General features: G+C 42.4%; 7 protein-coding genes across 17 annotated transcripts in view; 5 read left to right on the plus strand and 2 right to left on the minus strand.

Annotated features, from left to right (window-relative positions):
- The first annotated feature begins 52,013 nt into the window (after positions 1–52,013).
- Positions 52,014–144,982, plus strand: DENND6A (DENN domain containing 6A). Of its 3 annotated transcripts, none has more exons than XM_002713264.5 (20): positions 52,014–52,338; positions 83,359–83,397; positions 83,494–83,536; positions 96,071–96,183; positions 98,685–98,765; positions 99,756–99,861; positions 100,739–100,818; positions 101,849–101,911; positions 102,684–102,739; positions 115,319–115,441; positions 115,955–116,050; positions 117,923–118,017; positions 134,213–134,278; positions 134,362–134,426; positions 134,954–135,043; positions 138,229–138,282; positions 138,384–138,493; positions 139,000–139,102; positions 142,113–142,187; positions 142,645–144,982. In XM_002713264.5, exons 1-20 carry the CDS (start codon positions 52,102–52,104, stop codon positions 142,774–142,776), a joined length of 1,827 nt encoding a protein of 608 aa, XP_002713310.3. In that variant the 5' UTR covers positions 52,014–52,101; the 3' UTR covers positions 142,777–144,982. The 3 variants fall into 3 exon arrangements, with proteins under 3 accessions (XP_002713310.3, XP_017199388.3, XP_069906778.1); XM_070050677.1 differs by lacking the exon at positions 52,014–52,338 and adding an exon at positions 77,516–77,639; XM_017343899.3 differs by lacking the exon at positions 134,213–134,278.
- Positions 144,983–179,647: 34,665 nt separating this feature from the next.
- On the plus strand, positions 179,648–200,788 carry ARF4 (ARF GTPase 4). The gene is made up of 6 exons (XM_002713263.5): positions 179,648–180,129; positions 188,982–189,062; positions 189,289–189,398; positions 195,376–195,447; positions 198,063–198,188; positions 199,845–200,788. Exons 1-6 carry the CDS (start codon positions 180,063–180,065, stop codon positions 199,929–199,931), a joined length of 543 nt encoding a protein of 180 aa, XP_002713309.1. The 5' UTR covers positions 179,648–180,062; the 3' UTR covers positions 199,932–200,788.
- Positions 200,789–207,542: 6,754 nt separating this feature from the next.
- Positions 207,543–214,116, minus strand: PDE12 (phosphodiesterase 12). The gene is made up of 3 exons (XM_002713262.5): positions 212,504–214,116; positions 210,189–210,267; positions 207,543–209,765 (listed from the first exon to the last, which is right to left on the minus strand). Exons 1-3 carry the CDS (start codon positions 213,812–213,814, stop codon positions 209,323–209,325), a joined length of 1,833 nt encoding a protein of 610 aa, XP_002713308.3. The 5' UTR covers positions 213,815–214,116; the 3' UTR covers positions 207,543–209,322.
- Positions 214,117–224,445: 10,329 nt separating this feature from the next.
- DNAH12 (dynein axonemal heavy chain 12) lies at positions 224,446–423,058 on the plus strand. Its single transcript, XM_051852268.2, has 74 exons — positions 224,446–224,601; positions 225,293–225,488; positions 235,442–235,523; positions 235,682–235,708; positions 246,108–246,297; positions 247,459–247,531; positions 249,517–249,675; positions 250,257–250,452; positions 253,345–253,533; positions 254,056–254,212; positions 254,635–254,726; positions 257,014–257,192; positions 259,742–259,877; positions 262,748–262,873; positions 263,789–263,923; positions 265,376–265,569; positions 267,066–267,309; positions 272,321–272,506; positions 273,461–273,661; positions 275,405–275,599; positions 277,768–277,889; positions 277,987–278,269; positions 282,382–282,501; positions 283,157–283,313; positions 283,547–283,719; positions 286,060–286,212; positions 286,476–286,715; positions 286,999–287,244; positions 287,556–287,675; positions 292,628–292,737; positions 294,988–295,171; positions 295,311–295,451; positions 299,313–299,396; positions 299,885–300,073; positions 303,178–303,297; positions 306,003–306,191; positions 308,826–308,977; positions 311,986–312,124; positions 314,034–314,200; positions 318,846–319,101; positions 322,134–322,433; positions 322,971–323,149; positions 326,408–326,600; positions 338,771–338,932; positions 341,628–341,822; positions 347,560–347,693; positions 349,245–349,407; positions 351,979–352,059; positions 352,415–352,595; positions 355,386–355,513; positions 358,510–358,599; positions 359,216–359,356; positions 361,832–362,073; positions 363,134–363,281; positions 363,548–363,693; positions 371,245–371,459; positions 372,155–372,347; positions 373,651–373,843; positions 377,359–377,531; positions 380,067–380,207; positions 389,693–389,851; positions 390,029–390,173; positions 395,463–395,613; positions 396,177–396,430; positions 396,637–396,777; positions 397,781–397,918; positions 401,218–401,451; positions 402,316–402,504; positions 404,610–404,713; positions 408,382–408,586; positions 411,954–412,091; positions 412,512–412,603; positions 419,247–419,314; positions 421,099–423,058. The coding sequence occupies exons 2-74, from the start codon at positions 225,319–225,321 to the stop codon at positions 421,287–421,289; spliced, it is 11,883 nt and encodes a 3,960-aa protein (XP_051708228.2). The 5' UTR covers positions 224,446–224,601; positions 225,293–225,318; the 3' UTR covers positions 421,290–423,058.
- ASB14 (ankyrin repeat and SOCS box containing 14) lies at positions 422,529–464,838 on the plus strand. 9 transcript variants are annotated; one of them, XR_011379503.1, is made up of 12 exons: positions 422,529–422,617; positions 423,143–423,284; positions 425,916–425,970; positions 426,281–426,412; positions 426,508–426,666; positions 432,830–433,075; positions 435,395–435,566; positions 436,296–436,839; positions 438,637–438,790; positions 439,303–439,503; positions 444,464–444,699; positions 444,868–448,642. XR_011379503.1 is itself a non-coding variant. In XM_070050681.1 (11 exons), exons 4-10 carry the CDS (start codon positions 426,343–426,345, stop codon positions 439,479–439,481), a joined length of 1,524 nt encoding a protein of 507 aa, XP_069906782.1. In that variant the 5' UTR covers positions 422,529–422,617; positions 423,143–423,284; positions 425,916–425,970; positions 426,281–426,342; the 3' UTR covers positions 439,482–439,503; positions 444,464–448,642. The 9 variants fall into 9 exon arrangements, 6 of the variants coding, with proteins under 6 accessions (XP_069906782.1, XP_069906781.1, XP_069906779.1 ...); XR_011379502.1 differs by having other exon boundaries at positions 422,542–422,617; positions 423,111–423,284; XR_011379504.1 differs by having other exon boundaries at positions 422,542–422,617; positions 423,111–423,284; positions 446,684–448,642.
- On the minus strand, positions 441,181–487,284 carry APPL1 (adaptor protein, phosphotyrosine interacting with PH domain and leucine zipper 1). Its single transcript, XM_051852269.2, has 22 exons — positions 487,087–487,284; positions 478,036–478,134; positions 476,602–476,661; positions 476,023–476,094; positions 472,141–472,228; positions 470,818–470,859; positions 469,019–469,077; positions 466,101–466,247; positions 464,832–464,914; positions 464,008–464,166; positions 462,496–462,684; positions 459,008–459,050; positions 457,217–457,273; positions 453,731–453,822; positions 453,140–453,322; positions 450,171–450,223; positions 448,778–448,952; positions 448,643–448,679; positions 447,056–447,202; positions 446,466–446,516; positions 446,158–446,247; positions 441,181–444,541 (listed from the first exon to the last, which is right to left on the minus strand). The coding sequence occupies exons 1-22, from the start codon at positions 487,138–487,140 to the stop codon at positions 444,395–444,397; spliced, it is 2,127 nt and encodes a 708-aa protein (XP_051708229.1). The 5' UTR covers positions 487,141–487,284; the 3' UTR covers positions 441,181–444,394.
- A 16,400-nt stretch (positions 487,285–503,684) lies between these two features.
- HESX1 (HESX homeobox 1) overlaps positions 503,685–503,972 on the plus strand; it is a 2,842-nt gene continuing 2,554 nt past the window's right edge. Inside the window, exon 1 of the mRNA XM_002713403.5 lies at positions 503,685–503,972. This exon is cut by the window's right edge and continues 548 nt beyond it. The gene's annotated coding sequence lies outside the window, so the exon portion shown is untranslated.

A 503,972-nucleotide genomic window follows, 5' to 3' on the forward strand; every position in this document is an offset into this window, starting at 1 on the left:
TGTAACCAGAGCCAGCTTTTTTCTAGGCAATCTAAGTCACAGTTCCTTTAGTGAAAGTCTTTATGTAAAAATCTTCAAGTTATCTGTATTTTTTTTTTAATTTATTTCATCTATTTGAAGGGAAGACAGAGAGCAGGAGATATATAGAGATAGAGATAGATAGAAATAGATGGAGACAGATAGAGATAAATAGAGATAGAGAGATAGATGGGGGGGGGTGTATCCTCCCAGGATGCATTAGCAGGAAACTGAAGCAAAGTAGCTGAGACTTGAAACACCATTCTGATATGAGATGTGGACATCTCAAATGGCAGTGTAACCCATGTGCAGACCCTGGCCAACCTAAACCTGTGGAAATTGTTGGAAAGACATGAGGTAGAGAATGCAAAAAATACTGAAGCAAGTCTCAAATAGATGAGCAGAGATCATTGAGTAATGAGAGCCATTAAGCATCCTCTATAGGGCACCACTTTTAGAGGTGCCCTCTCATCCGTCTTCAAGCTTTAAATCCCTTTCTTCAAGATTCAGGTGTCCCAGAGGCCCTAACTGACCTAATTGAGTTCCATGCCTGTCTCATGGTCAGGAGGCAGGACATTTTGAAGGACAGTCCCACTAATTCTCTACCAGTGGAAGAGAAATCATTTCCTAAGGTTGTTGCCAGAGGGAGAGGAAAGGATAGCTGAACAGGCCAAAGCATATGTGTGCCTATGGGCTTACTCACTAAGTGAACATTCAAGAAAATTATTCATCTCCTTGAGTCTCTTAGCAATGAGCTATAGCTGCCAATGGAATACAGTCCATGATTCTATAAAAGGGATGATGGAAGTAGCTGGGTCAGTTTCTCTCCTCCCTACCCCTAAATCAATGGAATATCTTTATTTTTAGGGAATATGCACTGATAAAAAAATGACACATGCAACCTAATCTCAAAAAAAGTCACCAAAAAATGTAGATATACATGCAGGAGAGAATGTGAGAAAATGTTTGAAAAATAACAAATTTGGAGCCGGCGCCGTGGCTCAATAGGCTAATCCTCCACCTTGCGGCGCCGGCACACCGGGTTCTAGTCCCGGTCGGGGCGCCGGATTCTGTCCCGGTTGCCCCTCTTCCAGGCCAGCTCTCTGCTATGGCCAGGGAGTGCAGTGGAGGATGGCCCAGGTGCTTGGGCCCTGCACCCCATGGGAGACCAGGAAAAAGCACCTGGATCCTGGCTCCTGCCATCGGATCAGCGCGGTGCGCCGGCTGCAGCGGCGGCCATTGGAGGGTGAACCAACGGCAAAGGAAGACCTTTCTCTCTCTGTCTCTCTCTCTCACTGTCCACTCTGCCTATCAAAAATAAAAAAAAAAAAAAAAAAAAAAGAAAAATAACAAATTTGGATAAAGGATATATGGAAGTTCTTGGTGCAATTCTTAAAGCTTTTTTTTAAAATAAGCATTTCAAAATGAAATTCAAAAACACTATACTCAGTAGGGAGGGCAAAAGGAAATGTGCTCATCCACTTGCATGTCCAAAGGTCCTCTAATGAATTATTATGTGACAAGTGAATATTTGTGTGTTCAGAATGCTAGATCCAGACTCCCTTGGGGAAGTTCTTAGTTCCAAGGGAAGGGGGTCTCTGACAAGTTCTTGCATTTAGCGTGGCAAAGCTCCACTGTGGCCTTTAAGACACTGCATGAGGCCTGTCTGTTTACTCCTCCTGAGGAGTCTAAGTGGGTGGAGATTTTCTCTTGGCGTTGCTGCTTTTCTTTTAAGAGTTGATTGTGGGAATGTTTTTCAGACACAGCATATGTGTTTAATGCTTTGTACTTTTTAATATTCATCTATAACCCAACAGTTTTCTCTACCAAGTACTTTATAACTTGATTTGAAATCAAACACTAACCTCATACAGTCATCTTCTATTACAAAAAAGATTTCAGTATCTAGAAGGATCATCATTTCAGCATAGTATGAACAATTTTTTTAAAGATTGATTTTGTTTATTTGAAAGGCAGAGTTACCCAGAAAGAGGTAGAAACAGAGGAAGATCTTCCATCTGCTTGTTCATTCCTTAAATGCCTGAAACAGCAAGGATTGTACCAGGCCAAAACCAAGAGTCAGAAACTCCCTCCTTATCTCTCAAGTGGGTGGCAGAGGCCCATGTACTTGGCTCATCTTCCTATTCTTCCCTAGGTGCATTTGCAGGAAGCTAGGTCAAATTAGAGCAGCTGAGACTCAAACCAGTGCTTATACGAGATGCCAGCATCACAGGCTGTAGTTTAATCTGCTACACCACAACACCAGCCCTAAAGTTTGTATTTGAGACCATGAGCGTCTATAGAATACTGATTAAATGCATTCATGCAGGGGTGGGAGTTTGGCATAGTGGTTAAGTCTCTGCTTGTAACACCCATATCCCATACTGGAGTACCTCCGTTCCAGTCCTAACTTTACTTTCAACTCGAGCTTCCTGCTAATGCACACCCTAGGAGACCAGTGATGGCTCAGTAATTGGGTCCCTGCCACCCGTGTGGGAGACTTGGATTGAGTTTGTGGTCCTGGCTTCGGCCTGGCCCAGTCCCAGCAGTTGTGGACATTTGGGGAGTGAACCAACAAATCGAAGATCTCTCTCTCTCTCTCTTTCATCCCTTCCTTTGCCTTTCAAATTGAATAAATAAATAAATAAACTTAAAAATTGTAAATATAGTGGCTGTGGCATAGTAGGTAAAGCCACGTACTGCAATGCTGGCAGTCATGCAGCATTCATGCAATGCTGGTTCAAGTCCTGGCTGCTCCACATCTGATCCAGCTCTCTGCTATGGCCTAGGAAGGCATTGGAAGATGGCCCTGCACCCACATGGGAGACCTGGAAGAAGCCCCTGGCTCCTGGCTTCAGATCAGTGCAGCTCTAACTGTTTTGGCCATTTGGGGAGTGAACCAGCAGATGGAAGACCTCTCTCTCGCTCTTTCTCTCTCTGCCTCTGCGTCTCTGTAACTTTGTCTTTTGAATAAACAAATATTTTAAAAATTGTAAAAACATTCATATATGAAATATTGTATAAAAGATTAAAAAATAAAGCAAATCTGTTAAGAGGGAATATAGAATGATCTCTAAGAAGTAAATGAAGCAGCGCTATATGAATGAATGTGGAACAATCTTCAGTGTATATTTTTGTGGGTAATGTACAAAAATTGCTTAAGGGGCTGGAGTTGTGGTTCAGTGGGTTAAGCCACTGCTTGTGTGAATCCTGTATCAGAATGCCTGTTCAATTCCCAGTTGCTCTACTTCCCATCCAACGTCCCAACTCCCTGATAATCTGCCAGGCCCAAATGCTTGGGCCCCTGCTAACCATGTGAGAAATCCAGATGGAATTCTTGGCTCCTGCCTTTGACTTGGTCCAGTCCTGATTGAGGCCACTTGGGGAATGAGCAGACAGATGGGAAGATATTCTCTCTGTCTCTCTCTCTCTCCCTCTCTCCTTCTATCCCTCCCTCCTTCTCTCTCTGTGGTGCTCTACCTTTCCAATAAATAAACAAGTATTTTAAAAAAGGTTGCTTGAATGAGTAAGCAATGAGTGGACAATGGTTTTGTCTGTTCAGCATATGCTGGTATACATATATACAAAGCATTTTCTGGGAAGTTATCCAAGAAATTGGCAACAGTGATAACGTCAAGAAAGGATAACTGCAAGTGGAGGCAGGAATCTGGAGGACAAGGATGGGAGGGAGACTTGCATTTCATTTATATCTTATGAGTTTTGTACTAAAATTAATCTAAGAGTCACTACTCTTTTAGGAATAGTTCCTCGGGGCCTTTTCTTATCAGTAGGCTGAAGTGAGGATAAATCAGTGTAGCCAGGGAAATTATTCCTTTGGGCTGAGAATATACTGTTTGCGTTTGTTTTTTGTTTTTGTTTTTTTAAAGATTTATTTTATTTATTTAAACGCGTTGGGGCCAGCGCTGTAGCACAATAGGTTAATGGCACCAGCATCCCGTATGTGTGCTGGTTCTAGTCTCAGCTACTCCTCTTCCAATCCAGCTCTCTGCTATGCCCTGAGAAAGCAGTAGAAGATGGCCCAAGTACTTGGGCCTCTGCACCTGCATGGGAGACTGGGAAGAAGCACGTGGCTCCTGGCTTCAGATCAGCAGAGCTCCAGTCACTGCAGCCATTTGGGGAGTGAACCAACAGAAGGAAGACCTTTCTCTCTGTCTCTCCCTCTCACTGCCTGTAACTCTACCTCCCAAATAAATAAATAAAATCTGGAAGGAAGGAACAAGGAAGGAAGGAAGGAAGGAAGGAAGGAAAGAAAGAAGAGTTACAGAGAGAGGTAGAGCCAGAGAGAGAGAGAGAGAGATCTTCCATCTGCTAGTTCACTCACCAAATGGGCACAGTGGCCAGAGCTGAGCTGATCCAAAGCCAGGAGCCAGGAGCTTCTTCTGGGTCTCCCATGCGGCAGGGACCCAAGGTCATCTTCCACTGCTTTCCCAGCCCATAGCAGAGAGCTGAATTGGAAGTGGAGCAGCCGGGACTCAAACTGTCACTCATATGGGATGCCAGCGCTGCAGGCCAGGGCTTTAACCTGCTAAGCCACAGCGCCAGTCCCACTGAGAATGTTTTGGAAATGGGTAAATGACTTCTCACCTTTCTACTCTCAGCACCCAGCCTCATCTCTGTATATAATAAGTATTTAACCATTATGTATTGAATTGAGTTTGGCTAGATTAGGTTGCAGTGTTCTTAAGGGACACTTCTACATACATTTTTGCTTGTGGGTTTAAATATAGGCGTATACCCCTTCACGTATCTCTCTCATCTCTTTCCTAAAGGAAACAGATAAACATTTCATTTCTGTTCTTTAGAATGTAAAGTTTAGCCATCCAGTGAATGTAAATTGATGGTCCTTTTTTTCAGGATATTTGTATAATGAACCAGTTTGTAAAACATGTTCATGTCATGGCCAAATATTCCAACTCTACTAATTTATGGTAAAGAAATCATCAACACTGTTCAGAAAAATATGTATGTATAAGAATGTTCATTGCAATGCTGCTGATGCTAATGAAACTTTGGAAACAATCTAAAATGTTAATGGACAGGTAACTGGTTAATAAAAGAATATTATGACCATCTAATGTACCCATTGAAAGTGATGATTTCAACTTATTTACCATGAACAATATCTATACCCTCTTGCTAAATGGTAAAAACAGGTTACACAATAGTATGTGTATGATCCCTTTAATATCAGATTCCATATATAGACTACTACATGTATATTTACAGAGAAATATCTCATGAAGATATTAAGAATGTTTATCTCTATTAAGATGTATGCTTTTAAATTTCCTCTGTATTTTTTCATTTTTTCTGGACTGTTCAATTTATGAGTTTTATCAAAGAAAAAAGAAAAAAAATTCAAGTAATATTACTAGTTTTACTCTTTGACTCAGCAAATATTTGTTGATTGCACCAGATTATCCTAAAGTTACCTTTAAAAGTTTTCTCTGCAGTCCTGTGAGAAAGCAGTGAAGCTAAGTAGTTATCAAGGCCTCTTTTGAAAAATGTAAGCACTAGAAGAAAACTAAAAAAACAATAGTTGTCTCTAGGGAGTGTGGGTGGGGACTGACTGGGAAGCTGTATGAAGGAACTTTCTAGGGTGCTGGCAATGATCTATATCTTTATAGATGTTTGGATTACAGAGATGTCTGCATTAGTCAAAGCTCAGCAAATTTACTCTTAGGATCTGTGCATTCCTTTGTATGTCAGTTGTACATCAAAAGAAAAAATTAAACAAATCAGAGGTTAGTTAGCGATATTGACATCTGAAATTTACTTTGAAAATGTACCAAAAAGAAGATAGATTGATTAATGGATAGAGAAAAGAAGGGATAGTTATATAATAAGGCAAATATAATAAAAAGCTAGTAGTGGGATCTAGGTAGTATGAATATATTTGTTCACCATAAAATTCTTTTATTTTTTAAAGAGTTATTTATTTACTTGAAAGTCAGAGTTAGAGGGGGGTGGGGAGAAACAGAGAGAGAAAGGTCTTCCATCTGCTGGCTGACTCCCCAGGTAGTTTTAACGGCCAGCGCTGGGCCAGGCCAAATTCAGGAGCCAGGAGCTTCATCCTGGTCTCCTACATGGGTAGCAGAGGCCCAACCACTTGTGCCATCTTCTGATGCTTTTCCCAGGCCATTACCAGGAAGCTGAATTGAAAATGTAGCAGACTGGACATAAACCAGTGCCCATAAGGGATGCCAGCATCTCACGCAGTGGCTTTACCTACTACTCCAGAATCCTGGCCTCTCATTATAAAATTCTCATAGTTTTACTGTTTAAAATTTTTCATAATAAAAGATTGAGAAAAATTTAAGTACCAATCATTTATTGATATATTGAATATTTACATATTTTGTACTCATAAATTAAACTCAACACGTTGAGTTATAGAAGTTCTCCCAAAAGAATTCAACCATTTTACATAGATAGGCTTATTCTCAGTGCATATATGTGTATATATGACATAATTAGTGACAGTGCTACCTTGTTTTACTGTTCTGCTGTCCCATCTTGAAATTCTTAGTAGTTTTTAAACAAGGAGCCCTGCATTTTTATTCTGCACTGGGCCTTGCAAAGTATACAGTCATTCCTGATTAGGAAACAGTAATATTATTATTGTTATTTTTAAATTTAAGAGGGTAGATTTTTTAAAAAGATTTATTTATTTATTTATTTGAAAGGCAGAGTTACAGAGAGGCAGAGGCAGAGAGAGAGAGAGAAGTCTTCCATCCACTGATTCACTGATAGCTGCAATAGCTAGAGCTGTGCCAATCCAAAGCCAGGAGCCAGGAGCCTCTTCTGGATCTCCCACATGGGTGCAGGGGCCCAAGGACTTGGGCCATCTTCTACTGTTTTCCCAGGCCAGAACACAGAGCTGGATCAAAAGTGGAGCAGCCGGGGACTCGAACCAGCACCCATATGGGATGCTGGCACTGCTGGCCAGCTTTACCCGCTATGCCACAGCGCTGGCCCCCACAGTAATATTATTAACACATATTTTCTTCTGCCTACATCAGGCACGGTTAAATACTTTTTATATATTGTCTCACTGAATCTCCAAAAAAAGACTAAAGATGCAGATACTATTAATATCCCTCATTTTAGGTGAACACACTGAGGCTCAAAGAAGGCAAGCTACTTACTCAAGTTCAAACATGTATTGCACCTTCATTCTGCATAGTAGTACAGTATACATTGTAAGCATTCAACAAATATTTAATGAATAAATAATAACAGCTTCCATTTATTGAGCATGTTCTGTGAGCCTTGAATGCTCCCACTGAAACTGTTGTGGGGAATGGGGTTCCCAGCTAGATTTACTCCAAGTTCTTGTCTCGGCATGAGAATATTTAAAGTAGAAACATAGATAAGGTACAAGAATGAGAGCGAGATTTATTTAAAGAGACAGAAGAGATAGTATGCATTTAGAAGTGAATATGGACAGCCTCTCCTGTGAAGGAATGACATGTGCTGCGATGGGCTACTGCACACACCAAAGTTCAGGTCATCTCTTTAGTTTATAGGGTAGGGGGTAGTGCCCTAATAGAATTTTTTTTTTTTTTTTTTTTTTTTGACAGGCAGAGTGGACAGTGAGAGAGAGACAGAGAGAAAGATCTTCCTTTTGCCGTTGGTTCACCCACCAATGGCCACGGTGGCCGGTGTGCTGCGGCCGGCTCACCGCGCTGATCCAAAGGCAGGAGCCAGGTGCTCCTCCTGGTCTCCCATGGAGTGCAGGGCCCAAGCGCTTGGGCCATCCTCCACTGCATTCCCTGGCCACAGCAGAGAGCTGGCCTGGAAGAGGAGCAACCAGGACAGAATCCGGCGCCCCGACCGGACTAGAACCCGGTGTGCCGGCGCCGCTAGGCAGAGGATTAGCCTATTGAGCCGCGGCGCCAGCCCTAACAGAATTTAAAAGTGAAGAAGAGGGGCTGGTGCCGTGGTGCAGTAAGTTAATCCTCCACGTGCAGTGCCGGCATCCCATATGGGTTCCAATTCAAGCCCGGCTGCCTTTCTTCCAGTCCAACTCTCTGCTTTGGCCTGGGAAAGCAGTAGAAGATGGCCCAAGTCCTTGGGCCCCTGCACCCATGTGGGAGACCACGAAGAAGTGCCTGGCTCCCGGCTTCGATAGGCATAGCTCTGGCCGTTGCGGCCATTTGGAGAGTGAACCAACGGAAGGAAGACCTTTCTCTCTGTCTCTCCCTCTCACTGTCTGTAACTCTAACTCTCAAATAAAATAAATAAAATATTTTTTTGACAGGCAGAGTGGACAGCGAGAGAGAGAGAGACAGAGAGAAAGGTTTTCCTTTTTCATTGGTTCACCCCCCAGTGGCCGCTGCGGCTGGCTCGCTGCGGCCGGCGCACTGCACTGATCCAAAGCCAGGAGCCAGGTGCTTCTCCTGGTCTCCCATGCAGGTGCAGGGCCCAAGCACTTGGGCCATCCTCCACTGCCCTCCCGTGCCACAGCAGAGAGCTGGACAGGAAGAGGAGCAACTGGGACAGAACCCGGCACCCCGATTGGGACTAGAACCCGAGGTGCCGGCGCTGCAGGCGGAGGATTAGCCTATTGAGCCGCGGCGCCGGCCAATAAATAAAATATTTTTTAACCAAATTGAAGAAAAGTTTGGGGACGGCTTGGGTGCAAGTGGTGATCATAATGTCTCCATGCGGAGCTCAGTATAAACATGGTCATTATGGTGTCTTACACATGACGAGGAAATAAAGTTGTTGCATCATGGGAAAGTAGGTGTGCTGAGCCTACAACCATGTTGGACTGGCATGGGAGGGAATGAGGTTTTAGCAGTGCCGTGCACTGGCAGAGACACAGCTGGCAGTCTGATTATGATCTCTGATTGTGTTCTCCCCTAACCCAGACTTCTAAATTTTTGAATCACTTCATCAAAGAAGCATCGCCTGCCACCCTAAATTAGGTTAGTTCTCCTTTTATGATTCCCTAGGCCTCATGAGAGCACTCATCATGATTGTAATTAGATAATTCTTTGTTTAATATGTATCTTTCCTTCTGGACTGAATCTCAGTGAAGACAGTGACTCATTTTTATCTATTCACCACTTTATTCCCAGCACCCAGTGCTGTACTTGGAGCATAGCCTGCCTGCCTGCCAGGACTTGATTATGTATTTTCTCATTTAATCCTCAACTTTGTGAAGTAAGAATGTTACTATCATTTTATATAGGAAGAAACTAAGGCTTAGAGAAGTTAGGTCTAAGTTACTTCCCCTCGGGGGAAAACATCCCACCATAATGTGCACGTACATCTGTTAGACTCCAAAACTTTTCATTACTTCACGATAACCCAGTGTTCCCACATGCTGGACAATCTGCTTGACATTATTTTCTATCTCTAGGCACTACTTATTCCTTCACTAGCTCTTCCAGCTCCTATTTTTGTTTTCTGACCTCCAGGTTCTCTAACGAAGAGGAGACTTGCTTTCCAACAAGTTATTACAGCAGGTGATATTAGAGCCAAGCTGGCTGAAGTCAGGATTTTATTTTTTAACCTTGATGAGCACAGCAGCTGGAAACACTACCTTCTAAAAGCATGGGTCAAATTTCCTTTTGGTACTGATTCTTCCTTAGTCCTGGGAAATACCCTAAAGTAACCTCTTGAGTTATGTAAATGCAAAGCAATCACCCATGTCTAGTTCTATGGGAAAGCCTGAAATAATTGACATAAAGCAAATGTAGATGCTTCAAGCTGTTTATAAAGTATCGCTTAGGAGTTTTTCCTGTCTCTGCTGATTAATTTATGTAAAAAAATGTTTTTCCCTGTGCATGGGTTAGGCTATCCTATGCTGGTGGGTTGCTGGATACCTTTGCAGAGTTGAGATGACAACTCTTTGAGCAGTTTTTGTGAGGGTGGTGGAAGTGGGATGGAGAGGAATGCTGAGAGTGCAGATTTGTTTTCTTTAGTCAATGGTGGAGGAGAGGCTGTGACAAGAAATGTAGGGTGTTTGGCCAAGTACTCACAGCATGGATCATTAAGTTCCACCTGGGGTGTTATTCAAAGACTGAAAATCTCAGACCTTAGGAAATGGACTGATGACAGACTGTGTTGTACTGTCTTTTGTAGGGCACAGGATAAGAGGATCTGGTTGTGGTAGTTTCCAGAAGACCTAGGTTTGTGCCATTCAGAGGGTGATTTTAGGCATTATATTCCTCAGAGTAGCCAAGGACCACATAAGTTATTGTATGACACTTTTTGTAAACAAAAGACTGAAGACTTGTTAACAGCCACAGTTTGGCCTCATTTGTGTTCTTGAGCTTGCTTCACTTTCTTGGAGGACTTTCAAGCTCTTACCAAAGTCAGTGGTGGAAGTAGTGGTGACAGTCATCACTGCAGGACAGTGGTGCCCAGCGGGGCTGCATCCTCACAAGACTGGGAGACAGCAGGTCTGTGAGAGATCCAGAAGACAGGAAAGGGGCCATCACAATTTGTACGTTAAAAAGTAACATGAAATGAATATCCATACAATAGGAACTCAAACAACTCAGTAGCAAGAAAACAAATAATCCAATTCTAAAATGGGCTTAAATCCTGAATAGACATTTCTCAAAAAAGGGTGTCCACTTGGGGAGTGGACATCTAGCCCAGCAGTATACTCCACATCAGAGTGCCTGAATTCAACTCCTGGCTCTGGCTTCTGACTCCAGCTTCTCACCAGTGGAGACCCTGGAAGGCAAACAGTAGGTAATGGCTCAATTAATTGTGTTCCTGCCATGCAAATGAGAGATCTAGACTGTGTTTCTGATTCTCAACAGTTGCAGACATTTGGGGAGTAAGCCAGCAGATGGGAGCTCTCTCCTTCATTCTCTGTTTGCTGTCTGTCTCTTTCTCTTCCTCTCTCTCAAAGACAATAATAAGATATAAAAATGGCCTTTAGGTACATAAAAATCCTTAATGTCATGAATAATCAGAGAAATGCAAAATAAAACTGCAATGAGATTCATGCACTTGTTAGAATGGCTGATATCAAGGGGCCAGCTCCGTGGCGCAGTAAGTTAATCCTTCACCTGTGGCGTCGGCATCTCATATGGACACTGGTTCTATTCTGGCCGCTTCTCTTCCAATACAGCTCTCTGCTATGGCCAGGAAAGCAGTAGAAGATGGCCCAAGCACTTGGGCCCCTGCACCCGCAGGGAAAACCAGGAAGAAGCATCTGGCTCCTGGCTTCGGATCAGTGCAGCTCTGGCCATTGCGGTTATCTGGGGAGTGAACCAACGGAAGGAAGACCTTTTTGTCTCCCTCTCACTGTCTGTAACTCAACCTCTCAAATAAATACATAAAATCTTTAAAAAATGGCTATCATAAAAAAAAATGAAAGTGTTATCAAGAATATGGAGAAAAGGGGGCCAGCGCTGTGGCTCAATAGGCTAATCCTCCGCCTAGCGGCACCGCCACACCAGGTTCTAGTCCCTGTTGGGGCACTGGTGTGGGCAGCCAATTCCAGGAAGAGGTAGGAAGAACCTTATCTCACTGCTAAACCTTTCACAAGAGATGATATAGATAATCAGTCACAACTGAAACCTGCATTTATCACCTAAGTGTTTTATTGTACCCTTGTAATCAATAATTAAGAACCTTATCAGGAACTCTTTGTAACCTTAAAAGCCTTTTTGATATGTAAATCTTTTGTGCTCCTTCTTGTAAACAACTGGTCATGTTTAAATACTACTGGATTTGTTCAATAAACGAGCCTTGATCAGGACTTGTCTTGGCTCCATTCTTTGCGTCCTTGTCCCTGCATTCCCACTCTCTGTTTCAGGAAACCGGGTTCTTTGTGCTGCAGGCCGGCACATGCCGGATTCTGCCCCGGTTGCCCCTCTTCCAGGCCAGCTCTCTGCTATGGCCCAGGAGTGCAGTGGAGTATGGCCCAAGTCCTTGGGCCCTGCACCCGCATGGGAGACCAGGAAAAGCACCTGGCTCCGGATCAGAGCGATGCGCTGGCCGCGGCGGCCATTGGAGGGTGAACCAATGGCAAAAGGAAGACCTTTCTCTCTGTCTCTCTCTCTCACTGTCCACTCTGCCTGTCAAAAAAAAAAAAAAAAAAAAAAAAAAAAAAAAAAAGAATATGGAGAAAAGGAGACCCATATACACTGTTGGTAGGAAAATAAAAATAGTATAGCTATTACAGAAAACAATATGGAGGTTCTTCTAAAAAAACTAAAAATAGAACTACCATATGATCTAGCAATCCCATTTCTGGGAATATATCCAAAGAAATTGAAATCAATATGTTGAAGAAATCTCTGTACTCCCATGCTCATCTCAGCATTATTCCAAGAGCCAGGGTGTAGAATCAACCTAAGTGTCCATCAGTGGATGAATGAATAAAGAATATGAGGTATATATTTGTTTATACAATGGAATACTATTTAGCCTTTACAAAGGAGAAAATTCTGTCATTTACAATGTGGATGAACCTGGAAAACATTGTGCTAAAGAAGTGTGCCAGGCACAGCAAGCCATACACTGCGTGATAACGCTTAGGTGTGGACTCTGAAAACCTCAGACTCTAGTGATAGGGAGCAAAATAGTGCTTACATGAAAGAATACAAAGTTTCAGTTTTCAGATGAATGGGTTTATATATATTATATGTATAATATATATTTAAAGATTTTCTTTCTTTATTTGAAAGGCAGAGTTACAGGGAGGCAGAAGCAGAGGAAAAGAGAGAAAGAGAGAGAGAGATAGGTCTTCGACCTGCTGGTTCACTCCCTAAATGGCCACAGTGGCTGGAGCTGTGCCAATCCTAAGCCAGGAGTCAGGAGTGTCTTTCAGGTCTCCCATGCAAGGGCAGGGTCCCAACACTTAGATCATCTTCTACTGCTTTCCCAAGCCTTAGCATAGAGCGGGATAAGAAGTGGAGCAGCTGGAATTCAAACTGATGCCCATATGGGATGCCAGCACTACAGGCAGTGGCTTTCCCCACTAGGCCATAGCACTGGCCCCAGAATAGGTTTTTGAGATCTGTTGCATAGCATGGAGATTAAAGTAAATATTTCATGTCTATTTCTAAATTGGTAAAGGAGTAGATTTTATATGTTCATACTTCCAGAAAATTATAACTGTGAAATTATGGATATGTAGGTCAAGTTAACCATTTAGTAATGCATGTATCTCATTATGCCTCATAAACATATACTTAGTATTTTTCAATTAAAACGTTTTTTTTAACTTTTATTTAATGAATATAAATTTCCAAAGTATGATATATGGATTACAATGGCTTCCCCCACATACCGTCCCTCCCACCCACTACCCTCCCCTTTCCCACTCCCTCTCCCCTTCCATTCACATCAAGATTCATTTTCGATTATCTTAATATACAGAAGATCAGCTTAGTATACATTAAGTAAGGATTTCAACAGTTTGCTCCCACACAGAAACATAAAGTGAAAAATAATAGATGATTTTTTTTTAATGATGATGAAATCAGATCAGACCTATTGTCATGTTTAATCCCAGTGAGAGTCAAGTTGGGAGGTTGGGAGTTGATAATTTCTTTTTTTTTTTTTTTTTTTTTTACAGAGGATCAGTTTAGTATACATTAAGTAAAGATTTCAACAGTTTGCACCCCCATAGAAACACAAGTGAAATATATTGTTTGAATACTCGTTATAGCATTAAATCTCAACACACAGCACATTAAGGACAGAGATCCTACATGAGGAGTAAGTGCACAGTGACTCCTGTTGTTGACTTTACAAATTGACACTCCTGTCTATGGCATCAGTAGTCTCCCTATGCTCCAGTCATGAGTTTCCAAGGCTATGGAAGCCCTCTGAGTTCTCCGATTCTTATCTTGTTTAGACAAGGTCATAGTCAAAGTGGAGGTTCTCTCCTCCCTTCAGAGAAAGGTACCTCCTTCTTTGAAGACCTGTTCTTTCCACTGGGATCTCACTCGCAGAGATCTTTTGCCAGAGTGTCTTGGCTTTCCATGCCTGAAATACTCTCATGGGCTTTTCAGCCAGATCAGAATGCCTTTAGGGCTGATTCTGAGGCCAGAGTGCTATTTAGGACATCTGCCATTCTATGAGTCTGCTGAGTATCTCACTTCCCATGTTGGATCACTCTCCCCTTTATTTATTCCATCGGTTAGTGTTAGCAGGTACTAGACTTGTTTATGTGCTCCCTTTGACTCTTAGTCCTTTCATTATGATCAATTGTGAACTGAAATTGATCACTTGGAATAGTGAGATGGCATTGGTACATGCCACCTTGATGGGATTGAATTGGAATCCCCGGGTATGTTTTTAACTCTACCATTTGGGGCAAGTCAGCTTGAGCATGTCCCAAATTACACATCTCTTCCCTCTCTTATTCCCACTCTTATGTTTAACAGGGATCACATTTCAGTTAATTTTTAACACTTAAGAATAACTGTGTATTAATTACAGAATTAAACCAGTCATATTAAGTAGAACAGACAAAAAAACTACTAAGAGGGATAATGTATTAAGTTGTTCATTAACAGTCAGGGCTATGCTGATCAAGTCACTGTTTCCCATAGTGTCCATTTCACTTCAGGAGGTTTCCTTTTTGGTGTTCAGTCAGTTGTCACCGATCAGGGAGAACATATGGTATTTGTCCCTTTGGGACTGGCTTATTTCACTCAGCATGATGTGTTCCAGATTCCTCCATTTTGTTGCAAATGACTGGATTTCGTTGTTTCTTAATGCGGTATAGTATTCTAAAGAGTACATAGTAGCAGGGTATAAAATCAATGCACAAAAATCAACAGCCTTTGTATACACAGACAATGCCATGGCTGAGGAAGAACTTCTAAGATCAATCCCATTCACAATAGCTACAAAAACAATCAAATACCTTGGAATAAACTTAACCAAGGACGTTAAAGATCTCTACGATGAAAATTACAAAACCTTAAAGAAAGAAATAGAAGAGGATACCAAGAAATGGAAAAATCTTCCATGCTCATGGATTGGAAGAATCAATATCATCAAAATGTCCATTCTCCCAAAAGCAATTTATAGATTCAATGCAATACCAATCAAGATACCGAAGACCTTCTTCTCAGATCTGGAAAAATTGGTGCTGAAATTTATATGGAGGCACAAGAGACCTCGAATAGCTAAAGCAATCTTGTACAACAAAAACAAAGCCGGAGGCATCACAATACCAGATTTCAGGACATACTACAGGGCAGTTGTAATCAAAACAGCATGGTACTGGTACAGAAACAGATGGATAGACCAATGGAACAGAATTGAAACACCAGAAATCAACCCAAACATCTACAGCCAACTTATATTTGATCAAGGATCTAAAACTAATTCCTGGAGCAAGGACAGTCTATTCAATAAATGGTGCTGGGAAAATTGGATTTCCACGTGCAGAATCATGAAGCAAGACCCCTACCTTACACCTTACACAAAAATCCACTCAACATGGATTAAAGACCTAAATCTACGACCTGACACCATCAGGTTACTAGAGAACATTGGAGAAACCCTTCAAGATATTGGCACAGGCAAAGAATTTCTGGAAAAGACCCGGGAGGCACAGGCAGTCAAAGCCAAAATCAACTATTGGGATTGCATCAAATTGAGAAGTTTCTGTACTGCAAAAGAAACAGTCAGGAGAGTGAAGAGACAACCAACAGAATGGGAAAAAATATTTGCAAACTATGCAACAGATAAAGGGTTAATAACCAGAATCTACAAAGAGATCAAGAAACTCCACAAAAACAAAACCAACAACCCAATTAAGAGATGGGCCAAGGACCTCAATAGACATTTTTCAAAAGAGGAAATCCAAATGGCCAACAGGCACATGAAAAAATGTTCAAGGTCATTAGCAATCAGGGAAATGCAAATCAAAACCACAATGAGGTTTCACCTCACCCCGGTTAGAATGGCTCACATGCAGAAATCTACCAACAACAGATGCTGGCGAGGATGTGGGGAAAAAGGGACACTAACCCACTGTTGGTGGGAATGCAAACTGGTCAAGCCACTATGGAAGTCAGTCTGGAGATTCCTCAGAAACCTGAAGATAACCCTACCGTTCGACCCAGCCATCCCACTCCTTGGAATTTACCCAAAGGAATTTAAATTGGCAAACAAAAAAGCGGTCTGCACCCTAATGTTTATTGCAGCTCAATTCACAATAGCTAAGACCTGGAACCGACCTAAATGCCCATCAACGGTAGACTGGATAAAGAAATTAAAACGTTTTAAAGTGTGATCTTATTTTGTGTCACTCGCCAGTGAGAAATGTTGTATAATTAAATTAGTCTGTGAGAGGCAGTGTCCAAGATGGCTCCCACTGATCCTCACTTGCTGCTCTCATGCTAATTAAGTCTTTTTCTCCCACAATTAATCAGGGATAGTCTCTGTGAACAAGAGTATGGTGGAGGTTGCAATGAGTGACTTCCAGGGTTGATTGTATGGGACTTGCAACTTCTGCACTGATCTCTTGGATCATTTGCTTTGGGGCAGGCCAGCAGACATCTCATGAGGACTCTCAAGAAGCCCTGTGGAGAGGCCCACAAGTGAGGAACTTACACTAACATCCAGCTCCAATGTATCAGCCATGTGAATAAGCCCTTGGAAGTCAGCCTCTGAGCCCACGGGCTTTTACATATGCATCTCTGAATGACATTGGACTGAACCTAATGGGAAACCCCTTGCTAGAACTGTTGGGCCAAGTAGCTCCCCCAAATTTCTGACCAATAGAAACTATGAGAAATAATAAGTGTCTATATGTGTGTTGAGCCACCAACTTTGGGATAATATGTTACGTAGCTGTAAATAGTAAAAAAACACTATACTATTTATTCTGTGGAATATATGTCTGTGTATGCAATTCTGCCTAAAGAAGTCAAGAAAGTCTTCTGAGAGAAATGGGTCATGAATCTTTTGAGATGTCTAGGAACTTGCAGGTGGATTTAAGGTGGAGAAAGAGGAGTCATTTCAGGCTGAAGTTAACAGTTTGACCACAGGGCCAGAAGTAAGAGGACATGGCCTGCTTGCAAACAGCAGTTAGTTCAGCATGACTGGGATGCAGTATGTTTAAAGAATAAGATAGAGAGAAATTAGAATAGTAGACAGGCCCACCCACTGTCCACTTCCAGGCTCCTCTCTCCTCCTGAGATTCTCTTCTGGCCACATTATGCAGGAGAGAGGCTCAGATGGAAGATGCAAGGCCTCAGGTTACCCCAGCTTGGTAGTGACATGAACTTCGGGAGCATCATCTGCAAGGAAATCCCAAATCCCAGCCAAAATCATTTCCGAGGATGACCAGTGTCCCGTTTTCCATGACGTTTCCCTTCAAGCATGCCAGATTTCTGCAGCAGAAGCTGATGATGAAACTCGAAGTTGGAAATTTAATTATTGTTGGCAGGAACTTTGTTACTGACCTGAAGGGTTGCAGAATGGTGGTGAAGGTGGTGAATGATGGTGACGGAAAGTTGGGATGGCAATCTATTAAGTTCATCTTAATGTTCTAAGGTCAGCAGAGGAATCGGTCTGGTTAAGCAGGTTCTCAGGATAATTTTCCCTTTTCTAAGCAATGATCAAGTTTGTATGTTCCAATATATTAAACAGCACATTTAGTTTTGTCTCTGTATAGAAAGATTGAGGAAATAATTATGCAAACTGATACATAATAAAAATATAGGGGCCAGCATTATTGCACAGTGCCTTAAGCTGACATCCCATATAGGTATTGGTTCGAATCCTGGCTGCTCCACTTCCTATCCAGCTTCCTCCTAATAGCCTGGGAAGAGCAGCAAAAGATTACCCAAGTCCTTGGGCTCCTGCACTCATGTGGGAGATCCAGAGGAAGCTCCTGGCTCCTGACTTCAGCCTGGCCCAGCCTTGGTTGTTGCAGCCATTTGGAAAGTGTACCATCAGATGGAAGATTTCTCTCTCTCTCTCTCTCTGTCTCTTCCTCTCTCTCTTAAACTCAGCCTTTCAAATAAATAAATCTTTAAAAAAATAATAATAAAAATATTACTGCATGGTTTTTTAAAAAAGAATAAATGGGAACCAGCTCACAAATAACTTTATATGCCAGACTGTGTTGTTTTTATCCTGAAGGCAATGAAGAACCATTGAAGAATTTTTAAGCAGACAACTGACATCATTAGTTGTACATTTTAGAATGCTGGCCAAACAGAAGATGGACTGGAGGCAGAAAGATCATGTAGGAGCTCCTGCAAGTCCAGATGAGAAATGTATAGGGTCTGAACTAAGGCCTTAGCAGAGTGAATGGAGGTGGGAGAATAGATTTGCAGAACTTTAGGAGGTAACATTTTTAGAATATGAGTGATTCAAGAAAAGGAAGATTTGGGATATCTGAAAAATACCAAGTTTTAGTGATCTGTGAGACACTCTGATAAACAGATGTAGTAGACAGCTTGAAACACTGTTCTGGGTTGAACCCAAGAGACAGCAAGGTTAGGCTGAAGATGAAGACAAGTTTTGAAGGCTGTTGCATTCATGCATGACTTTTTTTTTTAAGGAAGCTTTTATTTAATGAATACAAATTTTCATAGTATAGCTTTAGGAATATAGTGATTCTTCCCCCCATATCCACCCTCCCACTCCCGTCCCACCTCCTACTCCCTCTCTCATTCCATTCTTCATTAAGATTCATTTTTAATTAACTTTATATACAGAAGACCAACTCTATACTAAGTAAAGATTTCCACAATTTGCACCCATACTGACATTCAAGGTATAAAGAACCATTTGAAAACAAGTTTTACAGTTAATTCTCATAGTACAACTCATTAAGGACAGAGGTCCCACCTGCGGAGTAAGTGCACAGTGACTCCTGTTGTTAATAGTAGACAGTCTTATATATTTATTTATTTGACAGGTAGAATTATAGACAGTGAGAGAGAGAGAGGCAGAGACAAAGGTCTTCCTTCCATTGGTTCACTCCCCAAATGGCTGCAATGGCTGGAGCTGCGCCGATCCAAAACCAGGAGCCAGGTGCTTCTTCCTGGTCTCCCATGCAGGTGCAGGGGCCCAAGCACTTGGGCCTTCCTCCTCTGCCCTCCTGGGCCACAGCAGAGAGCTGGACTGGAAGAAGAGTAACCAGGACTAGAACCCAGCGCCCATGTGGGATGCCAGCACCGCAGGCAGAGGATTAACCAAGTGAGCCATGGCACCAGCCCCACAATTGACACTCTTTTATTTATGATGTCAGTGATCACCTGAGGCTCTTGACATGAGCTGCCAAGGCTATGGAATGCATGACTTTTTTAAAGTGTAAACTATTCCATGGGAAGAATAAAATCTAAATAAATTTGGAGTTTTGATTTCTCTTTCACTGACACAAAACCATGTAGAAGTAAGATTTTAAGAACTAAGATTGGAGGAGTGCAGTTAAAACTAGATAGCGTTAGAGTAGCCTGATGACTATATTTTATGTATTTATTTAAATATGTATTTATTTGAAAGGCAGAGTTACAGAGAAAGAGAGTGAGAGATAAAAAGAGAGAGGTCGGTGTTTCATCTGCTGGTTCACTCCCCAGAGAGCTGTGGCTCCATCTGGGTCTCCCAAGTGGGTGGCAGGGTCCCAAGCACTTGGGCCGTCTTCTGCTGCTTTCCAAGGAGCATTAACAGGGAGCTGGATCAGAAGTGGAGCAGCTGGGACTGCCAGCATTACAGGTGGTGGCACAACCTGCTGCACCACATACCAGTCCCATACTTTTTTTTTTTTTTTTTTTTTTTTTTTTTTGACAGAGTGGACAGTGAGAGAGAGAGACAGAGAGAAAGGTCTCCCTTTTGTCGTTGGTTCACCCTCCAATGGCTGCCGCGGCCAGCGTGCTGCGGCCGGCGCACCGCGCTGATCGATGGCAGGAGCCAGGTACTTATCCTGGTCTCCCATGGGGTGCAGGGCCCAAGGACTTGGGCCATCCTCCACTGCACTCCCTGGCCACAGCAGAGAGCTGGCCTGGAAGAGGGGCAAGCGGGACAGAATCCGGCGCCCCGACCGGGACTAGAACCCGGTGTGCTGGCGCCGCAAGGCGGAGGATTAGCCTAGTGAGCCGCGGCGCTGGCCCCATACCTTTTAAAATTTATTTTATATCTGCTCATTTGAAAGGCAGAGAGAGAGAAAGAGAGGGATAATCCTCCATCCCCTGGTTCAGTCCCCAAATGCCTGCAACAACCAGGGCTGGGGCAGGCCAAAGTCAGGATCCTGAAACTCAATGCAGAGCCTTCACCTGCTGCCACCCAGGATGTGCATTAGCAGGAACCTGAAATCAGGAGCAGAGCTGGGACTCAAACCGAGGTACTCCATTAGGAGGTGCAAGTGTCCCAAGTGCCAAACACCCACCTAAAAGACTACCTTTTAACATATTCAGTGTTTCTGGGGATTCGACCATAAGCAGAACCCGGTGACCAATTAAATGGAGAGCCTGAAGGAAAGGAAAGAGTCTAAAGAATTATTCCGCTCCTCTCCAAAACTTTCCTTTTGAGAGGTGCTTATTTCATCACCTCTAATTTCTTAAGATCTCTGCCTCATTTCTGTGTCATCAATGAAAACCTTTTTTTCTAAAGATTTATTTATTTGAAAGAGTTACACAGAGAAAGACGGTGAGGCAGAGAGAGAGAGAGAGAGAGAGGTCTTCCATCCACTGGTTCATTCCCCAGTTGGCCGCAATGGCCAGAGCTGGGCTGATCCGAAGACAGGAGCAAGGAGCTTCTTCTGGGTCTCCCATGTGGGTGCAGGGGCCCAGGGACTTGTACCATCTTCTACTGCTTTCCCAGGCCATAGCAGAGAGCCGGATGGAAGTGGAGCAGCCAGGACTAGAACTGATGCCCATACGGGATGCCAGTGCTGCAGGTGGCGGCTTTACCCACTATGCCACAGCACTGGCCCTTGAAAAACTTTTTTTTTTTAATTAAATTTTGCTTCACTTATTTTCTAGTAAGTTTGTAGAAGTTTCATTATGTTATCCTTCCTTCTTTTTTTCACCTTTATCCCCATCTGGCTGTTCATAAACAAAACAAAACCTCTTCCTTTATTAAATATATAATAGATGTGGTCGATTTCCTTTCCTGAGTATTGAATAAGCAGGCACAGTCATTGACTGCATTATCAACAGCCATCTCATTCTTTGAAATTGTTTTTAAACTAAAAGAGTGATTATCATCTCTGTCACCTAAGTGTGGCCTATAACCAGTACTCCATGAGTTGGGATTCAACCAAATCCCTTGATTTGAACTGATCTGCTTGTCCAAGAATGATGTATTGATAAATATACAAATAAATGCAGTGTCCATAATATTTTGAAGATTGAAGAAAAAAACTTGAAGGTTATAATTAAACTGGGAAAAATGACTGCAATCCACGTGCCAAAATGCCAAACTTCGAATGGTGCTTTTTCCTTTGACTATTTCAGAAATATTTCTGCCTCAGTAAAAAATTAATATCAATGGAATTTGTTTCATTTTATTTGTGGAAAGAATTGTGGTTTGAAAAAAAAAAGAGTAACCATTTAATTTCCGTAAGCACAAAAGCCCAAGAAAAATAATGTTAAAAATAAATAAATGGAGCTGAGTGTTTTTACCAGACTGCTTAGTGGAAAGAAGTCAGGCATAAAGAGACAGCACTTATTGTACTTAACTTTTCAAATTGAAAATGGAAGCTTAATGAATAGTTTCTAAGGCACAAAATATCTAATAATTGTTTTAACTTTAGCTTTAGATAAAATAACATAATTAAAGGTAAAGTTACAAAATTCCTAGGTAGATTTTTTTATAAGGTGAAAATGCTGGGGCCAGCATTGTGGCATATCGGGTTAAGGCACAGCCTGTGATGCTGGCATCCCATATGGGCACCAGTTGGAGTCCCAGCAGCTTCACTTCCAATCCAGCTCTCTGCTAATGCAACTGGGAAAAGAGTGAGAGATGGCCCAAGTGCTTGGGCCTCTACACCCATGTGGGAGACCCAGAAGAAGCTCCTGGTTCCTGTCTTTGGCTTGGCCCCACCCTGGCCATTGCAGCCATTTGGGAAATGAACCGGCAGATGGAGGCTCTCTCTGCCTCTCTCTGTCTCTCTCTCCAACTCTGACTTAGGAAGGAAGGAAGGAAGGAAGGAAGGAAGGAAGGAAGGAAGGAAGGAAGGAAATTTTTTTTCTGGTTGCAAAACTGAGACATGCTCATTTCTAAAAATTGAGTTAATAAAGAAAAGCAGGAAATAAATTACATAAACCTCACTAACCATAGATGAGCATTGTTGTCATTTTGTGAACTTGCTTTCAACTTGGTCTTCATACATGTATTTCCTTTTTAAGATTTTATTTATTTGAGAGGCAGAGTTACAGACAGAGGGAGAGAAAGGTCTTTCATCCTATGGTTCACTCCCCAAATGGCCACAATGGCCAGAGCTGGGCTGATCCGAAGCCAGGGTCCAGGAGGCAGGAGCCTCTTCCAGGTCTCCTACATGGGTACAAGGGCCCAAGCACTTGGGCCATCTTCTGCTTCCCTTGGTCATAAGCAGAGAGCTGGAGTGGAAGAGCAGCAGCTGGGACTTGAACTGGCACCCATATAGGATGCCAGCACTTCAGGCAGAGGCTTAGCCTACTACGCCACAGCACTGGCTCCATACGTGTATTTCTTCATGCATATACATGCACTTGGTTTGACTTATACAGAATCATATTCTACATACTTTTCTGTAAACTGATCCTTTCATTTTGCAACACATCATGGACATCTTTCACACCTACAAGTGTAGATCTATTGCAGCTTTCAAGATGAAAACACAGGTATTACACTCTGTAAATACACAATGTCATCAGCCAGCCCCATATTGTTGAACATTTAGGTTATTCTCAAGGTCGTCTTCTATTTTGTAAAGTTTTATCTGTTTATTTAAAAGATAAAGTGACAGAGGAGACAGAAAGAGAGAGAGAGAGAGAGAGAGAGAGAGAGAGAGAGAGTGCTTCCATCTGCTGATTCACTCCCCAAATGCCTGCAAGGAAGCCAGCAGGCTGCAGGAACCCGAGTACTTGACCATCATCTGCTGCTTTCTGAGTGCATTAGCAAAAAGTTGTATCAAAAGCAGAATCAGAACTCAACCCCAAGTGCATCATATGGGATGTGGGAGTCCCAAGCGGTGACTTAACCTGCTGCACCACAACACCTGCCCCATTCGAAGGATCTTATTTTAATTAAAATGCCATGGTGAATTGCTGTGTCACATTTATTTCTTTTTTAAAAAGATTTATTTTTTATTTATTTATCTACTTGAAAGAGTGACAGAGAGGGATCAGAGAGAAAGAAAAAAATCTTCTATTTGCTGGCTTACTCCTCAGATGGCTGCAACAGGTAGAGCTGAGCCAGGGAAGCCAGAAACTCCATCAGTGTCTTGCAGTGGGTGGCAGGGTCCCAGGCACTTTGATCTTCTTCTGCTGCTTTCCCAGGCACTTTAGCAAGGTGCTGGATTGGAAGTGGCTCAGCCAGGACTCAAACCAGTGCTCTGATATGAAATGCTCAACTCACTGCACCATGTGGGTCCCACATTTCTTTCATTGAATTTAATGTATTTATTAAAATACATAAGGCTCAGAACGTCCACTCCCATCCAGAATGATAAAAGTTTTTTCTGGGATTTCTTTACCTACTGCAGTAGATTGTGCAAGACCCCATAGGGTGTGAGTCGTCCTAGGGAACTGGCATGAGGTGATGCTGTTGATCTTCCTATTTCTGATCAGAGCCAGCTATCCCCACAGGTCTTCTCCACTCTTGGCAGTGAGAAGCCAAGTTATTGCTGCTTTCACAATCTCAGTGCCTAGTGACCTGTCTCCAGCAGCCATCCCGACTTGAATTCTGTCCTTTGCTGGATGCTCCGAGAGAGGAACATTTGAAAATCCTGAAATCTCACAACATCTCTCCAGTTTCTGTGCAATTCAATCTTTTTTTAAAATTTAGTTTCTGAAAGAGTTAGAGAGAGGCAGAGATCTTCCATCCACTGGTTCACTCCCCAAATGGCTGCAACAGCTAGGGCTGTGCCAGGCTGAAGCCAGGAGCTTGTAGCTTCTTCCTGGTCTCCCACATGAGTGCAGGGACCCAAGCACTTGGGCCATCTTCACTGCTGGGTGCATTAAAAGGGAGTTGGAATGTAAGTGGAGCAGCTGGGTCTTGAAACGGCACCCATTTGGCATGCCGGCGTCACAGGCAGCAGCCAGTCCTGCAATGAATTCTTGTCTTTACATTAGCAAAGACTTCTTGGACAACATAGCACTATTAATTGTCTGTTTGGTCAAGGGAAACACAGAACTCCAGCTCAGGCTATTTTATTGAATAAGCAGAAAGAGGAACCACCACTCGGTCATTCCAGATAAACCTGTAACAGACATCTGGGCAGTTGACTTTGGAGGAGTTACTCAACCTCCTTAAACCTCAAATTCTTTATCTGTAAAACAATAGTTAGCAAATTCATCCTGCCGGTTGCAGAAGCCAGAAAAACTTAGTTGTTTCTATAAGCTCCATTAAGCCGTTATATTCTGCCTGCTGAACCTTCAAAATGAGTCTACAGTCCAACCACTTCTCTCCGCCTCTGCAGCTTCCACCTGGGACCCAGCTTCCATGTCTCACCTGGGTCTTTGCAGCAGCCTCCTAATAGATCTCCTTGATGCTGTGCTTGTTCTCCTAAAAGCAGTTTTTAAGGCTATAGCCCTGATTCTTTTAAAAAACAGATAATGGCTTTACATCTCATTTAGAGAAAAAAGCAAAAATTCTTGGCTACAATACCAAGCTCTCTATGTGACTTAGTCCCATCCTCCATTTGACCTCAACTTCAACCATCCCCCTCTTCAGTCACTCTACCCTTCCTTGCCAAACATGTCAAACATGCCCCTTTGCATTTGCTGTTTGTTTCCAGCTGTCTTCAAAGCTAATGACTAACTACATTCAGTTATGTCCGCATACCATTTCCTTTATGATTATCCTCTTACTCTGTTCATTTTTCTCCACAACACTTGCCACTGGACATATTGTGTACTGACATATTTATTATTTGTCCCTTTAAAATTTTTAAAAATTTATTTCAGAAGCAGACAAAGAGAGGGAGCCCCTATCTACTGATTCATTCCCCAAATGCCTGAAATGGCTGGGAGCCAGTAACACAACCCAGGTCTCCCATGAGGGTGGTAGAAACTCAATCAGTTGAGTTGTCATTGCTGGAGTGGTGTTTTAGGGGGGAGCTGGGATCAGGAGGTAGAACTGGGAATCCAACCCAGGCATGCAGATATGGGACATGGGTGTCGTAATTGCTAGGATAACTGCCAGCTCCTGTTTTTTTTTTTTTTTTGTCCAAAGATTTATTCATTTTCTTTGAAAGGCAGAGTAACAGAGAGGCTGAGGCACAGGTCTTCCATCCTCTGGTTCACTCCTCAGAAGGCCAAAACAGCTGGAGCCACACCCATCTGAAGTCAGAAGCCAGGAGCTTCCTCCAAGTCTCCCATGCCAGTGCAGGAGCACAAGAACTTGGACCATCTTCTACTGCTTTCCCAGGCTGTAGCAGAGAGCTGGATTGGAAGTGAGCAGCCAGGACTTGAACTGGCGCCCATGTGGGATTCCAGCACTACAGGCGGCGGCTTTGCTTGCTATGCCACAGCACTGGCTCCTAGTTCTTTCTTAAAACTAAAATCTAAGTTTAATGAAGGAATAGACTCATCTATTTAGTTTTTTAATGCTAGTGCTCAAGAAATATTTGCTAAATGAATGGACAGTAATAAGCCCTATCTTTCAGAGGTGATAATATAAGATAGTGCCTACCAAATAATAAGGATTATGTTAAAGATAGATTATTATATCATCATCATCATCATCATCATTATTATGTTTAAGCCAGACTTTGAAGAACTTATTAGAGAAAAGGCATTCAAGCAAAGAGGCTGGAGCAGAGTCCTAGACGCAGGAAATATCTGGCTGGTAGGTGTGATCAGAAAACTGGTTATCGGTAAGACAGAGAGTTGGAAATATAGTAGTGGAACAGAATGTGGAGGAAATTGAATTAAAAGTTTAGAATTTCAGAATTGTTCTGAGTTTTTCTCTAATTGTGGGGAATAAATTTTCAGACAGGAAGAGTAATGATAAGATCTTGGTTTTTGAAACTTTTATTGCAATAATCAAGTTACCTTCTGTTGCAGAATTACATTTTCTAGTTCTTGGGGTGTAGATTTGTTAATCCCAGAAAAAAATGAGATTCTTTAAGAAATTTTGAAGGACATATTTGGCTTAAATATGCTGATAGAACTTGGTCTATGACCTTGCCTCTGACCCTCTCTTTTCATGCAGACATCAAACATGTCCCTTAGGAGTAAGGGAACAGTGGGACAGGACAATTAGGAAAGACTGAGAGCCAGAACTTTTAGCCCAAGATCTAGGTTGCCCGAGTTCTACCTCAGCTATTTCCTTTTTCGTGATTTGAATTTGCCTAACCTTTGGATTGAGTCTGTTTTGGACTTTTGCTGTGCTACATGTCTTGGTTTGCATTCTGTGTGCAGTTCCAGTGTGCTTCTATTTCGTGTCCCACTTTTAGTCTAAAGTCTTATTATTCAAATGTGTCCCTGGGACCATCACTTGGGTGATTTTTAGAAATAATTCTCAGGACCCACCCAGTCCCCACTGAATTAGAATCGGTATTTTAACAAGATCCACGATGATTTGTGTGCATGTCAATGATTGAGAAGCCCTGTTCTTAAATATCCCTTAAACAATGGTGGCTCCAGTATCTCTCAAGAGCATCTCAAATAAACAAGCAGCATATTTGCTTTCTGAGCAAACTCTCTGCACAAGTTCCCTAGCTATCTTTTCCAACTAGAGAGCTTTTCATGCTCCACCTTGTATGTAGAAAAATTGAAGTGATTTCTTTGAATGTGCAGTGTTTTTCAAGTACAATCCTGAATTCACATGCACTTGATAATATACAGGGTTAATTAAAAATTTAGGGGCAGGTTTTCAGTCTAGCAGTTTAGATGCTGGTTAGGACACCCAAGTCCCACATCAGAGTATTCACATGTGAGTTAGATACCTGGCTTCCAATTCCAACTTCCTGTTAATGTTCACCCTGGGAGGCAACAGTGGTGGCTCAAGTCGTTGGGTTTCTGCCACTCACATGGGAGACTCTGGGGAATGAACCAGTGGCTGGAAGCTTTCTTTGATTCTTTTGAAGGGCTCTGCAAACCACATTTCAACTGGTATTTGATATATACCAGCCAGCAGAAAACTCCAGGCTTAACAAGCAGCTTCTGATTTTAATACCTCTTTCTTCTAGGTATTAAATTCACTGTGCAACTCTGACCCCATTACCTCATTCTGTTTAACAGAGGGTAATTTGAAATACAGGATTTTAGTTATAACCCTATTGTTAGGGGAATTATTAGGGCCATTAAGAAGATTTATTTATTTATTTGAAAGGCAGAGTAACAGAGAGAGGAGACACACACACACACACATGCACACAGAGATAGAGATCGAGAGAGAGAGAATGAGAAAGAGATCTTCCATCCACTGGTTTACTCCTCAAATGGTCACAACAGCCAGGGTTAGGCAAGACTGAAGCCAGGTCTCCCACGTGGGTACAGGAGCCCAAGTGCTTGGGCTATCTTCCACTGCTTTCCTAGGTGTATTATCAGAGAGCTGAATTGGAAGTGGTGGAGCCATGACTCAAACCTGTGCCCGTATGTGATGCCAGCTTTACAGGCAGAGGCTTAACCTACTACACCGCAGTTCCAGGATTAGAGCTATTTTTGTGAGGGATCACACACACATTCTATTCTGGCATCTTTTTTTTTTTTCCAATAGTATGCAAATAGTTTTCTAGAATGCCATTTTTTATTAGATATCAGTCACTAATACACAAATGAGATGTAAATGTTCCTATCATATAATTCATTGTTTATCTGCTTCTTGGTTAGGTTCTTATGTAATGCAAGAGAACTTTCTTTCCCCCTTTACTAGTATCTGACTTTAAGCCAGTCAGCCTTGTAGTCAGTTCTATTGGGAAAGTACCTGGGAAAAGGAAAGGGGAATGGCAGATATATGCATAATTTGTGATACTACATGATTACATTTGACTTGATTATGCCATTCTTCTGGGCCTAGGAGTGGCAGGAACAAGTGCTGAAATAGGTGTTTGCCGCCTGCAGTGTGCAAGTCAGCTACTTTATCACTACAGACTACATAAAGGGTTGCCACTGCAGATATGCAAATTGAAGAGAATGGGTGAAACAATGATAGCATTTGTTATACAGTTGTTAGTTAAGACATTAGATTACACAGTTTGAATCCACATTAATAGACATGAAATGTTAAATGTACACAACTACTTTTTAAAAAGACTTTAGTTATTTGAAAAGTAGAGTTACAGAGAGAGGGAAAGAAAGTTAGAGAGAGCTTCCATCTGCTGGTTCACTCCCCAAATGGCCACAAAGGCTGGGCTGGGCCAGGCTGAAACCAGGAGCCAGGACCTGATGAGTGCAGAGGGCCAAGGACTTGTGCCATCTTTTGCTGCTTTCCCAGGCACATCAGCAGGGAGCTGGAACAGAAATGGAGCATCTTGGGCTCAAACTGGCGCTCATATGGGATACTGGTTTTGCAGGCGACAGCATTTCCTGCTACACCCCAGCACCGGCCCCCAAAATAATACATTTTACAAATTAATTTTTTTAAAGATTTATTTATTTGAAAGGCAGAGTTACAGAGAGGCAGAGGCAGAGAGAGAGAGAGAGGTCTTCCATCCTCTGGTTCACTTTCCAGATGGCCGCAACGGCTGGAACTGCACCGATCTGAAGCCAAGAGCTTCTTCCTGGTCTCCCATGCGGGTGTAGAGGCCTAAGGACTTGGGCCATCTTCTACAGCTTTCCCAGGCCACAGCAGAGAGCTGGATCAGAAGTGGAGCAGCTGTGTCCATATGGGATTCCGGCACTGCAGACAGCGGCTTTACTTGCTACACCACATCTTCAGCTCCACTAATTAAATTTAAATCTTAATAAAGAGGGATACTTTTGTGTCTGCAACCCCCAAATACTTATTTTAAAGCATTAAAAAAAATCAAAAACAGGGCCGGCGCCGTGGCTCAATAGGCTAATCCTCCACCTTGCGGCGCTGGCACACCGGGTTCTAGTCCCGGTCAGGGCGCCGGATTCTGTCCCGGTTGCCCCTCTTCCAGGCCAGCTCTCTGCTATGGCCAGGGAGTGCAGTGGAGGATGGCCCAGGTGCTTGGGCCCTGCACCCCATGGGAGACCAGGAAAAGCACCTGGATCCTGGCTCCTGCCATCGGATCAGCGCGGTGCGCCGGCTGCAGCGGCGGCCATTGGAGGGTGAACCAACGGCAAAAGGAAGACCTTTCTCTCTCTGTCTCTCTCTCTCACTGTCCACTCTGCCTGTCAAAAAAAAAAAAAAAAATCAAAAACAAAAGCCCTTTTTTATCTCAAGGTTCAAGGCTTCAAAGGCATTCTTCAATGTCTCCATCTTTATGTATCCTTTCTGAGCCCTCAGAAAGTTACAGTCTTATCCTCCTAGATCTACTTTAGTGTTTTCCAGTTCTACTTTTCCTTGACTTGTGGTCCTTTCCAGGCCTCCTTTTCTTGGTTGTATTGCCTTGGCCAGTTGTAAATTCTCTTAGTCAGAAATTCTGTGTCCTCTTCTTTTTACCTATCAATAAACAATTACTGGATTCTCTATATCCAGCACTGCGAGGCATAAAAAAGCATAAACTATAGGCCGGCGCCACGGCTCACTAGGCTAATCCTCCGCTTGCAGCGCCAGCACACCGGGTTCTAGTCCTGGTTGGGGCGCCGGATTCTGTCCCGGTTGCTCCTCTTACAGTCCAGCTCTCTGCTGTGGCGCAGGAGTGCAGTGGAGGATGGCCCAGGCTCTTGGGACCTGCACCCACATGGGAGACCAGGAGGAAGTGCCTGGCTCCTGGCTTCGGATCATCGAATTGGCGCAGTGCACCAGCTGCAATGTGCCAGCCTTAACGGCCACTTGAGGGGTGAACCAATGGAAAAAGGAAGACCTTTCTCTCTGTCTCTCTCTCTCTCTCTCACTGTCTAACTCTGCCTGTCAAAAAAATAAAAAATAAAAAAGCATAAACTGTAAAAACAAATAACTGCGCTTGAAAGAAAAGTCTTAACCATGTAAAACTGTAGCATTTACTATAAAAGTGTCCATAAATAAATAACTAATACCAATATGAATTTTGATCTCAAACAGGTTTGTCTTGGGAAATACGAAGCCACTAAAGATACTCATGGGTTCCTGGATCCTTAATGCCAAGAAAATTTTTTTAAGATTTAATTTTTTTTGAAAGGCAGAATGAGAAGGGGTGACATAAGAAGAAAGAGATCTTCCATCAGCGGGTTTACTACCCAAATGGCTGCAATATCTAGGGTTGCAATGTCTGGGGCTGGGCCAGGCTGAAGCCAGGGCCCATCTGGGTCTCCCACCATGGGTGGCAGGGGTCCAAGTATGTAAGACCTCATCTGCTGCTTTCCCAGGTGCATTATTAACAGGGAGTCGATCATAAGCAAAGCAACTGGGACTTGAATCAGCACTCTGATATTGGATGCTGGTGTTGCACGTGGCAGCTTAACCCGCTGTGCTGCAACATTAAGAAATCTTGCTTTTGGGGCCGGCACTGTGATGTAGCAGATAAAGCCATCACCTGCGGTGTGGGCATCCCAGATGGGCGCTTGTTCAAGTCCCAGCTGCTCCACTTGCGATCCAGTTCTCTGCTATGGCCTGGGAAAGCAGTAGAAGATGGCCCAAGTCCTTGGGCCCCTGCACCCATGTGAGAGACCAGGAAAAAGCTTCTGGCCCCTGACTTCAGATTGGAGCAGCTCTGGCCATTGCGGCCATTTAGGGAGTGAACCAGCAGATAGAAGACCTCTCTCTTTCCCTCTCCTTCTCTCCCTTTGTAACTCTGACTTTCAAATAAATAAGTAAATCTTAAAAAAATTTTTTTGCTTTGGAATCTATAACAAAAGTCCCAGTGATCTAGAGGGAATAGATGTCCCCAGCAGAGCTGCTCATACTCAGTTGGAAAATGAGATCAGTGAATATCTCCAAGTCATAATAATAATGGACCAAATATCAAGCTTTTGGCTCAATTTTCCTGGATTCCATAATGTCCAGATTTATGTATGGTTCAAGAGGGGAGGGGCACCTGCACACTGATCATTACCTCAGCCAGGCAGATGAAGCCAGTGCCAAACTTAACTTGATTAAGAAAACAAAACAAAGATGAGGGGTGGTGTTTGGCATGGCTGATTAAGACAATGCTGGAAATGCCTGCTTCCTGTATCAGAGTACCTGTGTTTGAATCCTAGCTGCACTCCCAGTGCCAGCTCCCTTGCTCTTGTGCACCTTGGAAGACAGCAGAAGATGGTCCAAGTACCTAGATCCTTGCCACTCACACGGGAAACATGGACTGAATTCTCAGCTCCTGGCTGAGCCTCGTTCAAGGGTAGAGCAAGTGATTTAGATCCTACAGTCAGCACCCAGAGTTCCACCTCCCATAATGTTTATCTAGGAATGACCAGCTCTAATTAGAGTGAATTCTAGGAGTTTCTTGAAAATTTCCAGGAAGCTATGCTCTCTAATTTCCTCAGTAGAACCTGGATGGATACGAGATTAGAGTTTTAAGGTTTCTGTAGGGTGGCCAATGCTGTGGCTTAGTGGGCCATGCCTCCGCCTGCAGCACTGGCATCCCATATGGACACTAGTTTTAGTCCCAGCTGCTTCTCCTCGTGTCCAGCTTTGTGCTGATAGCCTGGGAAAGCAGTAGAAGATGGCCCAAGTGCTTGGGCCCCTGCACCCATGTGGGAGACCTGGAGGAATCTCCTGGCTTTTGGGTTCAGATTGGTGCAGCTCCAGCCATTGCGGCCATTTGGGGAGTGAACTAGCGAATGGAAGACCTCTCTCTCTCTCTCTGCCTCTGTCTCTCTGTAACTCTGCCTTTCAAATAAGTAAAATAAATTAAAAAAAAAAGACTAAGGGAGGATTTTATTGGGAGCTAGTCACACAGAAACCCGCTGTACTCTAGATTCCTCAAAAGAAAGCAAATGTTCAATATTACCGTCATCTGAATGTATATGTCCTCTCCATATCCGCATGTTGTAATCCTCACACACAAGGTGATGGTAATAGGAGGTGAGGCCTTTGGGAGGTGATTAGGTTGTGGGGAAGATCCCATACAAATGCAGTTATTGGAGGGCTGTCACTGTGATGTAGCGGTTAAAGCCACCGCCTGCAGTATCGGCATCCCATATGGGTGCCAGTTGGACACCCGGCTGCTCCACTTACGATAAGGTTCTCTGCTATGGCCTGGGAAAGCAGTAGAAGATGGCCCCAGTCCTTGGACCCCTGCACCCATGTGGGAGACCCGGAAGAAGCTCCTGGCTCCTGGCTTTGGATCGGCACAGCTCTGGCCATTGTGGCCAACTGGAGAGTGAACCGACTGATGGAAGACCTCTCTCTCTCTCTCTCTCTCCCTGCCTCTCCTTCTCTTTCTGTGTAACTCTGATTTCAAAATAAATAAATAAATCTTTAAAAAGCAAAAATAAGCAAACAAACAAAAAATGCAGTTATCATCTCTCCACGATGTGTGAACACCGTGAAAATTGCCATCCATGAACCAGAGCGAAGGCCCTCATTACACACAAAATCTGCCAGTGTCTTGATCTTGGACTTCACAAGTTCCAGAACTGAGAAATAAAATTCTGTGGTGGATAAGCTGCCCAGTTTCTGATATATTATTTTAGCAGCCCACACAGACTAACACAAGCATAAAGCAAATTCATCGTACGTTATACAAACAGTTTAGACACGACAACCCATTCTTATCAGTTAGGTGGTGAGAACCCGCCCCAAAATCCAAGTTCTACCTAAAGACTGACCTTGTAAGATGGACTTTCAAAGGATAACCATCAGGGCAGTTATGTTAACTTGTTTTCCCTTACCTTCCAATCCATCCTTTAGTCTGTAACCACAGGGAATTTTCCTAAGTATAAGCCAGGTTATGTGTATTATACTTAGACTGAAATCCAAAATGTCCTTTCATGACATGAGCAGTGCATTCCTCTCCAAACTCAACTCCTGCCATTGTCAGCATCACCCCTTAGCCACATGGCGTCCAAGTTTCTTGGACATCACTGCCCAGTAGAACTTAGTGCTGGGTCGGCACTGTGGCGCACTAGGTTAATCCCATATGGGCGCCAGGTTCTGGTCCCAGTTGCTCCTCTTCCAGTCCAGCTCTCTGAGGTGGCCCAGGAAAGCAGTGGAGGATGGCCCAAGTGCTTGGGCCCCTGGGAGATCCACATGGGAGACCCAGAAGAGGCACCTGGCTCCTGGCTTCAGATCAGCGTAGCTCCAGCCATTGCGGCCATTTGGGTAGTGAACCACCGGATGGAAGACCTTTCTCTCTGTCTGTCTGTCTGTCTCTCTCTCTCTCTCACTGTCTGTAACTCTATTTGTCAAATAAATAAATAAATAAATAATCTTTAAAAAAAAAAAAAGAAAAAGAACTTAGTGCAGTGATGGAAAGGTTTTTGTGCACTTTATAATTGTCTGTTGGTGTCCACCAAGCGGATACAGTTATTGAGCATTTCTGATGTGGCTAGTGCACCTGAGGAAATAAAATTTTAATTTAGTTTTTACTTAAATAGCACAAATAATAGTGGCTACCACAGTGAATAATGCAGTTCTATTGCTGTGGAGCTATAAAATGGAGTTTTGCCCAATTTAAAGCCTTTTATTGTGTGAGAAATTATGTTGATACAGTGGTAAACTTTAGTTACACTAATAGCAGGCTATCCCAAAGATCAAAAGACAGAGGGCTTACAGACCAAATAAAAATGCTTGAATCAGACACACATACTATTTATCAAATCAACTTAAAACCTATAGCATAAAGCAAAGGGAAAGAAATAGGATAAGCAATATGAGAAAAGAGGATGAGCAAGGTGGCAGGGTCACACTACTTAAGTTCTGGTTTATGCATTTCTATATTGCATCAATTTTCTCTGCTGATTGGCCAGAGTTGAGGTTCAAGGGGACTCATGGACAGAAAGCCCTGTGGATCAGTGACATACAGTTGTTCTACCAGAAGGAATCAAGTGGGACAAGTTCACCTGGCCTTTTGCTGTAGATTACCAATTAACCTGCTTTATGGATTTTATTTGGGCTATGAACTTATATGTTTTGGGCAGAGGATAGGTGGACCAGAGTAGTTATTACCAATGAATAGTTGAATTAAGACCATATAAATATTAAGTGCTCATGTATATTTAGTGTATCTTGGACATTAAATGTCATATATATTTAATGTGTCATGAATATTTAGTGCCCATGTGCTTCATCTATATTTATGTCTTGTGAATGTTACTCTTGGTCTTTTCATATCTTTCTATCTACACTTAGCACACGCATGCTCTACCTACTAACTACAATAGATATTTAACATATCTTATGAATTTCATCTATCTCATGTATTTTTTTTGTTTCTTCTGCAGCATAACTCAGTATCTTAATAGTATGACAATTACACAGTACATCTCTGCACACATTTCCTCTCTGTAGAGTGACCTTCCTCTGGCTCTTCCCCTAACAACTGCCCAAAAACTTGTCAGTCTCAGTAGAAATGTAGCCTCTTTGGGAAACCTTCCATGATAGACCATTATTTATGAACTAAATTGAATTCTTCTAAATTCTTATGTTGAAGTTCCAACTCCCGGTGTAACTGTATTTGGAACTTGGGCCTTTAAGGAATCATTAAGGTAAAATGAGGTCATAAGGGTGAGACCATAATCCTATAAAATTGGTGTCATTATAAGAAAAGGAAAAGACATCAGCATTTGCTCTCTTTTCTCTCTCTGGATGTACACGTGGGCACACAGTAAAGCCCACGTTGGGACACAAGAAGGCAGCTCTCTACAAGCCAGGAAAAAAGGCCACACCAAAAATTCAACAGCGATAGTACTTCTAGCTTTTAGAACTGTGAGGATAAACGTCTGTTGTTTAAGCCACCAAACTATGGTTTGTTGTTATGGCAGCCTCCAAACTGCTTTGACTCAATATTCTGACACCAAGTGTGTGGGCTTTCCCTCACATCAGCCAGTCCTCCAACACCAACTGCATGCCTGATAATTCAGTTCAATTCTGTCACAAGTTAATAGCAGAGTCCCAAAGGGTACCCCCATTGTCAGCATCGGTCTCAGGTACCAGGTTGTCATCTGTACTTCAGACTGACCAGCTGTAAATTGAAGGTTCCCACGACCCCCTCCTCAGGTTTGATAATTTGCCAGAATGGCTCACAGAACTCAGGGACACATTTTATTTACTATTGCCAGTTTATTGTAAAGGAAACAATTCACGAGTAGCTAAATGGAAAGGATGGATCAGGCAGGTTATGGAAGGGCCAGAGTGGAGTTTCCATAGCCTCTCCAGGAGTGCCATCCTCCAAGCATCCTGGTGGGTTCACCAACCTGGAAGCTGTCTGATCCCTGTGCTGTAGAGTCTTCATGGACTTGTTTAGGTCTTTGATATATTTGGAGTTTTTTTTTGTTTGTTTTTTTTGTTTTGTTTTGTTTTGTTTTTTTTTTTTTTGCATATGGCATAAGTTAAATGTCAAACTTCTTCCTTTTGCATGTAGATATTCAATTTTCCTACTACCATTTGTTAAAAACACCGTCCTTTCCTCTTTGATGTTCTTGGCACTCAAAAAACAAACAAAACAAAACAGAAAAACAAAAACATTTGACCAAATATACAATGATTTATTTCTGGCTCTCTATTCCACTTGCCCGTATATCTGTCTTTATGCCAATACCACACACTGTTTTGATTATCATAGCTTTATAGTAAGTTTTGAAATTAGGAAGTATGAGTCCTTTGACTTTGTTCTTTGAAACCAAAATTTTAACCCAGTATCTCAAATTATTATTAACAGTTTGCCCTCTCAGTGACACTGTATTTCATAGCATGTATTCTAATGAGAAATAGTGCCCTTTGTAAATTCTTGATAAGGAATACTCAGGCATGGCAGTGCTGCTTTGGGATTTTTGCATTTCCCTTATTTTCTTTAGACAAAGCTCTTACTTGGAATAGAGTTAGAATCTGTAGTAACCTAGTCTCTTGTGCAGGCTGGCATTGCCAGGCTGGGAAATCTGCCAAGGAAGACTTCCTGGATTAAGTTTAACTTAGGTAATTTTTTTAGTTTGCACTATCAGACTCCATAGAGAATACAGAAGAGAACAAACATGTTCAAAACAAGCTGTTTGGGATTTTTCTCAGGCAGGGTTGCTGCATATTCAAGGTTAGACTAATAAAAAACAAAAGTTAATGAGAGAAAAACCATGGCAGAAAGTTGAAGTTAAACTCTGATAACTGAGACAGAGCCTTGACTGTTTTGCCTCTGTGATAAAAGCAGAATCAGGTTTATTTCAGTGTAGTCTCAAAGTCCAAAGATTCTCTCTTCATTTTAGGCTATGCTTAAGAAAGATAGTCCAAGAAACTTCAGTTGGTATTTTGCTTTTCTCCTAACAGAGGTAGGGTGGAGTACTAAGAAAGAATGTCAGACTGTGTCTAGGGGATCTGGTTTCCAATGGGATTTTCACACTGATTTGCTATGGGAATGAGTTACTGGCTTTCTGAGTTGCTGTTTCTTCCACCATTTGTTAGAGAATTGTTGAATCGCCAGGAATTCTAAATAATAGAATAATTAATATTATTATTATAATATAATAATATTATCGAATTCTATGTTTACATCCCCTAGATATTATTTATTATTTTCTAAATCTCAGAGAATGGTATATAACTTATTTGCCTACATGTTTTATCTGCCCTGCTAAATTAAAGGGCTAAAAACACTTCTTATTCAGTTTGCCACGCTCATAGTTTAACACTGCGTCTTTCATAAGTTAAATAAATATTTGAAGGAAGGTGAGTTAATTGATATCTCTCTGTTTTGAAGATTATTTCCCAATGAGACATACTTATTTTATTTGATTTGTGGAGGTGAGATAACAATACTTTAGCTAGGTGATAATATTATAGTAATGATATTTCCCTTTATTTTGTCTAATTAAAAATAATTTGTGGATTATGCTAGAATATGAAAATTTAGGGGGCAGGTGTTAGACCCATTGGTTAAGATGCTGACTAAGGAGAGCATTGCAGCATAGCAGGTAAAGCCGCTGCTTGCGATACCGACAACTCATGTGCGTGCCAGTTCACATCCTGGCTGCTCCAATTCTGATCCAGCTCCCTGCTAATGACCTGGGAAAAGCAGCAGAAAAGGGCCCAAGTGCTTGGGCCCCTGCCGCCCACATGGGAGACCCAGATGAAACTCCTGACTTTGTCCTGGCCTAGCGCTGGCCGTTGCAGCAATCTGAGGAGTGAACCAAAGGAGGGACGATCTCTCTCCTTTTCTCTGTCTCTGTGTCTCTTCCTGTCTCTCTCTCTCTCTCTCTCTGTGTAACTATCTTTCAAGTATATAAATAAAATCTTTAAAAAAAAAAAAAAAGATTCTGGTTAAGGGACCGGTTTTGAGGTATGGGTTAAACCACCACTAGGGACACCAGCTTCCCGTATTGGAATGCCAGTCTAAGTCTGGGCTGCTCCACTTCTAATCCAGCTCCCTGCTAATGTTCCTGGGAAAGTAGTGAATGATGTCCCAAGTACTTGGGGCTCTGTTTTCTACATGCGAATCCTGCATGCGGTTTCAGGTTTCTGGCTTCAGCCAGGCCCAACCTTGGCCATTGTGGTCATTTGAGGAGTGAGCCAGTAAATTGAAGATCTTGCTGTCTTGCTCACTCTCTTTCTATGTGTCTATCTCTTTCTCTCTCAGGCTTTCAAATAAAATAATTAATAATTAATTAATGTATCTTTCAAAAAATATGCTGGTTAAGATACCTGCATCTCATATTGGAGTACTTGCATTTCAGTCCCAGCTCCACTCCCCATTCCAGCTTTCTGTTGGTGCATATCCTGGGATGCAGAAGGTAATGGCTCTATCTGTCTCCATCTCTCTTCCTCCCTCTGCCTCTCAAATTTTAAAAAGTTAATTAAAATACTGAAATAATGCATTAGGTTAGTATTTGATTGTACTACTTTCTGGTAAACTCCCAGGAAAGGTTTCATATAAGCACTTGATGTGATAAAAAGATTCATAATGAATCAGGACTGTTTACCCTGTGTAATTATGTTAGTCAGGACTCTTAGAATTGCAAATATCAGAAGACCTAGTTCAAACTGGCTTCAACCAAAAAGAAAAACTTATTGACTCACGCATGTGAAAAGTTCAACCTTGGCTGAATCCTGGCCTGAATGAAGTCATTAGGGCTTAGCCTTATTCTTTGCATTTCTTGGCTGTTTCTCCATCAAATGTGCTTTTTGCTTATGGTGATAAAGGTGTTCACAGTTCCAAGCTCACATTTTATCTTCTCAGCAATTCTGGTGTTAGGACAGCACCTCTTTCAGAAGAGTTCTAACAACTTCCAGAGTTGAATTGCACTGTTTGACTGGGATAGGGATGTCCTTGCAAATCCAAGTATGTGGAATACATTGGTTGTCTAGGCTTGGGTTATGTGCCCATGCTGGAGTCCAGAGGTAGAATTTACTTCCTCCTGAAGCTCATGTACTGAGAATTTTGAACAGTAACTTCCTACTGGAAAACTGGGGACTCTTCTGCAGAAAGCAGATACAATATACAAGTGTATAGTCATCTTATTTTAATTCATAAATACATTAGTTTTACATCCTAATTAGGTGAGTTTTGGTATGTTTTCAGAAAAATTAAAGACCCCAATGAGTTGCTATATGGATTTCCAATATTTATGTTAAAAATCTCTAATAAAAGATATCTAGGCTTTCATGTGCTTCTGCTTTCCACTCATTCCCTTGTGTACCAGTTGTGGAGTTACTTGGAAACTCTGCTATTTACTTAAGAATAGTGAATAAAGCCAAGTAATATCTTAGTGTCATTATGACAATTTTTGACCTCATAGGAACTCTGACAGGATCTCTAGGTCTCTTAGGCCAAAGGACTATCCTGTCTTAATAAACCTGTCCATATTCGGTGCCTTTTGGAATTCCTTATCAATTTCAGTGGGCACCTGGCCAACTGAGCATATGTTAACCTTACTGCCTCTTAATGTGTAGTTCTGGGGTACATCCGAGAATTTGTTAACTAATTCCCAGATGTTTCTGAAGTCTCCAGTACTGGAATAGCAGACTTTTGTTTCCCTTTGATTTACTATAATGAACAGGTTTTATTTGTTTTAAAGGCAGGGTGACAGAAGAGAAACAGAGATCTTCTGTCTGCTGGTTCATTCCACAAATGACCTCAACAGCTGAGTCTGGGCCTGGCTGAAGTCAGGAACCTGGAACTCCATCTGAGTCTCCCACATGGATGGCAAGGGCCCACACACATGAACCATCATCTGCTGCCTTCCTAGGCATGTTAGCAGGGAACTGGATTGGAAGTGGAACAGCTGAAACTTGAACTGAAATTCCCATATGGGATGCCAGTGTTGTAAGTGGTGCTTAACCTACTACAGCCCCTAAAAGGCAGTTTTTAAAAGGAGTCAAAAGTGCCCAAACTTAAGATTTTCAAGCCCTTCCATACTTATCTTCCAAAAACAGTATGTCATTGACCTTGTCAACTCTCTGTTAAGTAAAAGATCAATTAAGTATTGTGTCAACAAAAGCCAAGTGAGGCTCCTGTATTCTCCCAAAATCAGAGTTATGCTGAATCCTGAGAGAATTTGAACAAAGTGACTGTTGATTCCTAGTCTTTCCTCAAAAGAACAAAGCTATTTTAAATTCTGTTTATTATTGTTGTTTTAAATATTTTATTTATTTATTTGAAAGGCAGAGTTACAGAGAGGGAGGGACAGGGAAAGAGAGAGAGTCTGAGATCTTCCATTTGCTGGTTCACTCTCCAGAGAGCTGCAACAGCCAGGGCTGGGCCAGGCTGAAGCCAGGAGCCAGGAGCTTCCTCCGGGTCTCCCATGTAGGTGGCAGGGCTCCAAGGACCTGAGCAGTCTTCTACTGCTTTCCCAGGCATTTAGCATGAGGCTGAACTGCAAGTGGAGCAGCCTGGTGCCCCTATGGGATCCCAGCACTGCAAGGTGGCAATTTAACCTGCTGAGCCACAGTCTATTTTTGTATAAATGTAGTCAACTGAGCAATCAACACAACTTCATTCTAACTTCTACCTACAGTTTTTCTGATGCATTTTTAAAGATTTATTTATTTATTTACTTATTTGAAAGTCTGAGTTACACAGAGAGATGGAGAGGCAGGAGGAGAGAGAGAGAGGTCTTCCATCCGATGGTTCACTCCCCAGATGGCCACAACAGCTGGAGCTTCGCCAATCTGAAGCCAGGAGCCAAGAGCTTCTACTGGGTCTCCCACAGGGATGCAGGAACCAAAGGACTTGGGTCATCTTCTACTGCTTTCCCAGGCCATAGTAGAGAGCTGGATCAGAAGTGGAGCAGCTGGATCAGAAGTAGAGCAGCTGGATCTCGAACTGGTGCCCATATGGGATGCCAGCGCTTCAGGCCAGGGCATTAACCCGCTGTGCCACAGCGCCGGCCTTCTGATGCAGTTTTCTTCATTGTAAACACTGTAATGCAAAAGCTGACTTATGAGTTAAATTTGGCTGCAAATGACAGCTCTAAGTACAATGCCTTAAAGGAATAAGAGTTGGAGTTAGTGCTGTGGTGTAGAAGACTAAGCCTCTGCCTGCAGTGCAAGCATCCCATGTAGGTGCCGATTCGAGTCCCGTCTGCTCCACTTCCAATTCAGCTCCTTGTGAATGCTCCTGGTAAAGCAGTGGAAGATGACCCAAGACCTTGGGCACCCATGTGGGAGACCTGGATGAAGCTCCTGGTTTCTGGCTTTGGCCTGGCCCAGCTGTAGTCAGTGCAGTCATTTGGGGAGTGAACCTGCAGATGGAAGACCTGTCTCTCCTTCTCTCTCTGTACCTCTGCCTTTGAAACAAATAAATCTTTAAAAAGAGAGAGAAGTAAGAGTTTTCCTCATATAAGAAGTCCACAGGCGGCCGGCGCCGCGGCTCAATAGGCTAATCCTCCGCCTAGCGGCGCCGCACACCGGGTTTTAGTCCCGGTCGGGGCACCGGATTCTGTCCCGGTTGCCCCTCTTCCAGGCCAGCTCTCTGCTGTGGCCAGGGAGTGCAGTGGAGGATGGCCCAAGTCCTTGGGTCCTGCACCCCATGGGAGACCAGGATAAGTACCTGGCTCCTGGCATCGGATCAGCGTGGTGGCGGCCATTGGAGGGTGAACCAGCGGCAAAGGAAGACCTTTCTCTCTGTCTCTCTCTCTCTCACTGTCCACTCTGCCTGTCAAAAAATTAAAAAAAAATAAAAATAAAAATAAAAATAAATAAAAAATAAAAAAAGAAGTCCACAGGCAGGTTGTGGCTTGCCTTGCTTTAGCACATTATGGATTTCTCTTAATATTTTCCTCAGAGTCCCACAATGGTTGATGGAATTTTGGCCTTACATTCTGAGTGGCAGTAGGAGAAAGTAAAAGAGTACTAAAGGGCAACAAATGCTTGCTTTATTTATTGATTTTTGCTGTTTGCTTTTTTTTTTTTTTTTACAAAAGGTTTATTTCTTTGAAAGAGAGAGTTACAGTGAAGGAGAGGCAGAGGCAGAGAGAGATAAGTCTTTTTTTTTTTTTTTAAAGATTTATTTATTTGAAAGGGTTACACAGAGATAAAAGGAGAGGCAGAGAGAGAGAGAGAGAGAGAGTCTTCTACCCTCTGGTTCACTCCCCAATTGGCCACAACTGCTGGAGCTATGCTGATTAGAAGCCAGGAGCCAGGAGCCTCCTTTGGGTCTACCACGTAGGTGCAGGGGCCAACGGGCTTGGGCCATCTTAGACTGCTTTCTCAGGTCATAGCAGAGAGCTGGATCGGAAGTGGAGCAGCCGGGACTCAAATCGTTGCCCAAATGGGATGCCAGCACTGCAGGAGGCGGCTTTACCTGCTAAGCCACAGCACTGGCTCTGAGAGAAGTCTTTCCTCCACTAGTTCACTCCCCAATGGCCACAATGGCCAGGAATGGGCCAAACTGAAGCCGGGAGGCAGGAGCCAGGAGCTTTATCTGGGTCTTTCACATGGCCCAAACACTGGGGCCATTTTCTGCTCCTTTCACAGGTGCATTAGCAGGGAGCTGGGTAAGAAATGGAGCAGCCAGGACTCAAAGTGGCACCAATATGGAATGCTGGCATTGCAGGCAGTGGCTTAACCCAATATGCCACAGTTTGCTTTTCAAAGAGTATAATCAGATATTCTAGTCAATACTTTTCTATACACCTTCTTCTTCACATGATCCATGTATCTTCAATGGAATCTAAGAAACATAGTCTTTATTTGGGCTCAGTGACACTCCAAATTAAACTAGCCTGCATTAATAAAGAGAAGGGGAATATTGAATATCAGGTGGCTGTCTCAGTCAGCTTGAACTCTGTAGCAAAACACCATAGAGTGAGTGGCTAAACAATAGACATTTATTTTTCACTGTTTTGGTGGTTAGAAAATTGAAGATCAGATTGCCAGCCTATGTGGTTCTCTGGTATGTGTTCTCTTCCAGGCTTGCAGTAGCTCCCTTCTTATTGTGTCTTCACTTGGGAAAGAAAGAGAGAGAGAGAGAAATGCAGAAATCAGAGTAAGTAAATAAGCCTCAAACTTCACAAGGAAAATTCCATTACATCTTAAGGCTTGAGAATAATCTTTACTGGTTTAATGATCTGCCTTCCAGACCCACCAGGGTGGTGGTCCCACTTCTGTGACTCTGCTGGCTGGAAGATGTACCCTCAAGGTTCTGGGCAGTGGTGGTCTGGCCTGTTGAATCTGAAGCAATGTCCTTCCTCTCCCGTCCTAACCTGGAAACTGTGGAGGCAGCCCCAATACAGACCAAATCAATTCTGGGGTCATTCTTTGTCTTCAAAAATACTGCCTAGTGCAGCCAAAGAATTTAATGGTCCAGTTGTGTAAGATCTAAGAAGCTCCATGCCTTTCTTCATTTTGTTCCATCTCTATCTCCTTCAGTTCAATCTGGCAATGTTTCTGCTGGGATGGTTGAGTAGGTCTGTGGTTCACACCCATACTGATCTCCTTATCAAATAATTGGTCAGTTAGTGTTCTCTTCAGAAGAAACTGTTTCATTTTGTACAGTATGTATACAGACTGAGAAGTTTTCCAAATCTTTAATATATTCCTCATTTTCATTTGAACCGTCACTAGCATTGCTTTTCTTGTCCATGTTTTGACTGACATTCTGTTGTTGATTATGTGTTTACTAAGAAAATGGAAACTTTCTCTCCATTTCTCTTTTCTTTCTGAGTCCTAACCAGAATCATCACTCCTTTCCTCTGTTTCCTCTTTCTCTCCCTTTCAAACAAATAAAATATGAATAAATTTTTGACTAAAAAACAACTTAGGAGTTTAGTGCCTGGGTTTGGGTCCTTGTTCCACTCCTGATTCCAGCTTCCGACTACTGCATAACTTGGAAGGCAGCAGTAATGGCTTAAGTGATTGGGTCTCTCCCACCCATGTGGTAGATCAGGATTTAGATCCTAGTTTTTAGCTTTGGCCTGGCCTAGTCTGACTGCTGTGCGTATCTGGGAAGTTAACCAGTGAATGGAGATCTCTATCTCTTTGTTGCTCTAGTTTCCAAATAAATTAAATAAAGAATTTTTTAAAAAAAATCACTACCCTTTGGGCTGGCACTGTGGCACAGTGGGGTAAAGCCCTGGTCTGAAGCGCTGGCATCCCGTATGGGCGCCAGTTCGAGTCCCGGCTGCTCCTCTTCTGATCCAGCTCTCTGCTATGGCCTGGGAAAGCAGTAGAAGATGGCTCAAGTCCTTGGGCCCCTGCACCCACATGGGAGACCCAGAAGAAGCTCCTGGCTCCTGGCTTCGGATTGGCGCAGCTCCGGCTGTTGTGGCCATCTGGGGAGTGAACCACTGAATGGAAGATCTCTCTCTCTGTTTCTACCTGTCTCTGCAACTCTGTCTTTCAAATAAAAATCAATCAATAAATATATCTTTTTAAAAAAATCACTACACTTAACATGCATATTTCTTTCTTTCTTTCTTTTTTTTTTTTTTTTTTTTTTTTTTTTTGACAGGCAGAGTTAGACAGTGAGAGAGAGAAACAGAGAGAAAGGTCTTCCTTCTGTTGGTTCACCCCCCCAAATATCCACTAAGGCCGGCCTCAGCGTGCCAGCGTGCCACGCCGATCCGAAGCCAGGAGCCAGGTGCTTCTCCTGGTCTCCCATGCAGGTACAGGGCCCAAGCACTTGGGCCATCCTCCACTGCCTTCCCGGGCCACAGCAGAGAGCTGGACTGGAAGGGGAGCAACTGGGACAGAAACCATCGTCTCAACTGGACTTAGAACCCGGGGTGCTGGTGCCGCAGGCGGAGGATTAGCCTAATGAGCCGCAGTGCTGGCCAACATGCATATTTCTAACATGTATTTAAAAACTCCTCCAGCTCCTAGCCATTACCCAATTCCACAGCTACTTGCACATTTTTAGATATTTATTACAGCAGCAGCCTATTCTATGTACCAAAAACTGTATTAGTCTGGCTTCTTCAGAGAAATAGAACCAATGGGTTAAGCATACATACACATAAAATAAGGAATTAAGAAGTCCCATTGTCTACGGTTGTCAAGCTGGAGACCAGGTGAGCTATTAGGATAGCTCCAGTGTGAGTCCAAAGACCCGAGAACCAAGAGAGTTGGTGGTAATAAGTTCCAATCTAACTCAGTCTCTGACAGCTGGAGAAGACCGGTGTCCAACTCTCAAAGACAAGCGATGAGAACAAATTTTCCCTTAATCAGTCGACTTATGTTCTATTCAGGCTTCCATTGGATCAGACAAGGGCCATCCACACTGTGGAGGGCAATCTGCCATGCTCATTCCCCTGATTCAAATGTTGATCATATGCAAAAATACCCTTTAGGACATACCCAAAATATTATTTAAATACATACCTGGGCACTGAGGCCCAGTCAAGTTGACATGCTAAAGTTAATTATCAGAGAGCCTAGAAATGTCTGCCACAAAAATATTAATGAAAATATTTAAATGTATTTTCCTTCTGTGTTAGCTGAAGTTTTTATTATAAGCTTTTAGTTACATAGATGTTACACAGATGAAATATTTAATTGCAACCCAAAAATTGCTCCTATATTAGAATATGTTTTATTCTAGTTATTCTTTGCATATAGTCTTACAAAAGTAGGACCAATTATTATGCTTTGTTTTGTCATCTACTTTTTTCTGCTTGAGGTATGTACGTTGAACGTTTTGTGCCACAAAATTTTCATCTGTGACATTTTGAGTGACTGCATAATAGTTATTGAATGGATATATGATATCTTCCATCAGTTTCCTGTTGCTGGACATTTAGGTGGTTTCCAGTTTTTTAATATTATAAGTAGCTTTTTTATACTCTTATTATCTTTCAATGTTTTTATTTCAGAAGCAATCCATGCCCTCTCTAAATAACTGGAATAATACAGAACTGTGTAAAATCAAAAGCAAAATTCCCGTCTTTATTCCCCGGTTCTTCTATTTTCCAGCACTTCTATTTGCCTTGAGTCAGCCAGAGTTCACTGTGTATCTTGAATTTTTTTGTTTTCTGTGCCCTTTTTTCTTTTTCTTTAATTAATATATTATCTTTTATTTTCTGCTGTTGTCAGGCCCAGTTTTAAGCAGCCAGGAGCTCTTTTACTTGATCTGGGAAGCCAGACAATCAGTCTGTTAGAATTATGTGTAAACTTAGACAAAGTAATATATGAGTGACAGCCTTAAGCCTTTCTAATTAAAGTACCTTAAGTTTACTGTTAAACTTTCTGTTTTGCATTTTGACTGCTATTAGGCCTATTAAACCCACTTCCAGGGGCTGGGCTTCTGCCTCCGGTGCCAGCATCCCATATGGGCTCCGGTTCAAGTCCCAGCTGCTTTTCTGATCCAGCTTTCTGTTAGGACATGGGAAAGCAGCAGAAGATGGCCCAAGTGCTTGAGCCCCTGAATCTGCGTGGGAGACCCGGAAGAAGCTCCTGGATCCTGGCTTTGGATTGGCCCAGCTCTGGCTGTTGCAGCTATTTGGGAAATAAACCAGCATGTGGAAGACCTTTTTCTCTGTCTCTCCCTCTGTCTATAATTCTCTCTCTCAAATAAATAAAATCTTTAAAAAAAGTTAAAAACTCACTTCCAGGTACTGTTTCAGATAATTGGAAGTAACCTTCAAATAAATAAGGTGTTACTATCTTTAGTTTTCTTTTCTTTTCTTTTCTTTTCTTTTTAAAAGACTTATTTATTTATTTGAAAGGCAGAGTTATAGACAGAAAAAAGGAGAGATGGATCTTCCATCCGCTGGTTCACTCTCCAAATGGCTGCAATAGCCAGGACTGGGCTAGGCTAAAGCAGGAGCTTCTTCCAGGCCTCCTAAGTGGGTGCAGGGACCTAGGCAGGTGAGCCATCTTCAGCTGCTTCCCTAAGCACATTAGCAGAGAGCTGGAGTGGAAGTAGAGCAGCTGGGACTCCAACTGGCGCCAATGTAGGATGTCAGTGCTGCAGGCCCCGGCTTTAACCTGCTGAGCTGCAGTGTGGGCCCCAGTCTTCTCTTAAACTGAGTGAATTACATTTAAGAAACATTTTAATGTTAACTTTTTGTGTGTTTATACAACTCTGAAAGGTAAATTCTGTAAAATAATAAAAGCTAAAGATATTTTTTTTGGCCGACGCCGTGGCTCACTTGGCTAATCCTCTGCCTGCAGTGCTGGCACCCCGGGGTTCTAGTCCCGGTTGCTCCTCTTCCAGTCTAGCTCTCTGCTGTGGCCCTGGAGGGCAGCGGAAGATGGCCCAGGTGCTAGTGCTTGGGTCCCTGCACCTGCATGGGAGACCGGGAGGAAGTACCCGGCTCCTGGCTTCAGATCTGCACAGCGCTGGCCGTAGCGGCCATTAGGGGAGTGAGCCAACGGAAGGAAGACCTTTCTCTCTGTTTTCTCTCTCACTGTCTATAACTCTCTCTGTCTCTCTCTCTTTTTCATTGTCTAACTCTGCCTGGCAAAAATTAAAAAAAAAAGATTTTTTTAGGGCATTCATTCATTCATTCAGTGAATATCTACTGAATGCTTGCCGTGTGTCAAGCACTGCATAGATATTAGAAATGTAAAGATGAAAAAATAAAATTCATCTTTTTTTAAGCTTTCATAAACAGTTTAGAAACCACCTAACAGTGCATTTTATAGTATCCTTTGGTTTGATCTTCTCAAAATCTGCATTTGAGCATTTTGTCTTTCAAAGATGTACTGCAATAAAATTCAATTCTCAGGGCTGGCATTGTGGCACAACAGGTTAAGCTGCCACAGGGATGCCGGCATCCCCTATGAATGCCAGTTCAAGTCCTGGCTGTTTCACTTCTGATCCAACTTATTGCTAATGAGCCTGGGAAAGCAGTGGAAGATGGCCCATGTAGCTGGGCCCCTGCTATCCATGTGGGAGACCCAGATGGAGTTTCTGGCTCCTGGCTTCTACCTGGATCTTTCCTTGCCATTGTGGTCATTTGGAGAATAAACCAGCTGATGCAAAATATTTCTTTCCATATCTCTCTGTAATCCTAATTTTCACATAAATAAAAAAATCTTTAAATAAAATAAAATCAGTTCTGTATTGATAGCACATTTGTGCTTGGGCCTCTGTGTATTTCTTTATGTACTGTCTTGCCACTACATTGTAGTTATGCCCCAGTAACCTTGCTAGCATTTAGCTCAAGTGTAAGAGGCAAGTCCTCTGACTGCCCAACTAGGTTATGTGGGTAATGTAGGTCATTTGGATTCCCTGCAGGTCTTTTTGGTAAAACTAAGCACAGAGACCTCACATTGCAGATGACAACATATTTTTGTACTCATACTCGCCCTTTACTTCTTTCTCTTTTTCTTTTGACTGTGAAAATTGCTGAAATATCAGGAGTTTAGTTAGGGGTGAGTAAGGAAGTCTGGAATGTTTTTAATCCTGTGTTCAGGGTTCTTGGTAATATTAGAAGAGCAGCAGAGCCATGGATACAGTCATGCTCTTGGCTATAGCAGCCTACCCTGACTTAAGTGCTCCCTACATGAAAACAAGACCAGGGCTTTAGTTGACAGTAAATGCAACCTGAGCCAGGGATATGACTTGGCTGCCAAAACAAGCAAATGTGATCTGAACGGGCATTAATAGAAGGCTGGTGGTTGGACAAGGAAGGCAATAGCCCCAGAGTACACCCTGCAGTGGTCAGATCACACCTGGAGGATGATGTTTCCTTCTGCGTTTTAAGAGTGACATCAACAAGTTGGAGTGTACCCAAGTTGAGCAACAGAATGATGAATAGCCTAGAAACTACATCCTTTGAGGAACAGTTGGAGAATCTGGGGTCATTAACTCTGGAAACTAGAAGACAACAGGGTATGGGATAGGGATAGCTATTTTGAAACATTCACAGGGTTTTCATGTAAAAGGGATGGACTCTTCTGTGTAATCTCAGCAAATACAACTTAGATCAATGGTGCTTATTACAACATGGTTGATTTCATCTCCATAAAAGGAAGTGTTTGCTAGCCCGTGAGCATCCAGAAAATACGAGCTCTGAAAGATAGTGACTTAACTTTAATAGGGAGGGTTAGAAAAGAGGCTGGCTGGCCGAATACCAGAAGATTCGTGAATAGAATGGGAAATTTTGAGAGATGATCTGATTCAAGATCCTTTCAGATTCAAAAGTTCTAATGACAAACTTAAGGAAGGAATAAGTCAGCACTTTTTTTTTTTTTTTAAATCTCGGATCCCACACAAGTATAAATGTTGAAATAGATTCTGAGGCAGAATATCAGTTATGAGAATGGAGGCAAGAAATACCAGAGCTTCTTTGTTTTCCCCAGGTGGTGATAGATTTTAGACATAAAGGTTTAATTAATAGTATCTGTACCTTTTAAAAAATTTTTCAAGACAGACTGAATGAATGATTTTCTTTAACTTTTAAAATTCTCTAGTGGCAAACTTTCTCATGGAATTTTTGGCCCTCTTAATAAGTTGTTTTCAGGGTACTATATTTTGACAAGATTATCCTTAACCCATATGTTAATCAGCTTTTCATTACTTTAAGTACACGACACAGGCTACTTATAAAGCAAAAGGTTTATTTTGGCTTATGCTTTTGGGGATTCAAAGTTCAATATCAAGAAAGTCCCATTGGTCCAGCTGTCTGATGAGGCTGCAGGATAGCAATGGCAAACTATGAACGAAGAGAAATGATCACCTGATAAGCCAGGAAGCAGAAAGACAGCACACTTGTCATCTGTCTGTGTGGTCTCTCTGTTTATGAAGCACTATGATTCAATCATGGGCTCCGCCCAACAAGCTAATCCAATCTAATCGCTAACCAGGGCCCCACCTTCAGGCACCATAATTGGATTAGGTTTCCACCCTTATTCCATTAACCATTAACATCAATCTATTAACCATTAATGTAGACTTTGGGGATCACGCCTTTAACCCTTGGGCCTTTGGGAACATACAAACTAATATCCAAACCATAGCAACCCAGTATCATACAGCAGCATTTCAGAGAAAAGTAGTTTTGTATCTACATGTCAAAGAATAGATAGAACAACTGGGGTTTAGTGCTCAGTAATCATTAATAATTAAGTAGAAACCAGTAAAATGTGTACGTTAGGATAGCTTGCCTCATCCCAGCAGTCAGTGAGATGAATTAGCAATGATTTTACCAGTTTTTAGCAATCATTTTACCAGTGCAGAAATTGGATCTTGGAGCAGCTTGCCTGCTATGATCATGTGTAGAGCTGGCACAAGGACTCAGGTCTTTTCACTTTAGACCAGCGTTCTTTTATAATACAAAAGGCCTCTGTTCTTTCCTAATAGTGGGTTTAGAGACTTGAATGCAGAATATAGTTCCTCTCTTTCAGCTACAGTGGTACTCTGGAGTAGGATGGTGGTTGCTTTGGCCTAAGACTTGACTTCTCACTTAAGTGCCATCCGTAGTTCATCTTTTGTCCTAAAGTAAGTTTCTAGCAGACAGCACTTTTGATGTCTGAGAATATTTCACTATCTCCTTGAAAACAAGCATATTAAGGCTTACTTCAGACAAACATTCTGTGGCTGTGGTGAGGACAGTGTTTGCTAAATTAAGTGGATTTGGGCAGTGTTACAAATGCTTGCAAGCTCAGGATGTCAGAAAGATCTGGGTTTAAATCTCTGTTATTGGTGTAGACATTTAGCCTAGTGATTAAGATGCCTGTGTCCCATGTGAGAGTACCTGGGTTTGATACCTGGCTCCAGCTTTCTACTAATGCCGACCCTGGGAGGCTGTGGTAATGACTCAAGTTTGTTGAGTTCCTCCCACCCAGATGGGAGACCTGGCTTGAGTTTCCAGCGCCTGACTTCCTCCTGGCCTTGCCCTAGCACCCTAGCAGTTAACTGCAGGCCTTTGAGGAGTAAACAGTGGATGGGGGAGCTCTTTCTCTCTCTTTGGCTCTCAAATAAATACATATTAAATCTCTGTTCTGCTGCCTATTGCTGTAACATACTAATTTAGTGGCTCCTCAGTTTATCTGTAAAGTGGGAATAATAAGACCTCTATTTTGGGATTGTTGAGAGAATCAGGTATGTTAATGAGTATAAAGTATGAACACTATATTCTTTTTTAAAAATATACTTATGCATTATTCAATTATATTTTATCCATTTTTCTATTGGGGGTATTATTGTGTTTCATGTTTAGTTTCTTTTTTTCTTCCAATTATTTTATTTATTTGAAAGACAGAGTTACAGAGAGAGGTAGAACCAGAGAGAGAGGTCTTCCCTTCTGCTGGTTCACTCCCCAAATGAATGCAATGGCCAGAGCTGAGCTGATCCGAAGCCAGGAGCCAGGAGCTTCTTCCAGGTATCCCACACGGGTGCAGGAGCCCAAGGACTTGGGCCATCCTCCACTGCTTTCCCAGGCCATAGCAGAGAGCAGGATTGAAGAGGAGCAGCCGGGACTCAAACCGGCACTCATATGGGAAGCTGGTGCTGCAGGCTGGAGCTTTAACCCACTGCTGCACAGCGCTGGCCCTTCATGTTTAGTTTCATTATGCTGTATATACTCAGTCTAGTGGGTGCTGAATAAATCCTACTCAGGAATCAGCAACAATTCAGAACAAGTGCCTCCCAGGTGCCCGGTCCAATGCTGATCTGTTCTCTGAGAATATAAAGCTGCCTGGACCAGGCCTTTGCCTTGCCCTAGTGCTGAGTGAGCATGAGCCACAGGTTGCCCTGCAAACCAACCTACCTGCCCAACCTGAAGTTCCAGAAAGGTCTGGAGATGTGAGTCACAGCCAGCCTGCCTCAGAAAGGAGGGAGGAGCCTCGGTGGGGAGGAAGGAGCCGAGGGAAAGCACAAATGTCTGAATCAGCAAACTGCATGTACCTCGGGCCAGTCTCCGAGTTGTCATCCTTGCGGGGCTAATTACATAACCTCTCAGAACCTGTTTCCTACTCTGTGAAATGCAATAAAGCCTACCTACCTGCGATGATGGGAGGACTTAATATGATAATGTTTGGACCTGACCCTCAACTGGCACAGGGAAAATGCTCGATAAATGTTAGCGGAGTTACCATTTATGTTTTAGTAATACGTTATTATAGTAATTCCAAGTACAGTTCATTCCCTGGTCGTTGTGCTGCGAACAGGAGTGACAAGGATCATGAACCACTGTCTCAGTTTACGACAGGGAGGTCAGGGCAGCCTTCACAAACCGGGACCAGCGGCTGCGTGGCGTCCCCACGTCCTCCGGGGGCCGGAGGACCAGTGCAGAGCAGGGCTCCAGCGTCACGTGGCCTGCGGCCCCGCCCCGTTGGAGCGGGTCCCCGGCGGCTGCGGCAGCGGCGGCTGCGCCTGCGCGGAGCCGAGCGCGCTCTGCAGCGCGGTCAGCGGTGGAGGCGGCGCGAACAGCCAGAGGGCGGCGGATGGCTCTGCGGGGCCCGGCGGGCTTGGGGTCCAGCACCAGCGGGCTGTTGGACGAGACGGTGGCTGCGGCCGACGGGCACGAGGCTCCGGCCCTTGTGGCGGCGGGAGCCGCTCTGGAGGACGATGAAGAGGACGATGGCCGTGGCCGGGGCCTGCTGCGCTGGGACGGTTTCTCAGCCTGGCTGCATTGCGTGTGTGTGGTGGGCTTCGACCTGGAGCTGGGCCAGGCCGTGGAGGTGAGGCCCGGCCGCACTCAGGCCCCGCGCTCCGCCCCCTGCCCGAGGCGGCTCTGGCAGAGTCTGTGGCCCGTGGGCCGGCGGGCCTGGACCCCAGCCGCTGCGCATCCGGGCGTGGCCCGCCGCCCCTACGCCGTGGGGCCGGGCTGCTGTCCATTGGCAGTTACCGTGGGAGGATCTTGGGCTGCGGCTAGGGGTGAAAAGTTCCCTCTAGGCCCCTCCTAAATACTTGTTGATGTTCGTGTTTTGTTTTGTTTTAAGATCCCAGAGTCCAAGAATAACTCAGAGTGTTAGCGGTCCCCGGAGAAAGCTGCAGGCAGGATGTTTGGGACTTCTTCAAGAAGGAACAATGCCCCCTGACATATGGGGAACTCTAATGGCGAAGCTTGCACAACCATTTCTTGAGCTCAGATTGTTCCTCGTCGGGAACTCTTAGAGCCTTCCATTCAGCCCGAGTCGGATGCTCACCTCAGCGTGACGGCCTCCTTTCCCACTTTCGTTCCTCGTTTCTGTCATTTCTTTATGTTGTTTCTTGACCATTTATCTTGAAAGCTGATGTCAAGATGAATATAAGGAAAGTCCTTTGCTTGTGGCTCTGACACGTTTTCCAGCTTTATGGCACCTTGTTGAAAGGCCGTGGAGTTTTAGTGATTCTTGACATTATTTTAGGGTCCTTTTAGTAGCACAAGAAATTGCTTGTTTTTATGTGTCCAAGGAAAACGTTATCTGAAGGACTTGTGTTTAGAAGCATTTTGGGTGGTGATAAAGATGTTAATGGCTCAGTTGTCTGAGAAAACCGGTGAAGGAGGTTTTTCCTAATGTGAAACTACTGCTTTTGAATTGAACCTGTCTTCTTGGTGTTTATTACACAGTTCAGTAAACATTGTTTGCACTAAGATCTGGGCATTATGCAATTTGCTGGACATACACTGTAACCAGTATTTGTAGATTGAGACAGTTTAGGGGAGAAGCAAGAGTTAAATCTCAGAAGCTCATTTGAGCCCAGTACAGTGTGTGGCACATAGCACCATTCAGTAAGTATTTGTTGGCTGGATGAATGAATGTGTGAACAATCTTTTATCTTACTTTGGAAGATTTAAAAGCCATTTACCATTTCTGTTGATATGCTAGCCCAGAGTGATATGTACAGCAAAATAGTATTAAACTAGGAAGCATAGAGTAAGTTGTTATAGTTGATTGCATTTTTAATATTTATTTTATTTATTTGAAAGAGTTATAGAGAGAGGTAGACAGAGAGAGAGGTCTTCCATCTGCTGGGTCAGTCCCCAGATGGCCGCAACGGCCAATCGGAAGCAAGGAGCCAGGAGCTTCTTCCAGGTCTCTACGCAGTTGCAGGGGCCCAAGGACTTGGGCCATATTCTACTGCTATCCCAGGCCAGAGCAGAGAGCTGGATTGGAAGAAGAGCAGCCAGGACTAGAACCAGCACCCGTATGGGATGCCAGTGCTTCAGGCCAGCGCGTTAGCCCACTGTGCCACAGCTCTGACCCTGATTGCATTTTTTAAAAAAAGCTTAATTATTAGAAAGTGAGCGTGTGCCCTCTGCAGATTTATCCCCCAATTGCCAACAGTGGCTGAGCCTGGGAGTTGGTAACTAAATCGAGGTCTCCTACTTGGGTATCAGGGACCCAATTACTTTGAGCCATTGCCACTGCCTCTGAGGTGGTACATCAGCAGAAAGTTGGAGCCAGAAGCTGCAGCCAGGTATCAAAACAGGTGCTCTGATGTGGAAACATGGTGTCTTAACCATTAGGCTAGACGCTCACCCAATTACATTTTTTAAAAAATTCATTTCTTTGAATGACCGAACAACAGCAAGAGAAAGAGAATGAGAGAGATCTTCCATCTACTGGTTCACTCCCCAAATGCCCACAATAACCAGGACTAGCCCAGGCTGAATCTAGGAGCCAGGAATTCTATCCCAGTCTCCTACATGAGTTTCAGGATCCCAGGTTCTTGGGCCATCTGCTGCTGCCTTCCCAGGCATATTAGCCAAGAAGTTGGATTGGAATTGGAGCAGCTGAGACTTGAACTGCCGTTCTGATAAGGACTGGGGGCATTGCAAGCAGTGCTGGCCCCAGTTGAGTTCTTAAATAGCTAAAGATTCTTTTGAGACATTCTTTATATGAGAATTTATTTATTTGAAAGGTATAGTCACAGAGAGAGAGAGAGATAAGGAAAAGGAGAGACAGAGATCTTCTATTCGTTGGTTCACTCCCCAAGTAGCCAGGAGCTTTATTTGGGTCTCCCACTTGGGTGCAAGGGCCCAAACACTTGGGCCATCTTTTGCTGCTTTCCCAGGGACATTAGCAGGAGCTGAACTGGAAGTGGAAGAGTTGGGACTTGAACTGACTGTTGTGACCATTTGGGAAGTGAACCAACGGATGGAAGATAACTGTCTCCCCTTCTCTATCACCCTGCGTTTCAAATAAATAAACAAATGTTTAAAAATATATAGAATCACTGATTTTAGAAGGTGTCAGATGAGCATGGGGAAGGTTCTCTAATAAAGGGTTCAAAGAAAGATAATCACAGGTAAAATACAAAACTAAGTAACTTAATTTTTACTTTGTTTTACCTAGGGAGAAATATGGAATATTTACCTTGCCATTTTTAAAAGATTATTTATTTGAAAGGCAGAGTTAGAGAGGGAGAGACAGAGAGAGAGAGAGATCTTCCATCTGCTGGTTCACTCCTCAGATGTCCACAACTTCTGAGGTTGGGCCAGGCAGAAGCCAGGAGCCTGGAGCTTCATCTAGGTATCCCATCTGGGTGCAGGGGCCAAGGACTTGGGGCATCCTCTGCTGCTTTTCCAGGTGCATTAGCAGGAAACTGGATGGGAAGTGGAGCAGCTGGAACTCAAACTAGCGTGGCATCTTTACCCACTATGCCCCAAGTTTGCCTTTTTTTTTTTTTTTTTTTTTGACAGGCAGAGTTAGAGAGAGAGACAGAGAGAAAGGTCTTCCTTCCGTTGGTTCACCCACCAAATGGCCACTACGGCCAGCGCGCTGCACCAATCCGAAGCCAGAGCCAGGTGCTTCCTCCTGGTCTCCCATGTGGGTGCAGGGCCCAAGCACTTTGGGCCATCCTTCACTGCCCTCCTGGGCGAAGCAGAGAGCTGGACTGGAAGAGGAGCAACTGGGTCAGAATCTGGTGCCCCAACCGGGACTAGAACCTGGGGTGCTGGCGCTGCAGGCAGAGGATTAGCCAAGTGAGCCGCGGCGCCGGCCGCAAGTTTGCCATTTTTAAAATGAAGTAAAGGAGGCAAGGTGATTGGCCTAGCAGTAAAAACTGTGTCCCCTATCAGAGTACAGTGGTTTGGGTCCTGGTTTCACTCTTTATTCCAGCTTCCCTGCTAATGTGGATCCTGGGATGCAGCAGGTGATGGCTCAAGTAGTCAGGTCTCTGCCACACACGTGGAAGACCTGAATTAACTTCCAAGGTTCTGGAGTCAGCATTGTGGCATAGCAGGTAAAGCTGTTGCCTGTGACAGTAGCATCCTGTTTGGGTGCCAGCTTGAGTCTTGGCTGTTCCACTTCCTATCCAGCTCCCTGCTAATGCAGCTGGGAAGGCAGCCAAAGATGAGCCAAATGCTTGGACTACTACACTCACGTGGGAGACATAGATGAAGCTCCTGGCTTCAGGCTGACCCAGCCCTGGCCATTCCAGCAATTTGGAGAGTGAACCAGCATATGGAAGATCTCTGTCTCTCCTTTCCTCTCTCTCTGTAACTGTGCCTTTCAAATGAATAAAAATAAATATTAAAAAAAAATTTCGGGCCGGCGCCGTGGCTCAATAGGCTAATCCTCCACCTTGCGGCGCCGGCACACCGGGTTCTAGTCCCGGTCGGGGCGCCGGATTCTGTCCCGGTTGCCCCTCTTCCAGGCCAGCTCTCTGCTATGGTCAGGGAGTGCAGTGGAGGATGGCCCAGGTGCTTGGGCCCTGCACCCCATGGGAGACCAGGAAAAGCACCTGGCTCCTGGCTCCTGCCATCGGATCAGCGCGGTGCGCCGGCTGCAGCGGCGGCCATTGGAGGGTGAACCAACCGCAAAGGAAGACCTTTCTCTCTGTCTCTCTCTCTCACTGTCCACTCTGCCTGTCAAAAAAAAAAAAAAAAAAATTTTTTTTCAACGTCCTGGCTTTGGCATGGGCCAGGCCATTGTGAGCATTTGGGGAATGAAGCAGAGTTTTTCTGTACCTCTCAAATAAAACTGTTTGAAATGAAGAAAAAGACAAATTAGTAAGTGTGGGGAGCAACTCAGACTAGACTGTTACTCGAATTAAGACTTATTCTATGCATCTGCTCTCCCACAATATGGCGTTGGGAGAGGAGGAAACAGCTTCTACACAGCTGCCTCCAGTTCAACCAATAAACAGCAGGACCTGCTCCTGATTGGAGGAGAGCAGCGTACTCGGTGTGTGGGTAGCAGAGTTGGGATTGGTGGAAGAGGACTATAAAGGAGGAGAGAGACAACATGCACCGGGAACATCTAAGAGGAACATCTATCTGAAGGAACACCTGTGCAGCCCCCGAGAGAGCCGGCCGGCGGTGTGCCGCTCCCCCGCAGAAGTGGGGAAAGTGGCAGGGGGAACCGCCCTTCCACGGAGGTGGAAGGACGGTAGCCAACCTGGGAAGAACCAGCAGCAAACCCGGGGAGGGCCGAGCAGACAAAAGAACAGCACAGGGTCCTATGTCGTTCCTCCACGAAGAGGGGGAGCGACATAATGGTGCCGTGACTCAGATATGAAGCCTAGGCAGGGTTTAGTGTCGTTCCTCCATGAAGAGGGGGAGCGACAGTAAATAATGCAGCAAAATAGTTGAAAAATGTTTCACTTTTGCATTGTGATCATATTCATGTTGAAAATGGACAAAGATCTGGAATGGGACAAGAAAGTGAGTGTAGAATTCTGTTGGAAAAGTGGCAGTCTATAATACAGGAACAAGGGAGCTCAAACAGAAGATTAATTAAAAAATAGATACAAACTGAGTTTGGAGATAATATCTTCGAGTTGAACTGTGTCATCAAAAAGGCAGTCACTGAATCTTTGGCTTGAGATGGAGTTAGGAGGCTGTTCCGCCATGACGAAGTATTTATTTGTAGATTTCTTACAAATGCAGAATCCTTATTAAAGAGGTGAATGTTTAGAGTACTCGTTAAGGCACCTGTATCCCACAGAGGAGTACCTGGGCTTTTTGTTGTTATTTTTGTTTTTGACAGATAGAGTTAGACAGTGAGAGAGAGAGAGACAGAGGGAAGGGTCTTCCTTCTGTTGGTTCACTCCCCAAGTAGCCGCTATGGCTGGAGCTATGCCAGTCCGAAGCCGGGAGCCAGGTGCTTCCTCCTGGTCTCCCGTGTGGGTGCAGGGGCCCAAACACTTGGGCCATACTCCACTGCCTTCCCAGACCACAGCAGAGAGCTAGACTGGAAGAGGAGCAACTGGGACTAGAACCTGGTGCCCATACGGGATGCTGGTGCCGCAGGCGGAGGATCAATCAAGTTAGCCACAGTGCCGGCCCGAGTACCTAGGTTTTACACCTGATTCTTGCTCTTTTTTTTTTTTTTTTTTTTAAGATTTATTTATTTGAAAGGCCGAGTTACAGAGAGGCAGAAAGAGAGAGAGGTCTTCCATCTGCTGGTTTACTCCCCAGGTGGCCACAGTACCCAGAGCTGCGCTGATCTGAAGCCAGGAGCCAAGAGCTAGGAGCTTCTTCTGGGTCTCCCGCACAGGTGCAGGGGCCCAAGAATTTGAGCTGTCTTCCACTGCTTTCCTAGGGCGTAGCAGAGAGCTGGATTGGAAGTGGAGCAGCCAGGTCTCAAACCGGTGCCCATATGGGATGCCAGCAATGCAGGCGGCAGCTTTACCTGCTACGCCACAGCGTTGGCCTCCTGACTCTTGCTCTCGACTCCTACTTCCTTCTGATGCAGACCCTGGGAGATAGTGGTGATGGCTCAAGTGGCTGGGTCTCTGACACACATGTGGGAGACCTGGAGTGAGTTCTCAGCATGTGACTTTGACCGTTGTAGGCATCTGGGGAGTGAACCAGTGGATAGAAGTTTCCTTTTTCTATCTTCTCTCTCTGTTTCTTTGCCTCTCAGAATAAGGAAAAAAACTTTAAAATCTCTGCTAAACACACAGTGTAGAATAGTGGTCAAGAAGCCAGACACTAGAACGGGGCTGGCTAAGTTTGAATCCATGTGACTGGGTAAGTTGCTTAGCTTGTCTGAGCCTTATATTCCTCCACTGTACAACAGGGTAACGGTACATGTATTGTGACATTGTTGTGCGGATTACGTAAGCTGATATTGCTAAAGCATTTGGAACAATGCCTAGAACATAGTAAGGCCTATTCAAGTCTGCATTTGGGAGGAATTGATTTTCCAAAAATTCCCCTTTTCAGTGGAAAGAACCCCTGATTTTTGCTTTGGGAAGTTGGACCTTAGTTTTCTTATTAGTAAAATGAAATTGAGATATTTAAATCAGTACTTCTGTAAAGGGGAATTTTTTTTCCCTGTGTAAGTAAAAATCTAGGTAGAACCATATTGGCTAATGTGGTTGAAATGGGGAGTGTGTGTGGATCTAGTTGTAGGCAACAGAAAATAATTTAAGCTACCCCAAGCAGAAAACAGGAAATGGCTGTAAAAGTACCAATGTGTTTCAAGCTGTTCAAGGCACAAAGCTAGCAGAGGTTCAGAAAACAGCCCAGAACCAGGGAAGCTTTTGTCTTTTGGTGGGTCTTCTTCATGCTTCATGTTCCTTGCAAACTGACTTCCTCTACTTCGAGGACCTTTGTGGTGGAGGAGTAGCCCTTTGCAGCTGCTTAGTGAAGAGGGTCAGTCTTTTACTCTTGTTCCAAACACTGCAAGAAGGTACTCAGGTCCTGCTTGGGACAGATGTCCACTAAAGCAATTGGCTTAAGACCTGGGTCAGGGAAACAGTGGTGTACCTTGCATGAAATGTCTGAAGTGGAGGTGGTGTTAAGGCGGGCATTTGGTTTGGGAAGAGACCGAAAAAATGTGTTCAACTTCTTTTCCCCTGAGGGTGACCCTGGAAGCACCACCATAGAATTTAAGTGTCTTCTGAAACAAGGTTTGAAGTCACCTGGATTTTATATACTTTGTGTCACTTCTGGCTTTGAACTGACCTGGTTATATAGTAACATCTTAATTATCTGAATCCAGAATTGGCTTGTTTACTCACTTTTTTCCTCATTGTTGAAAAATGGGCAAGAAAGGAAAAATATGAACACTAGAAAATATCATTCCCAATTCTACTTCTCCAAGAAGAAACTTCTATTAATATTTGGTATTTTTGTTTATGCTTTTGTTTATGTATAAAATTTGTACCCATCAAAGATTAGTTTGATTGTTAGAAATAGAAATCTCTTGGCTGGTGCCGCGGCTCACTAGGCTAATCCTCCGCCTAGCGGCGCCGGCACACCGGGTTCTAGTCCCGGTCGGGGCGCCAGATTCTGTCCCGGTTGCCCCTCTTCCAGGCCAGCTCTCTGCTGTGGCCAGGGAGTGCAGTGGAGGATGGCCCAGGTGCTTGGGTCCTGCACCCCATGGGAGACCAGGAAAAGCACCTGGCTCCTGGCTCCTGCCATCGGATCAGCGCGGTGTGCCGGCCGCAGCACGCCGGCTGCGGCGGCCATTGGAGGGTGAACCAACGGCAAAAGGAAGACCTTTCTCTCTGTCTCTCTCTCTCACTGTCCACTCTGCCTGTCAAAAAAAAAAAAAAAAAAAAAAAAAGGAAAGAAAGAAAAAAAAAAGAAATAGAAATCTCAAGAAAACTTCAGTAAAGAGAGATTGAGGATTTCAGGCAACAGAGAGAAGTAGAGAGAGACCGACTGAGAATGAGATCTTCCATCTGCTGATTCATTTCCCAGATACCCACAACACCCAGGGCTGAGCCAGGCTGAAGTCAGGATGTTGGAACTCCATCTGAGTCTGCCTTGTGAGTGGCAGGAGCTCAAGTATTTAAGCCATCATCTGCTTTATCCCAAAAAGCACATTAGCAGGAGGCTGGATTGGAAGTGGAGTAGCTGGGACTTGAACCACGTACTCTAGTACGTGATGTGGGTGTCGTAAGTGGTGACTTAACCCGCTTTGTCACAACACCTTTCCTAGAGTCTGCTTTTATTGAGTAAGTGAAATACTGCCTGTAAGAATTAATGCCTGTTATTTGATGCATGCTCAATTTGTTATTTCCCTTTATAATGTCCTTTTACATTAACTTACCAGTGTGGGGCTATTCTTAACTATTGCTTTATTATCATAACTTTCCCTTAAAGTGACTTTTAAAAAAAGATAGAAGTTTTGGGCCTGGTGCTATGGTGTACTGGGTAAAGCCACTGCCTGCAGCAGCAGCAGCATCCTATTTGGGCGCTGATTTAAGTCCTCACTGCTTCTCTTCCAATCCAGCTCTCTGCTATGGCCTGGGAAAGCAGTAGAAGATGGCCCAAGTGTTTGGGCCCCTGCACCCTCTTGGGAGACCCAGAAGAAGCTCTAGGCTCCTGGCTTTGGATCTGTGCAGTGGATGGAAGGCCTTTCTCTCTGTCTTTCCCTCTCTGTAATTCTACCTCTCCAATAAATAAATAATTAAATCTTTAAAAACCAATAACAAAAACATTTTTAGAAAGTACAGGTTGTTTATGTGAATCACCAATATTAATATTCCGGGACTGGCATTGTGGCATAGCACGTTAAACCACCGCCTGTAGCACCAGCATCACATACAGGTGCCAGTTTGAGTGGCTTCTCCACTTCTGACCCATCTTCCTACTAATGTGCCTGGGAAAGCAGCAGGATGACCCAAGTGCTTGGGACCCTGCACTTATGTGCGAGGCCTAGATCATGCTCCACGCTCCCAGCTTCTGCCTGGCCCAACCCTAGCCGTTGTGGCCATTTTGGGAAGTGAACCAGTGGAAGGAAGATCTCTCTCTGTCTACCCCTCTCTGTATCTGAAAGTCTGCCTTTCAAATAGATAAAATAATTGGTTAAGTCACCATTTGAGGTGCCTGCCTTCCGTATTAGGAATGCTTGATTCAAATCCTGGCAACTTTGCTTGCCTTCCAGCTTCCTACTAATGTGTCTGGAAGACAGAGAGATGGCTTAAGTATATGAGCCTCTGTCACACTTAGGAGACCCAGAAGATGTTCCGGGTTTCTGGAGTAAGCCTGGCCTAGCCCTGGTTGTTGTTGGCATTTGGGGTGTGAACCAGTGGGTTGAAAATCTGTCTTTCTCTGTCTTTTTACCTTTCAAATAAATAAATAATTTTTAAAAAGTCCTTCCTGGGGGCTAGTGTCATGGTGCAGTGGGTTAAGCCACCTCATGTGAGGCCAGCATCTCCTAGATTGAAGTCTTGGCTCCTCTACCTCCCGTACAGCTCCCTGCTATTGCCTCTGGGAGAGCAGTGTAAGATGGCACAAATACTTGGGCCCCTGCCACCCATGAAGGGGACCTAGATGGAGTTCCAGGTTTCTGGTTTCAGTCTGGCCCAGCCCCAGTCCTGGCCATTGCAGCCATCTGGGGAGTAAACCAGCAGATGGAAGGTTCTCTTTCTTTCCGTCTCTCTCTGTAACTCTGTCTTTCAAATAAATTCTTTTTTTTTTTTAAAGTCCATCCTGAGAAGCAAGTTTGTTAGATTTAATTTTCCTGATAATTTATGATATAGCCCATTTCTGTGTACATATCACTTATAGATCACTTCTTGCTGAAAAGAATTTCAGATTATTTAGATTATAAAAACCAGGACAATCTACTATCAATTTATTATGAGTCATATATTTCATTCTTACTTATTTTTAAATTTTATTTATTTGGGAGACAGAGACAGACAAAGAGAGCTTCTATCTGCTAGTTCACTCCCCAAAGGACTGGGATGACCAGGGCTGGGCTAGGGGTTGGCCAAGGCCAGCAACTGAGTCCAGGTCTCCCAAGTTGGGAGTTAGGGACCCAACTACTTGAACCATCACCACTGTCTCCCAGGATCTATATCAGTAGGAAGCTGGAGGAAGGGAATATTGATATGGGAGGTGGGCATCTTAACCATTAGGCCAAACACCTGCCCCCATTTCCAATTTTTAAAATCACTGCTGTTTCCCCTCATTCCCTAATAGGGTGGAGCCTGGAGGAGTGACCAGTGTTCTTTATCTTAGCAAAGTTTCCTGTTTATTCTTCTGAGAAGAATAAAGGCAGCTGTGTGGAGGGTTGTTTGCTCTGTTTCTTTCTCATGAACTGGATGACCCCTAGCCTCAGTGTTTGGTTCTCATTGAGTTCACTGTTCTAACTGAAATGGATGCCATGTGTAACTGTAAGTTGCTGTGCTGTATCGTAGAGCCATCTATACTGCTGATATTTATTGGGCAGCTACCGTATCCCAGACCCTGTTATAGTCTGGAGCCTCATTCATCCCTCGCTTTGTGAAATTTACCATTTAGCAGGGAACGCAGGCTGTTAGGCTAGGAGGAAGGGTAGGATATTAATAGGGGCCTTTATGTTTTCTTGTGAACTAGTAGTGCTTCATAGTAGCTTAATATAATCTATGATTTGCGGATTAAATCTCTAGTAACCTCCTGAGCCTCTTAGGCCTCCAGATTTTACAGAGGCCTCCTTGGTGTTAGCCAGCCTCTGATTCTGTTATGAAATGATAAAATACCAGTGTGGAGATAATCTGAGACGTGCTGCTGTCCAGTTAGCACTTTCACAAATGCCTATGCTTTATTGTGTTTATATGATGAATGGTACAAAACATGGACAGTTACATCTAAATTTTCCCTTTCTTGAGAGAGGTAATTCAGTGTATATTCCATGTTCAGAGTTACCAGGTGTTCAGTAGCGTGCTTAGTTTAGAGATTGAGTGAGCTGAAATCCAAGGCCCATCCTGTCCTGATACGTGTCATGTCAGGCCTTTTTTAAAATGTGCAGTTAGCCGGCGCCGCGGCTCACTAGGCTAATCCTCCACCTTGCGGCGCCGGCACACCGGGTTCTAGTCCCGGTCGGGGCGCCGGATTCTGTCCCGGTTGCCCCTCTTCCAGGCCAGCTCTCTGCTATGGCCAGGGAGTGCAGTGGAGGATGGCCCAGGTGCTTGGGCCCTGCACCCCATGGGAGACCAGGAAAAGCACCTGGCTCCTGGCTCCTGCCATCGGATCAGCGCGGTGCGCCGGCTGCAGCGGCGGCCATTGGAGGGTGAACCAACGGCAAAAGGAAGACCTTTCTCTCTCTGTCTCTCTCTCTCACTGTCCACTCTGCCTGTAAAAAAAAAAAAAAAAAAAAAAAAAAAAAAGTGCAGTTATCTCTTTTGAAGTATAACGTACATATAGAAAAGTACACAGATTCTAAGTCTGTAATTTGATGAATTTTTCTAAAATGAATATACACATGGAGATGCCATATAGATAAAAAAAAATAGAATTATCATTGACCCAGACATTTCCCCTTAAGTCCCTTTTATTCATGACCTAGTTTTGTTGGGCAGCAGTACTACATTGGTGACATTCTTATCCTATCCATTTAAGGGCAGTACCTGGAAGTTGTGAATACTATTTCTCATATATTATAAATCAAAACTTGGTCACAAGTCAAGTCTGTACCAAACTACAGGGGAAGTTGGGAAATCTTAATTCTGGGTGACAGTACAGCTAAAATTCAAAGGGTCATATAAATAAAGGGAGAAGGGAATAATTAGATATTGGCAGGTAACAAACCTTAACTATCTAGGAGCAGTTAGAATCTTAGGTAACAAAAGGTTTATTTTAATCTATGAGCTTGAGTTTTACAATATAAACTTACTTTTTTTTTTATTTTTTTTTTATTTTTGACAGGCAGAGTGGACAGTGAGAGAGAGAGACAGAGAGAGAAAGGTCTTCCTTTGCCGTTGGTTCACCCTCCAATGGCCGCCGCTGCAGCCGGCGCACCGCGCTGATCCGTTGGCAGGAGCCAGGAGCCAGGTGCTTTTCCTGGTCTCCCATGGGGTGCAGGGCCCAAGCACCTGGGCCATCCTCCACTGCACTCCCTGGCCATAGCAGAGAGCTGGCCTGGAAGAGGGGCAACCGGGACAGAATCCGGCGCCCCGACCGGGACTAGAACCCGGTGTGCCGGCGCCGCAAGGTGGAGGATTAGCCTATTGAGCCACGGCGCCGGCTACAATATAAACTTAAAAAATTTAATAGTAACTGAGTTATTTGAGAGATGAAGTTATATGTGAATGAAAATTCTACACAATTATGCTCCTAAAATTTTGGAATAAAGGATTATGGCCTGTTTTACCTAGAATGTGGAATTATCTGTGAATGCTTAGAAATGAGGCTGAATGGTTTTAGTTTGGTAAATTTAAGCTATTTGTGTATCACTAGGCTTCCATCTGTTTGAGTCATTTGTGTTTTTTAAACTTTTCTGATCGAAAGAATCATGTGAGGCATTTTATACAAACAAGAATTTTGGGACTTCACCTCAGACTTCTGGAATCAGAATCAGAACCTGATGGTTATTATGTGGAGGCACATTTGGGGTGAGATTTACAGCAGTGTAGAACAACGCCATCTTCTGTGATGTTTTTGTTTTATTTTATTTGGGCATGTATAATTATTTTTCATAAAAACGATATTTGTTTTAACAGTAGTTTGTCACTGTTTTATAATAAATTAGTGCATATTTAATACATGATCCTTTTTAGTTTCTAATAATGGTGGGTGTTGATAGATGGAACTCATATGAAAAGAAGCTGTTTGGGAACCTTAGTAGATTTAAAGAGTGTAAAGGAGTTCTGGGACCAGAAAGTTTGAGAACTGCTGTTTGACACAGCCTGGCTTGAGATGCTTAGATTTGGTTGACTTGTGGGAAGCAGGCTAATGTCATGGGTGAGTGGGTGAAAAGACAGACCAGGGGTGGGCTGGTATCCTCGTCTCTGTACTTACTAGGAATATTATTTTGGTGAAGCCACTCTGTCTCTTTGTGCTTCAGTCCTTCTTGTATGGACAGGGATAGTGGAAGCAGTTTCACACAGATTCCATAAAAGTTGTTTCAAGTGTGTGAAGCACATGGCAAGGGCACAACAGCTGCAGGCTGTGTTGTGGTTGACAGACTTTGTGGGTTTTAGACTCATGTTGGAGATGTAAAAGCAAGACCCAGGTTGCTTCTATGATTGTTCTGTTAGAGAAAGTTTGTTTTAATTGATACTTATAATATAGAAATCAGTAGGCCACTAATGTTTGATATTTTATGATAATTCCTTGTTACTACTCTTCTTTCACTTCTGTGACACTCATACGTGGTGATAACTAGTAGTTTCTTATTAAAGGAATTGTGAAATGAATAACTATTAGAAAAATTGAATAAGTTCAGCATCATTTATATAATTTTTTCATTTAGTCACTCTAATTAAGTAATATGAATTGTTTTTAAATAAGTAAACTAGAACTCTGAGGAGTAAGAGTAACTTACCCCAAATCAGATACCTATTTATTTTTCATTAAAAAAAATTTTTTTTACTTTTTGGACAGGCAGAGTGGACAGTGAGAGAGAAAGAGATAGAGAGAAAGGTCTTCCTTTTGCCGTTGGTTCACCCTCCAATGGCTGCCGCGGCTGGTGCACCGCGCTTATCCGAAGCCAGGAGCCAGGTGCTTCTCCTGGTCTCCCATGTGGGTGCAGGGCCCAAGGACTTGGGCCATCCTCCACTGCACTCCTGGGCCATAGCAGAGAGCTGGTCTGGAAGAGGGGCAACCAGGACAGAATCCGGCGCCCCAGCCGGGACTAGAACCCGGTGTGCCGGCGCTGCAGGTGGAGGATTAGCCTAGTGAGCTGTGGCACCGGCCCCCAAATCAGATAACTATTAAGCCAAGATTCAAATCCAAGTCCTTCTGACTCCACAGCCGCTATGCTTTTTTTTTTTTTTTTTTTTTTTTTTTGCTATTTTTAGTATAAACTGAAGCAAAGCAGATGTGTGATATGTGATAACTTGAATTCCCCAGTTATTGGCAGTAATAGTTGTCTTTTTATTCCCCAATGTCTTCCTCTGTGCAAGTGAATACTAATGCAATAGTAACACCTATAGCCATTTTGTGAGTTGAATACTAAATATTTTTAGTGGGTGAGTATTTGATGCCATAGATGAGGTGCCTCTTGGGATGCCCACATCCTGTTTCAGAGTGCCTGGTTCTGGTCCATGCTTCTCTGCTTCTTGCTAATGCGCATCCTAGGAGGCAGTCGATGACGGCTCAAGAACTTGGGATCCTGCCACCCACATGGGAGACCCAGCTTGAGTATTGGGTTCCTGGTGTTGACCTGGCTGTTGTTGTCATCTGGGGAGTGAACCAGTGGATGGAAGCCTTCTCTCTGTTTCTGTAACTCTTTCAAAATAAATAAGTAAACCTTAAAAAAAAAGAGAAAGAAACAAAAAGAAAAGTGTCTGAACCCCAGACCAGTGCGACCTGTGTTGATTGGGTAGATGCTGAAATGAGATGATAGTAGTTCCCTCTTCCTAGTGTATTTGTGAGGATTGACACAGTACAATGCCTGGCATGAGGGAAGTACTTGGTAAATTTAGCTATTGAGATAATTAATTGAGTTTTCCTGAAATAATGAAATAGTTACTCTTTTGGTCTAGTTCATTTGAATTACATCAATATTACTCACCTAATGAATTCCTTTGTAACTGTGGAACCCTTCATAATTAATATAGATTTAAAATTAAGTTTTTGTTAGTATTTATTATAATAGGAGTGCTGATGCGATGTCAATAGCAATAATAATTTGTTTGCTTAGCATCTATTATGTGTGAAAGATTCTATTAGGCATCATAAACAAGAGATAAAGATGTGGAGTAGGCATTTAGCCTGGCATTTAAGATGCCCATGTCTCACATTGGAGTGCCTGGGTTCAGTTCCCAGCTCCAGCTTCTGATGCTAGTGTCCTGTCAGTTTAGACCATGAGAGGTTCAAGTAATTGGATTTCTGCCAACCCCATGGGAGACCTGATTTGAGTTCCTGGCTCATGGTTTTGACCCTAGACCAACCCCAGCCCAATATGTCTCTGTCTCTCTGTCTGCCTCTCAGTTTAAAACAAACAAAAACAATGAGGAGGACATGAGAATCCTTGCTGTGCAGGAATTTAACTGGAGAATTAAAAGAAAAGTAGGCATAAGTGATCCAGAGACTAAGTAAAAAGTTCTGGTGGAAGGTGAGATTTGAGTTGAACCTTAAATTCTACATAGTTAAAAATTTTAGTTTTATATAATTAAAAAATTATATGCACATGTTCTTTGAAGAATTGCAGAAATTACAAAAAAAGGAACTGAAAATCACTTATTTCATGTGCTGGATGGGATTTGATAAGGGAGATTCAAACTGGTGAAGGAGTTCTTAAGTATGAGCAAGGGAGGAAGCAGGAAAGTTCAAAGTCTATCAGGATTAGCAAATACAAGCCCGTGTGCTGAAGCAGTAAGATCTTCAAGCTCCTAAGTAAAAAAGCAGACTATGAGACTGTGATTTATGCTGAGGAAAAATACATGAATAATTTTTCTTTCAAAGCTGTACAAGACATTATTTAATAGTGGTTACACTTGAGGAAGGTGACCTGGACATCTATGGGAAGAGAGACTATGATTTTTATCATATGACTTTTTAAGGTTTGAAACATTAGGTATAGCTATGTTTTTTCCTTTTTAAACAATTCAACTATCCATGTACCATAAAATTTACCATTTAAAAATATATAGTTCAGTGTTTTCACAGGATTTTGCAACTATCACTGCTGTCCAGTTCTAGAATATTTTTGTCATCCCTTTAAGAAACCCTATCCCCATTTCCCTTTCTCCCCAGCCCTTGATGACCACTCATCTATTTTCAATCACTGTGGATTTGTGTGCTATGCACATTTCATATGATGGAATTATGTAGTATATGGACTTTTGTGTCTGGACTTCACTTAGCATAGTGTTTTCAAGGTTCAGCCATGTCAGGGTATGTGGTTGGTACTTCATCGCTTTTTATGTCATTGTATAGCTATATAATTTTGTTTATCAATTCATCACTTGATTAAAATTTGGATTGTTTCTACTTTTTGGCTGTTAGGAACAATGTTATGAATATTCATGTATAGGTTTTTGTATAACATACGTTTTCACTTGGATATATACCTAAGAGTGAAATTGTTGGGCCATATGGTAACTCTATGTTTAACGTTCTGAGAAACTACCAAACTCTTTTCTTTTTTTAAAAAAATGAAGCATTGCATACAATGCTGGGAATGTGGCAAAAGACTCGTAAAGTGCAGATGATTTTATCAAAGTTATTTATTTGAGAGGCAGAGATAAAGAGAGACAGACAGAACTCCCATCCACTGCTTCACTCTGCAGATGTCCACAGCAGCTCAGGACTGGGCTTGGGCCAAAACTAGGGGTTGGAAACACAATCCACATCTCTCGTGTTGAGTAGCAGGGGTCCAGTTTCCTTGAGCCATCACCATCGCCTCCCAGGATCTGTATTAGCAGGAAGCTGGAGTCAGTAGCTGGAGATGGGTATTAAACCCAGGTATTCTCATATCCATGGGCATCCTAACCAACATCTCAGTCATTGGGCCAAATGTCCACCCCTCAACTGCTTTCTACCATCAATATGTGAGAGTTCCATTTTCTTCACATTCTTGCTAACCCTTGTTATTGTCTTTTTATTATGGCCATCCTAGTGGGTATGAGTCCTACTTTATTTTATTTGCATTTCCCTACTGACTAATGATATTGTGTGTTTTTTCATATTTATTGGCCATTTCATGTTTTTCTTTTTCCTTTGAGAAATGCCTATGGAAATCCTTTGCCCACTTAAAAACTGGAGTACTTATCTTTTAATTGTTTAGTTATATGTGTTGTTCTTCATGTGTTCTGTTTACAAGACCCTTATCAGATAAGTGATTTGTGTTGTATTCTGTTCAGGCTACTGTAACTAAATATACCATAAACTCAGTGGCTTATAAAATAAGGAAATTTAGTTCTTAGTTTTGGAGGCTGGGAAATCCAAGATCAAGGTATTGGCTGATGTTATGAAGGCCTGCTTTCTGCTTCATGGATGGTGCCTTCTTGTGGCAAGCTAGCTCTTCAAATTCTCCTTTTATGAAGGCACTAATCACAATCATGAAGGCAGAATTCTCATGACCTAATAATTTCCTTGGTATTTTAACGTATCAGTTAAAAAAAGATTTATTTATTTGAAAGTCAGAGTTGCACAGAAAGAAAAGGAGAGGCAGAGAGAGAAAGATCTTCCATCTGCTGGTTCACTCCCCAGTTGGCCACGACAGCTGGAGCTGTGCTGATCTGAAGCCAAGAGCCAAGAGCTTCTTCTAAGTCTCCCATGTGGGTGCAGGGGTCCAAGGACTTGGGCCATCTTCTACTGCTTTCCCAGGCCATAGCAGAGAGCTGGATTGGAAGTGGAGCAGCCAGGCCTCAAGCCGGTGCCCATATGGGATGCCAGCACTTCAGGCCAGGGCATTAACCAGCTGCACCACAGCATCGGCCCCAGTTTGAGATAATTTTAAACTTGTGTCAGAGTTGCAAATGAATTTACTCAGTTTCTCCTAATGTTAGCATTTTATTATGTTTCTTTGTTTTTTCCTTTCCTTTTTTTTTCTTTTTTTCCTTTTTTTGTGTAAAGGTAGCATTTATATAAACATAGTTCGGTAGTAAAAAATAAGAAAACATTGGTGTGCTGGTATTTTCCCCCCTTATTAATATCCTTTTTCTGTTTTAAGATCCATTCTAGGTTTTCCACATTTCATATAGGTATCCTGTCTCCGTTGTCCTCTCCAATTTGTGAAAGTTCCTCGTTCTTCTCTCTCTCTTTTTTTTTTTTTTTTTAAGGATTGATTCATTTGAAGGGAAGAGTGAGACAGTGAGAGAGAAAGAGAGAAGGAGGGAGGGAGGGTGAGAGGGAGAGAGAGAGTGAGCGAGTGAACTGTCTTCCATCTGCTGGTTCACTCCCCAAAATGGTTGCAGCAGCCACGCCTGACCCAGGCCGAAGCTTGAAGCTCAGAGCTCCATCCGGATCTCCCACATAGTTGGCAGGGGTACAAACATTTAAAGCATCTGTCCTGGCACATTAGCAGGTTGCTGGATTGGAAATGGAGCAGCTGGGATTCCAAGTGGCACTGGCAGCATTGCTGGCAGCTCAGCTCTCTGCACCACAACTCTGTCCAGAAAGTTCCTCATTGCTGTATGTTAGAAGGGGAGTACTGGTTTTATTGTATGTTCCTTAGTTGAGTTGTTTTGCTTTGTTCGTGAGATTAGCCTGAGGTTATGCATTATTGGGAGGAATCTTACGGAAGTGATGGCCGCTTCTCAGTGCAACATATTAGGGGCATGGAAGTCAGGGAGACTTCGCAGTGCATCATAGCAGAGATGTCAGTATGTCTTATTACAGGTTGTTTTAATCTTAATGGTTTAGTTAAGGTAGAGTATGCCAGGTTTCTCCACTGTAAAATTACTATTTTTCTCTTTGTAATTAAAAAATATTTTTTTCAGGGGAGGGAGGTACTTTGAGACTGCAATATCCTCTTTCTCAAACTTTTGCTTGCTAATTTCAGCATCTGTCAGAGGATTTTTCCTGAAGGAGTTATCACTGTGATGTTCCGAGAGTGAGTTACTGTTTCCTCATTCCTTCTCCATTAATTGGAATTCTTTTGTAAGGAAAAACTGTCATTATTTATTTATATCAGTATGTACTCAGGATACTTTTTTTTATTCTTTGACTGGTAACCCAGTACAATCATGATTTTGTTGGATCAGATTGTTCTAGATTTAAGCCTTGGCACCCCTTTTAAGGTGACTCCTGTAGTCTGTAGACATGCTCTATCTTTTTTATCTTTTGAGCTCTATCTTTTTTATCTTTATTTATGACACTACAGGATGCTCCAGGCTCATCTTATAATTTTCTTTCCCTACCCTGTACCCAGTCACCTTTCAAAGAGCCCCGACTTGGCCAGCGCTGCAGCTCACTTGGGTAATCCTCCGCCTGTGGCGCCGGTACTCTGGGTTCTAGTCCTAGTTGGGGCACCAGTTCTGTCCCGATTGTTCCTCTTCCAGTCCAGCTCTCTGCTATGGCCCGGGAAGGCAGTGGAGGATGCCTTAAGTCCTTGGGCCCTGCACCCGCATAGGAAACCAGGAGGAAGCACCTGGCTCCTAGCTTCAGATCGGCACAGTGCACTAGCTATAGCTGCCATTAGGGGGGTGAACCAACGGAAAAAGGGGGACCTTTCTCTCTGTCTCTTTCTTTCACTAAGTGCCTGTCAAAAAAAAAAAAAAAAAAAAGAGCAAAGAGCCCCGACTTTATAATTTGAGAATGCTATTTAGCAACCAGCATCTCATTCTGCTCTGGTGTCATTGCTTTATTTTTCATATTAAAATATCTTTTAAAAGAGATATTCTGTTGTATTTAATATATCTTAAAATGTTTTTCAACTAATTAAAATTACATGAGATAAAACAAGTTGAGACAAGTAGATTAGTTTTTTAACACTGAAACAGTTTTTAGTTTCAGTTTGGAATGCATCTTGTCTAGTCACTGAAGATAACCTTCTCATTGGATTTATTTACTGATTTTATTTTTTTTAATTTATTTATTTTGAAAGAGTTACACAGAGAGAGAAGCAGAGGGAGAGAGAGAGAAATAGAGGGGGAGACAGAGAGAGAGAGAGAGAAAGGGAGAGGAGGAGAGACAGAGAGAGAGAGAGGGAGAGAGAGAGAGAGAGAGAGTCTTCCATCTGCTAGTTCACTCCGTAATTGGCCTCAACGGCTGGAGCTGTAGCGATCTGAAGCCAGGAGCTTCTTCCGGGTCTCCCACGCAAGTGCAGGGGCCCAAGTACTTGGGCCATCTTCTACTATTTAACCAGGCCATAGTAGGGAGCTAGATCAGAAGTGGAGCAGCCGGGTCTTGAACTGGAGTCCACATGGGATACTGGCACTGCAGGTGGTGGGTTTACCTGCTGTGCCATAGCACCAGTCTCTGTCATTTGGTTTAGAACTCATCTTCTCTTTAAGACAATGAGGTTGCTTGTGAAGTAAATGTTATGTAGGAGATCCAGGCAGGTGTTAGAGGGGAAATGTAGTCTCTGCCAGTCCTGGGATTTGATGTGGGATCATGAACAGACACAGGACAATAGGCAGATACCCACGTACACGGAACTGGAGTGCCTGGCAGGTATGGTTTTCTCCTTATCCACGTGGTGCTAACAGTAAATTATCTGCTAATTTCCCTTCTCTTGGGACTGAGCTTATTCCCACATGGAAGTGGGAAGGTCAGAGGGGTGCAGGGGCAGTTACAGAGAGACATCATATCTTTGAAGAGAATAGCCTCATGTAGAACCTTTTTTTTTTTTTTTTTTTTTGACAGGCAGAGTGGACAGTGAGAAAGAGACAGAGAGAAAGGTCTTCCTTTTGCCTTTGGTTCACCCCCCCAATGGCTGCCGCAGCCGGTGCGCTGCAGCCGGCACATGGCACTGCTCTGAAGGCAGGAGCCAGGTGCTTATCCTGGTCTCCCATGGGGTGCAGGGCCCAAGCACTTGGGCCATCCTCTACTGCACTCCCTGGCCATAGCAGAGAGCTGGACTGGAAGAGGGGCAACCGGGACAGAATCTGGCACCCCAACCAGGACTAGAACCCGGTGTGCCAGCGCCGCAAGGCGGAGGATTAGCCTATTGAGCCGTAGCGCCGGCTCATGTAGAACATTTTGGAATACTCAATTCCAGTGTGTGACTGTGTGTGTGTGTGTGTGTATGTGTGTGTGTATTTGAGGAATATTTTTCTTGTAATTATTTTTAGGCCTTAATCATTATATAAAGTAAAACTTATTTCTTTCTTAGCTGTTCTCTTAGTCATTTCTCTCGTATTTGTTGTAACATGGGAAATTTTAACATACGTACCAGGACCAGGGAGACAGTAGCTGATATTCTCTGTCCCCATTTGATGCCTCCCAGGACTGTTAGTGGCCTAGAGGACGGAAGTATCTGGGTTTAAACTGTGAGGAGCAGATACCTCAAGTGACAGGCTCTCTGTGCTCTGGAGCCAATCCTCAATGTGATCAATTCCCATATGGGTAATCAGGAATTTATTGACTAAATTGATATTGAATGTCCAGTCTTATGTTTAAACTTATTTCTTTTCCTTTTTTTCCCCCCAAGATTTATTTATTTGAAAGGCAGACTTACAGAGGGAGAGAGAGAGAGGCCTTAAGTTCATTGGTTCACTCCCCAAATGGCTGCAACAGCTGGAGCTGGGCTGATTCGAAGCCAGGAGTCAGGAGTTTCTTCCAGGTCTCCCATGTGGGTGCAGGGGCTGAAACACTTGGACCATTCTCTCCTGCTTTTCCAGGTGAATTAGCAGGGGGCTGAATCATAAGTGAAGCAGCTGAGGCTTGAACCGGCATCCATATAGGATGCTGTCACCACAGGCAGAGGCTTTACTCATTTTGCCATAGTGCCAGGCCCAAATTTTTTCTTTTTTAGAGATTTATTAATTTATTTGAAAAAGTGATAGAAAAAAGGGAGGGAGGGGGAGAGGGAGACAGAGAGAGAGAGAGAGCCCCTCCCTTCAGTGGTTCACTCCTCAAATGTTCACAACAGTTGGGGGCTGGGCTAGTCCGAGAAACTCCATCCAGGTATCCTACATGGTTGACTGGAACCCCAATATGTGAAACATCATCTGCTACATTCCTGGGAACATTAGCAGGAAGCTGGATCAGAAGTAGAGGATCTGGGGCTCGAACCAGAATTCTTTTTTTTTTTTTTTAACTTTTACTTAATAAATATAAATTTCAAAAGTACAACTTTTGGATTATAGCGGTTTTTCCCCCCATAATCTTTCTCCTACCTGCAAACCCTCCCATCTCCTATTCCCTCTCCCATCCCATTCTTCATTAAGATTCATTTTTGTTTATCTTTATATATAGAAGATCAAGTTAGTATATACTAAGTAAAGATTTCAATAGTTTGCACCCACACAGACACACAAAGTATAAAGTACTGTTTGAATACTAGTTTTACCATTAATTTGCATAGTACAACACAGCAAGGACAAAGATCCTACATAGAGAGTAAGTGCACAGTGACTCCTGTTGTTGATTTAACAATTGACACTCTTATTTATGACGTCAGTAATCACCTGAGGCTCTTGTCATGAGCTTCCAAGGCTATGGAAGCCTCTTGTGTTCACACACTCTGACTTTATTTAGACAAGGCCCTAATCAAAGTGGAAGTTCTCTCCTCCCTTCAGAGAAAGGTACCTCCTTCTTTGATAGCCTGTCGAACCAGAATTCTTGATATGGGATGTGGGCTTCCCATGTGGCAACTTAACCCATTATGCTATAATACCTGGTCCAAACTTTTTTCTTTTTCATAAAATAGATAATGTATATAGATAATAATTATAGTAATATGGCAATATATGCACTAGTTTAGGGTACTTGGCAAAGGTTGTTTTCTTTTTTTCTTTTTTTCTTTTTTTAATTTTCTTCTCAGTTATATATATTTTTTTAATGTCCCTAAGCATCACCTCTTTTTTGGTTGTTTTCTTTTTTATACATATATGCATATTATATATATTTAAAGTACTTTTTTTTTTTTTTTACCACTTGTAGATGTCAGATATACTGACTTTTTTCTTTTTGTATGGTCTGTTAAACCATAGGAAACCAAAAATCAAAGGAACTACTGTAATGTCTTTAACAAAAGATGAAATTGTGTATATTTGATTTTTTTTAAAAATTGATTTATTGGCTGGCGCCGTGGCTCACTTGGTTAATCATCCGCCTGCGATGCCAGCATCCTATATGGGCGCTGGGTTCTAGTCCCGGTTGCTCCTCTTCCAGTCTAGCTCTCTGCTGTGGCCCAGGAAGGCAGTGGAGGATGGCTTGGGCCCCTGCACCTGCATGGGAGACCAGGAGGAAGCACCTGGCTCCTGGCTTTGGATTGGTGTAGCTCCAGCCATAGCAGCCATTTGGGGAGTGAACCAACGGAAGGAAGACCTTTCTCTCTATCTCTAACTCTTATCTGTCAAATTAAAAAAAAATTTTTGATTTATTTATTTGAAAGGCAGAGTTACAGAGAGAAAGAGAAAGAAAGTCTTCCACTCGCTGGTTCAGTCCCCAAATGGCCACATGGCCGGAGCAGGGCCAATCTGAAGCCAGGAGCTAGGAGCTTCTTCTGGGTCCTCAATGTGGATGCAGAGGCCCAAGGACTTGGGCCATCTTCGAGTGCTTTCCCAGGCCGTAAGCAGAGAACTGGATCAGAAGCAGAGCAGCCGGGACTTGAACCGGCACCCATATGGAATGCTGGCACTGTAGGCATCAGTTTTGCTCGCTATACCACAGTGCTGGCCCCTGTATTTGTTTTGGGGTTGGTATTTTCTTTGCAGGAAGTAAAATCTGGAGGACACTCATGTAAAACTGAACTTGTAGTCTAAGAATAAGCTAAATTTGCCAGTGTGGTTTAGACCAGCAAACTGTAGCATGTAACTTGTCTGTAACAAGATTTTCATGAAATTTGAATAGAACACAACAGAAATTTTTGTAAGTTTGCCATTTCTGCTACAACGAGTCAGAAGATCCTAACATGAAGCAGGGGAGATCTGTGTACACATAGAGAAAGATTATGTGTTATTAAATGCTGTTTGTTGAATAGAATTAATTTGAGGATTGAACGGATGTTTTTGTGCTGTTTACTCTGGTCCGAAAACTTGTAAGTGGTGAACGAAACCAAACAGGTTCTTGCTTCTTTGTGCATTGTTCTTGCTTCTTTGTGAGTTCTTGATCCTTTGTGAGTTGAGGTTAAGTAATGACACAGATTAAGTCTATAGCGAACATTGTATTTTGTCTTGCACATGAAAAATGGAAGTTGTCATTAGACAACATAATATGGGAATACAGTATAGGGGTGTGTGTGTGTGTGAGAGAGAGAGAGACAGAGACAGAGAGAGAGAGACAGAGAGAGAGAGAAAGTACAGAGTGGTAAGGGAGAGAGAGAGGCTTCAGTTACCATCTGAATTAGCAGGGGAAGAGCTGTCTGTACTCACTGATGGGGGAATTCTTCTTGAGTTTAAGCCCAGTGGGGCAAGCTAAGGCTGAAGTAGAGTGACGAAGGACTATGGAGGGGATTGTGGGCCACATTAAGGAAGCTGCTGAAGAATTGTTAATCTTGAGTGCATCTAAGGGACAGGCTTCCAAGGGAGGAAGCTCAGCCACTACTGAAGAGGCACTGCAAGAACTGCAGCTACAACAAGGCAGGCTGGCAGAGCCGGGAGGGAAGGGTGTAGCATTCAGATGGCACGGGGCACTGAGCGCAGTGACAGAAACTTGTAGGAGACCACACCTGTTAGAAGAGCAGCACTGGGTCTTTGGAAGCAGAGCTAGAGGTACAGACTGTTCAGTGATTTCCCAAGAGGACATGTCTGGTCAGGATCAAAGTCCAGTCTTGGGACCAGTACTTTCCATTATGTACCACAGCCTCTGGGAGTTTAAAGAGGCAGAGCTGTATTCATTCATTCTTTGGGAAAGATTTTATGTATTTATTTGAGAGGTAGAGTTACATACAGTGAGAGGGAGAGACAGAGAAAAAGGTCTTCCATCCACTGGTTCACTCCCCAGATGGCCGCAGAGGCCAGAGCTAGGCCAATCCAAAGCCAGGAGCCAGGAGCTTCTTTTGGGTATCACCTATGGGTGCAGGGGCCCAAGGACTTGGACCATCATCTACTGCTTTCCCAGGCCATAGCAGAGAGATGGATTGGAAGAGGAGCAGCCAGGACTAGAACTGGCACCCATATGGGATGCTGGCACTGCAGTCAGAGGATTAACTTACTGCTCCACAGTACCAGCCCCTCATTTATTTTTGACTAAGATGAAAGTGTATAAATAGTTTTAAAACTATAAGTTTTAAAGAAAAAAATTGAAGTGGAGAAGAGATGATAGGAAGTGAAGATTCTGTTACGATGGTAGAATGAGAAGTAACAACAAAGAAGTAGAAGACAAAATATGAATTTTTAAAACTGTTGCCTTCTGTGAGGGCAGGTGGGAATAGATACTTAATGTTTCTTAGAAGATAGAAAGATGAAAGAGTAAGATCTTTGCATATGGTAACCGTACCAGTACATTCTATTTTCATATATTCTCTTGTCTTCCCACAAGCCATCTGTACTTCTCTACTGTGGTTACTGTAACAAATGCTACAGACAGGATGGCATCCACAACACAGATCTATTTCAGTTCTGCAGGCTGGAAGGTCCAATACCAAGTTGCTGGCCAGTTTTGTTCCTGGTGAGAGTCTTCTTCCTGTCTTGTACATAGCCTTCATTATGTCTTCACGTGACTGAAAAGAAAGCAGTCTCTTGGGGCAGGCATGGTGGCGCACTAGGGTAAGCCTCTGCTTGGGATGCCCACATCCTATATTGGAGTGCCTGGGATCAAGTTCATTTCCACTTCTGGATCAGCTTCCTGGTAATGCATCTTAAGAGTCAGCAGATGATGGTCGAAGTACTTAGGTCCTTGTCACCTGTTTGAGAAACCCGTATGGAGATCTGGGCTCCAGTCTTTGACCTGGTCAAGTTCTGGCTGCCACAAGAATTTGGGCAGTGAACCAATAGGTGGAAAATTCTCTCTCTCTTTCTCTTTAAGATGAATAATTTTTTTTTTGAAAAAAGATCTCTCATTTCTTGTTATGAGGTCACTACTGCCATCATGTAGCTCCACTCTCATGACTGATTACCTCCCAAAGCCCTCTTTCAGAATATGTCACACTGAGGATTAGGACTTCAACACGGGAATTGGTGGGGGGGGGGGGGGGCAGGATTCAATTAATTGGGCCATCCAAATGTATTAAGTATTTCAGGATTTTACTCTAAGCTGTATATCCAGACTATATTTCTTGTCCCTGAATTTCCTGAGAAAATGTAATTTTTAAAAAAATTTTGTTTATTTTTTTTCCTTTTTATAAGATTTTTTTTATTTATTTGAAAGACACAGTTACAGAGAGAGATTGGGGGGGGGTCTTCCATCTGCTGGTTCACTCCCCAGATGGCCACAATGGCCAGAGCTGTGCCCATCCAGAGCCAGGAGCCTCTTCCAGGTCTCTCACATGGGCACAGGGGCCCAAGGACTTGAGCCATCTTCCACTGCTTTCCCAGGCCATAGCAGAGAGCCAGATCGGAAGAGGAGCAGCCAGGACTAGAACCAGCACCCATATGGGATGCTGGCGCCTCAGGCCAGGGCGTTAACCCACTGCACCACGGTGCCGGCCCCTTTTTAAAGATTTATTTATTTATTCATTTATTTGAAAGTCAGAGTTACACAGAGAGAAAAGGAGAGGCAGAAAGAAGAGAGGTCTTCTATCTGTTGGTTCACTTCCCAGTTTGCCACAACGGTCGGAGATGTGCTAATCTGAAGCCAGGAGCTTCCTCTGAGTCTTGCATGCAGGTTCAGGGACCCAAGGACTTGGGCCATCTCCTACTGCTTTCCCAGGCCATAGTGGAGAGTGGGATCAGAAGTGGAGCAGCCGGGACTTGAACTGGAGCCCATATGGGATGCCACCACTGCAGTTTTTTGGAGTGACAGTGAGATAAACATATGGGTCACAGCAAGTTGCAAATATTTGCTCATATTTACCCACTACACCAGAGCACCAGCCCCAATCAAATGTAATCTTAAACTTTTGTCATTCTCATTTTGGAAACCCCTATTTTATGCTGTCTCTGAGGGGAATTGAGCATGTGAGGTGCTCTTATTACAGAAGAAAATATTGGCTACTTATCAGGACATTTATGTGCTGGGAGAATCCCTTCCTGACTTCTGAACTGAAGTGATATCTTTTTAAAATTAAAGCTATATGTAAGTAGTGGGGGGGGGGGAGTACTAGAACTGATTGTATGCCTGCTTGAAGAACTTGGTGTTAGGTCTAAGAAGGTTCTGACAGAAGGTCCTTTCTTTTGATTAATCTGATGAATCATTTCCTTTGTGAGATCTTCTAGACTGATTTCATGAGATATTGTGATGAGTAGCTGATTTTGATAACAATGGCTGAATAGTTTGGGATTTAAATGGTTGTTGTTAAAAATGACAACACATTTTATAAAGAATAAGATTTAATTAGTTCCTACCAAGTCCCTTACCTAAGGACCATGGAAGATTATAGCTGGTGGGGGAAAAAGTCAACTTTCCTATAAATGCAATCCAGTGCAAGCCAGGAGGAAAGTGTGAGGTGTTGAAAATCAGATCTACCTGTACCTTCTGTCATCAAGGAGAAAAAGTCCACTCTGATTCTTCTTTTAAAAGGGATAGGGTTGGGCCGGTGCCGCGGCTCACTAGGCTAATCCTCCACCTAGCGGCGCCGGCACACCGGGTTCTAGTCCCGGTCAGGGCGCCGGATTCTGTCCTGGTTGCCCCTCTTCCAGGCCAGCCCTCTGCTGTGGCCAGGGAGTGCAGTGGAAGATGGCCCAGGTGCTTGGGCCCTGCACCCCATGGGAGACCAGGAAAAGCACCTGGCTCCTGGCTCCTGCCATCGGATCAGTGCGGTGCGCCGGCCGCAGCGCGCTGGCCGAGGCGGCCATTGGAGGGTGAACCAACGGCAAAGGAAGACCTTTCTCTCTGTCTCTCTCTCTCTCACTGTCCACTCTGCCTGTCAAAAAAAAAAAAAAGGGGGGGGGGGATAGGGTTGCCCAGCCTGTCATTAGGGAACAGTTTATTAATTGATTTTACTGCAAAGTCCACAGGTAAGCTTGACTCAAGGCACAGTTGAATTTATGATTTAAACCATGTTGTAAGGGCTTGATTTCTCTCTGTCTTTCTGCTCTTTCACTATAAAGAGTTGATTAGAGTGATCGAAGCATGAGTAGCAGATGGAATGTTACCAATATCAATAGAAAATAGTATTTTTGCTGTTTGGAGAAAATAGTGGCTATTTGAAAAAAAAAAGCCAATTTGACCTTTAGCCCAGAATTGAATAAAGAAGAAACACTTGAAGTATTAGAAAATATGCAAAATTGAATTCAAGTGTGTGTTCCGTATTGTAATCATTCCCATCATGCTATTTGTATTATTAATGCTTTTCCATAATTGAACTCTTCAATCCTGTACCTCTTTTTTTTTTTTTTTTTTAAATTTGGCTGTGTCTTAAGTATTTGTATTTCTGCTATCTTGATTTTAAGCTTTAGTTTCTTTTCCTAATACACATTCAAATATATGTAAGTAATTTTAAAAAGTTAAATGTACCATGTAATATCTCCACTGGCATGCAAGTATTGTGATTTAGAAAACAAGGATTTAACTGATAGGAGATTAAGGAAAGACTTTCTATTAGTGAGAGTACAGAGAGAAATCACAAAGAGTCTATAGATTTGACTTCTTATGAATTTAGTTTAAAAAAAAACTAAACTGTAAGCTGCTTACTGAGAATTGAAAAGTTTGCATATTTCTGTGGCACACTGGATTAAGCCTCTACCTGTAATACTGGTTTGCCATATCAGAACACTGGTTGCAGTCATGGCTTCTCTGCTTCCCATCCAATTCCCTTCTAATGCACCTAGGAAAGCAATGCAAGATGATCCAAGTACTTGGGTCCCTGCCACCCATGTAGGAGACCCAGATGGGAGTTTCAGGCTCCTGGCTTTGACCTGGCCCAGCCCCAGCCATTGCAGCCATTTGGTGAGTGAGCCAGCGAATTAAAAAATCTCTTTCTCTCTGTCTCTCCCTCTCTCTGTGACTCTGCTTTTCAAATAAGTAAAATGAATCTTATAAAAAAATGTTTGCAGACTTCTGAATCTTAGTACCTGATATACAAGGAAGACTGAATTGTTTGTATGTATATATTGAGGGCCTGCCTCTCAGCCTCAGATGGCACCTTAACTCTAAACCTCTGTTACCTTACTTGAATCACTAGTCTTTGAAGCCATAAGGAACACCCACTACTGCCAGTGCCACAAGATGCCTTATGTCTGTCAATAATGTACAGGGCCCATTGACTCAAGAATTACTCAAGAGTACCTACTTTTGTCACTTTGATGAATATATTGAACATCTCCAGGTTGATAATGATTTGGCTTCTTGGTGATAACTTGTAAGGTTGGTGCCCTGGAACCTGCTGTTTATTAGTATTTGTTCTGGGTAGTGGCTGTTCTGGCTTACTCCTCTTTCATTTGCAAGGATTGTGGGGCAGCAGTTTCCCTCAAGATGACTGTGGTGACTGTAGGTGCTAAATCCACCTGTCAAGGAGAAATGTAGGATGAATATTGAGATTGGAGGAATTTAAAGATAGACTTTATGATGGGAGGTTGTCCTTGAGATTTCTTAGACCACAGATAATTATTTTTCCTTTTTCCCTTTTCTTTTAATAATTAGTTAATGATGTGTATTATATTGTAGAAGCAATTGACAAAGACTATTTCTTTTAAAGATTTATTTATGTATTTGAAAGGCAAAGTTACAGAGAGGCAGAGGCAGAGAGAGAGAGAGATGTCTTCCATCTGCTGGTTCATTCCCCAAATGGCCACAATGTCCAGAGCTGGGCTGATCCAAAGCCAGGAGCCAGGAGCTTCTTCTAGGTCTCCCAAGTGGGTGCAGCAGGGCCCAGAGATTTGGGTCATTGTCTAGTGCTTTCCCAGGGCATAGCAGAGAACTGGATCAGAAGTGGAGCAGCCAAGACTGCTGGGATGCTGGTACTGTAGGTGGCAGCTTTACCTGCTACGCTACAGTGTATGCCCTGACAAGTACTAATTTTTGAAGTGACTACCCATTGAAAATAGATTGTTTTCCTTAGATTGTAGGTTTCTCAAAAAACCTAGTACATTTTGAATTAGAAATTCAGTTGGTAAAATTTTCTTAATAACTGGAGATTTCACCAATCTTTTTTTTTTTTTTAAGATGTATTGATTTATTTGAAAGTCAGAGTTACAGAGAGAGAGGGAGAGATAGAGAGAGATCTTCCATTTGCTAGTTCACTCCCCAGATGGCTGTGATGGCCGAGTCTGGTCCAGATCAAAGCCAGGAGCTTTGTCCAAGTCTCTCACATGGGTACCAGGGTCCCAAATGCTTGGACCATCTTCCATTGCGTTTTCCAGGCCAATAACAGGGAGCTTGATCGAAATGAAGCAGCTGGGATTTGTACTGACACCTATATAGGATGCTGGCATCGCAGATGGCAGCCTAACCGGTTATGCTACAACGCCAGCCCCAATCTTTTGACTTTTTTAAAGAATGTTTTAAAAATGTTATTTATTTGAAAGGCAGAACAATGGGAGGCGATTGGGAGGGAGAGATAAGAATCTTTTATTTGCTAGTTCACATCCCAAATGCTCACAACAGCCAGGGCTGGGCCAGGCTGAAGCCAGGAGCTAGGAGCTGCATCTGGGTGTTCCGGGAAGGTGGCAGGGAACGATGTACTTGCATCATCATCTGCTTCCCAGATGCATTAGCAGGAAGCTTGATTAGAAGCCAGGAGCTCCAGTTCTGGATGCAGGCATTCTAAGTGGAGGCTTAATAATCACTGTGCCACAATGCTTGCCCCTTACTGATCTCTTAGAAATCACTTTACCTCAAAAAATTTTTTAACCTAATATAAATTCTACTGGGTTCTCCCATTTATTTTTATTTATTTACAGAGAGAAGGAGAGTCAGAGAGAGAGAGCGAGGTCCTCAATTCACTGGTTCATTCCCCACATGACCATAATGGCCAGAGCTGAGCTGATCCATAGGCAGGAGGCAGGAGCTTCTTCCAGGTCAGCCATGTGGGTGTAGGGGTCCAAGGACTTGGGCCATCTTCTACTGCTTTCCAATGGCAGAGGGCTGGATCAGAAGAGGAGCAGCTGAGACTTGAACTAGTGCCCACATGGGATGCCGGCCCCACAGGTTGGGGCTTTAACTCACTGCACCACAGCACCAGCCCCAGTTGTAACTGATTTCTTAAAGCTGTTTGACAATGGCAACTGGTCTCTTACAAATACATACTAATGTTTATAATATGTCTAACAATTTAACTCTTTCATTCTAGGTAATTTATCCTCAACATTCCAAACTCACTGATAAAGAAGTAAGTAACAATATTACTCTGCAGATTCTACTGTGAAATTTGTTTTTATTGGTGTGTGTGTGTGTCAGCATATATAGCTTTTGTTTTCTTTTTCAGAAAACCAATATTTGCTATTTGTCTTTTCCAGATTCAAATTCAGGTAACTATTTTTCATGTAGTGTTTCTGTTGGATTTTTATATTGAAAATACCAATTATATTCTTAATATATGAAAATTAGTTGAAATAACATATTAGAATGCAAACTCAATTTCAGCCCAACAGATCAGTGATTTTGATTCCTAATTAAGTGATACCTAGTCATATCCTTGTTGATTTTTGTTGGTTCAGCTTTTAAGATAACTGTTATAATATAATAAGATAAAACATTAAAGAGCAATAAACTGTTGGAATAGTAAAGAGATTGAAAATCAGCAAGAGTGGTATGCTTTTGGAGCTGGCCAGGAATGTTGTAAAACATTAATTTAAGGAAAAAAAAAAAAGCAGGGTGAATCTGATATCAAACACAGCCACCAGTTATTTTCTGTAGTTATTGCATTGTATAAAACATTTGGAGTGATTCTTGGTATATGGAAAAGCCATGTGAGTGCTGGCTTATTGGTAAGCTTGGTTTTGCTGGTCTCTTTCAAACTCTCCCTTTGTGTGGTCCAGTCATTGACATCTCTCAGGTTATCTCTTGTGTTTTACTTTCAAAGCAGCTGTTCAGGATTACAGAGACCAGAACATTCAGCCTCTGCGGCCCCACACAGTTAGAACCCTGTAAGGCAGTCAGTCCTGTTGCCTTTCCTTTTTGTGATTGCTTCTAATATCCTGTTAGTTTAGTTCAGTTAATTCAACTTAGGAAATTTGACATTAAATTTTTGTGGGTTTGTTTTTGTTTTTTAGCATTTTTTCCTTTCTGTGTAAATGATTCCAGAGTTTTTCTATGTGCTTTGGAAAAATATGAAGGAAAAGTGGTATCTTGGTTAAGTACATACTACCTTTGAGAAATTCCATAACACTTTCTGTTCTAACCTGTAGTTGCAATATTTTAGTGTTTTTCATTGCCTATTAATGAAATATTGATAAAGAGGTCTTCTGGATTCTATCCTTGTTTAACATTTACCTTATAAAATTTATACATACAGGTGCCGGTGCTGTGCTGTAGCAGATAAGGCTGCTGCCTGCAGTGACAGCGTCCTGTATGGGCACTGGTTCGAGTCCTGGCTGCTCCACTTCTGATCCAGCTCTTTCCTATGTTCTGAGAAAGCACTAAAGCATGACCCAAGTCCTTGGGCCTCTACACTTGTGTGGAAGACCTGGAAGAACCTCCAGGCTTCTGGCTTCGGATCAGCCCAGCACCAGCCATTGCGGCCATTTGAGGAGTGAACCAGCAGATGGAAGATTTCTCTCTCTCTCCTTAACTCTGTATTTAAAATAAATAAAAGAAATATTTTAAATGATTTTGCCTTTCAAATAAATAAATAAATCTTTAAAAAAATTATACATATAGTTTTTTTTTTTTTTTTTTTTTTTTTTTGACAGGCAGAGTGGACAGTGAGAGAGAGAGAGAGAGAGAGAGAAAGGTCTTCCTTTGCCGTTGGTTCACCCTCCAATGGCCGCCTCGGCCAGCGTGCTGCGGCCGGCGCACCGCGCTGATCCGATGGCAGGAGCCAGGAGCCAGGTGCTTTTCCTGGTCTCCCATGGGGTGCAGGGCCCAAGCACCTGGGCCATCCTCCACTGCACTCCCTGGCCACAGCAGAGGGCTGGCCTGGAAGAGGGGCAACCAGGACAGAATCCGGCGCCCCAACCGGGACTAGAACCCGGTGTGCCGGCGCCGCTAGGCGGAGGATTAGCCTAGTGAGCCGCGGCGCCGGCCACATATAGTTTTGAAAGTGGTTGAGTGTTGGATTGTATTTCCAGGATCTAGGGTAAAAACTGAGTTGTATGGATTGCAGGACAAATGGATTTTCTTTTTTTTTTTTTTTAATTTAATTTTATTTATTTGAAAGAGTTACAGAGAGAGAGAGAAGGAAAGAGAGAGAGAGAGGGAGGGAGGGAGAGAGAAAGGAGTCTCCCATCTGCTGGTTCACTCCTCAAATGGCTGCAACAACCAGGGCTGGGCCAGGCCAAAGCCAGGAGCCAACAGCTTCTTCCAGGTCTCCCACGTGGGTGCAGGGGCTCAAAGACTTGGCCATCTCCTGCTCCTTTTCCAGGCACTTTAGCAAACAGCTGGGCCAGAAGGACAGCAGGACACCAACCAGTGCCTATACGGGAAGCCAGCGCTGCAGGTGATGGCTTAACTTGCTATGCCATAGTGCTGGCCCCAACAGATTGATTTTCTGTGATTGGAGTTGGAGTCCCAGTGGATTGTTCGACATGCTCTTTTCTTTCATACCATAGCTGTATGTCATGACTCTGTTTTTTTAAAGATTTATTTATTTGAGAGGTAGAGTTATGGACAGTGAGAGGGAGAGACAGAGAGAAGGGTCTTCCTTCCATTGGTTCACTCCCCAGATGGCCGCAACGGCTGGAGCTGCGCCAATCCAAAGCCAGGAGCCAGGTGCTTCTTCCCGGTCTCCCATGTGGGTGCAGGGGCCCAAAGACTTGGGCCATATTCTATTGCTTTCCCAGGCCGTAGCAGAGAGCTTGGTTGGAAGAGGGGCAGCCGGGACAAGAACCGGCGTCCATATTGGAAGCTGGAGCCACAGGCGGAGGATTAACCTACTGCGCCATGGAGCTGGCCCCATGCGTCTGCTTTTTAATCCTCTACATTATAATGAAGGGCTTCAGAATTTGCCTTTAACCCCCAAAACACCACTTTGACATAAGGATTATTTTGAGTTGAAGGCAGTTGAGATAAAGCTGATGTAAAAAGAGCTCTCTGTTCTCCCCTTATATGTCTAAAAGGACTTAACTAATAACTATCCCTTTATGAAAGTCTCTCACTTCTTCCCATTCTTATTACCAAAAAGTGAATGATTCTGAATCACCAGAGAAGACTCTTAAGAGTTTGCGTTAACAAATGGTACTAAAATAACTCGTGTCCTCCATTAGTTTTCCCATATATGTTGAATTTTAAAAAATTTCACCGAAGTATGAATTAAAAGAAACCAACGGGCTGGCGCCACGGCTCAGTAGGCTAATCCTCTGCCTTGCGGCGCCGGCACACTGGGTTCTAGTCCCGGTCGGGGCGCCGGATTCTGTCCCGGTTGCCCCTCTTCCAGGCCAGCTCTCTGCTGTGGCCAGGGAGTGCAGTGGAGGATGGCCCAAGTGCTTGGGTCCTGCACCCCATGGGAGACCAGGAGAAGTACCTGTCTCCTGCCTTCTGATCAGCGCAGTGCGCTGGCCACAGCGTGCCGGCCGCAGCAGCCATTGGAGGGTGAACCAACGGCAAAGGAAGACCTTTCTCTCTGTCTCTCTCTCTCTCTCCCTGTCCACTCTGCCTGTCAAAAAAAAAAAAAAAAAAAAAACCAACACATGAGTTTCAGGTTTCAGGTTGTTGTTGTTGTTGTTTTTTTTTTTTTTTTTTTTTGCACTACAATTAGCTCCTACTAACTTGTTACATGTCTGAAAAAGATCTAGCTTGAGGCTCTAGGGTAAAAAAGTCAGTTTGAAAAGATCCCCTATCAGAGCAACAGGAATTCTACTAAAATTGAAGCAAGAACAAACATCAAATTGTGGTGGAAGAATGGTAAAATCACTAGTTTTTTTTTTTTTTTTTTTTTTTTTTTTTTTTTTTTGAAAAATTTATGAAGACAGTGCTCCGAAGAAATTGGTTGTTTACAAATGGATAGCTTATTTTAAGTTGGAACAAGATGGTATTGAAGATTAAGCCCATAGTTAATCCATGTTAATTTGCAAGCAAAAAATTAGTCTTGCAGTCTAATTGTAGAGGGCCAATGGTGAATAGCAGAAACAATAGCGAACACCATAGGCATCTCAATTGCTCCAGCTTGTGCCATTCTGACTGAAAAGTCTAAGTGTAACGGATCTTCTGTTTGGTGAGTGCCAAAACTGTTGTGGCCAGATCAGCAACAGAGCTTTAAGTGGAAGTTTACAAGATCCTAAAACAATTCTTCAAAGAGCCATAGTAGGAGATGAGACATGGCTATACCAGTACAATCCTGAAGACAGAGCACAGCAGACAAAAGGACTTTTGCAAGTGGGGTAGTCAGGCAGGGCAGACTGATCAAGAGCAGATGTCATGAGAGCAAGTTTTCTTGGATAATTAAGGTGTTCTGCTTGTTGAATTTCTGGAGGGCCACAGAAGGTTAATGCTTGTTTATTAGGAGAGTGTTTTGAGAACGTTACCTGAAGTTTTAACAGAAAAATGATCAGGAACATTTCATCAGGGAGTCCTTCTCTACAGGAACAGGGCTCCGACTTGTTCCTCTCAGCAAACAAGAGTGATTTTCCAAGTGTTTTGATAGCAAATCCTTAAGTGCCAATGTTGCAATCCTGATTTGACTCCTGACTTCTTTCTGTTTCTTCATCTTAAAAATTCTGTAAAGGGCACCCAGTTTTCTTCAGTTAATAAAATGTAAAAATGGATAGACTAGCATGGTTTGTATCATTGCTTACAAAAGTGTTGAACTTGATGATGGTTATGTTGAGAAATAAAGTTTATATTTTATCTTATTTAATTTTCCATGAACTTTTTGAAATCCTCTCATATTTCCCTTTCTGTGTTTTGCTTCCTGTAGAGCCCAAACCCGTTTTCCTTTGTCTAGTCATTTCTCGGCAGTTAAATTCCATTGTTAAAATGGTATATATACAAACTCACAGAGATCTAAGCACCTTTCTAGGTTTTTCACTTTTTTTTTTGTGAAGCCTTCATATGCATATTAAAGAGATATTTTGACTTAATGTACTTTTTTTAGTCAGTTTAATTTACAGCCCTAGCCACTGAATCCCAAAAGTAGAGAAAAAAAGTCTGCCCACTATAACCCCAGCTCCCCAAGGCTAAGAAGTTAATTCTGTGGAGTTTCAACAGCATTTTTAATATGTAATTTTATGGTTTTTCTGCATGTTTTATATGTATTATTTTCTTTTCTGGACATTAAATTTGGTATAAATATATATAGTTCAAAATTTTATTTTTTAGTATGTTAGACATTTTGACCTACAGATTTTTTTAATACCCTTTTTATAAGCTGTGCGTCAAGTGAAATAGTTCTTTTCACTCAAAGTGTGGTTGGGATTTACAGATAAAACTGACAAAAGATCTTGAAAGCAGGCACCTTGTCATCTTAACAGATGAGTGTTATGAGACCATGAACAGTGAGAGTGAGAGATCATGTGTTTTGTGTGTATTTGAGATCACTGTTCCCAGTTGTCATCATCCAAGAAGTTTGTTTCTTTTACGTGTGCTTTCAGTGGAAGTTGGGATTACTGTGCCAATTTTCAAGCGGATTTAATTTTTCCCGAAATAGCTTTTATTGCTGGGGAAGGAAATCCAGGCACAGGAGAGTAGTCTGCAGGAAAAACTCATAAATCAAGGTTTTGTTTTCATGGCACACACTTAAGAAAAAATAAAACATTTTAGACTGCTACACAGGTAAAGAAAAAATTATTTTGGAATTCTGCTGGGAATGGCTCACCACTGCTGCAGTCTCCCTGTGAGAGCCTCATGATTTTATAAGAAACTTCAGTTTGTTTTTAGGATTCAGTTTCTTGTTTCACTTAAATGATTTTTATCTTTGGGAGCCTAAATTTAAAGTGTGCTTTCTCTCTGACAAATATTTCTTAGATTTTTTTTTCTGTTTTCTGCTTACCATTAGCATTTTCTAGATGTAGGTGTTCCCGAGACGACCTGGAAGCTTACACTTCCCAGTGGCTACAACCATGCTTCTCACGCTATTTCTGAAGAGCCAGTTGGGGTTTCTAAACTCTGCCGTCCATTATGGACCAATACTTCCATAGAATGTAATTTAAATGAATTACTAGAAAGAAAAATTAAAAAACCCAAAGAAATATAAAAAATAAAAGTACACATTTTGGGGGGCAATATTAAATTGCTCTAAAAGTTTCTAAATATTTAATTCTAACAAATCATTAACAAGAGTTTGTGGACTGGTCTATAGGTTACACTTTGAAAAACTGGAGTACTGCTTCTTTTAAAGATGTACTTATTTATTTGAAAGGCAGTTAGAGAGAGAGAGAGAGAGACAGACAGACACACACACACACAGAGAATCGATCTTCCATCTGCTGGTTCCCTCCCCAAATGGCCAAAATGCCTGGGACTGGGTCTGGGCCAGATGGAAACCAGAGGTTTGGAATTCCATCCAGGTCTCCCACGTAGGTGGTAGGGTCCAAGGGACCTAGGTCATCTTCCCCTGCCTTCCCAGATGCAGGAGCAGGGAGCTGAATCGGTGCTAATATGGCATACTGGCATTGCAGGTGGTGGCTTAACCCAGTGCCACAGGGCTGGCCCCTGGAGGTAGCTGTTGAAGTTTTGTGTGTTGTGTTAGTCTTATGTATTTGGATTCACTTGGTAGCTGTGTTTGTGCTAATATAGAATTGATCTTTTAAAGTTGTCTGTTACCTTCAGGGAAATATTTCAACTTTTTTTCTTAAATCTTTGAGTGATATTTTTGGCATAAGGAGAGTGCTATTTACCTTTAGCTTTGCAGTCTCAGTTTATAAAGGATACTTACATAATTCCCTGTGCCTTTGATAAATCTAAAATGAGAGACAGTCTCTTCCTGCCTTCCTACATGACATTCATGGAGGAGGAGCTGCGACTGAAAAGACTGGCTCCCTGAGTGAGCAACATGGTACAGAGACCAGTGAGTTTTAGAGCTCTGCAATCTGAGCAGCCTTTTTCAGAGGGGCTCTTGTTTGAATGAAGAAAAGGAGTTTCATCCTCTGTTCGATTTGGCAGTGGAGTGACATGAGAAAAAAATAATAGCTTTATTGAAGTAAAGTTCACTCATGTCAAATGTATAATTGAGTGATTTTAGTATATTCAGGATTGTTTTAGAGCAGTTGGATTGACTTAGAAATAATTTCTATACTCCCTTTTCCTCCTGCCGTCTGCTTCATCCTAGGCATGGGGAGCCACCTATGTACTTTCTGTTCTCTGTGGATTTACTGTGTTTGAGACTCTATATAAATGGAATAGATAGTGTTTTTGAGGTCCATTTTGACTTGAGGAAACCAGTATGGTGTAGAGGTGAACATGAAGATCAGGTGTCTTGTCCTTCCATTTAGCAGATTGATTTCTTTGGGTGGTTACATAACCTTTCTATACCTCATTTCCTACTCATAACCCAAGACTAAAAGTGGGGCATACCTGGTAAGCAAGAGGGCCAAATGGATTACTGTTTCTAAAGCGTTTGGAGCAGAGCATGGCACCATAGTCAGTGAATGTTGGTGTTCAACCCATATAGTTTGGAAAAGAAAAAAAAATTGCTCTGAAATGGTGACAAAATAATCATAATAATTTTCACCCAAGAACCTATTTGACTTTTATCATAGAAATGTGTTGATCATTTGGAAAAGAGGTTACCAGGAAACTTCTAGTTTTTTTTTTTTTTTTTTTTTTTTTTTTAAGATTTATTTTACCTATTTGAAAGGCCAAGTTAGAGAAGGAGAAATAGAGACAGTTCTTCCATCTACTGGTTCACTCCCCAAATGGCAACAACAGCTGGGGTTGGGCCAGGCCAAAGCCGGGAGCCAGGAGCTTCTTCTGGGTCTACCAGTGGATTTGGGACATCATCTGCTGCTTTCCCAACTGGTGCCCATATGGGATGCTGGTGCTGCAGGCAGTAGCTTAACCCACTACACCACTACCACTAGGTTTTAATGGTGTAGGATTGTTCATTCAATTTTCTGGGCTAGAGATTGTGTTAAGAAATGAATATGAAAATGGCACTTTTCCTAAAGTGAGGTCCTGCTGAGCACATTGCCTTTATACAAATATTTTTATTTATGTAATTTGAGAGAGAGAAAGAGACAGAGAGCAAGCTCCCATCTGGTGGCTCATTATCCTGGTGCCAGCAAGGACCAGAGCAGGGCCAGACCAAAGCTACATTTGGGACCATGTGGGCGGCAGAGGCACAGCTACTTGAGCCATCATGTGCTGCCTCTTGGTACACATTAGCAAGAAGCTGGAATTGGGGTAGAACTGGGACTTGAACCCATTTACTACAATATGAGAGACTGGATTCCCAACTGGTATATGAATCACTGGGCCAAATGCCCACCCATAAGCACATTTTCTGTTTCCTTAACTCTTGTTACTTTTGCAAGGGAAAGAGTTTGTGTAGCTGGGCTAAGGTGTATTTCCATTGGATAGTTGCCATTTAAATTTATATAAGTTGGGGTAAGCATTTTGCACAGTATTTAAGATGCCATTTGGGACACCCTTATCTCATATCAGGGTTTTGAGCCCTATGTTTTGATCAAGTTTCCTGCTAGTGTGCACCGTGGGAGGCAACAAGTGATAGCTCAAATAGCTGAGTCCCTGCCACCCACATGGGAGACCTACATTGAGTTCTGGGCTCTTGGCTTCAGCCTGGCCCAGTCCTGGCTGTTGGCAGGCATTTGGAGAGTGAACCAGTAGATGCAAGATCTCTGGCTGTGTCTCTGTACCTTTCAAATAGCGTGAAATAAATAAAAAAAAAATTTGTGTAAGTTAATTCTTATATCTTGGTTTATAAGTGAAAAGATATTTTCTTTTTTTTTTTCATTTTTAAGTAAACAATCAGGAAACTATGATGTTTATAGCATAAGTTTTAGATCTTTTTTGGATATTTTTCTATCAGTAGTTTCCTCAGTGAGCATTTTAGGTAAGATGCTTGGATTTCAGTTCAATGATAGGTAGATTGTAGAATTTTATTTTAGAATTTCTGAATGTTAATGCTGGATGTGACTTTAGATATTATCTATAGTACCCCTTGCTTTTGTTGACATGGGAACTGAGGTCAAGCGGCCAGCACTGTGGCATAGTGGGTAAAGCTGCCCCCTGCAGCGTCACATCCCATATGGTCAGTGGTTCGAGTCCCGGCTGCTCCACTTCTGATCCAGCTTTCTGCTATGGCCTGGGAAAGCAGTGGAAGATGGCCCAATTCCTTGGGGCCCTGCACCTGTGTGGGAGACTTGGAAGAAGCTCCTGGCTCCTGGCTTCAGATTGGCCCAGCTCCAGCCACTGCAACCATTTGGGGAGTGAACCAGTGGATGGAAGACCTTTCTCTGCCTTTGCCTCTCTGTACCTTTACCTTTCAAATAAATAAAAATGTTTTAAAAAAATTGAAATCAGTGACATCTTTTTTTGGGGGAATGTGTGTCAAAAACAGACATTTAAAATGACTATCTTAACCATTTTTGAGTATGTAACACAGCAGTGTTAATTGCATGCACACTTTTGTATAATAGATCTCTAGAACTTTTTCATCTTGCAAAACAAATTTTTTTTTTTTTTTTTTAAGATTTATTTGAAAGGCAGAGTTACAGAGAGATCCTCTATCTGCTGGTTCAGAGGTGGGGGGTGGGGACAAGAGATCTTCAGTTTGCTGGTTCGCCCTCCAAATGGGTTGCAACAGCAGGGAGTGGACCAGGAGGGAGCCAGAAGCCCGGAACTTAATCTAGAACTTTCCCCGATGTTGGAGGGCAGCAGCCCAAGCACTTTCATTGGGCACATTAGAAGGAAGCTGGATCAGAAGTGGAGTAGCCAGAACTCAAACGGAAGCTCATAGAGGATGATAGCAGGGCAGGTGGCGGCTTAGCCTGCTTCACCACAGTGCTGTCCCCAAAACTGAAATTCTGTATTCACACAACTCCTTTTTCTCCTCCCCTCGGCAACTACCATTTTACTTTTCTGTTCCTAAGAGATTGACTATTTTAGATACCTCAAGTAAGTGGAATCATATTTTGTTTGTTTCTGCTTATTTTACTTACCTTAATCTTGTAAAGGTTCATTTATGTTGTAGCACATGACAGGATTTGCTTCTTTTTGACTTCCGAATAATATCCTACTGGATGTATGTACAGCATTATCTTTATTCATTCTTGCACTGATAAATGCTTCCACCTCCTGGCTGTCATAAATAATGCTGGAGTGAACATTGGTGTGTAAATATCTCTTAGAGAACCTGTTTTGAATTCTTTTGTTTAGATGCACCCAAAAGTGATATTGTTGGGTCATATAGTAATTATGGTTTTGATTTTTTTGAGGAATCCTACACTGTTTTGCATAGTAGCTCTGCCATTCTGTTGTTTAGCCAGCAGTGCCCAGAGGTTTCAGTTTCTCCATATCCTTGCCAACATTTGTTATTTTCTGTTTTATCAATAAGATCCTAACAGGTATGAGGTAGTAGCTCATTGTGACTTAGATTTTCATTTCTCTGATTATTAGTGAGCATCTTTTCATATGTTTGTTGGCATTTGTATATTTTCTTTGGAGAAAAGTCTATTCAAGAGAATTAACCCCTTCCATATAGATGAATTTGCAAATATTTTCTCCCATGTGTAGATTACCTTTTCACTGTTTTGTTTGTTTTATAGCATGTACTTCTCTGTTGAGTTTTTCCCTTTTTAAAGATTTAAATGTCTTTTAAAGAAAAAGTTGAACCATCAGTATAAATTTGCTGAATTAAAAGAATCCTAAAGCTTTATACAGAGTATCTCTCATTACTCTAGATTTTATGTGTTTGCCTTAATTTTAAACTATCTGCTGTAATAAGAAACTGAAGTGACTCATCACTACCACTCCCCAAGTCCTCTCTTTCTTCTCCCTAGCACCAAAGAAATAGCAGTGTCTCTAATTTCATTTATATAGATATTTGTACTGGGTTGCTTTTTTTAAAAATTTAAACATACTGTAAAGTTTCTACTCCATCTCGAGAATATCCTACAGCTGGGTCTTGAACTGGCACCTGTATAGGATACCTGCATTGCAGGCAGTGGCTTTACCTACTATGCTACAGTGCCAGCTCCTATTTTACAGTTTTTAAAAACTTATTGCATGGACAATTTTCAAGGTTATGTTTTAATAAATCACTAAGTGGGCTAGTACTGTGGCATAGAGGGTAAAGCTGCTGTGTGCAGTGCTGGCATCCCATGTGGATACTAGTTTGAGACCTGGCTGTTCCACTTCTGATCCAGCTCTCTGCTGTGGCCTGGGAAGATGGCCTAAGTCCTTGGGGCCCTGTACCTGGGTGGGAGACCCAGAAGAAGCTCCTGGCTTCAGATTGGCCCAAGTCTGGCTGTTGCAGCCTCTGCCTCTCTTTAACGCTGCCTTTTAAATAAGTAAATAAATCTTATTAAAGAAATTGCTAAAATGATTAAAATTTTAAAAGTCCATTTTTATTAAAGTGATTAATATGATAAGTCTATTAATTGGGCTTTTCCTGAGCCTTCTGTATTATATCTTTTTGGAGGAACTTCTCTTTGTGAAATATAGAACACGTACAAGGTTAAGTAATAGAATTTTGGCATCACCTGCAAAGTCTCCTTTCAAACACTGTTCTCCTCCCTCCTCCCACTGTAACCACTGTCCTGACACTGGACTAATAACATTTCTCATTTCTTGCTTTTCTTTATACTTTTATCACCCAGACATTCTTTTTTTTTTTTTTTTGACAGGCAGAGTTAGATAGTGAGAGAGAGAGAGACAGAGAGAAAGGTCTTCCTTTCCATTGGTTCACCCCTCAAATGGTTGCTACTGCCATAGCTGATCCGAAGTCAGGAGCCAGGTGCTTCTTCCTGGTCTCCCGTGTGGGTGCAGGGCCCAGGCTCTTTGGGCCATCCTCCACTGCCTTCCCGGGCCACAGCAAAGAACTGGACTGGAAGAGGAGCAACCGGGACAGAATCTGGTGCCCCAACCAGGACTAGAACCCAGGGTGCCAGTGCTGCAGGCAGAGGATTATTCAAGTGAGCTATGGCGCCGGCCCAGCCATTCATTCTTTTTTTTTTTTTATTTTTTTTTATTTTTTTATTTTTTTGACAGGCAGAGTGGACAGTGAGAGAGAGAGACAGAGAGAAAGGTCTTCCTTTGCTGCTGGTTCACCCTCCAATGGCCGCCGCGGCCGGCGCGCTGCGGCCGGCGCACCGCGCTGATCCGATGGCAGGAGCCAGGAGCCAGGTGCTTTTCCTGGTCTCCCATGGGGTGCAGGGCCCAAGCACCTGGGCCATCCTCCACTGCACTCCCTGGCCACAGCAGAGGGCTGGCCTGGAAGAGGGGCAACCGGGACAGAATCCGGCGCCCCGACCGGGACTAGAACCCGGTGTGCCGGCGCCGCAAGGCGGAGGATTAGCCTAGTGAGCCGCGGCGCCGGCCCCCAGCCATTCATTCTTAAACAGTACATTCTAGTTTAGCCTACTTTAAAATAAATTATATAAATGAATTTGAAAAATTTTTTGTGTTTGGCTTATTTTTCATTATTATGTTTGTAAGATACCCTTATATGTAGATTCCAAAAAGCTTTAGTTGTGTGAGGAAAATGGAATAGAAAAGATAGTAAAGAAACTTAACTTAGGAGCTAAGATGCATGCTTTACTTATAACTTGGCCTCCAGCTAGCAAACATTGCTTTGAGCAAATCACCTGAACCCTTAGGGTCTCCTTTTCCTCTGAAACATGAAAGAACGGGTTGAAGTGATTTTTAAGGTTTCTTCAGCTCTAAAATCGATGAACACTGGATAAAACCAAGCTATATCCTTAACTTATTTCACTTTTTGTTTTCATTAGGTTGTCTTGGAGATACCCAGTTCTGTTTTAGATTTCGGCAGTCTTCAGGACGGAGGGTGTCCCTGCATTGTCTCCTGGATCAATTTGACAAAGATTTGCCAGTTTACCTAAAGGTTGGAAAAGTAGACATAGCAAAATATCCATGTGAGAGGAAACTTTAGCACTCATTTAATCCAGTTGCCTCTTATTGTGTTCAGAAATGTTTTGCTTTTGTTGTAGTGCTCTGTTAGCTAGCTGGGTTTCCTAAGTGATTCTAATTTGTAAGGATTCAGCACGTGAGTGAAAGAGACTTTATAATACTGTTCTCAAAACATAATGCTATTAAGAATTACAGAAATGGATTAGAATGTTGAAATAATTTTCTGCTGTCAATAATGCCTCTTCTAATGTGGGGTTGAAGTAGTGCTCAATGAAAAAATCACCCAGCATTTGGGTAGCCATTCCTTGTGGAAATCTTTGCATACTTTATAATAGCATATCATTGCATTTTTGGCATTTTAATGAGTTTTGTTTTACAGTTAGTGATTTAAAAAATTTTTTTTATTTGACAGATAGAGTTAGACAGTGAGAGAGAGAAACCGAGACAAAGGTCTTTCTTCCGTTGGTTCACCCCCCAAATGGCCGCCACGGCTGGCGCTGCGCTGATCCGAAGCAGGAGCCAGGTGCCTCCTCCTGGTCTCCACGTGGGTGCAGGGCCCAAGCACTTGGGCCATCCTCCGCTGCACTCCCGGGCCACAGCAGAGAGCTGAACAGGAAGAGGAGCAACCGGGACTAGAACCCGGTGCCCATTTGGGATGCTGGCACGGCAGGCGGAGGATCAACCTAGTGAGCCATGGCGCTGGCCCCACAGTTAGTGATTATTGAAACAATTTTAATGATTCAGATGATTTCAGAATACATGTTTCTTGCATTGGTACACATCTCTAACTGCATGAAGAACATTTTTAATTGGATGTTCTGTTAACATATCTAATAAGAAGTTGACAGCATTTGCCTGAAATCAGTTTTTAAAGTTTGCCTCCCTGGTTCTATTAATGGATGAAGCTCTTTTAGTTGGCAAAGTTACTACCTTTGTAATGTCTCTCAGAGTCATCTACTCCTTTCTGTGACCAGATGATAACATTATTATCATACTCTTCCAACTGATGAGCTTAATAAGTGTTACTCATTAGGCTTTTTTATTCTAGGCATTGTGTTAATAAGCATGTATTATCTCCTTAAATCCTCCCTCCTTACAGTGATCTGAAAGAGTCCTTTTTGCAGTTGACTGAATTGAGGACAGTTGAGGATAAGAAATTTGCCCCAGACAGGACATCTCACCTTTGTGTTTTCCAACACAGTATATCCTACATGGTGTAGCCAGCTGAAGTGAGCACATGTGTGCATCGATTTCAAAATTTTTTGCATCAAAATAAACTTCTAACTCCATTTTTCTTTGAGCTTTTTGAAGTACCTTGCATATTATAAAATCTAAAATGACTATTAATTGCTTAATGAATAAAGAGCTAATGATAATACTTCCAAGTCCTCACTTGTTGGATCTTCCAATTAAGACTTTACCTTTCCAGTGTCATGTCTATATATATGTCATATTTTGCCATACTGAACCAAGTGCTTTTTCCTGTGATAGCTTGTCTTTTTCTGTCTATGTGTGCTCAAATTCCTGGCCCTCTAAATCTGGAATGTCTTTGGTTTTGTTTAAACCATGTCCAGCCTTCAGTGCTCAATTCAGAAATATTACCTGTATAAAATCTTTACTTACCCTCTTTGGGCTTCTGTAACACTTTGCTTTCTTCATGGTACCCGCTCTTCTATTACACAGTCCTTTTTGAGCTTTTCTTATCTCTCCAGACTGTAATCATCCTAAGGAATTATGTCCAATCAATGTGTCTTTTTTTTTTTTTTCCCTCCCCTCTGCCCTGGCTGCTGTCCAATGTCTCTTTTTAATCTTCTGTACCATAATACCTTTTCCAAAGTAGTGGTCAGTAAATATTTGTTTAAGGGATAACAAATAAATAATGGAACCAAGGCTTATTCTATTAGGGTATAAAAGCTTGTTAAATTTTTTTTAGTATAGTTACCTTTTGAATTTTGGGTTGATAAAAAGTATAATGTTTCATTATTATTGGGTTAAAATGTTACTGGCTATAAAAGATTCATATTAGCATTAACTCTATTTTCCATCTTAAAAGTTTACATTAGAATTCCTCATTTTGGAAAAAAACTGACCCTTTAACTTTGATAAACTCAAAATTTCCAGCAGCATTTTTTAAAACTAAATAAACATAGAATTTGTTTTGGGGAAACATAGAATTTGATTGTTTGCTAAACTTGATCCCGATATAGATATGAATAAAGAACATCATCTGGATATGTTATAGAGGGAAAAATCTGATTTTAGTAGTGAAATTTTTATGATCATTTCATCTTTGGCTAAGACAGCAAGTTTGTCATCTGGCAGTTAACCATCATGGTTGTTGCTTATTGGTAGAAAGATACAGCTGGCTCTTTGTGTATACCTCACATCTTGATTTGGGTTTAGATAGGAGCCTGGTGTTAAAGGGTAGCTATGTATACATATATATTATATACATATTTGTCACTTCTTTCATAGAAAGATCCTGCTTATTTTTATGGATATGTGTATTTCCGACAAGTTCGAGATAAAACCCTAAAAAGAGGCTACTTTCAGAAGGTAATTTTTCATATTCATTATTAAAAATATTTCTATATTTTCAAAAGATAGAAACTGTTAGAATCACCAGTCTTTAAAGTTTTTGGCATTTCATCTTTTAACACAGGTAGAGTTTATACTTTATAAACATTTTTAGATTACAGACACTTGTCCCCAGATTTTTAAGTGCTGTTGAATTTTTTTCTATGTGTTTGATAGATTCTTGACAGTAAGTTACAATTGTTGTAGAGAAGATTTTACTTAACAGATTGTAATATTGTTACAACTAACAAAACCCTTCAGTGTCTCTTTCTGAAGAGCCAGTAAATAAACTGTAGCAATATCTTAGCCATTTTGTTTCCATTCTAAATATACAATCTTTTTCTCCCCTCTCCCCCCTCAAATCTGTACAATTTAAGCCCTGCTAACTGGACATACTTTTCCCATTTGTAACCAGAATTTTCCCTGATTACTAATTGATACTAGGTGGAAAGAAAAAGGATTGGTTTTCAAGAAAAAAAACTAAAAAAGAAAAAATCAGCATAATCTGTATCTGAAGTAATCAGACTATAAAGTCACTATAGAGTATGTAGGTATGACAACTGCAGAATATAAAATTAAGTCTTTCCCAAAAGCTGAACCATTTGTTCTTTCCTTAATAGGAAGAATTTTTTAAAAATGGCCAATTTCTGATATTACTTTACCAGGGACAACAATAGCAAGACTTTGGAAATTATCCATTATATTGGTCTGTTTATAGGAAATTGTTTTTCCTGGAGAGCAGGAAAATCTGAGTATGGTTTTATGCTATTAAAGTGTAGTAATAAGATTGAACTTTTTGCATTCCACAGCAATGGTTTTCTGTTTCCTTTTAGTACTTTAAAAACCTTATTTCAGAGCCATATTTTTTGCTGAATTTAGCATATTAACAATTGTACATGCAAGAAATGAATGGAAAACTTAAGTTCTGACCATGAGGCAGTTTAAAAATTGTTTCTTTTTTCCTTCCAGTCCTTGGTTTTGATCAGCAAACTGCCATATATTCATTTTTTTCACACTGTGCTGAAACAGATAGCACCAGAGTACTTTGAAAAGAATGAACCTTATTTAGAAGCAGGTAAGTTAAAAGTTGTGTACCTTTATGAAGGAATTTTCCAAATTTTACTGGAAATGAATGCTAAAAATAAAGTTTGACCTTCTCAAAAATTAGGTAAGAGTTTAGGGATTGGGGCAGGGATTTGGCCTAGTGGTTAGAATGCCCATAGCCCATAGCTGAGTGCCTGATTCAGTGCCCGGCTCTGGCTCCTGACTCCAGCCTCCTGGTAATGCAGACCTTGAGGGCAGCAGTGATGACTCAAGTAATTTGTTCCTGCCACTCAGGTGCAAGACCTGGATTGAGTTCCCAGCTTCTGGCTCCAGTTCTGAGTCTCTGCCTACCCTGGACATTACTGGCATTTGGGGAGTGAACCAGAAGATGAGAACTGTCTGTCTCTCTCTGCCTCTCAAATAAGTAAATAAGTGAAATTTAAGGCTGTATATTGGGAGAGAGCTATAAAATTGTTTGCATGGCATCTTTACCTGCAAAAACAGCTATTTTTGTGATTATTTCTCTAACATCGTAGTCTATTTATTAGGATGGTAATAAATCAATTCTGAGTTGATAGTTATAATACTCGGGATATTATTAAACAGAAATCCTAAGAAGCTTGGCACAGATGGAAGTCCTCTGCCAGATGGTATGCTTTTGTAGTGAATTTTGGCAGTAATAATTCTAGGAAGACTTCTATTAGCTATTAATTCATTGCTTTCAAAAACTTCTTAGCCAACTTATATAGCCTAGAGCATATAGATTTCTGAATACCTTATTTTTACCTTATTTTTCTTCCCAGTATATTTTTCCTGTTCTATAGGAAGTAGAATTCTATCTCTAATGCTCCATTTTTAACACTAATATTTCCACTTACGCCAAGAAAATATTTTGTTCTCTTTTTCAGCTTGTAATGATGTTGATCGATGGCCTGCTCCAGTGCCAGGGAAAACGTTATACTTGCCTATCATGGGAGTGGTAATGAAGGTAATAACTGGTATCTTGTTTTTCTTCTTTCTGAAGAACTTGGCAGGATATTCACACAAAGATTTTACTTTTTAACTTCTTAGTAACATTTGGAAGTGTTACTGCTTTCAGTTGTCTGTCATTGATGTGAGGGGTTACAGTGATACTGCGATTGATCTTGTTTCACATAACTCCAGATGCCTCTAGTCCTATTGCATCTTGTAGATGCACAAGACTGTCATTATATGTAATACCTGTGAGGTGAATGCCACCTCTTAGAATTCTGTAACTCCATGAGCTTACCAGTAACCCAAGAGAGAGATAGACAACAGAAACAGATCACTAGTAGAATCAAGTATGAATTACTAAAAAATAAGAGAAATTAGGAAAGCCAATGATTCTTAGTCAAAAATGCTCTTCTTAACATGCAATGCCAGACCAAATATGCTCACCCCAGGGCATAGCTGTCTGTTCAGTAATTTTTCAAGTTATTTTATTCTCAGTCTTCTCAGAAGTATAATGTAAGTGCTTTGCGGTTCTGTTCACTATCAAGTTTGACTTATTTTTACCTTGTTCTTTGTTGAGATGTGCTCGTTTTTTAAAGGAAATGTGTTCTGTTTTTCCTTGGGAAATCATCAAATGTAGTACTGATAGCTCTAAGTTGGGAGTTCCCATTGTTTCCTGTGAGATTTGTCCAGAAGTTTGGCAAGCCTTAGAGGGTGTGTTTGGGTGTGTATATATCAATGAAGCAAAGATTGGAACAATAAACAGGAAGCAGTATGGAGTTCATGTCCTTTTTCTTTTTCTCAGTACATTTTCTTCTCAGAAGTTGGTGATTTCTGTATGTTTGTGGGAATGGAAGCCTTGGTTCACTAACTTACTGCTGTGACTGAAAATAAACATGAACTTAGTTTTTTAATCTGAAATAAATATTTTGTTTTTCCAGTTTTTTAAGGCATTATTGAGTTCACCTATTTAGCAGCTGAATATAGAACTTCTGATCCCTCATTCTTTTATAGCTAAAGATAATGTCCTTCTCTTTCTCTTTAAGGTACGAATTCCCACATGTCATGACAAGCCTGGGACAACTCAAATAGTGCAGTTAACTCAGCAGGTAGTGTGATTTTTGGTAGAATGATCAGCACAGTCTGCCTAACAGAATTTTTAAACTAACAGATTAAGTATCATGGGTTTATTATATATTTCTAAACATATAAGAAGTGTCCCACTAAATAATTTTTTTGTGGGTTGATAATAAAATTTCTGATGGTTTTTAGAGTTTTTTTTCCTTGTTACTTCTGCAATAGTCCTTGTATAACTAAGAATTTATACCATAACTGTGAGGACAAAGGAAAGTAAATTTTTTCTTAATGAAGTTTAATTCCAGCAAAACCTCTTACCATAGAAGAGTGGCTGGCAATTTTCTGATTACAGGAGATTTAGTCAAACGGATTATGTGGTTACAGTTGCCTTCATTTTCATGAAAGTAACATCTGTTCATGGGTGTGGTTGAATTTTTCATCTGAAATGTTTTAACTGGTGTCTTGGCACTCCCTTTGTTCTTTGAATTGAGTAAATATGGAAAGCAGTAGGAAAGCTAATTTTTCCATTTATTTTTATATCAGCTAGTATTAATAGTGTTATTTCATACAGTTGTGAATTAATCTAACATTAATTATTTATCCTTAATATCTGTTTTTCTCTTATCTTCTGCTTTATTGGGGGAAATTAGTAATACCAATTTTCTCGGGCTGCTGCTGAAAGAAGATAATCTTTACAAAGCAGACAAACCAGCGTGGCTTATTGATCATGAGGTAGACATTTTAAAAATCAATTTCTGCCAATTTTGGTGATACCTTTTCTTCTATTTCTTTTCTTTCTCTTAGGCAGACACACACATATCTGTTATTCTACCTACAGTTCATGAGGTGGATCTTTTCAGGTAAAGGAAAATTTTTAACTACCTTTTGTCTCTTATTTGTGATACTTTATTTAGAAAATGAATGTTCTTAGGTAGGATGTAGAAAAAAAAATTGAAAGAAAAGAGTAATGGGGTTTTACATGCTTTAAATCAATAGTTCATTCCCAGCTGCACATTATGAGTTTTGACAGGGAAATTTGGATATGGATTGGGTATTACATGGTTAAAACAAATTATTTTTTGTTTGACATTAGAATGTTATTATAATAATATTTTAAAATTTTCTTTATGAGAGATGTATTTTGAAGTAAGGTGAAATGTCATGAATACTGTATTTTATTTGAAAATACTGCAGTGCAAAATAATACTGCAGTGAGGGGTTGGCATTTGGTGCAGCAGTTAAGATAAAGTTGGGATGTCTACATCCCATGTCATAATGCCTAGGTTCAAGTCTCAGCCCTGTTTCCAATTCCAGCTTCCTGTTGATGCATACCTGGGAGGCTCAAGTCGTTGGGTTCCTGCTACCCATGTGGGAGTTCTGACACCTGACTTCAACCTGGCCCAATGCTGGCTGTTGGAGACATTTGTTCAGTGAACCAGTAGATGGGAACTCTATCTCTTTTTCTTCCTTTCCAAAGAAAAAAAAATTTAAAGAAAAAATTTCAGTAAGAAAAAACTAGGTGAAGCAAAAATGACAAATACTACTTGTTAAATGTAGGTGATATGTAAATGGGATTTCTTACACTAGTATCTTTATTTTTCTATATGTTTGAAAACTTTCAAAATGCAAATTTAAAAAAAAAGATTTATTATTTACAGAGAGAGAAGAGAGATCTTCCATTTACTGGGTCACTCCCCAGATGGCCACAATGGCCAGAGGTAGGCCAGGCAGAAGTCAGGGACCACGAGCTTCATTGGGGTCACCCAAGTGGGTACCAGGGCCCAAGCACTTGGACCATCTACTGCTGCTTTTCTCAGGCCATTAGTAAGGAGCTGGATTGCAAGTGGAGCAGCTGAGACAGAAACCGGTGCCCATGTGGGATGCTGGCATCACTTTACCAGTGCTGGCCCCTCAAAATGTAAAATTAAAAAAAAAGAGATATTCTAGCATTTAAAAACGAAAAAGAAGGGCAGCTAAATAAGAATCTTTGGAATGGGGCCCAAGTTCTAGTTCTGCAGATGGTTCTGATGGGTAACCCAACTTGAGAAACCATTGTTATGAATGTACAGTTAATGAATACTAAAAGAATTATGAAACACATGGAATGAGGGGCTTTTTTGAGAGAAGGGCCTTTTTTTTTTTGGTGACTTCTAAACTATATGGAACATCACTTCAGAGATCAATTAGTTTATGTGCTAAAATTATTTTTATATGCTTACTCTTAGCACAGCCCAATAATCCTACTTTTAGGTATTTACTCAATAAAAATGAAAACATTTATCTGCACAGAAATATGTATGTGAATGTCTATACATTTATCTCAGCTTTATTAATAACAGGCTAAAATGATACATATCCCAGATGTCTGTTAACTAGTAAATGGATAAACAAAATGTAACATGTAAACATACATGAAATACTACTCAAGCAGGAAAAAAGACAAACCATGATACATACAGCTAAATGATAACTCTCAAAAGCACTATGCTAAGTGAAAAGAGCCAAAGTTTTAAAAGTTACTTACTGAATGATTCCATTTATATGATGTTTTCAAACAGGCAAAATTGTAGGGACAGAAATCAGAACAAGAGGTTGCCTGGGTGAGGGGAGGGAAATCGATTACAAAGGGAAGGAGAATCGTATTTGAGGTGATGGAACTATTCTATAGCTTTGGTAAAGATGAATTTTACTGTGTGTAAATTATAAATGTGACTATTTTTACTTTTAAAAGATTTATTTATGTATTTGAAAGGCAGAGTTACACAGAGAGAGGGAGAGACAGAGACAGAGAGAGAGAGAGAGAGAGATCTTCCATCCACTGTTTCATTCTCCAAATAGCCTCAATGATTGGGGCTGTGTCAGGCCAAAGCTAGAAGCCAGGAACTTCTTCCAGATTTCCTATCTGGGGGCAGGGGTCCATGAACTTGTGCCATATTCTGCTTTCCCAGGAGCATTAGCAGAGAGCTTTATCAGAAGTGGAGCAGCCAGAGCTTAAATCAGCACCAATATGGAATGCCTGCATTGCAGGCGGAGGCTTAACCCATTATACCACATCAGTGGCCCCTAAATGTGACTTTAAAATAAATTAATTCTCATTAAACTTTTTTGGTGTTAGAATAGTCATATAGTGAAAAGAATGTCCCCAAAATAAATATTACAGGAAAATATAATAATAGGGATACATACTTTTGATAGCTTTGATACTTGATTCATTAAGGAATAATTTGAAGAAATGGCGTAAGTTAATTAGAATTCCATTAGCAGACTTTTTTTTTTGAACTTCTGAGTTTGCATGTTATGCTTTTTTTGATATTATCTTTTTGTGTGTGTGGTAATTAAGTACCCCAACAGTAACATCTTTGAATAGTAGTCTCCTGTCTTGAATATGAATTACATAGGACAGGATAATTTGTTCTTTTTAAATTCTTGTTTCACAAGGGATGAGAAAACTGAACCTTGAGAAATAATCTCCCACAGCAGTAATGTTTTGTCAGACATTTAATATCTGGTGATTGTATTCATGCTTTATCCATGACAATATTTCTTACATGTGTATGTATCATTTACATTTCATGGTTTTATTTAGTGTGAATGAGAGTTTAAATGTTTATTAATTATGCTGGAGATGATATTTTTCTTTTTTTTTTTTAAAGATTTATTTATTTATTTAAAGGCAGAGTTACAGGGAGGCAGAGGCAGAGAGAGAGTCTTCTATCTGCTGGTTCACTCCCCAGATGGCCGCAATGGCTGGAACTGAGCCAGTCCAAAGCCAGGAGCCAGGAGCTTCTCCCAGGTCTCCTACGTAGGTGCAGGGGCCCAAGGACTTGGTCCATCTACTGCTTTCCCAGGTTATAGCAGAGAGCTGGATCAGAAGTGGAGCCTCTATGACTCGAACTGGCGCCCATATGGGGTGCCGGCACAGAAGAAGGAGGCTTTACCTGCTACACCACAGCAGTGGCCCCTGGAGATGATATTTTTCTGCAAAGACTGAGCCTGATAGAAAAGATGGAGACAGGCATTTGAAGTTGAGTAGCAGAGACACACTTGAATGTAGGGGTCCCTGTGCCTCTGATGACTAGGTCAAGGCTTGTTAGGCTACTCCATGGACAGCTATGGCTTTGGTTTCAGGTCTCTCTCTCTCTCTCTCTCTCTCTCTCTCTCTTTCTTTCTCTTTTTGACAGGGAGAGTTAGTGAGAGAGAGAGAGATAGAGAGAAAGGTCTTCCTTCCATTGGTTCACCCCCCAAATGGTCGCCACGGCTGGCGTGCTGCGCCGATCCAAAGCCAGGAGCCAGGTGCTTCTCCTGGTCTCCCATGTGGGTGCAAGGCCCAAGCACTTGGGCCATCCTCCACTGCACTCCTGTGCCACAGCAGAGAGCTGGACTGGAAGAGAAGCAACCAGGACTGAATCTAGCGCCCTGATCGGGACTAGAACCCGGAGTACTGGCACCACAGGCGGAGGATTAGCCTAGTGAGCTGTGGCACCAGCCCAACTCTCTCTTGATATCAGAAATAATTTTCTTATTCAGTTTTAAGTTAGGAGTGGAACTGAAGGGCATTTTTTGTATTCTTTTGTTTTAGAGTCAAGGACATTTTACCTGATGATACTTGCTGTTGGTTCCTAGTACAAGTGAGAAGCACATCAGTTATGCCTTCTTTCTTCCTCCCATATATTGCTCCACGGATGACAATTTTGCTTTTCTAACGATTGGCAGAGTAGACAATAGTTAGGGGTACTTTTGTGTTTTAAAGATTGAGAAAGTCAAAGAAAATGTGTGTGATGCTCTCCGACGTGTATTAATTTCTCTTAGGTTTCAAGATTATAATAGCATGTCTTTCTCAAAAGACTGAAACCATTATCTCCTAGTAGTAAATTTCTAACCTTTTTTTTTTCAAAGGATAGCTTTTTGGGAAGTAGAAGCTTAGCTTAAAGGCGTGGTACTCCAGAATAATGATATAAAACTGGTATGAGGAGCGGGCATTTGCCTTACCAATTACCAATTACCAATTAGGCTGTTTACATTGCACATTGGAGCACCTGGATTTGATTCCCTACACTAGCTCCTGATTTCAGCTTCCTGCTGATGCAGATCCTAAGTGGTGGCAGTGATTGTTCAGTAGTTGGGTTTTTGTCACCCACATGGGAAACATGGAATGAGTTCTGGTTCCCGGCTTTGGCTCCCTTTCCATTATTGGCATTTCAGAATTTCAGAGAGTTAACCAGCAAATAAGAGTTCTCTCTTTCTCTCCCTCTCTCTCTGCTTCTGTGCCTCTTAAATAAATACTTGAACGTTTTTGAAAAATGTGGTTCTATGGCACCGGCCTTGTGGTATAACAGATTAAACTGCTGCCTGCTACACCGGAATTCCATATGGCCTGGCTGGTCCGCTTCTGGTCCAGCTCCCTGCTAATGTGCATGGGAAAGCAGCAGCAGATGTCCCGAGCGCTTGAATCCCTGCACCCATGTGGGAGACCCAGATTAAGCTCCAGGCTCTTGACTTTGGCCAGACCATTGTGGCCATTTGAGGAGTGAGCCAGCAGATGGAAGATCTCTATCTCTCCCTTTCTCTGTAAGTCTGACTTTCATAAATAATTAAATAAAATTTTTTTTAAAATGGTACTGAAAAAGGCCTGTGATTTCCCTATAATTCTATACTGTGGTTGATCATATCACTAATATTTGTTAGAATTGAAGACAGGCTTCATTTCTTTCTCTCTTTTTTTAAAGATTTATTTATTTATTTATAAGGCAGAGTTTAGAGAGAGAGAGAGAGAGAGAGACAGAGAAATATCTTCCACCTGCTGGTTCATTCCCCAAATGGCTCCCACAGCCAGAGCTGGGCCAGGTAAAAATCAGGAGCCTGGAGCCTCTTATGAGTCTTCCACGTGGGTGCAGGGACCCAAGCCCTTGGGCCATCCTCTGCTGCTTTCACAGGTGCATTAGCAGTAAGCTTTATTGGAAGTGGAGCAGCTGGGACTCTAACCAGCTCCCATATGGGGTGCCACTGATGCAGGCAGCAGCTTTACCCACTAAGCCATAATTCTGGCACCAGGTTTCATTTCTTGGATTTTAAAAAATATTAATACCCCAATAAAACTAAAACTATTTTGTATAAAAAGTAACTGTAATACAAAAGTTTCAGAAAAAGCTTCATCTTAGAACAGTACATGTACTTCTTATCTTCTGTTTGTGCCCTTAACTGATAACCTTAGTGTACTTACTAGATAATAGTGTACTTGATAGTTATTTGCAACTTGATGCCTTAAGGGCACCCCACTATATGGTTTCCATATGGGCCTTTTCCCATTTTGCCTTTACTTGTTTTTAAATTTATCTGTTTATTCATTTTTTTAAATTATATATATATGGAATACTTTTTTTCCCCAGAACCATTTGATGTTATGGTAGTCTCCACTTACCTTCAAAGGATATATCCTAAGCCCTTAATGGTGGCCTAAAACTGCAGATAGGACAGAATTCCATAAATAAGAGTGTTCAAAACTTTGTGGAAAATGGGATTAAAAAGCAAGAATTTTGGTGTAAACAATTTGTGAAATCCATGCATACTTTTTCTTTTTTTTTTTTTAAGATTTATTTATTTTTATTTGAAAGTCAGTGTTACACAGAGAGAGGAGAGGCAGAGAGAGAGAGAGAGAGAGAGAGAGAGAGGTCCTCCATCCCATGGTTCACTCCCCAGATGGCCACAACGGCCGGTGCTGTGCCAATCTGAAGCCAGGAGCCAGGATCTTCTTCTGGGTCTCCCATGCGAGTGCAGGAGCTGAAGGACTTGGGCCATCTTCTGCTGCTATCCCAGGCCATAGCTGAGAGCTGGATTGGAAGTGGAGCTGCTGGGTCTCAAACCGGCGCTCACATGGGATGCCGGTCCTTCAGGCCAGGGCATTAACCCACTGTGCCACAGCGCTGGCCCTTGTGCATACTTTTTCTATAATATGAATGTTCCATGAACTTTTTGAAGACTGCTGATAAATGCATGGATTTTAAAATATTTTTGCATCAAAATAAGCTTCTTTAAAAAATTTTTTTTTTATTTCTTTATATGAGACGTAAAGTTACAGAGGGAGAAACAGAGAGAAAGGTCTTCAGTCCGCTGATTTATTCCTCAAATGGCTGCAACAGCTGCAGCTGGGCTGATCCAAAGGCAGGAACCAGGAGCTTCTTCAGCATCTCCCACATAGATGCAGGGGCCCAAAGACTTGGGCCATCTTCTACTGCTTTCCCAGCAGAGAGCTTGATTGGAAGAGGGGCAGCCAGGACTAGAACTGGCGTCCATGTGGGATGCTGGTACCACAGGCAGAGGCTTAGCCCACTATGCCAATGTTCCAGACCCAAACTTGTCTTACAATTCCATTATTTTGTGAATTTTTTGAAGTTACCTTGCATTGTAATAAAAGTTATGTGACTATGGTCTTTCAGTATTTTATTGTGCTGTACTCACCCTTCTTGTGATGATGTGAGGTGATAGTGTCTGTGTGATGAGAAGTGAAGTGAATGGCATAGACACTATGACATAGCATTAGGCTGAAGTCTTGTGCCTTGTTTCAGAGTATAGTGATGTGGATTTTACCGTATTACTCAGAATGGAATGCAGTTTAAAAGTTATGAATTGTTTGTTTCTGGAGTTTTCTATTTAATATTTTTGAGTTGCAGTTGATCACAGTGAAACCACAGAAAGTGAAACTGTAGTTAAAGGGGACCACTGTGAGCTGAAGATCTGAGGCTTTGTCTTCCCTACATACATAGTCTCTTGCCTGTGAATAAGGATACAATGTATCCATCAAAAGAGGCAAAATTAACATTGATACTTTTGTATCATCTAATAAGACCATATTCAAATGTTACCAGTTGTCACTATAATATCTGGATTTAGAATCTTCCGTTGCACTTAGCTGATGCCTCTTCCGTCTCCTTAGGTTTAGAATCCTTCACTCTTTCACTTCTGTGACCATGAGCTTCTTGTGGATTACAGGATAGCTATTTGCAAAAAAGCCTTCTCAGTTTAGGATTGTCTGGTATTCTACCTGTTTAGATTTTGGCTTTATATCTGTGGCAAGGGAGTGGCAATCATTACTGATGGTGTTCACTTTTGATCCCTTGATTAACGTGGTATCCTGCAAACTTCTCCACATACTTACTGTTTTTTTCTTTTGTAATTGAATGTTTAGTGGGGACATACTTTGAAACTATGTGTGTCAGTTATTGCTGTGTAGTAAATTACCCCAGTACTTAAAAGAACAAATAATAAATATTTTTCTTAATTTTGTTTACTTGTTTATTGTTATTTATTTGAAAGGCAGAGACAAAGAGACAGAGATCTTCCATCCACTGGTTCACTCCACAAATGATGCAACATCTGGGGCTGGGCCAGGCTGAAGCCAGGAACCTTGAATGCAGTCTTAGTCTCTCATGTGGGTGGCAGGGACCCAAGTACTTGAGCCATCACCTGGTGCCTGCTAAGACATGCATTAACAGGAAGCTGGAATTAGAAGTGGAGCCAGGACTCAAATCCAAGCACTCTGACATGGGATGCGGGCATCCCAGTAATATCTTAATTGCTCCTCCAAATGCCCACCCCTATATTATTATTTCACACAGTTTCTGAGGGTTAGGAATATAAGAGCTGCTTTGGTGTATGGTTCTGGCTCAGATCTCTTAAGTAGTTGCTATTCAAGATGTTATCTTGTTCCTTATGGCTGCTGGCAGGAGGCCTCAGTCCTGGCTGTGTGGACTTCCTCATGGACTACCTGAATGCTCTTACGACGTGGCAGCTAACTTTTCCCAGAACAGGCAATGTGAGAAGATTGAAGCCACAATGTCCTTTGAGTTCAAGTCTTCAGAGTTGTACATGTCATTTCTGTCTTAGTCTGTTTATCATAAGCAGGCCATTAATCCAGCTCATACTCAAGAAGGGAGGAATTAAGCTTCATGTTTTGAAAGAAATGTCAAAGAATTTTTGGATGTATTTCAGACCACCACACTATGTTTGGATACCTGTGTGTGTTATTATTTGGTTTCCTCTTATATTCAGTTGGTCATACTTTATTTATCTATTTTGATTTTCACCATCTCTAGTTTGGCTGTTGATAACCACTGAAGCTCATCTGTGTTCTTTTGACATACCTCTATTATTCTTTGAACTTTTCCTAGATTTCTGGTGCAAGATGTTCTAGTTTTGTGTGTGTGTGTGTGTGTGTGTAGTTAAAGAAAATTGAGATATTTACAGAGTATATAATACTCTTTAAAAGTATAATTCATTAACTTTTAGTATATACACAAACTTGTGCACCCACCACTACTACCTAATTCCAGAACATTTTCATCACTTTGAAAAGTAAGTTCCCTTTCCCTCTTCCTCCAGCCCCTGACAAAATCTAACCTACTTCCTGTCTCTATAGATTTGCATATTCTGGGCATGTCCTGTAAATAGAATTGTGCTACTCATTTGTGTCCTTTTGTGTTTGCCTTCTTTCTTCTAGTATAGCTTTTTCAAGGTTTAGTATTTCATTTTTTAAAAAGTTATTTATTTGCTCATTTACTTGAAAGGCAGAGGGATGAGAGGGGCAGGAATTGATGGGGCAGGAGAAGAGATCATTTACTCCTGGATGGACTGGTCCAGGTGAAGCTGAGAGCGCAGAAGTCTGTCTTGGTCTCCCGTATGGGTGCCAGAGGCCCAAGTACCCAGGCCATCTTCTGCTACCTTCTCAGGTACATTAGCAGGTAGCTGGATTGGAAGCAGAGCAGCTGAGATTCAAACCTGCACTCAGATGTGGTATGTGGGTGTCATCCCACTGCACCACAACACCAGCCCCAGTACTTCAGTTTTTATGGCTGAATAATATTCCATTGTATGGTTACACCACATTTTATTTTTCTATTCATCATTTGCTAGATTCTTGGATGATTGTCACTTTTTAGTTTATATGAATAATGCTGCCATTAGCATTTGTGTGTAAGTCTTTTTGTGGATTTATGTTTTCAGTTCCCTTGGGTTCCAAGATTATTTTGTATTTTCCCCAGTTTTGGAATCCAAAGAGTCTTGATTTTTCTGAACAGAGAATAGAATTTAGAAGACAAGATATGGGCACTTGATTTGTTCATTGCTGTTGGTGGTTCCTTGCTTTTAGACTCTCTAGATAGAGCTAGGGGTGTGTGTGTGTGTGTGTGTGTGTGTGTGTGTGTGTGGTATGAGAGTAAATGCATCTCTAGCTGTTGTGGTCATTTGGGGAGTGAACCAGCAGAAGGAAGACCTTTGTCTCCTCTCCCTCTCACTGTCTGTAACTCTACCTCAAGTAAATAAATAAAATCTTTTTTTTTTTTTTTAAAAAGAGAGTAAATGCACCTACAGATAGATGCTCACATGCTCATTTTTATATACACTTATTTCTATATTCATATACATTGAAAACCATAAAGTCATAGCAATACCCTCAGTTCAAATGAAAAATGACAGTATTCCTTCTAGTCTTCTCCCTTCTCATATTCATATTTTCCTCTGAGAAACTTCCTCCTGTATTCTTAATTTATTTACCTATTTGATCATTCCCCTTTTAGTAACCTCTCTCTCATCTCTGCTGCATCCTGTCACCTGTGCATATACCTTTCCTACCTCTCTTGGGCTCTGATGCTCTCACCTAGCTCTCCTTCTGCACAGACATCTTCCCTACCTTGCTCACTTCTCAGGTTGGAGTGGCCTCCACGTGGATACCTTCCTACCCCATTCACATTCCTGTGTCCCACTAGACCACTCTTCATGTGGATGCCATTGTCCCCTACTTGGCCTCTAACTCCCAACACAGATCAACCAACACGTGAATGTCCTTCCTACCCAGCCTGTGTGCCTACACAGGCCACTTCAGGTCACTTCTCCTTGGGGACACCCTCATTCTTGTGCCAGTTGGTCCTATACCATGGACAACTTTGTCAACACATTGTGTCTCTGTATATACCTTCCTTTCTACATAAGCACTCTGACAGCTTCATAGCAGGCCTCCCTCTTCATATAGATTAGCCACTGTACCTTGCACAAACTCTGACACCCACTTCTGGGCCAGTGTGACTCCATTCCTGTTGTGGCAGAGATAGGTACTGTGCTTTGCTTTAGGAGTCAGTTGTCAAAGGGAAGAGAAATAACTCCTTAGTGTATCCTTCAGGGTTTTTTTTTTTCTTTTCACTACCTTCACATTTGTCCTTTTTTTTTTTTTTTTTTTTTTTTTTTTTTTTTTAAGGTTTTATTTATTTATTTGAGAGGTAGAGTTCCATACAGAGAGAGGGAGAGACAAAGAGAGGGGTCTTCCATCCACTGGTTCACTCCCCAAATGGTTGCAATAGTCAGAGCTAGGCAGATCAGGAGCCAGATGCTTCTTCCAGATCTCCCACATGGGTGCAGGGGCCCAAGCACCTGGGGCATCTTCTACTGCTTTCCCAGGCCGTAGCAGAGAGATGGATCAAAAGAGGAGCAGCCAGGACACGAACTGGCGCCCAAATAGGATGCCGGCACTGCAGGCAGAAGCTTAGCCTACTCTGCCACAGCACCGGGCCCTCACATTTGTCTTCTTGCATTTCAAAATTAACTCTCTGGGCTGGTATTGTGGCACAGCCAGTAAAGCCACCCCTTGTGACTCCAGCATCCCATATCAGAGCACAGATTTGAGTCCTGACAGCTCCCCTGGGGGAGTGAGCCAGCAGATAGGAGATTTCTTCCTCTCTGTCACTTTCCTTTTCAAATAAATAAATAAAATAAAAATCTTAAAAAAAAATTTTAACTCTCCTAATTTTCGTCTCATACATTTGTTGTGTATTTTTGTACATAAATATTATTTTGATTTTTCTTTTGTGCATTTCAACTATGTGGATTGGTTATGTTTTTCATAAGTAGATGAGTTTTTCTTCTCTAATCTACTAGGAAAAATTGTTACTACACCAGGAAGAAATTGCTAAATAAGTAAAATTTTCTAGTGTCTGAGGCTTAGTAAAACATTCTAGCCAGAGTTGTGTCCTGAGAGGCCTCCACCCTGTTCCAGGCCTACTATAATAAATGCAGCATTCCTGTAGGGGAAGAGCTGCCCCGGAAGTAATTTTGTTAATAAGCATAAGAACTCCCCTTTATGTTTTTTTCTAATCATTTTTAATATCAAAAGCATCAACTTTTTAAATTAAGTCCATGGAATAAGTGCCCCTTGGGAAGTTAATTATTTTTGAGGAGCTGGTAAGTTCCAAACCTAAAAAAAAATAATAAGGAAATGGAAATACTATTTGCCTGACTTAGTCATACTGTACACATGTGTTGAAAATATTACACTGGACCCCTTAAAACTGTACACATTTACATGTTAATCAAAAATTTTTTAACTTAAAAATTGTTTTTTTCTTGTTTCTTTCAAAATATTTAGACTAGAAATCCAAATTTAACAAAGAAATATTGATAAAATAGATATCCTGTATGGTATACAAATTTGACAACTATATGCATTTATTTATAAGGTATTTTGTGGCTGGTTGTATTAATATTTAATTTTACAAAAATTGGAATGAGTCATTTCATTGGAATTGATGTATTTTTTATGTGTATTAGAGGCGCTTAGGTCTCTAGGTATTACCATGTACTAAATGAATTTCTCTATCAGGTTAAGATACAGATAATAGGAAGAATTTATGTTAAGGTGAGGTTTTTAAAGAATGATTACAGAGGCTGACGTTGTTGCTTAGCAGTTTAAGCCACTACCCGTGACACTGGCATCCCATATGAGTACCAGTTCAAGTCCTGGCTGTTCCACTTCTAATCCAGCTCCCTGGTAATGCACCTGGGAAGGCAGCAGAACATGACCCAAGTGTTTAGGCCCCACTATACACATGGGAGACCTCGATGAAGCTCCTGGCTCCTGACTCCAGCCTGACTCAGCCCTGGTTGTTGCAGCTATTTATGGAGTGAACCAGTGGATGGAAAATCAATCTTTCTTTCTCTAAGCTGCCTTTCAAACAAATAATAAATAAATAATTTTTTTTTTATAATTTTAAAAATCTTTTTAAAATTTATTTATTTGACAGGTAGAGTTATAAACACTGAGAGAGAGAGAGACAGAGAGAAAGGTCTTCCTTCTGTTGGTTCACTCCCCAAATGGCTGCTATGGCCGGCACTGTGCCAGTCTGAAGCCAGGAGCCAGGTGCCTCCTCCTGGTCTCCCATGTGGGTGCAGGGCCCAAGCACTCGGGCCATCCTCCACTGCCCTCCCAGGCTACAGCAGAGAGATGGACTGGAAGAGGAGCAACCAGGACTAGAACCCGGTGCTCACATGGGATGCCGGCTCACATGAGCCACGGTGCCGGCCCCAGTAAATATTTTTTAAAAAATAAATGATTAGATAAGAAATTATAAAACAAGATTGGATAAATAATTAAATATTTCTATGGTGTCAACACTTTTTAGGTGTTTCTGCCCAGTTTTCCTTCATAGTCAGATGCTTTGGGAGCTGGTGCTGTTGGGGGAACCCCTTGTGGTCATGGCACCATCACCATCAGAGTCGTCAGAGACTGTATTGGCGCTTGTTAAGTGAGTATGGTGGGTTCCTGATGGTGGGATTTGGAGCACTTTCCCATTGGTTGTGTTTCCCCACGATTATTGAATTGATGCACACAACCACCCTGACAGAGGGTAGTGCTTATATCACCATCTTACAGATGAGAAACTTGAATCAGGCTCCGTGAGGGCTAAAAGCATGTTTTTGTTGTTCTGCACCACAAGCACATTCATTCACTTACGTAAAGTTGGCCCTAGACCAACACTAGTTGCATAAATGGTCAGTGTTTAGTCAGAGGCATACATGACTAGTGAATGGTAGAGTGAGAATGTCAACCCGTCTTCTGCACCACACCTGTTCTTTGAAATGGGTCATTCCACATTCCACATTTCCATTTGTCTTTCTGGTTCCCTGAAGTGAGCTTGCCTGCTATTGGGATAAAATCCTCCCCTTGGGTAGACACTGTGTACATAAATGTCTCATAGTCGTGGAGTAGAGCCTTGAATCTCTTTGCCCTTTGTTTTCCCTGTTCTTCTGCTCTACAGCTGTATTTCTCCATTAAAATACTGCAGTGATTTCCGGCCTTATTTCACTATTCATGATAGTGAATTCAAAGAATATACTACCCGAACTCAAGCTCCGTGAGTAAACAGTAACTTTTATTGACTAGATATTAACTTTTATAACCAAAATATGCAGAAGTATTGTTAGTAATAACATTTTAATTAAAACTTACAACTTACAGGAATATTGATTTTATAAAGGAATATTTGAAGAGCTACTGGTAATAATTTCAGATTTCAAGAGATAGTATCTTTCTTTGAGTGATTGTATTTATTAATGGAATATGTGTTATCATTAATAGCCATCCAACAGTACTTTTAATTCTACTGTTTTAATGAAGCGTTTTCCCAGTCTAACAGGGGGAAAATAATCTCACCCTAGCCTACCTCATTCCTTCTCTATTGCTCACTTTCTTTTTGTAGGTAGGTTTCTAAAACAACCGTGACAGAGAACTCCATTTACTGCCTCAGCTTCTTGATTTTCTGGTTGCTTCTCCGTGAACTGCATGTTGTTTTCTCCATGTGACTGAATATGTTCTTTCCAAAGTCAGCAGGGCTTTTCTCACTGCCTTACCCAGTGGGCATGTTATTGCCCTGCTTTCCCTACCTTCTCTTTCTTGTAACATTTACACTGCTGACCTTGACAATATTTTAACCCCTGATATTGTTCTTTTCAGGCTGTCTGGTGGTGTGTCTCAACATCCTTTGTAGAATTGTTTTCTCTGCTAATGCCTTAAGTGTTGATATTCTGCAGTATTGTGTTCTGGGTTCTGATTTCAGAGTGATAGTTTCTTTCTGTACCAATTTATGTATATCCATGACCTCTTAAGACCCTGTACCAATGACTGAAATCTAACTTCCCTAGCTCAGATCTCTGCAAGGTCCACACCTTTGTGTCCAGAATTTGTGTGCGTGTTTGTGTGTCTGTCTGTCTGTCTGTCTGTATGTGTCTGTGTTTTTAAGGCACATTGCCAACTAGATATCATAAAATAACATTGGAAACAAAAAATGTATTCTAACTGAATTCTTTATGTCTGCCTCTTTTCTCCCTTGATCTCATACCCCTTTCTTTTATAGTAATTTTAATTATCAGAAACCTAAACTGTCATAAATTTCTCCTTAACAGGCTTCATATCAAATTTTAATGAAATTTTGCCAATTCAACATTGTAAAATATATCTCACATCTGTTATCTTCTCACCACAGCTGCCTTCCCAGTCTTATTGTCTCTAGCCCTTTTCATATCCGCCATTGCTTTCTCCCAAACCCTCCCTGCCTTGTAGGAATCTTCCAGATCTCTGCTACAGTGATCTTCATCATTCATGTTAATGTGGTTCCTACTAGCTTTTCCAGTAACTTCCCTTTGCCATAAGATAACATCTGAATTTCTTTGCATGTAAACTTAGTACTTCGTGATCTATGCAGCATCTACTCTTATTTCTGACTATTCATCTTTTCCACCTTGTGCTCCAGGAATGTTGAACCACGTGTAGTTCCACAAACAGACCATGATCTCACTTCATTGCTTTGCACATGCTGTTCATTCTCTTGTCTCACCCTCACTCTCCCTCCCCCATCCACTTGGTGAAAAAAACTCCTCCATGTCTTCATGTAAATGTCATCTCCTTGGTGAGGCTGTCCTTTAATTCCCTGGTAGACACTGATCTCTTTTGTGATTATCATGCATCTTATAGCACTTTCATTGTCCTCTGGTTTCTGTTATCATAATTGGGTATGTATCTCCTTCTTTCTGTGTGCTATTGAAAGGACCATGTCCCTTCATCTTTATCTGCCTAAAGCTAAACATGTTTCCTGGCATATAGTTGGTCGGTAATACGTTATAAGTCACAGGAAAGATTATATGTTGTTTGCAAGAAGAAATTGTAAACAGTTCTTCACTGATGTCATGTTCATCTTTTCCTGACTTCTTTTTATTTTGTTCTTATATAGGCCATCAGTCATATTAGGAGTAACCAATCCTTTTTTTGCCAAAACACTCCAGCACTGGCCACACATTATTCGAATAGGAGACCTTAAACCTGCAGGTACAGTATAAACTGAGTGTTCTGATTTTGGTGTGTAATGTGGCAGAGTAGGTTTGTCTTTCCCCTTTGTTCTCATCCCTTGGTTACTTTTTAATGTTTTGATAACTTTCTTTGAAGCAACCTAAAATAACAGCATTTGGAGAAGATTTTAACTTTACATTAAAATATGCAGATTCATATATATATACTCCATCATGTCCTCCTACCAAAAATGTACTTACAGTGTTACAAACATTGAATTATAACAAAACAAAATGAAACCTCCCCAAATATGAGTGTTTTGTGTATATATGTAAAAGTTCAATAGTATAGGAATCTCCAGTACTATTTGACTAAAACCTTATAGAATACTAGAATTATTCTAGACTTGGCACAGAGTTCTCAGTATTGTGCTGAAATATACTTGGAATATGAAATATCTGATGTTATTTTTTAATTACTTCTTGATGTATTGCTGTTCAAGATTATTTCTCCTGGTATACGTAGGTGTATTAAGACATTATCTAAACTATCCCTTATGGTATACACATACATCTAAATGGTTGTATTAAAGTTAGAGGTAGCATTTTAAATCATCTTACAAAAACTGGACTCAGTCTTTCACTGAAATCATTAAAAGCCTTATAAATAGAGGAAAGAGCAAGGGCCTTCACCTTGGCCGACACAGATATGTGATGGTGGACAGAACGGTTTCTTCAAAGCTCAAATTCTTTGCTGGGAGGATTAAGCACAGTTCCTGGAGCATGGCATTCTGTAAATGTCATGACCTCCAGCCATTCCACTTGTATTCTGAGTTGTTAGTGGTAGTTCAGAAAGCACAGTTAGTAGAGTCTTAGATATGAGAAGACAGGAGAAAACTTCTTAAAGATTGTTATTTAATCTTGACTTTTATTTTCATGATGTGGTCCAACTAATCTGGACTATTTGTAATATAATAGGCTACAGTTTATTTTCTCTTTCCGTAGGAAGAAGGCATTCTGTTGGGGATTTGGGCACAGAACTTACGTACAAAATCATTGGTTAGAGTAGCATGCATTGATAAACCTGTTTAAGGAACCACCAGACTCTTCCATAGTGGCATACCATTTTACATTCTTGCTGAGTGTATGAGGTTTCCCACTTCTTCACATGTTTGCCAGTGTTTGGTAGGGTTATTTGTATGATAGCCATTCTAGTGTGTTTGAAATGGCAGTTTTAAATGATTTTCCCTAATGAGTGTGATGTTGAGTGTATTTTCATCTATGTATTGTCATTTATATATTTTCTTTAGTGAAATGTCTATTTAAATGTGATGCCCATTTTTAAGTTAATGCTGTTTCTCATCTTATTGAGTCGTTAAGAGGTCTTTCTGTATGTGCACACGAATCTGTTTGCAGATACATATGACTTTTCATTTTCTTCAAAATCTTTTTTCTTTTTTTTTTTTTGACAGGCAGAGTGGACAGTGAGAGAGAGAGACAGAGAGAAAGGTCTTCCTTTGCCGTTGGTTCACCCTCCAATGGCCGCCGCGGCCGGCGTGCTGCGGCCGGCGCACCACGCTGATCCGATGGCAGGAGCCAGGAGCCAGGTACTTTTCCTGGTCTCCCATGGGGTGCAGGGCCCAAGCACTTGGGCCATCCTCCACTGCACTCCCTGGCCACAGCAGAGAGCTGGCCTGGAAGAGGGGCAACCGGGACAGAATCCGGCGCCCCAACCGGGACTAGAACCTGGTGTGCTGGCGCCGCTAGGCAGAGGATTAGCCTAGTGAGCCGCGGCGCCGGCCCAAAATCTTTTGAATTAGAAAAATTCTTATTTTTTGAGGATGTCTAGTTTATCACTTGTTTTCTTTCATGCAGTAGCTTTTTTTTTTTTTTAATCTTTTATTTAATGAATATAAATTTCCAAAGTACGACTCATGGGTTACAATGGCTTCCCCCCCCATACCGTCCCTCCCACCCACAACCCTCCCCTTTCTCACTCCCTCTCCCCTTCCATTCACATCAAGATTCATTTTCGATTATCTTAATATACAGAAGATCAGCTTAGTATACCTTAAGTAAGGATTTCAACAGTTTGCTCCCACACAGAAACATAAAGTGAAAAATAATAGATGATTTTTTTTAAATGATGATGAAATCAGATCAGACCTATTGTCATGTTTAATCCCAGTGAGAGTCAAGTTGGGAATTGATAATTTCTTTTTTTTTTTTTTTTTTTTTTACAGAAGATCAGTTTAGTGTACATTAAGTAAAGATTTCAATCGTTTGCACCCCCATAGAAACACAAAGTGAAATATACTGTTTGAGTACTCGTTATAGCATTAAGCCTCAGTGTACAGCACATTAAGGACAGAGATCCTACATGAGGAGTAAGTGCACAGTGACTCCTGTTGTTGACTTTACAAATTGACACTCCTGTTTATGGCATCAGTAATCTCCCTATGCACCAGTCATGAGTTTCCAAGGCTATGGAAGCCCCTTGAGTTCTCCGACTCTTATCTTGTTTAGACAAGGTCATAGTCAAAGTGGAGGTTCTCTCCTCCCTTCAGAGAAAGGCACCTCCCTCTTTGAAGACCTGTTCTTTCCACTGGGATCTCACTCACAGAGATCTTTTTGCCAGAGTGTCTTGGCTTTCCATGCCTGAAATACTCTCATGGGCTTTTCAGCCAGATCCGAGTGACTTTAGGGCTGATTCTGAGGCCAGAGTGCTATTTAGGACATCCGCCATTCTATGAGTCTGCTGAGTATCTCACTTCCCATGTTGGATCACTCTCCCCTTTATTTATTCTATCGGTTAGTGTTAGCAGATACTAGACTTGTTTATGTGCTCCCTTTGACTCTTAGTCCTTTCATTATGATCAATTGTGAACTGAAATTGATCACTTGGAATAGTGAGATGGCATTGGCACATGCCACCTTGATGGGATTGAATTGGAATCCCCTGGTATGTTTCCAACTCTACCATTTGGGGCAAGTCAGCCCGAGCATGCCCCAAATTATACATCTCTTCCCTCTCTTATTCCCACTCTTATGTTTAACAGGGATCACATTTCAGTTAATTTTCAACACTTAAAAATAACTGTGTGATAATTACAGAATTAAACCAGTCATATTAAGGAGAACAGACAAAAAAAAATACTAAGAGGGATAATGTATTAAGTTGTCCATTAGCAGTCAGGGCTATGCTGATCAAGTCACCATTTCTCATAGTGTCCATTTCACTTCAGGAGGTTTCCTTTTTGGTGTTCAGTCAGTTGTCACCGATCAGGGAGAACATATGGTATTTGTCCCTTTGGGACTGGCTTATTTCACTCAGCATGATGTGTTCCAGATTCCTCCATTTTGTTGCAAATGACTGGATTTCGTTGTTTCTTACTGCTGTATAGTATTCTAAAGAATACATATCCCATAATTTCTTTATCCAGTCTACCATTGATGGGCATTTAATGCAGTAGCCTTTTGAACTTTAAGAACTTGTTGCCTAACCCAGGATCGCAAAGATTTTCTTCTATATTTTCTTCTAAAAGTTGTATTATGTTAGTGCTTATATTTAGGTCTGTGGACCACTTTGAGTTAATTTTTGTGTATGGTATGAAGTAAGGGTCTAAAGTCACCAGTTATCTTCACACCATTTATTGAAAAGACTGTACTTTTCCATTGAATTGTGTTGGTACCTTTGTTGAAACTCAGCTGACAATTATTATAGAAGTCTTGTTTATGGGGCTGGCGCCGTGGCTCACTAGGCTAATCCTCCGCCTTGCGGCGCTGGCACACCGGGTTCTAGTCTCGGTCGGGGCGCCGGATTCTGTCCCGGTTGCCCCTCTTCCAGGCCAGCTCTCTGCTGTGGCCAGGGAGTGCAGTGGAGGATGGCCCAGGTGCTTGGGCCCTGCACCCCATTGGAGACCAGGATAAGTACCTGGCTTCTGCCGTCAGATCAGCGCGGTGCACCAGCCTCAGCGCGCTGGCTGCGGCGGCCATTGGAGGGTGAACCAACGGCAAAAGGAAGCCCTTTCTCTCTGTCTCTCTCACTGTCCACTCTGCCTGTCAAAAAAAAAAAAAAAAAAAAAAAGTCTTGTTTCTGTTCTGCTGCTTCATCTGTCTTCTCACCAGAACTATGCTGTCTTTATTATGACAGTTTTATAGTACATTTTGAAATCACAAAGTTTAAGTTCTCTTAATTTTATTCTTGGTTTTCAAAATTGTGTTGGCTATTATGAGTAATCGTGCTTCTGTGTAAGTTTTAGAATTAGTTTGTCAATTTCTATAAAAATCCAGTTGGTTTTTGGTAGGGATTATACTGAATATGCAATCAATAAGGGGTAAGGGGACTGCTGTCTTAAAAATAGTGAGTCTTCCATCCATGAGTACATAATATGTCTCCATTTATTCAGATCATCTTTAAGTTTCTGTGATATTTTATAGTTTTAATTGTACAAGCCTTATGTTTCTTTTGTTGACTTAATCCCTCTATATTTTATTCTTCTTTTTTAAAGATTTATTTTATTTATTTGAAAGAGTTACAGAGAGAGGTAGAGACAGAGAGAGAAGTTTTCCATTCACTGGTTCACTCCCCAGATGGCTGCAATGGCTGGAGCTGCGCCGAACCAAAGCCAGGAATCAGGAGTTTCTTCCAGGTCTTCCTGGAAGAAGTGATTGCAGGGGCCCAAGGAGTTGGGCCATCGCCACTGCTTTCCCAGGCCATAGCAGAGAGCTAGATTGGAAGAAGAGCAGCCAGGACTAGAACTGGCACCCATATGGGATGCTGGCGCGTCAGGCCAGGGCTTTAACCCACTGTGCCACAGCACCAGCCCCATTTTATTCTTTTTGATGCTATTAAAAATAGAATTTTAACTCCATTTTGGTTTTTCTATTGCCAGTTTATAGAAATACAATTAGTTTCTATATCTTTTGCTGTTGATTCTGTAGAAATGTTATGATTACAGGATCATATCTTCTGCAGATAAACTTCTTCCTTTCTTATCTGAATGACATTCATTTATTTATTTTTCAATCATTCATTCTAATCTATTCTATTTGATCTTTCTAATATCTAGTATCTGCTTTGGTTAGAACCTCCAGTACAATATTGAATTATAGTTGGTGAGAATAGATACCCTTGCCTTGTTCTTTATTTCAGGGAGAGAGCATTAGTTTTTTTTTTTTTTAAGATTTATTTATTTACTTGAAAGAGTTATACTGAGAGAGAAGGAGAGGCAGAGAGAGAGAGGTCTTCCATCCGATGGTTCACTCCCCAATTGGCCACAACGGCTGGAGCTGCGCAGATCCGAAGCCAGGAGTCAAGAGCATCTTCTGGGTCTCCCACGAACTGGCACCCATACGGGATGCCAGCACTGCAGGCGCCACTTCACCTGCTATTCCATAGCACCAGCCCCCAGCATTAGGTTTTTTAAAAAGATATTTTATTTATTTAGTTATTTGAGAGATAGAGTTACAGACAGATGGAGAGAAAGAGAAGGAGGTCTTCCATCTGCTGATTTATTCCCCAAATGGCTGCAATGGCTGGAGCTGAGCCAATACAAAGCCAGGATCCAGGAGCTTCTTCCTGGTATCCCATGCAGGTGCAGAGGCCCAAGCACTTGGGCCATCTTCTGCTTTCCCAGGCCGCAGCAGAGAGCAGGATCAGAAGACGAGCGGCTGAGACATGAACCGGTGCCCATATAAGGTTCTGGAACTGCAGGCAGAGGCTTAACCCATTATTCCATAGCACCAGCCCAACATTCAGTTTTTTTTTTTATCATCGATTATGTTAAATGAGTTTCTCATATATGTCTTTAATCAGATTGAGGAAACACTCTTCTGTTTCAAGTTTGTTGAGACATTTATCATAAATTGGCACTGAATTTCATTAAATGCTATTCCTTTACCTTTGCAGATCATCATGGGATTTTTGTCCTTTATTAATATGTTAAATTAATTCACTTTTAGATATGAGACCAACGTCACTTCTTCTGATAAATCCCATTTGGTCATAGTGTATAGTCCTTTTTATGTTGCTGGCTTCAGTCTGCTAATACTTTGTTGAAGTTTTTTTTTTCTTTCAATATTTATTTTTAATTTCAAAGGCAGAGTTACAGAGAGAGCAGGAGAGATCTTCTATCCATTGGTTCACTCCCCAAATGGCTGCAATGGCCAGGGCTGGACCAGGCTGAAGCCAAGAGACAGGAGCTTCATTTGGGTCTCCCATGTGGGTGCAGGAGCCCAAGCACTGGGCCGTATTCCACTGCTTTCCCAGGCCATTAGCAGGAGTTGGATTGGAAGTGGAGCAGCCAGGACCCAAATAAGTGCTGGCATACGGGATGCTGGCATTGCAAGTGGCTGCTTAACCCATTGTGCCACAATGCCAACCCCTTTGCTGAAGATTTTTACATGTATATACATGAGAGGTACTGGTCAGTAGTTTTTTTTTTTTTTATGATTGTTACAGCTAATATTTTTATTGCTCTGTGTCCTCTTCAGATAAATGAAGTTAACATTGTACCTAGGACCAAGAGAAAGGAGGTACAACTCTTGAATTTATTTTTCAAAATGGGGATGAGGACATATATGGAATATAGATAAGATTTCATTTTGAGCAGGCTACCTTATAGGAGAGATGGTACATTCTCTCTCGTAATTTCTGTCATCACTTTATTTGGACCTTTTACTAAAGCATCACTTTTACTGTAAGATAAATGGTGTTACTTGGAATCTGTGCTTTATAGAGTCTAGTGGAAGTACCTGCTAGAGAATATCAGTATTCTTGCTTTGGTCTTTGTTCAGTTCCTTAGCAGAGGGGATAGGTTGACTAATAGACCTATATAGACCTATATCTATTTTTTTTAAAGAGTTTTATTTATTTACTTGAAAGGCAGAGTTACAGAGAAAGAGAGAAAGAGAAGTCTTCCATCCAGTGGTTCTCTCCCTAAATGGCTGCAGTGGCTGGAACTGGGCCAATCCAAAACCAGGAGGTTCTTCTGGGTCTCCCACATGGGTGCTGCAGGGGCCCAAGCACTTGGGCCATTTTCCACTGTTTTCTCAGACACATTATCAGGGAGCTGGATCAGAAGTGGTGCAGCTAGACTGGAACTGAAGCCCATATGGGATGCCAGCATGGCAGATGGTGGCTTAACCTGCTGCTCCACAGCGCTGGCCCCAGACCTATATCTGTAACAACAGACTGTTTCTCCCACTGGCAGATCTCACATGAGTATGACTTCAACATAAGTGAATTTTATTAAATTAGTATATTCTTAATGCATTTTCCCACTTAAGATTTTTATTGTGTAAAATATATATGCCATAAAATTGACCATTTGTGCTTTTTTTAAAAAAGATTTTTTAAAGGCATTCATCATCCCTCTTTTTTTTTTTTTTTAAAAGACTTATTTATTTATTTGGGAGTCAGAGTTAGAGAGAGAGAGAGGGAGAAACAGAGAGAGAGGTCTTCTGTCTGCTGGTGCACTCCTCATATGGCTTCAACGGCCAGGGCTGGGCTGATCCAAAGTCAGGAACCAAGAGCTTCTTCAGGTCTCCCACAGAGTGCAGGGGCCCAAGAATGTGGGCCATCTTCCACTCCTTTCCCAGGCCATAGCAGAGAGCTGGATCAGAAGTGGAGCATCCAGGGCTTGAACTTGTGTCCATATGGGATGCCTGTGCCGCAGGCAGAAGCTTAACTCACTATATCACAGTGTTGGCCCCCCAAAATTTATTTATTTGAGAGGCAGAGTTACAGAGAGAGAGGGAGAAACAGAGACATCTTTCATCTGCTGGTTTACTCTCCAAATGGCTGCAACGGCCAGGACTGGGATAGGCCAAAGCCGAGAACGAGCAGCTTCATCCGGGTCTCCCATGTGGGTGGCAGGAGCCCAAATACTTGGGCCATCTTCTGCTACTTTCTTAGGTACATTCGCAGGAAGCTGAATCAGAGTGGAGTAGCCATGACTTGAACCAGCACTCATATGGAATGCTGAGGCTGCAGGTGGCAGCTTAACCCACTGAGCCAAACAGCAGTCCTCACCATTTTTATTATTTTTAAGTGTATAATTCAGTTCATAATGTTGTAAACCATCATTAGTGTATTGATAGTACTTTTTAATCATCTTAAATGGAATCTTTTTACCCAATAAACAATGCGCCCTTCGTGCAGCCCCGGGTAACTTCTAATTTCTGTCTCTATGAACTTAAGTATTCTACATACTGTTATGTTTTGTGGAATTGTACATATTTGTGCTTTTATTGCATGGCTTATTTTACTTACCATCATGTTTCCAAAGTTTATCTATGAGAAACATGAATCAAAGTTTCATTTCTTTTTAGAAATTGTGGAAATAAATGTGATAGAAAATTTACTGGCTGGCGCCGTGGCTCGGTTGGTTAATCCTCCGCCTTCAGCACCGGCATCCCAAATGGGCACCAGTTCTACTCCCGGTTGCACCTCTTCCAGTCCAGCTCTCTGCTGTGGCCCAGGAGGGCAGTGGAGGATGACCCAAATACTTGGGCCCCTGCACCTGCATAGGAGACCAGGAAGAAACACCTGGCTCCTGGCTTCGGATCGGCGCAGCGCCGGCTGTGGCAGCCATTTGAGGAATGAACCAATGGAAGGAAGACCTTTCTCTCTGTGTCTCTCCCTCACTGTCTGTCAAATAAAAAAAAGAAAAAAAAAGGAAAGTTACCATCTCTACCTTTTTTTAAAAAAATATTTATTTATTTGAAAGGCAGAGTTTACAGAAGGAGAGCGAGACACACAGAGAGATCTTCCATCTGCTTTTTCACTCCCCAAATGGTTACAACAGCCAGAGGTGGGCCAGTATGAAGCCAGAAGCCAGGAGCTTCTTTCTTGTCTCCCATGTTGCTGCAGGGGCCCAAGCAATTGGGACATCTTCTGCTGCTTTCTCAGACACATTAGCAGGGAGCTGGATCAGAAGTGGTAAGTGGTGCAGCAGGAACTCAAACTGGTGCCCATATGGTATGCTGTTGTTGTAGGCAGTGGCTTTAGCCACTGCACAACAATGCCATCTCCCATTTCTATGTGTACAATTCAGTGGCATTAAGCACATTGGCACTGATACAAATATACTTATTGTCACTTGTCAATCCACAGAACTCTTTCATCTTGCAAAATTGAAACTTGAAGGGCATGTGGCACTGCAGATTAAGCTTCTCTTGGGAATACCTGCATTCCATATAGGATTTCCTGATTCCAATTCTGGCTACTCTACTTCCCATCTAGCTTCCTGCTAATGCACTTGGGAGGCAGCAGATTATGACCCAAGTACTTGAGTCCTGCCACCCATGTAGGAGACCCTTGTGGGGAGCAGGGCCTGTCTCCCGCAACATAGCAAAATAAGTACTGAGACTACCGAGACTAGACTAGACCACTGAGACTATTAAGACTAACTCTATGCATCTGATCTCCCATCATATGGCGCTGAGAGAGAGTAAACAAATCTTACACAGCTGCTTCGTTAATTAGCTGATTCCTGACCCAACCCCCTTAAAAGGGGGAGAGAGACAACATGCGCAGCCGCAGCCGTGCCCCTCTGAGAGAGTCAGTCGGAGAGCTCGCTGGTGCCGCTCCTCCGCGGAGGCGGGGGAGCGGCAGCAAATCCGGGAAGGGCTGGGGAAAGAAAACAGCGCAGAGTCCGGGGTGGTTCCTCCGAAAGCGGGGGAGCGACAGACCCTGATGGAATTACTGGCTCCTGGGCTTGTCCTGGTCCAGCCTTGGCTGTGGTGGACATTTGGAGAGTGAACCATTGGATGATTCATATTCTCTCTCTCTCTCTCTCTCTCTCTCTCTCTCCCTCCCTCCCTTTCTCCCTCCCTCCCTCCTCTCCTCCCTCCTACCCCCTTCTTTCTCTCTGTCTCTTTCTCATGAAGCTAAGAGCTAGGAATTCCACCTGGGTCTCCCATGTGGGTTACAGGGACCTAAGTACTTGGACCATCTTTTCTGCTGCTTTCCCAGGCACAATAACAGAGAGGAGATTGAAAGTGGAGCAGCCAGGACTGGAACCAGCACACAAATGGAATGCCAGTGTTGCAGGCAGTGGCTTAACCCCCTGTGCCACATTGCTGGCTCCTCTGTTATTATTTTTTTTATATATATTTTATTTACTTAGAGAATTACAGACAGATTAGAGAGACAGGGGTCTTCCATCTGATGGTCCACCCCCCAGCTGAACCTGGGCCGATCAGAAGCCAGGAGCCAGGAGCTTCTTTGGGGTCTCCCATGTGGGTGCAGGGGCCCATCTTCTGTTGCTTTCCCAGGCCATTATCAGAGAGCTGGATCAGAAGAGGAGCAGCTGGGACTCGAACCAGTGCTCATATGGGATGCTGATGCTGTATGCGAAGGCTTAGCCCACTACACCATGGCTCTGGCCCCTGTTATTTATTTTTTGATCGTATGCATGCTAATGGATCTTTGGTGATACTGCATTGTGAATTTTTTTTTTATTTCCCTAGTGGTTATTGATGGCTAGTGTCTTTTCATGTCCTCAATGCCCATTTGTGTATTTTGTTTGGAGAAATGTCTATTCAAGTCCTTTGCCCATTGTTTTTATAAAGATTTATTGTATTTATTTATTTGAAATTCAGAGTTATACAGAGAGAGAAGGAGAGGCAGAGGCAGAGAGAGAAAGAGAGAAAGAGGTCTTCCATCCACCGGTTCACTCCCCAATTGGCCTCAACAGCCCAAACTATGCCAATCCGAAGCCAGGAACCAGGAGCTTCCTCTGGGTCTTCCCATGCGGGTACAGGGTCCCAAGGACTTGAGCCATCTTCTACTGTCTTCCCAAGCCATAGCAGAGATCTAGATTGGAAGAGGGGCAGCCAGGACTTGAACTGGTGTGCTCTGGCATTCTCGATTTTTTTCCAGAGCTATCTGACATTCGTTTTATTTATTTGAATAAACAATATATTTTTATGACATTATCTTTGTATGTATTACATGCTACAGTACAAAAATGATGGTGGTGGGATAGTAGAGTTGATTATGCATCTCACCTGATGAGGGCCACAAGAAGTTTGTGGATGAAGATTGCTACAAAGGTTGCATTCTTGTTGTTTCTCTTTTTAAAATACACGCATGGATCACTATTCCTTCATCATTACAAACGACTTACTGAATGTCCAGAAACATGAAACCCCCTGTTGATTTTTTTCCTTCCTGTTACTGAGCCTCTTACCCAGTGAGTTCCAGGAAACAATGGGTTGTAACTGGCAACAGCAGTACATAGAAGAGTTGCAAGTCCTTTGTGACTTGAAGTAGAAGAAAGTAGAAAATAATATTTTTTTAATTTATTTGACAGAGTGAGACAGTGAGAGAGAGAGACAGAGAGAAAGGTCTTCCTTCCATTGGTTCACCCTGCAAATGGCTGCCGTGGCCGGAGCTACGCTGATCCGAAGCCAGGAGCCAGGTACTTCTTCCTGGTACAGGCGCCCAAGCACTTGGGCCATCCTCCACTGCTTTTCCAGGCCACAGCAGAGAGCTGGACTGGAAGAGGAGCAACTGGGACTAGAACCTGGTGCCCATATGGGATGCCAGCACCGCAGGCAGAGGATTAACCAAGCGGGCCACGGCGCCGGCCCAAGAAAATAGTATTTTAATGATTAGAGTTACTCAAACCCTTATGGTTTTGACATTTGATATTATTTGGGATCTTGGGAGTCAGAGGCAGAAAAATGACTTAAATTTAGTTATCTATATCTTAAATATGTATGTATTAATTATGCATATATTAAGGGAAAAACTGTCTTGTGTTAACAAGCTGCCCTGAACTCTGCAAAGCAAAACCACAAGTTGGGAATTAGAACATGAGAATAGGTAACTAAAATTGACAGAGTAAAAACTGAGCTAATCAGTCCAAAAGATTTCAGAAAGCTGAGTTTTCCTGGACTCTGTTTTTCTCCCAGCCTGCCCCACAAGCCTGCCTGTTTCCTTCCTTGACAGAGGGCTGGAGGCTGCCTCTTCCTTTCCTGCCGCACTCTGCTGCAGGCGCAGCTTCTGCCCAGGAGCAGTGCTGTACTCTACAGTGCACACCTTTTATCGGCTGGTCTCTCTTCCCCTCTGACTCCGTGCAGTACTGCAGCCCTGCGTAGCAGCCCGTCCACTTATGGCTGAGATCTGTGGTTGTGGCAGGGAGTGTGTTGAAATGCAGACTGCGTGGTGGCATCCTACTCTTAACTTCCTGTTCCTCTGGGGCCCGTGCTTTCGGTCTTTCAGCCACCTTATATGTCAGACATCTTTATTGTTCCTTCTGATTCTGACCCTTGAGCTAATCTTAGCATATGTGGCCGGCGCCCTGGCTCACTTTGTTAATCCTCCGCCTGTGGCTCCAGCATCCCATATGGGCACCGGGTTCTAGTCCCGGTTGCTCCTCTTCCAGTCCAGCTCTCTGCTGTGGCCCCGGAAGGCAGTGGAAGATGGCCCAAGTGTTTGGGCCCCTGCACCCGCATGGGAGACCAAGAGGAAGCACCTGCCTCCTGCCTTCGGATCAGCGTAGCTCCAGCTCTGTAGCAGCCATTTGGGGGGGTGAACCAATGGAAGGAAGACCTTTCTCTCTGTCTCTCTCTCGCTGTCTATAACTATCTGTCAAATAAAAAAAAATTAAAGTTACTGCTCAGGAAGTCCCTGTGTTAAGAGAAATAAGACAAGCACGAAAAGATAAATACCACATTACCTCGTTGTGCATGGAATCTAAAAATGTTGTTCTCGTGGAAGTTGAGAGCCAAGTGGCAGTTAAAAGAGTCTGGGGAGACCCAGAGGAGGTGGGTTTAGGAAAAGGCCAGCCAGGGAGTAGTGAGTGACAGGTGCAGTAGGTTGACTATCGATAATAGTGATGTATTTTATATTTAAAAAACACTAGAAAAAGGGATTTTGAGTGTTTTGCCAGAGAAATGATAAATGTTTGAGGAGATAAATATGCTTACCCTGATTCATACATTGCACATATTTGTGTATATTGAAGTGTCACATGGCACCCCATAACTATATACAGTTTTTATGGTCAATCAAAAGAAGAGTTGACAGCTGTGGGGTTAGGTTGTCCAGTAAAGTATATAAGCATAAGGGTGCTCTCTGTCCCTGCTCTATACTTAACGATGACAGAGTTAGCAACCTGTATGCCTGGGCAGTCGTCACTTGGCATGGATGATGGCAGTCAGCAAACTGGTATTGGTGCACTCTGTGTGACTATAAGTTTTGTTTGTGCCTTGGTTTTGTTCAAATGTGAAATGGGCATTGTAAACATACTTTTATTTTGGAGGTGAAATGTGGTTATCTGTGCAGTGTTCCTGGCCCAGAGCCTGGCACAGAGCAAGCATTCAGTGGGTGGCAGCCATGACTGCCTTCACCATTGTCTACAGCTCTTTGTGACATGCTCTTCATACTTTTGAATGTAACTCTTTTCTTCAAAGGTCTTTTCCCCTTCTTCTCACGGATAATTTTATTTCTTTTCTAAGATTGCTTAAATGACACTTTTTTTTAAAAGATTTATTTAGGCAGAGTTACAGAGCTGTCATTTCCTTGAGGAAATGTGAGCAGAATTAGAGAGGCAGAGAGAGGGGAGGGGAGGGGAGGGGAAAAGAAGAGAGGGGAGGGGAGGGGGAAAAGAAGAGAGGGGAGGGGAGGGGAGGGGAGGGGAGAGGTGGGGAGGGGAGGGGAAAGGTGGGGAGGGGAGGGGAGTCTTCCTCTGCTGGTTCACTCCCCAGATAGCTGCAACAGCTGGAGCTGGGCTGATCTGAAGCCAGGAGCTTCTTCCAGATGTCTCATGCTAATGCAGGGACCCAAGGACTTAGGCCATCTTCTACTGCTTTCCCAGGCCATAGCAGAGAGATGGATGGGAAGTGGAGCAGCCAGGTCTGGAACCGGTGTCCATATGGGATGCTGGCACCGCAGGTGGTGGCTTTACCTGCTACGCCACAGTGCCGGCCTCATGATACCTTCTTTAAGAATCCTCAATAAATTTCTCTCGTGTCTTTGGCCAGAAAATTTTTGTGTGTCCTTATAGTTTCTTGTTTGTAATTCCACCCTGGCGTGTATTCTACTGTGTTACATTTCTCTTTCTATGTCATATTTTACTGTTAGCCTGTGAACTCCTTTATATCTGAAATGAGTTGTTTTTATTCCTGAATGGACAAGTACCTTGCATTTATTGATAACAGAATCAATGAAAAAATAAATCTGTGTATCCATGATTTATTTATCTTCTTCAACATGTGTCCATTTATTTTTTTTTTAATTTTTTTTTTTGATAGGTAGAGTGGACAGTGAGAGAGAGACAGAGAGAAAGGTCTTCCTTTACCATTGGTTCACCCTCCAATGGCCACTGCAGCCGGCGCACCGCACTGATCCGAAGGCAGGAGCCAGGTGCTTCTCCTGGTCTCCCAGGACTTGGGCCATCCTCCACTGCACTCCCAGGCCACAGCAGAGAGCTGGCCTGGAAGAGGGGCAACTGGGACAGAATCTGGTGCCCTGACCGGGACTAGAACCCAGGGTGCTGGTGCCGCAGGCAGAGGATTAGCCTATTGAGCTGCAGCGCTGGCCCATGTGTCCATTTAAAGTTCTTATCAGGATAGTTGAAAAACGTACAGATTACTGCTTTGCAACTTTTTTGGAATATGAATCTTACTTCAAAGTAAAAATTTATAAAAATATCTTTTACCATGGCAATATGCTCTTAATATTTAAAAAAATATATTGTGAATGAAATTCTTTCCTGTTCCAGTAATCCCCTCATGTGTACCATAAATAGCAGTTTAATTTATGTAATGATTTCAATAAAGATATTTTATAAATTTGGAGGCTTGAATTAGACAATCTCTGTATTGTGTTTCAATTCTTAGGTTCTTTTTTTTTTAAGATTTATTTATTTATTTGAAAGAGTTACACAGAGAGAGGAGAAGCTGAGAGAGGTCTTCCATCTAGTGGTTCACTACCCAGTTGGCTGCAATGGCCGGAGCTGTGCCAGTCCGAAGCCAGGAGCCAGGAGCTTCTTCCTGGTCTCCCACGTGGGTGCAGGGGCTCAAGGACTTGGGCCATCTTCTACTGCTTTCCCAGGCCATAGCAGAGAGCTGGACCGGAAGTACAGCAGCTGGGTCCTGAACCAGTGCCCATTTGGGATGCCAGTGCTTCAGGCCAGGGCATTAACCCGCTGCACCACAGCGCCGGCCCCAATTCTTAGGTTCTTAGGTTCTTTTATGTAGAGGAAAAGTAGGGAATTGGAAAGAGTAAAAAAAGTCTATTGGGTATGTTCATGACATTTTAAGTGTGTATGTTGAGGTATTTTGCTGCCTGTTGTAACCATTATTAAATTGTAACTTCTCTTGACCTGAAGACCAGGGCTATTGTATGTGTGACAAGGCTGTGCAACGCAACAGCCTTCTCAGGAGTTCTGTCTATCTGTGGCTCTGTCTTGTGATTGTTGTACTTGTTGTTACCATTTGGTGGCAGTGTAAGATTCTATAATGCAAATACAAAATGTGGGGAAGACTACATCTGCACAGTCACTGTTTCATTTACTCCTAAAGGATATTTTATTCCGATTTAGCACATACATTTTTTTTTTTTTTGACAGGCAGAGTGGACAGTGAGAGAGAGAGACAGAGAGAAAGGTCTTCCTTTGCCGTTGGTTTATCCTCCAATGGCTGCCGCGGCCGCCGCGCTGCGGCCGGCGCACCGCGCTGATCCGATGGCAGGAGCCAGGAGCCAGGTGCTTTTCCTGGTCTCCCATGGGGTGCAGGGCCCAAGCACCTGGGCCATCCTCCACTGCACTCCCTGGCCACAGCAGAGGGCTGGCCTGGAAGAGGGGCAACCGGGACAGAATCCGGCGCCCCGACCGGGACTAGAACCCGGTGTGCCGGCGCCGCTAGGCGGAGGATTAGCCTAGTGAGCCGCGGCGCCGGCCTAGCACATACATTTTTAATTTAATGTTTGCTATATAGATTTTAAATTCCCAGTAGAATGATTAAAAGGTAAAAAGTCAAGTAATGATCAACATATATTGAGAAATCAAATATCCATTTTATATAATTTTATTGTCTTTCTTTTGTTATAATAATTCAGTGTTCCCTTTATCTAGTTTTGTCTGGAATAAACTTTTAAGTATTGGTTTATATTAAGATGAAGAGTTTAGCTGTATTATCCCTAACTGTAGTAAGTAGCAGATTGTGGATCTTATAAAATTCCAAGATAATTATGAGAATATCTATATTGCTTCCTTCAGGTGAAATTCCTAAGCAGGTTAAAGTGAAAAAATTGAAGAACCTAAAGACTCTGGATTCTAAACCTGGTATTGACCTTTCTTAATTTTAATATACATACTTAAGTGGGTACTTGAGTTTTTCTATTTACTGTCTTTTCTTTACTTCATAGGAGTTTATACTTCTTACAAGCCATATCTAAATAGAGATGAAGAGATCATAAGACAACTGCAGAAGGTAATTTGCTCGTTCTAATTAGTAATTTAAATGTCCTTGTTCAGTTGTATAATGTGCAGGCAGGCAGGCAATATGTGCTTTATATATAATATATAAAAGATGTCTTCCATTTGAACCAAAACTTCATAAAAATCAGGAGACTGAAGTAGCAGCAACTACAGAAGAGTGCCAGTCTTTCTAGACTGACAGTTTCTGAGAATTGGATGTAGTTCACATTTTGAAAAAGTTTAATATTATTAATATAGCAAATATAAATTGAAAAAGGAACTGAAATTTTTTAAAGTATGGGATGAATGATGTTTCCTAAGCTGAAGACTCTCATGTTTTGCTGTAAGGACTCTTTCTGTAGGATGTTGTGCAGTGAACTTCAAATTAAGTCTCTTCAAGATGAGGTTCTAGTTTTTCTGTTTTTTTACTGTCAAGTATAAATGTGTATTTAAAAAGCAGGCAAACTTGATAATTATTCTTGTTTTGTATTCCTTGATGCCAGAATATACATGTAGGTCCTCATTGTTTCTCCTTTTAAGGGTGTACAACAGAAACGTCCTTCTGAGGCTCAAAGTGTTATTCTTCGACGCTACTTTTTGGAACTGACACAAAGCTTCATCATTCCATTAGTAGGTTAACAAATATATCTTACTTAATTTAATGGTTTATTGACAAGTATATGAATATTTGTCCCTTCCTTCAAGGCTTTAAGTTGTGTACTCTGCCTGCTTGTGTTTCTAGTGGTTAAAACTAGAGCCCTTCTAGAGATCTGCAGTCTTTGTCCAGGTATTAACTGAGCAGCTCACTAAGTCACTTCCTCTCTCTGACCCTCACTTTCCTTCCATGTAAAATGTGGATGATTCCACTTCCCCTACTTACCTTTCAGAGTTGGTGTGAATCTTGGATAATTGATACAAAATATTATGTAACTTGTATTTTGCTTGTTTAAAAAAGGTTGTTCTAGAGCTTCTTTGAAATTGTTTTCTTTTTTTTTAAGATTTATTTGTTTATTTGAAAGGCAGAGTTACAGGGAGAGAGGGGAAGACAGAGAAAGAGATTTTTTTTTTTTTTTTAAATAACCTGCTAAGGATAAACACAGGATAGATATTTAGGGAAGATTTTCTTTTCTTTTTTTTTTTCTTCAAAGATTTATTTATTTATTTGAAAGGCAGAGTTACAGAGAGGCAGAGGCTGAGAAAGAGAGAGAGAGAGAGGTCCTCCACCTGTCGGCTCACTTCTCAGACGGCCGCAGCAGCCAAAGCTGCGCCAGTCTGAAGCCAGGAGCCAGGAGCCTCCTCCGGGTCTCTCACATGAATGCAGGGGCCTGAGCACCTGGACCATCTTCCACTGCCCTCCCAGACCACAGCAGAGAGCTGGATCAGAAGAGGAGCCGCTGGGACCCAAACCGGTGCCCATATAGGATGCCGGCACTGCAGGCAGTGGCTTCACCCGCTACACCACAGTGCAGGCCCCCAAGAGATCTTTCATCTTGGTTCACTCCCCAAATGGCTGCAACAACCAGGGCTGGAGCCATGTGCTTCATCCGGGTCTCCCATGTGGTTTCAGAGAGGGGCCCAAGCACTTGGACCATCTGCTGCTTTTCCCAGGCCATTAGCAGGAAGGTGGATCGAAAGTAGAATGACTAGGACGTGAACTGTCGCCCATGTGGGATGCTGGAATCGCAGCCAGCAGCTTAACCTGCTGCACCACAGCACCATCCCTGAAACTGTTTTCTTGATCACAGTTTGGTGTCACATCCATGAGACTTTAGTAGTTCCATGATAACAGGAACTGTGTCTTGCTCATTACCATTTCTTCAGTCTGGCATATGGTAACACTCAAATATTTATGGAATAAATGACTAGATAATATGGTTATTCTACGAAATTCAGTGGAGTATTGTATTAAAATATAGGTACCATGGCATGATCCTTGTCTGGAGATTTCATTGTAGATTTTATGTAGGTGTTAATACAGTCTATCTCTGAATATTATTTGGGGCAACTTGGAGATCTTTGCTGTTACATTTTGGGAAGAAATATTCTTTTTTTTGTCTGTGGATGTCAGTTTATGTTGTTCACTTTAAATCTCCTTGTTTAAGTAAACAGACTTTACTGTAGTGCTCAAAAGCATGGATTAAAGTCAAGTAGACATGAACTAAAGTTCAGGCTACAACCTTGGTCAGTTTGCTTAGTCTTTTGTAGCCTCAGTTTCCCAGTAATGCCTGCCACATAGCATTGATTGCAAGTATTATAAGAAATCATGCATATAAAATGTAAAGGACATTTTTCAGTACCTAGTTATTTGATAATGTTAAGTATTATCATTAAAATATGAGGTCCCCAGACCAGTGCTGTTGTGCAGCAGGTTAAGCTGCTGCATGCAGTGCCTGCATCCCATATGGGCACTGGTTCAACTCCCAGGTGCTCTACTTCCAATCCAGCTCCCTGCTAAAGTGCCTGTGAAAACAGTGGAAGTAGGCCCAAGTCCCTGAGGGGACTCTCATGTGGGAGACCTGGGTGAAGCTCCTGGCTCCTAGCTGCAACCTGACCTAGCCCTAGCCATACCTGCCATCTGAGGAGTGAACCAGCGGATAAAAGATTTCTCTCTCTCTCTCTCTCTCTCTCTCTCTAACCCTGCATTTCAAATAAATAAATAATTTTTTTTAAAAAACAGTATAGTCTCTTAGATTATCCAAGATTTAGTTAAATCTTTGTTGAAAATCTAACTTCCCAGCTCAGTCTAAATTTGTCTGTGTCTCTCATGGGGAGCGATGGAGTTGTTGATGTCCACTGAAAGTGCCTATGGTGAGTAGATAAACAAATTCAGCCCCAGTGTCTTCTATTATGCACTCACAACACGGATGGCTTCTGGGATGCCGGCAGGTGTGAGGCTTCTCCCTGCCAGCAAGCAGTGACCTCTGCAGTGGACACCAGCTGGGTGTCCTTTCCTTCACGTCTGTCACCGTCTACCTAGCGTTAGCAGCAGATCCCACAGACTGAGGCTCACTTCCCAACACTGGCTCCCTCCACTTCAGATGCCAATTGCAAGCTCCAGGTCACTTCATTTATGCTTCTGACTGATCAGCCATAAATAAGGGTTCCCACAAACCCCTCCTCAGCATTGATTCATTTGTTTGAGCTGCCTAAACAATTCAAGGAAATACTTGGTGGTTATTGGTTTATTATAAAGGATATTACAGAAAATATTGGAGAAGGGATGCATAGAGTGAGAGAAAGGGGAAGGGGTGCAGAGCTCTGAGCACCACCTCTAGCAACCGCCACATGTTCAGCTATCCAGAAGCTCTTCAAACCCTGTCCTGTTGTTATTTTATGCAGACTTCATTGTATCAGCATGACTGAAGCTGAACAACCATGTAGAAATGTGATTGGACAGAGGGGTATGATCTGCTGGTAATAGACCAGGGAAACCCAGCCAGGCCTGTCTGTTCAGATTCTTCAGCATTCCTTCCTTGCTGGCGTGAGGGTGGATCCCTTCTGAAAAGGGGGTTTTATTGTCTATTATCAGACAAAGTAGGTCAGAGAATTTCTTTATGATCAGCAGCTCCAGGTCAGAAAAGCGAGAAGATTAGGTTTTCTATGACCCACTTTAGGGAAAAGAAATTCTCGGTTCTAAAACCTGTCCATGTGGAAGGAGTTATGAGCCAGGAACCATGGACAAAAGCCTCCCTCTCTCTCCCTATCTGTCTATCTAAAATTATATCACACTTAGAAACCTTAAAAAAAAGAGCCTGATCTGTTGGAATGTTTTTGAGACTCTCTTGGTAAGAACACCTACTTTTTTTTTATTTCAGGAAAGGTATGTGGCAAGTTTGATGCCTTTGCAAAAAAGTATTTCTCCATGGAAGGTATGACTGTATTGAAATCCTATTTGAGTTCTGTAACTGTAATTAACTGCTGTGAATATGTCCATTTCCAGTTTCTAAATATACTATGTGCTGTTTTCTAGAGTCCACCCCAATTAAGGCAGTTCCTTCCAGAAGAATTTATGAAAACACTTGAGAAAACTGGACCTCAGCTAACATCAAGAATAAAAGGCGATTGGATTGGACTTTATCGGTTAGTCTTTTTTTGCCCCTCTTTTTTATCCAGTTGTAGTGCGCTGTTTGAAAACAAAACAATATAGGGGTGGGCATTTAGCCTAGTAGTTAAGATGCCTGTGTCCCACATCAGAGTAACTGAGGTTGAGTACCATAGCTGGCTCCTGAGTTCAGCTTCTTTCCACTGCAGAGACACAGTGGCTCTAGCAGTTAGGTTCCTATCACGCATGTGGGAGACTTGAATTGTGTTCCAGGCCTCTGGCCCTGGCCCCGCAACAACCCTGGCCATTGCAGGCATTTGAGGAGCAAAGAACGAACCAGTGGATGGGTGCTCTGCCTCTCAACAACAGCAAAACAAGTTCTTTTAAAACAAGCAAACAAAAGAAGACAAAAAACTGGACTTAGACTTCAGTTACTTTTTTAAAAGAATCTGTTGTTTAACTTGGTTCTGTGAGCTGTAGGTAGGAAAAGTATTGAGGAAAGGAAGGAAATCATAGTCATACTTTGCTCTCTTTAATTTTATAGACATTTTCTTAAGTCTCCAAATTTTGATGGCTGGTTCAAGACCCGGCGGAAGGAAATGACCCAAAAATTGGAAGCACTTCATCTAGAAGCTCTTTGTGAAGAGGTTAGAAAAAAATGTGTTTGTATGATAATGAACAGCTGTTGAAAATAAAAAGATTCAGTTGCCCTTACAGGTGGAAAATTGTACCTGTATCTACTTCTTTAATAGCTAGGTTTTCCAGGCCATATACTATGTGCCAGAGATTCTGTAAGTGTTTTATGTAATTAATCTCTTATAGTCCTCAAAACAGTGCATTGGGATAAGTGTGTTATGCTCTGCATTAAGGGACACCTGCAGCGTGGCTTAGAAGTGACGTGACTTGCTTCAGTTTGCATAAGTGGAGCCAGCAATGCGCTGGGGCTCACTGGCATTGGCTTAAAAATGCTGCTTCTGTGCATCTCCTTCCAGCTCTGTGTTTAGCGACCTTAGGTTGGTAGCTCTCTTGGAATTGCCTAGTGTAGGAATATGTATCAGAAATTGGGAAATGCTACAAACTAGGGACTTTGCTGGAGAACCAGAAACCATCATACTACTGCACAGAGTCAGTATTCGCTTCCAAGTAGTCTTAACTCTGCATTTTCTAAAAATTTTATTTAAGTTTTGCAACTTGCATGTATTTCGTATACAGATTTAGGAACATAGTAACACTTCCCCTGCTACCCTTCCTCCTGCCCTTACTCCAACCCTTCCTCCTCTTCCCTCTCACATCCTCACTGTTAATTTTTACAAAGATCTATTTTCAGTTTACTTAATGATCATATAGTTAACCCTACACTAAGTAAAAGAGTTCAACAAGTAGTATGAAGAGAAAAAAAAAAAAACACTTCCTCAACGGAAGAGATAAGAACTGTAAACGATCATTGAATCTCAAAATGTCTACTTCACTACAATGCTTTACATTTCAGGTACTCTGTTAGTTACCTCTGATCAGGGAAAACGTGAAATATCTGTCTTTTTGGGATTAGCTTTATTACACCAAGCATAATGGTTTCCAGTTGCATCCATTTTGTTGCAAAAGACAGGATTTCATTTTTTTTTATTGCTGAGTAGTACTCCATAGTATAAATATACCGTAATTTATCCAGTCAACAGTTGATGGGCATCTGTATTGATTCCATATCTTAGCTATTGTGTACTGTGTATTGTGCAGTGAACATGTGGGTACTGATCACTCTTTTGCATGCTGATTTCTTTTGGTTTGGATAAATTCCCAGGAGTGGGGTGGCTGGGTCATATGGTAGGTCTATATTCAGATTTCTGAGGTATCTCCATACTGTCTTCTACAGTGGCTGCAGCAGTGTACATTCCCACCAACAGTGGACCAGAGTACCTTTTTCCCCACATCTTCGCCAGCATTTTTGTTGATTTCTGTATGAGAGCCTTTGTGACTGGGGTGAGGTGAAACCTTGTTGTGGTTTTAATTTGTATTTTCCTGTTGGCTAGTGATCCTGAGCACTTTTTCAAATGTCTGTTGGCCATTTGAATTTCCTCTCATGAAAAATGTCCATTCAGTACTTTGCCCATTTCTTAACTGGATTGTTTGTTTTCTTGTTGAATTTTTTGAGCTCTTTATAGATTCTGGATGTTAACTCTTTATCGGTTGTGTAGTTTGCAAATATTTTCTCCCGTTGTGTCGGTTGCCACTTCACTTTGCTGAGTGTTTCTTTTGGGGTGCAGAAACTTCTTGGCTTGATTTAATCCCTTTTGTCAATTTTGGCTTGATTACCTGTGTTTCTGGGTCTTTTCCAAGAAGTCTTTGCCTATACCAATCTCTTGCAGGGTTTCCCCAACATTCTCTAGTAATTTGATGGTGTCGGGTCATAGATTTAGATCTTTGATCCATTTTGAGTGGATTTTTGTGTTAGGTGTAAGGCATGGGTCTAGTTTCATACTTCTGCATGTGTAGATCTAGTTTCCCCAGCACCATTTGTTAAAGAGACTATCCTTGCTCCAGAGGTTGATAAGTTGTTTGTAGATGCTTTGATTTTTGGAGTTTCTGTTCTGTTGCATTGGTCTACAATTCTGTTTTTGTACCAGTACCAGGCTATTTTTATTATAACTGCCCTGTCATATGTCTTGAAATCAAACTCGGCATTTTTTACAGTATGATTTACTCTCCTTTTCCAGTAGTATTACCATTTTTTACATGCTTCGACTGATTTTCATAGTCTATAATTTATCATTAGACTATTTTAAGTTAAACTACTTGTAATATAAAGGGTAGTCTTATTTTCATTTGTATTTAGCTTTAAATATTGAAGTGGGCTAGCCTCAGTGTTAGCTTTCTAATCATAAACTCTCATTGATTGTGACTTCAAGAAAAAGAATATTATGAAGGTCATTACAACAGTAAGCCAGAGGAAAGCTTATTTGAAGATGAGATGTGTATGTCCAATAGTACACTCATGTTCAGTTATCTCGATTTGTTAGTGCGTAGTACTTATAAATTACTCTCTGTTGTGAGGGCAGGGGTTAGTATTGCAATTTGAGCAGCAGTTTTGTTTTTCTTGCTTGATACAAAGTGTTACCTTAGTAAGGAATTGTCTTTTTGTTTTACTTTTAAATATTAGACAGTTAATTGTTTTTGCTAATGTCACAAATTATCTAGTTGTGGGGTGGGCATTGTAGTGCAGTAGGTTAAACTGCTACTTGGGACACCCACATCCCATGTCAGAGTGCAGTACAAGTTCCTGCTGTTGTGTGCTTCTGATCCAGCTTCCTGCTAATGCACAGGGGAAGGCAGCAGACAATGGCTTAACTACTTGGATCCTTGCCACCCTTATGGGAGACCTAGGTGGAGTTCTAAGCTCCTGGCTTTGGCCTGGTCCAGGCCCAGCTGTTTTATGTGTTTGGGGATTCAGTCAGTAGATGGAAGATCTTTCTTTCTTTATCTCTCTATCTCTCTCTCTGTGTTCCTCTACCTTTCAAATAAATAAATAAATCCTTTAAAACAATTCTCTAACAACAGCTAGGATGTCATGAGAATTATTCTTGCACTGTTACCTCATCTATTGAAATAGGTTTGCGTCTTATTTTGAACACTTACTAATTTGGGATTTGTGTATTGTTCTAGGACTTACTACTTTGGATCCAGAAACACACAGAAGTAGAAATAGTAGACCTTGTATTGAAGCTGAAAAATAAGCTGGTATGTAGCCAAAGCAACGGAAGATTGACTTGACTTGACTTTTCTGTGAGGACATTTTCCTTAATTTGAGCTGAGAATCATGTTGTTAAGGCAGAAGTAACTTCTTAAATAAGAAGACTGGTGATTGGTCAGTTGCTGGTAGATCTGACTGAAACATTTGGTTGCTTGAGATCATAATGATGCCATATTATTCTAGTTATTTACCTGGGGTCTCATAAACTCTACAAAAACACTGACATATATAATACCATGTGGTATACCTAGGAATTATCTGTGAATTTACATGAAAGCTTTTTATTGAGCTCAGTAATGTATTGTAAATTGCATGTTCTTTGCTTCTGTAGTTCCTGTAAATTCTGGTATAAGATGAAGTTTTCAAATTGTAAACCATTGAAATTGTTTATTTAAAGAATATGTTAGTTCACATTTATTTAAATGCTCCCAAATGTTTCTTAAGTTGCAGGCTGATCGGGAGCATTTACCTGTGAAACCTGACACTATGGAAAAGTTACAGACACACATAGATGCAATTATCTTAGCATTGCCAGAGGACCTGCAAAGCATATTGCTCAAAACGGGCATGACATGATATTTGCCAGGATTTTCCAGCCAAAAAGGATTGTGTACCATGAAGCATACTGACATTTCAACAGACGCACAAAGGAGCTCTCTCGGCAGCAGTGGAGTGCAAAATGGCCGTGAACGCTAGCTACAGGGTGGAAAGACTGTATTGTATAAACAAACCTTTTTAGTGCATTATTTTAAACATTGGGTATCTGTGGTGGTTCCACTTTAATACTGAAACACTAAAAGGCGTTTCTATATTTTTAATCATGTTCTAAAGTGCTCTTATGAGAGACCTGTGGGGCCATTAGTATTAGTGTAAGTGATTCCAAACTGCAGTGCTGGCATTGCAGGTATTTTTTTAAAAATTGGTGCTGCTTTGCCCAATCATGTTAAAACTCAGGGGGATATAAAAATAACATTCACACTGGTTATCTTCTCAACAAGAAAAAAACTGAGCTGTCCAACTCTAATTAGAAGTGACTGACGCTTATGTCGTGCCTTTTGTTGTCCTGTATGTTTCATAAAGTCCGGCTGCTAGTCTTAAAGCTTTTCCTTAGCTTGATTGTGTTATATAATTTTAGAAAGCACTCTACTGAGTAATCATCGCTTACAGATGTTTCTTGATGTCCATCATGTTCATTTGTAGGCATTGTAGTTTTTTTTTTTCAGTTGCCATACAGGTTTTCATTTCACTGTTTCCTTTGATGTTTTCAAAATCTTATCTTACCAGTTTCTCCAAAGGCAAGAAGTCACCCAGTATTAATTATAGAAGAGTTTGTTTTCTCTTATCATTCATTAATTCATTAGTTGAACCTGTTTAGATTAATTAGTTTGAGTGCTTTTCGAAGATCATTCTAATTGTAACCTCATAGTCAGCTATTTTTAAAACTGAACTCTTCTGAATTCAAAGGCATTCATAAGCTTTTTGTAGAGTAACTGTAAGATTGATTTCCAGCATTATTTGTGGGTTTCGGGCACCAAACCTGGTGCTCATTCCAGGCCTCGCCACCAAACAACTTCCAGCATTGTTTGTTTGTTAATGTTTTTTTTTTTTCTTTAAATTGATGTTTCTCAGAACACTTTCCCTACTGTTGTTTGACATGGGAATTTTTGCCTGAATCACTGTTATAGGTAGTTTTGTTGTTGATATTATTGTTTTTGTTTATTTCTGTTTTGTTTATACTGCCTTGCCAAAAAACAGAAGAATGTGATTTGGTGTAGAGTAAAGTTGTGTGGTTTGTGTTTGAAAAAAAGTGTCCCACAGAAGCCACTATTTAGTGTAGGCACACATGACATGACACATATCTGAATAGCTATGTCTTGGATTATTCTCCAAATAGCCAAATTGAGTTGTGTGTAATTATAAAACAAATGGCTTCAGAAGCTTTCTCTTATTCTCTGTTGATGTAACTCTCAAGGGCATTCCAGACCCAAGACAGGCTCCTTGTGTTGGTAACTGTGGTCTCCTACCTAACTGTGCCCTTTTCTCATGGATACAGCTCTTGAAGCATACCTCAAAGTTGTAGAGAGAATATGGAGTCATTTGCCTTGGATCATATGAGTTATTTTATGAAACAACAGTTGGCCTTCCAGAAAAGGGCCAGCTGCTTTTATATGCTAAAGTATTTCATAACTTTCTGGGAAACTTTATTTAGGTATAAATGGTCATCTTATTATTTTTCAAAAATGTGTATTTTAATAATCTTAAAATTTATATACTGTTTGTGACCAGAATTTAAAAGTTGTTAATATCACATCAAGTATCTTTTAATTATGCCACTGCAGGATGTATCATTTCAAGTTTGTTTTGCACAGCTATATTGTAGCAAAGATGCCTATTAGCATGATAATGGTGTCTTCCCATTTACTGTATTTAATTGAAACCTAACATGTGTTGAAAACCATATTATACTTAGCCAGTATATCTCTTAATTTCAAATTATGTACCTGTAAGAATAGCTTAAAATTGCATTGGGAAACTGAGAAGACTGTCTGGGAACTTAATTTTTTATGTGATTTTCAGAGTTGTATTTTTTTTTTTAAGAAAACTTTGTTAATATCTAAACCCTGCCATATAATGTTTTCTCTCCACCAGCATCGGAAGGAATCACTGCTTTAAGGGTATTCTGTAATGCCTTGTGCCTTCTCTTTATGGTGAAAAACAGGATTTGTGAAGGCATATATGGTCATTACTGAAAACTGAATTAAAGGCCTTGGATTTTAAAACATTTAGATATCTTGTGTTATTTCTGAGTGGGGTTGGAATACTTGGAAAATATGCTTAGCTAATGAAACTTATGAATATGGCATTTCTTTTATTTGTTTTTTAAAGTTACAACATTGTTTTATCTTGTATTTCTCTTTTTTAAATTTTTTTTTATTTATTTGAAAAGCAAAATGATAAAGAGAGAGATCTTCCATCCATAGTTTCCTTCCCCAAATCCCTGCAACTGCCAAGCCTGGGCCAGGCTGAAGCCAGGAGCTAGGAACGCTATGTGTATGGGTGGCAGGGAACCAAGTGCTTGAGCCATCATCTTCTACATCTCAGGGTGTCATTAGCAGGAGGCCAAGGACTCAACCAGGTACTTTGATGTGGGATATGGGCATATCAGCTGTAGCTTAACCCAGTGTGCCACAATACCTGTTCCAAATTTTTTTAATTTTCTGACAGTTTTTTTTTTTTTTTTAATTTGACAGATAGAGTTAGACAGTGAGAGAGAGAGACAGAGAGAAAGGTCTTTCTTCCATTGGTTCACTCCCCAAATGGCCGCTACAGCCGGCGCTGCGCCAATCCGAAGCTAGGAGCCAGGTGCTTCTTCCTGGTCTCCCATGTGAGTGCAGGGCCCAAGCACTTGGGCCATCCTCCACTGCCCTGTGCCTAGGCCACAGCAGAGTGCTGGAGTGGAAGAGGAGCAACCGGGACTAGAACCCGGCACCCATATGGGATGCCGGCGCCGCAGGTGGAGGATTAACCAAGTGAACCATGGCGCCGGCCCCTTCCCATTCCTTTTTAAAAGCAGCAAGTCTTTTATATTATTCTTTGGATTTCTAACTCATTTGTTAATAAGAAATTCCATTGGATATTACTTGTTTGTGAAGTTAATGGATAGTATCCTTCAGGATGCACTATGGAAGTGGGTGTTGTAGCACAACATGTTAAGCCACTGCTTGCAATGCCCACATCTCACAGTAGAGTGCCAAGTTTGAATCCTGTCTACTGTATTTCTGATCCAGCTTCCTGCTACTTCACTTCCTGGGGAGGCATCAGATGATGGCCCAAGTATTTGGATTTCTGCCACCCATGTGGGAGATCTGGATGGAGTTCCTTCTGCGGGTTTCTGGGGAATGAACCAGTGGATGGAAGATGAAACAATTTGCTACAAGATACAGAATTATGATTTCTAAGACTTTTCCCATATCTTTCCGATTTTTATATGGTTAATTAAATAGGTTTATGTTTATTTTTCAGTGATAACATTGCCTATCTCGTGATATACAAATGTTGAGGAAAAATGGTGGTAGGAGAGTTCTGCTACATGCTGTTCCCCAGTGTGATTTCTGGACTCCTGAGTGCTGCCTTTCCCTGCCACCCATTATTTAAATGCCATGTCGTGGCTTTCTCCAAATGAAGGGTGTTATTGTCTAGTAATCAAAAGTCTCATTCTGTTTTATTAGCTTCACCATAAAGATTGCTTTCTGTTTATTTTGCCTCCCCATCCTCTTTTTCTTCAACATAGTATTTCTGTGTAGCTACTAGGAAGCTGAACTTCATGGATCCTTAATTTTTTTTTTTTTATTTGATAGATAGAGTTATAGAGAGTGAGAGAGAGAGAGAGAGAAAGGTCTTTCTTCCATTGGTTCACTCCCCAAATGGCCGCTACGGCCGGTGTTGCGCCGATCTGAAGCCAAGAGCCAGGTGCTTCTTCCCGGTCTCCCATGCGGGTGCAAGGGCCCAAGCACTTGGACCATCCTCCACTGCCTTCTCGGGCCACAGCAGAGAGCTGGACTAGAAGAGGAGCAACCGGGACTAGAACCTAGTGCCCATATGGGATGCTGGCGCCGCAGGCGGAGGATTAGCCAAGTGAGCCACGGCGCTGGTCCCCTGATCCTTCATGTTTTTCCCCATGCCTTATGTTTTTCCATGTCAGCCAACATGAATATATGCTGTAAATTGCTTCCAGATTGAGTTGCAATATGTTATATTCTTATATATATAATATATAATATTATATATTATATAATTATATATTATATTTATACTATTTATAAATATTTATAATTATATATAATATATATCCATATCTTATAATGGATTTTATACTTCAATAGGAAATTATTAAAATGATTGATTTCACTTAATGAAATGGGCAGATATTTTTAGAGTCAGAAGTTCTGGTGATAGAACTGCTTTTTTAAAAAAAGCTTCATTGGGGGTATAATAGACATACAATAAATGAACATACTTGAAGTATACAATTTGGTCAATTTTTAAAAATTTTTATTTGTAAAGAAGAGAGAGAGAGAGAGAGAGATTATATGCTGGTTCACTCCCCAAATGCCTGAACAGCCAGGACTGGGCCAAGCGGAAGCTGGAGCCAAGAACAATCTGGTGGTGATTAACATAGACATAAGGGACTTAAGTGCTTGAACCATCATCTGCTGCTTCCCAGGATGCACATTAACAGGAAATATTGAATTGAGAGCAGAGGGGGAACACAAACTCTCCAATATGGGTTGCAGGCTTCCTAAACTGCATTATAGATGCTGGGCCAGACACACAACTCACCATTTGATAAGTTTTGACATTTAAAAACACACCCATAAAACCACAGTATTATTCAGCTTTTCATCACAATGAAATAGCTTAGGTAGCTAACTTTATGAAGAGGAAAAGTCTATTTATCTCAGTTTCAAAGATTGAAGTCCAACATCAGGCAGCCACATTGGTTTAGTCTGTAATGAGGTCATTAGATGACAATGGCAGAGTAAATGTGGAGGAAGGATCATGTGAAGAGCCAAGAAGCAGAGAGACAAGGCCCAAATTCAAGGATTTTATAAAAACCTTGCAAGAACTACCTTAGAAGGGCATGTCTCCAGTGACTGAACAACCTCCTGATCAGTCTCACCACCTTCCAATAGCGCCACCATGGGGACCAACCCTTTAACAACATGGACATTTGGGCAGCACCCAAGCCAATATCCAAACCATAGCAACTGTCATTACAGCCAAGATAGTGGACATAGCCACCACCACCCTGCAAGTCCTGTGCTTCTCTGCACTCCTTGCTGCCTGCCCCCAACAACCACTCGTGTTTTCTGTCTCTATAGATTAATTTAGACATTTTATAGTTTTTCATGGTTTTCATAGTTACATGGAATATGAGTATAATGTGTACTCTCTTTTTTGATCTGACTTCTTTCACTCACATAATGATTGTGAGCTTTATATTGTTGCATGTACTGTAGTTCATTTGTTTTTATTAGCAATACCCCATTATGTATGTATAGTACACATCTTTTAAAAAATATTTTTTACTTTAGAGACACTGAGAGACATAGACTCCCATCTGTGATTTTATTCCCCAAATGCCCACAATGGCTGGGACTGGACTGGGCTGAAGCTAGGAGCTGGAAACTCAGTCCAGGTCTCTACCTGGCAGGAGCCCGATATCTTGAGCCATCACTACTGCCTCTCAGGATCCACATTAGCAGGAAGCTGGAGTCAGGAGTGGCCCTGGGTATTAAACCCAGGCACTTGGATGGATTATGTGGGCCTCTTAACTGGTAATTTTTTTTTTTTTTTGACAGGCAGAGTGGACAGTGAGAGAGAGAGACAGAGAGAAAGATCTTCCTTTTGCCATTGGTTCACCCTCCAATGGCCGCCACGGCTGGCGCACTGCGGCCGGCGCACTGCGCTGATCCGATGGCAGGAGCCAGGTACTTATCCTGGTCTCCCATGGGGTGCAGGGCCCAAGGACTTGGGCCATCCTCCACTGCACTCCCTGGCCACAGCAGAGAGCTGGCCTGGAAGAGGGGCAACCGGGACAGAATCCGGCGCCCTGACCAGGACTAGAACCCAGTGTGCCAGCGCCGCAAGGCGGAGGATTAGCCTAGTAAGCTGCAGCGCCGGCCAACTGGTAATCTAAACGCCTACCACAGAGACTTTATATTTTAATGAAGTTTGGTCTCTCAATTTGTTGTTTTCACTGTTGTTCTTTTGGAGTCAAAGCTCTTTGCCTAAGCAGGTCACAAAGATTGTCTCCTGTGTTTACCTCTAGAAGTTTTTGTAATCTTGGGCTTGTGTTTAGGTTATTTTCTTAATTTGGAGTTAATTTTACTGTAACTCAACACTGTTCTGTGTAAAATGTTGTTCTAAAGAATTTGTTGGTGTTTTGTTTTGTTTTGTTTTGTTTTGCTTTGCTTTGCTTTGCTTTTCCCAGGACATTAGCAGGGAGCTGGATCAGAAGTGAAGCAGCCAGGACTCAAACTGACACCAAAATGGGATGCTGGCATCGCACTAGGCAGTTTTACCCACTCTACCACAACATCAGCCCTTTGTTTTACTTTTTTTTTTTATTTCAGGAAGATACCCAGTTATTCCAGAACCATTTGTTCAAAGATTAGCTTATTTTATTTTTAAGATTTATTTATTTATTTGAAAGACATGAGTTACAGAGAGAGGGGGAGGTATACACACACACACACACACACACAGAGAGAGAGAGAGAGATTGATCTTCCATCTACTGGTTCACTTCCCAAATGACCACAAAGGCCAAGGCTGTGCCAGACCAAAGCCAGGAGCCAGGAACTTCTACCAGGTCTGCCACATAGGTATAGGGCTGCAAGCACTTAGGCCATTCTCTGCTGCTTTCCTGTGCACACTAGCAGAGAGCTGGATTGGAATGGGAGCAGCCGGGACGTGAACTGGTGCCCATATGGGATGCTGGCATTATAGGTGGTGGCTTTATCCACTATGCCACAATGCCAGATCCAAAAGATTATCTTTCATAAAAACTCAATTGCATTGCATTTGCATCTTGTCGAAATTTAGTTGTCCAAAAACATGTGAGTTTATTTTTAGTGTTCCTTTGGTGCATATGTCTTTATGCCAGTATCATGCTACCTTGATTACTGCTACTTTTTTCTTAAAATCAGATCATGTCAGTCTTCCAGCTATGTCTGTGGGGAGCAATCCGGACTAGACTAAGTTACTCGAATTAAGACTTATTCTATGCATCTGCTCTCCCACAATGTGGCGTTGGGAGAGAAGTAAACAGCTTCCGCACAGCTGCCTCCAGTTCAACTGATAAACTGTAGGACTTGCTCCTGATTGGAGGAGAGCAGCGTACTCGGCGTGTGGGCAGCCGAGTTGGGATTGGCGGAGGAGGACTATAAAGGAGGAGAGAGACGGCATGCACCAGGAACATCTATGGGGAACATCTAAGGGAACCTGTGCAGCCCCCGAGAAAGCCGGCCGGCGGTGTGCCGCTCCCCTGCGGAAGTGGGGAATGCGGCCAGGGGGAACTGCCCTTCCACGGAGGTGGAAGGGATAGTAGCCAACCCGGGAAGAACCAGCAGCAAACCCGGGGAGGGCCGAGCAGACGAAAGAACAGCGCAGGGTCCTGTGTTGCTCCTCCACGAAGAGGGGGAGCGACATAATGGTGCCGTGACTCGGATAGGAAACCTAGGACGGATAGAAAACTTAGGAGGGAAGAAACGTGACTCGGATAGGAAACTTAGGACGGATACGAAACTTAGGAGGGAAGAAACGGGAAGAACTAGGGAAAATATCGGAGAGAGAAACTAGCAAACAGCCTAGGGAAATTACCGGAGAGAGAGACTAGCAAACAGCCTAGGGAAAAGCCGGACGAAAAAGGTGCCGGAAGAAGCTATTGAAAGCCTAGGCATAGACTTGGATACGGACTACGGGGGGAAGCTGGGAGAAATCTCTAAGGTCGAAAGCAAAAGTGAAAGCTAGAACAAACAGACTCGGACGCGGACTGTGGGGAGAGGCCAGGAGAAATGAGGGAGGAATATCGTTGGAGGAAAGCTTGGGGAAACATACCGGGTAGAGAAAAATGTTAGGGAAATTGAAGCCGCGGGGGGCAGGCCGAGGCGGAAACGGAAGCCACTTTGGGGTTCTCAAGTTAGCCCGGGAATAGGGGGCGAAAAGTTGAAACCAGAAGCTGAAACGTGAGCCAGGTTGGGATCCGTCTGATTAGCCCGGGGAGCAAAGGACGGGAAGCCAAACCGTGGGGCGGAGACGTACGCTGGGTTGAATTCGCCAGGCTAGCCCGGGGAACTTAGATTGAATGCTAGTGGCGGACACGTAAGCTACGCTGTGTTACTCGCGGAAGCCGCCGCGTGCAGAGAGAGCACGGGGCGTGAATAGAGAGGGAACGGGGCTGGCGTAGGCCGTGGTTCAGACGCGAAAGGGTTAAGCGTGGAGACCGCGGAGCGCGCGAAGCCGAGCCGCGCAAAGCCGGGAAGCTGCGCAGATGAAAGAGGCGCGGGCTGAAGCGGCGCAGAGCCGGGAACCCGCCGGCGGGGCGAGGTGCCGGAAAGCCGCAGGGATAAGAGAAACAGAAGTTTAGAAGTAAAGTGAGAAAAATAGGAATGCTGGAAGATAGAAGTAAAATGGGAGAAATAGGAATGCCCGGAGATAGAGAAATAGAGAAATAAAAAGGCCTCCCTACAACACTGCAATGTGAGAGCTTGGATTCGGTCTGCCTGATTAAGTGAGGCGATGAGCACGATGAGCACCTGCGGCAGCTAGCAGCTTATGCGCCACAGGTCACCGAAGACAGGCACGAATTAACATCAGTAAGGCTTCCCCACAATACAACAATGAGAAAGCTTGGATTCGGTCTGCCTAATTAAGGCGGTAAGCGCCAGCAAGCAGCTCGACCAGAGTATGAGCCGCAGGTCACCGAAGATAGGCACAAACCAACACTAATAAGTCTCCCCCACAATAAGGCAATGAGAAGGCTTGGATTCGGTTTGCCTGATAGAGCTTGTAAGCCCCTGCAGGCAGAGCAAAGCATGCGCTGCAGGGCACCGAACACAGGCACGCATCAGCGCCTAAAAACCTCCTCACAACATGGCGAAGAGAGGACCCGGATTCGGTTTGCCTGATGGATAGGACTTGTAAGAGCCTGTGGCAACTCTAGCAAGTAGAGCAGAGTGTGTGCCGCGGGACACCGAAGACAGGCGTGTATCAACGCCAAAAAATAAAAAGAAAGGGGGATCTGTGGGGAGCAATCCGGACTAGACTAAGTTACTCGAATTAAGACTTATTCTATGCATCTGCTCTCCCACAATGTGGCGTTGGGAGAGAAGTAAACAGCTTCCACACAGCTGCCTCCAGTTCAACTGATAAACTGTAGGACTTGCTCCTGATTGGAGGAGAGCAGCGTACTCGGCGTGTGGGCAGCCGAGTTGGGATTGGCGGAGGAGGACTATAAAGGAGGAGAGAGACGGCATGCACCAGGAACATCTATGGGGAACATCTAAGGGAACCCGTGCAGCCCCCGAGAGAGCCGGCCGGCGGTGTGCCGCTCCCCTGCGGAAGTGGGGAATGCGGCCAGGGGGAACTGCCCTTCCACGGAGGTGGAAGGGATAGTAGCCAACCCGGGAAGAACCAGCAGCAAACCCGGGGAGGGCCGAGCAGACGAAAGAACAGCGCAGGGTCCTGTGTCGTTCCTCCACGAAGAGGGGGAGCGACAATGTCCTTTAAAGTTATTTTGGATCTATGAGTCTTTTATATATCCATATGAATTTACAATAAACTTGTAAATTTCTATACAAATTCCTGCTAGGATTTTGATTGATATTACATGGAATGTATAGATCAATTTGAAGGACAATTGACATCTTTAATACTGAATTTTCTGAAGCATGAACAAAGTATAACTCTCCATTTATTTATGTCTTTTGTAATTTCAGCAATATTTTACACTTTTTAGGATGCAGGTCTTTCACATCTTCTTTAGGATTTATTCCTAAGTCTATCTTTTCTGATGTTTTAAATTATAGTCTTAAAATAATAATTTTCCATTTAAAATTTCACTGTAAAATAGTATGTAGAAATGGTTTATTTTTATATACTGATCTCATATCTTGCAGTCTTACTATACTCATTTACTACTTCTGAAGGCCTTTTCTATTATGATTGTATCGTTTTTCTTTTTTTACTTAGAAAATCATGCCATTTATGAAAAAAGACTGTTTTACTTCTCCTTTTCCATCTGGATAACTTGTATTTATTTTTCTTGCCTGACTGCACTAGTCAGAATATCCAATACTGTGCTGAATAGCACTGGTTGGAGTAGACATCTTTGTTTTGTTCCTGATCTTGAAGAAAAGCAGATTAATCTGTCACTATTTTGTTTGGTATTAACTATAGGATTTTTGTAGATGTTGTTTGTGTCAAGTTGGTGACGCCCCATTTCTATTTCTAGGTTGCTGAGTGTATTCTTTGAGAATGGGCTATGGAGTTTATTGAATATATGTGTTTAACAAATATTTAATTTGCTAAATATATCCAACAATTTTATTTAATTGTTAAACTTATTTAACAAATTTATATTAATATTCATTTAGCAAATGTACCTATCATGAATATACTTGACAAATTATATTTAACAGAATTTTTCATCAAATTCTGCATTTTTTTGGTAATCATATGGCTTTTTAAAAAATTTGTTAATATAATTTGTTCACATTGATTGTATTTTTTTGGATTTGCAAACTTTTATTTTGAATTCTTTTTTTTTAACTTTTATTTAATGAATATAAATTTCCAAAGTACGACTTATGGATTACAATGGCTTCCCCCACATACCGTCCCTCCCACCCACAACCCTCCCCTTTCCCACTCCCTCTCCCATTCACATCAAGATTCATTTTCGATTATCTTAATATACAGATCAGCTTAGTATACATTAAGTAAGGATTTCAACAGTTTGCTCCCACACAGAAACATAAAGTGAAAAATAATAGATGATTTTTTTAAATGATGATGAAATCAGATCAGACCTATTGTCATGTTTAATCCCAGTGAGAGTCAAGTTGGTAATTGATAATTTCTTTTTTTTTTTACAGAAGATCAGTTTAGTATGCATTAAGTAAAGATTTCAACAGTCTGCACCCCCGTAGAAACACAAAGTGAAATATATTGTTTGAGTACTCGTTATAGCATTAAATCTCAATGCACAGCACATTAAGGACAGAGATCCTACATGAGGAGTAAGTGCACAGTGACTCCTGTTGTTGACTTTACAAATTGACACTCCTGTCTATGGCATCAATAATCTCCCTATGCTCCAGTCATGAGTTTCCAAGGCTATGGAAGCCCTCTGAGTTCTCCGACTCTTATCTTGTTTAGACACGGTCATAGTCAAAGTGGAGGTTCTCTCCTCCCTTCAGAGAAAGGTGCCTCCTTCTTTGAAGACCTGTTCTTTCCACTGGGATCTCACTCACAGAGATCTTTTGCCAGAGTGTCTTGGCTTTCCATGCCTGAAATACTCTCATGGGCTTTTCAGCCAGATCCACATGCCTTTAGGGCTGATTCTGAGGCCAGAGTGCTACTTAGAACATCTGCCATTCTATGAGTCTGCTGAGTATCTCACTTCCCATGTTGGATCACTCTCCCCTTTTTTTATTCTATCGGTTAGTGTTAGCAGGTACTAGACTTGTTTATGTGCTCCTTTTGACTCTTAGTCCTTTCATTATGATCAATTGTGAACTGAAATTGATCACTTGGAATAGTGAGATGGCATTGGTACATGCCACCTTGATGGGATTGAATTGGAATCCCCTGGTATGTTTCTAACATTACCATTTGGGGCAAGTCAGCTTGAGCATGTCCCAAATTATACATCTCTTCCCTCTCTTATTCCCACTCTTATGTTTAACAGGGATCACATTTCAGTTAATTTTCAACACTTAAGAATAACTGTGTATTAATTACAGAATTAAACCAGTCATATTAAGTAGAACAGACAAAAAAACTACTAAGAGGGATAATGTATTAAGTTGTTCATTAACAGTCAGGGCTATGCTGATCAAGTCACCGTTTCTCATAGTGTCCATTTCACTTCAGGAGGTTTCCTTTTTGGTGTTCAGTCAGTTGTCACCGATCAGGGAGAACATATGGTATTTGTCCCTTTGGGACTGGCTTATTTCACTCAGCAGGATGTGTTCCAGATTCCTCCATTTTGTTGCAAATGACTGGATTTCGTTGTTTCTTACTGCGGTATAGTATTCTAAAGAGTACATATCCCATAATTTCTTTATCCAGTCTACCGTTGATGGGCATTTAGGTTGGTTCCAGGTCTTAGCTATTGTGAATTGAGCTGCAATAAACATTAGGGTGCAGACCGCTTTTTTGTTTGCCAATTTAAATTCCTTTGGGTAAATTCCAAGGAGTGGGATGGCTGGGTCGAACGGTAGGGTTATCTTCAGGTTTCTGAGGAATCTCCAGACTGACTTCCATAGTGGCTTGACCAGTTTGCATTCCCACCAACAGTGGGTTAGTGTCCCTTTTTCCCCACATCCTCGCCAGCATCTGTTGTTGGTAGATTTCTGAATGTGAGCCATTCTAACCGGGGTGAGGTGAAACCTCATTGTGGTTTTGATTTGCATTTCCCTGATTGCTAGTGACCTTGAACATTTTTTCATGTGCCTGTTGGCCATTTGGATTTCCTCTTTTGAAAAATGTCTATTGAGGTCCTTGGCCCATCTCTTAAGTGGGTTGTTGGTTTTGTTTTTGTGGAGTTTCTTGATCTCTTTGTAGATTCTGGTTATTAACCCTTTATCTGTTGCATAGTTTGCAAATATTTTTTCCCATTCTGTCGGTTGTCTCTTCACTCTCCTGACTGTTTCTTTTGCAGTACAGAAACTTCTCAATTTGATGCAATCCCAATAGTTGATTTTGGCTTTGACTGCCTGTGCCTCCCGGGTCTTTTCCAGAAACTCTTTGCCTGTGCCAATATCTTGAAGGGTTTCTCCAATGTTCTCTAGTAACCTGATGGTGTCAGGTCGTAGATTTAGGTCTTTAATCCATGTTGAGTGGATTTTTGTGTAAGGTGTAAGGTAGGGGTCTTGCTTCATGCTTCTGCACGTGGAAATCCAATTTTCCCAGCACCATTTATTGAATAGACTGTCCTTGCTCCAGGAATTAGTTTTAGATCCTTGATCAAATATAAGTTGGCTGTAGATGTTTGGGTTGATTTCTGGTGTTTCAATTCTGTTCCATTGGTCTATCCATCTGTTTCTGTACCAGTACCATGCTGTTTTGATTACAACTGCCCTGTAGTATGTCCTGAAATCTGGTATTGTGATGCCTCCGGCTTTGTTTTTGTTGTACAAGATTGCTTTAGCTATTCGAGGTCTCTTGTGCCTCCATATAAATTTCAGCACCATTTTTTCCAGATCTGAGAAGAAGGTCTTCGGTATCTTGATTGGTATTGCATTGAATCTATAAATTGCTTTTGGGAGAATGGACATTTTGATGATATTGATTCTTCCAATCCATGAGCATGGAAGATTTTTCCATTTCTTGGTATCCTCTTCTATTTCTTTCTTTAAGGTTTTGTAATTTTCATCGTAGAGATCTTTAACGTCCTTGGTTAAGTTTATTCCAAGGTATTTGATTGTTTTTGTAGCTATTGTGAATGGGATTGATCTTAGAAGTTCTTCCTCAGCCATGGCATTGTCTGTGTATACAAAGGCTGTTGATTTTTGTGCATTGATTTTATACCCTGCTACTTTGCCAAACTCTTCTATGAGTTCCAATAGTCTCTTAGTAGAGTTCTTTGGGTCCCCTAAATAAAGAATCATGTCATCTGCAAAGAGGGATAATTTGAGTTCTTCCTTCCCAATTTGTATCCCTTTAATTTCTTTTTCTTGCCTAATAGCTCTGGCTAGAACCTCCAGAACTATATTGAATAGCAGTGGTGAGAGTGGACATCCCTGTCTGGTACCAGATCTCAGTGGAAATGCTTCCAACTTTTCTGCATTCAATAGGATGTTGGCTGTGGGTTTTTCATAGATTGCTTTGATTGTATTGAGGAATGTTCCTTCCAAACCCAGTTTGCTTAGAGTTTTCATCATGAACGGGTGTTGTATTTTATCAAATGCTTTCTCGGCATCTATTGAGATAATCATATGGTTTTTCTTCTGCAGTCTGTTAATGTGGTGTATCACATTGATTGTCTTGCACACATTAAACCATCCCTGCATACCAGGGCTAAATCCCACTTGGTCTGGGTGGATGATCTTTCTGATGTGTTGTTGCATTCTATTGGCCAGAATTTTATTGAGGATTTTTGCATCTATGTTCATCAGGGATATTGGTCTGTAATTCTCTTTCAGTGCTGCATCTTTTTCCGGCTTAGGAATTAAGGTGATGCTGGCTTCATAGAAAGAATTTGGGAGGATTCCCTCTTCTTCAATTGTTCTGAATAGTTTGAGAAGAATTGGAGTTAGTTCTTCTTTAAATGTCTGGTAGAATTCAGCAGTGAATCCATCTGGTCCTGGGCTTTTCTTTGTTGGGAGGGCCTTTATTACTGTTTCAATTTCTGTCTCAGTTATGGGTCTGTTTAGGTTTTCGATGTCTTCCTGGTTCAATTTAGGTAGGTTGCATGTGTCCAAGAATCTATCCATTTCTGATTGGTTTCCCTGTTTGCTGGCATACAAGTCCTTGTAGTAATTTCTGATGATTCTTTTTATTTCTGTGGTGTCTGTTGTTACATTTCCTTGTTCATCTCTGATTTTATGATTTGGGTCTTTTCTCTTGTTTTTTTAGTTAGTTGGGCCAATGGGGTATCAATTTTGTTTATTTTTTCAAAAAACCAGCTCCTCGTTTGGCTGATTTTTTGTAATGTTTTTCTTGATTCAATCCTGTTGATTTCTTCTCTGATTTTAATTATTTCTCTTCTCCTGCTAGATTTGGGTCTGGTTTGCTGTAGGTTTTCTAGATCCTTGAGGTGAATTGAAAGCTCATCTATTTGGTGCCTTTCCAATTTCTTGATGTAGGCACCTATTGATATAAACTTTCCTCTTAACACTGCTTTTGCTGCGTCCCATAAGTTTTGGTATGTTGTGCTGTTATCCTCATTTACTTCCAGAAAGTTTTTGATTTCTCTTTTGATTTCTTCTATGACCCATTGTTCATTCAGGAGCATGTTGTTCAATCTCCATGTGTTTGCGTATGCTCTAGGGATTCCTGAGTTGCTAATTTCCAACTTCATTCCTTTATGGTCTGAGAAGCTGCATGGTATGATTCTAATTCTTTTGAATTTGCTGAGACTTGCTTTATGGCCTAGTATGTGGTCAATCCTAGAGAAGGTTCCATGTACTGCTGAGAAGAATGTAAAATCTTTAGCTGTAGGATTGAAAGTTCTGTATATATATGTTAGATCCATTTGGGCTATAGTGTCGTTTAAATCTACTGTATCCTTGTTGATCTTCTTTCCTATTGATCTGTCTATTTCTGAGAGTGGAGTATTGAAGTCCCCCAGTACTATTGTATTGCGGTCTAAGTCTCCCTTTAAGTCCGTTAATAAATCTTTTAGATAAACTGGTGCCCTGTAGTTAGGTGCATATACATTGATAATTGTTATATCTTCTTGTTGTATTGATCCCTTAATCATTATATAGTGCCCCTCTTTGTCTCTCTTAACAGTTTTTGTGGTAAAGTTTATGTTGTCCGATATTTTTTTTTATTTTTTTTTAATTTTTTTTTATTTTTATTTTTTTTGACAGGCAGAGTGGACAGTGAGAGAGAGAGACAGAGAGAAAGGTCTTCCTTTTGCCGTTGGTTCACCCTCCAATGGCCGCCGCGGCCGGCGCACCCCGCCGATCCGATGGCAGGAGCCAGGAGCCAGGTGCTTTTCCTGGTCTCCCATGGGATGCAGGGCCCAAGCACCTGGGCCATCCTCCACTGCACTCCCTGGCCACAGCAGAGGGCTGGCCTGGAAGAGGGTCAACCGGGACAGAATCCGGTGCCCCGACCGGGACTAGAACCCGGTGTGCCGGCGCCGCAAGGTGGAGGATTAGCCTAGTGAGCCGCGGCGCTGGCCTATGTTGTCCGATATTAAGATGACTACGCCTGCTCTTTTTTCATTTCTGTTGGCATGGTATATCTTTTTCCAGCCTTTCACTTTCAGTCTGTATGGATCTTTGTTGGAAAGATGTGTTTCTTGTAAGCAGCAAATAGATGGGTTTTGTTCCTTAACCCAATCAGCCAATCGGTGTCTTTTAACTGGACAGTTCAGGCCATTCACGTTCAATGTGACTAATGATAAGTGGTAACTTTGCCCTGCTATTTGCCAAAGATAAGTTCTAATATATGCTTTGAATTCCCTGTGATCTTTTGCTGTGAGGTTTCCTTCCTTGGTTTCCTTCCTTTACCTTCTTTCATATTGATGACCGTGTTTCTGTGTTTCTGTGTGTAACACATCTTTAAGCATCTTTTGCAGGGCTGGACGAGTGGCAACAAATTCTTTCAATTTCTGTTTGCTATGAAAAGTCTTTATTTCACCTTCATTCACAAATGATAGCTTTGCAGGATATAATATTCTGGGCTGGCAGTTGTTCTCTCTTAGTACCTGGGCTATATCTCGCCATTCCCTCCTAGCTTGTAGAGTTTTTGATGAGAAGTCAGCTGTGAGTCTGATTGGAGATCCTCTGAGAGTAATCTGACGTTTCTCTCTTGCACATTTTAGGATCTTTTCTTTATGTTTCACTCTCATTCCAGCGCCTTTCTGACTGGGGTGAGGTGAAACCTCGTTGCATCTACGTTCATGAGGCATATTGATTTGTAGTGCGTCTTTTGTGATGTCTTTGGTTTTGGTTTGAAGCTCTGTAAAGTTAATTGGAAGAGTTTGTGGTAATTTGGTATTATTGCTTTCTTACAGATATGGTGAAGCCTCTTCTGCTTTCCTTGGTTTTAATTTTCTTGATTTTTAGTTAAACAAGGGAGCAGTTGCTATGACGCTCCTTTTCTTTGCTAACATAGACTTTCAGTGTTACAGATTTTCTCCTAAGTACTGCTTTATCATCCTACAAATTCTAATTCTTTATTTTCATTCAGTTAAAAATACCTTATAATTCCTTTTTTATTTCTTTAGTCCATGATTATTTAGAAGACTGTTAATTCTTTTTTTTTTTCTTTAACTTTTATTTAATGAATATAAATTTCCAAAGTACAGAATATGGATTACAATGGCTTCCCCCCCATAATGTCCCTCCAACCCGCAAGCCTCCCCTTATCCACTCCCTCTCCCCTTCCATTCACATCAAGATTCATTTTCGATTCTCTTTATATACAGAAGATCAGTTTAGCATACATTAAGTAAAGATTTCAACAGTTTGCTCCCACACAGAAACATAAAGTGAAAAATACTGTTTGAGTACTAGTTATAGAATTAAATCTCAATGTACAGCACACTAAGGACAAAGATCCTACATGAGGAGTAAGTGCACAGTGACTCCTGTTGTTGACTTAACAAATTGACACTCTTGTTTATGGCCTCAGTAATCACCCTAGGCTCTTGTCATGAGCTGCCAAGGCTATGGAAGCCCCCTGAGTTCACCAACTCTGATCATATTTAGACAAGGCCATGGTCAAAGTGGAAGTTCTCTCCTCCCTTCAGAGAAAGGTACCTCCTTCTTTGATGACCCATTCTTTCCACTGGGATCTCACTCGTGGAGATCTTTCATTTAGGTTTTTTTTTTTTTTTCCCCAAAGTGTCTTGGCTTTCCATGCCTGAAATACTCTCATGGGCATTTCAGCCGGATCCGCATGCCTTAAGGGCTGATTATGAGGCCAGAGTGCTGTTTAGGACATTTGCCATTCTGTGGGTCTGCTGTGTATCTCACTTCCCATGTTGGATCATTCTCTCCCTTTTTTATTCTATCAGCTAGTATTTGCAGACACTATTCTTGTTTATGTGATCCCTTTGGTTCTTAGTCCTATCATTACGACCAATTGTGAACAGAAATTGATCACTGGGACTAGTGAGATGGCATTGGTACATGCCACCTTGATGGGATTGAATTCGAATCCCCTGGTATGTTTCTAACTCTACCGTTTGAGGTAAGTCAGCTTGAGCATGTCCCGAATTGCACATCTCTTCCCTCTCTTATTCCCACTCTTATATTCAACAAGGATCACTTTTCAGTTAAGTTTCAGCACTTAAGAAGAATTGTGTATTGATTACAGTATTCAACCAAAAGTATTAAGTAGAACAAACAAAAAAAATACTAAGAGGGATAACATATTAAGCTGCTCATCAACAGTCAGGGTGAGGGCTGATCAAGTCACCGTTTCTCATAGTGTTCATTTCACTTTAACAGGTTTCCTTTTTGGTGCTCAGTTAGTTGTCACCTATCAAGGAGAACAAGTGGTATTTGTCCCTTTGGGATTGGCTTATTTCACTCAACATAATGTTTTCCAAATTCCTAACAGGGATCACTTTTCAGTTAAAATTTAAACACCTAAGAATAATTGTGTGTTAATTACAGAGTTCAACCAATGGTACTAGAACAACAACAACAACAAAATACTAAAATGGATATAGGCCGGCGCCTTGGCTCACTAGGCTAATCCTCTGCCTTGCAGCGCCGGCACACTGGGTTCTAGTCCCGGTCGGGGCGCCGGATTCTGTCCCGGTTGTCCCTCTTCCAGGCCAGCTCTCTGCTGTGGCCAGGGAGTGCAGTGGAGGATGGCCCAAGTCCTTGGTCCCTGCACCCCTTGGGAGACGAGGATAAGTACCTGGCTCCTGCCATTGGATCAGCGCGGTGCGCCGGCCGTGACGGCCATTGGAGGGTGAACCAACAGCAAAGGAAGACCTTTCTCTCTCTCTCTCTCTCTCACTGTCCACTCTGCCTGTCAAAAAAAAAAAAAAAAAAGTGAGTCACTATGAGGAGTGACCACATCATTGGATGTTAATTCTTTTTCAAAAATCTTTTTGTTGGGGCCGGCGCCGTGGCCCACTTGGTTAATCCTCTTGCCTGCAGCGCCGGCATCCCATATGGGCGCCGGGTTCTAGTCCCGGTTGCTCTTCTTCGAGTCCAGCTCTCTGCAGTGGCCGGGGAAGACAGTAGAGGATGGCCCAGGTGCTTGGACCCTGCACCCGCATGGGAGACTGGGAAGAAGCACCTGGCTCCTGGCTTCGGATCAGCACAGCGCTGGCCGTAGCGGCCATTTGGGGAGTGAACCAACAGAAGGAAGACCTTTCTCTCTGTCTCTCTCTCACTGTCTGTAACTCTACATGCGAAATAAAATAATAGTCATCATCATCATCGTCATCATCATCTTTTTGTTACTGATTTCTCATTTCACTTCAGTTTGACTTAGAACATACTTAGCCTGATTCTGATCCTTTCAGATGTGAGATTTTTTTTTACGACCCAGGATATGGTTTATCTGGTTTATCTTGGTGAATGTTCCGGGTACACTTGGTAACAATGTGTATCTTGCTGCTGTTGGGTGGAGTGTGTTATAAATGTCAGTTAAGTCAGGTTGGCTGATAGTGTTGTTCATGCCCTTGCTGACTTTTCTGCCTCCTTGTTCTGTCAGATTATTAAGAGAGGGATATTGAAGTCTCTGGACTATAATTTCAGGTTTCTTTATTCTTTGTTCTAAAATCTGCTGATGTTAATGTAACTCCCCTACCTTTCTTTTGACTATTGTTAACATGGTATATCTTTTCTACACTTTTTACTATTAAACTATTTGTGTCTTTATATTTAAAATGTTTTCTTATAGGTAGCATAGAGTTTGTTCTTGCTTCAAACTTTTTTTTTAAAGGATATGTTTATTTATTTCAAAGTTAGTATCATGGTGGGGTTGAGAGGAGACAGAGAGATCTTCCATCCACTGGTTACTCCCCAGATGGCCCCAGCAGCCAGAGCTGTGCTGATCTGAAGCCAGGAGCCAGGGGCTTCCTTCAGGTCTCTCACATGGGTGCAGGGGCCCAGGCACCTGGGACATCTTATACTGCTTTCTCTGGCACATCAGCAGGGAGGTGGATCGCAACTGGAGCAGCTGGAACTGGAGCAACACCAAGAGGCAGTGACTTTACCCACTACACCACAGCGCTAGCTCCTCAAATTTTTATTTATTTTTTTATTTTTAGTTATTTGAGAGCCAGAGAGTTCCCATCTGCTGTTTTACTCCACCAATGCTTGCAACTTGTGAGACTAGGTAAGGCTGAAGCCAGGAGCCAAGAACTCAATCTAGGTCTTTCATATGGGTGGCAGGGACCCAGTTTCTCGAGCCATCACTGCTGCTTACCTCCTAGTGGTCTGCATTGGCAGGAAGCAGGAGTCAGGAGTTGAAGTTGGAGATCAAACCCAGGTACTCCCGTATGGAACGTGAATATCTTACCACTAAGCCAAACACCCACCCCATTCTTGCCTTTTTTTTTTTAACCAACATGACAGTGCTTGCTTAATAATTGGTATATTTATACCATTTGAATAAATGTGATTATTGATATGGTTAGGCTTGAATCTGTTGCCTTGCTATTCGTTTTCTATTTGTCCTAACTGCTCTTCATTCTGGTTGACTTCTTTAACTTAGTGGAGTATTTTCTTCCTTCTTTTCTTTTCTTTTCTTTTTTCTTTTCTTTCTTAAAGATTTATTTATTTATTTATTTTAAGATCAGAGTTACACAGAGAGACAAGGAGAGGCAGAGAGAGAAAGGCCTTCCATCTGCTGGTTCACTCCCCAATTGGCCACAACAGCTGGAGCTGCACCAATGCAAAGCCAGGATCCAGGAACTTCTTCTGGGTCTCCCACATGGGTGCAGGGGTTCAAGAACTTGGGCCATCTCCCACTGCTTTCCCAGGCCACAGCAGAGAGCCGGATCTCAAGTGGAACAGCCAGGAGTCGAACCCGCGCCTATATGAGATGCTGGCACTGCAGGCAGCACTTTACCTGCTATGCCACAGTGCCAGCCCCTGGTAGAGGATTGTCTGTGATCTCAATTTATCTACTTTGTGGGAATATTAGATATAACTTTTTTAAAAAAATTGATTAATTGATTGATTGATTTGAAATCTGGATTTACAGAGAGAGGGAGAGATAGAGCGAGATCTTCCGTCCACTGGTTCATTCCCCAGGTGGCTACAACCTCTGTGGCTGGGCCCAGTTGAAGCCAGAAGCCTCGAACTCCATCCATGTCTCCCACATGGGTGGTAGGGTCCCAAGTACTTGGGCCATCTTCCACTGCTCTCCCAGGCTCATTAATAGGGAGCTGGATAGGAAATGGAGCAGCTGGGACTCCAGCCAGTGCTCATAAGGGATGCCCTCACAGACAGCATCCTAACCTGCTGCCCCACAATGCCAGCCCCCAGGTGTAATTTTTTGTTTTATGTTTATGATGTTAGTGGTTATATTGAAGTTTACAGTATATATATATATATTTTTTTTTTTTTTGGACAGGTAGAGTTAGACAGTGAGAGAGAGAGAGACAGAGAGAAAGGTCTTCCTTCCATTGGTTCACTCCCCAAATGGCTGCTATGGCTGGAACTACGCCAATCCGAAGCCAGGAGCCAGGTAATTCCTCCAGGTCTCCCACGCGGGTGCAGGCGCCCAAGCACCTGGGCCATCCTCCACTGCCTTCCCGGGCCACAGCAGAGAGCTGGACTGGAAGAGGAGCAGCCGGGAATAGAACTGGGTGCCCATATGGGATGCTGGCGCCTCAGGCGGAGGATTAGCCACGGCACCAGCCCCTACAGTATATATCTTATACAGTATATATAACTTATGAGTCTACCTTCAGATGTTATACCACTTGATGTATGGAAAAAGAAGCTTACAGTAGTATATTTCCATCATTCCAGCCTCTCTGATATTATCATTCATAAACCTTACTTTTACATATGTTACAAATCCCACAGAATCTTTTACTTTTGTTTAACCAATTATTTTTTAAAGGTTTTCAATAGGAAAAATTGCTTTTTTAAAAAATTTTATTGGCTAGCGCCGCAGCCCAATAGGGTAATCCTCCGCCTGCGGCGCCGGCACTCTGTGTTCTAGTCCTGGTCGGGGCGCCGGATTCTGTCCCGGTTGCCCCTCTTCCAGGCCAGCTCTCTGCTGTGGCCAGGGAGTGCAGTGGAGGATGGCCCAAGTGCTTGGGCCCTGCACTCCATGGGAGACCAAGAGAAACACCTGGCTCCTGGCTACGGATCAGCGCGGTGCGCCGGCTGCAGTGTGCCGGCCGCAGCGGCCATTGGGGGGGGTGAACCAACGGCAAAAGGAAGACCTTTCTCTCTGTCTCTCTCACTGTCCACTCTGCCTGTCAAAAAAAATTTTTTTATTGTGTATATTTAAGGCATACAACATGATGCTAGGGGATGTGGATAGCTGGTTAAAATTGTTATTGTTGTGAAGCAAATGAAATATCTATCATGTCATGTAGCTGCCCTTTTCTGGTTGTTTTTGAGACAAAATCAGCTATAATCTCAATTAACATGATTTCATACATAGTATGATTTTGCTATCTTCATGCTGTATATTACATCTCTAGTCTTGTTCACCTTACATATCTGCTAATTTGTGTTCCTCATCTTGTATTATCTCACCACTCCCTGTCCTCTAATAAAGGATTTGATTTATAGTCTCTTTTTATATTACACACAGACTTTTAAAATTAATTTATTTGAAAAAGAGACAGAGATCTTCCATCAGCTAGCTTGCTTCCCAAATGCCTGCAACAGTGGAGGTTGGACCAGGATGAAGCCAGGAGCCAAGAACTCTAGCTGAATCCACCACATGGGTATCGGGGATCTGGATTCTTGAGGCATCACCCACAGCTTACCAGGCACATTGTCAGGAAACTGGAATTAGAAGTGGAGCTAGAACTCAAACCAGGCACTCAAGTATAGGATGTGGGCTTCCCAAAAGATATTTTTTTAAATGATTTATTTATTTATTTATTTATTTGAAAGGCAAAGTTACAGAGAGAGGGGAAATGAGAGAGGTCTTTCACCTCCCAATGGCACAAGGACCCAGGCAGGGCCAGGCTGAAGCCTGGAGCCAGGAGCCAGGAGCTTCATCCTGGTCTCCCATGTGCCTACAGGTAACCAGCTACTTGGGCCATCTTCGACAGATTTCCCAGATACATTAGCAGGGAGCTGGATTGGAAGTAGAGCAGCTGGGATTTGAACCGGTGCCCATGGGTGATGGCGGCATCACATATAGCAGCTAACATACTGTGCCATAGCACTGGCCCCCAAGTCATGTCTTAACTACTGTGTCAAACACCTGCCTACATGCCCCAGTGTGTCTCCTTTCATTCTTTCTTTTAAGACTTATTTATTTGAAAGGCAGAAGAGGAGAGCAGAGATCTTCTATCCAGTGATTCACTCCCCAGATGGCTACAACAGCTGGCACTGGGTCAGGCTGAAACCAGGAGCCAGAAGCTTCATCCTAGGTCTCCCATGTGGATGGCAGGGACCCACCTGGCCCATCTTCTGCTGATTTCCCAGGTGTATCAGCAAGGAGCTGGATTGGAAGTGGAGCAACCTGTGCTTGTATGGGATGCTGGCCTCGCAGGCAGCGGTTCAACACTTGCTGTGCCACAATGCCGGCCCCCATGTACTCACATGACCTTTTTCAGTGCTCTTTATTCCTTTATGTAGATCAGTATGGTACAACTTTCCTTTTGACTAAAGAACTTCTTTTAACAATATAGTGAAGGTCCACAGTTGATAAATTTTTTTTTTTTTGACAGGCAGAGTGGACAGTGAGAGAGAGACAGAGAGAAAGGTCTTCCTTTGGCCGCTGGTTCACCCTCCAATGGCCGCCGCGGCCGGCGCACCGCACTGATCCGATGGCAGGAGCCAGGAGCTTCTCCTGGTCTCCCATGGGGTGCAGGGCCCAAGTACTTGGGCCATCCTCCACTGCACTCCCTGGCCACAGCAGAGAGCTGGCCTGGAAGAGGGGCAACCGGGACAGAATCCAGCGCCCCGACCGGGACTAGAACCCGGTGTGCCGGCGCCACTAGGTGGAGGATTAGCCTATTGAGCCACAGCGCCAGCCACTGTTGATAAATTCTTTGAACTTTAGTATTACTTTTGTAAATCTATTTTTGTTGTATCATTGTATCTTTTTGTTAAATTGACCTCTTTTACTTTCTGTATTTTAAAATGTTGCTCCACCGTCGTCTTGTTTACTTCCAGTGAGAAATATGATGTCATCCTTATCTTTATTCCTATTTAGTTTCTAAGCCTCTTTTTGTCTGGCTTCTTTTAGGATTTTCTCTTCATCCCTAGGTTTGAGTTACTTGATGACAACACAGTTTAATGAATTTTTTTTTCATGTTTCTTGCACTTGGGGTTAGTTGAGCTTTTTTTTTTTTTTTCAATGATTTATTTACTTATTTATTTGAAAGAGTTAAAGGAAGAGGCAGAGATTTCCATCCACTGGTTGACTCCCCAAATGGCCGCAACAGCCAGGGTTAGGTCTTGTAAAAGCCAGGAGTTGGGGGCTTCTTCTGGGTCTCCTACATGGGTGCAGGGGCCCAAGGGCCATCCTCTGCTGCTTTCCCAGGCACCTCAGCAGGAAGCTGTATGGGAAACAGAGTAGCTGAGACTCCACATAGAATGCGTGTGTCCTAAGCAGTGGGGTAATCCGTAGCACACAATGCCTGCCGCAGGTTTTTTGTTGTTGTTAAGTAATGTGGTGGCAGGGACTCAAGTATTTGAGCTATCACCTGCTGCCTTCCCAGGTATGAATCAGCAATAAGCTGGGTGGGAAGATGACCTGGTACTCAAACCCAGGGTCACCCATATGGGATACAGGCATCCCAAGTGACCACTTAACCTGCACCAAAAGCCTGCCCCTGGATCTTTTTAAATAGTTGACCTATCTCTAAGCGCAGCTGGCAAAGCACACTGTGCTGGACCCCAGAGGCTGACACAGTGTTCATTGAATTAAAGACAACAACCAACTAAGTTAAAAAAAAACAACCAATGCCGGCGCCGCAGCTCACTAGGCTAATCCTCCGCCTGTGGCACCGGCACACCAAGTTCTAGTCCCGGTCGGGGCGCTGGATTCTGTCCCGGTTGCCCCTCTTCCAGGCCAGCTCTCTGCTGTGGCCCGGGAAGGCAGTGGAGGATGGCCCAAGTCCTTGGGCTCTGCACCCCATGGGAGACCAGGAGAAGTACCTGACTCCTGCCTTCGGATCAGCGCAGTGTGCCGGCCGCAGCGCACCAGCCGCAGCGGCCATTGGAGGGTGAACCAACGGCAAAAGGAAGACCTTTCCAGCTTGTGATCTTTCACAGACTGTGGACCAAGTCCAAGATGAAGTCAGTGACTTCCTTATCAGTTCTGGAAGATGTTGTAGTCTCGAGCACTGTGAATCCAAATGCAAAGAAGTTTGTCCCTGGGGCGAAGTACCACAACATTTGAGTAGATCGGGGCTCACCTTTGTGAATGTAGCAGTTTCCACATGGAAGCAGTATTACAGAAGACTTCATTGTAAAAGCGTGTTCTTCGATTGTGTTTGCAGCCGCACCGCACTGCCTTCACTCTCTAACGCCAGTTCCACCTCTCACTCGCCGAGCTCCAGCTCCAAAGGACGAGGGGTAAGTAAGGAGGTATTTATACCGTGGCTCCTACAGAGCAGACTGCCCGCAGATCCTCTGCTGGTAAAGCACCTGGGAAGCTACTGGCTACAAAAGTCACGTGGCTCACTTGGTTAATCCTCCGCCTGCGGTGCTGGCATCCCATATGGGCACCGGGTTCTAGTCCTGGTTCCTCCTCTTCCAGTCCAGCTCTCTGCTGTGGCCTGGGAGTGCAGTGGAGGATGGCCCAAGTGCTTGGGTGCCTGCACCCGCGTGGGTGACCAGGAGGAAGCACCTGGCTCCTGGCTTCGGATCTGGGCAGCGCCGGCCATGGTGGCCATTTGGGGAGTGAACCAACAGAAGGAAGACCTCTCTCTCTCACTGTCTATTAACTCTACCTTTCCAAAAAAAAAAAAAAAGAAAAAAAAGAAAAAAAAGAATCCACTATGATGAGAAACATTTAATTCTCAACATATTTTTATCTTCTTCCTGTTATTGGTAATTCTGAATGTTAAATTTTTTTCCCCATGGGGTCAAAAGGTACCTAAGTATAACATTGCAAGTGGAAAAATAGGGCACGGGGGCTGGCGCTGTGGTGTAGTAGATAAAGCCACCACCTACAGTGCCTGCACCCCATTTGGGCACTGGTTTGAGTCCCGGCTGCTCCACTTCAGATCCGGCTTTCTGCTATGGCCTGGGAAAGTAGTAGAAGATGGCTCAAGGTCTTGGGCCCCTGCACCCACATGGGAGACCCTGAGGAAGCTCCTGGCTGCTGACTTCGGATCTGCGCAGCTCCAGCTGTTTTGGCCAATTGGCAAGTGAACCTCTGGATGGAAGACCTCTCTCTCTCTCTCTCTCTCTCTCTCTGCCTCTCCTTCTCTCTGTGTAACTCTGACTTTCAAATAAAATAAAATCTTTTGCCGGCGCCGCAGCTCACTAGGCTAATCCTCCACCTTGCGGTGCCGGCACACCGGGTTCTAGTCCCGGTCGGGGTGCCGGATTCTGTCCCGGTTGCCCCTCTTCCAGGCCAGCTCTCTGCTGTGGCCAGGGAGTGCAGTGGAGGATGGCCCAAGTGCTTGGGCCCTGCACCCCATGGGAGACCAGGAGAAGCACCTGGCTCCTGCCATCGGATCAGCGCGGTGCGCCGTCCACAGCGCATCGGCCGCGGCGGCCATTGGAGGGTGAACCAACGGCAAAAGGAAGACCTTTCTCTCTCTCTCACTATCCACTCTGCCTGTCAAAAATAAATAAATAAATAAATAAATAAATAAATAAATCAAATCTTTTATAAAAAAAAAGAAAAACAGAGGACAGAAATCAGGTATTGGCAGTTTTTCCATTTTCATTTGTGTGTGAATTTTTTAATTTAAAATTAATATTTAATAGTCTACTAAATTTATATTAATTATTAATATTAAAATAAATTTATATTAAATTTAATATTAATGGAACATAAAGCATTAGTGCAAGTCAAAATGTTTCAATGAACAAGTTTCAGCAGTTCAACTTTATAATAATTATAAATAAACCTGTCAAATTTTTCTGAGAATTTTTTCTGAATTTTTGTAAAACAAATAAATTTCTTACCGGTGGCAGAAAAAAAAAAGGTTGCTCTTGCCAGTGCTGCACACTTACTTATTGCCAAAGATTTTGTTAATCTTGTATGCTTCAAAAAGTTCTGAGACTATTATTAAGTAGACACTTCTTTAACATTTCCTGAAAGTAGGATCAGCCTCATGGCTTGAGGTGAAGACAGTGAGGAAAGAAGCACCAGTTAACTTGTGACAAAGCACCAAATTAAATGGCTTCTAAATTTTTGCCAACATTGTGACACAACAGGTGAAGCTGCCATCTGCAGTGCTGGCATCACTTATGGGTGCCATTTTGAGTCCCGGCAGCTCCACTTCTGATCCAGTTCCCTGCTAATGGCCTGGAAAAGCAGCAAAGGATGGCCCAAGAACTTGGGCCCCTACTACCCACGTGGGAGACCCTGATGAAGCGCCTGGCTCCTGGCTTTGGCCTGGCCCTGCACTGGCTGTTGCAGCCATCCGGGGAGTGAACCAGTGGATAGAAGACCTCCCTCTCTCTCTTTCTCTGGCTCTCCATCTCTCCCTCTAATTCTGAAGTTCAGTATTAATAAACGAGTTTTTAAAAAATAAAATAACTTCTGAATCTTACTGAATTGTTGTCTTTGAGACTAAAACTTGTGCATAAGGGTTAACTTACTAATGTCTAAACTTTTTTTAAATGAAGAAATTAAGTTCTGATTGTTTCACACATTTCTCAGTTCTGGCTTAAATGTGCATTTATCCCTATCCAAAAGACTCTCCTTTTTTGGAAGAAAGTCTATTAAATTGAAATAATTCATTACAGACAAATGGCCTTTGGTTACTGAAGTACCAATGGTTATCCGTTGATAATAAGTCCTGGCTTTTCTGGTATGTTACCATGCTAGAAATACTGAATTATGCTCCTAATGTTACATCTGAGGAATTTAAGTGATTCGAGAATTCAGTCAAATGCAGAGAATTCACTGCATCATAGCCATGCCTGTATGAAGCTGACATATGACCAACACCAACCCATAATCCAATTGAACAAAGAGATTATAATGTGATTTGAGTGCTATTTTCCCTGCTTTGTTAACCATCACAACAATCTGCAGCACAACTTTCAGTACAGCTAGCCAACTTTTCCCTTCTTGAACTTCATGTTTGGGTAAGTTAAGCTGCCGTACATGTTCAGTGTGAGTAGTATTTAAGTTGAAAATACTATTAAAATTAATTTCAAGAAGATATTTTTAAAATATAATTAGTTGTAGAACTGAAAAAACATCTTTCTCCATTCTGAGTTGGTTTCACTTGATTGTTTATTTTTGTTATGGTCAGTGTGTTAGTACCTCTTGGCATGCCTGGCAATTTTAGATGCAAGAATTTCAGCATTGTTTAGTGTTGGATGTATTTATATTCCTAGGAATCTTCTTGAACTTTGTTCTAGAATGTAGTTAAGTTACTGAGAAACAATTTGATCCTTTCAGCTCTTTTGTAAGTTCGTTGGGTAGGTCTGGAGCAGATCTACAGAGGCATACCCTCCTTGCATACCCTATCCACTGTCCATGACACTGAGATTTTTTTTCTGTTCGGCTGCTGGAAGGAAACATTGTTCCCCACCAACTCTGAACTCTGCTCCCTCTAATCATTTCTGGGTTTGGGCAGCTTGCTTCCAGGCAATGTTCTAATCAGTACTCTCCTAAATAGAGGATCCTTCTGCAGATCTCTCTGCACAGCGGTTTCTTTCTGTGCTTCTCTCTCCTCTCTGAAATCCTACCCAAGGGCTTACTTTCCCTGGACTTGGGTCAAGGAGTGGGTGTACCAGGATTCCCTTTTCCTTCCTCTCTCTCTGCTACAGCCTGGAAACAGGTTCAGAGCAATAAAGTTGGGACAATCTCAGGGCTCAGGGCTCTCTACCTTTGTTTCCTATCTTCTAGGGATCATTGGCCTTTGTTGCTGGGTACCCAGGATATTGAGAAACCACTGTTTCATGTACGTTGCCTGATTTTTGTTCTGGATTATTTTAGACAAGAGGATTGTTACTTGATCTTTGCTGGAATGAGAGTCCCAGGAATGGAGTTGTAACAAACCTCCCAGTCTTAAGTTTAAGAGTTCTATTGAAGTTTGAGAAACATATTGATACATGAACTTAATGTTATGTTATTGTTTTATTAACACTACCAGTCACCATTTACTATGAAGACAGGATTAATGAATCAGTAAATCTTTGTATTTACTGAAAATACTGGAAATATTTATAGATTAATTCTCTCATTTCTGTGTTTTGTGGTGTGGAAGATATTTTAGTAACTATTAGACATTTAAAATATTTGTGCAGCCAGAAAGCATGGAGATTTGGGTGAAGGAAAGAAGATTTTGTGAAATAACCTTATTTTATTAATACTGCTGTTATACCAGTGAGTAGTCTTAGTCATTTAAATTTAAGCTACCTAATTTCATTAACTATGCAACTTTTATAAATCTTACTGGCATTAGTGGCTTCAAGCTGTGTACTTATCATAAAAATCACTGTGCTTTAAATTACCCAGAAGGATTCTTCTGGAAGTCGGGAATATGACTGCTATAAATACTTTGAAGCCTTATCAGTACAACAGTCAATTCCAGTCTGCCGTTAACATGCTGTCTTATAACTACATTAGCTACTGTATTTGCAGCATATTGGTTGTGTTTGTGTGTGTGGCTGGTGGAGGGAGGGGGATGCTATTTTTGTTTTCCTGTACTAGAAATCAGTGTGTGGTTTAATTCACTCATATAATTATATATATACAAAATAGACTTGACAAAACTATAAAAAGAGACAAGATCACTATCTAATGATCAAGGGATCAACTCAGTAACAACACAGAATGACTGAAAATGTATAGCATACCTAATGCCAGAGCACCCAATATTATATATATTGTTCACTTCTGGTTTCCATTTGCATGGAATATCTTTTCTCATCCTTTCACTTTCAGTCTCTGTGTGGTTTTACTGGTAAAATGAGTTTTTTATAGCTACCATATCATTAAATGTTGTTTATTTTCCTGTATCTTTTAATTGGGGCATTTAGTTTATTTACATTCAAGGTTATGATAAGCAATGACTGGGTCATATCATTTAAAATTTTTTTATTTAAACATCCTTTGTTCTTCCTTTCTTGTTAATTCATCTTTATGATTTCGTTAACTGTATTGATAACATTAGATTCTTTCTACTCTTTTGTGTATCTACTCTTCTAGCAGGTTCATAGTTTTACATACTTTTAGGATGTTATTTTATCTTCTGTTTGCTTCTTGGTGTAGATTCTTTTTAAAAAGATTTATTCATTTATTTAAAAGTCAGCGTTAACACAGAGAGAGGGAGAAACTTAGAGAAAAATCACTCCCAAGCAACTCCACCACTATGCCACAGCACCAGCCACCTGGGTGTAGACTCTTTTAAGCATTTTTTGTAAGGCTAGTGGTGAAAATTCCACCCATTTTTCCATGTCTTAAAAAGTTGTTATTTCTCCTTCATTTACGAAGGATAATGGCAAAGGTTTCTTTTTTCAGAACTTGACGGATATAATTCCGTTCCCTCCTGGCTTGTAAGGTTTCTGCTGGAAAATTTGCAGTTTTTCTGGTGGGGGTATCCTTAAATGTGTCTTGGTGATTTCCACGGGCAATTTTTAGAATTCTCTCTTGCTGTTGCACTTGGCAGTTTGATTATAATGTTCTGTGGTGAGATCTTTTCTGGTCTTTATGATTTGAGGTCCTCAGGCCTCTTTGTACCTGGATATCTATTTTTCCCAAGATCTGGAATGTTTTCTGCTATTATTTACTTGAAAGTATTTTTTTTATGAGTTTACTTTTTTTCTTCTGAAATCCCCAAAATTTGAATATTTTTTAAATTTTTTCCCAATGACTTCATGGGCTTAATTTTTATTTTATCCATTTTTTTTCTCCTTTTGTCTGACTGACAAAAGACAGTCTTCAAAAGACCAGTCTTCAAGATCAGATAGTATTTCTTCTACTTGTTCCAGTCTGTTGTTGAAATATTCAAGTGTATTTTTCATTCAATTTAACTCGGGTTTTCTGTTTGGTTCTTCTTGAAAATTTTTCATTGTTGACTTTCTCATTCATATCCTGGGTTATTTTCATAATTTTATTGAACATTCTGATTGTATTTCTTTATAATTTTTTTGAGATTTATTTGAAGGAGTTAGGGACATACATGGATGCAGGGGCCCAAAGACTTGGGCCATCTTCCTCTGCTTTTCCAGGCACATTAGCAGGGAGATAGATCAGAAGTTGAGCAATTGGGACTTGAACTGGCATCCATTTGGGATACTGACATTGAAGGTGGCAGCTTAGCCTGTAACACCACAACAAGGGCCCCTATAAATATTATTTTGTTTATCAGGTGTTCCATCTTTTTTTTTTTTTTTTTTTGACTCTGTTGCTAAAGAGTAACTGTGCTTCTATGGAGACACCATGTTACCTTGCTTTTTCATACTTATGTCCCTATGCTGATATTTGTGCATATGGAAGATTAGTTGTCTCTATTATTTCTAAAAGGTGGCTTTCATGGCAGAAGACTTTTTCCTGATGATCTTTGAGTGTTGGTTTGGTAGACTACTTTGGCTTTAGTTCCAATTCAACACTACAGCTTCTTCTGCTGCAATTGATAGCAATTGTGGAGGGGGTATAGGGCGTTTGTTCTCAATTCCAGAGAGACACGCAGTTCCCAGCAGTGACACATGCCTCCTTGGCTGGTGAGGAGAAGGGGGAGTCAAGAGGGCAAGTACCCAGCTTCTAGGATCTGGCTGCAGGGCCACCCTGGGTGAGCCACCTTTCCCCCGTGGTACATGACACTGCATGGGCTGAGGTGTAGGGTCTGTGTGGGACTGGGAAGCTGTAGTCCTTTTTGTTACTTTGTGGGCTTCATGGGTGGGAGTTATGCAGGAGTTTCTTTCTCCTAGGGCAGTATGATTTCTGACAGTGTCTGCATTCTCAGGCTGGGACCACGCTGTCTTAGCCTGTGTTCTGTGCATACAGAGCTACTGTGCATACTTCAGGTAGCACCTTTTACTGGGCTTCAAGCCTGTGCCTGTTCTGCAGCTAGGATTGCCACCGTATGGCCTCCACGGAGATGCTAGTCGGCTGGAGTGCTCTCCCCTTTCCCTTTCTCCTGCACTGGGGATTCCCTCTGGCTGTGGGCCCTATGTCAAGGCTGCCAGTGTGGTGTTTTGTTTTTGTTTTTGTTTTTTTCATTTTCTATGATGCTATCCCAATTCTATCTCACTGAGCTCCAGTGTTTTCCCTCAGGTACTCTGAAAAGCAGATATTTGTTGTTTGTTCTTCTTTGTGGAGGAGGCAAATGCCAGGTACCTCTACTTTGCCATCTGGATATCTCCTAATATGTAGCATGTTCTTAAGTGGAAATCTAAAAAATCTATTATTGTATCTTCATATGCTTTGTTTGTTTAGAATTTTAGAGGCTAAAGATGGATAACAATTCTTTCCATTTATTTTGATGACTTACTTAACAAAAAATATGGAGTAACATTTGAAAAATAGGGAGGAGGGCCCATATAATTTCTCGTGAGAAATTTAGGGAGTTCATTGAGATGACCCTTAGAATCAGGTGAACATTGTTTTAAAGTCACATAAAGGTGACTTTAAGAATATTTTTTATCTAGCAAGCTTGCTTTTTTTTTGACAGGCAGAGTGGACAGTGAGAGAGAGAGACAGAGAGAAAGGCCTTCCTTTGCCGTTGGTTCACCCTCCAATGGCCGCCGCGGCCAGCGCACTGCGGCCGGTGCACCGCGCCCATCCGATGGCAGGAGCCAGGAGCCAGGTGCTTTTCCTGGTCTCCCATGGGGTGCAGGGCCCAAGCACCTGGGCCATCCTCCACTGCACTCCCTGGCCACAGCAGAGAGCTGGCCTGGAAGAGGGGCAACAGGGACAGAATCCGGCGCCCCAACCGGGACTAGAACCCGGTGTGCCGGCGCCGCTAGGCGGAGGATTAGCCTAGTGAGCCGCGGCGCCAGCTTATCTAGCAAGCTTCTAAAATGTCATTTTATTCAATCGTTAAGCAACTCTTTATATGCATCTCCAGTGCAAACGAGTGTAGCAAAGGAAGGTACTTCTGTTCTTCTTATGGGAGTTATAGCTTTAATTGCACTCCAGTTGAATCCTAGGAAAATGTTTGTCTCTCAAATAACTGTATTAACTTTAGGCTATTAAGCAATTAAATAGCATTTTGCTTTACACTAGAAATTAATAGACATTATTTTAGGTTGTTTAGCGTTTAAAAGCGTAAGTGCAGAAAACCAATTTAATGCTTCCCTCAGATTTCCCTGGTGTTCTCTAAATGCATATTTAATTACATTTAATTTCACTTAAGAATACAATTGTTATAACTTGAGTATGTGGAAATTGGGAGAGGGGGACCCAGAACAGCAAACTCATTGTTGTCTATGAAATGGCTTTACCTTATCTATCAACTTGAGTTAAAGGTTTTGCTTTTGTTAGCTCAGGGCCACTTCTGAGAAATGACAGTCCCTGAAGAGTATTTCTACCAAAGGGAGCTTTACTCAGCAAACCTTCAGCAATACAAAATAGCTCACTCTTGAGAACTTTGCAGGGTTTTCTAATTCAACCCTATCCTGCAGAAATGTATCAGTGGAATAAGCAACTAAAAAACTGCATAGGACAGCACTATCAACAAAATAGAGCCGGCGCCGCGGCTCACTAGGCTAATCCTCCGCCTAGCGGCGCCGGCACACCGGGTTCTAGTCCCGGTCGGGGCGCCGGATTCTGTCCCGGTTGCCCCTCTTCCAGGCCAGCCCTCTGCTGTGGCCAGGGAGTGCAGTGGAGGATGGCCCAGGTGCTTGGGCCCTGCACCCCATGGGAGACCAGGAAAAGCACCTGGCTCCTGGCTCCTGCCATCGGATCAGCGCGGTGTGCCGGCCGCAGCGCGCCGGCCGCGGCGGCCATTGGAGGGTGAACCAACGGCAAAGGAAGACCTTTCTCTCTCTGTCTCTCTCTCTCACTGTCCACTCTGCCTGTCAAAAAAAAAAAAAATTAAAAAAAAAAAACAAACAAACAAAATAGATTAAACCAGAAGATAGGTTAAATCTTAAAACCTGGAAATGGGTCTAATTACTGCTTTAATTTATCATTATTGTGTATGCAATGCAAAAGTAAAAATGGAGTATCTGGACTAGTGATTAGTGAGGGAAAGAAATAAAACGGGATTTAATTTTTTAATTAATTTTTTTTAAAATTGATGTTTCCAGGTTTTTTTTCTGTTATGAATAATGCTGCAGTCAACACTGTTTAGGCATTTTATAAGCACAACCTAAAAAACTTGAGGGTAATTTTTCTTAATGTAAATTCCTGGAAGTGGAATTTTTCTATCAGAATATACACATTTTACAATTTGATAGATTAAATAAGTTATCTAGTATATTATGGAATGTAGCCTGTAAAATAAGTTAAATCTTCAGATACTGATATTTTAACATGTACACAATACATTAAATTGAAAAAGGAGTTGCTAATATTAAAATCCCACTATCATTTATACAGAGACAGTAGTATTTCAGAGAGGAAAATCTAGAAGAATACATGTCAAACTAATACCGGTTAGTTCATTCATCAAATTTGATGATTTTAAAATTACCTAAGTTGACGCATGAATAAATTCATCTTATACAATTAATAGACACAAAACATGTACTAAAATGATAATAGCAGCTTTATACACAATAGCACAAAACCTTAAACAACCCACAGTCCATTAATTGATAAATGGATAAATAATGGTGTATTCTGTACAATGGAGTAGTAATTGGTAATAAAAAAGAACTATGGATACTTGTAATAACATAGATGAATTTCAAAATCATCATGCTAGAGGAAAGAAGCCATACCTAACAGGCTAGATAAGACCACACACACACACATGCAGACACACACAGATTCCACTCATATGAAATTTTGGAAAGGACAAAACTATATAGTGATAGCAGATCAGTGATTGGCTGGAGGATGGACATGAGGGGAAGAGGATGACTACAAAGGAGAATGAAGGAATGTTTGGGATAATAAAATATTTGCTGTGATTATGATGGTGGCTACACCACCACCACATACATTTGGTTTAATCAAAGTATACTTAGAATTGGTGAATTTTATTGCAGTAATTTATAGCTCAATAAAAGACTTTTTTTTTTTTGACAGGCAGAGTGGACAGTGAGAGAGAGAGAGAGACAGAGAGAAAGGCCTTCCTTTGCCGTTGGTTCACCCTCCAATGGCCACCGCGGCTGGCGCGCTACAGCCGGCGCACCGCGCTGATCCGATGGCAGGAGCCAGGTGCTTCTCCTGGTCTCCCATGGGGTGCAGGGCCCAAGCACTTGGGCCATCCTCCACTGCACTCCCTGGCCACAGCAGAGAGCCGGCCTGGAAGAGGGGCAACCGGGAAAGAATCCGGCGCCCTGACTGGGACTAGAACCCGGTGTGCCGGCGCCGCAAGGCAGAGGATTAGCCTAGTGAGCCGCGGCGCCGGCCTCAATAAAAGACTTTTAAAAATAGATAAAAAATTATTTAAAAGGAAAAAAAACATATTCTCTAAAGATTAATCACATAACCACTAACTACCCTTGTAAGTGGATTCTATTTTAATTCTGCATACACACACAGGAAATTATATTTTTATAACACCTTACAGTACTATTTGGCATTTTTCCCACTACCTGAACACTGGAGAGCTTATTAGAAGACTGTGTGTAGTTCTACATCATTTGAATTCATAATAGTATTGCACAGAGGGGCATTTTATTTTACCCAGGCATCCTCTTACCTTACCACTCAACCACAATTATTGTCTGTGCTGTGCCAAGTCTGAGAAATACAATGGAATGTAAAGATGGATTCGTTTCCTGCCTTCCTAGTGCTTTCAGACAAGGGAGGGTATTGTAATGGTAACCACAACATGTGAAATGAGAACTAAGAAAGGAGGTTATGAGGCTTTAAGTTTGGGTGATGGGGAGGCCTACCTAGACAGGAGGTCAAGGCAGGATTTCCTTTAAACAGATCTGAAGGGTGGGTGAACACAACCAAAGTGAGGGAGGAGGCTGCAGACACTAATCCTAAACTGCTATTTACGGAGAACCTCCTTTTTAAAATATACTTTTTAAAAAAGCTGTGTATCTTATCTTGTAATCAGAAAAATATTAAGATCAGAAATTATCTTCAGGTAAGGGCTTCATGTTTCTTCCAAGCCTTTCTCGTCGACTTCCCTTAAAAATGCAATAGCCGATGGCAGTCTGTTGGAGAACTCTTGGCATAGGATTAAGGATCTTCAAGGCCTGGGCTGGGGGGCCGAACTGTCTCGTTTCCACTCCTTAATAGGTGATCGCCATCTCTCCGCCCGCAGGTCGGCTTTTAATCACTCCTCTTTTGGGAAGGTAGGGTCCATCTTCAGCCCTCCACTAGGACAAGTTTCTTGTCGCGTTTGTGAAACATATACATTTGTGGGTACCTCCAACGTGCGCAGCGTCTCAGAGCAGCTCAAAAGCAAGAAACAAACTAACTTTCTAACCCATAATGCACAGCTCTTATTCCCGGAAGCGAAGACCACAACCCCGACAACGCATTCATCCGGGGGAAAGCGTCTCCCCCTAAAGCCTGATTGGGAGTGACGGAGCGAGGCATTATGGGGCTTCACCGATCTCCTCCTAGTACGCATGTGCCCAGCGCCCGGCTCCGGGAGCCACGTCCCGGAGGTGGCGGCGGCGAGAGAAGCACGTCAGCCAAATTGGCCAATCCCTGGCGTGCGCAGGCGCAGTGGCTCCGGCAGCACCGGAAGCGCAGGGGGATGGGGCGGCGGTGACGCGATTCTGTCCGCGTTGGAGGGGCCGGGCCGCTGCCGGAGTCGCCGCGGCCGCCGCGTGACGTGGCACAGCCGGAGGTTTAGAGCCAGAGCCTGAGCTGTCGCGGCAGTCGCCGAGCAGGTCCTTGCCCCGCTAGTGCCTGTCCCGGAGCTTCGTCCGACGCGCCGGCCGGCGAGCCGCCCTCTTTCTTCCTCGGCTCTTTCTCGTCCAGTTTGCCAGGAGGGTGAAAGAAGGCCCAGGGGCTCCCCAAACCCCTCTGCTTCTGCCCATAGCAAGTGCCACTACCGCCATGGGCCTCACTATCTCCTCTCTCTTCTCCCGCCTCTTCGGCAAGAAGCAGATGCGGATCTTGATGGGTGAGTGAGGGGCCGCGAGCGAAGGCGGCCTGGCCCGGCGGGGGTCGGGGGCAGGCCGGACGATCGCTCGGGACGGCCTCGGGCCCTGTTTTTTTCTCTCCGCCGGCCGTGGTGGGGGAGGGGTGGCGAGTTGGGGGTCGGAAAGACTCCTGAAGGGGGAACAATGGGGCGAAGAGTAAGCGGTCGCCTCGGATCTGCCTTCCCAGAAGACCCGGGCCGGGCTTCGGGCGAGGTTTCCTCCTCCCGGGCTTCGCTGGCTCTCGCTCTTAGTGAAACCCGGACGAGGTTGGGCGGAGCTGGGGGGGAGAGGAGGCGAACTCCTGGAAGCGAACGCAGGGTAGGCCCATTGTGAGGGTGCCCGGGTACGGGCAGCGGTCGGCAGGGCGGCACGGCGACTCCAGCCTTTCCTCCCCCTTTCCGCTTCGTGTACACACTGCACACTCTGTTGGTTTTGTGAGCTTTCGGCCGCCGAGAGCCCGGAGCCACCGGGGCAGGAAGTGACCAGGCCCAGTGCGCTGGCCGGGGAGCGCCCAGGTTCCCCGGAGTCCGGTGTCCTCGGAGCTCGCCTTGCTAACCTTACCTCGCTCGGGATGCCGCGTATTCTTCTTAATTAATACTCTCATCACATGCAGACTACGTTCATCATGTGGGTTTCTTTTGGTTACTTTCGAGAACTTTAATTGCATTTGGCTTATTATTTTTGAGTATCCAACTAATTTTTATCCAGCTGGCTCAAGGTTTCATGCAGAAAAACAAAAACTCATTTTTTAAAAAATTTGATAAATATTCAGTACCTGAATCATGACTTGATTTTAGAGTAGCCATGTTAAATGATAGCGACAAAGTTAAGCTGGTTTGTTTTGAAATTCCTTTCGAAATAGGGTTTTAGAACTGCCGTTTAGGGATCCTTTTTTGCTCAGCCGAGGGCAAACGGCTGTCACTTGGGTGATATGACAGTCCGTTCTTCCTGGTACTGTGAGGAGTGTCTGCACCACAGCTGAACCTCTCCACCTTTGAACATTGAAACTTGTTGGTTCTGCTAGCGAATTTCTACGTTAGGAATAAAATTAGACTGAAAAAAATCTTGCTGCTTCATTAGCTGATTTTCTCCAGAGGGGTCCCGGGAAGGTCGTGGTATTTTAGCGCTCTTCCACCTGGGAAAGTTTTCTTCGGAAGTGAAATACGCTTTTTCTAGGTAAGTGAAGAATAAGGAGATCCACATTGAGTTCTATTTTCACTTTCCGGTTAATTCGGCTGGTTTAAGGTTCGTAGAAGGGTTGTTTTTGATTCTTCACACAGGTAAGTTTCTGAAATTACCTTAATGCAGAAGACATCAAATTATTTTAGGAAGGCAAGCATGCTATTTGAGATTTAAGTGGCTGAATATTTTCAGTCTGAAAAAGGACCTGAAGTCACTGGGAGAACTTTGGACTGTGAGAAATAAATTTCCAGTCTGTTCCTTCCAGAGATAAACCAGTACACAGTTGTGTTCCCAAAAGATGCTGTATGGTGGTCTCTTCTTGTAGCAAATGAATTGATATTTTTAGTTACCTTAGTCTTTTGTCATGGCTGAACTTGAGGGATGAAAGGTAGAATTATGCTATAAACACTTTCCTCTGTTTTCTGATAGCACTTTCCCCTCCCCCAAAATAGTGATTGGAAGAAAATGGAAAAGTTTTAAATTTTCTGCATTTGTGCAGCAGATGGAAGTTATGCTGGGATTATTCCGTTTATATCATGCTTTATTACTCAAGTTTATATTTGATTTGTGCCTCAGTTTGGGGATAGTCAGTTTTTCTTGATTACAAAAACTTTGTAAGAGCCACTTAAAGTAACTAAGTCATTAAAGGAAGTATTAACAAGTGAGAGATACACGCACTAAGAAGGGAAACAGTGATATGGAAGTTTGGTAGTTCTAAGATTTTTCGGTCTGGCCTTATGAGTGATTGACAGCAGAAATCACTCTTACAATGAATACTTTGAAGGTGTCCGCCCCATCTAAGTGTTGGAATTACCAGTGAATAATTTTTTCACATACTTGTGTGCTGCTTTTCCCTTTATAAAAAAGGCTTAGGTAAAATTTATGCTGTCCTGAGTCAGTGGCTTTTTCACACTTGGCTATTTTAAAGTATATTAAGAGTTAGCTAATAATCTGGTTTCTGAAACCACTGTAGAGAAGTTTTCATTTCTGCATGGCTGCTGACTCCCAAATTCAAGTAATTTAAAAACATATTTGAAGACTGATTTTTAACTGTAGTAAGTTTGCCAGTATCAAATCTGTATTGCCTTGTATGTAATTGTGGTTTTCTGGGACCAGAAAGGTTTAGGAGTTAGGATCCTTTATTTGTCAATTTGAAAAATGTTACCATTATTTTGAGTGAGGCTCCAAACTAAAGACTAGTGTTTCATATTTTTATTCTAGCATACTTTGTAAATGTTTATTTTAAAGGTTATAAAATTTTTTATTTAGACTCATTTTTATTAAATTTAAAAAATTTAGAAAAAGTTATAATTATCTGTAATTTCCTCATCTCACTGTTAATATTTTGTCATACTTTCAACCTTTTAGCTTTTATAAAACCTCAAATTGTAGTTGTGATGTGTAGTTTTTTGTTCTCTTTTTGAATTAGCATATTATAAGCATTTTCTCATGTCAGTTGAAAACCTACTTGCCAGCATTTTCCAAAAAATAGCCCTTCAGTTACTTATGTGATTATAGGAAATAATAGAAAAGAGAGACATCTAGTTTCGTGCCTTTAGAAGTTGACAGGTACAGCCACCCTTAATGTACTCTCCTGCATTATTACTCAGTATAGTTCTACGAGACTTTGATGATTTGCTGCTGGAGAATGCATTGGTAAAAATGCAGGTGTTCCTGATGTGTTGAATGGAAACAAAACCTAAATATACTTTTTCCGTGTACCTAGTTTCAGATTGGATGGTCAAACTTCTGAAGAGGTAGATAAAATGTTAAGATACACAGTGTGTCTTCCCAAAGGCAGGATGGCAGTGTATAAATACTGTTTGAGAAGTCTGGCATCAGAACTAGGGATTTTTGTTTTGTGTTTTATTTAATTGAAATAACAATTTTCATACTATAAAGTTTACCCATTCATCATCTACATTTCAGTGTTTTTTAGAATATTCACAAACTTTTGTAACCATCACCACTGTCTAGTTCCAAATTATTTTCTTCATCCCCAAAAGATAGCCCATATGCTTGAGCAGTTACTCCCTGTCTTGTCCCCGTCCTCTGGCAACTGTAGTCTCCTTGCTATTTGTTTGTTGTCAACATTTCATATAATGGAATGTCATCTGTGTAGCTTTTTGTATGACTTTCACTACCCATGACTTAAGTTCATTTATAGAATATTTATGTCCTTCATTCCTTTTTATGGCTAAATAGTAATTCCATTGTATGGATGTAATACCACATTTTGTTTATACATTCATCAGTTGATGGAATTTTTTATTACACTTTGACTCTTTTTGTTACTGTATTTAACATTTTGCGGAACTGACAAACTTTTTCAAAGTAGCAACACCATTGTACAGTCCCATGAACTAAGTATGAAGGTTCTAGTTTCTGAAGATCTAGGTCTTTGAATACCTGTTCTACTTTGATTTTGGGGACGTTTCCTAACCTCATATGTCCTCACCTGAAAAATGGAAGGTTATTTTGAAGGTTAAGTTATAAAAATGTTGGAATCACTGAGTATTATGCTTGGAACACAGTAAGTACTCAGTTTTAAATTATTTTAAAATTATTAGGAAAATGTCTTTCAATCTTGTAGGAAATTTGGAAGCTGAAGGAAAACACGAAGAAACTATAATTTTTTTCATCTGAAAATATGCTTTTTTTCTCCCTAGTCCTTCTGCGTTAGTTTCTTTCCTGAAAATCGAGATAATTGGATCTAGTCTCTTTGACTTAAATTACAAGTTATTTCTCCCTGCCAGATTGGCTTGACACACTTTTTAATGATTGGCAAAGCTTTTTGAGGTAGTTTTGCTTGCTGTATTAATACTTTTGTTAGAGTAGATGTCTAGTTAAGAAGAACAAGTAATGACTCTAGTATATCTTTCCATACAGTCGCTTGTTTATGAGCTGGAGGCGAGGGAGAACATTGCTGGACTGTATAGATTAGTTTTATCTTGGTTAGTTGAAAATTGGTTGTAGTTTAATTTTATGGAAAAATCTCACTGCTAAATATTGCAACATTAAGGAAGTATATAACTTAAAAATGACCAAAATGGCACGGAAGTATTAGAACCAGCTTATTTTTTGAATAAAGAACTATATAATGAGATTTCTTTCAAAGTCGGAGTTAAAGAGGGAGAGATGGAGAGAGAGATCTTCCATCTGTTGGTTCTGCAGTGGCTGGGGCTGGGCCAGAGGAGAGTCAGGAGCTTCTTCTGAGTCTCCCACATGGATGCAGGACCCCACATACTTGGGCTATCTTCTGTTGCTTTCCCAGACCATTAACAGGGCACTGGATTGAAAGTGGAGCAGCCAGGATCTGAATCAGTGCCCATTTGGGATGCTGGCCTCTCAGGTGGTAGCTTTACCCACTGTGCCGCAGCACTGACCCCATAAAAGAGGATTAGGTATATAAATAAATATATGTATATATAAAATTTTTTAAAAGATTAATTTATTTGAGAGGCAGAGACAGAGAGATAGAGAGGTCTTTCATCTGCTGGTTCACTTCCCAGATGGCCGCAACGGCTGGAGCTGCACAAATCCAAAGCCAGGAGCTTCCTTGGGGTCTCCCACACGGGTGTAAGAGCCCAAGCACTTGGGTCATCTTCCACTGCTTTCCCAGGCCATAGCAGAGAGCTGAATCGAAAGTGGAGCAGCCAGGACTCGCACCAGTGCCCATATGGGATGCCAGCACCACAGGTGGAGGCTCCACCCACTATGCCACAGCATTGGCCCCTATATTTTATGTTAACATACAGTGAGTGTGTCTGCCAGAAAAACCCAAAGGCAGAATGGCAGTATATAAATAAAATGTGGTGTCAGAACTAGAGATTTTTGGTTTGTGATATTTTTTAATATCCAAAAATATAAAGATACATATTTATATTTTTGTACATAGAGCTGTGCTTTGTGAAGTCCATAGTTGAGACAGTTTTTTAAAAATTGAGTATGGCCGGCGCCGGCACACCGGGTTCTAGTCCCGGTCAGGGCACCGGATTCTGTCCCGGTTGCCCTTCTTCCAGTCCAGCTCTCTGCTGCGGCCCGAGAGTGCAGTGGAGGATGGCCCAAGTCCTTGGGCCCTGCACCTGCACGGAAGACCAGGAGAAGCACCTGGCTCCTGGCTTCGGATCAGCGCAGTGCGCCAGCCGCAGCAGCCATTGGAGGGTGAACCAATGGTAAAGGAACACCTTTCTCCCTGTCTCTCTCTCTCACTGTCCACTCTGCCTGTCAAAAAAAAAAAAAAAAAAATTAATTGAGTAGCAGACACAAACACACACACATGCACACAGAAGCCTTTCATCTGCTAGTTCACTCCCCAAATGCTTGGTAGTGGAGACATCAATCTAGGCCACCCTTGTGGGTATCAGGGACACAACTGCCTACGTCATCACCTGCTCCCTCTCAGGGTGTGTGCATTAGCAGGAAGCTGGAATCAGAAACAGCTGGGTCTGTAACCTGGGTACTGCAATATGAGATGTAGGTTTCCCAAATAACAGTTTACCCACTGTGCCAAATGCCCCATCCAACTCTTTGTTTCTTAAATTCTTGGTTTGAATTTACGTGTGGCTGTTATTTTGGATATAGCTACAAAAGTTACCTTCTCTGTGACTCTTAGCCATTAAACTCGTTTCATAGTTTTTATTTAAAATGATTTGTGATTGTTTGAAAGGTCTTAGGATGACACTGTAAGCACTTTCTTTTTAAGAAAAAAAAAAAGAGTATATAAAACATCAAGGCCCTCAAGCAGTCTTATTCCAAAAGTTACAAAATGTAACCAGCCCAGTATTCTAATAAAATAAATCTACTATTTGAGATTTTTTTTCCTTTTTTTTATATTGTTTTTTAATTTACTTACTTGAAAGGCAAAGTGACAGAGAGAGATCCTCCATCTGCTTTCATTGCCTAAATGACTGGAGCCCAGAGCTCAATCCAAGTCTCCCATGTGAGTTGCAGGGGTCCAGTCACTTAGGCCATCTGCTGCTGCTGCTGTCCCAGGTACATTAAAAGGGATATTGATCAGAAGCTGAACAGCTTGGACTTAAACCAGTGCTCTGATATGGGATGCCCGTGTCAGGTGGTGGCTTAATTTGCTGTGCCACAACACAGACTCTGGACTTGAGAAATTTTTTTTTAAAGATTTAATTTATTTATTTGAGAGGTAGAGTTAGACAGTGAGAGGGAGAGACAGGTCTTCCGTCCATTGGTTTACTCTCCAAATGGCCGCAATGACTGGAGCTGCGGAGATGCAAAGCCAGGACCCAGGAGCTTCCTGGTCTCCCATGTGGATGCAGGGGCCCAAGTACTTGGGCCATCTTCTACTGCTTTCCCAGGCCACAGCAGAGAGCTGGATTGGAAGAGGAGCAGCCAGGACTAGAACCAGCACCCATATGGGATGTGGGCACCACAGGTAGAGGATTAACCTACTGTGCCACAGCACCAGCCCCAGACTTGAGAATTTGTAACATGAAAATGATAAGGATAAACAATTCTGACAGTAAGAGAACTGTTAAATATACAAGCAGATACAAAGCTTATTAAAAAAAATTGGATTACTTAAAATAATGTAATCATGATTTGTTTTGGATTTCTCAAATTCTTTGTCAGTATTTTGTTTTTACTTTAATTGGAATTACCTTACAACTTGGGTGGCAGGGGCCAAAGGATTTGGCCCATCCTCTGCTGCTTTCCCAGGCACATTAGTAGGGAGCTGGATTGGCAGTGGAAGAGCCAGTACTTGAACTGGTGCCCATATAGGATGCCGGTATTGGCTGGCAGTGGCTTTACTTGCTACACCATAACGTTGGCCCCAATTTACTTTGTTTTTAAATGACAGTATTACATATAGTTGGACCTCCAAGGAGGATTTAGGTAGGGGCCATAGTTCTCAAAACCTGACTTGTGTGTTTTTTGTTTTTTGTTTCTCTAATTGGCATCTCAGTTTCAATTCTGATATGCCTTCATTGTGTTTGGACTTAGTTAAAGGTAAATTTTGAGTCACTTAAAATTTAATCTATGGGGGCTGGCATTGTGGCATTGAGTAAAGTCACCACCTGTGGTTCTAGCATCCCGTATGGGAGCCAGTTTACTTTGTGTCCCAACTGCTCCAATTCTTAGCCAGCTCCCTGCTCATGGCTTAGAAAAGCAGCAGAAGATGGCCCAAGTGTTTGGGCCCTTGCCGTCTACATAGGAGACCCAGGTGAAGCCCTTGGCTCTTGGCTTCAGCCTGGCTGTTGCAGCCATCTGGGGAGTGAAGCAGTGGTTGGAAGATTTTTCTCTCTGTGTTCCTCTCTCTGTAACTTGACTTTCAAAATAAATAAAAATTTAAAAAATTTTGTCTGTGTTGCTAAAGAGGCCTTAGGCTTTTAAGAGGCTTAGCTTTGTAGAACAGTGAAAAGATCTGGTTGTTTTCTGCCCTCCCATCTTCATTTTCTGTATTTTTATTGAAAATGCCAAATTTTAAGGTAGCTACTCTGAGTTGAGTTATTGTTACTACATTTTTTGATCTTTTTTATACTGTCCTATACTTGAAAAATAAAACACTTTGTGTGACAGTTGGTTTTTCTTATGCCTGCGAATACAGGCTTGCAAATAATTGTTCACTGACTATAGTGTCATTATTTTGGAAGGAATAAGGTGGCATCCCAGGATGAGAAGTGAAGAGTGGAGTTTAATTTGAGGACATAACAATTAGAAGGCATAATAGACTTTGAGTCTGGAGAGGGATTTAAAGCTACCTTTTGTTGGGTTTAGAAAAGAGTTGTTGCATGGGTGGAAGGAGCCTGAATGCTTGCAGCCTTCATTTTTGTTTCGGACTGATAAAAATTTGCACAGAAATGTAAATTAGATAAGTGAGGTGTTTTCTTTTTAACTTAATTGCATTGTTTTCATTTGCAAAGTACTGCTTTGATTTAAATATTAAATATCTCTGCTTAAATCAACACTTAATTGAAATATTCAAAAAAATCTTTGATAAGATAAACCCAGGCAGCTGGATATGATACTCTTAGGAAAATGATACGTTCAATAAGATAATTAGATGTTAATCTTTCATTTACGGGAGATTTAGCAAACAAGGTAGACTGTTTAGGTTTCGAGTCATACTTAATAAGCATTTAACTTGCTATTAATTTTCACCCTAATAAAGAGATATACCCTTTTGTTCTAGTTTTTTTTTCCCACAAACAAGCACATTCCTCTCTCCTTGTACCTCTACTGTTTTAAGAGTTTAGAGATTATTTATATCTGAGATAATATGATAGAATGATTTTACACAGATAAACCAGACTTTGGTTTTTATTTCTATATATCTGATGTTGAAATGGCTTCAGGTAAGAGCAAAATTGGCATCATCTTCCTTATTGCTAAAAGGGGCCCAAGATGTATTTGCATAGATTTTATGCTAACTTCAAGACTTTTTCTCCAAAATTTGCTCTGTAAATAAAGGAAGATTAAGTTTTTCACTATTGCATCGTCTCTCTAGATGCAGAGAGAAAAATGGAGAGACTCTGTAGGAAATGCTGCCTTTGGGAATTAGAAATGAGATACTTTCACTTCTTACTTAATATTTGTGCCTTGAATAGACTGTAAACTTGTAAAATTATTTCTTTGTGTGCTTTTGGCCCACATTTAAGTCTATAATGTCTTCTTCTAGTTGGATTGGATGCTGCGGGCAAGACGACCATTCTGTATAAACTGAAGTTAGGGGAGATAGTCACCACCATTCCTACCATTGGTAAGAAAGTTTACAGATGACTTTAATGTATATCACGATGATATATGGTAAAGAGAAATAGAATAAGGCTATTTTGAAATTGTCTTTATTAAGCTTGTTGATTATCTTGGTATTTTAACAAAAGCTATTCTAACTAGAGAGACTTCCTCAATAAAGGAATTTGTTTTCTTAATGATGCTTTATTGTGCACAGGTTTCATTTTTGGTTTTTGTGGTTTTTTTTGTAGGTTTTAATGTGGAAACAGTAGAATATAAGAACATTTGTTTCACAGTATGGGATGTTGGTGGTCAAGATAAAATTAGGCCTCTCTGGAGGCATTACTTCCAGAATACCCAGGTGAGGAATGCTATGCAAATTTTGATAAGTTTCTAAGATTCATGCTCTGAAATTTAGATTAATATTGGTGTTTACTTGGATGTAAGTGTTTATTGTATGAGTTGGCATTCTTACCACTATCTCCATATTCTTTCATGGATTCCAACTCATGCTTTTGAAAGCTAAGTACCTGGGGTGGAAGAATTATATAGCCATTATAGATATTGGAAGTGGTGGGTACAGGAATAGCTCTCAAGAATGAGTTAGGTATCCCATCAGTAGTTCTTTGATTTCATTCTCAGTTTAGAAAGTAAAATCTGTGTTACTAAAATGTGTAACTTTCTGTCATTGTATTTTCTAATGACTGTAAGGCAGTTGATGGTATTTCACTTAGCCATGTTGTATTTATTAAAGTTACATTAATATAAATCTGTGTTGACTTATAAGATATTTTTGTATTATCATGTGGTATGCATAAGGGTACTTCAACAAATTTATGGGAAATGAAGTTAAAAGAAAAATTTAGGCTGGCACTGCAGCTCAATAGGCTAATCCTCTGCCTGCGGCGCCGGCACCCCGGGTTCTAGTCCCGGTCGGGGTGCCGGATTCTGTCCTGGTTGCTCCTCATCCAGTCCAGCTCTCTGCTGTGGCCTGGGAAGGCAGTGGAGGATGGCCCAAGTCCTTGGGCCCTGCACCCGCATGGGAGACCAGGAGAAGCTCCTGGCTTCGGATCGGCGCAGTGTGCCAGCTGCGGCACGCTGGCTGCAGCAGCCATTGCAGGGTGAACCAACGGAAAAGGAAGACCTTTCTCTCTGTCTCTCTCTCTCTCTCTCTCTCTCTCACTGTCCACTCTGCCTGTCAAGAAGAAAAAAAAATGTATTCTGATGCAAAAATTTGTAATCCATACATGTGATGAGTCTTCATGGAAAAATCTTTGATTGAAGAACGGCTTTGATTTTTTTTTGGATAGGCAGAGTTAGACAGTGAGAGAGAGAGACAGAGAGAAAGGTCTTCCTTCCGTTGGTTCACCCCCCCCAAAATGGCCGCTACAGCCGGCGCGCTGCGCCGATCCGAAGCCAGGGGCCAGATGCTTCCTCCTGGTCTCCCATGTGGGTGCAGGAACCTAAACACTTGGGCCATCCTCCACTGCTTTCCCAGGCCACAGCAGAGAGCTCTACTGGAAGAGGAGCAACCGGGACAGAATCCGGCACCCCGACCAGGATTAGAACCTGGGGTGCCGGTGCCGCAGGTGGAGGATTAGCCTAGTGAGCCACAGGGCCAGCCGAACTGCTTGGATTTATTTATTTTTTTTTTCCTTAAGATTTATTTATTTGAAAGAGAGTTAGAAATAGAGAGATCTTCTATCTATCTACTGGTTCACTCTCCAAATGGCCACAGTAGCCAGGGCTGGGCCAAGCCGGAGCCAGGAGCTTCTTCCAGGTCTTTCGTGTGGGTCTAGGGGCCCAAGTACTTGGACCATCTTTCAATACTTTCCCAGGCCTATTAGCAGGGAGGATCGGAAGTGGAGCAGCCAGGACTCAAACCAGTCCTCATGATGGTATCAGAAGTTGAGCTGCTGTGTCTTGAACCAGCACCCATATGGGATGTTGGCATCACACACAGAAGCTTAACCTACTATACCACAGTGCTGGCTCCTCTTCTTATTTTTTTAAATAGAGAAATATACAGTAAATTAACGTTGTCTTTACTCCACTATGCACTAGAACCACCAGAATTTCTTACTCCCTTTTAGCTATAACCTATTATATTTCAGTCAACCTTTCCAGTCCCTTTCTCCCCATTTCTCTCCCAGCTTTTGCAAACTACAATTACAATTTTAACTTCTATGAGATTACTTTTTTCTTTTTAGACTGCACATATGAGTGAGATAATGTGATATTAATAACTTCTAGTTCCATCCATGTTGTTGCAAATGATACAATTTCATCCTTGCTTACATTTTATCCATTATCAGTTGATAGACACTTAGGTTATTTCCATTTCCTAATGTGAATATCACTGCAATAAACAAGAGAGTGCAGATGTCTCTTTGACACAGATGGATTTCATTTCATTGTAAAACCTTGTACATCTTTCACCCTTGTCATTTTTTTTTTTTAATTTATGTATTTGAAAGGCAGAGTTAGAGGCAGAGACAGAGATAGATAAAGAAAGGTCTTCCATCTACTGGTTCACTCCCCAGACAGCCACAATGGCTAGGAGCTAGAAGCTTCCTCAGGTCTCCCACGCAGGTACAGAGGCTCAGACACTTGGGCCATCCTCTACTGCTTTCCCAAGCCAAAGCAGAGAGCTAGATCGAAAGTAGAGCAGCCGGGACATGAACCGGCACCCATATGGGATGCCAGCATTGCAGGTGGTAGCTCCACCCACTATGCTACAGCTACCCCCTAATTATTTTTTTTTTAATTTAAATTCAGTTAAATTTATTTGAGAGACTGAGACTTCCATCTCCAAAAAGCCTACAGCAACCTCCAGCAGGGCTGAAGCTGGGAACCAGGAAGTCAGTCTACATCTTCACATGGGTCGCAGGAACCCAATCTCTTGAATCATCACTGCTGCCTCTGAGAGTCTCCATTAGCAGGAAGTGGAGTCAGGAGTGGAGTTGGATATGGAACCCAGGCACTTCAACATGGAATGTGTGCATCTTAATCAATCACTAGGTCAAATGCCCATCTCTGTTAAAATTCTTGACTATGGTAACCATGGTCTTAACCCTAGATTTGTTTAGAATACTTTGTTCAAAGAACCTTGAGTTCTTAATTTGAGATTAGAGTCATTCTTGAACTCTTCTGACTACTTTAGAATTAAAAGTACTTCTTCCTAGGGAGCTCGTGCCTGTTAGGGAAAGCTTTATGTATTACCTTGACGTAATTAGAGCTAAGCTCTTAGCTTGCATTTCTAGCATTCCTGATCAAGTTGTTCTAGGGTTAACATTGAAAAGAAACTAATTGTAACCATTTAACCATGTTTCTTCTTTATATTAACAGTGCAAGACACAGTGTTTGTTGCAGTAAACTCTTCTTCCCTCATTAGATAATCTGATTATTTTGCTGTTTAAATATTTTGCTTTTTATATAATCTTATAGCATGTGGGCTCATTTTTAGAATCCTACCTTTTCTACACTCTTGGTTCTGGACTTTTCTACTAGGAGAATTAATCTAGAATTTTTTTTTTTTTTAAAGATTTATTTATTTGAAAGAGTTACAGAGAGGCAGAGGCGGAGAGAGAGAAGTCTTCTATCTACTGGTTCACTCCCCAAATAGCCAGAATGGCTGGAGCTGGACTGATCTGAAGCCAGGAGCCCAGGAGCTTCTGGGTTTCCTTGCCAGTGCAGGGGCCCAAGTACTTGGGCCATCTTCTGCTTTCCCAGGCCATAGCAGAAAGCTGGATTGGAAGTATAGCAACCGGGATTCAAACTGGCACCCATTTGGTATGCTGGCACTGCAGGCAGCAGCAACTTTACCTACTATGTCACAGCACTGGCCCCAAGAACTTTTTTTTTTTTTTTTTTTTTTTTTTGCCAGGCAGAGTTAGAGAGACGGAGTTACAGACAGTGAGAGACAGAGAGAGAGGTCTTCCTTCCATTGGTTCACTCCCCTAATGGCTGCTACGGCCGTTGCTGCGCCGATCTGGAGCCAGGAGCCGGGTACTTCCTCCTGGTCTACCATGCCGGTGCAGGGACCCAAGCACTTGGGCCATCCTCTGCTGCCCTCCCGGGCCACAACAGAGAGCTGGACTGGAAGAGGAGCAACTGGGATTAGTACCTGGAACCCCAACTGGGACTAGAACCCGGGGTGCTGGTGCCACAGGCAGAGGATTAGCCAAGTGAGCCGTGGCGCCGGCCGTAATAATTTATTCTTAAAATGATTCTACCTCTCAGTAATGCTACTTTGGGACTGATAGTGTTGTTTACATTTTAAAACAGTAAAAATGGAAGGTTGGTAGTGAAGACAGATCCTTGGGGAGGCATCACCTCTAGTATAGGGTAGGTTCTAAAAAGAAGGTTTTTGGAGATAGGGGAAGGAGGAGACATTACTAAATGCCTGATAAGTCTAACATAATAGATCCTTTTATGCCTCTGTGATAACATTTAATCTGTAATGGGCTTAAGAAGTTGGTAGTATTATTTTGTTTTATACAAGAGGAGGCATGTTCAAGGATTAAACAATAAGTAGGACTGAGATTTGAGTTTGGCTATGCTAAAGTTTTTAAGATAGGATGTTTGGTTTTCAATAGAGGTGAAGGATATGTATTTGAAACCTGCCAGACCAAAGGAAATTATCACTAAATGACTGAAGCCTGAAACAAATTTTAGGTACTTTTTGGTAAGCCAGTACTGTGATAATAAGAATGTAAATAGAGAAAATAAAGTAGCCTCATCCTTTGCCCTCTGTGAATATAATTTATTTACTTACATAAATAAGTAGTAATGCAAGACAATCTGTGATGAGTGACACATCATCAAAATACTTCAGAGTTGTAGGAAGAAGATATGAAAAATACTCCAGTTCAGCTCTGCCCTCTGATCCCTTTGTGCAAACTTTTGTGTGAATAAGTAAATTCTATTAGTAAATTCATGATTGTATGGTGTCTTTGGATTATTCTCTTTCCTTTTATCCACACCCAGCTATTTTACAACTTACACCTACCTGCACTTAAATGTGGAAATGCAGATAGAAAGGGAAAGAGGTGACATTTATTCTTAGCATAGTTGAGAAAATGATCAGTTGCTTAAGAGTTAAGATTTGGGGAGTAGGGGTGGAGAGTGGATTGTTATCAGGCACAGAGGTGTGATTAGATAGGAAGGAGAGTTAAGATTTTGTAGATTTGAAATACCATTAAAACTAATACTCGTTTCTTAGTATTAGAACCTTAGGGGTTTTGTTTTATTTATTTATTTATTTAAAGTTTTATTTATTTGAAAGAGTTGGAGAGATGGAGAGTTAGAGATCTTCCTTTCCATTTACTGTCCCATTCCTTAGATGGCCGCAATGGCCAGGCCTGAGCCGGGTCAGAGTCAGGAGCCAGGAGCTTCCTCCAGGTTCACCACATGGGTGGCAGGGGCCCAAGCACTTAAGCCATTTTCCACTGCTTTTCCCTGGCTATTAGCAGGGAGCTGGATTGAAAGTAGAACAGCCTGCACATGAACCAGTGCTCACATGGGTTGCCAATATTTCAGATTGTGGCTTTACCTGCCATGCCACAATACCAACCCCCAGTTTTGTTTTTAAATACACTTTTTTTTTTAAAGACATACTTATTTATTTGAAAGGCAGAGTTAGAGGCAGAGGCAGAGGCACAGAGAGAGAGAGAGGTCTTCCTTCTGCTAGTTCACTCCCCAAGTGGCTGCAACTGCCAGAGCTGGACCGATCAGGAGCCAGGAACTTCTTTTGGGTCTCCCACATGGGTGCAGGGGCCCAAGGACTTGGGCCATCTTTTACTGCTTTCCCAGGCCATAGCAGAGAACTGGATCAGAAGTGGAGCAGCTGGGACTCAAACCAGCACCCATATGGGATGCTGGCACTGCAGGCTCTGGCTTTATCCACTAAGCCATAGCAACAACCCCCTCACCCCCTTTTAAGATTTATGTGAAATGCAGAATTATAGAGAATGAGGGGGAGAGAGAGACAATCTTCCAACTACTGGCTCACTCCCTGAATGGCTGCATCAGCTGGGGCTTGGTAAGGTCGAAGCCAGGAGTCAAGACCTTCATCCAGGTCTCCCATGTGGGTGCTGGGGAGCCCAAGGGCTTGGGCCATCTTCCCCTGCTTTCCCAGGCACATAAGCAGGGCAGCTGGATCGGAAGTGGAGCAGCAGGGACTAAAACCGGCATCCAGGCAGTAGTTTAACCCACTGTGCCATAGCACAGGCCCTGAGACATTTTCTTCCTAGTATCTTTTACTTGATACTATTTTGCTGCTGTTTGATATTTTGTGTTCTTTACTGTTATAATTTATTAAAATAATTTTTTCCTAGGGTCTTATTTTTGTGGTAGATAGCAATGACCGTGAAAGAATTCAGGAAGGAGCAGAAGAGCTGCGGAAAATCGTAAGAATATACTTTAAATTTGTCATTTTCAAGATAAATGTTTTGATGTGATGTTCGTATTTGTGATTGGTACATTTGAGCTGTGGTTATACTGTACAAATGAAGAGCTAGAAGGAATCTTAAGAAGCTTTGTTATACATGGATTCTCAAAAATACACAGAGCTTTTGTAAAAACATCTGGAGGAGTAGCTACTTCAGTAAATTAAGAGGAAGGCACAGGTTGTGTTTAGAATGCTCCATAATTGATTTTGATGGTATATTTCTGGTAAGGGATCCTAATTTGGTCCTGTCCCTCCTTATTTATTTGAAATAGTTAAATTGTGAGAGAGAGAAAGATCTTCCATCTGATGGTTCACTCCTCAAATGGCTGCAGTGGCCAGGGCTGGGTCAGGCTGAAGCCAAGAGCTTCTTCTGGGTTTTCCTTGTAGGTGGCAAGGCCCAAGCACTTAGGCCATCTTTTACTGCTTTCCTAGGCATATTAACAGGGAGCTGAATCTGAAGTGGAGCAGCTGAGATAGGAGCTGGTGCCCAATTGGGATGTCACCACTGCAGGTGGCTGCTTAACCCACTGTGTGACAGCACTAGCCCCCAAATCACTTTTGAAACAGTTTTGATGTAGGAATCCTGGCTTAGATCTCTTGTTCCTTAGGTCAATGGGTTCAAGTTTTTCTGTTCTCTGTCTTCAGAAATGTTGTGTAATAGCAACCATAATACAGAATTCCTTCAGAAAGTGGTGACGATTTGGTTCACAGTGGCATTTTGGCCTTGTCGTATATTGGATTAATATTTTCGTGTATTGTTTGAAATCCTGAAGGAACAGAATTACTGCAGAATCTTATGGTTACAGACTTACAGCTGTAAAATATCTACTGAAATGAAATTTTAATCCTCATTGCTCTTTAGAGTAGTTTATTAAACCAGTTTACTATTATATGTAACCAAGTCACTTGGGTGTTTTTTTGTTTTTTTGTTTTTTTGTTTTTTTAAGATTTATTTATTTATTTGAAAGAGTTACACAGAGAGAGGAGAGGCGGGGGGTGGAGGGTCTTCCATCTGCTGGTTCACTCCCCAGTCCAATGGCCGGAACTGCGCCAATCTGAAGCCAGGAGCTTCCTCCTGGTCTCCCACACAGGTGCAGGAGTCCAAGTGCTTGGGCCATGTTCTACTACTTTCCCAGGCCACAGCAGAAAGCTGGATCAGAAGTGGAGCAGCCGGGTCTAGAACCGGTGCCCATATGAGATGCCAGCGCTTCAGGCCAGGGTGTTAACCCACTGCGCCGCAGCACCAGCCCCGTGGTGTTTTCTTAGTGAAATGTCATTACCTTCTATTCTTTTCTATAAATAGCTTTATTGAGATAAAATTTATATATCATAAAATTTAAGGTTCACCTATACTGTATCATATATAATACTTCTACCAGCTTCTATTATTATTTTTGCATTTTTCAAGCTACTGTCATTCTGTTGTGTCACTGCTGTGTGGTCCAGCTGGCTGGAAAGGTCATGAATCCAAAAAGAATTATCAGCTTAAACACTCAGTTCCCACATGAGGGTACTTCAGGATGTTTATAGAAAATAGAATTAATGGATGTTCATTTGATTTATGAAGAAAGACCTTTTGTACAGATTGGAAAAAAAGGATTTTCATAGAGATAACTGTATGATCACGGAAGTTAATTTTTTCTTTTTTTTTTTTGTTCATTTTACTGGTGCCACAGACATGCCTGTGGTAACTTACTTGGTTTGAGATAACTGTGTAGTTTTCCTTACTGGGACTTGTTAAATACCAAAAGATATCTTTGAACTGTATGTATGATCAGATTGTTGGCTTTTTATGTTTTAATTCTTTTGAGAACCTCTGAATAAAAACATGAAATGAAAAAATGTTTATTTTGGTGCAAAAATGATTAAATCCATGCCTGAGTAGTCTTCAAAAAGTTCATGGTAAGGCATATTAGTATAAAATCATATGGAGATTTCAAAAAATTTGGTACCAAAACTTAACTTTTAATTTCATTTTTAAAGAAGATTTATTTATTTGAAAGGCATAGTTACAGAAAGAGAGAGAGGTCTTCTGTCCACTGGTTCACTCTATAAATGGCCATAACAGCTAGGGGTGGGCCAGGCCGAAGGCAGGAGCCAGGAACATCTTCCGAGTTTCCCATGTGGGTGTAGGGGCCCAAGTATTTGGGCCATCTTCTGCTGCTTTCCCAGGTGCTTTAGCAGGGAGCTAGATTAGAAGTAGAACAGCTGGGACTCAAACTGGTACGCATGTGGGATGCTGTCATCACAGACAGTAGCTTAACCCACAAAGCCACGACGGTGGCCCCTAATGGAATATTTCAAGAACTTTTTGAAGCATCCTCATAGTTCTTGCCTGTGTTGATACTCTGACCCTTGAGTGAGTGTAGGATGATATACTTGAAAAGCAATTCTTCCTTACTTCTTGAATGTATATAATAAGACCTGAATGTATGTAGAGAAATTTGGTTGATGTTTAATAATGTATTTAGTGTTGAATAAAAGGTATATAGAAGAGAACAGTGTTTTACCTGACTTGTTGGAATAACTTGATTCCAGTTTGGTAGTTGTTAATGCCTTCATATTTATTTCCAGCTTCAGGAAGACGAGCTTCAGGATGCAGTACTACTGCTTTTTGCAAACAAACAGGATTTGCCAAATGCTATGGCCATCAGTGAAATGACAGATAAATTAGGTCTTCAGTCTCTTCGTAACAGAACAGTAAGTATTCAGAGGATGATATTAACCTCCTGAGTATAGTGTTAAAGTACACTGATACCTTATCCATTTTTTAAAATTTTAATTTATCACTTAAGGATCCAAAGTTTAACTATCTTAATTTAGTTTTTGTTGACTTTATCTTCAGTATGAAGAGGTAGAAAACTACTGTAAGAGAATTACAGTATCTGTTATTATGTATTTAAAGATTTATTTTATTATTATTATTATTATTTTATTTTATTTTTTTTTTCAAAAAGAAAGGGAGAGATATATCTTCCATCTGCTGATTCACTCCCGAGTGGCTGTGACAGGCCACACTGAGCCAGGCCAAAGCCAGGAGCCTCATCCAGGTCTCCTGTGTGGTTGGCAGGGTGCAAAGTACTTGGACCATCTTCCGATGCTTTCCTAGGCCATTAGAAGGGGGTTGAATTGGAAGTGGAGCAGCCTGGACACAAATTGGCACCTTAACTGCTATACCACAAAGCCAGCCTCTGTTATTCTTAATTTTAATTTTGTGTCTTTTAAGTAGTTCTACAGCAAATATTTTGTAACTTGGTTTTCATATAAGGCTCAGTATTTACCAGCTGTATTTTAGATGATAGTGGTTCTTACTGTTTGATTAATATCATAAGTTTGTGGAGAGACCTCTAATGATATTTAACGAATTAAATACTGTACTTGTCTCAAATAGTCTATCATTTGAGATCAGTGAGATACTGGCAAAACATGACATACTACTTTACATATAAAGATATTACAGCTGTTAGTGTCATGTACTTTGATAGTTTTGTACTAGTCTGTCAGTGAGGCAGGTTATATGGTATGGCCTGTTTGAAACGGTCCAGGCTGATTTTAAAAACAAATTGTAAGTGATGAAACTGTCCGTTGATGCAAAGGTATGAATTTATGCCTTTTCCAAGTCTTCTGTGTTACTGAACTGTTTGATATTCATAATAGTAATTGCAACAGTATACATGTGGTGGCCTTATCACATTGAAGCAGCGCTTTAAAAGCAGTTGATAAAACTGATTTTAAAAAATGCCCTTAAAGGTAAAAACTGCATTCTATGCTTTTTTTCTTGATACTTTATAGTGTTTCTCATTTCATGTAGTTAATGGAGATAAAATTCATTTGCATGTAAAACAGTGAAAGATTTTAGAATGCATGTGACGAAAAATTATTTGAAAAGTTGGCCCTTAAATAACAGCAGACTCTACTCTTTCAAAAAATTTGTTGCTTCTGCTTAGTTTTATTGGTAAGAAAGTTAGCAAGTGGGTCTTCAGATGAACCAGTAGAAGGCTGAGTAAATCTAGTGAATGGATGGAAATAGCTGTGAAGAGAGCTTTGTAAGAAGTGAGATGTGTGAGAAAACTCCTAATCTAAAGGATAGAAATATTTGAGTGATCTTTATAGTTACAGATACTGTTAAATATAAAATAATCTTTTATTTTTATTAGCCTGTTAACCTATTTACTCACATTACTGAGGTTTTTTTTTGTTTTTGTTTTTGTTTTTTCTTTTTTTCCTGTTTATGGTTACTCTTAACTCAGTAATATACTTGGGCATTTGGGGAAATACTTAATTTTTTGATTAAGAAAATTGACACTGGTTCCATGCAGTCTTATAACGAATTATTTTCTTGTCCTTTCTTCACAGTGGTATGTTCAGGCCACTTGTGCTACACAAGGAACTGGTCTGTATGAGGGACTTGACTGGCTGTCAAATGAGCTTTCAAAACGTTAAACTGGATACTCTAACCACGGACGTGTTTGATAGAATTGGTCTAGGCTTGTTACAACACAATTAGTTTGCATCTTGGTTATTAAACAGTATCTGGGACTGGTTTGGGCAGAATAATACAGCGTTTAAACTTATTTTGTTGCCAATTATTGTTTACCAAGTATTATGTTGCTATTGAGCAATATGCTTGGATTTAAAGAAATTCTCCTTGGGGAAAAAAGTGTCCTCTTTTAATTTTACTTCCCTTAAGTCTAAATGCCTGGACATAGCTATTGTGACACCTTTAAATAAATCCGTTTTGAATGTTTGAGCCCACAACAAATAATGTTTTAAAGTTATCTCCTTGTTACTTTATTGATACCTTTATCATTCCTGGGACAGTCTGCTGATTTAAAAATGTAGCATTCCATTTGTATTTATTTCTATCCCTTGCCAAAAAGATTTTCTAATACTGCTTGTACCAGCCAGGGAAATGCTCCCAAAACACTATTCAGCTCTCTTGCACTGAAGAACTTATTTTTCCCCATTTTTGACTCCTGGCTTCCATTAGCCAAACTTACCTTGGTGTGGTTTGGATTTGATAGCTAATTAGTTCTGTGCTGGTTGCAAAGAGTTCATAGTGAGATGGTTTTTTTAATACTCAGCAGATTGTCTTCCTTTCTATTGTATCTTTTTTATGTTGCATGTTGCTTTTGGTATCAGCCTGACTCTTTGCCCAGTATATGATAGTTCTGCTGATGTTTTATTGTTTATTGGTGAACATAGTTTCATTAAGAGTTTTTGGAAAATTCATCAGACTCAATGAATAAGTTTTCTTCATAACCCATTTGGAATTATTCCTAATAAAATGATAAAATAGATAATTGTGTGTGTCCTTTTTGAATCTTGAAGATACTTGAAATAGATTTTCTTGTATATTTTACATAGTGTGAACTATATACTATAAATCCCAGTGGGTTTACTAATTGTTTAAATTGGAAATAAAATGAGCTGTTATGTGTGTAACAGTGGAGAACAACACTAGAAATTTAGTTTTCTTTGATAAAATACCATTTGATGATGTGAATTTCTAAAGTCACACCAAGAGGAAAAACTCCATAATAGAATGAAATGCCCCATAAGCATGTATGCATGTGTTTGTTTCACAGCTAATAGTAGCTTAAAAGTTTTTTTCAGTGCTATTTGCATGACAAAATGCATACACTGGTAATGCTGCTGCTCCTCCAGCAAATAAGTTCATGCTTTTCCTTTTTAACCTCACAAATTTAAGAACTTCAACAGAAAGCTACATGTGACATTGTTTTGTCAATAAGGACTTAAAGGTATACCTTACCAGATTTTGTAATTATAGACTCAGCTTAATGACTTGGAGTGACTTAGTTTTTGTCTGTAGTGCAATATTCTATAAACCTTGTTTTCTTACGGTTCTTCATGGCTTGTATAGCTTGAGATAAACTGGTAAATTGGAAATTTATTTCTGAAGCCAAGTATACATTTGTTAAAAACGAGTATTTTTTTCTAAAAAGATTGATTTATTTGAGAGGCAGAGTTAGAGAGGTCTTCCATCTGCTGGTTTACTCCCCAGATGGTCACAACAACCTGAGCTGGAGAGATCCAAAGCCAGGAGCTTCTTCCAGGTCTCCCATGCGGGTGCAGGGGCCCAAGCACTTGGACCATTTTCCACTGCTTCCCCAGGCCATTAGCAGGGAGTTGAATTAGAAGTAGAACAGCTGGGACACAAACCAGGGCCCATATTGGATGCCGGTGACACAAGTGAAGGCTTAACCCACTACGCCATAGCACTGCCCCAAAACTTGAATATTTTTTAATTACAAAACAACCTTCTGGGGGCTGGCACTATGGCATAGCGGGTAAAGCTGCCGCCTGCAGTGCCAGCATCCCATATAGGCACAGGTTCAAGTCCCGGCTGCCCTACTACCAATCCAGCTCTCTGCTGTGGCCTTGGAAAGCAGCAGAAGATGGCCCAAGTGCTTGGGCCCCTGCACCCACGTAGGAGACCTGGGAGAAAGAAGTTCCTGGCTTCTGACCGGCACAGCTCTGGGTGTTGTGGCCATCTGGGGAATGAACCAGCAGATGGAAGACCTCTCTCTCTCTCTGCCTCTACTTCTCTGTGTAACTCTTTGAAATAAAGAAATCAATGTTTAAGAAAAAAAGAAACCGGGCCGGCGCCGCGGCTCACTAGGCTAATCCTCCGCCTAGCGGTGCCGGCACACCGGGTTCTAGTCCCGGTCGGGGCGCCGGATTCTGTCCCGGTTGCCCCTCTTCCAGGCCAGCCCTCTGCTGTGGCCCGGGAGTGCAGTGGAGGATGGCCCAGGTGCTTGGGCCCTGCACCCCATGGGAGACCAGGAAAAGCACCTGGCTCCTGGCTCCTGCCATCGGATCAGCGCAGTGCGCCGGCTGCATCGCGCTGGCTGCGGCGGCCATTGGAGGGTGAACCAACGGCAAAGGAAGACCTTTCTCTCTGTCTCTCTCTCACTGTCCACTCTGCCTGTTAAAAAAAAAAAAAAAAAGAAAAAAAGAAACCTTCTGGGTTAAGGAAAAGGAAATTGGAACTAAGCTGTTGGTGATTATCAAAAACAAGTTACCAAGATAAAATGTCATTTTTAAGTGCAACTTTTCAAGCCTATCAAATGAAGTCTCCCTTTTTACTTCTAAATAAGAGGTCTCATTTCTTGTTAGATAAAACTAAAATATGGTACAGTATGTGTAATTGTTTTGTTTTATTCTTTTGAATTCAAGAGATGGAAAGGAGCTCCCATCCACTAGTTTACTCCCCAGAGCTTGCAATGATCAGGACTGGGCAGGGCCAAGCGAGGAGCAAGCAGCTCAATCCAAATCTCTCACCTCAGGGACCCAGTCACTTGAGCCATCACCTTGTGTTTCACAGGGTCTAGCCTGGCATGAAGCTGACATTGGGAGCCAAAGCCAGGAATGAAACCCAGGCATTCCAATGTGGGATGTGGGTGGCCCAAGGACTCACCTAACCAGATAGGCTTAACACTTATCCCAGTGTGTTTGATGGGGTGTCAACTAGGAGATGGGAAACATCAGTAAGTTCAGTGTTAGGATCATAGTTAAATTAGCCACCATTCATTTTTGTAAGATTGTTTTATTTGGAAGGAAGAGATTTCTCATCCTCTGGTTGACTTCGCAAATGCCTTAGTGGCCTGAGCTGGGCCAGGCTGAAGCAGGGAAGCTGCTCCTGAATCCGAGTCTCCCACATTGGTAGCAGGGATCCAACTGCTTTGAGCCATCATGACCTGCGGCCTTCCAGGGTTCACGTTAACAGGAAGCTGAAGTTGGGTGCAGAACTGCAACTTGAGCCCAGGTGCTTCAGTATGGAATGCAAGTATCCCAAGCAACCTAGTAACTGCTACACCAAATGTTCACTTCTCACCACTAGTTTTAAAACTCAGTTTAAGTAAAAGGTGCTTTCATGGACTGTAAGGAGGAAAACTTTTATAAGCTTAGTTGTGATATAAGGCAGCTCTTATGCATTAGAAAATCACTGCTGTAAGAAATGGAAATTGCCCAATTTTCACCAAGTAGGCTAAAAAATGATTTCTAAGATTGCCTGTTTTTAAAAAGGAAAGCCTTGACTTACCCTGGAGAAATTACTTTTTCTTCAATTTGTGTATTATGTGTTTTTTAAAAACTGAAAAAAAATTTTTTTAAATAGAGATGATTAAATACTTTGGAAAAAATCATAAATTGAGAGAACGCCCTAGAATTCTTTTCCACATTTAAAATCTTACGTCATTGTCATGGTCCTTATTGACTGAAGTGTCCAGTATTATGAAATGCTTGATGCTGTCAAGATTCAGTGCTTACTGTTCGAGCCAGTCAATAAGAGGTCTCTGTGACCTCCCCTATTACATAGAATGGTTGATTATACCCCTAGATTTACAAAAAAAAATTCTATCAAATAATTGTCAAGTATGTTAACAGAGACTGAAGAGGAATTGTGGTTCCCTTAATGGCTCACTGGCAGATGAGTTGAAAATGGCACCATTTTCTACTCAGTCCCCATCTAATACACTTTTTTTTTTTTGGCTCATAATATTCCTCGTTGTTTTTTGTCTAGCTTATCAGCTACTCTTCTGTCTTGATATTTTGTTAGATTTCAAATTCTGTTGGGTGTTTGCCCTTTGCCTTAATACTCTCCATTGAAAATAAAACATGAAATACATCACCTTAATCTTGAAAAGATCAGTGTCTCATAGAGGGTCTTTTTACTTTCAGGTCGCTGGGAATACAGTTTCTTAAAATGGAATTTGTGGTTCTTAGGGAGTTCTGAAAAGTGCCATCTGACTTGTTGAAACATTTGCTTCTAGTTCCTGGTGACATGCTGGATGTTTCAGTAATGAAAACTTGGAACGGGCCTTTGGCTTAGTGGGTTAAGCCACTGGTTTCGGATGCCTGCATCACTTATTGGAGTGCCTGGGTTTGAGTTTTCTCTCTTCAAACACCCAGTTCCAGCTTCCTGCTAATTCAGACCCTGGGAGCCTCAAGTGGTTGGGTCCTTGCCACCTGCATGGGAAACCTGTATTGAGTTGCTTCAGCCTGGCCCAGTCCAGGCCATTGTGGGCATTTGAGGAGTGAACCATTCATCACCTATTCAGAAGGTTGTTCTGACAGTATGATTAGAAATAATCTACTACCAGCAGTTCACCAAGGATCAACAGAATTGGTGAAGGGATAGTACCAGTACATCAAGAACTTCCAGACAGCCTTTATATAGAAGTTGCATTTAAGAAGTAAGGCTGACTAGGCCCAGATTTATTTGAATTACTAAGTTTATACTATATATTCAGACACTACATTATCTGGATACCTGAATTAGCTTATCAGTAGACTGGCTGCTTTTTTACCTTTAGAAAAATATCCCTTAGTCTTAGAATGATTTCTACAAGATCATAAGAAAAGCAAAAACAATTATCTAGACTTGGGCAAAGAATAAGGTAGCTGTGCTTAGTGGATGCCTAGAGTAGGTCAACTCTGTATTAAAGGAGAGTGGAGTTAGGTTCCCTCCTGCTCTGTCAGTGATTTCTATTTTATTGGACATACAAATCCTCACTGTCACATGGCTTAGCTCTTGGCCTTTTGTAGGCAGGGAGCTGTCTTAGGAACTGACCACTTAGCTTACAATAGGTTAAGTGCCATTCAGCTAACAGGAATGTGGTAAGCAAAGGTTTATCTCCTAGGTGGCCCTTAAGAAGCAAGGGTTTTGAGGGAGTTTTGTTACTTGGCTTTTTTTTGTGTCTTTTTGAAGGGGTAACAACACAACAAATGGGCTAGAGGCTTTGAACAGACATTTCTCCAGAAATGTATTACTAACCATCAGGGAAATGCAAATTTAAGACCACACTGAGATGCCACTTCACAATCAAAAAGGAAATGTTTGAAAGGTGGAGACAGATTTTCTATCTGCTGGTTCACAGCAAGAGTTGGGCCAGGCCAGGAGGTGGGATTTCATTCTGGGGCTCCTACGTGGGTAGCCAGGACCCGAGTACTTCAGCCATCTGCTGCCTCCCAGGATGTCTATTAGCAGCAAGCTGAATCAGAAGCAGAGTAGCCAGGACTCAAACCAGGCACACTGATACAGGACGTGGGCATCCCACATGACTATTTAGCTGTTGGACCAAATGTCTATCCCTAAACTGACACTCTAAAATTACTTATTGTAGGCATTTCACTGCTAATTTACACTCCAGGGCTTTGGTATTTTTATACCAAATGTCATTAACAGAAGCAATGTGACTAACCTTTTTGACCTGACACATGATTTTAAAAATAAATGGGAATTACTGATGAAGATCCCTGGAAAAACACATAAGGAAGCTGAAAAATCCTGTGAGATAATTGAGTTCCTAACTGCGACATTAAGACCAAATAATTGAAAAAAATGCATTGGTCAGGGCCGGCGCTGTGGCACAGCAGGTTAAAGCCCTGGCCTGAAGCGCCAGCATCCCATATGGGCGCCGGTTCTAGTCCCAGCTGCTCCTCTTCCTATCCACCTCTCTATGGCCTGGGAGAGCAGTGGAAGATGGCCCAAGTTCTTGGGCCCCTGCACCTGTGTGGGAGACCCGAAGAAGCTCCTGGCTTCAGATTGGCACAGCTCCAGCCGTTACAGCCATCTGGGAGTGAACTAGCGGATGGAAGACCTTGCTCTGTCTCTACCTCTCTCTGTAACTCAAATAAATAAAATCTTAAAAAAAAAAAAAATGCATTGGTAGAGGTAACCTGTTCACATTCAGTAGGGTAGCTATATATTAAAAAGAGAAAAATAGAAAATTGGTGAGGACGTGTAGAAATAAAAACCCATCTACATTGCTGAAGGAATGCAAATAGTGTAGCCACTGTGGAAAAGTGTGGCAATTTCCAGAGAATTACTATATAAACCAGCAAAGAACAAAAAACATGTTCAAACAAAAACTTGAATGTTCACAGCAGCACCTGTCACAACAGCCAAAAAACAAAAATCAATGTCCATTTAGATTCCTGCAAGTACTATATTGAGTAAAATATTAACATTTTGAAAATTTTTTGAATTGTTTAAAAAAATCAGTATTAGCCATATTTCATAAGAGATTTTCCCTTATGAGTTGTCTTGTGATAAACAGTGTAGATTTTTAATTTTCATTATATATGGATTGTGTTTGTCCGGATCAAACGAATTTATTTCACAGCTAAAGAATACAAGATCTCAAGATGTTAGATCACTGGACCGTCCCCTCTCTATTCTATTATGGTCCTCAGAGCTCCATCTCCAGACTGAAACCAGCATCTTCTGAGGAGAACCACACTTAAGTCCTAAAGAAAATTTACATCTAATGCAATTCTTGGAAATCTGAAACAAGTGATTTTAGTACTCAGAAGTTTAAAAAGATGACAATTTATAGTCAGTCTATCAGCATGTATATTGGCTGTAATGGCAACTGTGAAAAAATTCTAACACTCATAATCAATAAAAAATGTTGGAATGTTACAAGAACTGAACATCATAAATGTGGCTTACCACAGAGTTGCTAGATTTCATTTATTTTATTAAAATTAAATATACCACAAAGTTCAAATGTAATAAAAAAATTCAAAGATAGCTTTTAAACACTTAGGCATTTCTGAATAACACTGTATTCTAACTAATGAGTTCAAGGAAATTCAGTATGCAGTTCATGTATTCCCTACCTTTGAACTCCAATCATTTTAACCTATCTGGATTCTAAAGTTTGGGCCAGAATACATGGCAGTTCACAACATTCCATATCCCAGTATTCTGAAATATCTAAACAATCTGAGTGAACTACTGAATGAGCAGATATCAAATTTAAGGATTCAGGATATGGAATGCATGATTAAGTGTTTAGTTTTTCTGATCAGAGTTCATTCTGTCTGGCCACGGTGTTAATATAAGATCTATATGCTTTTTTCATGGGCATGAGTAATTACAATTTTTTCCTTTTAAAATGTTTGCCTTTTTCTGAGAATTCTGATTTTTTATCAAGAGTCTGGTCAACATGTCTGTTTGAAAGCAGACCAAAACTAATATAAAGAAAAATATATATATATTTTGTAAAATAATCAAATTCTGGCTTTTATTTGAGACAGAGTGCTCTCATCCACTGGTTTACCACTCCCTAATGCCTGCAAGTTGGAAGCCAAGAACTCAATCCAGTATCTTAAGTAGGTGGCAGGAACTCGATTTACTTGGGCCATCAGTGCTGCCTCTCAGGGCCTGTATTAGTAGGCCACTGGAGTCAAAAGCTCAGTATCAAACCCAGGCACTCCAATATGGAACAGAGAAGTATTAACCTCAAGGCCAAACACCCACCCATCATAAATTATTTATGTTATCTGTAAACTACTCTTAAACAAAAAGTTACTTAGGAAGGCACAGTTCGGTAGTATCAATTTTATATTTACAGCCTTTTCTAAACAAGATCCCTAGAAACCGTTACCTTAACCTTTAAGTTCTTTGAAGTTTGCTCTCAAGTGCAGGTAAAACCTTTTGTTCTCAAACTTACTAAGCCAAGAGTTAATGACACATTTGATGGTGAGCAAAATATGAAAGTATAGACAATTTTTTCAAGAGAGCTGTGACAGATTTAAGGGTTTACAGATTAAAGAATTTGCAGTAACTGCTGTCATGACTGAAAAAAAAAAATCAGAGCTCTTCTTGAGATGAGTAGGCTTTTAATACTTAAGCTAGAAGTGAAATGCAGAAATACAAGACAACATTACAGTTAGCCTGAACATTAAAAAAAGGCACCACTATAGAACTGCAAACGCATGGCGGTAAATGAAGTAAACCTCACTGGCTAGTTGAGGCTGGACACTAGGACCACTGCTTGGCATTTCTAATTTTAAAGTCTGCCTTCACATTTTGTTTACAGAATATAAATTATATATACGTTTGCCCTGTATTTCAAACTATAAAGCTGAATGAAGTCTATAAAAAGAATAGCTTTTTACATCAGAGGTGCTGAAAAGCTCCACTGTTCCCCTTTCTCTATAAAAATGGACAATTTTGATAATACATTTAGCACAGAAATGCTCAATGGTTCATCAAAAATTTTAACCCCACATCAGCAGCAGGTTCTCATAAAGATTCTGTGCCCATGTGATCAAATGCCCTGCTGAGTTAGAAACAGCCCCGCTGAATTAGAAGTATGTTCCACGGGCAAGAATTAGATATAATGAGGTCACGCTGAGTATGTTGCTACTCATTTTGAATATTAAATTGTGCTTGCATCCTAAAAAAAATGAGCTGCAGTAATAAAAAGAATTGTACTCATTTGTACCATATACTGAAAACTAAAATCATAACAACAAAATACTGTGTTAGTTAAAAAGAAGAAGCAGTAAGAATTGTTGATGGTGTATTGTAATCTTTTGTCAAAGCTCTGAAATTGTATTAAACTGCCGACCAAATTGAGGTAGAGGTAGACCCTAATGTTACTCCTTCAGAATGCAGGTCTCTTACCTTATCTGTATGTATTTCCCCCCTAGTTATATAAACATGATTCAGTTTAAAATGTATGTGATGAACGAAAAATTATAAAATCATTGAAATGGTTGTTAAAAAAATTCTTAATTACTGACTTAAAAATCACTTAGAAAAATGTATCCAATAATTCCATTTTCTTCTTGCTAGTCATAAATATATTTGGGAAAAGAAGGGTAGAGAAAGTATATGATGCAAAACATGAGTGGTCTCCCAGTGAGACATCTGCAACTTAACTAGTAGGGTATGACTGTTTTGCCTTAGTTTCTGATTTGCCTCATTAAAGGTTAGATGTAAGCTTTGATTAGCATTTTCTACTAAAGTAACATTTCTTTTTCAGACTTAAAAGAAATTCCATTAAACACAAATCTATTTCCATTTTAAATCACATACAAGTGCTATGTGATCAGAAGGATGGGAAACACTAGGTAAGGCCTGGTGGGTGGTAACTTCTTCATGACTAGGTAATGGAATCACCTGTTCAACCTCTAAAGCATTTAAGTCAATGAAAATGTAATCCAGACATCCATGAAAGCCACCAACATAATTTGTGTAAGCAGGTTCACCACAAGCACTCTTCAGTTTGAAGAAATGTGTGAGAGACATGTTGCATCTTTCCTCTTCTCCATTAGAAGTCCAGTCTTCATGGTCCTCTGGAACGTTGCCATTGATAACAAAATGATACATCCCTGCTGATGGTGTACTGTTAAAGTCCCCACAAAATATAACTGGTATGCCGGCATACAGATCACATGAGACATGTCTAATGTGAGCCAAGGCGACTGCCATTTGAATGAGCCGAATGTACCCACCTATGAATATAAAAAAAAACACAGTAAGTATTTTGTAAGTTATCTTTCAGGGGTGGGGAAATTTTTTTCTGTCAAGGACCATTTGGATATTTATATTATCATTTGAGAGCCATACAAAATTAAGTTAAAAAGTAGCCTGCTATAGATTTATTGAATTTTGAGTCCTGCCTGAGGTTGTGTTGGTAGGGCCAGACCAAATGATTTCACTAGCCTTACTCAGCCCTCGGGCCAGATGTTCCCCAGCCCTGCTTTAGCTTACAAAACAACAACAACAAAACATAACAAAAAAAAAAAAAAAAAAACAAAAAAAACCACAAAAAACTACAGACCTGGGTGACATTCAAGACACATATTTTTATAAAACAGCTCTAGCAACCTTAAGTAACCATATGTAAGTCACTTGTGAAACCAAATAAAACCTACCTTTTGGGTGCCAGTAGAGATGAGTATTAGCAACACATATCTTCTTAGAGGAGTCCTTTGTAGATTGAAGAACTGAAACCTAAAACAAATGGAAGGTGCCAAGAGTTAGTCGGTGTCTGCCCATGTTAATTTTTTAGTTAAGACTCTATGATAGACTGGCGCCGCGGCTCACTAGGCTAAATCCTCCGCCTTGCGGCTCCAGCACACTGGGGTCTAGTCCCGGTCTGGGCGCCGGATTCTGTCCTGGTTGCCCCTCTTCCAGGCCAGCTCTCTGCTGTGGCCAGGGAGTGCAGTGGAGGATGGCCCAAGTCCTTGGGCCCTGCACCCCATGGGAGACCAGGATAAGAACCTGGCTCCAGCCATCGGATCGGCGCAGTGGGCCAGCCGCGGCAGCCATTGGAGGGTAAACCAACGGCAAGATCTTTCTCTCTGTCTCTCTCTCTCTCATTGTCCACTCTGTCACCAAAAAAAAAAAAAAAAAAAAAAAAAAGACTCTATGATAAACTCAAATGGTAGTCCATATCGTTCCCGTGGTGAACTAAGATCAATATTATGAAATCTGATTTGTTCTGTCTTAGGACATACACAGGTCAGTGTAATATGTTTTATTCATAGTCCAACCCATAAAGCTGATATGAAAATAATCCACTTTAGATGCTGACACAGGTTGGGGACAGTGTTTCCAAGCAGGAAGTGCAGTGACTGAAGGCGGGCAGACCTAGGTTTGGATATGCACTGTAACACAGCAGTGTACTTGGGAGACTTTTCTAAGCCAGCTTCCTATTGGTAAAACCATCCACCTCATAGGGAATTGCGTGGATTCAATTAAATGAACTTACATCCAAGTGCAAGAAACCTAGGAGGTGCTTAAAAAAGAGACGGGAGCAACTCTTTTTACTTTGAACATCAATTTACTTAAAAAATTTGGACAAATATGCAATGAACATGTTTTTAAAAATGAAGATGGGGCAGCATTGTGCATAGTGGTTAAAGCCGCAGCCTGCAGTGCCAGCCTCCCATATAGGTGCCAGTTCGAGTCCCGGCTGCTCCACTTCCAAGCCAGCTCTCTGCTATGGCCTGGGAGAGCAACAGAAAATGACCCAAGTGCCTGGGCCTAAGCACCCACGTGGGATATCCGGAAGAAGCTCCTGGTTCCTGGCTTCAGATTGGCTCAGCGCCAGTTGTTGCGGCCATTTGGGGAGTGAACCAGTGGATGACAGACCTCTCTCTCTGCCTCTCTCTAATTCTGCCTTTCAAATAATTAAGTAAGTTTTTTAAAAAATTAAAGTGGGGGGCCGGTGCGCCATGGCTCACTTGGTTAATCCTCCGCCTGCAGCGCCGGCATCCCATATGGGTGCTGGGTTCTAGTCCCGGTTGCTCCTCTTCCAGTCCAGCTCTCTGCTGTGGCCCGGGAAGGCAGTGGAGGATGGCCTAAGTGCTTGGGCCCCTGCACCCGCATGGGAGACCAGGAGGAAGCACCTGGCTCCTGGCTTTGGATCGGCGCAGCGCCAGCTGTAGCGGCCATTTGGGGGGTGAACCAACAGAAGGAAGACCTTTCTCTCTGTCTTGCTCTCACTATCTGTCAAATAAATTTCTAAAATTAAAATGAAGATGGATTAAGCTTTATGGTAGCTAACACCCTGCTCAATGAAGGTATACTGAGCCTACGGGTAATTTTAATTTTCTCCGATTTTGTACGTGTCTTTCTCACTAGGTCTTTTTTTTTTTTTTTTTTAATTTTTTTTTTTTTTTGACAGGCAGAGTGGACAGTGAGAGAGAGAGACAGAGAGATAGGTCTTCCTTTGCCATTGGTTCACCCTCCAATGGCCGCCGCGGCCAGCACACTGCAGCCGGCGCACCGCGCTGATCCGATGGCAGGAGCCAGGAGCCAGGTGCTTTTCCTGGTCTCCCATGGGGTGCAGGGCCCAAGCACCTGGGCCATCCTCCACTGCACTCCCTGGCCACAGCAGAGAGCTGGCCTGGAAGAGGGGCAACCGGGACAGAATCCGGCGCCCCGACCGGGACTAGAACCCGGTGTGCCGGCGCCACAAGGCGGAGGATTAGCCTAGTGAGCCGCGGCGCCGGCCTCTCACTAGGTCTTAGGCACCATCAAAGTCCCAGCCTTGCAGCAGGCAACCTGCAGCGTGACAGGCACGCTCTGGATGTTCTTAAGTATCTGCTGAATGAATGGAGACTGAACTTTGTGTCGAAGAAGCCAGAGGAGCACACTGGTCACTGAAGTCTAGATAGTTTCATGTCAATTACAAGCCCGGCCCAGATCGGGCGAGCACGCGAGACGGGCAGAGCTGCTTTACCTGCAGGACAGAAGACCGCTGCAGCACCTTCTCCTGCGCCAGCGGGTACTCGGCCAGTTTCTCCAGCAGTTCTTTGTGCAAGGGGTCGGACTGCAGGGCTTCGTGGAAAGCAATGTCATGCTGGCTAAGGAGGCTGAACTTAGACCTCCGGTAAAAAGTGGCCAGGCCTTCGTGCTGCTTGATTCGAAACACCCCCTCCAGCCCGAAGGCCTCGAGGGCGGGCACCAAGCTGTCTGTGAACACCGCGCGGTCTACCTCCTGCAGACAGATGAGGTCGGCGTTGTAGCCCGTGAGTTCCTTCTGGATTAGGTTCTGGCGGTAGTCGAGCTCCAGGGCGTAGGGGGCACAGTACGGGTACAGGACCGTCCGCGAGAACTCAGTCTGGGCGTAAGTGTCCGCCAGGATGTTGTAGGAGACAGTGCGGATGAGGGTGTCCTCTGTCACCTTCTTGGTGTAGAGATGCCGATGGTCAAAAGTGCAGGTGCCAGGCCCGGCCTCCACCGGACACACACTTTCTAACTCCCGGCTCGGCCCGAAGCGCTGCCCATTGCCTGGCGTGCAACGAAGCTTCAGCCGTAGCCCGATGTCAGCATTGGACGGGGTGTAGACGCGCTCGTCCACACCCGTCTCGGTCCAAGCCAAAGATGGGGCTGAGGAGGCAGACAACGACGAAGAGCCACTGCCCTCTGCTTCCGTCGCCCCAGGCTTGGTCTCCTTGTACCAGCGGAAGAGGGAGCTGGCAGGATCCCCAAACTCGAGGCTGAGCTTGGGGCACACGGGGAAGCCAGCCATGATGTAACGCGGCAGCTGCAGCTCGGTGAAGGCGGGCGGGTTGCGCTCCACCTTGTACTTGACGTCGCCGATCTGCAGCACCGCGCCGTCCTGCCAGGCGTCCACGTTGAGCACATCTTCAGCCACCGCCTCCTCCCGGTAGTACAGCTTCACGACAGGCTCGCACGGTGCCGCCGGCTCCGGCCCGGGCCCTGCACAGGCCGCGCCGCCGCTCGCGTTCGGCCGGTTCTTTCTGCTCTTCTTGGCCGCAGCCGCCTTGGCGTGGCCCTTGAGGGCGTTGGTAGCGATCCGACTGAGGGCCCGCCCCAGCGGCTCGCTCTGGTCGCGCTGCATGTTTTTGTGGCTGCCGTCGGCCAGAGCGAACGATAGGCTCAGCTTGGGCTCCGAAGGCACACAGCGCACTACAGCGCGCTCCATGGCGCCCGCCGCTGTCTCAGCCGCCGCCTCGGCCCGGCTGCGCCGCTCCACTGCCGTCCGCACCCCACGAAGCGCAGCGCGGGCACCTGGGAGCCTCCACATGAACCTGGTGGCCCAGAGGCCGACAAGATCGGCAGCAGAGCGGCGGGCCCAGGGTCAGATGGAGACCGAGGAACCGCAGCCGCCGGCTCCGGGATCCATTCAGACTCGCCGACTTCCGCCCGCTGAGGAGCAGGGGCGCAGTGCTCGCTACGTCGCAGATTCGCCAGGCCCGCTTACCTGACCCTTCTTTCTGCAGCCACGCCCGTCTCTCATTCCACGAAGCTTACGTTTTATCTTCAACCTGGGTCAGAATGATGAGGGCGTAAGGAAAATACAGGAGTGCCAGAGGAACACAGCAGACTCCAAGGTCTTGTTGAAAGTGCTGTTTGGGGACGTGCGGGAAAGCGCGGCGATCCGGAAGTGGCTGGGAGAGCCGTCACGTGTCGCGTTTCGCTGAGGGAGGCGGTGCTGCCTGTGGAATCGAAACCGGGGCGGGGCCCGCCCGGGGCTGGCGTGCTGGAGGGCGTGGCAAGCGTGTCCCCCGGCCTCTCCACCCGGTCGCCGTCCTGGCTCGCGCCTTTCCCAGGCCCTGCGAGCGCCTACGCGCCGAGCTGAGCCTCTGTGGTGGGTAATAACGAGCAGTGTACAAGAGCTGCCATGTAGTGAGCGCCGACTCAGCCAAACAACGCCGCACACGGTATCTTAGTTAAGCCTCACAGTTCCTGTGAGGTAGGAACCCTTACCTGTCGCGTAGAGGTGTGAAGACGCAAGGGCTTGAGTGATCTGCTCGAGGTCACACAGCTGGCGAATTGGCAGAAACAAGTAGTTCGGAGAAGTCGTGGGAAGCTGTTCATCTTCAGGGAGTGAAGAAACGGGGAGACCCCTTTTTATGTAGAGTTGGCAGATTTCGCAAAGAACACAGGATTCCCTCCCCCCCAAATTTGAATTTCAGATTAAAAAAATTAATACTGAGAAGTCATGGTTGATCTGAAATCCACACTTAGTGGATTTAGCTCTGGGCGTCTTTTGTTTTATCTCCCGGTGTTTTAAAGACCTTGATGATGTCTGCGGGCTTGGCTTGTAGAGCAGAAAGAAGGCCAGTGTCAGCGAAGCCGCAGGAAGCCCAAGGGAGAAGCGTGGCAGAGGGCAGGGATTGTGCGGCGTTCTAACCTGCGCTGTGACGTTCCCGACTTGCTTCCAGCTGAAAGGGAAGGCGTTCGGGTTGCTTTGCCATCATGAGAAAGTTTTAACTTGCATTTTTCTCAAAGGGGGAAAACTAAAAACATGTAGTTACTTAATGGTGGGAAAAAAGTTTCTTTTTCTTTTTTAATCTTTATTTTTTTATTTGAAAGACAGTGTTACAGACAGACAGAGGGAAAGGTCTTGCAGCTGGTGGTCACTCCTCAAATGGCCGCCGTGGCCGAAGCTGGGCAGATCTGAAGCCAGGAGCCAGGTCCAGGAACCCCTTTGGCCATCTTCCACTGCTTTCCCAGGCCATAAGCAAGGAGCTGGATCGAAAGCAGAGCAGCTGGGACATGAGCCAGTGCCCGTATGGGATGCCGGCACACACACAGAGGCTTAGTCTGCTATACCGCAGCGCTGGCCCCACAAGTTTCTCATGCTGTAATTCTCTTTGTTCTCTGTATAATGTTCTTTAAAAATATTCATAAAACCTTCATAATCCAGCAAAGGATTTTATAATTTTTTAAACCTTTAGAAAATTTTTTCTTGAAATCTTTTTTATTTTAATTTCAATTAATGTTTAACATTCTTCACGATTTATTCATTTTTAAGATTTTTTTTTCTTTATTTGAAAAGTAGAAATAGAGAGAAACATGACATTTGCCGGTTCACTCTCCGTATGGCCACAATGGCCCAGGCTGGGCCAGGCTGAAGCTGGGAGCCAGGAGCTTCTTCCAGGTCTATCAAATAGATCCAGGGGCCAAGGTATTTGGACCATCTTCTGCTGCCTTCCCAGGCCATTAGCAGGGAGCCGGATTGGAAGTTAAGCGGCCGAGTCTCAAACTAGCACATATATGGAATGCTAGTGCTGCAGGTGGAGGCTTAACCGAAGTCAGTGTGATTTATACATACAAGTCTAAGAGCATGATGATATTCCCTTACTCCTTCCCTCCCTTCCACCCTCCTCCTTTGTACCTTTCTTTCTTTTTATTTACATTTCTGGTATCTTTTAAAAATTGAGTTATACTTCATGTGCCATAAAGTTCACCATTTTAACACGTGCAATTTAGTGCTTTTTAATTATAACAAGGTTGTGCAACCATCATACTGTCTTAATTCCTGAATATTTCATCACCCTAAAATAAAAGCCCATCTGGATAAACAATGGTCTCCATTTTTTACTTCCCCCCAATCCCTGAAAACCACGAATCTACTTTCTGTCTCCATGGATTTGCCTATTCCAGACTTTAGGCTGTAATCATACAATTTGTGGTTCTTAGTATCTGGCTTCTCTCTCTTGGCCTGGTGTTTTCAAGATATATCTGTATAGTAGCATGTATCAGTATTCTGTTCCTTACAGCCGAGTAGAATCCCTTTGTATGGTTATATCACATTTTGTTTATCCATTCAGCAATGGGAAGGTTTTAATCAGGGAAGTAAACTTTTGTTTTTAAAGGTTATGTTTTTAAGAGATAACTCTGACTGTAAGATAAAGAGTCTATTCTAGAAGGGCAGAAGTAAAAACAGAGGAAGGAGGCTTGAGCAGCTAAACAGTGAATGATAGGACATTTACAGAGACTGGAAAATGTGGGATAGGAATATGTTTGGTGGAGAAAATCAAGAGTCTGTTTAGACCATATTAAATTTGAGATGCTATTGCTGGAACTCTGGCTTGGCAGGGAAGGCTGCCGTCTGCAGTGCTAGCATCTCAAATAGGCGCATCTTTGAGTCCCAGATGCTCTGCTTCTGATCCAGCTGCCTGCTAATGGGCCTGGTAAAACAGCAGAGAATGACCCAAGTCCTTGAACCCCTGCACCCATGTGGGAGACCCAGAAGGTCCTGGCTCCTGCCTGTTGCCCAACCCAGCTCTTGTCATTGCCGCCTTTTGGAGAGTGAACCCGTGGATCAAAGATCCTACTCTGGGACTCTCTCTCTGTAACTCTGCCTTTCAAATAAATATATCCTTTTTACAAAATTTTTGATATGTTTATTAGGTTCTGAGAAGTTATGCATCATCTCCATAGTAGCTAGATAATGAGTCTAAAAAGAGGGCAGAGATCAAGTGTGAAAAGACCCCTTCTTAACATCTGAGGGCTCTAGGGCAAATGTACAAATGTAGGCCCATGTATCATTTTATTAAGTTTTTATGATTATTTGAGAGACAGAGTTCCTGTCTGCTGTTTCACTTCCCAAGTGTGTACAATGTCTGAGACTGACTTTAGGCTACAACTAGGAACGAGCAGCCACGAGCACAATCCAGGTCTCCCACAAGGGTGGCAGGAACTCAATTACTTAAGATATCAATGTGACCTCGTGGGGTCTGCATTGGCAGGAAGCAGGAGTCAAAAGCTGGAGCTGAGAATCAAACTTAGGCACTCTGATGTGGGCTGTGGGCACCTTTAGGGCTACACTAAACACCCATTCCCCGTATACCATTTTAAATCAAGTTCACAAACTGTCAAATGTATTCTGTTCTCCTACCTTGAAAAGTATGAGAATACCTTTTTAAAAAAACTTTTTTAAGATGTATTTATTTGAAAGGCAGAGTTACAGAGAGGCAGAGGGAGGGAGGGAAGGAGGGAGGAAGAGAGAGAGACAGATCTCTCACTCCCCAAATGGCCACATTGGGTGGAGTTGGGCTGATGCAAAGCCAGGAGCTAGTAGCTTCTTTTGGGTCTCCCATGCGAGTGCAGGGGCCCAAGCACTTGGGCTATTTACCATTGCCTTCCCAGGCACATTTCAGGGAGATGAATTGAAGCCTAGCAGCAGGGACTTGGAACCAGTGCTCTTAAGGGATGCTGGTACCACAGGCAGCAGCTTAACCAATGGCGCCACAGTGCCAACCCCTCATTTTTCTGATATTTTTATTTTTTTTATTAAAAAATACCCATAGTGAAAAAAGTATCCTTTCCACCCCTGACTCCTGTACATACCCATTTCTGAATCTATAGGCTTCCTCCCACTAATTTCCACAAATTAGAACATGGTATACACATGTCTCAGTACCTTCACTATCTTTTGTCACTTCTTTCAAGAGTTGTTCTTGAAGTGCTAAAACTTCTCATTGACGATTTAATTTGAACTCACACACTTGAAAATAAAAAATGGTGGCTTCGTGCTATATTTCTATGAGTTTATATTCTAGCCTCAGGGTAGGCATTTATCACAGAAGTTAAGATGCTGCTTAGGACACACACATCGCATACCCAAGTGCCTGAGTTCGAGTCCCAGCATCGCTTCCAACCAAGCTTCCTACTAATGCACATGCTGGAGAGGTACCTAACGACAGCTCAAGTACTTGGATCCCTGCGACCCACTTGGGAGACCCTAATGGAGTTTTAGGCTCCTGGCTACTGCCTGGCCTCCCACTCTTTGTGTCACTCTGTCTTTCAAATCCATCAGCAAGTCATTTTTTCAAAATCACAATCCATCACAGAAAAAAATAGGGACAAATGTTTGCTGCAGAAGTTAAGATGCTGGTTGGGAATGCTGCGTGAGATGACTGCATCCTTTGTTGGTGTGCCTGGGTTTGTGTCCTGACTGCTTGCTATTTGAGCTTCCTGCTAATGCATACCCTGGGAGGGAGCAGGCGATGGCTCAAGTAGTTGGGTCCCTGACCCCCGTGTAGGAGACCAGATTGAGTTCTTGACTCGTCAGCCTGGTTGCTGTAGGCAGTTGGGGAATGAACCAGGGAATGGAAGATCTCTCTCTCTCTTTCTCTTGCTCTGTCTCCCTCCCCCCGCCCCCAGCTTCCTTTCAGGTAAATTTAGAAAATTTAAAAACCAAAAATAGTTACATTCAACTTCATCAATGTTGGAAACTTTTGTTCTTCAAAAGACATAATAAAAGGAAGACAGGGGCCTGTGCTGTGGATTCAGCCTCTGCCTGTTCAAGTCCTGCTCAAGTCCCAGCTGATCCAGATCCCTGCTAATGTATCTGGGAAAGCACCCGAGGATGGCCGAAGTCCTTGGGCCCCTGCACCCATGTGGGAAACCTGGATGAAGCTTCTGGCTCCTGGCTTTGGCCTGACACAGCCCTGGCTGTTGCAGCCATTTGGGGAGTGAACCAGCGGGTAGAAGATCCCCACCCACCCTGCCTTTCAAATAAATTTTTAAAAAGAAAAGAGAAAGATATGTTATAGGCTAGGAGAATATATCTTGGAATTATCTGATAAAATGTTTGTATCCAGAATACATAAAGAACCTTTACAACTGAATGATAAAATTAAACATATGAAAATATGTTAACAATATTAGGCATTAAGACTACAATGAAGAAGATGGCCCAGATCCTTGGGCCCCTGCCCCCACATGGGAGACCTGGAGGAAGCTTCTGGTTCCTGACTTTGGATCGGCTCAGCTGCATCCGTTGCAGCCCTTTGGGGAGTGAACCAGCAGATCGAAGACCTCTCTCTCTGTCTCTACATCTCTCTGTAACTCTGTCTTTCAAATAAATAAAAATAAATCTTTAAAAAAATAAAATTAAGGGGCCGGCGCTGTAGCGTAGTGGATAAAGCCGCCGCCTGCAGTGCTAGCATCCTATATGACCGCCGGTTCAAGTCCTGGCTGCTCCACTTCTGATCCAGCTCTCTGCTATGGCCTGGGATAGATGGCCCAAGTCCTTGGGCCCCTGCACCCATGTGGAAGACCTGGAGGAAGCTCCTGGCTCCTGCCTTCGGATCGGCGCAGCACCAGCTATTGTGGCCAATTGGGGAGTGAACCAGCAGCTAGAAGACCTCTCTCCCTCTCTCTGCCTCTCCTCTCTCTGTGTAACTCTTTCAAATAAATCTTTTAAAAAATTAAATTAAAAAGAATGCAATGAGATACCATGATATGTACATCAGAATAACTAAAATAAAAAAGATGATCCTAGATATTGGCAAAAATTGCAGAAATTCATACGCTGATCTGTTGCTGGTAGAAATGTGCCTTCTCCTCAGGCCTCAGAATCAGCCCTTAAGTCATTTAGATCCGGCTAAAAAGCACATGAGAGTTTCTCAGACATGCAAAGCCAAGACATTGTGGCAAAAAACAAACAAAACAAAACAAAACAAAAACCCTAAATGAAAGATTTCTGTGAGTGAGATCCCAGCAGAAAGAATGGGCCATCAAAGAAGGAGGTACCTTTCTCTGAAGGGAGGAGAGAACTTTCACTTTGATTATGGCCTTGTCTAAATAAGGTCGGAGTTTGTGAACTCAAGAGGCTTCCATAGTCTTGGCAGCTCAGGACAAGAGCCTCGGATGATTACTGACATCATAAACAAGAGTGTCAATTGTTAAATCAATAACAGGAGTCACTGTACACTTGCTCCCCAGATAGGATCTCTGTCCTTAATGTGTTGTACTATGTGAATTAACCGTAAAACTACTACTCAAACAGTACTTTATACTTTTTGTATCTGTGTGGGTGCAAACTGATTAAATCTTTACTTAGTATATACCAAGTTGATCTTCTGTATATAAAGATAATTGAAAATGAATCTTGATGAAGAATGGGATGGGAGAGGGAGTAGGAGATGGAATGATTGTGGGTGGGAGGGAGGTTATGGAGGGAAAAGCCACTATAATCCAAAAGTTGTACTTTCAAAATTTATATTTATTAAATAAAAGTTGAAAAAGAAATGTGCTCTCAGTCACTCTGGAAAGCAGCTTGGCAATTTCTTAAAAGATTAAATATAGACTTAACATTCAACTCAGTATTCCATTGTAGGTTTCACTCCATGAGAGATGGAAACTCTATGTTTACCCAAAGACTTATACACATGTGTTCCTGACAGCACTGTTCATAAAAGCCAAAAACTGGAAGCAACCCAAATGTCCACCATCTGATAAATGGATAAATCAAAAGTGAGATATCCACAAAATGGAATACTGTTCAACAAAAAGAGTGAACTTCTGTTACATACGATGTGCAGATGGACCTCAAACATATTAAGTGAAAAAAGCCAGACAAATGTATGCTATTTATTTGTTTATTTACTTATTTGTTTGGAAGAGTTATGGAGAGAGGGAGACACAACACACACCAGGAGCCAGGATCCTCCTTCGAGTCTCCCATGTGGGTGCAGGGGCCTAAGCATTTGGGCCATCTTCCGTGTTGATTTTCTCAGGTCATGAGCAGTGGGCTGGATAGGAAATGGAGCAGCCAGGACACAAACCAGTGCCCGTATGGGATACTAGCACCATAGGCAGGGACTTTACCCAGTATGCCACAATGCCCGCCCCCATAGATAAATTTTCAAGTAAGTCACAGTTCACCTTTATGTAAGTCCAAACACAATGAAGCCAAATCATAATTGAAACTGAGGTGCTAATTAGAGAAAAAAACAAAAACACAAGTCAGATTTTGAGAGCTATGGCCCTTACCAATCCTTCTTGGAGGTCCAACTGGATATCATGCTGTCATTTAAAAACAAGGTAAAATGGGGCTGGCATTATAGCATAGTGGGTAAAGCCACTGCCTGCGATGCTGATATCCCATATGGGCTGAAGCCAGAAGCCTAGAATTCTGTCTAGTTCTCCTGTGTGGGTGCAGGGGCCCAAGTACTTGAGCCATCCTCCACTGCTTTCCCAGGCAGATTAGCAGGGAGCTGGTTTGGAAGTGGAGCAGCCAGTACTTGAACTGGTACTCATATGGGATGCCAGTATCTCAGGTAGTGGCTTAACCTTCTGTGTCATAATCCCAGCCCCTCAATTGCTTTATTTATATGAAGTTTCCAGAAATTTCAACTCTAAAGAAACCAAAAACTAATCAGTGGTTTTCTAAATTTAGAAGTAGGAGTGGGGACTGCTGAAGAAACGTTTTTTAGTACTAGATTTCGATAATGGGAACACAACTCTATAAATTTCCTTAAAAAGAATATAATTGTGGCTGGCGCCGTGGCTCAATAGGCTAATCTTCCGCCTTGCGGCACCGGCACACCGGGTTCTAGTCCCGGTCGGGGCGCCGGATTCTGTCCAGGTTGCCCCCCCTCCAGGCCAGCTCTCTGCTATGGCCCAGGAGTGCAGTGGAGGATGGCCCAAGTGCTTGGGCCCTGCACCCCATGGGAGACCAGGATAAGTACCTGGCTCCTGCCATCGGATCAGCGCGGTGCGCCGGCCGCAGCACGCCGGCCGCAGCGGCCATTGGAGGGTGAACCAACGGCTAAAGGAAGACCTTTCTCTCTGTCTCTCTCTCTCACTGTCCACTCTGCCTGTCAAAATATATATATATATATAATTGTGTACTTATAAATGGTGAATTTTGTGGCATATAAATTGTATTTAAAGCTTTTTTATTTATTTATATTTTATTTGACAGGTAGAGTTGAGGGCAGTGAGAGAGAGAGAGACAGAAAGGTCCTCCCTCCGTTGGCTCACTCCTCAAGTGGCTGCCACGGCCGGCGCTGTGCCGATCCAAAGCCAGGAGCCAGGTGCCTCTTCCTGGTCTCCCATGTGGGCGCAGGAGCCTAAACACTTGGGCCATCCTCCACTGCCTTCCTGGGCCACAGCAGAGAGCTGGAGTGGAAGAGGAGCAACCGGGACTAGAACCCAGCGCCAACCCCATATTTAAAGCTTTTTAAAAATGATATACATGAGGCCAGCCATGTGGCACAGTAGGTAAAGCTGCTGCCTGCAGTGCTGGCATCCCATATGGGTGCCAGTTTGAGTCCTGGCTGCTGCACTTCCGAACCAGCTCTCTGCTATGGCCTGGGAAAGCAGTGGAAAATGGCCCAAGTCCTTGGGCCCCTGCACCCGTGTGGGAGACCTAGAGGAAGCTCCCGGCTCCTGGCTTTGGTTCAGCGCAGCTCTGGCCATTGCAGACATCTAGGAAATGAACCAATGGATGGAAGACCTCTTTCTCTCTCCGTCTCTGCCTCTGCTGCTGCCTCTCTGTAATTCTGCCTTTCAAATAAACAAATCATTAAAAAATGATATACATTGGGATTGGCATTGTGGCATAGTGGGTAAACTTGTCCCCTATATAGGATGTTGGACTGTGTCCCATGTGGGCATTGGTTTGTGTCCTGGCTGCATCACTTTTCATCCAGCTCTCTGCTAATCGCCTGGGAAGGGCAGCTGAAGATGGCCCAAGTGCTTGGGCCCCTGACACCCCAGTGGGAGACCCAGATGAAGCTCCTGGCTCCTGGCTTGCAGCCATCTGCAGAGTGAACCGGTGACTGGAAGATCTCTCTTTCTTCCTCTCTCTTTCTTCCTCTCTCTCCATCTCTCTGTGTAACTCTGACTTTCAAATAAATTATAATTTTACAAAATAAGACATGTTAGCTTAGGGCTTAATAAGGGAAGTATACCATTGGCTTATGCTACTGTGGAGACTGGTTAAGCCAGACTAGTCTATAGGGCAAGCTGTAGGAAAAGGAGGATCCACCCAGTGTAACTTCCCTAGACTGGCAATTGGAAAATCCTTTCTGCAACATTAGATTTGTGCTTGACTGACTAACTGGGAAAGGCTGTGTTTATCATGAGACAGACTGCTGCCTTCCCTTTAGCCTAGTAGTTTTTAGCCAAACTGTTCTTCAAAACCCCATCACATACTTGCTCAAGTATTTTGTCTTCTGCACAAGTAGTTTGCTTTTACAAACTACCAAGAAGTTTTACTTATTTATTCACTCACTCAATGACATGTTTAGAGCACCTACTGTGTACCTGATATTAGAAATGACCCCCTAAAATCTATGCATCTTTCACACTAAATAAAAGCCTAAAATGTACCATGCTGCCTCATTTATTTATGCCGGTATTTAGAATTCTTCTCTAAATATTAGGCAAGAACTCTCTTGGGCTTATTAATATTGGGATTTATTAATAAGGATATAGTGATATCGTATGGCTCCCCAAATTCCGGTAACATATGTGGCACACCAGATGGCACTTGTGGGGAACTCTAAGGGGCTGCATTTTCGTATATATTTTAGGGGGTCATTTCCAAAATCATGGCAGGCACAATAGTGTCTCATTGTAACAAAAAAAGTTCCTTACATGGTAACTGGTACGTAAAAGGTGCTCAAATCTTTGTTGAACAAATTTGCCACCAAAACATTTCCAGGATTTGTTGTGTTTTTGGTTTTGTTTTTGAGACACATAGTGTTTGAGGAGGCTATTACCATTTAGAAAGAGTGGGCTTCAAACTGCAAAATTTCACAATTCTCTTTCCAAGCAGCCTGGCGGTTTGCACACCTGTTTGGTTTTGCCAAGGATTTCCTGAAAGTGCCGAGTAAGTAGAAAATGCAGAAAGATAAACTGCTGAATGCAGGAAGCCTCTATAGGGACTGGAAGATTTTATCCCCCTCTGAGAATGAGTGTTTACAATAAATCTTCTTCCAACCGACCCAAGTCTTGCTGTTTTTCACAGTATTAAGAGTCTGATTTCCGGGCCCCTTCCAAGAGAAGGCAATTAAAAAAAAAAATCCTCCCCTCCCCTCTGTTGGTGACGGGGAATCCACATCTATGGCAGCTGGGCAGTTCCTTCCCAGTCCGGCCGGCCGGTTGCGGCCGCGGTGGTTTCCACGGCGACGACTCTGTTTCTAAACGGTAGGCGACCGCCGCTGACCTTACTCTCGGCCAGGAGCTGGTGGCGTTCTCGAGGTTTCATACTTGGGCACCTCCTTCTTTCCACTAGAGAAGCTTTGAACATCTCCCTCTTGTCTGTGGAAAACGATCAGACAGGTAGGTACCTCCCCCGCTCCCCGGCAGGTGGTCGCTACTGTCCCTGCTCGCTCAGGTGATCTCTGGCCAACAGCTCGAAAACCAAGGCTTACCTGCCCAAGGCAGGAGTCTGCAGCTCTTGCAAGTAGGCGTTTGCTTTCAGTGCTCTTGCTAGTGTAGCTAAGTTGTTGAGGTTTTATTTTACAAGATATTTTAGATTCGCTGTGCATTAGGTATGCCTGTTTTTGCTTGGGCATAGCATTACAATCTGGAGGAAGTAACAAGACTAAAGTATAACATCAATGCCTGCAAATATTGACGATGTTAGCTATCAGCTTTGTGGGAGGGGGCAGTTATTTCCTTAACCACTGGATTTTTGCTGAGGTGTGGTTGTGGTTTGCATCTAGGGAAAACTTTGAAAGCAGGCCCAGTAAGGATTTGTAGAGAACACGTAGTTCAGTTAATTTCAAGTCTTGACTTCCTTTCTTCAGAGCAAGTGGGTGACAGAACTCTTAACAAGAATCCCTTTCCATTTATCTGCTATTGTCCAGTTAATTCTACACTTGGGAGATGAAGAGTCTTGAGTTTCATATTTGGTGTTGGTGTGTATAGAAGCTCGTGTGTCTAAGATGTATATGACATGTATATATAAGCATATGTATATTAACGCTTGCATTCACACTAGTGGCTATTTGAACTTGTTCTCCTTTAGAGTGTCTTCATCTTTAAGTGACCAAGATGTCAGATCCAGACAGAGCTGCCATCGAAGAAGAAAAGAAGGCTCTGAAGTTGAAGTTACCCCCCATCGTCCACCCCCCAAAAGACATAGGCGTCCTCACACCAAGTCAGAGTGAACTGATCAGCTACAGAAGAGCCAGGGAGCAGCAGAGGACGATCAACCAGTTAGTGTGAGTGGCTGTTGCACTCGGGTGCAGTAGTGGTGTCTACGTTCATACCAGGGTTGAACTATGTAGCTCGTCCATGGGCAAAATACTGTCTCCAAGTTCATTGGAAAAGCCATCAGAAAAGTGTTAAAGATAGTAAAGATTATACAGTGCTTTCTCTTCCAGGAGTTGTTCTCTCTTTAACTGTCAGCCCGCAACAACCCTGTGAGGCACTGGGTATTCTCTGTGCCTCAGTTTTCTCATCTAGAAAAAGAGAAGTAAGTTAGCCAAGGTCACAGTGCTGGGGATTGGAGCTGGACAGCCCGATTCCAGAGTTCTCGTGCTTGACTGACTCAGCAACAGGTGATAACCATGTATCCCTGAAAGTAAAAGCAATTTTTTTTCCACACAAGAGAAAACATAGTCCAATATCCTGTTCTTCCCCACTCCACCGTTTAGTGGAAATTGAAACTAATTTAGGCACTAACTAGCGAAGGCTGTGATAAGGCTGGTTCAGTTCCAGTTACTATTTCGTGAAATCCCATAGGCACCTGATTGTGCTGAGCTCTGAGGAGAAATACGAAGAAGAGCACCTGGATCTCATTTACAACATATTAACCCAACACTGAACTGTAAAATGGGAAACATCTCTGAGGGATCCTGCTTCTTGTTCCACGTTCTCATAAAGATTTATGCAACTAAGTATTACTGTTACTGATGGTTGTTAATAATTTATATTTTTGCTAATTTTACTTTTAATTAAATCTGTTAATCATATGAATTGTTTAATATTTTTATTAGACCATCCATCCTTAATCACTAATATCCATTCATGTACTTTAGAGATCCTGATTTTTTTTTAAGATTTATTATTTATTTGAAAGTCAGAATTACAGGGAGAGGGAGAAACTCTTGTCAACTGGTTGAGTTAGGTTGAGGTAGGCCAGGCTGAAGGCAGGAGCCTGGAACCCTATCCAAGTTTCCCACATGGATGGTGGGGGCCCAAGTACTTGGTATATTTTCTGTTGCTTTTTCAGGCGTATTAGCTGAGAGTTGGATTGAAGTGAAGCAGCAGGGACTAAACCAGCTGTCACTTAGATAGGATGCTGGTGTTAACAAGCAGGGACTTAACCCACTGTGTTACAATGCCAGTCCGAGCCGGAGATAATTTGCCCATTGCATTCCTATGACTCAGATGAATGTTTCAGTTCATTTAGAGAGTAAATAAGAGCCCTCTAGGAGTGACTCAAACACTTGTAACTATTTCACATAGTCATGTTTAACTACTTGCAACTCCGTGAATTCTGTAGTTTCTTCTCCAGCACTGCCTCAATTAAACTAGTTTTGAAGCTTTGTAGACCAACTTTTCTAGAAAGCCTTCTCTGAATCGCTTTATGCAACCTTAACCCTTTCTACATATTTCTCCTATGTCAGTTTATTTAGCAAATGCTAAATACATACACAACAGAAAAGACGAAGAGATTTGTGTGCTCGTGGGAGGAGACAAATAGCAAAGACAGGGTGTATGTTAACCTTTTAGATGGTTATAGGTGCTATGAAGAACCAAGATATTGGGATGGAGACAGGCAAGGGATGGTGTTCCCAGGAACCCCACAGGAAGGGCCTGGGGTGATGGTCTTTAAGTAGAGAATGGGAAGAATTCTCTTTGAAATAAACGTGAGAAAAGCAACCTAGTGAAGAGGGTATAAATATGAATGCCCTGAAATATGAATGCTTTTAGCGTGTCAAAGGCCAGTATCCCTAGGGTGACATGAACCTGGGGGTGAAGCTGGAGAGGAAGGTGGTGCCAGATTGTGTAGGGCTTTCTAGAATGTGGTAAGAGATGCAGATGTTGAAGTGCACTGGATGCTATTGATGAGTTTTAAGGAGAGACATGAAATCGTATTTACATTTAAAAATATCACCTTGACTACTGAGAAGAGATTCATGTGAAAGGAGAAGGGCAAAGAGTAGAAGGAAAGGTTGGGTGGATAAGACTGGAGACAGTCGAGGAGGAGAGAAATACATAACACAAGGGATGTCTTTTGGCGGCACAATTAAGAGGATTTGATATTGGACTGGCTTTGGTAGCTAGGTAGATGGTAGTGTCATTCATAGAGAATTGAAGCCCATGACATAAGGATCAACAGCAATAATTATCTTTTGGGGTTGAAGTGCCTATATAGTTAGAGAAATCTGAGGTGGGAAGACTCCATTTGTTCAAACAGGCACCAGAGACAATGGAGGATCCAAGCTGTTTATTAAGCCAGTGGGCTGAACTGGAATCATTTCCCAAGAACTGAGCAACAATCCCAAGTTTCTTAAATATTTATAGGTTCATCAGCATGATACCTTAGCTGTTACAGCATTGGTGGGCTTAAATTGCAGCCTACGTGAATTAGGACCACACTTCCAATGGTTGGTGGGCCTGGTATGTTTGTAGAAAAGATAGCAGGGGGGCCGGCACCATGGCGCAGTAGGTTAATCCTCTGCCTGCGGCGCCGGCATCCCATATGGGCACCGGTTCTAGTCCCGGCTGCTCCTCTTCTAATCCAGCTCTCTGGTGTGACCTGGGAAGGCAGCGGAAGATGGCCCAAGACCTTGGGCCCGTGCACCCACGTGGGAGACCTGGAAGAAGCTCCTGGCACCTGGCTTTGGATAGGTGCAGTTCCAGCTGTTGCAGCCACTTGGGGAGTGAACCAATGGAAGGAAGACCTTTCTGTCTGTCTCTCACTGTAAATAAAGAAAGAATAAAATAAATAAAATCTTACCTCTCAAATAAATAAATAGAATCTTTAAAAAAAAGATATCAGGGGCAGATTTATTAGGACAGATCTATGACTAGAGTTTATAGAAGCAGAACTTAGGACTTCTTCCCTCCGTAGACAAGGTAACAGTGGGCAGTTGCTTCACTAGTTAATTGTGAGCAGTCACTTTTCAAGGTCTGTGTTGGGAGGAGGGGTCTGCTTCTCTTTGTCTTTGGTTGAGTCTGTATTTACATAGTGTTTTAGGTAAGTATGTTAATAGACAGTTGGCCATATAAGAAAAGAAGTTGAAGCTAGAGATAGAAATGTGGGAATCAACAGCATTTAGGTGATTTTTAAAGCTATGAGGAATAGTTGAAATGGGAGACAGAGAAGTGAATAAATGAATTGAGAAGAGTGAAGAACTAGGGCCAAAGCTGTAGGAATTGTTACATTTAGATACTTAGATTGTGAAGAGAAGAGCCAGCCAGCAAACAGACTTTGTATGCTTGGGAGACATGAAGAAAAGCAGAAGCATGTCATAAGCAGAGAAAGCAGGTTGTTTAACACATGCATTGTTTATCTATCTAGTACTTGGCTTTGTCCTGCCACATATGGAGAGGGTGTCAGGCACTGTGAATGAACAAGTGAGTGGATGAATGAAGTTTCAAAGAAAGAATCTGACTTTGGCTTTATATAGATCTGTAAGTAGTTACACTTTATTCTGAAGCATAGTGCTGGTGTGTTTTTTTTTTTTTTTTTTTTTTTTTTTTTTTGACAGGCAGACTTAGAGAGAGAAAGATCTTCCTTTTCTGTTGGTTCACCCCCAAAATGGTCACTACGGCCGGCGCGCTGCGCCGATCCAAAGCCAGGAACCAGGTGCTTCTCCTGGTCTCCCAAGCGGGTACAGGGCCCAAGTACTTGGGTCATCCTCCACTGCACTCCCGGGCCACAGCAGAGAACTGGACTGGAAGAGGAGCAACCGGGACTAGAACTCAGGGTGCTGGCGCAGCAGAGGATTAGCCAAGTGAGCCGTGTCGCCAGCCCATAGCGCTGTATTTATACTGAGATGAGAATTGCCGTGCATTTCTTGGGGGCGGGGGGATGCATCCTCCTCCAACCACTATAGGTTTGATGTGGATGGGACAGAAGGAGTTCTGGAGGTGTGGTAATTGTGATATAAGGAATTGTGGGCAGAAGGGTCCCCTTGCAGGGACCAGTCCCTGGGAGCTCTTGGGTTGAGTCAAATCATTCTATAGAATCAGGAACTTATTGATTTCCCCTCCCCTTCACTGAACATGGTGTCTCACACAGTCCTTGGAAACTATCCAATTTTTACTTTTTCATGGTTAATCTACAAAGTAAACAAGGGAGTGATAAAATTGAGGTGTTTTCCAGCTGTTTTTATTTATACCCAGTAGGAGAAAATGTACTCCAGAAATGGTTGTTTTATTAAAGGGTGGCATCCATATAAAAACAGCCTAAGGAAGTTAGGCCTATTTCTGTTGGGGTAATGACAGAGCACGTCTGCCGGTGACTGGTGCCAGTTAGCAGATTCCTTGAAAGAAGCCACTGCTGAGAGCTCGGCTGTCCAGGGAGGCATGACAGAGGAGGGTCTTAAATTTAACAAGGAGAAGGCGGAGGGTATTCCAGGCATCTCTTCTACTCCTTGTGAAAAAGCCTTAGAGTTTTAGTTGAGTGCACAGGGAAATAGGACGGCTTGCAAGTCCTTCAGTCTGAGGCTGCCTTAGTACATGTAGGCTGTCTAGAATGCGGGAGAGAACATTACTCTGTGCGCTGGTGTTCTGAGTCACAGGTTAAGCAGGGCACTGCTAAACCAGAGCAGCTAAGAGGAAAAATGAGGAACTTTGAAACAACATCATTTATAGGAAATCTCTGTGCCTCACTGGTGAGGGTATAGGCTTGTGGCATCAGTCTCTGCAGCTCTGTGAATTTGACTAATTGTGTAACTTTACATATCACTTAGGAAGATTTTTTTTTTAAAGTTAATAGGAAGAGGTGACTTGAGTCATCACCTGTTGCTTCCCAAAGTGTATACAGTGACAGGAAGCTGGAATTGGGAGCAGAGCCAGGACTTGAATAGAGCAGGCTTTCTGGGAGGGGATGCTGGCATCCCAACTGGTGGCTTAATCATGAGGCCAAATACCACCCCACATAAAAATATCTTAAACTAATGTCCAGAAAGTAATCTCACTGTAAGTGGTAAATCTTGCTATTGGAATGAAGGAATGGGATAGAGAAGTTAAAAGGATGCAACTCCATATAAGTAACTTTTTCCTGGAGTGGACATTTGGCAAAGTGGTTAAATCCATTGCTTGAGATGCCCACATTCTGTATCAGAGTGCTTGCCTTGCTTCCTGGAACCCCCACTTCTGATCCTGCTTCTTGGTAATATGCACCCTGGGAGGTAACAGATGATGGCTAGTGTACTTGGGTCCCTGCTGCACACATGAGAGAACTGAATTGAGTTCTAGTCTCCTGACTTGAGCCTATCCCAGCCTTGCCTATTGGGAGTATTTGGGGAGTAAGCCAGCAGATGGCAAATCTCAATCTCACCTTCTCTCTTTTTTCTCCCTCTGTCTTTGAAGAAAATTGTAGCTGATTTAAAAACTTTTTTTTTATTTAGTAAATATAAATTTCCAAAGTACAGTTTATGGATTACAATGGCTTCCCCCCCCTCATAATTTCCCTCCCACTTGCACCCCTCCCCTTTCCCATTCCCTCTCCCCTTCCATTCATATCAAGATTCATTTTCAATTATCTTTATATACAGAAGATCAATTTAGTATATATTAAGTAAAGATTTCATCAGTTTGCACCCACACAGAAACACAAAGTGTAAAATACTGTTTCAGTACTAGTTATAGCATTACTTCACATTGGACAACACATTAAGGACAGATCCCACATGAGAAGTAAGTACACAGGGACTCCTGTTGTTGACTTAACAATTTGACACTCTTGTTTATGGCATCAGTAATCTCCCTAGGCTCTAGTCATGAGTTGCCAAGGCTATGGAAGCCTTTTGAGTTCGCCAACTTTGATCTTATTCTGACAGGGTCATAGTCAAAGTGGAAGTTCTCTCCTCCCTTCAGAGAAAGGTACCTCCTTCTTTGATGGCCCCGTTCTTTCCACTGGGTTCTCACTCACAGAGATCTTCCATTTAGGTCTTCTTCTTCTTTTTTTTTCCAGAGTGTCTTGGCTTTCCATGCCTAAAATACTCTCATGGGCTCTTCAGCCAGATCCAAATGCCTTAAGGGCTGATTCTGAGGGCAGAGTGCTGTTTAGGACATCCACCATTCTATGAGTCTGCTGTGTATCCCGCTTCCCATGATGGATCGTTCTCTCCTTTTTTGATTCTATCAGTATTAGCAGACACTAGTCTTGTTTGTGTGATCCCTTTGACTCTTAGACCTATCAGTGTGATCAATTGTGAACTGATCACTTGGACTAGTGAGATGGCATCAGTACATGCCACCTTGATGGGATTGAATTGGAATCCCCTGGCACGTTTCTAACTCCACCATTTGGGGCAAGTCCGATTGAGCATGTCCCAAATTGTACATCTCCTCCCTCTCTTATTCCCACTCTTATATTTAACAGGGATCACTTTTCAGTTAAAATTTAAACACCTAAGAATAATTGTGTGTTAATTACAGAGTTCAACCAATAGTACTAGAACAAAACAATAAAAATACTAAAATGGATAAAGTATTACATTGTACATCAACAGTCAGGACAAGAGCTGATCAAGTCACTGTTTCTCATAGTGTCCATTTCACTTCAACAGGTTTCCCCTTTTTTTGTTGTTCTTAAGAATGAGCTGAATCAGGTTGTCTGAGAAAGCTGTGAATGGTGTCCTTTGCCCAAATGCTGGGGTACATGGATGCACCTCATGATGGGAGGATCCATGTATGAGAGGTAGTACTGAACTGGACATGGGAGGTCCTTTTCAGACCCACTCTTGTGATCATTGATTTCATCTGCATCTTTTGGGCACCTTGATAGGCACTGAAGTTGGCCATTCTGATCTCATGGCTCCTGTGGCCACCCTTGCTTCAAGTTCCTTTGTTACTCCTCCGATTTCTCTCATTTGGCTGCTGTGTTCCTTTGATTGTGGCTTTTTCTCATTCCTGAAATCCTTGGCATCCTCCAGTCTTCTGAGGTTGTAAGCTTTCCTCTGTGGTCACCTCTTATACTGTATCTGTTAGGTGGCAAGGGAGACAGTAGACTATCTGTGTGACAGGGGCTGAAGAAAATGGGAGTTTTTTCTTGGTTGAATAAGGGAAGAAAGGTTATAGACCTACATTTACACATCTAAAGTCTTGCCCTGCTTTGATAATTATGTTGGGTGGGACCCGGCCCTCTGGATTGGAGAGGGGAGCAGCTTAGGGGAATAGGCCTACCTACAACAAGGGGCTATTGGGTCCAGGAACACTGCGCTGATGAAGTTGTGGGAAGAATTTCACCAATTCCAGGCCCAGGAAGCCCTGCACTACAATATCCAAGATGATGGAGATGGGAGGAAAAATGGGGGCCCAGACCCCAATCTTGAAAACTAGTCTGAATGTGGACTAGGTTCTCATTTCTTCCCTTAGATGCCTGCCTTGCCTGTCAGGAATGTTGTTTTCATTAATTTTGGCTAGCATGCTTACTGCTACTTGATGTCTCCAGTCTGAATTCTTTTCTTGGGAGAAGACAAGAACCTCTGATGGGCTCTCTCCTGTAATACATCTAGCCTTGGTAAACTGCTAGATTGGCCTTCATAAAAATGTTTCCACAGGGTCTCAATAGGCTAATCCTCTGCCTGTGGTGCCGGCACACCGGGTTCTAGTCACAGTCGGGGCACTGGATTCTGTTCCTCTTCCAGTCCAGCTCTCTGCTGTGGCCCTGGAGTGCAGTGGAGGATGGTCCAAGTCCTTGGGCCCTGCACCCGCATGGAGACCAGGAAAAGCACCTGGCTCCTGGCTTCAGATCAGCGCAGTGCACAGGCCGCAGCGTGCTGGCCGCAACGGCCATTGTGGGGTGAACCAACAGCAAAAGGAAGACCTTCCTCTCTGTCTCTCTCTCTCACTGTCCACTCTGCCTGTCCAAAAAAAAAAAAAAAAAGTTTCCACAGGGCTGGCGTTGTCAACAGATTAAACTGCTGCTTTTCATACTTGGATCCCGTATCAGAGTGTGGGTTTGAAGGGCTGCTCCTAGGAAGCCATTGGAGGTTGGCCCAAGCCACCCATGTGGGAGATGAGGATGGAATTCCTGGCTCATGACTTGGGCCTGGTCCAGCCATGGTTGTTGCAGCCCTGAATGGAAGACCTCTCCCCCCACCTCCTTTTTTTTTTTTTTCCTTCTCTCTGTTTATCTCTTTGTTGTTCTGCCTTTCAAATAAATACATAAATAATAAGTAAATTCTTTTAAAAAAGCTTCCATGCTCAGAAACTCTAAAGACTCCCTATTGTTTATTAAATAAATAGCTTGCTACTTGAGGCTCTTAACTGGATATTCCAGCTGAATTCTCCAACCCTGTCTCTACCTGGTCTCATAATCTTGGAGCAGATGGGACAACTCCCTGCTCCCTTCTTGTCCCTTTGATATTTCCTGTGTCTAACAGTCTTTGTTTTGTTTTGTTTTGTTTTGTTTTCCCTCCATTTCCTGAGAAAACCACATCTCTACCGAAAATCTCTTTCATGTAAAGCTCATAGCAAAGCTGAGCTTGTGTGGCCTGCACAGACACTTCTAGGTGGAGATGGACTTACATCTTCTCTGAAACTCCAGAGTGTGCCTGTGAGCTTTGGAATAGCTCGGGGTTCTGGCCTCTCGTACCCCAGAAAGGGATGGACAAAGGAGACAGAGACCGACCTCAACAGACAGGTTGCTTTATTGAAGCAAAGAGGTGGGGGCAGTCTGTTCTAGAGAAGAGACTGCAGGACAAAGCACACTTCGGGCTGGGGTTTTTATCTGGTTAAGGAAGGAGTTTGCAGCTGTTGGGGGCAGGGAAAAGACTTTGCAGCTGGGGGGAAGTGGGGGAGTAGGGCACTCTTTGAAGCCTCTGGGAACTTTAATCTGTTAGACAAGTTGCACTGTGCAGCTCGTCAGTTTGACCAGTTGTTTGTAAGGAATGGAGGGGAGGTTGCGCCTGGTTCTGCACCAAGGGTCTCGATCTGAAGGGAGGAAATGGGGGGGGGGGGGTTGGGGAAGGGGCAAGAAGCCCTTGAGTGCCCACATCATACTCTGTTCTTTTCACTTGATCGGTTTATAAATTCCTTGAGATTTGGGCCGGCGCCGTGGCTCAATAGGCTAATCCTCCACCTTGCGGCACCGGCACACCGGGTTCTAGTCCCGGTCGGGGCGCCGGATTCTGTCCCGGTTGCCCCTCTTCCAGGCCAGCTCTCTGCTATGGCCAGGGAGTGCAGTGGAGGATGGCCCAGGTGCTTGGGCCCTGCACCCCATGGGAGACCAGGAAAAGCACCTGGATCCTGGCTCCTGCCATCGGATCAGCGCGGTGCGCCGGCTGCAGCGGCGGCCATTGGAGGGTGAACCAACGGCAAAAGGAAGACCTTTCTCTCTCTGTCTCTCTCTCACTATCCACTCTGCCTGTCAAAAAAAAAAAAAAAAATTCCTTGAGATTTGTTGCTGCTTTATTTTAGCAATATTTCATGTAGTAACTTGGATAATGTAGACATTTGATATTTGTTGACAGCTGGATTATGATAGCAGAGAGGAAATGAGATTTTATGGATAATGAAAGCTTTCTATTGAGTCCCTTCTATGTGCCAGGTACTGTTGGAGGCATTGGGGATAAAGGTAATAAAAGACAGTCTACAGCATGTATTATATCAAATGCTAAGTGCTGTGAAGCAAGATAAGTGAGCATAAAGGGATGGGTTGTGAAGGAGATGCTACCTAATATAGGGGCTAAGGGAAGGCTTCCCTGATGGGGTGACACTCAAGTAGAGATGATACCCGCAAGTACAGAAGTTTTAATGGAAAAAATTGACTTATTTGTAGTCTTATCCTTTGGAATTACACATAAATAATTTCAAAATTAAAGTCTCATTGATGGTGTGTCTACTGGGACTTGTTTTTCATAAAATTCAGTAAGATGAAGTCTTGACCATCTCTTTTAGGTGGAAAATATTCAAATTGTAATATTTTAATAATTTATGGTAAGATGATCTTAACAGGGTCACCCATTTTTCTCATTATAAATTTCAGAATTGATAGAGCCAAAAAACATTTAGATGGAACATTGGCTAAGAGGACACCTGTGTTACCAGAGATAGATTATCCGATGACTGTAAGTAACACTCTCTGTAGTTTATGCTGTTTCTTAAGTCAATCTCAGTGTAACTAATATTTAATAAACATTAATATTTACTTTAGAATTGTTTGAAGTTTCTGAAGAAATCACTTTCAACTTCTTTGATTTAATAATGTCTTGTTTGTTTTTGACAGATGACCAGTGAGCTGAAAAAAAAAGCAGTGAGTTCACTTTTTATATTTCTTGTTTTGAAAGTGTACGAGGAAATTATTATAAAGTAGTTCCTTCTAGGACCGTTTGCTAAGCCTCGTCCTATAAATGAAATTTAGAAGCTGAGATTGTTATTCCCTTTGCTCGAGAGGACAAACATGACATAGACAATAATATGGGTTTTAGGAGTTACATTTTTATTGTAATTCATTATTTGAGGATTAGTTGTATAAATATTTTAGGTATTGTTCCTGACAATTGAAAAGAAAATAATCAGAGTGATAGTTATAAAGGAAATGCTTTCCTTTTTCTAATAGGGCAATAATTGATATCCTAATGTTAGGTTGATGGTTCTCTATCAAGTAAGCAAATAAGCTTTAAGAACCTATTATGTGCCTGTCATATGGTCAGTGCTAGAGATTAAAAAAAAATCCCTGCATGGGTGACAACATGGGATAATGCAATGCATGGACAGAGACAACATGTAAAATTTCCTTATCGGAAAAGGCTGTGGAAACCGATGGAGCTGGTTACACAATGGAGCAAATACTATGACATGACCAGAGGGCCATGTAAGCTTCCCAAGTCCCTCAAGGGCCCCTTCATGGATTAGGGCTGAGGTTAATAAGTCTCTGCTGAGGACATTTAGAAGAACCTTTTTTTAACTATTGCAGCTTTTGGTGTGTGTGTGTGTGTGTGTGTGTGTGTGTGAACCCCCATCTCCTATATTATTCCTAAGTGCCTGAAATGGCCAGCGCTGGCCAGGCTGCAGCCAGAAAATGGAGAATCTAAGCCAGATAACCCACATGGCAGCAGGAGCCCATTTAATTGAACCCTTACTCCTTCCCCTGCTCAGGGACTGCTTTAGCAGGAAGGTGGAATTAGGAGCCAGGTATGGAATCCAGGTGCTCAGATATGGATAACCTTAACCGCTAGGCTAAACTCTTACTTCTATTTTTCTTTGCTTTTTAAAAAAATTTTTTATTTAGTTTATTTGAGAGGTAGAGTTACAGACAGTGAGAGGAAGAGACAGAGAGAAAGGTCTTCCTTCTGTTGGTTCACTCCCCAAATGGCCGCAACGGCCAGAGATATGCCAGGAGCTTCTTCCTGGTCTCCCATATGGGTGCAGGGGCCAAGGACTTGGGCCATCCTCCACTGCCTTCCCAGGCCATAGCAGAGAGCTGGACTGGAAGTGGAGCAGCTGGGACTAGAACTGGCACCCATATGGGATGCCGGTGCCACAGGCGGAAGATTAACCTACTGTGCCACGGCACTGGTGCCTCTATTTTTATTTCCTAAAAGTCCTTCCTCCTCCTGTCTTTCATGTTTCCTTGAAGCTTTGAACGTGCATCTCCCTCCTTACTGGGTATTAGAACTGGTAAAAAACCACCCCAAGATAGTAATACGATTTTCCTGTTAATGTAAAGAGAACAATTCAAAGAATATAGTGATGCTTTGCTCCCTTCCTCCCCCCCTCTTCCTTCCTTTCTTTTGTTAAAGTTAGTAATAAATGTTTGCATAACTGCATGAATTACAAGATATACTTGTGTACATGAGGGAATCATCAAAACATCCATGAATTATGAAAAAATATGCATAGATTTTAGTTTTTTTGCTCTGGGCAGTCTGGCTTCTAGTAACCTCAACACTGACATCAACAATGCCCATTGCCAAATCTACAGGATGTTTTTTCAATATTTCTCTTAGGGGACCTGCAACTGAATTTTTATAAATGTTTTACTTTGGGTGCCAGGTTCTAGTCCCGGTTGCCCCTCTTCCAGTCCAGCTCTCTGCTGTGGCCTGGGAAGGTAGTCGAGGATGGCCCAAGTGCTTGGGCTCCTGCACCCACATGGGAGACTGGGAGGGGGTACCTGGCTCCTGGCTTCAGATTGGCACAGCGTTGGCCGTTGCGGCCATTTGTAGAGTGGACCAATGGAAGGAAGACCTTTGTCTCTGTCTCTCTGTCACTCTCACACTGTCTATAACTCTACCTGGCAAAAAAAAAAAAAAAAAAGTTTTACTTTGAAATAATTAGACAAACGAGTTAGAACACAATAGGTGATTCAGAAATAGACTCACAAGTACAACCAGCTTATTTTTGGCAAAAATTGTTCAACACAGGAAGGATAGTCTTTTGAGTGAGTGCAGTGGAACAGTTAGACATCTATAAAACCAAAACGAAAACCTTTGTGCAGAAATTAAGTAAAAATTCATGATGGTTTTAAATTTGAGACATAACTATTTTTAAAAACTTTCAGGGAAGAGAGTATAGGAGAAATTTAAAATGATACAATTTTTGGGAAAAAACCTTGCGCAAGTTGCAGAGGCACAGAGTTGGAGATAGACGTCTTCATTCTGCTGATGTACTCTTCATATGCCTATAGCAGCCAGGGCTGGGCCAGGCCAAAACTAGGAGCCTAGAGCCTATGTCCGTGGCTAGCGCTGTAGCATAGGCATTAAAGACGCTGCCTGTAGCGCCAGCATCTCATGAGGGCACCGTTTCAATTCCTGGCTGCTCTACTTCTGATCCAGCTACCTGCTTTGGCCTGGGAGAGCAGAGGTGGATGGTCCAAGTCCTTGGGCCCCTGCACCCATATGGGAAACCCAGAAGAGGCTCCAGGCTCCAGGCTCCTGGCTTTGGATCAGCCCAACTCTGGCCATTGCAGCCATTTGGGGAGTGAACCAGTGGATGGAAGACCTCTCTCTGTGTGTTTAACTTTGACTTTCAAATAAATAAATCTTTTTAAAAAGAAACCTATTTCCTGGAGGCTGGCATTGTAGTGTAGTGGGTAAAGCCTCTTCCTGTGATGATGACATCCCATATTGGTGCTTGTTTGGGTCCCAGCTGCTCTACTTCCAATCCAGCTCCCTGCTCATGGCCTGGGAAAAGCAGTGGAAAATGGCCCAAGTACTTGGGCCCTTCTACCCCAGTGGGAGACATGGAAGAAGCTTCTGGCTCCCATTTCTGGCCTGGCCCAACCCTAGCTGTTACAGCCATTTTAGGAGTGAACTGGCAGATAAAAGATCTCTGTAACTCTGACTTTCAAATAGATATACATGTCTAAAAATAATAAAACCTAATTCTTAATCTTGAGGGTTGTAGTTGCTTTTTTTTTTTTTTTTTTTTTTTTTTGACAGGCAGAGTTAGACAGTGTGAGAGAGAGAGAGAGAGAGAGAAAGGTCTTCCTTCTGTTGGTTCACTCTCCAATGGCTGCCGCGGCCGGCGCACCGCGCTGATCCAATGGCAGGAGCCAGGTGCTTCTCCTGGTCTCCCATGGGGTGCAGGGCCCAAGAACTTGGGCCATCCTCCACTGCACTCCCTGGCCACAGCAGAGAGCTGGCCTGGAAGAGGGGCAACCGGGACAGAATCCGACGCCCCGACCGGGACTAGAACCCAGGGTGCCAGTGTAGTTGCTTTTAAATTGGCAAAAACTATTGTATTGAGTTCCATAGTAGGTACTCAAATGATCGATAACTCTTTAAGTGACATTTAATTAAAAGTAAATAAAATCATAGTATCTTCATGAGTAAAATTTTCCAATGACTTTACACTACACTTAATGTAGTCTACAAAGCCCTCATATCCAAGTGGGAAAAATCATGCTTCAGTACTTTAAAACATGAATGGTAGCCAGGGCAAGAATAAAATACAGGAAGAACCAGTCGTTGTCGAAGATGACGTTCTAGAGGAGGCAATCCTGCTTTAGAGCAGTAACATTGGCGCAAAGAGAAATTGTTCCACTTGGGATATATTTTGAATGTAGACATGACAGAACTTCTCACACTAGGTGGAGAGGGGCAGAAAAGAAGCACCAAAGACAACTCTTGGGTTTTGCCCTGATTTTGCTGAGTAAACGGTAGCATTGTTTATTCAGATGTCTAAGAAACAGATGAAGGATCTGGGAACACCAAGAGGTTAACTTGAGCTACACTGGAAATTTCAGGAAGAACTCATTGGTAGAGACATAGCTTTAGAACATGACAGCTTACATAGATGATGTCTATAGTCATGAAGATAGATAAGATCACCTAGAGATAGAAATAAAGGAGGGGACGAGGTTTGTTTGTAGATAAAGGTCAGTCCGTTGATAGAATGAGGGGTTGGAGACCATTACAAGAGTTTTAAGATCAAGTAGCACATTAATGGAGTGACTGTAGAAAATGACCCCTGAGGAGAATTTTGGAGTGACTTAATTTTAAAAAAATTGGAAGAAATAAAAGTCCATTCATTAAATCCATTTGTTTAAGAAAATCTTTATTTTGAAATAATATCAGAATTGACAGAAAACTGTGAAAAGAGAACAAAGAATTCCTCTGTATGTGTTCCTCATTCCCATAATGTTAACATGCTAGCCTGAAGCAGTGATTGGTATGGTGACTGCTGAATATTAATTTTCTCATTCTTTCTGTGTTTTTTTTTTTTCTTTTTCTTTTTTGACAGGCAGAGTGGACAGTGAGAGAGAGAGACAGAGAGAAAGGTCTTCCTTTTGCCATTGGTTCACTCTCCAATGGCTGCCGCGGCCGGCGATCCGATGGCAGGAGCCAGGTGCTTCTCCTGGTCTCCCATGGGGTGCAGGGCCCAAGGACTTGGGCCATCCTCCACTGCACTCCCTGGCCACAGCAGAGAGCTGGCCTGGAAGAGGGGCAACCGGGACAGAATCCGCCGCCCCGACCGGGACTAGAACCCGGTGTGCTGGCGCCGCAAGGCGGAGGATTACTGTAGTGAGCCGCGGCGCCGGCCTTCTGTGTTTTCTAAATAGGACTTAGTAGTAAGGGAAGAACTTGATCATTCCCTCCATCATTTGTTCACTGATTGATATCAGTGTAGTCATGGATTTTTGTTGTAGCCCTTGAGTTACAATGCGGTGGTCTGGGCTTTGGTGTTCCAGTTGTCCTAGATTGGATCCAGTGACAGAGTGCTGTAAGTTAATTCTTAGCTCTTGTTGTATATAGTCCATCATTCTTTGAGTACTTTACTGCTCCCTGCGAAAGCTATTCCAAGCTCATCCTGTATAGTTTCTTTTTTTTTTTTTTTTTATTTTTGACAGGCAGAGTGGACAGTGAGAGAGAGAGACAGAGAGAAAGGTCTTCCTTTGCCGTTGGTTCACCCTCCAATGGCCGCCGCTGCAGCCGGCGCACCGCGCTGATCCAATGGCAGGAGCCAGGATCCAGGTGTTTTTCCTGGTCTCCCATGGGGTGCAGGGCCCAAGCACCTGGGCCATCCTCCACTGCACTCCCGGGCCACAGCAGAGGGCTGGCTTGGAAGAGGGACAACCGGGACAGAATCCGGCGCCCCGACCGGGACTAGAACCCGGTGTGCTGGTGCCGCAAGGTGGAGGATTAGCCTATTGAGCCACGGTGCCGGCCTCTGTATAGTTTCTGTTCTGGCCCTGGTATCAGTTGTTTGTTCTATGATTTCTGGCTCCTTTTAGTGGAGAATGGTATTTCAAAAACCACGATACTAAAAGAAATCAAGTGGACACAAATTGGAAAGGAGGAAGTCAAACTATCCCTATTTGCAGTTGACATGATCATATATACAGGGTATTCTAATGACTCCATTGAGAGACTACTAGAACTCACAAAAGAGTTTGGTAAAGTAGCAGGATATAAAATTAGTACACAAAAATCAATATCCTTTATATATAAAGACAATGCCATGGCAGAGAAAGAACTTCTAGGATCAATCCCATTCACAATAGCTACCAAAAAATTAAATATCTTGAAATAAACTTAATCAAGGATGTAAAAATCTCTGAAACTATAAAACATTGAAAAAATAGAAGAAGACACAAAAAGAATGGGAGCATTTTCCATGTTCATAGATTGGAAGAATCAATACCATCAAAATGTCTAATTCTACCAAAAGTAACATATATTTAATGTGATCCCAATCAAAATACTAAGGACATTCTCCTCAGATCCAGAAAAAAGTAGGCTAAAATTCATATGGAAACACTTATTCTGGGTACTGGAATTGTGGCACTGCAGGGTAAGGTGACACCTGTGATTCCAGTAACCCATGAGTACCAGTTCAAGTCCCAGCTGTTCCACTTTCAATCCAGTTCCCTGCTAATGTGCCCGGGAAAGCAGCAGAAGATGGCCCAAGTGCTTGGGTCCCTGCCACCTACATGGGAGACCTGTATGGAGTTCCTGGTTCCTGGCTCTGGCCTGGGGTTGTGGCCATTGGGAGAGTTATCCAGCTTATGGGGGAATCTGTTTGTCTTCCTCTCTCTCTGTGATTAGCCTTTTTCAAATACTGCTGCATCAGTATGAAGTTCTGTTAATTGTTGATGAGATTTCTTTCCAAAAACCCATGCCAGTTTGCTATTAGCAACTTATGAATGTGCTTGCTCCCTCAGGGTCTCATCAACAGAAAATAGGGGTCCTGTATTTAAGTTTTTATCTGTCTGATAGGTAGCAAATAGTATCACAGGGAGGTCTGAATTTGCTGTTTCTAACTATGAGAACAAACATCTTTTCACAGGGTTGAGCTATTTTAATATGATTTTTATTGTGAAATGTAAGTTCATATCTTCTGCCATGCTTCCATTGTGTTTTTGATTTTATTTTCCCCTGAACGTTTATAAATTATGCTTAAGTACACGTAGCATAAAATGTACTATCTTAATTGTTTTTGAGGGCACAGTTCAGTAATGTTAAGTATTTCACATTGTTGTACAACCAGTTACTAGAACATTGCACCTTGCAAAACTGAAATTCTATACTTATTAAGTAACAACTCACTGTTTGCCCCTCTCTCCAGTCCTTAGCAATTCCCATTCTGTTTACTGTTTCTATGAATTAAGTGACTCTAAGGGTGGAAGCATGACAGTACTTGTCCCTTTATCATAGGTATATTCCACTCAGCATAGTATACTCTGGGTTCATTTATCCCCTACATTTTAAAGCATACTTTATACTTTACCTGAAATATATATTGCAGATACTTTCTCCCAGATTGTCAGTTGTCTTTTTTATGATGACTTTTTTTTGCCATGTAAACATTTTTATTTATGTGGTTAAAACTTATGTACCACATGTTTCTTTTTTGTATCTGAAATTTGTATCATAGTTAAGTTTTTCTCTATACTAAAGTTAGAGAATTATGTCATTCTTTTTTTCTAGGCATACAGTTTTATTTTTTAAGTTTGTTATTGGTTTAGAGTTTATTCTTGTGTATGGTGGAAGGTATGGATCAATTTATCTTTTTTTTTTTTAAGATTTATTTATTTGAAAGGCAGAGTGACATAGACATATTGAGAGAGAGGGAGCAAGCAAGCTTACATCCACTGGTTTGCTCTCCTAATAGCCACAACATCTGGATCTGGGCCAGGCTGAAGCCAAGAAGCCTGAAACTCCATCTAGGTCTCCCACATGTAGGGGCCTGAGCACTAGGACCATCTTCCACTGTTTACCCATAAACTTAAGGAGAGAGCTGGTTGGGAACTGGAGCAGCTGGGATATGAACTGGTGCTCATATGGGAAGCTGCTGCTGCCAGCTTAACTGACTACCACGATGCCAGCCCCTAATTTGTGTTTTTCCAGATATTAACTAGTTGTCCCAGAACTATTTATCAAAACATTAATGTTTGCCTCAGTGACTTAAGATGGTGTGTTTATTGCATTCTAAGTTTTTTAGTGTACTAGTAGTATTGCTGGATGTTTTTTTCCATTAGTCTGTCTATTTATGCACCTGTACCACACTCTTCTAATTTTATGGGCTGGAGAGTATGCTTTAATGTCTCCTAGGACTAGTCTTCCAAACTGAAACCCGGTTCCTCCTATTACTCTCACAGCAGGCCACTTTTGACACCAGATGTGTGTGGGGTGTTACCCCTGTCTAATCAAGCAAGCAGTTCTACAGTGAATAACAATTGTGTGTCCACTGATTCCATTCTAACACTGTCTATCTAGAGGTAGTGTCAAATCCTAAAGCTTGAGGTCTTGCTCCCGAAGACTGCGTACCTCTATTTCAGATGCCAATCACATGTCCACTTTATTTCACCTGTGTGTCTGACCCAGCTATTGATGAAAGTTCTTGCAACTCCTCCTTCGGGTTCAATTAATTTGCTACAGTGGCTCATAAAACTTAATGAAATGTGTTCACTAGCTTAATACAGGATATTATGAAGGATACATATGAAGAGTTACATAGGGCAAGGTATGCGGCAGAAGCTCAGAACTTCCATGCCTTGTCCACACCCTCTTGAAACCTCCATGTGTCAGCTTTCTGGAAACTCTCCAAATAGTATTTCTGGGTTTTTATGGGCATTTCATTGCAGAGGCATGACTGAAGCTAGCACAGAAATGTGAATGGACAAAAAGATCTGATACAATGCTCATAGACTGGGTAGGGAATCCCTATAATCCCTGTTCAGGTTCTTCTTGGCTTTTCTGCACAGCATCCTTCCTCATGAGTATGGGGCATTACTCCTTCTGAAACAGGAGTTTTATCGTCTATCAGACAATGTAAGTCAAACATTTGTGTAATGATCAGATCCAAGACAGAAAGGTAGAGGGAGGGAATTAGAAGCCAGGAACCATGGATAAAAATCAAACTGCAGATACCACAGACAACTTTTAGATTAAAAGTTGTATATTTTCACCATGTTCATAAAGTTGTAATTATTAAGTATATGAACTTTGTAAAGCTGTATAGTTCTGCCTATATTCCTAGGGACTACTAGGGACATACATTCTAAGGGTGCAGCTTAAAAACTTGTCATGGGGTCCCAAATCCCCTTAAGCTAGATGTTAGAAATACCATCATTTTTTTAAAAAAAGATTTATTTATTCAAAAGGCAGCATTAAAGGCAGAGGCAGACAAAGTACTTGTCCATCGGCTGGTTCAAGCCACATATGGCTGCAAAGGGCCAGAGCTTAGCCCATCAAAAGCCAGGAGCTAGGAGCCAGGAGCTTCTTCTCGATCTCCCATGCAGGTGCAGGGGCCCAAGGACTTGGTCTATTTTCTGCTCTCCTAGGCTATAGCAGAGAGCTGGATCAGAGATGGAGCAGCTGGGACTCAAACCAGCACCCATATGGGATGCCAGCACTGCAGGCAGTGACTTTACCTGCTACACCACAGTGCTGGCCCCAGAAATACTATCTTAAGTGTTAAAGTGGGCATATGGATAGGATTAAGGGTCTGGTAATAATAATAGAATTTAAAAGAGTGAATGCTCCAGCATGGGAAACATTCCACACAGCAGACTCATAGAATGACAATTGAGTGAAATACACTCTGACCTCAGAATCAGCCCTTAAGGCATTCTAATCTGGCTGAAAAGCCCACAAGAGCATTTCAGGCGTGGAAAGCCAAGACACTGTGGCAAAAAATGTCCTACATGAGGACCTTGGTGGCTGAGACCTCAGTAGAAAGAAGTAGCCATCAAAGGAGGTGCTTTTATCTAAAGGGAGGAGAGAACTTCCACTTTGCTTATGACCTTGTCTAAATACTAATGGAGTTTGTGGATTCAGAAGGCTTCCAGAGCCTAGACAACTCATGTCAAGAGCCTCGGGTGATCACTGATATCATACGTAAGAGTGTTAATTGTTAAATTAACAACATGATTTACTGTGCACTAACTTACCATGCAGAACCTCTATCCTCAAAGAGTTAGAACTATGTCTAAGTGCTTGCAAAAGATGTATCAATCTTGGGTACTTTAATGTTAATTAAGTTTAAAAAATTAAGTTAACTCCAGGATGCAACCACTTTGAACAGCACTTGACTATTGAACAGGTTTTTTTTTTGTGTGTGTGTGTGTGTGTACAGTTATTGAACTCTTTGGTATAGAGTTGGTCTTCTGTGTATAAAGTTAATCGAAAATGGATCTTAGTGGAGAATGGCACTGAGAATGGGAAAGGGATGAGGGAGAGGGGTGGGAGTGTGGATAGGAGGGTGGATATGGTTGGAAGAATAACTATATTCCTAAAGATTGTATTTATGAAATGCATGAAGTTTGTATTAAAAGTTTCTTTTTTGGGGGAAGTTGCTTATTCTGAGAATTTTATTTTTCATAATATATTTTTAAAAGATTTATTTGAAAGGCAAAGAGGGAGAGACAGATAGAGACCTTCTATCCACTGGTTCACTCCCCAAATGGCCATGGCAGCCAGGACTAGGTAAGGCCCAAGAGTTCCATCTGCATCTCCCACATGGTACAGGTACCCAAGCACTTGGGCCATATTCTGCTGCTGTTCCTAGGCATGTTAGCAGGGAGCTAGATCAGAAGTGGAGCAGCTTGGACTCAAACCAGTGCCCATATGGGATGCTGGCACTACTATGCCACAACACCAGCCCCAGAATTTTTATTCTGATATAATGTCCTAAGAACACAGAGCTTTCAAGAGTTACACTGAAATGTTATACCCTGGAGAACATTTACTTTTCTCTTCTGTTCTCAGTTCAACTATATTTACATGAAGCAATGTGTAGAGAGTAGACCTATAGTACCTATTCAGCAGGAATGGCTGGATCATGTGTTAATGCTGATACCTGAGTCTTTAAAGGAAGGGAAAGAAAAAGAAGAACTTCTGGAACATCTGATAAATGAGGTGTCAAATGACTTTGAAAAAAGTATGAAGAGACATTTGGGTAAGTCGCATTTAAAACAGGCCAACCGGATTTTGATTCCCTCTCTCTGCCACATCAAAAGTAAAAGTATAATGAATACCACACATTACCTATTTAAACTCTCTGTATTTATTTTTTTAAAGATTTATTTTATTTATTTGAAAGACAGAGTTACAGAGAGGTAGAGATAGAGAGGTCTTCCATCCGCTGGTTTACTCCCCAGATGGCCGCAATGGCTGGAGCTGCACCCATCTGAAACCAGGAGCCAGGAGCTTCTTCTTGGTCTCCCACATGGGTGCAGGGGCCCAAGGACTTGGGCCATCTTCTACTGCTATCCCAGGCCATAGCAGAGAGCTGGATCAGAAGAGAAACAGCTGGGACTAGAACTGGCGCCCATATGGGATGCCAGCACCTCAGGTCAGGGTTTTAACCTGCTGTGCCACAGTGCCGGCACCTAAACTCTGTATATTTTAGATATGATTTTTATTTAAAGTTTTTATCTTTAACCTATAATTTACTTAAAATATCTGCAATTTGAAGGCATTTTTTGTGGTTTTCTTATGTTTATTAGCAGTAGCTTTTTGATTTTTTTACTTTTATAGTTTTAATCCACTATTCACAAGATTGTCAGGAAATATTAATATTTTTTGAGAATTAGGGGTTAAACCTTTGTAATATTTGTTGGAATAAATCTTCCTTTTTGATAAATAAAAATTGTATCTAATTTACAGTATACTACATGTTTTAAAATAAATATACATTGTGTAATGGCTCAACTTAGCTAATTAACAAGCGCATTACCTCATATGCTTATCAAATTTTTTTGGGGTGAGAGTGCTAAAAGTCTACCATTAGCAATCTTTAAGAATATAATATGCTTGTTACTAACTGTAGTCACCATATTGTACAATGGGTCTTTTGAGTAGATAAAATGCAAAACACTGAGAATTTATTCCAGCTTTTACCTGTGTCTGAGTTCATCTCCAAAGTAAGGCTTTTTTGACTTCAAAAAGCTCACAGGACTCCGCTTGAGAAACCTTGGTTAATGTTAATAATGAAGCAATTTTTTTCTTATTTTATTGCACAGCACACTATATTGTCCAATATCAAAGGTTAGAAATTTTGACATGGGTAGGTCTTGCAAAGATTTTCAAGAAGTACTAATACATACGTGTATTTTAGTACAGAGTGTTCTTGTGAAACCATCAGTTCACTGGCTCAAAGATGAAGGAGGCCCTTTACCTGAATCTCCTGTGTAAGTAAAATATTTAAAACACAGTACTGAATCTAGGTGAGTATCTTGAAATTTATTTATTTAAAAGACAGATCTTGCATCCACTGGTTCACTCCCCAGAAAACTGCAACAGCCAGGACTAGGCCAGGCCAAAGCCAGGAGCCTGGAACTCATTCTGAGTCTCCCACATCCGTGACAGGGACCCAGGTAGTTGATCCATCCTCTGTTGCTTCCCAGGGAGTATGTTAACACGAAGATGCGTGGGAAACAGAGTCAGCATTGGAACTCAGGGACTCTGATGTGGGTTATGACTGTCCCAGGTGGTGTCACTGCTGTGCCAACACCTGCCCCTTCGTCTAAGGCTGATACAGATTGAGAATGAACTGATCTTACGATTAAGTCTATACTTGTGAAGTTACATGGGGACTTCAAAAAGCTCACAGGACTGCGCTTGAGAAAAGCAGCCTTGGAGTCATCGCTGACACCAATTCTGTTTGTGTCAGACACATTTGTGGGTTTCATAACTTGCGTGATGTTGGCCTGTTTCTAAGACAGCTGAACTTTCTCTGGAAGGTGTTTTGGCACTGCTGCCATAACAAAACAAATTCCTAGCACCTCAGTGGCTGATGGCATTATGCAGGGGGTTCCCTAGATGAACAGACAGTGGTTTATCCAATCGTTAAGCGTGTCCTCTGCTTGGTGGGGGACTTCCTTGATTCGTTAGGTCAAGGCCGTATGCCCACATGGTGTTTCTGGAGTGTTACCTCTCTTGGGCAAGGGAAGATGACTTAGTTCTGAATTCTGGGATGATCAGTCCCTTATGTGAATTCGCCAGGTGAACCAAAAGCATAAGGATTATTTTGAGTTCTATCAGCCTGAGTTTACATATTTAAGTCAAAAAGGTCTGACTGACTTTTACTAGAATCACTTCAAGAGTTGATTTTCTTGCTGGATTAACCCTGGGGACTCAGTCTGACTCAAGTCTTCTGATTGTGAATTTTGGTTCACTTTTAAAAATTGTCCCTTTTAGTTTCATTCTGCTCCTTGCAACATTGTTTAATAATCCCAAGCACTGTATCCTTTATGATAACTGAACCCTCATGACTTATTCTCTGAATCATAGTATTTGTAAATATTAATGTTAAAAAAGCTAATGGAGAAAATGGAATTAAAAGATAAACCAGGTTTGGCACTGCAGTGCCAGATTTCTGGCTCGGGCTCCTGGCACCAGCTTTTTGCTAACGCAGATTCTGGGAGGCAGCAGTGGTAGCTCAAGCACTTGGGTTTCTGCCCCCTTGTGGAGGATGAGCTTCGTGTTCCTAGCTCCTGGCTCTGGTCCAGGCCCAGCCCTAGGCTTAGCTGTTGTGGTCATTTGCAGAATAAACTGAAGATTACAACTCTCTGTATCTTGCAGTCTGTCTGCCACTCTGTTGTTCTGGCTATCAAATCATAAAGAGACTTTTTTAAAAGTTTATTTTTGGTGTAACACTGAAATCTGTGCGAGTGTTTTTCGCAGTACGTGTTTCTATGAACCTTTGAAGCTTTCATAGTTTGAACATATCTAAAAATCCCCAGAGGTGGTCTCTGCACTGTGCTTGTGTGGTTCTGTTTTCATAACCGACAGGACCTTGATGGATGTACACAGCTCAGCGTTGCCTTGAGTAAGCTTTGGTGTGTGCCAGACAGATTTCTCCAACACTGCTCCCCTGTCTGTCGTCTCTGCCTCAGGCAACTGAGCCACAGCAGAGTGGAAGTTAGCAGGGACTGGCCCATCCCTCTGCCTAAGCCACAAATTGTCTGTTTTCTCTAAAGTTAATGTGCTTTTGAGACCTTGACCTGCTGTTACTAATTGTCTGTCTCCCACGGCTCCCATTGCTAGCCACAGTTCCCTCTTCTCAATCCCCAGTTTTCTCACTTTAGTACTAGTTCCGTGTCATAAACTCTATTTCCTAAAATTTAGCATTGATTGTTTTCCTGATATTTTGTATTACGCTTTGCTTTCCCAGAGGCCTGGATTACTCTAACCCCTGGCATTCCAGCTATGTGCAGGCAAGAAATAAAATACTAGCTAATTTGCACATTGTTCATCCAACTATGAAAATGTTACTGGACATTGGTTATTCAACATTTGCTAATACAATATTACTGGACTTAACAGGAATTAGGTAAAATTTTGCACTTATTAATTAATATTTAAAATTTGAATATCCCCTTATTTAAATCTATATTTTTGACTATACATTTTAAAAAACACATTCACAAATCTTCAGATACATATAGTTTAGGCCGGCGCTGTGGCTCAATAGGCTAATCCTCCTCCTTGCGGCGCTGGCACACCGGGTTCTAGTCCCGGTCGGGTCGCCGGATTCTGTCCCGGTTGCCCCTCTTCCAGGCCAGCTCTCTGCTGTGGCCAGGGAGTGCAATGGAGGATGGCCCAAGTACTTGGGCCCTGCACCCGCATGGGAGACCAGGAGAAGCACCTGGCTCCTGCCTTCGGATCAGCACCGTGCGCCGGCCACAGCGTGCCGGCTGCGGCGGCCATTGGAGGGTGAACCAACGGCAAAGGAAGACCTTTCTCTCTGTCTCTCTCTCTCACTGTCCACTCTGCCTGTCAAAAAAAAAAAAAAAAAAAAAGATACATATAGTTTAGAATTTTAAGAATTTATCTTACTTGTTTAATCAATTATGTATCAAGATCAATATCTATCATTTGCTTCAAATACTTTTTCTTTGTTATCAAAAACAGAGCTAAAGGTCCAATTGATTGTGACTCACTGAAAAATGATCTATCAATACAAGCCAGAAAGACGGAAGAGAAGATAATGAACACATGGTATCCAAAGGTTATAAGTCTTTTTACCAAGAAGGAAGCACTAGAAGGCATTAAACCTGAGAAATTGGACGCATTCTATAACTGTGTTTCCACACTTATGTCGAATCAGGTAAAATGGTTTTATCTATCTTAAATTATAATGTTGTTAAAGTTATTTCAGTATTTTAAATAACATTCTCCTTAAGACAGAATTCTAGGACATTATTTCAAAATAAATTGAAAATAATTTTACTATCATGTTAAGTAAGTTTAGCAGAAAAATAGTTTCTGAAGCAAGCTAAAATGACAAAGTATCCTGAGTGATGACTTGCACTTTAAGGCTATAAGCTACTCATTTTCTTGGAGTTTAAAAGAAGAGTACTATGGTGGTAATTATATTTTTAAACTTATTCCAAGTTGATTGACTGTCATTTTGTTCTCAGTAACATCTTGGTTCACAGAGTTATTGATCATCTTTAAATGACAGAGAATATTAATTTTAGGTAATCATATATTTATAGGCTCCTCAAGTTTTTATTGTAACAGACAAGCAATCCTAGAAAACATGGCATTGAATGAAAACTTTCCCTTTTGGAAAAGATCTCACAAGATTCCATCAAATTTTTTTTTTGACAGGCAGAATGGACAGTGAGAGAGAGAGAGAGAAAGGTCTTCCTTTGCCGTTGGTTCACCCCCCAATAGCCGCTGCGGCCGGCGCACTGCGCTGATCCGAAGGCAGGAGCCAGGTGCTTCTCCTGGTCTCCCATGGGGTGCAGGGCCCAAGCACTTGGGCCATCCTCCACTGCACTCCTGGAAGTGGGACAACCAGGACAGAATCTGGTGCCCCGACCAGGACTAGAACCTGGTGTGCGCCGGCGCTGCTAGGTGGAGGATTAGCCTATTGAGCCGCGGCGCCGGCCCCCCATCAATTTTTTTAAGATGTATTTTATTTATTTGAAAGAGAGAGAGAGAGAGATAGAGAGAGAGAGAGAGAAGGGAAGACAGAGAAAAAGAGATCTTCCATCCACTGGTTCACTCCCCAGATGGCCGCAGTAGCTGGACCTGGTCAAAGCCAGGAGCCTGGAACTCCATCTCGGTCTTCTACATGCATGACAGGAGCCCAAGTATTTGGGCCATTTTCTTCCCAGGCACATTAGCAGCAAGCTGGATTGAAAGCATAGCAGCTAGGACTGAAACTGCCATATCAATATGTTATACCAGCGTCACAGGCAGAGGCTTTACCCACTGTGCCACATTGCTGGCCCGAGATTCCATGACTTTTGCCTTGAATCTCTAAAAGGATAATACATATACATGTTTCCTTTCTACCCCTACTCTCTTAAGAGGACTATAATTTCATTGATTAATTCATTCGTTCACTGTGAAAGGCAGAGATCTGTTATCCATTAATTCACTCCAAATTCTAACAGTCAGTGGGGCTGGGCCAGAATAAAGTCTGGAGCAGAGAACCTATTTCAGGTCTCCCAAATGAATGGCAGGAACCTGACCATTTGAGCCATCACCTGCTGCCTCGCAGGTGTGCATTAATAATAAGGGGAAATTGGCAGAGAAGCCCGGACTCAAACCCCACACTCTGATATAGGATGCAGTCATCATTTGGCGTCTTAGCTAATTCCAAAGGCCGCTTCTATAGGACTGTGGTTATTAGGAATGTTTCTAAGAGGATTTAGATCAGTATTTGCTGCTAGACCAGTTTTCAATAGTTGGTCCTAAATAAGCAAGCATTATTCATCATTTAGAAACTCATTGTACAGGGCCCAGTGTTCTGGTACAGAGGATTCAGGTGCCACTTTATATGCCAGCATCTTATATAAGAGCTGCAGTTCAAATCCAGGCTTCTCCACTTCTGATCCAACTCCCTGCAGATGTACCTGGGAAGGCAGTGGAAGATGACCTAAGTGCTTGGGTTCCTGCCACCTACATGGGAGACCTGGATGGAGTTCCAGGCTCCTAGCTTTGGCCGGAACCAGTGCAACCATTTGAGAGTGAACTAGAAGATGGAAGATCTCCCTTTGTCTCTACCCATCTCTCTGTCTCTCTGCTTTTTAATTAAATGAATCTTTAAAGAGCTTCATGGTGGGGGGGAAGGGGGCACTGTGGCACAGCGGGTTAACGCCCTGGCCCGAAGCACCACATCCCAAATGGGTGCTGGTTCTAGTCCCAGCTGCTCCTCTTCTGATCCAGCTCTCTGCTGTTGCCTGGGATAGCATAGAAGATGGCCCAAATCCTTGGGCCCCCTGCATCCACGTGGGAGACCTGGAAGAAGCTCCTGGCTCCTGGCTTTGGATCGGCGCAGCTCCAGTTGTTGAGGCTATCGGGGGAGTGAACCAGTGGATGTAAGACCTCTCTCTCTGTCTCTACCTCTCTCTGTAACTCTGTCTTTCAAATAAATAAAAATAAATCTTTTTAAAAAATTAAAAAAAAATTAACCTCATCGGGCATATTTCTAAGTTCCAGAGACTTCAGCTTCATTTGGGTGTGCTGGATCTCTAGAGATAAAAAACCTTGATTTGTGTGACATTTACTGATTTCTGTGGTACAAACATTCCCACCATTGTGGATTTCAAGCTTAAGGATTGAGTAACTGGATCAAACATTCTTGAATGTTAAACGGTTCGCTTTTGGACAACAGGAGCTAATTATAGCCCACCCTAACCTGACTCCATGTGCCTGTCACCCCATTACACCTCACCCTCAGGTTAACCTTCCCCTCACTCCTCACCATGTTTGATATTCTAGGATATTTTCTGTACCAGAGACAGAATTACTAAAGAATGTGGAAAATTCTACATTGCCTTTTTAAGATTATTCGTGTTGTATGACAAATCGGGGTTTGCAGGTGTTGTTGGTTTATTTACTATTTCCACGACATTTATTAAGAATGTATTGCAGTCAATGGAGATAATTTTCAGGACTAGATTGATGGAAGGATTTGATAGTAGACAATTAGTTAAAGGTTGAATTTATACTTTGTAAAACAATAATCATTTATGATATGCAGCTAAAGGATCTCTTAAGGAGAACTGTAGAAGGATTTGTGAAACTCTTTGACCCAGAAGATCAACAAAAGCTGCCAATATTTAAAATGGAACTGATGCTAGATGAAGATAAGATGGAATTCTACCCTACCTTCCAAGATCTGGAAGACGCTGTTCTGGGTGTGGTGGAGCGCATAGCTGACGCTCTGCAGGTATGGTCACCATGTTTCTCTGTGTGGCTCTGTTTAATGACATTGAAGTACGTGATTCAAATCTCTATAAAATGTGTATGTGCAGGAAACATTATAACTCTTTATTTTCCTCCCATAAGTCATTTTGGATTGGAAAGGTCTCTTGGCTGGAAATGACATTTTTCTTTCTGAAGTTTTGCTGGTAGTTATAAATTGATATTTTTGTGTGTGTCTCCTCTCCTCTCGTAAGCAGTGCATTTCTTAAGAACAAGACCTAATTCATATTCTTTCTAGAGCTTTCTTGTATAACCATTTGGCATTATTATTACTCCAAAAATATTTATTTAGTTATAGAAAACTAATGCAACTTAGGTTTCACATTAGACTACCAACCATAGAGCTTTAAATTATTACATTGCATCAAGTTATTTTTTGTTGGGCTATTGAAATTTGGAAAAAAAATGTTTAAAAATATAAGATTGACATGTAGGTCAATCGCAGCTAGATGTTTATGACATACATTGCTATTTCTGCTTGTGTTAGAATGTCCAGACAGTACCCTCTTGGCTGTCAGGAACTTCCACACCTGTAAATCTTGACACAGAACTTCCTGAACACGTATTACAGTGGGCTCTTAGCACATTGAAGGTGGCAGTACATCGGAACTTAGAAGGTGTAAGAAAACATTATGAGATGTATGGTACGTGTTACGTTTATTGTGTTTTTCTCCTTCACTTTATCTTATTTATTTACTTTTTAAAAGATTTATTTATTTGAAAGTCAGAGTTATACATAGAGAGAAGGAGAGGCAGAGAGAGAGACAGAGAGAGGTCTTCCATCCACTGGTTCATTCCCCAATTGGCCATAAAGGTTGGAGCTGCGCTAATCTGAAGCCAGGATCATTGGGTCTCCCATGTGGGAGCGGGGACCCAAGCACTTGGGCTTTTTTTTTTTTAAAGCTTTTATTAATGAATGCATTCTTTTAATATGGTAATCTATATATACTAAGATTTTATTAATAATAATATTTGAGTAGGCTATTCCTTTCCATGATTATATTTTTAAAAGCACTTTACCATTTTAAAAGAGCATTAAGATTTTAATTAGACTGTCACTTTTCAGTTGAAAAATATAATTGGCTTCTTGATGGGACTGCTGTAAAAAAGATAGAGGCATTTCAGGCAGAAGATCATACTTTTGATGAATATACAGAGGTAAGTCACTGTTCTGTTTTGTATAAATGCCTTTTGCATGTTTGTAAATTGGAATTTTTTTATTCTACAAGGAATTGCTTCAGTGAAAACAGAATTTACCTACACAAAATAAACTGCTAATAAAAAATAGATTTTGTTATTTAAAACATCATTTTTGAAATCTCACTAAGTCTTCTAATCGAGGGCTAGGTTTAGTAAAATATTTTTGGATTTCCTTGTCAAATTTTGATGTACTGTGGTTGTGGTTAGCATGCCAATCTAAGAAGGAAAAATTTTAAAATTATCAACTATAATATAAATATTGATGAACTGTCTTATGCTTGAATTTGCATACAACTGAAAAAGGATGGGGTAGTGGTTAGGAATAAACAGAAGAAAAGATTGAATTAGACAAAAAAGCTAGTCTTCTTATGCAGTAGGGTGACTGTAGATGAAGGTAATATTCTATGTATTAAAAAAAAAAAAGAAAGGAGAGAGGATCTTGAATGTTTTTGCCATAAAGAGATAATGTTTGAGGCAAGAGATAGGTTTACTCTGAATTGAATGTTATACAATGTGTATTTCAAGACATCACAAAGTACCCCATATAGTGATTTTATGTATCTGTTTTTAAAAAGATTGACCATAAGCTGATCATTGTTGAAGCTGGATGCTGAATATATTTAGTCTACATTTGAATGTTTAAAATGTCCCATAAACAGTTTAAAACTGTGAAATACATAGAAAAGTGTGTAAAGTGTGTATATGCAGGCTGATAGGGAATTCTGACTACATGGTACGACTCGGTGGCTAAACCATTAGAACTGTGCAGCTCCCAGAAGGCACCCTGTGCCTCTCTGCAGTGATAACTTTCTTCTTTATTGGCAGTGATTATCCTGACGTGTCTTGCTTTCCTTTATTGTTTTACCACTTAGGTTTCCATCCTTAAAGGCTGTGAATTAGTGCTGCTCATAATTAGATGAAAGATACCATAGAGTAGGCTCTTTGGTTTCTTACTTTTCATCTTCGTGAAAATCCTCCATAGTCACCCTTTTTCTCTCTGCTGGCCATTTGATATATTTTCAACCAAGAACAAAACAAGATAGTCTTTGAATTAATTCCTCAATGCCTTCTGCTCCTGTGAACGTCGAAAAATTTAAGCCCATCTCACTGAATACTGAACACTGCAGAGAAACAGGATAGTCTTGAGAGAGAGGAAAATGGAGAGAATGTCTTTGTAAGGAAGAATAAAAAGCACAGGGCATTTTGGTGAGAGGTGGATCAGGGTGAGGCCGGCAGTCGATAGAAGCGTTAGAGATAGATTGCCAAATGAAGTCAAAATTTGTCACAAAATCTAATGGATCTTGTCCAGTTTCTCTTCCATACTATATCGTTTCATTCTTTTTTTTTTAATTGAGCTTGATTTTGGTTTTCCTTTTATTTATTTATTTTTTTGTTAAGATTTATTTTATTTATTTGAAAGAGTTACAGAGAGAGGTAGAGACAGAGAGGTCATCCATCTGTTGATTCACTCCCCAAGTGGCTGCATTGACCGGAGCTGTGCCAATCCAAAGCCAGGAACCAGGAGCCTTCTCCAGGTTTCCCATGTGGGTGCAGGGGCCCAAGGACCCAGGCCATAGCAGAGAGCCGGATCAGAAGAGGAGCAGCCAGGACTAGAACCGGTGCCCATAAGGGATGCCAGTGCTTTAGGCCAGGGCGTTAACCCGCTGTGCCACAGCGCCGGCCCTTTTTTCATTCTTAAACATTATTACCGTGTTTGGATATCTAGAAGTTATTATCAATTCTTGTATCTTTGATCTTTGGTAATGGCAGAGCTTAACTACTTTTTCCCTCCTGAATTCTTCTGAGCAAAACCAAAAATTTCCCCTTTCTTTGTTTCCCTAAAAATCAAACTTGGCTGTTTAGTGTGACATCAGTAGTGGTGAAAGCAAATATTTGTTAGTTATACAAATTGCCATGTGATGCAGGCCTGTTTCTAAACAGAGAAATGACTTCCTTGTGGAATAGTGTTCTTAACAATTACTGAGGGAACTTTAGCCTTGTGAAAAGTTCAGCTTTCAATGCCATGCCTTCACGCTGGACATTGTTTTGCAAATGGGCAAGTTCCTTAGTGGAAGGATAAGTTAAAAATAAAAGACATGTTAAAAAAAAAAAAAAAAGGACCATTTTAGGCACTTAGCAAAAAGAGATGATTTTGATTTATATGATTAAGAGTTTCACTGCAGTACTCTAAAATCACTGATGAATTAAATTCTAAGCATTCTTTTCTGTTTTCAACTCTCTCAAGTTTATAGATAAATTTTTCAGTCTTGCCTCAGAAATAATGCTTTTGCCTCAGTGGGTTCATTACCCTATGGTGCGCCTGGATTGTGAAGATTTGAAGACAGGCCTGAAAAATAAAGCCAGAGACTTTGCGAACAGATTACTAAATGATATAGCTTCAAAATACAGGAAAGAAAATGAGTGGTAAGTAGGAGTAATCAGCAAACTCAGAATTATAGGACCAAAATCAGTACTTTGCTAAAGTAACTTGTTAATCAGCAAAAGATGCAAATCTGTATGTTCTCAAAGCCTTTTTCCCAGAGCCGCCTCCTAAGGAGGTTCCTCCACACACCGTGGGGATGGGTTCAGTTGTTTAATACTGGCTGAGATTCACTTGAAGGCAGCCCAGAACTTTTTTTTTTTTTTTAGCATTTGTATGTCAGTAGCATGATAATGAAAATGCTATTCTGAGTATGACAAATATATGAGTTCATTCCTGGTTCTAATATTTACTTGTTTGTCACCTTAGCTTAGCTTATGTGTGTCAGCTGTGAAATGGAGGTGCTGATGCCTGTTTCTCAGGATGGCCGTTAAACTGGATTCACAAACCAGAGACTTCTTAGCTCCGCGTCGTGCCGCTGGGTTGCACTTGTTTCTCACTGTGTTGTATTTTGTTTAAAGAAAATTTTCATTTGCTGTTGATGTTTCAAAATGCCCTCTTTCTGTCCCTTTCTCTATCTATTTGACTCATGCAAACACACACACACACACACACACAAAACACATACCACACACACCACACACACTCTTTTCCTAAGGATTTCTTGCTTTTGTTCACAAGTGCAGACTGCTGGTGCTGTGGTGTAGCAGGTTAAGCTGCCGCCTGCAGTGTTGGCATCCCATATGGATGCCCAGCTTCTCCTCTTCAAATCTAGCTCTCTGGTATTGCTTGTGGAAAAGCAGTGGAGGATGGCCCAAGTGCTTGGGCCTCTGCACTCATGTGTAGACCCAGATGAAGCTCCTGGCTAAGGATTGGCCCAACTCAGCCATTGCAACTATTTGGGGAGTGGACCAAGAGATGGAAGATTTCTCTCTCCATCTCTCCTTCTCTGTAATGCTGACTTTCAAATAAATAAGTTTTTTTAAGAAAGCTTTTTAAAATAAATATAAATTTCATAGGTACAGCTTTTGGAATATAGCAGTTCTTCCCCCATGCCTGCCTTCCCACCCCCACTTCTATCCCACCTCCAATTGCCTCTCCCATCCCATTCTTCATTACAGAAAACCAACTCTATACTAAGATTTCAACAGTTTACGCCCACACAGACACACAAAGTATAAAGTACTGTTTGAAGACAAGTTTTACCGTTAATTCTAGTAGTACAGCTCATTAAGGACAGAGGTCCTACATGGGGAGTAAGAGCACAGTGACTCCTGTTGTTGATTTAACAATTAACACTCTTACTTTTGACATTCAGTGACCACCTGAGGCTCTTAACATGAGCTGCCAAGGCTATGGAAGCCTTTTGAGTCCACAAACTCTGTCAGTATTTAGACAGGGCCGTAAGCAAAGTGGAAGTTCTCTCCTCCTTCAGAGAAAGGTACCTCCTTCTTTGATGGCCCCTTCTTTACACTGGAATCTCACTCACAGAGGTCTTTCATGTAGGTCATTTTTTGCCAGGAATTCTCCTGACTCTGCCATGAACTAATTGCATGACTCTGGACAAGTTACTTAATTCCTCTTAGCCTCAGTTCCTGCTGTGTCAGCTGGAGAAAGTAATAGCTCCTTTGCTGGTATTACAAATATCAATGTTTAAAAGATTTATTTATTTGTTTGAAAGGGCAAGAGTGGTGGTGGGGGGACAGAAAGAGAGGCAGAGGCCAGGAACTTCTTCCAGGTCTCCCATGTGTGTTTAGGGGCTCAAGCACTTGGGCCATCTTTCTTCTGATTTTCCAGCCACATTAGCAGGGAGCTGAATCAGAAGTGGAGCAGCAAGGACTCAAACATTGGGTCACACGGGGTGCTGGTGTTGCAGGTGGCAGCGTGGCTCACTGCACTGTTGTGCCAGATCCACAAATACCACTTGTTAGCAAACAGCACCATACCTGGTGTAGAATAGAAAGCCTTCACTTGTTTTCAGTAAATAAACACATATGGCTGTCAAAAAGTCAGGTGTTTATCAGACAAACTGATAAAAGTATATGACACAGAAAAAATATCAAAGATGCTACAGTGTTAGATCCTATCCCTGTCTCTGAAGTCTTATCAAGAATAATAAATAAATGATGCTACAAATAATTATATTTATCAGTAAATGAGAGTGTACTGTGTGCTGTGCCCTTTGTTTGAGTTATTCTAATTAAGCATTTAACAACATGAATGTTAATAGCTTGATGTAACAGGCATGGAGGTTGATGTAAGATTAGGAAGCTAGCAGTCCACTTAGGTAGGTTTTTGAGTTAGGGCTGCCTGATCCAAATTATGATCTTATTTTGGGTATTCAAGGAAGTTGAAACAATCTCTAGGAAAAATATGCCATAATTTCATAACAAAATATTAACTTTATAGCTTGTGTTGATGAATGATATATACTGGGTTAATCAGATAAGTTTAATGTTTTACAATACCTTGTTGGATTAACCAATGCTTAGGTTCCCACAGTTGCTATTTTGTAATAATCACAAGAACACATTTATTGAGTATGCCAGAACACTAAATGCCATACACATGGTAAAGCAGAGTGTTATGTCAGTATTTGCAGTGAATTTGAAGCAATTAAAGAGCGAGCACTGAAAGTCCCTGAGACATCAGAAGAAATGATGGATCTGATATCGTATGTCGAAAAAGCCCGTACTGTAGGGATTGAAGAGCTGATTTTAAGGATCCAGGTAAGGAACTTTTGATTTACAAAGTTTAAATAGTTTTAAAAATTGTGGACTTTTATATATATATACATATATATTTTTTAAATGTGTAAAATACACAGTTAAATAGTTATAAACTGAGAGTCTATGTTGCCACCACCTATGTCAAGAAAGAGGGGAGCCCCTGGGGCCAGCATGGTGGCGCAGTGGGTTAAGCTATATCACCTATCAGAGTGCCCCTTTGAGTCCTGGCTCCTCTGCTCTGATCCAGCCCGCTGCTAATGTATGTGGGAAGATGGTTCAAGTGCTTGGGACTCTACTCCCCACATGGGAGACCTGCGTAGAGCGCTGGGCCATTGTCTTTGGCCTGGCTCTGTGCTGGCTGTTGGAGTCAATTGGGAGTTAACCAGCAGATGAATGATTGATCTCTCTCTCCTCCTCAATTGCTCTGCCTTTCAAATAAATAAATAGATCATAAAAGGAAAGAAAGAGGACAGCCTAGAAGGGTTCTGCATGGGTCTTCCTGATCACAACTCCTTCCCTCTCCCCTAGGGGTTTTCACTTTATTTTTATAATAATCATGTCTTTGGTTTTTTAAAATTATTTTGAAATTTAAATTTATTGTCATTTTATTTGAATAACAGAGGCAGAGACAGACCTCATACAGAGAGCTTTGTATTCTCTGATTGACTCCACAAATGTCCACAAGTAGCTAGGATTAGGCAGTTCAAAGCCAGGAGCCCAGAACTCTGTCTGGGTCTCCCATATGGGTGGCAGGTACTCCACTGCTTGGGCTATCAGTTGCTGCGTCTCAGGATGTGCATTAGCAAGAAGCTAGAATTGGAAGTGGAGTCAGGACTTGAACCCAGGCAGCCCAGTGTGGGATGTGGGCTTTTTTTTTTTTTTTTTTTTTAGGATTTATTTATTTATTTGAAAGGAAGAGTTACAGAAGGGCTGTGGGAGAGACATGGAGAAAGAAATCTTCCATCCACTGGTTCACTCCCCAAATGGCTGCAATGGCTGGGGCTGGGCCAGGCAGAAGCCAGGAGCTTCTTCCTAATCGCTCACATGGGTCCAGAGACCCAAACACTTGAGCCGTCCTCTGCTGTTTTCCCAGGATCCTTTTCAGGGAGCTGGATGGAAAGTGGAGCAGCTGGGATGTGAACCTGCACCCATATGGGATGCTGGGGTTGCAGCTTAAGTTACTCTGCCACAACGCTGGCCCCCCAAGTGGCATCCTAACTGTTGTGCCAAGCACTTGCTTGGTATATTTGGTTTTCTTCAGTTTTCGTCAACTGTGTGTATCTTTAAACAAAATAGATTTTTACAAATTTTTTTGTAGTTTCTACACTTAATAGTATGCTTATATCTTCGTCACACCTATATTTATTCACATTGTTTATTTAGAAAAAACTAAAAAGTGTGAAATAATGCATGTACTGTATATTACATAAAACAGAATTGTCCCATTTAAAATATCATAGCAGCCAGGGATTGGCACACAGGGAAAGAGACAGAGCCAACAACTTAGACACCCATCCCTATGGCCTTTTTGTGGATGTGAGCTCCAGCCTGACATTGACAGCGATCACTTCCTTGCTTTTTACAGATTTACTCTCTAAAGATGCGTCTCAGTAGAATGAATTTTTGTCTGACTTCCATCTTTATATAAAGGGAATCATACTGTTTATAATTTTTGGCATCATAGCAGTGTTGTTAGTGATGTTCTTGCTCCTTAACTTTTGCTTTTGTTGCTGTCTAGTATTCCATTCTAGATTGTATCACTATAGAATAACATTTTTAAAATTTCAACTGTTCTGGAGATTGGGTTGTTTCCAGTTTAGCTGTTAGTAGTAATGCTTCTGGAAACATTTCTGTACTTAAATCCTGGTTCATGTGTTCGTACATTCCTCCCTTCTTGTTAGAGGACTTGTTTTTCATTTGAATTTATTTAATTCATTTGAAAGGCACAGAGGGAGGTAGAGAGGGAAGGAGAAAGGGAAAGAGACAGAGAATTAACCTAGTATCCACAGATTCACTTCTCAGGTGGCCACAATGGCCAGAGCTGAAACAGGTTGAAGCCAGGAGCCAGAAGCTCAATCCAGGAGGTAAAAGTATTTGACTTCTCTATTCAGATAAATCCATTGTTTTAAAAAGCTTTTTTTTTAACCTTTGCTCTTCACCCCCAAACTCGTAGACTATTATTGTATGCTAATGTAACATCCATGACTACACAAAACAACACAGAAGATATAAAATGTTACCAAAGATTGAAAAATTTTAAAATTCATAAGAGTTTCTGAACATTTGGACATCTTTTCAGTTGTATACAAGGAGCACCAGGTTTCCTTTGTGTTAAACCAACTGCAAGGGAAAACTTTTAGTAAGTTTTATTGCCAGTGTAAAAGCACAGTAAGGGGCTGGCGCTGTGGCATAGTGGGTAAAGCTGCTGCCTGCAGTGCCGGCATCCCATATGGGCACCGGTTCTAGTTCTGGCTGTTCCACTTCAAATCTAGCTCTCTGCTATGGCCCGGGAAAGCAGTAGAAGATGGCCCAAGTCCTTGGGCCCCTGCACCCATGTGTGAGACCTGGAAGAAGCTCCTGGCTTCTGGCTTCAGATCAGCCCAGTTCCAGCTGTTGTGGCCATCTGGGGAGTGAACCAGTGGATAGAAGATCTCTCTCTCTCTCTCTTTCTGTAACAATACCTTTCAAATAAATAAATCATAAAAAAAATACAGTTCAGTGACCTGAAGCTGAATAAATCATACTTGGGCTGCTGGAATACCCATGTGATTTGGGCCATTTAAAATAGCAGCTAATCTGAGTTGGCTCTCTTTTTTCAAAATGCCTTTGCTTTTCTGTTTGGTGTATTATATCTACAGTTTATTTTGCAGGAATCCAAACGCCAGATGAGTTACTTTTTAGATGTTTTTCTGTTTCCTAAAGAAGACTTAGCTTTAAATGCAAATGTCCTCATGTGGCCCAGCAAAATTCGACCCATCTTTGATGAGAATGATGAGGTAAATGTATTTTTCAGCATATGTTTTTGAAATATGATTAAAATTCTTTTTTGTAATCTGATATTTTAAGCACTTTGTTCACATTTAACTTTCATGCCTACTTGTCATCTACCTTTAAGAAGTAACTTCATGTGTCAATTTAAATTTGAGTCTGGCAACATTTATTTCCCTCTAGTTTAGGATAGACTGTTAGGCTTAAGTCATAGGGTCTTGTAAGTAGACTGGTGTGAAAAAAGGCTGAAGTATTATATAAATTCACAACAGTTAGCACTGTACTCAGTTCTTTCACTAAATTATTTAGTAAATTCATTTAGTAAATCATTTAATGCAAATCAAAATTCCAGGTGCTCCCATTTACCCCATTATATAGATAAGAAAAATAAAACTCGGAGAAGTTAAATAACTTAATATCACAGAGATAAGATAGCAGAGCTAGCATTTTATATGACTGCATATAGTTTCATATTTTGAGAAAAAACTCTTAACGTAGCCACTGGATCCTAACTTGGGAGGTAAGATGTCAGCTTCTTCATCTCTGAGTTGAGAAGAGTAATTCCTGTGGCATCCCAGGCGAGGGGCTCAGTAGTTCCTGATACACAGCACAGGCATGCTCAGTGAATGCTCCCTTCTGTTGCACCAGAATCTATTAAGTAATCATGGTATTCAGTTAATAAATAAGTGCTGTGAAAGTCACCTTCAAGATCTAGGGGAATTGTCCGTGCAGTTTATTCTTTGCATTTTTGGTTCAGCTATTATAGACAGTATATTATTAGTATATTATTTTTATAATCATTTTTACTTCCCTGGGTTTTTTTTTTTTTAATTACTTTAGAAAGCATTTGGCTTTACAATTTGATAACTCTCTCCTTTGTAATAAAATAATTAACATGATTAAATTATGTTTTTTTTTTTAAGCTCATTGAGAATGCTAAGCTTAAAAAAGAAAATGAGCTAATTGCCAAGAGAGAGAAACTGATTTTGGAAATAGAAAAGATAGCCCGCCGCATGGAGGAGTTCACCGAGTTTGCAGAGCTGGAACGCATGCAGCAGGTGTGATCAGTACCTAGGCTGTAGCTCAGGCTGGTTCATAGTGATATGGGTGCATCACCATCTGTTTGGAAATACAGAACATCACATGTTCATGGTGGCCAACAGGCTTTGGCTCTTAGGTGTAGAACTGGTTGTATTTGTGGGTCCATTTTCGTGACTTAGTTTTCTATTTGTAGACTAAATGTAACAATACCTTTTCTCTCTGGCATTATACTGTTATTTTTCTTCTTTCTTTTTTTAGCTTTTGTATTTAAAAATATTCCAAGTAACACAAAAAGGCATAAAAGAGAGTTCAGTGCCACACACAGATTAGACAGTTTTTAATTTTACCATATTTTCTGTAAACATTATGTAGATAAATGTACATGCTATTTCTTAAAGCAGGAATGAATATAATGATAACACATAACGTGGGAAGTCATGGAGAAGATCATAAAATGAGAAAATAAGGGCATATTACTATATAAAGGATATAATTCAGTGACAACAATATTTATAAATATCTGTATACCAAGTAACAGAGTATCCACACTTTTTTATTACATATTCTACATCTAAAAAAAAGCTGTGGGATTTGTCTTTCTGTGTCTGGCTTATTTCACTTAGCGTAATTATCTCTAGTTCCATCCATTCTGTTGCAAATGGTAGAATTGTATTCTTTTTTTTTTTTATAGCTGAGTGATATTCCGTTGTGGATATGTACCACATTTTTCTTTGTCCTTTTTTTTCTCACTTTCTTTTCTTCCTTCCTTCCTTCTTTCCTTCCTTCCTTCCTTCCTTCCTTCCTTCCTTCCTTCCTCTCTCTCCTCTCTCTCTCCTCTCTCTCCTCTCTCTCCTCTCTCCTCCCCTCTCCTTCTTTGCTTCTCTCTCCCTCTTTCTCTTTCTCTGTCTCTCTTTGCTTCTTTCTCTCTCTCATTCTTTCTTTCTAAGAAATCGCCCATCTTCTGATGGACTCAGCAAATGGCCTTAGTGGTTGGGGCTGGGCTAGGCCAAAGCCAGGAGATTGGATCTCCATGAGTCTCCCACATGGGTGGCATCTGCACTTTCCCAGACACATCAGCAGGGGGCTGGATTTAAAGTGGAGTAGCCAGGACTTGAACCAGTGTCCACATGAGATGCCAGCATGGCAGAGGCTTATCCCTCTGTGCTACAGTGCTGGCCCTCTATTTTTTTTTTTTTTTTTTTTTTTTTTTATTTTTTTACCATTCTACTTGGAGTAAGAGGATACTGTGGTTTTCACATATTTGTTGGTCATTTGTATTTCTTCCTTTGAAAAATTTGTATTCGTATCCTTTGCCATTTCCTAACTGGCTTGTTTTTATTTTTGGTCATAGAAAGTTAATACTTAAAGTTGCTCTATAAATAAGGGCATATCCTATAGAGTATTATATGATCTTATTTTTAATAAATTGATTTAAATATTTCTTGAGCTCAAAAATGATTTGCTTACAGTATGTGACAGATGTAAGACAACTTCAAAAACGCATTCAAGACTCGGAAGAAGCTGTTCAGTTTATTAATAAAGAAGAGGAACTTTTCAAATGGGAATTGACAAAATATCCTGAACTGGATAAATTAAAAGTTAACATTGAGCCCTACCATAAATTTTTCAATTTTGTTTTAAAGTGGCAACGAACAGAAAAACGGTAATTTTAAAGACAGATTTGTTTATTTAAAAGAATATCAGAGAGAGGGAAAGAAGAGAGAGAGATAGTGATCTTCCATGTCATGGTTCACTCTCCCAAATACCCACAATTGCTGAGGCTGGGCTGGGCGGAAGCCAGGAGCCCAGAGCTCCATCTAGCTCATTCATATGGGTGGCAGGCACTCCAATATTTGAGCCACCATCTACTGCTTTCCCAGGCACAATAGCAGGAGGCTGCATTGGAAGCAGACTAACTAGGACTGGTACCGGGCACTTCCAATATGTAATGTGGGCACCCTAAGCAGCAGTTTAACCTGCTGTGCCACGATGCCTGCCCCAAAACTGCAATTTATAGTAATACAATTAAAAAAACTAAACAGATGATATGGGAGAATTTGTGAAACAGAAATTGATTTTTGGGAATTAAGTATTTAAAATAGTTCTTACTGTTGATATAGAAGAAGCAAATGCTGGTGTGGTTCCACCTAACTTTTCAGAAATGTCACTTGGGTTTGCCAGTCAGTTATCTTGTGTAAACATTAGTTAGATTAGTTAATTGAGGTCAAATCTGCATTATATTTGGAGACTGTTAGTTGTCCATTTATGATCATATTCCTGATTTGGGACATGCAGCATAGCACAAATGAGGATTTATGTCCCGTGTCTCAGCTCTACTTGGTATGACTGAACAGACCAATAACTACTCTTAGCCTCAGTGTGTCTCTTCTTTTTTAAGATTTGTTTATTTATTTGAAAGGCAGAGAGAGAGAGAGAGAGAGAGAGCGAGCGCATGCGAGCAAGCAAGAGAGCTTTCATCCGCTAGTTCACTCCCCAAATGGCCAAAATGACCAGGGCTGGGCCAGGCTGAAGTCAGGAGCCAGGAGCTTCTCCTTGGTCTCCCACGTGGGTTACCAGGTCCCAGGAACTTGGGCCGTTTTCCACTGCTCTCCCAGGCACATTATCAGGGAGCTGGAGTGGCAGTGAAGCAGCAGGGACACTAACCAGCACCACAGGCTACTGCTTAGCCCACTACGCCCCAGCGCCCAGCGTGTCTCTTATACAGTGAGCGGATTGAGCCTACAGAATCTCCAGTGTCCTGCCAGACTCCTAAAGTCTGAGTTTAATATGTTTTTTTCAGGCCGGCGCCGTGGCTCACTAGGCTAATCCTCCGCCTTGCGGTGGGCGCCGGCACACCGGGTTCTAGTCCGGGTTGGGGCGCCGGATTCTGTCCCGGTTGCCCCTCTTCCAGGCCAGCTCTCTGCTGTGGCCAGGGAGTGCAGTGGAGGATGGCCCAAGTTCTTGGGCCCTGCACCCCATGGGAGACCAGGAGAAGTACCCGGCTCCTGCCATCGGATCAGCCCGGTGCGCCGGCTCTGGCGGCCATTGGAGGGTGAACCAACGGCAAAGGAAGACCTTTCTCTCTCTGTCTCTCTCTCTCACTGTCCACTCTGCCTGTAAAAAAAAAGAAAGAAAAAAAAATGTTTTTTTTCAATGCAGGTGGATGGACGGAGGGTTTTTGGACCTCAATAGGGAAAACCTGGAGGCTGATGTGGATGAGTTTTCCCGAGAAATTTTTAAGACACTGAAGTTTTTCCAAATGAAACAAAAGAAAGAATTACAAGAAAAAAGGAAAGCAGAAAGAAAACTATCTCTGACAGAAGAGAAAGCTGAGGAAGTACCAAAAGAGAATCCTACAATTACTATGTGCAGTGCCGTAATGGATCAGATAAAAGCATTTAAGGTACACACATATTTGATGACTTTTTAGTATAGATAGCTTCTCAACTTTGTGTTGCCTTTTGTTTTTTTTAATTTGGAAGGAAGGCATTGCAAGAGACAGATAACAATCTTCTATCTGCTGTTTCACTTCCCAAATGCTTGCAGCAGCTGAGACTGGACCAGACCAAAGCCAGGAGCCTGGAACTCCATATGGGTCTCCCACATAGATGGCAAGGACCCAATTACTTAACTGTTATCTGCTGCCTAGGGTGTGCATTTAGCAAGAAACTGAATGGGAGGTGGATTGAATACTCACATCCAGGCACTCTGCAGTGGGATGTGAGCATGTTAACCACTGAACGAAATGCTCTTTATTTATTTATTTAATTTGAAAGATGAAAACAGAGAAGGATGGGGGACATGCCTTGTTATATAAAATATAAACTTAATCTTTTGGTCTTACATTTTGTGTGTAACAGTAGTCTTTAGCTGTGTGTCAGATAGGTTTGGTGAGCATCTAGCCAGTGTTAGCCTCAGTTTACACTATGTGACTCAAGAGGAACCATTCCTAATGCATCATCCCTCTGCCATAGTGATAGGTTCAGGGATAAGTGTATAATCCAAACCAGGCCAGTAAGAGTTATTTTGGGATTTTTGAACTGAGTCTGCGAAAGGAAGCCTGTTTTCCTTTACTCACAAGCTGTAATTATAACAGTCTGAGCCCCATGTAGCCATGGGGTAGCTGATTTGAGAGAATGACACTGATATCTAAAAAGAAGAAATAGAAGGACACTACTATCAACTTTAACCCTCAGAATCCAGAGGTTTGGGGGCATTTATCATGGGTTCTTTCTTCTATCTGCCACCACTTTTTTGACGATCTCATCCCATGACTTTAAATGTCATCTGTATGCTGGAAACTTCCATCCCAAATCTCACTTCTAAACCCAAGATTCACTTATCCAACTTCCGACTTGTGATCTTTCCTTAGATGTCCAAAACACATGACAAACCCAAAATTCATTTTGCCGTTGATATTGTCCTGGTTCAAGTTACTTCACCTTTTACTTGGATTTCAATAAAAGGGTCCCAGTGCCTCTCTTTGCCCCCACCTCCACCCATCATCTATTTAGAAAACAAGAGGTTTTCAGAAACTTCATGGAAAATGCACATTATTGGAAAAGCTATGCACAGAGTTCCCAACTTTTTACATCAGAATAAACATTTTAATTCCAATTTTACATGAAATTTTTGAAATACCCTAATTATATGACTAGAGTAAACTGAGATCATGTCACTTCTCTCTACAAAATTCTGGAAAACCTCCACATTGTATTCAGATAGACACATTTGCGTGGCACTGCACGGTCTGGCTGATTTTTCATGTCTGTCATCCACGATCTCGCCCTTCTGTGTTTCTCTGACCTTCCCTCCACCTGTTCCTGCTGCTGTAGCATCTTGCTGCAGCCATCCTGTTCCCAGTATCAGCCAGTTTTGAGAAACCCGTGCTTCTTAAACAGGCAAGCATGTTTATCCTGCTCTGCAGGCTTTGCTCTGGCTGTTGGCCCAACCTCAGAGCTCCTCATCCATAAACGTACTCTTGGTTCATTTCTTCCCCTGGAAGATTTTTGTTTACATTATCGCCATGTCCAGGACTTGTGTGCTGACCATCTAACTGGAAACCTCCAAACTCCTTTCTTCCCAGTGATCCTGATCCTCTTTACCCAGCTCCAATTTTTCAATTTCTTTCCGTGGCATTTGTTGTCCTTTAACATACTAGGTAACTCATCAGATTATCATGCTTAGTACTTATTTTTGCTCCCCATCTCATTCCTAGTAGAATATAATGTTCATGAAGTAAAGAATCTTCATTATTTCTTGAAGTATTAAGAGATACAGCTTTGTTAAAAGAGAGCTCGCTCGCTCGCTCGCTCTCTCACACACACACACAGAGCTGTTATTGCTTGCGACTATTAGGGCTGGGCTAGGCTGATCTCAGGAAGCCAGAACTGCATGTGAGTGAGTCTCCGGTGAGCCAGCAAAGACTCAAGTACTTGAACCATCATATGCTGCCTCCTGCAAAGCGCATTCTCTGGAAGCTGGAATTGGGAGCAAAGCCAGGACTCAAACTCAGGCACTGCAATTCGGGCTGTGGGCCTTCCCAGCAATGTCTCACCTGCTATGCCAATTGCCCACCCCTGTTTCACTTACTGATGTATCCTAATCAACAATGATGACTGGACACAGTAGATGTTAAATAAGTATTTGTAAATGAATACAGAACATCAATAAGGAATTCCTTGTATTCATTTTAATGAATTCATTTTAGCAAATTCTCTCCAATCCTAATTTCCTTATATTTTTCTCCCATGAAGGTTTTAGGACCCCTAAATATTGGGCAAGTTAATACTTTATACTTTTTTGTAAATTCCACAGTAATGGACAGTTGATTAAATTTTTACTGAGAAAAATAAGGATTTTATTATGAATTCTTCTTTATATAGAATCGTGTCATACACAAATATGGAAAATTTCTCCACTTTCTATTTGTATTCCATTTATTTCTTTATCTTGCCTAATTCTTTTCACTAAAAATTTCACTAATATATTGAATAAGGGCAATATGAGTCTGGTTCCAGATCTCAAAGAAAATGCTTTGAGATTTTTCCCGTTAAGTCTGATGTTGACTGTGGGCTTGTCATATATAATCTTTATTATGCTGAAGTATGTTTCTTACATACCTAATTTGTTCAGAGTTTATGTCATGAATGAATATTGGTTTTTATTGACTGCTTCTGTGGCTGCTGAGATGATCTTGTGACATTCTTCATTCTGTTGATAGAATTTGTTGTGTATATCAATATGGATATGTTGAACTATCCCTGCATCCCTGGTATAAATCTCACTTGATCATGATGAATGATTTTTTGCTGTTTTGTGGTTTTGATTTGCAAATATTTTGTTGATAATTTTTGCCTGTATGTTTTTCAGGGATTTTTTGGCTATAATTTTCTGTTATTCATAATTTTTAAAAAATATTTATTCATTTATTTGAAAGGCAGAGTTACAGAGAGGAGGGAGAGGGAGGGAGAAAGAGGGAGAAGGAGAGGGAGAGGGAGAAGGAGAGGGAGAGAAAGGTCTTCCACCTGCTGGTTCGATCCCTAAATGGCCTCAATGGCTGGAGCTGGGCCTATCTGGAGGCAGGAGCTTCTTATGGGTCTCCCACATGGGTACAGTGGCCCAAGGACTTGGGCCAACTTTTGCTGCTTCCCCAGGCCATAGCAGAGAGTTGGATCAGAAGTGGGGCAGCTGGAACTTGAACCGGTGCCCATACACAATGCCGGCACTGCAAGCTGTGGCTTTACCTACTACGCCACAGTGCTAGTCCCTATAATGAATTTTTAATAGCTAAATTTATTCAAGTTGAGAGTATGTTTTCTCCTTTTTGGGTGTTAAAAATTCATATATTAAATGCTTGTTGAGTGGCTGTTATATCAGGCCTGTTACATCATTCTGATGAATGCTAGGAAATAGGATGATAAACAAAAACATAATGGTGGTGCTGGCGCTGTGGCATAGCATGTAAATCCACCATCTGCGGTGCTGGCTTCTCATATGGGCACAGGTTCAAGTCCTGGCTGCTCCACTTCCAATTCAGCTCCCTGCTAATGTGCCTGGAAAAGCAGTAGAAAATGGCCCAAGTGTTTGGGCTCCGGCACCCTTGTGGGAGACCTGGAAGAAGCACCAAGCTTCTTGGCTCCAGATTGGCCCAGCTCTAGCCACTGCAGCCATTTGGGGAGTGAATGAGCAGATGGAAGACCTCTCTGTCTATGCCTCTGCCTCGCTGTAGCTCTTCCTTTCAAATGATAAATCTTTTTTTTTAAATTTTTAATTAATTAATTAATTTATTTATTTATTTTTGACAGGCAGAGTGGACAGTGAGAGAGAGAGACAGTGAGAAAGGTCTTCCTTTGCTGTTGGTTCACCCTCCAATGGCCGCTGCGGCCAGTGCGCTGCAGCCGGTGCACTGCGCTGATCTGATGGCAGGAGCCAGGTACTTCTCCTGGTCTCCCATGGGGTGCAGGGCCCAAGCACTTGGGCCATCCTCCACTGCACTCCCTGGCCACAGCAGAGAGCTGGCCTGGAAGAGGGGCAACTGGGACAGAATCTGGTGCCCCGACCGGGACTAGAACCCAGTGTGCCGGCGCCGCAAGGTGGAGGATTAGCCTAGTGAGCCGTGGTGCCAGCTCAAATGATAAATCTTAAAAAGCAAAACAGATAATGGCGATAATGAAAGGAAAGTTAAAGACAAATCCCTTACTAAGCAAAATAAAAGGTTTGCTAGTTTGTGGACCTCCAATTTAAATATATATATATATATATATATATATATATATATTTATTTATTTGAAAGAACTAGAGCAAGAGAAATTTTCCATCTTCTGGTTCTTTTCACAAATGCCAGCAGTAGCTGGGGGCTAGGCCAGGCCAAAGCAAGGATCCGGGAACTCAGACTCGGTCTCCCACATGGATGGCAGGGATTCAATGACTTGAGCCATTATCTCCTACTGTTTCCTAGGGTGTGATTAGCAGAAAGTTGGAAATGAAGTGGAGCCAGTATTTAAAACAAGTACTCTGATATGGGAAGTGGAGCAGCCAGGACTTGAACTAATGCCCATCCATATGTGATGCCAGCAGTAGAGGTTGGGGCATTAACCTGCTGCACCACAGTGCCAGCTCCCCACAGCTTTAATTATTATTGTGTTTATCATTTTTAATATCTTACAGAACACATGTCCCTCATTATTTTTTTTACTCGTAATCCTGGATTTCTGCTAAGCTTATATTTGTTTATTAGTTATGGAGTCATTTTGTTTATTTTCATTTTCCTCCAAATTTAATTGAGATTGTAATCATGTAAACATATTACATAATTTAAAGACATTCACTCTTATGCTATGAAGCCTTCACTTGCAGAATCAGTGAATAAGGAAGTGAAATGAATGAGTCGTTTTTCAAATGTCCCCTGGCAGGAGTACGTCCCCACCGTCTCCATCCTGTGCAATCCAGGAATGAGAGCTCGACACTGGAAGCAGATGTCAGACATCGTGGGCTATGACCTGACTCCCGACTCCGGCACTACACTGAGAAAAGTCTTAAAATTAAACCTCGCACCATACTTGGAAAAATTTGAAGTGATAAGTGCAGGGGCAAGCAAGGTAGACACAAAGATCAACTGCCGTTCTTGATCTGATGAGTTTAATGAAATCATCACATTTTTTGTTGTTCTGGAAAATGTTAGCCCCAGGTTAGCAGTGGTTAGCAGAGGAGATGGCAACTGTGGTTCCCCTCCCCCACCCCAAAACACATATGTACTTGTGCTGAATCTAAAATAGAATTAACTCCTTTGACCCCTTAATTTTTTTTTTTTTAAGATTTATTTTTATTTGAAAGAGTTACAGAGAGAAGTAGAGATGCAGAGAGAGGTCTTCAATCTGTTGCTCATTCCCCAAAGGGCTGCAACGGCCGGAGCTGAGCAGATCCAAAGTCAGGAGCCAGGAGCTTCCTCTGAGTCTCCCACATGGGTGAAGGGGCTCAAGTGCTAGGCCATCTTCTACTGCTTTCTCAGGCCGTAGCAGAGAGCTGGATCAGAAGAGGAACCTCCGGGACTAGAACCGGCGCCCATATGGGGTACCGATGCTTTAGGCCAGGGTGCTGCAGTGCTGACCCCTTGGCATCTTAATTCTGCCACATTCTGATATAGTTGGATGATGAAGTGCAGAATTTTGTGTAGCCTGCCATAAGTGTGTGTTGTAGCTAACAAGTATGGCCCTAGGGGAAATATTCTTGAAACAGACAGAAAATGTCTTCTGGCCACAGGCAGCCTGCAGAAAGGCCACCTGGAGAAACCCTGCAGGTGTTTATTCTGGTCCACTTGAATAGGGACAGCATTACTTTTCACAGCACGTGAATTTTTTGAAAAAAATATGTAATTGTTCTTTTTAGAACGTTTGAGGTTGTTTTTAAAAACCTAACAATGATACTGCAGTGAGACACCTAAAGGAAGTGATAGTATAAGGCGTGAACTGCTCACCGAATTAGTAGAGAAACTCAGTGTAGTAAATAAGACCCTTTCTTCACTACCTGATTCCTTCTTCACTACTCCCGTGCAGGAATTTTCATTAGAGAAAGCGATGCACATGATGATAGGAACTTGGGATGATATCGCTTTTCACATAAGCCTCTATCGTGATACTGGAGTGTGTATTCTTTCTTCGGTGGATGAGATTCAGGCTATCCTTGATGACCAGATTATAAAAACTCAGACTATCAGAGGCTCACCTTTCATCAAACCATTTGAAAAAGAGATCAAGGTATAGTAAATAAGATAGTTAGCTCTTGATCATTTATAAAAATGCAATCTTATTATATAGATGCTTGTATGGAAATAAGTCCATTTGTTTTGCTAGCTTTTAAAATGTTGATTCAAATCATATTCTATAGCTTTGATATTTCATCTAGAACCAATATTAATTAATTAATGTAGAAATATATATATATAAAATATATAAAATATATTTTATTAAAGTTTTTTTCAGTGATAGTGATGGACTTGGAAGCAAAATAGTTGACATTGTTTATTTTGACTTTAGAAAAGCCTGGATCTGGTTTTATGATGCAGTCTTTTAACTTATGTAAAAATTTGCACATCATACTTTAATTATATGTGTGAACAACTAACAGAGTTTTTTTTTTGGACAGGCAGAGTGGACAGTGAGAGAGAGAGACAGAGAGATAGGTCTTCCTTTGCCGTTGGTTCACCCTCCAATGGCCGCTGCGGCCAGCGCGCTGCAGCCGGTGCACTGAGCTGATCCGATGGCAGGAGCCAGGTACTTCTCCTGGTCTCCCATGGGGTGCAGGACCCAAGGACTTGGGCCATCCTCCACTGCACTCCCTGGCCACAGCAGATAGCTGGCCTGGAAGAGGGGCAACTGGGACAGAATCCGGCGCCCCAACTGGGACTAGAACCTGGTGTGCTGGCGCCGCAAGGTGGAGGATTAGCCTAGTGAGCCGTGGCGCCGGCCTAGAGTTTTTTTTAGAGTAGTTAATGTTGTTGTCTACTTAAAAATGATATTTGAGACCCCAGGTATCTTATATTGATATAAGTAAATGTAGAAAGGAAATAAATTATAGTAACTAATAGCTTGATAAATATGATCAAAATTTTAATTGGAGACCATACAGAATGGAGAAGAGATACTGGTTTATTTCTAACTACATCTCAGATACTGCCCTGGGCATTATTACATTTATTAGCAAATTTAATTCCCACAGCAGACCTTCAAGGAAGGTGCTGTATTACCTGTATTCATAGAAGAAGAAACCAAGGTATAGGATGTGGATGATTGGCTCATGTTGACCCAGATGATAAATGACAGCAGTAGGATTCAAACCAGGGCAATTTGGTCTTTTTGTTTGTTTTCTATAGCTATGATTTTTATTTTGTTTAAACATTGTTTATTGCCAAATAGTAATTACATATACTTATGGGGCACACTGTGATATTTTGATAATGTGTTTACAATGTAGAATGTTTAATCTGGGCATAAACAGTGCTTTCTAGAAGACCATTGCTGCTGCTATTAGGAGAAACATAGAGCAGTGTTTTTCTAAGGGATGTGAGATGTCACATTTCCCCCATGGAACAGGCTAGCCCAGCTTTTCCTGAATAGATACTGTGTGTCCTCTGTAGGAATTTCTAATGTGTTAACAAGAAGAGTTTAGATGGCAAATTAGAAGAACATGAAAGAAAAAGAGAACTTCAGGAGGCCAGGACGTTAAGGCACGTACTTGTACTTAAGACCAAAAGCCAGATTATCTGAGTGATCTTCAGCTAATGGGATATCTTTGAGTTTGGGGCACCTACCAGAACAAAGCAGGCTGACTGTATCGATGTTTTCATTTCATTCTGTTCCATTCCATCTATAAGTGATCTTAAGGTGTAAGCTAAATGCATTGATTTGAAAATAATAGTAAATTTTCAGTAAGATTTTCTTACTGTAATCTATAGCTTTTCTTTAATAACAAGGCTTTAGAACAGCGGGCTTTTCTTTCAGGCCTGGGAGGACCGTTTGATTCGAATACAAGAGACGATTGATGAGTGGTTAAAAGTGCAAGCTCAGTGGTTGTATCTGGAGCCCATCTTCTGTTCCGAGGATATCATGCAACAGATGCCGGAGGAAGGGCGTCAGTTTCAGACGGTGGACAGACACTGGAGGGATATCATGAAGTTCTGTGCTAAAGACCCAAAGGTAGAGGGTTTGTTTCCTCTCTTTCAGTGGGTAAACCTTTTATTTTTTGCGTGTGAAAGAAGGCATATGACTTTTCCCCCTGGTTACAGAAATAAAACTAAGAAGCTCAGAAACATGTTAGAAAGTGAAAAAGAAAAATTATTTTTAATACAATTGGTCAGATGCACCACTATGTATGTTAGAGCTACTTCAAGTGTAAATTTAATTCACTTGGTTTCTACTAGAAACACTCACTGTTTGCCTTACTCCCAAGATAAACAGACAAATAAAAGTTGGTGGTGGGCAGTGATGAACAGTGCAAGTGATTCACCTGGCTTTCCACCTGGTGACTCTGCAGAAAGAATCTGCTGTTCTCTGAGTTGTCTCAGTTCCTTTGCTTCTCTTCTAGTAAGGAGAAACTTGGCTGAGTGTGATTCCAGTGTCCAAAGGCAGACTGTATTTTTCATATGTGCGGCACACATTGTCCTTAGATATGTATCTACTTTTTATATAGTATTCTACTCAAGAAATATTTTATTCTGGTGCTGAATGAGAAATTAGTTGTTTTAGCCTTAGTAAGAGTGTATGTACACGGAAATGTATGAGTGTCAAGGATTTTGCTTTGCCTGTTGACTTTAGAACCTCTGTGCCACATGATATATTTTTGTGGATTGGTAGCCAGCAATTTTTTTTTCTGCAAATGGCTAGAGCTTAGGCTGTGTAAGACAAATGGTGAGGAAGCAGTCAGAGACAGCATGAGAAGGGACAAATATCTTATGTTCTCCCTGATCAGTGACAACTAACCAAGCACCAAAAAGGAAACCTGTTAAAGTGAAATGAACACTATGAGAAACGGTGACTTGATCAGCACTTGCCCTGACTGTTGATGAACAATTTAATATGTTATCCCTCTTAGTGTTTTTTTTTTTGTCTGTTCTACTTAATACTATTGGTTTAATTCTGTAATTAATACACAGTTATTCTTAAGTGTTGATACTTAACTGAAAAGTGATCCCTGTTAAATATGAGTGGGAATAAGAGAGGGAAGAGATGTGCAAATTGGGACATGCTCAAGCTGACTTGCCCCAAACAGTAGAGTTAGAAACATACCAGGGGATTCCAATTCAATCCCATCAAGGTTGCACGTACCAATGCCATCCCACTAGTCCATTTGATCAATTTCTGTTCACAATTGATCATAATGAAAGGACTAAGAATCAAAGGGATCACATAAACAAGACTAGTGTCTGAAAATACTAACCGATAGAACAAAAAAGGGAGAGAATGATCCAGCATGGGAAGCGGGATACACAGCAGACTCATAGAATGGTGGATGTCCTAAACAGCACTCTGGCCCCAGAATCAGCCCTTAAGGCATTCGGATCTGGCTGAAAAGCCCATCAGAGTATTTTAAGCATGGAAAGCCAAGACACTCTGGCAAAACAAAACAAAACAAAACAAAACCTAAATGAAAGATCTCCACGCGTGAGATCCCAGTGGAAAGAACAGGTCATCAAAGAAGGTACCTTTCTCTGAAGGGAGGAGAGAACTTCCACTTTGACTATGACCTTGTCTAATTATGATAAGATTCGGTGAATCTTTGCCATAGCTATGGCAACTCATGACAAGAGCCTAGGGTGATTACTGATGCCATAAACAAGAGTGTCAATTTGTAAAGTCAACAACAGGAGTCATTGTGCATTTACTCCTCATGTAGGATCTCTGTCCTTAATGTGCTGTACATTGTGATTTAATGCTATAACTAGTACTCAAACAGTATTTTTCACTTTGTGTTGCTATGTGGGTGCAAACTGTTGAAATCTTTACTTAATATATACTAAACTGATCTTCTGTATATAAAGAGAATTGAAAAATGAATCTTGATGTGAATGGAAGGGGAGAGGGAGCAGGAAAGGGGAGGGGTGCAAGTTGGAGGGAAATTATGGGGGGGGGAAGCCATTGTAATCCATAAGCTGTACTTTGGAAATTTATATTCATTAAATAAAAGTTAAAAAAAGGAATAGTTACAGTTTACTGAATTCTAATAAATTTTACGTAACAAAAATATTTCACTACAAGTTTTATGAAGTTTTGATACTTGAACCTTTTTTATGTATATTGTAGGCTAATAAATGTCTTATAATTGTGTCTAGCATATAAATGCTGACGTAGGTGAATGTCTCTTTTAGGTTCTTGCTGCTACTTCTTTAACAGGTTTATTGGAAAAACTTCAGAACTGTAATGAACTTTTGGAGAAAATTATGAAAGGACTCAATGCTTACCTTGAGAAGAAACGTCTGTTCTTCCCCCGGTATGCCAGGTTATTCATTATGCTACAACATAAAGTGCTTTCTGGTGTGTAGTCAATTAGAACGAAAGCTTTGATATTTGCATGTTTTTCCCCCTAGTTTCTTCTTCTTATCCAATGATGAAATGTTAGAGATTTTGTCAGAGACCAAAGATCCACTCAGAGTCCAGCCTCATTTAAAAAAGTGCTTTGAGGGCATTGCAAAGTTGGAGTTCCTTCCCAATTTGGACATTAAGGCCATGTACAGCTCCGAGGGCGAGCGTGTGGAGCTGATTGCGCTGATTTCCACGTCTGCAGCGCGCGGTGCTGTGGAAAAGTGGCTCATCCAAGTGGAAGACCTGATGCTCCGGAGCATTCACGACGTGATCGCTGCGGCCAGGCTGGTGAGCGCCCCGGGAATTCACGTCCATCCCTTTTTCCGCAAAGGCGTTGTTTCAGGAGGGGTTAAGAGGATACCAGGAAAGGAACACTCAGAGTTCTTACTACTTCAAACCATGTGTTATTTTCTTTACGTCCTTATTTGTTTTTAACATTATTTTTAAAATAGCAATAGCAGTAAGAATTGGTAGGTAGGTTATGAGTAAGTGTTATAAAAAGGAGAAAAGGTGGAATGAGGGAGTAATATGGGAATATGAATTTAGAGTGGAGGGGGCATATCTGGTGGGTGATGGGCTCTTAGAGGAAGTGACATTGCTACTGAGACTCCAAGGATAAGCAGGAATCATCCAGGAAAACAGCAAATGATAGAGTATCTAGGTATCCTGTATAAAGGCCCGGGGTTCAGAATGAACCAAAAGACTGGCGAGAACCTGAGAGAAAAGAACAGCATAGAGTGAGCAAGTTGGGGAGTGAAGTCAGATGAACTTGGAAAGGAAGGCACTTAGTTTTCATTTTATTTAAATGCAATGAAAAGGCTTTTCAGTATTTTAATCAGAGAGACCTATCTGGATTCATATTTTTATTCCACTAAAGTTCTGGTATCCAGAACAGGTTAGTAGAGGGAGGTATGAAAACAAGAAGGCAAATTAGGAGTCTCTTGTATTAGCCCAGGTTAAATATGGTGAAGGCCGGCACTGGGCAGGTGGCAGAAGATTGGAACAAAATAGATGAGTTAGAAATATATTTTGCATTTAATTTCAAGAGGTCTTGGTAACAAATTGGTTGTAGAGTACAAAGGTGAGGAGGGGGTAGTCTTGAGTCAGTTTTAGGTTTAGGTTCTTATTTTATTTTTACGATTTATTTATTTGAAAAGCAAAGTTGAGAGAGAGAGAGAGAGAGAGCTAGAGAGAGAGAGCGCGCGCTATCTCCATCCACTGATTCACTCCCCAGATGGATGGCTGCAACTCCTGGGACTGGGGCAGGCTGGAGCCAGGATCTTCTTCTGGGTATCTCACATGGGTGTAGGAGCCCAAGCACTTGGGCCATCTTCTGCCAATTTCCCTAGCACGTTAATAGGGAGCTGGATCAGAAGTGGAGCAGCCAAGGCCAAACCAGTACTCATATGGGATGCCGGCATGGCAAGTGGCAGCTGCACCACAGTGTTGGCCCCAGGTTTTTGCTTTTAACATATAGTTGTGTTTATTCTGGGGAATGACTGGAGGAGAAGTAGTTTGTGAAGGCCTGGGGAAAGATCAGTATCTTAGTATTAGATATGTTAAAACTGAAATGCTCATGAGAGATCCCAGTGGCTGTGTTCAGTGGTTCAGTTCTCCTTGGAAGTGGGTGCTAAATGTATGATTTAGTTCCCTTACTGCTTTTTACACTTGAAACAACTACTTAGAAATGAGATGAAAGGAGTATATATAATAAAACTGGAATATAACACCTTGGTACTGCATGTACCTCCCTTAACACTAATCTGATTAATTTAATCTTGAATAGCACACACTGGTGTTTTTAGGCCTTTAGGACCACAAAGGAGCAGCTGTGCAGTTAAAGAATAGGCTTAAAAGACCTCGAGGTCTCAACATCCAGCAGCTCACTGCAGTTGAATGTTAGGAAGCTCTGGATTTTTTTTTTTTTTTAAGAATTATTTTAGGGGCCAGCACCGTGGTGTAGTAGCTTAATCCTCTGCCTGCAGCGCTGGCATCCCATATGGGCACCAGTTCTTGTCCTGGCTGCTCTTCTTCCAATACAGCTCTCTGCTGTGGCCTGGGAAAGCAGCAGAAGATGGTTCAAGTCCTTGGGCCCCTGCACCCATGCAGGAGACCAGGAAGATGCTTCTGGCTCCTGGCTTCGGATTGGCGCAGCTCCAGCCATTGTGGCCATCTGGGGAGTAAACCAACAGAAGGAAGACCTTTCTCTGTGGGGAGCAACTCGGACTAGACTGTTACTCGAATTAAGACTTATTCTATGCATCTGCTCTCCCACAATATGGCGCTGGGAGAGGAGGAAACAGCTTTTACACAGCTGCCTCCAGTTCAACCAATAAGCAGCAGGACCTGCTCCTGATTGGAGGAGAGCAGCGTACTCGGCGTGTGGGTAGCAGAGTTGGGATTGGTGGAAGAGGACTATAAAGGAGGAGACAACATGCACCAGGAACATCTAAGAGGAACATCTATCTGAAGGAACACCTGTGCAGCCCCCGAGAGAGCCGGCCGGCGGTGTGCCGCTCCCCCCGCTCCCTTCCAAGGAGGTGGAAGGGATGGTAGCCAACCCGGGAAGAACCAGCAGCAAACCCGGGGAGGGCCGAGCAGACAAAAGAACAGCGCAGGGTCCTGTGTCGTTCCTCCACGAAGACGGGGAGCGACATTTCTCTGTCTCCCCCTCTCACTATCTATAACTCTACCTCTCAAATAAATAAAATCTTTAAAAAAATAGAATTACTTTATTTATATGAAAGACAGGAGTTACAGAGGAAGTAGAGCCAGAGAGAGAGAGAGAGGTCTTCCATTCCGCTTCTTCACTCTCTAAATGACCACAACGGCCAGAGCGGAGCTGATCCAAAGCCGGGAGCCAGGAGCTTCCTCCAGGTGTCCCACGCTGGTGCAGGGGCCCAAGGAGTTGGGCCATCTCCTATTGCTTTCCCAGGCCATAGCAAGAGCTGAATTGGAAAAGGAGCAGCTGGGACTCCAGCCAGTGTCCATATGGGATGCTGGTGCTGCAGGCTGGGGCTTTAACCCGCTGCGCCACAGTGCTGGCCCCAAAGCTCCAGATCTTGAGGTGGCTGTTCTATATACTTCAGGGTTCCAGCCGGGGTTAAGCCACCACCTGCGACTCCCGCATCCCATGTCAGAGTACCTGGAATTGAGTTCCGCCTCCACTTCCAATACTAAATACTTCCAAGGACTGAGTCCTACCTCTGGTATGGGAGATCTAGATGGAGTTCCTGGCTTCTGGTTTTGGCCTGGCCCCATCCCAGCAGTTGCTGGCACTTGGAGGGTCAACTAACATATGAAAGACCCCTCTCTCTCTGTAACTCTTCTTTTCAAATAAATAAAAATAAAATAAACTTTTAAAAATGTTCCTGCAGATACATCTTGATTTTTTATTCTTATTTTACTGTTTATAATTTCATACAAGCCAAAGCAACTGGGAAGACTCAATATTAACTATGAAAGTACTTCCTTAATCAATATAGAAATCTACTTTCCATGTACCTAGTAATGGCTCACGGTCCCTGTTTATCCTTTTTTGAAGCTTAGGTTATTTTGTCATTTGTCTTTATTTCCAAATATTGCTAGTAAGAATCAGTTTGTAGTAATGTGTGAGTTTAACATTTTTATATCTAAGATGGTGTTATTGTATTAAAAATACAGTTTCCATCAACATCAACTTCAAAATTTATTCTCGAGTTGATTTGTTTCACTTTATAGTTTGGATCTGTTAGTATCATTATTATTGAGCCAAGCTATTCTGTAAAAGATTAAAGCTCCCCCCCAAAAAAAAAATCCATTTAAATGCATTTGAATGTAAAAGAATAAGAAAAAAAAGAAATTGTGCTTTGAACACAAAAGTACAGATTTTTCAATTACGTTTAAATAAATTTATAGTTTAAATTATATACTTTGGTTATACAAGGTTTTAGAGAAGCTATGGACAAAAGTCCAGTTTTCTGTATTGTATAGTCTTCAAAAAATTGGCATCAATATATATAATCTACTTGAGTTTGTTTTTACAGTTTAATAAAGTCTTTTTATTTTGTTATTAGAGGAGTGATATGTATTCTATGTAAAAAATGTGACAACTCCTCTCAATAACGGACCACAATATAGAAATAAATTTCCAGGAAAAAAGAGATCACCCATTATTAGCATGATGGTACCCATCTTTCTATTCTTTTATCAACAAATATGTCAAAAATATAATATATGTAAATGTTTCAAGTCTTTGAAGTAGTCACATGAAGCTTTTATGGCTGGATGATTTTCTAACCTACAAATATACCAAATACTGCACTTCTGTATCTTTAGCAGTTTTTTCTAATAGTTTTTTCTGTTGAGCAGTTTTTTCTCTTCTAATCTCTTAAAGTTAAATATTCATTTTAATTATTCAGGCTTATCCAGAGTCTGCGAGAAGTGACTGGGTTCGAGAGTGGCCAGGTCAAGTTGTGCTTTGCGTTTCTCAAATGTTCTGGACTTCTAAGACACAGGAAGTTATAAGTGGTGGATCGAAGGTAAAGCATGATTTGATTTTAAACAGTTGTACTCTTTTCTCCATTCCATGTTTCTAAGTTAGCTTGTCTGTTTTTTGTGAAGGTAATCCCTCTCTTCATTTTTATATATAATATAAAATTATGTAATTCTTTGAAATTTATTTTTACTATGCCTAGACAAAAATTGCTCCTGTCTATAGTTCATTTCTGTATCGAGATAGTCTATGAAGTCAGATTTTGTAAAACAGTATATGGGGTGGCACTGGGACACAGTGAGTTTACAGCTACTGCCTACAGTGCTAGCATCCCATATGAGCGTCATTTCTAGTCCTGGCTGCTCTGCTTCTGATCCAACTCACTCCTAATGCACCTGGGAAAGCAGCAGAAGATGGCCCAGGTGTGTGAGTCCCCATACCCATGTGGGAGACCTGGAAGAAACTCCTGGCACTCCTAGCTTCGTCCTGGCCTATCCCTGGAAGTTGTGGTCAGTTGGGGGAGTGAACCAGCAGAAGGAAGATCTCTTTCTCTCTGTCTCTCCCTCTCTCTAACTCTGCCTTTCAAGTAATAAATAAATAAGTAAATAAATAAATACTTATTTTTAAAGAAAGAATAAATATATAACATACATATTCTAGGTAGAATCTAACATCAATTAAGTTGCTTTTTTGTTTTATAGGGATTAAAGAAGTACTATACAGAACTTCAGAACCAACTAAATGATATTGTAGAGCTGGTCAGAGGAAAATTGTCTAAGCAGACCAGGATTACTCTGGGCGCTTTGGTGACTATTGATGTCCATGCTCGAGATGTGGTCATGGACATGATTGAACTAGGTGTGTGAGTTTTTCTTTACTATTAGCAGTAAAATATTGGTAGCTTCTAAAAAAAAAAAAAAACAACTCAGACTATATATCTTTTTCTCAACAGAATTTCTTTCATGATCTTTTTTATAGGCTGGAAATTATGAATTAAGTTAATGTTTTGCTGATATAAAAGATAAAACACCCATTTTTCAAATCATTTCCATTTAAGGATCATGTGTTTGATTTTACGTTGTTCTTTGTAGGTGTCTCACATGATACAGATTTCCAGTGGCTGGCTCAGCTCCGGTACTACTGGGAATATGAGAATGCGCGAGTTCGTATCATCAATTGCAACGTAAAATACGCTTATGAATATCTCGGCAACTCACCCCGACTTGTCATTACTCCTCTAACTGATCGATGTTACAGGACATTGGTATGTGTTTAAATTCACACATTAGAGATTATTTTTTGGTGTGATGTCATATTTTCTCATTGAAATTTTTTTTTAAAGATTTTTTAAAAATTTGACAAATAGAGTTAGACAGTGAGAGAGAGACAGAGAGAAAGGTCTTCTTTCTGTTGGTTCACTCCCCAAATGGCCACTATGGCTGGTACTGCGCCGATCCGAAGCCAGGAGCCAGGTGCTTCTTCCTGGTCTCCCATGCGAGTACAGGGGCCCAAGCACTTGGGCCATCCTCCACTGCCTTCCCGGGCCACAGCAGAGAGCTGGACTGGAAGATAAGCAAGCGGGACTAGAACCCAGTGCCCATATGGGATGCCAGCACTGCAGGCAGAGGATTAACCAAGTGAGCCACGGTGCCGGCCCCCTCATTGAAATTTAATATGGCTCTCCTTATTAATTTTCTTACTTGTAATAGTTGAACACTTCCTGATTCCAAATTCTTACATGGAACAGAAGTGCTGAATATTTACTACTGTGTGCGTGTGTAGCCTACAGGAGTAGATTCTCTCGTATGGATATTGTGAGTCACTTCTAACGGGATAATTTGAAAAAGGAAGGTGCTGGAGATATGAAGACAGAAGTGGAGCTTTGGAAAGCAGTATCATTTTTTGCAGTAAAGTCCTGGGAGAGATGACAGAAGTTGAAGTGTGTACCTTTGAGCCCTGGAACTCCAAATTAGTGCTGTTGTGTAGCAGGGACAGAGTCTATGAGGTCTATGCTTGGTTGCAAAGCTATGGGAGGTACAGCGATGATCATAAACACCTGGGAATATGTTTCAGGAAATTTGCATTTCAAACAAGCTGCAAATGAATTTTTTTTTGACAGGCAGAGTGGATAGTGAGAGAGAGACAGAGAGAAAGGTCTTCCTTTTGCCATTGGTTCACCCTCCAATGGCCGCCACGGCTGGCGCGCTGTGGCCGGCACACCACGCTGATCTGATAGCAGGAGCCAGGTGCTTCTCCTGGTCTCCCATGGGGTGCAGGGCCCAAGGACTTGGGCCATCCTCCACTGCCATCCCAGGCCACAGCAGAAAGCTGGATCAGAAGAGGAGCAGCCGGGACTAGAATTGGTGCCCATATGGGATGCTGGTGCTTCAGACCAGGCCTTTAACCTACTGCACCACAGCGCCAGCCCCCCAAAACACCCTTAACTCTCTTAAAAGTCAGCTCTTTTCAAACAATCAGAACTTAAGGAGGACAGCGGGGCCGGCGCCGCGGCTCACTAGGCGAATCCTCTGCCTTGCGGCGCCGGCACACCGGGTTCTAGTCCCGGTCGGGGCGTCGGATTTTGTCCTGGTTGCCCCTCTTCCAGGCCAGCTCTCTGCTGTGGCCAGGGAGTGCAGTGGAGGATGGCTCAGGTGCTTGGGCCCTGCACCCCATAGGAGACCAAGATAAGTACCTGGCTCCTGCTATCGGATCAGCGCGGTGCGCCGGCTGCAGCGCGCTGGCCGTAGCGCGCCGGCCATGGCGGCCATTGGAGGGTGAACCAACGGCAAAAGGCGGACCTTTCTCTCTGTCTCTCTCTCTCACTGTCCACTCTGCCTGTCAAAAAACAAAAAACAAAAAACAAAACAAAACAAAACAAAACAAAAAAACAAAAAAAACAGCAGAGAGCACAAGAGAATATAGCAGAAAACAAATTCTGTCTCTTTGGTGGGTTACCAAAATGAGAGATAAAAATTTTGAATATAAGTATTAGCACATGAAATTTCTCATAATTCAGAACAATTTTAACACAGAACCAGAACCAGAAAAGAATTTCCAGGACTTGCTTTGTTGTATAGAACAGTGCTATAAGAATGTGGAAAATGGAGAACATACCAAAAGTGGAAGGCACTAAGCAGGCAAACTGTAGACAAAATGATATAATAGGCAGCCTGTTTATCTTCCAATTAATGGGACATGTATTGCACTCAGCTCCAATTGTTTATCCTCGTTGCAGCTGACCGTCCAGCAAGTGTCCTTGTTGTCCCTTATGGCCATCTCCACGACCACTTCTCGTTAAAAATCTTTGCTAACTAAATGTGCCGCCCTCAAGGCTAGATTCTCTCTGTTGTTAAATGCAAATAAGATACACACAAAGTATTAGCAGAAAAGGAGATTTTCATACATTTTCACTTTTTGCCCCTTTAAATTGCTTTTTCTTTGTGTAGCTTGGAAATTTTGTGCTAAAAATTACCTAAACAATTTAATTATGTAACAGTTCTCTGAAGCTACAGGAAGACTCAGTCCGTTTGGTAAGCAGTTATTACTTTTTTTTCCTGCCTTCAAGTAAGCATGGGTTTCTTTTCTTCTATATTTTTCTTTTCAGATAGGTGCCTTCTATTTAAACCTTGGAGGAGCTCCAGAGGGGCCCGCAGGCACAGGAAAAACCGAAACCACTAAGGACTTGGCTAAAGCTCTGGCTGTGCAGTGTGTGGTGTTCAACTGCTCGGATGGGCTGGATTACCTAGCAATGGGAAAGGTAGTCAAACCACTGGACTGATGATTGCATTATGTTACCAGCTTAGAGCTGGGTCTAAGCCGACAGGCTAAAGCAAACTCATGTCTAAGCATTATTTGGATGTCTTGTAAGCATTACTTGGGCTTTAGGGGTAAAGACATTGCTTTTATTTGGGGGGACTGTTTTAGCCTGCAATTCAATTTTGACTTAAAAGGTTAGATATTTGTTTTAAGAGATGATGCCCTTTCCTAAGAAAAATTGCCTCCCTTTTTTCTTGTCCTTAGTTTTTTAAAGGACTGGCTTCTTCCGGTGCTTGGGCTTGCTTTGATGAGTTTAACCGAATCGAGCTGGAAGTGTTGTCGGTGGTAGCACAGCAGATTCTGTGCATCCAGAGAGCCATTCAGCAGAAGCTCGATGTGTTTCTTTTCGAAGGGACTGAACTTAAACTCAATCCAAACTGTTTTGTGGCAATTACCATGAATCCCGGCTACGCAGGACGTTCTGAATTGCCGGACAACCTTAAGGTAATATTTTTTGAGTTTAACTTTGGTAACCCAGAAATAACAGCATCTTTCGTCCACAATGGTATAACTGTTTACTATGTATCTGTAATTCCAGTTCACCTTTTTTACTTGCTGTAGGTAGATCTCCAAAAGCTACAATAATATTGAAAAATTACGAAGTTTATGAGAGGGTGCTACATTTAGGGTATATACTTTGAATATCAGCATATTGTTTTTTTAGATCCTAAGCCCAGCTTAACAACTCCAATAATATCAATAATACAAATTTTTTTATATACTTCAGGTTCTTTTTAGAACAGTGGCTATGATGGTCCCAAACTATGCCCTCATAGCAGAAATCTCCCTCTACTCATACGGATTTTTGAATGCAAAACCTCTGTCTGTGAAGATAGTGATGACTTACAGGCTCTGCTCAGAGCAGCTCTCGTCGCAGTTTCATTATGATTACGGAATGCGAGCAGTGAAAGCAGTTCTAGTGGCTGCTGGCAACCTAAAACTAAAATTTCCAAATGAAAATGAAGATATACTTGTAAGTATTAAATACATACATACATTGGTGAATTTTTTTTTTTGTGAGGCTAATCAGGAGCTATAAACAGGCAGCTGAGAGGGTTATTATTTGAAATCTTCTTATATGGGGTTGAAGTTCTAGTTGGGGGATTGTGTTACTCATTACAGTCAGTAGGAATTCAAGGGCCTTTTGGTTTGTTAAGGATGGTATTGGTTTTTTCATTAGGGGGATTCCATGGGGTAATGTAAATGAACTTTGTGGTGTGGGACATGTATACTGGCAATGAACTTACATTGTACTTTTGTGTGTGTGTGTGTGTATGATTTCAGCTTCTTCGATCAATTAAAGATGTCAATGAACCAAAGTTTCTATCACATGATGTACCTTTATTTAATGGGATAACTAGTGATTTATTCCCTGGTATTAAGCTTCCTGAAGCTGACTATCATGTATGTAAACACATGAAATTGTCTTCTTCCCAATAAATTTATCTGATGACTCAGTTTTTTATAGTTTTATGAAATCAGTGAAATTATTCTGTTTAGAACTGTAATTCCTTTTTGGCTGCTTTAGTTAATGGGATAAGTAAATTTTGGTACCTCTTGTTATATGTTTCCAGGCTTAACCATTAAGGCTCAGATAGATAATGTTCTTTGCAAGAAAATAAACACTTTTGTTATTTAATTATTTTTACTAGAATGCATGCTCCATGATGCCTATTTCATCAGACATAAAAGTAGTAATGTATCCTGTAGTTAACATAGTAAGATTTTGTTTCCCAAATTTAAGTAATGTGTACTAACTTTTAAAAAAGAAACAGTTTTCACTGCACATACACATAAATACGTATAGATGATGATGGATGTGTTAATTTGTGGTAATCACTACACAGTGTGTATATATACAAGGTACTTGAGTGTCGCTCCCCCTCTTCATGGAGGAACGACACTAAACCCTGCCTAGGCTTCCTATCCGAGTCACGGCACCATTATGTCGCTCCCCATCTTCATGGAGGAACGACACAGGACCCTGCGCTGTTATTTTGTCTGCTCGGCCCTCCCCGGGTTTGCTGCTGGTTCTTCCCGGGTTGGCTACCGTCCCTCCACCTCCGTGGAGGGGCGGGCCCCCTGCCACTTTCCCCACTTCCGCGGGGGAGCGGCACACCGCCGGCCGGCTCTCTCAGGGGCTGCACAGGTGTTCCTTCAGATAGATGTTCCTGGTGCATGCCGTCTCTCTCCTCCTTTATAGTCCTCTTCCGCCAATCCCAACTCTGCTACCCACACGCCGAGTACGCTGCTCTCCTCCAGTCAGGAGCAGGTCCTGCTGTTTATTGGTTGAACTGGAGGCAGCTGTGTAGAAGCTGTTTCCTCCTCTCCCAGCGCCATATTGTGGGAGAGCAGATGCATAGAATAAGTCTTAATTCCAGTAACTTAGTCCAGTCCGAGTTGCTCCCAGTTGCTCCCCACACTTGAGAAAGTTAATAAGAAAAGGAACTACAGATGAACTTGGGCAGGCATGTGGTGCAGTAGTTACGTTGCTGCTTGGGACACCCACATCCAGTACTGGATTGATTCCAGTTCTGGAACGATTCCAGTCCTCTGCTGCTGATCCACCTTCTCAAGTTAGTTGGTCCGTACTGTCCAACGTGGGAGACCCCAGTGGAGTTCTGGGCTCCTGATTTTAGCTGGGCCCAACTCTGGCTTTTGTGGGCTTTTGAGGAGTTGAACTAATGGATAGAAGATCTATCTTTCTCTGCCTTTCAAATAAAATGAAAACATATAAAAAAAATTTTGAGGGGCCGGCACTGTGGCTCACTTGGTTAATACTCCGCCTGTGGCACTGGCATCCCATCTCTGTTTCTCTCTGTCTGTAACTCTACCTGTCAAATAAAAAAAAATTTTCTTGAAAACTTGTTTCTAAAAAAAGATATAAATTTATTTTGCTGCTAAAGAATTCCAAAATCCATGCATGCTTGGATATTAGATCATGTTGGACACCTTGACTATATATATACTTTTTCAATTTTATTTTATCTTTAACAGACATATAATAATGGTTACAGTGTTATTTCAGTATATGTTTATTAGGGTACTTCAAAAAGTTTGTGGAAAATGTAATGAAAAGATAAGTTTATTTTAAATGGGGAAAATGTAAATCCATATATGTGAAGGGAGTTCAACAAGTTCACAGAAGATGTGTATCATGAAAAAATTGCATAGGTTTCAAAACTTTTCCACAAATCTTTGAAGTGCCCTCATACATGGCATAATGGCAAAATCAGGCTAATTAGAACATGCGTTATCTGTAAAATGAAGGTACTTCAAAAGGTTGGTGGAAAAGTGGAATTAAAAGATAATGTGTATTTTTCATGAACTTTTTAAGACCTCCTTTTTGTGTTTATAAGTTGAGAGCATTTAAAATCCTTTTAGTGACTTTGAAATGTATGGTGTGCTGTCATCGACTCCAGTCACCTTACTGTGCAGGAGAACCCGGCTCTGATTCCCTGCACCACTGGCCCTTCCCCTGACTCTGTGCCCGTTCATCACTGGGTCCCCTCCCAGCAGCTGACAGCCCCCATTCTCCTCCTGCTTCCCGGAGTTCAACTGTTGTAGGCTCTACGGTATTTTTTATATTTCGGCATAGGTATCAAGATTTGAAAAGAAAAACCCGTCTGTTTTTTGACATGCAACGTTTCTAGTGCTTTTATTCCTTCCAGCTGATAAATGCTTTCATCTGGGACCTTTTCTCTTTAAAGAACTTCTCTGCTCTTTTTTGTTTGTTCATGGGGTTTCTGACAAAAGTCTCTCGGCTTTTTGTTTGTCTAAAAATGTCTCCATTTAACTTTCACTTTTGTAGAGTATTTTTACTGGGTGTAAAATTTTAGATTTTGGGGGTCTCTTCTCCCTCTTTCCCCAGTGATTAAAGGTGCTAGTCCCTTGACTCCTGGCTTTCCCTGTTGTGCTTAGAAGTCAGGGATTTTTCTTATTGATGGTCCCCTGAATGGAATGGATTTTTTTCCCTCTTGCTGTTTTAATATTTTCTCTTTTTCCTTGGTTGTCAGCAGTTTGGCTATGTGCTTGGTATTGTTCAGATTTTGTGCTTATCCTGCTTGGAATTCACTTTTTCTACAATCTGTGGATTGATGTGTTTCTCTAGAAAATTAACTGTAGTTATTTTTAAAAAATAATTCTGCCCTTTTTCCTCCCCTTTCCTTCTGGGACTCCAACAATGAAAGTGTTAGACCATTTTATATAGTCTCACATATTTCTTATGCTCTCTGTTTTTGTTTGATTTTCCATTATTTTCTCTGTTTTATTTGGATTTTTTTTTAATTGACCTCCTTCTTTGGTTTTGTAAAATTTGCTGATAAACCCATTCACTGAATTCTTAATTTTACGTATTTTATTTTTCAAGTATAGGGTATCTGATTCAGTCATGTTTAGAGATTCCATTTCTCTGCAGAAATTCTCTTTTCACCTATTTTTCTATCTTCTTGTGTGTTTTATGTGTGTGTGTGTGTGTGTGTGTTTGTGTGTGTATTTAAAGATATATTTATTTGTTTAAAAGGCAGAGTTAGAGAGATGGAGAGAGAGATCTTCATCCACTAGTTCTTTTCCCAATGGCTGGAGCTGCACCGATCTGCAGTCAGGAGCCAGGAGCTTCTTCCGGGTCTCCCACGTGGGTGTAGGGGCTAGGGCACTTGGGCCATCCCCAGGTGCTTTTCCAGGTGCATTAACTGGGAGCTAGATTGGAAATTAAGCAGCAGGGACTTGAACTGGCACCCACATGGGGTGCTGATGCTGCACGTGGAGGCTTAACCTGCTGTGCCACAGTGCAGGCTCCGTGTTTTATATTTTTATGAAAGTTAATGTAAAGTTCTGTTCTACTAATGAAGACTTTGGGGTTATCTGTGAGGTTTTTTGCTTACTTTCTATTTTTTCTCTTAGTCATCAGTTATCAGGACTTCTAATTTTTGATCATATGGTAAATATTGTATATGAAACAATTCTATGGATGAAGCTGGTATTATTTTCCTATGGAAAAACTACCTCTTCTTTCAGGAAATGAGATTGAGCTGCTGATGAATCAGGAGTTGATCTAAGAGTGTTTGCAGCACCATTCAGCTGTGGTTTCCTTCTGGTATCAAATGTCATTAGAGTGGTAGTTCTACAGTGTTATAGGCCCCTCTCTTTAGCAGGATTTTGGAATCTAAGCATCCTAAGATTGAAGCAATCCCCTCTCCCCACCCTGCCATCTGAGCCCTTGATCTCTGTGTCACTACGTTTATGCTCAATGAAAATGTGTAGTGTGGAGGGCCGGCTCCATGTTTGGGGCTCCTCCAGATTCAAGTCTGTCCTGTATGTTTCTCCTTACTTTCAGCTAGATTCCTCTGTCTGTAGCAGATGTGATGTGTACTATGTCCAGACTTGGAAAATGTTTCTGGAGGCAAAAATAGCTATTGTATTGTGTTTACCTAGGGAAGGTTCACCCCGTTCTGAGAATTAATTCCCTTTGACTTTGTCATGCAGTGCACAATGGTACTTTGGTCAACAGACAGCATATGTTAGGATAAATGCCTTGGTATGCAGTAGGCTATACCATCTATGTTTGTGTGAGTACACTCAGTGATGGTGTCACTCCATGACACATTTCTCAGTCAACACATGACTATTTGCATCCAAAGCATTCCTTTATCTCGAAGATTTGTTTTTCTAGATACTGTGGTGTGATTGTCTCCCGTATCTTTTTTTTTAATTTAATTTTTTTTGAGAGTTAGAGTTATAGACAGTGAGAAGGAGAAACAGAAAGAAAGGTCTTCCATCCGATGGTTCACTCCCCAAATGGCCGCAATGGCTGGAGCTGCGCTGATCCAAAGCCAGGAGCCAAGTGCTTCTTCCTGGTCTCCCACATAGGTGCAGGGGCCCAAGGACTTGGGCCATCTTCTACTGCTTTCCCAGGCCATAGCAGAGAGCTGGACTGGAAGAGGGGCAGCCAGGACTAGAACCGGCGCCCATACGGGATTCCAGCACCGCAGGCAGAGGATTAACCTACTGCACCACGGAGCTGGCCCCTGCCATATCTTTCCATATCCTAACCAAAAGTAGAATTTTGGGAAATACTATTTAAGCAAAGTTATTTCTGTGCAGCCTATACCCAACAACCAAAGATGTAATATTATGATCAGTAATAATTTGTGGTGTGGAACACTAGTCTACCCCAAAAGCATTATAAGTCTGTTTGTTCCTCCTCTGAATTTGAAAAATAACTTTAAGAAATAATGTATCAACATGAGAAAATTCAATTTTTTACTTGTAAATCAAAAAGCTAGGTTTGTAAGCCCCCTATGGCATGATTTATAAATACAACTTTATAGATACGCATCTGTTTCTCTTTTATTCAGGAATTTTTGGAGTGTGCCCATAAAGCCTGCAAAGTCCATAATCTCCAGCCTGTTAAATTTTTTCTCGACAAAATAATTCAGACGTATGAAATGATGATTGTTAGACATGGGTAAGATTACAGATCGTTTGCCAGAGTTAGACATTATTTTGGGATTAAACTGTCTAATCAACTTAAATTCATGAACTGGAAGAAATAGCAAACTTTGCAGGGAGACTGGGGCGCAAACACCCCCTCCCTTCCCAGTGGCTTAAAACAACAAGGTTTCTTTCTTTCTTGTTCTGTAAGTCCAGAAAGGGTTAATAAGGAAAGCTCATTTGGTGGCCTCACACCAGCAGCTGCCCCAATTTGCCCTTTTGGTCATTAAATGTGTTGTTCACTCTTCTCTGTGCACATATAATAAACCCTTTGCTTCCCAGGGTGATAAGCTAGAAGCTCCAACCAATAAATGAACCAGACTCAAAGTTCAGAATGTCTAGGTGATTCATGGTTGAGTTCTTAGCAGATTTGGAAGTTGTTGCTCTTGATCCAGAGACCTGCAAACTAGAAGGATGTGTTTCCTGCCATCCACATCCAGCACACAATAGCAAGTTTACCAGAACAGGATTGGCAGAACCAACATTGTTCTATAACAATTCTAAAATCCAGCTGGGCTTAAGGTGAAGGGGCCAAGTTCCAGTGATTCCAGCAGAGTTGAACCTTCAGAACTTGCCACTTGTAGGGGCCCATCTAAGAGGCTGTAGCATTTTATAGATGTGGTTCATTGTGTAGGGTGTCACTGACGTGGCAGTGGTCACATTGTGTTTGTAATATTTTTCATTAAAGAACACCCACCTCCAAGTTGTGAAAATTTAAAGCCCCTAAAGACCTGTGTCTACTTCTGCTCAGTTTTGCTGCCTGAGAGGAACTTGGCCACTAACTGGTCTTGGTTGACGTTTGTTTTACCTTCTGAGAAGTCTTGCTATTTTCTTCCCTGGCTACATGTGAAGTGGACAGTAGAGAAAATGTTGTCCTTGGGGGATGAGCAGCATTTTCAGTCTGTTCCCTGTTTGTAGCAAGTTGAAGTTTAAAGAATCATGAGATTTTTGAAGACAGTTTTCTGTAAATCTTCAAACATACATAGAAATGTGGGGAAACAATGTTGTCATCATTCATGCATCCAGCTCTTAAGGACCATTTTAAATTTTGAACTTTGACATACATTTTAAGCTAGACTCATGTTTGTTTCTTATCGATAAAGTTTAAGAACTTGATCTGCTTTTAATCTGTTTGTTACTAGGTAGCTCCCTGTGCCTGTAGCCATAGCCACAATTCTTACTAAAGTATAACTTTGCAAATTTCTTTGTACAACCCTTGAATCTGTTTGTTGCTTTGTTGAGAGTGCCATGCCTTTAAACTATATTTCCTGAATTATTTTATATCTCAAAGTGATTATAGTAAGCCCTGCTCCTCCCATAGTTTTGCTTTCTGAGGTTTTAATTATCTAAGATAAACTGAAGTCTGAAAATATTAAATGGAAAATTACATATTTTGAGAGGGAAACCACATTCACATAGCTTTTATTTCAGTATATTATTCTATTTTATTATTACTGTTAACCTCTTAATGTACCTAATCTATAAATTAAACTTTATCACAGGAATGTACTTTTTGGTGTATAAAAAACATATGGAAGATGAAATTAAATGCTAAATTAATTTTGTGCAAAGAATGTTGAAATGCCTGCTTGTGACAAATCTTCAGAAGATATGTGGAAAAAAGGCGTGGGTGTTTGATACAGTGGTTAAGACACTACTTGAGCGTCCCATATCCGAGTGGCTACATTTAAGACCTGCCTCCATTCCTGATTCCAGCTTCCTGCTAATGTGCACTCTGGGAGGTAGCAGGTTATGGCTCAAGTAGTTGGTTCCTTGTACTCCACAAGGGAGACCTGGTTCTTGGTTTCAAGGTTTGACCTGGCCAGGCCCTGCTGTTGCAGGCATTTAGGGAGTGAAATAGCCCAGTGAAAGATCTCTGCTTGTCTGACTCTCTCTCTCTTTTCTTGCCTGTCCCTCTTGGTCTATGTTTCTCTGGCTTTTCAAATAAAACATTTTTTAATTAAAAAAGTATGCAGTTATTTTCATTATCATCCGAAAACTTTTTATTATACCCCTTTTTGTAGATAATGATATTAATGTGGAGAAATTGATGTAGAGTCAATCAGTTCAGGAGTTACTGAGTTTTCCTCATGTCAGTGAAAAATTCCTAAGACTTCAAAAATTATAAGTAATAATTATCACAGGGTAAAGTTTTATACAGTGATCTCAATGCTTTAGCATTATTTCTTGTACTCATTATATATTTGCTGCTTTGCTTTGATAGTTTTATGTTAGTAGGAGAGCCTTTTGCTGCAAAGACCAAAGTTCTGCACGTGTTGGCTGATACCCTGACTCTTATGAATGAACATGGCTATGGAGAGGAAGAGAAGGTCATTTATCGGACTGTGAATCCCAAATCCATTACCATGGGCCAACTTTTTGGACAGTTTGACCCAGTGTCTCATGAGGTATTTGAGAACATAAACGTCTTTCAGCTCCATGTTGACAGTGCATGTTAAACCCAGAAATTAGGAATGTTTTTGTATCTTCACTGTTAAATGCAATTTTACAAAGCAAGTTTCCTCCTCCTCCTTTTTTCCTCTGCAGTGGACTGACGGTATTGTAGCCAACACTTTCAGAGAATTTGCCTTAGCAGAAACACCTGACCGGAAATGGGTTGTGTTTGATGGTCCTATCGACACCTTGTGGATAGAGAGCATGAACACAGTACTGGATGATAATAAAAAGGTAAATCATGATTAAAAGCTAAGCAGAGTCAGACTTGATTATGCAGTTTTATGTGTTCAACAAGGATGCAGCAATTTGAATATTCTTTGAAATTATCTTGTCATTGAAAACTATGTTGTAGAAAGTTCTTCTTTACTTTTTCTTAATAGAAAGAAAGTGTTAAAAGTTTTGTTATCAGACTGGCATAATAATCTAAGTGAGAATAGGTTTTTTTTTTTTTTTTTTTGACAGGCAGAGTGGACAGTGAGAGAGAGAGAGAGAGAGAGAAAGGTCTTCCTTTGCCGTTGGTTCACCCTCCAATGGCCGCCGCGGCTGGCGCGCTGCTGCCGGCGCACAGCGCTGATCCGAAGGCAGGAGCCAGGTGCTTCTCCTGGTCTCCCATGGAGTGCAGGGCCCAAGCACTTGGGCCATCCTCCACTGCACTCCCTGGCCACAGTAGAGAGATGGCCTGGAAAAGGGGCAACCGGGACAGAATCCGGCGCCCCGACCAGGACTAGAACCCGGTGTGCCGGCACCGCTAGGCGGAGGATTAGCCTAGTGAGCTGCGGCGCCGGCCCGAGAATAGGTTGTTGAGTAATATCAGTCTTATATTTCCTTTGAAAACATTGAATGCTGCAGCACACATATGTAGTATATTACTCTGGGAGCTGTGAGATGTACAAAAGAACTTGAAAATAAAAGTTTGTGATATTGTAACAGAGAGATAACATATAAGGTATATAATGAGCACTAATTTTAAATGTAGATAACATGATTTTTAACATGTATCTACAGTCACGTAAATATGACCCAAAAAAGATGGAGAAAACTCTTGTGTGTCCTACAGCATTCACTCCTGTATCTGCCTTGCCAAATACCCTCTCCTAGTCTAATTTATGTAATAAGCACAACTCTGATTTATAGGGTAAAGAAATTTTGCTAGTTCTTGAGCTTGATGTAAATGAAATAATACTCTTTAGTGTCTTTTTTTTTTAAATATTTATTTATTCATTTGAAAGGCAGAGTTAGAGACACAGAAAGAGAGAGAGAATCTTCCATCTGTTGGTTCACTCCCCAAATGGCTGTAACAGCCGGAGCTGAGCCTATCTGGAGCCAGGAGCTTCTTTTGGGTCTTCCATGTGGGTGCAGGAGCCCAAGGACTTGGGCCATCTTCTACTGCTTTCCCAGGCCATAGCAGAGAGCTGGATTGCAAGTGGAGCAGCTGGATCTTGAACTGGCACCCATATGGGATGCCAGCATTGCAGGCTGTGGCTTTACCTACTAGGCCACAGTGCCGGCCCCAATGTCTTCTTATTTTAAAAAAAAATTATTTATTTATTTATTTGAGAGATGGAGAGAGGAGAGAACAGAACTCGCATTCACTGATTGGCTTCCCAAACTCTGGTAACAACTGGGACTGGACTGGGCCAAAGCCAGGTACCAAGAACTCAATCCAGGTTTCCCATATACATCAGGAACCCAGTTACTTGAACCAGCACCACAGCCTCCCAGGGTCTGCGTCAATACAAAACTGGAATCAGGAGCTGGAGCCAGGTATTGAACCCAGGCATTCCAAAATGGGATATGGACGTCTCAGCTTGTGTCTTATCTGCTGGACAAATGCCTGCCCCAGTGTCGTCTGTTTTCAGTTAATATATCTATATTTAATGTGGGCTCCATTTTATTAATCTTTATTCTTTTTATATCTGTATCAGTATCCTGTGTGAATATATCACAACTGAATTCCATGCTTAGGTGAAATGACTATATTGCCAAGTAAGCAAATTCATCTCATTAACATTAAAACATATACCCAAGTACTTCATGATGGATGGCTGGTTATATAGTCATGCTCGTTATTTCAATTACAGCGAGCAGAGGGTAGAAAGTAAGCTTTCTTACTTTCTTCATCACAAAAGAAGCTGTGATGATTCAGAAGAGAGAGGTTAATCAGTAAAGTGAAGTCTAAGGATTCAGAGGCAAGGAGAAGGGCTGTCTCCTGTTGGGTGAGAGAGAAGCATGAAAGGACCGTTAAAGATAGAAGTGAATGTACAGATTAGAGAGCAGAAACTTGAAGGCAATTCCTCTAAATTCTTTGCTTTAGAAAGTGTTAGGTCCGGGTTCTTGGCAGACAGGAAGAAGTTTAAATCAACCCTTATGGAAAATGGAAAAGAGAGTTGCCTGGGAAAACATAGATGCATATCTGGGTAGCCTGGAAGTTAGGTTGAGTTGAAGCCTGCGAGTTAATTGTACCAAGGTCTGCCTTTGTGAGACAGTCTCTCCCGGTCTCAGCAGCCTGAGTGTTAGGGGAGGTGATGTCACAGTCCTGGATATACACAAAGGTTTGACAGGTGAACGTTTGAAGCTGGCGGAGAAGCACTGGACCACAGCACGGAAGCTGCCTGATGACGGAAGTGAGACAGCAGGGATGTGGAAGTCCTTAAGCACATGAAGAGCGAGTGTAGTAAGAGTGAATGAGAGGCAGGAGCGGGTGCACTGGAGACTGTGGGAAGCGACTGAGATGCTTGAATTGAATGTTTTAGATTTGATGGTGTGTGTCAGGAGGGAAGGTCTCAGCTCCACTAAGTGGGAGGCTGGAGAGGAGCAAGGTAAACTGGAGGTCGGGCACCTGAGGGACTGCCAGGTTGAGACATTCGTCCTCATGAGTTCTGGATCAGGCCCAAGTCTTTGCAGAGAGGAAGAGATGGGCCAAGTGCCAAAGACTTTAGCTAGTGAGAGATGACTCCATGGGCCCTGGTGGGTGACAGACAAAGTAGGAGCTGACCAAGGAACAAGGGTTGTATTTGAGAGTGGTGTGGAAGTAGTTGGGAAACACTGCTGGTGAGTCAGGAGACTCCACTTCCCAAAATGGTGGCAGGAAGGGGATGTTTGTTAGAATAATAATGTCTAAGATTCTAGGAGCCAGCATTCATCCGAGTCACACATCAGAGAACCTGGCTTCCATTACTGGCTCTGGCTCCTGACTCCAGCTCATTGCCCAACTCTTTGGGTTCTTGTCACTCACGTGGGAGACCTGGATAGGATTCCCAGTTCCCAACTTCAACCCTGGCCCAGCCCCACTGCTTGTGGGCATGCATTTTGAGAATGAACCAGCTCTTTATCTTTTTTTTTTTTTTTTTGCTGTCATTTCTGCCTTCTTTCTCTCCCTCCGTCTCTCTCTCTCTCTTTCTCTTGTCCCTCCCTCCCTCCCTCCCTCCCTTCCTCCCTCTTCCTCTCCAATAAATAAATAAGCAAAAATTTCAAAGTATTATAGACTGGCACTGTCAAATAGAACTTTGTGCAGTTCTGGAAATATCTGTAGTATCTGAGAAAAATCACACTAATGATGTGTAGCTCTTGAGCATTTGAAGTGTGGCTCAGTGCAATTTGAAGAACTGAATCTTAAATTTTACTTAATTTTAACTGGTTAGAAATAACATAAGTAGCCACAAATGGTTAGTGGCTACCATATTGGATAAACAAGCTCTACACCGTTCACTTATTTTATAGCTATAAAAGGGAATCCAGAAATGTTGAGGGCCTCATTGTTGACATTTAGCTAGATAAGGGCAAAACTGGGAAAGGGATGGTGATAGTAGAAGCAGAGATGAAATAATGAAAGACAAATGGAGGAAGAGAATTGAAAAGACTTAACAATGAAAAATGAAAATCTTGGCTTTGTGGAAGAGACAGACTCAAAATATTTGCTTGCCCAGTAAGTGAGTGATAGAGCTAGACCTCAAATGAAGACTTTGTGCTTCCTTCCTAATGCTTACTCCCTTATAACACAAGAGATGCTTCATCTTACAAATAGAATAAACTGTTATGTAATAAGTTTGAAATATTTTTAAAAATAAATGTTTGAAAAATAATTGCCTGTAGCTTTGCCTCATGAGTGGAGAAATAATTCAGATGTCCCCTCAAATGAGCCTCATCTTTGAAACCATGGACCTGTCCCAGGCCTCGGTAAGTCTATAGTTCAGTTTAACATTTTATTTGTGTGTGTGTGTGTATCTGCTTGGTCGTGATCAGTTGAGTCAAGGCGTAGTTTTTGTTTGCCAGAAAATGGGTTTGGCCCAAGGGGTGTAAGGATGAATAGGCAGGGTGTGCTTGTTTGGGAAGCCTGAGCAGCAAGGTGATCACGGGGCTGGGCAGGAGGACACGGAAGGTGTTAGCTTGATCTGCGTTTGAGGAAGGTCTAAGACTTCTCCAGGGAGACCATCTGGGCCCAAACGTTCCAGATCATGACGAGATGATGAATGAGGACATGGAACCGTGACATGTCCGGGGAGCGGAACTGAAGCGGACCAGCTGGTGTCCGTGAGATGGTCAGGGTGGACAGGAGCCAGAGCAGGAAGGGCCTTCTCAGTCTGGCCGAAAAGGAGCTGGTAGCTTCCAGGTTCCATTGGTAGAAAAACCACCACCGCAAAAGCGAACTTTGCTTTTCTCCCCAGCCTGCCACGGTCAGCCGCTGCGGCATGATTTATCTGGAGCCCTCACAGCTGGGATGGGAACCACTCGTGTCTTCCTGGCTGCATTCCCTGAAGGGACCGCTGCTTGAGGCCGAACATCAGGCTCTCCTGAAGGAGCTTTTCGACTGGTTAATACCACCTGCTCTAAAGTTCCGCAAGAAACAGTGCAAGGTGACGCCAGCGTTCTCTCTCCCACTCGAGTTTCTCGCAGTCACGGTGGTGGGGTGAAGAGCCCAAACCTTACCCACTTCCTGTCCACCTTTGGCTTTAGATTGCTCAGGTGACAGCTGAGGAACACAGAGCCTAAAGGTACTCCAACTAAACTATGCAAGACCATAGTCTTGGGAGCTTTAAAAACCCCAGTGATTTTCCACTCTTCACAATTATTGTAAATACGTACCTTTACAAACTCACACATACGCTTAGTATTTTATGAGTAAACTTTTCACATTGTGTTGGTTTCCAAAGATTGTCTTAACACATAACCACAAAATTGGAGGCTTACACGGATGGAAATTTATTCCCGCACAGTTCTGGAGGCCGGAGTTCTGAGGGGAAGTTGTTGGCAGGCCCATGCTTCTGAGGAAGCTCTAGATGAGAATCTTTGGTTGCCTTTTCCAAGTTCTGGCCCCTCCAAGTGTTCCTTGGCTTGCGCCTGTGTGACTGCACTCCTTTCCTCCCTCTCCACACAGCCTTCTGCTCTGTGCGTTTCTTCTTTGTGTGTTTAGGGTTTGCAACTGAGCCTCTCCCAGGTCATCCAGAATGACCTCATCATCTCAGAATCCTTAGCTTACTTAAATCTTTTAAATTCCTCTTTCCAAATATTACTGCATTCAGAAATTCATGAACCAGGCCATGGATGAATAAATACATTGATACAGTCTCTTCTACCTAGACCTCTTATGTCATATCATTATTACCTCAAATTATTTTTGTCTATTTAATTTTAATGTCACTACTTTTTGAGGATCAAAAGAGAAGTAAAAGAGGTATTTAGCAGATTTCTCATCCTAAAATACTATTTCAGGGGATGGGAAGACTATACTGCATAAAAGAAAAGAGTAGTTCCAGCTAATGAAGATTCTGTACAGTATGTCTTCATTGAAAAAATATATAAAATCCTCTTACAGTTTTTCACTTTTCAAGCTTTAATACTAGATATTGTAAATAATACACAATAGGCTCCATTTTTCCAGGTAATTAGTTGTGTGTCTTTCTTTTCTTAATTCAGTCTTGTATTTTCTGCTCCAGTCAGTCCCCAAGAGCTATCAGTTTCCTCTTCATGACTACGTTTCGGTCTGTCCTGTCCTCTCCATTCCCATTTCTCGACTACCTTCTCACCCCTGCTCTCCCATTGTAGGGGTCTTAGTTCTGGCCTTCATCAGTTCCGACCTGAGTAGAGCCACTCTGGTCCCTGCTGCCAGAATGAGGAGCCCAGGACACAAATGTGTTCCATTCACTCCTTTACTGAACAGCCTCCACTGGAACCCTCTCTTAGAGCAAGACCCCTGACAGCCCTGCAAGCCTTTCAGGGTCTCACCATTGTCTCACCTGCTTCTCAGGTTTTATTCTTTTTTTTAAAGGTATTTATTTATTTCATTATTAGAAAGAGTGATAAAAAGAGAGGGAGAGGGACAGAGAGATCTTACATCTGCGGATTCACTCTCCCAGGTCGCTACAGCAGCCAGATCTGTTCCAGACCCCAGGCCAGGAGGCAGGAACTCCATCCTAGTCTCCTATGTGGGCAGCAGTGTCCCAAGAACTTGGGTCATCTTCCGCTGCCTTCCCCAGTGCATTAGCAGAGAGCTGGAGCAGAAGTGGAGCAGCAGGGACTTGAACTAGTGTTCTGATATGGGATGTCAGAGTCACGAGCAGCAGCTTATCCCGTTGTGCCACAGCAGCGGCCCCAGAAGTCTTATTTAGCCATTCCTCCTTCACAGCCTGTTTGCACATCCTACAGAACCCTGTTAATCATCTGCGTCTGCTCGTGTCTCTGTTGCTTTGTATTTTGTAGCTTTCCCTGCCTTAAACGTCCTTCCTCCTTGCTAACTTAGGCTTTCCTTCCTTCCTTTTTCTTTCTTTTTTTTTTTTTTTTTTTTGACAGGCAGAGTGGACAGTGAGAGAGAGAGACAGAGAGAAAGGTCTTCCTTTTGCCGTTGGTTCACCCTCCAATGGCCGCCGCGGCCGGCGCACCGCGCCGTTGCGGTGGCAGGAGCCAGGAACCAGGTGCTTTTCCTGGTCTCCCATGGGGTGCAGGGCCCAAGGACTTGAGCCATCCTCCACTGCACTCCCAGGCCACAGCAGAGAGCTGGCCTGGAAGAGGGGCAACCGGGACAGAATCCGGCGCCCCGACCGGGACTAGAACCCGGTGTGCCGGCGCCGCTAGGCGGAGGATTAGCCTAATGAGCCGCAGCGCCGGCCGGCTTTCCTTCCTAATTCAGCTCCATGGCTCTTCCTCGGCATTTCCTTGGGTCTGAGCTAATTGCTTAGCCCATGTATTCTAGAAGGTTCCTTATGCCAACATCACTGTCGCACCATATTTTTTTGTCTGTTTATTTTTTATTTATTTATTTATTTTTTTGCACAGGCAGAGTTAGACAGTGAGAGAGAGAGACAGAGAGAAAGGTCTTCTTTTTCTGTTGGTTTACCCCCCAAATGGCCACTAAGGCCAGCGTGCTGTGCCGATCTGAAGCCAGGAGCCAGGTGCTTCCTCCTGGTCTCCCACGCAGGTGCAGGGCCTAAGCACTTGGGCCATCCTCCACTGCACTCCTGGGCCACAGCAGAGAGCTGGCCTGGAAGAGGAGCAACCAGGACAGAATTAGGCGCCCCGAGTGGGACTAGAACCCTGTGTGCCGGTGCCGCAAGGTGGAGGATTAGCCTAGTGAGCTGCAGTACCAGCCCTGTCTGTTTAAGTTTAATGTTGCTCCTTTTCAGGGATTGTATTTCTTATTTCCAAGTCTCTTGGCCGGCAAGTAGGTATATAGGTCAAATATTACTTTTCATAAATGTTTTTTGAATAGATTAATGAATGAATGGCTAGAAGAGGCTCTATTTTTATCATTAGGACACCATTTAATCTCTTACAATAGAAGTTTTCATCCAGAGAAGTTGAAATCTTGTAATTTAATATGCCAATCTAAAATACTTGAGAAATGTTTTCATCACTCCTATAATTTAAGTTTTTAAAATGTATTTATTTAAATGTATATATTTTCTTTTACTGTCCAGGCAGGGTGGAAGTTAAAAAAAAGTATCTTCTTGTCCTTCCTTGGCAGGAGCTGATTCCCACAAGCAGCAGCAATGCAGTTGTATCTCTCACGCGCCTCTTTGAGTCGCTGCTCTGCGATGTGGTGGAGAGCGATCCTACGAGCAAACACATCCGTGTCTGGATTATGGTTGGTTCACACCCGAGGTGGCTTTTAACTGCAGAGTAAAACATGCTTCTTGCAGATTCAATTTGTATTGAGACAGACATTGCAAGAAGCAAGCGGTTTGAGCCATCCCTGAAAGAACAGCTGAAGACGCACGGGCGGTTCTCGCCTGCTGGTCTGGTACTAAGAAACAGTTTAAAGAGAGTAAAGTATGTCGGAATGAGCCACAGCGATTACTTATGAAGAAGTCATAATTTGATAAACTCTTAGGAAAGTGATGTAATATGAAAGCAATTTGAGTCACAGGTGCATTGGTTCTGTCTGATGTGAATCCGGCTTGTAGCGGCACAGGCACTCGCCATGGAAGACCAGGGCGGGCACCCAGCTTTTGGCAGGGAGGAGTCTGCAGTCCCGGTCAGCCCACGTCTGGAGGTCAGAGGAGGCCAAAGACCATGGCAGTAGTGAGCGGAAGTTGCCGAAGGTGGCAAAAGCAAAGAGGTTTTTCCTTTTCCCTGGTTTCCCCCTGCATTCCCATCTGCAACCTAATTCCTAAAGGCCTTGGCAGTAGCTGTTCCCTGCCGCTGTTCCTCCTTCCCTTTGCTGCCGCAGAACGATTCTGCCCCAGACACCTCAGATTCCTGGGCTCACCGCAGGTCATAACCTCTTCCCTATCTCCTTCCTGTTCGCCTTTGTGTCCCAACATTTTACAAGATGAACAGAGAAGAGGTGTGATTTATTTATTCCCTTTTCTCCCTATTGGGAACGCTTTTCACAGAACTGATTTTAAACATTTTCTGTACCGATAAAAGTTCGCTTTTGCAAAAGCAAAGTGTCCTAGAAGTAGCTCACCCGTGTAACCCTCAGGTTATGTATTTCCTGAGGATTTTCCTTTTATTGGAAAACCCAAGTTGCCAACTTTTTCAGAGTTCAGAATCAATTTTAAAGACTTTGGTTGATAGGTTGATACCTTGTTAAATATTTTCTCTTGAAATAAAATAGCTTTATTTTTGACTAGACAAGGCATGTACCTAGAGTACCATTCAAAGTGTAGAAAGTTTTTCATCTATGCAGTTCCCAGTGTGTTAAGTAGTATTACTAGTACCCTCTGTAGCCCTTTAGAGTTATTTTATGCATGTACTTGTATATATTCTCATTTTACATGTGCTATAAACAAATTTATATGTTTTAAATATGTATATATTTCATGTGTTAACATACATGTATGTACTGATATGGATCATTTGCCACTTAAAATTTATCCTGGAGACTGTTCCATTTTAGTACTCATAGAGATACTTTGTTTTTTTTAGAAAAGATTTATTTTACTTATTCGAAAGGGACAGGGGAGTATCTTCCATCTACTAGTTCATTCCTCAAATGGCCACAATGATGAGGGCCAGGCCAGGCAGAAGCCAGGAGCCTGAAACTCCAAATGGGTCTCCCACGTGGATGCAAGGGGTTCAAGTACTCAGGCCATCTTTTGCTTTCTCAGGAACATTAGCAGGAAGCTGGATGGGATGTGGAGCAGAAACTTGAACCAACACACTTAGAGGATGCTGGTCTTAGGCCTTGGCTTAACCTGCCGTGCCACAACGTCAGCCCCAAGTGAACTTTATTTTTAACAGCTGCTTGTATCTCAGTAGATAAAACACAATCTAATTATGCTGAACACATGTGGAAAGACATTTTGTGTTGCTTCTAAGCTTTTGCTATTACAAATAATGCTGCAGTGAGTTTCTTGTACACATATCACTATTACAGGTGAAACTATGTTAGTATAAATATCTTTTTTTAAATATTTATTTATTTATTTATTTGAAAGTCAGAGAGAAAGAGAGGCAGAGAGAGAGAGAGGTCTTCCATCCGGCGGTTCACTCCCCAGTTGGCTGCAACGGCCAGAGCTGTGCCGATCTGAATCCAGAGCCAGGAGCTTCTTCCAGTCTCCCACGTGGGTGTAGGGGCCCAAGGATTTGAGCCATCTTCTATTGCTTTCCCAGGCCACAGCAGAGAGCTGGATTGGAAATGGTGCAGCTGGGACTCAAACTGGCGCCAATATGGGATACAGGCACTGCAGGTGGCTGCTGTACCCACTACAACACAGCACCAGTCACAGTATAAATTTCTAAAAGAGAAATTATTGGGGCTGACACTGTGGCTCAGCAGGTTAAGCCTCTCTCTGTGATGCCAGCATCCAATTTGGGCGCCGGTTCTAGTCCTAGCTGCTTCTCTTCTGATCCAGTCTCTGCTGTGGCCTAGGAAAATAGTAGAAGATGGCCCAGGTGCTTGGGCCCCTGCACCCATGTGGGAGACCTGGAGGAGGCTCCTGGCTTCAGATCAGCTCTGGCCATTGTGGCCATCTGGGGAGTGAACCAGTGGATGGAAGACCTCTCTCTATGGCTTTCTCTCTCACTGTATATAACTCTGCCTCTCAAATAAATAAATAAAATCTTTAGAAAAAGAAATTATTAGATCAATTTGTATATATGTTTAAAATTTTATTTTGATAGATATTGCCAGCTAAATGAATACTTACATGGCTTAGTTGTACTCCATTCATATATTTGTGTGTATATATATGTGTTTGTATACACACATGTATATATGTGTATATGTCTATACATACATATGTATATATAATATACCTTTTCAACTCATGCTAAATGTTAATGTTTTTAAAATTTTTTTTAAAATAATTCATATAAATCTTCAAAATGTTTTCCCACCAATAGGCTTGCTTTATATTCTCTTTGATTTGGTCCCTTGGAGGAAGTTGTGATACAGATGGTCGCCTTGCTTTTGATGGTTTCATACGATCAACCATAATGGGGAAAGATGAAGACATACCAGTGCCAGCCCTGGTGGGTAAATGGGAATGCCAGTTTGAAGAAAAAGGCCTGGTCTATGACTACACGTATGAGGTAAGACGTAAAGAACTGGCTAGGATAAAAGACATGAAACACAGCGCCATGGATCGGCAGACAGAGCTCCTGCGTTTCCATCCCAGGGAAATTTTGACTCCTGTGGTGACCTTTTCAGTCCTGTATTTTTTTTTTCCTTCCACAACTTCTGGGAGTGCAGAGAGATTTGCTTTAATAATGTTAGTAATTTTCATATTTAAATGTATTTATTTTTTTCCACTTTATAAAAGAAATTACAAAAGAGTTTTTTGAAAGAACAAAGATTGTAATATCTTATTCATAATATTTTTTATTTTTTAAAATGATTTTTTAAAGATTTATTTATTTATTTGAAAGGCAGACTTACAGAGAGGGAGAGACAGAGAGAGATCTTCCATCTGGTGGCTCACTCCCCAAATGGCCACTGGGCTGCTCTAAAGCCAGGAGCCAGGAGCTTCAACTGGGTCTCCCATGTGGATGCTCTGCTATGCACTTTAGCAGGGAACTGAATCGGAAGTGGAGCAGCCAGGACTCCAACCAGTGCTCATAGGGGATGCCAGTGCCACAGAGGGTAACTTAACCCGACTTAACCTGCTATGCCGCAGTGCTGGCACCCGTTTGATTTATTTTTGAAAGTCAGAGTGACAGAAGGAGAGGGAGGGGAGAGAGAGATCAATCTTGTCTTTGCTGGTTCACTCCTCAGATGACTGCAACAGCTGCGTTTAGGCCAGGCAAAGCCAGGAGCTTGGAACTGCGCCTGAATCTCTTGTGGGTGGCAAGGACCTGAGTATTTGGGCCATCTCCTGCTGCTGCTCCTGGCACATTAGCAGGAAGTTGGATCAGGTGCAAAGCAGGCAGGACTGGAACCTGTGCTCCAATAAGGGGATGTGGGCATCTCAAGTAGCAGTTTAACCTGCTGTACACAAGGCCTGTCCCATTTGATGCGTAGAAATTCTGTTTCCCAACAAAAGAATTACATAAGGCCTAGATGGAGCTTTACTTAAAACTTTATCTAGGGGCCGGCGCCATGGTGCACTAGGTTAATCCTCCGCCTGCGGTGCCAGCATCCCATATGGGCGCCGGTTCTAGTCCCGGCTGCTCCTCTTCCAATCCAGCTCTCTGCTGTGGCCTGGGATAGCAGTGAAAGATGGCCCAAGTCTCCCACATGGGAGACCAGGGAGAAGCACCTGGCTCCTGGTTTCAGATTGGCACAGCTCCAGCCGTTGCAGCCGTTTGGGGAGTGAACCAACGTAAGGAAGATCTTTCTCTCTGTCTCTCTCTCTCACTAACTCTATGTGTCAAATAAAAAATAAATAAAAATAAAAAGAATGGAAGGTAAAGGGGCAGGCACTGTGGTGTAGTGCAATGGGTTAAGCTACTACCTATGACACTGGCATCCCATATGGGCACTGATGTGTGTCCAGACTGCTCCACTTCCAGTCCAACTCCCTGCGAATATGCCTGGGGAAGCAGTAGGAGATGGCCAAAGTACTTGGGCCCCTGGAATACATATTGGAGACCTGCATGGAGTTCTAGGTTCCTGGCTTTGGCCTTGCCCAGCCCTAGCCATTGCTGCATGTGGGGAGTGAACCAGTGGATGAAAGATTTCTCTGTATTTCCCTCTATCTCTGTAACTGTGCCTTTGAAATAAATAAATCTTACAAGAGAATTGAAAGGAAATGTCAAAATATCCACCATAAAGAGGTAAAGATAGTTGCCACTGGGAAAGGGAGAACGGGAGTAGGGAACTATTGTTTTTCTTAAACCTATAAAACTTTTGTCTCTAAATTGTGTGTGTAAATAACTTTGATATGAACGAGAGTTAAAAAGATAAGAATATGAGTAGCTAATGAAACGTTTACTCAGATGTGCAGAATGATCACCATGGAAACACACACCATAAACATGCACTTTTGGCTAGAATCCAGAAGATTCTTGGGAATCAGAGCAGCACAATACACTCATACTGCTTTGTCAGGTTTGAACTGTTTGGTTGCTGGATAGAGGAGGATGGGAGATGGCCAGGGAGAAGCCAGGATAGCCTGGAGGAAAAAGCAGTGGTCGGGCTGATGCAGGTCGGGAGGCACGGAGGTGACATGTGTACGTCAGGACAGCGGCTGTTATGCCTGTGCTTCAGAACTGTGATGGTAGAGCAGTTGGTGCAGCCCTGCTGGTAGATGCTGGTTGAATACCAGCCCGGATCAACATGCCGCAGAGTAATTCTAGGGAAACAAATACGGAGAGTTCATGTGAGACTTTGCTTTCAACTACAATGTTGCCCATTTATTTTAAAAAACAAAAAGCAGGAAGCAAAATCCAGTAAATTAAAACTTAGAAGTTACATTGACTTGCAAGTAAATACTCAGTAAATACATAAAAAGGCCCCTTGAAGGCACTTTTGGAAGATTAATATTAAGAAGACATAAAGTTAAGAGTACACGAAATTCCAGATATGTCGAGTTTATGATAAAAATTTATTTTAAAAACTAAAGAAAATGTATTTTTTAAATTGGGTGGTATATTCACGGATACTTATTTGATGAATCTGCTTTGTGACTTAAAAATGTTAATTATTTTATATGGCTCATGTATTGGTTTTTTAAACTAAATATAACAGCATGACTGTAATATTTTTAAACTTGTATTCTCTTATAGTTTAAAAACCGAGGCCGCTGGCTCCACTGGAATGAATTAATTAAAAGTACTAATTTAGAAGATAAACGTGTCAAGATTCAAGACATCATAGTCCCCACCATGGACACCATTAGATACACATTTCTAATGGATTTGAGTGTTACCTTTGCGAAGTAAGGAACTGTGCTGTAAACCCTGATGTTAAATATAATGGTGTCAGGCTGGCGCTGCGGCTCACTAGGCTAATCCTCCGCCTTCTGGAGCCGGCACACCGGGTTCCAGTCCCGGTCGGGGCGCCAGATTCTGTCCCGGTTGCCCCTCTTCCAGGCCAGCTCTCTGCTGTGGCCAGGGAGTGCAGTGGAGGATGGCCGAAGTACTTGGGCCCTGCACCCCATGGGAGACCAGGAGAAGTACCTGGCTCCTGCCATCGGATCAGCACAGTGTGCCGGCTGCAGCCCACCGGCCGCGGCGGCCATTGGAGGGTGAACCAACAGCAAAAGGAAGACCTTTCTCTCTGTCTCTCTCTCTCACTGTCCACTCTTCCTGTCAAAAAAAAAAAAAATATATATATATATATATATATAATGGTGTCATTTTAATAGGATCATAGTAATTTTTGAGGTGAACATTGAGGTCATCCATCCACGGGGAACCGAGACCCTAGGGGAATGATTGAGAGGTCCAAAGTGTCAGCTCTGCTACTGGCAAAACCAGGATCCAGGTTGCTCGTTGCCCACTCCAAAGCCCTTGTCAGCATATTTTATAGTCTTTTCTTTTTTTTTTAAATACTTATTTTATTTGAAAGCCAGAGTTACAGAGCAGGGTGAGGAGAGAAAGACTCGCCAGATGGCTGCTACAGTCAGGGCTGGTCCAGTCCAAAGCCAAGAGCTTCATCTAGGTCTCCCACGTGGGAGACAGGGGCCCAAACACTTGGGCCATCCTCAATGGCTTTAGTTTTCCCAGGCCATTAGCAAGATCAGAAGTGGAGCAGCTGTGACGTGAACCAGTGCCCTTATGGATGCCAATGTTGCAGGCAGTGGCTTCACCTGCTACGCCACATCACTGGACACTTCATTGTCTATTATACCACCCTACGTTTCTCTTACTTGTAATAGTAGTACAAACTGAGCATGACCCACTGTCTCCCATGACGCTGGGAATTTTTCACATATGTCCCATGGCTTGCACTTAAGATGAATATTAAAAACTCAGACTTAGGCCGGCGCCGCGGCTCACTAGGCTAATCCTCTGCCTAGCGGCGCCGGCACACCAGGTTCTAATCCCGGTCGGGGCGCCGGATTCTGTCCCGGTTGCCCCTCTTCCAGGCCAGCCCTCTGCTGTGGCCAGGGAGTGCAGTGGAGGATGGCCCAGGTGCTTGGGCCCTGCACCCCATGGCATACCAGGAAAAGCACCTGGCTCCTGGCTCCTGCCATCGGATCAGCGCGGTGCGCCGGCCGCAGCGCGCCGACCGCGGCGGCCATTGGAGGGTGAACCAACGGCAAAGGAAGACCTTTCTCTCTGTCTCTCTCTCTCACTGTCCACTCTGCCTGTCAAAAAACAAACAAACAAACAAAAAAAAACAAAACTCGGACTTAAATCAGAAGGGCACATAAAAAAAATAAAGAATACGTGTAGGGGCTGGTGCTGTGGCGCAGTGAGTAAAGCCACTGCCTGCAGTGCTGACATCTCATATGGGCATCAGTTCAAGTCCCAGCTGCTCCATTTCTGATCCAGCTCTCTGCTATGGCCTGGGAAAGCAGTGGAAGATGGCCCAAGTGCTTGGGTCCTTGCACCCATGTGGGAAACCTGGAAGAAGCTCCTGGCTCCTGGCTTTGGATCAGCCCAGCTTCAGCTGTTGACACCATTTGGGAAGTAAACCAGTAGATGGAAGACTTCTCTCTCTAACTCTGCCTTTCAAACAAATAAGTATATCTTAAAAAAAAAAAAAAAAAAAAGAATACACGTAACTGATTAGAAACCCAGAAACCTGGGAGTGTCCTGTGGAAGCATATCTCCCAGCTTTCTTTATAACACTGTGATAGTTATTTTCTTTTTAAAAACACTACGCATGATTGATCATCAATACCAAATCAGAGAAGTTTACATAATATGCATAAATGTCATTTTTTTAAGGTAAAAAGTCTTTCTCAGAGTTTGCTTCTAGACAAATATTTCCAATTAGTAACTGAATTGGCTTAAGAATGCTACCAGTAATAGACACATGTAATTGTTAGCTTTAGAATTCCCTGTCATTCTGTCTCTCTGGGCCAGAGATAGCTGTGAAGCAAACCACAGCTGTCTTATGCTCTTCACTTCATTTTTCTATTCCACTTTACTACCCCTGTGCCTATCCCCGTAACTGGAAAGTACAAATGCATCACTTTTATGAGGAGAAAACTTTAACCTTTCTGTTTTGCAAAGTTAAGGATGCTATTACTTGTTTTGTGAGTGGTTTTGTATTTAGCAATGTGAATCTATTGAAATAATAGTTTATTAGCTTTGAAGTCTGTGGGGAGCAATCCGGACTAGACTGTTACTCGAATTAAGACTTATTCTATGCATCTGCTCTCCCACAATATGGCGTTGGGAGAGAAGTAAACAGCTTCCGCACAGCTGCCTCGAGTTCAACTAATGAGCTGTAGGACTTGCTCCTGATTGGAGGAGAGCAGCGTACTCGGCGTGTGGGCAGCCGAGTTGGGATTGGCGGAGGAGGACTATAAAGGAGGAGAGAAACGGCATGCACCGGAACATCTATGGGGAACATCTAAGGGAACCCGTGCAGCCCCCGAAGAAAGCCGGCCGGCGGTGTGCCGCTCCCCTGCGGAAGTGGGGAATGCGGCCAGGGGGAACTGCCCTTCCACGGAGGTGGAAGGGATAGTAGCCAACCCGGGAAGAACCAGCAGCAAACCCGGGGAGGGCCGAGCAGACGAAAAGAACAGCGCAGGGTCCTGTGTCGTTCCTCCACGAAGAGGGGGAGCGACAGAAGTCCCTGCAACATAAGGCAAAAAAATGCCTAATTTTTTGTTAGTTTCACCAGTCTTCCATGAAATAGCAATTATTGGTAAAATTGGGAGTTAGTAGATTAAGACGGTTTGCTTATTGTTTAAGCTTTCAGCCAACTCCAGCTTCCTCTAGTAGAGTGTTTTCCATTCTGAATACTGTATTCCTTGTTTTCATACAGGCCGATGCTTTTTGTGGGTCCAACAGGTACAGGAAAATCAGTGTATGTGAAAGATAAGCTGATGAATCACTTGGAAAAGGACCGGTACTTTCCTTTTTATATTAACTTCTCTGCACGGACCAGTGCCAACCAGGTGCAGGTTAGTGCAAGACCAGAAAAGTGGAACTCCAGTTTGGATTTTTTTTAACCTTATTTTAGTGTTTAAAATTGTTTGTTAGATAAACAACTGGAAAGCTTGTATAAATTTTAGTAAAATTAGTTTTAGTGAAAAAGCTTAGGGGAACATTTTACATTAATACTGGGTTATTGGCCGGTGCCACGGCTCACTAGGCTAATCCTCCGCCTTGCAGCACCAGCACACTGGGTTCTAGTCCCAGTCGGGGCGCCAGATTCTGTCCCAGTTGCCCCTCTTCCAGGCCAGCCCTCTGCTGTGGCCAGGGAGTGCAGTGGAGGATGGCCCAAGTGCTTGGGCCCTGCACCCCATGGGAGACCAGAAGTACCTGGCTCCTGCCATCGGATCAGTGCGGTGCGCCGGCCGCAGCGGCCATTGGAGGGTGAACCAACGGCAAAGGAAGACCTTTCTCTCTGTCTCTCTCTCTCTCACTGTCCACTCTGCCTGTCCAAACAAAAACAACAACAACAACAACAACAAAAACAAACAAACAAACAAACAAAAACCTGGGTTATTGAGGGAAAAAAACGCACACACCTGCAGGCAGGGTTGGGTTGGTGAGGGGATGAAGGGAACTTCCTGTTTTTTCTGGACTCTGCTGTTGGGAGTTGAGGGGCATTTGCTGCTCCCAGGAGCTTTCACACTGTGAACTATTACTGTGTGACTTCCTGTGAGGCGGGGCATCCCACCCTTTGCCCCTCTGTGCGAGATGAAACATCATATAGACTCTGCTAATTGCCCTTTTATCCCCTCTTCCTAAATTTGTGACTCGGCATTCTCTCCTGACCTCTTTTCTGTCATGTTAAGCCTATAGATTTCCCTTCACTTCAGATTTATACAAACTTAGGGCTTCTTCAGTGTGGAGTGAATGAAAATAGTATCTTCATTACTCACTTTTGCAATGGATATGTGAATTTCAAAAGTGGTTTTAGAATACACAAGACATGGTGAAATGCACAGGAGCTGGGAGGTGCAGGTAGGCTGGGTGGGAGAGAGGCTGTAGCTAAGGTAGGCTTCTTTGGAACCTAAGACAGCTTTATCACCTATGAAGAGAGGCAGAGATCTCTAGGGAATCCTATCCTCTGCTCTTCCACAGAGTGTTTTAATGAAATGGGGCCCAGATGAATTCAGCATCACCCGGTGACCTCTTTGGAAGCCTCCTAGCCACAGACACCACCACTACCACAGAAGCTTCTGGCTAGCCTTTCCTCCTTCCACCATGCTTCCCCTGTCTGCTCTGTTACAGCTTCTTAAGAGGCTGGTTTCCAGCCTCTAGGTTTGTTTTCTGTAACAGAACAAGTGAAACTGGGATGAAGCCTCAAAATCATTCAAATGAATTGCTTTGTCTTTGTAATAGCTTAACAAATAGATCTGGGTCTTCCACACACAAAAATAGACAAAACATCCACACCCATATTAGCTAAAGGCTGTTAAGATTAGTGCTTTTAAATATTAGGTAAGTAAATATTAATAGATGCGATGGGGTAGCCACTGAGGAAAATAATGCAGAATTATGCATGTGTGTGCACTATAAGTATGTATATGTAACAATTCTGAGTGCATAGAAAGATTTTAATAATTGTTCTTTGAGTGATATTGGATATTAAGTTTAGTATCATCCTAAATATGGATAAATAAACACACACACACAATACTCTTTGCCATTATTTCCTTTCTAGTGTTAAATATGGCTCTTTATGTTAAGTTAGTCACTGCTAAACTAAATAAGTAGTAATAATAAAAATAATAATAGAAATGTCATGGATTCTGGCAGCATAGATTTCTTATTGATACTGATCTAATATAAGCAATGCTGATAATAAATTTGCAGTTCAATTATAGGTATATAAACCACTCTTTCTCTTTAAATTTTTAGAACATTATAATGGCTAGATTGGATAAAAGACGCAAAGGAGTTTTTGGACCACCAATGGGAAAGAAGTGTATAATTTTTATAGATGACATGAATATGCCTGCATTGGAGAAATACGGAGCTCAACCTCCTATTGAATTATTACGACAATTTTTTGACTGTGGAAATTGGTAAACGTTGAATGGGTCTGATTTTTAAATGTTGATTTGTTTTTATTTGAAAGGTGATGAGACAGAGACTGAGAGACAGAGATTTTCCATTTGCTGAGTCACTTCCCAGATGTCTGTATGTAAAAGTTGGGGCCAGCTGAAGCCAGGAGCCAGGAACTCCAATCTCCCATGGGGTAATGGGAATCCAAGTACTTGAGCTACACTTGAGCCACCACCTGCTGCCTCCCAGGCATTAGCAGGAAGCTGGATTGGAAGTGGGGTATCTTGGACTTGAACCTAGGTGCCCTGATAAGGGATGTGGTGTCCCAAACAAGAATTTAACTGCTGCACCAAACCCCTGCCCCTTAACTGATCTTAATAAGTTATGCTGAAGTCATCTCATTTTATATTTTGATGTTCATTTCTTCCAGGTTTTAGAATTCTTTGTCTTGACAGTTTGACTATAATATCCTGCATTAAGGATATTTTTCTCTTTATGTCTATTTGGGGTTTTATGGATGGCCATATATTAGTCAGCATTTAATGACTACCACAAAACTCATAAAAGGACTTAATTAGAAAGGGAATAAGGTTTATTTTGGCTCATAGTTTTTGGAGATTCACATTCCAAGATACAGCAGCCCCATCGTTTTAGCACCCTGTGATGGCATCATTGCTGGCAGTACTGAGGTGACACAGAGAATCTCATAGCAAGGGGGAGTGTGTAACTCTGTCCTTGCCTCTCCGCCTGAAGCCATCATGATTTGGTCACAGGGACTTCACCCTGGAAATCTCACCCAATCACATCACTTCCCAAAGGGCCCACCTCTGAACACCATAACTGGATTAAGTTTCTATCTTCTTGGTGCCTTCGGAGGACACCCAAACCCTAGGAGTGCATATCATTCTCCAGACTGGGAAGCTGTCAGTTACTATTTCATTGTATAGATTTTCTCTGCTTTTTCTCTTTGCTTCCCCTTCCAGAATTCAAGTATTTGTTCACTTAATTGTGTCCCAGACTTCTCAGAGTCTGTCATCATTCTTCTTCCTTTTTTTCTTTGTGACTGGGATATTTCATAAGACCTGTCTTTGAGTTCAGATACTCTTTTTTTCTGCTTGATGTTATCTGTTGAGACTTTCAAGTTCTTTATTTTTATTTCTTATTTTTTTTTGTTAAAGTCAGAATTATAGAGAGGGATGGGGCGGGGGGGTGGGAGATTGATTGATCTTCAATCTGCTGTTTGATTCCCCAAATGGCTGCAATGGCTGGGACTGGGCCAAGCCAAAGCCAGGAATCAAGAGTTCATCCAGGTCTCCCACATGGGTGCAGGAGCCCAAGCACTTGGGCCATCTTCAGCTGCTTTTCTCAGGCTCATTAGCAGGTTGTTGGATCAGAAGTGAAATAGCCTGGACTCGAACCGGTGCCCATATGGGATGCTGGTGCTGCAGATAACAGCTTAACCTGCTGTGCCACAGCACCAGCCTCTCAACTTTATTTTTTATTTGACTTCTGAGTTCTTCATTTCTGAGATTTCTGTTTTGTTATTTTTAAATGTCTCAGTTTCCTTATGGAATTTTTCATTTGTGCCCCGCATTTTTTTTTTTTTTTCCTAATTCAACCATCTGTCTGTGTGCTCTTGCATCCCACTGAGGTTCCTTTTTTTTTTTTTTTTTTTTTTGAGTTATTTATTGGACATTTCATTATTTTTTTTAAAGATTTATTTTATTTATTTGAAATGCACAGTTACAGAGAGAGAGAGGGAGAGACAGAGTTCAAGAGAAAGAGAGATCTTCCATCTGCTGGTTCACACCCAAATGGCTGCAACAGCCAGGACAAGGCCAAAACGAAGCCAGGAGCCAGGAGCTTCTTCTGGGTCTCCCATATGGGTGGCAGGAGCCCAAGCACTTGGGCCATCTTCCACTGCTCTCCCAGGTGCATTAGCAGGGAGCTGGTTAGGAAGTGGAGCAGCTGAGATTTTTAACTGGCACCCATATGGGATGCTGGTGTCGCAGGTAATGGCTTAATTGCTGCTAGGAACCATCTGTGCACTAATGCAGAGTACCACATGGGGTCACAGCTGTGCTGGATCTAGTATGTGTGTGTGAGGCTGTAGATCTTCACAGTTATGCACTGCAATATGTAGGGGACCCACCCCATGGAGGGGGATATGCGTGAGTTTCTGTCCCTTACAGCAGTGAAAATTCTGACAGTGGCTCTTTTCTGGAGATGATGCCACACTGCCACACTCTGTGCTCTGAAGGGTGGGGAGAGATGGTGTGAGTTTGTTTTCTGAAGCAAAGCTTTTGGGCATAATCCAGGTAGCTCCCCTTATTGGGCTCCGAGCCTGTGACAACCACTTCCCTCCTGTAGCTAGGGTAGCCAGTGTACAGCATCTGTGGAGACAGGACCTACTGGGGTTCTGCCATTAACCCTCAGCCTTCTCGTGGGAAGCTCCCCCAACTGCGTGGCCAGGGTTGCTGTTGCCACCAGACTTTGCTCCCTCCCTGTGATGGCATCCCAGAATCTCCCGTTCTGCTCATGCCTGTATCTCCCATGCTGGGTTCTGGTGCTATTTCTCTGGTACTTACCTTGACATGTAGCTTCTGTTTTTGTTCTAGTTCTCTGTGGAGGAGGAGATAAATGCTGGGCACTTGTATTCCGCCATCTTGAAACAGAAATACTGTCATTATTTCAAACAAACAGCTGTCAGATCAATAAAGATTAAGAAAAACTCCTGTCTTTACTTCTTCCTTCTTTGATGGTCTTTCTTTATACAGATCAAGGTTTCTGGCCCACACCCTTTTCTTTCTGTCTAACAAACTTGTAACAGTTTCTTTCAAGGCAGATTGACGAGCAACAAATTCCCTCAATTTTTGTTTGTCTGAAAGTCTTTATTTCTCCTTTGTTTTTGAAGGACAATTTCGCAGGAGACAGAATTCTAGGTTAGTGGAGATTTTCTTCTCTCTTTCAACACTTTAAGTATTTCATTCTCTCCTGGCTTGTATGATTTCTGAGAAGTTGAATGTTGGATGTAATTCTTCACTTCAATTCTCTGTAGATAAGTGTTTTTTTTCCTCTTACTTCTTTCAGGAATGTTTCTTTCTCTTCAATTTTCTGTAGCTGAAAAATGCTGTGACTATGTATGGGGTTGTTTTATTTATTCTGTTTGCTGTTTCTCTGAGCTTCCTGAATATATGGTTTGGAGTCCGACATTTATATGGGAAAAATTCTCATTCATTATTTCAAATATTTCTTGTGTCCCTTTCTCTCTTTCTGGTATTCATATTCCCATATAACGTATGCTTAATTTGTGTCTTTGGTGATATAACATATCCCACAGGCCTCAGATACCCTATCCTGTTTTTGTCAGTCTTTTTTAGTTTTTGAGATTTCTTTTGACATATCCTCAAGCTCAGAGGTCCCTTCATTAGCCACATCCAGCCTACTTGTAAGCTCATGAGCATTCTCGATTTGTGTTACAGTATCCGTCTTTTACAGTGTTAATTTTTGTTTTTTGTTTTTCCTTAGGACTTCCATCTCTTACATGCTGTCTGCTTTATCCACTAGAGTCCGTATCTTTTTAATCATAATTGTTGCAAATTCGCACTCTGATAGGTCCAGCACCCCTGCAATGTCTGGTTCTGATGCTTGCTGTGTCTCCTCAAATTGTGTTTCTTGCCTTTTAGTTTGCCTTAAAATGTTTCCTTGCTAGTCTGACACGATGTGCTGGGTAAAGGCACTGCTGCACACTGTGGTCCTGCTGTGCTCACTGTGTCTTCTGTGAGCTCCTGCTGCTGGACTGTCAGCCTCACAGAGGTTCCTCAGTTTGTTCTCCCCAGGAGGTGGGACAGGACGCTCTGAGTGGGCTGGAGTTAGGGTTATTGTGAAAACCAAATAATGCTTTTGTTCTGTCTAGTGTGCTCTTGGTTTAAGGATTAGCTATACAGCTTTCTCCCCCAATCTTCCCTTTTGTTCAAGAGCACTTGTAGCAAAGGACACAATGGCCTGTTGGTAATGGCTGCTGGTTTACTCCATGTGGTTCCAAACACATTGTGTCATTAAGATGCACTTTTCCCAATTCAAAGGCCTTTGAAGCCTTATTATTCCCTCCTGGGGTCTCCTTCTGTGCAACAAAGTATGCTTCAGGGATAAGATTTGAGATAAGAGGAGGACAATGAGAACTTTGTTGTCGCTAGAAGAACTATGTAATTCATCATTCAAACCGGGACCTTTCTGAGAGTAAAAGCAGGGTGTCGTTAATAATGGCTCCAGGACAAAAGGCACAAACCAGAATTGCTCTAGGTAAAAACGGACTTAGACACAGTCTCCTTATTACCAGCCACAGGAGGTTGTGGAAGCACTCATTTATGCTTTTGGATTTTAGGAAATAAGAGGAAAGGTACAGAATGCAATGGAACAAGGAGTAGAAGGGAAAACAGGAAAGGGCAGAGGAGGGGACACGGTAGAAACACTGAACCTGGGCAACAGGACTAGGTGTTGCAGGGAGAAATAGAATTCAGATCTTAAATTCTGTCCCACCTGAAGCACTACCTAAAGTTACTCCTTTTAGAGAAGCCAAAATGAGGCTACGTTTCTGGGGTGATCTATATTTCGCTTCATTCTGCAGTCTCTGTAGCAGGTGAACACTTGTTACGTGCTTTCCAGGTATGACCTCAAGGACACCAGTAAAATCACTTTGGTTGACATCGAGCTGATGGCCGCCATGGGCCCGCCAGGTGGTGGAAGAAATCCCGTCACTCCCCGTTTTGTTCGTCATTTCAACGTCTGCACCATTAATGCCTTCAGCGATGAAACTATGGTCCGAATCTTTTCATCAATTGTAGCGTTCTACCTCAGGACTCACGAATTCACCCCGGAGTACTTTATCGTTGGGAACCAAATAGTCAGTGGGACTATGGAGGTAAAAGAAATAATGTCATGTAAAAGATGTTAGTGCCATATGGCCCTTGCTTTTGGTGTTTTTTTCTTTTTTTAAAATAACTATTTTTTTTCCTTAGCTATCTACTTTGGTTTTCATTATCAGAGAAGTTGTTCAGAAGACTTAAGAATAGGAAAATCACAGTCTCTGAAATTAGGGTCTCTACCTGACAGATATTTCTACCAATATGAGTATGACTCTGAACAATAACGTGCTTTTTTATAGACTGGATTTTTTTTAAAGATTTATGTATTTATTTATTTGAAAGAGTTACACAGAGAAGGAGAGGCTGAGAGAGAGAGAGAGGTCTTCCATCTGCTGGTTCACTCCCCAGTTGGCCACAATGGCCAGAGCTGAGCTGGTCCAAAGCCAGGAGCCAGGAGCTTCTTCCTGGTCTCCCATGTGGGTGCAGGGTCCCAAGGACTTGGGCCATCTTTCACTGTTCTCCCAGGCCATAGCAGAGAGCTGGATGGGAAGTGGAGCAGCCGGGACTCGAACTAGCTCCCACACGGGATGCTGGCACTGCAGGCAATGGCCCCACCTGCTGTGCCACAGCACCAGCCCCTAGACTGGATTTTAAAATCAAATATTTGGTGTGGTGGGGGGTAGTGGCGCTGTGGCACAGCAGGTTAATGCCCTGGCCTGAAGTGCTGGCATCCCATATGCACACTGGTTCGAGACCCAGCTGCTCCACTTCTGATCCAGCTCTCTGCTATGGCCTGTGACAGCAGTAGAAGATGGCCTGAGTCCTTGGGCCGCTGCACCCACGTGGGAGACCCAGAAGAAGCTCCTGACTACAGATCAGCTCAACTCCGGCCGTTGCGGACAACTGGGGAGTGAACCAGTGGATGGAAGACTGACCTCTCTCTCTCTGCCTCTCCTTTCTCTGTGTAACTCTTTCTAATAAATAAATAAATCTTAAAAAAATATTTAGGAGGGAGGGCGAGTGAGCCAGTCTCACTTTCCTATTCTTTCCCCAAATGCCTGCCTTCGCCAGGACTGGGCCAAGCTGAATTCCCAGGTGCTGGTAACTCAGTCCAGGTATCCCACATGGATGGCAGGAACCCAATTACGTGAGCCATGACTGCTGCTTCCTAGGGTCTGTGTTAGGAGGTCGCTGGAGTTGGGCATGGAATCCAGGTAGTAAAATGTGGGACATAGGCCTCATAACCATTAGGTTAAATGTCCACTACAGGCTCAGCTTTTAAATCACTAAAATGGCAGGTATAGCTCAGGCGCTGTGGCATAATGGGCTAAGCCTCTGCCTGCAGTGCCGGCATCCCATATGGGCACTGGTTCTAGTCCTGGCTGCTCCTCTTCTGATCCAGCTCTCTGCTATGGCATGGCAAAGCATTAGAAGATGGCCCAAGTGCTTGTACTCCTGTACCCACATTGGAGACCTGGAGGAAGCTCCTGGCTTCTGGCTTTGGATCAGCTCAGCTCTGGCCGTTAACAGCCATTTGGGGAGTGAATCTGCAAATGGAAGACCTTTCTTTGTTTCTCCCCCTCTCTCTCTCTCTGACTCTGCCTCTCAAATGATAAATACAATCTGAAACAAAAATGGCATATAATACCTATTTGACAAAGTGGCTTTAAGGAAATTATCTGGAACCATCATCTGCCACATAATAGCTATTTCCCTAATTGGTACGTTCCTACTATGGTGTTACCATTCTCTTCTCTGTCTTCCCTCATGTTTTTTATGTTTGTCTTTTTTAAAAGAAGTCAATTTAAGCAGCTTATTGTTAATGGTCATGGAGGGGAGGGCGGTTGCCAGAGAGTTTCGTGGGTTCTCTTCAGCAGCTTAGTATAGAAATAAAAAGCCAGGAAATAATTTGCAAAGAGGCAGAAACTTTGATTTGACAGAAAAGAAACTTTTATTTGATTGCAAGTGACAGAGAAAGCGTCTGATCCAAGAGGAGACCAGTGGAGTGCCTGAGCAGGACCCTGGCTTTGAGGAAGTGTCCCTGGTTTTTAAGCCGTTACTGCTTTTTTTTCATTGGGTCATTCTTTGGGGGTGCCCACTGGACAGGGGTTCTACATATGTATGTTGATTGGCTGGCTTGGAGCTCATGGAGCTAGAGGGGGTCTCCTGGAGACGGCCTGTCTCCCACTTAGGAGCTCAGCGCTGCTGCCTCTGCTAGCTCTGGGTGGAAGATTGCAACTGACTTGAAGGCATGATTTAAAACCTCAAGGTCACACGAGATAGCCAGGATCTCCTGGAGCCAGTACCGCACTCCCTAGGGGCTCAGCTCCTTCCCCTGCCTGCTCTGGAGCAGCCAGGACTCCAACTAGTACCTATATGAGATGCCTGTGCAGCAGGACCCACAGTGCCAGCCCCCAGTTCTAGCTAACTAAGATAGAAGGAAGAGGAACCAGCACTGTGGCATGGTGGACTAAGCCTCTGCCTGCAGTGGCAGCATATCACTTGCACACAAGTTTGTGTCCCCATTACTCCTCTTCTGACACAGCTCCTTGCTAATGGTCTGGAAAAGAAGTGGAAGGTAGCACAAGTGGCTTGGGCTCCTGTACCTACGTGGGAGATCCCAAAGAGGTTCCTGACTCCTGGCTTAGGATTGCCCCAGCTCCAGCTATTGCAGCCATTTGGGAAGTGAACCAGTGGACGGAAGACCTTTCTCTCTGTCTCTCTCTCTCTGTCTATAACTCTACCTCTCAAATAAATAAATTAAAAAAAAATCTTTTTTTAAAGAAGGAAGAAGGGAAAGAATGGAATGCTTTAGAATAAGTTACTTCATTTTACTTTCTACTACAGTTTTTAACTTCTTGGGGGCTTGAATGGAGTCAGATCATATCAGGTTCTCTGAACTTCACAATGCCTGGTTGAAAGCTATCAACCAAAGTAAATAAATGCTTATATGGCATGTGAGACAGTACTGTACAATTTTCTAAGGTGATACAATCTGATAGGATAAATAAAATGTTTCTTACGTTGTGACATGACTTTGCTGATTGTAAGCAATTTGTTTTAGCTTCATTGCTTTTCCTATATTCAGGTATATAAGCGATCCATGGAGAATCTCTTGCCCACTCCTGCAAAATCTCATTATACTTTCAACTTGCGTGATTTTTCGCGAGTCATCCGGGGCTGCTTACTCATCGAAAGAGATGCTGTAGAGAACAAGCGCACTATGATCCGACTGTTTGTGCACGAAGTCCTCCGAGTCTTCTATGACCGCCTTGTTAGCGATGATGATCGAAAGTGGCTGTTCAAGTTAACCAAAAGTGTTGTAAAGGAGCATTTTAAAGAATCATTTGATATGGTCTTTGCACGCTTGAGGAAAGATAATGCTCCAGTGAGTACATTCAGTGGTTGAAAACTTAAGGGGTTAAAGTGGAACAATAACAGGAATGGTTAAAATCAATTAACTTATATTAAAAATAGTATTGCTTCTCAAGGAACATATCCTTTTAGCTTTTCTCATAGGTAGGTGTTTATTTTGAGGTGTGTCTTAAGGTGAACATATGTAACAAGTTGTTTAAGAAGTAAAATCTAATCTGATAGTGATTAAATGACATAATGGGTGTACAGTACATGATATGGTGCCATACTAGGGGTCTTCAATGCTCATTCAGTGGGAGTTGCCCAGAATGACTTCTCCAGCCTCTAGAAACAATAACAGCAAACTTAAATGATAATAAGAAAGGTCTCTTCTTTTGATTTCATAAGGAAATAATTTCATGTATTAATTTTGTAAGTACTACTACTTAGTACCCTGATGTTTAAAAGAATAGCTAATAATCATTCTATAACATGCATGAAAAAACATTTGTTATATTTTCTTACATTTATTTTAGAAAAAATGTGTAATTTGTTGATGTTCTTTCTGTAGATAACTGAAGAAGATTTAAGAAATCTCATGTTTGGCGATTATATGAACCCTGACCTTGAAGGAGATAGTAGAGTTTATATTGAAATTCCAAGTATTCAACAGTTTAATGATGTTGTGGATCAATGCTTAGATGAATATAATCAAACTCACAAGACAACAATGAATCTTGTCATTTTTAGGTACACTAATATATTTGATATTCATGCTTGAAATTGCTATTTGTAAAATTTTGTCATGAAATATTTAAAATTCACAAAAAGGCATAAGGAAAAATAGTGAATAACCATGTAGCCATCATTCAGATTAAGACATAAAATTTAGTAATTTACTTGAAGTCTCCTGTTGTAGGCAGCCTTCTCTCACTACACGCCCTAGAGCAGTAAAAGGAAACTCATGTATTACTTCGGTCTTCAACCACACATGTGTATATGATCTTACATTTCATGTTTTAGTTTTTGATTTTTTAGAGATTTATTTGTTTATTTGGAAGAGTTAGAGAGGTCTTCCATCCACTGGTTCACTCCTAGTTGACTGCAACCGCCAGGAATGAACCAAACAGAGGCCATGAGCTTCTTCTATGTGGGTAGCAGGGGCCCAAACACTTGGGCCATCCTCTACTGCTTTCACAGGCCATTATAGGGGAGTTGGATCGGAGGTAGAGCTGCCAGGACTCAAACCAGCACCCACACAGGATGCTAGCATCTCAGACAGTGGCTTTACCCACTATGCCATAATGCTAGCCCTTACTTTTTAATTTTTTAGAAGATTTCTTTGATTTATTTGAAAGGTAAAGTTACAGAGAATGAGAGAGACAGTGAGGCAGAGGCATAGATAGATCTTGCATCCACTGGTTTACTCCCCATATGGCCTCAACAGCTGGACTGAACCAGGCCAAAGCCAGGAGTCAGTAGCTTCATCTAGGTCTCTTACATGGGTGCAGGGACCCAAGTACTTTGGGCTGTCTCTCACTGCTTTCCCAGACACATTAGAAGGGAGCTGGATCAGAAGTGGAGCAGGGGCTGGCACTGTGGCATAGCAGGTTAAGCTGCTGCCTGCAGAGCCGGCATCCCATATGGGCGTTGGTTTGAGACCCAGCTGCTTCACTTCCAATCCAGCTCTCTGCTGTGGCCTGGGAAAGTGGTATAAGATAACCCAAGTCCTTGCAACCCTGTATCCACATGGGAGACCTAGAGGAAGCTCCTGGCTCATGGCTTTCAACTGGCTCAGCTCCAGCCATTGCGGCCAATTGGGAGTGAACCAGCAGATGGAAGACCACCCCCTTTTCTGCCTCTCCCTCTCTCTCTGTGTAACTCTTTCAAATAAATAAATCTTTAAAAAAAAAAAAAAAAGAAGTGGAGCAGCTGGGACTCACAACAACACCCATGTAGGATGCTGGCATTGGAGATGGTGGCTTAATCTTTTCATGCCACAATGCTGGCTCCCTATTTTTTGATTTTTAAAATAAACTTTATTATATATAAAGTATAGAGCATGATGTTATAAGATATGCAGATGCAATAAGATAGTTAATTTAGATTAATAAATTAACATGTATTGTAAATATAGAAGTACATTGTGCAAGTCTATGCATAAATAATCTGTCTGAAAGAGAAATCAAGACAACAATCCCATTTACGATAAAATCAGAAATATATAAAAGCTTTAACGAAGGAAGTGGAAGTTCTGTACACTGAAAGCTAGGAAACATTGATGAAATAAGTTGAAGAGAATACAAATAAATGGAAATATTTTCCAAGCTTGTGGATTGGAAGAATTGATAATGTTAAAACGTCCATACCATCTAAAGCAATAAATTGAGTCAATGCAATTGCTATAAAAATCCCAGTGGCATTCATCCCAGAAATGAAAGGGCAAACCTAAAGCTCATAGGGAACCACAAAATAACCCAAGCAGTTAAAGCCATCTAAGGAAAAAAAAAAAAAGTTGGCAGCATTACACTTTCTGGTTTAAAATTACATTAGAAACCTGCAAACCTATAGTAATTGAAATGGTATTGTTCTGACATAAAAACAGAGAGATATACTAGTGGGACTGAATAGAGAACTTGGAAGTAAATCATGTATATTCAACTAATTTTGAACAAGGGCAGCAGAAAGGCACAATGGGGAAAGGATAGTCTCTTAAGTGAATGGTGGTGGGAAAACTAGATTTCCACAATGAAAAGAACAAAACTGGACCCTTTCCTTTTACCATTCACAAATATCAACTCAAAGTGGGTAAAGGACCTAAACCATAGAACTCCTGATGGAGGCCTTGGCAGTGACTTCTCATATATCACACCAAAATCTCAGCCTAAAAAAGCAGAAATGGATAATTGGGACCACATCAAACTGAAAAGTTTCTGTAGAAGAAAAGAAACAACAAAATGCAAAGGTGGCCTTTTAAATGGGAGAAATTATTTGCAAACCACATAAGGAGCTAGCATCTCAAGTTTATAAAGAATTCAAACAAGAAAACGTATACCCTAATTTAAAAATAGGCAAAGAGCTAGAATAGACATTTCTCCAAAGATGACGTGAACCTGGCCAACAGGCACCTGAAATGGCGCTCAACATCGGTAATTGTCAGAGAAATGCGTATCGGTTCACTGATAGCACTTGACACCTGTGAGGAAAGCTGTTAGTTTGCATGAGTTCTGCCAGTTAACTTATTCCATATTGTTTGTGAGTCACAAACCTGAATTTTTGCTACTGTCTTGCAATCTATTGTTTAATTGTACCACAATGTTGTTGTTTTTCTGAGATAAACTTTTAGGTGTCTTTCAGTTTTTACTGTTAGCAAAAAATGCTTTGAGTATTGATGTGCGTGTCTCCTTGGGCACGTGTGTGGGAATTTCTCTAGGCTATATTCCTAGAAGTGCGATTATCGTGTCATGACATGAGCATCTTCAGTTACTAAGTTTTGCCAAGATAGCTTTTAATATTAAGAGCTCCCATTATTCTTCACATTTGTCAACCATTAGGACTGCCAGACTTTGGAAGTTTTTCTAGTCTAAGGAGAATGGGATGGTGTCTCATTGTGGGTTTAAATTTATTATGCTAATAAGTGACTTTTCTGAATTTGTTACATTGTAGATAAGTGATTTTTTATTTCTCACATAGAAATTCTAATACTGAAATCTAAGAAGTGATTTCATAAAAAAGAGTGATATGTTGCCAGTATGAGTGGTTAAGATTTCATTTTATTTGCATATCTTGTATATTAAATTTCTTGAATTTGAACTTTTGGTTAGTTTTCCTTTACATCAAATGATCCTAATGTAATTACTTTAAAAAATCACAACTTTTTATGATAAGCTCTCTAAAATTGAGATAATAACAAATGGGGCAGCAGTCACACCCTTCTAGAAAAGTGAACTATAGTTACATGCATCTGCATGTGTCTTGTGATGTATAATGTCATTATTTTTGTGGTAGGTATGTTTTGGAGCATTTGTCAAGAATATGCCGAATTCTGAAGCAGTCAGGTGGAAATGCTTTGCTCGTTGGCCTTGGAGGCAGTGGCCGTCAATCTTTAACTCGTCTGGCTACGTCCATGGCAAGAATGCAGATTTTCCAGCCAGAAATTTCCAAGAGCTATGGTATGAATGAGTGGAGAGATGATATAAAGGTAAGATTATGGAGAAATCCAATGTTTATAATTGTAACAGCATATTCTTTTACCTGTGAGAAGAGCCTGCGTTGCTGTGAACTGAATCTATTGGTGCTGCTGATCATGCTAGTACTATCCGTAGAGTATTTCTTGTGTGTGCTGAGCAGTGCGTGGACTGCTTTACCTCCAGGAGTTCCCTCATTTGATAGCTACAGCAAAGTGGGCGGCAGGTGTGGTTGCCTCTGTGTTTTACCAATGAGGAGTAAAGCGTTATGCAGCAGAATGAGGCCTTCCAGCTCAAGTCTTGACTATCGCACCATTAGCACTACTGCTGCTGAGTGATCTTGGTTCTCGTTCAGGGAGGACTTGGGTCAGATACATGTATGATTTTTCAGCAGGTGGTGTAATATGAACCTGATGATGATAACAAGGAGGAGGAAGAGTGTGTCACTGATGTTGTCTTCACAGCATCTGAATAGATTGTTCAGAGCTGCTTTTTGTTGTCTCAGAAGCCTGTAGAATAGTGGAGGACATACGTGGGGCTTTATCCCCACATGCCTAGTGGTTTGCAGTCCCCAATAGAGATGATCCATAGTGAAGCAAAGAAGGGAGAATTGTTGGACTTCTTTCACTTTCACCGACTGTTGCACACCCTAAAAGTTCACATGGAGAAATGGTCTTTTCTTGGCTATTTGGAAATGGTAGATTCCAAGCTGATATTAGAGAAGTCTATATAGATGTGAAATTAAAAATTGCACTTATTTCTGTTTCTGATCATACTTTAGAGGGAAATTTTTGATGCATTTACTACCAAAATAATGGGTTAGAAAGCACTGTACTTCGTGTCCTATTTCAAAACATGGACTTTGGAGTCATCCAGTTCAGGTTTAATTCCTGCTTTTCCTAAATTGTTAGCTATGTTGTTTTGGACATATAACCAAATCTTTCTGTACTTTAGTTTCTAGGCACTTAACTGATTTCTTCTAGGTTATCCAATTTGTTGGTGAACAATTCTAACATTCTCATATGTTGTGAATAAGTAAAAAGGATTTATTACTTCTCAATAGAAAGGATTCTTGTTATTTCCTCTTTTTCGTGTCTGATTTTAATTATTTGAAATTTCTACTCTTTTTTTAATCTAGCTAAGATTTTATCAATGTTCTTTTTTATTAAACTCAGTTTCTTCTTCTTCTTCTTCTTCTTCTTCTTCTTCTTCTTCTTCTTCTTTTTTTTTTTTTTTTTGATAGAGTGGACAGTGAGAGAGAGAGAGAGAGAAAGGTCTTCCTTTGCCGTTGGTTCACCCTCCAATGGCTGCCGCGGCTGGCACGCTGTGGCCGGCACACTGCGCTAATCCGAAGGCAGGAGCCAGATGCTTCTCCTGGTCTCCCATAGGGTGCAGGGCCCAAGCACTTGGGCCATTCTCCACTGCACTCCCGGGCCACAGCAGAGAGCTGGACAGGAAGAGGGGCAACCGGGACAGAATCTGGTGCCCTGACCGGGACTAGAACCTGGTGTGCCGGCGCCGCTAGGCGGAGGATTAGCCTAGTGAGCCGCGGCACCAGCCAGTTTCATTTATTTTTTTTTATTTTTATTTATTTATTTATTTTTTGACAGGCAGAGTGGACAGTGAGAGAGAGAGAGACAGAGAGAAAGGTCTTCCTTTGCCGTTGGTTCACCCTCCAATGGCCGCCGCGGCCGGTGTGCTGCGGCCGGCGCACCGCACTGATCCGATGGCAGGAGCCAGGAGCCAGGTGCTTCTCCTGGTCTCCCATGGGGTGCAGGGCCCAAGCACTTGGGCCATCCTCCACTGCACTCCCTGGCCACAGCAGAGAGCTGGCCTGGAAGAGGGGCAACCGGGACAGAATCCGGCACCCCAACCAGGACTAGAACCCGGTGTGCCGGCGCCGCAAGGCGGAGGATTAGCCTAGTGAGCTGCGGCGCCGGCCAGTTTCATTTATTTTTAAATTGATTTTCTATCCTCTATTTTTTTATCTCTGCTCTAATGCTTACAATTCTTTGTGGTCTAAAGTTAGGTTGTTATGGGAAGTGAGATACTCAGCAGACTCATAGAATGGCGGATGTCCTAAATAGCACTCTGGCCTCAGAATCAGCCCTAAAGGCACTCGGATCTGGCTGAAAAGCCCATGAGAGTATTTCAGGCATGGAAAGCCAAGACACTCTGGCAAAAAGATCTCTGTGAGTGAGATCCCAGTGGAAAGAACAGGTCTTCAAAGAGGGAGGTGCCTTTCTCTGAAGGGAGGAGAGAACCTCCACTTTGACTATGACCTTGTCTAAACAAGATAAGAGTCGGAGAACTCAAGGGGCTTCCATAGCCTTGGAAACTCATGACTGGTGCATAGGGAGATTACTGATGCCATAAACAGGAGTGTCAATTTGTAAAGTCAACAACAGGAGTCACTGTGCACTTACTCCTCATGTAGGATCTCTGTCCTTAATGTGCTGTACACTGAGGCTTAATGCTATAACGAGTACTCAAACAGTATATTTCACTTTGTGTTTCTATGGGGGTGCAAACTGTTGAAATCTTTACTTAATGTACACTAAACTGATCTTCTGTTAAAAAAAAAAAAAAAAAAAAAGAAAGAAACTATCAATTCCCAACTTGACTCTCACTGGGATTAAACATGACAATAGGTCTGATCTGATTTCATCATCATTTAAAAAAAAAATCATCTATTATTTTTCACTTTATGTTTCTGTGTGGGAACAAACTGTTGAAATCCTTACTTAAGGTATACTAAGCTGATCTTCTGTATACTAAGATAATCGAAAATGAATCTTGATGTGAATGGAAGGGGAGAGGGAGTGGGAAAGGGGAGGGTGGTGGGTGGGAGGGACGGTATGGGGGGGAAAGCCATTGTAACCCATGAGACGTACTTTGGAAATTTATATTCATTAAATAAAAGATAAAAAAAAAAAAAGAAAGTAAGACAGAGAAAGAAAAAAAAAATAAAGTTAGGTTGTTGGTTTGAATTTTTTTTTCTTTTTTAAATCTCATTGATTACAGCTGTAAACTTGTTTCTTAGCACAGCTTTTGCTGTATCGCGTATATTTTGGTATGTTTTACTTCTGTTTTCATTTCTCTGATGATATTTTGTAATTTCCCTTGTGATTTCTTCTTTGTCCTCCAGGTTATTTAAAAGCATGTTGTTCAGTTCCCATAGATTAGTGGATTTTCCAATTTTCCATCTCAGATTTATTTTTAGTTTTGTTCTGTTGTGGTTGGAAAAGATACTTGCTATAATTTCAGTGTTTTTAAATTGGTTGACTTGTCTTCTGATCTAACACGTGATCTGTCATAGGGAATGTTTCATGTGCAGTCTGTTTGGCTGTTGTTGAATGAAGTGTTGCATAAATACCTTTTAGATGCAGTTGGTCTGTGGTGGTGTTCAAGTCTTCTGGTTCCTGATTGCTCATCTGCATGGTGTCCTGTCCCCTCTTAAAAGTGGTGTGTTAAAGTCTTTACTAATGCTGTGTAGCTATCTACTTCTCCCCTTGATTGTGTAAAGCTTGCTTCATTTGTTTTAGGTGGTCTAAGGGCTGCAGCATAAATACTTACTGCTGTATCTTCATGGTGAATTGACCTTTGTGCTAATCTATGCTGTCCTTCCATGTTTGTGACCATTTTTTACTTAAAGCCTATTTTGTCTGAAAGCAGTATAGTCATGTCTCTTTAGTTACTATTTGCATGGAATATCTTTTTCCATCTGTACTCTTTCAGTCTAAATGTATCCTTAGATCTAAGTGAGTTTCTTGTAGACGGCATATTGTTAAATTCAGTTTTTTAAAAATCATTTCAGTATTCCATATCTTGAATGGGGAGTTTAATTCATCTACTTTTGAAGTAATTACTGATAGATCAAGAAGGATTTATTATTGCCATTTTAATTTTTGTTTTGGTGTGTTTTGTGCCTTTTTTTATTCCTCATAGTTTCTCTTACTGCCTTTTTTTTGTGCTTTGTTGATTTATTGGGTAGCTATATGCTTCGATTCCCTTCTCATTTTGTGTTTATCATGTATCATCTTGGCAGTCACCACTGCTGTTACATAAATAATTTAATGTTACAGTAATCTCTTCTGAATTAGTAACAACTTCAATTGCATTCAAAAATTCTACCCCTCATAGCTATTGATATCACAAATTTCATGTTTATATTTACATACCCATTACCATAGATTTATCGTTTTTTTTGTGTGTATGCTTTTATCTTTTAGAATTATAAGTAAATTTATGTATCACAGTTATATTTTTTTAAGACTTATTTATTTATTTGAAAGGCAGAGTTACAGGGAGGGGGAGAGAGAGAGAGAGAGAAAAAGTCAGTCTTCCATTCGCTGGTTCACTCCCCAGATGGCCACAATGGCTGGATCTGTGCCAATCCGAAGCTAAGAGCCAGGAGCTTCTTCTGGGTCTCCCACATGGGTGCAGGGGCCCAGGGACTTGAGCCATCTTGTACTGCTTTCCCAGGCCATAGCAGAGAGTTAGGTAGGAAGTGGAGCATCTGGGACTTGAACAGGCGCCCAGATGGGATGCCAGCACTGCAGGCTGTACCTGCTATGCCATAGTGCCAGCCCCGGGGTTTTTCTTCAAGAGATTTTTTTAATGTATTCAATTTCATGACTACTTACTATTCTGTTCAGAGATTTTTGTCTTCACGGTTCAGTTTCAGTAAGTTAAATGTGTCCAGAGTTTGTCCATTCCTTCTAGAGTTTCCAGTTTGTAGGGACATTGTTGTTTATAATAATCCATACTTTTTCTTTGTTTCTGTAGTACTAGTTGTAGTATCCCCTTTTTCATCTTCGATTTTACTTATTTCAATCTTTGCTCTTATTTTCTTCATTAGTCTAGATAAAGATTTATCAATTTTGTTTATCTTTTCAAAACCCAAACTTTGCATTTGATTGATCTTACATATTTACTTTCACTTCTATCTCATTTATTTCTGCTCTGATGTTTGTTACTTCTTTGCCTCTACTAAATTTGGGTTTGGCTTTTCCCTGATTTTCTAGAGGTTTGGGATATATTGTTAGGCTATTTTTAGTTGATATTTAATTTTTACATAGGTGCTTATTGCTATAAACTTCTCTCTTAGTACTGCTTTTGCTGTATTCCATAAATTTTGATTATGTAAACTTTGATATGTTGTGTTATCATTTGTTAAAAAAAATTTAAGTTTCATTTTTTATATTCTCAGTGACCTATTTTTTTATTATTATTTTTAAGATTTATTTATTTATTTGAAAGGCAGAGTTAGATAAGGAGAGACAGAGAGAGGGCTTCCATCCACTGGTTCAATCCCCATATGGCTGCAATGGCTGGGGCTGGGCCAGACCAAAGCCAGGTGCTAGGAGCTTCCTCTGAGTCTCCCACATGGGTGCAGGGGTCCAAAGACTTGGGTCATCTTCTGCTGCTTTCCCAGGTGCATTAGCAGGGAGCTGAATCAGAAGTGGAGCATTTGGGACTCAAATCTGTGCTTATATGGGATACTGGCACTGCTGGTGGCAGCTTAACCCACTGCACCACAGCGCAGGCCCCAACCCATTGTTCATTCAAAGATGTATTGTGCAGTCTGCATGTGTTTGTGTAACTCATAACTTATCTTTGGTTGTTGATTTCTTTTTTTTTCTTTCTTTCTTTCTTTCTTTTTTTTTTTTTTTTGACAGGCAGAGTGGACAGTGAGAGAGAGAGACAGAGAGAGAAAGGTCTTCCTTTGCCATTGGTTCACCCTCCAATGGCCGCCACGGCCAGCGCACTGCGGCCGGCGCACCACGCCAATCCGAAGGCAGGAGCCAGGTGCTTCTCCTGGTCTCCCATGGGTGCAGGGTGTTGATTTCTTTTTTAAAAAAATTTTTTTAAAAGATTATATTCATTTATTTGAGAGGTAGAACTGCAGACAGAGGGAAAAACAGAGAAAAAGGTGCCCTTTGCTGGTTCACTCCCCAACGGCTGAAGCTGAGCCAATCTGAAGCCAAGAGCCAGGATCTTCCTCTGGGTACCCCATGCGGATGCAGGGGCCCAAGCACCTGGGCCATCTTCCACTGCCCTCCCAGGCCATAATCTGAGAGCTGGATCAGGAGAGGATCAGCTAGGACTTAAACTGCTGCCCATATAGGATGCTGTGCCACAGCGCTGGCCCTGGGTTGTTGATTTCTGTTTTATTCCATTGTAGTCATGAGAGATAGATTAAATGATTTTGATTTTTTTAATTGTTTAGACTTGTTCTATGGCTTGATGTTTGGTTTGTCCTACAAAATGTTAAATATACTTCAAAAAATGTGTATTTGGCCACTGTTGGATAAAATGTTTTGTAAATGTCTGTTAGATCCATCTGGTCTATAACTCACCCTTTAGCTACACTATCAGGGCAGATCTAGTGATAATGAATGATCTTAGGGTTTTTCTGGAAAATCCTCAATTCCTCATTTATTTTTGAAGGGCAGTTTTTTCAGGTACAAGATTCTTTTTTTATATATTCTTTTTTTTAATTTTTTTATTTAATGAGCATAAATTTCCAAAGTACAGCTTATGGATTACAATAGCTTCCTCCCCCGCCGTACTTCCCTCCCACCCACAACGCTCCCCTCTCCCACTCCCTCTCCCCTTCCCCTTCACATCAAGATTAATTTTCAATTATCTTTATATACAGAAGATCAATTTAGCATATATTAAGTTAAGATTCCCACATTTTGCTCCCACACAGAAACACAAAGTGTAAAATACTATTTGAGTACTAGTTATAGCATTAATTAAACACCTAAGAGTAATTGTGTATTAATTACAGAGTTCAACCAATAGTTTTAAGTAGAATATAAAATGCAACTTTTGTATTGTTGTGGCTCCCCCCCCCCCCGAGGCCCTCCCCTCACCCACTCCCTCTCCCATCCCGCCCTTCATCACGTTTCATTTTCAATTATCAGGTACAAGATTCTTAACTGACTGCTTTAGCTCCCAGGACTTTGAATACATTACCCTACTCTCCTCTGGTCTGTAGGTTTCTGTTGAAAAGTTCACTAACAATCTTACGAGAGCTCCATAGTATAGGACAAATTGCTTTTCTCTTACTGCTTTCTAGATTCTCTGTATGTCTTTGACTTAATAGTTTGGTTGCAGTGCATCTCAGTATTTGTCTGTAGTTTATTCTAATTGGAATTCACTGAGATTCTTAGAATTTTTTTTTTCTTTGCCAGGCAGAGTTAGAAAGAGAGACGGAGAGAGAGTTATAGACAGTGAGAGAGACCAAGAGAAAGGTCTTCCTTCCGTTGGTTTACTCCCCTAATGGCTGCTACGGCCGGTGCTGCGCAGATCCGAAGCCAGGAGCCAGGTGCTTCTTCCTGGTCTCCCATGCGGGTGCAGGGACCCAAGCATTTGGGCCATCCTCTGCTGCTCTCCCGGGCCACAGCAGAGAGCTGGACTGGAAGAGGAGCAACCAGGACTAGTACCTGGCGTTCCAACTGGGACTAGAACCTGGGTTGCCGGCGCCACAGGCGGAGGATTAGCCAAGTGAGCCATGGTGCTGGCCACTTCTTAGGATTTTAATGCCCATTTCTTTCCTCTGATTTAGGGAGCTTTTTTGACCATTGTGACTTCAAATAAATTTTCTGCCCCTTCTTTCTGTTCTCATCCTTGATGTCCTCCAATGTATATATTGGTTCACTTGATGGCATTCCATGAGTGCTTTAGGCTATCTTAAGTTTTCTTCGTTTCTTTTTTTATTTTAAAGATTTATTTATTTTGAAAGTCAGAGTTACACAGAGGAGGCACACACACACACACACACACAGATGGCTACAATGGCCAGAGCTGCACCGATCTGAAGCTAGGAGCCAGGAGTTTCTTCCAGGTCTCCTAAGTGGATGCAGGGGCCTAAGGACTTGGGCCATCTTCTACTACTTTTCAAGGCCATCACAGAGGGCTGGATTGGAAGTGGAGCAGCCAGGACCCAAACCGGTGCCCATATGGATGCCGGCATTGCAGGCGGCTTTACCAGCTACACCATGGTGCTGGCCCCTTCTTCACTGTTTTTATTTTTGCTCTTCTGTCTCAGTGATTTCAAATGTTCAAGTGACTCATTTTTAAATGCTGAATCTATTCTTTCTAATCATGTCTAATGGTAAACCACTCTAAGGAACTTTCAGCTGTAGAATTTCTACTTAATTTTCAGTTACTATGTTTTCAGCTCCAGAATTTCTATGTAATTACATTTTATACTTTTTTATCTATTTGTTGATGCTATCCTTTTGCTCATGAATATCTACCTGTATATAACAGACTGGACTCCCCCCTTAGCTCACTGGGCATCTTTAAGGTAGTTATTTAAAAATTCTGTGTCAGGCAGCCCATAGATCTGTGTTTCTTTATGGTTAATTTCTTTTTTAAAAAATAGATTTATTTATTTATTTATTTGGAAGTCAGAGTTACACAGAAAAAGAAGGAGAGGCAGAAAGAGAGATAGAGAGAGGTCTTCCATCCACTGCTTCGCTCTCCAATTGGCCACAATGGCTGGAGCTGTGCCAGTCTGAAGCCAGGAGCTTCTTCCGGGTCTCCCACATAGGCGCAGGGGCCCAAGGACTTGAGTCATCTTCTACTGTTTTCCCAGGCCCTAGGAGAGAGCTGGATTGGAAGTAGAGCAGCCGGGACTTGAACCAGCACCCATATGAGTTGCTGGCACTGCAGGCGGTGGCTTCACCCATTATGCCACAGCGCTGGCCCCTGTGGTTAATTTCTAAAACTTTATTTTGCTCCTTTGATTGGACTTTTTCCCTGTGTTTGTTTATTTGTGTGGTTTTTGTTGTTGTTGTTTTGTTTTGCTTGTTTTTGATTTTGCTTGCCCTTTGATTTTTTGTTGGTATTTGGGCATTTGGAAAAACCTACCTCTCCTGGTATTGACAGCAGACTGTATTGCAGGAAAGAGTCAAACCAGTCAATCTGACCTAGAACTTCTGGGACTCTCATATCATTTTCCAGTGAGCATCGGCATCAGGCGCCTTAACCCTTCGGTTCATCCTGCAGCGCCAGTATCTCGGACTGTTCGTAGAGATGTGTCATCTTTGGGGTTGTTATGCACTGTTATTCTTTCATGTATATTAACTGTCTTAACTTTCTTGGTTTATTCGCAGGACATTTTAGTTTCTGTTTCTGTTGTATGCGTGTGCCCTTAGTCTCTTGCTCCCCCTGGTGCCTGCCTGTCGCCTCGTTTTCGGTGGCTTCGAACCTGGTATTCAAATTATGCCCTTTGTTTTGTGTGCCCTCCAAGCCAGATGAGACAGCCTGCAGACAAGTTAGAATGTTGAACTCAAGTTCATCTCTGCCCGTACCCTGGGGGAGGATCCAGAATTTGGGTCGTATTCTCCCAATCTCAACACACTCACAATTTAGGGGAGAGGCTGAGTTGAGAAAAATGTTAAATACTCCTTAACCCTTCTCAATACAACCGATTAAATTCTTTATGCTCTCTCCTGGGGACTGCAGCCTTAGCTAGTTCCTAGAGTTCTCACAAAGGAAACTTTGTTACTAATTTGGTGTCTTCCTAATTTGGTGTATCATCTTGCTAATATCACTTCCCAAATTGTGCATTTGTAAAATTTCGATAATAGCACTCACTTAGTTGATAGATACGGTAAGTTTATATAATGTATGTAACAGTCTTTGTAACATGTCTGGAGTGTAATTAGCAATTTTTTTTGACAGGCAAAGTTAGAGAGAGAGAGAGAGAGAGAAAGGTCTTCCTTCCATTGGTTCACCCTCATATGGCCGCCATGGCTGGTGCACTGCGCCAATCCGAAGCCAGGAGCCAGGTACTTCGTCCTGGTCTCCCATGGGGTGCAGGGCCCAAGCACTTGGGCCATCCTCCACTGCACTCCCTGGCCACAGCAGAGAGCTGGCCTGGAAGAGGGGCAACCGGGACAGAATCCGGTGCCCTGACTGGGACTAGAACCCAGTGTGCCGGCGCTGCAAGGCGGAGGATTAGCCTAGCGAGCCGCGGCGCCGGCATAATTTCATTTTTAATTCTGGCTGTGTTTAACAACCTGCTCGCAAGTTCCTGAAAATTTAACGACTTTTTTTAAAGATTCATTTATTTATTTGAAAGTCAGGGTTACACAGAGGAGAGGCAGAGAGAGAGAGAGAGAGAGGTCTTCCATCTGACGGTTCACTCCCTAATTGGCCGCAATGGCTAGAGCTGCGCCGACCCAAAGCCAGGAGCCAGGAGCTTCTTCTGGGTCTCCCATGTGGGTGCAGGGGCCCAAGGACTTGAGCCATCTTCTACTGCTTTCCTAGGCCATAGCAGAGAGCTGGATTGGAAGTGGAGCAGCTGGGTCTCTAACTGGCACCCATATAGGATGCCAGCACTTTAGGCCAGGGCGTTAAGCCACTGCACCACAGCACCAACCCCCTAACAATTGGTTTTAAGAAACCTATACAAGTCAGCTCCTGTATATTACTGAGTCTATATATCTGTAAATTAATTGAGAATTTTGGTTACAGTTTGTCGCTCCCCCATTCGCGGAGGAACGACACAGGACCCTGCACTGTTCTTTCGTCTGCTCGGCCCTTCCCGGGTTTGCTGCTGGTTCTTCCCGGGTTGGCTGCCATCCATCCACCTCCGTGGAAGGGGGCTCCCCCTGCCACTATCCCCACTTCCGCGGGGGAGCGGCACACCGCCAGCCGGCTCTCTCGGGGGCTGCTCAGATGTTATCCGGATGTTCTCCTTAGATGTTCCTGGTGCATGTTGTCTCTCTCCTCCTTTATAGTCCTCTTCCACCAATCCCAACTCTGCTACCCACACGCCGAGTACGCTGCACTCCTCCAATCAGGAGCAGGATCAGCTTCTGCAGGTTATTGGTCGAACTGGAGGCAGCTGTGTAAAAGTTGTTTACTCCTCTCCCAGCGCCATATTGTGGGAGAGCAGATGCATAGAATAAGTCTTAATTCCAGTAACTTAGTCTAGTCCGAGTTGCTCCCCACAGCAGTTGAAAAAAAAAAATCTGCTTAAGTTAGTTTAAGCTAAAGAGTTACAAAACCATAGTGTCTAGAGATAGACCTTTGACATGGCTGGATTTAGGGGTTCAGATTATGTCTAATGGAGCAAAGACACAAGCCTCAGCCATTCTTGCTAATTAACAAAAAGATAGAGAAACATTGGAATGCATTCCTTGCCCTTGAATTTCATTTGGGTCTCACACAGCTACCTGGAAGATCAGTTCTAGGAATTCCCTTCCGCCTGCTGCCACCTACCCCCCCCCATCCCTAGCCCTCCTAAAATATAAAAAGGCCCAGCCCCTGGGGGTTGGGGCCTCATGTTCCATCACGTGCATGCGGGCAGTTGGTCACCCACCGCTATGAATTTATTTTCTCTGAATAAATTTGGTCTAGCTGTAAATTTATACACCTCTTCCAAAACCTTGGCAGCTCATGACAAGAGCGTCAGGTGATTACTGACGTCATAAATAAGAGTGCCAATTGTTAAATCAACAACAGGAGTCACTGTGCACTTGCTCCCCATGTAGGACCTCTGTCCTTAACATGTTGTACTATGCAAATTAACGGTAAAACTACTACTCAAACAGTACTCTATACTTTGTGTGTCTGTGTGGGTGCAGTCTGTTGAAATCTTTGCGTAGTATATACTAAGTTGATCTTCTGTATATAAAGGTAATTGAAAATGAATCTTGATGAAGAATGGGATGGGAGAAGGAGTGAGAGATGGGATGGTTGCGGGTGGGAGGGAGGTTATAGGGGGAAAAGCCGCTATAATTCAAAAGTTGTACTTTGGAAATTTATATTTATTAAATAAAAGTTGAAAAAATATTTTAAAAATACAGAAAAAAAATTACTGGCCTTTACATCTTGCATCTCAGAATGGTAAGAAATCTGTGTTTCTATGTCTACCTCAGTCCCTGAAGCAAGGCAGTGACAGGGTCCTGCTTAAATCACATACCTTCCCCTAAGTCAGTGATGATGTGTGGGCCATTGTGGGCATTCTGACCAGTGTGCGTCTCCCAGCTAGCAAGTGAGGGAGATGGAGACCTTGTCTGCCAACCCCACCAGAAGTGGAAGGAAGCACTGCACTAAAAGCAAGGTGTTCTTATTAAAATAAGAGGACAGGGAAGGAAAACACCACCAGCACAGGTCTGCTACGTTCTGCTCAGAGGTATGTTTTCGTTCTCAGGGTCTGTTAAAGAATGTGGGCATGAAGGGCCAGAAGACAGTCTTTCTCATCACCGACACTCAGATCAAAGAGGAAGCTTTTCTTGAGGATATTGACAGTGTGCTCAATACCGGAGAAGTACCTAACATTTTTGCAGCAGATGAGAAGCAAGAAGTGATGGAGGTAAGTGCTCTCGGGGAGTACTGCTCTCAGCGCGGGGACAAGTAAATCTTGTACAAATGACTTTGCTCAGTAAAAGTTTACAGTATATAGGCTTAATATATCATTTTTTAGGTAGATTTAAAATTGCTTCTACAATACTTATGAGACAGAATTTTTATTTTGTAGAAGCATTTGCTTTTACTTGTTTGGTGTTATTTAGCATGTTTTATGAGTGATTGGAGATTTTAAAATTATCTCTTATGGTTGCATTGATAATGTGACTTTCACACTACTTGGTTTGTCTTTATGCTTACAAATGGTTAGCACATTTTTCTGTTTCTTTTTTTTAAGATTTATTTATTTATTTGAAAGAGTTACAGACAGAGAAGGAGAGGCAGAGAGAGAAAGAGAGGTCTTCCATCTGCTGGTTTACTCCCCAGTTGGCTGCAATGGCTGGAGCTGCACAGATCTGAAGCCAGGAACCAGGAGCTTCTTCCAGGTTCCCACACGGGTGCAGGGGCCCAAGGACTTGGGCCATCTTCTACTGCTTTCCCAGGTCTTAGCAGGGAGCTGGATGGAATCAGAGCAGCCAGGACTCAAACCAGCACCCATATTGGGTGTCAGCACCACAGGCGGTGGCTTTACCTGCTACGTCACAGTGCCAGCCCCGAACACATTTTTCACACTTGATCTTAGCCAAAAGACTGAGAAGTGATTGAGCACATTTTTCAAAAGTCTTAATTAAACGTCTGTCTTAAAGTTCTGATAAATCTGAAACTCTGTGCTTTGTGATTTAACTCACAAAAATGCAATTGTTCAAGTGCCTGCTGCTGTCAGACATCCCACACTTGGACCCCCAATTCCTACAACTTTCCTAGCTAAGATCTGTGCTTGGAAGTTTGCCTCTTTTCCCCTAACTCCTTGTACCCACAGAATGTATCAGACATCTGGCTACTTCCTTCCCAGCCTCCACTGATAGCATCTAGGGTGCAATGGAGTCAACGCTGATAGTTCAGGGGCTCTGCCTTCCTCCTCTGTGGAGTGGGAGCACAGATAATCAGTTCCTCCTGCACAGGCTCATTGTGGGGCCTGAGGCTCGACAAAACCAAGCACTTACTTAGTGTCGGACGCTCGGAAAGCCCTCAGTAAGTGGCACGTTACTGGTGTGTGCTCTGAGTAGGGAAGGAGAAAAGGGACAAGCGTGCACCCCACAAGTTCTTTGCTTCCACCTGGGAGGGGTCAGGGTGTTGGCCAAGGCGGCTGGAGAATGACGGTTCTCCCAGGTCCTGGGAGTCTTTCATCCTCCATGTTCCCATGCAGGGAGCCATCACCTTGGAGACTGGGACTTCGTAACCTTTGCCGGGCTTTCCTGCTCACTTTAGCTATTGTCTGCCTTCTCATCGTTTTCCTACTGAAGTTCCATTGTGTCACCATTTCTGTTTTGTATTTACATATTTTACAGTCATACTTTTTAAAAATTTAACAAAGAGGATTTTACTATACCTCCCATTGCACAACTGGTTGTCTTTTATTTGTTTTATCTTGCTAGTCTTCCCACAGCATATACATAGATATACCCTGTTACTTTTTTTTTTTTTTTTTTTTTTTTGACAGGCAGAGTGGACAGTGAGAGAGAGACAGAGAGAAAGGTCTTCCTTTGCCGTTGGTTCACCCTCCAATGGCCGCCGCGGCCGGCGCGCTGCGGCCGGCGCACCGCGCTGATCCGATGGCAGGAGCCAGGAGCCAGGTGCTTTTCCTGGTCTGCCATGGGGTGCAGGGCCCAAGCACCTGGGCCATCCTCCACTGCACTCCCTGGCCACAGCAGAGGGCTGGCCTGGAAGAGGGGCAACCGGGACAGAATCCGGCGCCCCGACCGGGACTAGAACCCGGTGTGCCGGCGCCGCTAGGCGGAGGATTAGCCTACTGAGCCGCGGCGCCGGCCACCCTGTTACTTTTAACAATTACCTACAATTACCATATGGGCATTTTTCATGTTTTTAACTGATTTCGTACTGATGGACACTTTTGTTGTCTGCATTTTTTTCTGTTAAAAACAAGGTTGAATTATAGTCCTATACATATATGTGGGTGAACTTTAGCGATTATAAGGTGAATTCCTAACAGATACTTGTGGGTTTTTTTTCCCTGTTTTTTTTTTTTTTTTTTTTTTTTGACAGGCAGAGTGGACAGTGAGAGAGAGAGACAGAGAGAAAGGTCTTCCTTTGCCATTGGTTCACCCTCCAATGGCCGCCACGGCCGGCGCGCTGTGGCTGGCACACCGTGCTGATCTGATGGCAGGAGCCAGGTGCTTCTCCTGGTCTCCCATGGGGTGCAGGGCCCAAGCACTTGGGCCATCCTCCACTGCCCCCTGGGCCACAGCAGAGAGCTGGCCTGGAAGAGGGGCAACTGGGACAGAATCTGGCGCCCCGACCGGGACTAGAACCCGGTGTGCCGGCGCCACAAGGCAGAGGATTAGCCTAGTGAGCTGTGGCACCAGCCAAGATACTTGTTTTTAAATTATAGAATTTATTGTAAATTATAGAATGAGGTTAGGAGAAGTTTTTTAGTGTAAACTATATCAAAGCCAAGGTAATGACAAAAAATAAAAATTTAAAGATGTATACTGAGAGTAATAAGACTTCTTTATGTTCTAATATCCACTGATCAGATTGTCTGTTTTTATTTAAAGAGCTTTTCATTTTCTGATTCTCCCCAGGGTGTGCGCCCCATAGCTCAGGCTGGCCATAAACACGAAGAACTCGGTCCCTTGGCTCTGTTTGCTTTCTTTGTGAATCGCTGCAAAGATAATCTCCACATCGTGGTGGCCTTCAGTCCCATTGGAGATGCCTTTCGAAATCGCCTGAGGCAGTTCCCATCCCTCATCAATTGCTGTACCATTGACTGGTTTCAGGTTTGCAATTTTGTGTGTGGGTACGTGGGAGGGTGAGCAACTGTATGAATTCTGTGTTTTATTTAAGCTCCATTAATTGACTTTAAGCAAGTGTTTCTTGATCATGTACCACAATGACAGGCAGAGTGCTCCACCCCAGCGACTGATCACATGATCCCCACAAGGTACTCACACTCTGGAAGACAGGAGAGGCGATCAGCAGTTGTAGTTACGTAAAAGAGCCTAATATTGGTTTCCATATGAAGCCAGTGAGTTTCTAAAGTGTGAAGATGAGTTTGTTACATTGAGGAGTAGAGTAGGAATCAGTAGGGGATGTATGATGGTGTTCCAGAAGTTTATAGAAGATGGAATTAAAAGATGTGTTTATTTTGGTGCAAATAATTTTTAAATCCATACATACAGGAGTCTTCAAAAGTTAATGAAAATGAATATTATTAAAAGCTATTGGCCGGTGCCACGGCTCAATAGGCTAATCCTCCACCTAGAGGCGCTGGTACACCGGGTTCTAGTCCCGGTCGGTTGCCCCTCTTCCAGGCCAGCTCTCTGCTGTGGCCAGGGAAGACAGTGGAGGATGGCCCAAGTGCCTGGGCCCTGCACCCCATGAGAGACCAGGAGAAGCACCTGGCTCCTGCCTTCGGATCAGCGCAGTGCGCTGGCCGCAGCGCACCAGCCGTGGCAGCCATTGGAGGGTGAACCAACGGCAAAGGAAGACCTTTCTCTCTGTCTCTCTCTCTCACTGTCCACTCTGCCTGTCAAAAAAAAAAAAAAAAACAACAACAAAAAACAAAAACAAAAACAAAAACAAACAAAAAAAAACTATGCCTGTGTATGTAAATACACACAAAGACAGAGATTGTTTATGAGTAGTTATCTCAGATGATTATACAGGTATGCAAGTCCCAAGATCTGCAGTCAGCAGGATGGATGCCCAAGAGAGCTGAAGGCTAACAGATGGAAAAAACATTAAGAGACAGTAAATCAGGGCCAACACCATGGCGTAGCAGGTAAAGCCACTGCCTGCAGTGCAAGTATCCCATATGGATGCCAGTTTGAGTCCCAGCTACTCTACTTCCTATCCAGCTCTCTGCTATGGCCTAGGAAAGCAGTAGAGGATGGCCCAAGTCCTTGGGCCCCTGCACCCGTGTGGGAGACCCGGAAGAAGCTCCTGGATTTGCATCAGCCCAGCTCCAGCTGTTGAGGGCATTTGGGTAGTGAACCAGCAGATGGAAGCTCGCTCGCTCTCGCTCTCTCTCGCTCTCTCTCACTCTCTCTCTCTCTTTCTCTCTCTTTGTCTCTCTGCCTCTGCTTTTCAAATTAAAAACAAATATATCTTTTTTTTTAAAGCCAGTGTTTCACTACAAGTCTGAAGGCATTAAAAAAAAAAAAAAAAAGTGGTCCAGGCAGTCCTTATTTGGAACCAGACAAGAATTTTTTTTTAAAGATTTATTTATTTATTTGAAAGAGTTGCAGGGAAGAGGGAGGGAGGGAGGGAAAGACTGATCCCCAAATGGTTTTGTGTAATCGACTGATGATGAGAACAACAGGAGTTGGTCTGGGGCTTTGGTAGATACTAGGTCACAAGGGATTTGTGAGGTGTGCCTAGCAACTGGCTTTCATATCAAAGATACCAGCAGCATGAACATGTTTTTAGCTCATCCATATTTAGGAAAAAAACAAAATGCTTAGAGGCTGTGTGGATGGATTTTGGTGAGGCACACCAAGAAACAAAAAGGCCAATGCAGCAACTTATTCATGTCAATACCAAGTGATGAAGGTCGGTGTCCTATTTAACCTTAAGACAAAGTGTCCCTCACACAATAAGTGTTTATTCTCTGGAGAACAGTCACTCTTGGTACCTTTTTTTATGCCCAGTAAAATGTGGACTATGCATTAACCCTGGATAGTTTCTTTTTTTTTTAAACTTTTATTTAATAACTATACATTTCCAAAGTACATTTTATGGATTACAATGGCTTTTTCCACCCCGTAACTTCCCTCCCACCAAACCCCTCCCATCTCCTGCTCCCTCTCCCATTCCATTCACATCAAGATTTCATTTTCAATTATCTTTATATACAGAAGATCAATTTAGTATATATTAAGTAAAGATTTCATCAGTTTGCACCCACATAGAGCATAAAGTGTAAAATACTGTTTCAGTACTAGTTATAGCATTAATTCACATTGGACAACACATTAAGGACAGAGATCCTACATGAGGAGTAAGTACACAGGGACTCCTGTTGCTGACTTAACAATTTGACACTCTTGTTTATGGCATCAGTAATCTCCCTAGGCTCTAGTCATGAGTTGCTAAGGCTGTGGAAGCCTTTTGAGTTCACCGACTTCCTTTCAGAGACAGGTAGCTCCTTCTTTGATGGCCTGTTCTTTCTACTGGGATCTCACTCACAGAGATCTTTCATTTAGGTTGGTTGGTTGTTGTTGTTTTGTTTTGTTTTGTTTTGTTTTGCCAGAGTGTCTTGGCTTTCCATGCCTAAAATACTCTCATGGGCTCTTCAGCCAGATCCAAATGCCTTAAGGGCTGATTCTGAGGGCAGAGTGCTGTTTAGGACATCTGCCCTTCTATGAGTCTGCTGTGTATCCCACTTCCCATGTTGGATCGTTCTCTCCCTTTTTTAATCTATCACTTAGTATTAGCAGACACTAGAGTCTTGTTTGTGTGATCCCTTTGACTCTTAGACCTATCAGTGTGATCAGTTGTGAACTGAAATTGATCACTTGGACTAGTGAGATGGCATGGGTACATGCAACCTTGATGGGATTGTATTGGATAATTTCTTTTAAAAATCAATCTCTGCTGCCAATTTTTTTTTTTGACAGGCAGAGTGGACAGTGAGAGAGAGAGACAGAGAGAAAGGTCTTCCTTTGCCGATGGTTCACCCTCCAATGGCCGCCGTGGCCGACGCGCTGCGGCCGGCACACTGCGCTGATCCGATGGCAGGAGCCAGGTACTTATCCTGGTCTCCCATGGGGTGCAGGGCCCAAGTACTTGGGCCATCCTCCACTGTACTCCCTGGCCACAGCAGAGAGCTGGCCTGGAAGAGGGGCAACCGGGACAGAATCTGGCACCCCGACCGGGACTAGAACCCGGTGTGCCGGCGCCGCAAGGTGGAGGATTAGCCTAGTGAGCCGCGGTCCGACGCCAATTTGTTTTAATTCTTTTGCCTATTTGTTATTGACTGCTGTTTGAAAAACCGATTCTGGCCGGCGCTGCGGCTCAATAGGCTAATCCTCTGATGCAGCGCCGGCACACCGGGTTCTAGTCCCGGTAGGAGCACCGGATTCTGTCTCGGTCACTCCTCTTCCAGTCCAGCTCTCTGATGTGGCCCGGGAAGACAGTGGAGGATGGCCCAAGTGCTTGGGCCCTGCACCCCATGAGAGACCAGGAGAAGCACCTGGCTCCTGCCATCGGATCAGCGCAGTGCGCCGGCCGCAGCGCACCAGCCCTGGCGGCCATTGGGGCGTGAACCAATGGAAAAGGAAGACTTTTCTCCCTGTCTCTCTCTCTCACTGTCCACTCTGCCTGTCAAAAACAAACAAACAAACAAACAAACAAAACACCAATTCTTTAAGAATCCCACATATGTTTCAGCTAATGGATGTTTCGGTGTTCATGTAACAGTAAAAGCTATGTGAGACAATTCTGATTTATGCAAGCCATGACTTAACAGCGACTGGTTCCATTAAGCAGCCAAAAATCAAAACCAGGCAAAACCTGCCCAACCATGAGTCTACTTTGGTGAAATCTTGTAAATGCAGTTCTATTTCTGTTTATCTTTATCATAACTGTGGGATTTTCAGTTCTATCATGTTAGTTATACCTGCTGCAGAAATTACAAGAGGGAATCCAGACCTGCAAATAAATAAGGAGTATTAAGTTTATAACAGAGGAGAATGAAGATTTTATGGCCAAGCAGTGGGCAGAGAGCATGTGTCAGAGGGGCTGGTGGCATCATTTGGGAACTCACTCTGTGAAACTCAGGAAAGGAACCCTGGTGCATCACATAGTCAGGAAGGTGTTGACTTCTTGGGTGGATCTCTAGTCTCCAGAGTGGGGCATAGACTTGCTGGGAGGACCAGAACAACTCAGAGGATAAGGGAAGCTTCACTGGGATTCTTTCCTATGAAATATTTCATAGAGATTAACATTGACACGTTTACTCGCTTTGCGTAGCAGATGGCCGTGGGTCATTGATGATACACAAGGTACCCTGATGGATTCCTGCAGTGAACTAAAAATTGAAGATGTAATGCAAGCATGAGTGGATCTTTCAGGAAGTTGGTAAAAACACATTTAAGAAGACTATTTAGAAAATGGATTTATGAAGGCTGACTAGACAGTAAACTGTATCGCCCAGGGAGTATCATACCTTGCCATGTTACCTTAGGGTGACGTGGGAGCTTCTACTAGGTGCTGATCCAACTGATGTTTTCTACCCACTCTGTCCTTGATGATGAAATGCTGATTTTGTTTGAGCTATCACCCTTCTGTAGCTGTGCAGCACAGGCACATATTTATTAAAAATACATGAATAATTTCATTAAATAAATAATTTTTGATTAATGCTATTTTAGGTACTAAAGATACAAGACTGAGGGAAAAGTCCTTGTTTTCATGAATTTCACAGCTTAGTTGGATGGGCTAACAGTAAAGAAATGTGTAGTACCCCAGGTACTAACAAATGTTAAGGCAGAGAGTAAGGAGGGAAGGAGTGCGCTTCACCAGGATGACCTGGGAGGAGCAGCCTCTGCAGGTGGCCTTTGATCAGAGCTGTGAAGGATGGGAGGGGGTGAACCATATGGAGGTCCGAGGGAGGAGGGTGCTGGTCAGAGGAAACAGCCAGTCCAAGGGCCCAGAGGTCGGAGCGTGCTTGGAGATGCCAGGAAGCAGAGGGAACTGTTTGGGCAGGACAGAGAAGACTGGGTAAGCAGCAAATTGTGGAGAAGACAACCAAAAGGAATTACGTTGGACTCCCAGTAACAGAAGTGCAAAGTAAACTTGTAAGGTTTTTTGTCTAATGCAGTAAAAAAATCTGAAGGTAAGCAGAGTGGTGCTTTTGTGGCTTAACAAAGTCACCAGGATCCCAGGATTTTATTATCTTTAGTGGGTGATTTCTATCCTGAAAGTCAACTCACGGTCTGAGGAGGCTGTCAGAGCTCCAACTTTCCCAACTGTGTTGCAGAGAAGTAGGAGAATGGAAGCAATTGTCTCCAAGCCTCCAAACAGCCTCCCCTGTAGTCCACACCCAGCAACTGCTTTTATGTCCCTGGTCATTCAAAATCGTCAGGAAGTCTCGGAATTGTAGCCTCTTAGCTGGGCATAGTGCTCTCTAAAATGAAATCGGATCCCCAGGGAAGAAGAGGCTAATAGATAATAGGTGGGCAGCTAGCAGCTTCTGCCACTGTCATGCTAAACTTGAGATATCTACCAGATGTCCACGTGGAGTTGGAAAAGCAGCGTATCATTGTCTTACTATATAAAATGTCATTGACCCTTGCTTTATATTGTTAACATTATTTACCATTGTAACATATAAAATGGAAAGATGTAATACATGTTTTGGACCCAGTCCTCCTAATTCTCTAATCCCCATGATAATTTGAATTTTGTTAATCCCAAATTTTTCTCCCAAGGGAAGTCACCTAACTGAGACCATTGGAACAGAACTTCTCACCTTATATATAGTTCATAAATTTTTCTTTTTCCTTTTTCTAGCCATGGCCTGAGGATGCTCTTGAGCGTGTGGCGGTGAAATTTTTAGAAACTCTGGAGCTTACGGAGGCTGAACGGCGAGAGGTCGTGCCAGTCTGCAAATACTTTCACACCTCCATTATGAATCTTTCAGAAAGGTTAGTCTGTTTTAAGAGGATAATTAGGCCTTATATTTTGAAATATCTCTTTCTGTGAAAGTCCAAAATGTTAATGTGATTTCTCTGTCTTCTAAATCTTTCTGACCATTTATTAAGATCATCAGTCTGCAAATAATAGAAAACTACTTGGGGCCGGCGCCATGGCTCACTTGGTTAATCCTCCGCCTGTGGCGCTGGCATCCCATACTGGCGCAGGTTCTAGTCCCAGTTGCTCATCTTCTGGTCCAGCTCTCTGCTGTGGCCCAGGTGCTTGGGCCCCTGCGCCCACATGAGAGACCAGGAAGAAGCACCTGTCTCCTGGCTTAGGATCAGCACAACGCCTTGGCGACCATTTGAGGAGTGAACCAATGGAAGGAAGCCCTTTGTCTCTCTCTCTCACTCTCTGTCTATAACTCTACCTGTCAAATAAAAAAAAGCTACTTGATCTAGTTTAATAACTGGGACGATTTATAATAAAGATATAGGATTGCCTCACAAAGCTTAAGGGAAAGAGTACAGCTGGGTCTCAGAAGTGAATGTAAGCCAGAGTGAGAAACCATCAGAACCCTGGGAATGCCACTCTGCTCTCAGCCCTGCTGCTCTTGCGCTTCTGCTTTCTCCTTGCTCTTTGCATTCTGAGTTTCTCACATCCCAGAATCTGTAGAGGAGACTTGTGCCTCTCAGCTCTCAGATTTACTTCTTGAAGTTCCAGCTATAATCAGAGACGAACGAATGGGGTGTTTCTATCTCCCTATTCCAAATGTATTCCAGGATGTGATTAGCTTTGTTTGTGTCCAGTGCCCAACCATGATCTGATAAGCTACCTTAGCGTGGCAGGTTTCCTAGGTGAAGCAATGCTACAGAGCCACTGGGTGGAAGTTCCTGCAGAAGGGGGCTCACTGGTGAGCTCCAGATACCAGCATAGTGTCTATTTCACATCCGTTCGTTCATCTCAGAGATGCACATATCTAAGTGCTCGTGGTATGTTACTTATCCAGAGCCAGCCAGCCCAGCTGTACATTGGCATAACCAGTGGCACCTAGTACTGGGTTGTAGTCTGCAAACTTGCCACAAAACATGATTGCTTTCATTGTCTCTGAGTGTATGTATTATAGTCTTGCACTTCTGGCTGTGTCACCTCCAGCCACCGTGTGACATACTTGTGCAAAGAGTGATGACTCACACTTGTTATCCCATCTGCAAGTCCCTTTCCTGCTGCACTTGCCTGGCTTTCCCACTGTCCTTGGGTCCCTCACAAGCTTGGAAACATGTTTAAAAAACAAAAAAGACTTGTCTTTCTTCCTTTAATTCACCCTATATGGACATCCTGATAGATTTGTGTGTTTTAAATATGGCAATTACAAGTTGATATTTTGTGGACAAGAAATTAGGATGTGGTTATGTGTGTAATTGTAGGTTGTGTTTCAGGTTCTCAGCATTTTCTACCTAAAGCTTAACCTTTGTTAGGAATACTTGTTGCTGCCGCTATGTTGCACTTACCTTTTGTGAAGTCTGTTACTCATAGTAAGCTGTGTCACCTGCATCTTTTAGGTTCCTGCACGAGTTGGGACGACATAACTATGTGACTGCTACTTCTTACCTCGAACTCATTGGCTCATTTCAACAGCTTTTGACTAAAAAGCGACAAGCTGTCATGGAGGCAAAGCAACGATATGTGAATGGGCTTGACAAACTAGCTTTTGCTGAGTCTCAGGTAAATTTTGGGAAATGCTGAAAATGGTAATACAGGCCGGCGCCGTAGCTCACTAGGCTAATCCTCCGCCTTGCGGCGCTGGCACACCGGATTCTAGTCCCGGTCGGGGCACCGGATTCTGTCCCGGTTGCCCCTCTTCCAGGCCAGCTCTCTGCTGTGGCCAGGGAGTGCAGTAGAGGATGGCCCAAGTGCTTGGGCCCTGCACCCCATGGGAGACCAGGAAAAGCACCTGGCTCCTGCCTTCGGATCAGCGTGGTGCGCCGGCCGTAGCGCGCCGGCCGCGGCAGCCATTGGAGGGTGAACCAACGGCAAAAGGAAGACCTTTCTCTCTCTCTCTCTCACTGTCCACTCTGCCTGTCAAAAAAATAAAATAAAATAAATAAATAAATAAATAAATCTTAAAAAAAAAAAAAAAGAAAATGGTAATGCACACTGAGAAATGGGAGAACAGCAGGAGCCTCTCATGCTGGAGAGCATCTTATGTGCCAGGTTCTGGGTCGGCTCTTTCACGAGCTTTCCCTCAATTACTCAGCACAGCAGCTCCACAAGGCAGGCACTTTCATAGCCTTCATTTTACAGATGAGTGCAGTACGTTTTAAGAATTTTAATAAATTTCCTAGACAGCACTGACTCAGATACATCCTGTTTTATTTTTATTTATTTATTTATTTATTTTGACAGGCAGAGTGGACAGTGAGGGAGAGAGACAAAGAGAAAGGTCTTCCTTTGCCGTTGGTTCACCCTCCAATGGCCGGCTCGGCCGGTGCGCTGCGGCCGGCGCACCGCGCTGATCCGATGGCAGGAGCCAGGAGCCAGGTGCTTCTCCTGGTCTCCCATGGGGTGCAGGGCCCAAGCACCTGGGCCATCCTCCACTGCACTCCCTGGCCACAGCAGAGGGCTGGCCTGGAAGAGGGGCAACCGGGACAGAATCCGGCGCCCCGACCGGGACTAGAACCTGGTGTGCCGGCGCCGCTAGGCGGAGGATTAGCCTAGTGAGCCGCGGCGCCGGCCCCTGTTTTATTTTAAAAATAAATTATTTACTTATTTGAAAGAGTTAGAGAGAGATATCTTCCATCTGCTGATTCACTCCCCAGATGATCACAATGGCTGGGGCTGGAGCTGGAATCAGGAGCTAGGAGCTTCTGGGTCTTCCACTTGGGTTCCGGGGCCTAAGCACTTCACCATCCTCTGCTGATCTCACAGGTGCATGAGCAGGGCACTGGATCAGAAGTGGAGCAGCTGAAACTCGAATGGGACCCCATATGGGATGCCAGCATTGCAGGGAGCGGCTTTACCTGCTACACCACAGCACCAACCCCCATGTTTTATTTTTATTAATTAATTAATTAATTTATTTATTTATTTTTGACAGGCAGAGTGGACAGTGAGAGAGAGAGACAGACAGAAGGTCTTCCTTTGCCGTTGGTTCACCCTCAAATGGCTGCCGCGGCCAGCATGCTGCAGCCAGCGCACCGCGCTGATCCGAGGGCAGGAGCCAGGTACTTCCTCCTGGTCTCCCATGCGGGTGCATGGCCCAAGCACTTGGGCCATCCTCCACTGCACTCCCTGACCACAGCAGAGAGCTGGCCTGGAAGAGGGGCAACCGGGAAAGAATCCGGCGCCCCGACCGGGACTAGAACCTGATGTGCCAGCGTCGCAGGCGGAGGATTAGCCTAGTGAGCCGCGGCGCCGGCCCCATGTTTTATTTTTAATTAGTTTTTTTGGCATTTGAGAGTATGTATTAAGTCTGGGTTGATTTTTCTTTTAACAAATGGTTAATGTAAGATTTGTGATAAATTTTACGTTGAATATGTTTTACGACAATAATTTTTTTTTTTTTTTTTTTTTTTTTTTTTTTGACAGGCAGAGTGGACAGTGAGAGAGAGAGACAGAGAGAAAGGTCTTCCTTTGCCGTTGGTTCACCCTCCAATGGCCGCCGCGGCCGGCGCGCTGCGGCCGGCACACCGCGCTGATCCGATGGCAGGAGCCAGGAGCCAGGTGCTTTTCCTGGTCTCCCATGGGGTGCAGGGCCCAAGCACCTGGGCCATCCTCCACTGCACTCCCTGGCCACAGCAGAGAGCTGGCCTGGAAGAGGGCAACCGGGACAGAATCCGGCGCCCCAACCGGGACTAGAACCCGGTGTGCCAGCGCCGCTAGGCGGAGGATTAGCCTAGTGAGCCGCGGCGCCGGCCACGACAATAATTTTTTTTAAAGTATTTGGTGTTTTTGAAATGAGTCAGTGCTAGTAATAGTTACTAGTGTTAACTCAGTATACATACTAGAGGTTTGGTTGGTTTGTCATAGCAATATAGGGATATCCTTGGCTGCTGCCTTCTTTTCTATCTGTGTCTTCCATGGGGACTGCAGTCTGTCAGTGCCCAAGGAAGCTAAAGTCTTTCGTGTAGAGAACTGGTCATGCTCTTAGCATCTTGTTGATCATGCAGAGAACTCAGAAAAAAAAGTTAAGATTTACTGCCCCAATAGTTTATGATAGATTTAAATGTCTACTTGCTGTGTTTGGTTTCAGCAGTTATATAGCAATGGAGATTTAATGACCAATGTTCTATTTAGGTTGGTGAGATGCAGTTGGAGCTTGTTGAATTACAGCCCAAATTGGAGGAAGCTAAAATTGAAAATGCACATATGATGCAGGTAGAGTATCCTGAGTGCTTTTTATTGATGTCAAAGAACAATTGAAAAATGTAAAATTACCCTTGAAAATGAGCCTTAATTTTGACTCCCAAAGTTTAGGAACTTTATCCTTTTGTGCTGACGGTCCAGCCCAAGGTCCCATGGGTATTCTGTTGTTTGTGAGAGGAGGGACAAAGCCCATTTCCGGATTAGGTCTCTTTTATCTGCATTTCTCTTCATTTTATCCTAGACCTGTCTGTTCTTATAATGATGTGCTATATTCTCTAATTTTCCAATATTCTTTTGTAAACTGTAGGGTTTAGAAAGCAGTAGGATGACTGAAGGGGTATCTTTATTTTTCCCTTCTTTTCTTTAGGTTATTGAGATAGAATCTGCACAAGTGGAAGCAAAAAGAAAGTTTGTGAAATTAGATGAGGAGATAGCCAGTGGAAAGGCCGACGAAGCTCAAGCTCTGAAAAACGAGTGTGAGAGTGACCTCGCCGAGGCCATCCCAGCCCTGGAAGCAGCTTTGTCTGCACTGGACACACTGAAGGCAAGTGCCTGAGTCAGCTCCCTGAGGTTCATCCACAAAGTGAAACTGTGAGGTCCTTGCTTGATGAGGTGCGATTCTATTTCAGTGGGGGGGATTCTGTCACTTTTGTGACTGATGTAAAGCTTGACGTTCAGTTCTTCGATACATTATTTTTATGTTTTTTTTTTTTGCTTTTTGCATATTATTTATAATATCCATTCAGAATATTCTAGTAAAAATGGGAAAAACAGTCTCTGAGAGGCCAAAACGGCTCTGAACATGAACCAGGAGGCACGTATTAGGTAGGATAGCTCTGCAGCCTGCAGGGCTATCTGCACAGAACAACTTCAAAGTCCTTTCCAATACGGCTGTGCGTGGCAGCTGCCTGCCTCGCACTGTGTTATATGTGACTTTTTATAGAGTACTTGACCAAGACTAAGCAACCTCATGCAACAGAGCAAAAGAGACTGTGTTGATTACGCAGGCCTGAGGGCTGAATGATAACTCGGGATCTTCAGACCCTGCTCTTATTTTCTTGCCTAATCACTGCTTTAACTTTCACACGAGAGACTGACAAGACTGTGGACTCAATCTAGTCAGAATCTTTCAGGGTCAAATTCTCTGTGATCTTCAGTAACATCAGCCCTGTAGTTACAGGACAGATTATTTTAGGTTATTTATAGGAACTCCTAGTGCTCTCACTGTGCCATGAGGCAGAAACTTAAAACCCTGAGTTTATTATGTTCTTTCCTCATACTCCCTGACACACTTAAAAGCCGTGTGCTGCCCTATGCTCTTTCTTCATTCTATCCTTACAGGTTTAATATAGCAGTCACTTAGTTTGACAGAGCCTTGTGTATTTTAATTAGTTTGTTTATTTGAGAGTGAAAGAGACCTTCCATTTGCTGGTTCACTGCCCAAATATTTGCCAGCAATAGCCAGAGCTAGGCCAGGGTGAAGCCAGGAGTCAGTAACCCCATTGAGTTCTGCTCTGTGGGTAGCAGGAGCCCAAATACGTGGGCCGTCAACTGCATTAGGAACAATAGCAAGGAACTCCGTTGGAAGTAAAGTAGCCAGGACTCAAACCAGGCTCTCCAGTATGAGATAAAAGCATCCCAAGTGATGGCATAACCTGCTGTTTGGTCTGCCCCACCCCCAGTCCCCATCAAGCCTTGTTTCTAACAGGCACTCTAAACTAGAGGTGCTAATTAAATAACTGTTTGTCAGCACTCCATCTTCTGATACAGGAGTCTTCTTGCTTTCAAACCTCACCCATTCAGATCTCTAGTATTAGGTTTCATTTTCACTGACCGCCTGTTGTCTGTACTCTTGCTGGCATCAGATACTGTATTATATGGATTGGAGTTCAGTTTCAGAGAAGAGAATTTAGTATAAGCAGACAAGGGTTACAGAGTTGTTGGACAGGCTACAGAAACCAGTTCAAGGCTGAGCTGCCAGGAATGACTCACAGAGCTAGACTGGAAACTGTCTACCAGAGGCGCAGCCCCTGCGCGGGCAGTCTGCAGAGCCTCCCACAGAGCTAGCCTGCATCCACCTACTCATATGAGCAAAATGGATGTGTCCCTCCTACTTTTTCCTCCCTGAATTCTAGTGGAACTCGAGTGATCTCACAGTGGAACCTAATTTGCACCCAGAACTCTAGTTGCATGCAATACTCAGATACTCAGTTGTTAGCTTCGCAGCATTTGCAACACTGCAGGCGGTATCAGAAGGATACTGGAGTGAATCTATAGTAGCTGTCATAATAACAGATACCATTTTAGAAAAATACATTTGGGGGCTGACATTGTGGTGTAGTAGGTAAGGCCACCTCCTGCAATACTGGCATCACATATGGGTACCAGTGCATGTCCTGGCTGCTCCATTTCTGATCCAGCTCCCTGCTAATACTTACAAAGGAAAGAGATAGACGTTGGCTCATAGTTTTGGAGGTTCACAGTCTAGATAAGCAGCCCCGATGGTTCAGCCTCTGGTGAAGAGTTGGCTGCTTACAGAGTCCCAGGGTAGCCCAGATCCTCACATGACAAGAGGGAGCTCACTTATCTATGTCTGTGTCTATGTGACCTCTTATAAAAGCACCAGGATATAATCATGGGGCTCCACCCTAATGACCCAATCTGATCACTTTCTAGAGAGCCCTCTTCTAAACACCATAACTGGATTAAACTCCCACCCTCTTAGTACCATGAATATTAGACTTTGGGGACTGAGCCTTTAACACATGGATCATTGGGGTACTGTCAACATCCAAGCTAATGTCCAAACATGACAACCACATAAAACAAAATATATACAATTTTAAGTGAAAAGAGATACTTTTATTTTCTCTCAACATTACTTTTAAAGCTCTCATAGTTTAAAAAAACCAACTGTTGAGCCGGCGCCGTGGCTCAATAGGCTAATCCTCCACCTTGCGGCGCCGGCACACCGGGTTCTAGTCCCGGTTGGGGCGCCGGATTCTGTCCCGGTTGCCCCTCTTCCAGGCCAGCTCTCTGCTATGGCCAGGGAGTGCAGTGGAGGATGGCCCAGGTGCTTGGGCCCTGCACCCCATGGGAGACCAGGAAAAGCACCTGGCTCCTGGCTCCTGCCAGGATCAGCGCGGTGCGCCGGCTGCAGCGGCGGCCATTGGAGGGTGAACCAACGGCAAAGGAAGACCTTTCTCTCTCTGTCTCTCTCTCTCACTGTCCACTCTGCCTGTCAAAAAAAAAAAAAAAAAAAAAAAAAAAAAAAAAAAAAAAAAAAAAAAAAAAACCAACTGTTCTGAAGATGCTCCGTTTTCTTTTGATTTAGCCAGCTGATATTGCAATTGTGAAATCAATGAAGAATCCTCCATCTGGTGTTAAATTGGTTATGGCTGCCATTTGTGTCATGAAAGATATAAAACCAGAAAAAATTTCAGATCCTTCAGGAACTGGAGGGAAGGTAATAACTGCACACAGATTTAAATCACATTCATAAATGTACAGAACTTGTTGGCAGCAATTCGTATCTAATTAAATATCAACAGTACTCAATCCAGGAAAGAAGCACTGTTTTCCAGAAGGGATAGAGCTGAACTATGGAAAATAATGCCTTGATGTGTATTAGTCAGTTGCTTTTTTCCTCACTATAATGAAATACCTGAGACTACCTCTGTGAAAAAAAAAAAGGTCTATTTGGGCTCACAGTTTTGGAGTCCTGCAGTATGAGCCGGGTAAGCCTGTTGACTCAGCAGAGTCCTGAGGCAGCACAATGCAGCACACAGTGAGGAGGGCATGCAATTGTCTCTGAGGGTCGCTTACAGAGCCACCAAGATCTAGCCCTGAGGGCACCTCCCTAATCGTTCCAAGCCAGTCGCCTCCCAAGTCCCCACCTGCAAACACAGCCTGCACTAAGTTCCCATCCTCTTAGTACATTAACATAAGACTTGAGAGACTAATCCTTTAACACGGGGGCCTTTGGGAGACATTTATCATCCAAACCATAGCAATATGTGTTGCAGGGTAAAGTTGAGGCAATATAGTGTCAGGAAAGGTGGTTCCCGTTGCTTCCATCTCCTTCTCTGTGTGTGTAGGACTCCCTGCTGTTGAGGGGCTGGAATAGAATGAGTGCTGAGAGCACCTGCACTTGGCCAGCCAAGGTTTTTGAAAACACGGCCTGTGACCTTTAGATGTTGGTTCTGAGCATTTGAATAAGGCTGCTGAGTTGAGCAGTGACTGTGAAGTTGATAAAAGCAAGTTCTCTGGTGTCAGAGTGTCGGAATACATGCCACTAGCCGTGTGACCTTGAACAAGGTGCTTAACTTCTGTAAAAAGAGCATAATCTTAGTACCTTTCTCACAAAGTTAACGTGAGAACCAGAATTAGTTATAATACTCATAGAAAGCTCTTAAGTAGATTCTCATAAAGAGTAAGCACACAATAAATGTTGCGGCTGTTATCATTATTAATCAAGGCTGCATCTCTTAAAAAGGAAGCCATAGTATCCCTCTTACATTAAATTTACAGATGTGTTTCTTCAGGTTTTTACAGTATCTGGATTTGAGTTACTGAACTGGCAGTTCTGTTCTTCATTGAGATAGTTAAGGAAATAAATAGGCTCTTTTCTTACCAAGTTACTCTCATTACACACACACACACACACACACACACACACACATCAGGCTTCTGGACTCAGGAAAAAGAATGTTCAGCTAACTACTCAGCATCTTTTACCAGCATCCACTTTCCCTATAACTGGCAAAATAGCACGTAATCTTCGATTTTCTATCTCCTGTTTTTACTTCATCTGGAGATCTTACACAGGTGAGGAGGTTATCTCTGAGGAAAAACAATGTCTGCTGTTTTTATGTTTGAAAAAGTCAAAGAAAAAAATCAAAGGAATAAAAACATTTTCTTTTATTAAATTTTAATAGTTTATGCTAATTGCTCTTCTTAAGTTTTCTTTTGTCTTTGAAGACTTACGTATTTGAGAGGCAGAGTTAGAGGGCAAGAAAGAGAGAGAGGTTTTCCATCTGCTGATGGTTCACTCCCCAAATGGCTGAAATACCCAGAGCTGGTCCGATCTGAAGCCAGGATCCAGGAGTGGGTGCAGGGGCCCAAAGACTTGAGCCGTCTTCTACTGCTTTCCCAGGCCATTAGCAGAGAACTGGATCAGAAGAGGAACATCTGGGACTAGAACTGGTGCCCATATAGGATGCTCGCACCGCAAGTAGAGGCTTTGCCCATTATACCTCAGTGCCAACCCCTCAAGTTTTCAAAATAAATAATCAGATCATTGCCCTTTTAATGTTTTATTTAATTTGAGAGGCACATGGAGAGAAAGGCAGCTAGACAGGGCTCCCATTCTCTGGTTCTCTCCCCAAATGCCCAGTCTATCCAGGGGCTGACCCAAGCCACAGCTAGGGGCTGGGGCCTCAGTCCAGCTCCTCAGCATGGATGGCAGGAACCTGGTTACTTGAGCCATCACCCCTGCCTCCTAGGGTCTTCATTTGTGGGAAGCTGAAGTTAGGAGCTACAAGCAGGAATAGAACCCAGACATCTACCCCTACTTCCCCCCTCTCTTTTTTAAGATTAATTTATTTCTTTGAAAGGTAGCGTTAAAGAGAGGGGGAGAAACAAAGACAGAGAACTTCTATTTGCTGGTTCACTCCCCAAATGGCTGCAACAAGCCAGGAACCATGAGGTTCAGGGGCCCAATTATTTTGGTCACCTTCCCCTGCCTTCCCAGTCCAGCTCCCGGACACGGGACTCAAACTTGAGCCACTAGGACTTATCAGTGCTCCTATGTGATGCTGGCATTAAAGGCAGCAGCCTGACCCTGCTACCTCACAGCAGTATCTCCAAACCCAGACATGTTAACCGATAGGCTGAACACCTGTTCATCAAAACAATTCAATCTATAAGTTCATTCCATATTTTAAATATTTCATATATTTAATGTAGTCCAGTGGACAGGAGACTTAGTTTCCAAGGAGATATAAGTTTGAATCTCAAAAGTTAATGCATAGGGACTGGGGCTGTGGCATAGTAGGCTAATTATCCACCTGTGCTGCTGGCATCCCATATGGGCACCGGTTCATGTCCCGGCTGCTCCTGTTCTGATCCAGCTCTCTGCTATGGCCTGGGAAAGCAGTAGAAGATGGCCCAAGTGCTGGGGCCCTGCACCTGTGTGGGAGACCCAGAATAAGCTCCTGACTTCGGATTAGCCCAGCTTCGGCAGTTGTGGCCATTTGGGGAGTGAACCAGCAAATGGAAGACCTTGCTCTTTCTCCTCTCCCTCTGTGTGTAACTCTACCTCTCAAATAAGTAAATAAAATCATTAAAAAAAAGAAAGGTTATATATAATTTCTCTTGATAACATATCTTACACTTCAGGAAAAATTTATATCCAACATATTTAATTGTAATTCAGTAAATTTCCATACATTTTATTTATAGATACTAGATTACTGGGGACCTAGCAAAAAACTTCTGGGAGATATAAATTTCTTAAGAGAGTTGAAAGAATATGACAAGGACAACATTCCAGTGAGTTGCTTTGGATTTTTTTCTATAAATGTAACTGTCAAAAGATATGTAAGATCTTTAACATTGAGTAATGCTTTATCAACCATCAGGAGATGGTCCACTTTTTAGGATTAAGATGATTAATGAAGGGATATTACATTTGTTAATGACTATATTATGTATTTTCATAATGCATGGAGCCAGTCTCCTTTTGGATAACTAGAAAATTAATAAGTTACTTTTTAGTATATTATTGACTTGAAAGAGTTCTCTGTTTTGTAATAAATTATTTGTGAAGAAACTTGATATGGAAACGTAAGATAAAAAAAAAGTTGTACATTTCCTTTCCATCCAAACTTTTAGTTATTTGTTTATTTGCTTATATTTATGTTTAATTATTCCTTTCTCTTTATTCTCTTAACTGAGTTTTTTAAGATTTTGGAAGAAACATAAATGTGCACATTTTGTTCACAAATATTACATTTCTATGACAGTTTGGCTTGTTTTTAAATTATCTCAAAATATTTTTAAAACAACATAACTTTGCCCTACGAATGTTTGTGTTGTCTGGCTTTTTTCATCTTCTGAGCTTTGGGGTGTGTATTGAGATTCTGAAGTCTGACCGTTTGTCGCCCAGGTGACCATCATGCAGAAGATTCGAGGTGAATACTTAACAAACCCTGAGTTTGACCCCCCCAAGGTCGCCAAGGCTTCTTCGGCCGCTGAGGGTCTGTGTAAGTGGATCATGGCTATGGAAGTGTATGACAGAGTTGCAAAGGTATTTTGAGGATGAGCACATCCAATTTCTCCTGAAATATTCCCAAGAAACTAGAATCTGCACATGTATTTGCTAGTTAAGTGTCTCTCAAAGTGATGCCAGCGAGAACTTAGCCTGCCATAGCGCAAGCACGAGATATCGATGGGGCTCCTAGTGGATGAGGAGAGTACTGTACTGTGACCGGATCTGTTTGGATCTGTGGTGAACGAGACAGAGGCAAAGCATCAAGGGCAAAGTGGCATATTAAAAAGTTGATTGATGGAGCCGGCTCAATGACGCAGTAGGTTAATCCTCTGCCTGCGGCGCCGGCATCCTATATGGGTGCTGGTTCTAGTTCTGGCTGCTCCTCTTCCAATCCAGCTCTCTGCTGTGGCCTGGGAAAGCAGTAGAAGATGGCCGAAGAGTTTGGGCCCCTGCACCCACATGGGAGACCAGAAGAATCTCCTGGCTCCTGGCTTCAGATAGGCTCAACTCCAGCCGTTGCAGCCATCTGGGGAGTAAACCAATGGAAGGAAGACCTTTCTCTCTGCCTCTCCCTCTCACTGTCTGTAACTCTACCTCTCAAATAAATAAATAAGATCTTAAAAAAAAGTTGATTGAGTGGCTGGCAATATGGCACAGCAGGTTAAGCTGTGGCTTGCAACACCAGCATCCTGTATTAGGGTAGTGGTTCAGATTCGAAGCAGAGCAGCCAGGACTTAACTCCCTGCCTATGTGCCTAGGAAAGCAGTGTGTGATGGCCTAAATACTTGGACCCCTCCTTGGTGGGAGAGTTCTGGGTCTCTGGCTTCACCAGTGTTGAGTGAACTAGCAGATAGAAGATCTCTTTCTCCCTGTCTCTCTTTCTCTGTCACTTTGCCCTTCAAATAAGTTTATATATATATATATACTTATTTATATATATATAAATTTTTATATAATAAATATATAGTATAAATATATATGAAATATATATTTATATATAGAAGCCAATTCAAAGGATCAGAAGTAAGAAGGTCTGTAGGATTAAGAAGCAAAGCATGTTAAGATCCTCTGAAGCCATGCACATGTTGAAAGGGTAAGACTTTGATGGAGCACTCCAGGGCCAAACTCCTGGAAGAGCAGGGAATAATTCACAGCATTTTTTATGTGTGACTGGCAAAGGACCAGGATACACAGGCCTGGCCCTCAGCTTGCAAAATTCCAGCCAGGAAAGCAGAAACTCTAGTTAACAATTTAGATCAAGCTGAGGATAGCATGAGTGACCAGGCTGTAACAACTGGGAAGAAACGCCTAAATGAGATAGAGGGTGGGGACTTCGATGGTTAGAGTAGTATAAACTGTTAAAGAAATAAATTAATTTTGTCTGGGAGGTCCTTCTGTTGAACTTCTTACATCCCATATAGTAGCAGTCGTGGCAGGTCTGCTGGCTCTCAGCGTAGCTAATTGCCACATATCCATCCCGTGGGGTATATGGAACCTTCTAGATCCTTTCTACAGAGCAGAGTCACCAGAGCAGCGAGGCTTATTCCTGCCTTCCCACCCTGATTCCACACTGCCATCTTTATTCTGTTGAAGCTGCCCCATTTCATACAGGAGGGAGAAGGGAGATAACCCAGCAGTGTCTCTTCCAAATTGCAAAGTAGGAAAAGCGGCTTTCCACTTGCTGTCTGCTGAATTCGTGTGTTCCTCCCTCCTGGATTTTATCCCTGAGGTGTCAGTGCAGGGCGTTTGACACCGGGCACTTTGCTCTCTCTTCCCTCTTGGCCTAATCCAGCTTCATTCACGGCAGTGTACCAGAAGAAGGCTCTCTTCGGTCATCTTCTAATTCCTCTTAGCAGTAGCTTGTCGCACATTCAGTGGTCAAGTTGGCCAGACCATGTTCTTGGTACACTGATGAGATAAGAAAATAACAACTTTAGGAAGGTCCTTTTCTCCCAACGAAGTGGAGCTTTGCAAGTTGGTTAAGAAAAATTCCATTTTGGTCGTGAAGCTAAACATGGAGGTTTTCTTCTTGATATTTCCACTGTCACCATCCTCATCCCCCCAAGGCAGATGGATATTTTAGGCTGACCTATCAGATCTTAGACATGGAAAGGGAAAAAGAATGAAGGAAGAAAATAAACACCCAACACAAAAATGCATTGATGTATTTTTAACACTTATTATTTGTTATTACTTTTCTGTTTGTTTTGGCAGTGGAGTGGCAAGTTCTCATTACTTAAAGGTATTTTGCTATACATTGTGGTGTTTCGTTAGACCAGAATGATCTATTTTATAGATGACATCTCACCAGTCAGATGACCTTATGTGTTTTATGAAACATGTAGATGTATTTTACTTTGTGTGTAAAAATGATGTAAGAATTAAGGCAAGATGTGTATTTTGTGTAATTTTTCTTTATAATGCATTTCGAATCCATTGTATCTGTAAAGGACTCAAAGAGTTGTCAGGTTTACTTTGCACACCTCACATCTGTGTTTTGTTCCCAAACAGGTTGTGGCCCCTAAGAAAGCTCGCCTAACAGAAGCCCAGAAGTCTTTAGCTGAGACCATGGAACTCTTGAATCAGAAGAGAGGGGAACTGGCAGCAGTAGAACATCATCTGGAAAATTTGCAAAAGACGTTTTCTGAGAAAACAGAGGAAAAGGCTGCTTTAGAAGATCAGGTGGAACTCTGTGCTAAGAAACTTGAAAGAGCTTCAAAACTGATTGGAGGACTGGGTGGAGAAAAATCAAGGTCGGATTTCTACTCATTTTGACATTTAAGGATGCCAGGTGTAAATCTGTGACCTTCTCTGGGCATTTATTAAGATTACTGGTTCTACAATGCTGGCTTGAGAATGTGGGACATTCTACACGGGACCTGGCTAGCCTCTTCCAAATAGGATTGTCCTTATCAAGGATGGTATTTGCAGTTTGCTTTCCTGTTTTTTTTCTTTTTAAGGCAAATCAGGGAAATGGTAACTTTTTTAGGTGGTGAGTATGTGGGTGTTCATTATGCATTCTTGCCAATTTTATATATGTTCAAAATATTTTATAGTGAAATGTTTTGGAGGAGTAGTGCATGCATGAGTTGTAAAATCAAAGAAGACTTGAGTGCACTTTGAAAACTTGATGGGAAGCGAGATTAAAAGATAAGTTTATGTTTGGTACAAAAGAACTTTGAAATTCATGCTTAGGAGTCCAATTAGCTTTATTCTAATCTCCTTGGACTGCATTGCCAGCTATTTCATTTGTTAATTACATTTGTTACATGGCAGCATGGTAAGGTGATATGTCTTTGACAGTGTGTTGTAGTATAATTAGATATTGAGGAATAGAATTTTTTATTGTAAGGTTTCCATTAAATGGAAAAACTATTATCCTTACCAATAGTCTGTCAGCTTCCATACAACTTAGATGTAGCTTCTGGTAATGAATTGCAAATGTTCCACTTCATAGCCTAATGAATACAAATAGTAGAGCCAGTAGGTCAAATCATCCTAGAGAAAACTGATTTGACAAGATGCTGGTGTTTTGTTAGCTTGTTGGAGCTTATTTTGAAGCGCCATATCCTGCAAGAGATATCCACTAGTAATGAAAGCTAAGATGTCATTCTTAGAATGTAGATATTTTATCACATTAGAGCTAGCATGGCTCAGCCCTCATCTCCTTACAGGGAAGCAAAGTGCCCATCACTTCATAGCTTTTTTTTTTTTTTTTTTTTTTAAACAGTTAGAATGTAGACTGGAAGCCCCTTGTCCTTTCAGTTACTGTGTCCTGTTATGACTCTGTTTTGCCTCTGGTTGACCTCACAGGTGGTCCCAAGCTGCAGACGACCTTCAGATCACGTATGAAAATTTAACTGGCGACGTGTTAGTGTCCGCGGGAGTCATAGCCTACCTCGGGGCTTTCACTTCTGGCTTCCGGCAAACGTGCACGCAAGATTGGAGCAAGTTGTGCAAGGTCATACTTTTTCCTGCGCTTGCAGAGTATGCTGTGGGATATTTGAGAGGAAAGAATGACAAAGACAGAGAAAGGAAGAAATAACTGAAATTTTTCTTCTTGTTTGATCAGTAGAATACTTCCATGGTTTGACTTTTAGTTGTTTGTTTTCTGTACCTTAGAATTATTAAGCATACCTGATGACAGTTAAATAAGTATTCTCATTTTCAAAATATTTCAATTAGCCATATAACAGAAGACATCAGATTTTTGTTAATTCCTTACAGGAGAAGAAAATCCCATGTTCAGAGGAATTCTCGCTGAGTAAGACCCTGGGTGATCCAGTAAAAATCAGAGCCTGGAATATTGCTGGGTTACCAACAGATGCATTCTCCATCGATAACGGAGTGATTGTGAACAACTCTCGGCGTTGGTAAGGCCATAAAGTATTTGTTTTTTCCATTATTTTATTGGGAAGCTTTCAAACATATGGAGAAGTTGAAAGAATTTTATAGTAAGCACCAAATGCAGCTACCACCTCCTAGATTTCTACAGTTCTGCTTTATTCTTGCTGCTCTATCAGACTTCCAACCCTCTATCAATCTATCCAGCCATCTGATGCATTTCAATGTAAGTTGCAGACATGAATGTATTACTCCCAAATACTGCAGCATGCTTATCTTTTTACATTTGCTATTTATTTGTTTCTTCTTTTGAGGTGAAATTCACTTTCTTTGAAATACACAAAACTTCAGTGTACCATTTGGTATACACCTGTGCATTCCAAATCTCTGCCAGTGTGACCCCCCCTCCCCCCTGCAGAAGTTCCCTCAGTGTTCCTTCACCTAACCCCAGAAAATCATTGTTCTGCTTATTTCTCACCCTAAGTTAGTTTTACCTTTTCTTTTTCTTTTTTTTTTTTTAAAGATTTATTTATTTGAAAGGCAAAGTTACAGAGAGCAAAAGACAGAGGTCTTCGATTCACTGGTTTACTCCCCGAATAGCAGCAATGGCCAGAGCTGGGTCAGTCAGAAGCCAGAAGCCAGGAGCTACCTCTGGGTGTCCCAAGTGGGTACAGATCCAAGCACCTGGGCCTCTTCCACTGCTTTTCCAGGTGCATTAGCAGAGAGCTGAGCAGAACTAGCTTGAAGCAGCACCGGTGTGGGATGCTGGTGTTGCAGGTAGCAGCTTTATGTGCTGAGCCCCAGTGCCGCCCCTAGTTTTGCCTTTTCTAAAGCTCATTTAATGGCAACGTACTGCATGAACCCTTTTGTCTAAGCCTTCTCCTATGCAATATTCATCCCTGCTATCCCCTCAGTGGTAATTTGTTTCTGTTTTTTTGCTAAAAGTGTTCCATTGTATGAAAATATCACTGTGCATCCATCCTCCTGTTGATTGACATCAGAGCTATTTCTAGTTTTGGGGCAATCAAGTGTGTTTATTTTACTTGGGTATTTCTCCCCATTTTCAAGATAGACTACAACTCGATAATTTATGCAATCTAATGAATGTCTTTTTCAGTTGCTACTATTGATAGTTTTGATAACTTTAAGAACTTTCTAAATGGATTTTATTGTTATCCTTTTATCAATATCACTTTGAAAAACTTGGAAATTTACTCTGAGAAATAGCTTCTTATAATTTATTCACATCTAATCTTTATCATCTTCAGGGCCTATTCATTGGACAATTTCTGAAACGTACTATGGTAGATACTGGTGTTTCTTTTTTTTTTTTTTAAGATTTTTATTTACTTATTTGAAAGGCAGAGTTACAGAGAGGCACAGGCAGACAGAGAGAGGTCTTCCATCTGCTGGTTTACTCCCCAAATGGCCGTGATGGTGTGGAGCTGAGCTAATCTGAAGATGGGGGTCAGGAGCTTCTTCCAGGTCTCTCATGAAGCTGCAGGGACCCAAGGACTTGGGCCAACTTCTACTGCTTTCTCAGACCATAGCAGAGAGCTGGATCAGAAGTGGAGCATGGGCGGGCGCTGTGGCTCACTTGGTCCTCTGCCTACAGTGCCAGCATCCCATATGGGCGCTGGTTCTAGTCCTGATTGCTCCTCTTCCAGTCCAGTTCTCTACTGTGGCCCAGGAGAGCAGTGGAGAATGGCCCAAGTTCTTGGGCCCTGCACCTACATGGGAGACCAGGAAGAAGCACCTGGCTCCTGGCTTCGGATTGGCGCAGTGCCAGCCGTAGTGGCCATTTGGGGAGTGAACCAATGAAGGAAGACCTTTCTCTCTGTCTCTCTCTCTCTCTCTCACTGTCTATAACTCTGTCAAATAAAGAAAAATAAAAAAATTTATTTAAAAAAAGTGGAGCAGTCAGGACTCAAACTGTCACCCATATGGGATGCCTGCACTGCAGGAGGCAGCTTTACCCACTATGCCACAGCATCACCTGGGGAGATAATCTTGATTTTTTACATGCATGAGGTTGTATTCTAAGTGCCTAAATCCTCAGAGTGTCCTCTGATGTGGTTATTATTATTATTACTATTATTATTATTCTTTACAGATAAATAAATTGAAGCTGAGAATGATTTAATTATTTCAAAATGAGCAAGATAACTGAGCTAATAAATAATGAAATCAAAATTTGAACCCAGGCAGTTTAATTTCCAAATCCTTGACATTTTTTAAAAATTTATTTGAAAGAGAAACCAACAGTGTGAAGGATAGAGTGATAGATCTTAAATCTACTAGTTCATTCCCCAAATGGACCCAACACCAGGTTTGGGCCAGGCAGAAGTCAGGATCCAGTGACTCCATTCTACTCTCCCATATGGGTTGTAGTGGCCATGTTCTACTTCCTTCCCAGGTACACTAGCAGGGAGCTAAATAAGAAGTAGAGCAGCAGTGGAAGATTGCCCACGTGCTTGGGCCCTTGCCGCCTACGTGGGAGACCTAGATGGAATTCCAGGATCCTTGCTTTAGCCTGGCCCAACCCTGGCTATTGCAGCCATTTAGGAAGTGAACCAGCAGATGGAAGATCAGTTCTCTCTCTCTCCCTCTCTCTCTCCCTCTTCCCCCCCACCCTCCCTGTCCCCTTTTTCTCTCTCTCCCTCTGTTTCTCTCCCTCTTCCTCCCTCTCTCTTTGTAACTCTGCCTTTAAATGAAAACATCAATCTTTAAAACAGAAGAAGAAATGGAATAGCCAGGACTCAAACCAGCACTTCTATGTACCTATTGCACCACAGCACCAGCCTCCAAGTCCTTGCTACTAATATCTGTACTAGAGTGAAATACAGAAGATACCACACTCAGTGCCCTTGAAACTGTAATGTAAACCTTCCATCTTTTCTCCATCTCTAGTTTGCAGCAGTTTGACATGTGCAAGTGTGTCTGACCATGGATATGTAGGTTCTTGTCTTGGTGTTCATCCTGATTGAGGTGCTCTGAGCTTCTAAGATCTATCTCGTTTTCTCCCTCTTATCTTTCTGGGATTCCAATGTTAAATTTATAGTTCTATTTGGTATTGTCTCATAACTATTGAATGCTTTGTTCTGCTTTTTTGGTTTTAATTAATTAATTATTTGAGAGAGAGCTTCTATCACTACCCAAATGGCCGCAGCAGCCAGGGCTGAGCCAGACCTAAGCGAGGAGCCAGGAGTTTCTTCCACAGGGTCCTGGGCCACTCTTCACTGCTTTTTCCAGGCCATTAGCAGGCAGCCAGATGGGAAGTAGAGCTGCCAGGATTCGAACCAGTGCCTGTATGGGATGCTGGTGTTGCAGACTGCAGGCCCACCCATTAAGCCACAGGGCCAGCCCCTTTGTTCTGCTTGTAACCACTTTGTTTTTAATGTCAATTAAACCATCTTCAAGTTGGTAATTCTATTAACTTATTCTCAACCCAATTATACCGAGTCTACACACAGCCCATGAAAGGAATTCTTTGGATTTCCATTCATTTTTAGTATTTCTACTGAAGACTTTTTTTTTTTTTTAACTAAGATTTATTTATTGATTGATTTGAAAGGTAGAGTGAGAGGCAGAGAAGGAGAGAATCCTCCATCTTTGGTTCATTCTCCAAATGCCCACAACAGCTGGGCTGTCTCAGGCCAGAGGCAGGAGCAAGGATCTGTATCCAGGTCTCCCACAGTGGCAGCAGGGTCGCAAGTACTTGAACAATCGTCCACTGCCTCCCAGGCGCGTTCTCAGGAAGCTGGGTTGGAAGCAGAGACAGGATGACCCCAGGCTCTCTGATATGGGATGCAGGTTCCCAAGCAGCAGGTTAACCTCCTGTGCCACAAGGGCCACCTCTCACCTAACTCATTGTTACGTCTTCCATCCTTCTGCTTGGGCACAAGCACCTTCAGGCCTGTGGTTCACCTTTTCTGCTCTTTTTTTCCCCACTTGTTTTATTTATATAAAGTGAACACATTTCCTGTATTTCATAGATGTAGATTTAGGAGCATAGTGATACTTCCCTCCCTCCTGCCCATACTCCCACCCTTCTCTTCCTCCCTTTCTTATTCTTTCTTTTAATTTTGACAATGACGCTTTCAATTTATAATCATAAGCTTAACTCTCCACTAAGTAAAGAATTCAACAAACAGAGGGAAAAAAAAAAAAAAAAAGCTGTTCCTCAACAGTAGAGACAAGTGCTGTAAACAATAATCGAATCTCAAACTGTCAATTTTCTCATATACATTATGTTTTTTCACATTTTAAAATTTTAAATTCATGTCTATTTCCAGCATTTGTGTCATTGCTGAGTCTATTTCTATTGGTTTATCTCTGAAACTGGGTTTTTATTTTTTTCCTTCTTATTTAGATACCTCATTTTTTTTTTTTAAATTTTTTTGACAGGCAGAGTGGACAGTGAGAGAGAGAGACAGAGAGGAAGGTCTTCCTTTGCCGTTGGTTCACCCTCCAATGGCCGCCGCGGCCGGCGCGCTGTGGCCGGCGCACCGCGCTGATCCGGTGGCAGGAGCCAGGAGCCAGGTGCTTTTCCTGGTCTCCCATGGGGTGCAGGGCCCAAGCACCTGGGCCATCCTCCACTGCACTCCCGGGCCACAGCAGAGAGCTGGCCTGGAAGAGGGGCAACCGGGACAGAATCTGGCGCCCCAACTGGGACTAGAACCTGGTGTGCCGGCGCCGCTAGGCGGAGGATTAGCCTAGTGAGCCGCGGCGCCGGCCATTATTTTGTTTTAAGATTTATTTATTTATTTATTTATTTGAAAAGCAGAGTGGCAGGGAGAGAGGCAGAGAGATCTTCTATCCTCTGGTTCACGCCCCAAATGCCAACAACAGCCAGGCTGGGCCAGGCTGAAGGCAGGAGCTGGGAGCTTCTTCCAGGTATCCCACATGGCTGGCAAGGGTCCCAAGTACTTGGGCCAACTTCTGCTGCTTTCTCAGGTGCACTAGCCAGCATCCCATATGGATCCAAACTGGAGCAGCCAGGACTGGAACCAGCTCTCTGATGTGCGTTGCCATTGTTGCAGGAGGCAGCTTTACCTGCTGTGTCACAACTCTGTCCCCTCATAATATATGACTGAGAGCCAGATATCATGGATCTAACTGTAGAGACTGAACTAACTGGCATTTACTCCTGGAAACGAACGTGCCTGTTCTTTCATATCGTTAAGGCAGAGATTTGGGTCAATCTAATTCTGCAGTCTGGCTGTGGTGGGTCTGAGACAGGAGTCTGCCACCCCTCTCTCCGGAGTTAGAGATACTCTTGGAAAAGAGTGGCACAGGTATAATGTTTTTGTCAAGATGTTTTCCTGCCTTTCCCTCAGGGGTGGAGGTTTTTTGGCCCTTATCATAGCTTCAATGTGTGTTTTACTTCTGCTGCTTCTGGGATTCTCAGGTGTATTAATCGCCAAAATAATTTTAAATTTCCCAGCCTGGCATTTTCTTGGCCTTATAGCTGGTATAAATTTCTAAATTTATAAGACATAGACCAACAACTACAGATTCTTAGGTCATACTCTGTCCCAGCCAGAAATGGGACAAGAATAAAAAAAATTTCCTCCTTCTCTGCTTATGCATAGTGTTGGAATTTTTCTATCCATTATCTCACTAAGTCGTTTGTGTGTTTCAGCTTAATGCAAGGGCCTCAGGTCTAGTCTCCTGCCACATGTGGGGAGAAGGAAGCACTGGGTTTTAACACTGCCACTCTTTCCAAGTCAAGCCATCAATTTAGCTAAGGGACTTTTGTCCTGTATTTCAGTTGTGCCTGTTTCTGGTCCCTGTGGTTTTCTGTATTTACCTGTATGTCTTTGAATGAATGCTTCAACTTACCTGTGTATTTAAAATAATGTTATGTTGGGTAGGCACTGTGGTGCAATAGATTAAGCCCCTACTTGGGGCTTAGAGCTCCTGGGGTTGAGTCCTGCCCCAACTCTGATCCAGCTTCCTGCCAATGCACCTGAGAGGCAGCAGATGGACGGCCCAAGTGGTTGGGTCCCCGTCAGCCGTATGGGAGATCCAGACGGTGTTCCTGGCTTCTGGGCTTCATCCTGGCCTAGGCCCAGCTGTTGTTCGCATTTGGACAGTGAACCAGTAGATAGAAGATCTCTCCCACTCTCTCCTATCTCTTCTCGCTCCTCTCTCTCTGTCACTCTGCCTTTCAAATAAATAAAGCTTTCTTTAAAATAGCAATGTCATGGGGCCAGTGCTGTGGTGCAGCAGATTAAAGCCCTGGCCTGAAGTGCCAGCAACCCATATGGACGCCAGTTCTAGTCCCAGCTGCTCCTCTTCTGATCCAGCTCTCTGCTATGGCCTGGGATAGCAGTAGAAGATGGCCCAAGTCTCCCATATGGGAGACCTGGAAAAAGTTTCTGGCTCCTGGCTTCGGATCAGCACAGGTCTGGCCATCGTGGCCATCTGGGGAGTGAACCAGCAGATAGAAGACCTCTCTCTCTGTCTCTACCTCTCTCTGTAACTCTGTCTTTCAAGTAAATAAAAATAAATCTTTTAAAAAACAGAAAATAACAATGTCATGTTTTATTTGTCAGTACTATGTAGAAAGAGAAGTTTTCTATTTAGCCAGTCATGATGCTGCTGGATCATAGTTCATAACTAGTCATTACGCTTACTCCTCATAATTTCTGGAAATGTGTCTGTTTCTAATGTTGTGCAGTTGGTTCCAGCAGTGCAGATTCAGTGTCAGGATATTTGAGTTCCAATTTTCCTCCAGCGCTTCCTGTTTTGAGATGTGGTTGAGTGAGTTGATTGAATGCCTCAGTAGCCCCATCTGTAAATAGGGACAATAATTCCTACTCATACAGTAGTGCTGTTGAAGAAACACTTAACACATGGTAAATGCTTGATATATTTTAGCTTCTATAATTATCTTAAATACCTCATTTTACCTCTGTGTTTTGAATTCTGATTTTGCTTATGTTTTGACCATGATGAAAATACTGTGCTCACTCTTTTTTTAGTGTTTGTTCATACATCACCATGGCTACTTAACAGCAAAATTGTGGGTTCCCTAATCACTTATGCATACTTGAACACAAAGTGCTTACTAACTTTGGAACAAAACTCCTAATAGATTTCAAATATACACCACACTAAACTTGGACTTTTAGTCTGTGGTTCCCCTTACAACCTGAGGCGATCCTTTGTAAACTAATGGATTATTTGTTTTAAATTCTTATTAACTCTTTATAGTACTGTTTTTCATATTATGTTAGTAGAGGCCATATTAAAAATGACTATGAAGACAGTGTGTTAGATTGGGAAGGGCACGGCCCACAGGTTCACAAGGTCCTACTTCTAACAATGAACTAGATTTGGAATCTCAGAACCTTGGGACGAGTGCTCCCTGAGACTCAATTTCTTTATTTGGAAAAAAAATAATGAAACTTCTCAGTATTCCTCACAGAACTTTTGCAAGGTTAATCCTGAGAACGTGTAGAGTGTTTCACATTTGCTGAGATTGGCAGTGACCTTTACTGTTGAAGTTGCATGCTGGTGCCGACACCTCCACATGTGTGTATCCTCTTCAAATTTCTCTCATTATATTCTAGGCCCTTAATGATTGACCCCCAGGGACAAGCAAATAAGTGGATCAAGAACTCTGAGAAAGACAATCAGCTGAACGTTATTAAACTATCGGATGCAGACTACATGAGAACATTGGAGAACTGTATTCAGTTTGGAACTCCACTTCTGTTGGAAAATGTTGGCGAAGACTTGGATCCATCTTTGGAGCCCTTACTACTCAGACAAACATTTAAACAAGGTAGAAGACAATTAATATTAGCTGGTAGGACTGAAAGATGTCTGAATTATCATCTTTGAGGCACGAATGAAAATCACGACATAAATATAGTAACGTTAATAAAGCAGAACTTGTATGTCATTGTTACGAGAGAAAGGACACGTTGGAATGCTCTCAGGAATGCACCTTGGCCAGATATTCTAAGATAAACACCTTGCCCTGTCTTCATTACCCTAACTGCTGTTACCTACAGGAAGCCAACCTCATAAGTTCTTGTCTTGTGACCAGTGACCATACAAAGTCCATTATTGTAAAGGGTAATGGTGAACAAGGGCCAGAGTAGAGCTTAGGTAAACATTGCCCAGCTTATAACTTTATGCATATAAAAGTTATATCAATACAAAGTTCTAATATCTTTTCAAGCTTTAGTCATATATATATTTTGGAATCATAAATGAAAATTGATGGTGAAAGCAGAGTCAAAAGGAATCTTGATTTACAAAATCCCATTATAATCCAGGAAAATGTCCCTTGCCGTGTCAGATTAGTTCTGCTGTATCATTGCTCATTTTCCTCTGTGCCTGTGACTTTTACCATGCTTTTTCTATTTCAAATCACTTTTGGATCCTTTATTTGCAACCTAAGCAAGGCCTTAGAATTACATCACAGGTAGGAGACTAAGCTTACTTATTATGTGTTTGTTTTCTGAAATCTAGGTGGCATTGATTGCATGAGACTTGGTGAAGTAATCATTGAGTATTCCTTTGACTTCAAATTTTATATCACCACCAAACTGAGAAACCCTCATTATATGCCAGAGCTAGCTACAAAGGTGTCTTTGCTGAATTTCATGATAACTCCAGAAGGACTTGAAGATCAATTGCTTGGTATTGTTGTTGCCAAGGAGAGGTATGTGTTTTTTATGTGCTTCCAGATGATCTAGAAAGAAGTATTTTTGTAATCCATTGATACTTTTGTGGTTATTTTAAGGCTGTCAAATTTTATATTTTGTTATTATGAATGATTACATAATTATCCTTCCTTTAGGATACATAATAATTAGTCTTCCTGTTACAAGTAAGTTAAACTCTAACCATGTTCCATTGGGCTGTTAGTAATGAGTAGTAGGTTTCAGGTCACATGCCATGACTTCTGACTTATATCTGATTAAGCCAAGAAAAATTCACACCTAGGAATCTGCTATGCATGCAATCAGCAGTGCATTCATTACAAGACTTGGACACATGATATCAGTGAAATAAGAAAATGCTTAGGATAAGGAGGGAAAAAACAGGATACAAACTATATATAGTATAGGAAATATTTTACTTAAAAAAGCGATGGATAGATAGATATCTATATATTTTAAAATGTGAAAAAATTTGAGAGGGAACACACCAGAATGTTAACAATGATTATCCCTGGGGTGATGAGATTATAGGTAATTTTATTGTTTTAGTTATCCTTTATTATTTTTTCATTACTACTATTAATCATATTTCAAATGAGAAAAAAGAGTTATGATGTATGAAAGGGCCACCACTAAAGAACTACTTCTGGAAGGAAATCTTTGATTCACCTGAAGCTTGGTATAACATTATCAAGTTGTCTATGACCTGAAATAAAATTTGAGAAAAAGTATGTCACCATGAGGTGATTTTGCTATTTTGAACTTGTAAATCTCATTGTAGAGTATCTAAGAGAGAGCCATGTCATAACATATTCAACAACCTGGTGGACTGTGTGATTTGGAAGTTTCATCCCATCTTTGTTTATTAAGACATAAGTGCCAATTTTGCCTTTCTCTTGAGTAGCCAATTATATAACTAGCTATACTTTTTATCCTTGTTATTATAGAAAAGATATGGAAAAAGAGACTTGATGACAAAATCAAATATTGGATAAGTTTTATACTCTGAATTTTTCTCCAGTATACCATATAGATAAATCTAATGCATCCTTAGACTTAATGTAGCAGGTGATTTCTACATTTAACATGTATGTAACTAATACTTTTTTGCTTGAATTTCTCAGAATATTATTTATATGCATGTATTTTCCCTTAAGTTATGATAAAAGAGGTCATAACCTTATTCTATGTTATGTATCCTCAAAATTATTTAAATGTCTACAAAATTGTGGTATGTAATATTGAGAACTATAAATTGGATAAAGAGCCACAGATTTAATTGGAGTATTTTTGTCTTTTTAGACCAGAATTAGAGGAGGAACGAAATGCTCTTATTCTTCAGTCTGCAGCTAATAAGAAGCAGCTTAAAGATATAGAGACAAAAATTTTAGAAACATTGTCATCTTCTGAAGGGAACATTTTAGAAGATGAGAGTGCAATTAAAGTCTTAGATTCTGCCAAAATCATGTCCAATGAAATAACAAAGAAGCAGCAGGTAAGAAACAAATCCTGGGAACCTTCTGATTCTTAAGATTCTAATTTGCTCTCCATCCCCGAGGAAAGTGCTGTGGTAGGCTTTACCAGAAAAAAAAAAAAATTGATAAAGTACTGAAACACAGACAGCTCACTTAAAACCTGAAAGAGCTTATCTTAATGGTGAACGGTTCAAAACCTGATCTGGTCTCTGCTGTATCCATACTCAGAACAAAGAAACTTAGAATGAAACTTTAAAAATATATATTTATTAGTACTGGGTAAGTGAGCAGTCTAGTCAAGTTCATTCAGATTGTAGTTGATGCTTCACCTAAGAACTGAGTTTGAGAATGCGCCTTTCCTCTGTTTCTGGTTGGGGTTTGGAGCCTGCAGAAGTAGTTGCTGATGAAGCGGGTTCTAGGAACCAGTAGGAATGTTCTTCCTGCATGGCCTTGTCATTTGCTTGCCAGGGAGAGGTATGAGAGCCGAGAGTGACAGTGGAGGGAGGGAGGCAAGTCGTCTACACTTACTGAAAATTCAAGCACAGGTGCTTAGCCTAGTGATGAAGGTGCTGTGTCTCCTATCAGAATGCCTGAGTTTGATACCTGGTCTTTTCTCCTTACTGGAGCTGCTGGCTGGTGCAGACCTTGGGCGACAGCTGTAACAGCTCCAGTGATTGGGTTACAGCCGTGTAAGTGGGAGCCTTGGACTGAGTTCCCAGCTTCAGCTTCGGCTTCGGCTTCAGCCCAGCATTTGAGGGAGTGAACAAGCTATGGAAGCTCGCTCTTGCTCTCTCTCCCTCCCTCCCTTGCAAATCAATAAACATATTGAAAATTCATCTAACACAGCCAAATGATATTTTTATATTATTTCTCTTCTTTATGAAGTCATGCAGTGCTATAGGCAGATGAGGCCTTATCTACCAATTGTGTTTCGCACTCCACAGGTGAGAAAACTAGGATCCAAAAAAGCTAGGTGACACCCACGTTCCTACATTGAACTAATGCAGAGTGACATCTGTAGGCTAACTTTACTGATTTCCAGACTTTTAATCCTCCTTGGCCCACACAGTGAACTAGATACTCCTTCACTTGGGAGTAATTAAAAAATAAAAAGAAACCTAAAAAAAGACTGCACTCATCAGTGAGTAGCCCCCCACCACTCCCCACCCTAATCCACCTCTGCCTCAGGCCCGAGGTTTTCAGAAGGGCTCTGTGCATGTATATGAGGGCAGTGATAATTTCTGGCCAGGTGCATTGTTTTTTGTTTTTGTTTTCATCCCAGGAGAGCCAGAGGAGTAGGATCTCTTGGAGTCATAGCCATGTGTCACTGAATGAGGGGGAATGATTGCGTGGTTAGGCGAACGTCAGCGTACACCTCCAAAAGCGTGGATGGGATCCCCTAGTACATGCCCAGGCTATATGGCATATCCAGTGGCTTCTAGACTGTAACCTGTCCAGCCAGGCTGAAGCCAGGAGCTGAGAACTCACTCCAGGTCTCCCCTGTGGGTATCAGGAACCCAATCACTTGAGCCATCACCGGCTGCCTCCCAGGAAGGTGGAGCCAGAAGTCAGGGCCAAGAACAGAACCCTGATACTCCAGTGTGGGACATGTTAATCACTTGGCTAAATACTGCTGTATCTAGAGGGATTTTGGATTAACTTAACCTGGCTCTGGCTCTATCCTTGCCAACTGATTGAATGAACCCTGAACAGCCTCATTCTGACTACAGAGGCACATTCATCCAACAGAGTCTGTGGACAGTGGCGCCAGAGCAGGGAGTGTGGGTTGGAGTGGAGGCTTAAAGCTTTGTTCCTGGGGCCGGCACTGTGGCATAGCGGGTGAAGGCTCTGCCTGCAGTACTGGCATCCCATATGGACACCAGTTTGAGACCTGGCTGCTCCACTTCTGATCTAGCTCTCTGCTATGGCCCAGGAAAGCAGTGGAAGATGGCCCAAGTGCTTGGGCCTCTGCACCTGCTTGGGAGACCTGGAGGAAGGTCCTGGCTCCTGGCTTCTGACTTCAGATGGGCACAGCCCTGGCCATTGTGCCCAGTTGGGGAGTGAACCAGCAGATGGAAGACCACCCCCGCCTCTCCTTCTCTCTCTGTATAACTCTGACTTTCAAATAAATAAATAAATCTTTAAAAAAAAAAAAAAAGGTTTGTTCCTGTAGAACATCAGCCTATCAGATGGCGTTGTCAGTTGAAGAGTGGTAATCCCCTAAGAAATTTATCTTTTGGAGTTGAATATCTACATTCTTCTTGTCTTAAAAATGTTAAACATATGAGAACCTAGTTAAAAAATTATTTTTTAAAGATTTATTTATTTATTTGAAAGGTAGAGTTACAGAGAGGCAGAGAGAGAGGTCTTCCATCCTCTGATTGACTCCCCAGATGACCACAATGGCAGGAGATGCACCAATCCGAAGCCAGGAGCCAGGACCTTCTTCCAGGACTTCCATGTGGGTGCAAGGGCCCAAGGACTTGGGCCATCCTCCACTGCTTTCCCAGGCCACAGCAGAGAGCTGGATTGGAAGTGGAGCATCCAGGACTCGAACTGGCATCCGTATGGAATGCTGGCTCTGCATACCAGGTCTTTAACCTGCTATGCCACAGTGCTGGCCCTGAAAAAGCAAATTCTTGATGTCTAAAACTAGCAGCTAACAGATAGTTTTTGAATACTATTCCTGCTTAATTGGACCTTGTTCTGGGTCCCATCACAGATGTGCATCTGCATACTTGCTCCCTAATTCTCTCTGCTTCTTTCTTTTAGAATAAAGTGGGTGAATGAGAATAGTAGACACATGTCATAATCAGGCGAGGAATAAAGAAAGACAGCCCTGGGATTTCTTTTTAAAGATTTATTTTATTTATTTGAAAGACACAGTGGCAGAGAGAGAGAGGAACAGACAGAGATCCTCTCCTGATCACACCAGATCTCGTCTGATCTCAGAAGCTGAGCAGGGCCGGGCCTGGTTAGTACTTGGATGGGAGAGAGCTCTTCCAGCCGCTGGTTCACTCCCCAAATGTCTGCAATAGCTACAGCTGGCCATAATGAAGCTAGGAGCCAGGAACTTCTTCTGGGTATTCCACGTGGGTGCAGGGGCCCAAGCAGTTGGGCCATTCTCCACTGCTTTCCCAGGTGCATTATCAGGGAGCTGGATCAGAAGTGGAGCAGCCAGGACTTGAACCATTGACTAATGGGATGCTATCACTGCAGGAGGCGGCTTTGCCCTCTACGCCACAATGCTGGCCCCCATCTGTGGTGTTTCTAATCTGTAAAGCTTAGAGATCAAAGTGTTGCTTTTCCCCCCTTTCTTCTGCCTTCATTCTCTCCTTCTTCTCCTTCTCTCTCTAGTATTTCCTTCTTTGCTTTTTTCCTAGTTTTCACATTATGAAGTCCTTTTATGTAAATGATGCTTAACTTCATGTAACTTTGTCAATGAGTTAGGGAATATTTTTTAAATGAACCTCATCATATGAAAACTATGTAAATCAAATTCCTTATTTTTCAATCTTGATTTTTCTTGTCCCAGGTTGCAGAAAAAACAGAGCTCAAGATAGCAGAGTCTCGAGAAGGCTACAGGCCCATCGCCAAGCATTCGTCCGTGTTGTTCTTCAGCATCGCAGACCTGGCGAACATCGACCCCATGTACCAGTACTCTCTCACCTGGTTTGTGAACTTGTACATCAACTCCATTCACGTCAGGTAGTGTCTCGCGCCACTCTTCCTCCCTAGATTGGATACGCACCATCCTTGCCATTTAAAAACGTAACTTAGGTTTCTTATTACTAATATACTATATGTTGATTATAGAATATTAGACATACGGAAAGGGAGGGAAGGGCAAGAGAAAGGAAGGAAGGAGAGATAAAGATAGACCCAGAGAGAGAGAGAGAGAAGGGAGGGAGGGAGGGAGGGAGGGAAGGAGGGAGAAGAGGAGGAAGATAAAGTTTCCTTCCTATTTTAAGTTGTTTTGCATAAGACCTAGGCATTCAGGGATTAGCTTTAATCCTTTTCTTCCCTCTCTGTTAAATATTTCGATGAGGCTCATACTTTCTTTTTGTTGGCAAATCCAATTTATATCTTTCCTTAGCCTTGAGGTCTCCTTAAGTCGGCAGTCCCACCTTTGTGTGTTGACAGTTAGCTAGATAATTACCCTATAGTTCATTCATGAATGTATACAGATTTTGGAGTCAAACAAATTCAGGGATTAAATCTCAGTTCTTCCACACTGAGCTGTGTTTTACAGGCAAGCCTGTTCACCTTTCTGTAACTGTTGCAGTTTTTCTGATCAATACAATAAGGATCATGATAGTATCGACCTTTGAGGATTATTTTGAGAATTAAATTAGATAATACTTGGAAAGTATTTAGAACAGTGTCTGAAATATAGCAACTGCTATACTTGATAGGTAAAATAAAAATATGAGTTGACCTTACCATGAGTGCTGTAACAACTTTCTTACTGGTCATACAATATTGGTGGGGTTTTAACATAGCTACTTTGGAAGTTCCTCAAGGTATTAAACATAGATTTGCCATATGATCCAACGGTGCCACTCTTAGGTACATGCTCAAGAGGATGGAATGTGTCCACATTTTTAATAAAAAACGATATTCAAAGTGATTTGAGTTGGCTTTTTTACTCCTCCAGTGTGGTGATATTTATTCATATGAAATACAGTTAGGGTCACTCATTTATTTTTATGTTTCATTTTAGGGTTTTCTCACATCCTTGTTGATGTCCTTTAATTTTGTTGTAAGTTTGAGTACATAGACCATTAATAATGCAAAAATCAATCCTGTACAGAAACGTGGACACACAGTTGTGCCACTCCCCCCACCCCCACCCTGATATCCCATTCCCAATAGTGGAAACAAATAGTACTTGCTAAAAATCAAACTTAATTCTAAGATAAGTGTGGATTCAGTCACTGCAATTATAAGAAACTGTAGAGATCACATGTATCCTTCAGTTTCCCTGAAGATGACATTTCTGAGCACCTACACAACAACCTCTCAGCCCGGATGCTGGACATCAGTTCAGTCAAGACACACAATGTTTCTACCACCAAAGGGTTCCAGTACCGCATTCTGCAGCTGTGACTCTCACCGCCTCCAGAGCCCTTGGCAACCGCTACTCTGTGCTCCATGCCGTCCTGTACAGGGAAACACATGGCATGTAACTTTGGGGGCCTGGCTTTTCTCACTCAGCATTTCCCTGGGAAATCATCTGGGTTTTTATGTCTATCAATAGTTTGCTCCATGTTACTGCTGGGAAGTATTGCGTATTACATGTGTACCATGGTTTAATCATTCACCTGCTAGAGACGTCTGGATTGTGTTTGATTTCAGGCTATTACAGATTAAACTGCTGTAAACATCTGTGCACTTTTTTTTTTTTTTTTTTTTTGCAAATATCACTTTTCATGTCTCTGAGAGAAACACTTCAGAGAGCAAGTGCTGGGCCATGTGGTAGTTGCTTGTTGAGCTTTTAAAAAAAAAATTGCCAAACTGTTTTCCAGAATGGCTGCTTCACTTTATAGTCACAGGAATACATGTATTAGATTTTAAAAATGAATTTAAAAAAATAAAAACAATTAATGTTTATTGCAAGAATTTTAAAAATATAAAGAAGAAAATACCACTCAGAACCCTTCTAATAATAATCAGCTTGGTCCATGTGTTTTCCAACTTTATTCATTTTTAACATGTATAGATTTTTGGATTCTGTGCTTCTTCAGGGCAGGCAAATGTTTCTTAATTTTTTGCTTCTTAAGTTTCCCTGCCTAGCATAGAATCTCATATTAATAGGAGTTCAATAGGGTTGTGTAAGCTAACTGATTTTTTCCCTCAGGCACTTTTGGATAGAATGTGAAACTTAGATTTTAAAAAGAGAAATGGTACAAACTGTATTTCACTTTCTCAAGCATTTTACCTTATTTTTCAAAATGTTTTATTTTGAAATGATTAGAGGCTCTTAGGAAGTTGTCCAGAGAAGTCCCATATACCATTCACTTGGTGTCTCCAGTGGTGACGTCTTGCAGAACTGTAACAGCATCACAGCCCTGGAAATCGACATTGGTACTATGTGTAGAGCATTTTCAAATTTCACCAGTTCACACATATCCATATGTTTTTTATAGTGAATACTTTGATAAAGTAAAAGCAACTTATATGTTAATTCATGTTATTTTGTTTTGTTTGTCGATATATTTTCTCTTTTTTCCTACCTTTTAGTAACAAATCAAAAATTTTGGAAAAGCGCCTACGATATTTAAATGATCACTTCACCTACAACTTATACTGTAATATATGCCGATCACTATTTGAGAAGGACAAGCTGTTATTTTCCTTTTTATTATGTGCCAATCTTCTTCTGTAAGTTACTGTTTCTTAATTTTATTATTTAAAAAATCTCCCTGGAGAATATAATCTGTAAAGATGGCTTTTTACAGAGTGATAAAATATTTTGCACTTTAATACTTAATCCTATCCATGTGCTCATTTTAACACTTAAAATGCTATTTTTACCACCCAGCTTAGGGGGATTTGGGATCCCATGACAACTTTTTAAACTGTGCACTTGGAAATAAGTTTGTAGGAAGGTATACAGGACTAAATAGCCTTACAGCTATAAGCTTCATACACTTCATAATTACAGCTTTAGGAACGTGGTGATTCTTCCTGCTGTGCCCCACCTCCTACCCTTCTGCCTCCTCCCTCTCTGATTCCCGATCTTATTTTTTACTAAGATCTATTTTCAGTTAACTTTATATACATATGATTAACTCTGTTAAGTAAAGAGTTCAACAAATAGTATGAAAAAAAAAAGAAACCTATTCCTCAACAGTCAAGACAAGGACTTGTTCAAAGTCATTGCTTCTCAAAGTGTTAATTTCACTTCTACGGATTGCCTTTTAGGTGCTCTTTTAGTTATCACAGGTCAGGGAAAACATATGGTATTTGTCCCTTAGGAACTGGTTTATTTCACTAAGTATAATGTTTTTCAGATTCATCCTATTTTTTTTTTTTTTTTGCAAATGACCAGATTTCATTTTTTTACCACTGTGTAGTATTCCATGGTGTATATATCCCATAATTTCTTTCTCCGGCTAAAGTTGATGGGCATTTGGGTTGATTTCATGTCTTAGCTATTGTGAATTGAGCTGCAATAAAAATGGAGGTGCAGGTAAATCTTTCATATGCTGATTTCATTTGCCTTGGGTAAATTCCCACGAGTGGATTAGCTGGGTTATATGGTAGGTCTATATTCAGATTTCTGAAGTATCTCCATACTGTCTTCCACAGTGGCTGCACCTGTTTAAATTCCCGCTAACAGTGGAATAGGGTGCCTTTTTTCCCACATCCTCACCAGCATTTGTTGTTTGTTGATTTCTGTATGAAAGCCATTCTAATGAGGATGAGGTGAAACCTCATTGTGGTTTTGATTTGCATTTCCCTGACAGGTAGTAATCCTGAGCCTTTTGTCATGAGTCTGTTGGCCATTTGGATTTCCTCTTTTGAAAAAATGTCTGTTTAAGTCCTCTGCTCATTTCTTAATTGGGTTTTTGTGTTGTTCTCATGGAGTTTCTTTATCTCTCTGTAGATTCTGGTTATTAATCCTTTAAAAGTTGTATAGTTTGCAAATAATTGCTCCCATTCTCTCGGTTGCTTCTTCACTTTGCTAAGTGTTTGTTTTGCCATACAGAAGCTTCTCAATTTGATATAATCCCATTTGTCAATTTTGTCTTTGATTACCTGTGCCTCTAGGATCTATTCCAAGAATTCTTTGCCTATGTCAGTGTCTTACAGTGTTTCCCGAATGTTTTTTAATAATTTGATGGTATCAGATCATAGATTTATGTCTTTAGTCTATTTGGAATGGATTTTTATGTAAGGTGTAAGATATGGGTCTTGCTTCATACTTCTGCATACTATCATGCATACTTACACATGATCCAATTTTCCCAGCACCATTTGTTGAAGAGAGTATCGTTTCTACAGGGATTGGTTTTAACTCCTTTGTTGAAGATAAGTTGATTATAGATGCTTGGATTGGTTTTTGGCACTTCTATTATGTTCCATTGGTCTGTTCATCTGTTTTTGTACCAAAACCAGGCTGCTTGATTATAACTGCCTTGTGGTATGTCCTGAAATCTTGCATTGTGATGTCTCTGCCTTTTTCTGTTGTCGTTTTATAAAGTTGCTTTAACTATTCATGGTCTCCTGTGTTTCCATATAAATTTCAGCATCATTTTTTTGTATACCTGAGAAGGATGTCTTCGGTATATTGGTTGGTATCACATTGAATCTATAAATTGCTTTCAGTAGTATGGACATTTTGATGACATTGATTCTTCCTATTCATGAACATGGGAGATTTTTCCATTTTTTTCTATCTTCTTCTATTTCTTTTTGTAATGTTTTGTAATTCTGATTATAGGGATCTTAGACATCCTTGGCTAAATTTATTCCAAGGTACTTGATTTTTTTTTTGAAGCTATTATGAATGGAAATGATCTTAGAAGTTCTTTTTCAGTTGGTGATGGCATTTTCTTTGTATGCAAAAGCTGTTGATTTTTGTGTATTGATTTTATAGCCTGCTACTTTACCAAACTCCTCTATGAGTTCCAATAGTCTCTTAGTGGAGTCTTCTTGATCCTCTGTATATATAATCATGTTATCTGCAAATAGGGATAGTTTGACTTCCTCCTTCCCAATTTGTATCCCTTTGATTTCTTTTTCTTGTCTAATAGCTCTGGCTAAAACTTCCAGGACCGTATTGAATAGCAGTGGTGAGAGTGGGCATCATAATCTGGTTCCAGATCTCAGCGTGAATGCTTCCAGCTTTCTCCATTCAATAGGATGCTGGTCGTGGGTTTGTCATAAATTGCCTTGATTGTGTTGATCAATGTTCCTTCTATACCCAATTTGCTTAGAGTTTTCATCATAAAAGGGTATTGTATTTTTTTTTTTTTTGACAGGCAGAGTGGACAGTGAGAGAGAGAGACAGAGAGAGAAAGGTCTTCCTTTGCCATTGGTTCACCCTCCAATGGCCGCCACTGCAGCCGGCACACCGCGCTGATCCGATGGCAGGAGCCAGGATCCAGGTGCTTTTCCTGGTCTCCCATGGGGTGCAGGGCCCAAGCACCTGGGCCATCCTCCACTGCACTCCCTGGCCATAGCAGAGAGCTGGCCTGGAAGAGGGGCAACCGGGACAGAATCCGGCGCCCCGACCGGGACTAGAACCCGGTGTGCCGGCGCCGCAAGGTGGAGGATTAGCCTATTGAGCCACGGCGCCGGCCGGGTATTGTATTTTATCAAATGCTTTCTCCGCATCTATTCAGATAATTATATGATTTTTGTTCTTCAATTTGTTAATGCAATGTATCACATTGATTGATTTGCGAATGTTGAACCATCCCTACAGACCAGGGATAAATCCCACTTGTTCTGGGTGAGTGATCTTTCTGATGTGTTGTTGGGATTTGATTGGCTAGAATTTTGTTGAGGATTTTTGTGTCTGTTCATCAGGGAAATTGGTCTGTAACTCTTTTTGTCTGTTGTATCTTTTTCAGGTTTAGAAGTGAAGGTGATGAATGCTTCACAGAATTGGGAAGATTCCCTTCCTTCCATTTGTTTTGAGTAGCTTGAGAAGAGTTGGAGTTAGTCCTTTAAATGTCTGGTAGAATTCAGCAGTGAAGCCATCTAGTCCTGGGCTTTTCTTTACTGATGCTTGCTTTATGGCCTAGCATGTGGTTAATCCTAGAGAAAGTTCCATGCGCTGGTGAGACGAATGTGTATTCTGCGGCTCTAAGATGAAAAGTTTTGTAGATATCTGTTAGGTCCATTTGGTCTATAGTGTTGATTAACTCTGTTGTTTCCTTGCTGATTTTCTGTCTGGTTGATCTGTCCATTGCTGAAAGTGGGGTATGTCTCCCTTTAGATCCCTTAACATTTCTTTTAAATGGCCAAGTGTCCTGTGATTAGGTGCATATACTTTTTTAAATGCAGCACACAATTTCCACTCCTGAGCTTTCCCTCGGGTTATGTGGAATTCTCTGCATCTGCCTGTCTGTTAACCGTAAGCCCTCAAGTTACTGAAGCACCTAAGAAGAGATGCTGATTTTCAATGTGTTGAACTTTGTCCTTGTTGTGAGGATTTTCAAATTCCTTGAAAGCTGGACCAGAAACCAAAAGTCTCATGTCATTTTATAAACTTTATTTTAAATTTACTTCAAGTTTTCTTGTCTTTCTTCTTTGTAGTTATAACTTCCTTTACTCTACATGTGGTGATTAACATGCATCCTCAATAGCAGTCTAATTATTTTTACTACTTCCACCTTCTTATCAGACATGCAAAGGTTTAGAACATTTTAGTTTCATTTACACTCTGTTAGTTTACTTGGTATTCTTCCTGTATATTTTAATGTTCTCCGTATTTCAAACTCTACAATACACTTTTATCATCTACAAAATAAATCTTGATTTAAATTCCTTCTCCCCCCAGCCACTGCCATGCTACTTTGTTGCCATTCACTCCCTTTTTCCAGTTTATACACCAGTCTGCCTGTAAAGCACTCTTCAGATTTCATCTGGTCTATGGCTGCCAGTTGTGAGTTCTCTGGTGTGTGAAAACATCTTTGTTTTACTTTTATTCTTGAAGGATATTTTTGTAGCACTTTGAATATATTTGATATTTTAGCACTTAGAAACTGTTCATTATTTCTAGCTTCCATTATTTTGCTTGTTCTTCCTATGAAAATAAGATGCTTTTTATCTTATGTTGTTTTTAAGCTACCTGTTTTCCTTAGTTTTAGGGGCGTTAGTATTATGTGCCTATTATATTACTCTTTTAAACTGATGCATAATTTTTACAGAAAGAATTATCAAAAACTAAATGTTAATATGATGAATTACTACAGTGAGCAAACCTATGTAATTATCACCTAGACCAAGAAATAGAAATTACCAGATATTCCAAAAGTTCCCCTTAAACATTTTTTAAAGATTCATTTATTTATTTGAAAGTCAGAGTTACAGAGAAAGAGAAGGAGAGGCAGAGGGAGAGAGGTCTTCTATCCTCTGGTTCACTCCTCAATTGGCTGCAAGGGCTGGAGCTGCGTCGATCCGAAGCCAGGAGCCAGGAGCTTCTTCTGGGTCTCCTATGCAGGTGCAGAGGCCCAAGCACTTTGATCATTTTCTAATAATTTCCCAGGCCCTAGCAGAGAGCTGGATTGGAAATGGAGAAGCCTGGACTTGAACCGGCACCCATATGGGATGCTGGCACTGCAGGTGGCAGCTTTACCTACTACGCCACAGAGCCGGCCCCCTCTTACACACTTTTCTAGTGTTTACTAATCCTTGCCTCCTCCCGGGAGTAACCACCATATTAACTTCTAATAATTTCCTTTTGATATATTCTGCTTGGGATTCATTGAGCTTTGATAGCAACTATTTTAAGAATAGTCAGTTTTTTTTTTTTCAGATATTTCTTCTGCTTCATGCTCTCTCTTTTCTAGTTATACATTTCACTTATTCAGACTTTATTATCTATTATGATTCTCACCCTCTCTTCGATGTTTGCTATCCCTTTGCCTCTCAAAGCTTTATTCTCCTAATTCAGTAATTCTCTCTCAAATATATATAATGCACCATATAATCCATATGTTTAATTCTGAACTTTTAAAAATAAGCAAATACTTGCTTTACTTTTTTTCCTTTCATACACAGAGGTAATAAACTATATATGCTCTTTAGCATTTTTCCCTATTAGTATTCTAAACATCACTTGAAAGAGATCTTATTCTTTTTTCAGCTTTATTGAGGTGTAGTTTAACATACCATGCTACTCATCCCTTGTAAGAATGTAGTTAGATATTCTTAGTACATTTGCACAGTTGTGCAACCATCACCAAAATCCAAATATGGAACATTTCCATCATGTCAAGAAATTGCCTTGTGTCCAGTAAGCCAGTTCCCACTCCCACTCCTAGTGCCAGTAAGCAACAGTCCGCTTTCTGTCTCCACAGTTTGCCTGTTGGAGAACTTTGATTAATGAGACTTAACTGCAATGTGCCCTGGAAAAGAATATGTATTTTGCTGTTTTGCAGTTAAGTGCTCTATGCCATGTGAATCTATAAGTATTCTATGTCCCTGTTGATTTTCTGTCTACTTTTTCAGTCAGTTGTTGAGAGGTATTGGAATATCTATTGAGATTTCTTCTTGAAATACTATTAATTTCACCTTGTGTTAAGATGCATGTATATTGGCCGGCGCCACAGCTCACTAGGCTAATCCTCCGCCTTGCGGAGCCGGCACACCGGGTTCTAGTCCCAGTTGGGGCGCCGGATTCTGTCCCGGTTGCCCCTCTTCCAGGCCAGCTCTCTGCTGTGGCCAGGGAGTGCAGTGGCTGCACCCCATGGGAGACCAGGATAAGTACCTGGCTCTTGCCAGATCAGCGCGGTGCGCCGGCCGCAGCGCACCGGCCGCGGCAGCCATTGGAGTGTGAACCAACGGCAAAGGAAGACCTTTCTCTCTGTCTCTCTCTCTCTCACTGTCCACTCTGCCTGTCAATCAATCAATCAATCAATCAATAAATAAATAAAAGAACTTGCACTTTAAAAAAAAAGATGCATGTATAAAAGCTTAGGGTTATTATATCCTCTTGAAAATTTGACTTTACTCTTTTTTTTTTTTTTTTCCAGGCATAGTGGACAGGGAGAGAGAGAGAGACAGAGAAAGGTCTTCCTTTGCCATTGGTTCACCCTCCAATGGCCGCTGCGGCCAGCGCACCGCGCTGATCCGAAGGCAGGACCCAGGTGCTTCTCCTGGTCTCCTATGGGGTGCAGGGCCCAAGCACTTGGGCCATCCTCCACTGCACTCCTGGGCCATAGTAGAGAGCTGGCCTGGAAGAGGGGCAACCGGGACAGAATCCTGTGCCCCGACTGGGACTAGAACCTGGTGTGCCGGTGCCGCAAGGCGGAGGATTAGCCTATTGAGCTGCAGCGCCTGCCTTTACTCTTTTTATCCCTGATAATATCTTTTTTTCTGAAGTTTACACTGTCTGATATGATAGTCTTCGCAGATTTCTTTTTTTAAAAAGATTTATTTATTTGAAAATCAGAGTTAAACAGAGAGAGGAAGAGACAGAGAGACATTTTTCACCTTTGGTCATTCCCCAAATGGTTGCAGTGACCAAGCTTGGGCCAAACTGAAGGTAGGCCAGACAGAAGCCAGGAGTCAGGGGCTTTTTCTGGATCTCCCACGTGGGTGTCAGGGGCCCAAGAACTTGGACCATCCTCTGCTGCTTTCCCTGACACATCAGTAGGGAGCTGGACCAGAAGTGGAGCAGCTGGGTGTTAAAGCAGTGCCTATATGGGATGCCAGCATCACAGGTGGTGGCTTAACCTGCTGTGCCAAATTACTGACCCCTCCAGGTTTCTTTGAATTACTGTTAGTATAGTATATTATTTTCTACTAACTTATTTATGTCTTTGTGTTGTACATAAACTATTTTTTGTTTATGTCTCTGTATTATATATAAATTATGTAGACAACATGTAGCTAGTCTTGGGTACTTTACCTAAACTTATTATCACTACCTTTTTAAAAAAATTTTTTTACAAACTTCTTTTTATTTATTTAACAGATAGAGTTACAAATAGAGAGAGGGAGAAACAGAGAGAAAGGTCTTTGATCTGCTGATTCACTCCCCAAATGGCCTCAATAGCTGGAGATGGGCCAGACCAAAGCCATGAGCCAGGAGCTTCTTCTGAGTCTTTCACACAGGTACAGGGGCCCAAGCACTTGGGCCATGTTCCACTGCCATCCCAGGCCACAACAGAGAGCTGGATAAGAAAAGGAGCAGCCAGGACACAGCTGGTGCCCATATGGGATGCTGGCACCGCAGAGCAGGCTTAGCCTACTACACCACAGCGCTGGCCCCTTATCACTACCTTTTAATGGAAGGTGTAGACCAGTTTCATTTATTGTAATGATAGATGGGATGGTGTTTTAAAATACCTTAAAATATTCAGTTTTCCTATCTGTTTTTGTATCATTTTCTGCTTAATATATTTTAATGATTAAATTTTGTTCTCCTTTGTTCCTTATTAGGAATTTTTGTTCTGTTACATTAGTGATTGCTTTATAGTTATGGTATATATTCTTGACTTACTGTCTTCAGTTAAAATTATATGACTTCACAGAACTGCCATTTAGCTTGGTAGTTACGATGCCAACTTCCACACTGGAGGACTTGCGTCTACTTTCTAGTTCTGCCTTTTGCTAATGCAGACCTTGGAAACCATCAGTGATGGGTCAAGTAATTGGGTTCCCGCCACCTGTATGGGAGACCTGGATTGGGCTCCCATTTCCCAACTTTGACACTGGTCTGGCCATGGCTGTTGTGGGCAATTGGGGGGTGAGTTAGTCAACAGAAGCTCTCTCTTTGTCTCTGCCTCTTAAGTTTAGAAAACTATACTATTTCATATATAACATTAGATATATAGTTGCAGTATATTTTTGTAGTATATACTGGGTTATTATTCTTGTACTTCATACAAATGTGAAGTATAAGAAACATTAAAAATTATACTTCATTATTTTTATGTTGTAAGTATAAAATGTTTTATTTCTGTTTCTCCTCTCCTAGCTTTGTTTTATTTTTGTCATTTTGTTGCAAGTCTTATCAACTCCACAGAACACTGCTATTATTTTGATCTAAATACCCAATTATTTTTTAAAAAGATTTAAACAATAAGAAAAAATATTATATTTACCCACATGCTTATCATTTCTAGTATTCTTTATTCTTTTGTATAGATTTAGATTTGCATCTATGTGACACTTCCTTTAGTACTTCATGTAGTGTAGGTTTTTCTAAGTTCTGTACATATGGAAAGGAAATCAGTGTTTTTGTTGCAGTTTTTGTATTTTATCATTAGAAGTTGCACGTGGTTCTTTTTAACATGGCCTATTTTCTTCACTATGTTCATGTTTTTTTTACTCAGCATGTTTATAATAACTCTTGTAGCATTCTTGTCTGTTAATTATAATCTCTGTCACTTTTATGTCTGTACATTAACTGATTTTTCTCTTCATTATGCTTGTTGTGAATTGTGTTAGTATGCTTTACTTTTTGAGGTAGCTAAATTACTAATGCATTAATTTGATTTCAAGGCTTATTTTTAAGCTTTCTTATCGCCATCTTAGTCTTAGACCAGATTAGCTGTATTGCTACGGTGATTCGTATCATGTCACCAGTGAATTCTTGTGATGTTCAACCCAGATTGAACTCTGGTTGGCAAGAACTCAGGTCTCCCAAACCTGTGTGATCCTTGGGAACATTCAGTTTCCAGCTTCCCAGCCAGTCTTTGCCTGACCTCCAGGAGTTCTGCCCTACTATTTGTGCCTTGGCACTTGTCAGCAGAATCAATAAAACGTCATGGAAACTTCCAGAACCCATTTCCCCATTCACTACTCTCCTCTCTGTAATTCTGCACATAGGTTCCAGCCACCACAGCCCTCCTTAATCTGTAGTGTCTGTCAACTCAGCACCACCACCAAGCTTTGATTTTGGTCACCTCCTGCTGTAGTCTGGGAAGAGCTTCAGGCAGACAGCGGAGAGAATCCTAAGAGTCACCCTCCATGTCTCTCTTCCCTCAGGGGCCGTAGTTCTGCACTGACTACTGTACAATTTCTAAAGGCAGTTGTTCTGTTAATTTTGCTCTCTTTTCCAGTAGTTTGCAGCAGGAGAGTAAGTATGGTCCTGGTTATACCATCCAGGCCATAAAAGCAGAAGTCAGTGTCGTTCATCTGAAAATCAACAATTTATAGTGATCTTTATTTTGGGAATACAGGGCAAGGAAAGAGATTGAATACCAGGAACTGATGTTTCTTTTAACTGGAGGAGTAAGCCTTAGGAGTGCAGAGAAAAATCCCGACCCAGCTTGGCTCCAGGATAAAAGCTGGGAGGAAATTTGTCGGGTAAACGAACTTCCCGCCTTCAGAGGACTCCGGTAATTATTTACATGTGATGACTTAGCCTTGAATAGTGACGAGTAAATTTGTTATCTAGTGATTTTTTTCTTCAAAATAACCTTATAGCTGTCTTGTTTATTTCTCTGCCTCAACAATCTTGTTTAAAAGTTTTCCCACTGAAAAGAATAATTATTATTAAACTTTTTTTCCATTAGAAATCATTTTTGTGACCATATACTGGAATGGCGGGAAATCTATGACAGTAAAGAGCCACACAATGCTAAATTTCCAGAACCAATGGATACCAAGCTCAATGAGCTGCAGAAAATAATAGTTCTTCGGTGCTTAAGACCTGATAAGGTAAAAGACAATGTATTCTATTTTGAACCCCAGTACTTTGCCATTTGTGAAGAACTAGGCTTAAAACTATAGTCATGGCCGGCGCCATGGCTCACTAGGCTAATCCTCTGCCTGCGGCGCCGGCACACTGGGTTCTAGTCCCGGTCGGGGCGCTGGATTCTGTCCTGGTTGCCCCTCTTCCAGGCCAGCTCTCTGCTGTGGCCCGGGAGTGCAGTGGAGGATGGCCCAAGTGCTTGGGCCCTGCACCCCATGGGAGACCAGGAGAAGCACCTGGCTCCTGCCATCGGATCAGTGCGGTGCGCCGGCCGCAGCGTGCCAGCCGCGGCGGCCATTGAGGGGTGAACCAACGGCAAAAGGAAGACCTTTCTCTCTCTCTCTCTCTCTCTCTCACTTCCTAACAACGTTTTGGCCACTGACAGCTGTCATTTACGAGGAAGGTTCCCTAAGATTATAAAGCAGCGGAAAATCCTACCACCTAGCAGTGCCACAGCTGTCATGATGTCGGAGCACCACCTGTTACTCACATGTGTGTGGTGACAGTGGTATAAACAAACTTCCTGCACTGCCGTGATAACATTATAATTATGTATGGTGCATTACACTTGATCATGAATGACTTTTGTATTTACTGTGCTGTGCTTCTTATCACTATTTTAGAGCATACTCCCCTCTAACTTGAGAAACAGACATGCTGTCTGTAAGACAGCCTCAGGCAGGTGCTTGAGGAGGTGTCCAGAGAAACACATTGTCACGGAGGATGGCAGCTTCATCTGCCCGTGCACACATCACAGTGGTCAGTAAAGAGCCAACGGCATTGTCATGTAGATTTCTGCATCCTTCTCTTGGATACTTCCCTTATAATTGGGATTCTACAACTTCCTGGAGCCGGCCTCCTTGAATTGTTTCCTGTCTTCCCTATTCAGCTATGCTGCTTTGATCCGCTTTCCATAGCACTGTCCATAGTTCGGAATACACCTCCAGAAAGAAAGCTAAGTGAAGAGTAGAATTCACTTCATTTTCTTTTCACCACGGCCTACACCACCTGTTGTGCAATGTCAGAAAATGGTTGTGTTACTCGTTTTGCCCATTTTAAATTAATTTATGGTAAGAAAGTAAATGTGGTTCCTGTAGTCCATCATGGGTAGAAGCAGAAGCAGATGGGAAAATCTTTGACACGTCAGGATTTTATTATTTGGAACATGCACAAAAATATTTATACAACTGAGGTAAGGACATTGCTACCAATGTTCATGCAATCAAGAAAGGGAATTGTGATAGCACAAAAGGAAACATTGTAAATAGAAAACAAAAAGCTATGTTCATCCTTGTAGTTTAAACTCTATGTTAGGCTAAGGCAAAAAGCAGGCATGGCAACTGTTAGAATAGTAAGGAAGGCTTTTTTCAAGACCGCCACAATCAACAGGGAGGCATCAAGGCTATCGCAGCAGGAGAGAGGAAGATGGGTTTACCCCGGAATCCAGCAGAGATGGTTGGGGGTTTACAGGCAAGGAGGGGACAGAAGAGTGGGGTTGCTAGGAATAGGCATCAAAGAAACAGAGAATTCTTGTTTAGCTGACTTAACAGAATTCCTGCCGAAAGTGCCTGGATGATCAAATTCTGTTGGGAAGATGGTGAGGAATAAGGGATTTGATCATATACGGTATTGATGAGCTACCGAGAGTGGGGACATCATGCTCAACTAACGTAGCAGGATTCTTGCTATAACAGCTCTGAGGGCAAGGTCTATTAAAAAAAAAAAAAAAAAAAAGGTGTGTGGGCAGGGTGCTCAGAGAAGCAACAAGGTTGGGCAGAGGAGTGAATCTTGGGAGTAAGCTGCTTCACCATCCTGTGTACAGTATGAAGATGTTGAAAGTGAAGGTGGTAGTCCTTCCTTCCTTCCTTCTCCACGTCTTTCCTCCCTCTCCTTTGAGCATTTTCTGCTTTAACTAAGGTGTCATTCTGTCTCCGGGGAGACTCAGACAAAGACCTACAACATCATTTGACTCCTGAGTGCTCCTCCTTACTCTCGCACCCATCAGCCTTTGTACACTGTTTGTTGTTGTTGTTTTTGACAGGCAGAGTGGACAGTGAGAGAGAGACAGAGAGAAAGGTCTTCCTTTTGCCGTTGGTTCAACCTTCAAATGGCCGCCGCAGCCGGCGCATCGCGCTGATCCGAAGGCAGGAGCCAGGTGCTTCTCCTGGTCTCCCATGTGGGTGCAGGGCCCAAGCACTTGGGCCATCCTCCACTGCGCTCCTGGGCCATACCAGAGAGCTGGCCTGGAAGGGGGGAGACCAGGACTAGAACCTGGTGTGCTGGCGCCGCAAGGTGGAGGATTAGCCTATTGAGCCACGGCGCCAGCCAGCCTTTGTACACTGTTAAAACTTACTCATTCTTTGCCACCTGACAGTTGTATGCATATATGAGAATGTTCTCCTCTGGCTAGATGCAAGGCCTTCAAAGTGCAAAACAATTTTTTATTTGTTATGTTATCCCCAATAGCCTTCATTTCCTGTGCATCTGGGAGAAATCTGTTTGCACTCCACAGAATGTCTCCCCATTGGGCAGGGGAGATGCTTCAACACTGTATGTGGTGTTAATGCTTTGTCTTCCATGGTTTGGGGGCTGTGCTTACACTGGCATTTGCCCTGTTCGAATATGTAATAATTGTCCATTTGTTTGTTAGGGTTTCCCATTGGATTGTGAGTTTCTTGAGGTCCAGACCCATGTATTATTTTGTTCATGTCTGTAGGATTTAGAGCACTGTGTGGCAGATAGGAGAAACTCCCAAAATGATTATGAATTGAGCTGGATTGAACTAAGGTTGAATTAAAGCCTATATTATTCAGAGTTGTCCAGATGAACAGAACCAACAGCAGAGGATTGATTTGTCACTCCCCCTCTTCGTGGAGGAATGACACTAAACCCTGCCTAGGCTTCATATCCGAGTCACGGCACCATTATGTCGCTCCCCGTCTTCGTGGAGGAACGACACAGGACCCTGCGCTATTCTTTTGTCTGCTCGGCCCTCCCGGGGTTTGCTGCTGGTTCTTCCCGGGTTGGCTACTGTCCCTTCCACCTCCGTGGAAGGGCGGTTCCCCCTGGCCACTTTCCCCACTTCCGCGGGGGAGCGGCACACCGCCGGCCGGCTCTCTCGGGGGCTGCACAGGTGTTCCTTCAGATAGATGTTCCCCTTAGATGTTCCTGGTGCATGTTGTCTCTCTCCTCCTTTATAGTCCTCTTCACCAATCCGTGCTCTGCTACCCACACGCCGAGCGCGCTGCTCTCCTCCGATCAGGAGCGGCTCCTGCAGCTTGTCAAGTTGGTGAGAGGCAGCTGGGCAGAAGCTGTTTCTCCCTTCTCAGCGCCATATTGTGGGAGAGCAGATGCATAGAATAAGTCTTAATTCCAGTAACTTAGTCTAGTCCGAGTTGCTCCCCACATTGATTGATTTTAAGGAATTGACTGGTGGATGTTACTGTGGAAGCTGGCAAGTCTGTTGTGTAGGCAGACAGCTGGAGACTGAAGAACAGGTTGATGTTGAAGCTCAGATCTGAAGGCAGTGTGGTGGCAGAAGTCTCTCGTCCTAGGGAGACCTCAGTCTTTTTCCTCTTAAGACCTTCAACTGTTTGGATGAGGCCACCCACAATATGGAGAGGCATCTGCTTTCCTCAAGGTCTACTGATTTAAACCTTAGTCTCATCAAAAAAACAGCTTCATGATAGCAACTTGTACACGACCATTTGGCTAAATATCTGCGTATCCCAGACTATCTTTGGTTTGTTTATAAAACAGTGTGGTAGGGGCCAGCATTGTGGTATAGTGGGTAAAGCTGCTGCCTGTGACACCAGCATCCCATAGAGGAACCAGTTGGAGTCCTGGCTGCTCCTACTTCCCATCCAGCTCCCTGCTAATGGCCTGGGAAAAGCATCAGACAATGGACCCAGTGCTTGGGACAGTGCACCGACATGGGAGACCCAGATAAAGCTCCTGGGTCAGCCCAGGCTGTCAGAGCCATCTGGGGAATGAACTGACAGACAAAAGATTTCTCTCTCTCCCTCCCTCTCTTCCTCCCTCCCTCCCTCTTTCTCCCTCCCTCCCTCCCTCTACCCCTCTATTTCTCACTCTGTAATTCTGCCTTTGAAATAAATAAAACCTTTCTTAAAAACAGCAAGTAGTGAGTAAAAATGGTATTTAAATTCTTGTATAGTTATAACTTGTATTTTTCTTATTGTAAGTATTAGGATACAGGCTAAACTGTAATAATAAAAAGACCAAAAGTAGAATCACTTGAAATAGAAGTTAATTTTCTTTCTCTGCTAACAGCCCAGAGATCAGGGATGAAGGGCAGGCAGGACAGCACCGTCCTTGAGATGGTCCAGAAACTCAGGTTCTTTTTCTTGTGCTAGAGAAGTCCCTTAGAGGGGCCAGGGCTGTGGTGTAGAGAGCTAAGCCTCTGCCTGCAGTGTCAGCATCTCATATGCAGCCTGTTCAAGTCCTGACTGTTTCGCTTCTGGTCTGGCTCCCTGCTAATGTGCCTGGGGAAGCAGTGGAAGATGGCTCAAGTACCTGGGCTCCTGCAGCCACAAGGGAGTCCTGGAAGAAGCTACTGGCTTGGGCATGGTCCAGCCCTGGCCTTTGTGGCCATTTGGGGAGTGAACCATCAGATGAAAGAGCTAGCACTTGCTATCTCTCCCCCCCCCCAACCCCCGCCCCGCCTTTTCTCTCTCTGTAACTGTGCCTTTCAAATAAGTAAATTAATCTTAAAGAAAGAAAAGCCCTTCAGAATGTGATCTTCATCAGCGTGACAGAAGCTGACTTATGAAGGCCTCATTTGTTAAAGGGAAGAAAGTGTGAGAGGCAGACAGCTCCTTTATAAAAATATGATCTAACAGTTCCAAATCCAGTCTTGTCTGTCCCTGGCCAAAACTGAATCACATGGCCACGTTAACTGCACAAACTGGTGGGATAACATGGCGTGCTATTTCCAGAAGGAGGGAAACAGTTACAATCTTTGGCACCTGAAGGAGTTGAGAATCTTTTCCCATGTCCAGTGTCCAGTTGTATTTCATTTTCTGGAAACAGTTCATCACATTTGCCCGCTTTTCTCTCGGATTGCTAGTCTTGTCCCATCAATGCATAGACTATTTTGATGCATTAGGGAAATTAGCCTGCTTTTCTTGGTCATTAGACTTGAATTTTATTCAGTTTTTTTTTTTTTTTTAGTAATAATGTAAGCTGTTGGATAAAACAGAACTTACTCTAAAAATCATGTCTTCTCTCTTCACCAGATAACTCCAGCTATAACAAATTATGTCACTGACAAACTAGGGAAAAAGTTTGTAGAGCCTCCACCATTTGATTTGACAAAGAGTTACCTGGACTCAAACTGCACGGTTCCCTTAGTTTTTGTGCTGTCTCCAGGAGCAGATCCTATGGCCAGTAAGTACATGGATGGTAAACCATTAAAAAATTATAATTAAAACATCTTGTTAAATTTCCATTTCTTTTTTTATTTTTATTTTTTAAATTTTTTGACAGGCAGAGTTAGAGAAAGAGAAAGAGTTATAGATAGTAAGAGAGAGACAGAGAAAGGTCTTCCTTCCATTGGTTCACTCCCCTAATGGCCGCTATGGCCAGCGCTGCGCCAAAAAGCCAGGACCTGGGTGCTTCCTCCCAGTCTCCCATGCAGGTGCAGGGACCCAAGGACTTGGGCCATCCTCCACTGCCCTCCCGGGCCACAGCAGAGAGCTGGACTGGAAGAGGGGCAACTGGGACAGAATCTGGCACCCCAACCAGGACTAGAACCTGGGGTGCTGGTGCCGCAGGCAGAGGATCAGCCAAGTGAGCCATGGCGTCAGCCGTCAATTCCCATTTCTTACATGATTATAAATCTAGTATTTATTAGGAAAGATTTTCCACAATAAAACATAGACACTGATAAATAAGGCATATTTTACCATGCTACAGTAAGTGATGTGACCATTTTTTTGTACGCTTCATAGGCTTACTGAAATTTGCGAATGATAAATCTATGTCTGGAAATAAGTTTCAAGCGATTTCCCTGGGACAAGGACAAGGACCAGTTGCCACAAAAATGATCAAAGCGGCAGTGGAAGAAGGAACTTGGGTTTGCCTACAGAACTGTCACCTTGCCGTCTCCTGGATGCCCACGTTAGAAAAAATATGCGAAGATTTTACTCCCGAGATCTGTAACCCCTCCTTTCGACTTTGGCTCACAAGCTATCCATCTCCAAAAGTAAGCGTTGCCTAGAGAGTTCAGTACATTTATTGAGCTATCTGTTACGTTATGTTTCTTAATTGAACTTCTGATGCTTTACCATAAAAGGTTTTAAAAATATTTCTAGAGTTTTCTATTGTACCTATTTTTAATCCACTACTGTATTCATCTTGGGGGCTCTAGCTTGTCATCTTATATCATGCTCTCCATCTGTTTTGTCTTAGTTCCCAGTCACAATTCTGCAGAATGGTGTGAAAATTACTAACGAACCCCCCACGGGTCTTCGGCTAAATCTCCTTCAGTCATATCTCACGGATCCAGTTTCCGATCATCAGTTTTTCAAGGGATGCCAGGGAAAAGAACTGGTAATATTAGCTTCTGGGCCTTTTAAAACGTGTTTTTGGGTGATAAAATATCAAAGTACAGGTTGCCCATTCCTCCTCCGAAGCTCTGAAATCCAGAGTGCTTCAATATCTAAACATTTTCTTAATATGATATCACATGGAAAATTCCATGTCATTCCTCATATAGTGGGTCACAATCACAATTGGGTGAGCTGTAAGCTGTCGTATAAAATCACTTTCAGGCTGTGTGTATAACATGTACTTGAAATAAGTTAACTTTGTGTTTAGACTTGGTCCTATCCCTAAGATATCTCATTATATATGTGCAAAGATTCCATAATTTTAAGATACCTGAAATCTGAAACACCTCTGTTTCCAAAAATTTTGGATAAGGGATATTCAACCTGTATAAAATTTTATTTAATAATACTTTATAAGCTTTAGGCATTTCCTAACAAGCAGAAACTTGTACCTTTCTATTCACTTCATTCCCAGTACTTTAATCATTGAGATAAATATTTGTTAAATGAATGAATCATAAACCAAAGCCTCTCCCTCTCTCCCTCCCTCTCTGTCATTTTGCCTTTCAAATTAAATTTAAAAATTTTTTAAGGTCTCCAAATAAATGTCACAGAATTGCATACTAGAATCTATTCATGTCAGAATGCTTAATCATTCTGCTGCACTTACAGTCTCAGGCACTTAAGCCAGTGAGTCTACAGGATAAGGTATAAATACCTACAAGTAATATCAAAGCATTAGTAGCTAATACTTGGGTAAAATGGTAACATTGCATTTTAATAAAGTGTAGAATTATTGTGGTTTGACTAACTTTGTAAGTTTGAATGAAGAAGATGAATACTTCCAAATCAAGTATCATTTTAGATGGCATGTCTTTTTAAAATAGAAGTTTGTGAGATACTTGGTCATAGAATCTTGCAATAAAGAAGATCATCTGTTCCCCTTACTTAACTGATGGAAATCTGATCAGAATTTTTCTTGCTGTAAAATTTTTATGTTACAGGCCTGGGAGAAGTTGCTGTTTGGAGTTTGTTTCTTTCATGCCCTCGTGCAAGAGAGAAAGAAATTTGGTCCTCTTGGTTGGAATATTCCATATGGATTTAACGAATCAGATTTACGCATCAGTATCCAACAGCTTCAGGTAAAGCAAGAAAGGAACTAGCATTTGTAAAGGATCGCAATCCACCAGGCCCTAGGCAAGTCCCTTTGCTGGGAGTAACTGACTCAATCCTCCCAGCGTCAGCACTAACAGGTAGGTGGGTGGCCGGAGAAATTCTGATTTATGAAGTGCTATCTCCATCTGGATCCTTACTGTTGCAGGTAATAGAAAAATCCGATTCAAACTGGCCTAATCCATAAGGAAACTTACAATCTCTCATTAAAACAGCAATGCAGAGGAAGGATATACTCTGGGGTTGGTTGATTTGGCAACACAACAGTGTTGTTGTCAAGGTCGCTGGCCCTCTGTTTTTGCAGGGCCATCCTCACTGTTGGGTTCGTGTAGTCCCTCTCTTTCCTCTGTTCTCCTCTTCCACTCAGTGAGCTCTTACCATTTTGCTCCATCAGAGCACAGAAACAGGCTGTCTACTTTCAGTAGAGAAGTAATTTATTGAAAGGGTATTGGGTAGCTTACAGGATCACCAAGACTCAGAAGAAAAGACCTTGAGAACCACATCCAGAATCATCCCATGCTGGTAAGACTAGCATCTCTACCCTTGTTTTACGTTAGACCCCATGGCTTGCATAGCTGTCGCAGGGACTCTGGGGCTGCTCAGCACCTCCCACCCCCCATCGCATGACCACATCCAAAGAGACATCACTGTTCCTGGTTCCTTGTACCCTACTCCTCCCAGTTAGTCTAGGGAAGATGCATCTGAGCATCAAGCCCCAGGACAGGCACAGGCCTTGGGAAAGCGAGTGAATGACCTTCCACACAAACCCAGAACGTTAGTACCTCCTGCCTCTTTGCTGTTCTGAAGGGCCTTTATGAAACAAGGCCATAGCCGGCGCCGCGGCTCACTAGGCTAATCCTCCGCCTTGCAGCGCTGGCACACCGGGCTCTAGTCCCGGTTGGGGTGCCGGATTCTGTCCCAGTTGCCCCTCTTCCAGGCCAGCTCTCTGCTGTGGCCAGGGAGTGCAGTGGAGGATGGCCCAAGTCCTTGGGCCCTGCACCCCATGGGAGACCAGGATAAGTACCTGGCTCCTGCCATCGGATCAGCGCGGTGCGCTGGCCGCAGCGTGCCAGCTGCAGCACGCCAGCCGCGGCAGCCATTGGAGGGTGAACCAACGGCAAGGGAAGACCTTTCTCTCTGTCTCTCTCTCTCTCACTGTCCACTCTGCCTGTCAAAAAAAAAAAAAAAAAAAAAAAAAAAAAAAAAAAGAAAGAAAGAAAGAAAGAAAGAAAGAAAGAAAGAAAGAAAGAAAGAAACAAGGCCACATGAGGAGAGCAGGTTTTTGATAAAAACCCTATTAGATGCTCTCAGAATTCAATCCGATGGGTTTTTTTATAAGCCTTTAAATATTTGATCATGTTTATATCAAATAAAAATTGTTAACAGATGATGATCTTCACAGAAAATATTCAAATTTTTGTCAGCTGTTTAGAAAAATAAAGGGTCAGACACCTTCACTAGAATAAACCTGTCAATTTGAGAATCCTTGTAGACATTATTGAAACTAGTGCTGATGGAATTGTAATTATTGATGAGATGACATTGATCTTAGATACTGGTTTTTATTCACTAAGATATTTTACTAAAAGCCCAGGCTTGGAGAACATTTTTATTAAAAACCTGCATATAATCAGTGAACTGAGAATTCTGTCTTGTAATCTGTTTCCAGCCTGCAGCCTTGGGTTCACCAGCCTGCCTAGCCCCAATATTCTTTTTTTTTTTTTTTTTTTTTTTTTTTGACAGGCAGAGTGGACAGTGAGAGAGAGAGAGACAGAGAGAAAGGTCTTCCTTTGCTGTTGGTTCACCCTCCAATGGCCACCGCGGCCGGCACGCTGCGGCCAGTGTACCGCGCTGATCCGATGGCAGGAGCCAGGTACTTATCCTGGTCTCCCATGGGGTACAGGGCCCAAGTACTTGGGCCACCCTCCACTGCACTCCCTGGCCACAGCAGAGAGCTGGCCTGGAAGAGGGGCAACTGGGACAGAATCTGGTGCCCCGACTGGGACTAGAACCCGGTGTGCCGGCGCCGCTAGGTGGATTAGCCTAGTGAGCCGCAGCGCCGGCCCTTTGTCTCTTTTAATAGTTTTTATGTTAAAGTCTATTTTGTCTGATAGTAGGATGGCCATACCAGTTCTTTTTTGGTTTCTGTTAGCATGGATTATCTTTTTTCCATCCTTTTACTTTCAATCTGTGTGTGTCTTTGTTGGTAAGGTGTGTTTCTTGTAGGCAACAAATAGATGGGTTTTCTTTTTTAATCCATTCAGCCAGTCTGTGTCTTTTAACTGGGGTTTTGAGAGCATTTACATTCATTGTGTCAGTCCCTCTCTTAAATCTCTCAACACTTCTTTTCCTTAACTTGCCTCTGGAAGGATATTTTTTTCTTGCTTTACACCATTTCTACTGTAATTACTGTACTATTAGGTAAGCTCCAGGGACAGGAACATCTCTTAGCTAGTAACTTATACCATCCTAATCCACATACTACCAAACATTTCAAAATACTAGAAAAAGTATGGGATTTGGAACTGGAAGAAAAAAACTCCAGCCTTGACATTAATTTACATTTTCCAGACTGTTTACTACTCTTTCCAGACTGTTTACTACTCTATAGAGTTACTGGGAAATGAAAAGATAATGTGAAATCTATGCAAAATAGCAGTTTTTATTACTGTTATTACCATAATAATAAGGAAACTAGAAACTGTATGGATTGTTTATGGAACTGAGTCATGATGTATGAATGAAGCTGACACTAAAGTTTGAAATTGTTGTGTTTTTATCATATTGTGAAATTGCACTGGCCTCTGGTTCTCAGTCTTGGCACTATTACTGTGGGTAGCTCCACTGTGCATTGTTCAACAGCACCCAGAGCTCTACCCAGTTGATGCCATTAGCACACCGAACACCTGTTACAGTGGTGACTAACTTGACTTCTCCAGACATTGCGTAATGTCCCCTCAGGGACAAAGCTGACCCCAGCTGAGGACCAGTGCCCTTAGACAAAGTTGATCCAAATTCATATGGAAAACACTTGGTAATTTTCTTACTAAATATTTCTTCATTAGAAAAGCAATACATATTTATTTCAGAAAAAAAGATGGGAGATGCAGCTAAGCAAAATAATTTGAAGCAAAACTACCCATCCCAGCTATCCAGTGGCAACCCATAATGATATACCCCTCCTACAAGTAGAGAATATTTAATGCCATCTTAAGAAGAAGTGAAAGATTTTTAAGTTTTTTCTTACTTTACTTTCTCTTTGTTTCAGCTATTTATAAATGAATATGATGCCATTCCATTTGAAGCCATCTCTTACCTGACTGGGGAGTGTAATTATGGAGGAAGAGTGACCGATGATTGGGACAGACGTCTCCTGTTAACCATGCTGGCTGACTTTTATAATTCACAGATAATTGAAAACCCTCATTATAAGTTTTCTCCCAGTGGCAACTACTATGCGCCACCCAAAGGCACCTATGATGACTATATTGAATTTATTAAGGTAAATGATGTCACTGAAAATAGGGTTAGAGTGTGTGTGATTTTCCTAACAGCAAGTGGTAAAATGTTCCCCGCCAATGTATAGGTGTAGACAAGTATCATGATCTCCACCAATTCAATCTTCTTTTGCTACTAAGTACTGAAAATTAGAAAAGCTTGAATCTTTTATTATTTGATGTTTAATTGATTTTGGTCTGCATATGTCTGCCTTATGAATTACTGTATTTTAGGGGAGGAAAAAAAACTTTCCTCCATGTATTCTCTTATGCTCAATGGCTGGGGCCTATAAATTAAAATGACAAATGCAAATAACAGGAGAAAAGGCATATGGTTTTTATTGATATTAATGTTTTCATGTGTGTGGGAGCTTTGCATAAAAGAAATGAAAACCAGAAAAGGCAGTTATACCTGGGAGTTGACATACCAGTTTAACAAAGGGTGATGAATTTCAGAGAAGGGACTAGACAAAGTAAATGGGAGGTTAAGTTTCTAGGAGCAATAAATTGTGGGAAAATAGTAAGAAACCAAGTGGGGAAGATTAATGAAAGCTAAGGATTATTTTAATAGGGTCTGGTTATGGAGACTGATTTTAGTACCAGGCCTCCAGGTCTGGTGGTAGGAGTTGCTTTCCTGATCCTGGTACAAGAGAAGGAGAAGTTTTTTGTTCCCTTAACAAAGAGAAGTTTATGCCCTACTTTTGAGCAGATAAAAGGAAGGCAAAGAAAACTTTGTACCTGTTGATTCTTAATTATCTTCAGCTCGAAATACTCCTTCTGCCATAGTAGCCTTATTTTGGGATAGTATATCCTTTTGCTGTTCAGTATCCTGTGAAAATGTGCTGCATGCTTAATCTATTTTCTGGTAGAAACTTCCATTTACTCAAGAACCGGAGGTGTTTGGATTGCACGAAAATGTTGATATCTCCAAAGATCTTCAGCAAACCAAAATCCTCTTTGAGTCCTTGCTGCTTACCCAAGGAGGCTCCAAACAGACCGGATCTTCAGAAGGCACCGACCAGATTCTGTTAGAGATCACCACAGATATTCTCAACAAGGTAAAGTTGAATGTAAAAGATCTCGTGCTTCATGGAATGGAGGTGGAAGTGACAATCTGAAAACTCCACTCACCAGCCCTATGACTTTGAGCAAGACACTTTGCCTCTCTCAGCATCAGTTTCCAAACCTCCTAAGTGGTGACAACAGCTCCAACTGTCTAAGGGTTTTTTTTTGTTGTTGGTTTTTTTTTTTTTTTTTTTGACAGGCAGAGTGGACAGTGAGAGAGACAGACAGAGAGAAAGGTTTTCCTTTTGCTGTTGGTTCACCCTCCAATGGCCGCCGCGGTAGCACGCTGTGGCCAGCGCACCGTGCTGATCCGATGGCAGGAGCCAGGTGCTTCTCCTGGTCTCCTATGGGGTGCAGGGCCCAAGCACTTGGGCCATCCTCCACTGCACTCCCTGGCCACAGCAGAGAGCTGGCCTGGAAGAGGGGCAACCGGAAGATAATCCGGCGCCCTGACCGGGACTAGAACCCGGTGTGCCGGCGCCGCAAGGTGGAGGATTAGCCTAGTGAGCTGCGTCGCCGGCTCTGTCTGTGGTTTTGAGAACATGAAAGAGATCATGAATTGAAAGTGGCTTGGAAAATGCCTGCCACGTAGTAAGTTCTTTGTACCTGTAGTTGTGGATGAGCTAATGCACGTATGATTTGTTATCATGTCTAAATTGAAGGTAAGGACCTACTTCTTTAAGTGGAGGAGGAAATGATCTGAATTCACTGACTCCAGGAGAGTGGTTTTTAACTTGGGTCTTAAGAAATCGAGGAGGCACAGGAGACAAGCAGTGTGAAGTCGGCTGCTACAGATTTTGCTTTTCATGACAGCCCCATGGACCTAGCCCCGCTAAGTGAACTGGAATGGCATTCTCTGTTGTCATCTTTTTTCTGTGAAGTCTTAAATTCAATAGAAAACTACTTGGGGAACTTTTAAAAGATGATGATCCCCAGTACAGACCCTTTCCAGGTCAGCTGTCATTATTCCCATGTTTCAGCATCAGGCACTGGGACAGAGCAGAACCTGGCCCCTCGTCCCCTTGACCATGCAGCCCGTGGGCTGCACGGTTACTCCTTCAGGTGAGCCTGCCAACCGTAACCCTTCCTGTGGCCACTAGAGGGGGAGCAGGGCAGGCCTGCCTGGACCCTAGGGAAAGCAGGCTGGCCTGCTCCAGTCCACATGCCTGTGCTGCGGCTTCTGCTCTTTGCCTCTTCTCACCCGGGACCTCTCCTGCTGCTGTGGTCTTGCCCTCTGGGGAGAGGTTCTTGCCTTCACAGAATGCTGGCTCTTTCAAGATGCCTAACAGGAGACCTAACAGATTTATTTGGGACTTAATTGGGTAGGAGGGTTGTGCAGAGGCAGAGGGCCCTTGCGGGACGCCACCTTCCACTGTGACTTAGAAAGATTTTTTTTTCCCATGGGGATCCTCACCCCAAGACGGTCTGAGCAGTCAGCTCTCTTAGCTTAGGACTTCCCTGATTGAGGATTTCCCTGGCCCCTTCAGGAGTATGAATTCTAGAGTCTTGGGAGTGATGGTTACTTCTAAACCACCATCATCACTTCTCAAGCATCTCTGAGGTCTCTCAGAGGACTCAGACACTCAGTGGCCTCTCTCTCTCCACGCCCAGGAACCCTGCTACATTTATACAGATGATTAATGATAATAGCATAAGCCAAGCAATTTGGAGCCCCTTGACCATTTATTAGAAATAAATATAAAAGTTATGAAAAGGTAAATCAGTGGAAAATGTGATTCAACTTAGAAAAAGAAATCATACTTTCAAAAATATATTTTTGACAAAGTGACATGATACTTAAAGAATGTGAGCCTTAGAATCAAAGACATGGATTTACACAAATCACTTTTTGGGTGTGTGCGCTTGGGTCAGTAATTTAACCTCTCTTGTACTTAAAGCTCCTTATCAGTAAAATAGAAGCAACATTGGCAGCTAAGATCACATGGTAAGGATTAAATGAGATAATGAGTGGAAAGCAGTGAGCATAGTGACTGGACTTAATAACAACCTAGTGTTTGCTGCTGTTGATGTTATGGCTGGAGGAAAGCAGTGATCCATTCTGAGAGTAATATGTGATTTTCAAAATCCATTCTTTCAGCTCCCAAGTGACTTTGACATTGAAATAGCACTGCTGAGATATCCTGTGAGATATGAAGAGAGCATGAATACTGTGTTAGTACAAGAAATGGAGAGATTTAACAAGTAAGGATCTATATTCCTTGATTCAGAAGGCAATCAGCCAAAATTGATTTATGAAAAGACATGCTGGTACCAAGTTTAAAAATTTCTATAAGATGGTCAGAATCTGCCATTTCATTATAATTTTCCCTTTTTTAAAAGTTCCACAACCTTCTGCCCCAGAAGAAAGAGTATTTTTTTATAATAATTCATGATGATGAAAAGGATCTCTTCCTACTGTTTAAAAACACTCATTAGGCATAGCTTCCCACCTGTCTGTTACTAATCGGAGGAGTTAAAGGCAAATGAACATGAGTTAGGCCTGTGTGAAGCCACATATTTGGTCATTTTTCTGCTACCTGACACACATAGCACCTCCCTCTTTTTACTGAATCTAAACTAGGTTGATTAGGAACCTTTTATAACAAGGAAATTATTTGCTTTGAAAGGTTTTCATTGAATTTTCTGCAATCCAATACTGGCTTACGAAATGGAAAATTCATTTGGTTAAGTATTTTCTGAAGTGTTTCCAAGTTTATTTTGGTTTCCAGATTTGCTGACATTTTAAAACAAAATATATTGATGATGCCTTAATTCTGTTTTTCTTATACAAAGATTATATTTATTTACATATAATAACAACACCATCTCTCAGTGGCTGAGGCTGCTAGCCTGAAGCACTCAGGTATGGTTATGGTATTCCTTGAAGTTTGGGCCTGAGTGGGAAAGTATTTGCAAGCATGGAAATGAATATACAGTTTATGTATTACCACAGTGTTTATTTCAGCAACTTCCTAATACCTTTATAACTTTTTCCATATTTGTATGTCAGCTATGATGTTATTTACCTAACATTTTTCCTTATATGGTCCTCTGCTTACATAAGCCAGGTCTTCCCAGAACAATCTACAGATTCAATCCAACCTCTATCAAAATTCCAGTGTCATTTTTCATAAATAGGGAAAAAACAGTCCTACAGTTCACATGAAACCACAAACACAGCCAAGGATATCATGAGTAAAAACAATAAAGCTGAAGGCATCAAATTACATGATTTCAAACTAATTATATAGCAGTGGTGATTAAAACAGCATGGTACTCGCATAAAGATAGATGTCTTTCTGGGCTTCAGCTTCTGGCCAGTGCAGACAGGAGGCAGTGGTAATGGCTCAAGTATTTGGGTTCCTGACACCCAAGTGGGAGACCTGGATTGTGTTCCTGGCTGTGGCCCCAGCCCAGCCCTGGACATTGTGGGTATTTGAGGAATTAACTAGTGAATGAGAGCGTGCACGCTCTCTCTCTCTCTCACACACACACACTCACTCACTTTCTCTCTCAAATTAAACAATTAAAAATTAAAATATAATAATATAGACATCAACCAATGGAAGAGAATAGAGAGCTCAGAACTCATACAACTATGATCAATTGATTTTTTTTTAAGATTTATTTATTATTTGAAAGAGTTACAAAGGGGCAGAGGCAGAGAGAGAGAGAGAGAGAGAGAGAGTGAGAGCGAGCTTCTATCTGCTGGTTCACTCCCCAAATGGCTGCAACGGCCAGAGCTGGGCCCATCCAAAGGCAGGAGCCAGGAGCTTCTGGGTCTCCCATGTGGGCACAGGGGCCCAAGCCCTTGAGCCATCTTCTACTGCTTTCTCAGGCCATAGCAGAGAGCTGGATCAGAAGTGGAGCAGCCAGGACTCGAACTGGCACCCATATGGAATGTCAGCACTGCAGATGGCGGTTTTACCTGCTATACCATAGCACCGGCCCTGGGCAATTGATCTTTAACAAAGATACCAAAAATATGTAATAGATGTTAGAAAAACTGAGTATCCATATACAAAAGAATGACTTGGACCTTTGTCTCATACCATATACAAACATCAACTCAAAAAGGATTAAAGACTTAAATATAAGACCTGAACTTGCAAAACTCCTAGAAGAAAAGATAAGAGGAAACTATGTTACACTGGTCTGAGCAATGATGTTTTTTTAGATTTGACCCCAAGTACAAGCAACAAAATCAAAGATATGCAAGTGGGATTACATCATAGGAAAAAGCTTCTGCCCATCAAAGGAAACAATCTAGTGGAGAGGCAATGTATGAAATGAGAGAAAAATTTTGCAAGTCATATACCTGCAAAGGGACTATATCCAAAATACATAAAGAACTGAACTCTGTAGAAAAGAAACAAAACAAATGTTGAACATGAATAGATATTTCTCAAAAGTAGACAGATGGCCAACATTACTAATCACTAAGGAAATGCAAATTAAAACCACAATGAGATTTCACCTCACGCCTGTTAGAATGGTTGTTATCAAAATAGACAAAATAGATGAGGAGATGGGGGAACCCCTGTACACTGTTGGTGGGAATGTAAATATAGCCCTTATCAAAAATAGCTTGGAGCTTTCTCAAAAAGCTAAGAATATAGATACCCTGTGATCCAGGAGTCCCACTTGTGACATTGATCTGAAAGGTTTGATGTCAGTATGTGTAAGAGCTGTCTGCACTCCCCCTTTCGTGGCAGTCCTGTTCACAATAGCCAAGTTACAGAATCAACTTCAGGGGCCATCAAGGGATGAATAGAAAATGTGAGATACTTGTATGTACACAGTGGAATACTATGTAGCCTTAACAAAGGAGAAGCTCTGTCATCTGTGACAACATAGATAAAATTAGAGAACATCCTTTAAATGAAATAAGGCATATACCAAAAGACAGATGAATCCATGTTCTCCCTCTCTTGTGGGACATAAAACAATTGAACTTAAAGAAGCAGAGAGTAAAATAGTGGTAACCAGAGGGTGGGGTGTAGAACAACTGGAGAGATGCTCATTAGAAGGTACAGAGCCTCAGACAGGAGGAATAAGCTTGATTGTTTCTAAGATCAGTAACAGCCTACTGGACATAGTTAATAATTGAGTATATACATTTTAATATTATGAAGAGAAAATTCTAATGCTCTCACCACAGAAAAGTTACATATTTGAGGAGATATATTAATTGGATTTAGTCATTCCACATTGTATTAAAAAATGATACCACTTTGTACCTCATGGACACGTACAACTATAATTGGTCAATATACAATAAAATAATAGGGGCTGGCATTGTGGCACAGTGGGTTAAGCTGCTGTCTGCAATGAGGGCATCCCATATGAGTGCTAATTCAAGTCCCAGCTGTACCACTTCCCATCCAGTTCTGCTAATGAATCTGGGAAAGCAGCAGATGGCCCAAGTCCTTGGGCCCCTCCTACCCATGTGGGAGACCAGATAGAGTTCCAAGATCTTGGCTTCAGCCTGACCCAGTCTTGGCCATTTGGAGAATGAACCAGCAGATGAAAGCTCTCTCTTTCCCTCTGTCCTTCAAATAAATATATAATTTTTAAAAAATATAATAATGAATTACCTAACTCCTAAGCAATAATAGCCAGAAAGCAAAAATTTGGACACACTGGGTTTTTTCTATATTTTAAAATGTTTGTAATGATGAAAATGAAAAAGGTTCATCCAAGCGTTGTCTAAAATTGCCTCACATACTGCCAAGTGCAAGGGGCCCACACTTCGGGAAGCATTCTTCTACAGCTGTAAATGAGATGGCTGCTATGTCTTCTTCTGGAGAGACTGAGTGTTGACATTTGCTGTCACGTATATGGTAATGACGTCATTTCTTCCCTTGCAGTTTGATTAGAACTATACGCAACACTCTATGGGACCTTGAAAAGGCGATTAAGGGTGTTGTTGTAATGGATTCTGCGCTGGAGGCCCTGTCTGGCAGCTTACTTGTTGGAAAGGTTCCAGAAATATGGGCAAAACGGTCATACCCAAGTCTTAAGCCCCTAGGAAGTTACATCACAGATTTCCTAGCCCGGTTGGAATTTTTACAGGTGAATTATTATTATATGTATACATGTATATTGTTGTCATTGCCGTTGTTGACTAGGAAGATGTTAGTAATTGGCTGTGGTCACTTGAATGTCTCTGACTTGAATAAAATGTAATCAGTAGTTTCCAGGAAATTTAACCAAAATTTTAGAATATTGAAAATACATATATTTCAAAGTGCTGAGTATAAAATGTAGAAAATTAAAATTTCACATTACCCAAACCCAAATATTTAGCAACATTTATAGTTTTTAAGGTTCTAAGTTTGTATTTCTCTGAAACTACAATTTAATATTGTCTTGTGATTTTAGTATCCATGATAAGTTAAAAAAAAATAACCTGAGTGTTAGTTTTATCAGCAACTGGCCATTGTCCTAAAGTCAGGGCTTCTTATCACTTAAAAAACCAGGGGGAAAATGAGTGTTTTTAATCCCCTGTACATATACCCTCATGCACACATACACACAGATGTTCAGGGCACAGGTAAACAAAGCAGGTACTACTTTTCCTCCTCATCTCCATACTTGCCCCAGCCAATAGTTGATGTTTATGCAGGATGATGGAGTGAGGGGAATCCTAAAAATATTTCTTAGACATTCACCAGATATATGGTCTTTCAGTGCCCAGTTGCCTTTTTGTACAAAAGCTTTGTTTCGCTAAAAAACTCACAAAGTGGTTGTGAGGGTGTGGAGAGACAGGCTTTTCTCCTGTGTCCCTTGTAGATTTTATCAGTCTAAAAGGTCATTCATTCATATATTGTTCTGGCCCTGATTTGTTTTATTATTAATGAGCCTGGGCTGCTTTTGGCATGTGTGCTTGCTTCTTCTGTGAATTTATTCACATCCTACACCTGTTTGGCTTTTGGTCTTCATTTTCATAGATAGGCGCTTTCTATGTGGACTGTACTTATAAAAAAGAAGCAGCATGGAGTGGAATCCTGAAAGCCTTTCTTCCATTGCCCTCTGACCCCTGCGGAAGCTGCCTGGCCTTCTCAGCATCTTCCCTCCAGGCTCTGCTGCGGCTCCTAGTGCTTCTCAGAGTGAACGTGCTAAGGAAACTTTTTCCTTTTCTCACTTCTCGCTCACCATTTGCCCTACACATCCTTTTCGTTTGGCCTGCCTATAACACTGTAAAAGAGACTGGATGACATACCATACCTTTATTTCTCAACAGTTTTAGAAGTTAGGAAGGCTGAGATGGTGGGATGCTCTCCGAGCTCAGACAGGAGGGTGAGCGAGAGTCCTGTTCTTCATATCAGAGCACTAACTCGTTTAGCCTCCACCCTCATGATCTCATTACTAAGCCATCATCCCACATACCATCACATTGGAGATGAGGGTTTCAACATGTGAATTGTGGAGAAAGAGAAACATGCAGTCCATAGCATTTTCCTTCACTAGCAAAAATGTTAGGGTAAGTCAGGATTATGCACTATTCTTAGGACTGAACAAGTTACTCATCTTGCTACACCTGTTTCCTCCCTATAAGATGCACAGAATAATCCCTCATTCACTATTTATGGACTAAATGAGTGTGCTAAGCACACTGCCTGGCTTGCACTAAGTTCTTTCCAAATGGTAGCTAATTCAAGGGATTGTATAGGTAGTGGACTGTGGCAGTGATGAAATGCTGGACTGAATGAAGTCCTGGGTGAGTGAATGTTTGCCATACATGTGCCTTCTGGGTTCTTACTGCACTCTTGGGCTGGTCCTGCTTAGCTATGACCCTTATCAGACTCCAGCTCTGTTTTGGTCTGCTGGCTTGTCCTGTATTCTCCCTGCCTCCCAGGTAGTAAAGCTGGTTTCCTCCCACAGTGGACTTCTTGTTTAGAGACAATGTGCCTTGCACTGATTCATCTGCTCACTCAACGTGTATGAGTTGAGATCCCACTTTGTGCAAAGCTTCCTGTTGTGTGCTCTGTGATTAAAAAAAAAAAAAAGATGATTGCAACTTGAGTCCTGCCTTCAAACTGCCAGTAGCTTACAGAGAAACAAGCTGTGTATCTTTAAAAAATTAATATACTGCCATAAGGGATTTGTCATTAAAGATCAACCTGTAAAGTGCTCTGGGAGTTCAAAGAACTTGGACCAAGGAAAGCAAAGTTTGGATCACAGATGTAGACCTTGAACTGGGTCTAAAGGATGAGTGGTTTTTGACCCTGCAAAGAAAGGAAAAGGACTGAGAGCACATGACTGTGGAAGAATGGCACCAGGTCATGTATGATTGAGGAGAAATGCTGATGAGCACAAATCAAGTTGGTTCCCTCTGTAAGTGAAAAACCTTGGGGGTAAAGTGGGTACAGGTAGGCTTGACCTGAGAAGCAAAGTCCTGCCCCTGGCTTCTTGCACTTGACCTCTTGACTGGATTCCTTTTATTCCATTCTTGAGTCCTCTCTGATGGTAGCAAGGTTGCAGTAGCAACTCTGGCCTCACGTTCATACAACTTCAAAGAGCTGAGTAATCTTTTGGCCAGAAGTCCCAGCAAGAGTTTCTGCATTTCTGGCTTTGATTGGGCCACGTGTCCATTCCTGAATCAATCACTGTGACTGGCTGAGCGTGGATAACACGACTGCCCCAGGAAGTGAGCACAGGTGGTAGCAGGGTTTGTCCTCTGGAGGGAAGATGGGCGGGGCGGTACCATGTATTTAGCAATAGATGTCCACCTCACGCAGAAGAGAACACCAGATAGTCAGGTGTGATTAGAATGTCAGGTGCTTGAATACAGTGGGAAACGAGAGCTTAAAATACAATTTGGGACCAGACTGTGAAGTGTCTTGAATAGGAGACTAAAAGGTTTAGCCTTTAATGTGGTGGGTCACTGAAGAATCTGGTAGGTCACGGAAGAGTAGTACGTCACCACTGTGCATGGCGACGTATGTGCTGGCAGCCTGGTTCAAGATATGCGGAGCAGAGTAAGGGAAGAAGCAAAGAAGCAATACACAGTGATAGAGAAAGAAGACCGTGAGGATCCAGACTGCAGGGGCAGTGTACGTGGAGACAAGGTGCTAAAGAAGGTTGAGGAATTGGAACCAACACAAGAAAGCTATCGTTAGTAAAATGTGTGACATGCTTGTGGACGGTTGTTTGGGAGTGGGGTCAGTCATACAATAAATCCGTGAATGATTTACCTTGGACTTTGTGCAGAACATGAGTCTTTCAAATTATATCTCATTCAGGTTAATGCTCAAATTATTTTGGAATTTCCAGAAAGATGAACTGAAAGGAGAGAGTATCCAGGAGAGATGAGGCAGGCTGTGTGTTTGATGTCAGGGAAGAGAACCGGGGTGGGAAGTGTGGGCAGCTCAGGCAAAAATCCAGAATTGGAAGTGGGTGTCAGGGGGATATAACCTATGCTATTTTCTCTTTATAGGTCTGGCACGATTCAGGAAAACCTTGTGTGTTTTGGTTGTCAGGTTTCTTTTTCACCCAAGCCTTTTTAACTGGAGCAATACAGAATTATGCCAGAAAATACACCATCCCTATTGATTTACTAGGATTTGAGTTTGAGGTAAAGTAACTCCTTAAACTTAACAATGAATCACCACATCACAGGCTTGTATTTAAGCAAGGAAAGTATGCCGAATTTAAATATCATAACCCATTATAAATAAATCTTACTTCTTTCCATTCTTTGTGCTCCATGAAAAACAGTGTGTCATATAAGTCTTGCTAACTCTAGTACAGAACTCTTGTGTATCTCCATAAGTGATGCAGATAATTCCAAGCTATTTTTCTACCTTAGCAAAAACTAGTATGAGGTACAGTAAAACCTGATAGAATGATTGAACAAGAACTATACAGGATAAAATCTTTTTGCATTCTATGGATGAAAAAAAATTAGTAGTTTAAAAAGCTGTCTTAAGTATCCCAATGATTTAGCAGTTTTCCGCAGAAGTCTAAGCTGCCTGTGTGTGCCTCCCCCCTTCAGGTTATTCCTTCCGATAAATCCGACACGTCGCCAGAAGACGGCGTCTACATCCACGGGCTGTACCTGGACGGCGCACGCTGGGACAGGGAAAGGCCAGTAGCTGCAACTGCAACACCCTTTCCAACTGTAGATGAATCATAGCATACAACAGCGCTCTGCTTCTTAGTTCAGTTTTGTTTTTCTTTTTTTAAGCCAAAAGGCCTTTTCTAAGAAATCAAGTAATAGGGCTGGTGCCATGGCTCACTTGGTAAATCCTCCGCCTGCAACGCTGGCATCCCATATGGGCGCCAGGTTCTAGTCCCAGTTTTTCATTTTCCGGTCCAGCTCTCTGCTGTGGCCCGGGAGGGCAGTGGAGGATGGCCCGAGTGCTTGGGCCCTGCACCCGCGTGGGAGACCAGGAGAAGTACCTGGCTCCTGGCTTAGGATTGGCGCAGCGCCGTGGCAGCCATTTGGGGAATGAACCAACAGAAGGAAGACATTTCTCTCTGTCTCTCTCTCACTGACTATAACTCTACCTGTCAAATAAATTTTAAAAAAAGAAATCAAGTAATAAATAACAGGAGATTTTTTAATGTAAACTCTAACTCAGATTGGAGTAACTGTTTTTAGGTACTGAACAGATTTTAGCCAATATCTTAGTGGCTTTATTAGTAGAATAGTTAGCCAAAATCACCTCTCTGCTCTTGGTTTATAGCTGGTACCTTCCATTTTGTAATATGTAGGACACCTCACTTCTTAAAATTGATTTATTTATATATTTGAGAGACTGAGTCAGAAACAGAGACAGAGAGCGCTCCCATCCCTTGGCTCACTCCCCCAATGCCTGGGCACCAAGCCGGGACTCAATCCTTGTCTCCCACGTGGCTATCAGGGACTCAACCACTTGAGCCATCTCCTGCTGCCTCCCAGGTATGCATTAGCTGGAAGCTGGAATCAGGAACAGATCTAGGACTTGAACTCAGTCACTCTGATATGGGATGCAGGTGTCCCAATTAGTATCTTAACTGTTAGACCAAATGCCCATTCTTTGAAAAAAAAAATTATTGATTTATTTATTTGAAAGACAGAGTGACAGAAAGAGAAGATAGGAGAGACACAGAGAGTAGGAGAGATCTTGGTTCTGCTGCTTTACTCCCAGATGGCTGCAATAACCAGATCTGGGCCAGGCCAAAGCCAGGAGTCAGGAACTCCATCCTGGTCTCCCAGTGTGTGGCAGGAATCCAAGCACTTGACCTATCTTCCACTGCCTTCCCAGGCACATTAGCAGGGAGTTAGATTGGAAGCAAAGCAGCTAGGACACCAATGGTTACTCATATGGGATGGTGGCAATACAACTGTTTAATCTGCTGCTCCACAACGCTGGCCCAAACACCATTTTGACACTTCACTTTTAAACAGTTTACAGTTACAATACAGTTCCCATTTCTATTAGTGAATAGAAAACTTTTTTCTTTCATCAAGATATTTAGAATAAGTGGCTGGCCCTGTGGCTTAAAGAGTTAAGCTGCTGCTGTAGTCAGGCATCCCATATGGACACTGGTTTGGGTCCCAGCTGCTCCACTTCTGATCCAGCTCCCTGCTGGTGTGCCTGGGAGGACAATCCTTGGGCCTCTGCACCCACGTGAGAAACAGAACAAGCTTGTGGCTCCTGCCTTCAGCCTGGCCCAGTTCCGGCTGTTGATGACACTTGGGAAGTGAACCAGCAGATGGGATCTCTCTCTCTCTGTTTCTGTCTCTGACTTTCGAATGAAGAAATAAACCTTTGTAAAATATATTTAGGATAAATATTGAATTTCCTGCTATTTCTGTTTGAAATAAATAGGGATAGGAAAGAAGAAGGGGACATAGTTTCCTTGGAACCCTGGACTTCAACAATCCATTTTTTAGCCAAATCCTCTGTTTCCAGAGTCAGGGTTAGATTGTGCTACCAAGGAAGCATTAAAGACTGAGACAGAGGAGGCCAGTGCTGTGGCGCAGTGAGTTAATCCTCTGCCTGCTGCGCTGGCATCCCACATGGACACTGGTTCTAGTCCCGGCTGCTCTACTTTGATCCAGCTCTCTGCTCTCCTTCTCTCTCTGCGTAACTCTGACTTTCAAATAAATAAATAAATCTTAAAAAAAAAAAAAAAAAAAAAAAAGACTGAGGTAGGGGCTGGCACTGCTCTGATCCAGCTCTCTGCAATGGCCTGGGAAAGCAGTCAAAGATGGCCAGGCACTTGGGCCCCTGCACCCACATGGCAGACTGGGAAGAAGCTCCTGGCTCCTGGCTTTGGATCAGCACAGCTCCAGTCATTGTGGCCAATCGGGGAATGAAACAGTGGATGAAAGATCTCTCTCTCTCTCTCTCTCCCCTCTCTCTCTCTCTCCTCTCTCTTCTCTCTTCTCTCTCTCTCTTCTCTCTTCTCTCTCTCTTCTCTCTCTTCTCTCTCCTCTCTCTCTTTCTCTCTCTCTCTCTTTTCTCTCTCTCTCCTCTCTGCCTCTCTTTCTCTTTCTGTGTAACTCTGACTTTCAAATAAAAAAAAAAAAAAAACTGAGGTAGGGGCCGGCACTGTGGCATAGTAGGTTAAGCCTTCACCTGAAGTGCAGGCATCCTATATGCACTCTGGTTTGAGTCCCGGATGCTCCACTTCTTATCCAGATCTCTGCTAATGACTTGGAAAAGCAGTGGAGGATGGCCCAAGTGCTTGGGCCCCGGCACCCATGTGGGAGACCTGGAAGGAGCTCCTGGCTCCTGGCCTCTGCCTGGCCCGACCCCAGCCATTGGCAGCCATTTGGGGAATGAATCTGTGGATGGAAGACCCCTCTCTCTGTGACTCTGCCTCTCAAATAGATAAATTTTTTTTAAATTTTGTTTATTTTTTTAATATTTTATTTATTTAAAAGACAGAGTTACAGAGAGAGGTAGAGACAGAGAGAGAGGTCTTCCATCTGCTGGTTCATTCCCCAGATGGCTGCAATGGATGGAGCTGCGCCAATCCGAAGCCAGGAGCCAGGAGCTTCCTCTGGGTCTCCCACGTGGGTGCAGGGGCCAAGGACTTGGGCCATCTTCTACTGCTTTCCCAGGCCACAGCGGTGGGCTGGATTGGAAGTAGAGCAGCCAGGACTCTAACCGGCACCCATATGGAATGCTGGCACTTCAGGCCAGGGCTTTAACCCACTGCACCGCAGCGCCAGCCCCAATAAATAAATCTTAAAAAAAAAAAAAAAAAAAAAAAAGAAAGAAAGAAAAGAAAAGATAAAGACTAAGGAAAAAGGGGCTGGCGCCGCGGCTCACTAGGCTAATCCTCCGCCTTGCGGTGCCGGCACACAGGGTTCTAGTCCAGGTCGGGGCACCGGATTCTGTCCCAGTTGCCCCTCTCCCAGGCCAGCTCTCTGCTGTGGCCAGGGAGTGCAGTGGAGGATGGCCCAAGTGCTTAGGCCCTGCACCCTATGGGAGACCAGGATAAGTACCTGGCTCCTGCCATCGGATCAGCGCGGTACGCTGGCTGCAGTGCGCTGGCCGCGGCAGCCATTGGAGGGTGAACCAACAGTAAAGGAAGACCTTTCTCACTGTCTCTCTCTCTCACTGTCCACTCTGCCTGTCAAAAAAAAAAAAAAAAAAAAAAAAAAAAAAAAAAAAAAAAAAAAAGACTAAGGAAAAGGGGCATAAAAAAAGAGTAAGCAAGTGATTCTGCAGAGATAATCCTGAGACAGTATGCGGAGACTCAGCTACACATGGTTCATTCAATGACTTCTTGTTTGCTTGTTCATCACTATACTTCCATTTTTTCTTGATTTACTTTGCTTTATATGTTTGTTCATTTTTTCCCCTTCTTTCCAACAATCAATGTGGCAAAGTGAAAATAAACCAAATTTTTAAAAAAATTTATTTATTTTACTTGAAAGTCAGAGTTATGCAGAGAGAGTAGGAGAGCAGAGAAAGAGGTCTTCCATCTGCTGGTTCACTCCCCAATTGGCTGCAATGGCCGGAGCTGTGCTGATTCCAAGCCAAGAATCAGGAGCTTCTTCCAGGTCTCCCACACAGGTGCAGGGGCCCAAGGGCCTGGGCCATCTTCTATTGCTTTCCCAGGCCATAGCAGAGAGTGGGATAGGAAGTGGAGCAGCCAGGACTCGAACCGGTGCCCATATGGGATGCCGGCAATGCAGGTGTTGGCTTTACCCACTGTGCCACAGCACTGGCCCCCCAATTTTTTTAAAGATTTACTTATTTATATGAAAGTCAGTTACATAGAGAAGGAGAGGCAGAGAGAGAGAGAGGTCTTCCATCCGCTGGTTCACTCCCCAGTTGGCCACAGCAGCCTGAGCTGTGCCGATCCAAAACCAGGAGCTTCTGCCAGGTCTCCCACACAGGTGCAGGGGTCCAAGTACTTGCAACATCTTATACTGCTTTCCCAGGCCATAGCAGAGAGATGGATCAAAGTGGAGCAGCCAGGACTCAAACTGGCACCCATATGGGATGAGAGTACTGCAGGCAGCAGCTTTACCTGCTATGCCACAGGGCCAGCCCCCAAATTTTATTTTTAGAAGTATTTTTTAAAAGCTTTAACTGAGGGGGGCCAGCCCCAAACACCAGAACTTCCTATTCTATGTAACTGTAACTGAATGTCATGAATCAACCTTTGCTCATGCTTCCATCACGCTCTGCCTCCCCAGACTTTGGTACCCACGTTTATATATTCTTACCATCCATGAGATCAACTGTTTTTAGAGTCATGTATGAGTGAGATCACGCATTACTGGTCTTTCTGTGTTTGGCTTATTTCACTTAACATAATGACCTCCGGATTTGACCTGTTTTAATGGGTGAATAGTATTCCATTGTGTGTATGTACCCCGTTTTCTTTATGCATAAAGGGGCACTTAGGTCGTTTGCATTTCCTGGCAATGGTGAACAGTGCTGCAATAAAGCTGGGAGCACAGATGTGTTTTCCACAGATATCCTCTCCCCTGGGTGGACTCTCAGCACTGGGATTGCTGGGTCACATAGCGGTTCTGTTTTCACTTTTTGAGGCTCTTCCATACTGTTTTGCAGTGGCAGTACTGATCTGCATTCCCAACAGCAGTGTGCAAGGCTTCGCTTTTCCCCACATCCTCATCAGTGCTTGTTACCTTGTGGTCTTAATAACAGCAAATCTGAATGGAGTGATGCTATATCTCATTGTTATTTTGGTTTACATCTCCCTGATGATTGGTGATATTGAGCATTTTTTCATGTACTCTTGGCCTTTTACATGTTTTCCTTTGAGAAAATGGTTTAGATTTATTACCTGTTTAAAAAGTAGAATTATTTACTATGTTGCTATTGAATTGTCTTTGTTCCTTAGACATTCTGGCTGTTAACTCCTTGTCAGATGTATAACTTAAAAATGTTGTTTGCCATTCTGTAGGGTGTCTCTTCACCATGTTGGTTGTTTATTTTGCTATGAAGAAGTCCTTTAATTTGATGAAATCTCATTTGTCTCTTTTTTTCTTTATTTTGTTTCCTGTGTTTTTGGGTTCTGATCCAAAAAATCCTTGCCCATTGCAGTGTCATGAAGCATTTCCCTTATGTTTCCTACTACTAGTTTCAAAGTCTCTGGTCTTACACTTAGGTCTTTAATCCATTTCGAGTTGATTTTCGTACATGATGAGAGATGGGTAGGGGTATCTAGTTTCATTCTTCTGTATATGGAGGTCCAGTTCTCCAAGCACCGTTTGTTGAAAAACTGTCCTTTTTCCAACGGATGTTCTTGGTACCTTTGTCAAAGATCAGTTGGCTGTAGATCTCATAGGTTTACTTCGAGAGTCTTTTTATTGTTCCATTGGTCTGTGTCTTTTTTTTTTTAATGCCAGTATAATACTGCTGTAATTGGTGTAGCTTTGTATTACATCTTAAAGTCAGGTAATGTAATGCCTCTTACTTTGTTTTTTGCTCAATATTCTATTGGCTATTTGGGGCCTTCTGTGGTTTAACACAACTTCTTGTTCTCAGTGTTTTTTAAAGATTCATGTATTTACTTGAAAGGTAGAGTTAAGGAGAGGGAAAGGCAGAGGCACAAAGAGAGAAGTCTTCCACTCACTGGTTCACTGCCCAAATGACCACAATAGCCAGGATTGTGTTGTTTGGTCCAACAGACCGAAGCCAGGAGCTTCTTCCAGTTTCCCACGTGGGTGCAGGGGCCCGTGCACTTGTTCCATCCTCTGCTGCTTTCCCAGGCGCATTAGTACGGAGCTAGATCAGAAATGCAGCAGCCAGGACTTGAACATCCATATGAGATTTTTTTTTAAGATTTATTTATTTATTTGAAAGGCAAAGTTACAGAGAGGCAGAGGTAGAGAGAGAGGTCTTCCATCCACTGGTTCACTCCCCAGATGGCTGTGACGGCCAGAGCTGTGCCAATCCAAAGCCAGGAGCTGCTCTGGTCTCCCTTGTGGGTGCAAGGGCCCAAGCAGTTGGGCCATCTGCTGCTTTCCCAGGCCATAGAAGAGAGCTGAGTACCAGTACCCATATGGGATGCTAGTGTTGCAGTCGGTGGCTTAAACCCCTTCCCACAGGGCCAGCACCTCCACTTGACCTTTCTTTCATCTTTTTTTCCCTCTCAATGCTGCTGCTGCTTTTTTTTTAAAAAAATACTTGTTTTCCTCCATATCTCTGGTCCTGTCTTAAATTAAAAGCCAACATGTAAGTAGCAATCTGCTCTAAGAAGCAAATTTCCTAAGTTATTTGTAACAAGATTTGTCAATTTCTCTTCACAGTGGATTGCTTGCTGAACAATATCCCAAACTTCTGTTTGACCTGATGCCCATCATATGGATTAAACCAAGTAAATATGCTTTTAATAAGATTTCTTCAAGTTGGGGGGAGATAATTAAGGTGTTATTAACTGACCCCAATAAGTTTCTGATAAACCTTTTAAGATTTAGCTCCATTATAATAAATCATGATGGAATATTGACATTGGATATCTATTGTTCTCTATTTTTATGTGTGGTATGTGTATAACTTAAAGACTGTCATTCTGCATTTCTATGCTTTTAGCCCATGGAATATATCATTTTCTTTTCTTTTTAAAAAATTTCTTTTATTTATTTGAAAAACAGAGAAGCAGGAGAGAAACAGTGACAGACATAGATCTTCCATCTGCAGGTTCACTTCCCAAATGCTCCTGGAATTTGAGGTCTCCCATGTGGATGGCAGGGGTTCAAGTCCTTGAGCAATCAGTTGCTGCCTCCCAGGGTGCACACTGGCAGGAAACAGAGCTGGGACTGGAAACCCTCACACCCCATTATAGGATGTGGGTGTCCTGATTGGCTTAACCTCTGTGCCAAATGCTACCCCCTGGGGTGTATCACTTTCTTTACCCCTCCCCAACACATCTACAATGAATTTTGGAGATCGTGTAGTTACCCATCCATATTTTGATCCTGAATTCCTTTTACAGACAGCTCAGCAACACAAAGAAGCCTGACACGGTCTCCCGTGTCTGCTGCTGGTGACCAGCATTCTCTGGCTTTTGGAAACCCTGGGAGCTTCAGACATAGACAGGGAAGCCTTAGGCATAGGCAGGGTAGAAGCCAGCTTTAACCCACTTGGTCCTTTCTTCCTCCTGCTATCATTTGCCCACAGGTCTGAGAAAATTTGGCTCACTGTTTTGTTTTCTCTTGTCAATTTTTTTAATTAATTAATTTATTTATTTGAAAGTCACAGTTACACAGCGGGAGGAGGGGCAGAGAGAGAGAGGTCTTCCATCCAATGGTTCACTCCCCAGATGGCTGCAACGGCCAGAGCTGCGCCAATCCGAAGCCATGTGCCAGGAGCCAGGAGCCTCTTCTGGGTCTCCCATGCGGGTGCAGGGTCCCAAAGACTTCAGCCATCTTGTACTGCTTTCCCAGGCCATAGCAGAGAGCTGGATCAGAAGTGGAGTAGCTGGGACTTGAACTGGCGCCCATATGGGATGCCGGCGCTTCAGGCCAGGGCGTTAACCTGCTGAGCCACAGCGCCGGCCCCTTCTCTTGTCAATTTTTTAAAAAAATTCTTAAATACCAGTAAATGAGAACATTTGTAAATCACCATCCAACCTCTCAAATATTTTCATAATTAATGTGAGTCAACTGTGATCAGAAATGTGGCCTTAGCTCCTAACATCTGGTACCTGACATTTCAGGAATTGTATGTAGATTGTTTGAGTCGGTTAGAGTTGATGTGTTTTTCCTATTAACAATCTAAACACAAATAGAAACTTCAGCTTCTAATGTATGGGTTTCTTCATTTAGAGCTCCAAGTGCCTTCCCTACTGCCCACCCTGCATGTTTTGTTCCTTCTTCATTACCTTCTCCCTCGCTTACTCCTTCCTTATAAGTCCTCTTAAGTTTCTTCATGGCTGCTAAGTGATTTTAAAACCAATTCTAGTCTTCTAGTCCTGGAATCGTACACCATATGAAATAACTTGCCTTGCTTTACAACATAACTAAAAAAACTTTCAGGTCTGCAAATCTCATGATCAAGACTTAAATTCAGGACCAGCCATTTTATTGCAAGATAAATGCTGTTCTTTTAGTACAGTGGCTATTGTCCCTTTAACAAGTGAACATTTCCTTTTCTTTCAAGCTCAAAAGTCTCAGATTGTGAAATCCAGTGCCTATGTCTGCCCCCTCTACAAGACAAGTGAACGCAAAGGAACCCTTTCCACCACAGGACATTCCACGAATTTTGTCATCGCAATGTCATTGAAAACAGACCAGCCCACCCAGCACTGGATCAAGCGTGGGGTTGCATTGCTTTGCCAGTTGGATGATTAAATTGGACAAATTTAAAAAGTATTTGTAAGACTAAAGAAAACCATTTCTTAAAAATATAAATATTAAATATATTAAATATGTTTATTTAATAATACATTATAGTTTATTTAATGTATATATATATGTATATTTAAAAAATCAAGTACCTGCTGTCATTCTGCATAGTGGTCTTTGTGATTGGTTTTGTGTGGTGGTCCTCTCTGTTATGCCACTCTAGTTTGGAATGGAGCCTTCTAAGTGGACCCGTAAAGTTACAGACACCTCTGGACGGAAAATGTGAAAAGAAGGGTTCCTTTGAAGCATCTGAAAAACCTTTAAAGTTTTTACTTCCTTCTTTAAGTTTTATATATATATATATAATATATATATATATTCATAAGCATGTATGTATTTCCCAAATATATGTGAAATTGAGGGGATTAAATGATAAAACTTAAGAAGTTTTATCTCTTTCATACATGTTAGGTCATTTATTTCTTCCACTTCAGTGATATTTTACTTCCTACTCAACTACCAGAAGTGATTATGCTTGAGCATTTAAAATTGGGCAAGAAACTGTCAATAAGGAAAATAGTGAGCCAGTTACAGAACTAACTATATGTTCATGTATCTAATGCGATGACTTCATTTCTCAAGTGCCCCTGCGAGAAGGAAAGGAGGCTCAAAACTTGCTTTTCAACTGGCTGGAAATGTGAGGTGCTCCCGGCATTATTTTTAACAATTAATATATTACTTAATATGCACTCATAGTATTAGTGTACATTAAAATACTTCAACAAAAGAAAAATTTCATTTCACCTATTTTTGTGTGTGTAGAGTTAATTTCTTTCTTAGAATTCCAAGGACACTTGAGGCCACCATTCCATAACCCAGAGAAAATACAGGTGCAGCTACCCAAGAAATTTGGATTGTTGAGCAGTCACTACTGATAATTCAGTGACCCGGACTCTTAAGTGGGAAGTAGATTCTACTTTGCAGTGCTATGTGCATGAGTTTTAAGAGAAGGAATTCTCTTCTTGGTCAGCCCCCCCCCCCCATAAAAGCTTTTTATTTCAGGAATAAAATATTCTGTCCTTTAAATTTGATGAATGTAGCATAAAGAGGTCATGTTTTCAAACAGAGCTAAACCACATGTAAAAAAACAAGGAGAATGTGCCAGACTGTCTCATGATTAGGTATTTATAGTAGAGCTATTAATGGAGTGGTCACTACAGGCGATTGGAGATCCTAAATAGAAATGAAAATTCTGAAGCTTGCATGTGCTAATGCTTAACAGTGACAGTCTCAGTGCTGTCCTGAAGGAGATAACAAAAGGTGAACCGTCTTTGGTATGTGATCGACCCTATTCCATGCTGCAACTTAGTAACTGCCTAGTAAAATACTTTGGTTTTTACTCCTGCTATTGCTGTTCTGTGTCGTAGTTGGAGAGGACATTCATTTCTAGAACATGTTTATTTTTCATGTTTACTATTAAAATGTATTTTCAGCACAGCTGCGTGGGAAAGATGTTCTCTCGGGGAAGTGCTGTGATCACTCAGAAAAACTCACAAGCCAGGATGAGCATTTTGAGTGTTACCATGACACTGCCCTAAGTTTTGTATGAAAGGCTGTGTTTTCTGAATAAGCTTGAAATAAATGGCTACTCATGGAAGCTTCTAATTTGTGTGGGATCTGTAGCAGTCCAAAACCGGGTTTAAGTTAATGGAAAAAAGTTAAATGAATCTATTGCTTAATAAATGTGCATTTTCTTCATTTGGCAATCCCATCAACTTTCAGGCTGTCTGACTTTGTTATAATTTAAGACACTCTTTTCACAATCAGAAAAATACCTTGAGTCCTTTGTGCCTTCCAAGTCGGCCTGTCCACGGTTGGCATGGACTATTACCCCAACGACGGGGATGCGGAGGAGGACCTGGACACCCAGCTCACCATCCAGCGGAGTCTGCAGGACGCCCACAAGCCGGGAGCCGCACAGCGCGCAGCTGAGGATGAGAGGTAATGAGTCCCTCCCGGGCACGGTCCTGTTAGGTATTGCACAGGCGAGGCTTGTCAGTGGCATCATTCTACTAGGACAAAGACACAAGAGAGGGGTCGGAAGACAAGGAGCTGTGGTGCACTATCTGTAAGGCAGGATGCCTGCCCAGTCAGGGACAGTTTGAAAAGAACTGAGAATTGAAGCAGTAAAGAAAATAGTTGAAGGAGGCTCGTAGCAAATCTGGGACTGGAAATCAGAAGAAAGAGCGAAAAGAGGAGAGGCAGGGGCCAGGGAAGACCTGTAGCACACCGTGGCTTTGGGGAGCCAGAGACATGCGCACATCCACCCAAGACCCCCCAGAGAGCCGTCCTGGACCTCCGCGCAGGCGCTGGTCCGCTCAGATCACAAGGGGGAGATAAGTAAAGAGAAACCCAGAGGACAGCAGTCCCTCTTGAGGTGTGGACTCAGAGTCCTGTCTTGACAAGAGCGGAGAAGGACTAGGGGTCCCTTGGCGGGGAAAGAACTGGCTTCCGGCACTCCACGGGCACGCACATCTGGTGAAACGTGCTGTTGGCTGACCAGGGACCCCAGCCCCCGCCCTGGTGACCACCGTTTTCTCGGGGGTGATGAGCCCGGGTTGCTTGCAGCGGTGACCTCTGCTTTCCTGCTGAAGGGAAGACTGATGAAATGTTTTTTAACCTCAAGATAGTTTATGATTACGGAGATGACAAAGTCCATCAAAACTCACTGATTTTGAAAGGTAACACGCTCATGGGGTGATCACTGGGTGCGTGCCACACTGCTGAAAAACGCACTTGGTAAACATGAACTCCCTCACGTTCTCACTCCGTCTGTGAGGCAGGTGCCGTCGGAGTCTTCAGGGAGAGGTCAGTGCTGGCAGTGTGCTGAACCACACCCCATTTCTCTACTTCTGCGTCTAACATAGGAATGATCTCTAAAATAACCTGTAAAGTTTTATAGAGAAATTGGGTCTGTCAGATTCTTTGTTAATTAGTCTTGTGATTGAAATTTAAACATGCAAAACTAAACTCTGAACTCAATTTTAGGTTGAAAGGCATGAGCTTGACCAAGTAAAGCATACTTAAATGCTTCAGAGAGACTGAGATGGAGTCTTGTTGTAAATTTCATTTGCTGACTTGCAAGAGTTGTGTGACGCTTAGTAAGTCTTACTGATTTGAAGGAACTAGAAAACTGGAATGTACTTGAGACAGACGTCCAGGTCTTAATTCACGGAGCCTGTGAATATACAACCTTACATGGCAAAGAGGAAGGCCACAGATGGCACTAGGGTGCTGACCACCTGCCTTCAAGATGGGACAAGTAGCCGAGGTTATCCAGGTGGGCCCAGTGGAATCACCAGTGAAAGGGAGGCAGGAGAGAGAACTCAGAAATGGCGGAGAGAGGAGGACTGAGCCAACGCTGCTGGCTCTGAGGTTGCAGGAAGGGGCCCACGAGCCCGGAAACGTGGGGGCCTCTACAAGCTGGAAAAAGGGAAGAAGTGGTCCTCTGGGGCCTCCGGGAGGAACAGGGCCCTGCTGCCTTCTGATTGCAGCCCAGGAGATCCTCTTTGGGTTTCTGAGTCACAGAACTGGAGGATCGGAAGTCGGCGTTGCTTCTGCAGCACTGAGTGGTGTGTGGTGGTCCCGCACAGTGCCCCCAAAAGAGAAGAGTACTCAGTCTAGGAGCCCAGATCTCAGTTTAAGAGCATTTAACTGAACAGCTCGTTAAGGAGGACAGATCATCTGGGGGAATTGATTCTCTTCAACTGAGTCCATTGAGAAATGAAAGAAAATGGGAAAATGACAGACCTTGGGAAAATGACAGACCTTCTTGGGAAAATGACAGACTATCTAGAAAATAGTCCTAAACAGAACTATAAAATTTCAAATTATTTTATAAAATGTATCACTTAAACTGCTAATAGTGTTTTCTGAGTGTGAATTCGGTTTTTAAAAACCCACACCATGATGACTTCGAGTTTTTAAAAAAATACTCTGTGATTGAATCATTGATATCTTGGGGCCAGTGCTGTGGTTTAGTAGATTAAGCCTGCGCCTGGTGTCTAGTTAAAGTCCCGGCTGCTCCACTTCTGATCCAGCTGCTCGCTAATGCACGTGGGAAAGCAGCGGAGGATAGCCTAAGTCCTTGGGCCCCTGCACCCACGTGGGAGACCTGGAAGAAGCTCCTGGCTTCTGCCCAGACCAGCGCCAGCCATTGGGGCCATCTTGGGAGTGAACCAGCAGATGGAAGACCTCTCTCTCTGTCTGCCTGTCAAGTAAATGAATAAATCTTTAGCATGTGACAGTGAGACTGTGAGAGTTGCAGCCCTAGGCAGGTTTGCTTCAGTTGCGCACACCTGGGGGCTCTCTCCAGGCTGGTACAGTCCTCGCCCTGAGGAAGGCAGGCCGGGAAGGGGGCGCCTGAGGACCAGCCAAGGCCGTGGGATGAGGCCCCAGAGCACCACCAGGAATCACCCAGGGCAGCGCTTCTGTCCCGGTCTCAGTCGTCACCCCACTGGAGGGCTCCATCCTTGGCTAACGAGCGCTGACTCTGGGTTCCACACCGCACTGGCTTTGGGTTTCCGTGGGATGCCTCAGCCCTTCCCTCACACAAGTGTCTCTTCTGCGCAGCTTCCCTTCCGCGGTGAGCGCCGAGTATAAGAAGATAGTTGACAGCATAGAGGCAGTTAAGTACTCTTCCTGTTCTATCCCCTTGCTCCCCTCTCAGCTCGCAAAACCCAGAAACAGCTGCTCCTAGAGGCTGAGCACTGGGCAGGGCCGACGTGGGCACAACCTGGCCAAGAGCTGCAGCTGCCCGTGGGAACCTGCTGCTGGGGCGTGCAGGGGCCCAGGTGGTGTGGCCAGGAGACGGGCTCCGCCCTCCCAAGCCATCTGGATGTGGCTTTGGTAAAAGGCAGTCGTGTCAGCAGCCAGGCCGGCGGGGGTCGGGAGCAGCGCGCCGGATGTGAACCTGCTCTCCTCTGGCCTGCTAACAGGTGAGGAAGACGCACTGTCGCAGCTGGCCCAGCACCACTCGGCTTTCGATGAGGCAGATGGGATGGGGTGGACCCCCCTGCATAAGGCTGCGGCGCAACTCAATAAGAACATTCTGGAGATAACCCTGAAGGGTAAACTGCCTTTACCTCTGGCTGACGCTTCTGAGAGATGAGTCGAGAGCTTATTTGCGTTTGTTAACCCGTGCGCTATGATGAACGTATTTCAGCCTCAGAAGCCAGGGTGTGGGAGCGGCGCACAGAGCAGGGGGAAACACCGCTGTTCCTGGCCGTCAGCCACTGCCTCGTCGAGAACACTGGCTTTCTTCTCATCAATGGCTGCGACCCGGATGCTAAGAACTTCGAAGGCAATTCTCCTCTGCTCACAGGTGAACGAACGCCCTTTCTCGGGAGAGGAGCCTGGGGCTGCGGGCTTCCTCCGTGCCCGCGGGTTTCGGGCAGCTCCTCGTGCCCGCTTGCAGCTCCCGACCTGCCAGGAGCTTTCCCAGGGCCGGCCTGTGCCCCTGTGCCGAGGACCGGCTTGTTGGTCGCTAGTGTAGACCCGACCTGGGAGGGGAGGGGCGGGGCGGGCAGCCGCCAGGGGGCGCTAGCTGAAAACTGTGGGGCGCAGGCAGCCTCCGGATACCCCCGCAGCGCCCAGCAGGTTTACGCTCAGGGCTGCTTCAAGAGAGGGCCTCTGGAGCAGAGAATTGCAGGTGAGTGCGAGAGTGGCAGATTGAGAACACCTGCGGAATTCAGCAACCATCCGCTGACCTCCACCTCCACCTCCACCACCACCACCACCAGGATTCCAAAAAGCTGGCGGTCAGCAAGAGGCTGAAGACTGTGACCCTGGGAGCTCCCCAAAACGTGGCCCAAACACACGCTCCACGGTGACACCCACCACCCGCAAGCCCCGCCCACAGGCAGAATTTCCAGCCTGCTCAGATCCTGAACTCTTGTGCACTGTAGCCAAGGATTAGCTAAGCAAAGTCCCCCACAGACAAGATAGAGATTATTCTAGAGGAGAGAATTTAGGGAAAATAAACTATAAGGGGAAGTCATTAACTTCTCAGAGAGATTAATGAAATAATAGGATGCTATAAGAAATATCAAAGAACAAAAGAAATTCATACAAATTATAAATAGGCAAGATAAAAATATCGAAACAGTGCTAGAAGATGGTATTTAGAAAAACTTCCAGGGCCGGCGCCTCGGCTCACTAGGCTAATCCTCCGCCTAGTGGCGCCGGCACACCGGGTTCTAGTCCCGGTCGGGGCGCCGGATTCTGTCCCGGTTGCCCCTCTTCCAGGCCAGCTCTCTGCTGTGGCCAGGGAGTGCAGTGGAGGATGGCCCAGGTGCTTGGGCCCTGCACCCCATGGGAGACCAGGAAAAGCACCTGGCTCCTGGCTCCTGCCATCAGATCAGCACGGTGCGTCGGCCGCAGCGCGCCAGCCGCGGCGGCCATTGGAGGGTGAACCAACGGCAAAGGAAGACCTTTCTCTCTGTCTCTCTCTCTCACTGTCCACTCTGCCTGTCAAAAAAAAAAAAAAAAAAAAAAAAAAAAAAAAGAAAAGGAAAAAAAAAAAAAAAACTTCCAGAAGAAAAAGATAGGAAATGGAAAATCGGGGTCTGCGCTATGGCATAATGGGCTAAATTTCAGCTTGTGGCACCAGTATCCCATATGGGCACCAGTTCAAGTCCCAGCTGCTCCTCTTCCAATCCAGCTCCCAGAAGACAGCCCAAGTCCTTGGGCCCCTGTACCCATGTAGGAGACCCGGAAGAAGCTCCTGGCTCCTGGCTTTGGATTGGCTCAGCTCCAGCCGGTGCAGCCATTTGGGGAGTGAACCAGCAGATCAAGGACTTTCTCTCTCTCTCTCTCTCTCTGCAATTCTGCCTCTCAAATAAATAATTTAAAATATTTAAAAAAAATTAGAAGGATGATCCAAGGTGAGCAAGATGCGAATAGCAGGAGTGATGAAAAGATAACAGACAAGCCGGCGCCGCGGCTCACTAGGCTAATCCTCCGCCTAGCGGCGCCGGCACACCGGGTTCTAGTCCCGGTCGGGGCGCCGGATTCTGTCCCGGTTGCCCCTCTTCCAGGCCAGCTCTCTGCTGTGGCCAGGGAGTGCAGTGGAGGATGGCCCAGGTGCTTGGGCCCTGCACCCCATGGGAGACCAGGAAAAGCACCTGGCTCCTGGCTCCTGCCATCGGATCAGCGCGGTGCGCCGGCCGCAGCGCGCCGGCCGCGGCGGCCATTGGAGGGTGAACCAACGGCAAAGGAAGACCTTTCTCTCTGTCTCTCTCTCTCACTGTCCACTCTGCCTGACCAAAAAAAAAAAAAAAAAGAAAGAAAGAAAAGATGACAAGATGGAGACAGCCTCGCAGGGATGAACTAAGTCAAGACAAAGGTGTGTGTAAGAAAGGACAAGCTGAGCGCGCTCAGTGAATTCAAGATCCAACATCCGGGACACTTTTGTTTGCCGTCTTAGAGGGGTGGCAGTTCTTTCTTTCTTTCTTTTTTAAAGATTATTTATTTATTTATTTATTTGAAAGTCAGAGTTACACAGAGAAAGAAGGAGAGGCAGAGAGAGAAAGAGGTCTTCATCCGCTGATTCACTCCCCAGTTGGCCACAATGGCTGGAGCTGCACTGATCTGAAGCCAGGAGCCAGGAGCCTCCTCCAGGTCTCCCATGTGAGTGCAGGGGCCCAAGGACTTGGGCCATCCTCTACTGCTTTCCCAGGCCATAGCAGAGAGCTGGATCGGAAGTGGTACAGCCTGGACTTGAACCGGCAGGTGGCAGCTTTACCCACTATGCCACAGTGCTGGCCCTAGGTTGCAGTACTTCCTACAGCACATTATGCACAAGAGGTTCTTAGCATTTCGAATGCGCACTGGCATCTAGAATGATTCCCCACACATCCCTCGTCCCAATAATCAGTAACTGGAGAGCTTGGATAAAATTAGGTGTTTTAAGATCTTGAAGGACTAAGGGTAATCATCCAGTTGGGAATTAATAGCATAAATGCAGAAAAGCTAGTTATCAGAGAATTTTGGTTAATAAAGTGATTCAGAATAACTTCTAAGAAACTGCATTTATTTTAAAATCTCAATTATTATTTAGAAATAAATGCAGATAGCTAAGGTTAGCAAACATCTCAAAGAGGTGAAATTATGGCTCTCTTATCTTTTCTACCTATATAGTCTAACTGTATTGAACAGAAGTTCCTGTTGTCATTTAAAAAAAAAAAAAAAAAAGAAAAAGCGTTTTAAAAATAGCTACCCAGTCACCTGGGGCGAAGAGAAGCTTCCACAAGATAGCTGAGAAAGAGGGGAAAAAGAAATGTGACAGATACAAAAGATGAGAGATCAGAGTGGTGTCAGCCTTCCCACAGGCGACTAGGAGCTTGTGAAACTGGTGCAGGACAGGCTTACAAATTCTGAAGGAAAACTGTTTCCAACTGAAATTCCACATTTAGCCAAACTCAAACAAGATGATGGATGACAGATGTATTAAAAAAAAAAAGAGCTTGGTGTTCAGGAAGCAGGATCCCACTGAAGAGGTAGGCAGCTGAGATCCCCCCCAGCCAGGGTGACGGTGGCTGGTGCCCGTGGCACGCGACACGTTACAGAGCCCCAGGACCTGGCTGGAACAGTCAAGAGCCCCGTGCAGAGACGGCTTCAAGACCACGGTGGGACAGGAACGAATGCCTTGAAAGCATTTAAGATGGTTTAGAGTTTGGGATTGAATTCATGATAAGCGAATTGAAAACTAAGCTATTGAAATGTCAAGTTAACCGGGAAAACAAAAAGGGGAATAGGAAAAGCAGCCTGATTGTGGTCCAGCTTTGAACAGCAGGCATGATCACCACAAGGTAAACAATAGAGAAAAATTCTGCTCTGAATGTCTTAGATGGTTGGTGGATGAGCCAGGTACAGCTGTGTGAGTGGAGGAGGAGAAAACAAGTTAGAGCCTCACTTTCCATAGTGAGGCGGCATTAGGTTAGACCCACACGGGAAATACAACCAAGTAGCAGTGCAAGCAGGTTGTTAATGCCAAAGAAGGAGAAGGAACACAGGGCAGGGGAGGAGGCCGGAGTAATCCACCTGTTCAAACCTTGCACAGGTGTGAGTGATCAAGGAAGACAAGAAAGAGCAAAGAGCACAGCCACGGAGCAGGCGAGGGTGCAGATGTGGGCCCTGCCCAGCATCTTCCAAGATGCTCCCTTGGGCTTTCAATTGAAGAGAAAACACAGGCAGAGGAGCCTACTACAGAACAGCTCGCAAGCTACGAAACCCCCGAGAGTGAGGAGAAATCTGGTTCAGGTCTGACTTCTCTGAATCGGTGTCCTTGTGTGTAAGATAGGGAATCAGGGTAGTTACCTGGTGTGGGAGTAAAAGCCACGTGTGAAAAAAACAGGAAAACAGGAATCTGGGGCTGGTGCTGTGTCACAGCAGGTAAAGCTGCCGCTTGGAGTGCTAGCATCCCATATGGGCACAGGTTCAAGTTCTAGCTGCTCCACTTCCGATCCAGCTCTCTGCTAGGGCCTGGGAAAGCAGTAGAAGATGGCCCAAGTCCTTGGGCCCCTGCACCCAAATGGGAGACCCAAAAGAAACTCCTGGCTCTTAGTTTCAGATCGACACAGCTCTAGCCATTGCAGCCATTTGCGGAGTGAACCAGCGGATGGAATACTCGCTCTAGCTCTGCCTCTGCCTCTTTCTAACTCTGCCTTTCAAATCAATGAATAAATCTTAAAAAAAAAAAAAAAAAAAAAAGAATTCTCAGAGTCCTCAGTGCACCAATGTGCAAAGTCAATCTTAAAGGGGCCTTTATTTATTTATTTAAAAGATTTATCTGTATGCTTGAAAGTGTTACAAAGAGAGAGGGAGAGACAGACATATGGGCCATCTGCTCGTTCACTCCACAGATGGCCTCAATGGCCGGGGCTGGGCCAGCTGAAACCAGGAGCTTCACCTCGGTCTTCCACGTGGGTGGCAGGAGCCCAGACACTTGGGCTGTCCTCCACTGCTTTCTCAGGTGCATTAGCAGGGAGCAGGATCAGAAGCAGGAGTGCCCATAAGGGGTGCTGGCGTGGCAGGCAGCAACCTCAGCCACTATGCCACAGTGCGAGTCTCTATTTTTCTAACTACATGATCGTTAGATCATTGTCTTCAGAGAGACCCTCCAGGGGCTTTCTGTGAGTACGTTTGGAGAAACACAAGCCAAAACCCTATTTTCTCTGGGCTCAACCACTCCCCCAAACACGCAGATCAAACTTACACATTAGTCATTGATTAGCTGAGGTAGGTGCTGTTGCTATCTTGGCTTTTCTTTGTAACCATCCGTGGAGCTGGTACTGTGGCATAGAAGTTTAAGTCTGCATCTCATGGGCACTGGTTCTAGTCCCAGCTGCTCCACTTTCAATCCAGCTACCTGCTAATATGCATGGAAAAGTAGCAGAAGATGGCCTGAGTACTTGGGCCCCTACATCCTTGGGGAAGACCCAGAAGAAGCTCTTGGCTCCTGGCTTCTGTATCTTTACCTTTCAAATAAATCTTTTGAGGAGAGAGAGAGACAGAGACAGAGAGAGATGGGGGGAGGGAGAGAGACAGAGACAGAGAGAGAGAGAGAGAGACCGGTGGCAGTATTGCCAGGACTGTCCTGAGGACTTAAGGTACCATTTTTCAAGAGAATTAAGATGACAGGTGAGCATGTATTCATGTATTTCAACCTCGTAGGCAGACAGGTAGACAATAATTTGTCATGACTTACAAACAAATAGTCCATTGATGTAAAGTACTATTACTATTATGTGCTGCATGCCTTGTTTTACAATCTGTCTCCTAAACACAGTGCTGGAGCATGGGGCAGGCATGGTGGTATAGCGCCAAAACTGCTGCCTGGGACCCCCACACCCCATGGTACAGTGCCTGCTTGAGCTCTGATTCCAGTCCAGCTGCCTACTGATGTGTATGTGCCCTGGGAGGCCACAGGTGATGGCTGAAGTACTTAAGTCCCCACCACCTATATGGGAGACCCGGATGGAGTTCCAGGCTCCTCATTTCTCACTGTTGTAGGCATTTGGGGGAACAAATAGCATATGAAAGATTCATCTCTCTCCCTAATAATAATAATAATGGAGTACGGGGGTAGGTAGAACAGCTCCTGAGAGGCCTGAAGGAAGGGTAGGAATTAGACCTGTAGGTCAAGATAGCAATTGGAACGCCAGAACCCCTCATCGGAGTGCCCGGGTTGAAGTCCAAGCTCTGCCTCCAATTCCAGCTTCCTGCTCACGTGCACTCCGGGAGGCAGCAGTGATGGCTCCAGTACCGGGGTCTCTGCCACCCAAGTAGGACACCTGATGGAGATCTGGGCTCCTGGCTGTTGGAGGCATTGGGAGAGTGAACCGGCAGATGGAAGATCTCTGTATTTCTGCTTTCAAATACCCTAATTTAAAACAAGCAAACACATGTCTGGGGGCACCAGCCAACTTGATACTCTTTCTTTCTATTTGAATATTAACACGTCCACCTTGCTTCTAATTTCCCAGCTGTTCTGCGTGACTCCTACGACGTGGTCGCCCTGCTCATCAGCCACAGAGCCAACGTCAACCTGCGCTGTGCCAACGAGAGGACAGCTCTGCACGAGGCAGCCAAACTGGGCCGACGGGACATGGTGAAGCTGCTGCTGGCTTCCGGGGCGCACCCCGATGCGCGGAGCTCCTATGGATTCACCCCTCTCGCTCTGGCTGCCCAAGGTGGCCACACTGAAGTCATGGAGATGCTACTGCAGAAAGGCAAGGCTTCCGTGCCAGTGCGCACGCTCCCGGGCTAACGTACCACGGGCTCTCCTCGTGATGGAGAGCTTCAAAATAGCAGAAGCTCACTTCTGTAAGCCTGAAGGGAATGTCTGGGAGGAGTATGTGCTGCTGTTGGCTCCTGCAAAGCCTAAAATGGAGATTTTCCTTTCTGGTGTGTCGTCGTTTCCCTAAGAGTACAGGGACACAGGCTCCTCCTGTTCTCTCACCGTGCTAAGAGGAAGGGTTCTATTTTTTTACTTTTTCATGGTGTTAGCCTTTACTAGAATCATGAAATCAAAGACCTTGCAAACTCCCCACACGTTCTCCCTGCATAAGCTAAGTTGTAAGGCAGTTTCATGTCATCAAATGCCTTTAGATTCTGGGAAATTCTTCCTAATTTCTTGTCTTTGGGTTCCAATTCTTCACTCAATAACCAAAACTCCAAGAGAGGGGGAAGCCAACCAGTGCTTACTGAGAAGGTTCTGAGTGACAGGGATGAAGCTACCCGTCTCTTAAGACCTGGGAGGCGGGTGCATCCTCATTGTGCATTGGAGGGAAGGAAAGGTCAGATACCGAGCTGGAGGCGGGACTTCCCTCCCAACACAGCCTCCAGCCCTGAAGCCACTTTAGATCCTGGTTTAACTCGCAGGGAATCTTTGCTCAGAGAACTTTGGCACTTACTGTCTCTGAGGGGTGCTCCACTGATGACACGGTTGGATGAAGCAATGCAGTATCTGAAGCTTTTTTGAAAGACGTGAACTTGTAACCAGACTGAACAATGTCCTCATAGCAAAATTGCCTTCTTTCTCCTCCCTATTCCAGAAGCTCGCTCCCTCGCTCCCTCTCTCCTGCACATTCACTCTCTCCACTCCTTTGTAAGACAGTCCTGGTCTCTCCTATTCTAGATGGCGAGGACTCCTGCATTCCACAACAACCTTGAGATTTTGATTTTTCCTAAATCTTTGCTCTCCCGTGTGGGAAGCTGGTTTCCGGTGTTTGGCCACCAGACACTTAAAGTAGGATGTTTACAAGGAATGGCCTAAGAAATGTCTTCAGTCATTTGCTCGAAAAACAAAGTCAACACTGGACCTTTCACCTTTGAGGAGGGAGGACCCTTTTGTATAGATTATTGATTAAAATACAGAAACTCACAAGAAGCAACAGATAACAACTCCTGTATCCTTGAAAGAGACAAGTATTGGTTCACCGCAGTGAGGGCGGTAAATGAGCATTTCCCACACGGCCCCTTTACAAAGCGTTTTGCACAAAGAGACACAGATAGTAACCGGGAGAGCCAGCCATTGAAGCCACATCTGTCTGATGGCAGATGCCATTACCTCACTGCCCAGCGAGGCCGGAGTGGCAATGTGGCATCACAGAAACGATTCTGGGTCCAGGAGACCTGTGCTCGGCTTACTGGTGTGTGTGTGTGGAGAAGAGCCCGAGTTCTTCGTTTTTAAAGTAAGGGCCCTAGAACTTCGGGGATTGTTGTAACACTGGGAAGTTCTGCACCTGGAAGCACACGATCAGTGCTCGGGAAATGGAGGCTCCTTAGACTTAATGCATTCTAGGAATGGGGTTCTCGGGCAGCCACTGCACCCTGAAGACTTAGGGAGTCTGTTTAAAGTCATCACATCTGTGAATATACCCAGAATGCTCTCATCAACTTTGTCCAGGTTACTGAGCTGTCAACAACTGACCCAGCATCCTGTCCCCTTCTTCCACCTCCCAGCTCCCTTCACACCTCAGCCAGAGCCCCCCTAGGCAACAGTCTGTCTTCTTATGCACACCACTCCTGTGACACTTAGCATACAGGGCTCTACAGTTCACCTTTTAGCTGTCAGTCACTTGCAGCTTCAATTAAAAACAACTGCCGTATGTCTGACTGTGAACAGTCCCTGAGAACAGGTGAAAACTGAACAAAGGCACTTTTCCACCAAAACACCATCATCAGCTGGCATGGAGATACAGCTCAGGATTTTAGTCCTATGTGATGAGTTAAGGGGGCTTTTGTAGGCTGGCCCAAAAAGTTAAACTACCTTTTATGAAAGTCTTTCTATTGGAATTGTCACGTTTGAAACAAATAATATTACTGAAAGCCAATTTACTCATGTTGGAAACTACTTGAAGTATTTTCTTGCTTTATCAGCTGGTTTGTAAATTGCTTAGAGCACGAGGTACACACTTTCTTGGATTCTTAGCGCTCTGTAGAGTAGGTGCTTAGTTACTGCATTGTGGCTGTGGCGATGTATTTTTAAGGTTGCCTAAGCAAGACAGTGGAAAATAATTTTTGCTAAAAAGACTCCCTCTTCCTAGGAGCTAACGCTCATGGTCAGGCGTCTGATTCTTCTTCCATCCTGCTGGAAGCTGCTAGAGGAGGAAACCCAGACTCTGTGACCCTCTTGCTCGAGTATGGAGCCGATGCCAACATCCCTAAGAACTCGGGTCACCTGCCCATCCACGTGGCTGCCGACAGGGGCCACCTATTGTAAGTTCAATTCCATTACTGTAAATAACAGATACAAGAGCCATAGTTCTCATGTTTTGTATGAAAGAGACAGAGATCTTCCAGGCCCTGGTTCACTCCCCCAGTCTAATAGCAGGGGCTCGGTCAAGTTGAAGCCAGGAGCCAGGGACTCAATCTGAGGCTCCCCCATGGGTGTGGGAACCCAGGGGGTTGAAGCCAGGAGCCATGAAGTCAATCTGAGGCTCCCACAGGGGTGCCAGGGACCTGAATGGTGAAGCCCTCTCATTCCCAGGACACGCATTTAGCAGGAAGCTGGACTTAGAAGCAGAGCCAGGACTTGAACCCAAGCACCCTGAAATAGGATGCATGGGTTACCAAGTGGTGTCTTACTCACCATGCCAGACTCCACACACCACACACTTTATGTTCTTTATCTCTCTAAGGGTACGAAATTCTTGACCAGCTGGAGAGTGAAGCCAAGTCCTATCTGTAGCCACTGAAAGGACCAAGAGCTATTTTTTCATCAGGTCTGAAATGACAGGCTAATTCAGAGTCTTACAACCTAGAGAGTAAGTCAGCAGCACCTGGTATCTGAGCTTTTGGATAAAGAAGCTATGCTTTTTTTGTTGGAGAAATCTAAATACCACTTGATAGTAAAACCATCAGTGTCAATATAAAATAATCATAGGCTGGTCAAGGCTGCAGCTTGGCAAATATGATTTTGAAATGCACTTTGAAATTCTTTCTCAGAGCTCTAAAGATGTTGGTTCCAGTTACAAATCTTGCTGCCATTAAGCAGAGCGGGATCAGTCCAGTTCACTGCGCAGCAGCAGGGGCACACCCTCAGTGCCTGGAACTTCTCATCCAAGCTGGATTCGACGTGAATTTCATGCTAGATCAGAGAATTCGCAAACACTACGATGACCAAAGAAAGTCGGCTTTGTATTTCGCGGTGTCAAACGGCGACCTCTCTTCAGTGAAGCTGCTTCTGAGTGCGGGAGCTCTGCCTAATCAAGACCCAGTGAACTGCCTGCAGATAGCCCTCAGAATGGGCAACTACGAGCTGATAAGCCTGCTGCTGAGGCACGGGGCCAACGTGAATTACTTCTGCAGGGTCAACCCCCTGCATTTCCCGTCAGCACTGCAGTACACGCTCAAAGACGAAGTCATGCTCAGGATGCTGTTAAATTACGGGTACGATATTGAGCTGTGCTTCGACTGTCCTCACGGGGACAAAGTTCACCCTTTATATAGTTTTGAAGGCTGGACCTCTACAGTTATCAAAGACACCATGGTAAGTCCCCGTCAGCTGCCTTACCTCGCGGTCGCGATCTGTAGCTCTGGACCCCCAGCAATGGAAGCTCATGGCTGGAAAGATTCTAGTGTGACAAACATGTGGTAAAATGACTCCATGATGAAGACAATAGTGCAGAGGTAAAAGGTACAGGAGGTTGAGGAAGCAGTGCTGCGAGTCTGCCGAGCCTTGCTGGGGAGTTTTATGAAAGCAGCACAACCCTAGTCAAGTGTCATGCTCAAACTGGCCTTTTTCTTTGAGCTATCTGGCCAAAATGCTTCTGATATCTCCACCCTTACATGTGTGGCTCTTTCATGGTTCCCGTGTTATTAAATGGTTTTCTTTGGTAACCTGATGAAAAGGTGGTCAAGAAATGAACTTAGTGGACTGGACATCTCACTTGCTGTCCTCACGCCACACTCCTGGTTCTCCCCACCCTGAGGGGTGACTGCTGCGTGCCCGACTTGAGTTCTCTCCTGATTTCAAATGGCTCCTGCTCTTCAGGCCTCATTTCAGGCACCAGCTCCCAGGAGAGGCCCTGCCCTGTCTCCCATGTTCTAGGTAGCTCCACTCCCCCATCATTCTCACATGCTGCACATTTCTTTCACAGTGCTTATCACTAAGAGGACCATTTTAATATTGTATCGATACACTGAATATAAACATTTGCTCACTCCTTTCCTGTTTACAGATCTGCTTAGCATACAATGGATACTCTTTAAGTACTTGAATTAACAGCATCAAGATTTGAAAACAGAAATGAGCAGGCAAGTGGGTAGCCTAGTGGTTAAGATGCCCACATCCCACCTCAAGAGTACCTGTACTCAATACCTAGCTCCAGCTTGCTACTTAGGCAGACCCTCGAAGGCAGCACACGATGGCTCACTGGGTCCTTCCACCCAGGCTGGAGACCTGGATTGCATTCCCAGCTCCTGGCTCTGCCCCTAGCTCCAGCCTCCTCCCTGTTCTGGCCCAATCCCAGTCTCCAGCAACTATAGGCATGTAGGTAGAGAACCTGGATGGGAGTGCTCTCCTATTTCTCTCATTTAAAAAAAAAAAAAGTTTTTTTTAAATGAAATGCTGAAAGAACACTATGAATCAGTTTTTAAGACAGGCAAACTATTTAATATGATGTATTATCTTCAGATGATTGATATAGGGCTTTGTTTCTACATCATTAACTTGGCATTTAGAAATACATGTTGGATTATTTCTTGATTGTTCGTAGGGTACTAACTTCTCTCTTGGGCATCTTACCTAAAAGCACTTATGTGCAGAAACTGTCGTACCCCTCACACGGCAGGGTAGGATTAGGTTATAAATGGCAGAAAACCCTGAGATAAGAATAACTTTAACAAGATGGCTCATTGCCTTCTCATATCCCAGAAGTGTCAGTCCTGTCGCATGGCTTCACGAGTCCCAGAATAAACTCACATCCACATTTGAGGAAGGAGCACAAACCATGCCCTGCTGAGAGCTGCTCCCACTTCCACTGAAAAAATCTCTCTGGCTACAAGGTAGTCAGGTGGCCACACGTAGGTGCGAGTGAAGCTAGAAAGGAGATCTTTATTCTAGAAGCCAGCTGACTGAAGAGGTTAACAGAGATTATGGAAGTCACTGTCATACAGTAAATGCATCTTTTATGTGTAGAGTTCTGAAGGCACAGGTATTAGAACAGAGCTTCTTGTGCAGCGCCTTAGTCTGTGACTGAGGAACGTGAGACTTTGGACCACTACGCTAACCACACATCCCTGGCGCCTTCCACTGACTTTGACGGTGTTGTGATTCTCCCCTCAGTTCTGTGAAGTAATGACGTTGTCATGGCTGCAGCATCTCTCTGGGAAGGTTGTTCGAGTGATGCTTGATTATGTTGATCAAGTTCAGATCTGTTCAAAGTTAAAAGCTGTGCTCCAGAAACAGGGGATCTGGTCAGAGATCCATTTTATCTTGAGTATCTTTCCTGTAGAAAACTCTTACTGAAATACCAACTGTAACTCTCACTTTGATTTTTAGAACACTTGTCTCTTCTGGTTAAAAGCTTGACCTAAAGAAGTCAGAAAAATGCTATTCTATCTTTTAAGTGTTACTATTATTTACAACTAAATTTATATAACAGCCATTTCCCAATAGATAATGTTAGATAACCGCTTATTATATAAGCAGGTAACACTTTTTTCCCAATCCAGCTAAACTGTGACCATGTGATGAGAAAAAGCTATGATCTAAATTTATAGAGGGTATCAAATGACCCTTCCCCAAACAAAATGCTTCCAAAGTAGCACACTGGATCAAATATTTCATTTCTCCATCGGTGGTGATGTTCAAGTATAGCAAATAAAAAGCTTGGTAGCTTAAGTATTAAATGTATCAAATCATTTGATAATATTTACTAGCTAAACCCTAGGGTCACTAAAACCTACTCTTTTTCCTTTTAGTTAATGTGCCTATTTCTTTTATTTTTAGCAAACCCTCGCCCACTAAAACATTTGTGCCGCCTAAAGATCCGGAAGTGCATGGGACGTCTACATTTGCGATGCCCCGTCTTCATGTCATTTCTTCCACTACCCAATCGTCTAAAAGCGTACGTCCTTTACAAAGAATATGACCTTTATGGACAAGGAATTTTTACAGGAACTTGGTAATCAAGCTGCTCCAGAGGAAAAGGTAAAAGTATGCAGCTGTATTTCTTAAAGTATGAATCAAATGTAGTTTATACCCTGTAAAATGTTGCTCTGAACATAGCCTTTCAACCTACAAATGGCTAGCATTGTAAGGCATAATTTAAAATCACCCAAACTCAAATACAAATTTCAATTAAATACACCTGGTCCAATTCCATATTGATCTTAAGCATACAAACTCAATTTCTGTGTGCTCAAATTAGATGCCATCTCTGACAATTCAATTTTTTATGGAGAACATCATCTGCATCTTAGAGACTGGACTGGAGGTAGGCTTACCCCAGTCTGTGACGTAGAAGCCAGCTGTTCTTGTGCAAAAGTCCTAAAACCAATATAGTCTGATAGTATTTCCTTGCAGAGTCTAGTACAAAGATGGGGTAATTCAGTTAATTGACACAGAACCTTCCAGTGAAATTCCCACAGTGTCCCTTCTCCCCACAATGCCCTCGTTATGGCTGCTGGGATGGGAACTGAAAGTGTTTTCAAACATCTGGTAACTTATGGCTTCTGCAATGAACCTAGCCTGGTACCTGAAAGGGCAGGGTTCACAGAGCAGCAGTTCTAAGATGATGGTTTAAAACATCATCCCATACGAAAATGCAAGTGAGCATCCGGTACTAAATTAAATCTTCCTGTATTCTATGTTGCATGCAAGTGCAGGTTTCTCCATGTGGAAAGTGAAGAAAATTGACATTCATTCAGCCACATCTGTGTCATACATAGCTGGCACATTAATAGCACTAACGGAAAGGCCCATCTCGTCAGTGATTGACTAAATATGCAAATATCAAAGCTTAGTATTTTTTTCAGCATAATACAATCCACCTTAATGAAACTGAAGCTATGATTCCTGAGGTGGAGATTTTTGACTAAATAGACTACTTCAGGGGTGTGCATCTAGCACAGTGGTTTGAAGCCACCACATCCCTCAGAGTGCTGGTTCGAGTCTTAGACACGCTGTTCCCAATCCAGCTTCTTGCTTATGTGATCCTGACAAAAAAGTAGCTGGGTCTCAATCACCCACATAGCTTCCTGGCTTTGGCCTGCCAGCCCTGGCTGCTGCACACACTGGGGAACAGACCTCACCTGGTGATGATTTTTCTAAATCAAACTGTGTGGTATGTGCTTAAAAGTGAGTGGGAAACTATGTTTATCAGTATATAAAAATAGAGAAGATACGCATGCCCTCAGATAAATTATTAGATAATTCTGGATTTTCTAAAAGTGTGTGTATAAAATTCAAGACAAATTCTAACACTAACTCCTAGTAGAAGAAAAGCACTTGGTGTTATTTAAAAAAAAAAAAAACAACTACAAACAGCACATGGATTAATATGCACACCTGGTAAAACTTAAGCTGGTATACAGCCCCTTTAATTCAGAGGAATTTCTTAGAATAGGCCCCAGTAGTAATGAGTACAAATTGTCTAACACATCTCAGCTCATTATTGAAGTCTCTGTGCTACCAGGAAACAGTCACCAGTGATGAGCTGGTTTGCTTCTACAACAAACCCTTCCCAATGTGACGATGTTTTAGCTGTTAGAACTGCAGTGGTGCGAGAGATGTAACTAGAGTGTCATGCTAAATGAAAAAGTCCAAACATTTTACAAGACATTAAAATTACTTGAAGAGTACATATCAACTATTTCATACAAAAAAGACTGTACAAAAATCATGGACTTTATTATACATTAAAAAATCTAACAACGTATTTCCTGAAGGCTTGTTATCAGCAAATACCTATTTTGACAAAATGAAAAAATAAGTTCTCCACAATCACATGAAGTTGAGTTCTTCAAATCCAATTTTAAAGGGAAATGCATGATTTGTAATTGTACACTGCAAGATTAATAGTATCAGTGAAATAAGAATTAACTAATTCACTTACATTACAAAATCACCAAATATACAAAGCAATTTTGCACATTAGTTTTAACTTAATCCTCAGTGCTCATATTAACTGAAGTAAATTACATATGAGTGCAGCCATGAGAGATTGGTTACAAAGTATAATATGGTTCCAGTTTCAAATCTTGATGTATTAATGAAAAAAAAAGCTAAGAGTAAAACTTGGTAAAAATAAAATGAAGGATTTGCTTGTTACAACTGGTGAATTTAAATATTTAAGAATGCTAGGAGGCTGTTATCAAAACCAGTATTTTCATTTTACTCAGGTAGTACAAAGTTTTACAGTATATTAGCTGTTCATTACTACCAGCATTTATAAGATGATTTTAAGTGGTTCTTATGTGAAACTCAATTAAGCCAGATACCTTACCACTAAGATGTGTCACCTCAGATGCCACACACATCCTACCGTCCTTTTCCCAAACATAATGGAAACAACACTACCACCTCCAGATTATGGAGCCTAAGAAGTCTTTCCAAAATCAAACCATCAGTGCAGATGCGGCAAAAGCTAGACTAGCTTTTGTTCACGGTCAAGTTTCAGCTTCCTGTTGCCAAGTGTTCAGAACGCTACAAGGGAGAAGCAGTAACTGGTTTCCTGTCTACTGACTTCATTACCTTAGTTAAAGTATTGTTCCTGTAGGTGTAGAATGTGCAGCAGAACTAGGCAAGCTTAATTTCTTTCCTTTTAAAGTAGTTGTGTTAATTTCTAAAAACTATTAAGTTTCAGTCAGGAAAAGGTGGCCCCCATCTAATCCAATCACCATTAAAGTATCACAGACCTTGAAGGGATTTCGAAGGAGGGCAGCAGAACAAGATGAGCCTTACCATTAGGCAGAAACTCACAGGCACTGTCTTCATAAACAGAGCTTTTAAGGTTGATGCTTACAAAGGTGCAGTCATAAAATAGGTCAACAGTAATGGAATCGAAGGTGCATCCTCTAAGGTTGTGTCAACTAGCCAATTTGTACTTGGCACTGGAATTCGTTTTGATCTGACCTAGGGGCATGGGTATGTCTTTAAGGAAATTCCTATGACTATATGACTTAAAAGGAACATCACTAAATCTGCCAGTACCCTGAACTCTAGCCTGCACTTAAAGGACAGTACTTGGCTGATGCGAAGTTCGAGCTGACCACCACCTTCGTAGGGCCACAGATTTTATCTAAGTGTAATATTAACAAGATTCCATGAAACAGTAAGCTTGCCAATCTCAAAGATCTTAAAAGCATGACTGGCCCTGACATATCAACTACTGACCACAGAAGAAATTTCAACTCCAAGAAAAGGAATGATACACTGTTGTGAAAGCATTCCCTTTAGTCTATGTGTTCCAAACGTAAGGCTTTTAAGAGTATTAAATAACTACTACTCCCATTTGGCACACGGATAAAAAGAATATCAGAATCCTATATATAATTCTTCCATTCCTACTGAAAACAACGTACATATGAAGTGTGAGACAACTGAGCTATATTTTGAGAACTAGAACAGATGCCATTCCTAATTTAGAACTAAGAAAACTGTATCAATGAACAAAAGGATTTTCTTTAGTGAAATTAGTCTAAGCAACTAACCCGTTGAAAATTTGTAAATATATGGCTATGTAAAATATTTTATTCAACATATTGAGCTTGTACAAGTTAAACACATAAACGTAATTTTTATCAGCAATATTAAAAATCTGATTAAAGAAAAAGAAATCAAGTTTTGACAGAGAAGACAGGCAGTAGAGAAATGGCATTTTAACCTTGGCACCAGGCTAAAATCCTTCCTTGGTCAACTTCTCCTATATCACACCAAACATTCACTTTACTTTGAGTCTTTCATGGAATGAGACCTTTGACTCACTTGAAGAGCAGAGGTATTTACAATAATTAGTGCAAACTATTCTACTCTCATACATCAGTGGCTTTGTGGATATAAAGTGATGATTCAGTACTTTATCAAAACATAGGGTTATGAAAATATGGGGACTCTCAGTCTGAAATTTAAGACTACATTTTCTAAACTAAACTCTGGGAATTTTTCCTTTAAACAGTAAACATAACTGTTATAGAACTTCTTTTGAAATGTCACTTGATTATCAATAAAAATTATTTCATACAATGCAGAAAATGCAATGTATTATCCCATAACAATCTCTTTACATGTCAGTCCTAATCTAAAATGCATTTGAGCAAAAAAATCTTCTAATAAACTCCAAAACCTTATTTTAACCATTACTGCTCTGCAGCAATAATTGAAGTCCCAACCTGAGAACTGAGAAGTGATAATAAAATGCCAACATCTGTCCCAATCTTGAACCAGAAAACATTAACTGCTTTCCTACTGGCATCACGTGCAGTACATCAGAGAAATGTGAACAATCAAGGAAGTGCCCCCAGATCAATACTACCACTGGCCACAACTGGAAACCTGAAGACTAAGATCTCTAATTCTTTTGTAAAAGTTCTATTGCACATTTAATATTGTTACAATATTTGCAAACTCGTCAATTTCTCTGTATAAAGGATTTTAAACTTATTCAACTGAATGTTTCCTCACTGCCAGCAAAACATTCCCAATGAAGAGGGAGCATATCCATGAATATCCACACCTGAAGAATAAATTACTTTTATGTTCATAGCCAATTACAGTGTAAGATAAAAAGTTAAAAATTTGAAGGAAAAAAACACTTGAGCAAGTTTAATTCCCCAGCAATCTCTTTCAGGGAGATAAGTTTCTTTTAAACACGCAGATTTTAATGTTAATGCATAGTATATTATTTTTAAGGGAAAAAAAAAACTCAAGGCAAACCTAAGTCATCAAGTTCAAGCTTACTTTAAAAATGAAGCTAAAACGAGGACATATAAAGCTTAGTTTCCTTCTTGGTATTTCAACATGGTTGTTACCTTGTGCCATTTCACCACAGAAATTGTCAAATTCCAAAGGAGGAATTACCCATCAAAAAGCAAGGGTAAGTTTATGCTTCTGACTCTCTCTTCTTTGTTTCTTCTCCCAAATCACTCTCTTCTGACTGACTACTGCTAAGGACAACAAACTGCCCCTCACTACTGGCTTGGTTTGGTCTACTGGAAGCAGCTATCAAGCGACTCTGTTCTTCCAAGTCCTAGTGGAAAAGACAGAAAAGAAACTAAGTTAATTGTCTGCAATGAAATGGAAACCTACACAGCTACTATACATACTTGAGAGCTACTCCAAATCTCCTGTCATAACCCTGGCAACCTGGTGAAAACAAAGACTATACGCAAACAATGCAACACCAAAGTGAGTATTAGCACCATCCTAGAAATCCTATCAAAGCCAACATTCAAGCTAAAATCTGGTATCTTCATTTCTTTCTTTTTTTTAGGGCTAATAACCAAATTCAAGATGTTACCACTGTAAGACCCTCATACTGGCTCACCCCACTCCCCTTCCCTTCTTCCTCTCCAGGTCTCCTCGGTCCTTGTCCAATTCATCTTGCTAAAGCAGGGGTCACCTTCTGCAGTCTAGCCTATAAAAGAAGCTTGACTTCAGCGTTACATTGGCCATTTCTTTGTCCATATGTGGAATCAACTGCCAGTTGTTACTGATCTGTTCTTGAGTATCCCACAGCTGACTCCTCTTTCCTAGTCCTGTCGTCAGTGCCACAACCCACACCAGTTCTCGCAATCTCATGCATCATTCGTATAACGTTATTCTTCAGATTTTGCTCTGAAAATCATCTAGCTTACACTTACCCTTTTGGATAGACGATCAGTTGGCACTCCGAGCAACATTTAAAATAAGAAAAATATTACTCTTGTCCCCCAAAGGCAACGTGCTTTTTGAAAAGAACTACTTTTGCAAGGGAAATTTGTGATCTATGTGCTGAAAATCAAGTCACACTACATGTCAATATAACTAATGTAAACATCCCATCAGAAGACAAATACCGTTTTCTGCTCTGCAGTGAACTGTCTGGTTATGAAGACCCTGAGCAAGAGGAAATTCAATCTGAAAGTCACGGCACTGAAGTAAAGTCATCAGTGGGGAGGATATTTGACTTGGTGATGAGGACGTCACTCACGGTGCCCAGCATCACATGTGGGAAGGCCACACTGGTTATATTCCCGACTTCAGCTTCTTGCTGACACACACCCAAGGAGGCAGCGGGTGATGGCTCAGCTCAAACATTTAGGTCTCTGCCACCCATTGGAGAGAACCAGATTAAGTTCCTGGCTCCTGCCTTTGGCCCGACCCAGCCCTAGCTGTTACAGGCACTTTTAGAAAGAACTAGCAGATAGGAGATCTATTTTTGTGACTTTTGAATAAAATGCAATACATAAAAATCTGAAGTCAGTCTTCACAAATCTCATATAAGGGGAAGATCCAGGGGACAGCTCTGCGGTACAGCAGATTAAGCCACTGCTTGCAACTGGCATCCCACATAAGGGTGCTGGTCTGAATCCTATCTGTCCTGCCTCTAATTCAGCTCTCTCCTGGAGTGCCTGAGAAAGCAGTGGACAGCAGCCCAAGTACGTGGGCCCCTGGCACTCATGTGGGAGCCCTAGATGGAGTTTTGGGTTCCTCACTATTGCAGCCATGTTGGGGGTGAACCAGTGGATACAAGATACCTATCTGCCTTTCAAGCAATCTTTTTTTTTTTTTAACTTTTATTTAATGAATATAAATTTCCAAAGTACGACTTATGGATTGAAGCAATCTTTAAAAAAAAAAAAAAAAGACATTAGGATTGCATACCTTCTCAATCTGCTTTTGTTTACTGAGTTCTTTCTGCTGCTTCTCCTTCACCTTCTCTATTTCTTTCTGTTTTTCTGATGCCCTGCGATCCTAAAGAAGAGATGAATAAAACTGATAAATTAAATATGAAGTAACTTCAGGGTGTACAAGCTGTTGCTGTGCTTTCTCAAGTAGTGGGAATTGATCCAGACTCTAAATTCTGCATTAGCAATAGCATCCACAGTTAACCTTGCTAATTAACAAAAAACAGCTTGCATTGGAGCACTTTAGTTAACGTTCTTGGAAAATTAAGCATCTCGGTTCCTTACCAGTTCAGCATGCAAAGCTATTTGTTTTGCCAGTCCAACGGAATCACAAATCTAAAATGGGAAATGGTACAAAAACCTTAGGCAGTTGTCACATCAAAGCAAAAATTTCAAGTATCCCAATAGCTGATACATCCAGTTTTATAACTCAGTATACTCCCAACAAAAGTTGATTTAAAAGTCCTCCAGGCTCAAAATCAAGCTTTGTCTGTTTTCTTCAGAGTCAGCAAGCACTGCTGCCTGTCACCTCCTGTGTGTACCCTACTGTATCCCAGTCATTAGACAGTAACACCTGCGAAGAGTGACGCACACAGATCTGATGCTGCTGGGAGCTGAAAGCCTCCAAGTGACTACTGATGGACAGACAGACGTTCCACTCTAGGAGCTGCTGAGGCTAGAAGACTGGAACAGCTATCGGGGGTCTGGAAGACATGGCCCTGCCGATCAGAGGGTTTGTCCTGCATCAACTTGGTTCTCCTCAGTGCAACAAGCTTGGATCAAGCAACGTTGGGAGGTTTTTTTTCCCCAGCAATCTTAAGACCTGTGATTCTGAAATGCATTTCACATTAGAAACATTTTGAAAGACCACGTACCTTTTCCCCCTCATTGTTTGATTCAAAAATATAGCAGACTGATGACAGATTACTTTCACTTCTCCCTCCTGATGTCCGAAGAACAAATCCAAAAAGCCGCTTATTTTCCTGGTGTGTAGCATACAAAACTACACAGGGTAATGGAAACTGCCACAGAAAACATAAGTAGACATGAGATCTTTAAAACCATTACAGCAGCACTCTTATGAGGGTACTTCAAAAAAGTTCATTAAAAATGATATTTGAAGGGTTTTTTTTTTTTTTTTTTTGAAAATGCTTTAATCTTCGGCATACCTGTACTTATAAATTTCCCGTTAGACCACAGCTTTTCCAAAGCTCTCTGATGACAGCATCACAGATCTCTTTAATAAGAGTTCAACCAAATTATTTCACCAGGGCAAAGTAATTTCTCTGTTAAGAGGTTTTCCATTCTCTACAATCTATTTAATTCTCAAGATGATAAAACAATGTAATCATTCAGTTTAAGTGGATAAACCACTTTAGAATTTCTAGTTCCATATAACTACTTATATCTGGAGTTTTTTTTTGTTTGTTTAAAGATTTATTTATTTGAAAGGCAGAGTTAGAGGCGGAAGCAGAGGCAGGGAGAGACAGGACTTATTAGGTTTTTTTCAAAAAATTTACTTGTTTGTTTTTATTTATCTGAAAGGCAGAGTAATAGATATTCCATCTATTGGCTCATCCCTCAAATGCCCACAAAGTGGGGCTGGGGCGGTCAAAGCCCAGGAACTGCATCCTGGTCTCCCCAGTGGGTGGCAGGGACTCCATGCGCTTGAGCCATTATCTGTCGCTTCTGCACATTAGCAGAAAGCTGGGTTAGAGGCAGACCTTGATCTCAGGCACTCCAACATGGGATGCAGGTGTCCCAAGCAGCAGCTTTATCCACTGTGTCATAACACCCACCCTATAAGCTCATTGTGGTACAACAATTTTTGAAATCCATGCAGCTTTTTCAGATTTTTCACAAACTTTTTGAAGTATCCTCATAAATATACTCTATAGTGTACAGCTATCAAGCAATATTAAAGCCAACTTTTTTAACAGATGGGTAATTCAAGATAAACAATACATTTGCTTTGAATTACCAAGCAGAGCAAGAGGTTGCTGAATAATGAATTAGTTTTATTAAGTACTAATACATTTGCAGAGTCAAATTCAATAACAAAAAATGGTCTATTTCATACATGATTAGGGAGAAATCCTCTTATAGCCACTTCAAAATAGACAATTCATTGATGTTCATCTTTTAATTTCTCCTGTTAATTTCTTTGGTGAATGATATATGTTCCCTAAGTAACTAAGGGACACTAAGTATCATACCGGATTGTCGGATTGTATTGGTTCTTTTTTTCTTAAGGATTTTAGGGTATACTCATTCTTTTAACTCACACGGAATGTGCAAATCTAACTTTTTCGAGATGGACATACATTTAACTAGTTTGGCCTAAACATCAATCATAACACACTATCATATGTGAATAAACAGGATCAGCCTTAACAGCAAGTTGTAAGATGTACATATGCATCAAGAGACTTAAAATAAAGCCTTAACAATGTTGAACTCACCGTCAGCCTTGTAACTTGTGTCTGTGGATCAATTAACCTACAATAACAATTAAAAATTTGGGAAACAAATTTTAATTATGCTGCAATAAAGCCTTTTTTCCCTACAGAATTTTTTAGGAGGGGATTGCTACTTACTTTAAACAGTCACAAGTGACTAATAAATGTGATTCTGTCATACGAAAGATATTATGGATGGCTCGGGCAGCTAAGATTTGGCGCATCGTTTCATAAACAACATCTGGATGGTCATCTGATTTCACTTCCATAGAACCAAGGAATCGGACAATAAATAACTGATGAAGAATAGAATCTATAACAGAACAAAATACATTACTCGTTTTAAATTTCACATTTCTCTTCCAAAATAATAAAATATACTACACCTCCTTTTAGGTTTTCCAATGAAAAACTCAAACTAAAGGAGTTATTTACAAGTAATTCCTAACAACATTTAAGTTTTAAGAAAATTAGGGGGGCCAGTGTTGTGCCACAGCTGGTTAAGCCACTGACACTGGCTTCCCACACAGGTGCCCGTCCGGGTCCCAGCTGTTCCACTTCTGATCCAGTTCCTTGCTAATGTGCCTGGGAAAGAGGAGAAAGATGGCCCAAGTGCTTGGGTCTCTCATCCATGTGGGAGACCCATATGAACCTCTTGGCTCCTCTCTTTAGCCTGGCTCAACATCAGCCACTGCTGCCATTTGGGGAGTGAACCATCAGATGGAAGATCTCGATCTCAATCTCTCTTCCCCTCCCCTCCTCCCTCATTGTAACTCTGCCTTTCAAATAAATAAATAAAATCAAAAAAAAAAAAAAAGGATCTCAAATTTAAATAGCATAAATATTGAACAATGTGGTTTTGGGTAAAAATTTCTCATACTATTCCAATAGCTTTGCTGTGAGTTTGAAATTATGTCAAAAAATAGCTACTGGAGGGGGCCAGCACTGTGCGGCAATGGGTTAAGCAATAGCCTGTGACTTTGGCATCCTATATCAGAGCATTGGTTCAAGACCCAGCTGCTCCACTTCTGATCCAACTTCCTGCTAATCCTCCTGGGAAGGCAGCAGAAGATGGCCCAAGTGCTTGGACCACCGCCACCCATGTGGGAGAGCCAGATGAAGTTCTGGCCTCCTGGCGTTAGCCTGGCCCAGCCCTGACCATCATGGCCTTTTGGGGAGTAAACCAGCAAACGAATGATCTCTTTCTCTCTGTCTCTCCCTCTCTTTCTGATGAATAAACAAAATAAATCTTTAAAAAAAATAGATACTGGAAAAAGAAGAAAAGTTATGTATGCTCCAGTAACCGGTACTAGTAATGATACATCAGCTGTTAAGAGATCCCAAGTATGGTATTCTATAATTCTGTGTGAATAACAACATCTCAAGTCTAAGTTCTATCACTCTAAGTGTCTTAGGAGTAAATAAAGATAAGAAAACTGAGCATAGTAACAGAACAAATATAAACGACAACTCCTTCAGTTTGCCACTGAGAAGCAATTCTAAGTGACAGAATACTGAACATCTGTTTTACCTTCACTTTCAGATTTTGTACCTCCTCCAGATTCTCCAAATGGATTTGTACGCCTGAAATAGGAACAAAATGGTCAGTTACCATGAGCCACATGGAAGAAATCTAATTATGGAAAACAAAGATAAAATCTAAAAGTCATAAAACTTTGAACACACATTTGGAAAGGAAAGCCCGTTCCTGCCAAAGAACATGACTGATGACCAAATTATTAACTGTGTCAATAGGCTGAACCCTATGTCACTACACTTCAAAAGACATGAATGGACTGAGAGGATAGCCACACAAAACAGATCAACATCTTAAGAAACCATCCTTCAAAAGTTCTTGAATTTAAATAAGCTAGCACAGAGGAAAACAGATTTACCTCCAATCTTAGCTACTTAAGAAAAATGTTGAGGCCGGTGCTGTGGCTCACTTGGCTAATCCTCCGCCTGCAGTGCTGGAATCCCATATGGGTACCGGGTTCTAGTCCCGGCTGCTCCTCTTCCGGTCCAGTGGAGGATGGCCCAAGTGCTTAGGCACCTGCACCCATGTGGGAGACCAGGAGGAAGTACCTGGCTCCTGGCTTCGGATTGGCGTAGCGGCCATTTGGGGAGTGAACCAACAGAAGGAAGACCTTTCTCTCTCTCTCACTATCTGTCAAATAAATTTTAAAAAAGAAAATGTCAAGGATTTCCTGGCAATGTAAAAATCTCTTGCTGGGTTCTAATTTTGTGTCACAAGTTACCTCTAATGATAATATTTTCTAGTATTAAACCTAGATTTCTCAAGGCATAATTAAGAATCCAGGAAGAAAAGTGAACTGGAGATGGAAGTCGCTTCCATCTTACTGTACTCCTTGGCCTATGGCATATCAAAATCAAAGAAGAGCCGGCGCCGCGGCTCACTAGGCTAATCCTCCGCCTTGCGGCGCCGACACACCGGGTTCTAGTCCTGGTCAGGGCACTGGATTCTGTCCTGGTTGCCCCTCTTCCAGGCCAGCTCTCTGCTGTGGCCAGGGAGTGCAGTGGAGGATGGCCCAAGTGCTTGGGCCCTGCACCCCGTGGGAGACCAGGATAGTACCTGGCTCCTGCCATCGGATCAGCACGGTGCATGATCAGCGCGCCAGCCGCAGCGGCCATTGGAGGGTAAACCAACGGCAAAGGAAGACCTTTCTCTCTGTCTCTCTCACTGTCCACTCTGTCAAAAAAAAAAAATAATAATAATAATAATCAAAGAAGAAAAGGACGATTTGAAGTAGGTTCTGAGGAGCTGTCCCTTCCCCTCTCCTGCTGCCTGCCCCCAACAGGCAGGCAGGCAGGCAAAGCCCTCAACAGCAGGGATTAGGCCAGGGTTGGAGCTCAGTCAGGAACTCAATCCAGTTCTCCTACACAGGTGGCAAAGGTGGCGATGGCCCAAGTGACTAAGCTATCAGTGATGCCTCCCAGGATCCACACTGGCAGGAAGCTGAATCTGGGAACTGGCGCCAGGCATAGAACCCAGGCATCTGATGTCAACACCAGTATCTTAACCACTAGGCCAAGTGCCCCCACTTCAAGTAGAGTTTACAAACAGACAGCTAACTGCTTCCAAGATAACACTGGCAATTAATATAATAGGAAACTCATCTTTTTAATACATACCTGACCAATTACAGTAATGCTAAATATATTTCTGCAAATATAAGTGACTTCTTGTACATTCAAATTTATTATAAATGTATTAAGTATCTAACCTACTTAATTAGTGGCATGCTGTAAGCCATGTTTCTTACATCCATGGTCAAAGAAAAATTTTAACTGCCTTGACAAGGATAGTCCTCATTGGGGGCCAGCACTGTGGCACAGCAGGTAAAGCCACCGCCTGTAATACCGGCATCCCATGGGGGGCTGGTTTGAGTCCCAGCTGCTTCACCTTCGATCCAGCTCTCTGCTATGACCTGGGAAAGCAGTAGAAGATGGCCGAAGTCCTTGGGACCCCACACACGTGGGAGACCCGGAAGAAGCTCCTGGCTCCTAGCTTCGGATCGGCACAGCTCTGGCTGCTGTGGCCAACTGGGGAGTGAACCAGCGGATGGAAAACCTCTCTCTCTCTGCCTCTCATTCTCTATCTGTGTAATTCTTTGAAATAAATAAATAAATAAATAAAAGTCCTCATTATATATAAGACAAAAGATCACTCACTAATAGTTCATAGCAGGATGTTTCAGTAAATTCCTAAAGATTTCTTATTCTGATAACAGGATCTTTAAAAGTTCATGGAGAATATGTATAAAAAAAATCATGCATGGATTTCAGAAATTTTGGATCAAAATAAACTCATCTTTTAATTCTACTTTTTCACGAACTTTTCAAAGTACCCTCATATTACCCTCTAGAATTTTAAAAAGTCATGACCTAAAAATGAAACTACCAATTTCCTTCTGTTATTTTTTTAAAAGATTTTATTTGAAAGGCAGAGTTACAAAGAGAGGAGAGACAAAGTAATCTTCCATCCTCTGGCTCACACCCTAAATGGCTCCAACAATCAATGCTGGGCCAGGCTAAAGCCAGGAGCTTCATCTAAATCTCCCATGTGGGCCATCTTCCACTGCTTTCCCAGTGGACTGGAAGTGGAGCAGCTAGGACTCGAACCAGCAACCATTTGAGATGCCAGGATTGCATGAGGCAGCTTAACCAGCTATACAACAACACTGTCCCCAAATTTTCTTCTGTACTTTTATGAGGAAATATCTAACAAGCAGATCTGATAAGCAATTTAGAATTAAATATTTCTGATATTATCTTAACTCTTTAAATTGAGGCAGAAGGCAAAAAAAAAAAAAAAAAAAAAAGCTACAGGACTCTTCCCTATCCAATTTGTTAGATGATTAAACAGAGCAAGTATCACATAGCTGATGCACACGATATGTAAGAGAGCCTCTCAAATGTGGAAATGCAATCATAAACGTTACAAACCACCGCACACGTCCCTGTGATGCCATCACCCACCTGCCTCCCTGGCCAGAAGCTTTTGCCTGGCCAGGCTGATCTTCACACACAGGGGAAATTATGTCAAACTGAATTGGGGTGTCTGGGGCAACAAGAGAATCTAGAGAGAGTGTAGCCAAATTTGTGGACTCGGACCCCAAGGATCCCGAACTGCTGGTCCGAGCTGTTGGTGGTCGAGATTGTCTGAACACAAAGCGAAACAAGAAAACATTGCATTTAGTTTTCTCTTTTGGAAATTGAACACTTAAACTATGAAAAAAGAAAACCCTACATTTTAAGTTAATGAGAAAAGTAAAACAAATTTTGACATAAACATAATCCCCATCAGCTATTAATTAACAACAGACTTCCCAATTACGAAACTCAAAAGCATAAATAACCTCAATCTAGAGATTTAGTTGCCAACAGTAGGGAAATATAAACTCTTCATTTGCTTAATACCCTTACTGATAAGTGTACCACTTTGAAAATCAATTTTCTCTGCTGTTTAGGCAACTATTTAGTACCAATGTAAGCAGTACTACTCACAAGAGCTTCCCAACACTGGAACTAGCCCAGGAAGGTCTTCACATACCCACTGGGGCGACTCACCCTGCTGGCCGCAGGCTCTCATGCCGCTGCTGGAAAGATGGTGAAGGGGTGACAGCTTCTAGAGCAGACTGATTGACTCGCGCAGCAATTTCCTATTTGATTTTTTTTCAAATAAAAGGGCTATTATTAGTAAAGAAAGAAAACCAAACGTTGAAATGTAACTCTGAATTGTCAGAATTGCTCTGAGTTATACTTAAAATATAAATCACACATATTGAAGTAGTTCCATATTCTTTTAATGTTAGGGTTCATAATGTCACGTTATAAATTACCTACCATCTAGAAGAAAATTTGATTATTTTCTAATATCTATAACAATAAAATATTTTTCTATAAACTTTTCACCACATATATTTGGATTAATGTTTATACTACTAGTGCCTAGCACAGTGCCACACACAGTGAACACACATTTATTGAATAAAGACATTTAAGAATAGGAAATAGTCACAAAATATGAAAGTTAGTACTTTGTTATTTTAATCTACTCATTTGAAAGGCAGAGAGACAGAGATCTTCTATCCACAGGTTCACTCTCCAAATGCTTGCAATAGCCAGAGCTGGGCCAAGCCAAAACCAGGAGCCTGGAACTCAATCCAGGCTCACTTGAGTAGCAGGGACCCAAGTACTTGAGCCATTACCAGTGGCGTCCCAGCAGGAAGCAAAAATCAGAAGCAGAGCCAGGACTTGAACCTAAGCACTCTGACAGGGGGCACAGTGTCCCATGTAGTCTTAAGCACTGTACCCAATGCCTACCCCTGGAAGTTAGCATTTTATAACTATGCCAGCAAAGTTTTAATGATTTTCTAGAATACATATATGCTTAGCAATATCTATATTTTTTTTAATTTATAAAGTATCATGGTTATTTTCAGGTATCAATTTGAAGGTAAGAAAGATTTCCCTAAAAAATATTTTTAGAAAAAAAATATTTTTAGGCTTACTGTTTTATTAATACTGGCTAGGGCAGGCATTGTGGCCTATATCCCATATTGGAATCCCTGGGATTGGGATCCACCTCTGCTCTGATCCAGCTCTGTGCTAATGCACCTGAGAAAGCAGCAGCTGATGGCCCAAGTGCTTGAGCCCCTGCCTCCTACATGTGAGACCCAGACGGATGACCAGGCCCCTGGATTCAGCCTGGCCCAGTCCTGGCCATTGTGGCCATTTGTGGCATGAACCAGTAGATGGAAGATCTGTTACTCTGCCTTTCAAATAAGTTTTTTATGGGGCTGACACTGCCTCACAGCGGGTTAAAGCCCTGCCCTGCAGTGCCAGAAACCCATATGGGTGCAGGTTCGAGTCCCAGTTGCTCCACTTCTGATCCAGCTCCCTGCTAATGCACTGCCTGGGAAAGCAGTGGAGGATGGCCCAAGTCCTTGGGCCCGTACACCCACGTGGAAGACCCAGAAGAAGCTCCTAGCTCCTGCCTTCAGCTCTGGCCACTACAGCCTTTTGGGGTGAACCAGTGGATGAAAGACCTCTCTCTCTGTCTCTACCTCTCCACGTAACCCTGTCATTCAAATAAATATTTTTTAAAAATATTTTTTTTTAAATTTAAGGACAATTTAAGAAAGAGAAGGAAAAAAAATCAGTTGGGCCTTGCCAATTCAGCATTTACCGTCAATATTTTGGAATGTTTCCTTACTTTTACAGCTGTATTTGCAACAATATATAATGTATAATTATAAATTTTGTATATATTTTATATATAATATAAACAATTATATATTTGCAAAATATATAATGTTTAATTTTTCCAAGTTTAGCAGTAAACTTTTCATGATTTTTTTAGTCAAAAATAGACACCTGTTCCAACAGTGTACATTTACTCCTCTGTACACTTAAAAACAGTTAATATAGTGAATGTTTTTCAAGTTTTATTATTATTATTATTATTTATTCCATTTATTTGAAAGGCAGAGTTACAAAGAGAGAGAGAATTTCCATCTGCTGGTTCACTACCCAAATGCTTACAACAACCAAGACTGGGCCAGGCCAAAGCCAGGAGCTTCATCTGGATCACTCATGTGGGAGCAGGGGTGCTTGACCACCTTCCACTACTTTCACAGGAAAGAATCACAAGTCTGGATTATTCAAATCTGCAAAGTATATTCCCTAGGGAATAAAGTAAAGTCATTTAATCTGCATTTTAATTTTGAGTTGCTCCCAAGTAATCTTACAGAAAGGAAAAGACAAATTGGCAGGAGATTAAGTCACTAAAACAAAAGGCTTCTCTACAGTTAGCATTAATTTTCTAAGATTAAACTCATAAATGTGTTATAAAACTAACAAATTACTAATATTTTGGAGGTCATGAAGTTTTGTTTTGCTGGTTCAAATTTCCTTCTGGGCATCTACATCATATCTTGTCTGACACCTCAAAGCTATCATGATAAAAAAAAAAAGAACTTTTTCCCAACTGTTTTCTTCTGGGTTTAAGACTTAGGAGTCATCTTTACCTACTCCTCTCCTTCATCCTTCGTATCAATCAGTTACTAATGTGTCTAGACCGCTCCCTCTTAACCCCATCTAATCTACCATCAACTCAACAGCAACTTAAGCTTTAGAAGAATGAGGCTTCCTAGCCACAAGCATCAGTCCCTCCCAGCTCTGGGAGGCACCTGGGTTCACAGCTAGCCTGGCAGAAGTCAGACAGCTCCTATCCTAGGGCCACGTCTTCTCCAACTGTATTGCAGTGTGGGCCACTATAGTTGCTTCCAGAGTTCTCTGTACCTCTGGGTTTTACCTGTATGTCTGGACTGCACTGTTACCTTTAGATGATATCTACACTGCAGTGTTCATCTGGTTTGATATCCTTGCTACTCTCTAAAGTACAATTTGCAAAACCTGGGGGAGAAAAAACAACTGCATTACCAGAGATACTGAACTATAATCTGCGTTTTACCAAGATTGCCCAGGTGATCTGTATGTGTATTTCAGTTTTCCATTATTCTTCAAGAACTGTCAATTCTAATCACAGTACTAGATCCATACACATCCCATTTCTGCATTTGTTTTATTCCATTCTGTTTTCTCTTTTCTTTACAATATAAATACTATCCAACTTCTACCATCCTCATAGAGCTTTCTCTAAAGCTAAAGTCCATGATCTTAACACTCCCAAAATTATAGTCACCACCATATGCTTTTACTTACATCCTGATTTATATGAAATATTAACATTTTTGTCACCCCATAAAGATAGCCTTATTATTATTCTACATTTTCCTTCTCCAAGGTGCTCAAACCAAAGCAAAAAGGTCAACACTCAGTGAATACATGTTGCTTGACTGATTCAGTACTTCCAAAATACCTTATTATTCTACTAAGACTAGATACTTATAATATATATAATACATTAAAGCTACCCATTCATGGTCAAAAGAATATAAAGAACTTGAGAAATTAGGACTAAACATAAGCCATGTAAGCCACAGAATTATTTCATCTTGCTAAATGTGGGTAACAAAATAAAAACAGTACCTCTGGATTCTCAGTTAAGTATATTTGTTTAGATATGTTGTTTATTGTACAGATCCACTGCAAAAAGAAAAAACAGAAAAATGATTAATAATTTCTCAAAGCTTCTCATCTGAAGAATATTCAATATTCAACTGAAACATAAGTTGCATTAGAAGTAGTACATAATCTTCCTTCTTAGAAAGTAAGTATAGGGGCCAGCACTGTGGAGTGACAGGTAAAGCCTCTGCCTACAGTGCTGGCAAGCCATATGGGTACCGATTTGAATCCTGGCTGCTCCATTTCTGATCCAGCTCTCTGCTATGCCCTGGAAAAGCAGTAAAAGGTAGCTCAAGTCCTTTGACCCCTGCACCCGAGTGGGAGATCTGGAAGAAGCTCCTGATCGGTTCAGCTCCAGCCGTTGTGGCAATTTGGGTGGTGAACCAGCGGATGGAATACCCTTCCCTCCCCTCCCTCCTTCTCTCCCTCTCTTCGGCCCTGTCTCTCTGTAACTCTGCCTTTCAAATAATAAATAAATATTTAAAAAAATAAAGTATATAGAAAATAAATTAAAAACAGAAAAGTATATGCATATTTGTATACCATCAGGTACACATATGCATAGGCTCACACACAAGAATTATTTTAAAAGGTCATGGAAAATGTATATTATGAAAAAACTATGCATGAATTTTAATTTTTTGAACCAAAATAAAATTATTTTAATTCCATTTTTCCATATACTTCTTGAAGTACCTTTATAATATGAACATTCAGATTACTAATAATTTTAAAACCTCAAATTTACTGCACACAAAGAAACAAAGTATAGCAATGATGTTAAATTATAATTTGATAGTCTACATTTCTTGTTTTCACTTCCCCCTTTATCCACACTAAACAAGACAATCTGAACTGAGATATCATAATTAACAAAAACAGATGATATATTCTCGGTAAATAAATTTTGCATACCCCACTTCTTGCAAATTTATAAATAACACAAAAAGCACTCTGTTCCACATCTTCTGCTTCACTCTCAAGTGTTCCAGTGCCTGATGAGCCTCACTAAACTAATATTTTGTTTGGTAAATCATGCAGAGAGTAGACGTATCTGTTTGTCAGAGACTGAAGGAAATTTTAGTATCAACTTTTTTCCAGGAGATCTTTACATAATTTCTAACCTTGTCTTTTATCAACACAATAATAACAGATAAAAAGGCTCAAAATCAAGCTCAAAATCAAGTATAATTTCATGGAAGGATACCTCTCAAGACAAAGCTTTCAAACCATCGGTTCTTGGCAGTACCTTACCTTCCAGATCTGGTATAGCAGGAGTAGACATGGAGCCAAGACAAAAAGGCTTGTGAGGAAGAACAGAGACTCCCAAATTTTTGTTTTTCTGTCTTTCATTTCCCTACAGTTTTAAGCTTCAGCTGTTTCCCGCCGTGCCACATCTGCTGTCACTACGTTCTTACTACAGTAAATAGTGTCTCAAAGGGTCGGTGAGTGAAGGGAATAAACTGAACTGCCACCTCGTGATACTAACAGCTTGCCAGAAGGCAACAGTCACAAGGTCATTGCTGAATCTGAGCCTTGAACATAGCGAGAGATGATCTCTGTCTAAGGTCCTTCCAGACAAAAATATGTCAGAAACTTAAGAATGCTGCTTGAGAAGAAAAGACTTTCAGCAAGAAAATATTTTTAACCTACTAGCATTTTCCAGAATTTCTTCACTGAACACATTAATACATGTTTGTCATCAGAAAAATATTTTTAAATGTTGCTGAAGAAATTAACTAGATAAAATTTTACCTCTTCATGGTCTTTTTTACTTTCTGCTTGTAAAATTGAAGATCTGGAGGAAAATGAGAAAAAGCTTCAGCCTTGACATTTTTAAAAATTAAAAAACAAAAACACAAGCAACAATATTTTACAAAAAGGAGGCCATCACTTAACAATTCTGGGTTTGACCATCTACACCAAGATGTACCAAAATGGAAACAGGTATACGTTCTCAGATTACGGACCAGGAAAGTTCACTTCAACTAAGACAACGCATTTCAGCTTGTTATACATGTTTCAATGATCCTATCAGAAAACACCAACTTTATTACTGTTTCTCTTTTAATAGAGCTAAAAATTTCAATACATGAATTACTAACTGGGTGTTAATATTTTAAAAGTTAGAGAAAAACTATTTTTTACTCATTTTGCATCACACCAGAAATATGAAATGGGAAATGTTAGCCATTAGCAAAACTTAAACATACATATTAACAATCTGGTAATTCTGACAAATGAACACACAGACTCCTAACATCTAGTGTGTTAACTTACATACAGTTTCGGCATTCTGAAATCTTTTTTAAAAAACATATGGAACATTGATCTTTATTTAAAGGGTAAAGATTATATTTATATAGGGAGGAAAATGACCTTTATAGAATCCAGAGATTGCTCCTGCACGATAAACAAGTTTAAAAGTAAAAAAATGGTTTAAGTGAGGAGAAAAAAGTAGCAGCCAACTTAAAACATCATTAGGAAAATTTTTAAATTATGATACATGTCCTTAAATAGATTATAATATGGCCATCATGAAATGTTTTTTAATAAGTGGCTGCAAATCTAAATTAGAAACAGAATATTTCAACTATTTAAAAATGTACTTAGGATCAAAACTGGAAGGCTGCTTTTCATTAATGTGACTGGCTACTTTTTTTTTTTTTTTTTTTGGACAGGCAGAGTGGACAGTGAGAGAGAGAAACAGAGAGAAAGGTCTTTCTTTGCCGTTGGTTCACCCCCCAATGGCCGCCGCGGCCCGCACACTGCGCTGATCCGATGGCAGGAGCCAGGTACTTCTCCTGGTCTCCCATGGGGTGCAGGGCCCAAGCACTTGGGCCATCCTCCACTGCACTCCCGGGCCATAGCAGAGAGCTGGCCTGGAAGAGGGGCAACCGGGACAGAATCCGGCGCCCTGACCGGGACTAGAACCCGGTGTGCCGGCACCGCAAGGCAGAGGATTAGCCTAGTGAGCCGCGGCGCCAGCAGTGACTGGCTACTTTTATATGCTTTTCAAATATGTGTTTTAAACATATCAAAACTAGGTAGATGTCCTATTATTTGGCATTTAGTTACAAATATTGCCTCATTGACTCACTCCATGTAAATGACAATATAATCTTCTTTCCCCACATTATGATCATAGCAATGAATCTCTCACTCTGATTATGTCTTCTTCAAGAAAAAATAGAATATATGTATATAATTGTCAACTTGAAATGAATGTGACAAAATGTTAAAATTATAAAATAATTTTTAAATGTACAAAAATTAAAACATACAAAAATTTTTAAAAAGTCATTCTAGGGGCTGGTGCTATGGTACAGCAGGTAAAGTCACCATGTGCAGTGCTGGCATCCCATAGAGGTGCCAGTTCGAACCCCAGATGCTTCTTCCAATCCAGCTCCCTGCTAGGTCCTGGGAAAGCAGTGGAAGATGGCCCAAGTCCTTGGGCCCCTGCACCTGTGTGGGAGATCCAGAGGAAGCTCCTGGCTCCTGGCTTCAGATTGGCGCAGCTCTGGCCATTCAGGCCACCTGAGGAGTGAACCAGTGGATGGAAGACCTCTCTCTCTGCCTCTGCCTTTCAAATAAATAAATAAATCTTAAAAAAAAAAAAAAAAGAAGTTATTCTAGATTCTCATCTAATGGAAAGGTGACAGAAAAATTTACAATGGAATTATAAACATATGGACAAGGCTGGCGCCGTGGCTCAATAGGCTAATCCTCCACCTTGCGGTGCCGGCACAACGGGTTCTAGTCCCAGTCGGGGCGCCGGATTCTGTCCCGGTTGCCCCTCTTCCAGGCCAGCTCTCTGCTGTGGCCCGGGAGTGCAGTGGAGGATGGCCCAAAAGCTTGGGCCCTGCACCCCATGGGAGACCAGGAGAAGCACCTGTCTCCTGCCATCGGATCAGCATGGTGCGCCGGCCGCGGCGGCCATTGGGGGGTGAACCAACGGCAAAGGAAGACCTTTCTCTCTGTCTCTCTCTCTCTGTCCACTCTGCTTGTCAATAAATAAATAAATAAATAAACATATGGACAAAATAATCTGATTAGAAATAATTAACATTTAAGTGCCGGCACCATGGCATAGTAGGCTAATCCTCTACCTGCGGCACCAGCATCCCATATGGGCACCAGTTCAAGACTCTCCAACTCTCTGCTATGGCCTGGGAAAGCAGTAGAAGATGGACCAAGTCCTTGGGCCCCTGCAGCCGCATAGGAGACTTGGAAGAAGTTCCTGGCTCCTGGCTTCGCACTGGTGCAGCTTCGGCCGCTGTGGCCATTGGGGAGTGAACCAATGGAAGGAAGACCTTTCTCTCTGTCTCTTCCTGTTACCGTCTGTAACTCGACCTCTCAAATAAATAAGTCTTATATAAAAAAAAAATGATGCAAAGAATTGCTAAAAAAAAAAAAAAGAATTAACATTTAAAAATAACACTATTGTTAGCACCTACTACATGCTGAGCACATTACATAGGTCAAGATTTCTATTCTTGGGGCTGTCAGTGTGGCATAGCAGGTAGAGCCACTGCCTGTGATGCCAGCATCCCATATGGCTGCTGGTTCAAGTCCCCGCTGCTCCACTTCCGATCCAGCTCCCTGCTAATGGTCCTGAGAAAAGCAGCAGAAGATGGCTCAAGTGCTTGGGCACTTGCCACCCACATAGGAGACCCAGAAGAAGCACCTGGCTTAAGCATGGCCCAACCCCAACCATTGTGCCCATCTGGGGAATGAACTAGTGGATAGAAGATCAACCTTTCTTTCTCTCCCTCTAACTCTGACTTAAAAATAAATCTTCAAAAAATTTCTGTTCCTCACAATTCACAAGCAAAGATGACAAACCCCCAACTCCTACATTCTCCATGTAGAAAAATAAGTAACTTGTCTAAGTAACTTACCACACTGTAAGTAATGAATACAAAGTTTGAACTTTATCACTCTGGGATTGGAAATCTCTATCAATTTGGGTTGCATTCCCTATACCACATAGGATTTTTTAGGGACCAGTCTCTTAACATGAAATCACAAGTCTTTACTATGTGATCTTGCTTTGGCGACCTCAAATGTAAAGAAATCATTTCATCAAGTCAAAAGAAAAATTCAACTTATTTTTACAAGATAAAAAATTATCTTAATACATGGTAAGTTTAAAGGTATATACAATTTTGCAAACAAAAAAGAATTCTGAATTTCAGTTGTTTAAAATACTATAGATTTTAATAGTAGAAAAAAATACTAACTTTTTTCCATCAAAAGAGGTGATCTGAAAACAGTACCGCCTGTCTTCACAGTCCACAGCCATCACTGAACAGTTGTCTATGTCCATGGCCAGACCTCCTGCCACATCCCCACGGGCTTGACTCATTAAGTTTCCACCCTGCGTGAAGTAAAACTGTCTGTCCCAGGTAGATGACACCAAGCCTGTTTTACTAAATGAAGAGAGTACATTCATGCTTTAATAATGACACACCCCAAATCACCTTATCATCAGCCAAACATAAGACAAAGCATATTACAAAGAACTAGTTTTTGAATAGGCACCAAGATGAATGAGTGTGTGTTGACTCACTTGTGTGAATCTGTTTCCAAAACAAGGCTGGAAACTTACACAGCAGTCATTATAATGATGCTCCACAAAATACAGGTTATATTCCAAGAGAAAAAACTCAGAAGAATTTATTTTATTCCTGGGGTTAATCTGCTGCATCTTATCTTCAAGTGCAAACTAAAATGTGACTAAGATGCAATAATTACATATACTTTACAGCATGATAAATGGGGGCTGGCACTGAGGCTCAGCCACCCCCTACATGCATATATCAACAGTTGGTTGATTTCAAATTGTTCCCATCTCTTCATTCTAAATTATTCAATAAACATCTAAGTAAAATTTTACTTTTAAAAAGTTTTTTTGGATCTCATCTGTCAGAACATTCATGTAAATACTAATACCAGGGCCAGCACTGTGGCACAGAGGGATAAGTCACTGCTTATAGCACTGGATCCCATATGGTCAATGGCTCAAGTCCCAGCTCCAGTTCCAATCTAGCTCCTTGCTAATGCACCTAAGAAAGCAGTGTTAAGATGGTCCAAGTATCTAGCAGCCTGCACCCACACAGTTTCGGCATGGCCTAGCCATTACTGTTAAAGCTACGTGAGGAGTGAACCCGTAGAGATGTCTGTCTCTCTCTCTCTCAGTGCCTTTCTCTTCTCTTTGCAACTTTGCCTTTCAAATAGATAAGCAAATCTTAAAAAAAAAAAAAAAAAAAAAAAAAAAAAAACACTAATAACAATAAAAAGGGCCAACCTTAAAAATAAAGCAACTTAGGGGCCAGCACTGTGGCATAGCGGGTAAAGCTGCCACCTGCAGTGCCAGTGCCAACATCCCATATGGGCTCTGGTTCAAGCCCTGGCTGCTCCACTTCCCAATCGGCTCTCTGCTATGGCCTGGGAAAGCAGAAGATGGCCCAAGTCTTTGGGCCCTTGCACCCGAGTGGGAGATCCAGAAGAAGCTCCTGGCTCCTGCCTTTGAAGATCAGCATGGCTTCAGCCATTGCAGCCATCTGGGGAGCGAACCAGTGGATGGAAGACCTCTTTCTGCCTCTGCCTCTCTCTAACTCTGCCTTTCACTAAATAAATAAACCTTTTAAAAAAATGAAAACAACTTACAGAAAGTATCAATCACATACTATATTCATTTGGTATTACCTTATATAATACACAATATATGAAAATAACAATAATTTTCTTACTTCCTAGCATTAAGGTATCCAGCCTTTCGGGTTAAGTTTCGATTCACAGGAAATTTGGTGGGATCTGGGTCAGGCACATATAAGGGGTCACTGGCTACTTCCAAATCCTCTATTGTCTGCTGCATGGTCTCTACGTCACTGTCCATTTCCCTGCGAACACTAACACAGAAAACAATTATTTACTATCAACCACAATCCACAAAGAACTCCTCACCAATCACATTCACCTGTATATTCGTCTTGTACATATTTTGTTCAAAGAGAAAAGCCGAGTCATAAGTGGTAAAAGTAACACAAATATTTTGAATAGCTTTACATTTAATTTGAAACAAATATTTTGGAAACAACACTAAATTCAAAAAGTAATGAAACCAAACTAAATGCCCTAGAAGGAATTTTCAAATTGCTCTTTAGAGCAATGATTTTCCACAGCTCTCTCCATACCTCACACTGCCCACATCACTGCTAACATTTCAAACTGAGTAGAACTGGTTGGAAAGTAAGATTTATTTAGTAATCTCTCATCCAACCCCAACAATTTAAAGATAATTTCACTTATGGATAATTACTGCGTCTTTTATATTCAGACAGAAAAACTAGCTTTGAGTCGCTGCATTCATCATCAAATATATCAAAGTCCAAGCTCATTCCAGGGAAAAGGTGGTCAAAATGCCAAGCAGCATCCACAAGCCATGTTGAGAAACACACTCACGGCAGGACAAACACCCCCTCGGGAAACACCTGGTAAATATTTTTCAATGGTAGCATTTCATTTAGTTGTCAGTTTTTTACTTCATTTCAATTTAAAGGAAAAAGGTACTTACTTCTGGACACTCGTTCCAATATTAGCTAAAAATTCTTCCAGTTGTTCATTGAGATTTTCAGAACCCATCTTAAAGAAACTTATCTGGATTGAAAGAAGAGTGGAGGATCAATAACACAAATACACAGCAGAAAATAAATAAATAAAAATACTTACAAGTAAAGCATATCAACAATCTCCAAGATACATGGTTAAGTAAAAAAAAAAAAAAAAGGATTATTCTGTTTGTATGCAGTTTGCAACTTCAACTGGGCAATGAAACACTGAGTAAGACTTAGATCCCACTGACATGCTTTTGTTATAACTGCACAAGAAATACATATGTATGGAAACTATTTCACACTTACCTCAAAGATACATAAGATTTATGATTTAGGACAAATAAATACTCTTTTATCTGAAGGAATATTCACATTTCTTAGACTATAATGTTTTTTAATATCTGTTTGAGAGGTGGTAGAGGGAGGGAAGTGAGGAGGAAGGAGAGAGAGAGAAGAGGAAAAGAGAGAGAGAAGGTATGCTCTCCAATCCACTGGTCCACTCCCTAAATGCCCAAAATACCACAGCCCCACTCTACCTCCCACGCAAAATCAGGAGCCAGGAACTCGATCCAGGTCTCCTACCTGGGCAACAGAAACCAAATTACTTCAGTTACCACTGCCGCCTCTTAGGGTCTGCATTAGCAGGAAGCTATAGTCAGAAACCAGAACCAGCGGTCAAACCCAGTTATTATAATATGGACTGCAAGCATCTTAACCACTAGGCTAAACACCTGCCTTAAATTCTTTGATGTTTAAGGAACCAATATTATCTATCACCTGAAACTTAGTTTTCTAGCCTATTTTCTGATATGCAAGTCTTTGGGCACTTCAGAGTATATATGTTATTTGTAACTCAGCAAGTATGCAAAACACAAGGGATGAACTCAAATTTGATTATTCTCTTCCAGATCCATTATAAAGGAAGAGGAAGCTCCAGCAATAGGTTTAACTTTGGAATTCATTTAGCTTTCTGGACTTGCCACTTAAGTGTGACAGGATTTAAACACACATAATGGTAAGCAGTTCCATTTATCCTAAAATATCTGAAATCTTGATTTGCAAGGAAACCATTTTCACAACTTCCTTAAAATATTCGGGTGACATTTTTAAATATTACTTTTCAAAATCCATACATAGGTATGCTGAAAATAGTATGCAATGTCCTTATATTTAAGCTCGATATATAGCTTTTAGAACAATTATAATAGAAAACATGATAAAGTACTTACCTGAGCTTGCATGTACCCAAGTAGAGGTTCTAACAATGCTATTTTCTTCTTATACTGAAGAGTATTTAATGCACAAAAATAATGCATCATGGTCTGGTGTTGTTTCTTTCTGGAAGTGTACACATCTTCTGTTACTTCATACTTCACCTTTGAATTCAAAGATTAAAAATACTATGATTTACTTAATTTTGAATTATCTTCAGTAGCAGCTTTGAGAAACAGGAAAACGGTTTATCAAGAATGCTGGAACATAATTTCCTGTTTTTTGATCTATTAGAAATCCTTCAATACACTGGCTGATTTTCCTGTTTAACAACTACATTTTTTACAAAACACATAACCAAAGAAAAATTCTGCATATAGCTCAGAACAGTACAGTAACTAAAGTAAGCACACAAAGTCTACCAGATGGAGGAAAGGCAGACAATTGTTTGTTGTTAGCTAAGCAATTGGTCTCTGAGATCAGCCTTCCGCTTCTAGTTGCTGGTCTTCCTTCACCATACTTAAAAACACATGTGCCCCTTTGATTTCTTACATTCAGATAATAAATATTTGTTGAGGATCAATTATGTAATATGCATTTAGCTCTTCTTTCTTCCTCCTTTCCTTAGAATCCCAACAAATATCAAGAATATTCCAATATACCAATGACTCAATGATCACCAACTTTTACCTCTGCTTCTCTTTCTCCTAAGAGCCAAAAGAAGTACATCTCCAGCTAGGTTTTTATGTGTTTATGTGTATTGTGGCTGTGTGTACACATGCACTCACGCACTGGAAATACCCACAAAACCTGCTCTTCTACTTGGTGTCTTAGCTCTCTTAATTACTCTTGGACTCATCAGTCATTCAAATAATCTAGGACTAATTTTTCATTCTTCCTCCTACCATAAATCTTGTCAATTCTACTTAAAAAATATGTCCCAGGGGTTGTCACTGTAGTGTACGGAGTTAAACTGCTGGCTACAATGATGACATCCCGAACTGGATCCCATATTGCTGTTGTGTCCAATCCAGCTCTAATGTGCCTGAGAAAAGCAGCCGATGATGGCTCAAGTACAAGCCCCTGCCACTCATGTGGAAGACCCAGATCAAATTCTGGGCTTCTGATTTTGGCCTGGCCCAGCCCTGGCTATTGCAGCCATTTGAGGAGTAAACCAGTTGATGGAAACATTCTCTTTCTGTATCTGTGTGTGTGTTTGTGTGTGTGTGGGGGTGTGTTTGTCTTCCTCTGTCATTCTGCCTCTCAAAGATATAAATAAATCTTCAATCTAAATGCCTGTCAACAAAAGACTGGATAAAGAAATTATGAGATGTGTACTCTATGGAATACTTCACAGCAGTTAAAAAAGTGAAATCCGGTCATTTGCAACAAAATGGATGAATCTGGAAAACATCACATTTGGTGAAATAAGCCAGTCCCAAAGGGACAAATACTGTATGTTCTCCCAGATCTGTGATAACTAACAGAGCACCTAAAAGGAAACCTGGAGAAGTGAAACTGACACGATGAGAAGCAATGACTTGAACAGCCCTCGTCTTTAATGCCAAGGAACAGTTTATTATTTTATTCTTTTTACTTAATACCACTGGTTGAACTCTTTACTTAATGCAGAATTAATCGTAAATGTATAAAGTCAATTGAAAATAGATTCCAGTAAAAAATAAGAGTGGGAATAAGAGAAGGAGGAGCTGTACAGTTATACACACATTCCTATGGACTTTCACCTAAGGGTAAAGCTAAAAATTTGCCACGAGACTCCAACTCCCATTAAGCTGGGTAGTAATAATGCCATCTTACAAGTTAAAGTGATCATATTAAGTGACTAATTCATTATATAAATACTATTAAGTGTCAAAGGGATCACATAAATAAGACCAAGTGTCTAGTAATAACAACAGATAGAATTAAAAAGAAAAGAATGTTCCAACATGGAAAGCAGTCCACACAGCAGACTCAGAGGATGACAAACGCCCTAAACACCACTCTGACCTCAGAATCAGCCCTTAAGGTACTCTAGACTGGCTGAAAAGACCATGAGCCCATTTCAGGCATGGAAAGCCAAGACACAGTGACCAAAAAAAAAAAAGTTCTACATGAAGGATCTCTGTGAGTAAGACCCCAGTGGAAAAGGGGCCATGAAAGCAGGTTCTGTTCTTTGAAGGGAGGAGAGAACTTCCACTTTGCTTATGGCCCTATCTAAATACTGACAGGGTTTGTGGACTCAAAAGGCTTCCATAGCCTTGGCAGCTCATGACAAGAGCCTCGGGTGATCATTGACATCATAAGTAAGAGTGTTAATTGTTAAATCAACAACAGGAGTCACTGTGCACTTACTCCCCATGTAGGACCTCTGTCCTAAATGAGTTGTCCTAAGAGAATTAACTGCAAAACTTGTACTCAAACAGTACTTTATACATCGTGTGTGTGTGTGTGTGTGTGGGGGGGGGGGGGGGGGGCGAGGTACAAATTGTTGAAATCTTTACTTGGAATGGAGTTGGTCTTCTGGATATAAAGTTGATTAAAAACAAATCTTAAGAAAAATGGGATGCGAGAGGGAGTAGGAGGCGGGACGGGAGTGGGAGTGGGAGTGGGTATGGGGGAGAACCATTATTTTCCTAAAGTAGTACCTATTAAATTTGCATTTATTAAGTAAAAGCTTTAAAAAAAGAAGTAAATAAATTTTTAAAATATTCCTTCCAAAAGTATTTGTTCCTCTCCACTTTCAATAACATTAGCTAAAACCTTTATTATATCTTTGCTAACTACTCAAATACTTTTTCAGTGGTTCCCTCTCATTTATTTTTTGACCATTTTCATGTTAATGTGATATTAAAAAAAGAGAACTAATTCAATGTAGTTCACAGATACAATTTTAAGAATATAATGATACTGAAGGAGAAGGTATGTACCACACCTTGTCATTTTCTCTCTTTTTTGACAATCGACTGTATCTGTTAATTGCAGCATCATGATCTGGAAAGCAGAAATGAATGTTAACCACAGAACTTTGCAACACTTGAAGTTCTAAATGGTTTTTACTTGTGAATCTTTCTGCCAGTGTATTATAGCAAGAAAAGAATTCCCTATCACATGAATTACTGCATTCAAATTTTCCCCACAGCCAAATTTCCCCCATGACCAAAATCCCCTTAAATTGTTTCTATCAAACTGATTTTTTAAAAAAATCCAATGGTAAGGAACAATATAGTCTACTGATAGTATTTATTTATTTATTTATTTATTTATTTTTTGACAGGCAGAGTTAGACAGTGAGAGAGAGAGACAGAGAGAAAAGTCTTCCTTCCGTTGGTTCACCCCCCCCCAAATGGCTGCTACGGCCGGCGCGCTGTGCCGATCTGAAACCAGAAGCCGGGTGCTTTCTCCTGGTCTCCCATGCAGGTGCAGGGCCCAAGCACTTGGGCCATCCTCCACTGCCCTCCCAGGCCACAGCAGAGAGTTGGAATGGAGAGGTGCGCCCCAACAGGGTCTAGAACCCGGGGTGCCAGTGCCGCAGGCGGAGGATTAGCCAAGTGAGCCACAGCGCTGGCCTAGTATTTTTTTTTTTTTAAGATTTATTTATTCATCTGAAAGTCAGAGTTACAGAGAGAGAGGAGAGGCAGAGAGAAAAAGAGGTCTTCCACCCGATGGTTCACTCCCCAGTTGGCCACAACAGCCGGAGCTTCGCCGATGCAAAGGATCAGTGCCCATATGGGATGCCGGCACTTCAGGCCAGGGCATTAACCCGCTGCGCCACAGCGCCGGCCCTTCTACTGACAGTATTTTTTTAAGTATTTTTACAGGCCGGCGCTAATCCTTCGCCTGCGGCGCCAGCACCCCGGGTTCTAGTCCCGGTTGGGGCGCCGGATTCTGTCCCGGTCGCTCCTCTTCCTGTCTAGCTCTCTGCTGTGGCCCGGGAGTGCACTGGAGGATGGCCCACATCCTTGGGCCCTGCACCTGCATGGGAGACCAGGAGAAGCACCTGGCTCTTAGCTTCGGATCGGCACAGCGCGCCGGCTGCAGCAGCAGCCACTGGGGGGTGAACCAACAGAAGAGGAAGACCTTTCTCTCCCTCTCTCTCTCTCACTGTCCACTCTGCCTGTCAAAAAAAAAAAAGTATTTTTACAACAAAATTAGCAAATGCTCATTTTAAAAAAGTTGGAATATATACAGAAGGAAGGTAAAATATCTTAGACATTTAAAGAATAAACAACAAATTTCCTTCAATTTTTTTATATAGTAGAAACAATGTAAGTAACAAAACTGATTTAAATTATGTTCACTTCAACTTTTTATTCTTTTTAAAAATTTCAATTTTCACAAAGAATCTAGCCATGGATGTGCAATGATAAATTCGTGATTACAAGAAATAAAGTGTGTAGGAGAGCACTATGGAGTAACGGGTAAAGCTACCACCTGCTGTGCTGGCATCCTATAAAGCACCAGTTCAAGTCCCAGCTGCTCCACTTCCAATCCAGCTTCCTGCTTACAGCCTGGGAAAGCAGCAGAAGATGGCCCTAGTCCACAGGCCCCTGCACCCACGTAGGAGACCTGGAAGAAGCTCCTGGCTTCCAGCTTTGAACCAGCCCAGATCTGACCATTGAGGCCATTTAGGGAGTGAACCAGAGGGTGGTTCACTTTTTCTTAAAAAAATAAATAAATAAATAAATAAATAAAAATAAAAAAGAAGAAGTGTGTAAGGAATTCAGGGCTTACCATTACTGGCAATCTGAAATACTTCCTTTAATGTCAGTATCTCTGAAAAAGTTCAAGAATAATTCCAGTTCAGCATATTTATGAAACATCAAGTTTGTTCTGAAGACAGTAAATGTCACTTAAGCCAAAATTAAAACTTCCAAATATTCAACATTCAAAGCAAAACAGTTACTCTGTATTTTAGCTCATCTTCAGAACACTTACTATCATTAGCAACAATTACAACACCAGAAAAATCTACTTCCTTCAAATCAGCAATATAATCAGTCTCCTTGGATTATAAGAAAAGAATTCTTGTTTCTTGACCTTAGAAAAAAAAAAACATTCTGAGCATCACCACAATTATTAACTCTACCTCTAAAATACATCTGTCTTCATCCCATGTATGATTGAAATACTTTATCATTCACGATTAGTTTTATTCTATCTACATACTTTGAAAATAAATCTGTATGACTGAGTTTATAGATGACAAAGAAGCAAAGTCTGCAAAACTCTCATTTTATCACCTAGTAATCCTAAATGAGTAATAAAAAAATCCACTAACTTGAAAGTTGTTACAAATAGCAGCACTCCTGTCTCCCACAACTCCAGCCATCTACATACTCCTATATATCCTGTGCCCCTAACCTAATTCAGCCCTTGGTTGGACCCCAGTGGACTCTCCTACCTCAATCTCCTAGACACCAAATTTACTCTGTTCTGTCCTGATAAACAAAGGGATTTTGTCTCTACTCCTTAAAGAACTCCACTGACTACTCTTTGCTCATAAACTCAAGTCCTCTTTAGCATGATCCAGGGCTATCAAATCTAATTCTACATTCATCTCCTGTCTTGCCCCAAAACATCCAATGTGGCAGTCACACTGAATTAGTCACTCTCAAAACAAGTTATATACTTCTACAGCTTTGGTCATCCTAGTCCCTCTAATAATTATCTAATAGAACTAGGACTCTCTTCTCAGCAAATCCTCTTTACCGTTCAACGCTTGAGTCACATCACTGGCACAGCCTTTCTGAACCCTCTCTTCTGAACCCGCACAGCACAACGCTTATTCCCTAATCATAACAGGCACAGTATCATAATTGCGTGTTTTTACCATCTCCTTCTGCAGGATTTCTCAAGGGAAAAGATAACTTATTCATGTAACTCAGTATTTAGGTCAGACACCTAGCCTGAGTTCCTATAAATGTCTGGTGACTAATTAAAGTAAAAGTGGCAAAGGTTGCAGTCAGAAACAGTTTAGGTAGATAGTGATATGCATTTTACAAGCATTGATCTTCTGACAGCTAATGAAAGTAAACGTAAGTTTGACTTCAATACCTTTCAGATCTCGTTCTTTAAATTGGGTAATGGGAAACATCATGGCATCAGCAAGTTGAGTTGAAAGTACAGCATGACAAGAGCTAAGCTAGTGAAAGAAAGACCAAAAAGGCCAAATAACTAACTATACAGAGACATTTAACCAGTATTATGTAAATTAAACAATCTAATTAAAATGTTTTGATAAATTCTACATAAGAAAACACTAAAAATTATGTGATTAATACAAAATATTAAACATCCAAAAGATGCCCATTTAAAACTCTTAGGAAGAAAAAACATAGGATGATCTTGCTTTTGTTAGATATGACACCAAATGCGCAAGCACCAAAAGAAAATATAAACTGGACTTCATCAAAATTAAAAACTCCTGCTCAAAGGATACTACCAATTAAGTAAAGATAACCCATAAAATGGGAGAAAACATTTGCCAATCACATACCTAATAACAAACCTGTACTTAGAATGAAGAACTCTTACACCTCAGTAAGATCACAAATAACCCAATTAAAAAGCAGGCAATGCAGACTTTTTGCGCAGTGGAACATCAGAATCCTGTATTGGAGTAGTCCCTGCTACTATGCTTCCAATCCAGCTTCATGCTAATGAATTTGGGAAGGCAGATGACAGCTCAGGTACTTGGATGCCTGCCGTCTACCAGGCTCCTGGTATCAACCTGGCCCAGCCCCGGCTGCTCTGGGCATCTTGGGAGTGACCCAGCAGATGGAGCATATCTCTCTCTGTCTCTCCTTCCACCCCTTCTCAAATAAATAAATCTTTAAAAATTAACTTTCAAAAAGTAGACAGGGTCCGGCACAATGGCGTAGTGGATAGAGCTGCCACCTGCAGCACTGGCATCCCGTATAGGTGCTGGTTCGGGTCCTGGCTGCTTCACTTCTGATCCAACTCTCAACTATGGCCTGAGAAAGCAGTAGAAGATGACCCAAGTGCCTGGGCCCCTGCACCTACATGGGAGACCTGGAAGAAGCTCCTGGCTCCTGGCTTCCGATCTGCGCAACTCCAGCCGTTGCGGCCATCTAGGGAGTGAACCAGCAGATAGAAGACCCCTATCTCTCTTTCTGCCTCTGCCTCTAACTCTTCTTTTCAAATAAATAAATACATCTCTGAAGAAAAAAAAAAAAAAGTGGGCAAATGATCTGAGTATCTGAGTAGACACTTCAAAGGTGTATAAATGGTTAAAAGGCATCATTAGCCATCAGAAAAATGCCAATCAAAACCACAATGTCACTTTACACCAACTTAGATGTCTACAATAATTTTTTTTGACAGGCAGAGTGGACAGTGAGAGAGAGAGACAGAGAGAGAAAGGTCTTCCATTGCCGTTGGTTCACCCTCCAATGGCCGCTGTGCTGCGACCGGCTCACCGCGCTGATCAGATGGCAGGAGCCAGGTGCTTCTCCCAGTCTCTCATGAGGTGCAGGGCCCAAGCACTTGGGCCATCCTCCACTGCACTCCTTGGCCACAGCAGAGAGCTGGCCTGGAAGAGGGGCAACCGGGACAGAATCCGGCGCCCCGACTGGGACTAGAACCTAGAGAGCCGGCGCCGCAAGGCAGAGGATTAGCCTAGTGAGCCGCGGCGCCGGCCTACAATAATTATTAAAACAATGAAAATAATAGTTGTTGGTGAGGATATAGAAAAACTGCAAACCTTCTATATTGCTGGTGGACAGAAAAATTATACAGGCACTGAAGGTAATTTGATAGTTTCTGGAAAAGCCAAAATTACCATCAGATTTTAAAACCTCACTTCTGGGTATATAACTAAATTAACTTAAAACTCATCTTGGAGCTGGTGCTGTAGTGTAGTGGACTATGCCTTCGCCTGTGTCGCCAGCATCCCATTTGGGCACATGGGTGCCAGTTTGTGCCTAGGCTGCTCTGCTTCCAATCCATCTCTCTGCTATGGCCTGGGAAAGCAGAGGAAAATGGCTCAAGTGCTTGGGCCCCTACACCCGCGTGGGAGACCTGGAAGAAGCTTCTGGCTCCTGGCTCCGGATTGGCCTAGCTCCAGCCCTTGCAGCCATGCGGGGCTGCAGATGGAAGACCTTTCTCTCTGTCTCTCCCTCACTCTGTCACTCTCTCTCAAATCAATAAATAAAATCTAGAAAACAAAAAAGCAAACTTGTATACACATGCTCATAGTAGTACTACTCACACTAGTTAAAACATGAAAACAACCCAAATTTTTCATCAATAATAAAAACACGATATATCTGTAAAATGAAATTTTTTCAGCCAAAAAAAATTGTATTGATATTAGAACATAAAGCATAAACACATGCTAAGTGAAAGACAGACACAAAGTCCTCAAATGATTTGAGTCCATTTATGTGAAATATCCAAAATAGCGAATCTATGAAGACAGGAAGCAGATTAGTGGTTGCCAGCATCTAGGGATGCAGGGAAGAGACAGTGGGAGCCTACAAGCAGGTTTCCTTTGGGATAATGAAAATGTCCTAGAACTAGATGGTGGTGATAAGTTCAAAACAGTGTGCATATATTAAATGTCACAAATAGCAAATTTTATATGTATTTTACCACTTTTTTAAATTAGGAAAATCTCATTTCCTGTATTATCCTAGGGCATCACCCTAGGTAACATTTTGCTAAAAGGAGTTATAAAATATTTCAAAAATCACTTTCCAGTTCTAAGGACTATAAAGGACAAAACTACTGACTCATGAAGAGTGTTCACTGCAACATCAGAGAATGGTTACAGACTCCCCCCACCCATCACAACTTTCTTCCCCTTAGCTTATTTTATTTATTTGAAAGGCAGAGTTACAGAGAGAGACAGAAGGATAAATATAGAAACAGAGTTGGTCAATCCGATGGTTCACTCCCCAAATGTTTGCAACGTCCAGGGCTGAGCCAGACCAAAGCTAGGAACTTCATCATGTCTCCCACACAGGTGCAGGGGCCCAAGCACTCGGGCCATCTTCCACTGCTTTCCCAGATGCATTAGCAGGGAACTGGATCAGAAGTGGAGCAGTCAGGACTTGAATAGGCACCTGCAGTAGATGCCGGCAATGTAGGCAGTAGCTTAACCCATTTACGCCCCAAAGCTGGCCCCATCTTTTTTTATTTTTTTAATGATTTGTTACAATGACTCGTTTGAGAAATTAAGAGTTGTTTGCAAAGGAAGGATAAATAAGAACTGAACATGTAAATGTTGTTTGATGGCAAAAAAGAAACCACAAAGGGTCTAACAGCTCATAGTTTAACTTTCCTCTCCCTGCTCACATTCAGTAACCCCAAGGAAGGCAGCAGTGTTATGGCACGGCGAGTTAAGCCACTGCTTGTGATGCCAGCTTCCCATACTGGAATGCCAGTTCAAGTCCAGCTGCTCTGCTTCCTAGCCAGCTTCCTGCTAATGCTCCTGGAAAAGCAGCAGATTATGGCCCAAGTGCTTGGGTCCCTATCACCCAAGTGAGAAGTGCAAGACGGAGTTCCTGGCTCTTGGCTTCAGCCTGCTCTAGACCTGACCGATGGGGCCACTTGGGAAGCGAACGAGAGATGGAAGATCTCTCTCTCCTTCTCCCTCTCTCTTCCAAATCAATTTCAAAAATAAATAAATAAATAAAAGTAACGCAACAAAAGACTGCACAGTCCATACACTGAAAGTAGAGAAAGCACATCTATATTCTGCTTCCTGGGAAATAATTTGTTTATTCAGATAAAGGAAGTGTTTTTTATTTTAATGAGACAACCACCAGGATATAGAAATGAGGTCCTTCTTAGTAATCTTTGTAATACAGCTCTACTCACAGTCAAAATTATAAAGCTCCCCTCAAAACTAAACTTGACTAATTATAAGACTATTTATTCAAGCAAAAAAGAAAAAAAAATAAAAACACTTGCCTCATCTATAACTTTTGAAAACTGTTGTAAAGTAGAGCTCATAACTTCATCATCACCTCCCAACGGAAACCGCTGAAAAGCAAGAAACAGAGAAAGGTCCAATACTGTATTGTATGTCTTCTGTGAAAGATGTAATTTACATTTTTAAGTAACTTCAAAAGACTCTCAAAATTCTAAGCAACTTCTAACAATATAATTTAAACAGTACAATTTACATATTTAATAAACACTAATTAAAATGTTTGCAAAGTAACCAATTTAACAAGGTGTACTAGAATGTATACTGTACGGGAAGTTCAAGGATTTGGCTTTTAGCTCTAGTTCTTCCAATAGCCAATAGTATAAGCTTTAGCAAGCCTCTGAGTTCCTTCATTTGTAAAGCAAAGACAGGTAAACTAAATAACTTTTACCTAACATTAAATCACTAAGGCTCTGTCTACATAGTGAGATTTCAATGGCATATTCTGTTAATTCAAAAAAGCCAAAAGACTCTTCATGAATCAAGAGTCTCTTTATCTGCAAAGGCACTTTATCACAACATATTTTAAATCATGCTTTTAAAACATTGACACACAATACCTGTTTTTCATATTCTTTTAAAAGTTTTGAAGTCAGGTGTGTTGCTGCGCTTAATTCATTCTATGGAAAAATATTAGCATTCAGATTAGCACACTGCTTGTTAATAAAAAAGTTTTAGCTGAAAATGCTAGGCCATTTTTATTTATTATCACTTAACATAAGTATTATACAACCTGTTTCTTAAACTCTTACTAAATCACTTGAAAGGTAACTACCAATACAGTACTTTTAAAGGTAAACTCAAGCATAAAATAGTCATTGTCAAACCAACCACATTCCAAATATGTGGGTTTTTTGGCTAAAAGAAACTAACCATTAAGTATTTTAAAAGCTAGATGTATACTACATGACCTTATCAGAATCTCTGGAGAATCTAAAGATGAATGACTGATAATCCCTCTCTCCAGATGCTGACACTAGACTATGTCTGATAAGCATTTCAAAACATGAAACCAATATTTGATTAACTTAGCAGTATTTCATAGCAACACAACATGAAAGATCATTCTTAATTCAAATTATTTTTCAGTGATGACTATAGTGACAAAAGAACATTTCTTTTACATATTAACTGAATTATCTGTGGTCAGAAATAAAATCTTGGAACACCTATCACAAGGAAAAAACAAACAGCTATCACAGAAGCTTCTAAGTACATAATGAAAATGTGAATCTAGAAATCAGAAAAAAGAGAAAAAATGAAATTTGATTAATCCTAAAGAAAACATATTATAGAATTCAAGTTGCTATTAAGTTATAGGCCTTAAATTTTATTCCTGCTTTACAAAAATCCTAAAGTTCACCTCCTTGTGACCTAGAACTACATCTAATTTTTATTATCTTCTTCGAACTACGTAAGGACTAACCCCTTTTAAATCCTCTACTTCAAAAGGCAAAATGTTCTGAAAGATCAAAAGCATCATTAGGGAAAAATTACTAGTGATAATATGGGATTCTCAGTCAAATCTTAAGCAAAGATCACTATCAACAGGGTTCAATTATAAAGCCCTTACTATGTCCGGGGAGAAGGGGGAGATGCTGTATCTTCCCTCATTTTTATAGCACTATAAATTACACACTAGTGATTGAAAGATAAGTTCTGTAACACAAGACTAAATGTTTAGTCATGGGGCAGACCTGGCAGTTAAGATGACAGAAGCCTTATCACAGTGCTCAGGTTCAATAACCAGCTCCAGCTTTCTGCTGATGCATGCCCTGGCAATCAGCAAATGATGGCTCAAATACTTGGGTTTCTGTCACCCACCTGGGAGAATTAGATTGAGTTCCAGGCTCCTGGATTCAGCCTGGCCCAGCCTTGGCTGCAGCATGAATTTGGAGAGTGAACTAGCAGATGGAAACTCTCTCACTGTCTGCTTTTCAAATAAAATGAAAAACAAGTATTTTAAAGTACTGAGTTAGCTCTTAGCTTTTTACCTGTGCATCATAAATCCGATGCATAGCTTGATACAATTGGTTCATGTAATTGGAAATAGCTGTAGCATCTTCTTCAAATACACCCAGTAATGACCTTGTCTGTTTAAAATAAAAGCAATAAGTTTATACTAATCATTATATAAATCAGATGGAAAATATTTTTTCTAAACAAAGAAAAAATTCTAAAATATGAGAGCTCTAGTAATTCTGAATTTTAATCCATTTTCTTTCTTTTGAAAACACCAAGTAATCAGGGATTTTTATTCTCAGTTTCACATCATTAAAGTAGAGGTATTTTCCAACCATATCACACAAACTTTAGAAGGAACCACAAGGTAAATTTTTATGAATTAAAAATCCTGTCTGACACCAGCATCCCATGTGGGCACCACTTGGAGTCCTGGCTGCTCCACTTCTGATCCGGCTCCCTGTTAATGCTACTGAGAAAACAGCAGAAGCCCCTGCCACACTTGTGGGAGATTTGGATGAAGCTCCGGGCTTCAGCCTGGCCCAGCCCTGGCTATTGCAGCCATTTGGGAAGCAAATCACAGGATGGAAGATCTCTCTCTCCATCTCTCCTTCTATGTAACTATACCTTTCAAATAAATAAATTATCCTAAAAAAAAAATCCTGTAATTAAACTTTACAAGGAACACAGGTGTATTTTTTACAAATTAAAAATTCTATAAACTAAGAACATATCAAAAGAAACATTCAAAGCTAAATCAACCATATTCCATGTGTAAATATTTAGACATTACAGGATTAATTTAGGATGATCGTTTTTCTTGTTCCATGGTCTCTTCTAGTAGTGCCAAATCTTTTCCAGTCCTAATAAATTAATAATGCAGTACTTCCTCCCCAATGTGGCCAACTCTTCAGTCTATAAAATGTCAACTATGTTTTCCTGAGTACAGAATCTGAAGGGTTTTTTTTTCCTTTTTTTATACATTTCTATGTTGGTTGGCTTTTTATTATTATGAGCATGTAAAATTATCTTTAAGAGGAAAAATCTTACCAGCAAGTAAACATTAAGAATGTCAACAAAAATTATCAAAGCAAACTTGCCTATCAAAGGCAAGGTTTGCTTACCATTCTATATCCCAGAGGCATGAGAAGAATAGAAATACCAACAGCTACTGATAACTGAAGCTTAAAATCTAAAAGATGACCTTGTATTTTTATTCTAAAATTCAACTTGGCTATGGCTTCCTATGTTCAGTTCCAGTGTAAAGGAGAAAAAGGGCACAAGATTATCCAGTATATGAAGACCACATTCTCAAGTGATCTACTTCTCCAGGGCTCTGAGATTTGGAATGGATAAAATCTCTCACTCTTGTGCTGCACCCCAATCCCTACAGTGCTATTTTAAGATGTGAAAAGGTAGGGCCATAGCTGTGGCACAGAGTAATTCTCACATATGGCCACCAGTTCTAGTCCTGGCTGCTCCTCTTCAAATCCAGCTCTCTGGTATAGCCTATAAAAGCAGTAGAAGATGGCCCAGGCACTGGGGCCCCTGCGCCCACGTGGAAGACCCAGAAGCAGCTCCTGGCTTCAGATCGGTGCAGCTCTGGCCAATGCAGCCATTCGGGGAATGAACCCATGGATGGAGGACTGATTTCTCTCTCTGCCTCTGCCTCTCTGTAACTCTGCCTTTCAAATAAATAAATAAATCGGCGGGGGGGGGGGGGGGGGATGTAAAAAGGAAAAGCATCAGGAAATCTTACAGATTAATGCCCTTCTTAAGAAAAATCTGAAGCTGGCATTGTGGTATAGAGGTAAAGCCACCACCTGTGACACAAGCATCCCATATGGGCGCTGGTTCACCTCCCAGCTGCTCCACTTGCCATCCAGCTCCCTGCTAATAGGAAAAGCAGCAGAGGATGGCCTGTTTGGGTCCCTGCCACCTGTGTGGGAGACCTACATGAAGCTCCTCACTTAGGCCTGGCCCAGCCCTGGCCATTGAGGTTATCTGAGGAGTGAATCAGTGGATGAAAGATCAATCTCTATCTCTAATTGACTTTAAAATAAATGAATAAAATCTTAAAAAAATAAATTGATTACAAAAGAAAAAAGTCTACCCCTTAACTTTACTTTTTCTGCCAAAAATGGGTAATCCCCAATTCAAGATTTACACTTATGTTGGAATTGTGGTGGGGACCAGCACTGTAGTGCAGTGGGTTATGGGTACTGGTTCAAGACCTGGCAGCTCTACTTCCCTTCCAGCTCCCTGCTAATGTGCCTGGGAAAGCAGTGCAGGATGGCCAAAGTGCTTGGGCCCCTGCACCCACACAGGAAACCCAAAAGAAGCTCCTGACTCCTGGCTTTGGATCGGCTCGGCTCTGGCTGTTGCGGCCATCTGGGGAGCAAACCAGCAGATGGAAGACATCTCTGTCTCTCTCTCTCTCTCTGTCTCTACTTCTCTTCTCTGACTCTTTCAGAGAATAAATTCTTTAAAAAAAGAAAAATCTGTGGTATAATTAAATTCAAATTCATTTATTATATCAAAACAAGGATGAAACAGATTCCCTATTTAAAACTAATAATATCAAGTATAATTACTACTTGTTTAAAGTAAGCAGTTTATTGGGTTTGGCACTGTGATATAGTGAGAAAGCTGCCACCTGCAGTGCCAGCTTCCCATATGGGTGCCTGTTCAAGCCCTGGATGCTCTACTTCCGATCCAGCTCTCTACTATGGCCTGGCAGTAGAAGATGGTCCAAGTCCTTGGGCCCCTGTATAAATGTGGGAAACCTGGAAGAACTCCTGGCTTCAGATTGGCACAGCTCCAGCCATGGCACTGTGGCCATCTGGAGACAGAACCAGCAGATGGAAGACTGATCCGTCTCTCTCTGCCTCTACCTCTCTGTAACTGCCTTTCAAATAAAAAAAAAATAAAGTGAGCAGTTTAAAAAAACAGAATCAATATGGTACCATTTTTTGGTACCATTTTTTTAAACCTATTAAGACATCCATTTCAAGATGCAAATTATATAGTATCAAAACAAAATAATGCTGGCGGTTGAGCTATAATTTAAGGTTTTTTTACATCTTGTATTTTTACTTAATATTTATGGAAAGAGACCTTCAGACAAAATTTTAGCACTTAAGGGTCTAGTGTAAACGTAATGAAAATACAGAGGCCCTGCCATGGCACCACAGGTAAACCCACCACCTACAATGCTGGCATCCAATATGGGCACCGGTTTGAGTCCCAGCTGCTCCACTTCCAATCCAGCTCCCTACTAGTGGCCTGGGAAAAGCAGCAGAAGATGGCCCAAATGCTTGGGTACCTGCACTCACATGGGAGACACAGATGAAGCTCCTGGCTCCTGGCTTCAGCCTGGCCCAGCCCTGGCCATTGTGGCCATCTGGGGAGTCTTCTAGGGAGACCTAGAAGAAGTTCTTGGCTCCTTGTTTAAAGGAATTGAACCTCTGAAGAGTGACCATTTGGGGAGTGAACCAGTGGATGGAAGATTGATCTCTGTGTTCCAGTTCACTCTGTAACTTTCAAATAAAGAAATAAATCTTTAAAAAAAATATGAACAGCATAAATTCAATATATGCTCCAAATTTCTTCACATCCAGAGTTCAACTTTTTTTTTTTGTTTTTTTTTAATTTATTTGAGAGACAGTTACAGAGAAGGAGAGAGGTCTTCCATCTACTGGTACACTTCCCAAATGGCCCCAACTGCTGGAGATGGGCTGATCTGAAGCCAGGAGGTTCTTCTGGGTCTCCTACATGGGTGCAGGTGACCAAGCACTTGGGCCATCTTCTGCTGCTTTTCCAGGCCATTAGCAGGGAGCTGGATCAGAAGTGGAGCAGCCCAGACTCAAACCAGTGATCACATGGAATGTCAGCACCACAGGCGGAGGCTTAACCTACCATACCACAGCACTGGCCCCCAGGGTTCAACTCCTTTTTTTTTTTTTTTTTTAAGATTTATTTATTTATTTGAAACAGTTTATTTATTTATTTGAAACAGGTCAGCGCCTTGGCTCAATAGGCTAATCCTCCACCTAGTGGCGCTGGCACACGGGGTTCTAGTCCTGGTCAGGGCGCCAGATTCTGTCCCAGTTGCCCCTCTTCCAGGCCAGCTCTCTGCTGTAGCCAGGGAGTGCAGTGGAGGATGGCCCAAGTGCTTGGGCCCTGCACCCCATGGGAGACCAGGAGAAGCACCTGGCTCCTGCCTTCGGATCAGCGCGGTGCGCCGGCCACAGCGCACTGGCGGTGGCGGCCATTGGAGGGTGAACCAACGGCAAAAGGAAGACCTTTCTCTCTGTCTCTCTCTCTCACTGTCCACTCTGCCTGTTAAACAAACAAACAAACAACAACAAAAAACAGTTAAACAGAGAATGAGAGGTAAAGAGAAAGAGAGAAAGAAAGTCTTCCATCCACTCATTCACTTCCTAATTGACCACATCGGCCAGAGCTGTGCCAATCCGAAGGCAAAAGCCAGGAGCTTCTTTTGGGTCTCCCAAGTGGGTCCAAGAGCCCAAGGACGTGGGTCATCTTCTGCTTTCCCAGGCCATAGCAGAGAGCTGGATCGGAAGTGGAGCAGCTGGGACTTGAACTAGCACATATATGGGATGCTGGCGCCGCAGGTGGAGGCCTAACCTACTATGCCACAGCGCCTGCCCAAACTTAATTGTTTCAATAGGCACCCATAGCCAGGGGCTATGGCACTGGATGGCCTACCCTCCAGTCATGAGTACTGTGATAGTATGGAGCCTTGGCTCTGTGCTATACGCACACTGGGCCCAGTGATATGTTTTGCCTAAGGAGTAATAGTAAGTCATCCCAAGGCCAGTGCCGCGGCTCAATAGGCTAATCCTCGGCCTTGCGGCGCCAGCACACCGGGTTCTAGTCCCAGTTGGGGCGCTGGATTCTGTCCCGGTTGCCCCTCTTCCAGGTCAGCTCTCTGCTATGGCCCAGGAGTGCAGTGGAGGATGGCTCAAGTCCTTAGGCCCTGCACCCTATGGGAGACCAGGAGAAGCACCTGGCTCCTGCCTTCGGATCAGCGCGGTGCGCCGGCCGCAGCGCGCCGGCTGCAGCGGCCATTGGAGGGTCAACCAATGGCAAAGGAAGACCTTTCTCTCTGTCTCTCTCACTGTCCACTCTGCCTGTCAAAAACAAACAAACAAAAAAAAGTATGTCATCCCAAGTTGGGGAAAGAGGGACTTTGGTCAAAGACTGACCTTGGGTTTTTCCAGACGGAGCGTAGTGCTGGAAAGCAGAGGGACTTGCCTTCCCTTCTCCAGAGGTGGTGCTGTCTTCCAGTCCTTTCCCAGCGCCCATATGGAATGTGGCACTACAGTGGTGGGCTTTACCCGCTATGCCACAGCGCGGCTCCCAGAGTTCAACTCTTATGAACCATTTTTTACTCCAAAGTCATCAATATTCTTGTTTTCTCACACATGTTATTCATGTTATCTTACATGTTATTCTGTGTTCCATGAATTTGAGGGATGTGACAAGTATTTCTTAGACCTTCTCCACCTTTGTTCCTAGTATCATCTTCCAAGACAGACTCTCACTTCCACCAAGCAGAAAAAGGTTTTCCAGTAACAACCTTTCCTTCCTCAAATGACTGTTAAACTGATTTGCTAACTTTACTAAGAGGCTGCACTTGGACAGTATGCCACTAGGAGAAACAAACAAGTTTGTTCATCTGTAGGCAAGGTCAAATACATTACAACTGCCAGGGGAATCTGATGTTAAAACATGGAATTAAAAAAGTGTATCTTACATTCTATGGGTATTTCACATTATGCAAACAAAGAAATCCTCACTTGAGATTGAGGTTTGTCTTCACCATTCTATATCATGGATCAATCATTAAGTATGTATACAGGAAATCAATAATTGTTTAAAAATTTATTCAAAAATCTGAGAGAGAGGGAGAGACATATCTTCCATCGCTGGGTTCACTCCCCAGATGGCCACAACAGCCAGGCCAACAGAGCTTCATCCAGCTCTCCCAAGTGGGTGGCAGGGGCCCAAACACATAGGCCATCTTCCACTACTTTTCCCAGGCCATTAGCAGGGAGCTGGCTCACAAGTGGAGCAGGTGGGGCACAAACCAGAGCCCATATGGGTTCCCAGCATCACAGTTCCTAACACCACAATGCAGGCTGCCAAAATCAATAATTTTTAGAAGTCATACCTCTTCTTAGCATGTTTTATTTTTTGTCTCATTTTCAAAATGATTTATAAACATGGTCAAGTCACCTAGTGCAGGCTTAAGATTTTCTGTCTCAACAGACGACCTCTTGCAGAACAGTGTGGTATGGGCAAGATAATTTTAAAGATGCTTATGTTTAATCAGCTGCATTTGAACTTGTAGATTCACCCTATTTTAATACCTAGTTACTATAAAGCAAAAACTACTAAAGGTAACAGTAATTCAGGATAGTTGTCCATGACTCCCACGCTGTTTTCACACAGCAACTGGCAGGCCACTTTTCATTAGGATTAACGATCCAATAAAAAAACTTATCTATACCAGGAGCTTTAAAAATGTTAATATTCTTTGTTACTCCACTTCTTGGATTCTTTCCTAGATAAAATAGTCTAAACTGAGAACAAAAAGTTATGCTCAAAAGCATTATTTAGCCCTCTTCAGAAAAGCTAAATTTTGGGATAACTCTAAAATGCCAACAGGTCAACTGTTCAGTCAATTAAGGAAAGGTGCTGTCCTCAGACTTTTTTCTTTCAGAATATAGTAATGTGAAGATATGTGAGCTAATTTGTTACGCTGAAAGAACAAAAATAACTGAACACAATATAATTTCAATTACACTAAAACATGTTGAAATAAAAAAGACTAGAATAAAGCCAACTGTTAATAGGGTCTGCTGCTAGGGCTTGGCAGGTCAATTGTGAATGTGCATTTTCTCCTGCATCTTCCAGTTTTTCTGAAGCAAGCCACCATTATCTTTTAATAATCAGGGTGAAAAATTCAAACACTCACTGAGGCTCAGAGAATTTGAGTGACTTGCCCTCGAGCAGAAAGTACCAAGTGGTAGACAAACCCTTAGCTCCTCAATTCCACACCCAGGGCTTTCTAGCCCAACTACAGGTTCTCCCTGGGAATTACCTCCAGGTGCTTTCCGTTTCCTCCTTAAACCCCAGCTTTTCCAACCAATTTTCCCAAATATTACCCAGTTCAAATGTGCTGCTTCTGGATATTAAAGTATCAATGTAGCTATTTCATTTTAAAAACTACTACACAACTGATACAAAGAACTCATTTTCAAATTGTAAACTATGTGAAAAACTCAAGACATGAATCAGATGAGTCAAGAGATCATTTGTGGCCGGTGCCGCGGCTCACTAGGCTAATCCTCTGCCTGCGGCGCCGGCACACCAGGTTCTAGTCCCGGTTGGGGCGCCAGATTCTGTCCCGGTTGCTCCTCTTCCAGGCAGCCAGCTCTCTGCTGTGGCCCGCGAAGGGAGTGGAGGATGGCCCAGGCCCTTGGGCCCTGCACCCGCATGGGAGACCAGGAGAAGCACCTGGCTCCTGGCTTCGGATCAGTGCAGTGCGGTGGCCACAGCATGCCAGCCGCAGCGGCCATTGTAGGGTGAACCAACGGAAAAGGAAGACCTGTCTCTCTCTCTCACTGTCCACTCTGCCTGTCAAAAAAAAAAAAAAAAAATCATTTGTGCCTCAAAACTCGTGGCTGGAGCACAGTGCAACCCATTCTGAGCTGTGGTCTCTCTCTGGGCTACAAAACACAGAAGGTAAGGCAACCTGCAGCAACTTACAGAACAAAAAAGCAAAATGACAAAGCGCACCTGGCCAAAACCTCCCACAAACCACCTGAAACAAGACAGTTTCTAACTCTGTACTACAGGAGTCATTAAGAGAAATCTGAACTGGGAGTCAAGATAAACCAAAATGCGGGTGTCTCTTTCGGTTAGTCTAGGCTGATAAAAGAGCATTACCAGCCGGCACCTACTGGCCTGGGAAGATAACTTTCAGAATGTAACAAGTACAAATCAGTTCTACAATCAGAGCCCAATTTCAACCTGGCAACTCAAACTGGCACAAAATCCAAGGCAGAGGAGGTACCCAGGAAAGGGGGCATGATCCAGCCTGTGCTTTCTTTTGAGGGAGCCCTATCAAATCGTAGACACGTGGAATACGTGCATTTTATTTCGAAATACACAAAGCTTCAGAGACGTTTCCGAGTGGTATCTAGCAGTATGTCTTCAACTGCTTATTGGTATAAAAGGCAGGCTTGGGAATCAGGTTTCTCCGAAGCTAAGTTACAGCCCCTACTCCCCTCCCGCCAACATCTTTCCTGAAACAGCTGATTCCATTCCTGGGTTACATTTCCCAAAAAGCGGTCAGAATCGCCAGCCGTCAAAGCAGCATCACCCCCCAACGCACCACACACACAACACCGGGCTCTTATTTTGATGAGTTTATTACTGGAGCCAAGTCTGCAGCGAGCGGCGCGGCGGCCGGCCAGCCGCGAAGGCGCCGTCCCTCGCTCGCCGCGCACCGCTCGGGCTGTGACAGCGGCCGGGCCCGGCCCCGACGCGAGCACCGCGGGCGCGGAGAGCGGGGACGGGCTCCGGGACACACAGCCCTCCTTTCCTCGCCTCCCCAGCTCGCCGAGCCGCTGCGGCCGCCGAACAAGACTACCAGGTTGGCTCCCTTTCCTGCCTTTCCTCCGAAAATTCCGGGGTGGGGGAGCTAGCACCTCCCATCGCAGCGATTAAAAACAAAAACAACAAAACAGGCACTTTCCATCCAACACAGAGGAGACCCGCGCGCGGACGTGACTGCCAGGCCCACGACAGGCGGCGGCGGCGGCGGCCGGCTCGGTCCCCGCCCGCGGCCCTCGGCCCTGCAGCGCGGGCCCACGAGGGCCTCGGGAAGCGGGCCCGGCTTCGAATGCTCCGGGCGCGGCCCGAGTCCGCGGGCGGGGGATACCTGGGCGGCGGCCCTACCTGGGCCCGGGCGGGCACCGGCGGCAACCGCAGGCCTGTGGTCCTCCCGCCCGGCTCGCCTGCATGGCCCGCCGCCGCCCGCGCCTCACCTGCGGGCTGTCCTCCAGCGTCTCCTCAATGGGCAGCTTGTCGATCCCCGGCATCGTGGCGAAGGGAGGGCGGTGGCAGGAGACGCAGCGGCCGCCCACAGCTCCCCGCGCCCGCCCGCCTGCAGCAGCTGACCGCGGCCCGCCCTCCCTCTCGCAGGCTCTGCCGCCGCCGACGCCGACGCCGCCCGCGCCGCCCTCGCCAGGCGCCGAGCTGCCGCGCGGGAAATCCCGCCCCCCGGCCTGCTCGCCCCGCCTCCAGGGGCTCCCATTGGCTCGAGGCCACGCCCGTCAGCGCTGGAGCTGACCGGGAGAGGTTCCTCTAGCGAGAAAAACTGCTCTGCGAACCCTGGCCTCGCTGGTGGCGGAGGCGGCCCTGTCTCGGCTGGGCGATCCCGTGTAGCGTTCGGGCGTTTGGATGCAAATCGGCAGAGCCCGTCCCCCGCCACGGCTTGCAGCGCGAGTTACCGGAACCTCGAGGGAGCATCACACTGGGGAATTTGGGGCAGTCTTACTTCTCCGGCAATGTATTTCGTCAGCGACCTTGGAAAAACCCCTACCGCTGGCGCCTTTCCTCAGTTTCCTCAAATTATAACCTTCCCAGACCTGCCTGAAGCATCCAGCAAAACGGATGTCTGTGAGATCCGAAGTTCCGTCATTAACTGGAGCTTCTGCTAAATTTGCGGGATCGAAATGCGCCTTCCGGGCGCTTGGTAATAGTTTATTGAGTTTAAAAAACACAGACCCACCACCAGCAACAACAAGAAAAAACCCATGACTGTTGCCAGTTCGGCAGCCCTTACCTACCCACGAAGGAAGAACTGACCTGCCATTCTTTTACATCACAAAGGAAAACACCCTTTAAATATGAGGCCATGCTGCTTGCTTATGTTGATAACTGATTAGCATTTCTGTTCGATCAAAAAAACATTGGAAAGCGGGTTCACATCGCTTCTTTTACAGTAAAGCGAAGCATCGAGTCGGGGATTGGAGCGAGTGAAGCCTGAGACCCCGTCTCTCCCTGCCTCCCCGGTCCGTCTTCCCCCACCTCCATTTTTCTGTAGAGTTAGCAGTGATGCTTTCTTCAGTGTAAAGAGAAAATGGCAAAATAAACTAGCCATTTGTCCCACCAATCCATCCCGTTTTCATTTAAGAAATAAAAAAGATGCTGAGTAAGGATGAATCGCCGCCCGATGCCACAGATAGATTGAAACACATATGCTGTAATGAGGATGGAAGTTACATTTTCTTTAAAGATTTATTTTATTTATTTGAAAGAGTTACAGATACAGAGAGAGGTCTTCCATCCACTGGTTCACTCACCAAATGGCCGCAACGGCCAGGGCTGGGCCGAGCCAAAGCCAGGAGCCAGGAATTTCTACCAGGTCTCCCCCATAGGTACAGGAGTCCAAGCACTTAGGCCATTCTCTGCTGTTTTCCTAGGCCCGTTAGCAGGGAGCTGTATCAAAAGTGGAGCAGCTGAGACTCAAACCTGCCCCCATATGGGTTGCCAGTGCTGCAGGCCAGGGCTTTAAACCGCTGCACCACAGCGCCAGCCCCAGAAGTTACATATTTTTAACTAAAATACTAGGGTTTCTTCTGATCTCTCTCTTTTTAAAAGTTTTTGTTTTGAAGGACAGAGGGAGAGAGACACACAGAGATTTCCCATTAACTGGTTCACTCCCCAAAAGCCTGCATTGGCCAGGGCTAGGCCAAGCAGAAGCTGAAGCCTAGGCACTCCATCATCCCACATGGAGGGCAGGGACCCACATACTTGAGCCGTTACTGCTGCCTCCCAAGGTGCACATTAGCAGGAAGCTAGAATTGGAAGCAGAGCCAGGACTGAAACCTAGGCACTCTGATATGGGATGCAGACATTCCAAATGGCCATCTTAACTTCTTAGGCTGGATGGTAAAGTTTGTTTTTTTTTTATTTTTGTGGTTTCTTTCAAGATTTTATTTATTTGAAAGGCAGAGGTATGGAGAGGCAGAGGTGGTGGGGAAGTGTCTGCCATCCGCTGATTTACTCCTCAAATGGCTGTAATGGCTGGCACTGGGCCGATCCAAAGCCAGGACCCAGAAGCTTATTCTGGGTATCCCACATGAGTGCAGGAGCCCAAGGAGTTGGGCTATCTTCCACTGCTTTCCCAGGCCATAGCAGAGAGCTGGATCAAAACTGGGGCAGCCTGGACTGGAACCAGCACTGCAGGCGATGGCTTTACCCATTACGCCACAGTGCTGGCCCCAGGTTTTTAAAACATAATTTTGTCTTTCCTTCAAGAGATCATGGTGCTCTAAAGAATCATGATGGGGCTGGCATTGTGGCACAGCAGGTTAAGCCTCTGCTTGCAAAGCCAGCATCCAGTATCTAAACACCAGTTTGAGTCTCTGCTGCTCCACTGCCTATCCAATTCCCCACTAATGCTCCTGGAAGCCAGTGTAAGATGGTTCTATTTCTTGGGCCCCTGCTACTCATGTGGGAGACCTGGATGGGGTTCCTGGCTCCCAGCTTCAGCCTGGCCCAGCCTGAATTCTTGCAGCCATTTGGAGAGTGAACCAGAGGACAGAAGAGCACTCTCTTCCTCTCTCTCTCTCTGATGTCTTCCTTTCAAATAAATAAATCTTTAAAGAAAAAAAAGAGGAAAAAAGATGTTATGATTTAAATGGGAGAAGGTAGTGACTCCTGATAAGAAATAAGTAGCAAGTGAAAACAAAGTATAAGACAAAAGAGTTAAATAGTGTAACTGAAGGGGAGTTACACAATTCTCTTGGCCAAACCAAATAATTCCAAGGAAAACTTCTGTTAGGTATCTGAAATATCTGGGTGTGATCTCTCATCCAGTTAAATGGTTTCCTTCTTTGTATGGTGTGCACATCTAAGTTGTGTTTTTGTACAGAACTCCCAATAGGCTATTACGTTCTGAGAAAGGCAAGGAATTGTTGCCAGACTCAACTGGTTAAAAAACAAAACAAAGATTAACATTCAATTGGATGGAAAGGTGGTTAAGTTGAATTATAAAATTATAAAACTAGAAAGAGTTATAAAATGCCTCAAATTGGATCCTCTCGCCTTAGGCCACTCTACACCTTGCTCATTCAAAAATTTGGTCCTATTTCCTGTTTTAAAACATCTCCAGGGGACAGTGCTGTGGTGTAGCAGGTAAAGCCACTGCCTGCGGTGTTGGCATCCCATATGGGTGCAGGTTCGAGTCCCGCACTTCTGATCCAGCTCTCTACTATGGCCTGGGAAAGCGGTAGAGGATGGCCCATGTCCTTGGGCCCCTGCACCCACAAGGAAGACCCGGAGGAGGCTCCTGGCTCCTGGCTCCTGGCTCCTGGCTTCGGATCGGCGCAGCTCCGGCCGGCCGTTGTGACCAACTGGGGAATGAATCGGCAGATGGAAGACCTCTCTCTCTCTGCCTCTCTTTCTCTCTCTGTGTTAACCCCAACTTTCAAATAAATAAATAAATCTTAAAACAAGACATCTCCAAAGCTGCAGAATTTCCCATCTTCTTTGATAACCAGTTTTAAGTTTAATCAGCTTTAGTTTTGTACAGTTGACCAAACTGAGTTCATTTTAAGCCCATTTCCTTTTATGCAGAAAATGAAGCTTGTTCAAAAAATGCCTTAGGGGTTACTGGAGACTTGTGTGTGGGTAGCACAGTAAAAACTGTGGGCAGCTGGTTAATTTTATGGCAGGCAAGTCAGGATTAAACAACATCCACCCAAGACTTCTTTCCGACGTTTCACACGTATAATTTACAACAAAAGGACATACAAGCTAGTAAATAGATTTGTTAATTATTAGTCTCCTAAAATTATATTTGGTCTTCTTATAATTAGGTTTTTACATGGTACTCCTTGAAGTTCTGGTCTGTGGCTTGTAGTAGGAAAGAATCCAATAACCCAAATGATGCTGGTGCTTTCCTTTAAAAAATTATCCCCCAAGGTCAGTGGTTTCCATAAAATCATCTAGGGAGGCTGCACACATAAAAATCATCTGGGGAGGCTGTTCCAGTCCAGATTCCTGAGCCCCACAGGCAGACTTGGCTGTCCTGCACTGAAGGTGGGGCTCAGCGCCTCTCCAGCTGAGTCTGAAGCAGAGAATCCTCAAACCACACGTCGGAGAACTCGGCCCCAGAGAGGCCACGACCATGTCCCTTCCCCAGATAACCTTGTATTTTAAAAAATGTGGCATCCCAGGTTCCAGCTGAGGATAACAAGAGACACTATTTCCAGAAGCATCTAGAAAGCCTGGAAACCACCCATTGCCAAGTGTCCTCTGAAAGACTCCATCAGTCTGAAATTCTAGGTAATTCATGCCCCTGTTAAGAATACAATGAATGGGGGCTGGCGTTGTGGCAATGTGGCACCGAGGCTCTGTGGTTAAGCCAGTGCTTGTGACACTGGCATCCCGTATTAGAGTGATGGTTTGAGTGTTAGCTGTTTTGCTTCCTGCCCAACTACCTGCTAATGTACCTGGGAAGGCAGCAAAAGATGATCCAATACTTGGGCCTCTGCCACACACATGGGAGACCAGGATGCTGGCCCCTGGCTTCGGCCTGGCCCAGACCTGGCTGTTGCAGCTCTATGGGGAGTGAACCAGTAGCTGGAAGACCTCTATCTTTCCCTCTGTGCTGCTCTGCCTTTCAAGTCAATCAATAACAACTCTTTTTTTTTTTTTTAAAGAATATAATACATGGTGTAAATCAATCTGGATGTTACCTAATGAATTATTCCTTATTAGGACTCACTTGAACAGATAATTACATTATTTCCTTCTTAACATCTAGCTGAGATGAACTAAATTCAAGATGTGGGTATATTGGGAGCCATTGTTGAAGCACAGTGGGTCGAGCTGCCACTTGCAATGTCGGCATCCCATAACAGAGTGCAGTTCCAGCACTGGCTGCTGCACTTCTAATCTCACTTCTTGCTAATGCACCTGAGAAGGCAGCAGAAGATGGCCCAAGCACTTGGGCCACAGCCATCCATGTGGGAGACCAGGGTGGCATTCCTGGCTCCTGGCTTCAGCCTGGCTCAGAGCTGGCTGTTGTTGCCATTCGGTGAATGAACCAGCAGGTGGAAGATCTCTGACTTTCTCTGTTGCAATGCCTTTCAAATAAATAAATCTTTAAAAAAAAAAAAGTGGGAATATTGATGGGTAATTTGGGAGTCGAGTCATTCCATCTAGTTTAAAACCTTAGAACCAGTGGTAGAGTCAGGGGAAGCACTGAGCGACTGGAGGGTAGAACAAAATGTTCTGAGGAGTGGGCTACAAAACAGAGGTGGGAGAGCAGCGAGGACAACTGAGTCTTCGCTGTGTCACCGTAAAGCATCTTTTGCCTTTGACCTTGACATTCATGTTGGTGTTGCTCACACAGCCAAAGGACAAATTCTGCAACTCCTACTTTCTCAACTGTAATAAGAATAAACATCTTACTTTAAGGATAACTATAAATGTTTTTATTTCTTTCATAATTGCCTTCTTTTCTGGAAGAAGGCATTCATAAATTAATTTAGCAGGCCAAGAACTTTTACACAAAGTAGCATCATTCCCACTACTGTGGACAGATGAGAGCAAGGGTCTGAGCTCATAGGCATGAGCTTTGGCCAGCCTGCCTGGTTTTAGATGTTGCCTCTACCACCTACCAGTTCTGTAGCTTTAGTTGAGTTACTTCTTTTTATCTCCAATCTGCCAGTTGAAAAATGGAACTTAGGGGCCGCTGTTGTGGTGTAGCAGGTAAAGCCACCACCTGCAATGTCACCAGCCCATATAGGAGCTGGTTTGTGTCCCAGCTGCTCTGCTTCTGGTCCAGCCCCCTGCTAATGGCCTGGCAAAAGCAGCAAAGGATGGCCCAAGTGCTTATGCCCCTGCTACCCTCATGAGAGACCTGGAAGAAGCTCCTAGATCCTGGCTTCAGCCTGGCTCAGCTCCAGCCATTGCAGACATCTGGGGAGTAAACCAGCAGGTGGAAGATCTTTCTGTAACTCTTTCAAATATATATATATATATTTTAATTGAACTCAATATAAATAACCCACATTATAGAGTTGTCAAAATGATTAATGATATTTGAATAGTACCTTGCACAATAAGCAAAATTATCTAATTATCTCTCTTATTATCTGCTGTTAAGTATAAGCTATTTTAATGTTTTTAGAGCAGCTTTGCCTCATTTTTTGCTCTGTCATATCTAAAGAAACCAGTATTTTCTAAATCAGAAGACTGTGCTCACTGCATTAGAGATTCCTGATACTATTTTCAAACAGTATTATCATTGCCCTTGCTCATGTTTCATCACTTTGGCTTAGGGATTTTTGTGGCTAAAACCAAACATTTTAAATCAATAAATATTTATTTTGATGTTCTGGAGAAAATGTGTACCAAAACAGTAAAGAATATCATCCTGGCGATGCTTGGGTGTTTTTGTTTGTTTGTTTGTTTGTTTGTTTTCTGATGGGGGTCAGTGGTAGGGGGTGGGTGTGGAGGTGTTCCAAGGTTAAAAAACATGGACCTGGTGACACTCCTACCCTGCAGGAATTCTGGGAAGGAACAGGCAAGTCAATGGAGATGAGATTGCTGTTAGAGAAATCAATACTTCCCATGAATGATTAATCATTGAAAATATTTAAATTTTTATAGAACCTCAGAAGGCAGTAAAAAACTGTCCAATGTCTAAAACCTGCTCAGGGTTAGTCAGCACATCCTCTTATGAACACTAGATGGCAGTATTCATTTAGTTTAGGGATTCAAACTTGCCTCAGGGAATGACTGTCTCCAACAGGTTATTTATTAAGTAATAAAACGTTACAAATCCTTATGGAGCTACAGTTTAGTCAGTGTGATGGGAAGGAAGACATCAAAAAATAAACAGAATACGCAGTATTGAAAGTGTACTATGGAAATGTTTTGAAAAATAGAGCAGGAAAACAGGTGGGGGCATTTGCAATTTTGAACAGGCCCTTCAGGGTAGGGTAGACTTCATTGAGAAGCTGACATCTGAACAAAAACCTGAAGAAGTCACACGGAGCTATGGAGAGAGCATTCCAGGAAGAGGGGCCACCAGGCTGTGGGCCCTAAGCCTTCAAGCGGGAGCAGTCTGGTCTGATTCAAGAATTATATAGGCAGCTGGCATCACAGTGCAGTGGGTGTAGCTGACACCTGTGACAAGTTCCCTGTTGCTCCACTTCTGACCCAGCTCCCTGCTAATGCACTTGGGAAAACAGAAGATGGCCTAAGTGCTTGGCCCCTGTACCCACATGGGAGACCAGGATGGAGTTTTAGGCTTCTACCCCAGGTTATTGTGGCCATTTTGTGAAGGATCTAGGAGATAGAAGATCTACCCCAATTTCAGCCAAAAACACCTATTAAATGTGTTTTTTAAAGGTGTGATTTGAAACAAACAGGGAAGCTGAATTCATTAAAGATATATCATAAATTATGGGCAAACTAACACTATCTTTATTCTAAGATTTATCTATTTGAAAGGCAGAATGACAGAGAGAGAGAGAGAGAAACAGAGATATATTCTATCCACTGGTTCATTCTCCAAATGTCTACAACAGCCAGGTCTCGGCCAGGCTGAAGCCAGGAATGAGGAACTCCATCTGGGTCTCCCACATGGGTGGAGGAACCCAAGTACTTGGCCCTCATCTGCTGCCTCCCAGATACATTAGCTGGAAGCTAGACTGGAAATGGAAGAGTGGGACTCAAACCAGCCCTCCAGTATGGGATGTCAACGTCCCAAGCAGAAATTTAACCTGTTGACCACAATGCCCCCCTCCAAGACTGTCTTAAGTAAACTTTGGTAGTTTATGAGCTATGTTTATTTAAAGAAAAAAATCACGTCAGTGATTTAGCTATATCATATGCAATAAAAGGACCAGAATAATGGAAGACAAGGATTTAATATAAAATGGGTGAGCCAGGTGGGAGCTGGCTAAGTGGCTGTCAACTCAGAGTAGGAAGCTATGGGGGCCCAGAGCAGGGTGTTGGAGTCCAACCAGGTTAAGGAGGGCATCCCCAAAGAAGGGCAAGGTAAGAAGGGTATCTGGCTGGTGCCGCGGCTCAATAGGCTAATCTTCTGCCTTGTGGCACCGGCACACCGGGTTCTAGTCCAGGTCGGGGCGCCGGATTCTGTCCCGGTTGCCCCTCTTCCAGGCCAGCCCTCTGCTGTGGCCCGAGAGTGCAGTAGAGGATGGCCCAAGTACTTGGGCCCCGCACCCGCATGGGAGACTAGGAGAAGCACCTGGCTCCTGGCTTCGGATCAGCGCAATGAACCGGCCGCAGCTGCCATTGTGGGGTGAACCAACGGTAAAGGAAGACCTTTTTGTCTCTCTCTCTCTCACTGTCCACGCTGCCTGTCAAAAATTTAAAAAAAAAATTTTTTTTTAATTAAAAAAAGAAGGCTATCTGCATAGGATGGCATCAGAGCACAAAAATGGTGAAGAGGAGGGGCTGGCGCTGTGGCCTAGCGGGTAAAGCCACCGCCCGCAGTGCTGGCATCCCATATGGATGCCAGTTCAAGTCCCAGTGCTTGGGCCCCTGTGCCCACGTGGGAGATCCAGAAGAAGAAGAAGTTCCTGGCTCCTGGCTTCAGATCGGCCCAGCTCCAGCTGTTGCAGCAGTCTGGGGAGTGAACCAGCGGACAGAAGCCCTCTTTCTCTAACTGCCTCTGCCTCTCTGTAATTCTGCCTTTCTAATAAAATAAATAAATCTCAGGCCGGCGCCGCGGCTCACTAGGCTAATCCTCCGCCTAGCGGCGCCGGCACACCGGGTTCTAGTCCCGGTCGGGGTGCCGGATTCTGTCCCGGTTGCCCCTCTTCCAGGCCAGCCCTCTGCTGTGGCCAGGGAGTGCAGTGGAGGATGGCCCAGGTGCTTGGGCCCTGCACCCCATGGGAGACCAGGAAAAGCACCTGGCTCCTGGCTCCTGCCACCAGATCAGCGCGGTGCGCCGGCCGCAGCGCGCTGGCCACGGCGGCCATTGGAGGGTGAACCAACGGCAAAGGAAGACCTTTCTCTCTCTCTCTCTCTCTCTCTCACTGTCCACTCTGCCTGTCAAAAAAATAAAAAAAAAATTAAAAAAAATAAAAATAAATAAAAATAAATAAATCTTTAAAAAAAATACTGAGGCCGGCGCCGCGGCTCACTAGGCTAATCCTCCGCCTAGCGGCGCCGGCACACCGGGTTCTAGTCCCGGTCGGGGCGCCGGATTCTGTCCCGGTTGCCCCTCTTCCAGGCCAGCCCTCTGCTGTGGCCAGGGAGTGCAGTGGAGGATGGCCCAGGTGCTTGGGCCCTGCACCCCATGGGAGACCAGGAAAAGCACCTGGCTCCTGGCTCCTGCCATCGGATCGGCGCAGTGCGCCGGCCGCAGCGCGCCGGCCGCGGCGGCCATTGGAGGGTGAACCAACGGCAAAGGAAGACCTTTCTCTCTGTCTCTCTCTCTCACTGTCCACTCTGCCTGTCAAAAAAAAAAAAAAAAAAAAAATACTGAGAGTATAACCTATTGAAATGGGAAATGGTCAGTCCATGTTGACATAGATAAATGAATAAACAGAAATTTTAATGAGAAACTAAATGTTTACATACATTTAGCGTATCTTTACACAAAACATTAAATCATAAAGAAGAAAACACTAGAGAAAGAAACAGAGAGAGAGGTCTTCCATCTGCTGGTTCACTCCCCAAATGGTCACAATGGCCAGAACTGGGCCAATCTGAAGCCAGGAGCGGCGAGCTTCTTCCAGGTCTCCCATGTGGGTGCAGAGGCCAAACATTTGGGCCATCTTCCACTGCTTTCCCAGGTCATTAGCAGGGAGCTGGATCAGAAAAGGAGCAGCCAGGACTCCAATTGGTGCCCACATGGATGTAGGCGCAGCAGGGGGAGGCTTAACCTACTATGCCACAGCGCTGGCCCCTAGGCACCATCTTAATCAGTTGCTCAAAGTTAAACATCACCACCCATGGGACATATAAAGATCAGGTCAAAAATCATGAGAATTGCACAGCATCACTTCTGTGATGCTCCTGCCACAGATGCCCAACGGAAACCCAATCCTGAGGAAGCATCAGACAACCTTAAACACAGGACGTCCTGCAGACAGCTGTGATCTCAGTCACGGAAACACTGAGAAGCTGTTGTTGACTGAGACCAAAGAGACACAACGTTGGCCCAGGTGTCATTCTGAACTACATTTGATTGCTGTAAGAGATGCACACACGAGGTTCTCATGGTGTTTTTCATCATTGATTGATCTCTGATGTTTTTCTTGTAGGATCATTGGTGCAGATGCTACGGTGGCCATTAATAGGTAAAGTCAGTAGAACAGGGCATTTGGAGAGAGAAAATTCAAGTTTCTGTCTCTTGAGAATGTCTTCTGCGTATTATCACTGGACTCCCAGTTTCTCTTTTCTCAGCTATAAAATAGTGGAGCTTTTATGAGATTAAATATAAATAGGCTAAAATCCTTTAGAAACTATAACACACTATAAATATCACATTATGGTGGATAACGAGTACTACTAGAAACCAACAGTATAGCAATGGTGAATCACTGTTCTCATGTCAGAAAGAAAATAAGGATGTCTTTTCACCATCACAGTTTTCAACATTGTATTATAATTTAGACCAACTTTGTCCAATGGAACTTTGTACAATGATGGAAATCTGTCTGTGGTAGTCAATATGAAACTACCAGCCACATGTGGCTCTCTAAATTTAATCTAGTTTAAAAGTCCATTTCATGGTTGGTATGTGGCAAGGCAGTTAAGTCACCATTGGGTCACCTCCATCCCATATTGGAGGCCTGGTTTGAGTCCTAGCCCCCCTGCTTCTGATTCAAGCACAGGTAGGAGACAGAGAGAGCAGGTAGGAGGGGGCAGGGGAGAGACACTGAGAGAAATCTCCAATCCACTAGTTCTCTCCCCAAATGCCCACAAATGGCTGGTATTGCACAAGGCCAAATCCAGGAGCTGGGGATTTGATCCAGGTCTCCATGGGAATGCAGGAATCCAATTAGTTGCCCCTTACAGAATGCTTCCCAGAAACTGGAGTCAGGAGCTGGAGCAGACATCAAACCTAGGTGCTCTGATGTGGGATATAAGCACCTTACATTTATAAACGATCCTGCTGAGAGGCTGCTGGGTTGATAGAGAACCCCAGAGGGTTGCGGGGGGAAGCAGGAAGTGGGGATGCTTTCGGAGCCTTTCTTATTCCTGGCCTGCTTCCTCCTCACTATTACCATAGCTCCAGAATTTTCTCCTGCCTTACTCACTGCTCCTTCTCCAAAACTACTTCTCCAACCTCCAAATGTCAAAGCACCCTATACCTGTTCTGGGTTCTTTCTTGTTTGCTGCATGATCTCATGCAAACCCTTGGCTTTTAAGACCATTTCCGGGCTGGCGCCACGGCTCACTAGGCTAATCCTCCGCCTTGCGGTGCCGGCACACCGGGTTCTAGTCCTGGTCAGAGTGCCGGATTCTGTCCCGGTTGCTCCTCTTCCAGGCCAGCTCTCTGCTGTGGCCAGGAGTGCAGTGGAGGATGGCCCAAGTGCTTGGGCCCTGCACCCCATGGGAGACCAGGAGAAGCACCTGGCTCCTGCCATCGGATCAGCGTGGTGCACCAGCTGCAGCGCGCTGGCCGCGGCAGTCATTGGAGGGTAAATCAACGGCAAAGGGAAGACCTTTCTCTCTGTCTCTCTCTCTCTCACTGTCTACTTTGCCTGTCAAAAAAAAAAAAAAAAAAGACCATTTCCTTGCTGGTTATGCACATACTTAGAGCTGCAGCCCTGAGCCCATATTCCTATATCTAATGGTTACTTGCTCTCCATATTACAACTCTTTGTTTCTCTCCACGTCCTCCTGCAGTCCAGGCTTCCACACCTGTACTTTGCTCAACCCCAAAACTGAGTCATCTCGAACGCCTCCTTTTCTCTCTTGTAAGGCTGCCACAAAACACACCAAACACTGGAGTAAGGGAAAGGGTTTACTGGGGGAAACCCAACAAACCAGAGGGAAGGGGTGAAGAAGGAAAGAGAGAGAGGAGGAGAGTATAATATAGACATCAAGAGAGAGAGTGAGAGAGAAAGATCAAGAGATAGAAAGATCAGGAGATGGAGAGAAAGAGAGCCATGTGTTCAGGAACAGATCCTCTTAAAACTTTGTGGGGGCCGGCGCCGCGGCTCACTAGGCTAATCCTCCGCCTGTGGCACCGGCACACCAGGTTCTAGTCCCGGTTGGGGCACCAGATTCTGTCCCAGTTGCTCCTCTTCCAGGCCAGCTCTCTGCTATGGCCAGGGAGTGCAGTGGAGGATGGCCCAAGTGCTTGGGCCCTGCACCCCATGGGAGACCAGGAGAAGCACCTGGCTCCTGGCTTTGGATCAGCATGGTGCGCCGGCCGCAGCGGCCACTGGGGGGTGAACCAACGGCAAAGGAAGACCTTTCTCTCTGTCTCTCTCTCTCACTGTCTACTCTGCCTGTCAAAAACAACAACAACAAAAACAGTGAATCCCAGTAGGATGGGCCATGTGGCCACCTGGCTTCCAGCAATGGCTGTGAGGGCTAGAGGCTAGGATGGTGTCTGGGATGTAGTTTGCGCCATCGATAAGACTGTGCCATTTTACTAACACCTCTCCTCTACACAAATCCAGCAACAAGGCATGCTCTTTAGCCCCTTGAATCAATGAGCTCTTGCCTCCAAAACACTGTGAATAAAATAACTCCGAAAATCTCAGTGGCTTACACCAGATTTCATTTCCTCACTCAAGAAACTGTAGGTCGGTTTGGTGTGCAGCGGTGCTTGGCTGAGCTCATCTGATCTGGTGTGTTCAATCTGGGGCTCAGGCTGAAGGGCAGTCGCTACCCCAGGGATGATGCCACGGTGATGTCAGAAGTCCAAGAGGGCAAACCAATCATGCTGGCACATCTGGAGCTTCTGCTAACATCATGCACGTCCCACTGGCCATAGCAAGTCAGACAAGCCTGGGAAGTTCACGCTGTTCTCCATGAAGCCGTGCCAAAGAGATGGCTGTATGATATATTACCGGGACTGAAGAACTGCGGCCAAATTATTCAGTGATTAAGTTTCCCACAACCTTCTGAAGAACTGCACCTCTCCCCAAACCCCATTATTCGTCTCTCATTCAGGTACCATCATTTCTTTCCCTGAACAAGACATTTCTTTGTGTTTTTACCACTATACCCCGCACACTTAGAACAGAGCCTAGCACATAGTATATGCTCAATAAATGTGTGTTGAATAAGTAACTGCCAACTGATCTTCTTGGCTACACTCATTTTTTTCTAATGCCTTTTCACATAGCAGCTGGAGTGAGGTTTTCAGAACACAAACCACGTCCAGAAAGGCCAAGTGTGAAACCCCATTGCACTGGAACTCCCTGCTGTGGCTTTTATGAAAACCATCCAGTTTTTTGGGGGGAGCTTCCAAGATGGCGGAGCAGGGAGGGAGCTTACTGCTCCAGTCTAGAAGAAGATAGTTTAAAAAAGAGGAGAGGGTGCATTCTCAAGGAAGAGTTAGGGAAAAAATGGCAAGACACTCTGTGCAAATTAGAGGGATACTGTGGACATATTTGGAGGGCGTGGACGCCCACAACTCAGAACCACAGAAGCCAAGAGCCTCTGTACCAGCACTGGAGAGTGAGGCCACAGCAGAGAGCCAGATCAGAAGAGGAGCATCCGGGACACAAGCCGGCCCCCATATGTGATGCCGGCACCAAAGGCAGAGGCCTAGCCCACTGTGCCAGAGTCAGCCCAAGAGTTATCAAATAGACTTTCATACATACCAGTCATAGAATGTCTTCACAACTCTAGATCAGCTTCCAAGAAATTACCACTGTACTTTTTTAAAAAGAAAAAGTGGGTTTTATATCATGCTCAAGATAAATTACAAGGGGCTAGCACTGTGGCATAGTGGGTAAAGTCTCCACTTGCAGTGCAGGTATCCCATAAGGGCACTGGTTCATGTCCCAGCTGTTCCACTTCCAATCCATCTATCTCCCTGCTATTGAGCCTGGGAAAGCAGCAGAGGATGACTCAAGTCCTTGGGTCCCTGTACCCATGTGGGAGACCTGGAAGTAGCTCCTGGCTCCTGGCTTTGGATCTGCCCCGCTCAGACTATTGCACTCATCTGGGGAGTGAACCAGTATGTAGAAGGTCTCTCTCTCTCTCTCTCTCTGCATCAGCCTCTCTGTAACTCTTTCAAATGAATAAATAAATGTTTTTTAAAATAAATAAATAAATAAATAAATGATACTGTCGCTCCCCCTCTTCATGGAGGAATGACACTAAACCCTGCCTAGGTTTCATATCCGAGTCACGGCACCATTATGTCGCTCCCCCTCTTCGTGGAGGAATGACACAGGACCCTGCGCTGTTCTTTTGTCTGCTCGGCCCTCCCCGGGTTTGCTGCTGGTTCTTCCCGGGTTGGCTACCATCCCTTCCACCTCCGTGGAAGGGCGGTTCCCCCTGCCACCTTCCCCACTTCCGCGGGGGAGCGGCACACCGCCGGCCGGCTCTCTCGGGGGCTGCACAGGTGTTCCTTCAGATGTTCCTGGTGCATGCTGTCTCTCTCCTCCTTTATAGTCCTCTTCCACCAATCCCAACTCTGCTACCCACACGCCGAGTACGCTGCTCTCCTGCAATCAGGAGCAGGATCAGCTCCTGTAGGTCATCACTCAAGTTGGCAAGAGGCAGCTGTGTAGAAGCTGTTTCCTCCTCTCCCAGCCCCATATTGTGGGAAAGCAGATGCATAGAATAAGTCTTAATTCCAGTAACTTAGTCTAGTCCGAGTTGCTCCCAGTTGCTCCCCACAGATACCATCTATCACCTAGCCTGACCAGGCTCCACAAATGCATCAGACGCCAGCAGCTCCACACCAGCCACTTCCTTTTTCTTTTTTCAGATGTTCCAAGTGCTTTTCAGCTGCAAGACCTTACGTAGTTCTTGCTCGTCCTCTGACTGCAATCCTTCTCCAGCCCCAAGCCTGCTGGCCCACTCTCATTCTCTGCTCCAGCGGAAGTACCACCCCCTGAGACAGGCCTCCCTAGCTACTGCACTTACCAATACCCTGCCCCACTGTGTTGCAACGCCATCACCCTTTTTATTTCTTTCACTGTGTTTGTCACTCTCTAAAAGTACAGTGTTCTTTTTGTCACTGACTGCAAGCACCTGTGACAGCTTCTGGCCCAGATTTAGTGCCCTACAAAAATCTGTGGAGTGAATAGATGAGAAGCCATCCCCCCCACCCCCGATTTTTGGAGAAATTCCTTCCTGCTTTCTATTTTCTTCAATTCATCCATATAGAAACTGGTATTAGGTAAATCCAAGTAAAATCAGTTCAAGATGAATAAAAATACTGGAAGATCTTCGTTAATGAAGGAAGAAATTGGAGCCAGGTTTGCTGCCACCCGGGGTGCAGCATCCTTGTGTTTTGTGCCTCTTGAGAGCCTCAGGCAGACCTGCTCTGACTTTCACCTGCAACCTCCTGTTACAGGTCCATATCACCAGGCTCGCCTGTTTGCTTGTCCTATTCTTATCCCCAGCTAACATGCTAAATAGCTTACTTATCATTGTTCTAGAGTGGCTGTCTACCTGGTCTCACCTCATCCTGCACCACTGTAAGTGTCTTGCAGGCAAGGATCTTATTCTGGTTTTTTTTTTTTTTTTTTTTTCCGGGTATGGAGGAGGTGTTTAACCAGTGGTGGAATGATGAATGCATAAGTATCTCAGAGGAGAGGAAGAAATCTGGGAAGGTCTGAATTCTCTCTCTCTCCTAGCCATCCTCAGGCACAGTCTATATATCCAGACACTGGAAACAACATGTCCATGAGGTGTAAGCACTCATGGGGTTTATTCTTCCCCAGAGTGGTTTCCCATACCCTCATCTGTTTATGAATCCATTCTTCCCTTTGTTCACCTAAGAGCATACATATGGAGGAAATTAGCGTAGTATTTGTGACATCATGAGACAAATCTGATGTAGTTGAGCCCTTCCCTGTGTTTCCCTGTGGAGGCTATTTCCTCTTCAAGTAGAGAGTACTTTCCCTCTTTCATAAAAAAGAAAAAAAAGAAAAAAAAAAAGCCCAGCAGCTGTTTAAATGAGAGATAAAGCTGAGCACTTAAATTTATCTTCAAGAAGGTACTGGAAAAAGAGAAGGAAGAGAATACAAGAAACTATGAGTATTATACTTCTTTGGGGAGGGAGAATGCCCACTTAAATGTCTTTCCAATTAGCAGCTGTACTTTTAATTTCAAGTTTTCTCAGGGTTATCAAATTACGATATTCTATTCCTGGCTACTTTTTGCAAGCTTTCTCATCTTCACAAAATCCCCCACCTTCCCTCCAGTTCCTCAAAAGATCAACAAAGAAATTTTTCTTTTGAAAATACAGTGAGCTGCGTTCTTTTCCTCGAAATAACTGGCAGGAAAAGAAACCACTCTGGTTTGAACAGCCGTTCTTTCAAGTTGCTTGGAAATAGCTGCTCGGGAAGCTTGCACCTCTCTTGTTTAAAAGAAAAGATGAAGGAAAGGAGTTAGTCCATTAATTATTTCAAATACTTGGTGCAAGTGTTCCTATGAATTAATCCAGGCACTTGGAAGATAATTACACTCAGTGTTAATAACACTGCCAGCCTTTTCCAGAATGCTACACTCCAAATACTATTGTGTTTTCATTGACAACATTCACTATTACATATGCATATGAACACCAGTCATTTTCATCAGAATTGCTGTAATAGCATTAAGAGATTATTATTTTTTCCAATTTCCTTGGAAGAAAATTCACTTAAATTAGATTATTTCTTACTTGACTACTCTCCTATCTTGCCTGTACGTGTAGGTAACTAGAGCCTATGCAAGTATAAACTTC

This window comes from Oryctolagus cuniculus, chromosome 10, assembly GCF_964237555.1.
Source record: "Oryctolagus cuniculus chromosome 10, mOryCun1.1, whole genome shotgun sequence".
Lineage (NCBI taxonomy): Eukaryota > Metazoa > Chordata > Mammalia > Lagomorpha > Leporidae > Oryctolagus > Oryctolagus cuniculus.

Excerpts from the sequence above, each read along its gene's own strand:
- APPL1 (XM_051852269.2), bottom strand. The coding sequence starts at position 487,140 with ATGCCGGGGATCGACAAGCTGCCCATTGAGGAGACGCTGGAGGACAGC. Across the intron at positions 469,078-470,817 it reads ATTTCAGATTGCCAGTAATG|ATCATGATGCTGCAATTAAC; the intron begins GTAAGCCCTGAA and ends TCTGCTTTCCAG. Across the intron at positions 446,248-446,465 it reads TAGCTTTGCATGCTGAACTG|GATCGCAGGGCATCAGAAAA; the intron begins GTAAGGAACCGA and ends TCTCTTCTTTAG.
- DNAH12 (XM_051852268.2), top strand. The coding sequence starts at position 225,319 with ATGTCAGATCCAGACAGAGCTGCCATCGAAGAAGAAAAGAAGGCTCTG. Across the intron at positions 247,532-249,516 it reads CCTTTACCTGAATCTCCTGT|AGGCCTGGATTACTCTAACC; the intron begins GTAAGTAAAATA and ends TTGCTTTCCCAG. Across the intron at positions 355,514-358,509 it reads CTTCAGGAACTGGAGGGAAG|ATACTAGATTACTGGGGACC; the intron begins GTAATAACTGCA and ends TTTTATTTATAG.
- ARF4 (XM_002713263.5), top strand. The coding sequence starts at position 180,063 with ATGGGCCTCACTATCTCCTCTCTCTTCTCCCGCCTCTTCGGCAAGAAG. Across the intron at positions 189,399-195,375 it reads ATTACTTCCAGAATACCCAG|GGTCTTATTTTTGTGGTAGA; the intron begins GTGAGGAATGCT and ends ATTTTTTCCTAG. Across the intron at positions 195,448-198,062 it reads CAGAAGAGCTGCGGAAAATC|CTTCAGGAAGACGAGCTTCA; the intron begins GTAAGAATATAC and ends ATTTATTTCCAG.
- PDE12 (XM_002713262.5), bottom strand. The coding sequence starts at position 213,814 with ATGTGGAGGCTCCCAGGTGCCCGCGCTGCGCTTCGTGGGGTGCGGACG. Across the intron at positions 210,268-212,503 it reads AGCGGTCTTCTGTCCTGCAG|GTTTCAGTTCTTCAATCTAC; the intron begins GTAAAGCAGCTC and ends CATTTGTTTTAG. Across the intron at positions 209,766-210,188 it reads TCTCTACTGGCACCCAAAAG|GTGGGTACATTCGGCTCATT; the intron begins GTAGGTTTTATT and ends TTATATTCATAG.
- ASB14 (XM_070050683.1), top strand. The coding sequence starts at position 423,163 with ATGGACTATTACCCCAACGACGGGGATGCGGAGGAGGACCTGGACACC. Across the intron at positions 435,567-436,295 it reads GCCGACAGGGGCCACCTATT|AGCTCTAAAGATGTTGGTTC; the intron begins GTAAGTTCAATT and ends ATTCTTTCTCAG. Across the intron at positions 436,840-438,636 it reads CAGTTATCAAAGACACCATG|TTCTGTGAAGTAATGACGTT; the intron begins GTAAGTCCCCGT and ends TTCTCCCCTCAG.
- DENND6A (XM_002713264.5), top strand. The coding sequence starts at position 52,102 with ATGGCTCTGCGGGGCCCGGCGGGCTTGGGGTCCAGCACCAGCGGGCTG. Across the intron at positions 52,339-83,358 it reads AGCTGGGCCAGGCCGTGGAG|GTAATTTATCCTCAACATTC; the intron begins GTGAGGCCCGGC and ends CTTTCATTCTAG. Across the intron at positions 96,184-98,684 it reads ATTTGCCAGTTTACCTAAAG|AAAGATCCTGCTTATTTTTA; the intron begins GTTGGAAAAGTA and ends CTTCTTTCATAG.